Source organism: Dunckerocampus dactyliophorus, chromosome 8, assembly GCF_027744805.1.
Source record: "Dunckerocampus dactyliophorus isolate RoL2022-P2 chromosome 8, RoL_Ddac_1.1, whole genome shotgun sequence".
NCBI lineage: Eukaryota > Metazoa > Chordata > Actinopteri > Syngnathiformes > Syngnathidae > Dunckerocampus > Dunckerocampus dactyliophorus.
The window spans coordinates 18,753,544-19,280,403 of record NC_072826.1 but is presented as its reverse complement, the minus strand read 5'-3'; the positions used below and the strand labels follow the sequence as shown (position 1 = coordinate 19,280,403).

General features: G+C 40.4%; 20 protein-coding genes across 36 annotated transcripts; 15 read left to right on the top strand and 5 right to left on the bottom strand.

Moving 5' to 3' along the window:
- Positions 1–28,622: 28,622 nt before the first annotated feature.
- On the top strand, positions 28,623–31,482 carry mrps16 (mitochondrial ribosomal protein S16). The gene is made up of 4 exons (XM_054784772.1): positions 28,623–28,767; positions 28,896–28,935; positions 29,584–29,850; positions 31,232–31,482. The coding sequence occupies exons 2-4, from the start codon at positions 28,923–28,925 to the stop codon at positions 31,345–31,347; spliced, it is 396 nt and encodes a 131-aa protein (XP_054640747.1). The 5' UTR covers positions 28,623–28,767; positions 28,896–28,922; the 3' UTR covers positions 31,348–31,482.
- A 5,750-nt stretch (positions 31,483–37,232) lies between these two features.
- On the top strand, positions 37,233–46,828 carry LOC129186246 (mucin-2-like). Its single transcript, XM_054784316.1, has 3 exons — positions 37,233–37,426; positions 44,726–45,864; positions 46,760–46,828. The coding sequence occupies exons 1-3, from the start codon at positions 37,237–37,239 to the stop codon at positions 46,826–46,828; spliced, it is 1,398 nt and encodes a 465-aa protein (XP_054640291.1). The 5' UTR covers positions 37,233–37,236.
- A 29-nt stretch (positions 46,829–46,857) lies between these two features.
- LOC129186245 (uncharacterized) lies at positions 46,858–50,428 on the top strand. The gene is made up of 9 exons (XM_054784315.1): positions 46,858–47,041; positions 47,694–47,818; positions 48,554–48,618; positions 48,695–48,779; positions 48,850–48,884; positions 48,974–49,170; positions 49,245–49,410; positions 50,000–50,167; positions 50,275–50,428. Exons 1-9 carry the CDS (start codon positions 46,858–46,860, stop codon positions 50,426–50,428), a joined length of 1,179 nt encoding a protein of 392 aa, XP_054640290.1.
- Positions 50,429–62,387: 11,959 nt separating this feature from the next.
- On the bottom strand, positions 62,388–73,085 carry errfi1a (ERBB receptor feedback inhibitor 1a). The gene is made up of 4 exons (XM_054785666.1): positions 72,939–73,085; positions 68,859–69,070; positions 68,699–68,781; positions 62,388–66,804 (listed from the first exon to the last, which is right to left on the bottom strand). The coding sequence occupies exons 2-4, from the start codon at positions 69,011–69,013 to the stop codon at positions 65,750–65,752; spliced, it is 1,293 nt and encodes a 430-aa protein (XP_054641641.1). The 5' UTR covers positions 69,014–69,070; positions 72,939–73,085; the 3' UTR covers positions 62,388–65,749.
- Positions 73,086–131,576: 58,491 nt separating this feature from the next.
- Positions 131,577–148,628, top strand: LOC129186339 (taste receptor type 1 member 3). Its single transcript, XM_054784514.1, has 8 exons — positions 131,577–131,773; positions 131,857–132,157; positions 137,911–138,267; positions 138,344–138,745; positions 138,820–139,023; positions 141,909–142,029; positions 146,910–147,280; positions 147,345–148,628. Exons 1-8 carry the CDS (start codon positions 131,577–131,579, stop codon positions 147,930–147,932), a joined length of 2,541 nt encoding a protein of 846 aa, XP_054640489.1. The 3' UTR covers positions 147,933–148,628.
- Positions 148,629–149,251: 623 nt separating this feature from the next.
- Positions 149,252–171,168, top strand: odad1 (outer dynein arm docking complex subunit 1). Of its 9 annotated transcripts, none has more exons than XR_008572230.1 (17): positions 149,252–149,389; positions 149,648–149,728; positions 149,803–149,899; positions 149,978–150,167; positions 150,241–150,366; positions 150,429–150,542; positions 150,620–150,687; positions 154,005–154,192; positions 154,296–154,430; positions 155,246–155,328; positions 155,414–155,582; positions 155,742–155,887; positions 158,264–158,361; positions 158,480–158,570; positions 158,662–158,749; positions 163,202–163,258; positions 165,228–171,168. XR_008572230.1 is itself a non-coding variant. In XM_054784520.1 (16 exons), the coding sequence occupies exons 2-15, from the start codon at positions 149,662–149,664 to the stop codon at positions 158,734–158,736; spliced, it is 1,647 nt and encodes a 548-aa protein (XP_054640495.1). In that variant the 5' UTR covers positions 149,252–149,389; positions 149,648–149,661; the 3' UTR covers positions 158,737–158,749; positions 163,202–163,936. The 9 variants fall into 9 exon arrangements, 2 of the variants coding, with proteins under 2 accessions (XP_054640495.1, XP_054640493.1); XR_008572229.1 differs by lacking the exon at positions 165,228–171,168 and adding an exon at positions 163,448–163,936; XR_008572231.1 differs by lacking the exon at positions 165,228–171,168 and adding an exon at positions 162,306–162,381 and having other exon boundaries at positions 163,202–163,936.
- Positions 170,959–174,704, top strand: si:ch211-222l21.1 (prothymosin alpha-A). Its single transcript, XM_054784521.1, has 5 exons — positions 170,959–171,165; positions 171,566–171,643; positions 171,942–172,008; positions 173,072–173,148; positions 173,805–174,704. The coding sequence occupies exons 1-5, from the start codon at positions 171,112–171,114 to the stop codon at positions 173,877–173,879; spliced, it is 351 nt and encodes a 116-aa protein (XP_054640496.1). The 5' UTR covers positions 170,959–171,111; the 3' UTR covers positions 173,880–174,704.
- Positions 173,926–188,148, bottom strand: slc45a1 (solute carrier family 45 member 1). Of its 3 annotated transcripts, XM_054784517.1 has the most exons (10): positions 187,980–188,148; positions 187,155–187,600; positions 184,161–184,253; positions 182,807–183,031; positions 180,415–181,301; positions 180,180–180,333; positions 179,097–179,273; positions 178,808–179,013; positions 177,528–177,753; positions 173,926–175,343 (listed from the first exon to the last, which is right to left on the bottom strand). In XM_054784517.1, the coding sequence occupies exons 2-10, from the start codon at positions 187,573–187,575 to the stop codon at positions 175,315–175,317; spliced, it is 2,418 nt and encodes an 805-aa protein (XP_054640492.1). In that variant the 5' UTR covers positions 187,576–187,600; positions 187,980–188,148; the 3' UTR covers positions 173,926–175,314. The 3 variants fall into 3 exon arrangements, with proteins under 3 accessions (XP_054640492.1, XP_054640490.1, XP_054640491.1); XM_054784515.1 differs by having other exon boundaries at positions 173,926–177,753; XM_054784516.1 differs by having other exon boundaries at positions 173,926–177,753; positions 187,155–187,597.
- A 1,242-nt stretch (positions 188,149–189,390) lies between these two features.
- Positions 189,391–233,719, top strand: prxl2b (peroxiredoxin like 2B). Of its 2 annotated transcripts, XR_008572223.1 has the most exons (19): positions 189,391–189,547; positions 189,822–190,026; positions 194,467–194,518; positions 194,630–194,693; positions 194,776–194,851; positions 196,314–196,432; positions 198,420–203,444; positions 207,776–208,098; positions 208,221–208,275; positions 208,497–208,597; positions 209,895–210,138; positions 210,211–210,264; positions 211,366–211,488; positions 212,932–213,030; positions 214,047–214,145; positions 214,273–214,373; positions 216,043–217,184; positions 218,695–218,795; positions 233,629–233,719. XR_008572223.1 is itself a non-coding variant. In XM_054784474.1 (7 exons), the coding sequence occupies exons 1-7, from the start codon at positions 189,485–189,487 to the stop codon at positions 198,444–198,446; spliced, it is 606 nt and encodes a 201-aa protein (XP_054640449.1). In that variant the 5' UTR covers positions 189,391–189,484; the 3' UTR covers positions 198,447–207,769. The 2 variants fall into 2 exon arrangements, 1 of the variants encoding a protein (XP_054640449.1); XM_054784474.1 differs by lacking the exons at positions 207,776–208,098; positions 208,221–208,275; positions 208,497–208,597; ... (7 more) ...; positions 218,695–218,795; positions 233,629–233,719 and having other exon boundaries at positions 198,420–207,769.
- On the bottom strand, positions 202,072–225,245 carry mmel1 (membrane metallo-endopeptidase-like 1). 3 transcript variants are annotated; one of them, XM_054784472.1, is made up of 25 exons: positions 225,077–225,245; positions 219,761–219,872; positions 218,688–218,861; positions 217,570–217,629; positions 217,006–217,068; positions 216,762–216,923; positions 214,259–214,339; positions 214,044–214,139; positions 213,775–213,893; positions 213,206–213,271; positions 212,911–213,045; positions 210,477–210,566; positions 210,224–210,360; positions 210,061–210,154; positions 209,875–210,003; positions 208,474–208,572; positions 207,967–208,050; positions 207,804–207,907; positions 207,662–207,720; positions 207,465–207,584; positions 206,749–206,882; positions 206,598–206,663; positions 206,438–206,533; positions 204,855–204,931; positions 202,072–204,735 (listed from the first exon to the last, which is right to left on the bottom strand). In XM_054784472.1, the coding sequence occupies exons 3-25, from the start codon at positions 218,842–218,844 to the stop codon at positions 204,636–204,638; spliced, it is 2,328 nt and encodes a 775-aa protein (XP_054640447.1). In that variant the 5' UTR covers positions 218,845–218,861; positions 219,761–219,872; positions 225,077–225,245; the 3' UTR covers positions 202,072–204,635. The 3 variants fall into 3 exon arrangements, with proteins under 3 accessions (XP_054640447.1, XP_054640446.1, XP_054640448.1); XM_054784471.1 differs by lacking the exon at positions 219,761–219,872 and having other exon boundaries at positions 225,077–225,244; XM_054784473.1 differs by lacking the exon at positions 219,761–219,872 and having other exon boundaries at positions 217,582–217,629; positions 225,077–225,244.
- Positions 233,708–250,973, top strand: miip (migration and invasion inhibitory protein). The gene is made up of 9 exons (XM_054784314.1): positions 233,708–233,816; positions 241,504–241,661; positions 241,732–241,831; positions 241,915–242,026; positions 242,103–242,182; positions 242,248–242,374; positions 243,384–243,480; positions 243,547–243,666; positions 249,830–250,973. The coding sequence occupies exons 1-9, from the start codon at positions 233,708–233,710 to the stop codon at positions 249,953–249,955; spliced, it is 1,029 nt and encodes a 342-aa protein (XP_054640289.1). The 3' UTR covers positions 249,956–250,973.
- A 1,347-nt stretch (positions 250,974–252,320) lies between these two features.
- Positions 252,321–263,208, top strand: tnfrsf1b (tumor necrosis factor receptor superfamily, member 1B). The gene is made up of 10 exons (XM_054784650.1): positions 252,321–252,345; positions 252,480–252,651; positions 256,087–256,192; positions 257,541–257,666; positions 257,748–257,906; positions 260,107–260,200; positions 260,266–260,438; positions 260,506–260,598; positions 260,746–260,804; positions 260,882–263,208. The coding sequence occupies exons 2-10, from the start codon at positions 252,610–252,612 to the stop codon at positions 261,314–261,316; spliced, it is 1,287 nt and encodes a 428-aa protein (XP_054640625.1). The 5' UTR covers positions 252,321–252,345; positions 252,480–252,609; the 3' UTR covers positions 261,317–263,208.
- A 164-nt stretch (positions 263,209–263,372) lies between these two features.
- trim62.1 (tripartite motif containing 62, tandem duplicate 1) lies at positions 263,373–309,886 on the top strand. The gene is made up of 6 exons (XM_054783385.1): positions 263,373–263,441; positions 268,934–269,450; positions 294,989–295,084; positions 298,323–298,579; positions 301,338–301,453; positions 304,154–309,886. Exons 2-6 carry the CDS (start codon positions 269,043–269,045, stop codon positions 304,702–304,704), a joined length of 1,428 nt encoding a protein of 475 aa, XP_054639360.1. The 5' UTR covers positions 263,373–263,441; positions 268,934–269,042; the 3' UTR covers positions 304,705–309,886.
- LOC129185850 (uncharacterized) lies at positions 308,019–330,929 on the bottom strand. Its single transcript, XM_054783388.1, has 4 exons — positions 330,883–330,929; positions 314,049–314,315; positions 313,544–313,693; positions 308,019–310,595 (listed from the first exon to the last, which is right to left on the bottom strand). Exons 2-4 carry the CDS (start codon positions 314,056–314,058, stop codon positions 309,715–309,717), a joined length of 1,041 nt encoding a protein of 346 aa, XP_054639363.1. The 5' UTR covers positions 314,059–314,315; positions 330,883–330,929; the 3' UTR covers positions 308,019–309,714.
- On the top strand, positions 322,024–339,020 carry znf362a (zinc finger protein 362a). Of its 3 annotated transcripts, XR_008572148.1 has the most exons (10): positions 322,024–322,258; positions 331,878–331,944; positions 333,064–333,274; positions 333,341–333,460; positions 333,819–334,143; positions 334,215–334,439; positions 335,269–335,347; positions 336,986–337,144; positions 337,213–337,805; positions 337,898–339,020. XR_008572148.1 is itself a non-coding variant. In XM_054783387.1 (9 exons), exons 2-9 carry the CDS (start codon positions 331,879–331,881, stop codon positions 337,375–337,377), a joined length of 1,344 nt encoding a protein of 447 aa, XP_054639362.1. In that variant the 5' UTR covers positions 322,024–322,258; position 331,878; the 3' UTR covers positions 337,378–337,870. The 3 variants fall into 3 exon arrangements, 2 of the variants coding, with proteins under 2 accessions (XP_054639362.1, XP_054639361.1); XM_054783387.1 differs by lacking the exon at positions 337,898–339,020 and having other exon boundaries at positions 333,070–333,274; positions 337,213–337,870; XM_054783386.1 differs by lacking the exon at positions 337,898–339,020 and having other exon boundaries at positions 337,213–337,870.
- Positions 339,021–339,318: 298 nt separating this feature from the next.
- On the top strand, positions 339,319–344,967 carry emp3a (epithelial membrane protein 3a). The gene is made up of 5 exons (XM_054783389.1): positions 339,319–339,766; positions 341,889–341,998; positions 342,095–342,197; positions 342,267–342,407; positions 344,610–344,967. Exons 1-5 carry the CDS (start codon positions 339,649–339,651, stop codon positions 344,783–344,785), a joined length of 648 nt encoding a protein of 215 aa, XP_054639364.1. The 5' UTR covers positions 339,319–339,648; the 3' UTR covers positions 344,786–344,967.
- Positions 344,968–347,409: 2,442 nt separating this feature from the next.
- Positions 347,410–352,205, top strand: fam83e (family with sequence similarity 83 member E). The gene is made up of 8 exons (XM_054784212.1): positions 347,410–348,088; positions 348,178–348,324; positions 350,136–350,260; positions 350,332–350,763; positions 351,132–351,188; positions 351,314–351,551; positions 351,624–351,848; positions 351,925–352,205. The coding sequence occupies exons 1-8, from the start codon at positions 347,630–347,632 to the stop codon at positions 352,102–352,104; spliced, it is 1,863 nt and encodes a 620-aa protein (XP_054640187.1). The 5' UTR covers positions 347,410–347,629; the 3' UTR covers positions 352,105–352,205.
- A 904-nt stretch (positions 352,206–353,109) lies between these two features.
- utp3 (UTP3 small subunit processome component) lies at positions 353,110–362,425 on the top strand. 2 transcript variants are annotated; one of them, XM_054784214.1, is made up of 16 exons: positions 353,110–353,285; positions 353,453–353,540; positions 354,501–354,557; positions 354,633–354,689; positions 354,757–354,910; positions 354,982–355,050; positions 356,292–356,413; positions 356,484–356,645; positions 356,721–356,792; positions 358,308–358,348; positions 358,427–358,523; positions 358,955–359,092; positions 359,156–359,298; positions 359,441–359,507; positions 360,283–360,390; positions 360,464–362,425. In XM_054784214.1, the coding sequence occupies exons 1-16, from the start codon at positions 353,269–353,271 to the stop codon at positions 360,551–360,553; spliced, it is 1,482 nt and encodes a 493-aa protein (XP_054640189.1). In that variant the 5' UTR covers positions 353,110–353,268; the 3' UTR covers positions 360,554–362,425. The 2 variants fall into 2 exon arrangements, with proteins under 2 accessions (XP_054640189.1, XP_054640190.1); XM_054784215.1 differs by lacking the exon at positions 353,110–353,285 and having other exon boundaries at positions 353,476–353,593.
- Positions 360,591–365,443, bottom strand: ppcs (phosphopantothenoylcysteine synthetase). The gene is made up of 4 exons (XM_054784216.1): positions 365,172–365,443; positions 363,992–364,514; positions 363,817–363,920; positions 360,591–361,542 (listed from the first exon to the last, which is right to left on the bottom strand). The coding sequence occupies exons 2-4, from the start codon at positions 364,509–364,511 to the stop codon at positions 361,216–361,218; spliced, it is 951 nt and encodes a 316-aa protein (XP_054640191.1). The 5' UTR covers positions 364,512–364,514; positions 365,172–365,443; the 3' UTR covers positions 360,591–361,215.
- Positions 365,444–367,855: 2,412 nt separating this feature from the next.
- On the top strand, positions 367,856–525,429 carry foxj3 (forkhead box J3). The gene is made up of 12 exons (XM_054784213.1): positions 367,856–368,131; positions 432,707–433,196; positions 476,886–476,960; positions 491,783–491,866; positions 495,098–495,199; positions 506,240–506,368; positions 510,244–510,415; positions 515,186–515,623; positions 516,452–516,553; positions 516,636–516,827; positions 516,926–517,024; positions 521,681–525,429. The coding sequence occupies exons 2-12, from the start codon at positions 432,876–432,878 to the stop codon at positions 521,794–521,796; spliced, it is 1,830 nt and encodes a 609-aa protein (XP_054640188.1). The 5' UTR covers positions 367,856–368,131; positions 432,707–432,875; the 3' UTR covers positions 521,797–525,429.
- The last annotated feature ends 1,431 nt before the right edge of the window (positions 525,430–526,860 follow it).

The window sequence follows — 526,860 nt, the reverse complement described above, 5'->3', positions numbered from 1 at the left end:
ACTCAGGATGGGGGCGGGGGCAGTTTTCAACAAAACATTTTTTAAAGCCAGCAACAATTAGGGAGTGTGCAGGGGTGAAATGGCGATTTCACATATGCAGCATGAGACAGCAGGATGGATGTCCGAGTGACCCTTCCAAACTCAGCCTCACATGATGGGGGACACCCAAAGAGAGCAACGATTCAGTCAAGCATCAATCATGTGACAGACAAATGACACGTGTGTAAGAAGCGGAAGAGGAATAGTCCAGCAACACTAATAGGTGTAATATGTCGACATTCATCTAAGGTATTTGCAGCAAGTGGGGTTGATTTGTAAACATAACATATCTTGTCATTTTTTTCTATAGTACTCTTAGAAGGCTTTTCTATTTATGATTCTACGTTGGCCGACAGGGACATCAAGCAGCAACGCAGAAATGATCCAACTCCGAAAACACCATACAATGCATGCAATGGGAAGATGCTGCAAATTAAAGAGGCTGCAATCGCATACAATGACAGATCAAAAGCAAATGCAAAAAAAAAGTGAAGCAAATACCAAAGATATGCACAAACCACCAAAACACCTGCATGGGAGAAATGCTACATGTTCATGGAACAAAATGGAAGTTAGCTAGGCTACCAGAAAGTTAGCCAGGCTAACAGGGGCGCCAGAACTGAGGGATAATCTCATGAATCGTCCTGTCTCGTGAACTGTGTCTCGTGACACCCCTACTAATAACTAATAACGCAAAGCTTTGTCTTAAAATAATCTATCTATCTATCTATCTATCTATCTATCTATCTATCTATCTATCTATCTATCTATCTATAATGTGTCTACAGTATATATACATATATATATATATACGGTACAATTTATACATATATACTGTATGTTGTTTTTTTAAGCCTTTTTACAGCCTTGATGGAAAAAGTTAGGACACCCGTATTTTGAAATGTAACATGCACAATTTTTGTGTTTGTGTTTGTGCTTGCTCTAGTTATAACATTTTGTTCACCCTTCTTGGAAAAACACTTTCTAATAATAACCTTCAATGAATAACTTGTCTTGAAATGATCACTTGTATTGAAGGTGCATTTTTCAGTGAATCCAGTAATTAGAAAGTGAGCGGGAAAAGGAAAAAAACAGCCTCTTTATTAAACATTTTCACAGTTTGTTAGCCATTTTCCTTTCAAGCTTTCCTGTAACAAAAAAGCTGAGAGCTCATCAATTCTCCAAGCATTTCTGGGGTTTGGAGTTCCTTGCAAAAGGAAGTGTCCAGTAGTTGGCGACGGAGGTGGGGTTTTTTCCCTCCCCCTGTGAGCATGCAAACACTTCATCTGATGTAAAAACACTCTGCAATCTTATCTCGATCTTCAAACACTTTCCTCTCCTTATTTGCGTCATGGTGAATTAGCAAAGTTTCTTTTATGCTTGTAGGTGAACGTGCTCTTCCTCTCATGTTTTATCTCCATATTGTTCAGCTACAAAGGAAGGAGGAAAACGTAGCATTAAAGATGTTGCCGACTTTGGTTTTTATCTATTTTGCGAGTGGAATAAGAGGACAGATTATTTGAATGGCATCTTTCTTTCACAAGCTGATTATCAGCTTTTATTTGGTCTACTGGGTTTTAATTAGCTTATTTTGCCTGGAGAATGCACAGCTGGCAATTCACCATTCTGTTAATATAGGCATATATTTAAAAATGATCTGTTCCAGGGTCAAACCCTCAGTATCATACCAACATAAAAAGAAGATACCCGCGGTACTATGATATGGAAAACAGAGGCGTAGCGAGAAGAAGGCCTCCTGAAGGTGAGTCGTCTTTTTAACATCAAGTGTTCAAAGAAGTTAACCACTGCGTTTTAAAAATATACAAACCACAAACCATTTTACTCAGCATTTACTCCGCAGTTGCAGTGGCGACGGTGCGGCGAGAGGAATATGGCATGTGCCCGGGAGGCGAGTCTCCTTACAATGACTCTAAATGATGGTTGCCAGCCAATCGTAGGGCACATATAGACAAACAATTAATCACACTCACATTCATACCTATGGACAATTTAGAGTCGTCAATTAACCTAAAATGGATGTTTTTGGAATGTGGGAGGAAAAAGGAGTACCCGAAGAAAACCCACGCACGCATGGGGAGAACATGCAAACTTTTTCAAACCCAGGTCTTCCCCATCTCCTGACTGTGTGGCCAACATATATATATATATATATATATATATATATATATATATATATATATATATATATATATATATATATACATGTATAAATATATATTTTTTATAAATATTTTGCACCGTCCTACCATACAGTTGTTTTAGGGTCTTTCGTTAAAGCTTTCACAATGATTCTGGCATCACCTGCTGATGTTTGCCTCGGTCTACCTGTTTAACGTCTGTTACTGAGCACACCACTGGTTTCTTTCTTCTTGAGGACATTCCAAATTGTTGTGGTGGCTATGATCAATGTTTATGCAACAGTTCTAATTGATTTTCCATCTTCTCTCAGATTCACAATTGGTTGTTTTTCACCCGTAGACACATCTCTGGTTTCATGTTGATTTTACCTCTAAATGCAGTCGTCACAGGCAAAACCTATTGTTGGATATTATTATTACATATGGATTCGGTCAAATAGCTCAGTGCATTTTCAGTCTAAAAGCTTCTCATAGAAGAGTTGCGCAACACGTGCATATGACAAATGGAAAAATACAATACAGGGAGACACACAATAGATGCATTGTTGCCACTCACACAAGTTTAACTTTTCTACACAGACTTAACTTTCCCTTTTTAGAGGGGTGCGGCAACTGCTGTGTAGACTCTGTGCACTCTCATTTTGGCTCTTCCTCGATCTTCCTCATTGATGACGGAGTCCAGTGCTGTACCCAAATATATTGCTGTTATTTTTTAATACCATTTCAAAACCTGTCTAATAATTGACTACTTCTCCAATAGCAACGGGGTCCAAAGAACCAGGAAGAAAGACGAAAGAGAAGAAATATCCTTTGCACTACCCTACCCAATCTGAAATTGAGTGAAGATCTTCAAAGCTATTTATTGACTGAATAAGCAATCGGACACACCTGGGCAAAACACACCTCAGTCACATGTTCCAATACTTTTGCAAACATGAAAAATGGGTGGGTTCAAACAAAAGGTGCTATCTCCTAAAAGGTGCTATCCAGATGCAAATACCTGGAAATAAAAGCAAAAAGTGGGTCTCATTTTCATCTTTGGATGTCAACCCCAAATGCGTTCAGTCTACAGCAAAATACTTTTGTTGTGACTTTATAGTCCCATTTTTTTTTAGAAAAAAAAGTATTTTTCCCCCTAACTTATATGACCTTTCAGGCACCTTCATTTGAAATTCTTCCTCAAGTGTTTGTTCCATTTACACAGAAATGAAGTAAAAGCAGACACATTCACTGAATAAGAGTGCCCATTGTGATCAAGAGGCACCCTTAAAAGAGGAAGTTGCTTCCAAAATAAGAGGGTTTTTTTGTTTACTAATAAGCATGCATGCACACTTTTTAACTACATCCTTGTTAACTTGTTGAGACATCTCTACATCTGCTCAGAATGATCCAAAAGTCGAATCGCTTTCTTGCAGGAAATATTCCATCGTAGCCGCGGAGAAGGAGAAGAAGTGTCACTTTGGGAAGTAATTGAATGAACGGGGAGAAGATGCAGGTGTGACAAGGTGGTTAATGAGGAGAGCGAGAATGCAGACATTCCTCATTTGGAACACGTTAGCCTGTTTGAACCTTGCTTTACCCCCACTGACCGCAACTACTTGCTTTGCATTGCACACACACAAGTAGAAGAGCTCCACCACTGAAATCTGTCTTTACACAGGTAATAATACTCACGTTGGAGTAACTATTATATTGCAGCATGTTTATTATGCTCCTTGTAGTGTGTCTTAGTTCATTATTGCTCATTTTTAGTAACGCTATCATGACCATGTGAGGTACTTTGCTGCTTTGCTATAAATTAGGGCTGTCAAAAATAGCGCGGCGGGAACTAATTTATTTAATTAATTGCCTTAAAATTTGTAGTAATTAACGCACCATGTCAAGGCACGTGAAGGCACACAGAGGCACAATAGTGTCCCCACTGAGTGTAACGCTTTTTTATAACTTCATTCTGACCTGAACACATCAACAGCAGTGCGATTCCAACACCATGTATGTATCTTCCACCAACAAACACATGTCTAGTCCTCCTCGGAAGGACACTTTCTCACTGTCACAAGACAACGAGGTGCAAACACTGAATGAAATTGAAACATTCCTTGATGTCTTTGAATGCAACTCATTGTGGCCCATAATAACGCCGTTAACGTGTGATTCAAATGCTCTGCTACTATTAAAGAGACTGGTGTTTTACATTTTCAGACATAGTATCTTTTAGCAAGATTAACATTTTCAGCTCATTTGGAGCTGTTAATAGATGCAAATATATCAAATCTTTTTGTTCACAAAATACAGTAAAAAGGGCATATTTCACATATACTTGCAACTAGTGGTAATGATTAATTAATTGTAAACTGTGGTTAGTTTGATTAAATTTTTAAATCATTTAACAGCCCTGTTATAAATACATTCAGAAAGCATACAAAAAAGTGTGACCCTCAAGCTGCATTTGTATTTGGTACAGTTTTACTTGTATACATGCCGTGAACTATCTAAGACTGTGTACACTGTATCCCTGCATATTTGTGATTCGGTATTCGCAACCCCACTAATTCTAAAATTTTTGGTAAAAAAAATAAGCAATAAATAAAATAAGCATTTACTGTAGCTTGTTAGCTTCCTTTGCTAGTGAATAATGGCAAGTGAAGAGAGAGGCTTCTGGAGCTAATAATTACGACACTCACTTTTATTGAAAATGTTGATTCAAAATCAGAGGAGAAAGTCAACGTGAAGCTAGCAGGAGGGTTTAGACGGGTCGAAGGGAGCTGAATAGACATTTTTATGGGCATATCAATTATTTGCGGAGTTTTGCCATTCACTGGTAGGTGTGGAACGTAACCCCCGCAAAAATCTGTATTCTACTGTATAATGGAGGTAATTAACTAAAAAAAAAGAAAAGACACTACAGTCGCGCCACGCTATATCGCAGTTCGAACATCACACCCTCACTCTGTCTGTTTTTCGAAAATTAATTCATGAATTAATAAATGACCCCTGTTTCGTGGTTGACTATAAACTATTAGTAGTAAAAATTTAAAAAAACAAGTATGTAGTATTCTGGCGTCAATAACGTTGCGCTGATGGGACGTGATATTACATTAGATTACCTTCACACTGCATGCAGTCAGCCGTGGCATGTTCGACATGACATAGTGAAAAAACGTTTTTCTCCCATTAAAGTCCTTCTTCCCCACACCATTTGACACCCTTTCTATAGTTTAGAATAAAAAAATTGGAGGCTAACTAGTTAGCTCGCTAGCATGCTGTGTTTAAAGCTGTGGCCGTCTCCTGTGTCCCTGCACTGTAAACCCGAATTAGTTAGCAGTTTAATTACTGCTAACTAACTGCTAACTAATTCGGGTTTACAGTGTGATCCATTACAGTTGAGGAATGTGGTGTAAGCAAAGAATAATAGGAGTGTAAAGGTGACTATAGGGGTGTTATTTCATGTCTACAGGGATCTAGTAATGGTACAAAAATCATATTTAGAAAGTCATAAACAGGTTGTCTATGCTCTAACTCCAAAAATATGTAATTTATTAATATTGAATCCTACTTTGTGGAAATTCACTTACCACGGTCGGGTCTGGAACCAATTTACCATGATAAAAAAGGTACGACTGCATTGCAAATTGTTCGACATTGTAAAGTAGCTATTAATCCTAAATGGAATGGGACCCTAATTAAATACTAACTATGATTCTTTAATTAGTTAATTTAATTTAATTAGTTTTCCATAAATTTCCCAAATTTATACTTTCATTCAAGAAAAAAACAAAAACAATTCTCTCCGGTACTACGGGCGACAATAGTGACAGTATCCACACTAGCGCTACTAGCATCCATTTGGGGATACTAGCACAACTCAACATTCAGATCGGTATCACATCCCATCAATATAATGATTTGTTAATTTTTCCCATGGTTGATTATGGCAATCCAGTCAAATCCACAACATCTGTATTTACTGTTTTTCTATGAGAAATGAATTAAAACAAGATAGATAGCCAAACACTTTTGCACAATATGTATTGTATGACATCTGGTTGGAAACATTCACAAATCACCCAATGGATTTGTTTCATAACAACTAAAGCACAGATAGCATGTGCAGTCTTGCATGCGTTGCATTCTTGATATGGGAATCTGCCTTTTCAAAGACAAATATCGTGTACTTTAAATCACTTCGCCCATACTGAATCATTTGCCATGCAACGTGTGGTACGGGAGGGAGAGAAAACAACATGTGTCATGATGACATGAGTGTCTGGGGTTTGAGTTACGGAGCAAGTACGGATGGATGCTCATAATTCAACTAGTGATCAAACAGTTCAAGGCTACTTAAAGAGGACAGCTGCTTGGGGATCCCAGAGGTTTGTTTAGAGGAGGGACCAGTGGGACCAGCTGATGTACAGGTGAACTTGTGGGTAAACAAGTAGGTAGGTGATTTGACCAATCCTTCTAGTTAAAGCTGATACACTAGACCAATGAGCATTAGCTTGTCAACAATGGCGGCCCCTGAAGAGATTATCATGGATGTTACCAAAGCACACGCATTTTTATTGGAACACAACATTATCAATCTATCATTTTTCTATATGACGTGTCCTATGCAGGGTCACTGCAGAAAGGACTTACGGTGAAGGTGGATTACATTCTGGAATGTTCACCAGTCAGTCACACGGCAACTGAAGGATGCTATGTGAGCCATTGCACTCTCTGGACAGCATGACCTAAGAAGCATCACAGACTTTGTTGTTTTGGGGTTGAGCGCATGGCGTCAGCTATGTGAGCAAACCACAACTCTATTTGGTTTGATGGCTTCGGTTGATGCATTACAACCTTAACAACCTCAGCCTTAACAATCCGTGTTGTTGCGCTCAAAGATGCGGAGCGAGCCGAGCGGGTGTGGTGTGCACTGGCACCTAGGGACTGAGCTCAGGGCTGGACCTGCCGAGTTGCTGGGCTGGAGAGCAGCGAGGTGGGCATCCAGGCATGTTCGATGCGTGCCTGTTGATCACTTTCTGGGGGGGGGGAGGGCACTGATTTGGTAATGCATTTATTTTTCATAATATTTTCGGGATTAACCGGCAAAGTCTCAAAGATCGACTGGTCAATTGCGATTGACGGATTGGTGACCCCTACTCTGAAGTGTGAATGTGAGTGTGAATGGTTGTTTGTCTATCTGTGCCTGCCATGCGATTGGCGGGCAACCAGTCCAGGGTGTACCCCGCCTCTCACCCAAGTCAGCTGGGATAGGTTCCAGCTTACCAGTGACCCTAATGAGGACAAGTGATGCAGAAAATGGATGGATGGATGGAGAGATGGACTTTTCTTGACTTTTCTGGGGGCGGCATATCTCAGGTGGTAGAGTGGTCATCCCCTAACTGGAAGGTTGCTGGTCTGACACTCAGTTTTCCTGTGACCTGTACCCTTAGGTAAGATGCTGAACCCCCTGTTGATCCTAGTTGGTGAATGAGGTAAGTGTCAAAGCTATTTTAGTACCTTACAGGTAGGAAAGCACTACACACATACATACAGTATATAGAAGTCAAATTACTTCTATGAGGCAGGAGAATGTCGACTGTTGAAATATTCAGATAGGCGGCGACATAACGGAGACATCATTTTCAGAAAGTAGAGGTTCGCTTGTCCAAACGGCAACGACAAGACAGCATTATCAGATTTTTCCCACCCTGGAAGGCCTGAAACAATGAAATACTTTGTCATTTTGACCTGAAAACATTTCCATGTGGACAGGCTCTTAGACAACATGCTAGTCGAGACCGAGTCAACAGTGCCTCTGTTTGTTGCAGCCAAGTATTGCACTCTATTTTGACACATTTGCGTCAAGATGCAGTTAATCAACAGTGGATTATCATGGCCTTTGGTCAATATAGGAACATCAGATAGATGCATGCAGGTGGGCTGGGTGACATCCTGTCACAGCTTGTTAGTGTGTTAACGCCACGTGTCCTCACTAATGCACCAACCAGAGGATGAAAAGGTAGGCTGATCTGCAGTGGGATCCAGCTGGAACCGAGACGGTGGACAATTGGGTTGGTTGCTAAGAGAGGCAAATTCAAAACTCTGAAATGTGAGGCTCGTCTCGTGGAAGTCGGAATGAGAAAGTGGGAACTAACAAGCAGACAATACGAGGCACATGACAAAGCGCTGATGATGGCTGCTCTCTCTCCAACTGAGCAACAGTGCTCCTTTATTCCTGCAAAAAAACCCCAATATTTTCAGAAACCTGTTTGTCTGTACAGAGACGCTCTTGTCACCACACTGCAATGCTCACCTGCCTAGAAACAACATGGAATCAAGATCAACACGGTTGACACTTCACACAGAACAAAACAGCCATTCATGCAACATGTTCTTATGTAAGGATGCCACTGGGCTGTGTGAGAGTCAAGTTTGATTTACAAGCTGATCTTTGATTGGTTGCTGTCTTTGATGATTCGTCTCACAAATGTTTTAAATGTCATGGCTGCCTACCATGTCCCGGAAGTGTCTTAACATGGACCTCAGGACAAGGGACTTGTTGTGGCAGCAACAATGTAAATCATCATTGATAAAAGGGCCCCATTTATATATATAAATTTGCAAACATTTGTACTACCACAGATACATTTGACACTACTTTTTTTGTTCACCTTCAGTCATAAACATGCTTTAATGGGACTGTCTATGTAGCTTGTCGTTACAACTCCGTACAGTAGATGACATCGTAACTCTTCTTCTTAACACACGTCATACACACCTGAGAATAAGACATAGCGGGAGGGAATTCAGTTTAGTGATAAAGCGTCTCAAAAAAGAGGTACGAGGTAATGTCATCATGGTCATTTATGCAACGTGAACCATAACGTTGCACTCTTGCCACAGATTACAGTAATAATAATATCATTATTTACTGTATTATTATTGTACCCACCAGACCACCACATTAGTTGCTGTAATATTTTGGGACCCTTTACAAATGAAATGCAATAACGAGGAGCAACCGTACTACTTGGTGGAAACAGGGCCATACTTTCATGGCAAGTACCAACAGCCATCTGTAAACTGTCACGAACGGCCAAGGCCGGAATACAGGATCCCAGAATGCAGACGAATCACTTCCAAAAACAAAAGTTTATGACAAACAAAGGGTAAAACACAAGGGTAAAAGTACAAAACACAAAAAGGAAAAGCCCAACCAAAAAATAGTAAGAAAAAAAACACTGCAGAAAAACTAAGCAGGAAAAAGGTAAGCTACAAAAGGAAAAATCACTGCTGAGACAACAGGCAGGTGAAAACACTAACAAGAACGAAAAATGCACTGCTGAGAACCGAGCAGGCGAGGCAAGAGCCAAAAATACAAAAAGCAAAACCGCTGCTGGAGAAGAAGCCAAGCAGGGAACAAGGTACTTACAATGTTAAGAAAACACGTGAACCAGAAAGCGCAGATCAAGGGGTAACACGAGGCAGGTATAACAGGCATCTGACGAGGAGCAGGGAAAACAACCTGGCAAAGGAGCAACCAAACAGCACAGCATAAGTAGTTGTCCCACTAATTGGATGGAGGTGTGGACCGGTAACTCCTCCCAGGTGAGTCAGCAGTGTACTGCAAAACAACACAGCATGACAGAACATGACATAAACGTGTCTTTACAGGAATTGCTTAATTCAAGCTTCAATTTGTGGCTTTAAAAGTCAAAATGTTGGGTTTCCAGTTCCAGAAAGAAAACCAGCACTTGTTGCACAATTGAAGAACACACCCTGTTGAATAGTAATGAAACGATGACGTTAGTGTTACATTTAGCCAATATACAGCACTGACACAGATACACTAAAAAGCAAACAAAAGAACCATTGGACTTCATTACACAACATTTCTACTTGACTCTTTCACAAAAGAATATCTAGCTAACTACGTCAAAATGTGGTCCAGTTGGTGGTTGGGCCCAACTAGTGAGTGGAAGGATGTTCCTTAGAAACACTGTCATATGTTGTGATATGTAAGAAGCTGCTGACACAAGTTGCACTTCACTTCCTGGAGTTGTCTGTAACCTTTGAAAATAATTCCACACTTGATGATGCCCAAGGCCTTTGGGAAAATACTCTGTGGTCTGACGAGACAAAGTGGAAATTTTTGGAAAGTGTGTGTCCCATTACATCTGGCGTAAAAGTAACTCCGCATTTCAGAAAAAGATACCAACAGTAAAATATGGTGATGGTAGTGTGATGGTCTGGGGTTGTTTTGCTGCTTCAGGAAGACTTCCTGTGATAAATGAAATCACGAATTCTGCTGTCTACCAAAAAGTTCCTATCCTGTCCATTACTGTTGAGCAATGTGTTTTAAGTAGAGAACAATATGAGTGTAAAGGTGACTGTAGGGGTGTTATTTCATGTCTACAGGGCTCTAATAATGGTAAAGATTGTATTTAGAAAGTCATAAACAGGTTTTCTATACTGTAATTACAAAAATAGTTCACGGAAATTCACTTATCGTGGTCGGGTCTGGAAGTAATTAACCGTGATAAACGAGGGATCACTGTACACTGCGTGAGGTCAACTGTGTCCTTAATATATTTTTTTTCACAAAACGTCCTTCCTTGTTATCCCATTAGCTAGCTAACAAAATGGCCACTGGAAGCTAAGTTACGTCACGCATCAATGATGTCATTAGCAGTTGAGTCTCCAAAATGTCAATGCAAAACAACTTTATAGCTTCACAATTATACTTTTACATGCATAAAACAATTCTAAATGCATATAAACAAATGGAAAACAAATGAAAGGGATAAAAAGCTCCTTCATGACTGCTCCCAAAGACACAATGTGGCAGTAAGATCAACACCTTCCTCTTCAACACCACCTTTGTGTTTTGTCATGAGTTATTCAATCGTGTTTCTCACCTTCTTTGTGAAAATGCTTGCAATTGCAGCTTTCTTTGGCTTCATTTTGGCTTATGGAGGTGAGAAACACATTGAATTCAAGAAACTCATGGAACTCATGAAGAACTATTAGTAGTAGAACTCGTGGCATGGTGCTTGATCTCGCTGTCACATCGTGAAGAATCACATCTTCAGTGAAGGTAAACGTAACGTTAAATGTTAATTTATCCCTTTCATTCATCATTTAAATATATCTATATGCATTTAAAATTGTTTTCTGCATGTAAAACTATCATGGTAAAGCTCTAAAAACATCTTACGTGTTCACATTTTTGTCTTTCTGGGATGGATTAACTGGATTTACATTATTTCTTATGGGAAAAATGTATTTGGTTAGCATTTGTTTCGGCTAAAAGCCTGACCTCCTGGAACAAATTAATGACGCTAACCAAGGTTCCACAGTATCCCTACTATAAATACAATTACTCAACTCCAATTAATGGCAGAAATTTAAAAACGAGTGCATGGATGTTGCCTCTGCACAAACAACTAATCAGGAGATAAGATAAACAACTTAACATGATGGGTGTGCAACAACAGTACCTTTGTTTATTTTTTATTTATTTGGTGGCACAGAAAACAGAAAGCAGTTCACATAGATGCAGAGTCCTCCGCCTCTCGTCTCGCCTGTTTCAGCCCAAAGTGTGTGGCGGTTGGCTAGCTCAGTCATACTGTCTGATAGTCTGCTGTTTTTGTCTCAGTGAAAATTATGGCAATGCAGTCCAAAAGTTACTGTGGGTGATGTGGAATCGTCAATTTTATTCGCACATTAGCAAGAAAAATGCTCGGTAAGGAGAGTCCGTGCGGTATCCTAGCTTGGTGTGGGCTCGTATTCCATTGTTTACATTTTTGACACCGCATGCAAACACTTCCGCCCGACCTGGTGGTGTGTGTAGACTCCGGTACTGTGGAGCTCTCAGCGACGAGTCAAAGATCGGTGATAAAAATGTTGGCGCTGTGAAATCCAATATCCAAAAGCTCTTGTTGAGTGTAAGAAGTTAAACCACACCCAATATGAACAAAATAATGACTATAATGTACGCACCTCCATCTTGCATAAGTGTACAGTATGTCTCCTGTTATAGACATACGTCATTTTCGATTCTTTCATAACACAAATGAGGCTGAATTTGTATCAAAATAGGCTATTTATAACAAAAAGACATTCTCAGCCGTGGGTAACCCCATGTAGTCAGAATGGTACAATCTTGCTCACATGACACTTTCATATGATTCGACAGCTGATCGTCGAATCACACTCCTCCGTATCAAATCACTGAATAGTCGACTGTTCTAAGACACCTCTACTCACTCCATACAATAGTGTGGCAGGCCAGATTATGTCCTTGCCGTATGCCCTATATTACCATTACAAATACACGCTTGTGGTCTTTCTACTAAAAAATGTAAAGAAAATAAAATGAAAAAAATACACTTTTGCTGTGGGTTGTTGCTGTGGCTAGTGTAACAATCCATTTTACACGAGCAAGAATGCTTGTGTGCGTGTTTGCGTGGCATGTGACAGGAGGACCAAAATGCTTGGTTATCACGCTCTGATGTGCATGCCAAATCCACTTGTCCTCTCACACTACCTAGCAGTGTGCTGCTCGGCTTGCAAGAGGTTTGAGAAGAGCACCGCTGGAATGAAGGTCACAACCTCTCCCAGCACAAACCACACTAAGTGTAATGCGCTGATTGAACTGAGCAAAATATCAACTTCGGCGAGCTTTGGTCCTTGCCTCCTAGTGACTGTGCTGTACTATAGTTACTGTATACCAAAAATTCTAATTGCATTATCATGTATGGTATACTGTTATTACCTCAAACATACAAGTATAGTATCCATCTGTTCATCCATTTAGCAGAGGTAGCAGTCTCAATCAGAAAGCCCAAACGTCCCTGTCTCCAGCCACCTCCTCCAATCGGGGGGGGTTCGTACATTATAGCGATCTAATTTATATTATTTATTATGTATTGTGTAAAACTAAGACATGAATAACATCAAATTAAAAGCACAAAATGAATGCCGACCCACCATCCACCAGTTCAAGTTCCAGCCAAGTTTTTCCAGAGAGATTATTACATCGCTGTTTGACGTGTGTGGTAAAAGGCAGTGCGCTAGCATGAATTAACTTGAGACAAATGTGCAAATTAGCACTCAATAAGTCATCAAAACTTACCTTTATGCATTCCCACATAGTATCAGCATTTGACACCAAATATGAGGTGAAAGAAAAATGGTAAAAATACTGTAGTAGTCTATCTGTGCGGCATGGGAATAATTGTACTATATTGTTGATATTGTAGCGTTGCCGTATCTTGTTGTTCACAAATAAGCTATCGGATAAACACCAACATTCGCAAAATTTGCAAATTGCAAAATTTTAGTCCACCCCTAATTCCCAAGTCAGATGGGCGGGGCTTTACTTGTATGCAGGTCTTGGGCACAAATGACAAGTTTAGAAAGTGGAGCTATTAGTCAAAAGGAGCAGTATTTCACTTCCCTGACACTTGTGACCGGTTGCACAGAATATTTGACCATATACTGTATTGCAACATCATTTTAGCGCCCGGATACTGTGTATGTAATTACTGTATATGTGTTGTTTGGAAACATCTCGAAACTATTATTAGACCAGTTTTTGGCACTCTTGCAGATTTTTTCCCACATTATAGTGACACATAATATTCTGTACATACTCACAATATTATTTTTAAGTGAACGATATAAGGTAAAATTAGCCAGCTGATCCACATTTATTGAACTTTAATGTCTTTATTTTAAGTATGACAGCATAAATGATGGAAAGTGATTTTACATTTTTGAAACACAAGCACAACAATGAAAGACAAAGAAGTGTAAATAACAAACAAAGCACGTGTGTCATATGAGCTAGGTGGTGTTCCCCCCCCCCGCAATATATTTGTAGATTTATCAGCCAATGCGGGCGAGCACATGCTCTTCCATTCCCAAGAAGACAGTACATTTTCGCTTTAATCCTGCGGCTGCGATAGAATAAAAATTTTAGTGCGAGGAAAAGAAGCTTCTTTGTTAATGAAGATAAAAGTAATGCCTCCATTTTGCATGCTATTACAATTAGTCTCACCACCACCATCTGAAAGATTCTTCCAGAGAAGGGAGATCACTTGACCCCCCTTCTGTGACCAAATCCCGTCTTTCCATTAGGTGCTCCCTGCAAGCAGAACATCTATCAGCGCTCGAGCTGGACACAGATCCTTAAAAAAGCAGTGGGCATCACAAAGAGCTCACAGATGAGAAGTCACACGGCGCCTGTGATTGAAAGGAGCCATTCTTCTTAGCGAGTGACGTGGAGAATCGTATATACGTTTGCGCTTTCTTTATTTGAAAAACAGCATGAAACAATGAAAACAAGCAGCCACATTACTTACTTAATTCTCTCAACACAAACTAAAACCAAAAACAAAAACAAGGCGATAGATAAAATGTATTTGCCAGGCATCACGTAACATCATTTCACTTAATGTCCCTGAAAATGTCCTTTATTTTCAAAAGCAAACGCTGACAGGTATGTGATCATGTGTATTTCATCCAAAGACAACCAATGAACTTTATCAGAAACCCAAGTCACAGCAAAGGGAGTAATGCGTGCCAACTCCAGTAGCAGCTATAATATTACATACATGCAGCTACTAGACATAGTTACTACAATTCTGTTACTTTTGTAATGTATTACGCCCAAAAACACAGGTTTAATCTAAAACAAATGTGACAGACTATGCACCAGTCTGTATATTGTACTTGCAGCTACGCAGGGGCGTCAAACTCGTTTTCACCGTGGGCCACATTGCAGTTATGGTTATCCTCAGAGGGCCACTTTTTATCATTTTATTTTAGAATTTTGTTAATTGTTACATAATTTTTTCATTAATAACTAATAAAATAGCAAAATTAATAATTAATAAAAAATATACGGTTTTGTCAATACTGACAACAAATACATTTAGCAAGAAAGGTTGTCTTTTTGGTTTAAAAAAATAAGTTTTTGTTAGTAGTATTAATTTTTTTTTTTACTTTAATGTATTTTATTATCTATTGTAAATGTTTATTGAATTGTTGTAAAAATATTTTTTAAATATTATTTTTTTTAATATTTGAAAAAATATTTTTTTATATATTAAAGTTTTTACTTATTTAAATATATTTATATTAACAAATGACAGCATTCAGCATATATATATAAAATACAATAATATAAATATAATTTTACAATAGTATAAAATTAAAATAATGAAAAATAAAGCTTGAAAAAGTAAAGTCAAAATTAATATTAATAACAAAATTACAATATATTTACAAATATATTTTTAAATATTAAAATAAGTGTCCTTTCGACATGCATTATTTCAAGGCTTTCGCGGGCCACATAAAATGATATGGCGGGCCAAATCCGGCCCCCGGGCCTTGAGTTTGACACCTGTGAGCTACAGTATGTCATTCGTGATGAAAATATCACTATAAAACAACAAAATAATCCCAATTCTGTCTATGCAGATACACACAGAACAACAACAACAACAAAAAACGATAGAGAACATTCATTTGCTAGACGCTTGTACTGCAAAAGTGACTCAACATATCCACGGTTTGTGCTCATCAACAATACCTAAATTCCCCGAACACGAATGAAACATTACCGTGACTGTGGTTATTAACTTTGTCAAGTCTGGTTCTCGGCTTTGTGCTCAGTGCTCGTTCACATACAAGGGGATGTTTGTCATATTATTCCACATACACGCAAAAATGGAGCGATCCCGGCCGGTGTATTTTACACAAGAGGACCAAGTAATTATCATGAAGCTTTATGAGGAGTTCAAAAACATTATCACTCCCAAAAACAACACTGTCAAAGCCAATGGAGCGAGGGAGGACTGCTGGCAGAAAATTGCTGACGTCTAAGTCAACGCTGATTATGTCATGATCTGTGTGCTGTCTGCCGCCACCTAGCTTCTGTGTCTTCGAGCACACTGCTGAGCCGCTTGAGAGGAGCTACCTGACACACCTGGCAGCAATTAATATCTGGCCTTTCTTAAGCTGAAGGGTGGACCGCACTAGTTGCCAGATTGTTCCCAGCTACCTGCTCCTCCCAGCTTGGTGTTTGCTCAGTGTTTTCGACTTTCTGGTCATTTACCTGTACTTGTAGGTAACTGATTTTTTTCCCTGCTTGGTTTCTTCCAGCAGTGGTTTTTGCTAGTGTTAGTTTCCTGTTCCTGCTTGCTTTTCAACAGTGTCTTCCGTTGTTACTTTTTCTCCTGCTTGGTTTGCAGCAGCGCCTTACGTTAGTTCTTTTTTCTCTGCTTCTTTTTCAGCAGCTCTTTTGTTAGTCTATCTTCCCTGCTAGTTTACCGTGTATATATATATATTTTGTTATAGTTAGTTTTCCCCCGTGACTAGGTCCGTGTGATTTATTTTGTACTTTGCATTTTTGTGTTACTTGTCTTTTTGCTACCTTGTGGACACAAATACATTTTTGTTACACGGACTGCCTCGTCTCTGCAATTGGGATCCAGTATTTTTAGCATTGGCCAAACGTAACAGATTATAACAACAAAAAAATAAGGGCTGCACGGTGGCCAAGTGGTTAGCATGTTGGCCACACAGTCAGGAGATCGGGATAACTTGGGTTCAAATCTCCACGTGGGCATCTCTGTGTGGAGTTTGCATGTTCTCCCCGTGCGTGTGGGGGTTTTCTCCGCGTACTCCGGTTTCCTCCCACATTCCAAAAACATGCATGTTAGGTTAGTTGGAGACTCTAAATTGTCCATAGGTATGAATGTGAGTGTGAATGGTTGTTTGTCTATATGTGCCCTGCGATTGGCTGGTGACCAGTCCAGGGTGTACCCCGTCTCTCACCCAAAGTCAGCTGGGATAGGCTCCAGCATGCCCCTGCGACCCTAATGAGGATAAGCGGCATAGAAAATGGATGGATGAATAACAAAATAAAAATAAACTGGAATATGTCTATATTGTTTTCATATTTTACTGATCTCAGTTATATGTGTCATATGCTCTACCTCATGGTGACCCCTAGGTGGCCATCTTTGGTTAAAAGAAAGCCACCTTTGTAGTACAGGCAAGCCTGGCTCTAGACTCAACAGACCTCGCTAACCCATTAAACTCGCTTTGCAGTATACCCCTCAGGCATCACGTTACATCACAACAAATTAGTGGTGCTGCTATAATGATTGATGTCTATTTTGAAGTAATAGATCAACATCCGCTGAAAAGACAGCCTTAAACAGAAACCCAAGTCGCAGCAAGAGCAGTAATGTATGCCGACCCACGTGAATAGAAATTGCATTACATTCCATGTTACAGCAGAAAGCAATTGTTATAATAAGTGGGACAATTTTTGTAACATGTGACTGCCATGTTTCATCTTCCTTTTATGCCCTTTTCTACCAAAAGAAATGTTACAGACTGTACACAACTGTGTATAATTGTCACTACTGATGCAAGTTTTCAGTGTTCCTTGGTGAATTCACCATTTCCCATATTTGTCCATTAATGTAATAATTGATTAACTGTTCTTAAAATGCAAAATTTGCATGGATAGCGCAGGACACAATGGCACTCAGTGATCAGACCCAAAATATAATTTAACACTCTTAAGAAGGATGAAACCCAGTTGTTTGAAAGCACTGTGCCCACTGATTTACTTTCATAATGTACCTTCGAAAATGTGGGGCTTTTTTGGTGGTCAGAATTAAGTAGCATTGATTCATAACTGAGTCATAACCAATAGACCAATAATCATTGGCTATGATAGGCAGCCGCCATGTTAGGAGATTCCAAACTATGCCTTAAATGGTTCTAATTGAAATACAGACACATTTTTTTATATACACATATGACATGCACAGTATAAGCACATACCGTATAAATTTACCTGAACAAATCTGCATTACAAACATACAGTCAGCTCGTTCTGTACACAAAGATTATGGTACTTCGGTGACCGCAAAATAATTAAAAGAATAACACTTTTATACACGCTAACAGAGCAAGTGTAATGTGACCAATGGCACATTAGTGGCATCTCCCACATTACCCAGTTCTATTTAGACATACTGCAGTGCAATAGAGTGGACAATGTGCAAGGCTGTAATGCCCATAATCACCTCTCAGTCTCTTTATTTTATGACACAACCAGGAAATACAGAAGACAGTGGTAGAAAAACGATTAAATCTGCTTGTAGACTTTGCTTTATATTTGGCTTTTTGTGGCTTTCTTTACCAACATGTACTCCCAAAGATGAACCATCCTCATGGGTGACTGTGCAAAGACCTCACTCAGTTCAGCACACATCAAAGGATTAAATCTGGTTATGGCTTTTGCTTTTCCTTTGGCTTTTTTTTTACTTATATTCCTACAATTCGGGCTGTTGGATAGTTGGAAGCCATCATGATGGCTTTGTACAAAGTGTCAACATACTTCACAAAACCTCACGAAACTTAATTTGAGCAAGATTCAAAGGGTTCAATCTGGAGAAGAAACTTAATTTGAGCAAGTATCAAATGATTAAATCAGGATGGACCTTTTTCTTTGCTTTTTTTTTTTTTTTTTTTACTTTTTATGCCTACAATTATTCCAAAAGTTAAAGTCATTATGAAAGGCTTCGTTCAAAACGTCAACATATCTCAAAAGACCTCAGTTTACCTCACAAGATCATAGGAATAACTGGTTTTGCTTTTTATTTGGCTTTTTAAAGTGACGCTTATTCCCCAAAATGGCCGGTTGTCATGTCAGACATCATGCAAATGGTCACAAAAAAAATAAAACAAAATAAACAAAAATAAAATAAACAAAATCTCCGTGTACCGCATGAGACTTCAGTTCAGCAAGCATCAAAGGATTACAATTAGGTGGGGTTTCTCCGTTTTCTTTGGCTTTTTTGACTTTTACTTGTATACAGTATCTACACATATTCCAAAAGGGGGTCCGTCACCGTGGATGGCGTAGTTCAAGTAAGCATGAAGTGAAGGTAAATATACAGTAGAGCCCCACTTTTCACGAGAGTTACGGTCCACAGAGAATGGCGAAAATCCGTGAGTTATTGATAAGATAAATCACACTCACAGATAAAAATGTCACAGAAATATGCCTCACACACTTATTAAAGACATTTAAACTATAAAATGTACAGGTACTCACCAATAATGAATGATAATGTATGATGATCGACTGGTGTAGCCAGTCATAGCACACATCTATGATGTGCTCAAGGACCACTGAACAAAGTGGGAAATCTCAATAATTTTAGAAAAAACATTACCAGTGAAGCATAAAAACATAAACATTGTGGGCTTTTTAAACAGTGGTACGTGTTTACCGTACATTTTACCTGTATTATCATTTATTTAGAAAAGTATTACTGATTGATGGTGACAAAGTTTTCTGTGGAAAAAAGCCTATTTTGGGGGAAAAAAAATTAAAATTCGAAAAATCTTTTTTTAACATAAAATCTGCAAATTAGCAGGGTCGTGAATGTTGAATCACAAATGTGCAAGGATCCGCTGTAATGCAGTTTGGCGTTTATCATTATCATCCTACTTTAGACACAAACAGTATGTTCCCGTATCAATCTGTCCCAGGCGTTGGGATCAAAGTTGTAAACGAGTATTTTTCCAGACGTCAGTGACGTGACAGAGCCACGGGGGTAACATCAGGCCCTTTGCCTCTTTTCCGGGTAAAATATCTGGTCATCTGAGCGTCTCTAAACGGAGCGGTCACAGACGATTAGTGGAGGAACAACTCATATTGGTATCCCAAAGAGCATGGGGTGCTCACGAGAGACATCCAGCCACAACTGGAATCAATGTCACTGTTCAGATCATCACGCATTGCAGATTTACCATGTAAGATGCATTTGGTGTGCTGCCTAGCTGTGTGAGGCCTCCATTCATTCGCAGATTTTTCCGCAGAAATTTGGTCGTCCTAATAGTGACACTTTTCCTCGGGAAACTTGCAGCCCTGCTTTGTTGTGTGTCACGATGTTTGTCTGGCTCGCTTCTGTCTGCAACCAAATCTCCAGCCTCTCCTAAACGCGCCTTATAATCTTGTTATTCCTTTCAATTAAACTGCAAGAGTGCTAATATGATCAAATGAGTCAATTACTGTAAACAATGCAAAGTCCCATTTTGGTCAATTGGATATTTAGCCTTGAAACGTTTTTTTATTGTTTCACGGAGAAACTGACTCGTCACTTAGTTGTAGACGATGCTCTCAAAGACTGGGTGCCTCCTCCCAGGTTGACATATCTCATGAGAAATCCATTAGAGAGTTTGGATATATCGTTGTAGAGGAACTGATTGATTGATACATCTACAGTCATGGAAAAAATGATTAGACCACCCTTGTTTCTTCAGTTTATTGATCCATTGTAATGCCTGGTACAACTAAAGGTAGATTTGTGTGGACAAATATTGTGATGATAACATATAGCTCATCGGAGTGTAATTTAAGAGCTGATATCTAGCAACTTCCATGGTTTCCTTGATAACTAAAATCACTTCAGTTCTTACATGAATAGCTATAGCATTGTACTGCCAAATAATTTAACTCTGATGAGCTATTTTTGTTTTCATTGTTATATTTGTCCAAACAAAGGTACCTTCAGTTGTATGAGCCATTAAAATGAACAAGAAACTGAAGAAACAAGGGTGGTCTAATGATTTTTCCATGACTGTATGTTCAGTGTAATTTGGTTGGTTTCATGTAAAGACAACAAACAATCATACGACAATGGCATTTAACAGCAGAATGAGTGGATGTAAACATAGGCTCACCTCATGAACAGTACAGCTTACAACTGTCCCATTTTAAGACAGGATACAATTATGGAGCTTGAAGAGTCACAAGAAAGTGTAAAAAAAATTCCCAATTTCCCATTTATCCATCCATCTTCAATGCCGCTTATCCTCACTAGGGTCGGGGGGAGTACGCTGGAGCCTTTTGCTATTTATGTTGATGCTAAAAGTAGCAGCAGCAATGGAAAACCTAAATAATCAATTTGCTGTGATTACAACAATAACAACTGCTGATGTATACATTGGGTCTGAGAAAGAGCACAAAACACGCTTTAGTTATAAAAAGAAAAAAAAAAGTGTACAGCAGATCCCTTCCCATTTGCAATTTTTTTGTCAAAAAATAAATACTTTTTATATTTTTACTCATTTCCTCCACAAATAGACTGATTTCCGCAGAAAACATATCAAATTCACCATCAGTCAGTAATAATTTATAGCTACGTGATAATACAGGTATGTAATGTACAGCATACACATACCACCATTAGAAAGACCACAATTTTTACTTGTTTATGTCTTTATGCGCTTTATATGATTTAGTGTCACGTGATAAGATTATCCACTGCTAAACTTATATATAACTTCTACACCATGAACGTGATTCCATAATCTTACATTATCATTCAATAGTTGTGAGTATCTATACATTTTATACTTTAAATGCGTTTACGTAATAAGTGTGTGATGCGTGTTGAAGAGAGAAGGGGAGGATTCTGGAGTTGAACCTAATTTAATCATTATAATTACATTATGTATGTCACTTTTATTGCAAATGATGAACCGAAGTCAGAGGTCAACATCAAGATAGCAGGAGAATTTGTAGGGAGGTGGAGCTGACCAGCAAAAATTGTGGCATAACACCAACGAAGAAGAAGCCAGTGAACACCAACGAAGAAGAAGCTGAGGGCCCTGTCTTTGACGCGTTATGCAGGACTTCGTCCAACCAGTCAGGTAAGTAAAACAATAAATTACGTTGATCTTATGCCAACATTAAAGCAGCAAACAAATTATACTTTATACTGCAAATATGGTGTCCAACTCAAATATCCAGCTAACGTAAGGCTGTGTACTTTTTCATAAGGTGAGCGACATGACATTAATGCTAGCTTTAGCCGGGAAATTGTTTACCGTGGAGAAGTTGGACGTTTGATATTCGTCTCTGTTGCTGTTAATTTCACGTTGGCTGTTGTATATTCAGCTCCATTGCAGCAGCTGTGGTTCCCCCTCATTGTGCCTGGACTGCTCTGTAATGGTACGGGGAGCTTGCATGGGAAGTATCGCTGTAATCGCTGGTTGTATATACTAGGGACCGTCAATAAATTGCTTTTGCATTGAAGAGAGTTTAAATCAAGCCATCAACTTCCTGCACGCAGGTAAGTAGGAACTCAGTAACATTGTTAAGTTACACTTTGTCTATTCTGCATCATAAGACACGCTCCAACACATAAACAACAGGGTATGTGTAATTGTTTGTTTACCTTCACTTCACTCAAATTTCTGCTTTTGATCTTGTACAATCCTGTCGGAAGAAACCTAAATTGGTTCTTAATGCAGAAAAACCAATGGTTGTCATGGTTGTCTCATGATTTACCAGAGAATATCCCACAAATTGTAACAATTCCGTGCAAACAAATTGAACTGGTCCACAGTTATAAGTATCTGGGCTTTCTTATGGACTGTGAACTTTTTTTAAGGCTAACATTGCCAATTTAGTCCGCAAACTTAGGGTAAAACTTGGCTTCTATTATCAAAATAAATCCTTTTTTTTGCCTCAGAGCGTGGAAACATCTTGTATCAGCAACCTTTTTACCATTGCTTGATTATGGCGACGCCTTGTACAGTACATGCAGGCGTACCACATTACTGTGAAGTTTATACCAAAGCTGGCTGGGCATCTCTGAGTGCCCAGAGGTACACTCATTGGATGACACTGACCTAAAGGCTCTCCTTGGCCTGGTGCCATTTTATTTGAGATCTTACCTTCAAAGGACTAAAAGCCGTTATCCCCTTCACTCTTGTGACATTGTCCATCTGTCTGTTTCTCGTGTTCACTGCCCCATTCCGTTTTGCTGCCCCATCTTCATGGAATCTGGAGTCTGATCAGAAACTTTTGGATGTGGTTTCACTTGAGTTTCATTCTATCTTATACTGTATGTTAGCCAACAGAAATCAATTGGTCAGTGCCTGTGTTTTTGAATTGGGTTTGTGACTTCAACAAATGCACTTTAATTTTAATCGGTCAACAATTTTGGATTACTATCTTTTAAGTCACCATTTGTATGGGGTGTATATTTGACTATTGAATATTCGACTATTCAACAATTCGATTCGGAGGAGTCTGACCTCCAGAGTACCGGAGTCTACACACACCACCCAGCCGGACGGAAGTGCTTGCAGGCGGCGTCCAGAACGTAAATAAAGGCGAGGAAGGCACGGAGGAATATGAGCTAAACTAAAGCTAACACCGTAGACTCTCCTTACTGAGCACTTTCCAGTCTTTGGTGAATAAAATGCACAACACTTGTGGACTGTAACATCATGATTTTCACCGAAACATGGCTAAACAGTAACAACAAAATTCAACGATTAGTCGACTTTGGACAAAATCTAACAAATCAAATCTGACTCTGAAAATCCTTAGTCGAAGACTGCCCTAACTGTTTGTAAGCCTCTTCCTAAGTATGTGTTTTTTATTGTTACATTTGCTGACGTCCTTTTGGCCAGGTCACCCTTGAAAATGAGATTGCTCTCAATGCGTTTTTATCTGATAAAATAAAGAACTGATGAAGTTGCACTTTTTTTTTTACAGAATTGGGAGTCACAGGTAATTGTCACTGTTAACTCGTTCCTTTATTCACCCCTGCTACATCTAGCCAAATTAAAAACACAGATAGCTCCTTTTCCACCAAAAGTTCAGGAACTTTTAGTTCCTGGAAACTATAGTTCCTGGAACAAAAAGGTTCCTGTGTGGTTTGCGTTTCCACCAAATTAAAAAAAATCAGGGTAGTTTATTCAAACCATGCTGATGACGTATGGGGGAGATACCAAAAAGATACCAAACAAGATGGTTTCAAAGACAAAGTGCTCATTGTTTTACACAAAAAAGTCCGTGAAGAGTGAAGGGTTAAGGCTTGATTAGTAAGTGTTTACACGCACGTTCACAGTGTCCAACACAGGCAGAAAGACTTCTTCTCAGTGAATGATAAACTCATGAGATGCAGGCAAGTCCTTTTGGACATCTGTAAGTAACGATACATAAAGAGTAAATGTCAGCTGACGGTGGCAACAAGAAAACATTCAATTGTAGCCCAGATTTTGGAACTAAACAAGTGACATGCCGCTGACTACTGTTATAACATGTAACTAAATAAGGAATATTTGATATGATATACAGTGGAACCTTGGTTAGCGTCATTAATTTGTTCCAGAAGGACCGACTCTAAACGAAACGGTCGCTAACCAAATACATTTTTCCATGGGAAACAATGTAAATCTAATTAATGTGTTCCAGAAAGCCAACAATCTTAACACAGAACACATTTTTAAAGTTTTACACTTACAGTTTGACATGCATCAAACAAGTTGAAATGCATATACAGTAAATACATATAAACAATGAATAAAAGGGATAAAGGAAAATTTACTTGCCTTCACTGAAGATGTGATTCTTGACGTGACTGACCCCAAAGGCAGCGAGATCAACCACCACCACCTTCCTGTTTTGCCATGAGTTATTTATTGAATTCAAGAGTGTTTCTCACCTCAATAACCCAAAATGGACCCAAAGAAAGTTGCAAGTGCCAGCATTTTGATAAAGAATGTAAGAATTACTATTGAATTCAAGAAATAACTTATGGATGATCTTGTTGCCACACCGTGTGTTTGAGAAGAGTGAATGAAGTCAGTCAGTCAATGAAGGTAAAAGTAACTTCAGTGTCCATTTATACCTTTCATTGGGCATTTATATACTGTACAGTTGGAATTGTTTGTAAAACTATAATTGTAAAACTGTAAAAACATTTGTGATAACATTTTTGAGAGTCAACCGCAGATGACATCAAAGATGGGTGACGTAACATAATTGATGATAAATGATTTCCGGTTCCGGTTGCGATTTTGTTAGCTATAGCTCATAGGATGCTAACTGTCATGTTCTGTAGTGCTGCTCTGCTACCGCCACACCTATGGTCTGGGAGGAGTCACCTGGTCACACCTGCAGCCAATTAACCTGGGACTACTTTAGCTGTGCCTATTTGTCACTCAATTGCCAGATTGTTCCCTGCTGCATGCATGACTCCTGTAATCCTCCATCTCATGTTACCGAAAGTCTTGTTTCTCCCTGCTTGGTTGTAAGCAGTGGTTACCACAGCTAGTTTAGCTCTTACTCTGCTCGTTTTCCAGCAGTGTTTTTTGTTTTACTTCTAGTTTTGTCCAGCATGCACCAGCTGTGATTTTTTGTTACTGTTTTGTCACCTGCGTGTTTTTCGCTGCTGTGCCCTGTATATCTTTTCTGCTACTGTCGTGTCAAGCAGCTCTTTTAGTTAATATTTTTTCACCCGTAGCTCGGCCCGGTGTATTTCTGTTGCACTTTGTGCTTTTGTATTTTTTTTTTTTTTGCTCCCCGTGAGCCACCCTTTATTAATAAACCTTTTTGTACACGAACTGAGTCCACTCTGCATTTTGGGATCCTGTACTCTGGCATTGGCCACCCGTGGCACTAACAAGGAAGGACGTTTCCTGATTTTTAAAAAATACATTAAGAAAACAGACTCACGCAGTGTATTAATAACACGACGATGAGCGCCATACTGTAAACCGAGGCAAAATTGAGGTAACGTAAATATTACGTTAATGTCATGTTAACGTAAATATTATAAATATAAATGTTCACCGGGGTGGACGCTAACCGAGTTTCCACTGTGCCTTCATTCCAGTTGTTTACCGTTTCCTCCATTTCGCCATTGAGTTGTTGGTACAGTAATACAGCTGTTGGACCCACTACGACTGTCTTTCTTCTTCTATAATCTTGCTTAAATTTGTTCTGCTTTTCACCAATTTGTTGAGCACTGTGTTCTATATTTTTAGATCCACCAGCTTGTCGGGTTCCACAGACTCGGTTGTTTTGAGTCGCCATATCAAAGTCCCGTTTAATGTATTCCACTGTAAATATGTTCAAAAGAGTTGGTTCACTTCTCGTAGCTTCGCATGTCGACATGAAGCTTGTAAAAATGAATAAATTGAACAAGTTTGCTTCCGCACACTGGTTTAGACATGGCGGCTAAGTAGAAACACTACAAGTGTGTTCAACCAGTCGTCGTTTGTCAGCACAGCCCGCCCCTCAATAGTTCCGGGAACTTCCAAAAACTACCTGGGGGCCAAAAGAAACTTTTTCAACTGCGAGTGGAACCTTTTCACCCTGAATCGCAGGGGGGTATTTCAAACTGCCAGGTTAAATCGGAAAGTTCCTCATAAAGTTCCTGCAGTGGAAAAGGGGCTGTTAATCGTTAATCTCGAACTGTTAATCTCTGTTAAATTGATAATCTCAAACTGCATTTGTATTTTTGTATTTGTATTTACACTGCAAATGTATTAGCCCTGTGGAAGAAGTAACAGATGTTGTCCTTTGCCTCAAATCAACTCCACTTTCCCCCTCCTGCCGGAGCTGCATCACAGACCCAACAAAAATGTACTCACTCATCCCGCGAGTGTTACTGACTCACAGATGAACTCGAGTTTTATTCCCCTACGATTTGACGAAAACTCGAGTTTCATTACATGTAACTCATGGATACTTGATAACTTGACTTTCACTGATTCAAGTTTTAATGAAGACTTGAGTTTCACTGACTGACGGGTACCGATGTGATGCAGACTTGAGTTTCACAAACTCACGGGTGCTTGATGAAGACTCGAGTTTCACTGACTCACAGATGCATGACGAAGACTTGAGTTTCACTGGCTCAAGGACTGACCAAGAACCTGAGTTTCACTGACTCACTGTCAGTGACTAAGTGTAAGTAAGACGCTATGAAGGTGACAGTAACGGAAAACAAAATTCAAGATAAAATTCAATATTTCACCATCCTGTTTTTCGATCGATGGCTATTTTCATGTGTGGCGAGCCATGCAGGGACAGCAGGATATTTTCAGAATTACAAACAAGGGCCCAGCTTTTTTTGTGTCTGGACTGACCTCTCCTCACAGAAAACCATGTGTTTGTTTCGCACACACACACACACACACACACACACACACATAGAGAAAAACAAGCTTTACACAACAGGAGTGTGAAATCAGCATGTTCCAAGACTGCGGGGGTAGCCGGGCTCCCAGTGGGCAGAAGTGTCTGTGGGCTCAGACGACATCAGGCACAGCAGTGACCCCTGCATTCACCATCACCTTGCCTTTCATTACCAGCGGGGTCCACATAGCTGGAATGTGATTTCAAACTATATGTGCCGCTGATACGGGGCAACGCCAGGAGAATACGAATGAGAAAAAAGATTATGTTATACATGTAATATAGTCCTCGGAGCACGGTTGAAAAAAAAACAACATTCAATTACAGGCCCCTCACGCTGAACATGATCTTTGTTGTTTTGAACGTGTGTGCTTTATAAACACATCATGTGATGTCTCTGCTACAAATACACAAAGACAATAAAATTATTTATTTATAATTAATAGTACGAGTCCTGACATGCACTGTAATACTGAGTAATAATAATAATAATAATACATTTCATTTATAAGCGCCTTTCTAAAAACCCAACAACATAAAAACAACATAGGTCAAAGTTAGTATGCAGTTTTGAACAGATGAGTTTTGAGTCTTGATGTGAAGATAGAGAGTGAGCCAATATTTCGGATGTTGGGTGGTAATGCGTTCCAGAGTTTGGGAGTAGAGCGGCTGAAAAGTCTGCTCCGCATATTGCTGAGGCGGGCAGAGGGCACAGTGACTGAGTAGACTGTTTTATGATATACCTGTATTAATGAAATCGATTTCAAATGTGAATATTGCACTAAAAATAATAATCAAAGGCTTCCATTGTTTTACTTGAAAGTTAGAATATTACACACAGCTCCCATTATGGTTTAATGCAGATGTACAACCACAATAACGAATATATTAGGAGTGTTTAATAATGGTGATTGGATAATGCACTTATTTTGTATTAATCAAATTCAAAGTTATTTCTGCACTATGTTCTCATACTTAAATGTGAGACTTGTGAGTAGCAACACGTCTACAAATGTAAATATGAAGAAAGTATTTTGTGACATTTGTATTAAAACAAAATGCAATACATTGAAATCCCCAAACAACCAAGCGTTCGTAAATACACGGGACTTGATGGAAACCAATACAGTAGATACATGAGGCGTGGATGTTGACAGTGGCGTGGGAACTTTATCTCAGACATGGAAAGGACGTACATTTTGGTTACACATCATCAGTAGTGTGCCTTTGAATCAGGGCATATATAGTGGGAATATATCAAAAATATTTTTATTATTGCCATATTAAACTCCCTTACGTTAGACACAGCATTTAGCGGTGTAATACTGCCCCCTTGCAATCCAAAACGATATTGTCGCCACTGGGACGCACAAATGTCACATCCGGTTACAACATGGCGGCGCCCTGATAGGTGTCACATTAGTGCCGCAGCGAGACAATTTGTGTAATTTCTCACAACATTGCCGCTCTATCACCTTCAATCAAGACTTGCTCAGATTACGGTTTATTTTCCACATTCGACATCGGCAGAAGGTATTGCTATAATGTCGTCTTACATGTTTATTGTGATCTACTGTTAGCTTTTAGCTTCGGACAGCTTTTATGCTTTTATATGTAGTGTAAACGTTACAACTGCTTTGTAACTGTTTTTTATGTTACAGGCGTGAAGATTATATTCAACCAGCGTCATGGTTCAGCTGTGTAAGTATAATATATATGTATTCACACTCTCGAAGATTGTATTTTGTTTAACTATTGGTCAAATTTGTGGGAAAAGTGTCCTTTAGTAGAGAGTTACAGTACCAGTGAAAACTTTGGGAACGCTGTCTCACACTGCTATGGAATGAGAGAGCGTGTCCAGACTTATGACTGGTTGACTGGTCCTGTACAAGCAAGCAAGTTTCTTTTTCTTAAATTATGATCTTGTATTCACATCTCCGGTTGTTTAGGTTTTATATCAACTGATTAGTTGTTAAGTTTATGTAATGTTTAAAAGCTGCTCGACACAAAATGAAACATTACTATAGGAACATGTTCCATACGGTTGTACTTTTTTAATAGTTCAACACCGAAAAAAATCCTCAATGTTTTTTGTCTGTAAATTGAACATATAAAAACATTTAATTTAGTCAACTTTTTAGTGTTTGTGCAGATGGTGTTTTTAATCAATTAAAAAGCATAAATGCAACTTGAAGTAGTTCATTGTAAACAAAAGCAGCATGGAACAGTCATCCATCTGCATTTAAAAAATGAAAAGAACACAATGAAATATAACAATGATCTGTTTTTTTTCCTGTTCTTCTGTCAATCTATCTATCTGTGTATCGACTGATCTATCTTCCACTGCAGCATCCCACCTCTTAAAGCGCTACCACGGGGGTCACGTGGTCCTCCGCATGGCTCTGGCAGGCCACAATCAAGCCAACAGACCCTTTTATCGCATCGTGGCGGCGTATAACAAACGGGCGAGAGACGGTAAATACATAGAACAACTGGGGACGTACGACCCGCTCCCCAACATCTACAACGAGAAACTCGTCAGCTTCAACTACGACCGCATCAAGTACTGGATTGGCTGCGGCGCCCACACGACCAAGCCGGTGGCCAAACTTCTAGGTGTGTATACACTGAGTCCATACATTTAATAGCGGAATCAACACGGCTTTGTATTTTTTTTTCTTTACTCTCACTACACAACTGTACAGTTATTTGTGCCACTAAGGAGTACGGTAAATGCTCTAATTTTGTGTGTTTCCGGTTCTCGGCTTTGTGCTCAGTGCGTGTTCACGTAAGAGTTTGATGTCATTTTGTTCTACTTCCGCTCATACCGTAGAAAGGGCATTTCAAATTCTTCAGTACTCGCATCAACATGGGACTGGACAGTATGTTGGCTTTGTGCAAATGAATTTTAAAAAACTGGTCACAAAATAGACCTCAAAGACAGACACAATGTGCAACAAGTAGACATTGGTAGGGCAAACTGTCCCCATCACTCAAACAGAATCCTCTCCAAGCAAATAATGTCACAAAATATATTAATATATTTGCGACCAATATCACAAATGAAGGTTCAGTCAAACACCCAACAACTAAGTGAAATGAAAACTGTGTGTTTGATAAATAAATAATGTCAACTTACGAAAAATAAAGAGCTCAAGAACAGTTAGTAGTTTACAGAAGCCCATATAGTGTAATAGAGCTATAGCTTACAGGGGTGACGCCAGGAAATCTGGGCCCCATGGGAAAAAAAAATCACATTGGGTCTCCTGGGCAGTTGTGGTCACTACATCTCTCTGACTTAACTGACCCTTAAATGCTATTGTCATGCTATTTGCAAGAACCTGAATTTAGTTAGATGCATGTTTCGGAATAACATGAAGACATTGGAAACACATTGCTCAGTCATTTAGGACAAAATATACCGACAAAAGATATCATCTTATTACAGCCTGAGATTGAACACACGTTCTGTGTTCCTGCAACACAGGTGCCTTTCTCCAAACTACGGTGTGGGCCGAGGGGCAAACAGGTCGCGTGCACGTTAATTGCGCGTTCAAAAAATTGTGGAGTTTTTGAGAATTTGTGTTAACTTGTTCTTATTGTGTGAACTTTGCCAGCCCTATTAATAACACAAGACGTGCGCATTATTGTACACTAGCTGGGAAATGTATGCAAACCGAGGCAACATTTTTGCAGACATTTTTGACATAAACCGAAAAATACGCTAACGGGTGTACACTAAGCGAGGTTCCGCTGTACTCCTAATCTTAACTGGATAAAAGACACCTGTCAGGCTTCCATTCAAACCTCTCCAGGGAGGAACCTCATTTTCGAGTGCAAATGTTGGCAGGTATGCCTTTATGACACACAATGTCACACAAGGCTTGGGAGATAAACAGACAAGCTCAGCATGGGATTATTTTTTTGGGGGGTCCACCTTACGTACGTATATTGTACACAGTATATATGGTCATAAAAGATGTCGGTCTTCCTGCAGGGTTGGCCGGGTTCTTCCCACTTCACCCCATGACGGTGACAGAGGTGGAGCGTCGCCGAGCCCAAGCGAATCAGATGGAAACGAAAGCAGAGGATAGCGTTGAGTCTGAAGCGTGACGAGTGACTGCTTATGTGATGACACAGCAGTCCAGAGACACAATGGGCCCATGTTTTTTGTTTTTTTTGTATATTGTTTATTATAGTTGTGGTTCATCTAGTGGATAAACGCATGATTAAAACTGGTGAAATACACGTTTGGTATGGTGTCAAGTCTTTGCGATTCCATTGTCGAAGTGGGTATTGAATTAAATAACCTGCCATTCGTGTGGCGGCTAAAGGGTGGCGCTACAGACACTATGGTCTGTTGATTGGTTGCGAGACAACTCTGACTTCCTACCTATTAAAATAGGTGTAGTAAATGATTATAAGAATTGATTGTAAACCTTTGAGTCAAAATGGAGTGCATTACTCGGCTGCAACCAACAGAGGCGCTGTTGATTCAGTCTGAACTGGTTTGTTGTCTAAAGAAGTGGAACATGACATCAGTTATGGCAAGTCTAACTACATATTTCCATTGAAGGCCGCATACAGAAGAATTAAAGGATGCGGGGGGCCATTCTGGTACATTCTGTGTGTAAAAAGATGGTAAAACCAATCCAATGTATTGTAGGTCCAGATATGCTAAACAATGTAACAAAACATCAACTGTGTTAATCTGTGACGAAGAAATTGGTGTAATATTTATTAAAATAGGTCATTAATAATGAACTGATTTTACTTTTACAATGTTTTTATTTTAGAATAGAAAAACACAAGGAGCAGCCGCACTTTTGGACACCCCTGATACACATCCACATTGTCCTAGAGATGCAAAAAAGGAAGCACACAGAAGCAGTAAGAGGTGAAGCAGTGGAATGCAGACCATCACAACAGTCCAACAACCAAACAACAATGAACCAGCAAACAGCAAAGACCACACACTCTTTTGCCAGAAAACTGCACAAAATCAGGAAGCATTAGCAAAATAACAGTCTAAAACAGGAGATAAAGAGAACCAACACAAAAGAATTCAACAAGTCACGCGGAGCATGACACACATGGCACAACTCATCCTCGTGGCATTCTGCTTGCATCAACACTGGCGTGAAAACAGGAGTTCAGAACATTCTGAGAAAGGTTCAGAATATTGTTTTAAAAAATAACTATTGAATAATTAATTTTACTCATAGCAGATCAAATAATTGTAATCAAAATATATACAACATTCTCCTTATTAGTTTCCAGCTGTAAATATTGTTTCATTTCCTTATTCTCTTCTAGTCAAAGGAAGAACGTCAAAAGCTCCATGTCTCTCCCTTTGACCTCCACTTGTAAAGATGAATTCCTTTCTTTTGTGTGTCCTTTGCTTTCTTTTTGTCTGATTGCATACATACATGTGACTCAGTGAGTGATTAAACAAGCCGTGAAAAGCCTCAAGTGGACAGTAATGTAGATATGATTGTACTGTACTTTTTCCCTCCCTTTTTACAGCCCAGCGCTCCTTTTTGGCCCAATAGCACCTTCCCCACCCTTCATCACACTTGACTGGCTCTTAGATGGAACTTTGCTGCACATAAATATTCTGAATATTCATCTCTTTTATGTAAAGACCTCTTTTTGGATTATGTGTGACCCTCAAGAAATCCCAGTTATGTTTTTGTCATGCTTACATACATACATACATCACTTATACATATCACTCATAAAATGTGCTTCACCTGCACTGTAGGTGGCAGTAGTGTGGTACAACTAGGAGCGGCGTGAGAAAAACTACCCAAAATCCGGTGGCTAAATTAGCCATTCTGCTTGATTTCAATGTGTAATGCAGTTGTGGGCTGTGCATTTGGTACGTGGGCCAGACACCGTGAAAGCCAGTGTTGAAAAAAACAAATTGATAATAAACATGTCCCGTGACAGAGTCATTGATGCGCCATACAGGTGTTTAAAGTGAGGGGAACTCCAACATATTGAGTAAGATAGTCCCCATAAAAGTCCCCCACATCTTTGGCTACACAGTCACCAATACAACTAACTTACATTACTGCTCGTAATATCTGCTACATCCTTGTACTGAAAGTTTTTTGTGGTGTGTATTTATGAACTAAAAAAAAAATTATTCATCAACATAATTGGTATATTAACATAACAAATATCAACAAAAGCTGTTCTTCCATTTTCATATATTAAAGCACAATTTTTACTATGACAAAGTCAAAAAAGTTTGTTTACGTAGCAGTCATTATTTATACCCACCTCGCCTATCCAGGCATTGCCCACTTGAAAGTGTGTGATATGGACTTGAACTTCACAAGTATGTTTATGTGCGTGTGTTCATATGACTGTACTTTTGCAAACTTTGCTGCGTTTGCCGAGGGAGGGCACGACATCAGTAACAATCAGAGTGGACCTGTTGATCATTTATGACACCTACTGCACAGCACATCCCACACCGACAGCGTTTAGATGCAGAAAGGCACAAACAGAGCAAGAAGACTTAAAGTGGAATTGAAAAACTTTAAATATTGGCAGAAATGATTCAGGTTTACATCTTTTGGACCTGACGGGAAAACAGGAAAATGCAAAAGTGGATACAAATGGAATCCTGCAGTTGGAAGAGGTTTTCTACCGTTCTTATCTTCACATCTGTCATGATGCTGGTTGCTTTCAGTTGCGTAAACGCGCAAAAAGGTACGTTTACTTGCGTTTTATAACATTATATACCTCATATGATGTGTAAATACAGTGTTATTAACATATAATAAATTTGTCAGTGATTAATTAGAAATACATGAGTGGCTTTTCATAATTTGCCATGTCCTAAGAGTCATTTTGACAGACACTAGAAGCCCCAGTTTGTTATGTTAAAGGTACATCAAGTTTGCATCTCCATATTTAAGGGTTTTAATTTTTTATTGTTTCCAAAATTAACAATTTTTTTTTTTAGACTTAATTATGAAGGATTAGTTTTTAATACAGTTGCTGATAAAATGGAGACTTTCTCAAAATATGCATTTACAGTCATGGAAAAAATTATTAGGCCACCCATGTTTTTTTCAGTTTGTTAATTTTAATTCCCTGGCACAAATAAAAGGTACACTTGTTTGGACAGATATTATGATAACAATAAAAATAGGTTATATGGGTGACAGTATATTTTTTGGCAGTAGAGTTGTCCCTCTCCGCATCGCGGTTGAAACAGCTTCACTCTATCACGTTTTTTTCAAAAATATTAAAATATTAATGCATCATGTTGTTTCATGGTTGAATACGGCCAATTAGTAAAAAAGGATGCATATTTAAAGAAATTTTATGTGTTTTATAAAGTAAGCATTTTCAAGCATAGGAATGGCAAAATTAACTAAATCACAAACATAAGGCATTCAGAAGACACATTCAAATAGTGATATGCAATATTGTACACTGATGTCAGGTGTCAGTGGAAATACTCTATTTATAAAAAACGAATCGTACTTACCGGAAATTCATTCATCACGGTCAGGTCTGGAATGAATTATCGCAATAAATAAGGGATTACTGTACATTGTCATAGCTATCGATGGAAGAACATAATGGTTTAAGTATGAATGTGAGTGTGAAGGTTTTGTCTATATGTGCCCTGCGATTGGCTGGCGACCAGTCCAGGGTGTACCCCGCATCTCGCACAAAGTCAGCTGGGATAGGCTCCAGCATACCCCTGCGACCCTCGCAGGGACAAGCGGCATAGAAAATGCATGGCGAAATCGTCATTATATTGTCATCATTATATTTGTCCAAACAGATGTACCTTTAGTTGTAGCAGTTACAGTATTTAAAATGAACAAGAAACTGAAGCAACAAGGTGGTCTAATAATTTACAGGTCTGTATACAATATGGATGAAAGTAGAATTTGCTCGGCAAAGCAATCTGGAGTCAGAAAGCCGTCAAGCCCCATTCAGTGTTTGATAGTGTAAAATGCTTTATCTCGTTTGACAGGACAACAACATACAAAACAGTTTGACAACCACAAACCAGAAGACAACCAAAAAGGAATGGATTTATCTGGAATGCATTTTACTGAGCATGATCATTCAGAGGTTTTGGGAAGACTGCTGAATATTACTGCAAAAATGTCTCACAATTCAGATCTGAGGAGCTTGAGTATATTAGAAGACATTACAGGGTCAGCTGAAACTCCAAGGATCAACTATGACACAAATACGAAAGATTCATCCTCATCTTTAGAGCCACCAGTCATGCCCACAGAATCAATTGACTCAAACACGTCACCGGAAACATTCACCACAAAGGGAACCACGCAAACTTCCAAGAATGATTACTCAACAGCAACATTCAGTTCACCCACAGATATGAAGGCTTCATCAATTTCATTCACTGCAATGCCCAAGTGGTTGACTCCAACTTCTCCTGGATATAAGACTGACACAACACAAACCTATGTGGAAACAACTCAACCCTCTCTAACCAGCACTGAACCATCAACAACAGGCATGTCAGCAAAACCACAGTTTACTTCAACAACAGGTATGTCTTCACCTTCAAAACCACAGTTTACTTCTGAAACAACAGTGACATTTGGAGGAACAACTCCTAATGAGTACAGAACTGAATCATCAGCGCCACAGGCTACATCTGTGACAGTCGTAATGCCCACAGAATCAGTTGAATCAAACACATTACCAAAAAAATTTACCACGAAAGGAACCGTGAAAACTACCAACAATGATCACTCCAAAACTACATTCAGTTCTTCTACACATACTGGGGTACCATCCACTTTGCCTGGAAAGACCACTGTGTTCATGGATACGTCTCCTGAATATAAGACAGAAACAACACCAATGAATCTGAAAACAACCCAACTCTCTCTAACCGATAGTGAATCATCAACAAGAGGTATGTCTTCAACTTCAAAACCACACTTTACATCTGAATCAACAGTGGCACTTGGAGGATCAACACCTAATGAGTATAGCACAAAGTCTTCAAGTTTGAATACAAAGTCGAATCAACCTAAACCAACCAGTCAAGAACCATCAACAAGTGAAATGTCATCCTCTTCAGAGCCACAGAATACATTTATGACAACAGTCATGCCGACAAAATCAACCGACTCAAGCACATCACCAGAAACGTCCATCACAAAGGAAACCATGCAAACTACCAACAATGACCACTCCACAACAACATTCAGTTCTTCTACACATACTGGGGTATCATCAACTTTGCCTGGAAAGACCACTGTGTTCATGGATACGTCTCCTGAATATAAGACAGACACAACACCAATGAATCTGAAAACAACCCAACTCTCTCTCACCGATAGTGCACCATCAACAACAGGTATGTCTTTAACTTCAAAACCAAACTTTACATCTGAATCAACAGTGACACTTGGAAAATCAACACCTAATGAGTATAGCACAAAGTCATCAAGTTTGAATACAAAGTCGAATCAACCTAAACCAACCAGTCAAGAACCATCAACAAGTGAAATGTCCTCCTCTTCAGAGCCACAGACTACATTTATGACAACAGTCATGCCGACAGAATCAACCGACTCAAGCACATCACCAGAAACGTCCAACACAAAGGAAACCATGCAAACTACCAACAATGACCACTCCACAGAAACATTCAGTTCTTCCACACATACTGGGGTATCATCAACTTTGCCTCAAAAGTCTACTGGGTTCACAGATACGTCTTCTGAAGATAAGACAGACACAACACCAACCAATCTGGAAACAACCCAACCCTCTCTCACCAGCACTGAACCGTCAACAACAGGTACGTCTTCACCTTCAAAACCACAGTTTACTTCTGAAACAGTGACATATGGAGGAACGACCCCAAATGAGTACAGAACTGAATCATCAGCGCCGCAAGCTACATCTGTCACAATCGTAATGCCCACAGAATCAGTTGAATCAAACACATCACCAGAAACATTCACCACAAAAGGAACCATGCAAACTACCAACAATGATCACTCCACAACAACATTCAGTTCTTCCACACATACTGGGGTATCATCCACTTTGCCTGGAAAGATCACTGTGTTCATGGATACGTCTCCTGAATATAGGACAGACACAACACCAATCAATATGAAAACAACCCAACTCTCTCTCACCGACAGTGCACCATCAACAACAGGTATGTCTTCAACTTCAAAACCACACTTTACATCTGAATCAACAGTGACATTTGGAGGATCAACACCTAATGAGTATAGCACAAAGTCATCAAGTATGAATACAAAGTCGAATCAACCTCAACCAACAAGTCAAGAATCATCAACAAGCGAAATGTCTTCCTCTTCAGAGCCACAGACTACATTTATTACAACAACACTCATGCCAACAGAATCAACCGACTCAAGCACATCACCAGAAACGTCCAACACAAAGGAAACCATGCAAACTACCAACAATGACCACTCCACAGAAACATTCAGTTCTTCCACACATACTTGGGTATCATCCACTTTGCCTGGAAAGACCACTGTGTTCATGGATACGTCTTCTGAATATAAGACAGACACAACACCAACCAATCTGGAAACAACCCAACCCTCTCTCACCAGCACTGAACCGTCAACAACAGGTATGTCTTCACCTTCAAAACCACAGTTTACTTATGAAACAGTGACATATGGAGGAACGACTCCTAATGAGTACAGAACTGAATCATCAGCGCCGCAGGCTACATCTGTCACAATCGTAATGCCCACAGAATCAGTTGAATCAAACACATCACCAGAAACATTCACCACAAAAGGAACCGTGCAAACTACCAACAATGACCACTCCACAGAAACATTCAGTTCTTCCACACATACTGAGGTATTATCAACTTTGCCTCAAAAGTCTACTGGGTTCACAGATACGTCTTCTGAATATAAGACAGACACAACACCAACTAATCTGGAAACAACCCAACCCTCTCTCATCAGCACTGAACCGTCAACAACAGTTATGTCTTCACCTTCAAAACCACAGTTTACTTCTGAAACAACAGTAACATTTGGAGGAACGACTCCTCATGAGTACAGAACTGAATCATCAGCGCCACAGGCTACATCTGTCACAATCGTAATGCCCACAGAATCAGTTGAATCAAGCACATCACCAGAAACATTCACCACAAAAGGAACCGTGAAAACTACCAACAATGATCACTCCACAACAACATTCAGTTCATCCACACATACTGGGGTATCATCCACTTTGCCTGGAAAGACCACTGTGTTCATGGATACGTCTCCTGAATATAGGACAGACACAACACCAATCAATCTGAAAACAACCCAACTCTCTCTCACCGACAGTGAACCATCAACAACAGGTATGACTTCAACTTCAAAACCACACTTTACATCTGAATCAACAGTGACATTTGGAGGATCAACACCTAATGAGTATAGCACAAAGTCATCAAGTTTGAATACAAAGTCGAATCAACCTCAACCAACAAGTCAAGAATCATCAACAAGTGAAATGTCCTCCTCTTCAGAGCCACAGACTACATTTATGACAACAGTCATGCCGACAGAATCAACCGACTCAAGCACATCACCAGAAACGTCCAACACAAAGGAAACCATGCAAACTACCAACAATGACCACTCCACAGAAGCATTCAGTTCTTCCACACATACTGGGGTATCATCAACTTTGCCTCCAAAGTCTACTGGGTTCACAGATACGTCTTCTGAAGATAAGACAGACGCAACACCAACCAATCTGGAAACAACCCAACCCTCTCTCACCAGCACTGAACCGTCAACAACAGGTATGTCTTCACCTTCAAAACCACAGTTTACTTCTGAAACAACAGTGACATTTGGAGGAACGACTCCTAATGAGTACAAAACTGAATCATCAGCGCCACAGGCTACATCTGTGACAGTCGTAATGCCCACAGAATCAGTTGAATCAAACACATCACCAGAAACATTCACCACAAAAGGAACCGTGCAAACTACCAACAATGATCAGTCCACAACAACATTCAGTTCTTCTACACATACTGAGGTATCATCAACTTTGCCTCCCAAGTCTATTGGGTTCACAGATACATCTTCTGAATATAAGACAGACACAACACCAACCAATCTGGAAACAACCCAACCCTCTCTCACCAGCACTGAACCGTCAACAACAGTTATGTCTTCACCTTCAAAACCACAGTTTACTTCTGAAACAACAGTGACATTTGGAGGAACGACTCCTAATGAGTACAAAACTGAATCATCAGCACCACAGGCTACATCTGTGACAGTCGTAATGCCCACAGAATCAGTTGAATCAAACACATCACCAGAAACATTCACCACAAAAGGAACCGTGCACACTACCAACAATGATCACTCCACAACAACATTCAGTTCTTCGACACATACTGGGGTACCATCAACTTTGCCTGGAAAGACCACTGTGTTCATGGATACGTCTCCTGAATATAAGACAGACACAACACCAATGAATCTGAAAACAACCCAACTCTCTCTCACCGATAGTGCACCATCAACAACAGGTATGTTTTTAACTTCAAAACCACACTTTACATCTGAATTAACAGTGACACTTGGAGGATCAACACCTAATGAGTATAGCACTAAGTCATCAAGTTTGAATACAAAGTCGAATCAACCTAAACCAACCAGTCAAGAACCATCAACAAGTGAAATGTCCTCCTCTTCAGAGCCACAGACTACATTTATGACAACAGTCATGCCGACAGAATCAACCGACTCAAGCACATCACCAGAAACGTCCAACACAAAGGAAACCATGCAAACTACCAACAATGACCACTCCACAGAAGCATTCAGTTCTTCCACACACACTGGGGTATCATCAACTTTGCCTCCAAAGTCTACTGGGTTCACAGATACGTCTTCTGAAGATAAGACAGACGCAACACCAACCAATCTGGAAACAACCCAACCCTCTCTCACCAGCACTGAACCGTCAACAACAGGTATGTCTTCACCTTCAAAACCACAGTTTACTTCTGAAACAACAGTGACATTTGGAGGAACGACTCCTAATGAGTACAAAACTGAATCATCAGCGCCACAGGCTACATCTGTGACAGTCGTAATGCCCACAGAATCAGTTGAATCAAACACATCACCAGAAACATTCACCACAAAAGGAACCGTGCAAACTACCAACAATGACCACTCCACAGAAACATTCAGTTCTTCCACACATACTGAGGTATTATCAACTTTGCCTCCAAAGTCTACTGGGTTCACAGATACGTCTTCTGAATATAAGACAGACACAACACCAACTAATCTGGAAACAACCCAACCCTCTCTCACCAGCACTGAACCGTCAACAACAGGTATGTCTTCACCTTCCAAACCACAGTTTACTTCTGAAACAGTGACATATGGAGGAACGACTCCTCATGAGTACATAACTGAATCATCAGCGCCACAGGCTACATCTGTGACAGTCGTAATGCCCACAGAATCAGTTGAATCAAACACATCACCAGAAACATTCACCACACAAGAAACCGTGCAAACTACCAACAATGATCAGTCCACAACAACATTCAGTTCTTCTACACATACTGAGGTATCATCAACTTTGCCTCCCAAGTCTACTGGGTTCACAGATACGTCTTCTAAATATAAGACAGACACAACACCAACCAATCTGGAAACAACCCAACATTCTCTCACCAGCACTGAACCGTCAACAACAGTTATGTCTTCACCTTCAAAACCACAGTTTACTTCTGAAACAACAGTAACATTTGGAGGAACGACTCCTCATGAGTACAGAACTGAATCATCAGCGCCACAGGCTACATCTGTCACAATCGTAATGCCCACAGAATCAGTTGAATCAAACACATCACCAGAAACATTCACCACACAAGAAACCGTGCAAACTACCAACAATGATCACTCCACAACAACATTCAGTTCATCCACACATACTGGGGTATCATCCACTTTGCCTGGAAAGACCACTGTGTTCATGGATACGTCTCCTGAATATAGGACAGACACAACACCAATCAATCTGAAAACAACCCAACTCTCTCTCACCGACAGTGAACCATCAACAACAGGTATGACTTCAACTTCAAAACCACACTTTACATCTGAATCAACAGTGGCACTTGGAGGATCAACACCTAATGAGTATAGCACAAAGTCATCAAGTTTGAATACAAAGTCGAATCAACCTCAACCAACAAGTCAAGAATCATCAACAAGTGAAATGTCCTCCTCTTCAGAGCCACAGACTACATTTATAACAACAGTCATGCTGACAGAATCAACCGACTCAAGCACATCACCAGAAACGTCCAACACAAAAGGAACCGTGCAAACTACCAACAATGATCACCCCACAACAACATTCAGTTCTTCCACACATACTGGGGTATCATCCACTTTGCCTGGAAAGACCACTGTGTTCATGGATACGTCTTCTGAATATAAGACAGACACAACACCAACCAATCTGGAAACAACCCAACCCTCACTCACCTGCACTGAACCGTCAACAACAGGTATGTCTTCACCTTCAAAACCACAGTTTACTTTTGAAACAGTGACATATGGAGTAACGACTCCTAATGAGTACAGAACTGAAGCATCAGCGCCGCAGGCTACATCTGTCACAATCGTAATGCCCACAGAATCAGTTGAATCAAACACATCACCAGAAACATTCAACACAAAAGAAACTGTGCAAACTACCAACAATGAAAACTCCACAACAACATTCAGTTCTTCTACACATACTGGGGTACCATCAACTTTACCTGGGAAGACCACTGTGTTCATGGATACGTCTCCTGAATATAAGACAGACACAACACCAATAAATCTGAAAACAACCCAACTCTCTCTCACCGATAGTGCACCATCAACAACAGGTATGTCTTTAACTTCAAAACCAAATTTTACATCTGAATCAACAGTGACAATTGGAGGATCAACACCTAATGAGTATAGCACAAAGTCATCAAGTTTGAATACAAAGTCGAATCAACCTAAACCAACAAGTCAAGAATCATCAACAAGTGAAATGTCCTCCTCTTCAGAGCCACAGACTACATTTATGACAACAGTCATGCCGACAGAATCAACCGACTCAAGCACATCACCAGAAACGTCCAACACAAAGGAAACCATGCAAACTACCAACAATGACCACTCCACAGAAGCATTCAGTTCATCCACACATACTGGGGTATCATCCACTTTGCCTGGAAAGACCACTGTGTTCATGGATACGTCTCCTGAATATAGGACAGACACAACACCAATCAATCTGAAAACAACCCAACTCTCTCTCACCGACAGTGAACCATCAACAACAGGTATGTCTTCACCTTCCAAACCACAGTTTACTTCTGAAACAGTGACATATGGAGGAACGACTCCTCATGAGTACATAACTGAATCATCAGCGCCGCAGGCTACATCTGTCACAATCGTAATGCCCACAGAATCAGCTGAATCAAACACATCACCAGAAACATTCACCACAAAAGGAACCATGCAAACTACCAACAATGACCACTCCACAGAAACATTCAGTTCTTCCACACATACTGAGGTATTATCAACTTTGCCTCCAAAGTCTACTGGGTTCACAAATACGTCTTCTGAATATAAGACAGACACAACACCAACTAATCTGGAAACAACCCAACCCTCTCTCACCAGCACTGAACCGTCAACAACAGGTATGTCTTCACCTTCCAAACCACAGTTTACTTCTGAAACAGTGACATATGGAGGAACGACTCCTCATGAGTACATAACTGAATCATCAGCGCCACAGGCTACATCTGTGACAGTCGTAATGCCCACAGAATCAGTTGAATCAAACACATCACCAGAAACATTCACCACACAAGAAACCGTGCAAACTACCAACAATGATCAGTCCACAACAACATTCAGTTCTTCTACACATACTGAGGTATCATCAACTTTGCCTCCCAAGTCTACTGGGTTCACAGATACGTCTTCTAAATATAAGACAGACACAACACCAACCAATCTGGAAACAACCCAACATTCTCTCACCAGCACTGAACCGTCAACAACAGTTATGTCTTCACCTTCAAAACCACAGTTTACTTCTGAAACAACAGTAACATTTGGAGGAACGACTCCTCATGAGTACAGAACTGAATCATCAGCGCCACAGGCTACATCTGTCACAATCGTAATGCCCACAGAATCAGTTGAATCAAACACATCACCAGAAACATTCACCACACAAGAAACCGTGCAAACTACCAACAATGATCACTCCACAACAACATTCAGTTCATCCACACATACTGGGGTATCATCCACTTTGCCTGGAAAGACCACTGTGTTCATGGATACGTCTCCTGAATATAGGACAGACACAACACCAATCAATCTGAAAACAACCCAACTCTCTCTCACCGACAGTGAACCATCAACAACAGGTATGACTTCAACTTCAAAACCACACTTTACATCTGAATCAACAGTGGCACTTGGAGGATCAACACCTAATGAGTATAGCACAAAGTCATCAAGTTTGAATACAAAGTCGAATCAACCTCAACCAACAAGTCAAGAATCATCAACAAGTGAAATGTCCTCCTCTTCAGAGCCACAGACTACATTTATAACAACAGTCATGCTGACAGAATCAACCGACTCAAGCACATCACCAGAAACGTCCAACACAAAAGGAACCGTGCAAACTACCAACAATGATCACCCCACAACAACATTCAGTTCTTCCACACATACTGGGGTATCATCCACTTTGCCTGGAAAGACCACTGTGTTCATGGATACGTCTTCTGAATATAAGACAGACACAACACCAACCAATCTGGAAACAACCCAACCCTCACTCACCGGCACTGAACCGTCAACAACAGGTATGTCTTCACCTTCAAAACCACAGTTTACTTATGAAACAGTGACATATGGAGTAACGACTCCTAATGAGTACAGAACTGAAGCATCAGCGCCGCAGGCTACATCTGTCACAATCGTAATGCCCACAGAATCAGTTGAATCAAACACATCACCAGAAACATTCAACACAAAAGAAACTGTGCAAACTACCAACAATGAAAACTCCACAACAACATTCAGTTCTTCTACACATACTGGGGTACCATCAACTTTACCTGGGAAGACCACTGTGTTCATGGATACGTCTCCTGAATATAAGACAGACACAACACCAATAAATCTGAAAACAACCCAACTCTCTCTCACCGATAGTGCACCATCAACAACAGGTATGTCTTTAACTTCAAAACCAAATTTTACATCTGAATCAACAGTGACAATTGGAGGATCAACACCTAATGAGTATAGCACAAAGTCATCAAGTTTGAATACAAAGTCGAATCAACCTAAACCAACAAGTCAAGAATCATCAACAAGTGAAATGTCCTCCTCTTCAGAGCCACAGACTACATTTATGACAACAGTCATGCCGACAGAATCAACCGACTCAAGCACATCACCAGAAATGTCCAACACAAAGGAAACCATGCAAACTACCAACAATGACCACTCCACAGAAGCATTCAGTTCATCCACACATACTGGGGTATCATCCACTTTGCCTGGAAAGACCACTGTGTTCATGGATACGTCTCCTGAATATAGGACAGACACAACACCAATCAATCTGAAAACAACCCAACTCTCTCTCACCGATAGTGCACCATCAACAACAGGTATGTCTTTAACTTCAAAACCACACTTCACATCTGAATCAACAGTGACATTTGGAGGATCAACACCTAATGAGTATAGCACAAAGTCATCAAGTTTGAATACAAAGTCGAATCAACCTAAACCAACAAGTCAAGAATCATCAACAAGTGAAATGTCCTCCTCTTCAGAACCACAGACTACATTTATGACAACAGTCATGCCGACAGAATCAACCGACTCAAGCACATCACCAGAAACGTCCAACACAAAGGAAACCATGCAAACTACCAACAATGACCACTCCACAGAAGCATTCAGTTCTTCCACACATACTTGGGTATCATCAACTTTGCCTCCAAAGTCTACTGGGTTCACAGATATGTCTTCTGAATATAAGACAGACACAACACCAACCAATCTGGAAACAACCCAACCCTCTCTCACCAGCACTGAACCGTCAACAACAGGTATTTCTTCACCTTCAAAACCACAGTTTACTTCTGAAACAACAGTAACATTTGGAGGAACGACTCCTAATGAGGACAGAACTGAATCATCAGCACCGCAGGCTACATCTGTCACAATCGTAATGCCCACAGAATCAGTTGAATCAAACACATCACCAGAAACATTCACCACAAAAGGAACCATGCAAACTACCAACAATGACCACTCCACAGAAACATTCAGTTCTTCCACACATACTGAGGTATTATCAACTTTGCCTCCAAAGTCTACTGGGTTCACAGATACGTCTTCTGAATATAAGACAGACACAACACCAACCAATCTGGAAACAACCCAACCCTCTCTCACCAGCACTGAACCGTCAACAACAGGTATGTCTTCACCTTCCAAACCACAGTTTACTTCTGAAACAGTGACATATGGAGGAACGACTCCGAATGAGTACAGAACTGAATCATCAGCGCCACAGGCTACATCTGTGACAGTCGTAATGCCCACAGAATCAGTTGAATCAAACACATCACCAGAAACATTGACCACAAAACGAACCGTGCAAACTACCAACAATGATCACTCCACAACAACATTCAGTTCTTCCACACATACTGGGGTATCATCAACTTTGCCTCCAAGGTCTACTGGGTTCACAGATACGTCTTCTGAATATAAGACAGACACAACACCAACCAATCTGGAAACAACCCAACCCTCTCTCACTAGCACTGAACCATCAACAACAGGTATGTCTTCACCTTCAAAACCAGAGTTTACATCTGTAACAGCAGTGACATTTGGAGGAACGACTCCTAATGAGTACAGCGCTGAGTCAACAGCGCTATCAACTCAAACAAAACCAACTAACCAAGAAAAATCAACGATAGCGTCATCCTCCTCTTCAGAGCCACAGACTACATCTTTCGCAACAAATACTCCCACAGAATCAACTGAATCAAACACGCCATCAGAAACATTTACCAACAAAGAAACTCAACAGTCCTCAACAGCAGCTTTCAGGCAAACAACATTAAAGGATTCCATTACTGCCTCAACATTTACCACAACAAATCCATCGTCAGAATTTCATTCCGCATCTACCATGACCCAAGTGAGTGCATCTCCTTCTGAAGCATACCTCCACACGCTGTCAACTCATTTCTCAGCAAACACTCCTACTTCATCTGCATTCCCTCACATCAGCACTCAGTTCACAAATAAGCCAACCACCATCACAGTTCCAGCAACCAGTCCAAGATTATCCACAGAGTCAAAATCACCGCCTAGCTCTCCAAGTGTCTCTACTTCCACAGCTAATGTTCAGACACAAACCTTTGCTCCAGCTGCATCCACAGATGCTGACCAAACACATTCCACAGTAACAGCCAGCACGACACATTTAACACAATCTATGGCAACAAGTGACAGAACAAGTGCTTCTACAAAGCCCCAGTGCAGAGAAGAGGACTGTCAGTGTGCTGCAGGCAAGAAGTGCATGTTCAGTGAGGAGCTTGGTAGCTGCCACTGCCTTTGCTCAAACAATACCTATGGAGATACCTGCACCTATGGACAAAACTACACATCTCCTGATATTGGTAAGACCAACTATACCTATATTTGCAACAAATATATTTTCTGTCTTTTATATATCTTTTATATATATATATATACAGTATTTATCCATTGTTGCATTTTGTTATATTTTAATACACCTATACACTTAATACACTGATCAAAATTTTAAGATAAGTTGAAAAATTGGAAGAATCTATATTTTGCACTGTTGGATCCTAAGGAGGTTCTCAGTAGAGCTTCAAAATGCAAAAAGAAGAAATGACAGTGAGAATTTTTTTTCAGTAAACAATTTATTGCAAACAAGCGAATGAAATAGGCTGCCCAAATCTTGGCAAAACTGTGGATTCAGTGTCATTGTATGTCAGGTATTCACACTGTCATGATCTCTTGATGGCAAAGGCAAAAAATCCATCTTTCTTTGAACACGGTCCGGTTGTTCATTTGCATTAGCCAGACCTCTCGCAGCGCACCGTTGCTGCTGAGTTTAGACGCAGTAAGACAGTCGTTTGAAACTTCTCAAAATATCCTGAGGGTTATGGAAAAAAAGTCAAGTAGTAGACCCCCAAAAAATGTCAAAAATGCCCTGGAACTTCCTTAAGGTCCAATAATGGAAAATGTAAATTGATGTCATTTTTCAATTGGTTTTAATACAGTATTTGTTTCTCTATACAGATAGTGGTGCCATACCCACTCGAAAAGCAAATATTACTTTGGACATCAAGATCACCTTTCTGGATGCTTATCATGACTTGTCATCACCAGAATCATTAGATTTCATCAACAAATTAATAAAGGAGGTACAGTACACATTTATTTGTCTTCATATTCTAATGCTGAGAAAGTGAGGTCAAGAACACACACATTATTTTAAAATTATAATAAATTAAACTTTATTGTATTACTTATGCATACTTTTGTATGAAATTCTTAAATTATGACAGCATTTTTGGGGGGCGGCAGTGGCTCAGGAGGTAGATATAATCATCCAGAAACTGGAAGTTTGGCTGTACGATTCTCGCTCCCTCATTATTATTGTTGTTGTGTCCCTGGGCAAGACACTTCACACGCTCTTGCCTCCAGTGCTGCCCACACTAGTGTGTGAATGTGAATGAATGTTTGATGGTGGTCAGAGAGGCCATAGGCGCCAATTTTCCATCCGTCTGCCCCATGTACAGTAGATAACCACCACCAATGTGTGACTGAATAACGGGTTCACTTCATTATGAAGCGCTTTGTGTGCTTTGAAAAGTGCTATGTATAATCTAATGCATTAGATTTATTTGTCTTAGTTATGCAAATGATGATGCAAATTATTTAGTTATTTGCAATGTATATTTGTTTGTGTGTATATTTTTTTATCGTTGCACCTGAAAGGTTTCCTCGGCCCAGTTTGGCCCCGCCCACGGACCGGTACCGGCCCCGGCCCGGCCTCTCGCCCAAAGTCAACTGGGATAGGCTCCCGCAGCGGCATAGAAAACGGATGGATGGATGATCTGTACCTTAGTAACATCCTTCAACACCATTTCTTTCAGCTTGAAGCCCTATGCAAAGAAGCCGACCCCCAAGCTTTTGAAAAAGTAGAAGTGGTCAAGTTATCGTAAGTTTACTCATGAAATCATGCAAGTGAATTCAATTTAAGGCGTTTTCATTGGCCTTGTCTTTGTCTGCTACAGACCAGGAGGTATTATTGCAGCAAGGCGAGTGAGAGGGCTCGATCAGAGCATCAAACTCCAGTTGGTCAACACGTTAATAAAGAAGGTATCAATCCTATGAATGGAGTTTCGGTAATAATAATGCAAAGGTCTCATCTGTCGTGTCATTCATCTAGATGAAATCTCTGTTGAACAAAGCCGACCCCGGAGTGTAAGTCATGGCATTGTCGGAGGCTTTCTCCTGCGGGTTGCTTTCTGTTTCAAGTCTATGCGCCTCCATTTCTCGCCCCTCTGCTGCAGACCGCGTGGTGTGGCCGCCACAAGCCAAGCTGAGTACTCCTATAAGAACAACCAGACCCAAATACAGTGGCTCAACATTCACCTAAATGGCACCTTGACCCAAATCCTGAATGACAACATCAGTCAGATATCTCAGGCCTTTGGTAACACAAGTGTGCAGCTGAAGGAGGTCGTCTCCGGGCCACCTGAGATCAACAGTAAGTCTACTTAAGTGTTACACTCTTTATTTAGGCTTCTTTAATATAACCTACATATTGCATTTGTCCACCAGACATCACGGACATGCAGCCTTTTGTTAGCTGCTCAGCGTTTTCTAATTACTCCGCTGAGGTGGTTGAAGGTCAGTGGCAGTGTGTTGGACCGTGCAAGACGTCACCTGACTACTGCAGTTCACACGGGGAATGTCTTAATGATATTCACAGAGGAGCTGTTTGCAGGTAGTACCTGATACACTCACTGGACACAATCCGTCGACAGCTGTCATCTCCTTTTTCAAATAAACCTCAGACAGTGGTCTCCCCTCTAATAGATGCCATGCCACAGTTAAATGCTTGGTGTGTCGTCATCCACTTCAGCGTCAATCTCAGAGAGTGGCCTCGGCTCTACTAATTGCCAAGACACAATTAATTACCAGGTGTCCACTTGAATAAATGCCTCACTTCATATAATAGTCTTCACTGTAATTAATATATGATTAAATGCCAATGTGTCATCCACAAATGCCAATCCTGGATAGTGGCCTGCGATCAAATAGATATCATCCACTTAAAATATAAAAGGTGTCACCTCAGATACTTGTCTCCACTCTGACAGATGCCGCGCCTCAAACAAAAAGGCTTTGTCCACGTCAACATATAAACGCCTCACCTCAAGTAGTGGCCTCCGCTCGATTAGACACAAATATTCGCCTGCTTTTTTGCGAACTTTAACAATTGCCTCACCTCACATAACGGCCTCCACTCTTATCAACACCATGCCACAGTCAATTGGCCGGTGCTTGCTTGTAAGTGTATTTTGGTCTCACAGGTGCTATGGGTCAAACATCAGGCAGTACTACGGTCAGCAATGCCAGCTCGTCCGTTGGGGTCCTGGCTTCTATGGAGCTTTGTTTGGGTCGCTTGCAGGAGCCCTGCTGCTTGTCCTGATTGTCCTTCTTGTTGTCTTCCTGGTCAAAAAGAGACATTCTGGTTCCTGGTGAGTTAGTCCAAAAAATTGCTTTCACTCTGCAGATATAAAGAAATCAATAAAGTGATAAATACATTTGTCCTTTTTGCCTGACAAAGATCAAATTGTGTTTTCAGGAATAAAAGTCATTTACCCGGATTCTTAGATTTTGAAGAAGATTACTTTGACTTCACAGACACAGGTACTCCACATCTTACAAGACTTTGGCAATATAAAAAATACCTGGTGGACCATTCCAAAGATAAACAGAAATACAAAGAAAAGCAATAAGTGGATATTCTTATCAATCACTAATCTTACTGCGGAAGTACAATTTGATGCATTTAAGTATGCTGGGAAATCTCAGAAAATACATCTACACTCAAAACATGCGACTTCAACTTAAATTACTCGGTGTCGTAGAATGTAATTCTTCATGGCTTGTAATAAATAACACGGTTAAAGTGTGATTCAAATGTTGTGCTACTATTAAAGAGACTATCCATCCATCTGTTTTCTATGCCGCTTATCCTAATTAGGATCGCGGGCATGCTGGAGGAGCCTATTCCAGCTGACTTTGGGCGGGAGGCGGGGTACACCCTGGACTGGTCGCCGGCCACTCGCAGGGCACATATAGACAAAGTCACATTCATACCTATGGACAATTTAGTCGCCAATTAACCTAAAATGCATGTTTTTTGGAATGTGGGAGGAAACCCACACACGCACGGGGAGAACATGCAAACTCCACACAGAGATGCCCAACGGAGATTCAAACCCAGGTCTTCCTGATCTCCTGACTGTGTGGCCAACATGCTAACCACTCATCCACCGTGCGGCCTATCAAAGAGAGTAGTGTTCCGCAAATAGATTTTCAGATGTGTGTGCTATCTTTTAGCTTGAGTTAACTCTTCAGTTCATTTGGAGCTGTTGATACATACAAATATATATATATAGTATATAAATATATATATAATTGTGTGCTGTCATCTTTTTGTTTGTTGACCTTTTTGTGTAGAAAATGCAGTAAAAATGGGCATATTTCAAACATACTGTAGTTGCAAATGGTGATTAATCATGATTAATTAATTAGAAAACTGGGATTAATTTGATTTTAAAAGATGTTATCATTTGCCAGCCCTAATTCTCGAAGACTCGTTTTTCTAAATCTTTAAATTAAGAATTTATTCCTATGAGATTATAACTTTTATCTTGAAAGATAAAAGTTTATTCTTGAAAGAATATAACTTTTACTCGGGAAAATCTGACTTTATTCATACAAGATTATGATTTTAGCCACATAAGATTCTAACTTTTTTTTTTAAATAAACAAAATTCTCAAGCAATTTTAGTCCCATAATGTTACAACTTTTTTTTTTTAATATGAAAGTTTATTCTTAAAAATGTACAACTTTTCTTCAGGAAAATCTATCGACGTAAAATTATGAATTGGAAAGATTTTTTTGGTCCCACAAGATTACAACTATAAAAAAAAAAAACAAAGAAAAAAAAAATCAAGACTTTCAACAATAAACTTTCTTTAAAGTCTTGAAATTGATTTTTTTTTTAGAAAAATCTTTAATTTATTCTGATAATATTATAATTTTAGTCATAAGTTTAAAAAAAAATTCTAAAAAAAAAACATGACCTTGACTTTAAATATGGCTTTCGTCTCATAAGATTTGGATTTTTCCTTCTCTTAAAAAAATACCACTTTAGTCACGTTACATTACGACATTATCCCCATATGACTATTACTATTCTTTTTGTCCAGACATTACAGCTTTTACAGACACAAAAATACAATTTTATTCTTATAGGAGTTTTTTTCTCTCAAAAATTACAACTTTATCTTTATGAAATGTGGCAATCCTCCCCCCCTCCCAATAAAACGTAATTCTTGTGAAATTAAGATGATTCTCTCTTTAAAAAAAAAAATCTGTCTTTATTCTCATAAAATTACGAGTTTTTTACACACCCCACGAAAATAAAAAAAATTAGGAAATGTTCCCGAATAAAAACACAACTCATTCATTGTGACATGAAGACTTTTCTTTTAATACTACATCTTTAACCTCTTTTTTTCTCCGAAAATTATGGACATTTATTCTTGTACAATTAAGACTTGTTCCCCCTCCCAAAAATAATGGCACTTTATTTTTGTGAAATTACAACTTTACTCTGATACTACAGGAGTGTCCAAACTTTTTCCACCGAGGCCTGCATACTGAAAAATCTAACTGGGGGACATCCATTTTGTAAAATGACAACAACAAAAAAACCATTATTCGTGTTCAGACCTTTCATGGCTACGTACGCACTCCCATTAATGATTAATACTGTATGAAAATTACATAATTTTCTGTTTTTTTTGTGAACTTTTTTCCCTTCATTCTCTCAAACGTGAGGCAGACTCTTCTAATTGCATTGCCTCAAAGAAAAGGAAAGTGAAAATGAAAAGTGAAGTGTAATTAGACATCGTAAAATGCAGATAAACATTGGCTGCATTCCCAGTCCAACATTATCAAGGTAAAAGATGGTATCGTCCTATGAAATGGACCGTGATAAATAAGCAGCATATCAGGGCCAATTAGGGCTGCACTTTGGACACCTGGTGTTAGTATGAGTTTAGATTTTTGTTTCCCGTTGCCACTAGGGGGCATGCTTGCATGGTATCTGGAGATTGCCTGCCATTTGTGTGCAGTTTGTCTTAACAATTCTCTAGAAATGTTTGTCACTTTAATTTTCAACAATAATTCCAATCATGTTCCTTCTTGAATTTAGGAATGGAGGGCACTTACAGAGATGAAACTTTTAGGCCACACCTAGAAAACATCGATCCGCACATACAGGTATTTTGACATCTAATGGTTAGCATGATATGAAAAGGTAATATTGTTTTTTTTTTTGTCTGTGCAGGTGTCAACAAAACGTCCTGAGGTGTTGCACGTCACCTCCACGTGAAACTGGAATGTTTGCACATGAGAGTTTATATTCATATGATAGCTTCCTTCATCTTTGTATCGTTGAATTGATGTACGCCTGCTTCACACTGAATTCCTTATTCTATATTAACGTACTGTAATACTGTAAGTATTTTTTTTTTCAATTGTCAAATAAAATGTAAAATGAATGGGGAAAAAGCGTAATGGTGTTCATAACAACATGTGGCCGCTAGAGGGCAGAATGAACGTGCCAATAATACTTTTGAGTTGAGTACAAATGAAGCAGGCAGCCGCACTGCAGTGTTAAATATTAACTGTCCGTCACACATTACCGAACTAAACAAATACAAGGAATTTCCTGCAGATGTTCCTCCATTCAGTGCCAAAAAAGCGTCTGCATAAAGTAATATCAATAGATATTTTTAATTCAAAATAATTTTGTCCTTCCCACATTATTATTTTATTTTATTCTTTTTTTTGCAAAGAATTCATTATTCAAAATGCTAATTAATTATTGACTTAAATAACAAACGTCTGATAAAATATTAGTAACAAAATTATACGGGTCTTTTATATACAGTATATAAGGCTAATTCTTTTTATTAATTAATATCATATAAATAATAATTATGTCACTGAAGTAAAAAGGATATAAAATGATTTTAGTAATTAATTAAAAAAAATATATGGAATTTATAATGAATGATAAGTCAATTACACTGATCCTGGATATTATTAATAAAAATAAACTTTTAAAAAATGAATGGAAAATGCTACAAAATTATTAAAAAGAGGGGCTAAAATATAGTACCATTTTGTTCAGTTAAAAAATGAAATACAATTTGAGAAAAGTGTATTGTATGGCTATATTTTGAATGTTTTCTAAGAAATCATTAAGAATGATCAATAATTCTGTACTTAAATAATAATTTAAATAATAAGCAAAAACCCCGTTAAAAGATAACAGTAATTACAATAATTAATACATTATTAAGAAATAAAAAAAATACATCATTATAATACAGTGATACAGTGAATTATGTTAAGTGTATTATACGGATATACAGTATTATGAATAGAAATATATAAAAAAATAATCTGACAAATTTGAAAAAGATACTAGAATATATAGAGCTAAATTATATTCATTATTATATATTATTTCTTATAAATATGATTTTTTAAATTAAAAAACAAAAATGAATAAATACAATGGGAGACAAGCTGTATTATACAGATGTTTGTACTGTTAAAAATGTGGAAATTAGGGATGCTCCAATCGATCAGCCACCAATCAATATAGGCCGTTTTTTTTTTTGTGAAAAAGCATGTGATCCACGTTTGCTGATAAATGCCTTTCAATGGTGATCACAAAAGCCGATCACCTGTGGCTCGTCCTACTGCAGCATGCAGTCTGTAGCGAGCGTCCCCCGCCCACTTTCCTTCACACTGCGCAGGCGTGCCAAACCCAAAACAAACATGCCTGCTGCGTGGCACTTACTTGCCAGCTGTGAGAGTGATATCAATTTTGCACCCCGCAAAACATGCAACAAGAAATATCTCTCTGGGGTGGCACGTTAAAAAGCTTAAATTTACTACGGCATTTGAAGAACAAACACTTGACGTACTATGGTGAGAAGAACATAACACGTACTATGGTGAGAAGAACATAGCACGTACTATGGTGAGAAGAACATAAGAACCACGTTAGGAACTGAAAGGTCCGAGGACTGGATCAAAGCAACCTTCGCAGACATCAGCCAAAAAATAATCTTCAAATGTGGAGACGTCAATATTGATCTTCTGAATCCACATAAGGATAATAGATAGAACTACATAGATACAATGAACAGCTTGAGTCTATATCCTAAAATCACCAGACCAAGCAGGATAACAGAACATTGCGCAATGCTAATTGATAATACACTCACAATTGATTTTGATAACAACACAACTATCCATCTATCCATGCTGCTTATCCTTACTAGGGTAGGGGAGGTATGCTGGAGCCTATCCCAGCTGACTTTGGGCGAGAGGCGGGTGTACATGAAGCATATGAACACAATAAGCACTGTCCGCTGAGAGAAATGTCTAATAAGCAAAAGAATATAAATCAGCCATGGATGACAAAGAGACTGCAAAATGCCCGAAAGAAGAAAAACACATTATATAGGAGATTTATGATACAAAAAACTAAAGAAGCAGAAAAAATGTATAGGATGTGTAAAAACAAGTTAACAGACATTTTGATAGTGTGTAAGAAAGAATATTATAGTCACTAGACTAGAATAAAAACAACATTAGAGCTGCTTGGGGCATCCTAAACAGTATTATTAGGAATGGTAAGAAAGCAGACTACCCTCAATATTTCACGGATGGAAATTCCAAAAATGATGACATGAATGAGGTAGCTGAAAGGATGAATAACTACTTTGTAAATATTGGGCCAACCCTGGAAGAAAAGATCCACGATTTCTTGTCAGTGGAGGAAGGGAATGAAATCATAGACAGGAATCCCAACTCCATGTTCCTCACTGATGTGACAAAAAAGGAAATTATTGATATTGTCAATAAAAGTAAAGCAAAAACATTAAATGATTGTAATGGAATTGAAATGGACATGATCACAAAGAGATGACATCGCAGAACCGCTGACATACATCAGTAACTTATCATTTCAGACTGGTATATTTCCAAACAAGATGAAAATAGCTCCAGTAGTACCAATTTTCAAACATCAAATGAAAACAAGCATGAATTCACAAACTACTGACCAGTTTCCTTATTGCAACAATTTTCAGGAAGATCAGGAAAAGCTATTCGACAACAGGTTGGACAGATTTATGAACAAGATTGACTTACTTGCAGACAGCCAATATGGATACAATGCTATCATTTCAACTTCCGAAATTACGGAGGAAATTACCAACGCTATAAACCGCAGAAAGTGCGCAGCTGCAGTATTTATGGATTTGACAAAAGCTTTTGATACAATTAATCACAATATCCTAATGAAAAAAACTAGAAATGTATAGAATCAGAGGGTTAGTTTTGAACTGGTAAAAAGCTACTTAGCAAACAGGAATATGTGAAGCTAGGAGAATATACATCTGCAAGCTTAAATATACTGTATTGCGCGGAGTACCCCAGGGGTCAATACTGGGACCAAAACTGTTCAATCTATGTATTAATGACATCAGTAAAGTCACGAAGATCTAAAGCTAGTGCTATTTCCAGACGATACTACTGGATTTTGTTCTGGAGAGAGCACACAAGAGCTAATAAAAACGTAACAGATGAAATGACTATACTAAAAATAGGAGTCCGACAAGTCTGCGTACTCTCCCAAATCTTATCCAATATATTTGTCGAACAAATTATGAAGCACTTCATGACCATAAAGGTTCAGCATCAATTGGAGGTAAAACCATCACCAACCTGAGATTCGCAGATGACATTGACTGTGTAGCAGGAACAGCAGAAGAAGAACTACAGAGTCTTGCTTTGAAACTCAACCAAGCATCACGTAAATTTGATGTGGAATTTAAAAAACAAAGTTTATGAGTAATGATCACAACAGAATCACAACGCCAATCATCATTAACAATAAACCGTTCGAAAATGTAAAGCAATTTAAATAGTGGGGTTCACGGACTACAGAGGATGGCTCAAATGCAGAAGTTCGGTGAAGAACAGCCCAGGCATCTTCAATATTGAACAAAATGAAGGAGATCTGGAAAGACAAATCAATTACCATTAAACACAAAATCAAGTTCCTAAAAGCAATGGTTTTTCCACTTTTACACATGCTTGTGAAACCTGGACCCTAAACAAAGAACACCAACAGAAGACAATGGCTTTTGAAATGAGATGTTGCCGAAATCTCATGGGCATCACATACAAAGACCAAATTCGACATCAATCACATAAGAGAATGTGACGATATCGGGAACAGCATAAAGAAACGAAAACTCAAATGGCACATCACAAGATCAGATGGACTTATGAAAACCATACTGCAAGCAAATGTCGAAGGAAAGAGCAAGAGAGGTCGGCCAAGGAAGAGGAGGGTAGACAACATCAAAGAATGGACCGAGATGACGTTTGCTGAGTCACAGCGAATAGCACACAACTGCAAGAATGGAAGAAGTTAGTGGACCATTGCAAGTGTGGCCACACCTTTAGGAATTATGGAAAAGGAAGAAGAAGAAGAAAAAGATGGTTTGGTAAAAACAGACTGTCCCTGAACCTAAATAAAACTAAAATAATGCTATCTTGGTAATAGCAGAAAGGATACCTTCCCACAAATATAAATTGACGGCGTGGACATTGAAATGGTGGACAAAAATACATTTCTGAGGGTCGTAATAGACGATAATATGAGCTGGAAATCTCACATTAAAATATACAACATAAAGTGACAAGAAATACCTCAATACTGAATGAAGCAAAATTTATTCTGGACCAAAAATCACTCCATACTCTCTATTGCTCTGTGGTAATATTATATGATATTATGTGGTATATGGTATGGTAATATTATCACATCTAACTTATTGTGTGAAGATATGGGGAAATACCTATAAAGGTACACTTCATTCGCTAACTGTGCTACAAAAAAGATCAGTTAGGATAATTCATAATGCCGCTTATAGAGAACATACACTGTGTGCACAATTATTAGGCAAGCCAGTATTTTGACAATATTCTAATTTTTGTGCATATTTTCCAATCCCAATCTGAATAAACGTGAATGCCTATTGGGTTTAAGCGTACCAGGTGATTTGCATATGTGTACTGAGGGAGAAGGTGGCCTTAAGAGATCAACACCCTTTATTAAATGTGCATAATTATTAGGCAGCTTCTTTTCCTCTGGCAAAATGGGCCACAAAAGAGATTTAAAAGACTGTGAGAGTCAAGAACTGTAAAAAATCTTTCATAGGGATGCAGCAGTCTTGAAATTGCCAGGATATTAGGACGTGGCCACAGAACCATTAAACGTTTTGTTTCAAGTGCACAAAAGGGTTGCAAGAAACGCGTTGAGAGAAAAACATGCAAATTAACTGCCAAATATTTGAGAAAAATCAGACGCGAAGCTCCCAGGAACCCATCATCCTCCAGTACTGTCATATTCCAGAAGTGTAATCTACCTGGAGTGTCCGGAAGTATGGTACGTGGTGTTCAGTGCTCAGACATGGCCAAGGTAAGAAAGGCTGAAACCCGACCACCACTGAACAAGACACACAAGTTGAAAGGCTAAGACTTGACCAAGAAATATCTGAAGACAGATTTTTCAAAGGTTTTATGGGCTGATGAGATGAGAGTGACTCTTGATGGACCAGAGGGATGGGCCCGTGGCTGCATCAGCAATGGGCAGAGAGCTCCACTCATACGCCAACAAGGTGGAGGCGGGGTACTGGTAAGGGCTGGAATTATTAAAAGATGAGCTTGTTGGGCCTTTTCAGGTTGAAGATGGACTCAAACTCAACTCCCAAACCTACTACCACTTTTTTCACACAGTGGTACAGGAAAAAGTGTGCATTTTCAAGAAGACCATGATTTTTATGCAGGACAATGCTCCATCTCATGCATCCAAGTACTCCACTGTGTGGCCAGCTAGGTCTTAAAAAGGTCTTAAAAAATAATGACATGACCGCCTTGCTCACTTTATCTAAACCCAATTGAGTACTTGTGGGCCCTTAAATGTAAGTTTTACAGTGAAGAAACAGGTTTGGGAGGCTTTGGTTGCTGCTGCACAAAAAGTTCATGGTCAAATGATCAAGAAACTGCCTAATCATTCTGCACACTAATAGTTGCCTAATAATTGTGAACACAGACATATTTTCAACAAAAGCCAAAACCTCACTTTCACTTCCTTAAATATTCAAGTTTGGGGTTTATTAACATTTTGGACTCACCAAGAGCACTGTTATTGGTAAATAGTAAAAGTAATAATCAGTCATGCAATTTGCCTAATAATTGTGGACACTGTGTACAAACCCTTTACAGTAAACGCCCCTACAACGTAAATAATCCGTTCCGAGAACCTTTATGTTATAGGGTTTTTATGTTATACGAAGCATAAAATACATGTAAATAGCCTAATCCGTTCCATGATCCTCCCAAACTCATCCCTTTGGCCCTTCAAAATATTCAAAGTCCACCAAATATGGTGGGAAAATATAAGAAAACGTTAGCATAAACATAGTACAGTAACATTCCAATATACTGTAAAATAAGGTAATAAATAAGATTACTGTAAATGAATAAAACTGAAAAACAAAAACAATCTTACCGTTCACGAGATGTCTTGATCAGGAGCATGCAAGTGGAGCCAGAAGAAGGAGGAGGAGGAGGAGGAGGACTAGCCTGAGTCGAAACGCGACTCAAAGAGTCTAAGAGTCAGTTGGTCTTACAGACAAACGCACACGCACTACACGATAATGCTGTGTGCAAAATTTTAATTTGTAACTTAACTTAATTGTTTAAGTTAGTTTAAGGGCGACTATGAAGAGGAAGGGAGGTTGAAGGGACAAACCTGTCTCTCACACAAACTCACATACGTGCTGTATAAGCCAATGAGATGAGAGCGGAGGCGGTGCCCCGATAATCAGCCAATGAGATGAGAGCGGAGGCGGTGCCCCGAAAATCAGCCAATGAGAGCGTGAAGCGTCAGTAGGCGTCACCAAGTGTTAGTCTGAACTTGCACCAACTTGAGGCATTAATAAAGTTGATTGAAAAAAAAAACTTGCACGGACTTGACGCTTTTCGTTATATAAAATTTCTTCTGTAATACAATGCAAAAACTTTACATAAATTATTTACGTTCGGTGGAATTTACGTAAAAGGAGGTTTACGTTATGCGAGGTACTACTGTACTTCTAAAATCACAATTATTAAAATTTGCTGATCTGGTAAATTTTCAAGCAGTTAAAATTATGCACAAAGCAAACAATAACCTGCTTCCCAAAAACAATTCTTCTCAAGAAGAGAGGAGAAATATGACCTTAGGGAAAAATTTAACTTAAAACATTTACAGTATATGTGAGAACAACGCTAAAAACCTTTAGCATATCAGTATGTGGAGTCAAGTTATGGAATTGATTAAGCAAAGAATTCAAGCAATGCACTAAAATTAGCTATTTCAAAAAACAGGACAATCAGTTTATGTTTACAAAGTACAAGGAAGAAGAGTCCTGTACCACCGTGTACATCCAATGCTATGGCCAACCAATACTACACTTATTACGAACTCTTCATTTCCTTGGGAGTATTGTCTGGAGTCACTCATCGTCCAACTATGTTTCTGTCAACTATTGACCCTTTTATCAGTTAGTATTATTATATATTTATTATGACTGCTATGTAATTTATTTCCAGTGATTATAATCCTTGACTCCTATTGTACCACTTTGTTATACGGCCTTATCATTTTCCAGTGTATTTAAAATTGGCAAAGAGTACATTTGAAATAGAGGAAGTGATCAAATGTATTGTGATTGATGTGAAACGGAGGGGGGTAGGATTAAATAAGCTTTGCTTCTTCCAACTCCTTTTTGGACATGTAGAACCGTGAATTGTACAATGTGATGTATTCCAATGTAACTTGCATGCGTGATCAAAATAAATTAAAACCATTACCATTACCTATTTGGAGGTCCAGGAGATGCAACAGTGCTTGTTGTCCAAGATATCAGCGATCTGGATACATATTAAAGATCATATTACTATGACAATAAGGATAATGGAGGACACACCCTACAAGACGGACCAATGCAGCTAGAAGGACTACATTCAATAACAATAACCTTGATATAAATGTTGCAAGGGCCAGCTCAAGAAAGAGGAACTCATGTATCTACTTGTATACTCAGCGTCACTCACAGTGCAACACCGAAGACGGAGGATGTGGATATCAGCAGGGGAGAAAGGATAGGATAAGTAGAAACAAAAGGAAAAGGGAAAAGGAATGGGAAAGGAAAAAGAAAAATGTTTTTTTTTAAACATGTGTGCACCTGTATACTGTATATGTGTGGAAGTATATGTTGTACTTGTATGTGTATATACAGTATGTATGCGTATGTGTATGTATGTATATATATGTATATGTATGTATTTGTATATGTATAAATGTGTGTATGTACTGTATGTATGTGTATATATACAGTATGTACTGTATGTGTGTGTTTGTATGTATACATATGTATGTATTAGCAACTGATGTGATACGAAGAGGGGGTAGGATTAAATAAGCTCTGCTTCTTCCTACTCCTTTTCGTACATAGGAAACTGTGACTTGAGACACGAAGCATTCAATGTATGCTGTATGCATGTTCGAAATAAATTAAACCATATTTTTTGGGCCCCCTGTCAGTCAGGGGACCTTGAAATTGTTCTAACCTTTCCCCATTATACGGCACCCCTGGCCTAAAGCACTCATCATAAATACATGTAAAACTTACATGTGATCGGTATCAGCCGATTTCACTCATGGATGATCGGTATTGGAATTGTTTGCATCAAAACCCTGATCGGAGGATCCCGAGTGGAAATCATTACCGAGGTAAAAGTACTGTACTATGGGGGTACATTGTAAAATACATTTTCAGATGAAGTATTTCAATGAGTACGTTAACACTGAGTTTGTTCCAGATGTGGCAATCGTTCATTAAGATAAAGTAACTGTATCAAGCGGTCAGTTGCTGTGATTTAAAGAAAAAAGGCCATGATATATATATATATACTGTATATATATATACATGTATATATATACACATGTATATACATGTATATATATATATATATATATATATATAAATTCATTACATTACAATACATTAAAATTACAATACAATACAAATTAAATTACAATACATTGAAACTCACTAATAATAGTAATAAATAATCGTAAATCATAAAAATAGAAATTCTAAGTATAATATAGAATAATTATGATAATGGAAAAAAAAAATCAGTTAAACGTTTTACTTTGCTGGTGGTTTATTCCACCCCTATTTGACTTCGAATGTGGTTTTTGCATGCGGTGTGAAGAGCTACAAACACCACCGACCTGTGTGCATGTGTGTGCATGTGTGTGTGTGTGTGTGTGTGTGGTGGTGAAGGAGGGGCGTGAACCAGGGAGCGAAAGACACGGCAGCTGTGCACCTGTCAGTCCACCATTGTCATTCAGTCACTCTCTGGATGGAGGCCAGTCACAATAACACACAGCAGGGTGTGTGTGCAAGAGTGTGTGTGTGTTAAAACAGGCCAAGCAGACTTCACTTTGACAGACCTCAGCCACAGAATTCATAAATAAAGTTTATTTCTTTAAAAAAAAAAAAAAGGCTACAAATGGAATTGTTAAATACTGTACACAGCATACTACACTCTCCCAGTGCATATCTTCACCACAGCAGAGATTATTATTATCATTATTATTTTTTTTACTCATCTTCACTTCTTCTTCGTCCTATAATAAGACATTTCAATACCTTTAAGATTAAATAGTACCAGTGTATGATGTAAACATTATCATTGTTGGACTTTTTAAGTCAGAACAGGAAAGAAAACAACAAAAAGTATACTTCAATTGACCTTTAGTGAGCCCAAAGTGAACTTCAACACGTGTGCTACATTTACAACATGTCTCTTGGCTGAGCAACAACTATAATCATAATAAAATACAAAAAAAAAGATCTTTTTTCTAGGCTGCCAGCAGCCAAAGTCTGTCAGACCACACCCACTGCAATCATGTAAGGCAGGAATGTATGAGAACAGGAAAGTCTGTGTGACAGCTCTCTGCATGTGTGGCTTTAAGACCATGCACACAACATGACGGAACAGAAGAGAAGGTGGACTATGTGAAATAGAGGATTGGATATGGAGGGAGGTAGTACTTCACAGTTTGACCACTACATTACAATTTCAGTAAGAATGCATTCACTCAGGTTACCTCCACACACACACACACACACACACACACACAAAGTAACAAATACGGTTGCCACACACACACACTCAACATAGCCCCTTTCACACAGCTGGCTTTTTATTTCTCTATAGAACCGTCCTACCGTCCAATGTCGCCCTACAAATTAGCCGGCTTTTGTGTGGTAGCATCAGAGCTGGACCAGAGACAACAGGGGCAGGAGGTGTGCTGCTGTGTAAAAGCGCACAGTCGGGCAAATATCCTGTTTCTCTAGGTTCTGTGTAAAAAGCCTGATCTTCTGTTATGCCACTCAATTTGGAGAGATCTCTAGCCCCTTTTAGACATCTTTGCGCCGTTTTGCAGGTTAGCTTTGGACTAGTAGTATCAGCGCAGTACCAGGATGCCAGTTTGGAAATATCTTGCTTTGCTAAAAAGCAAATTGCAATCTTCTGTCATTCTGTATTCCTAATCTGCAGCCCCCTTTACACAGTCTGTAAAAGCCGCCATCTTTCCAGTTTTTCTGTGCAAATGGCACCACACTGAATGGGTCGCCCCGCCATTACTGCACATTCAGAAGACATATCAGAGCCGTAACAGATCCAGGATGATACCCGTGGTGGGATATGAATGTGAAGTTTAGTACCCGACACTCCCTCCTCCTGCACTGTTGTGTTGACAGCAATTGTCACTGCAGGAAGCCATGTTGCTGTGTGAAAGAGCAAATATCCCATTTCGCTGCGTGCTGCACAAAAAGCAGAGGCCTGATCTTCTGTTGTGGCTCGAATGCACCTATTTTACAGGACAACTACAGCCCCTAAAGCTGGCATGTTTCCCACTTTTTGCAGCTTGACTTTGGAGTAGTAGTATCACAGCGGTAACAGAGCCACGACGACGACTGTTTAAATAGCAGGTGCTGGAAGGGCAAGACACTTACGCTTCTTGACAGCAATTGTCGCTGTTCGACAATGTATTTTATACATTACGGTATCTGATTACTGGATGGCGTGTGGCTGCGTGAAAGCGCACACAGTTAATATTGCAATATTGCACTTTGCTGAGTTTTGTGTAAAAGCAAATGCATCTTAAATCAGAATTTTCTGTTATGGTCCTGATGCACATATTTTGCACCTTTTTCCTGAGCTGGTGTTCTGTATAAACAGCACAGTCACAGAAGGAGTCACCCTGCCAATTTTCCCCCACCAGAGGTAGTACGAGAGCCGTAACAGAGCCAGGACGACAACACTGGATGCCTTAATGGTGGGATATTCAATTCTATCGACCCGTTGTGTCTGATTTCATACAGTACATCACAGACGGTGCGTAATTTATTGATTGTGGGACGCCGTGTTGCAGTGTGAAAGCGTACTCAGTTGCAAAAATATCCTGTTTTGCTGGGTTCTGCGTACAAAGCAAATACCTGATCTTCTCTGGCGGCTCTGACGCACCTGTTTCACAGGATATCAATAGAGCCTTTCACACAGCTTGTAAAATCTTTCCAGGCTACTGCTCTGTATAAATGTCAACAAAACGGGAGGACTAAGTCGTCAAGTCATTATTCTCCCGTCAGAGGTATGCCGTAACAGAGACGCCTGTGTAAATGTATATGCTGTAACGATGGGACATTCAATTCTCCCATCCTGTTGCGTTGAAAGGAATGTCCCTGTCTGACAAGCACGTTACATATCAAATTATCAGATCGCAGGATGCTGTGTCGCCGTGTGAGAGCGTAAATCCCGCCTGCGGGATCTTCTGTGACGGCTTTGATACGCCAAATTTTCATTTGGGGGTTGGGGGAAAGGGCGTCAGAGCCTCCTCCTGCCCTGTTGTGTTCTAACTGACACTATTGGTTTTGCTGTGTGAAAGCGCATGCAGTTGCTATACTAAACCCCTTTGTTGGGTATTGTGTGAAAGGCAACAGGATCTACTGTCACGGCTCTGATGCATCTATTTTACGGAATCTCTGTGTGAAAGGTGGCTACCGAAGCTGCACTTGACATCCCGATGCATAAACATAAACACGATGGCCCAATAAACAAACAAACAAAAAAAAGATATGGTGTAGATATTTGTGTGCTAGAATCCTTCATTAGACCCTATCTTCACGTTTCAGGGATGGGCATTGAGCTATGTACATTTTCATAGCGTATGAGGATAACTTTATTATTTTTAAGCTATTATTTTTCCTGTTACTGGGATGGGAGAATCTGAATGTTCTTAACTCCTGTTTCCATGCCAGTGTCTTATTGGGCAGATTTCATAGCTGATGTTCTCCTTTAGACTAAATCAGCAGCGCCTCTGCTGGTTGCAGCCAAGTAGTGCACTCCATTTTACTCCCATTGCTTCAAGACATGATGAATCACCAATCACCGATCATGCCCATCCCTACTTGATGGATTAGGTGTCACATTGTGGACCTTGTGTCCCTGGTGAGATACGAAGCAGCTTTTTAAAATAAAATACAAGCCCCGACACATCATGCTGAGCATCCTCACCCTTCCATACACTAAAACACTGAACATGAGAGGTTCAAGGCCCGCTTGCACCTTTCACACTGTACTGCCACGTGATTTAAAAAAAAAACACGTTTGAACACCAAACGCAACCTTTAGTGATGGTGCTCACCGTTAGCAGTAACTGGATACCCTACCCTGGTACCCCGGTGTCGTACAATACATAACGGCTTCAAAGTAAAAAAGCAGCAGTTCAAACTACATCCACGGGAGCTTTCCTTCGAGTGTGTCAGTCGCACTCCGAGTCCGATACATCCGTGTCGCGAGCCGACGGGCTTTCCAAGGCCCGCAGCAGCTTTTCCACGGAAGGGGAGTCCATAAAAGTGGGGCGATGAGGCAGAAGGTAGTAGTGAGTGTGGCTGGCCTGGTTCCCCTGATTATCTACGATAGGCAGGATGCAAGGGGAGCCCTCGCTGTTCTGTCTCTGTAAACCCCGACTGACAAAATTGGGGTCCGGTGCAAAGCTTTGGGTCGGGGGCAAGATGCCATTGTGGTACTTGGGGAGGGTCTTGGGGCTGGGGGTGCGGGAGCTACCTAGGGACAAGGGCTCCCTCGGGGGCAGCTTGGGCGGTCTGTCCTCGTCGCTGTACGCTGACCAGCGGCGAGAGTCTGCCGTCTTGATTGTTCGTGGTGGGACGGGAGGAGGAACCTCTGACCTGTCTGTGTTGTAGGAGTACCGACTGCGGCAGGCAGGGCGCAGTTGAGAGGGTTTGTTAAAGCATCCGGCTGGTCCAGAGTGAGAGCGCCTGAGTTTCCTCTGACTTTTGTCCTGTGCTCTCTGACAAACCGCTGGCTGCTCTTGACTCACTTCCTGCTGTGGGGGATGTGCAGGATGCTGCTGCTGCTGCTGCTGATACTGCTGCTGCTGCTGCTGCTGATGCTGCAGGGGCCTTTGTGGTGCTAAGGGTCCGTCGTAGTAAGCGTGGTTGACCTGCCCGCAGTCCCTGAAGCTCCTTCGACTGAAAACCCCGTGACGGAAAGGTTTGGAATACTGATGAGATACCAGGCAGCAGCTCTCGTCCGCACTGAGAAAGAACTCCACCTCGTTGTCCATTGCCTGCTCGGATGACATGTCCCTGTGCAGGGGGATGGGGGGCAGTGGCTTGGAGCACCTGCCGGGGGTCTGTGGCGGACTGCTGCACATGGAGAGCCTTTGCAATGAGGGGACCACCTGGTCGTCATCGGCCAGACTTGGGGTGGAGGGTTCAGCCGCACAAGACAGGGAGAGGTGGGAAGGCCGGGACTTCTTGGGTAATTTCAGTGTGCTGGAACTGTATTTGTGCCCTGGAAGAGGAACCACAAGCAGATGTTAGCACGGGCCATTACATTAGGCACACAATCTGAAAACAGCTGCATTAAAAATGGCCACTTTTGATTGACAATCTGTTTATTATTGTGGTTGTAGTTTGCATACATAGAGCGGTTTCTCGTGACATTTGTCATGCCTTGGAATATATGCTAGCATACATGTAATATAGATATACTCTAAGTTTTATCAACATTAGACGAGTGGTCAGTGACTAATGGACAATTAGTTGCTTTCTTGATGGCGCCAATTTCTTTTAACCAATCTTGCTCAGATTTTACACACGTGCTTATCTGTACCAAATTTTGTGGCAATTCAACTAAACACCCTACAGTTACAGTGGCTGTTTTGTTAGGCACATTGAGCTGGGTGCCAAATTTCAAGACCATTCGACATATGGGGTTAAATAACTGTGTCACCGTGAGGTGTATTTGTCCGAAAAATGTGGACATGTGCTGCTAAATTTTCTTTTTTCTTTTTGTGTGCAGTTGTCTAAGAGTAGAAATTTAGTTTACACAAAAACAACTTTAGGACAGCCCATTTGTTCACAACTGTAGATAAATAAAGTAACCATCATATTAGAAACACCATTCACTGCAAACATACTACAGTAACACCATTTGACAACAAACCTGTGTACGTTCAACGGAGACACAAGTTTCTAATATTTGGGCTGCAGGATTTAGCAGTAAAAAGGCAAGGGTAAAAAAAAAAAAAAAGGAAAGGAAACTCCCTGTACAAGGCAGCACAATTATAAACCACAATAGTAAACATATTATTATCATTATCATGTTTTTAAACAGCTCTTGTATTGGATTTCATGACAGGAGATCAGGTCTGTTCAACTGGCTGCCCATGAGCCAAATCCGGCCCGGGAGGGACACCAAACCTACCTGCAAGTTTAGTTCAAAACATGGGAGCGAGCAAGATTCTTGCAGCAGATTCCCCAAAACACCAGAGCACTCATATGTAGAGAAGTCTTTTGGTCAGCAGGTTTTTAGAACGGCATATAGAGCAAACCGGGCCGAGGAAAACTTTCAGAAGCAAAAAGGATTAATACGATACCTTTTTTTTTAATATAAATACATTGCAAATAATGGCATCAAATTTACTGTAAAACATATCTATTTTGGAAATAAGTATATAATCATAAATGATCAAAGTTCAAAGTTAAGCGCACATGACCATGTCGCTCATCCTTGTCGCTGCCATAATAACCGTCAACATTTTCATTATAAAACAAAGGGAAATGTTCAAGAAAATGTAACAGAAAATGAGGGAAATTCTGATCTTCCACAAGAACAATTTTTTGTGAAGGGGTTGTGGGGTAAGGTGGGGTAAAAACCAGACTGTACGATTGTGGCGTGTTACTGTACTGGCATGCATCTTTTATTCTGAAGGCCTGACTGATGTGCTACATGTGCTATCAAGTGTTGCCAAGTGGACCAGAAGTTGTGCTGCTCTGGCAGAAGAGAAAAATAAGGTATTTACCCAGTGAAAACAGGAGGGTCGAATGGAATGGCTTCCTTGCTAACGAGCCAAACCACTTGTGTGCTCGTTGTATGCGAGGAGAAGTCAATTGATTTTCGTATTTTCAGATTAAAATGAAAAAAGGAACTACGCCGAACTTTCCACAATGGCGTTGAAGACGTTGCCATTCTCGTCCGAGCCGGTAAAAACATGCTGCATCACCCACACACATAAAACCACACTATTATCGTACCCATGGTGAGTCAGCATTGATTTGGTGCTTTTAACTTGATGTTGCGCTTTTCTTTGTTCTATGCATCAGTAAAAGACAGCAGCATTACCTTATTATATTAGATTGCGAATAAAAACAATGCAGCCCTGGTCCCCCCCACCGACACTTACTCTCGTAACTTAGAGTTGGCGGACCCTTCTGCTGGCCATGAGCGCTGTTATCTGTGTGTGCAGATTTCAGAGTGAAGTAGAAGCTGTCAAGGATAAAAACACATTACTACCACTCACATGAAACCCTGCAATGGTTTCATCAGTAAATCTGCGCACTCACTTCTCCAGGTCATGGCGATGGCTCCATGATGGTTTGAATCCATCCATGCTGTGACGACAGTACCCTCCCCGCAAGAAGGGGTGTTCTATGGGAAAAGATGTCTCCTGGGCAGTCAGGCCCACTGTGGACATGCTCCAGGCACACTCGGGTCGCATCAAAGCCAGAAAACACTCAGATCGGGACAGCTGGCTGCCACACTGCTGCCAGTGTACCTGTGTGGAAGCAAACGGAAGAAATATCAGCTGTATGTATTAACATGAGTGTTCTTTAAGTAGCCTCAAAATGTCAAAATGTGGACATGCCACAGCTGCTCATCTGTCCTTCCGCCTTTTTAGGAGCAAACGTGAAAAAGATGTATCATCTCCCCAAATTGTTTGCTCCACTTTTGAGAGAAGACGCTTGCTTTTGACGTTGTGGAATATCATGAAGGAAAAACTTCTTTCCTCATTGAATAGTTTAAAATGGGATTTAAAACAGACCTTCTAACCGACTACATTTTAGACCGCTTTTCCTGCAACAAAAGGGAAATGCTATTATTCGTCGGCTTGCGTTGCTGCAATCTGGCCGGGCCTGAAGTGGAGAGGAAGGGGCTCCTCCTGTTACCAAGCGGCACCTGATGTTGCAACAACTCCTCATGTCAAATGACCTGAATGTTTGTGTCATTCCAAGTATGTGTCAGGCCTGAGTAAACCATGTCTACAATATTCAGCAGGGGGAAAAGACACCCGAGCAAGCCCCATTTTTTTAATGCTTTACTGGGGTCACAAATTTACTGCAGGCAAATATAGAGATGTGATGTGACTGGATTAACCTGTTTACGTATTTCACAATCTGCGGGGCAATGGTGCAGAATGTTAAAAGCAGCTGTAGACGTGACAATTAATGAAAATGTGGATGTGTTTGTGACATCACCTGTGCAGTATAGACAGACAAAGCATCCTACCTCCTTAATTCCTTGTCTCCCGTAAGCCATATTTATGTGCAGCTCTGACAGCTGCTAGGAAACAAAGCCCTAAAACAACAGGAAGCACGGGGGCATCAGCCGGAGGCCAAACTGCCTCACAGAGGCACGCCAACCCCCAGGTCTGCCGACTCGGTTCGGTAGGACACTGGGAGGGACGGGAAGCAACATGATCCTTGATAATGAACCCCCTGCGGGGCCTGTGCTTCCTTTTGCAACAGGTGCAAAGACAGTTCATCCTGGCACCCCACCATCAGAGCACTTACAGGCAGCAGGATTAAAACAAACGATGCGTGGTCCAGTCGGAGCGTGGAAACCACTTTATTCGGATCATTTGGTCAGAGAATGGGGCTCTTTTTATAGTCAAGAAACAGGGCTTGGGAGGGAGTCCATTGGTGTCCCACTTGGTACTAAGACTTATAAGGCACCAAAAACTATGGACTCCAGTGTCCTCTAATGTCCTCCATACAGTCTACGCTACTGTTTTTTTTTTTTTTTTTTTTTATATAGGGATGATTCCTGGACTCCAAGGTACCGAAAAATATACATGGTCAAAAAAAAAAAAAAAAGAAAAAGGTTGTAGGAGTCTACTTGTGTCCTTCTCAGCAAATGTCCATGTCCCACCTCTTAAGGATTCCAATGTACCTTTTCCAGGACCAAAGGCTACACGGCATGGAAATTGGGGTCCTGAACGTCCATTTGTAGGTACAATCTAAGCAAATCTACACCACTTACTTGCCAAATATACCAGACCAACTGCCCACCTGTTAATCAGTAAGTCTACAAACAAACAGTCTAGAGTGGACCATTTCATGGTTGAATGGTTTTGCTGTCAAACAACTGGGAAATTGACCTAAAATTACAAAAAACTTTAGTCCAAGAGTAGGTCAAGAGTCCACAATTAGAGACATTCTTTTGTGTGCATATGGTGGTTTCTTCTGCTGTTTTGGGGTGTACATACCATTCCATATTAAAAGACTATCTTTACAGTGATACAAAGGATTGAGTTTATCCCACAAGACCACTCAGGGATTGGCTATGGGATCACACTCCTGGGCCTCAGACCACAGTTTGGGGTCACTCTATGTACAATCTACACTATTGCACCCCAGACGGATCAATATCAGACGCTAAGCTCCCCAGGGACCAAAAGGTTCATGGTCGAGAAATAGGGGTGTACAACCCCATTGGGCTTGCGTTGTAAGACACTTTTACAGTAGTAAGAGTACAGTAGTACATGGTTAAGGTTCAGGTAGTCTAGTAGTTATAAGGAATATGTTTGGAATGGTTGTCCATTGGTCTTTCTCTGTGTTTACAATCTACCCTAAAGTACCATCCCATAGGACTAACTCGTCGAAGTTACTCTTTTCCAACACGTAAAAGACACTATTCATTTATTGTACCACTTACCAGTGGGTGTTCAGGGCTGCAGGGAGCTAGCTCCTATCCCATCTGTCTATGGTCAAAAGGCGCACAGCAATCTCCAATAGTCGCCACAGTACAATAAGAGTCAATTTGTGTCTCTCTTAGTATAATATATGCTACTGTTTAAGCTTTAAGATGAAATATTGAACTCCAGTGTAACATTTCCAGGGTCAAAATGGTACATTTTATGGAAAGAGAGGTTCAAGTAGTCCATGTGTGTCCCTCTTCATACAATCGATGCTCATCTATGACCATTTAAGGCTATACATTCAACTCCAATAAATATTTCCAGTGTCAAAGGGGTACAACATCTGGAAATAGGAGTTGTAGAAGTCCAGTCGTGTCTACAATATACGCTAATGTATTACTGTACTCCAATGTAACTTTGTGAGTAGTTTGACTTGGGGTTCTAAGAGTGTGTCTCTATAGGTACAATCTATGCTAAGTATTGCGTTCCAATGTAACTTTTTGGAATTAGAATTTTAATTTAATTTTGATTTTATCCTACTAAATACATTTTATTTTTATTCTGCTGATTTTGTTTTAAGTTATTTTACCCTTTTTTTCCCCATTTAGTTTCACAAGAACACATGAATGTACCACCCTTTAAGGCTAATCATTCCACTCCAATCTAACTTCTCCAGTGCCAAAAATATACAATACATAGTCAAGAAACAGAGTCCATTGGTGTCCCTTTAGGTACAATTTAGACAAACGTAGCACCCCATAAGCCTATTTATTGGACTCCAGGGTACATTTTGTATGGTCAATCGGGTATATGGTGTTGAAATAAGGATTGTACGAGTATATTTGGGCCATTACGGTAATGCACAACCCCATATGGCTAATTATTGGACTCCAATATAACTTTTCCAGTCTAAAATGTACCTGCTTAGGTGCAATCAAAAGTGCAATGTACCACTGCACTGCGAATTATTGGACTTGCATGGCATATTACAAGCTGTAACAGGCAAGCATCGAGGCTACAAAAGCAGATCATGTGAGTGACAAGGCTAGGTACCCCCAAAAAGTTGCTATGGTGTACAATAATAAGCGTAGATGACTGCACGGGTGCAAAATTAGCTGTTGTGATGACAAATGAAATGAAAGCCTTGCTTGCAAAAGAAGTGAAGAGAGCGACAGAGACATAGAGAGGGAGTTGCCGCCCCCGCTTCACGACACCCCTGCAGCGGTTTCCGAGCAACCATACCCGCTTTACCTGTGCGGCAAGCAAGCAGTGCGCACACCCCCTCACCTTACAGGATTGAACAATCATGGCTAAAAAGCCCTCTAGCAGCCCGGCTGAGTCACGCCACTGCGCGCGCACACACGCGCGCGCGCGCACACACTCACTTACAATTTGGGATTTGGAAACACTCAAAGATGCGCAATTGTTTAGATTGTGGGTCAAGCATATAAAAAAAAAGCTTGCAGCAATTAAATTGCACTCGCTGTAAAGTTAATAACAATAGATGAACACGATTATCCTACAATATTATCTTATTGTAGGCCGGTGTCCAGCGTCCCTAATTAAAAGTAAGACACAAAAAGGGGTCCCCAATGCGCACCACCCCATGTTGCTTGCCACACAAGCACATACAGACACATACATTCATACATACATACATAAATACATATATGAACATCAACATTGGTGAGACAAACAAGAGTCCCACACATTTGACACGACTCACCAAAAAGAAACTGCAACCCCCCCGAAACGTCAAACAAAAGTCCTTTAGGGCTTCCAAAAACAATGATTCCGTGATGTGATCTATAGATTCTTGGGAGCCATCAGACTGCCTTCTATCGGCTGACGATCCCCTTTTTTACAACGTGAGATAAAGTACTGAATGGAAGCGAGCTGGCTTATAGGCTGCAGAGCACAAAGCGAGAGACGCCCTGGATCCGCCCACTTAAAGGCGTAAACCTTTTTTTTTTTTGGTGCACGCACGTACACTTGCAAGTTGCAAGGACAGGAGCACCCTCTCTAAAGCCAAATTATGCAGTGTAGACACGTTTTTGTAGCTAATAACATCAACCGTAATTCAGCATTATTGTATGAAGCGTTATTGTTGTGGTTGTATTATACATACTCATATCTCAAAAGAGAGATAGGCACTAATAACTGATGAGTTATGCAAAAGTCTCAAGCCATCTTTGTAATTTTAAGTATTTTAGCACGTCAGTCGATGGCGCAAATGAGGCTCCTTCCTGATTCACAGAGGATAAGGAACAGGACAGGTTGTGAGGTTACCATTCTGTGTTCATCCACATTCTCACCAAAAATGAGGACATACTCACACACACACACGAGGCCAATGTTTCAATTCGCACAGTCCCATACTCACACTTCAACACTACAGGGCACGAATTTTGACAGCGTAGTGCCGACCCAAATCCATTAATGTTCTTTGGCACATACCAGAAATGCTGATCACAATATTTATGCTTTTCTTCTCTCTGTTTTAATTGTGAATCGCAACCACTCGAATTGGTCCATCTGCTTCTGCTACGTAGTCAGGATTGCACTTGGTGCACTGACGGCGCTCTGCATTTTGACATACTTTTATTTGGACTCCACTTATGCCACTTACAAATGCTAAGTGTAAGTACTGAAGTGTGCAAATTGCATTGGACTTGATAGGTATTGACTTACTTGCTTGGTCCATCACCTCTAAAGCTTGCTATTTCCCTGATTTTGTGGATTATTTCCAGTCTTATTTCTAGTCTTTCTGATTATCTCTATTGTGCAATGTGGCAGCTGTCAGGAATTACTTGCGAGAGGAGCGATCTCATTAAAATTACATGTCTTTTTTAGGGTTGGGTTTTGATTTGTTGATTATTTTGGAGTTTTGAGTCATTCCATTTATTTCTATTATGAAATTTGTTGATTATCATTAAGAACTTGCTAGGAGTGTTTGTATTCGTCATTCTATGGCGGACCTTAGGTGTGAAGAGGGCCCAAGCACGGTGCGATTGGCCGAATGTGAGTACACCCTTGATGCCGTCTTTTGTGACCCATGCAACTCCAGTTGTTGTGGTTTTGTATTATTTTCATCCAGCTTATGTGTCCTATTACTGTATCGAAACGAATATGAGGTGGTATTTTTTTCCCGCGGGGGGAAAACGGTCTGAAAAAGCCTGGTCACCTTACATTCAGGGTGGAGGGACTTATAAATGCAAACCAAAAGATGGCACTAAAACTTCTCCACAAGCAAGTCAGAGCTTTTCTTCCACTTTCACACACCAGAGACAGAGACCCTCTGGGAAAAAGCCTCTCAAAGGCTGTCAGCACGTTAGCAAACTAATAAAGAGCAGCGATCCTTCTTTTATTACAATCTGGCAGTTTTTGTGTCACTCACATTGATTATTCATGTTGGATTTTGTCTAAACAAAATCAATACAGTCTTGACATTGTGATGCTGACCTTTTAGGTTAATAAAACAAGGCAAAACTTATAACAATATTAACAATATTATACATTTACAATGTAGATCATGGATTATATAGATAATCAAATATAAACTTGCAGTCTTTGGCTCAAATGACTCCATCACAATTACACTAGGCTTACGTTCACCTTCTGGGACATTTACAGTATCAACAAACTCTAGTAAGAACAAAGCCTGGCATGCTTCTTGCACTTGTACCACACTTTCCCTCCAACATGGCTTCACCAGCAACAAAGAAAGCAATCACAAAAGCACGCACACATGCAGTCTGCTGCCAGCTACACCAAGCCCACATTGCTTTGTTTTGTTTTTTTCTGCAAGCTTATCAGATTCCCTGAGCATTTTTGTCCTCTCGAGCTGCTCCTGTTTGAGTGAAGCTCTAGTTGTATTTTGTGTACTGTGTTATGGTGAGAGGGATTCCTAAGATTATTGCTCCCTCGTTCTGCTACATGAACCTCTGTGCAGGGCACTTTTGCAACAAAACTCAGCATTGCTACAGTCATGTGAAAACATTAGGGCATCACATGGTGTAAATGACTACAAATTTGGAAGACATGCTAATATACATATACGCCCTTCCAAACCCTCCTGCTAGACTGACATTGAAATTCTCCACTGATTTTGGATCAACATTTGCAACAAAAGGGACTGTTGTAATTACATTCAGATTAGATTCAGCTCCAAAACCCTCCCCTTCTCTCTTCAATTGCCATTGTTCACTTGCGACACCATCCAGGTTTAAGCCCTAAATATGCCGCACACACTTATTAAATACATTTAAAGTATGAAATGTATAGGTATTCACCATTAATGAATAATAATATAAGATGATTCATAAACAGATGGAATTGGAGTCATGGTGTAGAAGTTGTAGGAAACAACTATGGTGCAATCAAGAATCACCAAAAAAAGTGCAAAATCTCAATGCTTGATGCAAAAACAGTGAAGCATAAAGACATAAACATGTGCAAATTGTGGGTTTTTCAATAGTGGCACGTGTATCTTGTACATTTTATCTGTATTATGACGTGTTTATGACATGACATGTTTACGCCAACAGTGGCTCTGGATGTATAGCGGGTCGTCCAGAAACTAGAGGGTTGGTGATTCGATCCCAACTTGCTCCATCCCAGTCACCGTTGTCGTGTCCTTGAGCAAAACACTTCACCCACCTTGCCGAATTATCAAATTGGCAGCCATGTTTCCCTAAAGGCGCGATATGAATCTTATATTTACACTTATCTTATATTATAATAAATTATTAACAACTTATGGTGACTGCGACATGAGAAAAAAGAAATTAATTGAAAGAAATAAAAATAAAAATTTACAAGAATTGACCAAAAATCAGCATATTTGCGGGGATACATTGTTTTATAATCATTAAACTAATAATCAATGACTTATGGAGAATTAGTTGCTCGGTCTTGCCTGTGCTTGCTCAAATTGTACACACATGCGTCAGTCCACTAACCAAATACCAAATAACATACCGTATTACCAATTTCTTGATGATTCAACTAAACACCCAAAAGTTAAAGGGGATTGTTTTGAGCACATTGAGCTGTGTGAGATATTTCAAGTCAATTCAACTCTTGTGGTTTAATAACAGTGCCGCCATGTGTTGTAGTTGTCAGAGGGAATAATAGTACAGGCAACACAGTAGGGCTGCATGTTTTGACAAATGTTCACACTTTTATGTGCACCGGTCAGGATTAGAAGTGATAGCTCACACACAGACATAGCAACATGACTATATTTAGCTTACAGGTGTACTGTACTGTAATGCTCAGCATATACTGTATATTCGTGAAGCCTATTTAGCAGTAAAGTAGTGGTTTATTAACTATGTACCCTACCAAAGCAGGCTAAACAAACCCACACAGTGACACGCAGGCTAACCAAACACAACCAACAATAGCGACAATCACCTCATGTGCTGAATCAATACTGCAAAAAGGAGAGGTGTGTGTTTGTGTGGAGGGAACAGAGAGTGCTCTTTGTTTCTAAATGCTTTACAACTTGGGCACAAGAGGGCCTCTCTTAAATCCCACAGGCTTATCATTACATAGATGGTCCTGTAATAGGCCTTTTGACATTTTTGGGATTCCTAGGAAGGAAGAAGGGGGTGTGCATTACATTTTTAGTGTAACATAAAATACTCACAATTTGGTACTTACTGTGTATTGCATTTAGCAGTGGGCTAAGTGGGCGACATGCTGTCTTTGTGCGTCATGATGTCACCACTCACAGGAAGTTCCTTATGAAGTGAGGTGGAGGAGGCAGATAAGAACGCTGAAAGAAGAATTCCTCATCTCTTTCTTTCATTTATTCATTGTGACTAACACACATCTTGTCAAAAATGTAAAAATACTTTTAAATCTGTGCTTACAGAAAAAAAAAACCTTTCTTTGTGGTGAGGGTGGAGTGTAAATGATTTATTCACTATGGAGGTCAGAGCACTGATTGCCCCAGCCTGCCAAGGTAATTAAATTGCATGCATATTCAGCCCAAGAGCAAAGTCCACACTGATATAAACACACAAGCAAGCTAGGTTGTAAGGTGACGTCAACCCTGAGAGCCTGTACAGCTGCACAGAGCACAAATAAGTGGCCTATTGTAAGGTTTATGGGGATGCAGACAATCGGTGTTGGGCAAATTACTTTTAAAAAGTAATTAGTGTGAACGATTTACTTTCCTCAGAAAAAAAACAGAATCAGTCATGGAATTACTCCTTTGTAAATCTCAAGAGTTACCAGGGAAAGTAATTATTGTGTTACTTTTTGGAAAGACCTTCAAATATCTGGCATGCGCTGTTGAGAGCATACCATAAAAGTGCATAATGGAACAACCTGCTTGTGTTTTGTGTTGATGTTCCGATGCCCGCGTGTGATTGGTGGAGATTGAGGAAGTTGTGATGTTCCGATGCCCCGCGTGTGATTGGTGGAGATTGAGGAAGTTGTGTGGGTGTGGAAAGGACGGCGAGACGGTGTGCAAGTTGAGGATGTTGGAACTGAGCACTGCTGTTGACGTGTTAAGTTCAGGACAAAGTTAAAAAAGAGTGTCAGGCTGTGTGATTGCCAGCATTCTACAATAATAACGTGTCACATTTCACCGTCGGTAACAGTGTTGTAACATTTAAAATAGTAATTAATTCGATAACCATTACTGGAAAACTATAACGGTATTGGTAATACTGTTATTTTTAACGCTGCTACTCCCAATACTACAGATAATGCATAGCCAAGAAATACTTAGTATGCTACACAATACTATACAACAAAAACAAATGGAGGTTCAGCAGCTCAAAAACACAGAGACAAACTAACAAAAAAGAGTGAGAAAAACTGAGTGAGCAAATGTATTAACTGATGACATGACAAGAGACAGATGGGTAGGACGCAAGAGAAAAGAGGGAGTTGACTGGTTGATTGAACCAGGAGGAGTAGATCACTTCTCAATATGTAGATAGTAAAAAGCAGGAAAACAAAGCCCATGCAAAGTAAAATAGTTCAGTTCTAGTTCAGAATGCAAACAAAACTATTTAAAACATATTTAATGATGCATTTAATGTCTGTCCCTGACAGAAAGGGGGTCATGCAATGGAATCCTGGAAGCTGTGAGTACCATAGTCTCCTTTTCCACCAACATTTCCAGGAACTTTTATTACCAGGAATGTGTCGACTCAGGTAAAATAATTCCTGCTAATCTGTGTGGTTTGCGTTTATCTGCCTTTGCCTTTTACACAGACTCAGGCACAGCCATGCAGCAATCAGATAAGTCGATGAGTTAAGACGTCAGCGCCAGTGTCTGTTGTGAAGAATGAAATACAATTGTTTCAACACAACATGGAAGGAGAACTGAGCTTCGGGTGTTATACTTTACACTCCTGTCCCACCATTATGAAATTCTCTTATATACAGTCATGGAAAAAAATATTAGACCACCCTTTTTTCTCCACTTTCTTGTTCCTTTTAATGCATGACAAAACTAAAGGTACCTCTGTTAGGACAAATATAACAACAAAAATAGCTCACAAGAGTTACATTTTTTGTCAGTACAGTGCTGGCTATTCATGTAAGAACTTAAAGGGATAGTGGAACTACGTTCTTCATCACGGAAATCTGACCAGAACTGGGCTTAGGAGGCCAAGTGGGGGGTAAGTCGCTGTTATTGGACTACAATGCTGATGGGGATGTCATACAATTTCATGTCAAAAAATCCGAACTATCCCTTTAAGTGATTATGGTTATTATCAAGGAAACCATGAAAGTTGCTAGATATCAGCTCTTAAATTCTAAAACTCTTATGAACTATATTTGTTAGCATCATTATATTAGTCCAAACAAATGTACCTTTACCAGGCATTAAAATGGATCAATAAACTGAATAAACAAGGGTGGTCTAGTAATTTTTTCTATGACTGTACAGGTGTCGTCGCGCCAATGTTATGGTTCTGAGGGCCTATCCACACAGGAGTATTTTGTCATTTCAGCCTTTCATCCACACGCCAATGGCATTCTGGGTGCCCTGAAACACTTTGAAAACAGTGTCCAGAGTGGGTAAATCTGATAATGCCACCTTGTCATTGCCCGCCCTGTTGCCGTCCCGTGACCAGAAGTGAGTGGTTGTGTACTGGTGCCGAAAAGCCAACATAACATCTGAATATTTTGACTGGCAAGACTCAAAGTTGACATTGTCCTGATATAGTTTGTGTCTTAACTCGCAGAAGTAATTCGTCATAAGTCTACAAAAGCCGTACAAGTGGAAGTGTGACAGACCATGTGCGTCTGTAATGTCGGTGTGTCACGTGGTTCTGTCTGTATGTGTTACACTGTTTTCACCCAGTATTCTGTTCCCGTGTGGCTGTGACTATTTACTTGGTATGGATTATAAAAGAGGCTAAAGACACAGATGAAATTTTTTGATACTTGTTGAACTGAGCAGTACTTTTCTTGAAATTATTTGTAACACATTTTAGAGGTTTCTTTGTATAACTTATATAGCCCCTTTTCTACCAACTAAGGAATTTATTTACCCTGCTATTCTGTGTGGTTTGCGTTTCCACCGCTCCTCACAAGTTCCTGGGAATCTGAAAAGTCCTACCCAGCCACTAGGTACTTTTATCAGGGGAAGTTTTGGCTCGGAGGAAAGTTATTTCCAACCTGGGTAATATCATCTTCAATGTTAACATGTTGAGGTTTTTCAAAATTCCAGGTAAATGAGAAAAGGGGTTTATGTCCACACCAAGTGATAATTTATGACTTCTATTCCAGAAAATGCTTAATTTAAGCGCCCACATTGATAGACAAATGCAGTGGTTGGCTGATGATGTAAGTCTACCATATATTTCACTGAGCTCATGTCCTGTCACTGTGTCTCATACAGTAGTCACTAACTGCATCGCAATGATACAGGTGTGAGCTTCAAAGCTCGGGATGACACATCGTTTGTATTACTGCTCTATTGTGTTTTTGTCTCTCACACACACACAAACACACACACACACACACATTGCTGTTTCCTTCCTCTTTACTCCATGGAAACAAATGACAAATCCCGATGACACGGCTGTCATTTCTCACCCGAACCTTATTAAAGCATGCTTGTTAAAAGCAGTGAGTGCTTTGCTTCTTAATCATTTCCTCTATTAGTAAGGGCTTATGGGAAATGAGGAGATTTGAGTGTAAATTGCCTCACAAGGCAGGTATTCTATTCTAGTGAGCAATATAACCAAGAGCAGTGATACAACTCATGGTTGCATCATGCCTCCACATTGTTATGCTAAGCCTAGCCAATGGGTTGAACCAAGACAGTCCGCCTTGCTGATGATGGCCGGGTGTGCTGAGGCTCAGAGACGTCGGACCGGGGGAGTTGCTGGCGAGCACATCTTGTGAATCAAAGTTAGTAATCATCACAAGTGTGTGCGTGTTTTGTTGAATTCACCTCATAATCATTGTACTAAAGAGCATGGGAACATGGATTCCACTGGCTTAAAACCGCATGCCCTCCCTACGGTGTCTGATGTCTGGGGAGAAGCTGTGAAAATGACAGCTGCGGTGTAAAGGAGAACGTCATGCTGCTCCAGCTGCAAGTGTGCGAATAACCCGCTCTAAATATGCCCTGTTTCCGGCACTTTTTCCCACAGCAAATATGGAGTGCCGCGAACATCTTTTAGCGATTAGTCATCTCTGAACGGGACAGTGAACAGATGTATTCTGGACTGTATTCCTAACAGCCAAAACAGGAGTTTCTGGCACCTGGCCAATGACTATCCCAGGCTTCTGCTGCTCTTCATGTTGGCTACGGAGTAAAACGTTTCTTAGTTGACCTCATGTCAAAATCTATTCATCTTAAGCAACAAGCGATGGGGGGGGGGAAGTCCAATCCTCCCTCGCGTTCCTAGTCAAGAGTGACTCATGGGGGACGTTAAAAGCACACATCAGAGCACCCTTTGAAGCACTGATAAAGATTTCAGATGTCCAACAAGGAGATCAGCAGGTTTGGCATCACTTCTTGATGTGGTTAGGTATAAATCCATCCACAGGGTTCAGAAAGCTGAGCCAAGAGGGCAAGGATGGATAGTCCACAGATGAGCTACGTTAAGTCAGCTTGATACATCCACATTTTTTTTTGACTCATTAAGGCCAGACTACGCACAGTGCCAGAGGGCTTTTTGTTCCATTCAAACAAGGGCTTAGCATACCTGATGCGTTGCTACTACCTTAATGCCCTGCAGCAGAAATCATCCACCACACTGATCACCTTAACGATGAGGTCCGGTGCCCATTTTCCATTCATTTCAAGAAAATAAGCTGTGCAGGTGCATACATTTGCAATGAAATGCAATGGTCTAGAAAATCCAGGCAACCAAGTGTGGACAGTAATAAGCAGCTTACGTAGTCTATGGAGATGGACTGTTGTTTAAGCCTTGAGGCCATGTACAAACAGCCGTATGCTTGATAAATCAGTAAACCACCATCCACTTTGCACAACAACAGTGCAACAGTGGTATCTCAAAATCCGTACACCCAAAAGGTCGTACCATTCTTGGGTTAATATTTTCGTGAAAAATATGCCACAAAAGTTGCAAAAGCTTGATTAGCACAATTGTGCAAAACCTTAGCGTACACTAGTTATAGGTTTCCATTGTATAGTGGTTAACTTTTATTGTAATCTTGGTTATTAAAGTTAGGAGTGTTGAAAGGTTGTTTTTAAGGCTGTCAAAAATAACGCCTTAACGGTGGTAACAAACTTATTTAATTAATTACAAGTTTTCTGTCTGGTATTATGGCAGACGGAGCCACAGTGTAGCATCTCCACAGAGTCACACACATTTTATAAATTCATTCTGACCTGAACACATCAACAGCTGTGCGATTTCAACAATATATATATATGTATCTCCAGCTCACAAACACATCTCTCTGTTTGTCCTGGGAACAATAAACCTCATTCTCAAAGTGCATTCACGGACAACTCCGAACATCACAGCAACATCTTTACCATGCGTGGATGTGTGGTCGAAATAAACAGAAAGACAGAAGAACAATAAGTGGATTTTCTTATCAGCATTTAAGTGTGCTTGTAAATCCTAGAAAATACACTCAAAACAATTCAACTTAAATTAAGTGGTGTCTTTGAACGCAACCCCCCCATTGCTCATAAATTCAATTGTTCTGCAACTGTAAAAAGAAAATAATGTCAGAAAAATAGATTTTCAGACATGTGTGGTATCTTTTAGCTTGATTTAAATCTTCAATGCATTTGGAGCTGTTAATACATACAAATATATGTAATCGTGTCCTGTCATTTATTTTTCTGTTCATCAAAAACAGTAAAAATGGGCATAATGCAGACATAGTTTGGGAGTTGGGGTGTTAATGTAATGTTATTTATTTTGTATGTGTTGTATATAGGGTTAGGCATCGAGTATCAGGTGTCAATGGGAACTGGGACTAACATTCCGATTCTGCCGGAATCGTTCATTTTTTTTATTCGTACATTTGATTATTGACCATTCCGCCAACCGGAAAATGGTCGCAACAAAGAAGACGTCGGCGAACACCAGCAACGAAGAAGCAGCAGGAAGGCTTTGTGTTCATCCATTTCAACCATGGACGGTTTGCGATGGCGCTCGAAAGTTTGGCTAAAATTCTGCTAAAAAATGAACAGACGGCGCAGTGCAACATTTGCAATGCTATTGTATCATGCAAAGGAGGTTGCGCCACTAACATGAGATTCACGGTGTCCAGAGTGCCCTGTTTTTGACGCGCTACGCCGGACTTCTTCCAAACCAGTCAGGTAAGTAAAACAATAAATTACATAGATCTTATGCCAACATTGAAGCAGCAAACAAATTATACTTTATACTTTAAATACGGTGGCCAACTCAAATATCCAGCTAACGTAAGGCTGTGTACTTTTTCATAGACAAACGACCTGACATTAACGCTGGCTCTAGGAAGTTGACCAGACCCCGTTAAGTGTTTCTCCATTCATCGTACTTGTTTGATATTCTGCACGCAGATTAGTCGGAACTCAGTAACATGGTTAAGTTACACTTTGTCTATTCTGCATCATAAGACACGCATCAACACATAAACAACAGGATGTGTGTAATTGTTTTTTCATGAGGTTTTCAATAATAAACATCATTTGTGAACATGTACTCCTATGTAAAGAGACTTCAAAACAATGATGTTCAAGTTCAATGGTATAATATTTATATACTAGTTGAAAATAGTCTTGTGAGAAATTCATAGTAAAGTAATTCATAAAAAGTTCATATAATTAAAAAAAATGATGGAGACATTCAGACATTTCACCCAAGAACTTTGGTTAACGCCCACATTTAAACCATGCCCTACCTCTGAAAAGAATCCGAATCGAGAATTGTTTGGAACCGGAATTGCAACGAGGAATCAGAATCGGAACTGGAATCCCTCAAATTCAAACGATGCCCAAACCTAGTTGGATATAAAGCAAGCACAATGTAAACCTTCACAATGAAGGCGGTGCACATTACATCTAGTCTGACTGCAACAAATAAAATAACAGTCTCAGAAAAGTAGCTTCCAACAACAACTAATTAAAAGCACAAAATGAATACAGATTCACAATTGGTATAAGCCTGGAATTTGTTTTCCAGACAGAAATCGCAAATGAAGATCGAAATCGTAGATCGTTGTTTGATGTGTGGTGACAGGCCACGTGCTAGCATGAATTAGCATGACAACAAACAAAATACGAACACACACATATAATAATGAACGGGAAAAATATAAGTCTATTTGTGGGTGCTATTTATGACTATTTTGTTGAGAAAAATGTTTTAAATACATTTACGTTGCAATGTTTCTCTTATTTTACTTATTTTACTTCATTTGTAAAAATGCATCCAGTGGCATCACAATAAAAGAAGCATAATGTGTTCATTCATTACAAGAGCTGTGACCTGACATTAGTTTGAGGAAAGATATGCCGCCTATTGGTTGATATCGGTATTGAAAATGAAGACGAAAACGGATATCGGTACGAAAGCCAATATCTAGCAACTCTAATCCTGATATATTAACTTGATATCTGTCTCCCAAAATAAAACAACAATGACGAAAGTTACCTGAACCATCATGGCTGCTTTGTAAATGTAGCTAGTGGAAAGAACGCAGTGTCAAGTTTTAAGAAGGGGGTGTAATTATCTCAGAGCCAGCAGATTATTCTCAGCTGTGTAGAAAAATAATGGGTTATCAGTGCCATGTGGTCTATTTTTAAATCATGTAGCGAGAAAAGCTGGGGAGGCTTTAGGGTTTAAAACATGAGCAAACCCTACTAGGTAGGTTTACTGGACATTAATATTACCGTGTAAGTTTGTGTTTAATCAACATAATTACAAGGAAAATCAAATTTTATGCTGTCCAACTTTGTGCCCTCTTAAAAACCTCTGGAGACGATGTCGCCTACTCACTGTTGTGGTCACTCGGCAGGAAGTAAATCAGCCAGGAGACGCCCCAGACCAAACACTGCAAGCGCCCCTGGAGCCTGAAGGCGTGTGGGAGGTGTGCATAAAGTGGTTCTTGCCTCTCTGTCAAGTAAAACATAAAAAACCTTGTTTATGCAGACATAAAGTCACCCGTAGAAAGGTGTGCACAAATAACTAACACGTAAAAGCTGCCACAAAAAAAAATTCATCAAGCCAATCCAAACAGTGGAAACCTATGGAGATATCCACCACACAGGAAAAGGGTGTCATTTTACACTACTCTAAGAGATATCACACTCACATACGTGTCCCCCTGACCTCGCACTTGCCTCAGCTGAAGGACTGCCTTTAAATAGGGACTCGTGTCAAAGTGGTTTAGACATATTTTGACACATTGCTTGCCTTGTTAGTTTCTTCTCCCACCCAGAATGTGTCTGTCCTCAAAGGACGTCCACAAAAGAATGCAAATTCTGCATGGTTGAAGCAGTGAGTTAAGTAGTTTTACGTGTTTGTGGATGGAGCAAAGAGACTGACGGATGGATTGTGGTTTAGTTAAGCCAAGAGGAAAATGTCTATATTTACTGGTAAATCTATTTATCTATCTTCCTATTGTTGTGTATGGTCTCAAGCTCTAGTATCCACAAGGTTGTGGATATTCACAGTTGAAATGAGTTTCCTGGACATGGGGTCTTGTCTTACTCTAAGAGGTCAGATCCTCAACCTTGAGAGGAGCCAATTCAGGAGGTTTGGCAATCGATTACATTGATTTCTACTGCCAGCCTGATGGACTGTTCCGGGCATGTCCAACCATAATGAAGTCTCGGGACGGACCGGGGACGCACTGGAGAGACTCTTTCCATCTGGCCTTAACTCTTTTTGCAGTTGGAACTGCTAACTCTACTTTATTGTCACATATACAATATAAAGCAAAATTTGGGTGCCCATGGGACCAAATCCAGATCTGGATCTTGGATAAGGGAACTGCTTGGAAATTAAACTTACATTTTGGGGTTGCGGGTACCTGGAGAAAACCTACACACTTGGAGTGGTCTAAGCAGAGACCTTCTTGCCAGAGTGCATTTGGAGAAACACTGAAACATTGCCTGGATTTCAGATTCAGATGAAGAGTCATTCAATCAAAGGTAGTTGGAATAACCACAAGATGATTATAACAAACTGCAGATCTCAGAGGAGAGATGGCATACTGCTGGCACACTTAACACTGTTTTCCAACTCAACTAACAGTTGTTCTAACGGCAAATACAAAGAGAGCTGAGAAGTTGATATAATAATGGGGAAAGGCACAATGAAGTGCGATAGACCCGATGGCCTGCACCTTGCTTGTACTTGTACAACAGCACAAACACCACTCCCTGTTGTCTACCGGCCTTTCGTGTTTGCACGGGCACGTGTCCACATCACGTCATGCTGAGCTCTCATGTGACACAGCTGTAACTTGGCAAACAGAGCTCCGTCGTATCGTTCCAAGCAGGTGTAGTATTGGTGATATTAACAGCCAAAATGACAGTTGGGAAAGCGACAAGCCGCTTTTTGAGGGCCAAACATTCATCGGCTAAATTGGCCAAATGATTCAGACGGAAAAAAGGGAGTTGCAGAGGAGGAGTACGAGGGGGTTTGAGAGAGGGATGGTTCAGGAAGTAGTCACACAAGAGAAACCACCCACCGTGACCACAAAAGCTTGACTCATGTGCTTCAGCTGGTGGACGGTTTGGGGGACAGGGACACACCAGCGAGCCTCCTCTTGTAGGACATCCATGAAAAGTTATTTGTCACTCCTATTATAATTAAATACTTAAACTTTAAAGAGCTTAGCTGTGCACAATCTCACGTTTTGTTAAACAGAGAGTAATCCCTGCCTTTTGTTGTGCTGCAGGGAGCCATTCATAAAAACGGATGTGTACTATTTGGACACACACTGTTAACAAGTGCAGGAACACAGTGTCCTGTCTGAGTTGCAAAACAGGATGATTTCTTGTTAGGTGATAGTCAGAAAAAACAAGCAAACACTCCCATTCTGATAGGAAAACAACTATTGGATGAAAATTCTAAATTACAATGAATTACTCATTTTTATTAGTAATTACCTATTTTTTTTCTTCCTGGCAGTTAGGCGACCTTGGAATTATCCTGACTTTTCCACTTTATAACCCCCCCCTGGCCAATAGTATCATAAATAAATAGAATAATATATAATTCATTCAAGTGATTGATACCGGTATTGGCCGATTTCACTCATGGATGATTGGTATCGGAATCGGCAGCATAAAACCCTGATCGGACCATCCCATTACACTCACATTTTTTATTAACCTTTATTTAACCAGATAAGACCCACTGAGATCAGGATCTCATGTACAAGGGCGACCTGGCCGCAGCAGCAGCACACACCATAATAAATACAAAATTTGAAAAAGTTTAAGGCAATAAATTACGAACAATAAACAATTAACAATTAAAACCTTGAGCATTGCTCATGTGTTTCTCGCTGCCTAGTGTGTAAAACAGAATGAAAAAGCTTTGACTGAGACCAGTTCTGACATTTTCAGTTCAGTCTATGTGGTGTTCCAAGCGGTGGGGGCAGCATCACAAAAAGCTCTTTTCCCAATTCAGTTCTGACTCTCGGCACATTTAGATGGTATATTGTGCAAGACCGTAAGGCATACGTGCTTCTTGATTTCTGAAGCAGGGAACATAGGTAGGATGGAAGTAATCCAAGAAGAGACTTATAAAACAACATCAACCAATGTGTATATCTCCAGGAACTCAAGGAGGGCCCCGTTCCTTGGCATAGAGCTCACAGTGGTGAGTGAGGCGACCACAACGAGCAACAAAGCGTAATGCACAATGATAAACAGTGTCCAGTCCAATGAGGACATTTTAAAGAGGGACATTTTAACAGCAACATCATGCAAAGTTAGCCTATTCGCTGAAGACAAACAAAATGATCAAACCTACAAGTCCCATGTCTGTGACGGACTGACGGATAGTTGGCAGAGCTCCAGATTTTATTTTAAGATGTGTAGCGAAGCCTTTTCTCTTTTTCTTTTTTTTTTTTTTTACAATGCTGCCTTCCGTGAAGCGGTGGCGTTTATATTTTGTTCATGTTTTGTGCTCAGAAACAGGCTCTTGGGACACATATGACAGTTATAACATCATTAAGAAGTCACTTTTTGCACAATTTTGGACCCTAATACATGTTTTTTAAAGTTTTGTTTGAACATGTCAGGGTCTTCCATTCTTTTCTTTATTAGTTTTAATCACTGATTTAACTGCAGTTCTAAATGTACACGTTCCACATAAATGAATATATTATTAAGGTTACTACAGAGCTCATCACATCATCATGAAGCATGTTAACCAAAGTTAGTTATAATTACGTACCGTAATATAAAATTATTATGTTGTGCATTTTTTGTGTGGTTGAGAGCATATACATGGTATGGTATGGTACGGTTTATTTGTTTAATAAGTTACATCAAGTGGTTACATTTGCACAATTCAACATGTCTGAAAAGGAGTAGGAAGAAGCAGAGCTTATTGCACTGGACACCTGCACAATGTAACAACATTCAGTATAAGTTAGTCAATGTGAGAGGTATTTTACATAACTTTTGTTATCATCATGCTTGTGTACCGAGTGAGACCATAACAACTGTGTATATAAGTGTTTGTGTGTTTTAGCACCTCGCCTCCGTTTCCTGTTTTCATCTCACAGTGTCCTCAGTCACTTTGCGTACACGCCTCCGGCCTGTGCAGCCAAGCCGATAACACACCCCCACCACCACCTACCCCATGAACACTAAGTAAGATAAGAGCTTGTGATTACCACTGCATGCACTCTTAACCCATACAAAATACATGCGGTGTGTGTATAAAATCTCTTCATAGAGTGTTTCTTGATTGGACACGTTGAAATCTTATCTGAAAGAGAGAGAGAGAGAGAGAAAGAGAGAGAGAGAGAGAGAGAGAGAGACATACACACACTTTCCTGGAGAGAGGAGTGTGTGCATGGCAATGATTACTCAACAGCACAGGGAGCGGAGCCATGTTTGTCATCACTATTTTCAAGTGCGCAGGCAAAACTTCTAGCTACACTATGCACCAACTATAATGCACCATAGCAACAAAAACAGCCGTTTGAAAGGTATAACAAGCTCTTCTTATTAAATACAGGGTAACCTCCACGGATGGACATCATTTTATTAAGCCGTACAGCTTAATTTGTTCAGTTTTATAACAATATTATATAACAATACTTTCCCCACAGGAAAAAATGGAAGTTGAATGAATCTGTTCAAGGGCGAAACCATCATCAGAATACATTATTTATAGTAAAGGCTATTTTTTGTAACGTTTTGCAAATGTAAAAAGAACTGATCCACTGTGTGACTACATAAAAGTAAAATACAATAAAACTATTCACCTTTTGATGACACATGCATACACCAAATGCACAGGAACGTGCAGATAACTTAGAGACTCAGATCCAAACAATCCTAACAGCACTGCAGGTAGGACCCTCTTCTGCCACGCCCTCAGCCATGCCGGAACAAACGGACCCCCTCCCATTAGAGAACAGCGCTCCAACAGCCTGCCTGTCGCTGTCCCGGCCAGAAAAAATTTCTGCCTACTCGGGTGACGTGCAGTACTTCCTTACCCAGCACAAACTACATTTCAAACTCCAGGCCACAGCCTTTCGCTCTGAACAAGCCTGGGTGGCATTCGTTATTTCACACCTGCCCGGGAAGGCTGCGATATGGGCCACGGCAGGTGGAACCGCCGCTCGGTTATCTGCTCCTCCTACCTCGCCTTTGCCAAAGCTTTGGAGCAGATTTTCCAACAGACTCCCCCCGGACGAGAGGCTGCGCGCACACTTTTGAGGCTGCGCCAAGGACGGCATTTCAGACTACGCCATCCAGTTCCGCGCTCTCTCGGCGAAGGCCGACTGGAGTCCCTCGGCGCAGCTGGATGTCTTCTTCTTGGGGCTATCGGACCGCGCCACATGATCCCTCTGGCAACCCACAGTGACACTCGATGACCTCATCGCGCTTGCCGTGCACATCGAGAAGCGGCTACACAATTGTGAGGTGGATCGGAGCCTACACCGTGGGCGTGTCCACGTCAGCTACAACCCCAGCAGCCCCGGCGATCGTCTTCCCCCCGGTCGCCCGCTGCTGTTCACAGAGTCACCGCCGGTGTTGGCTGTCAACGAGCCCATGCAACTGGGAGGAATTCGCCTCACACCGGCCGCGAGGACTCGTCGCACCTGACTGCATCTCTGCATCTCCTGCGGCCAGGCAGACCACACCATCAGCCACTGTCCCATCCGCCCTGACAGCCACAGCTCACAAGCGTCTCAACCCCCCCGTGCAGGTTCACTGGAGAGTGCATCCTCGCCGGTCCATGCTGCTTCTGACCTTAGAGCCAGCCGCCTGTAGCTGACAGGTATACTCACCTGTTCTGGAGCGGACGATTGTTTCATTGATGAAACACTAGTTAAACCTCTTGCTATACCTGTTGCTAAGTTACCTACCTCCAAAATAGTTTGCTCCTTGGATGGGCGCCCTCTGGCGTGTGTCACGCACCAGACTCACTTTCTTTCTATCCGCTTGTCGGGCAATCACCACGAGATCATTACATTTTTTGTTATTCCCTCATGCTCCGCTCCCATCGTTTTAGGGCTTACTTGGCTTCACTCACATAACCCCCACACTGATTGGACCAAATCTTCTATTATAAACTGGAGCGTGTTTTGTCACTCGCATTGTCTTAGGTCGGCGTGTCCGTGCTCCTCCTCCGCGCACTGCACTAATCCCGAGGAATAGGCTTTCCCTCGTTCCCACCGTCTACCACAACCTCCAGAAGTCTTTAGTAAGGATAGGGCTCACTCACGTCCGCCACATCGCCCCGACGACTGCATTGATCTCCCCACCTCGCGCTTGTATAACATCTCTCAACGGGCGAGAGAGGCGCTAGAGGAGTACATTTCTTCCTCTCTCGCTTCAGGTCTTATCCGCCCTTTGTCCTCACCCTTAGCGGCAGGGTTTTGTTTTATTGAGAAGGACCAATAGCTGCGCCCCTGCATAGATTATCGTGCCCTTAATGACATAACTGTTAAAAATAAATATCCTTTGCCCTTACTAGTGTTACTAGACTTTTCAGTAATTCGCCTTGTCCAGATTTGTGAGGGGGATGAATGGAAGACCGCTTTTAACACCCCCTCGGGCATTTTGTATACTTGGTCATGCCCTCCGGGCTCACTAACGCCCCTGCCGTCTTCCAAAATTTTCTCAGTGACATCCTAAGTGACATGATTGGTCGCTTTTTTATATCTGGACGATATACTCATCTATTCCTGCACACTGGAGGACTACATCCAGCAGGTCCGGTTGGTTCTCCAAAGGCTCCAAGAAAATTGGCTCCTTGTAAAAGCTGAAAAATGTGCATTTCACACCACCTCTGTCTCTGAATGGAGGCATGGCTGGAGGGCTCGGAACTCCCCTTCATGGTTCTCACAGACCACAAGAACCTGGCGTACCTTCGCACAGCCCAAAGGCTCAACCCGAGACAGGCATGGTGGGCACTCTTCACCAAATTAAATTTCACTCTGACTTTCCTCCAGGCTCCCAAAATGGCAAGCCGGACGCCCTCTCCTGGCTGAAGTCCTCGCCAACAGAGGACATTCACCGGGAGACCATTGTTTCCCAATCACAGATCCTGGGCGCTCAAGGACAACCCCCGCCCAAGGTCTGTCTGGCTGGCCGCTTGGTTGTCGCTCCAAGGCTTTGCTCCGACGTCCTGTGTTGGTCACATAGGTCCAAGATGTCCTGTCACCCCGGGTTTCTCGCACGATTTTCCTCCTGACTCAGCGATTCTGGTGGCCATCGCTACGAGCGGACGCCAGAGAGTTTGTAATTGCCTGCTCCGTCTGTGCCCGAAACAAGTCGTCCCACCAGACGGCGCTGGACTCCTGCAATCGCTCCCCATTCTTTCCCGTCATTGGTCCCATGTGGCATTGGACTTCGTTACCGGACTTCCTCCAATGGCAACACAGTCATCCTTACTATGGTGGGCCGCTTTTCTAAAATGGCCCATTTCGTTGCTCTTCTCAAGCTGCCCTTGGCTCTCGAGATGGCGGATTTACTGGTGCTTCACATCTTTCGGTGGCACGGCATCCCATTGGACGTGGTGTCAGACAGGGGACCACAGTTCTCCTCTTCTGTTTGGAAAGCGGTTTGCAAGGCCCTGGGAGCCTCCCCCAGCTTATCATCAGGATATCATCCACAGACTAAGGGCAAGACGGAGCAGGCCGCCATCCGCCGCGTCTACCACCAGCAACCTGCTTCATGGTCCATGAACCTTCTGTGGATTGAGTACTCCCACAACACCTTCACCTGCTCCTCCACAGGCATGTCCCCATTCCATGCTGCCTACGGGTACCAACCACCAGTCTTCCCTTCATTGGGATTGGAGTCTGCCGTGCCCTCTGTGTCAGCACATCTGCGCCGTGCCCGCCTGACTTGGCGCAGTACCCCGGCCGCTCTTTCTCGCACAGCCGAGTGGAACCAATGACTGGCCAACCGTCATCGCTCGGACAAAGGGTATGGCTGTTGTCCAATGACCTCCCTCTCCACACCACCTCAAAGAAGCTTCAACCTCCTCCTCCCAGGCTAGTCGATGGTCACCCAGCATTTACGGTCAACGGCATTTTAGACGAGCGATATTGTGGAAATTCATTCATCACGGTCGAGTCTGGAACCAAGTAACCGCTATAAACAAGGGACGACTTTTGAAACATACTTTTGCATGTCACAAAATGGCCATGTGCAAACGGGCTGTAAATGCAGTGTGACGGTAGGTAGGCACGCTTGTAGCAGTAGTTACCAGTCCTAGTGTAGTACTAGTGTACTTCTGGCCGGGTTTTGGGGACTGGGCTCTTTGCTGGGGCTTGCGGGTCGCTGCTTCGATAGTGCCAAGGCGTACGGGCGTGTTCAAAATGCATGCCTATTGGTTGCGCTCCGGGAGGTGAGGGCACTGATGTGATACAATACATTTTTTTCAAAAGGTTCTTGAGGTCGACCGACAAAGTCCCAAGGATTGACTCGAAGCTCACGATCGACAGGTTGGTGACCGCTGCTTTAGCCATAGTGCACTGAGCCAGGGTAGAAACATGTATATCACTATCCTAACTAATAACTTCCACTTTCCAGTCAATGCTCATCATCACACTTTTCCTCTTCACCATCACCACTACCACATAAGAAAGCCAAACACAAAGTAAGTAAGTAAATTGTTCAGCACATTTTCCGTAAACTAAGGAAAAAGGGGGGCCAGATTTTACCTTCAGGAGTGACTGTCTTGCCCTTTAACATAGATTGTCTATTTAACAGTAGAGCCAAGGGTCAAAAAATCGTCAATAGAAGTGGAGCGTTTCTTAAAAATAAACAGCAAGCAGTACACATAGTTATATTTTCATCAACAAAAATGCAGACAAGTGATTGTCCTGGTCACGAATATAGATGATCTATTTAGAAAAGGGGACAACAGTCAAAGTCTGTCTATATAAAAGGACCACCAAGGACCATAATGATTTTTTTTTTTACCCATCTTCTTTGTGGGATTTAGAAGACTTTTTTCATGCTCAAAGACTAGAGCTGTCCTATCTAGTCTTTGCGCATGAACTGATTGAATGAATTGATCACAACTGGACTGTTCAGGTTGTTTTAGCAGATGTTTCTCATCTGAGCAGACTTCATCAGTTCATGCTCAAAGACTAGAGCTGTTCTATCTAGTCTTCTATGACTTCCAAGACTTGAGCTGTCCTGTTTAGTCTTTGAGCATGAACTGATGAAGTTTGCTCGGATGAGAAGGGAAACATCTTCTAAGTCAACCTGAGCAGTCCAGTTGCGATTGATTCAATGCCCTTATAATAGAATTACCTGGATGAATGAGAATATTGAAAGCTTCAGTACGCTTACAAAAAATCCCACAAAAGATGGAAAAAAAATCCTGAAAAAAAATCATTAAATTGGAGAGCCAACTGCAAAATCTTGAATCAAGTTAAATGGAGGACCAGAGGAAGCCCAAAGTACTTGTCAAAGACATCAAAGAACTGGACAAACATTGAAGATTACATCATGTCGACTGCAAGGAAACTAAAGACATAACCCTTGATGCAGCTTTGAAGTCAACAGCCTCAATATTTTATTGTGTTATTTAATGGTTTACTAATTAAAATGTATTTATATTTATTACTGACAATTCATTCCCAATTTATCATTTTTCGAAAGTTATTTATGCCCTTAATTCACAAGGTTTATAGTGTCATTATTTTAACTCCTATTTGATTATTGATTTTTTTTTAATACCATCCTTTCATACAGGAAGTGGAAAAAAATGTAAATGACAAATGTCGGAAAGTGAAATATTGTCAGTGTCAACAAGTAAAAGTTAGGTGTGAATGAATTATCAGTAATAGACATGGGATTACTGTAGATATAACCTCTGCTTCTTCATACTCCTTTTCAAATCAAATCAAAGCTTATTTGTATACCACCTTACAACATGCTTGACAGGAATAAAAACAATTTACAACAAATAATTTTCAAAAATGGAGATAAACAAATTACCGACCAGTTTCCTTATTACGCCAATTTTCTAAAATGATCGAGAAGCTATTGAATAACAGGTTGGACAAATGTATTAATAACAATGAATTACTAGCAGGTAGTCAATACGGATACAGAGCTAACATTTCAACTTCTATGGCACTGATTGAAATCACGGACGAAATTACTAATGTTATAGACCATAGAAAGTGTGCAGTTGCAGTATTCATGGATCTTACAAAAGCCTTCGATACAATTAATCACAATATTTTAACAACAAAGTTAGAAAGGTACGGAATCAGAGGATTAGTTTTGAATTGGGTTAAAAGCTACCCAGCAAACAGGAAGCAATTTGTAAAGCTAGGAGAATACACATCTTCAAGTTTAAATATCACATGTGGAATATCTTGGGACCAAAACTGTTCAATTTGTATGTCAATGACATTTGTAAAGTGACAAAGGACTTAAAGTTGGTATTATTTGCGGATGATACCACTGCCTTTTGTTCTGGGGAAAGCACACAAGAACTAATTAAAAAGGTCAAGGATAAATGGTCATATTAAAGACATGGTTTGATAAAAACAGATTATCCTTGAACTTAAGTAAAACTAAAATAATGGTATTTGGAAATAGCTACGGATACGTAGTTACGAAAGGATACGTACAATCAAATACAAGTAGATGGACTGGATATTGAAAAAGTGAAAGAAAATAAATTTGTTTTAAAAAATTGTTGGAAATCTCCTATCAAAAATATACAACAAAAGGTGGCGAGAAATACTTCAATATTGAATAAAGCAAAATTTTTTCTTGATCAAAAATCACTCCACACTCTTTACTGTTCTATGGTATTACCATATCTAACTTATTGCGTGGAGATATGGGGTAATAATTAAAAAAGCAATCTTCACTCACTCAATGTACTGTAAAAAAGATCGGTGAGGATAATTCATAATGCCACGTGTAGAGAACATACAAGCCCTTTATTTTTAAAATCACAGATTTTGCTGATTTAGTACATTTTCAAACTGCAAAAATAATGCATAAAGTTAACAATAACTTGTTATCCAAATACGTCATACAGTATTTCTCTATGAGCGAGGATAAGTATGATCTTAGAGGAAAATCAAACTTAGAAGACTTTTATGGGAGAACTACGCTGAAAACCCACAGCATTACAGTATGCGGAATTAAATTATGGAACGGATTGAGTAAGGAACTCAAACAATGCACCAAGAGGAGTGAATTCAAAAAACAAACAAGCAGTCAATGTTTGCTAAATACAAGGCAGAAGAATATTGAACTTGCTTTATAATGCTTCAAATGAAATTAAACCAAACCAAACCAAGAACAGTGTCAGATCGAATAAGATATAATAAGAACAACTAAAACAAAAAAAAGATAAACATGTACAAAATCACATCTAAAATACCTATACTCATCACATGTTGAATGCCAGTCTGAATAAATGAGTTTTTAAATGAGATTTAAAAATAGCTCCGTGATTGACCGTAGCGCAGGTAGAAGGGAGTTCCAAAGCAAAAGAGCGATCCCCCCCATTTTTTCTATCTCGTCCTCGGGGCTTCCAATGTTGTGTGTTCAGATGAGCGCAGGGCCCTGGAGTGGTGACGGACAGTTAAAAGTTCAGCCAAGTATGCTGGAGCAAGATCACTAATGGCATTAAACACAAATAGGAGGACTTTCAAATGGATTCTAGAATGAGCCAATGGAGAGAAAAGAGAACTGGAGTGATATGGCCGTGTTTTGGAGTATTAGTGAGGAGGTGAGAAGCTGCATTTTGCACCAACTGGAAGCCTGCGATGACATATTGAATTGTGCAACTGTAACCATGTGATGTTCCTTCATGTAACTTGTCTGAAACAAAAAAAACATACCATACCATACCAATTAGTTGACTTGCGATTAGTTCAATGCCATGAGAATAGGATAGATAGGACTTCGGCTGTCCTATCTAGTCTTTGAGCATGAACTGATAAAGTTTGTTCGGATGAGAGGCAAAATGTCTTCTAAGGCACTCTGAACAGTCCAGTTGCGATCGGTTCAATGACCTGAGAATAGGATAGAAAGGAAGAGGGCTGTCCTATATAGTCTTCAAGCATGAACTGATGAAGGCTGCTCAGATGAGAGGCATAACATCTACTTGGACAGCCGAAAGAGTGCAGTTGCAATCGGTTCTAATACCCTCAGAATTGGATAGACAGGAATAGAGCAGTCCTATCTAGTTTTTGAGCATGAATTGATGAAGCCTGCTCAGATGAGAGGCATAACATCATCTTGGACAGCCGAAACAATCGATTCAATGCCCTGAGAATAGGATACATAGGACTAGAGCTGTTCTATCGAGTATTTGAGAATGAACTGATAAAGTCTGCTCAGATGAGAGGCGAAACATTTTTAAGACCACCTGAAGAGTCCAGTTGCGATCGATACAATGCTCTGAGAATGTAAATACATTGACATCATGGACGTTTTGCACATATTTGTATGCATTCTGTGTAAAGTGTACAAGTACAAGCTAGTGGACGTACTGTACGTGCATCAAGGGATGAATGAATGAATGACTGAGATCATCCCTCAACAACCTCGGTGAACCCGGAATCAAAGCATGCCAGTGTGTTGGAATAAAGTAGTGTCAAGACCTTTTGTTTACAGAGTTTCCCAATTTGCGGCTAGCAGGGATTTCAAGAGTCTGACAGCTTCTCAAACTCCCACACACACGTCTCACAGGGCAGGCGCAGAGTGTCTCTTCCCGCAAACTGCATTTTGTGAGGCCCACCGATTTAAGTCTAGTGTTTCATACAAACCCACACGTTGTTTGTTTTACTTGTTGCCATGGGGACAGTGGCATCCCTCAATAGTTGACCTGAATAGAAGCTAGGCGGCTTGGCTGCTGCACAACATAAACAAATGATGATGATGATGATGCAATCTTTATTAGTTTTTTTTTTTGTTCATGTTTGCATTAAGCACAGTGTTGCTAACATTCATCGGCATGTGCTGTTAGAGTCCCGACTGGTAACTCTAGCCAGTGTGGAGTGTCTGCATGCTGTTTCTGGAATGACAGTGATGGAGAGACTCCGCTGTGGGCCAGATGGGGGGAGAGAGAGAGAGAGAGAGAGAGGTGGGGGCTGAAAAACCCTTTCCTGCTCTGTTAGCTATTTGATAGAAAGGGCTACAGTATATTGCCTCCATTTGATTGTTTTACAATCCTTTGGCACCAGACCGTCTGCCGCAGGTCGGATCTGCACCTGTGTGTTGCGCTGGGTCACAAGCACAGACACACACACGTCAAGAGTCATCACTAAGTGTGCAATCACATGCCCCTATAAACATGCTCACACAGAACGTCTAGTACTTAGTCTATTCCAAGAGGCAAGATAAGTCAGCAATTAAACGCTTTTCAAGATGACAAACCAATGCAAAAGTAGAATGTAGACTGACTCTTGCAGACGAGCTTGTCAAGATTATCGTGGAGCAACACTGAATGTTTGTCACCTGTGACTGGTTGGACCTGATCTGTCGCATGTATCTCTGTCCTTTCATGAAGTGCAGAGGGTGGGGTTTAGCTCTGGCCTGCGTGAAACAAAGTGGAAGAAGAAAATTGATTTACACTAACTCAATTAACTTTTTTTTACAAAAAGGAATGAGTGCACTTTTCCTGCTTTGGAGTTGTAAGCTCAGACAAGGTGAATTTGTGTCTACAGTGGTGTTTAAACATATTTCTGTCAAGCATGGCACAACTAATCTCGAGTCATCTTTGATGCATGACTTGGATCCCCACTGCATGTACGCAGTGAAGGATAGGAAGGAAAAACAGGTCAGCATATTGTGCAACCGTTTGACACTAACCAATCATTGTGTGCTTCATGCAAGTGCTGAAATGTGTAATCTGGGGTGAGTTTGCGAACGTGTGCATGACTACTTGATGCATTTATATTCTCTTACCGTGGAGCTTTAAATCCTACATTAGACTATAATCTATTCAATTATGATGGGCAGATATTAGAATACGCATTTGGACCACCTGTGTTGGTTGTTAAAGTGCATTATATATGTGTGTGTACATATATATACACTAGGTCCCCAACTTACGAACACCCGACTTGCAAACATTCGCGGATACGAACACAAGTCGACTGGTCTATATTTTATTTTATTTTGCCTTGTAGTCAGTCGCTCAGTCAGTATTTATACTGCTACCGTACATGCTTGACCAGTAGAGGGCACTGTGACACTGCTAATGCAGCCTTAGAGCTAATGGGACCAACAGAGGAAGAGTTAGACGCTGGGGAGATACAGTGTAAAGCTAAATGGAAAGCTAAATTGTACAACCCGGACAGAGCGTGTGATTAAAGTTTATGAAGAGTTAATAGGCCTGCTTAATTCTACACCACTCATAGAACACTACCTCTTTTAGAAGAGTCTAACGACGACGATGATTTGTCCTTTTTTTCAATAACTCCTCCTCCAACTCCACCACAACGACGTATGCTCGACCACTCCTCTTCAAAGGTAAATAACATTTATCATTACGTATTATTATATCACTTTTATTATTGTCTTTTTCATTAATTATCCTTGTTTAATATTACTACTGCATCCAAACTCATATTTACATACATACACATATACTGTATATGTATACACGTACATGTTGTACCTATATCATTGGTAATATTACCTTTTCCCCGACTTAAGAACAATTCGACATAAGAACGGTCGTCTGGAACCAATTGTGTTCGTTAGTTGGGGACCATATATATATACACAGTCATGGAAAAAATTATTAGATCACCCTTGTTATGTGGTTTTCATCTTGGAACTCTGCCATGCAGCCCGTTTTTGGCTAGTGTCATGAACACTGATCTTAACTGAGGCGAGTGAGGCCTGCAGTTCTTTGGATGTTGTTGTGGGGTCTTTTGTGACCTCTTGGATGACTCGTCGCTGTGCTCTTAGGGTAATTTTGGTTGGCCGGCCACTGCTGTTCATTGTTTTCGGCATTTGTGGATAATGGCGCTGACTGTGGTTTGCTGGAGGCCCAAAGCTTTAGAAATGGCTTATAACTAGGGATGCTCTGACAGATCAGTATCGGTCGATTTCCGGGAAAAATCACGTGATCGGCATATGCCGATAAATGCCTTTCAAATGTAATCACAAAAGCCGATCACCTGTGACTGGCACTATTGCAGTCCGCAGTGATCCTTTCGTGCAGTGTAGTGTCTTGCCTAATGCCTTGGGCCGTGTCATCCTCCTACTTTCTATCAAAACAAAAACAATCATGTCTGCTGTATGGAACTTAACTGCCAACACATTCCACGAAAACTACATTTCGGGGGTAGCGTGTTAACAAGCTTTAATACGGCATTTGAAGAACAAACATTTGATGGAGTATGGTGTGATCATCACGGTGTGATCATCAGTCAAATGACAGCTAACCCGGCCATGTGGCCAACACTCGCCCGTATGTTCGTGACAGAAGGCTAAGCTAATAACCCGTAAAATAATTTAATTCATTGGATGAGATGGCCAGGCTTTCTCAGCGGTGGAAAACACCGGGTTCGCCAAGTCCTCTCTCACGTACCTGGAAGTCCTGCTAGAGCTCCACCAATGTACTCTCACATCCAAAGTCTCCTTAAAGAAGGCGTATCATCTTCTGTAAGCTTCACGAGTGACATATGTTTTCTTAAAAAAGTAAGTAAAATATGTTTTTGTCGAAATTAAGGTGATTTTAGGGTTCCTTTTTTCATATCATATAGCAGGTAGCAGGGGTACAGCCAGGAATTCTCGGTCCCATGAAAAAAATCACTTCATGAATGAATTACTAATTTGATTAGTAATTACCTATTTTTTGACCCCCTGGCAGTCAAAGGACCTTGGAAATGTCACTCATCATAAACTCATCACTCATTATCACTCATCATATATAAATTTAAAAATTTATAATTAATCCATTCCATTGCATTCCATTGTTCATTTTATTTCATTTCTTTGTTTTTTTTTTATTCAACTTACTACAGTAAATCTTTAGCATTGGTTCTTCTGCTTTCTAATGAGGCATATAGCATTTATTTTGAATCAAGTGCAAGTTACTAAATATGGCTCCTTGCACTAAAAATGGCTGCTAAATTAAATTTTGTACTGCGATACTTGCCTCTCAAGGCTTCCATAGAACATTGGAGTCACTGTACTGAGCATTCATGTAGAGAGAAAAAAAAAGTTGAAAGGTCAAACAGGAAAGTCAGGATTTATGCAAGCAGAAGGTGTGCAACAAAAAAGAACCAAAAAATAAGCACCCCCTATTACCTCTCAAAATCCTCACCTCCTCCTAACCTCTGTGCAACATGAGCAATCATGTTTCCACCACCTGTGCATGCATGCACATACTCTATCCACATAAATGTGCATTGCAGACTGTGTGTCATATGTCCGTGGTTTACAAACAAAGTATGTCTGCCGTTACCGGACACCGCGGCTATTTTGGCGCCCGCTTCCCAAGCCACATCCTAGTGTCCGGTCTCCATGTGGAAGTCTGCAAGCCAAGGTCAGCAGGTCACATTCCTCCAGCTCTTTGGCATTCTGCCCTAGGGTTCAAGTAGTGTAGAAGTGTGTGTGTATGTGTGTGTGTGTGTGTGTGTGGTGGGGGGGTGGGTGTTCTGTACTGACTACAGACAGAGACTCACACACAGCAATACACAGGCACATGTACATGTTATACAGCAGCGTGATTAATGTGGCTGTCCACACAGGTACTTGCACAAGTGCTGGGTTTGTACTGTATGTTTAAGGGTTGACAGGGGCCCTTCATGGTTATTTGCTCATTTACTTGTCTACTTTACATACAGGATGGATACCAATGGTAATGGTTTAACTTTATATGAACATCCATACAGGTTACATTGTAATACATCACATCATTCAATTCGCAGTTCCACATGCCCAAAATGAGTAGGAAGAAGCAAAGCTTATTTAATTCTGCCCCCATCCGTTTCACATCAATTGCAATACATTTATTCACGTCTTGTCTTCCAAATGTAGTCTCTGCCTGTTAATACATACAGTAGGAAAATGGTAGGATAATGTAACAATGTGGTAATATAACTGTCAAAGTTTTGTCACCATAAATAATTCATACAACAATCATAATAAATAATAATCAGTATAAATAGACATAGCAGAACATAGTTAGAATAATGGGTGAGTACTGACAATGAATGTAGAGTAATCAGTGTTGTGGTGGTTAGACATAGCGTTTTGTACAGTGGTTCAGGACTCTTTGTCCTTGTATTTTGCAAACATCAACTGCATGTATTGTTTCTTGAAATTGCTCATCTTGGTGCATTGTTTGAGTTCCTTACTCAATGGGTTCCATAATTTGATTCCACATATTGAGATGCTGTAGGTTTTTAGCGTTGTTCTTGTATTTAAGTTTAGTTTTTCCCTGAGGTCATATTTCTCCTCTCTTGTTGAAAAGAATTGTATGACATTTTTGGGTAGCAGATTATTGTTTGCTTTATGCATAGTTTTAGCTGTTTGGAAATTTACTAGATCAGCAAATTTTAATAATTGTGATTTTAGAAATAGAGGGTTTGTATGTTCTCTATACGTGGCATTATGGATTATCCTAACTGATGTTTTTTGCAGTACATTTAGTGAGTGAAGTTTACTTTTATAGTTTTTACCCCATATCTCCACACAAAAAGTGAGATATGGTAATACCAGAGAGCAATACAGAGGATGGAGTCATGAACACTGACCTTAACTGAGGCAAGTGAGGCCTGCAGTTCTTTGGATGTTGTTGTGCGGTCTTTTGTGACATCTTGGATGAGTCGTCCCTGCGCTCGTGGGGTAATTTTGGTTGGCAGGCCACTCCTGGGAAGGTTCACCACTGTTCCAGATTTTCAGAATTTGTGGATAATGGCTCTCACTGTCGTTTGCTAGAGTCCCAAAGCTTTATAAATAGCTTTATAACCTTTTCCAGACTGATAGATCTCATTTAATCTCTGTTAAGTTATGTTTTAACGGGGCCATGTACGTTTGGATTTTTTTTCTCCCTTAATAATAACAAGTTTCATTTAAAAACTGCAATTTGTGTTCAGGTGTGTTGTCATTTTCTAATATTTAAATTTGTTTGATGATCTGAAACATTTAAGTGTGACAAAAAGCAAAATACAAGGAATCAGGAAGGAGGCAAACACTTTTTTCACACCACTGTATGTGACAGCTATCAAATGTTCAAGTTTGTTCAAGCTGATGTAATTGAATCCTTATTGGTGCACCATACCCACCCGCAGGGAAACTTTGAGTGATGGCATGCAAAGTAGACAATGCCCAAGTGGTATCCTACTGTAAGAAACACTTCTCTAATGGGGTGTAGTGTCATCTTTAGGACGCCATACGGACAAAAGTCTTAGGCCTTTCTATTTGCAAAACCAGGGCTTTGTCAGGGAACGGAGTGAGCCGCAGGTTGGAACCCCAAGATGCGGGAGACGACGTGAGCTTGGAAGAAGTGTTTATTCCAGAAACTCAAAAGGAGAAAAAGGTACAACGCAGGCAAAAGTACAAACAAGGATCAAATAACTAAGGGGGACCCGGATGGCAGACGGGAAAAGGCAATATAACAAAAGGTGCTACCAAAAGAGTAGATCAAGTAACAGAAGGCGCTGCCGAGTAATCAGGCAGGGAAAAGGCTAGCAGGATGCTTACGCTGCTGGAGTGTCCAGGCAGGGGAAAAACAGCAAAGGCTAGGCAAGTGTTACGAGTAGCTAGTAGCATGAAGTGGTAGCAGAGGAGCCTGGGTCGAGGAGTAGAAGTCAACGATCTGGCAACATCGTCTGGGGAGCTTGCATCTTAAGAGCAGCACAGGTAATCAGCCCCAGGTGTTGCCAATCATCTCCTCGTGTTGGTGTGCAGGGTGTACTGCAAAAAGAGCACAGGAGAGGGCAGTATCGCAGTACACAGCACACCACAGTATCCCCCCCTCTTATAAAACGCCCCCTGGCGGTATACCTGGCTTGTTGGGGTGAGACGAGTGGAAATCGCGGATAAGTTGCGGGTCGAGAACACAGGAGCGGGCGACCCAGGAGCGTTCCTCAGGCCCGTAACCCTCCCAGTCCACCAGATACTGCACCCCCCTCCCCCTTTTTCTCACGTCCAATATGGCTCTCACGGTGTACGCTGGCTGGCCATCGATGATGCGAGGAGGGGGCGGAGCCTCAGCCGGAGGGCACAGAGGGCTAGCGTTGACAGGCTTGAGGCAGGACACGTGGAAGACCGGGTGTATTTTCAGTGCGGGGGGTAACTTGAGCTTGACTGCAGACTTGTTGATTATGGACTCCACCCTGTAAGGTCCCACGAACCTCGGCGCGAGTTTCCTGTGCGTCCCCGCCAGTGGCAAGTCCCGGGAGGAGAGCCATACCTCCTGTCCAGGTCGGAATGTGGGAGCCGGGATGCGATGACGGTCGGCGAGTCTCTTATTGCGCTCCGCTGTGCGCTCCAGCGCAGTGCGGGTGTCCCGCCAGACACGGCGTGCTCGCTTGGGATGCGAGTCCACAGTGGGGATGGCAATCTCCGTTTCCTGTGAGGGGAACAGGGGGGGCTGGTATCCGTAGGCCGTCTTGAACGGGGACATGCCTGTGGCCGTGCTGATGAGGGAGTTGTGGGCGTATTCCACCCATGGGAGGTGTGCCGCCCAGGAGGAGGGGTGTCGGTGGCACACACAACGTAGCGCTGCTTCCAAGTCTTGGTTAGCCCGCTCTGTCTGGCCGTTGCTTTGGGGGTGGTAACCCGAAGACAGGCTGACATTGGCGCCCAGCGCCCGGCAAAAAGCCTTCCATACTCGTGACGTGAATTGGGGACCCCGGTCCGACACAATATCCATAGGAATGCCATGGATGCGAAACACGTGTCTGACGAGCAGGCGGGCAGTCTCTAGAGCTGAGGGTAATTTCTGCAGTGCAACGAAGTGAGTCATCTTAGAAAAACGATCCACGATATTCAGTATGACAGTGTTACCCCTGGATGCAGGTAGTCCGGTGACGAAGTCCAGCGCAATGTGGGACCAGGGTCTGGGTGGAACCGGAAGTGGGTGGAGCAGGCCTGCAGGAGGACGGTGGGAAGCTTTGCTCCTGGCGCAGACAGAGCAGGCTGCCACGAACTCCTTGGCGTCCCTGGCCATGGATGGCCACCAGAAGCGTTGAGAAGCCAAAAATAGGGTGCGTCGGACGCCCGGGTGGCATGACACCTTAGCTGTGTGTGCCCACTGTAGGACCTCTGACCTGAGGTTGGAAGGAACAAACAGCTTACCCCTAGGACACCCCTCCGGCGTGTCGATCTCCCTTAAGGCCTCGGTGACTTGCTTCTCCACCTCCCATAGGACCGCCCCCAGTACCTTGGTCACAGGTATGATGGTCTCAGGGTTCCTTGTCTCCTCCCCAGGGCTATGAATCCGGGACAGCGCATCGGGCTTCGTACTCCGGGAGCCTGGTCTGTAAGTTATGGAGAATTCGAAACGGGTGAGAAACAATGCCCAGCGTGCCTGGCGAGAGTTCAGTCTCTGAGCTGAGCGTATATAAGATAAGTTTTTATGGTCCGTGATGACCAGGAATGGCAGGGTACTGCCCTCTAGCCAATGCCTCCACTCCCGCAAGGCAAGCACGATGGCCAGCAGCTCCCGATTACCCACGTCGTAGTTCCTCTCTGGTGGTGTGAGGCGGCGCGAGAAGAATGCACACGGGTGCAGCCTCTGGTCGACCGGGGACCTCTGGGAGAGAACGGCGCCCACTCCTGTGTCTGAGGCGTCAACCTCCACGAGGAACTGTAAGGATGGGTCAGGGTGCGTGAGTACGGGCGCTGAGGTAAATAGCGTTTTAAGTTTATTAAATGCTTTCTCCGCCTCCGGAGTCCAAACAAAGGGTATTTTAGCAGATGTAAGCCTCGTCAGAGGTTCCACTTTGATACTGAAATCACGAATGAACCTGCGGTAGAAGTTGGCGAAGCCCAGGAACCTCTGAAAGTGCTTCTTTGATTTAGGAGAAGGCCAATCGACCACCGCCTGTACCTTGGCGGGATCGGCGCGAAGCTTGCCTTTCTCCACAATGTAGCCCAAGAAGGTGACGGAGGAGGAGTGAAACTCGCATTTTTCAGCCTTTACAAATAATTTATTCTCCAAGAGCCGCTGGAGGATCTGTCTCACGTGCTGCACATGCTCCTGTGGAGAATTGGAAAATATCAGTATGTCGTCTAGGTATATAAAACAGCATTGGCCAATCATGTCTCGCAGCACGTCATTAATAAGAGCTTGAAACACGGCGGGTGCATTGGTGAGCCCGAACGGCATCACAAGGTACTCGTAATGACCCAAAGGTGTGTTGAAGGCTGTTTTCCACTCGTCTCCCTCCCGTATGCGAACCAGGTGATAGGCGTTTCGCAGGTCTAATTTAGTAAAGATGCTCGCAGAGTGGAGCGAGGAAAAGGCGGTGTCCATAAGCGGAAGAGGGTACTTGTTTTTAATGGTGATATCATTTAGTCCCCGATAATCGATACATGGGCGGAGGGAACCATCCTTCTTCGACACAAAGAAGAAACCGGCCCCCAATGGCGAGGAGGATGGCCGAATAAGACCCGCAGCGAGGGCTGAAGAGATGTAGTCTCTCAGGGCCTTTTGTTCCGGTTGGGAAACATTATACAGTTTAGAACTAGGGAATGACGCATCCGGAACAAGTTTAATGGCGCAATCGTACGGGCGATGAGGGGGCAGGCTTAACGCCGAGTCTTTGCTAAAAACAGCGCTAAGGTCGTGATAGTCCCGGGGAACCCCGGTGAGGTTAATATTTTCCGCACGCCTCTTCGGCGGCGAGTCCTTAGAAAATGCGGAAACGAGACACCGGGCATAGCAATTCCCCCCCCAGTTGATAACCCTGCCTGACTCCCAGTTAAAGGTGGGGTTATGTAGTCGCAACCAGGGAAGACCCAGGACGACCGGGGCCGACTGAGAAGGAATGACATAAAACCTAATCCTCTCGAGGTGGTTACCGGAGAGTTGTAGGGATAAGGATTCGGTTTGATGGGTAATAATGGCTAATAGCTTACCATCTAGGGAGTGAACTTCCTTGGGATTAGATAACCTAATAGTAGCTAAGCTGTGTTTCTTGGCAAAGCCTGCATCCAAAAAATTGTCGTCGGCGCCCGAGTCGACGAGCGCAACCACGGAAATGTTTATTCCTTGCCCCGTTATAGTCCCAGCCAATTGGAGTCGACGTTGGCCCGAGGGAGCTGTCTTATTGGACGGCTCCCTCGCCGCATACTCACAGATAGGTGGTTTGGATCGATCCCCCCCCGAGGGTCGATCCTGCGGTGATACCGGCATGTCGGGGCTCTCCGAACCCGCGGGCGATCCGGAACGGCGTCTGGGTCTGTCTGGACACCTCGACAGTTGGTGGTTGTCTCCAGCACAATACAGGCATAAGTGCAAGCGCCGCCGGCGGGAACGTTCAGCCGATGAAAGGCGTCGTCCCCCAAGCTGCATGGGTTCGTTGGTAGAGGAGGAGTCCCAACCCGAATCCGAGGTGCTGTGGGAGTGTCCTCTGGAAGGCGGGGTCCTGGTTCGGCGAGGCGTGGGTGCAGTTGCTCCGCCGTGATTGGTCCGTTCCCGGTGTGCGCGGTCCCTTTCCCTCAAACGGTCATCGAGGCGGATAGCGAGGTCGATCAGCTGATCGAGTGTGGTGGTATCATCCCGGACGGTGATCTCGTCCATAACACGGCTCTGAAGACCCTTGCGGAATATGCCGCGGAGGGCTGCATCATTAAAGCCGCTCGCTGCCGCTAATACACGGAACTCCACCGAGAAGGTGGCGACAGACTGGTTGCCTTGTCTGAGGTCCAGAAGGCGGCTGCCAGCCTCACGGTCCCCGACGGGGTGCTCAAAAACTTTACGTAACTCAGCCAAAAAAATAGTCAAGGAGGTGCGTATCGCTGGGTTAGATTTACTCAAAGCGATAGCCCACGCTGCTGCCTTGTCCACTAATAGGCTCATGATAAAAGCCACTTTGGCTGAGTCTGAGCCATATGTGCTAGGCTGTTGGTCGAATACCAGAGTGCATTGATGGATGAATTGTTCGCACGAAGCCTCATTACCTGAGAAGCGAGGTGGCGGTGGAATGTTGGGCTCTCTGTGTGAGGTAGGGGGAGAGCGTGAGGCCTGGGACTCGCGGGTAGCGGTTGATTCCGAGGCGGAACTGGCGCCTCCCGTGCCGCTGGTGGCGAGCACCTGTTCCATGCGTGAGTCCAACGACTGTAAGTTGGTGGACATGGCAGTGAGCGCCTCCATAATCTTTCGCAGGGAGCGCGAGTGTTCTCCCACGAGCGCACCCTGGTGCGAGAGAGCTGAGCGAAAATGGTCAATCTCCGCGGGGTCCATATCTTTGGCCAGATCGTTCTGTCAGAGAACGGAGTGAGCCGCAGGTTGGAACCCCAAGATGCGGGAGACGACGTGAGCTTGGAAGAAGTGTTTATTCCAGAAACTCAAAAGGAGAAAAAGGTACAACGCAGGCAAAAGTACAAACAAGGATCAAATAACTAAGGGGGACCCGGATGGCAGACGGGAAAAGGCAATATAACAAAAGGTGCTACCAAAAGAGTAGATCAAGTAACAGAAGGCGCTGCCGAGTAATCAGGCAGGGAAAAGGCTAGCAGGATGCTTACGCTGCTGGAGTGTCCAGGCAGGGGAAAAACAGCAAAGGCTAGGCAAGTGTTACGAGTAGCTAGTAGCATGAAGTGGTAGCAGAGGAGCCTGGGTCGAGGAGTAGAAGTCAACGATCTGGCAACATCGTCTGGGGAGCTTGCATCTTAAGAGCAGCACAGGTAATCAGCCCCAGGTGTTGCCAATCATCTCCTCGTGTTGGTGTGCAGGGTGTACTGCAAAAAGAGCACAGGAGAGGGCAGTATCGCAGTACACAGCACACCACAGGCTTAACTTTCGGGGATAGACGGCAAGAAAAGACAAACACATATGCTAATGTTAGCATCTGTGGTATAAATGTATTATACTCCATAGTCTACACTAGGGATGTCCCGATCCATATTTTTTGGCTTCCGATCTCATCCGATACAAACAAGAAGTTGTGTAAAAGAATATGGTTATGAAAACAGCTCTTCAAAGCATTAGAAATAATGCAACCAAAGTGTTACTGAATTTATTTTTTTATTACACAGCATGACCAACAATATTGTTTGCTTTTGTAACAAACCTCTGTTAGTCAGGTCTCAATCCAATAAAAGTCCATCCAATAAAAGATAACATTTGAAATATAGGAATAATATAGGAATAATAAATAATAGGTGTGCAAAATACTTTTAGGGTAGGACTGATCATTTGACATGGTTATAAATCCATTTGTGGCTTGATTTAGAATATATAAAAACATTTTAACAAACTCTCTTATGGCCTGTAAAATCTGTTTTATTTTTTCCCAGATTATTTTTATGACACCCTTATTTTGTTTACACAATTCGACAAATGTGGCAAAGACCACTCTTATTTTGAAGGCCAGAAGTGTGTTGTGTGTGAATGGCAATTGACAGTTGATGTGAACTGGGTGCAAGAACAAACGTGCCTCTCGTGTTTTTTGACTCAAAACCTGTACATCGTCAGTGGGCATTGTAAAACGGTCCTTACATTAAAGCACAACATGGTGAAAATATACTCAATCAGCCTGAGTCGTGCACACACACACACACAGCTGCACTAGCACGCTGTGCTAAACTAAGCTAATCCCCTGGATTGCATTCACGCTCCGTAACAGAGGAGTTTCCACAGTTTTTCGCCGTCGTTTCTACATGTTTAGTAGTGTTTATGATGAGATTCCGGATCGACAGCTGATCCCTATCCCGAAGATCGGATAGGGACATCCCTAGTCTCCACTTTGCTGCAGCGCTCCCTTTTCTTACAACCGTCTCCTCTTGGATAATATCTTGGATAAAGTCTCTGGAGATGTAGATCCACGGGATTGTTATTCTTCTCCATTGTTGTTGGTGTTTGTTAGCATGTCTCAGTTCTGACTGATCTGCTCAATGCAAAGTGCTTTACTTAGAATAGACTGTTTTAAGACTGTTTTAAGTGGAACACCAAATGCCCCAAATGAAGTAGACGCTAGTGCGGGGTACTGGAAAAGCACAAACTCTTTTGTAGTTTTAAGATCAAGATTTAAGATTAAGATGTTAGTCAACCGCCAACACCTGGTGTTGACATGATGACTAAGTGCAAAAACTACAGTAGGCGGTGGTGATATAGAATAGCTTGAGAAAGGCTGTGGTAAAATTTTGATTTGATGTATATGTCGCAAGAACTAGGGGTGTCTTAGAATAGTCGACTATTTGACGATTCGATTCCGAGGAGTCTGATTTGACTATCGATCTCGCCATCGAATCATATAAAAATGTCATGTGATCAATATTGTACCACGTGGGCGGTGTCCACGGCTGCTGCTGAGCATACGTTTTTACATATCACGCGACAACAACAACAGCGTATCATTTAAAACAGGTAAGGCTGTAACACCAACTTCATTTTATATCCTGACAGTGAATTTTAAGGCAAGAAATGAGTTTGCTAACTGAGAGTTTTGGCAAGTTGTTGTTTTTCAAGCCATGCTGTACGTAATTTATGTGCACTTTTTTTGATGTGTGCCGACAACGACCGTGTTTCGGTTCTGTTCTGTCTTGCTTTCTTAATTAATAAATTAATGTACTGTTGTTGCACACCTACCATGTTTTTTTTTCTGAGTGTTTTAGCCTTTTTCTTTGAGGTGGAAAAAGTTGGAAATGAGACCTGTTTATGAGACTGCTCTTAAAAAAAAACAAAAAAGAAACTATTTGACTATTAGTCAACCATGGACAAACTCTAACGAATCAGATTTGACAATGAAAATTGTTAGTTTATTTAGTGGTTACTTAATAGATGTAAATATAGCAATTGTTAATTTAGCAGAACGAGTCTGAAAATATTGTACTGACCGAGTTATGTTCCTATGACACGTTGTATGACACATTGTAAGTTTAATTTTAGTGTCAGAATTCATCTCTAAATTAATACTTAAGTCACTCACACGTATATAGAACACATGAACATAAGATACAGTAATAAAAACAATAAATACAAGAATTAAATGAAAAGTAATTAAAAAAAGAGAACAAAGAAAACACTCAGCTGCGTAGTTATGACTTCCACTTTCATAGGAGCAGATGCTTTCACATGTTCAAGGACACTGTAGTAGTAATTTCCGACTGTCTGTGAACGTGACATGAGTCCTGACTATGTGTGTGTGGGCGCAGGCCGAAGAAGACTGCTGTGTGCAAAAAAGAAGTTGAGTTGAGTTCAGCAAAAGTTGAGTTTGCTAATGTTGTTTTGGCGTGGTTTGGCCGACAGTAGCCTGTTCTGTTTTTGGAATAAAGGGATTGCTGATCGACCAACTCCTCGTCATCCGCACAACATCTGGGTAGACGTTACAATACCATTTGTATCCTTAATGATGGTTATGCCTTGAGAGTAGTGTAGCTGTGCGTGAGCCACACATAAAGTTTTTAATTAATTTATGGGAACGCATGCATGAAACTTCCTTACACAGAATGGCATAAACCGAGGACCACCAGTATAGGACGACTAAAATAAAAAAGCATAGCATATTTCTTAGCTGCTCGACATTTGATGTCACTGCTTCATTGATCACCATTATCTTAAAATCAGCATCCTAATGGCTCCTCTGTTGCTTGCTAACAACCTTTGAGACTTTTTTCCAGCGGGTCTCTGTGTCGGGGGTGCATCTTTCCAGGTCACCGGTGTGTGTGTGTGAGCGACAGGAAGAAAAACCCTGACTCACACCTGTTGGCATGGATGTATAAATCTCTAGACCCTGAATATAAGACAAAAAACCTTTTTCTAAGCAAAATATATTGTATATTTGCATTAATACGGTAAGGTAATACTCAACTACTGAATGTAACATTATGTATTGTTGATGAAACTAGCAGCACATCATCTTTAAAGTGAATTGTGTTGCGCTGTATCACAACTCTACTATGTAAATTGGACCGTGCAGCCTGAAGCAAAACAAGGCCATCTTGCACAGGCTATGAACTTCCTGGAATTCTCGTTCCCTGAAATTCCGAGGGTCCTGCCGGAAATCCAGCTTGAGCCCCCCCGAAAGGGGTTGCGGAGTGTCAATAAGTCCACAGAGCAAACATGGCCGTGGCTGACAGGCGGACTGACTCAGCGCCACATTCCAGTGGAGTCACCCGTCCACTTTACCCCTTGGCACACGCACCCCTCCACCTCCCGCACGCACACACACATATGCATCACCTCTTTAGTGTGTGTTCTCTATACAGGTGTGCTGAGATTATATCATCTAATTAACCATAACAACCGTTTCCCATCATCATATTGCCACTCAGGCTTACTCACTATGTGTCGTCGCTCTTATTGCTAGCAAGACCACGTTTGGGGTTTGATCCACACAAAGACAGGGCTCCATGGATGTGTGGGCAAGCAGAAGAGGCTTGTTTATGTAAAATGCATGACAGGCAGGACAGTACATCCCACGCAGCTGCTATTGCATGTCTGGATGCTGAGCTGCCAAGCACCAGCGCCCTGATTCATCCACTCACGATCTCCAAAATGGTCTGTCAAGGAACCGGCATGCAGCACAGTTGACTCAACTCAATCTGTACATAAAGTTACCTGTTGCCTATTTTTCACAAAGGTATGGCTTTAAAACAATGATAGCATCATGATTGGTTTTGACCCTGAGCCTTGCTGTGAGAAGTAATTCAAGTCACAAAATAAATAGATGTTTCATTGTGTATACAAAACAAAAAATGGATATCTTTTTTTGCCCTTTGAGCAATTTGGAAGCCTCACCAAAGTAGCCTTAGGGTGAGGAAACACCAATACGGTAACAAAAAACTTGCGGCAATCAAGGACGACTGTTGTGTGACCTGACTTTGCTCATTACATTTAAAACGCAGTGTACACAATTGGGATGACAATGATTAATGACAACCCAAACAACTAACTACCCCATTGAAGTTGCAGTCAGAAGCATTTGTTTTTGTCCCGGGTTCCCCTTATAGTCATGAAGTGTAATTTTCTGTAATCGGTTATATTTGTTTCTGAACAGTAACAATAGCAGTAGTTGGTTCACCAATATTACACCACTAAAGCTGGTGATCCACAGTCACTATGGCTATTCCCTTAGTACAAGCTAGTGCACCATGTAAAGATGATTTTTAAGCTGTTGTTTAAGAGGAAAAAAAATAGATATGGTTGCTGTACTACACTAGTTTCAAGTGCAATCATGATATGTCCACACTATGCATGAATACTATGAATATTCTCGTCTGTGTAGGCTCTCAGTCGTACAGGAGTTGTCCATCGAGGAAAAGGCTTCTTGAGGCGTCATCTGTACTTCTGTGAAGAAGGTGTCGGACGTTTCGCTCCTCATCCGAAGAGCTTCGTCAGCGAACTAATAAGTGCTGGTAGCTTAGGCCTTAAATACAGTAAGAGTGGGCGGAATTGGTGTGCCAACACCCTCCTCCTACCAATCCTCTATGAATATTCTCATTCATCCAGGTCATTCATCCAGGTCATTGTATTCTCAGGGCATTGAACTGATTGCAGCTGGACTGTTCTCCCACATAGAATGCTGTCCTTTCATCCGTTCCTAAAAGATTCAATCATTTAGCCTCTAACAGATAAACAAGGCACAGCCACCTTGGTTTCAGGTAGGACCATGACCATCATTACATCTGAATGGAATGCTAATGAAGGTGACACCACCCAAACGACCAACGTTGTTGGGCAGAGGCCCCAATCCACTGTATCCTAACGACCGTCATTTGACACCACAAAAGAGCGAAAGCATTCCTGTCTGGACATGCCGCCTCCTTTAGAGGATAAATGCACTGGATAGCCCGACTCGTGTTAGTCCCCCCCAGTGTAGTCTAGCATGAACTGATGAAGCCTGCTTGGATGAGAGGCAAAATATCTTTGCTAAAACAACCTGAACAGTGCAAAATTCCAGCCTATGCAGGAGTATGCTGGAGCCTATCCCAGCTGACTTCAGGCAAGAGGCGGGGTACACCCTGGACTGGTAACCAGACAATTGCAGGGCACATCTAAACAAACAACCATTCCCACTCACATTCATACCTATGGACAATTTAGAGTCTCTAATTAACCTAACATGCATGTTTTTGGAATGTGAGAGGAAGCCGGAGTGCCCAGAAAAAAACCCACGCACACACGGGGAAAACATGCAAACTCCACACAGAGATGTCCAACCGAGATTCAAAACCAGATCTTCCATATCTCCTGACTGTGTGGCCAACATGCAAACCACTTGGCCACCGTGTAGCCCTTTCTCAAACATGTCCAATTAAAAAGGTAAAAAAATATATATATAATAATATATAAATAAAAAAAATAATAAATAATAATAATATTTCAAATGAATATCGGAAATATTACAAATATATTAACACAACTTCTTATATCTTTTGCCACTTTCTTGCCTCATTCCCAGCCAAAAGAAACACATTCAACAGCTAAAATTTTAATTTCACTTTTTAAAATTTGACCAGGATATGAATCACTTCGGGCTTGGCTGTATGCTATTAGCAGCCTGGTTCACAAAGCATGGTGCAACAACTGCTTAATTTCAATTTGGATGTACACAAGAACTGAATGTGTTCTTCCAGTGTCAACCTTGAAATTGCTTTGGTAGTTTCTTCCTACTTCTGATAACTTACAAACAACGATCAAAACAATACCTTTTGCCTTCTACCTTTGGCGCTTGCCGGAGGTGATTATATCATGCAGTGTCCCTCAGTGTTAGGCAGCGTAAAAGGTGTGCGTGATTAACCCTGCATGAGTCAGATACAGGTGTTTTGCAATTTAAGTGAGGCCTCTAACACCACCCCCTTCCCCATTTTTTAGGTTTATAGCAATGAGACAGCCTACATCTTGACACGCGATCCTGCTGTCATTCATTCAAACACTGGAGACGGTGGCAGGGTCTGTCAGTGTTGACACCGTGAAAGATTTGGACCAGTTGTAATCATGAAGGCAGGTAGAGTTTGGTTGAGGTTCAGCGCCCCTGATAAAGGTCATCTTAGGAGCCACAGTGGAGAAACAGATCCAGATGAATCTGGGTCGTCCGTTAAGATACACACGCAAAGATGGTGAGGACAATCTGAGGACATTCTTCCCAAATCAGGCTTTGGTCTTCAGTCCAATCTACTTCCACCAATGTGCTCATGTTGTCATGTTGCGAGGGCGATTACCAATGTATAATTGTGGCGATGACTAGTATTGTCGCCTGCCTGGAGTAATGCAATGTGGATTTTCCTGTAAGGTCACCGCCAGAGTGACGCAAAACCTCAGACTCTAGAGCACAAACTGAGTCATCTTTCTGAATAAAATACGAGGACCAGTTTGGAGCTTATTACTTTCAGATGTGTGGTACCCTGGAGCAGTTGTGCAAAAAAAGCTTCTCTGCTTTTCTGGATTTTATAGCCATCCTATCAGGCGATAACTTGTTCCATTTCTGTAACATAGAGGCTTCATGTGAAGGCTTAGATGGTCTTTCAGTCCCAAGATTGTGGACTATTGGTAGGTAGTGATTCACCTAGCTGACTTTCATGCAGATGGCATAGTATCAATACTCATTCAGTATCACAAGCGCTCTGCAGATTGACTTGACCAATACAGCATGTAGTTCATCTTTTGCTCTCAGTCAATGATTTTGTGAGGTGCCAGAAGACTTCAGGAGGAGAATGAAAAAAAAAACATACTTTTCAAAGTAAAAAAAAATAAGCTCACACGGAGCGGCACAACACATAGAAAGGCAAAGTATCAAAATAACAAAGAATGCATGAGGGTACAGCTAAGGCAACTATAAAACTCACCATATAAGGTGGAAACAGGAACGCACAAAAAAAGGACAATAATGCCAGGAAAGATGAAAACAACAGAGATGCAACAGAATGCATCACACAGGTAGCCATAGTCCAAGGAAAATGAATTAAACGGTAACTAGCTGAAGCACCAGTTGAACAAAAAAGAACCGTAATTACAAATCATGCACGGTTGTGCCCCCCGACTCTCTCCAACCAGAGTAAAGGTGAAGCATTACGTAACAGATGTAACACAATAAAAGGATGGAAATAATGGCAGAAATGGAGAAACAAACCAAAAGTCCAAACTGTCATGAACACAACAGTTTAAAGACAAAATTAATAGATTTTAAGTCCCTACATTGGCATGAGTAAAGGGGGTCTGGTCACAAAATATGCCAGAAAGACCCTGCTGTGACCCTGAACAGGATAACAGGTATAGAAAATTGATGTATGGATTATTGGTTTGGGGTGTCTCTCTCTTTTGAAAGTAAGATCCTCATCATACTGAGCTTGGAGGCACATTTTAGTGTCTATGCAGGAGTTGCACCAGGAAAGATGTTGATCTGCAAATGAGGAATCAGTACCCTTGGCTTTAAGAGACAAAACAGATCAAAGAAATGGCGGTACAAAGATTTAGGCCAGAGATACAGTAAGAGTAATACACTCCGGATCAAAATTTTAAGACCAGTTGAAAAACTGAAAGAATTTATATTTTGTACTATTGGATCTGAAGCAACCATTAAATTGAAATAGGCTGTTAATCAGCTGGTCAAAAGTTTAAAACCATAGCCAAAAAAATATAATAAAGAGAAATGAAATTTTCAAAAAAGGAGTTAGTAATGAGTAGCTCTGCCATTCATGTTAATCACCTCAAAAATGGGTTTGTCAGTGTTTCCAGGAGGCTAGTGGGAATGTCGCTCCAGGTGGTGAAGATGTCTTCACGGAGGCATCCACTGTCACACATCTCGACAAATATTCACACTCATAATCACGCCTATGGACAATTTATAATCTCCAATTAGCCTAACATGCATATTTTTGGGATGTAGGAAGAGTACCCTGAGAAAACCCACGTAAGTACACCTAAACACTAAATGTACTATAGAAAATGGACTGTCTTTCAAAAAAATAAGCAGACAATGTGAACCAACAATGACATTGACAGCAGAGGCCACCTAAAACAACAAAGAAACCGTAATCACACACCCTGACTCACTCCCTCACTTTGTAATGATGAAATAGGTGTATTTACATTGGCTTTGTGAAGCATGAAAATAAGCACAAGAGCCTTGGAGACAGGTTGCCTGAGATGACTGGCCATGTAGTCTGAGGCAGTGGTGGCAGCAGCTCCTAACCTGTGCTTAGGAGGACAGACACCCCGAGGGCAGAACTTAGAGCAGCTGGTATGTTTCTATAAACAGGCAAGACATCCTCTTGTGATGTGTGTGCAGCAGATGCTGATCTGTGTCTGCCCTCGAAAGGAAGCAATTACTGACTCAGAGGCAGACACACCTCCGTTTTATAAGCACACATCAAATCATCCCATGACTGGCAGCCTTGCAGCGTGACTCATGTATTGGCTGGAAATGCAGCAGAAGAAACATTGAAGAAAATGTCTAAATGAGGTGGAGTCGTGCCATCAGGGAGCTCAGTCGAACTTTAAGTTGAACAATTGGGAGAACATTTTCTACAAAAATATAATTATTTTTTAAGGAGTTGTATTTTAAGTAAAAAATGTATTTTCATTTATTTGCCACTGTACCCACAGTAACACAGGGGTCCTCGGTCTACATACGAATTCCGTTCCTACGACGGCAATACCTAAATTAACACATAAGTCACTCACACTATAAAATACAGTAATAGAAAGATTCAATATTTGAGAAGCGCTGGCTTAGACCAAGCATGCGGTCAATGTTTGTCAGCATTTCTCTCCTTTATGAGCATTTATAATGTCTAATTTCACATTCCCTTTCTTTGACGCATCCACCAGAAGAGTCTGGCTCAGACTTTGGAGACGTAATGGAGGTTAAAAAAAGTTAAAAAGTTAACAAAAAGACCAGAAGTGACATTCTCCTTACTCAGTGTAGCAATGCACGACTATGTATTATTCCATCACCGTAATCTTCCGCCACGCTCACATAACCAGTTCTCGTTTTGTGTATTGTAATGATGAAACACTGTAAAACAAAGACCACTTATAAACTGAATATCAACAAGATGTCTTTTTATGATGCCTGTTGACAGACATGTATGAATGCCAGAAATATATTTTTTTTATTTGTTTCATTTTTATTTGTATAATTTATCATATATTTATTTTACAGGAAACAGCATCCACTGAAGCAGGGCAACTTGTCATCACGTCTGTCTGACTGGGCCAGCGTCCTATGATGGGTTGTACGCCTCTTACATAAGCTTGACCTGGTAAAATTCCACGGCACTCGCTCGTGCCTCTCTCTTCCATCTTCCTCCAAGTGTTACGCTCTGCAGCGACAACAATTTCTCACTGTTTCTCACATGTGGGATGTTTTTTCAGCTGCTTTACAACCGTGGGGCTACGTCACGTCAAATGCGACTTTGCCTTTAAGAGATTCACTCCATCTTCGAATACACTGTGTGTCATTGTTTTCAGTGGGCCTGTCTACCGCTCTGGAGCGTCTCCAGAAAGGCCTCATGTGGACGAGGGAAAGCCTCTGCGGTCAATGAGTAATGTGAAATTTAAAATGGCATTATCTGTTCAACATTAAATTCAATTTATGTGCATTTACTGTAATTTTCACTTCACAGTGCAACGGAAATGGAAATGCAAAAATGAAAGAAAGAAATAAACACAGCAGGAAAGCAGACTAACTCTGAGATCACGCATTACTCGTCTAATGAGTCACAGACCGGAGGGTGACAGATGAGAACCGATCAGTTTGCTTTGCCATGTAACACAAAACCACCACACAGAAAGGAATACACACACACAGCACAGATATAAAGTGTTGCGTGTCCATCTCTGCTCTATCGCTTATAATCATTTGAAATTCAAGTGCACTGAGTGTATTATCAACAAAGGGGGCGAGATCTGTTAGACACATCCGAAGTGATGCAATGCATATGTTCTGTCTGGAAAGGGTGCTGTGATTTGAGTAAGCAATATCACAGCTGTGCATCTCAATATATTTTTCCATGTTTCCACTGTCGCCGCTGGAATCTTATCAGCTGCCTCAAAAGTACGCACAAGGTGACCGAGGACATTATGTCTTAGTTTTGGACAGTGTGCGCATGGTGTGTGCATGGTGCACTGATGTGTGCTGTTCAAAGTGTTGGATAACAGGACGAAGACAAGCCCAAGGATGTAGCCAACTGAATCACTGCAGTGATGCAAGAAATTATTTGTTTCTCCCTCCATTACATGTCTATTATGATGCGTATAATGGAGCAGCCGGACCGGAGCAGGAGGGGACAGAGAAGAAGAGAAAAGGAGACAGAGGGAGGAGGCGGGACCAGACAGAGAGAGACAACAACAACAGCAACAACAACAAAAACAGAACTACATCAGCACATGTCTATGACAAACATAGATCCACAATAGTAATAACAACATAATATCAACAGCCACAGTGATAATTCTGTATTGAAACAGTAATACAGTGTTCCCTCGTTTATCGCGGGGGATAGGTTCCCAAAATAGCCCGTGGGCATCAGGTAGCCTCCACAACCACATGAGGTGCCCGCAAGTCTGCTTTTCATTTAGGTTTTCAGATAATAATGAGAGCAGACTAGAAAGAAATACATTCTGAATACAAAATGTGAGTTGTGGATACCAGCATTTTGTTAATGTTCTGGTAAAACAAGCATATTCGGTTTGTTTAGGTTGAAATAACCTATGAAAATAAATGTTCCAAAAATGATTATCTATTGGCCATTCTCATTTTGTAAAGGTAGCTCTCAAGAAAAAACGTTGGTGACCCCTGCTATATACAATTCAGTGAGTTATGTGGGGATGTACGTATGTACTGTGAGTGTGTATATGTATGCGTGTATATAGTAGGTATGTCTGCAAATATGTATGTATGTATGTATGTACGTCTATATGCATGCAACGTGCGTATATGTGCGTGCATGTGTGTATACTTCAGTTAAATATAATTAAATTGGATTTCCAATGTTTTTTAATTTAATTTAATATTTATTTATTTAAAAATTCGTTTTTAATTGTATTAATTTTTAAGTGCAGTATTGTATTTTTTCATGGATTATTTTTACATTAGTTTTGTATTTTCTTTGTTTTTTTAATCTATTTAATTTTTTAATCTATTTATTTGGTTGTTTAAATAAGTAGTAAATAACATATGTGATATCTTTGTCAATTTCGTCAATACAGTGGAACCCGCTTAAGTCGGTCCCGACAACTGGCAACCCATCAACAATCGTCCCTCGCCACTTCGCCACTTTGACGCTTCTCTCTATCACGGCTTTTCAAAAATAAAATAAATCATGCTGTTTCATGATTGAATTTGGCCTATTATTAGTCAAAAATATTGAAGCAAATTTTACGAATTTGTTGCCTAAATTAAGCATTTTAAAGGGTAAAAATGGCTAAATGAACTATAATACAAATATAAGGCATTCAGAAGACACCTTCAAAGACGGTGTGAAAGATATGTAGTATTCTACACTGTTCACTAGGTGTCAGTAATGTTACTGTAATGTTCGGCAGAAACGGCAGAAATGATTGCCAGCACAACAGGCTTTTATTGTTGGTTTAAATTACCTCACAACAGGCACAATAATCCCTAATAAAAACTTGCAGCTACTGTAGCGGCCATAACCCACACCGAGCTAGAACTGAACTCTGAACCCCCAACATCACTTCCTTTTTGCCCGCCACTCAGGTCCCCTATGGAACACATGTATAGCAACACACACAGACAGTCTTATTTATGTCTTAAGTGGCTTATTTTCTCTTATTATGTCCCCTATATTGGGGAATACGAGTGTAAAGGTGACTACATGCGTGTTACTTCATGTCTCGAGGGCTCTAACAACACTAAAACCCGTATTTCGAAAATTGTAAACAGGTCTTCTATGTTCTACAAACATACACTCCTGATCAAAATTTTAAGACCAATTGAAGAATTGCAAGAAATACATTTTGCACTGTTGGATGTTAAGGAGGTTCTAATTAGAGCTTCAAAATGCAAAGAGAAATGGAAGACAAAATATTTTTTTGCAATTTATTCCAAACGAGCATTAAAGCCAAATAGGCTGATCATCAGCTGATGAAACGTTTAAGACCACAGCCTTTAAAAAGCCAAAACGACATGTGTTGTATAATTACTAAACTTCATCATTATCACTAAGCAGCGTGAAATGACAACAGCAACATAATTACAGTAGACATAAGAGTAAAAAGCACCATATGAAAACAAAAGAAACTAAATAAAATATGCACAAATGGAGGAAAACCATGTCAACAAACTGCCATAGGTTTAAAAATCGTTCATTTCAGCCCATTCTCCTTATGTCTCTGGTGAAAGTCATGAGTAAATGTGTAAGCAATGGCTACTTTCCACTCTGATTTCGGTATATCGACAACCGCTTATGTCGACGTCAATCAGCCAATACAGGGGGTGCGGACATAAACAGGTTCCACAATAATAAAGTGTACATTTTATTTTTTATTTAAAAAATTATTTTGACATTATTTTTGGATTTTATGTACATTTGTATTGTAAAATGTGTAGCAATAACCGATGGTTTAACGGTTTAATTCATTTTGAACATGCATACAAGTTACACCTGAGGGTAACACTAACAATAAGATACACAAAATTCCAGTAGTTAATGAGGAACGAACCTACCTAACCCTAACCTTAACCACTACTCATTAGTTCCTCATTAGTTGTTCATTAGTTCCTCAGTAACTACTCTAAATTTATGTGCCTTAGTTCCTCAGTAACTACTCTACTCGTTAGTTCCTCATTAGTTCTTTATTAATTCCTCAGTAACTAGTCTGAATTTATGTGCCTTAGTCATTAGTTCCTCATTAGTTCTTCAGTAACTACTGTATTTTTGTGGACCTTACTGTAATGTGTGACCCGCATGAGTACATCACACAGTACAGTTCACAGTTCCACATGTCCAAAAAGTAGTAGGAAGAAGCAAAGCTTACTTAATAAGTAAGCTAAGTAAGTCACTAATAATTATTTTTATAATTTTATAGCATATACTTTTATTTTACTATTCATTTATTTACTTTAGTAAGTGTATACACTATGTGCTGTGATGACCAATACGTCAATAATACTGTGTCCACTCACTGTCCAGAACATTAGACCTAATTCTAATGAGATCCATACCAGCAAATAATGTTCACTTTTGGTTGAAAGAGTCAGAGTGCTATTCTTTCATACCAATATTTATTATCACGGTTGTATTATTGGAAACATTGTTAAATTATCTTATGTTGAATGTAAGTTAACTGTACATGCTACACTAATAGCTGCAGCAGACTTTGAAAAAGTGATATAATAAATGTCCCCTCCAGAAGTGGCTTGCTAAAACACGTATCCAATTCCTTTACTCAAATTATTCAACAATCCCATAAACCATCCGCTGGGTCACTGTTTGTGTGAGCAGCAGAGCAGGCGGTAACAGGGCCATCCTCTTGTCCCCATTTGAACTGAGACCAAAGACCTTATAGTTATTAGTGGATCCAGACTGCAAATAATCCCTGTAAATTGCTTATACAGAAGCGGACTCTATGTCTCCACCGTCTGCATGGTTATTTTAGATTATAGATTGCACCCTTGCAGAATATTATTCTAAGTATGAACACAACAGAAGAAAGCAATGTCCTAAAATGCTGAGGGGTGTCAAACAATGCACGCATACTGCTCCTGTAATGTTTATGCATCTTTGCACATGTGGCTGTGTGTAGAAGTTGCAACACACTTGTGAAACACGCAGGCTAAAGACACGAAGAAGAACAAGTTTTACTGCTGGGGGGGAGGAGGGATGCTTGATTTAACCCCTTCCAGGTGCAAAGCATGTGTGTTCACACTGTGATCTCTCATAGGAATAATCTCATGCTATCAACTGCCTTCACACGGGTTATTACTATACAGTGGAAGCGCCAATGTCCGACACAGACCATTCCCTAACGCTGGTTGACTTCCAAGTTGTTCTCATTTCAAAAGAATTTATCCCATAGGAAATTAAGTGAAATATTCAGTTCCAGGGTCAAACTGTCACTATCGTAAATCTTTATTAACTGTACATACTTATTACTTACTTACTTCATACTCAATAATAGTAAAAAACGTTAAACTGACACATAATGGAGAGGCAACAGGGAGGCGTTTGCAGAGACATACTGCCGCCTACTGTCAGTTTATAGGTAATGCTGGAATTAATTGGTGTAGTGCAGAGGTCTGAAACCTAACTTACCTGGGCTAAGTATTCAAAAAAATATAAAATTATGATATATTGTAGCGGCACTGAGAGTGCTTATGGCTTCCCAGCATGCCTTGCGGCACATGTTTATAGTTACCAAAGTTCCATCCATCCATCTTCCACCGCTTATCCGAGGTCGAGTTGCGGGGGCAGTAGCCTAAACAGGGAAACCCAGGCTTCCCTCTCCCTGGCCACTTCGTCCAGCTCCTCCCGGTGGGTCCCGAGGTGTTCCCAGGGCAGTTGAGAGTCTCTCCAACGTGTCCTGGGCCTTCGCCGAGGCCTCCTACCAATCAGACGTGCCCTTAACACCTCCCCAGGGAGGCATGCGGGAGGCATCCTGACCAGAAGCTCATGTCACCTCACCTGGTTCCAATGCTGCAGCCATCACACCCGAACCCTTCAACGCCCTGGCTGCCCCTAGAAATTCTGTCTATAAAAAAAACAAACAGAATCGGTGACAAAGACCAGCCCTGATGGAGTTCACTCTCACTGGAAACAGTTACGGCTTATTGCCGGCAATGCGAGCCAAACACCGGTCATACAGAGAACAAACAGCCTGAATTAGGTCATCCGGTAACCCATATTCCCGGAGTACCCTCCACAGAATTCCTCAAGGAACACGGTCGAATGCCTTCTCCAAGTTCACAAAACACATGGATACAGGTTGGGCAAACTCCCACCCACCCTCAAGGACCCTGCCGAGAGTGTCGAGCTGGTCCACAGTTCCATGACCAGGACGAAAACCACACTGCTCCTCCTGAATCTGAGATTCAACTGTCTGGCGGCTCCTCCTCTCCAGAAACCCTGAATAGACCTTACCAGGAAGGCTGAGAAGTCTGGTCCTACAATAGTTGGAACACACCCTCCGTTCCCCCTTCTTAAAAAGGAGGACCACCACCCCGGTCTGGAAATCCAGAGGCACCGCCCCCAATGTCCACGCGATGCTGCAGAGTTGTGTCAGCCAAGACATGCCCACAAAATCCAGGGCCTTAAAGAAGTCTAGGCGGATCTCATCCACCCTCGGGGCCCTGCCACAGAGAAGCTTTTTGACAACCTTGGCAACTTCAGCCCAGTCCACCGTAGAGTCCCCAGTCACTTCTTCCTCATTTGAAGAAATGTCATGGGATTGAGGAGGTCTTCAAAGTATTCCTTCCATCGGTCCACAACATCTTAAGTCAAGGTCAGCAGCACGCCATCCCATCATACACGGTGTTGATTGTGCACTGCTTCCCCCTCCTGTGATGATGGATGGTGGTCCAGAATCTCTTCAAAGCAGTCAGGAAGTCGTTGGCTTCACCAAGCTCCTCCCATGTCCGGGTTTTCTCCTCAGCAACTGCGAGAGCCACAGACCGCTTAGCCTGCAGACACCTGCAGCTGCCGCCGAGGTCCCATGGCCACCCTTACCACTGATGTCCACCAACAGGCTCTGGAATAACCACCACGACAGGCACCAACCACCTTACAGCCACAGCTCCGATCAGCCGCCTCAACAATGGAGGCACCAAACATGGCCCATTTGGACTCAATGTCCCTCGGAACATAGCCTAAGCTGTCCCCGGAAGTGGGAGTTGAAACTCCTTCTGACAGGGGACTCTGCCAGGCGTTCCCAGCAGACCCTCACAATGCGATTGGGCCTGCCAGGTCTGACCGGCATCCTCCCCCACCATCGGAGCCAACTCACCACCAGGTGGTGATCGATTGACAGCTTCACTCCTCTTTTTACCTGAGTGTCCAAAACATATGTCCGCAAGTCTGATGACACGACCACAAAGTCAATCATTGAACTGCGGCCCAGGGTGTCCTGGTGCCAAATGCACATGTGGACACCCTTATGCCTGTACATGGTTATCATTATGGACAATTTGTGAAGAGCACAGAAGTCCAATAACAAAGCACCACTTGTGTGCAGATCAGGCGGGCTGTTCTTTCCAATCACGCCTCTCCATGTCTCACTGTCTCTGCCAAAAAGGGTGGGTATTTTGAACTGCTGTTTGGCACTGCTATTTGGCACAAACAACAGTCAGGCCCTGTCACCCCACCCGAAGGCAGAGGTAAACTACCCTCTGGCTCACGGGCTTAAACTCCAATGAACAGGCCACGAGTTGGGGCGCAACAAGAATTGCCACCCCTGCCCGCCGTTGCCCTCACTGCCGGCAACGCAAATAGAAATGGAATGGAATGGAATGGAATAGCCCCTCTCCAGAGGAATGGTTCCAGAGCCCTTGCTGTGCGTTGAGGTGAGTCCGACTATATCTGGCCGGAACTCGCTCGCTCACCAGCTCAGGCTCCTTCCCCACCAGAGAGGTGACATTCCACGTGCCAAGAGCTAGCTTCTGCAGCCGAGGATCAGACCACCAAGGTCCCCACGTTCGGCTGCCACCCAGCTCACTCTGCACCCGACCCCTTTGGCCCCTAGCATTAGTGGTGCGCTCATTGGAGGGGGGACCCATGTTGTCTGTTCGGGTGTAGGTCCGGCCACTAGGTGCTTGCCATCGTGTCCCATCTCCAGGCTCCAGACTTTGAACATCTTTAGTGGGACTCAAGATCACGGGCAACACTCACACTAAACTGTCATGTCAAGTAGGGGGCCACAAAATATGGTTCGCCTGCAGGACGCAAGTTTGGGACTGTAATGCAGGGTTTCCCTTCGGATTTTTTTAAGCTGTGGTGGTGGGCTGCATGGGAGGCGGACTGCTACCGCTGTGTCGTGCCACTGTTGCATCGCTGTGGCAGGCATTTCTTAAAAACCGTCGGTAACAATGTCAACATTGGGGTCGTTTTCACAGGCTTGAACAACAAATGCATTAATTAACTTTAAATGCCTTTCTCTCTGCCTTTTCTTCCACTCCCATCTGTCAAGTGCCAATAGGGCAGACAGGTGATTCCAGTGCATGTTTTTCAAAATAAAGTGTAGTGAAACATTTTTATGACATTTGATAGATATTTTATTTCAAATTATTTGTGGTTAAAATGTAAATAATAAGCTATACATGTATCTATATAGCACAGGGGTCTACCTCCTACTGTAAACACAGAGAATATATATATGAGAATATATATATATCTATGTCATATAAAAAAATTAGTATTCATGTACATTTTACATGTATATCATGTATATACGGGGCCACACGATGACCTAGTGGTTAGCATGTTGGCCACACAGTCGGGAGATCAGGAAGGTCTGGGTTCAATCTCCGTTGGGCATTTCTGTGTGGAGTTTGCATGTTCTCCCCGTGCGTGCGTGGGTTTTCTCCGGGTACTCCGGTTTCCTCCCACATTCCAAAAACATGCATGTTAGGTTAACTGGCGACTCTAAATTGTCCATAGGTATGAATGTGAGAGTGAATGGTTGTTTGTCTACATGTGCCCTGCGATTGACTGGCAACCTGTCCAGGGTGTACCCCACCTCTCCGAAGTCAGCTGGAATAGGCGCCAGCATACCAGTGACTCTAGTGAGGATAAGCGGCATAGAAGATGGATGGATGGATCATGTATATACTCATACAATAAAAATGATCTATCCCTTACAATAAAACATATAGCATATATAAAATCTAACCGGTAACCTTTTCAACTACTACACTAAATACTAATGATTAGTATTTCACATTCACAGTTTAAAAGTTTACAGGTCATCAAAATAGTTGATATTGTTCAGTAATTCGCAATTCAAATCAATATGGCAATAAAGATAGTTACACATAATTCCTCAATAGTTGTGTACATAAACTGAAAATAGCTTCCGTTCGTCATGTATTACGTCCAGTTAGCATTTTCTATACAACATTATAGATACTGTATACAAGAAATTAAAAGGATTATGCAAAAGACAATGCAGCCGTAGTCAAGGCAACGTCTTAAAAAGCTTTCAGCAATGGGCACATTTTCCAATTCATCGTGAAATAGTAGCTTAACAAACAAACTTAGAGAAAACATTTCTATAATGGAGTTCGTGACGCGAAGTGCAGCCATGAAACAATTGACTTTTTTTCTCCATAAGTAGCTGCTACAAGTGAACGGCTAACTTTTGGTATTATATATATATATACAGTATATACAGTATATACATATATATATATACAGTATATATATAAATATATATATATACACATATATACAGGTGTATATATATATATATATATATATATATACATATATATATATATATATATCTTATCTCAATTTATGCGAAATAGGAATAATGAAGATGAAAGTTGCAATATCCATGTGTGGCTGCCGACATCTGTTCTCCACGTTTTGTATGCTGCCACTGCAGCACGAGAGCAAATTAGGAGGGGGCTTAGTGTCAGCTGGCTGATGTCATATGACATCTACGAAGTGACAGTTATGAAGTAGGTGACACGCAACCAACACTACCTTTGCGATTGCCGTAATGGTCACCCCAGATATTGCATATACACTGTATTACTTAACATTGATTTTTATTTCCAAGGTGTGGTGGCTTTGATTGAGTCAAACCAAGATCCATTACATGTAGTAGAAACCCTGTAATGTATAAGTGTATTGATTTGAGCATCTTCTTGGTAAAATTAATTTGTACAGCGAGATGCTTTCCTGTGGAAGCTATTGTGACAATAGCTTCCATTTCCAGCACTATGGTTTTGTAACATTTTAATACTCATAATTGTTAGATGTATAAAGAGGAGCTAAGCAGGATGGTGTTTACAGAGCAATGCTATCACCTATTGGTGTGTAATAGGTATTACTGGAATTAATATTAATTGTGTATTATAATAGCTGGTTTATGTTATTAGCATTTGCTTGGTGAATTAAAATTTTTAAACCGTTTCCGATTCTATGGTTATCATCGCACTTTTGCTCTTTAGAATCACTGAAGTTTTTGGATGTTTTTCCAAAAAAATAGCTGATTAAACTCAAAAGATTAGTTTTTTGTGGCGCTTCCACTGCACTGTCAAACAACAACAGGTGCTTTTCTTCCAACGTTTTCTTGGCTATAAATGCGGTGACAGTGTGGTCCAACATCCCACGGAGCAGATTAGCATTCTGCTGCTGGACTGGGCTAGCTGACAGTCTCAGGGGCTGGATAATAATTTGTCAGAGCCTGTGGGGTATGAGGCCAGCATGTCAACAACGGGCCCAGTGTTTCTCAAGCCAGCCACGGAGATTAGAAAGCAGGGGTAAACGGAAACCACAGAGAGAGTGAGAGGCTGATATTCCTGGTTCTTTATCGTGGAAGGAAAGCAGAAGTTTGCTGAATTTGCGTGTTGTGATAATTGGTGATAAGGCTAAACTCAATGGAAGTGTATACAAATACAGGGTTTCATGCAGGTTCTGATTCAGAAGTGATTCCCTCTCATCAGATGGCTGCACTGTACCTGCATGACTGCACAGCTGCATCTGCAGAAACTTTCACCTTTGTCCCACCTCGAAACCTTTAGCAGTGAGCTGTACTACGGCGAGCTTTAATTCATGTATATATTCTCCATACATGTCCGTTTGAAAGTTGAAAACTTCCCAAACGAGAGCGAGCGCTCCAAGTGAAGCGGTTAAAAGATTCACATATGACACCTAGTGGCTGCAAACTGCAAATGTCCACAGTGCATAAAATACTGGAAATGTTTATGTAAAAAAATAAATTATTGAACCCAAACGGTATCTGGCCTAGAACAGATGATTTTAAAGTATAAATAATAATAATAACAATTGTAATAATGATAATATTCATGATTATTATCATAATAATAAAAATAATAACAATAATAATACTAATAGTTAGGCTAAAGTACATACTGTACATCAGGAATTCTCCTTTGTGTTATTTGCTTATCTTGCAATGGGATTTAATCATTGCATATAAAATCAGCAAACCTGAAAATTAAATAGACTTATGGACTTCAATTTATATGATTTTTTTCAGCGGAAAATTTACAGTTTTATGTAGTATTTTAATGTATTTTTTAAATTATAAAATACAAGTGTGCTGATATGTATTTCATCCCATTCACATTGTTACCAACAAAGTAAAAAAAAATTAAATAGGCTAGTTCAATTCCACCATACTTTTACAGCAAAGAAAGGGGGGACAACTAAAGACATGTTTAAATGCTAACTGAAACGGATATCAGTAGCACGATGCAAAAGAAGAGATTAGATCATACTTGAAAAACAAAGCTGCTCAAACATCAATTAGACAGACCCTGATCTGAATCCACCACCTGCTGCTGTTGCACTAGCATATCACACAAGCGCTATGCCACCATGCACACAAGATGTAGCTCCTATAGATGTAATCCATTTGAATTGTTTTTGCCTATGTACGTTTGTTAGCAAAAGACAGGTAAAGTGTTTACCAGAGAAGCTCTAATGTGTGTATGTAAATATCTGAGCGGGAAATGTGTCAATTTGCTCGCATGGGCGCGCATTCTATGCAAATGTGCATGTAAACGACCCTAAGACAAAAACAAACAAAATTGAAGACAGCCAATTGGGCAAGCTTAAGCATGTTTTCATTATTTAACCTATTTTCTTGTGTATTGACATGGTTGCAATGTTTGGCTATGACATACAGTATAGTTGTGAGTGCATACACAACATTTAAATGTTGTGGTCACCTCCTGCCAGACAAGAGAGTCAAACGACAAGCCACAAACAAATGACAGGAAAATGTGCCGGGAAGTTGAGCACTTCTGTGTAAAAACAAGGGTTTGTTAAAAGTGACAACAAATCTTTACATTCTCAAGAAATCCACTCGCAAGTCCTTTTAAATAAAATGTAAAAATAATTAAGAACCAGAAAGGCACTCAGCAAAGCAAAGACCTCCACCAAGGCACCAATTCTTATTTATTTACGTTTTTGCTCTAAGGTAGGGGTGTCCAGTGAGCAGCCTGGGGGACATTTGCGGCATTTGTCCATTAGCTTTTTTATTGGTCTGCGGCACATTGTAAGAATATAGTTTACCAAGAAAACTAAAGAAAAAAACACCAACAACAGCAAAATTGAAAAATCTGAATTAATTTTAAAATACAGCCCAAATATTAAGAGAAAAAAGTTGTAATCCAGCAAGAAAAAGTAATTTATGAGAATGATGTTATAATATTATCAGGAAAAATATTGTAACTTTAGCAGCATAAAGTTGAAATATTAAATAAAAAAAATATTTTTTTTGAAGTTATAATATAACGAGAAACAGACAAAACAACAAATAAAGTTGTAATTTTAGGGAAATTATTTTGGGGAAAAACTTAAAATATGACGCAAATAAAGTCTAAATATGATGGGAATAAAGTCATAAATCCGAGAAGAAAATTCCTAAGAAGAATGTTTTAGGAGTAACAAGAATAAAGTCAAAATATTCAGAGAAAAAGTTTTAATCTAAAGAGAAAAGGTAGTTTCATAAGAATAACATAACATTATGAGGAAAACTAACGTCGTTTTAGTAGCACAAAGTTGAAATATCAAAGAAGTCATAATATTACGAGAAGAACATTTACGAAGATTATACTTCAGAAGAAAGTTATTACTATGATTATTGATTATTATAGATGGCCGGACAGAAGAATTCATGGTGCCATTTATCACAGCAAGTCTTCCAGGTCCTGAAGCAGCAAAACAGCCCCAGACCAATTCACTGCCGCCACCATACTTTACTGTTGGTATGATGTTCTTTTTCTGAAATGCGCCGTTACTTTTATGCCAGATGTAATGGGACACACACTTTCCAAAAAGTTAATCTTTTGTCTCGTCAGACCATTTTCCCAAAAGTCTTGGGGGTCATCAAGATGTTTGCTGGCAAAAATTGAGACGAGCCTTAATGTTCTTTTTGTTCAGCAGTGACTGTTTTTTGTCTTGGTACTCTGCCATGCAGGACGTTTTTGCCCAGTGTCTTTCTTATGGTGGAGTCATGAACACTGACTTTAACTGAGGCAAGTGAGGCCTGCAGTTCTTTGGATGTTGTTGTGGGGTCTTTTGTGACCTCTTGGATGAGTCTTCCCTACGCTCTTGGGGTCATTTTGATTGGCCGGACACTCCTGGAAAGGTTCACCACTGTTCCATGTTTTCGCCATTTGTGGATAATGGCTCTCACTGTGGTTCGCTGGAGTCTCAAAGCTTTAGAAATGGCTTTATAACCTTTTCCAGACTGACTCTACCGGCTACCAAAATATGTTATGCCGAGTGGACCGGAGACTGTGCTGCACTGGCAGAGCTGGAGATGATTTTTTTCTTTCATGAAAGTTAAAATATGGGAGAAATGGCGGGGAAAAATATGGAAAACTGTTCAAATGGAAGGACGCGGGGAACAAAGGGCAAAATGTGGTAGTTTCCCAGTGAAAACAGGAGTGTTGACAAGTATGTAATGGAAACACTAAAGGAGTGCGATACTTGTCTGTCTGTTGGTTGTAGTCTCAACTGGTTTGCTGTCGAAAGAAGTATTACATTTCATCAGCTATGGCAAGTTATACTAAATCCACTTTATTCTTTTGCTAAATACAACACTGGCATGGAAAGAGGAGTTCAGAACATTCAGCAACAGAATATCCCACCCAATTCAAAGACAACAATGAATCCTTTGATTTTAGCCAATAGTCCATCTTTACTGCCCATCCTTACTGATGAAGCAACTGGGGGTTCACTTGCTCAAGGTCAATTCAACAAGCTCTTTGGTGCTGGGGATCAAACCAACTACCTTTAGCTTGAGAGACAACCACTCCTCCACCTGACCCAATACTTTCTGTTGAGCAGGAGTGGGAGGAGTCAATAATGGACTCGCCTGAAAGGTGAATTTGCATGCTGAAATCTTTCATGGTACACCTACAAACTTTGATCTCGTCCCTCCAGACTAATTCTGCATCTTCTCTACTAAACATGGCTGTATGTTTTCAACTCCTAGTTCTGTGCTGGACAGTGACCTACTGCGTGAGTTCACCTGCTTGGTTCCAGAATATTTCCACCAGCATCTTTCACCTTTCTGGGGACATTATGCTGGGCGGGCTGTTTTCCATCAACGAGGTGACCAGCAACCTTAGCCAGAGGACCAAGCCGAATGACATCAGCTGTGAACGGTAGATTGGGATATCATATTCTTTATGAGAGTATGTATTGTGGTATTGCTAACAGGGCTTCTTATTTTGTTTACTATCTTCAGTTTGAATGAGTTAGAACTGGGCCTTGCGCTGGTGATGAAATACACAGTGGATGAGATAAACGCCAACCAAACGCTGCTCCCTGGCATCAAGCTGGGATATGATATCTACGACACCTGCAAACAAGCCGCCGTCATTGTGAGGCCCACTCTCTCCTTCCTGACCAACAAAAACAACAGCACACTATCTGTGCAGTGCAATTACACCAACTACGAGACCAGTGTGGCGGCTGTGATCGGGCCCTATAACTCGGAAATGGTGGTGGTCATTGGGAAACTGCTGGGATTCTTTCTGATGCCACAGGTATCGTTATTCAAGTCCTCGTAGACCTTGATGTCTTTTGATCATGTGTTATTATATGCACACTATTTGCTTTAAAATGTTAGCAAAGTAATTCACTCTAACCAATCACCACATTACATAACTAGAAAGAAAAAAAAGAAATTCGTTTTGATAAATTACAGTTTCAATGACCTTTAAGGTATTTAGGTATTTTACGACCCTGTAGACCACAGGTCACCAACTGTCGGACTGGGGTCTGATTCCGGACCCTGACGCCGTCCTATACGGATGTGTATCGCACATGATACTATTTAGCCAATCAAGTCTATGCATTCCAGGCGCTAAACATTGCAACTCTAAATCAGTGTTGGTCAAATAACTTAAAAGTAATTAGTTAAAGTTACTAGTTACATTCCCAAAAAAGTAATTGAATTAGTGACAGAATTACTCCTTCATAAATGTAATTAGTTACCTGGAAAAGTAATCACAGTAATCCCTTGCTTATCGTGCTTCCGAAGCCGACCGTGATAAGTGAATTTCCGCAAAGTAGGATTATTTATAAATGGTATATTTTTGTAGTTAGGGCACAGAAAACCTGTTTATGACCTTCTAAATATGGGTTTTGACATTATAAGAGCCCTCTTTAGTCACCTTTACACTCGTAGTACCCAATATAGTAGACATAATAAGAGAAAATAAGACATATAAGGCATACATAAGACATAATATGAACTCACACGTTAGCATTGTGCCTGTTGTGAGAAAATTCAAACCTGCAAAAAGATCAAGTCTGGTGCTTGTCTCACCAAACTACCAAAACACCAAATTACTGACACCAAGTGACCAATGTGCAATAGTACATTCACAATTTGAATGCATCTTCTTAATTTATTGTATTTGTATTTTAGTTCCTTTAGCCATTTTTATGCTTGAAGATGATTAATTTAGGCAAAATTTACATGAAATTTGCTTAAATATGCATGTTTTTTGACTAATAATAGGTTGTATTCAACCATAAAACAGCATGATGTATTAATTAATATATTTTTGAAAAAACGTCATATAGTAAAGCTGCAAAATTTGAAGCGCAAAGTGGCGAGGGATATTGCGTTACTTTAATATCTGGCATATGCTTGAGCTTACCATAAAAGTGCATAAAGGAACAATCTGCTTGTGTTTTGTGTTGATGTTTGGAGTTCTGATGTCCGTGAAAGAACCAGTGTTGTCAAGTCGCTAGATCTGGTGACATTCCAACCCCCCTTGATGACATATTTTCTCAAAAGCGACTAGCGACAAATCTACCGACTTTTTCTGGCGTCGTTGGGAACTTTTCTAGTATGGTGAAAGCACGTATTTTTCTGCATGTTTGTGTTCTCACTCGGGTGCTGTTGACAGGTTCGTGCCACCCAAAGGCAGTCATAAGCCACCATGATGTGGAGCTCTGTTTTTACTGAGTTTTTTGTCTCTCCTACGAGGTTATGCTTTTTACAACATCATATGCAAATGTTTGCAGATTAGATGATGATGTCTTATACCGAATTCTAGGACAGCCGATATCTACTTTTCATACTGAAAAGTTGGCAGAGGTGGAAGGAACATTGCCTGTGATTGGTGGAGAATGAGGCAGTGTTGTGAGGGTGAGGAGAGGACGCAGAGACTGTGTGCTAGCTGGAGACATTGGAATTGAGCACCGCTGTTGACGTGTTATGGTTAGAATGACATTTTTCAAAAAGAGCGTCAAACTCTGTGTGACAGACAAAAAGAGGAGTGAAGGGAGAGACGTGAAAGAACTACTGAGATACAGGGAAGAAGAAAAAAAACAAGTGATACGTAGGGTGAGAGAGGACAGTTCGATGAGTGACACATGGGGAAATAAGAGCGCTACGATACGGAGAGGGAGGCCAGGAAGACGAAAAGAAAAATAAATACACATGACGCTCTCTAAGAAGAGAAAAGTGGACAGCAAAAATAGAGCTTTCAAGCCAGAATGGACAAGACTCAATTATGTTCATTGTTCCCTCCGGAAGCACAAAACCAGTTTGTCTCATACGCTCAGAGACCGTGGCACTCATAAAAAGCGGCAGTGTGAAATGGCACTCCAGACTTTTGCTTGAGGAAATTTTATGTAACTGGACCTATTTGAAATTTAGTACCCCTGCTGTGGACTATATGCAACAAAATGTTTGATGATTATGTGATCACACCACCAAAATATCCGAACAATTTCAAAAGTGCCAAAAGGTGTTTTAGGGACTATTCAGAGTGTGTTCAATGACTTTTTTGGGCGCGTTTTGCTCAAAGGAAAAGAACACTTTGACATTGGGCAGAGCTATTCCATGGGCGGTCCAAGGACCAAATTCGGCCCATGAATGACATCAGACAGACCACAAGTTCAGTTCAAAACTTGGGATCTACTAACATTTTTGCAGCAGATAACTAAAACCACTTGCGCACTCTTGTCATATAGATATACATGTACATTTTGAGCAAGATGGGTCGAAAAACTTGGGCGCCAAAAAGGGGCAACTAATTGTCCATACGTCATTGATCATTTGTATAATGATTATAAAACTTTGGGAATATGTATTTGTATTTGTGTTTGTATTTGTATTTGTATTTGTACTTTATTTATCCCACAGCGGAGAAATTCACTTGTTACAGCAGCAAGCAAGATACGCAATCTGTATTATAATACAGATATATATATATATATATATATATATATATATATATATATATATATATATATATATATATATATATACAGTATATATATATATATATATATATATATATATATATAATATATAATACATATCTGTATTACATGTATGCTAGCGTGTCTTCCAAAGCATTTTAACCACAACCTATAGGTGGCGCCACACATGTCATTCACGGTGTAACACATTAGTTTTACTAACAAGTAAGATCACATAATTTACAGTAACTATGCATTAGTATTAGTATTGGTGTAATTCCCACTTTGGCCAGTTGGGCGCGCATGTATCCCACACACACAGTGAGGATGACAAGGATGTGCGATACCACTGATTTCGTTTCCAATCTGATACTGATTAAAATTAATGCTGGTAACGGCGATATCGATCCGATACTGATACTTTGCAAATTCACCGAATGTGTCTGATCAGTTTTAAAAAGTAGTGTATTTCATATCATAGAATAAAGAATACAAATGATTTAATATATTTATTAAAAAAATATATTATTTTAAATTAATTCATTACTAATTTAATAATTTATGTCTTTATTTTAAATCCTGAAGTATATTGTGGTAGTGGGGTGATTTACAATATAGTCAACCTAATATGCGACAAGAGCAAAACTGAGGACAAAATCACATGAAATACGTGAAAATGGTATTTTAAACACGAAAAAAAAAAAAATACTAATAATGAGGTTTTAAGTAGAGCTACAATACGCAAAAGCCAGAAGGGAGAGTGAGACAAAAAACACTTTGAAAAAGTAATTTATTGACAACAACAATTAAACTGAAATAGGCTGTTTATCAGCTGATCAAAAGTTTTAAACCATTGCTTAAAAAAATAACAAAAAACTCTCCAAACCAGAACAAAAATTTTTCTCAATAGGACTCAGTAATGAGTAGCTCTATCGTTCTTGTTAATCACTTCAAAAATTGGTTTGGGCATGCTTGATGTGAGTGTTTCCAGGAGGCTAGTGGGAACATTGCTCCAAGTGGTGAAGATGGCTTCACGAAGGGCATCAACTGTCTGGAACTGATGGCTATTTTTATAAACTTCCCTTGCCATCCATCCCCAAATGTTCTCTATGGGATTTAAATGAGGGGAAAATGCAGGATTGTCCAAAAGAGTGATGTTATTCTCCCTGAAGAAGTCCTTTGTCAAGCGAGCATTGTGAACTGCAGTGTTGTCCTGTTGAAAAACCCAGCTGTTACCACACAGACGAGGGCCCTCAGTCATGAGGGATGCCCGCTGCAACATCTACACGTAAGCATCCGTCTTTTGACAACCCTGCACCACCTGAAGCTCCAGTGTTCCACTTAATGAAAAAGCACCCCAGATCATGATGGACCCCCCCCCCCCCCCCCCACCACCACCACTGTGCTGGGTAGAAAACATCTCAGGTGGGATCTCCTTGTCACGCCAGTAACGTTGGAAGCCATCTGGACCGTCAAGGTTACATTTTTTTTCATCAGAAAATAAAACTTTTTTCCACCTTTCAATGTCCCATGTTTGATGCTCCCTGGCCACGTTCAAAAAGAGAAAGCTTCTTAGCTTTAGCCATCAGGAGGGCATGACAGTGTGAATGCCTGACAGAAAATGAACTTTTTGAGCAGATTTTGTTTTTTATAGCCTGTGGTCTTTTGATCAGGTGATAAACAACCTTCATTTTTTTTCATTTAAATTACAAGTTACAAATGTTTTTTGTCTCACTCCCCCTTCTTGTTTTTGCATATTGTAGCTCTACTTAAAACCCCATTAAGATCCAAATACGCAAAATGCAAATTCTAGCAATTTTTCAAATGGTCTTAAGATTTTGATCAGGAGTTTATAAACATGTCAGTGTAACTAGCAACTTAAGATGACAGATAACTGATTTCAAAAGCAAGGAAAAAGGGGCCTAAATTACATACTCACTTTTTTATTTAATTAAATTGAAATAATAAAACTTTTGTCCGTGCAGTACAAAGATGTGGAGAGCCCCAATGACTGGGTTTGCCTTGGGCCCCCAAATGACTACTGTAAATACGCCCCTGCACATGTGGAGGGTGTGACATGAGCAGTTGCTTCACGATACAGCTGGAAGGAATATACCTATCTCTTCATACAGATAAGACAAAACAAAATCATACTACCCTGGTAGATGGACACTGACTTATTGACTTTAACACTGACTGACTGTTTCCTTTATTCATTTATTTGATTATTTTGGGGTCAAATTCACAATTTTTACAATTGTGCACTTTTTGTTTATTATTCACATTCAAATATATCAAACTAAATATCAACGTTCTATAACCAATAAACATGTACCTTGCCGTTTAATATAGAAAGTGGAAAAAAAACAAAACTACTGGCGGCAGTGACGTCACAGAAGTGCGCCAGCGAGGTGGTGACATGTGCTATGTTTGACTCAGGATGCCACGAACATGCTACACGAAGTTTGAATGCTTTTGTGTTGTTGTTGGAACCACAAATGAGTGTTGTGGATGTAAAATGAGACAGGCAGAAACACAGAGTGTCACCCTGAATGCGCGACCGGGTTGATAGACTTTTGCACGGGAACTGTAGTAGCATGCTAAGCAGCCGATGGATGACGTAGCCACTCCCGTCACATTTACATACTTCTGAAATGATGAAGGTCTTCTCTTTAAGCCATAAAATTTGGAGGACTTGCACCCTTGTTTCAGTACGGTCCATCGCTTTTCTCTTTTGAGCGGTCCATGTGTTTCTTACGTCATGTACTGTATCTCTCACAACTCTGATATAGACAACCTAAAATAGCGCCTGCGGCCCACAATGCATTGCATGATCACAACGTATCGAGGTACCACTATACTTATTGACCATCAATAAATATTTGTGTTGTACCACGTTTGGTCAAGATTTTGTCTGACTCCAACCTATCCACCTGGAGCAAATCTGTATCTTCTGACAAGCCCAGGTTTGAGTGTCACTTTTTCATACCCAACCATACATTAACAAAAGTCACCACACCGTGGTTACAACAAGAACAAAAGTGTTTACCTTTGTATATGACTATTCTGGTTTCAGATCAGCTTTGGTGCCACCAGCGACAAATTCAGCAACAAGCACATCTACCCGTCCTTTTTACGCACAGTGCCCAGCGACAAATGGCAAGTGGATCTCATGGCGCTTCTGCTGAAGGAGTTTGGGTGGAACTGGGTGGCAGTGGTGGGCAGCGACGAAGAGTACGGACAACAGGGAACACAGGAATTCACCAAACTAGCTGGGACCATGTCCGTGTGCGTGGCCTACAAGGGGCTGATTCCTGTGTACTCTGACCCTGCAGCCACAATACAAACCATTGTGGACAATATCCAAACCACCAAGGTCAAAGTGGTGGTGGTGTTTTCTCTTCCAGAGCCAGCTGCAGTTTTTTTTACAGAGGCGAGTAAAGACTAAAGAGTAAAAACTATCATGACAAGCTAATGAAACTAACTACCCACCATTCCCTTTATTCAAGGTGATCAAAAGGAACATAACAGGTGTGTGGATTGCCAGCACAAGTTGGGTGGTTCATAATCTACTGACTTCCCTCCCTGGCATCCAGAAAATCGGTACCGTCATCGGATTCGTTGACACAACACGGAGCCTGGATCTGCTACCGGCCTACACAGAGGTGCTCCTCACCAAACTGAGTGAGGAGAAGATGAAGCCTGTAGCGCCAGAGCTCCACAATCCCTGTCCACAATGTTGGAACTTGACACCAGCAAACATAAGCCTAGTGCTGGATCCTGGAGTGCAGCATGAATCTTTTCGGGTGTATGCTGCCATCTACAGTGTGGCACAGGCATTGCATAACATGCTGCGCTGTAGTTCAAGCTCGTGCAACTGGGATACGGAGACCAAAATTCTTCCATGGAAGGTGAAGCTTTAGTCTTTCTTGAGAGTGACTAGAGGACTTTCTGTTTTAACCTAAGTATTGTTGTTTTATTGCAGCTCTTGAGGGTTTTACGTAACATGTCTTTTGACATTAACGGCACACATTTATTGTTTGACAACAACGGCAATCCCAATATAGGATTCACCGTGGTGGAATGGATCTGGAAAAAGTTGCAACTGGATTTTGCTGTTGTTGGAAGTTTCTACCAAGAACTGTCCATCAACAAATCTCTTTTCAAATGGCATACTGAAGACTCTCAGGTACAGTAATTATTACTGGTCTCATATTATGCAATTTTTACTATTAGGTCCCACAGTAGTGTATTGTTAGTGTGTTATGTAAAATCTAAACTTGATGGTGGAATTTAGACAGTTTCAAATGCTAATGAGCTATGTTTGTCCAGAGTGTGTCTACAAGAACCACTATTGTGAACTTTATCCCCTTTTTTACATATACACCATAACACTGCACCTGTCCAATGTAACAGATTCCATATATCACATACAACAACATAACATTAAGGCGTGGGACAGGACAACATAAAGAAACGCAACACCAGCATAGCTATGGGAGCTACCGTGCTGACATTACACTCACATCTAAACTAGGGATGCTCCGATCAGGGTTTTATGCTGCCGATTCCGATTATTCTGGACTGAAATTGTCCGATATCGATCACATGGATTAATTATACATTTTTCAATTTATTTCTGATGAGTGCTATTGGCCAGGTGATCTGTAGAAAGGGGAAAAGTCAGGACAATTCCAAGGTTGCTTGACTGCCAGGGGGCCCAAAATAGTTAATTTCTAATAAAATTAGTAATTAATTAATGGCCGGGGGCAACGTGATTTATTTATTTTTTTTTTTTTTAATGATACCCAGAATTGATGGCTTCACCCCTGCTACTGGCTATTTAATATGAAAAAAGGAAGCATAAAATCACCTTAATTCAGACTTTAGATTTTACTTATTTTTTAAAGAGAATATATATCACTTGTGAAACTTACAGAGGGTGAGAGTACATTGGTGGAGCTCTACCAGGACTTCCAGGTAAGTGAGAGAGCACTCAGCGAACCCGGTGTCTTCCACCGGTGACAAAGGCTGGTCATCTCATCCAATGAATTCAATTATTTTCGGGTTATTTGCTTAGCCTTCTGACTGTCACGCACATACGGTCGAGTGTTGTCCACATGGCTGCTTTAGCTGCCGTTTGACTGATGATCACACCATGAGCCTTTAAAACTAACCATACTCCTTCAAGTGTTTGTTCTTAAAATGCCATATTAAATTAAAGCTTTTTAACGTGCTAACCCCGCAAGATATTTTTCGTGGCATGTGTTGGCAGTTAAGTTCCACGTGGCAGACGTGATTGTGTTTGTTTTGAAGGAAAGTGGGAGGCAGACGCTGCCCAAGATGATTAGTTAAGTCAAGACACTACACTGCACGAAAGGATCGCTATGGCCTGCAATAGTGCTAGCCACATGTGATCAGTTCTTGTGATTGCCGTTGAAAGGCATTTATTGACATAAGCCGATCACATGATTCTCACGGAAATCAGCTGATGTTGATCGGAGCATCCCAAATTTTAACATAATGCTGGGTTAGCCTATTCGCTGAAGAAAAACTTAATGATAAAGCTTACAGCTTTCACGTCTGGATAGTTAGAAGAGCTCCTGGCTTTATTTTAAGATTGTCAAGTGGGTATATAAACGCCAGATCAAAATTTTAAGACCAGTTGAAAAATGTAATTTACATTTTGCACTGTTGGATCTTAAGGAGGTTCTGAGCAGAGCTTCTAAATGCAAAAAGAAGAAATGGGAGTGAGACAAAAAAAAAAAAATCAGAGTGAGCAATTTATTGCAAACAACTATCCATCCGTTTTCTATGCCGCTTATCGTAATTAGGGTCGCACGGGTATGCTGGAGCCTATCCCAGCTGACTTCAGGCAAGAGGCAGGGTGTACCCTGGACTGGTTGCCAGCCAATCGCAGGGCATGCAAACAACTATTCAACTGAAATAGGCTGTTCATCGGCTGATCAAAAGTTTAAGACAACAGCCTTTAAAAGCCAAAATGTGGATTCAGTGAGTCACATATTCACACTGTCATGATCTCTTGAGGCAAAAAAGCTTTCTGTCTTTGAACACGGTTGGTTTGTTGAGTTGAGTGTAAGCAAGGCCTCTCGCAGTGCGCCATTGCTGCTGAGGTCGGACACAGTAAGACAGTCACTTTAACTTTTTAAAATATACTGAGGGTTATGGAATAAAACTAGCCAAGTGGTGGACCCAAGGAAATTTCACAAGCCCTGAGCTGGCAGATCCAACTGGCCAGTGATGTGCAGTCAGGGGAGGCAGTTGAGGCTCAGTCATGATGAAAAATACAAAAAACAATGACATAAAATCAATATTAGAAATAGAAATGTCGTACGGGAGGCACTTGCAGTACCGCTGCATCTTGGAAGGGGTTGGGACGTGCATGAGCTGCGAGGTGCTTGTCACTGATGTCCTTCCACAAAGGAAAAGCCAGCGTTTTGTTTTTTTTTTTTCTTAAAATCAGATGCTTCTTTTTGTCATTTTTAAGCTCTACTTAGAACCTCCTTTGGATCCAACAGTGAAAAATGTAAATTCTTGCAATTTTTCAAGTGGTCTTAAAATTTTCATCAGGAGTGCACACAAAACGAGCTCATCTAGCTAGGAGCGGGTTTGAGGCGGTATCATGTCCACGAAAAAGGACGTTTTTTTTCCAAGACGTCATAAAAACCCAGAACGTCAAAGCAAACATTTGAGTGCCTCTTCTATCAAAAGTAATGCAAGCAAGTTAAAGACATAATAGATTTTTCTCACGTTTGGTGCTCATAAATTATCATGTGATGTGCATGCGTATATCCTTTTTTTTAACAGCACCTTAGGAGAATGAACCTTCAATTTCGTTGTACCTGTTCAAATGACGATAAAAACATTCAATTCTATAAACAGGCTGTACACATATTACTCTTATGACATAATTAAAAAGTGACCTATCACCTAAACTTATCAGGGGTGGGTAACCTACATCCCGTGGGCCAAGTACCATCCGCAAGAGCATTTGATCTGGTTCCCCCTAATCCAAGTTCCTTAAAAATGATTGTGATGTTACCACTTTTGCAGATCCCTGAATCCACCTGTTCAGCGGAATGTGGCAGCGGCCAGGTGCGGAGAGTCAAAGGCTTTCATTCGTGCTGTTTCGATTGCATTGACTGTTTGCCCGGCACTTATCAGGCCAACCACGGTAAAGTTCGTTCATTTAAATAATATACAATAGATATTTTTTTGCAGTTGTTCCGTTCAGGGCCAACCAGCGAATGAGGAAAGATTGCTAGTAATTGAGACACCTAGTGATGTCAAGATTACCAGTATTCATGATTAACCGTGGTAAAACTCCCGACGGTTAGTATTACCGTTTCAAATTAAAATCATTGTAAAACCGTAATTGACAACCATGTCACTTGACATGCAACTTGCGAAACGTGACAATGCACGAGATTGGGTCCACGAGAATATGAGGGGATGAGATTTTAACATGAATTTTAAGAATAGTGCAATGAAAAAATTTGACTCGACAAACTTTTTCATTTAACCGCATCACAAAACAATGCAGGTGCATTTTGTTTATTTTCCCACAAATTGATGCTAAATGATATTATTGTCAATATTTCTGAGACCAAATAAACCACTGTTACAGTAATATATAATTAATTAATAATAAATAATAACAATATGTGATAATAATGCAATATTTCCTTTAATATGTCATTTTTCACTCTCTAAAGTTGTGGAATTGCCTTTTGTGACATGTGCTTTTCTCAGACGATTCATACGGTCTGTCAAACGTTTACAACATTTCTTGAAATGCTGGCTTTTGAGCTGTCTTAAAAAGCAGCATTTCTTTGGCAATGACTTTCTGTGAAAGCACACCATTTTGCACTGTTATGTTTGCATTTGAGAGAAGACCTCTCAGTGAGTGTAGACTGTCGGGACGAATTATCTACATTTGTACTTTTTTTCCCCAGATAGGAAAACTGGGTCGGGTAGATATGTTTAAAAGCTCCACTCTTTTGCTGTGTGTATATGCTAACAGCTCCACCTCCCCCCACAGTGACAAAGCAATTGTACAGTATGACTGACAAGAGGTCTCACTCTCTTCGCCGTTGCTCTATGAAACGCCATTGTTCTATTTCTTCTATGAAGCACCATTGGTCTATGAAGCTTTTAGGTGCTGAACCAATGCACAGAGTGAACTCTGTTCCTGCCTGTTTGCAGACAAGAGACAAGGAAAACAGACATGCATGCACATAACAATATATGGAGCCCGGCAAATTTATCGAGTTCATTTTACAGTACTTCTTGACCTTTCAAAGACCCCGGGCAGGCTACCGCTTATCCAGTAATAATCGAGTTTTGGTGTCTTACCCGGAAAATATCTGAAAGACAGCTGGCACTTGGTTGTAGCCACCTGCACTGCGGTAGAAAACGGATGGCTAGATTAAAATGCATAAGAAAGTCTTACATTTTGAACTTTATTTGTAACACTGTGATTTTTGTAGTGTTTTACTTTAAAATGTCAGTGGAAAAAAAAAATTAATAAATAATTTTTATCTATTAAGAAATGTGTGAGAGCCAGATGCAGTCAAAAGAGCCACATCTGGCTCCTGAGCCATAGGTTCCCTACCCCTGTGCTAGATCTTGTGACATGAGCTCTTGTGACACCCCCAATAACCGCTTTGATTAATTCACTTCCTAGAGCAGCAGCACAAGTGGACGCACGTGTGCAGTTTGCAATGTTTGGCTCGTAGAAAACATGGCGGAAGGTAACATGGCCGCAAACAGCGCTCCTGAGCAGAACAAGATCTGATGTCTGGACATATTTTGGATTTGCAAAGGATTCCGACGAGACAAAAATTTAAGACAATCAAAAAAAGTCCCAACAAAGGGGAGTAACACTTCCAATATGATGAGCCATTTCCGTGACCACCGTTCACAACTTTTTAGTGATTGTAAGGTAAGTAAACTTGTAAATGAATGCATGGTTTGTCTGTCAAATGTTCCTATAGTTTGCCAATAAAGGAAACATAAGTGTTAGCCAATGGTAGTCCTGTAAAATATAGGCCTAGATGTTATTTGGCGCGATTGGCGACAGAGAGTGGTGTGTGTACAAGACATGTATGTTTCTGTAAACGACATACAGCAGAGCAGAGCAAAATGTGTTATTATTTCTGTGGGTTTCTGCTGTGTATGACTACTGCAACTTCATTATTGCTTACTCTGCTTCTGAATTCCGGCAGATGCATCGAGTGAGACAGAAAGGCTGACATAGATGCAGTTAATTTTGAGAATAAAATCATTCCATGTTAAAAACAAATCCAAATGGAAACACTGCAACATGTTTTGTGTTTACAGGAGTAATGTTACTGTCTGTTTGTGTGTGTGTGTGTTGTAGATGATAATAATCATCATCATGTAATAATACTACTACTACTACTACTACTACTAATATATCTGATTTTCCCTTATTTACAGAGTGGGCATGCAGCAGGCTACAGCTGCCACAACTACATAACTACAACTACTATATTGTGTGTATTATTTTGTGTGTTTTTTGTTAATACTCTTAATAAAACTTTGTTAATAGTCTTCAGTGTGTGTATCAGTATTTTTTAAATATTTTGAGCACATTCAACAACACCGCGGTAATAATGATAACCATGATAATTTTGGTCACGATAATTGTAATATGAAATGTTCATATTGTTACATCCCTAGAGACACCCATAAACATCTCTCTTTCTCCACTGATTTCTGATCAACATTTGCAATAAGAGTGACTGCTGTAATTACGAGATTAGATTCAGCTCCAGCACCCTGCCCCATTTCTCTTAAATAAGACTCACACCTTATTCAACTAATTTGAAATTATAAAATGTATAGGTACTCACCACGAATGACCATATTAGTTATATAAGTACCGTATATATAAGTTGAATAATGACACATAAGTATAAGTTGCAATTTTGCGTCTCACAGCAACAGTGGTGCGTTCGTTCAAGGACCGCCGAACAAGGTGCAAAATTTCAATGCTTGACGAACAAACACTAGAAAGACATAAACATAAAAAATTGTGGGCTTTTTTTAAGAGTGGTACATATATGCTGTACATTTTACCTTTAGTCAGGGCCAGTCTGGCTGTCGGATGAGGAGGTAGACACCTCAAATGAAAAATCTGTTCCAGAACTCAACAATATTCTCAAGAGCAAAAATTTGATGTTATTACACGCCTTGAAGCAGGAAATGCCTTGCGCGCTGCTCTTAAGGAGGTTAAAAACCCTATGGAAGAAAATAGAGCATTATGCAATGATAAAGGTTCTAAAGAATTATATCAAGGCACTATTGGAAGACAATGCTACCTTGTGCACCACTCTTGAAGAAGAGAAAGAAGCAAAGGAAAATCACTGAGCAAATGAGAACTATCATTGAGGAGATGGATCAGTACACAAGAATGAACAATGTGACCCTCACAGGGCTCTGAATTACACCCAGGTCAAAAGACCAGATGGAATGGATGTTCTTTCAACTAAGCAACAAATTGCCAACTTCCTCCGATCAAAGTTGTTGTATGTTAGTATCAACACCATCGATACTTGGATCCCACTGTATGGTAGAAACAACACCACACCCGTCATCATCGTTAAGTTTACCAACAGGGAATTCAAAACCGCACTGCTGAAACAGGGAAAGAAGCGGAAAGGTACAAACGTCTACATGAATGAGCATCTGACATCGCCAAGAAAGCATGAGATTTGAGGGAAAGATACAAAGCACTTGGTGCGCCAACGGCAAAATCTACATCAAGCTAAATGGAGGACCAATAGAAGCAAGAGTGCTTGTTGTCAAAGATATCAACAATCTGAATACATATGAAAGATCATATTACCATGACAACAAGGAAAATGGAGGATATAACCCACAAAGAAAGAACCATGCAGTTAGAAGGATTACATTCAATAACATTTTATATCATCGTTGCAAGGGCTTGCTCAACAAAAGTATTGGAATTAGGAAGCCAAGTATCTGCATTCAATGACACTCACAGTAAAACATGAAGGACAGCAGGATAGGAAGACCTGGAAGTGGATCTGGACAACAACGGGAAAAAGGAACAACTTTTTTGTTTTTTTGTAAAATAATAATCATAATAATTGCTTTGATTCTATGGAAGAAGAATAATTTGGACATGTGGAATTGTGAATTGCAAAATGAAGCATTCAATGTAAACTGTATGCATGTTCGAAATAAGCCAAACCATTACCATTACCAATTAATCAGTTCCAGAAAGCCAAAAATGTTCACACAACACGTTTTTATAGTTTTACAATTATAGTTTTACATGCACAAAACAAATGCGAAATGCATATAAATACATACAATGAGTGAAAGGGAAACACTACTGAATTCAAGAAATAACTCATGACAAAACACGAAGGGGGTGTCTGTGTTGATCTTGTTGCCACATCATGTCTTTGTCAACAATCACGTCTTCAGTGCAGGTAAAAGCAACCTTTAATATTAATTTATCCCTTTCATTTGTCATTTATGATTTTTTAATGTATGTAAAACAATAATTCCAAAACTATAAATACGTGTTTTCTGTTAACGTTTTGGAGACTTATGGTGTAACTGTGTTAGTTACTACTTAGCCACTGATAGACGGGCCAAAGAGTTGAATTCTGGTTTCTGTTTCAAGCTAATAGGCTGCTAGCAAGGACGTTTTGTGATAAAAATACAGTAAGAACACAGTTGGACTCACGCAGTGTATTAATAACACAACAAGATGCGTGCCATATTGTCGGCCAACTGGATAATGAGGCAAAATTTTGGCATACCTTTTTGATGTTAACCAAAAAAAACACACTAACTGGGACGTCTGCTAACCAAGATTTACTGTATTATGTGTATATAATTTTTGGGTGTTTTTTTTTTGTATCTTTCTTATCATTTTTTGTTGAGGACAACAGACATGAATTTGTCAATTTCTCAAAATGCCATCCTTTCACAAATATGCATTAAAATGTTTAAGAATTTCCTTGTTAATAAAGTGTGATTTCCAATTGCTAGAGGACATCCAGTGTACCCAGTGTCCAGAGGGCCAGTGGTCCCAGACCAGAAGTACTAACTGCACTAAACCCACCTTTGAGGTTTTGTCCTGGGACATACCTGAAGCACTGGAAGTGGTGTTGGGCGGGCTGCTGCTGCTGCTATGTCAGGGTGCAGTGGCCCTCGTCTTCCTGCGGCATCGGCGGACCCCCATTGTGGCGGCCTCTGGTGGACCCTGGAGCTTTCTTGTGCTTTTCAGCCTGATGGGAGCCTGCCTCAGCGTGGCACTCTTCCTGGATCAGCCGGGGGATTTGGTGTGTCGTCTTCAGCTGCCTCTCATCTCCATTTTACAAACGCTTGCCCTCTCCGTTATTGCCTCCATTTCCTTGCAGGTGAGAACAGACATTTGCAAACAGAAGAAAAACCTAAGTATTTTAAACATCTCTCCTTGTGCAGATATTCTTTCTAACAGAATTCCATGACAAGGCCGCTCCTCATCTGAAAATACTGAAAGGACCTGCTTGTGGGCTGTTTGTGATCATCTGTTGGGCTGTGCAAGCCTGTTTCTGCGTCTGGTACAGCCAAGAAAGCACCTTGCTGTCGGCGTATGTGGCAAACATGAAAATTGACTTCTTGAGAACCTTCTTGTCATGCCCAGTCATACCCACTTTTGGACTGGGCTTGATGCAAAGCTTCAACTTTGTATTGGCCCTTGTGTCGTTCATGTGCACTTTCCTGGCGGTGAAACCTCCTCATCAGTATAACCTCGCCAGGGACATCACCTTTTCCACGTTAAGCTATTGCGTGATTTGGGGGACCTTTATTCCAATATACATAGGTCTGGGTAAAAAGAATAAGCTTTTTGCTCTGATTTCCTTTAATCTGATGAGCAACTTTGGACTCGTGGCAGCTTACTATTTCCCAAAATGTTACCTTCTGTTGAGAAAACCTGGGCTCAATACATCAGAATACTTCTGTACCTTTCTGGAGGGAGCTCCGCTGACATCGGCCAAGGAGGATCCACAGCCACAGCAGGGCAAATAACCTAAAATTTTATAATTCTCAAGCTGTGGTACGTGTACCACTGGAATTGGCGGCCTCTATCAAGTGGAACACAAGTAGTGTCGAAGCCAGAAATTTTTCATTGGGGTGGCCAAGGTGAGACCATTACTCACATAATGGTGGCAATAATTTGATACCTGAAATGTCTAGTGATCCACTCCTGGTCACTCTCTGCCACTGTACACAAGAACAATCAAAATACAATTCTATTAGAAATATACTGTCCATCCAGCCATCCAGTTCATATACTGTGTGTCCTCCTTAGGGTCGCAGGTGCGCTCGAGCTTGTCCTGGAGCCTATTTTGTGGCAAGAGGAGGGGTACATCCTCAACTGGTGGCCAGTCAATTACAGGGCACATACAGAAAAACAATCATTCACATCTTTCACAATTTAGAGTCTAAAATATATTTTTTTTAAAAAGCTACGATAGGCAACCTGGATAAAACTCACAGAAGCATTGGGGAGAACATGCAAACTCCACAAGGCGATGTTCTGATGGGGATTTGAACCTAAATCCCCTGACTGTAAGGCAAGTGGTAGTGGTGGTATTTGGGGGTAAAAAGTTGGGCAACCACTGACTGAAATGCTGATAGGGTTAATGCAAAATGTAATATATTTCCATGTGTTAGCTTACACCTGTGTGCTGCAAAAGTGATGTACATAAAATTGTATCTATGTCCTGGGTCTACATCATGCATGATAGTAATTGTCAAGTAACGTGGCCATTTTTGCTCACGTGTACTACCATCCATCCATCCATCCATCCATCTTCTATGCAGATGATGTGTGCTACCAATGGCCACCTATTACAGCCAACATTGTGTATGTTTGCTTTTTTTCAAATAAACAAGTCCAGGGAGGTGATTCTCCTAAGTCTGTTAATGTTTTTACACCTGAGAAGACCGCATGCAATTGGCGGCATTATACTGTTTTTTTAATCGCTTTTCAAATGATTCGTGTTCGGTTTAGTTAAATCTCCATTACAAGTATACTAGATAACCTATAGATACGATACATGCCGGGAAATGTAGTTCTAAAACGCGACGAGTCGAACCCCAGTATCTTACAGGTAGCAGTTACTTATCCTCTGATTTCTGTCTTTTTTTTTCAACTAATCTCCATTGCAAGTATACTAGGAATTTCTAGTGTTTGTAAAGAACTTAGCATGAATAAAACCTAATTTTGCCGTCTTTCAGAATATTCTGTCTCCCAATTATTTTAAATGTATTAGGTGAGGGTGAACGATTAACTAAAACGTTCATCAAGAAACATGTAAAACAAGAAGAGGTGCACGTCTTAAAATGTTTAACATACCACAGCGGTTGTTGTGCAACGCATGCTGGGAAATGTGTTTTTTCTAAACCACTTAGCGACCGTTGCTATCAACTCAAGTTGCAGCACAAGTCCAACCGAGAGACGAGGTTTTACTTTCTATGCGGTAAGACTGCTTTTTTATTTGTCGTTTACAAAGCCCAAACACCTTACATTTTGCAGAAACTAGCTACTTTTAACATTTTTACTTAATGCGTTTGTTCGTCGCCATTTTGGTTTTACCTGACGAATAGTGACGTCAACGATATAACTAACTGTTCTGAAAGAGAAACACCTTGTTAAATTTAACTTTGTGTATAAACATTGCAAAAATATGACAGCTCCGTGTATTTTAAAAACGTTTTCGCCATTTTATGTCCTCTAGAGTGCAGTGTAAACATGCCCAAGGGAAGATTATCCAAAAGTGCCCATTCAGATAGCAGTGATGTAGATACTGATGGCACAGGTAATGTTGTGTGTAATTATTTATTTATACATCACTATAAGATACACTTACACATATGTGTCATTGTTGAACAGAATTAGAGAAAGCCAAGCTGTTGAGACAGTACAGGATCATGGATGGGGACCGGCAGGCCTACAGCATTCAGGTTCGCCAGCAGATGCATAAACAAATGTGAGAACTAAGAAACTACAATTTTATCAGTGTTTGACAACGTTTTTTACATCTAAATGGCTGCCTGTGCATTATAAGACAAGAGATTGGGAACCTGAGAGCGGAGCAGGAGGAGCTGCAGCGTAAACTGGGTGCTTGTAAGAGCTTGTCCCGTCAAAAGAAAGACAAGAAGGATGCAGCCTGCCTTCATGCACTGATGGAGCAGAGAGACTCGCTGGAAGTGGAGGTGGAGAAAGAAGTGCAGCAGCAAAAAGAGATAGAGAAAGAGGTAATAGTCATTTTACCATCACCTGACGAGTTATGTATTGTTTTATTATATATGCATTGAATCATGTGGGCAGATCTCACGCGTGGAGGTGAAGCTGAAAGAACTGAGAAAAGGCCAGGTCCACACAAGTGACACTCAAAGGTCTGCAGCAAGGCAGAATCAGAAGGCCATAAGAACGCTGGAAAACAAACTGGAAGGCGTGAGTATCAAAGCTCAGTCCATTTGTTAGCATGACAATTTAACTTCCAATGTCCTCCTCAGGCCTTGACCCGATTCAACGAACAATTGACTAAGAACAGCCACCTCAGAGAGGATCTGCAGACTCTTCACATTGAGCGAGTGCGATTCCAGCGGCTACACGACAGGCTGGTCCAGGTGAGCGATGTGTGATGTCGATATGGAAGTGTTAAGCTGCTTCTTCACTGTGATTTATTTGATTATGTTCTTTACAGGAGATCCAAGAGGTCCGGAAGAAGATCGTGGAAGTAATCACCGTGTCTACCGCAGCGCATGATGCAAGGTACAACACTTGCACAGTTGGGTTTCTCACAAAAAGTGAGTACACCCCTCACATGTTGGCAACCATTGTATTATAGCAGGGGGGTCCAAATTTTTTTCTCGAGGACCGCATACTAAGTCAAAGGATGCAGGCGGCCACCTTGATATTTGTATTTTATATTTTTTATATGTTGTAAAAAGGTTAAACACAACATTGTGATTGGCTGGCGACCAGTCCAAGGTGTACCCCGCCTCTGAGATGTGGGATAGGCTCCAGCATACTTGCGACCTAGGGAAGACAAGCGGTACAGAAAATGGATGGCTGGAAGGTTAAACACAACGTACAGTATAATTACAGACAAAGCTTTGTCTTATTTTTTGTTAAATGTCAATCAAGCAAATCTCTTTACATAGTGACTTTAACTCTATTTTTCCCATTTTTGTTTAATTATATTTCGATCATGTGATGCGGCCCAATAAAAAATGAGCTGCCGGCAGCCAATGGCCCCCAGTCTGCACTTTCGGCACCCCCAGAAGATGAATGTGAAGAATGATGAAACGTGTTCTACTAAAAACTGTTAGTTCATTGGTTTGTGGCTGTTAAGCATCATTGTACTGACTGCTTATTAAAATACGAGTTATTGAATGATTTGCATTTTACATTAAAAAGTGTTGCTTTTGTTCCTCAAAGCATGCAACTTGTCAATATTGTGCACTGCCAGTGTCACACTACAGTACTACAGCAGCAACAATTATGGTACAAAACGTTAGTTCCGCTAATTAGCTCCAAGCCAAGCCCTTCAGTTCAGGCTAACAACGTCACGGTCGGTCAATAACATGTCTGTTAATGGAATACAAAAATCCTTACATTGATGCAATACATCACTGGACAATTTTGCCCAGTATTTCAGAAATGGATGTAGATTGGCTAATACTGTAAAATGTCAGCCTGTGCACACATTGCTACAAGATCTTCAACAAACTGCAATGCCAGTGCTTGTGGTTAAGGAATACGTAGTTGTGATGCAATTCCAATCACATTAACAAGCAGCAAACACAGCACGTTGTGAACATACTGTACACACAGCCTGACTCGCACTAGCAAGCTCTGCAAACCCAGGCAAGGTCCACTCACGCTCACTGACGAGTAACGGATGACTTTCCAAGTTATTTTGTCGACTTAGCCGGCGTTTCAGGTGGTCGCTTCAGGGAGGGAGTGGGTTAGTGTTTGTAATTAAATGAATGAACCATGAAAAGTCGACTGGGGAAATATTGCCCCCATACAAACGTTCGTTCTCCTTAAGATTACATAATTTCATTCACATTATGTCAATTTCCAACAGATTCCGCAACAACTGAGTACACCTCACAGTAAACACGTCTTGATTTGAATATTTAGTATGAGGATTGCCTCATCTTCTTGGGCATGGGATTCAACAGAGTTGCATAGCTTGTTACTGGAATCCTTTTCTATTGTTCCATGACGACATTACTGGTTAAGCTGGTGGATGTCAGACACCTTGTGCCCCTCCACCTTCCTTCCTTCTGCTAGAGCAGGGGACTTCAATTAAAACTGAGTACGGTCTAAGGTTAGGTTTATGCAATTTTTTTCACAGAGAAGATACAAATCTTATTTTGCGTCAAACAGAATCGCGGTGAACTGTCAGGGCGGCGTGAGAGGCAGACCTGCCAACATGTCTGAATTTGTCGTACTCATGCAATTTGACTCTTGAATATGCTTGTATGCTTCACTGCTCTCCATTTTGTTGGTTTCAGTTTCAAGTTCAGTCTGTACAGGACAAATAAATAAATAGATATTATCAGTTTCTCAATAGTATTTAAAATCGTGGGTTGGGGGCGTGAAAATATTTCTGTCCCCCAGTAGGGGCATGACAGAAAATAATTGAGAACCACTGCCCTACAACACACTTATTTTGGCACCTAAATTGCATTTAAAAGAAAACAGGACCAAATTTCACAATAATATTAAAAACTTTGACTGTACAAACAATGAATGAACACAAGGGTTATTTTTAAGTGAAATAAAACTTAACTGCAAAATAAAATTAAATAATAACAATTTAATAAGTCTCTCTTTAACAGAAAAGCTGCAACAGTACATTACACATTTTGTTGTTATTGTTGTAGCTGGCAATGGAATTTGCCTGAATTTGTCAGACATTTCCTCATTTTGTTTACCTTTGAGTAAGATCTCTGCAGCAGAAGCACTCCACAACTCTCCCGTCAGTGAAAGGTGTTTTGGTTTGCTCCAGTATCCATACAATCCTGAGTGAAGACCCATTTGTGCGTTGCTGTGCTGTAAATGAAAGTGCTACGATTCTCGTAGATTTTTTTTTATACCGGGCTCTCCAGTTTCAGGGCATATGAGACACAGCGGTTTGGCATTGGATTCTGGAAAAATTAACATATACCGTATTGGTCTGTCCATTCACTTTTAAATGTTCGGTTTTCTCGATCAACTGTTCTTACTTTTGAGCAAGCCATGGTTCTCATTTGCTTGGAAAGTAAACAAACTATTTCATTGGCTCATTTTGAGTGACGTCACCGTGTTTGCTGTCACGTAACCGTAATAACTGACGTAATTACGCCGCTGAAACTGCTGCTCCGATCAGTCAGCGTGATTACCGTATAAGTTATTATATTTCCCATTCTCTTTAATTGGTCATGGGTCCGTAAAGAGCCGTCACTGGGTCCGGATCCAGACCGAGGTCCGCCATTTGGTGACGGTTGTGTTAGAGGATCCCACGCAGGTTCAGGTCAATTGGGTTCAGGTCTGGCATACTTAGTCACTCCATCACCTTTACATTCATCTTCCTCAGCATGGCACTTGTCATCGTGGAGGTGTGTTTGGACTCCTTATCAAGTTGGAAAAGAGGGTATCATGCTCTGCTTCACAAAATCACAGTACACGTAGGAATTCATCTTTCTCTCAAGGAACCGCAGCTCCTCAGTGGTGGTGTCACTCATGCAGCCCCGGACCATGACCTAACCACCACCATGTAGGCAGTTATCTTGGTACTTACTTGTGTTGCCAGCTATTTAGACAATAAAATAATAATCTATGGCAGCGCTTGTGGTTAAGGAATACGTAGTTGTGATGCAATTCCAATCACACACTATGTTGAGTCATTTTCAGAGGTTAGTAAATCTATACTACTACACAAGCTGTACACTGACTGTATACCCAAGTTTCATTTCTATATCCCTTGAAAAGATCAACTGTAATAAAAGTGCTTGAAATGTGAGCGATGCACTGTGGTAGATACTGTAGTTCTATCCATGACAATGTTGCATGCCTGTATATATTCTGTGCATTAGGGTGGAGGCTCAGTCCAAGTTGGCGATGATGAGAGAGAAGGCTGACAAGGAGCTTTCCCACTATAACACTGAAATGAGGGAGCTTGAAAGGGTTATTTCCCATGAGTGTGGCCTCAAAGACTTCATCACCACCAAATACAGCGAGAAAAGCCAGGATGATGAGCAGGAGGAGGCAGGACCTAGAAAATGTAAGACACAAAGGAACTATGGTCCAACTTGTTCTGGCCTGGAGGACAGTTTATACTCATCACACTCCCATTTGGCACAGCTAATGTTGTTTGCACTTCCAAGTGTCAGGTGTAAAGGAGCAGGGGACGACACACTCTGCTGAGGAGTCTAAGGATGATTTGGAGGCGTTTTTTGAGAGGATTCGATCTGTGACAGGAGAGGACGAACTGGACTTGCTGGTCACCAGGTTCATCCAGGGTAATGTCAATGCAGTAGTTACACTGTCGCTTTTGGAGCTAAATATAATTTTGGTTCTTTTTAGGCAGGGAACGATATTTGGTGACATGATGCATTATTGTGAGGCCACATGTTTCACTATAAGGCATCGTGGGATTTTTCCTCCCAGCCAATCAGCAAATAAGGGTAATGTTAAACAGAGAGACAGCTAGAATTAGATATAAGGAAAGGAAATATATTATACTGGTGTAAACACGTTTTGGTCTGATTATTTAGTATGATTGTTATCTAGCATTGCCTCATCTTCTTGGGCATGGCATTCAACAGAGCTGCATAGCTTGTTACTGGAATCCTTTTCTATTCTTCCATGACGACATTACTGGTTAAGCTGGTGGATGTCAGACACCTTGTGCTCCTCCACCTTCCTTCCTTCTGCTAGAGCAGGGGACTTCAATTAAAACTGAGTAAGGTCTAAGGTTAGGTTTATGCAATTTTTTTTTTTTTTTTTTTTTTTAATAAATTTCTGTGGTTAAAATTTAGAATTTCCAATGTCCTACAATGATATTAGGTCAGACGGATTAAATACACTCACAGGTCACAACATAAGACATTGTCTAATAAAATCCAAAATCCTGCCTCAACAAAGATAATTATGCTTCGTTTTGATTGAAACTACCAAAGAGGTACCAATTGAACAATATTTGTATTATTGTGGTTGTACTGGGAAGTAGTGTACATTTGCACCGTGCCATACTGAGAACTGCTTTCTGCAGGAGTACCTAATGAAGTGCCGAGTGTGTACATTTCTTATGGTGTTTTGCTGTTTCTCTGTGCAGCTGAAGACCGTAACTTTGCCCTCTTCAACTTCGTAAATGAGCAAAACAATGAGGCCGAGGTGCTTCGGGATCAAATCAGCCAGGTGTGTTTGTTATGTCAAAGCACGGCCACACCGACGCTGCATGTGTGCTAGTGTGATGTTGTTAAATGTGTCTGCATGTACACAGATCCAAGAGGAAATGGAGCGCTTTCGACTGAGAGGTTTGCAACAGGAGGAGGATCATCATGCTTTGCTGAGAGACATAGATGTTCAACTGAAGGAAGCCCAAGTGCAAGCTCAGGACTATGAAAACCGAGCTGACATCTTAAGCAAAGTTCTGGAGGCGATTAAAACAGGTCCCGCATGCAACATGTTGGCATGACATCATCACACACACACAGCTTGACACTGCCAGAGAGTTTATTTGTAGCTTTCATAGAGTTCATTTGCATGTGCACCGAATGTTCTGGTAAATGAGTAACTGTATATACTAAAGAGTAGTGTTACTGTTACAGGAGTGAGCAGCATCTTCTCTAAAGTGGCGTCCGATGTCTCAGCGATGGAGGACTCCATTAGTGATACCAACATGATGTCCTACTTGGGTGTGGTGGAGCAAAAGACCAACAAGCTCCTCACCATACAAGCCTTCCTCGATAACAAGGTAAGACCTTGTTGACCCGGGAATTTCCCGCATTCTGAGGTACTATTAGTATCAGTATCGACTCCAGATAGTGAATTTTTTCTTTCATTGTATTTTGCATACAGTATATACAGAGCAGCATTAATGTGTAGAGAGAAACTTTTCTCCATATTCTCCACAGCACTATTTTTGGAGTCATTTCCTGAATGAGTGTGTTTGTCAGCCTGTTTTGTATTATCCATCGGGGAAGTTAAGTTTGAAAGCTTTGAACTCTACCCAGCAACAGGAAGAACAAGGCAGAACAAGAATACAAGCAATGCTGTTGATTTCTGCAGTTCAGTCAGCTAAATAGCTAATATTTTATAACAATAGTCAGGTTTTATAATAAAAAGAATGAATAATTTGTGCTGTCTGGACAATTTATAGCATTGAAAGAAAATAAGTTATATTAAAAAAGTGCAACATACTGAAAAAGAGAGTTCCTGGTAAAGTCGTACCTTGCCAATTTGCACTTCGAATTTCACGGCTTTACTCTATCACGGTTTTTCCAAAATATATCAATGGATAAATCATGCTGTTTCATTGTTGAATATGGCCTATTAATTTTTTTTTAAAATATGTATATTTAAACAAATTGAAAGTATTTTGCCTAAATTCAGCATTTTCAAGCATAAAAATGGCTAAATGAACTAAAATACAAGTACAAGGCGTTCAGAAGATGCATTCAAAGATGTTGTGATGAGATGTAGTATTCTACACTTGTCACTAGGTATCAGTAAGACACACAAACACCAGACATGATTGCCGGAACAACAGGCTTTTATTGCAGGTTTAAGAAGAGTATTATCTCACCACAGACACAATAATACCTAATAAAAAATCCCTAATAAAACCACACATTACTCTTGTGGCACTTCCTGTCCTCCCCCCACTCTGTTCCCCTAGCACCGGAACAAATTTACAGCAAGAGTCTTATTTATGTCTTAAATGGCTTATTTTCTGTCTACTACATTGGGTAATACGAGTGTAAAGGTGACTCTAAGGGTGTTATTTCATGTCTAGAGGGCTCTAATAATGTTAAAACCCGTATCTACAAGGTTCTAAACAAGTTTTCTATGCTCAAATTCTCAAAATACACTAAGCGCCCTACTAACGAACATCTGACGTGCGAACACTCGGAGATACAAACACAAGCCGACTGGTCTATTTTTTCATGTGTTTTGCCTGATAAGTCCATATTTATACCGCTACATGCTTGACCGGCAAACCCATATTTATACTGGTACATGCTTGACCAGCAGAGGGCACTGTGACACTGCTAATGGGACCAACAGATACCAGAAGACGAGGAAGAGGAGAGAGGAAGGCTAAGAGTTTTATGATACAACCCGGACAGAGGGTGTGATTAAAGTTTATGAAGAGTTAATAGGCCTGCTTAATTGTACACCACCCATAGAACACTACCTCTTTTAGAAGGGTCTAACGACGACGATTTGTCCTTTTTTTCAATAACTCCTCCTCCTCCTCCACTACAACAATGTATGCTCGACCACTCCTCTTCAAAGGTAAATAACATTTATCATTACGTATTTTTATATCATTTTTATTGTTGTTTTTTTCATTAATTATCCTCGTTTAACATTACTACTGCATCCAAACTTATATTTACATACATACACATATACTGTAATGTATACACGTACATGTAGTACCTATATCATTGGTAATATTACCTTTTCCCCGACTTAAGAACAATTCGACTTAAGAACGGTCGTCTGGAACCAATTGTATTTGTTAGTTGGGGACTTGCTATTCATTTCTATTTCTATTTCTATCTATTTCTAAATAATGAATCCTAATTCACTTATCATGGTCGGGTCTGAAACCAATTAACCGTGACAAACGAGGGATTACTGTATGCAATCACAGCCAAAAGCTATGGCTCAAATTTAGCATTTCACGAACTTTGAAGATTTTGATTCACATTGCTTTTATAATGATGTAATGCAGAGCTGGTATTATTTGCATGCTGGACTGAACTGCAGAATCTTTTAGGACATATTTCATGTATTTTTTTTCCCAACTGAACAAAATGTGTATTATTTGTATGAACTAATTATATTTTGCAATAAACACAGCTCGGCAGATTAAAAAAGTTTTTCTTTATTTTTGTCAAGCTGCTGCTCCTCCATGATAAACTCATAAAAGTACTGGAAAAAATGCATCCATTTGATTTATTTTCTTTAAAACTACGAAAAATATTAATGTTTTCACTATATAATACAAGCAACTATTTACTTTAAAAGTGTGTTAGGCACTGCCAAACCTTCCTGCTTTGGAATGTTTTAATATAAAAAAAACCCACTGTGTGTAATCTACTTTTATTTACAATTCCAGGATGTCGGAAAGGAGTACAACCCATCCGATCTGCCCAAGTTCCTTTTTGGGCAAACCCCTGAGATGCTCCAGGAGAACCTCCAACCTGCAGTCCAGAGGTTTTCTTTTTTTTAAGTTATGTATTTTAAACAAGTTTGAATAAAAAAATTGCACATACAGTACATTCCAGTTCAAGGCTTTATGCTGACTTGCGTGTTGTGTTCTCTGACCTCCCAGTGTGGAATATGACGCAGACAACCTGCCTTTCACAGATGAGGAAGAGCGTCCACTCTCACAGGGGGAACTCCGCAGAAGAATACTGGAAGGGGTCAGTCAGATAAAAGGAAGCTATTTATAGTCTATAGTCTATTCGCCACAGGAAACTGTTACATCAAATATTTTTCTTCTGTGATATACAGGTTGTGCAAAGAGAGAGTCAGATGGCAACAAAAAGCTCCAAAACGAGCCCACGTGTTCTGGAGGACACCCACTGATGCAATCTGAGCGGTAGATATTTCAAAATATATCTTGCAAGGTTATGATTTAAAATGCATCTTGCACATACAAGTATATGAAATAGAAATATTCAATGCATATTTTTTCCTTGATGATTACCTTGCAGTGATTTGTTTATTTGCTTCTAATTAGTTGTTTAGCCATAAAAAAGCCCTGTGGTAACCAGCTGTGCTTTTCATGTGTTACCGGCCATCTGGCTTTGACGATACTGCAGTGTCTCTACGTGACACTCGCTGCTATGCTCCAAAGGTTGGGGGCAGCAGACAGCTTTTGTCATTCTAATTGGCTTGCTGAGATTTGGATTCTGAAGTCTTTCCAAACATGGTGTGAGGGAGGATCTGCATATGAGCAGTGATTTTGGAACACATTGTTGTTGGGAGATTAAGAAAAAAAACACAATATAATACAACTACCCAGCCAATACAGTACAGTAATCCCTCGTTTATCGTGGTTAATTGATTCCGTGATGAGTGAATTTCCGCAAAGTAGGATTCCTTTTTTATAAATGGAATATTTTCATAGTTAGGGCACATAAAACCAATTTATGACCTTCTAAATGCATTTTTAACATTATCAGAGCCCCCTAGACATGAAATAACACCGCTCTAGTCATCTTTACAATCGTATTACCCAATATAGTTGACATATTAAGAGTAAATAAGCCTTTTAAGACATAAATAAGACCTGTGCTCATGTGTGTAAATAAATTTAATAAATAAATTTGACACAGGCCCTGTTCCGTGTCTGTTGCGGCTCTAATACTACCTCGGAAGGGAGAATATTACTTTGCCTAGCCATTCCATGTTGATGCTGTTTATATAGAATAGCACAGAAAAAACAAATTACAAAACCCTGAACATTTAAGTTTGCCCCAGCAAAGTTTCCATTCAGGACGACATATATCGATCTAACATCGTTTAAAAGGTAATCAATCAATTGAATCGATACTATGAAAGAAAGCATTGGATTTAAGCACGGGAGGTTTTACATCGATGTGTGTGTTTTTTAGTATGTTTAATGACAAAGACGTGAAACTCGTGTAACAGTTCGATTTGGTGTACGTTGATGAGTCATGCCTGTAGAGTAGGCTACACGGATGACATGTAAAGGCGACTGTTGTGGTTACCAAGGGTTACAGTGTGGTTGGCACATTGAATAAACGGAGCAGACACATCCTCTCCAAAGAGCAGAAGTTTTTGTCCTGTAAAGAGTGACTCTAGACGCCATACACCTCGGACGCCACACTCGATCAGTCTGTTTGTGATGTCATCACCATGTTTTGTTTCTGGGTTTATACTCATATGGGATTTATACCTATATGGGACCCACCTGCTGCATCTAGACCCTCTGGAGATACTTTACTACTGTTCTTGTCTCCACCATTACCCATGAGATTTTTTGACCGTCTGGAAAACTTGAAATCAGGGATTAAAATGGTTCCCTTCACTTCTGACATGGCAAGATCAAGGATTCTATACTCAAAAAAGAAACAAGCCCCTCTCCCTCCGCAGGCCATTCCATCAACCAAAGCTCTCCCAGCTCAGCCTCCACCATCGCCGCCCGTAGCTGTTATTCCCAACAGCGTCAATGCTGTTGTCTAGGACACTAAGGGCATCTGCATTGCTAAACCTCATATCAACCACAGGCCCAGTGAGGGGGTGTTCTCGCTTAAAACAATAACGACTGCCAAGCCACATAGATTAGTTAAGAGACAGACAGTTAGACTGTCTGATCAAAGCAATCTAATCCATATCCCTTGCAAGAACACAACTCCCAGTTCAACTCTAGCTAATCTTCAACATGCTGTACTCAATGTCAGATCTTTAATTAATCATTTTATTTCTTTTTAGTTTTTAACTGAGACATGGCTCGACAAAAACACAGCTAATGCTGTACTGATTTAATCTAGTCCTCCTCATTTAAACTTTATATCTGAAACACAAAACCAGAGGGGTGGGGCTGTTTGTGACTTATTCAGGGACAATATACTCACACAATAATTGTCATTTGGGCTTTTTTCTTCTTTTGAGTATGTGTCATTACAAAATGTGTTAAAACAGACTTCCATACTATGTATTACCATTTACAAACCAGCACAGATGTCTTTTATCGACGATTTTACTGAATTACTTTCAGCTGTGTGCACTGATTTTGACTGTTTGGTCATTGCAAGGGACTTGAATGTGCATGTGGATGTAGATAATGACAGGCATGCTAAATAACTCACTGCTGTCCATGTTTGGTCTAACACAGCATGTGACTGAACCTACTCACAACAGAGGGCACACTCTTGATTTGATCATTACTAAGGGTGTTGCTATTTCAAATGTGAATGTTATGGATGTTGCTTTGTCTGATCATTTTTGTGTTTTCTTTGACCTGTCTGTTACACCCAAACCATAAGTTGGGTCTGCAGTTGTTCAGGGAAGACTCATTAATGACAGCACAGGCCCTAAAAACTGCTGTCATTATATCGGCCCATATCAAACCTGCCATTCTTGGGAAAAGTCTTAGAAAAGGTTGTATACCAACAGCTTACTGACTTTCTCCTCGCTAAGAATGTGTTTGACACTTTCCAATCAGGCTTTAGACCCATCCGCAACACTGAGACAGCTCTGATCAAGGTGACAAATGATATCCATTTGAACACAGATGCAGACAAAGTCTCACTTGTAGTTCTGCTAGACCTGAGCGCTTCCTTTGACATAGCTGACTATGTGATCTTATTACAGAGGTTAGAAAACTGGGTGGGAATCTCTGGTACTTATCTAAATTGGTTCAAGTCCTATCTAAAGGACAGGAAGTACTTTGTTGGAATTCGTAACTGTGTCTCCAACCAAATGGCTATGGCCTGTGGTGTTCCCCAGGGGTCAATCCTGGGACTCCTATTGTTCCATCTGTACATGCCTTCTTTAGGCCAGCTAATACGCAGCTGCAATGTGTCCTACCACAACTACGCAGACAACACTCAGATCTATGTGTCACTGACGGCCGGTGAACACAGTCACTGCATCAAACAGATCAGTGTGTGGATGCAAAATACTTTTCTTCAGCTAAACTCAGACAAAACTGAAATCATTGTCTTTGGCCCACAGAAACGAAGAAAAAGTGTTATCAGTCACACCTTGAGACTCTTTCTCTAAAAGCTAATCATCAGGGTAGAAATCTAGAGGTAATAATGGACTCAAATATAAACTTTAACAGTCACAATAAATCAATAACACCATCAGCTTTTTACCCCCTAAAAACATTTCCTAAATCAAGGGAATAGTGTCTAAACCAGATCGAGAGACTCATCCATGCCTTTGTCTCCAGCAGGCTAGACTATTGTAACGGCCTTCTCACCGGGCTCTTTAAATGAGCTGTAAAACAGTTGCATCCGGAATGCTGCTGCTGGAGTCCAGTCTAGAACCAGGAAATATGACCATATTAGTCCAGTACTCAGGTCAGAGACGCTTCCTGTCACTCAGAGAACAGACTAACGGCTCTACTTGTGTCCAAGTCTCTTCATGGTTTTGCACCAAAGTACATCTCTGACATGTTACAGCCACATAAACCATCTCAAGCTCTGAGAAGCTCAGGAAGTGGTCTCCTGCGGGTGCCCAGAGTCAGGACTAAACACGGTGAGGCTGAGTTTCAGTTTTATGCTGCCAATCTTTGGTAATGTTCAAATCCAAGCTGAAAACACTTCTATTCAACTGTGCATTTCACAACTGCAAGTATTTTATCCGCAGTCTTCATTTTTTATTTTTTGCTGTTTGATTTATGGATTTATGGAATTTTTTGTACTTTTAGAATGATTTTATGTTTTTATGGAATGATTTTATGAAGTGATATTACCCTTCTTTTTTGTAAAGCACTTTGGATGACCTTGTGTATGAATTGTGCTCTATAAATAAACTTGCCTTGCCTTGTATACTTTATACAAGTATTTATATAGTGTTGGACCACATGGAAAGTTAAGTCCAACTTTAAGCCTTTCAAACTCATCAATCGGAGCTTCAGGTCAAGATAAAAGATATGTAGGATATAAATTCACTTTAATATCTATCTCCAGATTAAATTTCGTTCAAATGTGATGGTGCGAAATATGTTAATTTTGCCCTGTAATTACTGTGGGCATACAATTTGTAGTGTGGCGTGGTTTGTGAGACCTATATGAAATGACACAAGATTTACTTCCCTGGACTTTGTGATGATCAAAAAAATTTAAATGGTTACTCTGTTGACTTTTAAAACAAATGTCAGAGCCTAAGTTATTATATATTTTGTAGTATTATTATATAAATTATTATATAAATTAAAGTTCAAGTCATGTAGACCAGACAGACTTGATTTAATTCAACCTGTTAATTAATAAATTTTTAATTCAACCTGAGGGGCATTATTAAAATAAAATGTGATTGCATTTGCCATTAATTTCTGTTTACTTGTTTGTTTTAGATCCAAACAAAAACAATGGGAATCTAGGAAACTTCACCTGCACTGTCCAGTATCCAGGTATTTATTACTGAAACGATTTAAAGTTACTGAATTGTTTCGGATCGTATCGTTCTAACTGAACTAATATCATCCTTGAATCGTATCGGCAACCACGAATTGTGATACGATTTGAATCACTATTAAAACAAATTGTTACACCCCTAGTACCAGGTTTAAAAATTATATGCTTTCCTTATATTTGTCAAGCTGCTCCGCCTCACCAGAAGTCCTAAGGGGGAATATAACCACAATAAACACAATGGCAAATAAATGTTTAGGATTTTTGGTCATATCTGTACAACACTTTGTAATTTCATTGTATCCAAACATACTACACTCCTCTGTACTAAAGATAAAGTGAATTGGTGCTTATTTTAAGGGGTTTATTTTATGCCAGTGGCCCTGCTAAACAATGAACAAAGCCTGTTTCTATATTTAGGCTTGAAAGGTTACATACAGTAGATGGCGTTGTATTTCTGGCAGCCTAAGCAAGGCATACAAATGGGTCAATCTGATGTAATTGACTGCAGCTTGCGTGGTTTTAATGGATGCTTTTCAGGATGCGGAACTGTTACTCCTACAACACGTGTGACATGGTGCAGCGGCGGCGGCTCGGTTTGTTCAAAATAATCCCGCCTGTGAAAAAACAGATTATGTCAGATAAAACAGCAAACAGAGGGGTGGCTGGCTGGCAGGCGAGGGAAATGTGATGGAGGAGGCTGATGTCTTTGAAATTCTACTCTCTCCGAGCAGCCCCCCCTCCCCCCCACACCCCCACCCCAACCCCCGACGAGTGCTCCATGCACACGGCCCTGCATTGCCATAGAAACGCTCCTTTTTAATCGCAACACAAACCTCATTTTCCTGCTTCTGACAAAGAGCCCTCATTGCCCGCCTGGGCCATTTGCCAGGACAACCACCTCCTTCTGCAGGCCATAATGTCCCCCACCAACCCATACTGTACTTTATTTACTCCTCTTGATCAACCACTTTTTTGACTGAACCCTTCTCCAAGTAATCAGGTTCCTCTGGATTCTTCCCTGTGGTCTAAATGAAAGGTAATCATCTAAAGTGTGGTTTTGGTGCGGAATAGCTAATGGTTGTGAGTTTACACACCCTTAAGTGAACCCTAAGCAGCTTTCCTCTAATTGTTTCTTTGGTGTCATTTTGACTTCCATGTTATCGCTTACAAAATACTATCTAGACTTGGAAAAAAATGTCCAGACTCTCCCTGCTAGTTTGTTTATTTGGGAATGTTGCCAGGTAGTTTCCCAGCCAGTGTGCCTGCACACTCCCCTTGACGTATGCATAACACCCCCTGCCACCATCCCCACCACTACCTCCCTTTCTCCCTCCCTACATCCCAGGAAGGTTGCTAAGCAACCGGCCACCATGAGAGCTTTTTTCCAGCCTATCAAATCAAACTGATTTTCAAACGTGAATGAAAGGAGCTGACATATATGTTTTTAATCTGGACAATATACATCTGTAGCTTGTTTTCTTCACTGTCCCCGCTTAAAAATGTGATTTTTCTTTACACTGTGCTAATACTTGTCCACTGGGTGGCAGCACGGGGGGTTTCTAATTGAAGATTTCATTCCTCCTGCTGTTGCTAAGCAATCTTGACTCTTGTTTTTTACCTGTGAAACATATCCCTGACACCATTTCCTTGACGCATAGATCGGCATCCATAACACGAGCCTTGACAAACGTTACTCTCGCAGTAGAGTAACAATTATATTTGTCTGCTTCCAGAATTGCCTTGGCTTCCAGCCGCTCTGTCATGACTGCATTGTATGAGGCTGCACATAGGAAATGTGCTCGAGTTATTAGACCTGCAGCTCTCATGTCTGCCACTATGCTTGCCATTCTTCTCTCATTTTCCTCTCGATGCCCCCGATATCGTCCAGCTGATTTATTTATCCATTCATTTTTGTTATTATGGGTTTTGACTTCCAAAGTGTCCCTTCCCCCTTCTGTCTACTAGTATGTCCCCAGTGTGCGTCTCCCTTGCCGTGGTAGCTTTGGTTGCTGTGCAGATGGCTCTTTGTTGGTGCTTCACAATGGATCTGAGGTCAGTGTGCCTCATGCCATCAGCACACTAAAGTTCTCCTCTGCAGCTGCCTCTTGCTACTTGTACTTGTTGTTAATTGCTCCGAGCAGCACAGCAAAGGCATATTTGCACTTACGGTAGTATTATATGAAGTGAGTGTTATAAATGCACCTATGTAGTTTAAAGGTAGCCTGAACCTTGCGCACAATAGCGTGTGAAAGTGTTTTCCTTTTTCCTCTTTCACACAGGGATCCCAGAAAATAGCCGCATTGGAGGCATAATACTGTAGCCTATCTGGCATTTATGTGCTTGTGCTTTTCACATAGAACCCAGCTAAGGCAGAGTGTATTGGCACAACTGTGTGTGCCAGCCTCCAGTGTGACCTATAAATACAGTACTTGTCAGCAACTGTGTTCAATACAACGAGGCGGGAGAAGGTTGTGAACTTCACAACCCGTTTCCGTTTTTCCTTTATTCCCTTTACACCCCTGTGACAGCTCTGGTCCGAGGTGGAAAATTGCCAGGTGGACTTCATCCTCATTTCCAGTTGGCGCTCTTCATATCAGAACAGCAATGGTGAAAATAATACAACGGTACCTTTGTCAGCAGAAAATTGCCAGATCAACTTGTCTGTGCAGTTTACACAGAACAACACACAGAAAAAGGGAGCACAAATGCCGGCTATTATAAGCAGTAATTGTAACAATGGCTAAATGTCACACCCCTGTCCCAGTACTCCCTTTACACACAGGTACAGTCCTCCCTGCAGAGGTAGAAAATATATGGACTAACTCAGTTGTTGCTGTTTATACAAAACAAAAACATGAAAAAAACTTCTAGCTTTCACAGGCAGTGTCAAAGGGACTGAACTTCAGACTTTTGACTTCCAATGCTCCCTTTAAACACAGGCGCCGTTCCGCCTCTGTCACTGCTCTGATGCTACCTTAAAAGACAGAAAATTTCTGGATCAGTTTGGTCTGTGCTGTTTCACAGAGCAGTGGCACAACAAGAAAGCCTGAAAAATACCAGCTTACAGGCAATGCATGTGAAATGGTCTAAACATCTCACCACCGTCTTGGCCTTTCAGCTATTCCCTTTACACATACCTGTAGGTGCTGTCCCACCCCTGTTACGGCTCTGATACTACATTATTCAGAACAGACACACCGAAAAATGTCTGCTTTAACAGAAAGAAAGAGACTAAAGAGACTAAACCCCACACCCCTGTCCCAGCTTTCCTTCGTTGTACCACCTTGGAAGACAGAACATTTCCTGGTTGACTCTGTTGATAACATTTATGCAGAACAAAAACTTGAAAAAAGGCCGGCTTTTACAACATTGTCCCATATAAGTATAAATACCATATAAGCTAATAATGTCAGCATGACTGCTGTGAAAACAGTCATTAAAAACCACACAGCTTGTGATAATTTAAGACTTCTGCCCAGAATTGTAAATTATACTGTGTTCTCCATTCTTGATTTCTTCGGGATTTTGTACTGTAGCCGTGCTTTGGTGCATGTGGTGTCTTTGTAAAACCAACCCGACACCAGCCAGAGAAACACAAATGCAAATTTACCATCTGCTGTGTGGTGCAAACAAATGCTTGTTCATCACTTATGTCATAGTCGAACCTCTTTAATTATTCACAGCATAACAGGATATGCTATATACAGTATTTGTTTAAGATTGAAAACAAAGCCAGGTCTCGACTGAAGAATGAGTTCCAACATGGTGGCACAAGCAGAGCCAGGCCATGAGGTCTGCAGCAGGAAGCAGGTAGAGCAAAAGGCGGGAAAGTAGGAACAAGAAGGAGGAGGAGCGCTTCTCGCAAAAGCTCTCGGAATGACTGGAAATTTCCACTTTCTCTTTGCAAGTCAGTGGCTGGAGGGGTGGGTGGAGCTTAGAGGTGAAATTAAATAAGGTGGTTGTAGCCAAGCACAAGGGAGGAAGACATTTGTGAAACATTATTGTTAGCTTCAATTTACTGTAAGCAACCTTATTTACTAAAACAAAACTACTTCCTAGTGACTTTTGTGGACAATGCAGGAAGGCATGTGTGACCATTTCATTTTATTTCAGTTTCTACAATGTAACAAAAGCCACAAACAGAGACTATTTGCCCCAGCAATATAGTTGCATGTCCTGAGTGTAGAGTCACCACAGCTCCTTTGTCATTCCAAAGGGATCTGATTAAACAACCGCACTATTGTTGATGCATTTTACTCTGCTAATTGCTAACTAGTCAAAAGCCAGAGGCCACAAGCATAAACCAAAATAAATAAAGTAGCAGTGCTGTTTTTCACAAAAGGGCAAAGAGGCAATTGAAATCTTTTGAAGTGGATAGCAAACACGCCTTAAATCTTCTTGGACCACTTCCAAACACACTCTAGCATTTTGCAAATCCTCAAAGCACTAATCCGTTTTACGCATTAAAAAAGACAAGTCAACCACAACTGTCCAACAAGATCCACCAGCCTTGGGAATGTCATTGCCGTAATCATTTCACCATCTCTCTGCAAGTTCCAAACAAGACATGGTTGACAGAAATAAAGGTGTATAACACACTTTTATTTTTATTTTATTTAAATGCAAGTTTTGGAAAATGCAAAAGTACTCACCCTTGGAAGACGCACGACATAAAACAACAATAAAGTCAGAATATTCACCCTTGAAAGATGCACAACATAAAACTACATAAGATCAAATGTTTGAAGGGGTATGCGAATATAAAAAGTTTGGGAACCACTGTCCAAGCCCCCTTCAGTGTCAGTGCTGTTCATACAGAACATGGGAAAAAAGCCAACTTTTGTGGGCTGTGGGAAAGGGGCTCGGACCTGATATCAAAAGGGAATGGCTGTAATTCCTGAATAGCAAATGCCATATTTTTGTGAAAGGTCTTAAATTAAAGCTGAAAGAGTTTAATCACCTTTAATGGTTTTATTTAGACCTAACTGTAGATTTTTTAAATCATAATTAATGTTCAATCTTGTCTTAAACCAATACTGTATTTGCACCAATGAAAGCAGTTTATTTATACAATGCCTCCTGATGGTTGTCCCTGTAATCATTTCCAAACTTTTCTGCATGATGACATTCAGTGGTGTTAATTCCAGATTGATCCATCAAGGCGTCGCTCTTCTTTCTCCAGTGAGAAAGTCAACTTTATGTTGGCCCACTGTGCGCTGCGGGACTCGCCTGACAAGCACAGAAAAGCCCGCCGGACCATGTGGGACTCCTGCTGTTAGAAACAAAAGAGCTCAGATTGCGACCACCAATTCCTCCAATTATCGGGACCCCCTCCCCCCTTCCCAAACCCCCAACCCTAATCCTGACCCTTGCTCTTTGAAGCACTTTACTCTGAGCACTGACATTCCACAAGTCATGTCTTTGGGCCTTTGTCCTCACAGAATGAGGTGAAACGAAGGTGTTTTTTAACCTACTTGCCATCCTGTATCATGTCACTGCAGAAGAGAACAGTCGGGGTCTTGGAAAAGACATTTCCACATGTTACTTTTTTAATTTAATTCAGAAACATAGAGGAGCTTGTCTTTTGTGAATGATTCCTTTCGCTGGTGCCATGTTGTTTTTTTTCCATTTGGGAAAATGTGGGGCCCTGTTGCATCTCTTTTTCTTTGGCTACCCTACTGTTTGGCTTTTACCTGCACACAGCACACAGGCTGTCCTTTTAGCTGCAGAAACACGGATGGAAAGATGTGCTAGGCAAATGAGGAAGGAGAGGAAATTATCTCACAATCTGCCCGCCTCATTCTCATGCACGCGCCCACTTTCCACTCACAAAAAGGGACTGAGTAATGCCTTCTGCCATCCGTGAGTTATTCCCAAACGTCATTAGATGCAATGCAATCTCTCGCAGTTATTTTGTGTCTAGTAACAGCAGACTCAATAGGCCCCAAGAACCTAGCAGTACAACCTGCCAGGGCGCAGGCAAACAAGCCTTTGAACTCTGCGTGTAATTACTCTTCATAATTATATTTCTTAAGTGCGAGGTGAGTCATTAAATGGGCTTATAGGGCCCCGAGGCTTCCTTGAAATCGGTGGCTTGGCAGGGAGGAGATAAGACCGGGATGGTTAGCTCCCAGGAGAGGTGCTAAAATTAGAGGCTGGTGACAAAGAAAAAACAGTTGGAATAATAATGTCTTTAGGTATTACAATCTAAAATACTGTTTGTTTTGTAACACCAGGAAATAAACTGAGGCATTCACTTTCACTGATAAACTAGCTGTTCTGCTTTGTAACTGAAAGTGATATGCGGGCTCTACCAAGAAAAAACGACCGGGGGAAGAGCGCAAGGCCCGCCAGCGCTTGTAGTCACTTCCTTTGGTTTAACAGTTGGATGAACGGGTTGAAGATGAAAGGAAGTGAACTTCAGGAACCACTAAGTGAGAAAAAAAATAAAACAGGTTTGGGATATAAGGATTACTCATTAATAGGGTGAATAATTACAGTATGTGGATGTTGAATCACATAAACACACACAAAGCTAGTTTGTTCATGCATGAGTGCATGTTGCAGACATTTTTTTACCTGTTTTCTGCTGAACTGGCTAGATAAGAATCTTATAAAAAAAAGAGCATGGACGTAAATGAAGAACTCATACTCCAAAAGTACAGTCTAACAATGTTATATGCTGCACTTTTATGAGTATTTGCTCTATTTTTATGTGTTCAGCTTTGAGGCCGCATGATTGACTCACAGTCAGGGGGATCTCTTGTGTGGAGTTTGCATGTTCACCTGTGTACTTTGATGTGTTTTCTTCCTCCCACATCCCCAAAACATGCATAGTAGGCTAATCGGAGACTAAATTGTCCATAGGTGTGAATGGTTGCTTGTCTAATGTGTCCTGTGATTAGCTGGCTACCTCTCGCCCCCAAAAGTCAGCTAGGAAAGGCTCAAACTCATCTGTGAACCGAATGAGGACAAGCAGTATAGAAAAATTAATCAGTGTTTTACATTACATTAAACACAACAATAACATAAACACAGACAGAAAGCATAGTCTCTATGAATGCATGTTGCTAGTCTCTAATTGTATTTTGTACATTGCCCATGCAAAAACAACTTTAAAATCTAAAAATACTGAGCATGAAGTAACTGCATACATACTCAATAACCCCTAATAATGTTACATGCTGCACTTTAGGTAATATTCTGCAACGTTTTTTGTTGCCAGTGTGTAGAAACTGGTTTCATGGAGAGCAGTTAAATTTAGAAAGGAAGGAGTAGCCAGCCAGGAGCATGGTTTTCACATCTTGACATAATTCCTCCCTAACTGTAATTTGACACCACCAAGCTCGACAAAGAAAGAGTTGTAAAAAAGATGACCAAAAAAACTCAACATGGACTCATGTTTTAATACTTTTTGCTGTCTTTGTAAGACATTATTGAGCCGTCTTGTATGTTCTATAAATAGATGACAACTTTAACAACTTGTATCCATTGTTTAAATTAAACCATAAGAAAGACAAAAAATGTCATTGTAAAGCAGCACTTTAAAACGACTCACCAATGAACTACCAGAACGCATGGGAGGTGGGTGTTTTTGCTAGGACTGACATTGCTTTCCTCCAATCACATACAGCCATTGTCACTACTGTCCAATCAGCTACCGAGCTGAGCCTCTGCCTCCAAGTTGAGTCTCTTTCAAGCGGCTCCACAGAAAAAGACGGGCAGACATCATTTCTCTCTCGGCGTTATTGGACTAGTATCCTTACTACGACGACGACAAAGAAGAGACAAACATATTTACAATTTTCCCCATTGAATAGGAATAAAATCATCACCTTTCCCTTTAGCCATGGCCGACACAGCTGTTGTAGACACGACCGCCACTGCAGAGGTTACAGCCAAGGTGCGTTTGATTCATTCATTAATAATGGCACTTTAAATAAGTTTATAAAGTTGCTACAGGTTGCTAATGAGCGATGATGTTGTTTGGTGGTTAAATGGCGGTTAGTGTGAGCAGCGCTCAAATGTTGGTAAATGTCGATCAAATTCGACGCCTAAGTCAGGTAGAGGTCTTTATTTCGTCTTTGTACACCTTATGGGTTAGTTTTATGAACAGAGGTGGCCATTTTTTGGGTGGAATTTGTCTAGAACAAGTAGACAAAAGCCGGCTGAGGGCGGGAAAAGCCTTTGAGCGCACCATCGACAATTAAACATTAATTTAATATAGTGAAATAAATAAAAAAACGTCATGAAATCTATATTACTAGAAATGTTTTCGTCATGGTGTCGTTTTGTTTCAAAAGGAGCTGAAAGAAAAGAAAGAAGTAGAAGAGGAGACGAAGACGACGGCGGACAACGGGGACGCACCTGCTAATGGCACAGTGAGTTTGGAGTAAATGGTGATGGTGGGGGTCTTTTGTCTCTAACAGCCCCCCCCCTCCATCGTCGTCGTGCAGGTGTCGCCATTCTGCCTGCTTTGTGTTGCCTTGTGAAATAAATGGCTCAGATGTTGGCAATGTCTTCCTCACAAGAGGACTGGTGCTGCTTGGTGGTGGTTAATCCTCGAGGGAACACTAGCAACCCCCTCTTCTCTTTGGGGGGGGGGTAGGATTATGCAAACTTCTGCGATTTTTTTAAATGTATCTTTTTAACAATCTTTCCCTCCCCTCCTCTACTCAGAATGGTGACAACCACAGTGATGACAAAGTTGACGCTGCAGAGGAAGAGGAGCACAAGAATGGAGATGGTACACAGTTTTTACAAAAAGAAAAAAAGCTTGTCCTTTGAGGGTGTACTCCTACAGTGCTTGGGCCCACCTCACTTCAACAGTGTGTCTCTTCTCATTGACTGTTGTACAGTATATGATACCGGTCATCTTTTTATAAAAGAGACTAAAATAGAAAGATTCCAAAATAATCCACTTAGAGTTGTAATGTGCCTAATATAATAAGAGTTTGGCACACTTCTCCATCCTTCAGCGTGATTGGAGACATGGACCCTGGCACGGCATGATTGCATGCACACTCTTGTGTATTTTTGACAAATCCTGACACAAGCACATGCACAGCATAGCCAAGTCATGAAATGAATGTGGTGTGATCAGTAATGTCCACTTTTAGAAAATTAAATTGATACTCAATTAACCATAAAGTAAAACCCTGCGCCACGCTCACTCAAATATAAGCATCTCATTAAATGAATAGACTACAAAATAATTTAAAGTCAAAACCCGATCATTTTGCCATACATGATACATTTAGGGGCATCCCCCTGAAATGTTAGGACAATCGCTGCCAAAAATACAGCACGTTTGGCTCCTGTGAGTGCTGTGATAAGCGCTCAAGTTGGGTACTGTTCCCCTTCTTTGGCATGACTGGAAGAGGTGGGACAGGGACAGCACCGTTCTTGCATTAGCTGAGTCATAGAATGACTGACTGTGATCACTCCTTACAGGTTCTTAATAACTGACGTATTTTTATAAAATAATCAAAAGTCAAAACTCGCACCTCACCTGTGACTGATGTGCGCAATAGATGTCGTCTCACAAGTAATTGACGTCATCCGTCACCTTGTACAATAGAAATAATCAGGATGATTTGGAAGTGACTGGAAATAATCCACAAAGTCAGGGAAATTGCGGTAATAAACCAGTGTAGGAGTGATAGCACAAGCAAAGCACGACTGCTCAGTGTGAGCTCAGGCCAGAGGGAGGGGGGATGGTGTCTAAGTCCAGCATGGTACAAATGGCCTAGTAAGAATACTGTTCCTCTTAATTACACCCTAAAGAGACGAACTGTTCTTTTCTTCAGGCAATGCAGATGAGGCGCCCCCTGCTGAGGAGACGGACGCACAGCCCGTGAAGCGTGCAGCTGATGAGGAAGAAGAGGTGGGTTGTGTAACTAATCACCACAGTACACATTTGAGCTCATTTAACCCTGACAGACACCTGGGGAGTATCAAATGTAGCATGTAGTTTAGTTTTAAGGCTAATTATATGAAACTATGTATTTCTTATAGTTTGCAGCTGTAGCTTACATAGAAAAAATATACATTTTTTAAAACAATACATTTGGTCAGGTCAGAAGTTGATTAAAGATTTGATGCAGTGAATGTGGGGATATTAACCATTTTAAGGATATATGTAGCTCCATAATATGGAGGGAAAAGTGGCAGATGAATCCAAAAACTGAACACCAGTAGAGTAGTGCAAATTCAATCTTAAAGGATTGGATTATGTTAAGATAATGTGAGCTCACAAAGCGCATTTTGAGAAGTTGAATATTTTATTTTATTTAATTTTTTATTATTTTTTTTAATCATTGGGAGCAAATGTTTTGCTTATTTTAGCTTTGGCATTTTTTAATTTAAGTAGACAGAGATGACCGTTCTAAATGTTTTCAAAATGAGTATTGTCTGGCAAATTCCACCTATATTTCAACACAGACAAAATGTGGCTTGGGGATAAAAAGGTCTCCCTAAGTGTTAATGTCCGTATTTGTAATATTTAAATTTAATATTTAATCATGTTTTTGTCTCATGCAGGAGGAGAAAGCGGAGACCAAAAAACAGAAGACGGAGGAGAACGGAGATTCAAAAGAGGCAGAAGTGGAGGCTTAAAAATTCCGGAGGCCCCCCACCCCCAGTCAACATCGTGTTGTAGAGCTTGTGCTTTTTTTTTTTTTTTTTTTTTTTTTCTTCCCCCACCCTCCAAAGACATTTTGTTTTTGGATTTGCGCCCATGTTCTCACATTGCACTGAAGTTGTTGTGAAACATTATGGCCCTCTCCTTTATTTTTCTTTTTGTTAATTTCTTTTACCAAATGTTATTTATTGGTCTTTTAAAATGAGCCCCCGCCCTCCTTTTATACAGGGCCATGCTATGAGATCAGTTTATTTCCATTTTGAGCACAATCTCTGTCAAGTCAGTGCTGACCAGCTGATTCATCAACATTCTTCAGGCAGCTGCTCATGTTGACCTCTCAAGATTCACTTTGAGGACCAAAGATAAGTTTTAAGCAGGGGATAATGTTAATAGTTTAAAAAAAAAAAAAAAAGACATTAGTTAAAGCATAATCTTTTTGTGTTTGAGCTGCTAGTTAATCCTTGGCTTGGCTGCCCTGTTAACATAACAGATGGAGCAAATAATATGAAAAGGGACTCCATATAATTGCTGAAGGTGGGCTTGGTTTGTTTTCTTTTTTTGCAATATTAATTAACCCCTCTTAAATCTTAATGCTTTGGTCGTTTTCTGTATGCATTCCACGCAGTTTTGTACCATTTACAACTTATTTTGGTTATGTTTTCTTTTACAATGAGTTTACATTTATGGCTGAGTAACTTGACTTGGTGTCCAAAAACTGCCTCTCAAGAACCTGGATATTTCAGTTACTCCAGCCAACTGCTTTGTATATTCTGAAACAAAATAAATTGTCTTTTTACTTACTTTTCTTGTGGTTTTTTTGTCCAGTTTAAATGATGACCCACTTTCTTATTCCTTACAAAATGGCTGTCCAAGGTGCAGAAAATTGATGGGAACGAAAGTGCTGCTGGATAAATATCTGTATCCTTTTGCTCCCCCGCGTGGTGTGTTATGAGTGGTGCAGCCTCAGAAATAAATGTGACACGAGTCCAAAATGATCAATGTAGTTAAAAGCTTTTGTTTTTAGAGATGCCAATGTTGAACAATAGGTGGCACTAGTGTTACAATGTTTATAAATAAAGCAAGCTTCTGTACATTTACGGTTTCCCAGGAAACATGAGCAGGCAAACATTGACGTTCTGCTGAGGCAGCACTAGTGACTGGTAGTGATGGGGCTTTCTAATAATTATGAAAGCCCTAAAAGGATGATGTTTGCCTGTGCTGATCAAACCAAGCGTTAAAGAATGGTGCCCTTAAAGAGACAGTGCAGTACAGTGATGATGGGCTGCTGCTGCTGCTGCTGCTGGCTTTAATGAACCCCAAAGAGTCTTCTTCACCACTTTCCGAGGTGCGGAAAGTCGGAAAGTTCTCATGTCTTCTCTGTGTTTCTTCTGTAGCCACCTGAATCTTGAGTCACACCCCAGTTTCAACTTCTCCTCTTCCTGATAATGACAAGAATGACTGTCATTATTACACTGGTCGGCCAGGAGAAGGTCACCATGCAGCATCATGGCTTTAAGTGAGGGGAGGGGCCCCACTGGTACACACCTATATCCAAGGTAGCGTATGCCACCCAAACCCACACGTCATTGTAATTATTTGCACACTGTGGAACCCCTAAAATGTGTCATGGTAAGCCCTTGAATTAATAGGTGTTAAGTAAAGGTTTTGCCTTTGCTATACTATGCTATGCTGTGATGTGATTAACAGACATTCTCTTGGCCTAAAACAAAACAAACATGCAGACATGAGAACATTACAGTGGAACCTCCAAATGTTGAAGTAAAAAATTTTGTTTTGGGATGTGTTTACTGGCATTTCAAAAATGTCACAACCAATGAGAATACAGTTTAAAAAGATAGTTGATTTGATGGGAGAATCTCGCATCACAGCAGTCTCCATGTGCGCATGTAAACACTGTGGAACACACACACAACAATGGACAGACGAGAGCGTGTAGAGATAAGAACAGAGAGGAAATAATGCTGAGCGACTCAGAGGTCTTAACTTTTTTGTTGGCATCGGTTTTGTGACGCATATGTATTACTCTTTTGAACGCATATTGTTTTGAGAAGCCAAACTCTTTATTTAAGTGACCCCAGCAACTAACCAGAGCAACGTTCCTCCTCACCGAAATACGACCAGAACTCCGCTCACAGAACAAAGTGGGAGAACTATCCCTTTAAGGCAATACAAGACAATGATGAACTGTAGTCTAAACTGGCCACTAGGTGTCACTAGTAGATTGATCGCAAACGGCAGGCTTTTATTATTTTATAATTATCTCACAACAGGCACAGTAATAACAAAGTCATAGAGCTGTAGAACTAAATAAAACCAAAACAGAGCTAGACTACTCACCCTTTGACCCCTTTGAATGATACTGTCACCTAGTCATCATAAAGTCAAAGTCATCATAATATTAGTCATCATCATCATAATAACACGGGCTACTGTTGTTGGCCGTACTCCAGCTAAAAGTCAACTCTGAATCCCTGACGTCACTTCCTGTCCACACGTCCGGAAGACATTTATTGAAACACACATGAGCACAAGTCTTATTTATGTCTTAAATGGTTTATTTTCTTTTATTATGTCTTCTATATTGGATAACATGAGTGTAAAGGTGACTATAGGGGTGCTATTTCATGTCTAGTAGGCTCGAATAATGGTGAAAATCATATTTAGAAAGTCATAAACAGGTTTTATATGCTCTACGAATATATTGTGTTTATTAATGCTGAATCTTACATCGCGGAAATTCACTTATCGTGGTCAGGTCTGGAACGAATTAACCAAAATAAACAAGGGAAGACTGTACATTGGTTCATCTAGCTCGGGCCAGAGTCTGAAAGGAACTAAGTTTTTCCTTCATGACATCATGAAAACACGTTACTCCAAAACTGACTATCTTCTCCTAAAAGTGGGGGAGATGATACATTTTTCATAGTTGGTGCTCATAAACAGGCTCTGGAGACACATATTGCTGTTGAAATATCAGTCAAGTCAATTTTGCATAATAGGGGACCTTTAAACTGTACATGTAACGCACGTTAATGCACCTATAAAAGGCCACTAGGTGACAGTATCATTCAAAGGGGTCAAAGGGTGAGTAGTCTAGCTCTGTTTTGGTTTTATTTAGTTCTACAGCTCTATACTTTTTGAAAGTTAAAATGCTGTCTGTGAAAACATTGCATATACAGATAATAAAGGTTTTATGATGACTGGAACATATTAATTCACTTTCCTTTGGGGAAAGGAAGTCAACGTTGGAGGTTCCACTGTGAGAGTGAAAAAAATGTTGCGTTAATCCCCTGAAGCAGCACAAAAAGGAGATGATTTACTGCAAATAATCAAACACAAAAAACAGCTTCAGTCACGCATAATGCATGATGCATGGGCACACACACTGTATAAACACACCACTTGGAGGAGTGGGCAATGTCAGTCTTTCTGCCTGCTCAGTGAAACACTACAATGTTGTGCTGTACAGTGTGCGGCAGGAGATGTGACGTGTTCTATCCACACACTCAACAGTGTGAGAGCTTTCTTGCTTTTTTTTTTTTTTTTTTTTTTTACTTAGATGTGCACCAACAGTGGCTGGCTCTCGCTTTCGGGGGGCTCACCCTCTGGGGCGGGCAGCTGGTACACGACGCAGAGGGAGGAATACACACAGCCCACGAATGACATCAGGCTGGAAAAGTACATCACCCCCTGGGCGCCGCCGACCAGTGAGGTCAGGGGTCCCATGGCCACTGAGACCAGGATCTGAGCCAGGAAGTACTGGCAGCTGAGCAGGGAGATGTCCACCCCCATCCCTCGTCTGGTCCCTTCCTCGGAGGAGCCGCAAAACTGACAAGGCAAGAACGTTGTTTATTCATGGGGTGTCGCAAATGCATTAATGCATTTAATGCATTAAAATGCATTAAAATAAATGCCACTCTATATGCATATATATATATATATATATATATATATATATATATATATATATATATATATATATATATATATATATATATATATATCACTAACATTTCATTATGTTATTGTTATATATACATATATATGTGTGTGTATGTATATAGTATTGCGTAGTACAATATATAATATCATTTTACAATACAATATAATATAATCCATCCATCCATCCATCCATTTTCTATACCGCTTCTTCCTCATTATGGTCGTGGGGGCATGCTGGAGCCTATCCCAGCTGACTTCGGGCGACAGGCGGGGTACACCCTGGACTGGTCGCCAGCCAATCGCAGAGACAAACAACCATTCACACTCACATTCATACAATATAATATAATATAATATAATTTTGAGTTCTAATGGGAATTATTTGTTTACTTTATTATTTAAAGTAACTAATGAATTCCCAAATTACATATTGGGAATTATGTCATTAAGTAAATATTTATTTATTAAAATTCATGAATACTTGAAAATGACAACATCTTAAGTCTTATTCCCACAATTACATTTTGGGAATTATGTTATTAAAAATATGTTTTAATAACATAAATGTTTTAACATTTACTGAGCCATAATGACAATTATCTTACATGATGGACCAAGACATTGAATGGTAGCTTGTAAAATAATGCTTTCTGCTATTTAAAGGGCATTTTCCTATTGACAGCGCGCCAACTAGACTCCTATTTACAACTCATTCCTACCACCTAGTGTCCGATTCAGTTAATGTAGATTGAGGACATGGGCTTTCCCACAACTGGTATGACTTTACTATGAAAAACATGAACCAAAAAGTCTTGCTAAGAACCCGTGTGTCAACTTGATAATGAATAGAACAGCATTTGCAATACTACACAATTAAAGTGTGCATTAAAATGGAACATGCATGTACAGTATTACAATAGTATACAGTACAGAGACTGACCTGGGGACTCTGGTAGTATTCACATAGCAGAGAGTAAGGCAGCGTGCATAGCGAGGAGAAGAGCACCCCGTAGGTGACACATAGAGACAGTACCACGTAGAGGTTAGTGGACAGCGTGGCCAAACCTGTGCCCAAGCCGAACGCCAGGTAGGCAAAAAAATACAATGTGCGAAGGGAGAAACGCTCCTCTAGCTTCTCCAGTATGGCTGAAAGGCAGATAATATCGACAGGTTAAAGGGATATAAAACTGAATGGGACATGAGTGGGATGTGAAGGAGTGTCCACTTACCAGAGTAGAAAGCAGCACTGAATGCATAGATGCACATGCCCCAGCAGCCCATGCTGACCCCAGCGTTGTAGCGCTGGTAAGCCTCAGAGTCATGGGGTGCTTTCGGGTCTCCTTCAAAAACTACCTCCCCCATGAAGTCGGTGTAGAAGAGCAGCATGCCTTCAAAGGACAGCCACCCTAAAAAACACAATAACAACACACATTACTACAGTATAGTACAATATGACCTTCAAGTCAGTGGAACCTTGGAACTCAAAGTCTTTGACTAGGGCGTGTTCTACCTTTGATTTGTGCAGATTAAAATTTTTCCCCCTTCGAAATGGAAATTGAATCAGAAATGTATTGGTTTTAGATGACCACAATGTATCTTACTGGGCATTCTCAAATTGTTTGATATAATTGCTGATACTCACGTAACTAACAATATTCAAGAAAGAGGCCATTTTTGGCCCATGTTGAGACCAAGCGCACTGCTACAAACAAACCAAATACGAACGCAATCCTAATAAAACTCTAGCCTGTGTTCCGTTTCAATTAATCTGTCCTAGATGGGTTCAAATTTCACCATCATAAAACTTTCTGTACAGGTCATCTTTTAAGCAACATTTGCATCTGTAATTGTTATGTATAGGACAGAAGACACTCAAATTTAACAATAACATGTTCATTCTACATTAAATGGGAGAGTTGACCGAGATCGGCGTATCTTGTTTGGATGCATCAGGTTCTAGAGTCTTGTTCAAACATTTCCATCACGGTTAGCGATTAGGCAAACCCTACGTCCACTAACTTTTTTGATTAGGTCTATTGTCATTACAATTTCCTCTTTGGCTTATCGTCTCTGATACTCTTGCAAAGGCTCTACACACACAAAACCTGACAAATAGCAAAAACATCCAGAAAATACTGATTGGGACAGTTGAGAAAGATCACCTCATATTGTTTGGTTAGTGTATGAGGTTTAGGAATCTTTTTTATTATGACAACATATTTTCCTTTTTTACGATTTTTTTTACGATGAGTTCCAAGGGTTCACCATAAACTCTGAAGTTTTTGCAAAGTTTAGAAAGATGTTTTGCTCACCCAAGAAATGGTTAGTGCATAAGCTGCGCAAGGAGGGAGGCATCCTGTAAATGGCTATACACAAAAGTTTCATTGACATTTGGGATTCTCCTGTCTCCACATTCTCACTCAGATCGCTCTCGTAGCGCACGCCATTCAGCAAAATGTTTGCCACCTTCATTGAGCAAAAAAAAAAACATGAATTATAAAGAGTACGGAAATTGTTTCAGACACTAAAATGTGTGGGTTGTCTGACCTGTTGGCTAAAAGTCACTGTTCTTCTACGTCCGTTCTCCAGCCCGACTACCTGCGTCGCTGCTGGCTCTTCCATAAGTGCAAGACTCTGTGGTCGCTTCAGGATTCCACCACTGGAGCCCCGACGTTGCCCCAAATCAAGCTGCTGCCGCTCTGACGTAACCTGAGATGCTTGTTGAGACTGTGGTTCACCCTTAGACTGTGGAGCACCCTCTGCATGTGGATGATAGACTCCATCGGGCTGCCTCTCAGGATGGCTCCCTGCTGCTTGGGTGAACCCTTCTGGTGGAGGGGAGTCCCCTGGAGGCAAGTGCACAGAGTCGGGCGCCAGGAGGGCCTGTGGTGTCTGTTGACCCGTATAGCAGTCTATGAGAACACTGTCTATATAAGAGGTCCCCAATGAGGAGGCAAATTCATTGATGCCGGTGAGTGAATTGTCCCGACTTATAAAGCTGCCGTATTTTGGAGTAAGGGGGCTCAGAGGCGATATGGGGCTAGTGAGGCCCGCGCAGAGGCGGGCGTTAGCGCTGCAAGAATGAGCCAATGGGTCCGGGTAGCTCAGGTGGGAATTTGAGAAGTGATAACCGTAGAGACCTTCCTCTTCCTCTTCATCCACTCCTAGTGCAGATCCCGGTGGGGCCGGGGGCGACGGAGGAAGAAGGAGGTTGGGGCTCTTCAGGTGGTTTTTGCTTGGGTTTGGGTTTTTGTTTGGCTGGCTCTTTGGCAGGGGCCGCTCTGGGATGCTAGTAAGAGTCATGGCTGTGGCGATCACCAGAGTGATACTCGTAAACAGGTAGATGACACGCAGTTGACCTCCCATTGACTTTCCGAAGTGGGTTTGATCCCAATTGATGCCACCCACGATGTACCCGAAGCCACCCCCTAGTCCTGGATCACATGACAAAGAAACAAACAGTTGTGAATTAACACTGGATCTATTTTACCCAAAAACCCAATGGACTCACCCGAGGTAAATTACTAAAGCACTAAACTGGAATTGGGCAGCAGGACCTGCAGTGTAAATCCAGCCAAAGATTACCTTAGTGGTCTTCTAAGAGAACATAATGCACCCATGGAAAATCAGTTAAAGCTGTAGGCCATGTAATCGGAAATAAAATAGCTGATATTGGCAATTTTCTGAGGTTCTTTTTAACCCATAGGGGGAAGAGCGTATCCAGGCCAAACTATGGCCCCTGGTTTTTACCTCCAATTCTGTATCACCATGTAGTTGTTTACCTGCGTTACTGGGTTGGTTCAGGTGCTCAGTGATATCAGAAATGGGTCACTTGAAAGTAAGTAGAAAGTTCAAAACATTCGGATAAAGGCACTAGATAAGACATTGGTATTTGGACCTTCATTATAAGGTGAACCTTAGCAGTTTTCTAAAAGAACAGAAGTTGTCAATCCTGATCCCCATACAACACACCCACGGTAAACCAAAGCTGCAATAGAGTCTGAGTGCTGCTGGGCCGCATCAAGTATTGGGAGTAGGGCTGGGAATCTCGGGGTACCTCACGATACGACACGCGATACATGGCTGACAATAACAATAATATCTTGATACAGTAATGGGGTGAATCAAATAAATAAATAAATAAATAATTTCACAGTTTATATTTTGCTGCATTCAGCTGGGATAGGCTCCAGCTTACCCGTGACCCTAATGAAGACAAGCGGTATAGAAAATGGGTGGAATTTTTTACCACATTTTTTAAGTGACTCACTCACTCTTAGTTCAGTGTAGGCTTAAGTGTGCATCCTACGAGTAACATTGGCTTGTCGCAGGCCGTATTACAGTCATCTTTGAAGACAAGTCGCGGGCCGCAAAATGTGACTCGGCAGGCCGCAAATGGCCCACGGGCCACAACTTTAAGACCCCTGACTTAGAGCTTGCGGGCCGCATTTAAAGTCGTCTTTCCTGTCAAGTCGCGGGCCGCAAAATGTGACTTGGCGGGCCGCAAATGGCCCGCAGGCCGCAAGTTTGAGACCCCTGCTGTAGAACATTAAATAAGGAAAGCTGTGACCGTTAGCGCCTTTTGCAGTTTTGCTGAGTTTCCTTGCCTTTAGAACCATGAGGGGAAAGAGTCAACCGGGCCGAGCTATGCCCCCAACGTTGTCACTTCCAATTCTGTACCAGCGTTATTGGGTTGTTTCAGGTGCTCAGTAATTTAAGCAACAATAATATCATATAGTGTATACAGTATGTCACTTAGACAGTCACAAACTTTCAAATACAGGCACTACATCAGAATTGGTAATGAGGTCCTGCAATGTGAGATAAAAACCTTGGTGGTTTTCGAAAAGAAGTTCTCCATGCTTATTCCCAAAATGAAACTACAGTACTGCTGTAATTAAACTATGGTTGACCATACGTCATTAGTCCTTATCCCTACCTGCCAGCAGTGCGTGGATGTTCAACCCCCGGTCCTGGTCCTCCGGGCTGCAAACATCCATCATGTAGGCGTGACTCGGGTTGTCTGCGGAATCTGCACTGAAGTCCATCAGAACCACACCGCATACGGTCAGGATTATGCCCCACTTGTGATTTGATGCGGTGTCGGCCAGCACTCCCCCAATGTCCCGCCCGTTCAGCACCAGAGTCAGACCAACCAACGCTCCTGGAGGTCCAAAATGGTGATGATAGTTACTCATATGACTGAAAGCATGATTTCTAGGTGCCTTTTACAAGGGATTAAAAACAAACATACCACCTACTCTCTATTGCTTGCCCATAAGTAGTGCTAAAAAACTGCACTGCAAAAACAAAATTTCAAGAAAGTAAAAAAGTCCCATTTTAAGCAACCATTTCTTATTTTTTTCTTAAAAAGAAAAAATATCTTGTCGAGCAATTTTCACTTGAGAAAAATAATCTTATATTAAGAAAGTATAGCTCACCAATTCTTATTAAAATATTTTTGCCAGAATTTTATTGTTTTTTAAAAACAAGATAAAAACCTTATTTTGATTCATTTTCAACAACAGATTAAGACTATTTGCTTAAATTAAGAATAAAACTGGTTTCTAAACTTTCTAAATTTAAGAATGGACTCACACACAGAAAATAAATGCAAAGATTTGCTGATTTCGGACCAATGTGAAGGCTGCACAGCAAATTTCATAAAGTGTACCAAGATTTATTAAATTAAATCTTGTCATAAAATCTATGTAAATGTGTAAAATGATTAAACTTGATTCAAGAAAACATTACTCTCTTTTTATCTAGTTTATAAATGTAAAAACTAGTGAATTTACATGCAAATCATGCCAAAAAAGAATTCTGATAGTATTTATGACAATAGGTTTTCCTAAATTAAGTGAATCTTAGATGCAATCACACTCTTTTAAAATAAAAAAAAGTTCCGTCCATAAAATCTACTTCATGCTTGTTGAAATGAAATTGTAGGAAAATAAAATATCACCCCTACATTTGGAATATGGAAAAATATTTCACTTAAATCTGGCCTGCTAAATCAAATTTTATCTCAATTTAAGAATCTTACAAAAGCATTTGTAATAAGAACATTTTACTTAAATCTAGTTATGTGACTAAGAACAACTTGGTTATTTTAGGACTCATTATATTCTTAAAAGTCACAAGAAAAGTATTCTAGTTATAAAAATTCTAGCCAAACAACTTTTGCTTAAAACATTGGCAGAATTTTTTGCTTGAAATTAGAAAGGTTTTCTCATTTTAATATAATTTGGGCTTCTTTCAAGTATGGCTGTTTTTGCAGTGTGGTGTCTTACCGATGGCCAACGCAAAAATAAACGGTCTCCTTCGTCCAAAGCGGGATGTGCAGCGGTCACTCCAAGCTCCAATAAGAGGCTGAACGAGGAATCCTTCAAGATAGACACAAGAGATATGCATTGTTATGCAAAATTTACTTTTTAATGATGTTTGCATTTGTGTCACACTTAAATGTTTCAGATCATCAAACAAATTTAAATATTAATGATAACACAACAGAACACAAAAACGTTTTATTATTAAGGGAGAAAAACAATCCAAACCTACATGGCCCTGTGTGAAACAGTGATTGTCCCCTGTTAAAACATAACTTAACTGTGGTTTATCACACATGAGTTCAAGTGGAAAAGGTTATAAAGGCATTTCTAAAGCTTTGGGACTCATGCGAACTACAGTGAGAGCCATTATCCACAAATGGCGAAAACATAGAACAGTGGTGACCCTTCCCAGGACTGGCCGGCCAACCAAAATTAAGCCAAAAGCACAAGAAGTCACAAAAGACTCCACAACAACAGCCAAAGAACTGCAGGCCTTACTAGGTCAGTGTTTATGACTCCACCATAAGAAAGACACTGGGCAAAAACGGCCTGCATGGCAGAGTTCCAAGACGAAAAACACTGCTGAACAAAAAGAACTGTTTTTAATGACTGATTTTGGTGGTTCAGCCATCTTAGTGCTTTTAGACGTGACTGCTGCTTTCGACACAGTGGACCATACTATTCTTTTATCTCGCTTGGAAAACTGTGTGGGTGTCAGGGGGACTGCCCTTGAGTGGTTTAGGTCTTACTTGTCAGGGAGATGCCTTACTGTGGGACTTGGTGACTCCACTTCGTCTACCGCCCCCCTTGACTGTGGAGTCCCCCAGGGATCAATTCTGGGGCCCATCCTATTTGCTCTATCCCTAATCCCACTTAGTGCTATATTTAGAAAGCATGGCATCTCCTATCACTTTTATGCAGATGACTGCCAGGTTTACTTACCTCTTACAAGAAATGACCATGCCCCCTTGACACCCCTTCTAGAGTGCTTAAGCGACGTCAAGGTCTGGTTGGCTCAAAATTTTTTAAAGCTCAATGAGGGGAAGGCAGAAGTTATCCTCCTTAATAATAATGACCCCCCTCTTGGACTTGGGACCCATCAAGAACCAATCAGTTCCCCAGCCAACAGCCTTGGCATCGATTTTAAACTTGATAAACAAATCAACGCTGTTTTAAATCCTGTTTTTATCATCTTCGGCTTCCATCCAAAGTTAAACCGTTTTTATCATTGCGACATTTCGATCAAGCCATGCACGCTTTTATTTCGTCACGTCTGGACTACTGTAATGCACTTTACTTTGGAATAAGTCATAAATTACTCTCTCGCTTACAGTTAGTCCAGAACTCTTTTTAACAGGAACCAAAATAGGGAGCATATTACCCCAATTTTAGCCTCCCTGCACTGGTTGCCTGTGCATTTTAGAATTGATTTTAAGATTTTATTGTTTGTTTTTAAGGCTTTGAATGGGCTGGCCCCTCAGTACATCTCGGACCTCATCCAAATTTACACTCCAGCGCGCACATTGAGGTCCGAAGGCCAGCTCCAACTGGTTGTGCCTAAGACGAGACTTAAGACCAGGAGAGACCGGGCCTTTTCTGTAGTTGGCCTAAAACTGTGGAACACTCTGCCCTCTCGTGTAAAAACGGCCCCCACGATTGAAAGCTTTAAGTCTCGTCTTAAAACCCACTTTTATCTCTGGCTTTTAACTCGGCGTGAGTCGTGTGGTCCTCTGTGTCTTTTATTCTTTTTTTTGTTTTAAATGGTTTTATTTATTTTTGTTTTTTAATTTAATTTTTTTTTTTTTACCTACTTCTTGTATTTATTGCTTTTATTGTTTTAACTACTTGTTTCAAATATTTTATTGTTCTAAGTTTCTTTGTTTTTATTTGAACTTTTAGTTTTGAATTGTAGTAATTTGTACTTATTATTTATGGTCTTACTAGTTTGTGCAGCACTTTGGAAACAGTGTTTATAAAATGTGCTATATAAATAAAGTGGATTGGATTGTATTGAACATTAAGGCTCATCTCAATTTTGCCAGAAAACATCTTGATGATCCCCAAGACCTTTGGGAAAATACTCTGTGGTCTGACGAGACAAAAGTTGAACTTTTCGGAGGGTGTGTGTCCCATTACATCTTGCATATACATAAGTAACATCGCATTCCAGAAAAAGAGCGCCATACCAACAGTAAAATATGGTGGTGGTAGTGTAATGGTCTGGGACTGTTTTGCTGTTTCAGGGCCTGGAAGACGTCCTGTGATAAATAGAACCATGAATTCTGCTGTGTACTGAGAAATCCTGAAGGAGAATTTCCGGCCATATGTTCGTGAAATGAACTTGGGTTCTGTAGCGGGACAATGATCCAAACACACGAGCAAGTCTACAAAACAAAAACAAAATGAAAACTTTGGAATGTCCTCGACAAAGTCCTGACCTGAATCCTAATGAGATCCTGTGGCATGAACTTAAAAAGGCAAGTTCACGCCAACGCTTGATTGCAGTTGTTGCTGCTTAGGGTGGCCCACGCAGTTATTAGGTTTAGGGGGAAATCGCTTTTTCACACAGGGCCATTTGGGTTTGGATTTTTTTTCTCCCTTAATGATAAAAAGTTTCATTTAAAAACTGCATTTTGTGTTCAGTAGTGTTGTCATTGACTAATATTTAAATTTGTTTGAAGATCTGAAACATTTAAGTGTGACAAACATGCAACAAAAAAAGAAATCAGGAAGTGGGCAAACACTTTCACACCACTGTATGTAAAGCTATTAAAGCTACAGACACACAAAACAGGGTGTTCCCAGTGAGGTGTTTGAATTCCAGCATCAAGACTACATTTTGGACAACATACTTCCAATACACTATCGTTGTACCTCTGAGACTTACTTAAATTTGTTGAAATAAGAGTATAATATGGGACCTTTGCCATTACAAACCAGAAGGTGGTCCCTTACCCAGTATGGGGCTGATGAACCACACCAAGCTGTAAAACTGATCCGGCAGGCCCATCTGTAGAAGCACTGGTGTCACATAGGCCGTCTCCATGGCATAACTGAATTCAATACCAAACAGGATGCAACCGTTGAAGAGCAGCTCTTGGAAGGTGCGTCTCGGGGGCAGCTCACTGAGGTCCAGCTGGTCCAGAGGACAGGGGGTGTTCGGTGGGGGCGGCGGCGAAGGTCGAATCAGCTTCTGGCGCTTGGGCTGCCTTTGGAAGTTGTTGGCACGGTGACTGAGGTGTCGGGTGGAGGACGTCGGGAAGCTGGCTGTCTTTGGGAGGGAGGTCCTCCAGAGACCTTCCTGAGCGGAGGATAATCTCCCCCCGGGACTGGCCAGGAGGGGGTCGCTGGGGGTGCCCATGCCTGGGGATGACATCTTGCTCTCAAGCCAGCTTAGTCTGCTGCATAAAAGAAGCACACAGACAGTAGGAGTCATTGCTGATGTTCATGTGGGGGATACCAGGAGGACACTGCAGGCATCCTGGACGTGCACGACGCAATGTTATAGTGAGCTGCGCACAGCACCATGTGCTCGTCACAGCTGCAGGAGTATGCGGCATTATCAAGCCTGTTTCCTTTTAAATATTTCATGGAGGAAGCTCACGTCGGACAGCTCAGAATCTATTATCCAAATAACGCAAGGAGACGCTCACTTGCACCCTTCAAATTCGAACCCACCGACCTTTCTCGTCTATTTAAACAACCTAGTTCTCATTGGAGAAGACCATGCCGTCGAGCTAATGTTAAAAGAGGCGTGCAAAAAGAAAAGATGATAATTACCTTGTCGCACTGGCATCGTCATTTATATTCTGTGTAGCGAGCAACCATTATGGCTTTTTATACACGTCAGATGAATTACAGAAGTCATGATGGCTGTTTTTTGATGCAGTCATTCTCTCCTAGGTGCATTTTTCCTTGCACCCTCCCTTTCCTTTCCTCCCCCCTTCGCCTCTTCCTGCCGGTCTGTCCAGTGACGTCACGCCCCTCCCTCCCAACATCAGCACCGCTATCTACGGCAATATCAGTGTAGTTATATACTATGCACAATATATGTACATGGATTATTGTATGTATAATTTGATATATTAGCAATATCATTGTGGTTGTAGACCTGCACTGCTCGGCCTATAGCATTTACAATATACTACAAAATTACTCATTCAAAAAATATAACAAATGTAAAAAATACATGAAATATGTACAAAAAATAATAATACCAAATGCTTGTTTATTTTAAGCATCAGGCTATTATATCTTATGTTGTTATTAACAACTCGCTGATTACCAATATTACTGTCATTTTAAAATTGCAAAGTCAACACTTAAAAATACTAAAATTAAAGTATCACTCATTGTAATTTTTTTTTATTTGTAATTAATAAAAAATTAATTGAATTGATTTAAATATAAAAACGACATGTTTATTTTAATTGTTATATCTTATATAATTCATAATTTATTAACAATATTAACCATATTGTAGTTGTAGAACTGCACTGTGCAGTCAACACGTATAAAAATACTAAAATTAATGTCTAATTAAAAATAAATATTTAAAATTAAAAAGAAAAATAGAACTTATTAAAAAATATTAAACATATTTAAAACTGATTACAAATATTTTACAAGAAAATACAAAATGCTTATGCTAAATATTATTATTATTACAAATGTTAACCCTGAAAAAATACAAAAGAATAAAATATGACTCATGAAAAATAAATATATCAAATAAATACCAATAAAAATATATTAAATTGAAAATGTAATCTCTCACTGTACCAGAATTCAGATTTGTGGTTAAAGTACTGCAATATATAACCTTTCATAGTATGAATATAGTATAAAATGTTTCAAATGTTATTTAAAGCCCAGCAGTATATAAAAATATGGTAAATATTACAGTACATCTCATAGTGTTAATCTTTTATTATGAAAGAGTCACAACTGTCAGATAGGAAAAGCAAAGGAATGTTTAAAAAAAGACTCAGTTAATCAACAACTGATAGGTGAAAAAAAATGATGTGGGTGATCTGGGTGTGCGCTGACATTTGCTCAATTTACACAACCTATTATTATTCAGCGATCAAACTACGTCCCGCCTACTTTTAGGGCCCTCCTAGCTTTCCGATTGGCACCTCCGTGCTACTTGAGTATGATTGGAGGAGTTTTTCTAATGGGCGTACCAGGAAGTAGTTGTGTTACAACAACTGCCCACAGTGTCCAGGCGTTTTTTTAAAAACATCCTCTCGTCTTTGTCATATAGTTTGTTTTTGTTGTGGAAAATGTCAAACGCCGACCTTGTACGAGTAGGAAAGAACTTATTAAAGAGCGCTGACACCGGAGAGGTAAGCTTTCAAGTAGAGAGTTTGAAAGCGTGTCTTGTTAATTGGTTCCGGTTGTATTTCCAGCAAGCTCTCAATGTTATAATACGAAAATCTATTCAACTATAACTAAACATCCTGCTGAGAGACCAACTGTCATGTATCTGCTATTACATCCCTCACTTAAGATAATAGCTCTTAAGGGTGTCTCCAGGGTGACTTATTAATGATGCTATGGAGAGGTACTCATGAATATGACACCCTGTAATAACACTGTTCCTCCATCTTCTGATTACAGAATGTGGAGCTCCAGTCTCTGTGGCAGGACCAACCGGTGGTGGTGTTCTTCCTGCGCAGGTTTGGCTGCCAGGTGTGTCGCTGGATGGCGGCTGAGATCAGCAAGCTGGAGCCAGACCTGAGAGCCAGTGGTGTGGCACTCGTGGGTGTGGGACCCGAAGAATTTGGCCTCCAGGAGTTCAAGGATTTAGGATTCTTTAAAGGATGTAAGTACCATTATTAGTCTATGCTCTTATATACTACCTACACGTCTGTGCATAAATTGATCCACGGTAGTTTGGAGTTTGCAATGCCTTGCCCAAGAGCTACTGCAGCCCAAACATAATATGTAAGGGAAACTAACTACAGTGGGACCTCTGATAAGTCATTCAGAAACATGTGTTTTCATAGGAAATCATCTGTTCCAGACTCACACTTTCCATTACAAAACACCATTCTTAACTGCCATACAAGTGCACAAAGAAGTTAACCACTCTAGGGTAGTTTTTAGCGTTTTTACGTGCTTTTGTGTTTTGTTTCCCTTTATCACTCACTTTAAAAACTTTATCTTGCCTCTTGTTAGTTTCCTTTTTCACAAAACACCTAAAATCAGAGTAGGGAACATTTTGATGTTGTCAGTGTAAAAAATGTCTATCATGTGTAATGAACCCTTCTCAAAACTTAAGAATGCAAATATAAAATGCATAATTAGATAGATACATAGATAGATATGGTCAAATAGTTATTATAATAATTATATACCTTCAAAACTAGACGAAGCCTTATGATGAATTTACTGAACATGTACAGAACAAATAATGTGACCCATTCAAAACCCATTTTTTCCTCCTCAACAAAAATATATAACATATATATAATATAACACATCTTTGATCATCAAGAAGGAAAATTTAGGCCTGTCTTTGCCTTTCAAAGCCATGATGTGTGGCTTCATTATCAGTTGGCCACTTGATGGCACTGTTGGCTCACCTTTCCCTGTCTCCCTCTGCAACCAAGCTGCTGTTCAGGCTTTGATTGCTGGATGACAAGCTTTTTTCCCAACAACAATGAGGTGGTGTTATGTTTCATTGCAGATTTACTTTTGCTTTGAAAGTGGCTGCCCTCCTCCACTGAAAGCATCTACAAATGAGGAATGACATGACGACACATTGACAAATTAAATGAAATTGACAATTTAAAGAGAGATGGGCAGTTTGGAATCTGCACTTTTGCTGAGAGTTGAAGGGGAGTTGCATCAGCATCACTGTGCCTGCATTTTCTATGTCTGCGACGTCAAAGAGAGTTAACATTTAAAAATGTGTAAGGTCGACCCTCGTTTATAGCGGTTAATTGGTTCCAGACCTGACGATAAATGAATTTCCACAATATAGGATTCAGTGTTATAAATGGAATATTTTCATAGTTAAGAGCATAGGAAACCTCTCTAAATACGGTTTTTAACATTATTAGAGCCCTGTAGACATTAAATAACATGCCTATAGTCATCTTTACAACACATTGCGCAACTCTTATGCTGCAGAGACTCGAGACGGCAGCTAGTTAGCAAGCTAGCGAGCTAACAAGCTATCAAGGTAGCCAGTTAGCCTTGAATTTATTTCTACTAAACTTAAGAAGCCAAAAACGTCCCACTTCCACACACTCTATCATGCAGTGTTAAGGTAATGTAATGTCTCAATGTTTTGTGTAATTACTGACACCTACTAACCAGAATACTACATATCACTTGTATTTCAATATGTTTTGACTAATAAACCATAGTTTACCACGAAACATCTATCCATCCATCCTATGGCGCTTATCCTCATTAGGGTCGCGGGTATGCTGGAGCCTATCCCAGCTGACTTCGGGCGAGACGCGGGGTACACCTTGGACTGGCCGGCAGCCAATCGCAGGGCACATGTAGACGAACAACCATTCACACTCACATTCATACCTTTGGACAATTTAGAGTCGCCAATTAACCTAAAATGCATGTTTTTGGGAGGAAACCGGAGTATTCGGAGAAAACCCACGCACGCACGGGGAGAACATGCAAACTCCACACAGAGATGCCCAACGGAGATTCTTCCCAATCTCCTGACTGCGTGGCCAACATGCCAACCACTTGGCCACCGTGCGACCCGACATTAATGTTACATTATAAAATAAAGAAGCCAATTGTATTAAAGTGGCATTCTTCCAGTATTTTCAAAAGTGCAAAAGAGCACATCATATCCCCAAGCATGCCCTAAGGCAGGGGTTCCCAATCACCCAAACTTTCAGCCAAAATGATTAAAAAAACCACAGAATTTTTAAAAAATAACATCACATTTTATGTAAATGGTTATCAATTTTTGAAATATTTATATTATTTTTATTAATATTACTTTATTTTAAAAATTATATACAGTTCTAAATCACAGTTTTGCATATGTTGTTTGTTGCGAGCGGCAACCTGTTCCACTTTGTTCCACGGTCCATGACCGCAGCATCTAACTTTGCCCCCCCCTGCATAAATAGAAAAAGGGGAAAAATACAGTATGGTAGTCTTTCACCTCATATTTGGTCCCAAATGCTGATACAATGTGGGAATGCATAAACGTAAGATTTGATTACTTTAATGAGTGCTAATATGAATATTTGGATTTATGCACGACCTCAAGTTAAATCATGCTACCGAACAGCGACGTATAATCCTCTCTCTGATAAACAAACTCCAGGCTCGTACTGGATTGTGGCTGTTTTCATTGAGTGCTTTTAATTTGATGTTGTCTTAGTTTTACACAATTCATAATATATGATAAATTAGATCGCTATAATGTACGCTTCGCTACTCTTGACTTCTACAGTCACGTAAGCTATGGTGAATGCATGACAATCCTTTCACCAGTAGCCCAGGCACTTGCGCTGTTTAAGAGACGTACTGTCAACCGGTTGCTAGTCTTGTGATACCCGGTGCATGTCTCGATAGTCGATTCAGGATTTATGGCTGATTCTTATCGATCCTAGAGGCTTCTACCGGTGCACGCGTATCTCTCGCTTGTCAAACCGGATATTCGGTCGCATCGGTTTATTGTTCACCACCCTAGTAATTAGTGTGAAGCTGTTTGTAGCTTTCTTTGTGTATATTTACAGGAAAATTCGGCCCATTTCTGAATTGTACGTTAGGGATATTTAAATATATAGATTCCACTGTAATTATGTGGTAATGGCATAGTTTTCTAATTTGAATAATTGTCCATTGTGCATTTGCATGTAATTTTAGGTCCTGTCTATACAGGAACGTTCTTGGGATTTTTTTTTTTTTTTTTGGCGGGCTGAAAAAAAGTTGCGTCGTCACTGTGCCGGTTGCATCCAGACAGGAACGCATCACTGAGTGAAAAGGATGTAATACACAAGGCACACCTACGTGTGATGCTGTGAACAGGCACGCAGACGCAACCACGTGACACTCCAAACCATAGAAAAAGAAAGAACGCATGCGCATAAGTCAGTCGTCTTCCGCTTACGAGAAGTGGAATTACTTCTACGAGTCATTATGGCGTATAATACAAAAAATATCAGGAGAATGTTGACTGAGGTGAGTAGAATGTCGACTGAAGTGAAGAATCATGTCCGTTGAAATATTCATATATTATGTTGGCTTGTCGGAGCTCACTTCTGGTCACGTGACGGCAACGAGGCAGCGGTGGGTCGGTGATGTCATCGTATTGCCTGTCAATATGTCAATGACAAGCCGGCGTTTTCAGATTTTCCCACTCTGGAAGCCGTTTTCAAAAACTATCATTTCAGGTTACCCAGAACGCCGTTGCCGTGTGGATGAGAGGCTGAAACGATAGAATACTTTGCCATTTTGACCTGAAAACGTTTCCGTGTGGATAGCCCCTTAATGGGTGCTGTAGGAGAGAGGAATAAAGTTGTGGGAGACAAAAAATATGAAAAGCAAAACAAATATGTTTAGAACTACAAATGAACTTTCTTTTGACGCTTGTTTTTGTCATTTCTTTATGTCACAAGACAGAGCCAGCCACCTGTGAGTGCTCTGAGATAGGGAAGGGTCAATACAGTGGAACCCCGGTCAGAGTACGCCTCACTTAGCGTGTTTTTCGGTTAACGTAGAAAAAAATTTAAAGCTAATTTCTGCCTCTGTTTGCGTACATTTTATCAGAAAACATCCTTGTTAGCAGCCTTTAAACTTGCTAATACATGGAAACAGGAACTGAAAGTCAGCTCCGTCACCCGTCTATGATGTCATCAGCGGTTGATTCAACACGGACACCACCTTCATGTTTTGCCATGAGATATTTCTTGAATTCGGTTGTGTTTCTCACCTTCTTTATCAAAATGCTGGCACTTGCAACTTTCTTTGGGTTTTTTTTTTTTGGAGCTGTGATGACAACAAAAGCAGAGAGTTAGGTGAGAAACGCTCACTCAGGCTAAATATACTGTTGCTAAGTTGGCAACACTGATCCCTTCTGCTACTGTACATCTTCTTATTCTCTGGCAGATATAAGATGTATACAAGGTGTATTAACAAGCGGCGTTACATAGACGGTCCCATTATAATGTGTTTCTGAGCGAGGGTGAACAGCGCCAAATCTATTTGTGGCTGCCACAAAAAATTAATGTATGGGAAATACTAACCCTAAAATTGTCTTTTTTTTTAGCAATTTATGTTGATGAGCAGAAGAAATGCTATATGGATTTCGGCTTCAAAAGGTAAGTGAATCTCTGTGGAAACTGCACTTAACATTATTATGTACACCTGCACAATTTAATGAGATCCAATACAAGCACAATGACAGACATGCTGCTGAATGATCCCTGTAGGTACACTGCTTTGAGCGTAGTTCCTGCCGCACTGGGGAAGAAAGTACGAGACGTAGCTGCAAAGGTAGCTGTGTGCATAATGGTGTGGTGCCGCCTGCCATCACTTTATTGGCTGACTCCTGTCTCTCTGCTGCTGCCGCTCTCAGGCCAGTGCTAACGGCATCAAGGGAAACTTCTCAGGTGATCTACTCCAGAGTGGAGGCATGATCATCGTAGCCAAAGGTACAGTGCAGCCAGACACAAGGAATGATATGCTAAAGAACGAGCCCATATGGGACTGCTGTTGGCAGCTTAATGAGTTCAAATATACAGTATGTATGTTGCAGTCCCTGCACTAGAGGGCAGTGCTCTATCATATGAAATGTGATGAAAGCTCAAGTAATTGATGGCACAAATGAGTATTGTTACAAGAAATCATAATTACAAGCTAGTGGAGAGTACAGAATTTTCCAATACTATCAACATTTAGTCACGTAAATAGCATGTAAAATAGTATAATTACTACAAATAGAGTGTTAAATGTTCTTTGACATTTAAAAGAAAATGTTTTTGTTTGTAATACAGTACAACCACAGACGTGTACCAATGACAGCAAAGAGGAAATTATGGTGCTAACCACAGAACAGTAAATGTAACTTTTGTTTTGCGATGTAGCACAGCAGCGAAAGTGGTACACACGTCTCTGTCCTGGCTGCTCAGTACAACATGGCTAATGCCAAAAATAATAATAAAAGGTTAATTCAATGTGTACCGCTAAGTCAGCTGTGTTGAATGTGAAGGGAATCGCCTCATAGGCAGTAATCCTTCTCCAGCATCCCGCCACATCCACATCCTCAGTGAGCCTTGCCGGCCAGAGCAAGTTGCCTCCGCTGCCCTGGTTCTCGCTGCTGACAGCCAACGCCACCAACGACCCTTGCTGGCTAGTTGTGCAGCCCTACCACTCAATTTGCTGTTATTAAATTTTGATATACAGTGTTTAAGTTATTTTTACACTTGCTGTACAGTGGAGAATGTTAAAAAGCATAAAAACAACTCTCTTAAAGCAATCAAACCTTTATATTTCCTTTAGCACAGAGCTTCTGACATGCGGCAGCAAAGGATGAGTGGCTTCATAAGGTATTTTAATCCCTCGTTTACTGCGGTTAATTGGTTCTAAACCCAATTGTGATAAGTGAATTTTCGCAAAGTAGGATTCCTTATGTATAAATGGAATATTTTTGTAGTTGGAGCATACAAATCCTGTTTAGGAACTTCTAAATACGTTTTTAACATTGTAAGAGCCCTCTGGACATGAAGTAACATATTACCCAATATAGAAAATAAGCCAGACATAACAGACATTTAAGACATAAATAAGACATGTACTCGACTGTTGCTGTAAATGTGTTGGTGCTAGAGGACAGGAAGTTCAGAGTTCGGAGGTTCAAAGTTGAGTTTTAGTTTGGCATGGGCTACGGCCGCAAAAATAGTCCGTGGTGGGGATTATTACCACGAAAATAGCATGATTGATGATATAATCATGATATATATATTTTATTCTGTCATGCACTGCTATATAATGAGTTTTTTTTTTTAATGCATTTTAGATTTATTTACAAATGGTTAAGGTTTTTTTTTTTTTTTTTTTTTACACTTGTATGACAGTTAAGAACAGATTGATGATAATGTCTTCTGCTGTGTAAAGGTGGTGAAAAGGTCTTGCTGCACTTCGTTCAAGACTCCCCAGGAGACTATGTACCATTGGAGGACATTGCTAAAGCTTTGTCTATCTCATCTCAAGTGAAAGAGGGTCAGAAGCCAGTGGTAAGATGCACTTTCATTCAAAAAATTGGACATTGGTGAAATAGGAAATGTGTCAAAGCACTTTTTTACGTGAGCACACATTTGACAAGCTTCTACACGCACAATGAAATGGAAACATTCGGTCATACAAGCGCATGTGGTGGTGGTGGGAGTCTGTCCTGTGACCGTCAGGGCTCCCTCTGATATCCAGCACATGTCCTGTCCCCCCCGCTACAGGAGCCACCACGTCAAGTAGGCTCGACCTCCCCATGACCCGTCTGAAGGGCAACACGCGTCCTCTCGTCAGTCAAGTAATAGAACAGACCTTATTGTTGCGCGAGACGTCCAAATGTTGCAGAAACAAGTTCTGGTCACAAGCTAGCAGCCATGCTTGTTTGCACGGGGTCCTGACAACGTTTGCCGTAACAGCAAACCTTTGTTAGGAATGCACCGAGTCAACCGCCGATAAGCAGAAACCCAGGTTTTCTCAAGGGATTCGACACGTTTGGGTGAACAAGTAGTTGCCTGTTATATGCTTATTATCTGTACAAGTTGATGTCCCATTAATTTGGTACAGTCGCGTCAATGATGCTGTATGTCAATGGCTCACTGTAGGATGCAAAACAAGCTGACCTCATTTAAAGACACACTATGTATCACTTGTGTATTAAATATGTCAACTATCCTTTAAACTCTACAGTTCTTCTCCTTTTTACCATAAGTTGTGAAAGGTTTACTCTACCATTTTTTGGTACCCCTTTTGTACGACACCAATTGAAACGATTTAGTTCCAACCTACAAAATACCGCTTTTTGGTTAATTGCAGTGCCCTGGCACTATTGAAGTACCACTTTTTGGCATTCTTATGCCAAGGCACCAACTGCAGTACCACTTTTTGACAGCCTCATGCTAGGAGTACCACCGAGAGTACCAACTTTTGTGATTTGGTCCCAAAGTACCACTATTCGGTACCCTAATGCTGTTGTACAAATTGCAGTGGTTTAGTTCCTACAAAGTGCCAATATATGGCACCCCTATGCCTTTTGCTTAGCTACAGTGATTAGTACCTAAAAGTACACTTTTTGCCATTTTATGCTAAAATGTTTTGGCATCCTTAAACTTGGAAGTGGCACAGCATCTCAAAAATTTGCACCCTATGCTCGGATACCAGTTTCAGTGATACCACATCTGGCACCCTCATATAAGAGGTACCAGCTAGGGTACCAACTGTGGTGGCTCTTACAAATTACCGCTGTTTGGCACCCTATGCTTAGGTCCCATTTGCAGTGGATTGCGACCTAAAAAGTACCACTTTTGGAGCCTTGTGCTTGGGTATTATTACAGTGGCTTGATACTTTAAAACCACCTTTTGACACTCTTATGCAAGGGTACCAACTTCAGTGGTAGGACCTAAAACATTTTGGCACCCTTAAACTTGGGTACTAATTAAAATGGTATTGCAACTCAAAAAGTTGTACCTTATGCACGCGTACCAATTGCAGTGGTTCGGTCCCTAAAAAGTACCACTTTTGGCACCCTTACACCAGGCTAGCAACCACAGTGGTATGGTACCTAAAAGGTACCGTTTTTTAGGAGTGTATGGAACAAATGCAACAGCTGATCATCCAAAGTATACCACACCAGAGAGTACATGGATAATGACCTGAAACATACTAGGAAAGCAACTCAAGACTTCATGAATGATGTTTTTTGTGTATTTGTGCGTCATTGGCGTAGACATGTTTCTGTACATTGTGGTAAGGCGCCATGACAGTGTACTTACGTTGCAGTCACATTGGCTATTAGATATGCCCATCACCATTCAAATCTGATTTTTATCTCCATGCGATGTGGTTATACCTGATTCCATGCATTTGTTCTCCCCCTACACTGCCATAATGCATTTGGGTCCCTTGAACTATCGTATTGTCCAATAAATGCAGACCTGATTATTGGTCATTTTCCGTTTTTGTGCATGCCATACACAACGTTTCACTTTTTCTTGCAGTGCAATGATGATGTTTGCACTCGGTGAGGACGTCGCCAATCAAGCCTGATTCTAATGTACACAAATAATTCTAATGCCTTGATCAAGACTCATGTGGACTGTTTTATATGACCATTCCATTGTCTTTTTCATTAATGTTAATTCCCTGTAATTCACAGGTTGTGTGGAATTACTTATAAGAAACTTCAAAATTAAAGTCATACTTGCTCATTTGTTTTTGCTTTTGATTTGTTAAAGTAAAATAATACAATGAATCATTGCACATTTGCAATTCATGGCCCCGCCAATTTGCCAATTTCTCCCAAAAAATTAAGTAGGCCGTTTTTTGTCATCTCATTCATTGTAAGTCGAGTATAATTATAAGTACGCAATATTACCACCGTTAAAAAGACCACAATTTTTACATGTTCATGTCTTTATGCTTCACTGATAATGTTTGTTCGTCAAACTTTGAGATTTCACACATTGTTTGGTGGCCCTTGAACGCATCATAGTTTGCTTAGTTATCATATGATGGTAAGTCGTCACTAGAATTACAACAGTCAAGCAGTGTGGATAATGTAGATGTGGCTTGGAGCAATCGACTTCTCTAGCCTGCTTCTAACACTAGCCTGACCACCGGGCTCAAGGCTACACTTCGACTCTTAAATTGATCTGTTCCTCGATCATCTTACATTATTATTCATTAGTGCTGAGTACCTATACAGTTGTCCCTTGCCACTTTGTGGTTCAAATTTTGCAGCTTCACTTTCACAGTTTTTCTAAAACATATTTAATAAATCATGCTGTTTTGTGGTTGAATATGACCCGTTATTAGTCAAAAATATGGATATTGAAGCAAATGTTATGTATTTTTGCCTAAATTGAGCATTTTCAAGCATAGAAATGGTTAAATGCACTACAATACAAACGTAAGGCATTCAGAAGACAACATTCAAAGGCACTGTGATGATATGTAGTATGCTACACTGATCACTAGGTGTCAGTATTGGTACTGTAATGTTGTGTGAGACACACACAGCAGATTTGATCGCTGGACCAATAGGCTTTTATTGCAGATTTGAATTATCTCACAACCGGCACGGTAACCCTAATAAAAACAGTGGCTACAGTTGCGGTGGTAACCCATGCCAAGCTAAAATTCAACTCTGAACCCCCGACAGCACTGTTTTTTTGTCCGCCAGGCAGCTTCCCTAGGGAACTCATTTATTTACTTATTTCCTCTTTTTTTTTTTTTTAACTCTTGTACATTACATTAGGTAATACGAGTGTAAACTTGACTATGGGGTGTTACTTCATGTCTAGCGGGCTGTAACAATGTTAAAAAATGTATTTAGAAGGTCGTAAACAGCTTTTCTATGTTCAAATGTTCATCAGTAAGGAATCCTACTTTGTGACAATTCACTTGTCACGTTCGGGTCTGAAACCAATTATGGTTTATAGGCCTCCATTTAACTTGATGAAGATTTTGCAATTAGCACTCCAAGTACCTTGGATCCTTCCTTGCTTCCTCAGATCACGTGTTTTCTTGGCGATTTCAGGATTGCGCTTTGTCGTCAGATGTTCATTCATGTAGACGTTTGTACCTTTCAGTTTATTCCCTTGTTTCAGCAGTGCGGTCTTGAATTTCCTGTTAGTGAACTTGACGATGATGACGGGTGTAGTGCTGTTCCTGCCATGCAGTGGGATGCAAGTATCGATGGTTTGGATGTCTACGTCCACCTCCTTTGATTGCAAAAAAAGTGACAACTTACTTTCCTGTAATTCTTTGCTCTCCACTCTCAGACTTGGAACTTTGTCTGTCAACTCCTGGACCTTCTGCATTATGGAGCCAATGTTTTGTTGCATATGATCCAGCGTCTGTACCTTCTCATCTATATGCTCCAGCCTCTCAGGTTTCAATACAAAACCCGCACCTTCTTTCATCACAGGTGTCTCTCACCAGTCCTTGTGACAACCGGAGATATCTCTTCACTTTGACTCCAAGATATTTTAAGAGACCGGCTTTGTGAGGAGCCGCTGAGTCAAAGCCGCGGCTGTTCAGTCCTCTGTCTAGTCCGAAGGCAGAGACACTCGTCTAGAGTTGTGATCACAAGCTATGGCCAGGAATATTATCAAAAAGTTTTAAAAAAACAGTAGTAAAAAACTGAGCTCTTTCCATGAGCGTCCTTTCTATGCACCAGGAAGTGACAACCAAAAAGTTAACCGTGGTAAACGAGGGGTTATTGTATGCGTTTAATCAGTGTGTGAGGCATATTTAGGGCTGAAACCTGGGTTGTGTCACAAAGGAACAGTGGTAATTGAAGAGAGAACAGGAGTGTTATGGAGCTGAATCTAATATAATAATCATGACAGTAACGTTTATTGAAAATGTTGATCGGAAATCTTAGGAGAACATCAACATCAAGCTTGCAGGAGGAATTGGAGAGGGACGGAGCGAGCTGTGTGCCCAAAATAGACATTTTTTTGGGAGCATCAATTACTTTCACATTTTCGCCATTCGCAGGTGGTCTTGGAGCGTAATCCAGGGTTTCCGCTACATGTAATTGATCGTGGCAGTGCGCCACTACAAAAGCTGCCACACCTTCAAAATTAGTTTTTTTTAAACTTGAAATTTTATGTAGTATATTGTATGAATGGATATATATATGCTCCATGGATACACATATAGCTTATTATTTACGCACATATTGACAACAATTAGTTTGAAAACAATTTAAAATATCATAAAAATGTTTCACTGCACTTTATTTTGATAAGCTTGCACCGGAATTGCCTTTCGGCCTTGCTGGCAGATGCGCATGTGACCAGATAAGCGACACGTCTTGTGTTGACTTTCACTGTTTATTATCAGGAGAGTGAATAATAGCCCATAAAATGTGGAGTCAATTGACGACAGCTTGTCACATGCTAAGCCTATCTATGCCAGCGTGTGTGATCGCTCACGTTTCAATGTCATTCCACTTTCTTCTTCCAGGCATGCATTCTTGTTTACGTGCGTGGCTGGCGATAGCTAGCTACCTCGTTTTTGTCCCACTGGTGAGCTACCATCACAGCTGGCGAGCTACGATCATCATCACAACTTACTTTTTTGTTTGTGTTCACATTATTAACTGAAAACCTGAATGAAAAGCAGGCTTGCGGGCGCCTCATGTGGTTGTGGGGGGCTACCTGGTGCCCGCGGGCACTGTGTTGGTGACCCCTGGTGTACAGCTTTAGACAGTGACTTAATTTAAATGTTGCCATTAACAGTTTTGCAAAGTTCTCAGTTCATGTTCTGCTTGTTGTTTGAAAAAAGTTACGTTAATAAATACGTCTTTAAAAATTGCTGTTTGTCATAAAAAAAAAATTGCAGATGCAGCAGCGGCATGACACAGTGGCGGCAGTCCGCCATCCAATGCAGCCCACCGCCACAGCTTCAAAACATCCAAGGGGAAACCCTATAATCCCTTATCAATATTGGAGATCTACTGTGTAGGATGTAAAAAAAAAAATAATAAAGCTTAGCTATTCCAGCTATCCCTTAAATCTGCAACAAAAATATATCAAACATTTAAAAACATGTGATGCTGTCATTTTACATTAAACAGTTCCTGACTAATAATGATGAAACAGCTGTAAATGCTGACATGAGGCAAATTAAAATGTCACTTTTATTTTTCTTCCAAATAATTACAAATAAAACCAGACAAATGGTGTACAGTATAAGTCAAGCCACCAATGTTTAAAATAAAAACACATTCAGACGCGACTTTCTCTTTGTTGGCACATTCACTTTAATGGCTATAATTACAGGTTAGAATCACAAAAATAGTTATAGAAATTAACATTCCTGCAGGAACATTCCATAAAACATACTGTATAGTGTAAATACTTTTTATTATTATACATTTTTAAATCTAGCAAAGCAACAATGCAATATCATAAATAGATAAATGCCTTTATATATTCTATAGATAGATAGATAGTGTGTTTATAGCAAAAAAAATACTTGGTAATAAGAATAACACGACAGTTTCATCATGTGAATGTGACTTGATGTATCTACATGTAAATACTGCTGTATAGAACATCAAGCATATATGATGATACATTGTACTCTATAGTATAACACATTCAGTTCTGCTTGCGAGACATCCTGAATATGTTCATTTTTTAAAAGCTCTCTGCAGCACAGCAGCAGCACTAATCCCCCGCCCTGGCCACCATCCCCCCTCTGCTTTGATTCTCCGCTGCCATTAAGTGGTAATAAAGGTAGAAAATAACAGTCCGATCCCCATTCTCGCTTGCTAGCTGGCCGTCTTGTACTTGACGGTCACGAGGCCTCAGCGACCTTCCATGTCCATTAGTGATCACCAATGTGAGCTTCATCTGCCTTCGCTGGCTGATCAGTCTAACCTTCACGTGTCATTTGTTTGTTGAGTGTTAACTGTGTTGTGTTTTGGTCCTCAGCTTGTTGAATTCAAAACACATGTTAGCCTTGCGCCAGACCAAACCGAAAGCAACGTTTTTTGGGTTTTTTTTTTACATCATTACAATTGTTGAGTCTACTAAAACAATCTGATATACTTCAGCCCAAAGTGAATAAAATACACCCTATGCCTAATCCTGACAAAAACGAAACAAAGCGGCTTGAGTCGTACTATTTTTCTAGTGTTTTTTACATTTTATTTGACTTTATTTTTGGGAATTAGTGAAAATAAGACAAAGAAAAGGATGGCCATGAGACACAGTAGTATCTCGCCGCTGGAAAGTGGTCCAATTTGAGAGTTCAGCCAACATTTCCCATGATGAATATGCCTCCTGTTCCCTCTCCTGCCTGTCCGGTGTCTTCAAAAGGTGAGTAGTTTTACTTAATTTAGTTTTATTGTACAGTGCTTAATTTGGCTTTATACTTTATACTTTATACTACGTTAATGTTTTATGAAGGTGAAAATCTGACTCTGCAGCAAATTCATTCACTTTGTTTTAATAGTAGAACAACGTCAAGGGTAGGATTGGAGCTGCCACTGTAAAGCAAAAAAGGTAAGGTTCCCCGCATGTTTTTATCAGCAAAATTAAACTTCTGTTTGCACATACATGAGAATTAACAATTCATTAAAATCTTACTTCTAGTTCCATAATCTCAAAACCTAAACAATTTGTAAGTGAGACAGCTCCCGTTTGCGCTGTGATGGTAAATGTATGTGAGCACAGTAATCCCTTGTTTATTTCAGTTAATTGGTTCCAGCCCCGACCGTGATAGTGAACTTCAATTTTCAGTAGATATAATCAGAGAAAATAAGCCATTCAGAGAAAATAAGCTTTTTAGGCCATAAATAAGACTTGTGCTTGTGTATGTTGCAAAAAAATATCGGGACAGGAAGTGACGGGGGTTCACAATGGAGTTTTATCTGGATTACGGCCACAACAGTAGCCCTTGTTATGATGATTATTATTATTGTGCCTGTTGTGACGTAATTTAAACCTGCAATAAAAGCCTGTTATTCTGGTGATCAAGTCTTGTACTTGTCTCACCAAATTATTACTGACACCTAGTGACCAATGCAGAATATTACATTTACAATTTTAATGCGACTTCTTAATTCCTTGTATTTGTATTTTTTTAGGCAGAAAATACATAACATTTGCTTCTATATGCATATTTTTTGACTAATAATAGGCCATATTCAACCATAAAACAGCAGGCTTTATGAACTAATGTATGTTTGAAAACCATGATATAGAGAAGCTGCAAAATTGAAACCGCAATGTGGCGAGGGATTACTGTACTAAGAAACAGTCCTTACGAAAGCCAAAGTTGACATATTTGCTGAGTCTTTGTTAAAAGCTGCAGCTCGGTCTAAATGTTAATTTAAGATTGAACAGTCTTAAATCTCTCAGGTAATTTGCTGCACATAACAGTCACTGGACAAAGTCACTGAATGGAACCAATTCTCTTGTCACCACCTATGTTTTCATTAATCCTGCAAGCACTTGCCGTGGTTCATTCCGCGTGGGGCCAAATGAAAACATTCACAAGTAAATCACAAAGATCTCCACTAGATATCTGTAAGGAACATTCTCAACTCGTAATATGCCAGAGTATGTTTTCAAGGCTCGAAACGAATCCAGGATATCACCCGTTGCTAAGTACAACAGCCAGTGCGATAATAATCGCGGTCACGCCAATTAAAAGAGTCCAATCTTAAAGAGTCTCCTTTCGGCGTAAAATGTTTACCAGACACGGCACTTCTGCTCAGGGTTCATGGGACTGCCTTTTTTGCACTGGAAGGCTTCAGAGAAAGCTTCGAAATTCTGGAGCGAACCAAGAACCCTAAAGACAAAGAACAGAACGTTGTTGGCGTGTGAGTTGCTCTTTGAATATTTGTGTACGAACTGACTCAAAACACATTTCCGTGATCAGCGAGTACATGGTGTGTGTGTGTCCCTTACCTGTACTCTAAGGGGCTGTGGGAGTCAGTCTTGATGGATTGGCTGGCGTATTCGGGCCGATAAGCACCGCACCAAACCTGAATGAGAAGAACTTTTAAGGCAGGCGTGTGTCCAAAATGCTGTATACAGTGGGAAACATACTGTTTTATGCTTAGAAATCTTCATAATTCTGGCCAGACATGTGGAACACACAATGTAACTGTACCACACTAATATACATGCAAAGCAATACAATTTCATACTCATTTATATCCTGCAAGGCATTCGTCAACTGGAGGTTACCCAGGATACCTTGCGGTTTATAAGTTTGCATAAAATTCTATTGTTTTGCATGTATACGAGTGATTCTCCTGAAAGGGGTACCAGCAAAGCTGCCGTCACTTAGAGGGTCATGATGCACAGACAATACTGTAGTGACTTGAATAAACAGTGGAAACAATACTTTCTTTGTGTCTGTTGTGGACAAAACATGATCAAATGTCAATTTCAGCGCATTTGCTCATCTGCACTGTACTTTGACTAAACTCCGACAAAACAATACACCTCGTTAATCGGAAATAGCGTAGTCCACACACAATTTAACTAAAAGTTAATAGTCTTTATGCAGATGAGCTGACGTCCGCATTGACAGGTGAACTTCAGAGTATGTGTGTGTTGTTTCTCAAATCTTTCGTCAACAATTCAGACAATAACGAAGAGTGACACTAATTCAAAATCAGAAATATGGCGGAATGTCCATGATTCGCATTACGAAGCGTAATTGAACTATTGTTTTACAACATGTTTCCGCAGAAGATGAAGTGTGTTAATTTTATCCTTAACTAAAATGCTTTGAAGACCACAGTGTTGAGTTTTGCAGAGGTTGAAGAATGGTCCATTCACTAGCTGTGTTAGGTGTCAGCATACGTTGCCATAACGTCACATCCTGGTAAGCCCACCAACAACGAAAATTGTAAATTGAGGGAAAAAAACCTTAAATCATAAATTGTAATATATAGAAATTGAATATTATCATACAATATTACAATATTATTATACATTTTACCATTACTGTTTATGTGTATGCACAGAAAAACTAAAGAAATTCTGTGGCACTTGTTAATCAACCGGAAGCACATGTAAAAATGTCAAAACTTTTTTGTTAAAACTCATTTAACAAAATGCAAATCAAGCATTTATTAAAAAAAAAAAAGTATACAATTTTTTTTTTTAGAAAATAACTTTCATTTTTGCTTGGTATGTCACGCTTTTGATACCCCTTTCAGGCGAATGACCCACATAGGTTTATTTCAATACCCGCGTAGTCCTTGTGGTGCAGTTTGGTTCTTCCATATACTGTATGTTACTTGTGTTGGTTGCACTGTGAGTGAGGAAGACGTTTGGTTTGGTTGGACCTGTTGGTTTGTGTGAAAGTGTGTGACTATTCTATTGGCCTTTCAATTACTTGGGGTTTGTGCCATTCGTGGGTAGTCCATGCGAACAGAGGGGATCTACGTACTGGAAACAGCGCTCGGTATGATGCAGAGAATCACCACCACCACAATAATAACCACAATAATTGTGGTCATGTTTCCCTTGCTTACTTGGGCAAAGTTAAGAAAGAAAAGCTGCTTGTGGTCCATGTTCAAACCGGGAAGACGAGGCTCCTCCCCTTCTGTCTCCACCCACTTCAGATAAGCCTGTGAACATAAACATCTCATGTGTTGTATGTACATTTTATATTTTAGCGACTTAACAACCCACCTTATAGGCTTGGCGAACCCCTCCGTTGTCTGCGATGTTCTCACCTAAAGTGCTGATTCCACTTACCTGTAATCACAAAAGAACATAAATGCAGACAAAAACAGCACCTTATTACTACATGGCATTTAAAATTAAATGTGGGGTTTCTTACATTTTGTCCACCTGCTAACTTCCAGTTGAACTTGCCATACTGTTGTACCATGCACTGTGACTGCTCCTTAAAGTGCTCGGCAGAGTAATTGCTCCACCAGTTCAGCATGTTGCCATCCTTATCGAAATTGCGCCCTGCAATGAAACATAATCAACATAGTATGTGGACTAAATGGCACACCTCATCATCACTTAATTGATCAACCAGGGTTTGGTTAGACCCCTTAATTTCATACAAGAGAAAAGTAGAGTACTTTGGGAAAACCAAGAGTACCCTTTAAACTGGAGTAGTGGACTAGAATCGAAGTACCCACAGAAGACCGGAGTACTTAGAGGATACCAGAGTCCCTGGAGCAAACTGGAGTACCCAGAGAGGACAGGTGTGCCTAAAGGAAACCAGAGTACCCAGACAAGACCGGAGTACCAGCAGAAAGCTGGAGTACAAAGTGAAGGGAAACAGGTCTACCCGCAGCACAACTGGAGTGCCTGGAGAAGTGCCGCCTGGAGAAAGCTGGAGTACCTTCAGAAAACATGAAAACTCCAGAAAGATAGGCCTCAAAGTTGGGTGTTCAGAGCTGTCCTAGACAGAATATAAACTTGCACCTTCTTGTTGTGAGGCAGCAGTGCTAACCACTTTTACTCTATGCTAGAGGCTCCATTGAATGTCCAGTTCTCTATTTGGACAAAATAGCCACATTTGACTGTCCCGAGTGTTACCATTGTCATCAAATCCATGCGTGATCTCGTGTCCAATGACCATTCCGATTCCACCAAAGTTTAGAGCCTGCTGCTGATGTTTACTGAAGAATGGTGGCTGCAGAATGCCTGCAGGAAACACTGTACACACAAGGACAGCGCTCATGAATGAAACTGGAGAGCGTACTGACAAAGACGTCATTGTTCGAAGGTCTTACCAATCTGGTTTCTGTTGGGAGAGTAAAATGCATTCACCACAGCAGCACCAATGATCCACCTGGAATGTTTACAATGAATCAAGTGTTCCGTAACACAAAATACTTCATCTTCAGTCAGGCTGATTTCAAAGTGTCAGCTTACAAGTTGGGATCCACCGGCTCTCTGAGCTTCTTCAGACTCTTGTGGGCCTCGGACCTGAGGTTCTCCAGGACATTCTCAAAGTAGTGTTCCTCGCTGAAATTCAACTGTAAAGGAGAACAAATGAAGAAGGGATCCAAGTACGTAAGCTAAAATTTCTCCTTACATGAGCATATTCTTGATCCAGCTTGTAGTTACTTTTCTGTAGAATGTGATCTGGGTAGCCAATGTGCTCCTTGATTGATATGGCCTGCAGAGAATTGGACACAGTTAAGATCATCTGCAGTGGTGACTCCTAGTAAGTACCGTAATTTTCGGTGAATGAGCCGCTACTTTTTTTCTTAAACTTTGAACCCTGTGGCTTGTACAGCGGTGCGGCTAATTTATGACCATGTTCTAATCTTTCTAATCTCGTGACAGCTAATGACCTCCTGACCTCCTGACCTCCTGCGATTTCCGATGGGTTGACAAGCTTGTGAGTTTTCTCATAGCTCATGATTGGCTCCTGTCAAATAAAGAGCTGCCTGGTCCTCATGGACTCGTGGGCACCACAATATCTTTTGGCATGGACTTGTGCAGTTTATAGTCCGATGTGGCCTATATATGGACCAATCTGTTTTTCTCTCTAAATTTAGTGGGTGCAGCTTAGACACTGGAAATTACGCTATTCTACCTTCTCTCTTGCTTTCTCCTTAGAGGGTGCATCCATCCAGCTTAGCTCATCCAGCGTTTCTACATATGCAGTCTGGATCTTCCCAATGAGGTCGCTGACCTGTGAACAAATGAAGGAGGAAAATGTAAGAAATGCACTATTTTCCTATTTCCCTCAAGACCCAAGAGACAAGCAAGGATGCTAACATAGCAGCTAACATAGCAGCATAAAAAAAGTGGAGAACAGATGTCAGCAACCACACACTGTTAATGCAACTTTCGTCTTTATTATTCAGATTACAGATGAACTAACTCAGCGGTAAAATGCCTAAATCTATAACTATATAACTTGTAGCGGCTGCTTGTGTAGAAAAAAAGTCAATTGTTTCATGGCCGTGCTTCACGTCATGAACTCTACTATAGAAATGTGTTTTCTCCAAGTTCGTTTGTTTAGCTACTATTTCACGATGAACTGGAAAATGTTCCCATTGCTGAAAGCTTTTTAATACGTTGCCTTGACTACGGCTGCATTGTATTTTGCATAATCCTTTTCGTTTTGCGTATACAGTATCTGTAATGTGGTATAGCAAATGTTAACTAGACGTAATACATGATGAACGGTATGTACGCACCTATTTTCACAGGTAACTATGTGTAAATATCTTTATTGCCATATTGATTTGAACTGTGAATGACTGAACAATATCAACTATTTTGATGACCTGTAAACTTTGAAACTGTGAATGTGAAATACTAATCAATATCATTTAGTATAGTAGTTGCAAACTTTACCAGTTGGATTTTATATATGCTATATGTTTTATAGTAAGAGGTAGATCATTTTGATTGTGTGCACCCCTGATATACATGTACAACGTACATAAATACTCATATTTATAAATAAAATAAATAAATAAATAAATATATATATTCTCTGTTTATAGTAGGAGGTAGATCTTTGGGACAAAGTAGCCCACAGGCCCGAAAAAGTGTGACCACCCCTGTGCTATATAGATACATGTATAGCATATTATTTACATATTAACCACAATTAATTTGAAATAAAATGTATATCAAATATACAAATGTTTCACAACACGTTATTTTGAAACCTGTCTGCCCTGTTGGCACTTGACAGATAGAGTGGAAGAAAATGCTGAGACAAAGACATTTAAAGTTAATTGATGCATTTGTTGTTCAAGCCTGTGAAAATGACCCTCATGTTGACATTATTAACGACAGTAAATTTAAATATTAAAAAAAAACATCCTGCCACAGCAACGCAGCAGCGGCACGACACAGAGGTGGCAGTACACCTTTCTTGCAGCCCACCACCACAGCTTCAAAAAATCCTACAGGAAACCCTGGTCTTCATTCTAAACTGCAAGATCCTTTTAAACCCAAAGTCCTACTTGACACCGACCATCCGTTTGCTTTCTCCAGCAAAGGTCTCCCGCACATAGAGAGCTCCAACTGCATTCTCCATGCTGCTCTGGACGTAACGTACACACTCCCTCCACCAAGCGTCCTCCACTGTGGTCCCATACAGCGTCTAAAGACACAAAGTCAATGGATTTTGGAGTCCCACCGTTGTGGCGATAGAGCCTACCTTTCTGTAACGAGCCCTGGCGTCTTTGAAGCGGCGACTCAAGCTGTTCACTCTGTCCATCACCAGCTGCCAGATGAGGTAGTTCTGCATAGTTCTGCACACGTCAAAGGGTTACACTGTTGATTTTGTTGTCTATCTTTTGGAATGAAGGCCTGAGGCTGACCTGACACTATGTCTGGAGAGGATTTCGTTCATCTTGTCAAGGTAGGACGAACCGTACACCACCACTTCCTCTTTCCGCTCCACATTGAGGGAAACGCTGGCTAGCACCCCTCTAATAAATCGCGTCCAATTGAAACCCTAGAAAACAAAACAATGAGGCTAAATACGGTTTTGTTAAACATTTATGCTAATTACGTTCCTTTGTCGAGCTGCTTCTTGCCATCTTATTTCTTATCACTGGAGCCAGAACTTACGTTAAAGCTGAATGTGGCATGCAGCTCATTCAGTGTCATTTTGTTGTAAAGAACCGTGACGTCCTGTCTCTCCTCAGCCGGCGATGTGGCCTGGAAGGAAGACGAGGGTTCCAATCATGCATGCTTTTTGTCAGTAAAATTCTTGTGACAATCATTGTGTGAATGCCGAGAAACGAGGGCTCCAACTGATACATATTTTCCTTGTTATTCTGCCACACAATTCAACAATGCATAGAAACGTCACCGTTTCATTTGGGCTATTCCTTGTCTGGATGGCTATGTCTATACAGGTGGTCCTTTGAATTAGAATGAGTTCCTAAACTGTGATGCAGGTTTGTACACTTAGCCTTTTCACTAGCAGCAAAGGTGGTCCTAAATGAAAAAAAATAGGAGCACAGAAAAAATTTAAGAGCAATGTGAAATTTCTTAAATAATACAATTTTATTATTAACACTTCAAAAACCTACTCAGGAACACACATTCGCAGTCCTACATGGAAACACAGTGCCATGATAAGGCCTATATCGCCCTGGGACTGCTTGCACAAATATTAATGCATCATATATACACTATGTTTACATGCAGTCACTATTCGGGTTAAGATAGATACTTTATTCATCTGCAAGACAAATTCACTTAAGGTCAATGTTCCGGTTTCCGAAACATTCGGAATAACCCGTTTACATGCGTGATATGAAAAAAAAAAAAAAAAAGCATGGAAAACGTCATGACGCAATGTGTGTCATTTCCGATTTCCACTTCTTCCTGCGTCCAAAAACATCAACAACAGCGCGGGGCCAGTAGCAGTCACCTTTGTTTGCACTTTGGTGCTAGTACTGACTCACCACCAGCACTGGACACTATTCTGTCTCACTTTCTTCATTAATAGAAGGCGAGAACGTGGAGAGATAGGAAATGGAGCCCGAGCTGTTCCATCCATATCCATGCTACTTATCACACTGCACAAGAAGAACGGTGTTGATACCAACCCAATCGATGACAACAATGTCAGGTAATATTGTAACAATACTTTGCATTTATAAATAGCGAATGTCTAAACCAAAGCAATGTAATGTCATTCTGTGTAAATAGGCAATGCTCATTTTGTTCTAGAGCACCCTCTTCATTTCCACCTAGGAGATCACCACTTGCCTATCCAGGGTCACGGTTGAGGCTAGTTTGTCTTGTCGCATTATGTAACTAGTTACATGACAGACTTTGTAACAAAACACAACCAATCCAAGCTGCACATCACCTGCTGAGACAGCTCACTGACATGTAAATAGTTACATGACAGACAACTGTCTCTGCGGGTGATGTGCAGCTTGCTCATGTAACTAGTTACATGACAGAGCTGTGTTTGCAGGTGATATGCTTGGAGTGGTGACTTCCATGTAATTAGTTACATGATAAGACATTTGTCTCTGCAGGTGATGTGCAGCTTGGAGTGGTTGTGTTTTGTTAGGCCTTTGTTAGGTCTTTTTTTTTTAACTGTCTGCACTCATAAGTCACTCACACTGTACACGGAACACATGGAAGGACATAAAATACACTACAGTCGTCAATAAGTGAATTTCCGCAAAGTAGGATTCAATATTAATAAATTGAATATTTTTGTCGTTAGAGCATAAATAGCCTGTTTATAACTTTCTCAATATGATTTTTATAATTATTAGAGCCCTGTAGACATAACACCCCTATATTCTCCTTTACATCCCTGTTATTCTTTGTTTACAACACCTTGCTCAACGGTATTGCACAGGCTACAGGATCACTGCAGGGACACAAGAGACGGACGGCCACCACTTTAAACACAGAATGTTAACGAGCTAACTTGTTAGCCTCCAATTTATTTATTCCAAACTTAAGAAAGGGGTGAGGAAGAAGGACAAAGTAAGAGGAGAAAAACCTACCACTTCCACACGTAATAGGAGAAGAACTTTATTGAAGAACGTTACTGATGCCTAGTGACCAAAATACTACATATTTTTTTCAAAAATTTTTTGACTAATAATAATAGTCCATAGTCAACAATAAAACAGATCATTTATTTATTTTTTTTATGGGATAGAGTGAGGCCGCGATGTTCAAACTGTGATGTAGCGAGGGACGACTAATAAAAAGATAACCTCCTATTCTCTTCCCAGCCTATTATATGACTATTACGTGACTCCCCTAGTAACCATTGGCATTTAGTTATCTTTACCCTTAATGATGGTCGCGAAAGTTGAGCAGTTGAGAGTGCCCATGGGCGGTATGCATATGTCCACTTCAAAATATCAAAAATGTCTGAAAATGTCCAAGAAATCATCATTTGTAGGTAGTTTTTTGGAGATGATGTTCCTGAAAAAATTACTTTGTGACATACACGGATGTGCCAGTGTCTTTTCAGTATTTATAACTGCAATAGGTCGTCATCGCTTTTTGCACTCACGTTAGCGATGTCTGTCTCCAGGTCCAGCACTTGCATCATTTCCTCCCACACACGGTCATCATCCTGTGTCAAGTTCCTGTCCTCACGGGTTATTTTGGCGATAGAGACCATAAAGTGCAGGTAGGCCTCTCGAACCTATAACGCAAATCATTACTTGGAGGAATATATCTATTTTCTATCTAACAAATACTGAAATCATGATTATATTGTTAAGAGCACTGTGTATCAGTTGCGGCAACAGTTACATTACATGTACATTAGTCCTAAAATTACAACTGGTCCTTGAACGCCTCACCTTTTTGTAGTTTCCATCATTAAAATAGTAATCTCTCGATGGCATCCCGAGTCCTGGCTGGTCAATCTTACCAAAATACAACATAAATACAGTGTTAATTTGCATATAAAAAGCATGTAGCTCCATTTATTATTTTACTAAGAATAACAACAAAATGTAATGTCCTTTGTGTTTGGGATATAAATGAAAAACAACAACAAAAATATGTATCTCTAAAGATACATGTTTATTGTTGGACAGCAACAATTTAATGCTTTTTAAACATTATATTCATAAATATATGTAAATATATGTCTAATATTGTAAATTCCAGGCCCTCTAAAAATATAAAGCAAAACATGACCAAAGCTTTTTTAACCTTGGGAAAAAAAATCAAAATTTCCATATACAGGTATTTATAGTAATGATGTATCAGTATGCTATAGCGTTCTTTCATTATATTACACCTTTGTCATTATGCTTCTGCTATGGTGACCTATTTGGCATCTTTGAAGTTACCACATGTGGTTCCTCGATGATGTAATAATTACACAAAAGCTCCGACCACAACAAGACGGTGGCAGTCTTACATAAACGATATGGCGCTGAGAGTCCCGGTCATCGGTCCACACGTACATGTCCAGCAGGACCTTCTTGTGATAATGAGCTGTCAGTGTAGCCAGAGTGTCTTCAAGGTTCCATGCGTCTTCTGCAACACAATGATACTCAAATCAGAGCAAGTCCATTATAGTCCATTTAAGTTTATTATGACATTTTCAGAGCTGCTGGAAATGTGAATTTCTCTTGGAGATTAATAAAGTATCTATCTATCTCGCTATCCACTGTCATTTTGTTATACCAGTGGTGGCATTCCAGTCATCAGATGCCACAGGCCAGTCTCCAATACTGTCTATGAGCTTCAGGAGGGGCTGAGAGTCCCGTTGCTCTATGAGGCCTGCGGGTAAGCACATAATCACAACATTGCCTGCATAATTAAATGAGATCCAATACAAGAGCTATCCATCCATTTTCTATGGCTTATCCTGTTCAGGGAGCTAAAGATGCCAAACTTACTCTCATTCATGCAGGAGCTGTAAAGGATTTTGGCCTTCTTGATGGCATCTCTGTCTTCTTCACTCTCTGTCTCGAGAACGCCTGAAAGCAGCAAACACCAGCTTTGCATTTAGAAGTAAGTAAATAAGTCACTTTCATTCAAAGAGCTCATTTATATGGAGGACCAAATGGGACAAAATGAAATAAATAGGGAATTCTTTAAATAATTAATTAAATGTGTCATTAATTAATTAAAACAATAAACAATTCTTTAAATAATTAATTAAATGTGTCATTAAATAATTAAATCATTAAATAACTCTTTAAATAATTAAATGTGTCATTAATTAACTAAAATACCAGTTAATTTAATGCAAAAACATAGATAATTATTTCACTATTTAATTAATTTCACTGTTTGTTTATTTATTTATTTATTTATTTATTTATTTATTGCCCCTGTCCTGTCCTGTCCATTTAATTAATTATTTAATGTTTTAATTGTTTCACTGACTTGTGTGAGCAACTTCATGAATTAAGTCGGAGAACATACTCCGACTTTCTCGGGAGTTGGTGAGAGATATTTTAAACCTTGAGTATGTGGAAGCGGGATCTGACCCAGAGCACATAGCAGTAAAGACAGAGGAATTTATTGAAGTGTGTGTCGTCCATGAACCCTGTTGGAGAAGTGCTGCGGTACTTCCTCTAAATTTTCAGCCACTCTCCGTTCAATACAATGTATTAGTTATAAAGTAAATAATTCCAACAACTTCAATAAATTCCTCTGTCTTTACCGCTATGTGCTCTGGGTCAGATCCCGCTTCCACATACTCAAGGTTTAAAATATCTCTCACCAACTCCCGAGAAAGTTGGAGTATGTTCTCCGACATCAGAGCTTCACACCAGCGCAATCACTGGACGAGATTGGCATTAGTCCCACCCTGAACTGGTATTTTCATTATTTAATGACACATTTAATTATTTAAAGATGTATTTAGTGATGTAATTATTTAATGACACGTTTAATTATTTAAAGATGTATTTATTTATTTCATTTTGTCCCATTTGGTCTGCCATACATTTAAAGTGCTTTACAATAAAAAGAATGGTTGGTAACATTTACATTTCATACTGCTTTACTTCCTCCCCGTGTTGCTGTCATACATAAATGGCTGTATACATGTTTGCATACATATTTTTTAATTTATATATTTAGATTTTAGTATTTGATTGAATTGCATTCTTCTCCTCCAAAAAAAGATCTAAATGTACATATTATTTTGCTCTTTAAAAAAATAAATATATCAAATACAATTAAAATGTATATTTACTTTGTTTAATGTGGTGTTTTAAACAGAACAGTTGTTCAGTTGCAAAAGTCTAAAAAAATTCACAATATATACAATAAATATATAGAGATTTTTTCAAAATATTTAATACAGAGCCGTGATTCAATTGTGAAAGTGGTATGTATTGTGTATGCATAAACGTGTCTAATAATCCCTGTACTTCTTTTTTTTTTTTTTGGAAGATTTTTCCGTACTCTCGTGTCACCTTCTGTTGCATGCATGCTGTTCCTATTATTTTGTCCCTGCCTTTTCCTTCTCTTTCTTTTTTGTCCACAGAACTCCCTTCTCTGGCAGGAGGCGGTCCCATTGGACACACCTGTATTTGATTGCAGTTACTTAGGTTCACTGCCGTCAACTGAGTATTGCTGGATTATTACTTCCATAGCGTTGAGACAGCCTCTCATCTTCTGTATGTTTACTTTTTCCACCATTTCATTCTACTGCCTTTTTTCTTAGATTGTTGGACTTCGAAGTACTGACCAGTGGACCCCGGCCTCCTCCTGCCGTGTTTGGGAGTTTTTTTGTTTTTTGGACTGCTTTGTGGTGTACCTTCTGCCTCATTGCCTTGTGTCAAACCTTTTTGGGCTGCATTAAAGAACATGCGCATATTTGTTGCAACTCTCTGCATCTGGTGTCCACCAAACAACAGAACATAACATCTCGTTTGTTATTCATGTGACTGTGCGGCGCACACATTGTCCAATGGGGCAGTTAATGATGGAGCCCCAATTCTGACTAGCAACAAGAGGTTCGGCCTGATTTATATTGCTGGAGTTCTCATTATTTAATATATTTAGGTTTTATTATGTGATTGAAATGTATTTTTTTACATAATGTATCAAATACAATTTGTTTTTCTAAGAATAATTCCCTTCCTGCCTCTAGTTTGTTCCTAGTTCTTTTTTGCCCACACATTGGCCAATGAGGCAGTTATGGTGGAGACCCACAAATTCTGCCTTACAACAAGAGGCTTGGTCTGGAGTACATTGTTGGATAGCTCACTACTTTATATATTTAGATATTTTTTATGAATAACCCCCACCCCCACTATATGGGATTGACCATATAGTGTCAGTGAGCTCCAATAAATGCAACCCTCTAGCCAGCCATCAAGGAGAACCACCTTGAGGGTGATCGTTGTTGACTTATCCCTCCCAACCAAAGTCCCTACTGACCTTTGAGCACAATCTCCAGCTTGTCCCTTAGAATGTCAAAGACGCTGTGGCGTGAGCTGGTCTCCGGGATGACGTGGCGCTCCAGCCAGCCCCCGCAGGCGTACTGGTAGAAGTTATCACATGGCTTCACAGATGGATCCATGTTCTGCAGGAGCCGGGATGCTTCGGGAGGAGAGAAGAGATAAAAAAAAACTTAAGCATGAGAGATGTTTTTTTTGGGGGGGAGGGGTCTCTTCACCCTCACCTGCTGTAACACAGTCTGCACTTGTGCACACATGGTGGTCCAGGTTGGAACGAAACAGCTGACCTGGAGGACAAAATTGGGGTCAACAAGAAAATAATCAGGCTTTATTGACACATGACATCACAGCTGAGAAGAAGCTTGCAAAAAGCGTTTGACATCGATTAGGCCACGCTGAAAAGGTATGTTGAGTGCAGGAGCGTCATGAGGGGGAAAAATTGGAATGGTGTACCAGGGTCCTTTCTAAAGTTTTGTATGCAGCACCAAGTTTCCCGCAAAGAAAAAAATCAGGCTACCAGAAGAGAAAAGAGACACAGGAGAGAGAATCAAAGTTAAATGTAGGGAGCCAAATGCTTACTACGTTTTTTTCAAAGAATGGTTAGTTCAGTAGTTCAGTCCCTTCAGGAGGCTTATGTTTGGGGGCCCAGATTTTGGCGCTACGTCCCTGCTTGTGTGTGTCAGCAGTGACTTTTGTGGGGCACTGCTGATGAGGCACCAAAGAGACTTAGAGCATTAAGAGAGTATGACACCATTTATCCCCCAGCGTGTCCCGCTGGGGCTGCTTACAGAGACGCTCACCTCCGGCCCCCGCCGAGCTCCGTGACAGGCTCGACCTGTGAGATTGTTCTGGAAGAAAGAGAGAGATTTCCAGAAGCATTCGTTATAATCGTAGCTCTTGTACCACAGAAAGGTTGCAACATTCTTGCACATTCCACTAGCAGCATAAGCTAGTCTTTCATCAACACTTTTGCATTGTAATAGTTCTATACATATTCATTTAACATGTATTATTTTCACTCTATAATATGTACAGTATAGGCTCTATTGTCTATTTTTTATCCATTTTTTTTCACTGGTTCTGCTTGTTTGTACAGTAAATATTGTATTTCTATCGAACATATTTTGTATACACTGTAATGTATTTAATAGCCAATGTATAGCTGTGATTAAATGTCAAAATTAATGTTAATAGGTTATTTCTTAGACGTTAAACTCTGTATTAAATATAACTTAAATGTATTTTAAAAACTAAAAATGTTATTTACATAATATTTTGTTATACAGATGTAATAAAACAGGTGTGATTCAGTATAACTGACAAATATATTTAACATATTTTTTCATGAAAATGATTCATGTACGATTCATGTCAAATTCAATAAACTTAATATTTACAAGAGAGGACTTATTCAGTATAGTTTGAGAAATAAATAGAAAAAAACTGTTTTATAGAAATACATGTCATAGTGAATACAGAGCAGTGATTAAACTGCATATTCAATTATCAAAAATCAACTTTTAAATTTTTTAATATTAAATTTTTAAATAAAAGATATTCATAAGTAAATAGGTCTAATAATTGTTACGGTGCTGTCTTTGATTTAGGTTGTCTTTAAGACAGTCTAGTGGATGTCGTCATTGGTCAACAGGGCGGTAATGATGGAGCCCCGCAAATTCTGCTTAGCAACAAGTAGCAATGAAAACAATTCTCCTACTGCGCCTGCCAAACAGCTAAAATTGTGTAGAAGTTATGAAGCTTTATAATGAATAAGCAATTATGACAAAAACACAAAGACATTTTTCCTGCAATGTAGCCTTCCTAACGGGTTTATTATCATTGAACTGAAAATGAATGATTTTATATGCCAACTATTTCATGCAATGAGAGTGACAAGAAGTTTTACCTTTAAGGACTGACGTATAGAGGACCACCAGGCCCGCCAAGGCACAGCTAAGCAGCAGCAGGAGCACAGACAGACCGATCTCTGCCACAGTCCAACGATGTTTGCCAGGTTTGCTTGATTTCTCCATGATGTCCATTTGGCTTTCCGATTTGCCCATTCTTCTGACTGCACGCTCTGTGGAGGCAAAACAACACCAGTGGAGGGTTGGGTCCAAAAATGTCAAATTATGAGAAAGAAAAAGTGTTACAAGATGAACACATTTTATTTTCAATAAGTCATATTATGGGAGGAACTGATGAACTGATTTTGTTCACATAAAATGACGACTTTGTTTGAATACCCATCCATCTATTTTCTATGTATCTTATTCTAATTAGGGTCACAGGGGTATGCTGGAGCCTACCCCAGCTGACTTCAGGCAAGAGGCGGGGTACACCCTGGACTGGTTGCTAGCCAGTCGCAGGGTACATATAGACAAACAATCATTCACGCTCACATTCTTCGTTTGAATACAATTAATATTTATATTTTTTGCAATACTGTTTTGTAAAACTAGGGTTTATTCTGAGAAAAGTGCTACTTTTTCCTCAAACTATGATGGCTACATTTGCAAAATTACAATTGTTTTCCTCCTCGAAATATAATTATTGACACAAAATGCTGACTTTCTACTTTTTATTCTACCATAAACTCTGGTGTTTAAAAAAACGCTACTTTTTTTTAAAACTTTGAACCCTGCGGCTTAGACAGCGGTGCAGCTAATTTATGGCTAAATTCTAATCTTGTGAAATCTTCTTTACTTCAGAACTAGTAATTGTTTAAATACACTAAATCCCCAACCAACAAACACAATTGGTTTCAGACGACCGTTCGCAAGTCGATTTGTTCGTAAGTCCAACAAAAGGTAATATTACCAATGATATAGGTACTACATGTACGTGTATACATATACAGTATATGCGTATGTATGTAAATATGAGTTTGGATGCAGTAATAATATTAAATGAGGATAATTAATGAAAAAAACAATAATAAAAGTGATATAATAATACGTAATGATAAATGTTATTTACCTTTGAAGAGGAGTGGTCGAGCATACGTCGTTGTGGTGGAGTTGTAGGAGGAGATATTGAAAAAAAGGACAAATCGTCGTCGTCGTTAGACTCTTCTAAAAGAGGTAGTGTTCTGTGGGTGGTGTAGAATTAAGCAGGCCTATTAACTCTTCATAAACTTTAATCACACGCTCTGTCAGGGTTGCATCATACAGCTACAACTTAGCCTTCCCCTCTCCTCTTCCTCTTCTTCCTCTACCTGTTGGTCCCATTAGCAGTGCCACAGTGCCCTCTACTGGTCAAGCATGTAGCAGTATAAATATGGAGTTCCAAAAGGCAAAATACGTGAAAATATAGACCAGTCAGCTTGCGTTCGTATCTCCGAATGTTCGCATGTCGGATGTTCATAAGTTGGGGACTTAGTGTACTGTGGTGCTCACAAGTCCGTGAGGAAACGGTAGCTCTCTTTTTGGCAGGAGTCAATCAGTGCAGTCACAAAGAGCTTGTCAACCCATTGCAAATTGCACAAGATTATTATATATAACAGTATAACAACATAACAGTCTGACTCTGGGTGTCGTAAAGAACACTAAATTCATCACACAGCAACTTAATACTCTAAAGCCGTACCTGGCAAGCATAAAAACATGTACCAATATGATTTTAAAATGTAAAAAACAACTGTTTTGTGTCTGAGAAACGCATTCATTGGGGTGCTGCAATGACATCAGCCTCCCTCTGGGCTCTGGGCTCCGGGTCCTCTGGCTCCTCTGGCCTCCGTTTAATGTTGTTTGTAAAATGACACCATGAGTCAGACTGTTGAGCAGAGACCTCCTGTAATTTCCAATGGGTTGGCAAGCTCATCCTGAGTTTTCTCATAGCTCATGATTGGCTCCTGTCAAATAAAGAGCTGCATGGTCCTCACGGACTCGTGCACGCCACAATATGTCATTTTATGACGTGGATACGTGTGGCTTATACAACCTGTGCGGCTTATATAAGAACAAATATGTTTTTTCCTCTAACACCGGATTTTATGGTGCTTTCAAATGGGGATGCTTCAATCAAGGTTTCCGATCATCCATGAGTGAGATCAGCCAATACCGATACCGATCACATGGAATAACTGTACATTTTTCAATTTATTTATGATGAGTGGTATCGGTCAGGGTCACCGTTAGACAATTCCAAGGGCCCCTGGCAAATCTGAATTTAATTTGATGCATGTTTTGGAGTACAGTGTTCCCTCGCTTTTTTCTTTTTTGCAGATTTTTTAAAGTGCAATTTTGCAGATTTTTTTAACAGCGTATGAATGCGCATTGTGTTCTGCGTCCTTGTGGTGTGTTAGAGTGATCTATCAGTGCTCTGTTGTATGTGTCTGTTATTGTATTTACTACTGCTACCAGTAGAGGGTGTCTGTATACTCATGTGAGAGTTAAAGTTGTGTGCAGCTCCACCTGTCTCAGTATGTGTTTACGTGCTTGTATGAGCATATTAGGAACCCACGGTAGACAATAGCAAGCTAAATATTCAACCACAGTCTTGCCACAGTCTTGCCCCAATGAGAGGGACGACCCTCTCATTGTACATTGTACGCAGAACACAGTGAGAGGGAGGACCCTCTCATTGTGTTCTGCGTCCTGATTGGCTGTAGACCATTGTCAGTTCTGCGTCCGCATTGTCAATCAATCTCTTTTGTGCCATTTCCTGTTGTGGTCAATTGTCGCTAGCAAACTAGCTAACTGTGTGAGCTGCTTGCTAACCGCCAATAAACAATAGATGAAGCAGCAGCAGCTATCCGGCTAAATGAATCTTCGGTTCAAGGAGTAGGACGAGGAGGACGACGACGGCAGGAGCAATATGTTTTAACAAGGATACAAAACGCTACAGCCAAACAGTGGCAGGACGATGCAAGGTTAGTATTTATTATTTTTTTATAATTAATAATAATAATAATAATAATAATAATAATAATAATTTAATAATATTTTAATCATTATTCAATAATTTATTATTTATTCATTAATATTTTATTCTCATAATAACGCTTTATTCATGAAACGTTATGACGTCCATCCATTCATTTTCTATGCCGCTTGTCCTCACTAGGGTCGCGGGAGTATGCAGGAGCCTATCCCAGTTGACGGGGTACACCCTGGACTGCCTGCCAGGCAATTGCTGGGAAGTTATGACATTTTCCTTTTAATATACCAACTATAGTGCCAAGCTATTACTTGGGTCTCTTAAGATTACAACTTTATTCTCATAGTATTTCCACATTATTCTCATAATTACGACCTTATTGTTGTAAATGTCCCTAATGGGGAACATTTAGAAATTATTAGAATAGTTTAAAAATCTAATACTAATTTGACTTTATTTGTATTTTTTACATACATGACCTAATGTTCTTCAGACAACAAACTCGTCAAGACTGAATTAACAGCGCCTCTGGTGGTAACAGCCAAGTAATGCAGTCTAATTTATCTCAATTGCTTTAAAACTGAAGCAAAAAACTTAGTTCTCATAATACATATTTTCACTTTCCTTCTCAAAATATTATGACTTTGTTCATACAAAATTCCAACTAAAGTATTATTTGATTTCGATCATATTACGTATTTATTTATTTCCTCTTAATGCTATGACTTAATTCGCATATTATTCCAACTTTATTCTTGAACATTTCAGGCGTTTTCCTTTTAACATTACGACTTTACTCTCCAAATATTACTTAACTCCCATGAAATTAGAACTTTACTCTCATGATATTTCCACATTATCCTCATCATTCCGACTTCATTGTTGTAAATGTCCTAATAGTGTCTATGTTCAGACAGCAAATGAGTTCAGACTGAATCGACAGCGCCTGGTTTGCAGCCAAGTAGTGCATTCTATTTTGCCTCAATGGCTTCAAGACAGAAGGGAAAGAATTATTACTTAATGGGAATAAAAATAATGTAAATCACACATTCTGGCCTTGAATAAAAGTGAAATGGTGGTGAAATATTTCGAAGCGAGTGAGACGTTGAGCACCACAGACAGCTTCAATAGGCCGTTGAAAATAAAGAACATGACAGGCTTATCACTGGCCTCCATATGCTTTCAATAGTCATTGGATAGAGTTGAATGTTTTGGTCATTTTCACCATTAAACTCACACAAAAACACACATTAGGCTTTGAGGCATAAGCCTATTTGAAGAGAGCTCATTTGCATGCACAATAATTCCGTACATGTGCAGTCAATATTACAAATCAGCGTGTGCGGAGGGGGACAAAAGGACAATCAGCAGCATGGCACTGCCTCTATTCATTGTGCACCACCTGTTTCTCCAGCGTGGACCCATCATTAGGCCTGACAGTAAATCACTGGCTCACACTGAACTCCGCCATTAGCTGCCGCTGATGAATACTCACGGCCACACATGTGAAGAATGACCGGGGGGGGACTTGTTAGAGCATCACCGCCATCACGCGGCACTCAAACGCCTCCCGTCTTATATGCAGTCATATGTACAGAGACCAATCTTACACTACACTTTTTAATGTGCACTCACACAGACCATCTACTGTATATGACAACTTCATTTACCGTCAAAAAAATAATTTTAAAAATCATTTTCTTGAGAATTAAAGTGTTAAATTATTTCAAACATAATTGTATACATTACATATACTGTAATAACAATTTTAACATATTTTTTGTACACATGAATTAGACAAAAGTATGTTTTATGTTAACGCATTTTAATTGAAATTAGTGACTTACTACTTGTACTATTTTTATTTGTTTTTAAAAATATGTTTCAATTAGAATGACAAAAATATATATCCATATTTTTTAAATAGATTTTATAAACATGATTTTATATATATTAAAAAATATTTTAAAAAAGCACATATGTACATTTTTTTTAAATATTCCGCTGATCAGTTCTACAACAATTTAAAAATGCTTTTGAAAGATTTTGAATATATTAAAGTTATTGTATTATAAAATTATTATTATTAACAAATATGATTAAAGTATTTAACATTGTACATTTTTTCTAATATTTCATTTAAAAAAAAAACATCCTTTTTGTGATGAAACATAGACACATCTATTTTTTTAAAAGGCATATGTGCATGTATTTCCTATTTAACACATATAGTTTTTGCATACATTTTTTTGTGCAGTAGTGAGCATGTTTCATTCAGCTTGATATATTGTCACTTATAAAATGTATGCACACAAGCATGAGAGATTTTTTTCAGTCCAATACATCAATCAATACATTAGATTTTTCTTGTAAATCATTTTCATAATTCCATTTCATCACTCTCTAATAAACACTTTTTAGACCTACCGACGACAGTGTTCACACTTTTCTTAATGCACTTTAGCCATAAATGTCACGCCTGCCGTGTGAAACCACACCATGTTATAGACATGATATATTATTATCGGGTTGTTAAATTGGATGTATTTTGGTGTTACAGATGTGGATCATAGACATATGCAACACAAACACAAACACAGACGCTGAACAACTGACCGAGATATCGTCACAAGAAAACAGTCACTTTTCGTAAGTCGTCTTTTGAATAAATGATTCTTGATTTAAAAGTACAGTTGTAAGTCAAAAATCAGTCGAATCTTTAGTTAAAGTGAGGTGAATGTTTATCGTTTTGCTAGAAACGACACAGGAGCGTGACAAAATACAGTGTAATATTTGCGGAAACACAGTTTTTGCACCATTTTAAAGAACCTTTAGCATAATTTTGAACATTTTGATCATCGATACAATTAGGACACTGCATATGCACTTACTGAGAGGATAATTTTGGACGTGAAACTTCTTGTCGCAAAGTAAAAAAAAAAAATTATATCTAAAAACTTTTTTTTTTTTTCTTGACGAATTGACGAGTAGAAATGTACTAACTCAAAATTTCAAATGAAAAATATTGGAATAAAATAGTAAATCAAATAGATTATTTAATGGTAATAATGATAAAATATAAAATAATACATAATAACACAAAAATAGATATTTTTTGTCACTTTCTTTGATATTTAAAGGCCAAGGCCAGTTTCCCGTTACTAAATCTATTCTTCAGCATTCAAGTAGCTGTTAGTTTAAACAGGTGGAAAAGTGCCACAACGTAATCTGAAATACTTTAGAGAAGGCTTGTTTCAGTACGCGACAGACATGCTGTTCTGTTCACATATGCGAGGATTAACACGAGCGTGTCTGCACACTTTTCTAACGACAAACTTCTCTCATCATCGTCAACATCATTATCATCAGTGGTACCCAGAGTCGCCCGGCAACAGGAGCGGGCCAGCGTCTTACCTTTTGAACGGTGGGGGGGGATGGTGGAGGTGGGCAAGAACCCCGCTCCCCCCAACACAGCGCGCTAATATCTCAAAACACCCCTGCTGAGTATCCACTCAGAGCTGGTGTGTGGAGAAATGAGTCCATGCTGCGGTGCTGGAGGGGGAGATCTGTTTCGGACTGACTGGGCTGTGCTGTGCTCTAGGGTGAGGGGGGGGAGAGAGAGAGAGACAGAGAGAGAGTGAGGCAGGGGGAGGGAAGAAGGTGATTGTTGTGCCTGTACTGATAAGAGGAGTGCTGGGAGTACTGTCTGTGTGTGTGTGTGTGTGTGTGTGTGTGTGTGTGTTGGATGGGTTCACTCTGGGGCATCTTTGCTTTCACCTTTAAAGCCCCCATGTTTTGCAGAAGTGACTTTTTAATGATGTTCTAACAGTAATATGGGTTTATGAGCACTAAAAATCGAAAAATGTATCATTTCCCTCACTTTTGGAAGAAGATTTTGGTTTTGGAGTTGTTGCGGCTTTTCATGACGTCATGAAGTAAAAACCATGGCTGTGCAAAATTCAGAATCAAATTGAGAATGACCTCTAAATTGGAATTTGAACTGTGATTGCAAACAGGAAACAGAATTGCAATTCAAAGGAAGTATAATTGAAATTCAAAGAAATTCATGGTGCATAATTAAGGTGTATGTAACAATGAAGCTTTACAGTATATTTTAAAACGTGGATTTTATAAAAAATATTATTGTATGGACTTTATGTGCACAATACTTTATTATAGTAGGTTAAGATCTTGTTAAGTATAGTAATTGTTTTTTTTACGTCACAGATTAACATTGAAAACCTACTCAGATAAAACACATCATTAAAATTGTAAAAACCTTCAAATCGTTGGCTAGGAGGATAGCAGCACCTCATCTCCCAGAATACCTTGCTTTATCCAAGTCTTTCAAATGGCTGTCCAACTGACATGTGATGAGAATGAATTTCTTTGACTTGCATTGAATTCAATCCACTTCCTGAAATTCAAATTCAACATCTTGTGGGGGGGGGAGACCATTCAAATTCATCCTACCTCTACATACACGAGTCTTAGCTAGATGAGGCCGCCCGTGTATATGCCCATCACTTCTTAGCTTTGTAAGAAAAAATAATAAAATAACATTTTAAAAAGCAGGCTTTGCTACACATTTTAAAATACATCCTACCGCTACAGACATGGGTTTTAGTTAGATGAGACCGCCCCGTGTGTACGGCCACCACTTCATGGAGGACAGCTATGGGGAAAAAAACGAACAACAAATGCAGGCTTTGCTACACATCTTGAAACAAATCCTGCAGTTACATACATGGGTTTTAGCTAGATGAGCCTGACTTGTGCCCCATGTATATGCCTACCACTTCATGAAAGACAGCACTGTTAAAAAAAAAAAAAAAGGTAGGCTTCACTACACATCTTAAAATACATCCTACAGCTACAAGCATGGGTCTTAGCTAGATGAGACCGCCTCGTGTGTGCATCCAACACTTTTTGGAGGACAGCTCTGTAGAGCGGCGGTCAGCAACCCACGGCTCTGGATCCGCATGTATCTCTTCAGCCTCCTTGTTGCGGCTCCCTTCGCCGAGCGCCATGATTTTTTTCTTTTAACACCAAACTAGGGGACATGTGCATTTTCGAAAAGAATGTGAAATATCCGACTCACCGCAAATCCGTGAATGCATCCAGACTGCGTTCTGACCACTGATTGGATGAGCAAGAAAGAGGGAGGTAGGTTAGTATAGTGTATGCAGTGTGTGTCTCACTGCATTCACTTGAATTTTGCGGTTGTAACACGTAACATTTTAAAAAGATAACAATTTTTACAAGTTTATAAGCCGTGTAATATTTTGTGGCTCCAGGCTATTTTTTTTTCTGGAAGAGGAGACAAAATGGCTCTTTTGATGGTGACGCTTGCCGACCCCTGCTGGAGAGAAACACAAGAAAGGCAACATGTTAAAATAAATTCCACAGCTACAGACATGGATCGTTTTTATTTTAAGCTCATTGTCAGTCATTGTGAAATTGATGGACATCTGTAATGGTACATGCCTGCCTTTTGTGCAGACAACACGGGTTTGATTCCTGGCCAGGGCCCCAGCCAGCCTATAGAAAAGTCCAGTGCCGCTCCCAAGCCAAGATAAATTTGAGGGTTGCGTCAGGAAGAACATCCGGCATAAAAAATAAGCTAAATCAAAACATGCTATTGACTCACTGTGCCGACGCAGCACGGGAAAATAAATAAATCGTCCTAAATATCTATTTCAGTTTACTTTTTTTAGTCATACATTGTTAAATTTGATCACTGCTAAAAAAAAGGGACATTTAGACACAGTATATTTTTAAACACTAAATGTATCAATACTTTAAAAGCTTTAAAAACATTTACTATTGTATAAAGTATGCAATATACATAGAAGAAATAAATGCTGTATATATTGTATATATTTTTTGTAAGATTTTGCTTATGTATTGAATCCACTTTTATAATTACTTTATATTTCATTTTTTCTCACAACAACATTTTTAATAGCAAAAAAAAAAAAATCACCTTATAAAAATGTTTAAAAATATTTTTATAAGTACAAGTACAGTACAGGCCAAAAATTTGGACATGCGCGTTTTCTTTATTTTCTATTTAGAGTCTCAAAACCGGGCCGCATGGTGGTCTAGTGGTTAGCATGTTGGCCACACAGTCACAGTCAGGAAATCGGGAAGACCTGGGTTTGAATCTTTGTTAGGCATTTCTGTGTGGAGTTTGCATGTTCTCCCCGTGTGTGTGGGGGTTTTCTCCGGGTACTCCGGTTTCCTCCCACATTCCAAAAACATGCACGTTAGGTTAATTGGAGACTCTAAATTGTCCATAGGTATGAATGTGAGTGTGAATGGTTGTTTGTCTATATGTGCCCTGCGATTGGCTGGCCACCAGTCCAGGGTGTACCCCGCCTGTCACCCGAAGTCAGCTGGGATAGGCTCCACCATACCCCCGCGACCCTAATGAGGAGAAGCGGCATAGAAAATGGAAGGGTTCTAAAAACCGTGAATGAACACATGTGGAATTACAGTAGTTACTCACAGTAGTTACTCACATTCATCACAGTAGCTTTTCTGATAGCGCTGCAAACCCTTGGTGTTCTCTCAATGAGCTTCATGAGGTAGTCACTTGAAACCTCACAGGTGTGCCTTGTCAGGGTTACTTCGTGGAATTTCTTGCCTCGTTAATGGGGTGGGACCATCAGTTGTGTTGTGTCTCTCTCAACTTTTGGCCTCTACTATATATTACATATGCATTACATACATATTACATACATTTAATATAGTATTTTATATATTAATACCTTTGATATTACATTCTATTTATGTATTTATCTATTGTGGTGTGAAAAAGTGTTTGCCCCCTTTCTGATTTCTTTTTTTTTTTGCATGTTTGTCACACTTAAATGTTTCAGATCGTCAAACAAATGTAAATATTTGTCAATGACAACACAACTGAACACCAAATGCAGTTTTTAAATTACTCTTTTTATTATTAAGGGAGAAAAAAAATCCAAGCCTAAATGACCCTGTGTGAAAAAGTTACAACTTAACTGTGGTTTATCACACCTGATATCAATTTCTCCAGCCACACCCAGACCCGATTACAGCCACACCTGTTCTCAATCAAGAAATCACTTAAATTGGACCTGCTGGACAAAGTCAAGTAGACCAAAAGAAGAACGTAATTGAGGTCTATCAGTCTGGAAAAGGTTATAAAGCCATTTCTAAAGCTTTGGGACTCCAGTGAAATAAGCCATAAATGACTCTCTCGCTTACAGTTAGTCCAGAACTCTGCAGCACGGCTTCTAACAGCAACCAAAAAGAGGGAGCATATTACCCCAATTTTAGCCTCCCTGCACTGGTTGCCTGTGCATTTTAGAATTGATTTTAAGATTTTATTGTTTGTTTTTAAGGCTTTGAATGGGCTGGCCCTTCAGTACATCTCGGACCTCATCCAAATTTACACTCCAGCGCGCACATTGAGGTCCGAAGGCCAGCTCCAACTGGTGGTGCCTAAGCCCAGACTTAAGACCAGGGGAGACCGGGCCTTTTCCGTAGTTGGCCCAAAGCTGTGGAACACTCTCCCCCCTCATGTAAAAACGGCCTCCACAATTGAAAGCTTTAAGTCTTGTCTTAAAACCCACTTATCTCTGGCTTTTAACTCGGCGTGAGTCGTGTGGTCCTCTGTGTCTTTTATTCTTTTTTTAGTTTTTATTGGTTCTATTTATTTTAGTTTTTAAATTAAATTTACTTGTTTATTTTTTACCTACTTCTTGGACTTTTGGCTTTTATTGTTTCTATTTCTTGTTTTAAATATTTTACTGTTGTACGTTTCTTTGTTTCTATTTGATCTTTGTCGAGATTTTTACTTATTATTTACATTTACATTCCTTTATTTACTTATTATTTATGGTTTTGCTAGTCTGTGCAGCACTTTGGAAACAGTGTTTATAAAATGTGCTATATAAATAAAGTGGATTGGATTGGATTGGAGTGAAACACAGTGAGAGCCATTATCCACAAATGGTGAAATCATGCAACACTGGTGAAAGAACTGCAGGCCTCACTTGCCTCGGTTAAGGTCAGTGTTCAGCGCCATAAGTAACTCGCAAGTTATCACAAACGCTTGATTTTTGTTGCTGCTAAGGGTGACCCAACCAGTTATTAGGTTTAGGGGGCAGTCACTTCATCACACAGGGCCATGTACTTATTGATATTTTTCTCTCTTAATAATAAAAAAGTTTAATTTAAAAACATGTTCTACCCGTGCATGTGTGGATTTTCTCCGGGTACTCCAGCTCCCACATTCCACAAATAAGCAAGTTAGGTTAATTTGAGAATATAAATTGTCCATAGGTGTGAATATGAGTGAGAATGGTTGTTTGGGATTGGCTGGCAACCAGTCCAGGGTGTACCCTGTCAGCTGGGATAGGCTCCAGCATACTCCTGCGACCCTAGTGGAGGCAAGTGGCATAGAAAATGAATGAATGTATTTAAAATGGAAATATTTTCCTGCTATACTTTCACTCCTGTAAAGCCCGTAAAATTGCCTCGATACTCAATACTAAAAATGGAATATTTTGCACCTCACAATGTTGTCGTCATTGTGCACCAGATTAAAAACAGTCATTATGTGCTTGCTGAGTCAAGCCAGGATGACAAATGACCTTCAGTGGTTTAAGGTGATTTAGATACTTATATATCTTTATAGGATGGCACACAGTAGCATACTGATTGTGGCTGCAGTGCTTATTGGTCATGAGCATTGACTGATGGCCTTGCAGCCCAGCGGGAGGGAGGTAGAGCTTTGCAGCTGACTTGATATTTTATTCATAGATTTGATTGAGCTACGGGGAAGCTTATACATAAATATTCATTGTGTGTCATGCCTGTTTGTTTGCCTTTCTGTACACACCATCTACTTTCATGTTGGAAACCTCAGGGTTGCTATCAGACATCCACAGTGTCAGAGAGGCAACATATTAACTATACAGTAGAGTCTGACACAATCCACAGTATAAAGAGAGGTTAACCGCTGTATAATAAAACTAAAATAAAGCAAAAGTGCCCATCCCCCCAACAGGGAGGTGTTTGCAGGGGGATACTAGGGATGAGTCGGATACCTGTTAGAAACGAGTATTTGTTAAGGCCCTGTCACACCTTGACGATTTAGCCAGCGTACGCCAACGTATGAAAAATTTGGCCAATGCGCTGGCATACGTCGAATAAGTTATGGGTAAGTTTTGTATAAGTTAAGAGCATGCTGAAGCACGCCGGCATACGTCGTAGTACGTCCAAGTCGTCCAAAAATTTTGTGCATGCACAAAACTTTTCAACGTATGCATACGCGGGCAATAAGTTATGCGATCGTTGACGCCCGTTCACACACGTTATTTGTAAGTTCTGCACAAGTTGTAATACGTCAACATACCTTGAGACAAAACTGTGTCTTCTTGGCTCTCTTCTTGGCAAGTGTTGGCTGAGAGGAGATGGAGACCGCTGGGGAAGCAGCCTCCGATACCATTGACGATGCCTGAGAGGCGTTACAACCTGCGTCATCTCCATCAGAGTGAGAGTGGGAGGGGGAGGCTGTGGGTGGTGATGGATCCCTCCGTCACTGTCCTGATACTTCTTGGCAGCGGTCTTTGAAATTTTCTTCGGCATGATGGTAATGTTGACACTGCGATGTCCAGTGAGGTTATGATTTGAGTCATCAAGTGGCAGCCTTTTTATAGGCTACGGCACGTGATTGTCAGCCATACGCTGCCGCGCGGTTTGCATAAGTTAGACTGGCGTTGGGCCTAAGTTGTGAACGCCGGCAACACGCTACGCATTCGTTGGTATAAGTTGTCTATAAGTTATAGAAACGTTCTGTATAAGTTACTAATACGTCATGTATACGTCCAACTCGTTATGAATACGCTATGTATATGCCCAAAATTGAAAAAAACGTCGACAGTGCCATCAAAATGATCACGTCAGGCATGCGCTGGCTAAATTGTCAAGGTGTGACAGGGCCTTTACGGATAATGCATTTTTGCAGAGTACGAGCATTAAACGAGTACATCTCGTCAGGATCCGTAATCGTGATGAAAGAAAATCGTTATTATGTATTCGCTCTTCACATTCTGTGACTCCCGAGACGGACTCTGCAGGCGGCAGCCACAGAGGAGCTGAGCGGTGCCTCATTCAAATACACGGTGCAATTGGAAAGTTGAAAACGGCTTGTGTGGCGTTGCCCACTGCCCCCACTTTATTAGTTTTTCCTCAGCTTGCCTCTATTTCCATTTGTATCTGAAGTTACTTGGTAAACTTGTTTTGTAAAGTACGCGGTGCATTGTGTTGCGTCAGTCACGAATGCAACAACTCAATTGGGCTACCAGAACCGCTTTTTTCCTTGAAATGTATTTTTGTCTGATTCCGTGAAGTCATCATAAAACAGGCTTGCTACCTGCAGTATAGGAATTTTGTTCATTTTCACTTGGAAGTACACTGACAGAGATAACAGGCGCTGACTGGCCACAACATTACGTTGCAAGAGCTGCATCAAACATTCTGCTTGTGTGGCTATCATACTATATTATATTCATAAGCATGGTAAAAATATTACACCCCTCTCAATACGTTGCAGTATGCACGTGGCAATCTTAACGTAACGTACGCGGTGCAGTTCACAAGACGGCTGTGTGCGACTCGTGCATCAGTCACTGCCGGCGTTTTTTTTTTTGTCTCCTTGCTTAGAATTTGGCCGGTGATATAAAGTCAGTTGGAAAACGTTGCTCATAATACTGAATGCGGTGCTTTTGAGAAAAATACAGTGAACAAGGCTGACAGATTATTTCCCTGTTTGCCATCTCTGGATGTTTGCATGAGTCACCTTCCAACTTCACACAGATCATTAAAAATCACTTGCAAACATACACACTACACAAATAGCTGAATAGCAAACAATGCATTCAGTAACTTCTGATCAATCCAGGTCAATTTCAGACTTAAAAGAATGTACTGATTTAAGCCCCGCCCATTTCTGGTTAAACCACACCCACTTCCGGTCTATGCACCACCCATTCCAAGTACAGATACAGATAATTTAGATGGGTGAACAGATAGCGGTGTACTCACTCATCCCTAGGAGATACTATCAACTAGTGGCCTTAACAAAATATGTAGTATAAAATTAGGTTATCCATAAACTACAATAAAGCTGAAGTACTCCTCCTTTGAAGAAAGCAGGAAGGCGTTTGCAGAGTGAAACTGTCACCCGGTACTGCTTGTTGTTTGCCAGTATATCAATGCACTATTCTATCTGACGATCAATCAAACTGTGGAACGAGTGCCGCTGGTGGCACGGGGGCTCGTCGTAGTGGTACTCAAGAGTGCCAAAGACTTTTTTTCACTTTAAAGCAGAGAACAGAAATTTAAGTCACTTTAATGTAAAAAAAAAAAGGCACAAAAAAAGCTTCAGTGCTTGTGACAAATATGTTTCTATTTGCGTGCCTCTTTTTCTTTGCTGGTGCGCCGCTGATACTCCAGCTGGTCGGTGGCCAGCTGTGTTTGCTTTGCAGCTTCTTTTGTTGCTCTATTTTGTCATCATTGTCATTGACGTATCCCCCCCCCTGCTGTGTATCAGAGGACCCTAATGATGTTTACATGCAGAAGCGGTCAATTGGACCATTGGTTGTGTTGTTCAGCACTCATAAAAAAGTAGTGGACTCTGAGTATTGTGATTAGTTGGCCTCAAAAACAAGCTTAAAAGCTTTTTAATTATTGTTGATGAGTTTTATGTATCAGGTGGAGAGGAGAAAGGGTGCGCAAATCGTGCTAAGAGCAAATGTGGCGGAGGAGGCAATATATGCGCACTAAACAGGACAAAAAGACACTTAGATATACAAAAGAAAAAGTCATATTATGATGCAAAAAAGTTGTATTTTTTAAAGAAAAGTGTCATAATCTGTGTTGTCGCTCTGCTGCCGCCTGCTGTCTGTCTGTTGTAGTGCATGCTGCCTTGATGAGGCGGAGCTGGCGTCACACCTGTTACCTATCATCCGCTGATTACCTACCTGCTCTTAAGCTATGGGAAGGCAGCACGCCAGTGCCCGATTGTTCTCTGCTCTACGCCTGCGCCAAACCTGGCTTCCTGTTTCGCTGCTTATGCCGCGTGTGTTCTCTCTACTCGTTGGTGGTGAGTAGTTTTGATTTTTCTGATTCAGCGTTCCACTCCGCTGTTTGTCCAGTAGGCTGCTAGCCTTTCTCCTGCCTGTTTGTTTCGGGAGTGTTTTTAGTTCTTTCATGTACGTTTTTCCCCTGCAGCACCTTTTTGGTGACAGTGATTTTTGGTTTGCATTTTTGTGGTGTATGTTTTTGTGTTTGTAAGTTTTCTGTTTTTGGACTCTGCTACTTTTGTTGTACTGTACATACCTTCATTGGACACTTTTTGTTATTGAAGTATTTTTGGTTACTTCCCAACTGTGTCGTCACCTCACTGCATAATAGGTCCTAATTGCTAACCACGCTAACTCATGACAAAAATAGTCATACTATTAGGTGGAACAGAGAGAATAATGCTATAGTATAAAAAATCGCTGCAACATTACATGAAAATAATACATTTTTGCTATTAGTGAGTCATCTAGACATCCGTAAGTTTATTTTTGACACATGGCTATAATGCCGTCCATAAAGTTGATTACAAACACTGTATTTAGACTTGGGCTAAATGAGGCGTGTTTCCTGAGGAGAAAAAACTACCTATTTTGGGGAAAAAAGCTAAAAATCATGCATCTGTCCATTTTCAGGGGTCAGGTCGCAGGGTCAACAGTATCAGTAAGGGAGCCCAGACTTCCTCTTCCAGCTCTACTGGGGGGACACCATGGCATTCCCAGGCTAGCTGTGAGTGATACTCCCTCCAGCGTGTCCTAGTTTTGGCCCCAGGGCCTCCTCCCGGGAGTGAATGCCCAGAACAGCCCAGCATTAGTGCAGATGCAATGCCAACCGAAAATCGTGCTCCATGGCCTCACCAAACTCCTCCCACATTCAAGTTTTTGCCTCGAGCACCACCGAAGGAAGCTGCATGCCGCTTGGCCTGCCGGTACCTGTCAGCTGCTTCAGGAGTCCTACAAGCCATTCATGCTTAGTAAGACTCCTTCATCTTGAAGGTCCATATTCCAATCATATCCCAGGCAGGACCCTTTCCCCAACCCTAAGGCGTAGAAAAGTGACCCACTCTGTCACTGGTGATGACCCCAACAGAGAGGCTTAGAGCCGGGGGCTAGTAATAAGCCCACACCAGCTTGCTGCCTCTCCAGAGTAGAACAAGGTCCAGCCATCCCCTCTTGAGGAATTTGGTCCAGAACCCAAACTGTGGGTGGAGGTGAGTCTTACGTTGCTACCCTCACTTATGGTCACAAGCTTTGGGTAGTGACCGAAAGGACAAGATCGCGGGTACAAGCGGCCGAAATTAGTTTTCTCCGTAGGGTGGCTGGGCTCTCCCTTAGAGATAAGGTGAGAAGCACTGTCATCCGGGAGAGACTCTGAGTAGAACCGCAACTCCTCCGCATTGAGAGGAGCCAGATGAGGCTTGGGCATCTGGTCAGGATGCCTCCCGGACGCCTCCCTGGGGAGGTGTTCAGGGCAAGTCCGACCGGTAGAAGGCCTTGGGGAAAACCCAGGACACATTGCAGAGACTGTCTCCCAACTGGAACACCTCGGGATCCGCTGAGAGGAGCTGGACAAAGTGGCCGGGGAGAGGGAAGTCTGGGCCTCTGCTTAGGCTGCTGCCCCTGCGACCCGATCTCGGATAAGCAGTAGAAGATGGATGGATGGATGGAAGTATTTTTTTTTTTTTGTAATTGAAGAATAAAGTTGTTTATTTTGAGGGAAAATTCCGTAAAAAAAATAGAATAAAGTAAAAACGTTTTTTTTAAAAGCCTTAATAATATAAACAGAATAAAGTCATAATATTGCGAGAAGAAACTAATTTTGTCATACATAAACACTTTCTCTCATAGTTTTGTGTTGATGGCTTGTTAACTGATAAGGATCACATTGCTTCCAAACCTAACCTTTGATCTCAGGTGCCTCGGCCATCTTGGGTCACATATGCTCTTTGTGTTGCTGACTTTGACATGGAAAACTCCACTTACACTAGTAAAAGTGTGTTTTCTTTGCACTGATGACAGCACTGAACCTAGTTGGCCCATGGTCATGTGACTTTATAGCCATGTGGCCTTCCCTTGGCTCGCAAATAAAAGCAGTAATTAGTCGGTTTGTTGCTTCACTGCTGATTTACTGCCACATTTTTAATTGGCCTGACAGAAGCTTACGGGCCATTAATCTCTGCACTGGCATAAAAAAAGCTTAAATGAGGTCACACTGTTGATGGACTCGCAGCATCGATCACACACAAACGCCAACGCCAGGAACCATGGCGTCTTCTAACAAAAGCGTGAGCCAGCATAATAGCGCTAACATGCCTGCAGTCACTAAAATTTGTTCGGTATTCCTTTGGTGTACATTTAGGAGACACAACTTTATACTGTGTAATATCAAGAGAAGAAAGTGGGGGTTTTTTTTCAAGACAATAAGACATATTGGTACGAGGAGAAACGTGCTAATATTAAGACAATAAAATCACAATATATTGAGAAAAAATCACTAATGATTTTTCTGAAAAAGGTCATGTTAGAGAATAAAATGAATATGTGAAAACAACTTGTGTTAATACAGGAATAAAGTCATTTTTTTTAAGTTTTTTTTTTAATGAATAAGAGACATTAGTTTTAATATTATGAATAAACGTGTTGTAATAAAGGCATTTTTTCTTTGAGAAAAAGACAATGTTGGGAGTCTTTTTTTTTTTTTTTTAAGCCATAATATTTAAATGAAAAATCATAAAATGAAGTTCAGTTTTTCCAAACAAAAGACGTACTATGAAAAGATTTTAAATTAAATATTGGAAAAATATGAGAAAGAAGTCCCAATATAATGAAAATAAAGCTTTTTAGAAAAAAGTAGCAATAATGTGAGGATAAATTCATATATTATGAGTAGTGCTGTGAAGCAATCAAAACAAATATTTAGTAGAATTGTAATTAATGAGCTACTTCTTTAATATCAACAAAAATTGTTGAGAAAATCCCTCATCTTGAGGTATTTTCATTTCAATTAATTAGTGCCAGATAAAAATCTTGATATATAACAAAAGAAGTGGCTTTTAATTGAATATTTTAACAGACTTGAACAGATGCGGTCCTCGCCATTTCCATTCCTCTGTATTTGATCTTTGATAAGTGCTTCCAACCTTTAGTTTCCAACACCAGGCGGAAATATTGCTGTGTTTTTGTGTCAATCTCCAAATAATTACAAAATCCAAATCGCAAGTAAAAATAAAATACAAGATCAGGTCCATGTAAAGCATGAGTGAATCCACCACCCAAAATTTTTTTTCCTTTTTGTTGTCGTACATCTTGCTGATTTTGGTCGTCACTGTAGTCCTTCACGGTGGCTTGTATGATGAGTCACTGGACACCTTTGCAACACCTCTGTTAACCCCTTGTCTTCCACAAAGTTGATTGACCTGCAGTTCATTGCTATACACTTGGCAAGAACATTCGTCAAGTCTGTCGGCCGCAGACTTTCTCGTTTGCGGTGTGTTCTCCTCAAGTTTACTTTGGCAAAGAGCTTTGCTACAGTTGGCTGAATAGGTAACGTTTGCTGCTAATGTAAGTTGTGGCTGCACTTGCAAGGTTGCGGTAGGCTAAACTTGAGGTGCTTTGGTGGTAAGCAAACTCTTCTTACAAAGATGTGTCACTCTACCTTTTATGAATGGTGCTGTCGAGGTGTTTGTGAAATGTAAATTTATCATTCATTGGACCGACTACTCTCAGACGCTCCTCCACTTTCATGTCTCCTCTGCACTACTCACCGCTCCTCACCTTGCCCTCTCCCTCTACAATGGGAGCCTATCAGCTGATGCTAAACATGCCCAAATACAAAGACAGCCAATCAATGTCCATTCATGGTGTGACTGACCATTGTTTTCCACACCCAACAACTCAAGCACAAGAAGCCCAATGCAGAAAAACTGATTTTTATAAAAAGGCTATTCGCATACAGAAACTGTTAGAGATTAAAAATTAGATTAACAAAAAAAATTTCAAAATAGCGTGGATGCTCTCACCATCTGTAGCTACATCTTGATCCCTTCTCTTCTTCTCACCCTTCCCCAATATTCCCTACTCAGACTCCGTTCACAGTTATAGATGTGGCCTAACAGTCTTTTTTTTCTCTTCTTTCTTTTTGTCTGTCGTCCTAATCATGTTCTGTTCAGTGGTCTTAACGATAAATTTTCAATGCAATTAGAACAGGAGGAGTATACCAGAATCACCTGCTGTAAAGCAAAACTGTTCTGGCAAAACAATCATACAGTTCACCCATACTGCATGACTAAGATGATGAGCGGGACAAGTTCAAAACATAATAATAATAACACACAAAATTTGACTGTATTTAATGCACTAATTTGACACCCCTAATTATGGGAAGAAATAAAGAAGAATTAAAGTTTAGAAGATAAGTAAAGAGTAGAAGAGGAAAAGAAGGAAAAAACATTAAATAAAGAAGAATTAAAGTTTAGAAGAAAAATAATGAAGAGTAGAAGAAAAGAAGGAAAAAAAACTATTACAAGAATAAAGTAATCTTTTTCAGAAAATATATGTAATACATGAAAAAAGTCAGGATGTTACATAGTTTTTCATAACATCACAAGAGAAAAGTCATTTTATTCAAGAATAAGACTGTTACGAGGAATAATGTCTAATATTACAAGAAAAATGTTGCAATGTCCATTCATCCATCCATTTTTTATTCCACTTATCTTCACTATCATCTCTGGAGTATGCTGGAGCCTATGCTGGAGAGGCGGGGTACACCCTGGACTGGTCACCGTCAATCACAGGGCACATATATACTACTGTATCATTCATACATTCATACAAATGGACAATTTAGAGCCACCAATTGACCGAACATGAATGTTTTAGGAGTACCCAGAGAAAACCCGCGCACGCACGGAGAGAACATGCAAATTCCACACAGATGCTGAACGGAGATTTGAACTCAGCTCTTCCACATCTCCTGACTGTGTGGCTAAATAATGTGTCGTAATGTGAGGCGAATAAAGTATTTTTTGGAAAAAAAATGTGATAAGAAATGACTGATTGTAGTATATTAAAACAAAGTTGTATTTTGGAGAAAGTTAATGAATACATTATAATTCCCTTTTGAGTTGTAATTTTACTACAATAAAGTTACTAAATTACATTAAGATATTAAAAGAGGGTCCAATATGCCAACAGAAGTAATAATAATAATAATAATAATTTAAAAAAATAGGTACATTTCTATTCTAAATATAAATGAATGTCCAAGAGTGAAAATACTGTAATCATGCTGGTAAATATGGAAACATGTTTGTAGTTAGAAGCGCTGCCAACCTTGTGGTCACATTGTGGCAGGCAGCTAAGCGCAATTACAGCTCTAGTCTCCTTGATCTTATTGGCATCCACACACCGCCAGCATACTATCGATCTTTTCCCTTTCCTTATCGCACAGGAACCTTTCCATCGCCAGGCCTCTAACACCCGTCCCCCCCACCAGCAGCCTCTCTTTTTGCTCCATCAGATGATTTAGCTCTCTTATGTCACCGTTGAAAAGAGGCTGTGTGTGGAGTGCAAACATCCATGACCAGAGCACATACAAGCACATGGAGAGCCTCATTAAGTTTTGAGGAAATGCACAGAAGTTGGAGGCTGTGATTTTATTTGATCAGAAGGTACACCAGGAGCGGTGAAGCAACCTAAGGAAGGCAACAACCTAGCCAGAGGAGACCATCAGGAGCATTCCCAGATGTTGTAGGCAGTGCTTACAGGCACATGGAGAGCCACAAGTCTTGGAGAAACTCACAGAAGTTGGATCAGGCTGTGATCTCCATTTTCCAGAAGGTTTGCTGTGACTTTCAGGTGTGTCAAGAGCGTTGAGGAGATACCAGAACACAGGCCAGTACACCAACAGGTTAGTACACAGCAAGACCACTATGATTCTGAGCTGGGTGGAGATCCCAAAAGAGACGACCAGGAGTATGTCCAGATGTTGTAGGGAGTGCATACAGGCACATGGAGGTTATGCACACCACTGAGCCACCTTAAGAGTTAACTGAGTGGAAGGACGGTCCATAGGAGACCAAGCTGTCCTCTCAGAAGCATTACCAGATGTTGTAGGGAGTGCATACAGGCACGTGGAGTCCATATTCTTATTTTGCAGTCACCATGGTGTAATTTCTTATGTTTGTTGGCGTGTTTAGCAGAAATAAGAGTGTTGATGTTATTGTGTGTCTGAAGGCTAATGAGCGATAGCCGCCTGCAGTAATTGTTCAAAGGCCACCGGCGGGAGATTAATTGGAGAGGTAGGCAAGGAATATACAAGCTGATGACTGGCACCGTTTCATCGTAATGGGGTACACCTGGGTGGCGCCATGGTCAACTAATCAAACGGGACCGGCCTGCTCGGCTCTGGCGGCAAACTAGCCGTGACCGGAATACAGAGTGGCGCCTCGATGTTGCCATTGAGCATCATGGGCCTGACGGGGGGCGGGGGCTCAGCCGTGACCCTGCAACACCTGCAGAACGCTCATTATAGCATGACTGTGGATGGACAGCTTTAATGTACATGAAGCTAGGATGAATGTGTTGTAACCGTGTCACTCTTTGTAAGACTGACTTTCACCTGAATTATCACTGTGCAACAATACACCTAATAAAGATTCAAAACTGTCAGTTATCAAGTGATGTAACAATATGTTTATTATTGTGATTATCTGGTCTCTAATCATGATTAGCAGATTTAATTTATTACCACATTTAATTTGCTGTAAATGCACATCGAATATATTTTGCACTCCTAATTTGTGAATGGCGCTCTCTGCTGTTTACTATCAAGCAGCGTCACTTTGATGTAAACATATCTGCCCCTTTAAGAGCCTTTGGAGCAAGGCATTATGGTCAAACATTATTAACCAATCAGATCGCTGGAGTTGCTTGTTGCGGTGGCGAGGAGCAGCGATTTAAATCACAGAAAGATGACGTCATTTGTCAACGCGGAAGTAAACACGATTTTGATGACCTATTAGCGCATAATTGATGTTAATACACCAGAACGTTGAATATTCGAGGCAGTGACGTTTTATTATCTAAATGTGTTGTTTGTGGACATAAATTACGTACTATGAGAGCGTAATCAATTACGTCAAGGAAAGAAGTGAAGCAGGATAGCTAATAAAAGGGACGGTAAGAAACTCAATATAATTTAACAGCGATCATTAGCTTGCACAGTGTATCCTTTACCATAACAAATTTAAGGTTCCCAGGTAAGTTTTTGCACCAAAGTGCGTCTAAAACAAGTCTGGAGACAGCCTGGCTGAAAGCCCATGTCTTCTGTGTAAACTACAACTTTGGTGGGGTAAATACAGCAACGAGTTAGCTTTTAAATTATGATTGAATTGCCGTTTGTTTGCTCGTCAGCAGAATTGTAAAATAAACCTACTTAAAGTGTGTCCACAACATTTTGTGTTGGACTGAGACAAGGGCAAAGGAAGAAAATGTAGAATTATGGTGCCAATCCGGATAATTGGAGAATTATTTTTTCACTCTGTGCTATTCTTGAAGGCGTATCGTTTAAAAAAGGTTCACACGATAGTAATTCTCCTTGGAAAAAAGTCTGTTATAACTTATAAAAAAAAAAAAAGCTAACTTGCATTTTGCTGAAATGATCCATATCATTAACAGCAATCTATTTTTCTTAACTGACAACTTAAGGTATGTGTGAGAGACAAATGACCACCCGGGGTCCCAATTCCTCGCCCTTTTTGACCGCCAGACGCGGAGGAGTGACCGCTGAAAAGGCCTCACCATCAGAAATGTTTTCACATGGGGATGGCATTAAGTCCTCTCTGACATCTCGCAGCAATGGACAGGTGAATCAAAACCCATGATTGAAAGTGTAAAATTCCTATTCTTAAATATATCAATATTTTTTTCTTATAGAAGATGCAGAATCGAGTGACGTTCCAGACCGATGCCCATGCAGAGGAACCTGCACACAGGCGGCGTCTGCATCCGTTACTTGGATATGACTGGATCGCGGGTACACGTCTTCCCTTTTGTTGTTTTCTATTCTCATTGGACACACATTCATATGCAAGGTAAGTGCTGTCTGTTCCATTTAAGGAGTCCTGGATGTTCAAAACGCTCTGGCGGAACACTCCGATGACTTCTACGATGAGCTGCAAGCATTTCGAACGCACAATAAAAGAGAGTGCATCCACCAGCCACACTCTGAGTGAGTGCTGCTCATTGCATTGTGTTGCCGATGCTCGACTCGTCTCCTCATTGCCACTTAATCATCTGCCCCATAGATTTCCCTTGGATGAACACTCGGCGATGCCGCTTGTTGCAGACACAGGCAGCCCACAAGCTGACACGGATACTCATGAGTGTAAGACACAGTTGTTGTTGGATGTAATTCATTATTCGAATTATCCTCATTTTGCTTTTGTTCAGGTACATTCTCTTATAAGTTAAACACCAGATTGTTCCCCGTCCCGGTTCACTCTCCAATATGTTGTCCCGTGTGCAAAAGGCTAAAATCCTCACACCCGCACACCATCACTGAACCAGCACATGTCAGGTAAGAAAAGCGGGAACCTGAACGGCAATTTTCACAAACCTAATCACGTCATTTGTTCAATTTCTTCTTCTCTGCCTTTTTTTGTTTGTGTTCAGCAAAATAACAATTACAAAAATTCCTATATATATATAAATGAATAATAACAGTATTATTAATGATGATAATAATCATCCATCCATTTTCTATACCGCTTATCCTCATTAGGATTGCGGGGGCATGCTGGAGCCTATCCCAGCTGACTTCGGGTGACAGGCGGGCTACACCCTGGACTGGTAGCCAGCCAATCGCAGGGCACATATAGACAATCAACCATTCACACTCACATTCAATAATAATGTTTGACAAAAAACTACTGATAATATTCTCCTTTTCAAGCCAACATCAACATCTTGTATCAGTTATTTTAAATTAAATTTGAAGTAAAAATAGCTACATGTTGTGTCTTTCATAAATGTATTTGAAAGAGGTGAGACAAAAAGCAAAAAGATCTACTGTACATAATAAACTATTTCGCCCTCTGGCGGCCGTCTCTGGTATTGACAAACCCACTATACTACAGGTATATGTTCCAATACTACGGTAGTTACATTTTCTCATAAGAGCTTAAAATAATTACTTCATGGAAAATAGAATAAATAAAAAAAAATGGAAGCAACAACTTGGAATTTTTGCTTAATTTAAGTCTTCCGAACCTGAACAAAAGCCTGAAATTTTTTTGGTCTTTGCCTTTTCACAAGTGTATCACTGATGGGAAGCCAATTAGAAAAATAGGAATGACAACAACACATGCATTCATTTAAATGTACGATCTCACAAGTATTTACTTGTTTGTGTACGTATTTCACAATGAACTATGCTAAAATGCGACATACTGTAAAACATGACCTGTAGAGACAAAAGTGGTGTGTTCCACCTCCAAGGGTCAACCATATGTCTAACTAAGTGTCTTTTCATGGTTTTAAAACCCATTCTTTTCCACTTTGTGTTTTTGTGTGCGGCCATTTTAAAGGGTCAGCATCCCTCACTCCAGAATTCTGCCTTCTTACAAGTACAAAGCACATCGCCGCTGCAGCTTTGATCCATCTGACAGTTTGGGCTTACCATCGGTACTGTACACTTATTGTTCACATTATATTTTAGCTGCTTTCTCATGCGCCTTTACTGTTACCCAGCACTGCCTTCTGGGCTGGTCCAACAAGGTTCAAAGCTTCTTGCCCCTACCCAGCAACCTGGACCTGCGGAGTCACCTCACTAAGGACAACTTCACTGAGAAACCAGCCGAAGAAGGACAGGTGACATTGTTTATTCTTACTAGCTGCCGTTGGAAAGATTTGTGTTTGATTTTTCATAGCCTTACAAACTGTCTCTTAACTTCCTGTCTACATTTTTTTCTTGTATAAACATGGATTTGCTATTGCTATTATGAAACCACCACCTTTTCTCCTTTCTTGTTATCGTAATAGGTCTGTATGCATGTGCTAGGGCTGGGCGATATGGACCAAAACTCATATCCCGATACATTTAGGTTGAATATCGCTATACGATTTGTCCCAATATTTTTTAAGCAAAGAGTTTAGACAAAATCAAAGCCAAATATGCGTGTCAAGCTATTTCATTAAAATAAATACTTAACACGAGGAGGATTTTTTGAAATTATAAAGATTAATTCAAGATGCACATTAAAAAATCCTATCTAAAAATAGCCTCTAAAATAAAGTAAGCCATTCTCTTTTTGAAATTAATATAAAAGTCAAAAATGATCTTTTCTTTAGCTATGCTCAAATCCTCAGCTAATAACAAAAGAACAAAACATGAAGGAGTGCCCGGTTTAAGAGGACATTTTAAAATGTCAGCAACTCAAAAATACTATAAATTGAACAGTAGTATTTTTTTAGGTAAACATTTTTAGAAGACACAAGCGTGTCTTTATTTTGCGCCAGGACACCAACCTGTCAAATGCACCAGGCTTAGCAACTGTCTAACTTGTACATTTGTGGTAGAGCTTGTCGTGCTAAATAATTGTGAGTGCGAAGCTCGCTGGACATGGCGAGTCCATCGTTTTCAGACAGTTTTTAAAGCCGTTCTTTCCACTGTTGTAACGAGGACCATATCTTGGCAGTGTGATAGGACACGTCTTTATAATAGCACACCACTTTGTTTTTCCTCTCATGGGGAACGCAACAGCAGTGCAGCAGGCAGCTCGCAGGTTCACACATTCCTCGTATTGGAGTTTGTGCCAAGTTTTAATCGTGGTGAAAAATATTTTTTTATGCTCTGAATTCAAAGTACCTGCGCATTACTTAGCTACCGCTTATTCCTTGCTGACATTCTTCCACCGCAGACGCCGTCGCTTTGACTGAAGCTGCCGGGCTTCTGCTCCGTCCCTCCTCCTGCATGCAGGGATGAGGGAGATACAGCACAAATCCAGTCTATATCAATATCAGCGATATGGTTGGTTTTGATATCGTGTGCGTAAAGTAAATATTGATATTTTAAAAATATTGACACCACGTTGTAACTGCGCAACAAATATTCTGCTCCCCTGAAGGAAAAAAATGAAATTGCCCACAATGTGACTCAAACTATCCAATACTGCTGCCGCTGCTGCGTTTCATCGACATGTTAAACACCCATTTAATAGCATCTGTGATTGGTCACCAGACCCAACACACCTTTCAAAGATTCCTAATATCATTGACGTAAAACTTCGTACTAAAGTTTTTAAATGAGTGTGAAAAAGGATTTCCAGTGTACAATGAGGTACTTCACACTCAGTATGGCCTCTACCTCAATGATGTAGCAAAAAAAAATCATTCTAAACTAACATTATCACATCCACTTGAAAATGTGCTTCTTCTCACTCATTCATTGAAAATAAGTCACTTCAATAAGAGGGGCAGATTGTTTTTCAGAAAGATCAACACTTCTGTCGCTCTCCTCCTTTCATGAACGATGATATATAGTATGGATAAATATTATATACTCATGTAATAATGGAAGCTGTGCTGAAGAGCCTCTCGTTCTCCACACTTGTTAAAGGTGCAGAGAAATCTGGATTGAATGTTACGGCTCACCTTTGTTCTTCGCACTAGTTCAATAGAAAAAGTCCTTACCGTGATGTTTGTGCACATTTTTGTTCAAATTTGTGCTGCGATTTTGTCTTTTTCGGCGTAACAATGTTAATAATAATAACAATAACAATATCACTGTAGCTTGGTTATATGCACATCACATTATATGTAAATGGAGCATTGTTGGCGCTTTATGAAGTATTTTTGAGAAGACTTAATAGGCGGAATAAGTGGTTCCCATACGTGCAGTACTGAGCTGTTTGTTTCATCTTTAGAACGAACAGAAACGATAGACACGTGTTCATGTCTCACATAATGATTGTGGATGATGGACAAAATTAAAAAAAAAAAAAAAAAGTGCACTTTTCCTTTAAGGCGTCAGTCAGCGAGTGAGGTTTAACCAACGTGCTAACGTGTTGGCATCCGTTAGAAATGCACACTGCACTGTTACTTCGGTTGTTGTAACAGGTAAAATTAAAAACGGCTACAACTTTTGAAAGTTTCTAGGCTGTTATGTTTTCTGGTTCCACACTACATTTCTTAAGTGGGCGAGGGGGCAAAATGGCTCTTCATAGTAAAGGGTGCCAACCCCTGGTCTATTTGATGTGCGTGTTGCAGAGTACTGTAGCGGCCGGATAGAGTCACACACAGACTGACGCCCTTTTTAAGTTTTCTTAACGCCGACATTAGTGCTCAGTTGACACACAGTATGCTGCGTTTGTGCAAGCTGCGCACACACAGTGCTGTTGTGAGTCTGGAAGAGACGTGTACTCTCAACACACTCAGAACAACACTTTTTCTTGTTGTCCACCAATAACATTCACATGGAGGAGCATTCACCAACACCACAGTTCACATCATCAATAAGTCTTTACGTAGTAGAATAACCACCATGGCAAGAGATGGTCTTGCCTGGTCACTTCCAGGCTAACTAATCACTCTAACTAATCACTCTGCACTGTGTACATTATCTCCATAAAATGCTTTAGGCCAATTGACACACACTTAGGCAACTGTTTTTTTTTATTTTAGTTTTTTAATTGAAAATAAACAGTACAAGGCATAAAGAAATAACCACCAATAGAATAAAAAAATAACTTACAAAAAGGCAAATACAGTCTAGCAACTGTGTTAGCTAGCTGCTGTGCTACAATGCGTTCAAGCCGTTGTGTCTGTTTACAGCATGCCGTGCAATGTTACTTTGAGCATTTATGCGATAACTTGAGTGATCCAGTGCATTTGGCCAGTATCAGTTTGATAATGATGTTGTAAAGTGCTATACAAATAAACTTCGATTTGATGCCGATACTAGATTGTAGCGAATTGGTTGGACCATCCCTCTGTAAATATTACATTTGCACCTAAAGTTGTTCAACCCCCAAAATGTCAATTCCATTTATTTTCAAAATGTAAAAACTTTCAGTAGATGGCCAATTTATTTTTCCCCACTTTAACCCTATTATGAGCCTTGATGGGTTGCGTTCAAAGAATTTCACAGAATCTTTTTAAGTTGAATTCAGGGTTGTTTTTTTTTTTTTTTTTAGTGTAGATGTATTTTCTGGGATTTCCGAGCCCACTTAAATGCAGAAAAATTTACTTCCACAATATGAGTTACGATAGTCAGTGATAAGAATATCCACTTAGTTTACTTTGTATTTCTGTTTATTTAGACCACAAATACACGCCTAATAAAGCGGAATTGTAAAGGCTGATGGTCTGCCTGCTGAGCATTTCTGCCTGATGCACCTCCACCAGTGCTTTTTATTCAGGTGTGAAACCTATGGGCCTAAGCGGGTCATCAGCTGGGGACCACCAGTCATCGATGTTTCGCTCCTTTAACCCCAGTACATCTCCTGGTGGCGGAGCGATGGTAGAGATTTTTCCCGACCACCCCCCGCTCATGCCCTAGGTGTTGTCCAGCCCACAACTCTGCGTCCTCATTAGCCACAGCCAGAAGCTGCCTGTCTCTGCCTCCTCAGCCAGTTCTTTGATGGCTTTCCGATGCACAACTCCTTTGCATCCCACATCACGGAGTAGACGAGGTTCCAACAAAGCCTCTACACCCCACCTCAACAGGGCAGGTAATGGATTTCCAGCCAACCTGCCTGCACTCTGCCGCTAGGTCTGCATTCTTGGCATGCTTCTGCTCGTGGGCTGCTTCTGAGTTCTTCTCCACCAGTAGGACATACTTGTGAGCTACCGACCACATTACCAGGTCTGGCCGGAGTGACGTGGCAATCTCCCTGGGGAACTGTCGCTGCTTTCCAAGTTAAACCCTCATATCCCACACAAGTCCTGGTGAGAGGAGACCTGGCGTATCTCTCTTGCGGAGTGCATTGATGTTCTGGCAAACTAGATGCAATACCCCGCTGGGGCCGCAGGTCTACTGTTGGCCTTGTTTGCATGCCTCCACTACCTCTGCCAGGTTTTCAACACATGGTCTTGTCGCCACCTGTAACATCCTTGTGTAAGCGCTCTCTTGCAGCCCGACAGGATGTACTGAAGGCTTGTGTTGATGGTGTTGCACAGGGGACAGGTGTCTTCAGCGCCGTACCATTGATAGAGGTTTCATGGGCAAGGTAAGGTGTCACAAGTTGCTCTGATCAGGAAGCTCAGCCTGGCTTGGGGGATCTTCCACAGATCAGACCATGACATGGGCTTATATGTGACTCCTTCCCATGAGGTCCAACCTCCGGCCAGGAGGTTGGACACTACCTTGATGTTCAGTCATTCCTGCTTGGCCCTCACCACATCTGCCACCACCATGGCTCTCTCGTCTCCACTGGAGGCCTTTGACCAGAACCCAGGGGGAACCTGCCAACGACCTCAAGATGTTTCAGCCTGCTGATTGCCTTGTCAACTTCTTTCTGGGCTTTCCACTTCCTACCCTTTCTCACTTGGGTTCCTGCTGCTCTCACCTGCTGGTCAGTGAATCTCTTAGCTACAGTACAAGTTGGGCCTTCTGCTGCTTGTAACCCATGCTGATGGATCACAGTGGCAGCTGTAACATGTTTCTACCAAAAAGGCCTACCTCCGAAGGGCTTCAAGGCAGCCCCAGCCACTTTCTGATGTATGGGTTTGCAAGCCCGTCCATCTTTCTCACCACTGAGGAGGAGATCTCGCTCACTTTGAGGCCAAATCACCCATTGGTACAGAATGGACTGATAGCCGACGTTGTTATGTTCCGAGTACCTCTGAATGCTTCACTGTTGTCTTGTGACAATGAGAAAATGTTGTTCCGAGGAGGACTAGACTGTTTGTGAGTGGAAGTTACATACAGTATATGGTGTTGGAATTCCACTGCTGTTGATGTGTTCAGTTGGAAAAGAGCGTCAGACTCTGGGGGGACACTTTTGTGCCCATGTGTGCTGTCACAACAGAGAGGTGGGGCTTGACATGGTGCGCATTTGTCAAGTACGCTAAAAATGTTAACGTAATTAAATCAATTTGTTAACGCAATATTTTTTACAGCCCTAATTATTACAGTATTGTATTCATCAAAAATGTATTTCTGTAAAACACTACCAGTCAAACGTTTTACAACACTCCAATTTCTCTGAAGGAAAATCCTACATTTTTAAGTGTTAATGTCTCTCTCTCTTCCATTGTTAATTCCCTTTTTTCTTGCCATTTTTGGAGCAACAAATTACTTTCTCCAGTACAATGCTGTTCAAATGATGTTCACAAGGGTATAGTACCACCGTGTGTTCCAAACACTTTTTATGCAGACAGAGGAGGTAGTAAGTACTCCAGTAAGTAGTAAGTACTTAAATGTTGCACCCATAATTCTAAAATACACATTATTTTAAATACACATTATTTTTCACTTTTGGCTAACCTTACCTTTTTTTTTTTCTTTTTTTTTTTAAACTTCTGGCACTTCACTTTACTTTTGTCGCATTCTAAACTATTAATTGGACTTGAACAACTGGAATTTCAATAAATAACTGGAAAAATTGGGGTGTTCTAAAAGTTTTGACCAGTAGTGTGTATATATCTATAAATGAAATGTGGGAAAAGTACCTGTTATTTATTATGAAAATACAGTAAAATCTGTTTTAAAGTAAATGTTGATACCCTGTATTATTATTGTTAGTATGCAGGGTCAGAATTTATCCCACATTGGATGTTGATTTTACAATTGAATGTTGATTCCTTGATATAACTCTCATAATAAGTTATATTGGATGCTAATAGTCGATGTCATGTTTGATTCCCACTAAGAGTTGAGCTGGGGGGGTATAGGTTTGGTCGTCAATGAATGAGAGAGAGCAGTTTTGTATTGGAGCTCATTAGCAGGTGTGCCTAATGTAGTGGCCGCTAAAGGGGTTTTAATAAATACTTCTAAAGTGGTCATCTTTTTTTTTTTTTTTTTTTTCCCCAGGATCAGGTGACCAGAGGTGCTCACTCTGACCACACACCACCTATCTGTCGATTGGCCCGTCACAACTTTCAGCAGTTTTCCCCCAGAAGAAAATTAAGACGCATACCTTCTTCCACTGAGAGATGACAACACACCCTCAAAAGTGTTTTTTGTTTCACTAGATTATCATAGCAACTGTAAAGCTGTCAAACTTTCATTGTGTTTGTCTTGTGGATTTTCTTGTCAACCACTGAATGTCATGTATTTCAATAAACATACATAGTTAGATCATTTATGATTAAGTTTAAGGTCCTGGCTGGTCCGCCAGGGTGATCCTTATTATACTGTAAGCCGATAAAAATGATGGATATCAACAATACTGGCCCTTTACAATGTTTTACTGTACTTATTGATACCAAAATTAGCAGTATCGCCCGCCCAAGTGCATATTATACCATAATTTTAATTTGTGAGTAAAAAGGTTACTAACATCGCTGAACCTGCACGAGTGCCTTGTGACCTATGCGGCCTTGCGGATGTGAAGCAACACCTTAACGACATTGTGTTACATTTTTATACTTGCCTTTTGCAAATGTCACAATACTTGCTGACTCATTTTGAAACCTCTCTCTCTGTCTGTCACCCGGGATGCACTTTTTGTCTTCCTAGCTGTGAGCCGAGCTTTCAACTTCCTCTTTCTCACTTCGGGACCGACACAAATAAAGATTTCCTTGATGATGGCCTGCTTTGGATGTGACAACACGTAGCTGACATTTTTGAAGAAGTGCTACCATAGTCTCTTTAGAGTGAAGTCTTGCTTTATTATTCTATTCCTGCACGCGGCTGCTTGACTGCCTTCCATCCATACAAGTGTTCATTTGCGTGTTTTTGTCATATCATCGGTACAAAACAATTATGTCGTCAAGACGAGCTGCAAAAATATCCAAATTATGTATGAGAGGGAGGTTTTTTTTTGTGTGTGTGCTCAAGAAAAGCATGCTTCCTCGCCCTTGTTTTACATCTACTGGTCTAAAAAGGTATGCTAAATTGGAGGTGTCCTCATTTTTTCCACACGACAACATGCGCAATATGCTGTGCTGCCTGTGATATTTTTTCTGACAAATACACTACATGGTGGCTCTGTAATTAAACTAATTAAACCACATGAGTCGGGCTGACTTGGAATTTCTCACACAGCTAGATGCGCCCTACAAAAACACTAACTTTATGGTGTTTATACTCCAATCACCACAAGATTTGGTGCACATTTTTAGGGGACTGACAAGCATGTTTTAACATGGCCGTCGTCAAGCAAAATGTCTTTGTCTTAGCAAAAGTCACTGAGCGGTTGTCTATTATGGAACTTTGACGATATCTGTATTAGGTTACATGTATGCTAGCATGTCCTCCAAAGTATTTTGACCACAATCCATAGGAGGCCCCACAAATTAGTAATTAAAAATTACATTTGAAATTCACACAGATGCTGATAAACCAGTGGTGTGCAGTCAGGGCCAGCAAGGCATTCTCTGCTGGCCAAACCACTATCAGAAGCGCTGACCTTTATTTACAGCTTAAATTCTAGTACATGTTTAATAAAATTGTATTCATTTATTCCAAACAGTTTATTATCTTCATTTTGTACCAATATGTTGGCTGCACTCTAGTCTACGTGTGTATTATATTTTTTCTGTCCAATTAGGTTTCAGCTTCTATGTGTTGCCATGTCAATGTAATCTACCCAGGGGCCTTCAAAATCAGTAGTGCTGGCCCATGTCACATACACACTATTAGAAATGGTGCTGTATCGGATTACAGATTCGCCTCACAGGCCAGCTTCCAAGGTGACGATCACCAGTGGAAGTTACTAATGGTTGACGTTAACCAGAAATGAAAGGCAGGCGTATCGATGATGATGTATTTGAAGATGAAGGGTTAAGTGGGTGTCTTGTTTTTTAATAATGGTATTATGGCGACCTGGCAGTTATTTATAAATTTTTTTTAAACAAGTGGCTGGATGGCGCAGTTGGACCGGGGTTTAAATCCCACTCAGGCTGAATGGCAACGTATGGCAACATATATTATTGCTATGTATTTGTTTTCTGGCCAGATAAGACGTCACTGAAGGCCCAGATACCAAATGCACTGCCCGCTACTGTGATATATAGTACATAATTTATATTGTTTTTTGTCTTATTTATTTTTATTCTATTTAAATATTTGGTGTTTCATGTATTATTTATGGTCATTTTATTTTATTTTTTACATATTTTTTAAACTGTAATGCCTGTTTTATTTATTTTTCCATTTCTAAAAAAATAAAAATTAGAAGGGGAAGTAATTCCTTTAAAGACTTCACCTTCCTCTTAAAATTCAGAGGTCAAGGACACAAATATATGCTATTGCACATACACGTAATTGACTCTGTTATACTAATCACTAATACGCTGCTAAAAATAATAATAATAATAATAATACAGGGATAAATCATGGCCATGTTACTCCAAAGTTAGTCTAACAAGGAAGCAACTGATGATGTAGGGAGTGCATACAGGCACATGACTGTCGTAATTCATCAAGATCTGCGTTTGAAATGTTCTTTATGGGTGTACACATCCAGTATTTATCGTCAGTTTGAAGCCTGCTGAGTATACACTTTCTGTCTTCAAAGGTGAGAGCGACTGTGTGAGTGGCAACGCCGCACGCTCACTTCCTTCCTGCAAGCACTCGAATCACTTCAAGCAGCTTGCTCCACTTTCCTGCTGCCGCTGCAGTCTCGAATGTTCCTACTCTGAGAAGCGATGAAGGACGTTTTTGTTCTGCTAGCTGCGCACGTTGTAGAGGTAGGTTTTGTTAGTTTCTCAACTGCATTTTAAAGAAATGTGCACTAGTAATGCCGATTCTGAGCGCATCTAGTATCACTTTTACGAGACTTTTTCTTTTATTGTGTGCATTTATCCTTTACATTCGACTTATGTACCCTTTCAAAAGTGCCGTTTTGCTTCCTGTAACGTTTAGACTTAGTCTAACTTTAAAGTAATGAGGTTTGGGAGTAATCTGCAATTAGAGAAGGATAGTAAAATACTGTTTTATTGGATCATAATTAATCAATAGAATATCTGAAAATACGTAATGCGTAATCTGTTTTATGTACATGTACATATGCCGCTATAGTGCTTCCATAGCCAAACAAACTTGCATCTCACGGCACACTATTATGTGTGTTCAAGGGCCGCCGAACAACGTGCAAAATTTCAGTGCTTGATGAAAAACCATCAGTGAAGCATGAAGACATGATCGTGTCAAAATTGTGGGATTTCTAAGAGTGGTACATGTACGCTGTACATTCTACCTGTATTGCCACATATACTGTAGCTAGCTAGCATGCACACAGCAAAAGAGTGGACCGACACAGGTGAGGGGCCAATGCAAGGTAACGTAGTGGAAATTAGAGAAGCACTCGGAGAGCGCACGCAGACCTCTGCCAAACGCCCAAGTTCCCCCCATATGTGATTCCCACCAAAATAATAATCCCATATTTTTTGGATCACTCTAACCATTTTTATGCACAAATGCCAAAAATGGTCACATCTTGCAATGTTAAAGAATCCTTAAAAAAAATTCCTGAATCCAGATTGTGATCCAAATCACCCGCAAAATGTAATCAGTTCTTCCATATCCCATTTCCAACAATTCCTGAAAATTTCAACCAAACCCATTCAGAACTTAAGTTATTTTGAACAGAAACAAACGAACAAACAAACAGATAAACGCTGGCAAAAACACAACCTCCGCATTGCGTTTGCACTTTGCGCTGCACTTGGCGGAGGTAATGAGGAGGATAAAAGATGACTGAAAAGCCAAATGCCACAGCTCACGTGTAGTAATGAACGAGGTGACCATCAACACAAACAAACCAGTATGCCGAATTTGGTTGGCACAAAAGGCAACAACACGAACTTGCCCACCTCAAACAAACCCAACCAAGTTCTCCCATCAACACTCACTGAGACGTTTGATCGGCAAAGTAAATACAAACGGAACAGCGCAAAATGGTGTGCGTTCTTTTGCTATATCCAAAAGATATGCTGCTCTTTAATACAGTTGCAAAGCCAGCACTGCAAGAAATGCTCCAAACGTTTCACAGCCAGTACAAATTGTCTGTGGAAAAACCTAGATGTCACAAACGGCAGTTCCACAACTTTACAGAGTGACAGACGGCATATTAAAAGAAATATTGCAATATTATGATATACTGTGTAGCGTAGAGTGTAGTTTGCTCAAGAAATGCTCCAAATGTTTCACAGACAGTATGAATTGCCTGAGAAAATACATGTCACAAACCATTTCCACAACTTTACAGAGTGAAAGATGACATATTAAAGAAAATACGGCATTATTATTATTGAATATTGTTATTATTGTATATTGTTATAACATTAGTTGTTTATTTGGTCTCCAAAATTTTTGCCAATATCATTTAGCATCAATTTGTGATACAATAAACATTTCAGAGGCACCTGCATTGTTTTATGACTCAATCAAATAAAAACATTTGTCCAGTCGTATATTTTCATTGTACTTATCTTAAAATTAATGTTAAAATGTTCAAAGTCTCATCTTGTGAGTTGGGTGTCTTGTGCCACCCCTACTAATAAGATATATTATTAGACATAACACTAATATGCGTACACTATTACACGAAAAGTTGGGCCGAGCATTAATTAGCATCTTTAATACAGTAAATGTATCAAAGTGGCCCATGCACCCTTTAATTTGTCTTTATGCGCCCCTCATTGGAAAAACACTAAATATAGTGTATTATATCGTTTAAATATTATTTTATATATTTTTGTTTTTTACATTTTTTTATTATTATTATTTTTTATTATTTTGCATTTTTTTTAATGTTTGATTTCTAACATCACTACAGTAAATAGTGAAATCTAATAGATTAACTGTCAAAGAAGTAATAAAAAGAAAGGATGATGATGTTAACTCAATAGTTAATTTATGGTGGCTGGCCGCTATGTGATGCTTAAATGTGAACAATATGTAGGAATACATATTTGCACCTTTTTTTGACGGCTTGTGCTCAAAGTCCAAACATTTTTGGAGAGATTGAGATGGAGTCCACCTCAGGTTGAGAACAAAGGTGTCCTCTGTTTGTGTACATGCGGCACAAGCAAGGTGGCCACAGGTGGAAGATGGTCTGATCCTGTTTCAAGCCCCACCCTCCACCGTCATTAAAATTGTTAGCTTTGCTTGACTGCATGATGGAACGTAGAGGTTACCTTACAATATGACAATATGTCCTCAGCTACGATTATTTGAGCTACATCAAAACAGGAGTTCAGAACATTCTACCATGCCTTAAAAAATATTTTTTTAATCCCTTAAAAGATACCAGGTACATTTTGTGTCATTCTTTTTTTTCAAGTCATGTTTTGGCTGTGTGTAATGAGTTTAAAACATTTTTTAAATTGTCATCTCTGTTCCATAAATTAGCCTAAAATGGCAAAGCTCCACAAAAAGCAACACATTTGCTCCTAACAACAAGAAAGGCCATGTTTTATTCCACATTGAACATAAACTAATGCAATCCTTCAATATTTCAATTTGGTCTGCTGCTGTTTTGATTTGTCCACCAGATGGTGCTATTTTTTCCATTCAAAGCATGCAGCAAAATTCCACACCTCTTTCTGCAGTGCCCTTTTACTTTAAATGCAGTTGTTATTGATGTTGGATAATGACGTGTGTGTTATTAAGCTACCTTTTTTGGCGGGCGGGGTGGCTCGATGTAAACACTATGGCCCTTAAGGGGTAAAAAACCCCAAAATATAAGTAATAAGTAAAATTGTTTTAAAAGGGTGGCTCATTGGCAATAAATACAACTTGATCACTCACCCCTGACTTGGCTTGAGTCTGACTCGAACCCACCACAAAGTGTAAAAAAAAAGTATAGTATGTTTACCTTTACCATTACCATAACTTCCAACATGGGCAAAAAGCAGATATGAGGTATTCTTGTTGTGTGTGTTGTTTGTTTGTTAGCAAAAACACACAGTATTGGTGACAATCAGAATAAAGGGTACCGATTCACAAACTTGCCCTTACATTCCACTTGCATTGAGGCCGAGTGGTGCAATGACCAACCAGATCCAGCAGATGGAGATGCAGCATCAGGATTGATTTTCCAATCAACCTTCTAATTGTCCGGCCTTGGCTGAGATCTGCGCTCTACTCGGTCATTTTTTTCTCTGCATCCGATCCCACAGGTGTTGTCGCTTCCATATTATGCTGGGCCCAGCAGAAAGTGCAACTATCCAGATCGAGAGTACCTGCTAGAGGCTTTAAGCCTGTGCTGCAGCAAGTGCCCACCAGGTGAATTTGGAGCTCTTCGAGCAACACACACACGCATACAAGCTGTAATGTATTAATTCATTCCCAAATGTGCTTTTTAAAATATTGTTAAATTTAAAAATGGGGGATATTTCATTTCTTCCTGCTAGTCAGGAAAGACAAATAGTGATCATAATAAAGCAGGTCGCTTTCTGAATCAACTGGGCTAATGATTCCAATTGTTGTACTGAATCAGGAATCATAAGTCCCAGGTCTCCATTAACGAGAGTCTCAACGAAGAGTTTTCTGCCTGATGACTGATAGATAAACAAGCCGAGCAAGCTCACTGCAAACACAAACAGCAGAGTCAGATGAATCATTTGAATTGATTCACAAACGAAAGTCAGCGGCTTCACTGAAAGCACAGCAGACTCTTGATTCATTTAAAATGATTCACTGATTCAAGTTAGCGGACTTTCCTGGAAACACTGTGGACTCAGATGATTAATTTGAAATGATTCACGGACTCGAGTCAGCTGACTCACTGGAAACACTGCAGACTTCGGTGATTCACTTGAATTGCCTTACTGACTGAAGTCAGTGGACTGACCGAAAATACAGCAGATTCAGATAATTCATGTGAATCGGCTCACTGATTCGAGTCAGCTGACCCACCAGAAACATAGCGGACTCAGATGATTCTGTTAAATTGATTCACTGATTTGAGTCAGCAGACTCACCGAAGACACAGCAAACTCAAATGATTCATTTGCCTTCATTCAGTGACGTAAGAGGAAACACCGTGGATGATTCATTTGAGTTGTTTCTTCACTCTTTTCTCTTTTCTCCACTCGACTCAGTGGACCCAGCAGAGTCAGCTGATTCAATTGAATTGATTCACTCACTTGAGTCAACAGACTGAAAGAAAACACGGTGGACTCGGATGATACCACTGAACGGGTTAACTGACTCGTGTCATCGGACTTATCATAAACAGTGTGGACGATTTGATTCACTGTTTGGACTCAAGTGTCTCAAATGAACCAGACCACTGTAGTGAATGACTCTTAGTAACCCAGAGTGCATAAAAGGAACTGAAGTTAGCACCGCTCAACAAGAATGAAATGAAATGTAAGAAATAGAAAAAACATGATCTTGAACAATATATAATTAAAAACTAAGGGAAAGAATACAAAAAATAACTCCAATAATTGTTCAATTCAACATTCCAAGCCTCCACATGTTTTGCCATGCGTATCAAACAATGTCTTCATAACATTATGTAAACCTTTATGTAACCTTCAAACTTTTAGAATTGTGAGACATTTTTAACGCTAAAAATGCGGGCAACGTCTTGTGTCCAACCCCTTCCCCCCTCCCACACACACAGGGCGGCGACTGACGCGGGAGTGCAATGAAACAACAGAGAGTGTGTGTGAACCGTGTGAACGCGACCAATACATGGAGAGCTGGAACTACGCCCCAAACTGCTTCCCTTGCTCCAAGTGCAAAGCTCGTCAGTAGCTCCAAATCTAATCTTCACTTCTGTCAACTTTGTAGTCGTATTTACGCGGCGGTGTTTTCTGTGCGTGAGCAGAAAAAGGCCTGCAGTTTGCCCACGCCTGCTCCTCCACCGCCATGTCCAAGTGTGCGTGTCGACCTGGCATGTACTGCATCATGGAATCTGATGAGCAACACTGCACCGAGTGTATACATCACACTTCATGCAAAGCTGGTTATGGAGTCTTTGTGCCAGGTACCCAGATTCTCACCATTTCACCACCTTTCACCACCAAATACATTTTAACAAGACACAGTAATATACACAGTACTCCCAATTTTAACAGCGCTAAAGAAATGACCCTTTAATATAATGTAAAGTAGTCAGTGTATACCTTGGGTAACAGTGTAAATTTACCGTTCCCTCACAATAACTCGAGACACAGCCATGAATGTCTAAACCAATGGCAACAAAAGTGATTACACCCCTCATGAAAATGTCCAAATTGTGTCCAAAGTGTGAATACTATATTTTCCAACACTCACGTGGCCATGGAGTTCACTAGAACTTCTCAGGTTGCCTCAGGAGTCTTCTTTCTGGCCTCCATCACAACATCATGGAGCTGGTGGATGTTAAGACACCTTGCACTCCTCAGCCTTCCGTTTGGGGATGCCCCACAGATGCTCAGTAGGGTTCAGGCCCATCACCTTCACCCTCAGCTTCTTTAGCAAGGCAGTGGTCGTCTTGGAGGCATATTTGTGGTCCTTATCATGTTGGAATACCGGCCTGCAGCCCAGTTTCCCAAGGGAGATCATTATCGTTCTCTGCTTCAGTGTGTCACAATACATGTTGCCATTCCTGTTTCCCTCAATGAACTGTGCTCCCCAGCTATGGCAGTACTCCTCACCTGGTTGCTGCCAAACACGCTTGACACCATTTGAAGCAAATGAGTTTATCTTGGTCTCATTAGACCACAGGAGGTGGTTCCAGTAATCCATTTGCTTAGTCTGATCATCTTCAGCAAACTGTTCATCTTTAGAAGAACGCACCCCAACAGCCTCTGCAGCAATGTTGGCAGCACTCCATTCATCCATTTTCGATCCCGCTAGTCCTCACTAGGGTCAAGGGGGTATGCTGGAGTCTATCCCAGCTGACTTTGTGTGAGAGGCAGGGGACACCCTGGACTGGTCGGCAGCCAATCGCAGGGCTAGCAGCACTCATACGTCTATTTTCCAAACACAACCTTCGGATATGTCTGAGCATGCTGACTGAACTTCCTTGGTGGACCATGGTGAGGCCTGTTCTGGGTGGAAGCTGTCCTGTTAAAGCAGTGCTTCTCAAAATAGTGGGGCAGGCCCGCCCCAGGGGGCACGGTGAACTGTCTGTCTGAACTACAAATGTATCATGCTCAACATGCAATTTCACTCCTGAACACGCTTGTATGCTTCACAGCTCTCCATTTTGTTGCATGTTCCTGGTTTCAGTCCAAACAGTACAGATAAATAAATAGAAGTGATCAGTTTCTCAATAGTATTTCAAATCGGGAAGGCGTGAATACATTTCTGTCCCCTGGGGGGGGACATGACAGAAAATTTGAGAATCACTGTGCTGTATAGTCTTGGCCATGTGCTGCAGCTCAGTTTCAGGGTGTTGGCAGTCTTATAACCTAGATCATCTTTATGTAGAACAGCAATTCTTTTTTTCACATCCTCAGAGAGTTTTTTTGCCATGAAGTGCCGTGATGAACTTCCAGTGACCGGTATGAGGGAGTGTGAGAGCGATAACACCATAACACACTTGCTGCCCATTCACATCATAGGCCTAGCAACACTAACGAGTCACAAATCACATGACCTCGGGGAGCGAAAATGGCTACCTGGGCCCACTTAGCACAGTTTAAAGTAAAGGTGTACTAACGTTTGTTTTAGTTATTTTGAGGGGACAGTAAATTTATCCAAGCTGTACACTAAAAAAGCCAAAAGAACTATGGATGTTAATTTACTGGTTAAAAACAAACACTACTTTTTAATATGTTGGTGAATTGCGCAGATTTTATTCCATCCATCCATTTTCTATACCGCTTCTCCTCATTAGGGTCGCCGGGGTATGCTGGAGCCTATCCCAGCTGACTTCAGGCGACAGGCGAGGTACACCCTGGACTGGTCGCCAGCCAATCACAGGCAGATTTGATTGTTCTCGTATGAAAAATAATATTTGAAAAATATTTTAAAAATATAAAACAATTAATTGATTATTGATTGTTACTTTTAACACATAGTATTGCCAATTCCTTTAAATGAAAACCCAAGTATAAACATTGCACACAATAACTATGTATACACTCCCTGGGCATTTTATTAGGCACAATATAAGCCAATACAAGAGTTCTTTCTCATTGACACCGTCAAGAGATTTTATGGACTGGTTCATGTTTTTTTTATTTGTTTTTGTTAAGGAACAGCAACTTCAAACGTCAAGTGTAAAAAATGCAATGACGGAACATTCTCCGACGTCTCCTCCGCAGTGGAGCCCTGTAGGCCTCATACAAGGTGAGTGTGATATGGCTTCAACTGACTTGTTGGACCTTATTATTTTTTTGTTTCTACGTGTGCAGCTGTCATGGGAGGCCAGTCTTAACAGAAGGAACGTCAACCTCGGACACTGTGTGTGAAGCTGACCTGCGGCCACGCATCCAAACAAGTGGGAATGCCAACCAAACAGTCACTGCAAGATCACCTGGCTCTGTCCTGCCATCTCCAAAAAGCCCTGGAGCTGACAAGGAACTGGGTATGGTGTCTTCATAAGATGTCTTTAAGCAGTAATAACGAAAACGTGCTAACCTGCCTGTCTTCAGTTGCCACTGTCGCCAGTGTTGTTGGCGTGGTCATAATCTTCATCGTGATCGCCATCATTCTGCTGGTCCTTTACAGGACAATATGGATGAAAGGTAACCTGCAAAAAATTAAGAAAACAAAGAAAAAAGGAATGTATAAAGTCTATATGGTTGCTGGCGCGTCATGTCACCAAATTCTTAAGAAACTACCAATCAGGTGATTTTTATTCCCATCCTTACTGATAATTTTGTCTTTGTCAGGCACTGCGAGGTTGCAGCCGAAAAACAATGCAAATGAAAATTGTGAGAGTGATGATGAAGTGAGTCTTCCTGACAGTTCTTCTTCTTCGGTGTGTTGCATGCTAATATTTTGATTTCCTTCTCCTCCTCATTGCAGGTCAATCAGGGTCACTTGGGTGAAACTCTGCTGACTGCGGTCGCCTCGCTAGAGCAACATTGTCTGCTGCAGAAAGTGGAGGTCAGCGGGGATTCAGGTCACTGCAGCAGCAGCGACACCAGCAGCCAGGAGTCCACCGAACCCCTGCAGTCCACCGTGGCCCTCCACCAGTCTGCTGTTTTACAGACCCCCATCCAACCTACACAGCCCCCTTGGCTCCAGAATCCTGTCACCGCCAGTCCGCACGTTAATGTCAACATTACTTTCAACATTGGAAGTGGAGACTCACACTACATGCCGTCTGCACGCTTCATTCAGAGACACTCTGAGCTCCGACTCGGAGATGAGGAGGAGGATATGAAGTCCTTCAACATCCCGCAGCAAGAAGAGGGAAAAGAATTGTCCGAGCAGGAGAGCGCCGATGAAAATGCATGAAAAAGCATGTAAATGTGCAAGTATGTTCCTTGGCATCATTGCATTATACTTGTTTGTATCTACTGTATATATCTGTAAATAGTAGGGGTGTCACGAGATCTCATGTCACAAGACCTCGCGAGATGAAAACGTGACGAGATTTCTCATTTGGAGAAAAGAAAAACAGGACAGCCTGAAGCCAATCAGACTGTGAACTATGGCATTGCTACTATGAATGATAATGGTAGTAATATGGAAGTGGCAGTGTGCAAGGCATTATTGGAAGTGCACATGAAGTGCTTTACACACACTTTAAACCATGCAATCCAATCTAACGTGGTGTTCCCAGTGTCGCCGTCAGGGAGGTTTTTCCATCGAAGTTGAACAGCTGCCGCGTGTGTTAATATCCAAACAGACGCTGTAGCAATTCAACACTTGATCTAAATGACTAGATTTAACAGATCAAAGCACGTTAATGCACCCTTAATCACCATTACCATTAATCACCATTAATCATAGCTGCACCAGGTCTGCTCGGAGCAGGTGTCTGACTATATGCACTCATTGCAGAAATAAAATAGCAGATAGTATGAATTGCTTTTGAGAAAATAACTGTCAAACGCCAATTTCGCCCCTTTACAGAGTGAAGAAAGGATCATTTAGAGTGAAGGTATAATAATTTATTTATTTATTAGTAGAATTATATATGATCATAACACTGGTTTATTTCATCTAAAAAAATATAAAAAATGATATTGTTTCGCAGCTGCACGGTGGCCGAGTGGTTAGCATGTTTGCCACAGGAGATTGACCAGGGTTCGAATCTCCGCTTCGGCATCTCTGTGTGGAGTTTGCATGTTCTCCCCGTGCGTGGGTTTTCTCTGGGTACTCCGCTTTCCTCCCACATTCCAAAAACATGCATGTTAGGTTAATTGGGACTCTAAATTGTCCGTAGGTATGAATGTGAGTGTGAATGGTTGTTTGTCTATATGTGCCCTGTGATTGGCTGGCGACCAGTCCAGGGTGTACCCCGCCTCTGACCCAAAGTCACCTGAGATAGTCTCCAGTATACCTCCGTGACCCTAATGAGGATAAGCAGCATAGAAAATGGCTGTTGTTTCGTCCATAAACCATTTCAAAACCTCCCTGTATGGTTTTGTGACTGATCCCAGCTGACTGAAGCCAAATAACAAGTTGGTTTCTCCAGTCATAGTTTTTCATTTTAAGCCCTTTTATGTCACGTTCCCGTTCTCGTGGTCTCAATCTTGTGTATCATCTCTTGTGTTGGGTGTCTCGTAAGACCCTTAGTAAGGGACACAAGTAGGATCTGTTAGGCTCATAACAAATAATGTTCAAATGGCATGAAACCAATATTGTAAAGCATCATCCTTTGGTGAGGTTGTAGTCAATGCTGGGCTTGAACTAAAAGGTGTAAAATATAGAAAAGCAAGAAAAACATTATTTTACTGACCGAGTGAACATTCTACTTCACAAGTGTCAAAATCGAGGCCCGGGGGCCAGATGTGGCCCGCCACTTTATTTTACGTGGGAATAATGTGTGTCAATAATGTACTTCACCTTTTTCCATCTAAATGTACTTGTTGCTTGTTGAAAACCGCTGTTAAATCTACTGCATGGTTTGTAGGGGGGGTATGCTGCCATCTGCTGTACGACAGCGGAAATGACATCTTTTGAGCAGCTCTCTTATCATCTTCATAAAATATTGAATCATTACACAATTAACAACTTGGTGGTTATTTTCTCATTTGTCTTCCCGATTTAAGTACAGATTTTGATTCGTTTGTTACGAGTTAAAGCCAGCAAACTGGGAGAACACCGGGAGAAAGTATGGACTATGCCAACATTGGTAAGCTTTGAATTGTCATATTTTACGGGTGTTTTTCAATGTAAGAAATTAAAAACAACAACAATTAAAAACAATTAAAACGCTGAGAAATTACTGTTAACTGTGTTTTTCATGTTTTCTTGCATAAACATAAGCGATACCGTTCTCCAATAAATCTATCTGTGCAACGATCTCCCCCATCCTTCCAGCTAGTTGGTTGCGCCTGTTGCCGCTGTGTGTTGCTCTTCTTCCTGGTTAGAGACTTGCCTCCGAGCTGCCGATGTCGCCTGACAACCTACGGTAAGTTAAGGATTTACCCTCTTTTTATCCATTTATTCCTCCAGGCATGGTCGATATTACACTCATGCCAAGTCTTAAATATTTCCTCCTGCTCCTCGGCTTCAAATGTTGCTCATTTAAGGACTGTTTAGTGAGGTTTATGTGGCTGTGTCCACAGTCTCATACCTCCCCCTCTGCTGTTGCTGGTGGCTGTGCTGGCTTGTGTAGCCAAATCTAGCCTATTTTAGCAAACAAAAGGCAAATAAATTAATGACGCTCACACGCCACCAGAAATATATTTTTTGTGTATTATTATCAGAAGTATAAAGCTGTAAAATCCCACAAATAGAGGTGAATTTGTTGAGGTAGTTGCTGCAGGTGCTTGCCCTGTTGGTTGCTGCAGGTTGGCTGTGGACTTTTGGCTGTAATTTTTTTTTGTATCAAAAAAGAAAATAAAGCATTGGGTTCATACTGGCCAAAGCTATATAAATCTTTACACAATCCTCTCAAGCCAATAAAATGATAATTTTACAAATATTCAGGGGGAAAAAAAGTACAGATTTTGCCAAATATTAATGGGATGGAAAACGCCTGTTTTTACTCAGTTAATAACCACATTTAACTGTTAAGAGCTCCCAGCGCTGTTGAATTGTGCTAAATTAATACAGGTCCAATTTGTCAGAGATGATAGTTTTTAGATTGAAATTACCCTAAACTGGCAATGCTCGACAAAAATATCACACTTTTGCTCCTCCTGGCAAAAAATGTTAAGGACATTTTTACATGCCACGTTTATCTTTACTAAAGTATTGCAATTCTTTATGTTAACATTACAATTTGGAGGACTTGCCTCCTATTTTTAATTACTATATTTATCCACCAGACGGCGCTACTTCTTCCCCATTGAAAGCATGCAGCAACATTTTACTGTTAATATGCAAGGGTGCCTTGGCACTGAGGCCCTTCCCACACGGGAACGTTCTTGGGATTATTATTTTTATGGCGGGTTGGAAAAAAGTCGCATCCACACTGTGCCGGATTAGTATATAGTTGCATCCCGACGGGAACGGATAACTGAGTGAAAACTATGTAGTACACAAGGCACACTGACGTGTGGCGCTGTGAACTGACACACAGACGGAACCACTTGACAGTCCAAACCATAGAAGAAGACAGAACGCATGCGCATAAGTCTGTCATCGTTGCTTATCTCGACTGACAGCAAGTGGAAATACTTCTGCGAGTCATTGTGGAGTATAAGAGAACAAAATAGCAGAAGAATGTCGACTGAGGTGAGTCATAATATGTGACGGCGACGAGGTGGCGGTGGGTCAGTGACGTCATCGTTCTCGTGTAGAGCTGTCTACACAGAAACGACAAGCTGGCATTTTCAGATTTTCCCACTCTAGAAGCCGTTTTCAAAAAATATAATTTCAGAGCACCCAGAACGCCGTTTCCATGTGGACGAGAGGCTGAAATGATAAAATACTTTGCCGTTTCGACCTGAAAACGTTTCCGTGTGGATAAAGCCCCTGAAATCATGCGTGCGTATCACGATTGATTTTTGAATAATGTTGTGTATGTAAAAAAAAAAAAAAAAAAAAAGTGTGTTATTATTTTAGTATGTTTTGCTTTTACAATAAAAAAACAAAACAGTGTAGTTATGTAAACATATGTGCCTTTTAGAGGGTTAAAATCCCCCAAATATAAATCTGTAGTGTATATACTATGTAGAAGTAGTTTTAAAAGATTGACTTGTTTTAAGTGGAGGGGAAAATGGTTTATTTTTACAGCTGTTTTTTGTTGTTTGTGCCAAATGTGAGTGGATTTTAAGGACCTCCTTAAGGGATAATGTTTAAAGACAAAAATGCAAAAATAGTCCTTATATTTGCAGTAAGATCCCCATCGCAACGCTCACAAAAGGCAACAAAACCAGATTTTGAAAGACGTGTGAAAACAGGAATGTAATAGCCACACAGAACACAAAATGTTAGATGTCCTCCATTGTTGTCTTTGTTTATTGTATCATCTTCCTCTTCTTCTTTGTTGAATTTGTCAGTGGCTTACCAAAGTATGGTTTACTGTTTCAAAACAATACAATGGGGAGCTGAACTGAAACCAAATGTTTGGCATTGTTGGCTAACACGATACATGCACTAATTTTCTGTACTCTGTACGCAATTTGACTCTCGAATACGCTTGTGGGTCTGTCTCCTGAAAGGGGCACCAAAAGAATGACGTACAGTCGTGTGACACAGCAAGCAAAGTGGCAAGTTATTTTCTAACCAATTTGCTTATTAAAATAAAGTGTTACTTTTATATATATTGCGATATCATCTGTATCTATCACTGTAAATGGTTTGCGTTAAACTCGCACAAACATGCTCCATAATAGCGACGTATTTTGCATGTAACCGGAGCTAGTGAATCACTGTCACTTTTGTTATTGCCTGAATTTTGACAACAAACAAGTGAAATAACCCAGAAATACTCTGAAGTTGTTATTGTGTGTCAAGGCAGAGCTCATTTGCATATAGTGTTCCGCAATTCATTTTAGTTAAATTATGTATGACGTTGGTATGTTCGTTACGTTTGTGGCGCATACACGATTTGTCGCAGTTTGGTCAAAGCACATGTTTTGGACGCAGCAAAATGCGTTTGGTGCACAATGAGGTGTTATACTTTGGAAATCACAGCAGCTGAAACCGAAGTGCCACCGTTTTGTATTATATATTTCATTGTCTTTGTGACAAACTTTTGCATGTCACAAAATGGGCTACAATTGACATCAGACCGCGTTTTACACACAACGGACGAATATGAAAATATATGACACAGTTTACCCCGTTTATTCAATGTGTTTGTATTATCTTTTTATCTGGTTATAGCTTCAAATCACTGTAGTTTGTGCATCATGCCCCTCAAAGTGACGGCACCCTCTCTGTCACCCCCTCAGGAGACTGACCATTCACTTGACTACACTTCACTGGTACGCATTTTCATGCATTTCGAGTTCAGTCTCTGTAACCTGGGTTATGCTACTTTGTCGAGGCACCTGCATACGCTACACCAGCTCTCTCCTTCCTCCGTAAAGGCCATGATTGGTCGGCTTGTAGAAACATTATTTCCTGTGTGGATACAACTCATTCAACCCACCTGCGCAAACGCCCTGTCAAACCTCAGATCAACATTTGCAGTTTTTATTACCATTATTTGCTTGCAACGAAGGAAGCTAACAAGCTAAGTCACATCACGCTCTGAACCCTGACGAAAAACTACAAAAGCAGTGTGGCTCAGGGGCCCTTTGCAACCCGTGGCTTGTTTTTTATTGGCCCGCAGTACATTGTATACATAAAATTAAACTTAAATTATAAATTAAATTTAATTATATAATAATTATAAACTAAATTTTATGCCCTTTTTATGTAGATCAGTTGGCTTTGATTTTCTTAATTTTTACTTTTCGACAGATTCTTACATTAAAACCGATCTAAACCACCAATCTACCTCCGCAAAGTGCGTCTGCTGCACGGGTAAACAAATATCACTCGGGGCGAGACCATGCCGTCAGTCTAGCAGTATTAGACAGTAAAAGAAAAAGAGCAACGGATCGCAGATTTCGTAGTTTATGTAAGGCCGAAATAAGTCGTGGTGGGGCCGTAAACAAAATGTTCAATACAACAAACCTCATTTGCCATTTAAGAAACCACCGCACCATACAATATGCAGCATTTGAAGCTAGCAATGTAAGCTAAAGCTAGCCAGACAAAGGGCCAGGCAGTGGGCAGTGGGTGGACAATTAGAGCCGTATATTTGCTCACTTGAACTTTATTCACAACTTTGCAGCATGTACAATCCTCACATACACACACATACAACTAGCCCGGCTCTCTTTCGGCACGGTGTCACACTCATAACGTTCCCTCTGCAACGTGTGCTAACTAGAAACATTTACATTACAATCCTACTGTAACAACAGCCCGCTGTTAGCATTGATGACCGATGAAAAGAGCAAAGCTACTTCAAGGACAATTGTGGAGTTCATGGCATTCAGCGACCAGCCATCAGTTTGTTCTGTAGATCATTTTAATAACTACCTCAAACCTAGTGATTTCATTCATTTAAAAATCCAAAAAATGGTCTCCAGTTAATATATATATATAAATATATATATATATATATATATATATATATATATATATATATATATATATATATATATATATATATATATATATATATATATATATATCTCAGTAGGTCAGGCTTTTTTAAAGATTTGTGCTCGGTGAGCAACCAGAAAATTCCAACTCCTCCACTGGTTATCAACTGTCAAGTTCTTTTTTGACTTTAGCCTGCCTGAACTCAAGATGGTAAAGGACACTTTATCAACCTTTATGTTGATAACCTTAAATCAAAGACAAATGGTATCAATTATAATTATAACCAATGTCAGTCAGTCTAAACATTGGTCAGTGCTTAGTAAATAACAATCAGTTTATAGTATCTAGTCGCTAACAGTATAACAGTATTTTAGAACCAACAATAGTTGTTACATACCACTGGTCTCACCGGTCTTCTCTCGTTACAAACTTTCGTTTTCTACCAAATGTGCAATTACTCTATGCTCAACTAGCTTTTCTTCATATCATGCATGCCACACAGGTATCAAACATGTCATATTATCGTGAGTGTTATGAAATCAGTTACATCATCATATTGTATCAAAGTTTTGAAAGACGTCTATTGCAAGCATCATAAGAATTCTCGTCATCTTTGATGACTACTTTGACTGACTACTCGACAGTCATGGTGTTTACAAAGAAGTCCATTTTGTCCAAACAATGTGGTTGCACTTGTTTAGCATGTCTGAAAAGGAGTAGGCGGAAGCAGATCGTACTTAATTCTACCACTTCTCCATGTCTCAGCAACTGAGAGTCCTGTGTTTAACATGTTCACACTTGCAATAACTCACATTTTTAGCATTTGGTCTTTTTTGGTGGTACGTCATTATCGACGATGGCATCTGAGACGATCAAGTCCATCCATCCATCCATTTTCTATACCGCTTCTCCTCTTTAGGGTCGCCGGGGCATTTTAATTTTTGAAAAACCGCAAGGGCACGATGCTCAAAACCGCAATGTAGCGAGGTACGACTGTACAGGGTGTCTCGAAAATGTCAATCATTTGAAATATGAAAACTACGTGTCCTAGGCAAACAACGTTAAATAGGCGTCATAGGCTTTATGACGACCTTACAGGACATACAGAAAAATCAGTCCGAGTAGGTTGATATATGTTAAGCTATTTGAAGAAAACACTGACATGCTAGCATTGTGTTGTTGTTAGATGAATATCTAAAACTATATCTTACTATTAAATGAATAAATGGTCAGTACTGGAAAAAAAACAGCTGCAGGCCAACAATAGCCCCCGGGCTGCATTTTGGCCTTCCCTGCTTCATGGTGACGCTCCAAGTGATGATACTTGTGATATTGTTGTCTTTTAAACAGAGACCAAAAAAAGTAAAGGAATTCCAAACTGCTGAAGAATGCCAGTAAACTCCACAGCTGAGGATTAAAGCGCTCCAGGGTGTTGGCCTCGCTGTCTCCTTTTTCGCAAATGGCTTGCTGCCTGAAGGACGAGCTCCTCTGTTCCATCTGCCTCAGCATCTACCAAGACCCCGTCAGCTTCGGCTGCGAACACTATTTCTGCCGCAAGTGCATCACCGAGCACTGGAGCAGGCAGGAGCCTCACGGAGCGCGGGACTGCCCCGAGTGCCGCCGCACCTTCGCCGACCCGCTGTTGTCGCCCAGCCTCAAGCTGTCCAACATTGTGGAGCGCTACTCGGCCTTCCCCCTGGACGCCATCCTCAACGCTCAGAGGAGCCCGTACCCCTGCAAGGACCACGAGAAGGTCAAGCTCTTCTGCCTCACCGACAAAAGCCTGGTGTGCTTCTTCTGCGACGAGCCGGCGCTTCACGAGCAGCACCAGGTCACCACTATTGACGAGGCCTACGAGGAGATCCAAGTCAGTTGAACACACACACACACACACACACACAGAGATGTGCGCGCATGCACACATACACTCCCAAGGGTGAGGCTGACATTTTCTCAACATCTGTCAGCGCTTAGCAGCACACTGTGGGAATGGCATTTATTGAAGATGTTTTACGCAAGTAATGTAAATAATGTGAATATTTAGGCTTAGAATATGCACCTTTCCTGATTTATATACATTCATTCATACTGTACTCATATTATAGTATTTTTCAACAATTTTAAATAAGTCTCAGAGGTCCCACAGTAATGTATTGAAAGTGTGTTGTCCAAAATCTTGCCTTGATGCTGGAATTTAGACAATTTAGCTTTAATGCTAATGAGCTGTGTTTGTCTATGCCTACACACTATCGTGTTCTTTATCCACTCTTTGCATATACACTGTAACTCTGCACTTGTCCAACATAGCAACATAGTAGATGCCATATATCACATACAACAAGGTAACATTAAGGAGTGGGACAGGAGGACACAAATGTTAGCAACACTATGTGAGCTACAGTGCTAACATTTCACTCACATTTTAACAGCAACATCATGCTAGGTTATCCTATTTGTTGAGGAAAAACTAAATGATCAAACTTACAGCTCCCACATCTGTAGCTGACTGACGGACAGTTGGCAGAGCAACGGGCTTTGTTCTAAGATGTGTAGTGAAGCCTTTTTAATCATACTTTACTAAACTAGGCTAACCCCGCTGGCTTCCTCTTACGCTCCGTAAGAGATGAGCTTCAAAGTTATTTTTTGCCAACTTTCGCTGCTGTTTCAGTTTGCCGTTTCCGCCACAAATGAGCAGTTAGCTGGCGAAATACTTTTTCACACAAACATTACTTCTCCTCACAATGACAGCATTTCGTTATGTCAAATTCCGTGGGATTCCGCTTTTAACATTAGATTCTGTTTTTATTGGCCAATTCCACCATTCCGTCTGCGATTCTGTTAACATGGAAATCATAGGGCCCTACTCTAGGACACATCACCAACATTTACATCAGAAAATATGGGAAATTTTCCATAAAATGAGGAAAATTCTGTGCTCTCCAGTACTGCTGGAGCCGCACAGCTTCCCCAAAACTCGGGCAACATCGAATGTTTTCTGCAAATGTTGCCCGACTGTTGCCAAATGGACCGAAAGCTGTGCTGCTCATGCAGTACCGGAGTGATTCTTTCTTTGTTTCCAATTAAAGTTAAAGTATAGCAAATGATTAAAACGACAGGGCGCCGTAAAAGTTTCCTGGGAAAAACGTGAGGATTGACAGCTGTGTACGTTTAGTGTTCATTAAAAAGTTTGCATCACAGGCGACCATATAATGTAAATATGATATACAAACAGCACTATCTTTTTTTCTATTTTTGTTATTGCTGGCAAAACCTTCCACTGTGGTTCATTACACCAACACACTCACATTGTATGTTGTCATTGTCACATTGATTATTATTCTTGAAAACAACAACAAGATAAAACATGGTGCATTACAGTACAGTTGTATTACCTAATAAGAAGATGGCAGATGAGCCCAGAATGTTGAGGAATGGGCCAGATCTCTGTGGTGGTGGGAGGTCACAGGAGATTCAATTTGGGTCACCAGATAAATTAGCAAAATGTGTTCCATTTTCTGTTAACATGCCCCTAAGAGCTGGACGTACTGGTTTTCCCCTTCCGGTTTCATTTTGAAAGCCAATTAGCAAATTGCGTTATTGGAAGCTTTGGAATGAATTGCCTTATGAATATTAGAAGGTCTTAAGCAATCACTTGAATTGAAGAAGAGTGAGCAGTCGAAACTGTCAGGTATGGAAAAACTAGCTAACTCTGGTCTAGGAAAAACAAAGAGGTTTAGTTTTTATTAATGATAGACCAAATGAACCTCATTGGATTATTAGCAGCTGAATTGTTCACACTGTACAATGAAGGAAATTCAGTCCAACTAAAGTCCATTCCTACATCTCTGTCATTGCCAATCAAGTCTGAAGCCTGAGAAAATTGTCCAATGTTGAGAGGGGACGTAATTAAGCACAGCACAAGATGTTTCTCTTGTCTCCAACCAGCTTGTCCCACGGCCCCTGAGCTTTGCACGGCAACAATCTGCCGTTTTGTATTCTGGATCGAGCTTTGGAGGCTTCCCAGCACTGAAAGAAAAAAGTATGAGCACTGGAAACAAATCCTTGTCCCATGATGAGGAGTACAAGTGTCTATTAATTTAGGAATTAGCATACAAGAAAAATGCCAAAGTAAAGAATTCATCTTGCTAGCTTGTACAAGGTTTGCTTTTATTTCTTGGTCGTTGCCAGTGAGCTAGTAGGAGCAGTGTGTCGAATAGAAGCATGCAGAAGAACTTTGCCTGCAGGCACTTTAAGCATGTGGCACAACAATGCCAGTGCCAGATCTACATGTTGAGGCTACGCAGCAGTGATGGAGTTTTTTTTTATTCCTGTTTAGATAACCAATAATAAGCTTACAAAACCCTCACATTTCATCTTATTTCAGTATGTCTTCTCAATAACAAATCTAAACCCCGACTTTAAAGAAGCCTTCCCTCCATTCATTCAAGCATTGGGCTAGTAGCATCATGGTCTGGCGTTGCATGAGTGCTGCCAGCACAGGGAAGCTGTGGTTCATTGAGGGGAATTCCAACAAGTATTGTGGCATTCTGAAGCAAGAGCATGATCCCCTCCCTTGGGAAACTGGTGGTTGTTTTCCAGCAAGACACCTACAAAATAGACACCACTGATGCTTGCAGTGATAATCCTCTATTACCGTCAGTGACTGAGTTTGCATCGTCTCACCTCATCACCCACTCGACAAGCAGCAGATGAAGCAAGCATGCCCTCCGCTGACTCACTGAGCTCTTTTCCCACAATCAGGGCGGCAAACATATTTAAACACATGCAGTAGACACTACACAACACAGACATCGTGACCAATCTATCTACTCTACCAGCAAGTATACTGTATACTCTCAGAAATACAGAGACGCTGGGACTTAGTTTGTGGCGTGTGTCATTGTCTGCCAATTTCTAATCTTTCTTCTCAAGCCACATTCATGACAGAACAAACAAAGGCCAGAGTGAAAAATGTTGTGTCATTGTTAGGCATGGCTATGAGCTGGTCTGAACAAGGTACAAGGTCTTGTTTTGCTCGGGTTACCCCCTGTAAAAGCCTCATTAATAAGAGAAGGAAGAAGAACAACGGCCCTTTGTTGGCTCCCAGAGGGGATATTCAATTCTGTTTTTGAACATGCTATACACACTGGCCAGATATACAATAACACACAATGAGAACATATGGATGTCTGTCTAAGGTAGAGATGCTGAATTGAGGAGACTGGACGTGAACAAGCATCTTGAGCAGTAGTGGGTTCAGTACCGGTATCGAGGCTACCTTGGTAGTTCTAGGGACCAATGCAACCTCTTTCCACTTTGGTCCATCGCAGCTCCCCACAAAACGGAGCTACTGCCACCTTAATTAGACTTCAGGATGAAATAGGTCTACCTTTGGTGCCGTATATTCTGGACTGTGCTGTGGTTTATGCTTTATTCCTTGTGTCTGTGTTAGTGTGATAGTCAAGACCATATAAATCCAGACAAAGTAAACACCAAAAATTGGAGGAAACAATAATTTCAGGTGCTGGGAATCAGTTAAACCAGCTTTATCAAGCACTGATGTCCAAATTATTTCTTAACTGCAGGAACAACCTCTTTCCATAAATCTAACCTCACCACAAAGTATAAACCTGAATATACTAATCGGGCACTGGATAGATGAAACGCTGCAGTTGAGAATAAATCTCAAGTTACCTAGTCTGAATCCAAGACCGACTTGAAATACCATTGATTCCGAGACGAGATCAGCCTCTAGACGGAGACCAATCTTACAAAGCTAGGACACATTATGCTAGCTGGTGGCAACTGAAGAGGGGAGCCCCACGGTTGGTCTGTAGCAGGCTATAATCTCCTTAAGCTTGGCTTCGCTGACCTCTGGCCTTGACAAAGGCGGCGTCCTGCCTGTTGGGGCTTTACCTCCCGCTGGTACCCATCCTAAGGCCAAAATTTGTAAAACAAACAAGCCTCCAAAAACTCCTCACGTCACGATGACACACATCTGGCAGACATTCATCCAGCACGTAACCGCTGGCTTGGACTGATTTGTTAGCATAAAAGCCAAAGCAGTTCCCAGCAGTGGTTCAGTTGAGTTCACCGTGGTTGGGAACGGTTAATCCTGATATGTCTTGTTTGTACTACGAGGTGTGTTGGCTGGGTGTGCGATAGCTGTATCTGATGTGTAAACAGCGTGACATGATACCAACAGTGTAACCTGGCAGTGAATTCAACAGAACCAAGCAACTCGAACAGCTTTGAATCTGCTTGTAAGAATGAGCATGATGAAACATGGCCATTAACGGACTTTTGTTAAATTTTTCAAAACTCAGAGGTCCCACAATTGTGTATTGGAAGTGTGCTGGTCAAAGTCTAGCCCTGATGCTGGGAGTTAGAAAGTGAAAAGTGCTTTTAGCAAGCCCTGCTGGGAACACGCAATTGTGTGTTTTTGTAGGTTTAATACTTTAAAGAACTGTGTTCGTCCATGCCTGTCTCAGATGAAGAAACACTGCTGTGTACTTTAGCCACTTGGTATCCAATTTGTTCTGTAATAAGTGAAAAAATATATATTTATAAATTTAATATTTTCGTAGTTACAGCATAGAAAACCTGTTTGCAACCTTCTGAATATGGGTTTTAACTTCATTAAAGCCCTCCAGACATGAAATAACACCCATATAATCACCTTTTAAGGAAGTGACGTCAGTAGTTCAAAGTTGAGTTTTAGCTTGGCATGGGTTACACAACAGTAGCCGGCGTTGTTATGATTATAATTATTATGTTGTTGTTTTTATTGTGCCTGTGATAATTCAATCCTGCAATCAAATCCTGTTTCGGCGATCAAGTCCTGGCACACGTATGTTTCACTGAACACTATTGACACCTACTGACCAGTGTAGAATATTACATACCGCAATTTGAAAGCATCTTTTTAATGCCTTATACATTTGTGTTAGTTTATTTAGCCATTTTTATGCTTGAAAATGCTTAGGCATTTTTCATGAATAGGCCGTATTCAACCACAAAACAGCATGATTTATTATTATTTTTGAAAAACCGTGATAGAGTGAAGCCTTGAAATTTGAATCACGATGTGGCAAGGGACGACTGTACACTGTAACTGTGTGTTAGCTATGTGAGCTGCAGTGCTAACATTGTAGTCTCATTTCAACAGCCACATCATGCTAGGTCAGCCTGTTTGCTGGGGGGGACAAAAGCAAAATTATCAACCTTACAGCTCTTACGTCTGTAGCTGACGCAAAGTTGGCAGAGATGTATTTTTAAGCTGTGTAACGAAGCCTGTTTAAAGTTTATTGTTGACAGCTGTCCTACGTAAAGTGGTGGGTGTATGTATACGTGGGTCAGAGGTAGTATCTTGTCCATGACGAAGGAGGTTTTGCCTTCATGAACTCATGAAAACTCGAAACCTCAAAAGCGACCATTTAAGTCTGTCTTTTCTCAGAAGTAGAGCAACAAGTGATGGAGATAATAGATTTTTATCACGTTTGGTGCTCATAAACAATGTTCCCACAAATTTTTCAAGTGTCTGAGAATACACACAAACGACCTGAGCATCGACCTCTGTGAGCGCCATCAGACGTGCACACCTGTCCAAAACCTGAGAACCTGAGGTCGTCCAACTTCCATTCTGTGGTATTTTTTAGATGACTGGGTTCCGAAGATCAGCAAGGCACAGTTTACAATGTAGCATTCTTTTTTTGTCCACCTCAGTCAAAACAAATATAGATATAGTAGAACTATATCATCCAACTCATGATCTGAATCATGTAGGAAACACCTAGTTTATCATTTCAGCTTCCATTTCTTTTCTTTTTTGCCATTTATTTAGTTAATTATGGATACTTTTATTTCCTTTCTTTTTTGCAGCAGCCTGTTCTGGCACTATTTCATTCTGTAAATGTAATTGAAAGTGATGCCACATTTGCTGTATATGTTTACTTTTGCCTAAATGAAAAATGAAAATTAAAAAAAAAAATCTCAACAGAAAAAAAACAACTATCTTCCGGTCCCTTCGGCATCACTCGGGCAGACTCGGCGTAACACTTCCTGTATTCGTTCATCGAGTCCGGCCATCAAAATAAAAGCATGCGCCAGTACCACATGCACGGTTAAGCCACTCATTTAGCTCACACTTTTCACTCATAAAACAGACTCAGAGCAGCCATTTCTCATTCGAAAAAGAAAAATGTCACCCATTTTTAACTCTTCTTCCTCTGTTTCCACATTACTCCGACAGCCAGTCCACCTTAATAGACCTTTTTTTTTTAACTTTAGCTTGGTGAATGGATGCGGCACTGCCCATTTGTTTTGCCATAATACGGATTAGCAAGCAGCATTTAGCTCCTTTAACTCCTAAAAGGGCGGCTACGTAACGCGCTGTTAATGAATTGCTTGGCTACGTAAGTAAATACGTACCAACAGGATCTCATCATTGGCTGGACAGTGTTCTTCATTGTGTTGTTACCGCCTGTTGGTCGCCTGTCACTCACAGAGTTGTATTGGGAAATGGTACAGAATAAATTATGTGTTTATTTTATTTACAGTTCAGGTTGGATTTTATTTTGTTGTGCTAAAAGGATTTGCTGTGCGCTGAGAACACAACATCAGTGAGCGATTGCACACGCAGCTTAGCGGGAACGTTGCTCATAAACAGGATCGAGGGACACATATTGCAGTTTAGAACATAATTAAAAAGCCGATTGTGCATAATAGGGGGCCTTAAAGGCTAGCTAAATGAAGGATTCCTATCTACATCTGCATGAGGCTGCACACACACTTGTCAATCATTGCACAAAGTAGCTATCTCCTTAATTGGATGACTGAGACTGCGACCGGAACACTCCTCCTGCTGTCTGTTTGCCCAGAAGAAGTCTTTACACTCTACTTGACAGCAGTGAAAGATCAGTTGCCTGATGGGGGGGGGAGACTGTCGCGCCTGTTAATCAGAGTATATTTGGGGGTCTTTGCTGCATATTCTAGATAGACTTAGGCGATGACATACAGTATATGTAAAAGCGTAAGAGCATCAGGCTGTGCAGTGGAATAAAAAACCCACTTAAATGACTGCACCCACAGGTCTGTCATTGAAAGCATCCACCTGTACCTTGCGTTTCGCCTCTCATTAACTGATTGCCCCCTTTACCAACTCACCAAGCACATCAAATATGAAAACACATTAGCATTTCTATCACCTGCTTCCAAGTGTTCTTCTGGTGCTTTCAAAGCAGAATGCTATTCACTCTCCCGACCATTAAGAGCTGTGGCCTGACAGCTCTCTTCTGACGCTGTTGCCACCACCACCACCGCTGCGCTTGTTCCTGTGGCCGTGTTGCTGCAGTAATGAGTCAGGCCTTTTCAAGGGCACCCACGGATGCCGCCCCCACCTCCCCTGTGGTTCAGCATCGCCTCGCCTTGCCTGGCCTCCTTTTCTCCAGCAGCTTAAGTCTTTTTTTAAATGTCTTTGCTTTGATAAATGATATTTGATATATTTGAGCTCATAGTTAGCCTCCATTCTACCTGTTGGGCATTTTTATATGGGAAAAAAACACCCAACACAGACCACGTTCTACAAACAAAGACCACAGGCTACAAATCAAGAAAATGACAGTACTCGCTCTTCGACTGTATACACTACGGATGTTCCGATCGATCGGCAATTGATCAATATTGTCTGATTTCTATAAAAAAAACACATGATCAGCATATGCCGATAATGCCTTTCAAAGCCGATCACAAAAATTGATCATTGTGTGGCGGCAAATCCTACATGTCTGCTGTGTCACGTTGGGTTGCCAACAAAATGACGCATCTCTTATTGAGCCGACAGGGGACGCACTTTGTCCCGTATTGCCGTGAGAATCAAAATTAGTCTGTAAAACCAAATGTGTCCAAATGTCCAAATGTGACTTTTACCAGAGTGACAGTTTGTTTTCAAACGAGCAAGAAATACAGTTTGTTCGGAGCTCGTTTGTGTCCCACGGAAAAGCCACAAGTGGATATCACATTCATCGGGTACGTACTAACTTTTTCATGCGTAACTGAACAATTTTGCTCTCATGTTGTCATTGTACTAATTATGGCTTGTCCTCAAAACACTATTTGTGTGTCATTTTTTTAATGAACATAAATACAAACATGGTTAGTTTGCAGTGCAGTAACACACTTCACCCTCGGCTTAATCTGGGTCTTGGTCGTGGGGGCAGCAGTCTCAGGAGGGAAGCCCAGATTTTCCTGGTCTACAGTCACCTCTTCCAGTTTCACACCAAGGCATTCCGTGGCCAGATATGAGACATAATCCCTCTAGCATGTCCTAGGGCTTCCCCAGGGCCTTCTCCCGGCTGGGCATGCCCAGAACACCTCAATAATTCCATTATTTTCTGGGTTATTTGCTTAGCCTTCTGACTGCCACGCACATACGGGTGAGTGTTGCCCAGCGTTAGCTGAGACATACCGTGAGCCTTGAAAAAAAAATGCAAATTTTACACTTGTATTGCTACTCTGTATTAAATATAAACTGCATATTGGAAAGATTTTTTTTTTCTTCCAGCCATTTGCTGGATTATGTACAAATAGCGGAGCTCTCATCATCATGTCCTCACCCAGGCAGAAGTGTATTACTACTGATACCACATGTGATGATGCACATGGCAGGACACCAGACAGGCTGTGTGTTTATTCCGGCATGTATCGCTGCTAGATTAAGAGATAAACACAAGCACTTACACCAGAGTACCAGAGCCGGTGGCGCATCCATTAAAGGCGAACATTTTGTTTTGTTAAGATGATTACTTTTGGCACATGCTTTAAGTTGAGTTGAGTGAGAGTCAGATGTTGGTGCATCTGTTGTGCATTAGAAATGTGCACATTAAATGCCTGCATGTGCTCTGAAAGCAGTTTTGATAGAAAACACAATAGATGTTTAAATGTTAATAGCAGGATTCTGCACTGAAAGGTTCAATTGAAGAATGTTTGCAAATATAAATGTAGCTCAATTTCTCCTAGCTGATGTTATGTTGGCTCTTCAGAAGTCTTGTAAGTACAAACAGAATTTAAAGTGTGGTTAAGTGTGAGAGGCATATTACAGGTGGTCCTCGGGTTACGGCATTCCAAGTATCGGTGTTTCGTGGTTACGTACGCTGTCTCATAATTTTATTAAAAATTCTACTTGATCTGTCAACACGAGAATCGCTTGAGAACAAATCACAATTGTCCTTCATTCACATAAATGAATTTCTGCTAAATAAGATTCCTTATTTATAAATGGCATATTTTTGTAGTTAGCGCCTTTTAAAACCTGTTCATGACCTTCCAAATACGGTTTTTAATATTAAAGCACTCTACATGAAATAATTATCTAGTATTAATACTTATGTACTTGTATATTATAATTACACACACAAACAGTAACCTGTGAGGATACTGTAACTTGTTTGATGATGCTTGAGTACAGTATGTCTTCTGAATGACTTATATTTGTATTTTAGTTTATTTAGCCATTTTTATGCTTGAAATCGCTTAATTTAGGTAAAAAGCACATTCAGTTTGCTTAAATATGCATATTTTTGACTAACAGTAGGCCGCAGTAAATTGTGAAACAGCTAGGAACCACAATATTATTTTTTTGGGAAGAACAGAGTGAAGCGAAGTGGCAAGGGACAACTGTACAGCACCGCGGAAGAATACTCTATGTGCAGCTAACGTGAGCCACAATACCCTCACTAGTGGACTGTTGCAACCATCATTCAGGATAAAGATCATATTTTAAAGTCTACAAGGATGTTGTAAGGATGACGCGGAGGTGGTCGATCAACAATGCCTTTATTGCAAAAACAAAACAAGCTACTCTTTGCAAAGTCAACTGCCCTCTCCACACACAGCCACACAATACATGGCATGTTCAAAGATGCTTGAAATTTTTTTTTTTTTTTTTTTTGAAGCACTGTTTAATTTCATTCTCGTTTTTCATCTTTGTGTCTTTATGTCCCTTTATGTGTTCTGTGTGCAGTGTGAGTGACATGGGAGCTATGGTGTAGGTATAATTTAGGTGTAAGATTCGTCTTCCACCAAAACTCCACTTACATTACAGTCGAGGAACAGAACCCACACGTAACGCGAGGGGCAGCTTTAGAGAGTTTAGAGTATTGAAAATAGGCAGGGTTTCCCACAGGACTACAGTCTATTTTGGTGGTGGTTTGCGGGGGGGTTGAGCATCTTTACATAATTAGACATGACGCATGTGCATGTAATTTTTTTTATGCTTAAAAAAAAAGGTATACTTTTTTATAGACAGACAAATTATTGGTTATTACCATCAACATTTTCCTTGCTACGTTTTTGCTCTTTTCTTACATTTTTTTCCAAAACTAACCGCAGTCCACACATGGCTTACTCTGGCTTATGTAATTCACCGGGAAGGCCAAGTGACGAAAAAGTGTCTCCATGCTCTGTCTTCTTAGCATTCGCTATCACGACTCCCGCTCGTCAAAGGCTGTTTACGCTTTTACACCTCGCCTTTCACAGCATTGCTAATGCACACTGTTGTGGCCCGCCTTTCAGGACTACTTGTATTTGATTACCAAGTAAATGCATGACACAAGCAACGCTTCCCTGACTATGAGAGGTGTCACAAGATCTCACGAGATTAAAACGTGACCATATTTCTCGTTGAGAAAAAAAACTGTCTCTCAATAATACATTAACTAATCACACAATAAATGAAAATTCATTCATTAATTTTCTATGGTGCTCAATCCTCATTAGTGTTGCGGGGGTATGCTAGAGCCTATCCCAGCTGACCAATGGGCGAAAAAATATATTGTTTGATATTATTATAATAATTAATTAATAAATATATAATAATTATATATTAATTATAATAAATACATATATTATTATGTATATATATATTATCATCACATCAGTGGTTTATTTGGTGAACCTATATAGAACCCGAAAAAAGACGACCTGTCTTTTTCAGACTTTTTTTTTTTTAAGTCTTATATTTGGGTCACTACGGTAATCGGTTATTTTGCCCGTCCCAACTATGGAGACCTAAACTGTAACTGTACATATGATCTATATGCCGAGAATTCATTCTAATGATATAAAATCGTAACAGGAAGTTTTGTGCTTCCTGGTATACTTGGTAACTGAAAGAGGAAGTGATGTCTTTAGCTTAAAGCGAGGCTTCATGTTGAGCAGATTAGTAGTGAAAACAGCACACAAACACACAGGGAGATGCAGCTAAATATGACATGAAATAAATGTGACCAGGCAGTGAGAGATGGTGTTTTCACTCCCTTTTGAGGTAGCCTGAACGGTAAAGTGAAGAAAAGGACCACAAAGCCGTCAGAATTTTTGGCTTCCAGTGATTTTTGACAATGTCACTTTGGGGTTTGGGTTCATTGTACTGTACGCCCACTGCTGAATTCTTAATTAGCCGTGGAATTAAAACAGATTACATGCCGTTGTTCCCTGGCAGTGGGAACGCTTGCGCTATAATCTCTTGTAATTCCCCGTACCCGTGATATTTGCAACAGATGATTTCATTTGACCAGCTGCTGTTGGAAGGCCTCACTTCACCACCTCATCCATGATGGAAGCCTTCTAGCTGGTTTAAACCGTTCAACGCTTCTTTTTATGTCTAAATGAGGGCTCTATCTGTGTTTGCCCACCCACCCATGGTTCTACCTGCAGTCCTGGTGCAGAGGGAGGTCACTTGACTTAGGAAAAGCTCGGAGCACCCATATACTCTCTATTTCAGACGCGTCTTATCTGCTGAATCAGGGAAATCCTCTGAAATTAAGCAACATCTTTAGGATAATTACACTAGCCTTGTAAGGAGAGTTAATTGTATTTCATTAGCGTTATCATATATTGCTTTATCTTGTTACATGAGAGCAAAAATGTTTAATTTTAAAAATTTATATATTATATTAATATTATATAATTCACATTGCATCAATTATCTGAAGGCACTTTACATATGGAGCAAGTCCAAGAATCAACTGAACCCCACACAAGCAGGCACTTTGGCAACTGAGGCGAGGGAAAAACTTCCTCAAAGGAATAAACCATAAACAAACCAAGAAAGTTAAAATAGCTCACTGTATGACGATGTCCGATATTGTCTTTTTTGCTGATATTCAATATGCCCATATTGTCCAACTGTCAATTTCTGATACCGATGTGTGTAACATAGATACTTTTTAAAAATTGTTTTATTTTTTTTATTTTATTTTTTTTAAACGGGCACCACCACTGTTGCTGCCTTTCCAGTACCTCTGTTTGTTCTCCTACTATTATCATCTTTTAAGTCATATATTCTATCCTATGGATATGGACTCGTCCACATTGAGACTTGTTTATTCAAGCACATTTTTACATGCCATGAGAGCGAGGTCCCGCCTGGGTGTTATTCCCTGTTTACCCATTGAGGAAAGAAGCCGTATTGAGGCAGCAGAGCCGGAGCTAAGATAAAAGCTAAGCAGCTAGCAAGGAAGTGGAGATTGAAGCCTTTGTTACCTTCTATTATCATGGGAAACGTAAATTAACTACTGGACAAGATCGACGAGCTGACAAAGAACGTCAAGACCTTCCGGGAGTGCAGCTTATGCTTCACTTGAAACATGGCTAATAGCTACGGCCCAGATGCTAATGTGGAGCTAGCGGACCTTAGCACAGCCAGAGCTGACAGGAACATGAGAGCCTGTGGAAAGCGCAAAGGAAGTGGGCTAGCATTGCATGTGAACAAACGGCGGTATCATCCTGGGCATGCCAACATTAAAATGTCCACATCTATACAGCATTTTTTAAGAATGGTTTTCATTATAGGGAAAAATGCGATACCGATATTTACCGATATCACATTTATATGCCAATATCAGGCCGATGATATTGGTGGGCCCTAATTTAAGTTGCAAAAATTGCAAAAACACAATAATATAGATGCATAAAGGATCATTGATGTCTTTTTGGATTTTGGGGAAAAAAATTCCCTTTGGAAAGAATCTGTTCCAGGCTCTCATAAAATCTTAATTAACTGTACTGGCATTTTTTTAAGTAACATTTTAACATTCTTAACTGTCATACAAGTGTAAAAATAAGCCACTAGTAAAGCTAAGACGTAAAAACAATGAAGCGGTCAAACAACTAAGGTGTTGTGCGGAGGGGATTTGTCGGATGTATGTGAAAAGTAAAAAAAAAAACAAAAAACAAAAAAAAAAACGAACCACTTTAAAATGTAACCATAAGAATACACTTTCCCATAACGTCTGAATACAAGTAGCCAGGCAGCTGTATTTCACTACTACTTTCTTTAGAATATGTGTTGCAAAACAAAAAACTAAAGAAAAGCAAAAGACATTAGCCTAATCCATTGATGTTTGCTGAGGTGAGGTCTGGTAAACAGCATATTTGGCAAATTGCTAAATGAATCCTAGCAGATGTTGTGCAGAATTTTTACTTTTGTTGTCCAGTCAGTGTTTTTCTACGTGATGTTAGCCATTTAACCATCATTTTGCCTTAATTGCTCTTTGATGAGCTAAACAAGCCCCCTTCTTTTCTTACTACCCATAATGCTTTTAGGTTGACAATCAGGCTAATGAGTACTGTGACTTATTATCACTGCAAGTGTCTCTCTAGAACAAATGAGCGTAAGTGCAGCAGAGGACGCGCCAGGCGGTTCTTCTTGCGGGGATCTTGCTTGAGCTGAAATGTGTGGTACAGTTTAGAGGACGTCTTTATTATGAAGACTCGCTGTAAGTGCTAAATGATTGCCTATAAATCAGGTTAGCAGAGGGAGAGAGTAGCCACTCGGGGTGCAAATTATTCCGAATGATGAAGCAAATGGAAGCGTATTAAGGCTTTTTTTTTTACATTGTTTTGGCTGTTTAGAAGTGTATTAAGTGTTTTGCAAATAACTCTTTATACCCAGCGCTGATGTCATTATTTATTAATTATTAGGGGTGCTCCGATCGATTGGCTACTGATCAATATCAACAGATTTCCGTAAAAAAACACGTGTATGCCGTAAATATCTTTCGAAGCCGATCACAAAAAACGATCGGCATGCGGCGGCAAATCCTACATGTCTGCTGTGTCACTAGGGTTGCCAACAAAATGACGCGTCTCATATTCAGCTTGCCACAGGCTCGGCCAATCGATGTCAGCGTGTTCAATCCCCTACCATCTCCGTTTGACTGTTCTTGCATCTTTGTTTACACGCTTTGCCTAGCTGCTGGCTGTACTTTGCATTCTTCAGACGCCTAATGTGACTTTTTACCACAATGACATTTTGTTTTTAAAGCAAACAAGCAATGCGGTTACTTTGGAGCTCGTTTTTGTCCCACAAGGAAGCCACAAGTGGATATCACGTTTATGAGGTGCGTGCTAACTTTTGGGAGCATCACTGGACAACTTTGCTGTCTTGTTGTCATAATACTAATTGTGTCTTGTCTTCCATGGATGATCGCTATCGGAATCGGCAGCATAAAACACTGATTGAGGCATCTCGATTAATTATTATTATTTTATGAGATGTAAGCCATGCTATTACAAGATAACATTTATTTGTAATTTCACAGGAAAAAAAGTTAGACTTTTACAAGAGTAAAATTGCTCCTTTTTATGTTTTAAAAAATTGTGTAATTTTACAAAAGAAAATCTCATAAGAATAAAGTAAAAATATTACAAGACTAAAGGTGTTAATATAATAGATCATATGATATTTTATGATGAGTCTCTATCAAATCCTGTAATAGATTATACAGTGGAGCATGTTGAAGTTAGTCCTACTTGTGTTGCCAACTCCTATGTTAAACAACTCCATTGTGTTTTTTTTTTTAATTGTTATTGTTTTCAAAAAGTGCTTGCTTAAACTGATTTCGACTTTAGAGGCTGACATTTTTTTGGGAGTCGCACGGGTCACAGGATTCTGTAACGATGGATTGGGACAGTAGAGGATAAAACGGGGCAGACGGGGGTGGGAACCAACCAAAAGAAAAGAAAAAAAAAAAAAAACTAGTACAGGCGCCGCTATTTTGTAGTTGTCTTTCAATAAGACCACACTGTAACGGAAGTCACAAGAACTACACAGCCCAGAAGCCAACAGTGCTTCCGGCCGCTGCTTTCTGTCAGAATTCAAAGAACAGTAATGGCAGGAGCGAACACAGTGGTAAAACATGATTTGCAACGCAAAATCAGAAATAAAAACCTGCCTATTAAGCTCACAGAGCTGGCAGGGCAGTCACAAATATTACTGAACTTCATGAGAGTGGAGTGTGACGGCTGGTAAAACATGTTTAGTCTTAATCATGTACATCCGTGAGTCAGGGACGAGTGGTCTCCAGAGGTGCACTTGCAAGGCAAATTGCAGAAAGAATCAGCTAAGCATATCTTCATTCGTCAAATGCAAATTACCATCGAGTGTCAAGTCTCGTCTGACGAAAGAAATGGTTCTCATGTGCAGCCAAGATTTATGACCCTTTGCTGTGGTAGAGGGGAAAGGCTTCATCAACCTTGCACAGGAGCTGCTCAGCATTGGAAACAAATGTGGAGGTAACATGCAGGTGGAAGACATCCTGCCGTGTGCACGCACACTCTCGCGTCATATTGAACGAGAAGATCAAATCAAATTCAATATATTGCCCAAAGACTAAAAAAAGGGAAAAACATGGTAAAGGTGCAGGTGTGGGAGTCATTCTGAATGGGAGTAGGATCGATTGGAATTCATTTTACTTGGAGTGGGATTTTTTTTTTACTCTGGCCCGTATTTGGGATGGGACAGGAGTGAAAATCTACTCCCGTTTCAACCACCAGTCGACCTATACTGTAGGTCCAGGCACCAACAAATAAATTAATGTCAGGGAAACACTGACCGCTGTTTATGGTAAAAAAACAAAAGTTTAACAGTGACGTACGCATTGATGAAAATGACTATCTGGATACATTCATTTTTTAATTATCTTTGAGCATGATAATTTTAATATCATGCTCCTTTTTACAGTTTTGTGTACCATCTCAAATCATCGAGGGATGTGATAATGCATAATACCTGACCGCAGGCTGTACTTAAAATTCACAGATCCGCTGTGTTATTTTACAATGTGACTTAATCCCAAATATTTATCGGCTATCAGGGGACTGAGTGAAAGCGAGCCAGGCGCGGTACTTAATTTGGTCAGCTCTGGCTGCAGGAGGCCTGCTCGCATGTAAAGTAACCATCGCTCTGAGCTGCATCATATTCTATCACAGCAAAACAAATCTGCAGCAGCAACACGCCTCCTCACTTGGCCATTTGTGTTCCTGACACATTCTACATGGTTTTATATTAATAACATACTGACTACGACAGAGGTCTGAGTAATCCTAAGAGGCTTTACACAAAAAAAGATGGCTCTGGCTGTTATTGGGGTTGTTGTGAAATTCCTCTGGCAGTCAAACACATCCAAGGGTCATTTTCAGGGTGTGTTTACACAGTGAGATATGAAAGTGTTGGTTTGTGCCTTCTTCTCCAAGTGGCTTTCCCCTATTCAATTCTTAGGAAAATAAATGACACAATTAGAAATGAACAAGGAAGTTGACGTTTCTGCATTCAAATACATGGATAAAATTGTCGATACCCTTCTGTGAAAGAAAAAAAAACACAATGGTCATTGAAATACTGTAACTAGAAACTGATAAAAGTACTAATAAAACAAATAAATGACTGTAATTTGCCAAAATGCATATTGACAAGCTACAAAGCTTCTGGGAAACAAATGGGGAGCTTTTTGGCAAGGCACATCAATTCTATGTTTACCGACCCAAAAATGAAGCATACAGAGAAAAGACTCAGTGTTTCCCACAGGGCTGCAATCTATTTGTGGCCACATTGCTTGTGGGAAGCGAATGGGGGCAAATTGGCATAACTTGTCATATCGCATTTGCAAAAGGTGATTTAAAAAAAAAACATGAAAAGCAAAACAAATTAAGTAATTTTTTATGTCACAAACAAAACAGAACCACCTGTGAGTACTTTTAGATGGGTGAGGGTCCACAGCAGCACTCGCTGTTCATTGAGAAGAGCGATACGTGCTTTCATGTCAGAATCTCCAAAAGTCTTTTCATTAGATTTGTCGCTAGTCTTTTTTTTTTTTTTTTTTTTTTTTTTAATATCTAGAGCACTGATCTGTATGAAAAAAATCTGGATAGATCATACTTCGCACTCGCCCGTGCAAGCCGCTAACGCCACAGCACACGCACGAGAGGCCATCTTACCACTCACATCTCGTACGTAGCAGACTACATTCGCACAGCATACATAGTGTAGAAAGCAGATGAAGAGGCTCGCAGAACATCTATATTTTAAATTAAAAAGCGGGGAGATTTTCCCATTCCTTCAAGTAACACAACCTTCGTCCCTTAAAAACGATTTGATACGTTATTCTCTATCTTTTGGCTATATTAAATCTACTTTTTCCCCTTCTAATTCTCATTGCCTTTGGGACAAAATTCTACTCTGCACCCTGGCTCAGCACTCCCTTATAGCAATGCATAGTTTTGCTCCTCTAGAAAGAGATTTTAATTTTAACTGCATATCCCATCCCTTTTTCCACTAAAATCCATGGTCATAATCCTTTACTTTTTTCCTTACTTTCATACAATTCACTATGCTCTCATTTGTACAAAATATGAATCATAAAAGAGAATGACTTTGGACAAGTTTTAAAATCATTTAAATCATTTGCTGATTTTTATTTTTTCAGATTTTTTTTTTTGTTTGTGTTATGAAATAGAAATAACCTCTTTTAACAAAAAACACAGGAATAATATGTAATAATATATAAACATTGTCTCCATATGGGGGTTCATTTTAAATTCGGGTAAACAAAAAAAAACAAACTTATTTTTTTATATTTGCAAGCAACCGCAAATTATTTATTAGTCTCGTCACGGTTGTTTGTTTACATATCCCCCACAGCCCCCTATATACTGTATAGCCGTTATGACTCAGGTATGGTATGATATTGACAGAATTTTTAAAAGTTATCATACCCCTGTCCTTACGACTAAGATCAAGCACACCTGTTGTGCGAGGTTAGTCTGAAGACTAACCTTGAATTTAGTGTGAGTGGGTAACAAACTAACAACAGACTTAACAACTCACAAGTTCTGACATAAGTCATAGTCAAGTGTTTCTTGTGAGTGGTAATATGGTGGCCGTGTTTCTTCACAAGTCATTGACCAGTGGGCTATCCAGATTTTTTTTTTGTACAGATCAGTGATCTAGAGGGGTCTGATTAGTCGCTAAATATAGCGACTAGGTTGCTATGATGGCCGATACCTCCTACTCTGTCCTACCTGTCTGCTCTGTTGAGCACTGTGCAGTTAGATGAGGTCATCACTCGCATTTGCATGCCGGTGAAGGGCACATGACCACACATACTGAGCACTGTCCATACATTTGAGCGAAATCCAGACAATACCTTAATATCGGTTGGCCGATATTATCGGAAATCCCTAGTTCCCCGATTACTTTGCTGCATCCGACTGACACATGCAGTCTGGAGAAGGCACCCATCAAACATGAGAGAGCTGGAGCAGTTTGGTCATGATGGGTGGTCCAAAATACATGTCGAGAGATGCAGGAGTCTCATTGAAAGCTACAGGAAGCACTTGATTGCAGTAATTGCTTCAAAAGGTTGTGCAACAAAATATTAAGTTAAAGGTTATTATTTTTGTCCAGGCCATGTTTGTGCACTGAAAGAAGGATGGAATTTGTAATGAATTACACTACAAGGTTTGTCATGGGCAAAAATTACTAATTCTAATACCCCTAAACCACTGGGCACAAATGACTGCAAATTAGTCAAAACATGCACCCCCTACTTGTGTTGCCTGTGCTATTATTTTTCTGACACTACATGGTGGCACTGTTACGACACACTATTAGGCAGACTGATTAAAATTTATACACAGCTCAATCCACTCTGCACAACACCACTGTAACTTTAGGGTGTTTAGCCAAATCACCACTAAATTTCATTCATACACACTTTTAGGGGACTGACAAGCACACGTGTGTAAAATATACTCATTTGGATGAAAAACATGGCTGCCATTAAGCAAAACATCTTTACAGGAACTAATTGTGCATTATTCCTTGGTGAAAACAGATGGTAGGAATACAGTAGCTCCCTGCTTTTTGCAGGGGTTATGGGCTCTACACACGGAAACTGCACACGGGAGACTCCCACGGTTTTGATTGGCAGTCAGATTTGGAAGGAATTTTGGGGTATCAAAGTAGTACAGAGGAGGAAAAGCGGCCTGTGTCGATGGAGTACTCTTGCTAGTACCGGATTTTGCTAGTATCTAATATAAACTTGCATTAATTTCTGTGTAAATTTTATTTATTTTATTTATCCTTTATTTAACCAGGAGAACCTCATTGAGATTAAAAATCTCTTTTTCAAGAGTGTCCTGGCCAAGAGGCAGCACAATTTACAGGTTACATCAGACATTCATACACACATAATAATAAAAAATTAAACAATAAAAATACAAGGTAATAAAATTAATCAGGCAAAGCATTTACAGCATGATAATTTCTCAACCCAAACATTTAAAAGTCTCTCAAAAGAGTAAATTGAGACCAACTTATCCAGCTTCAAGTCAGATTGGATCTTATTCCAGGAAAATGGTGCAAAATAACTGAATGCCTTTTTTCCTTGTTCTGAGTTGACACTTGGAACAGTCAACATGATAAAGTCTTCAGATCTCAAGTTATAGCGATCAGTTTCTCTGGGCAAAATATAATCACATATATACCTAGGCAGCAGTCCGAGCATAGCTTTATATACAAAATTGCAAAATTAATGCAAACTTACCTGATATGTTTACTCTGGTGCCAACAAGTTTCCATGCCATTACTTTTTGGTTCTCTCTATATTCTATCCCTATATTCCTTTTTAAAAAGGTCAAATAGCTCCAGGAAATCTGACACTGCAAGTGAACATAGTGCAAAATCGCAACAAAAATCATCGAAAAAACATTATCAGTGAAACATAAACATGTAAAAACTGTGGTATGTGTATCCTGTACATTTTTTTCTGTATTATCACATATTTATAAGTTGTTACCAACTTAGTGAATGAGATGTGTTTCCTGCAGAAAAAAAATTGCCTATTTTTTTGTAGAAAAATAATGAAAATAAAAAATTTTTTAGACCACAAATCTGCAAATTTGCAGGGCCGTGAATGCTGAATCACGAATGTGCAGGGATCCATCGTATTCAAAAATGATCGGAATGTGATGATTCTTAATCTTTTAAAACCGCTTTATTTGGGGCAGCTGCTTTGCTATAGGAACTGCTAGGCGATGCTTGTGTCAGTATATACGTGCTGTACAGCCAAACAAAACCGATTTGTAGGAAAAGAGAAAACAAATCCGCAAGCACTCACTTCAATTGGCAAACAAGCGAACAGTTGGAGACCAAAAGTTTCACTGATGTAGCGGCTTCTTTTACACTTACCCAGTAGCATACACATGTTTCCCACATCTACAGAAACCAACAATGATACCAACTTTGATAGCAAGATTGTTGTAGACCTTTATAGATGCAAAGAAAATTGCTATTTATTTTGGGAATGTCTTTTTCGAGCAAAATGATTTAAGAGGTTGTAACACATTTGTATTTATTTCCAGTTCCAAAATCATTTCCTTTCTGTTTAGCCATTTTAAAAGAATAGTTAAACTCTCACATAGTGTTGTTTTCCTTAGCTATTTCAGGTTGGGGTGAGGCATTTGCATACTGTGCTGCGCTCGCAGATTTGATGACGAAGTAGAACAGCAGCCTCCGAGAAGCGTTCATCATTTACATGGCGTGCCCCATATACAAACTGAGGACTGCTGGAGGCTGCCAGCATCGATGCCTCCTCTTGTTGCTGCTTCTTTTACCAAATATTTTGGTATAAAAGCAAAGTCATTCATCTGGGATCTGTGATAGTACAGCTATGAAATGTTGTTTTCTTAAAATAAATAAATACAGTAAAGCTAATACGACTCATTTAAATAGTTTTCATTTGAAGAACATGAATCGGATGCGGTCTGTCTGCTTGTTTGACAACACGGCGGCCAAACTAAACATACTGTATGCATGGGCAACCATGTATGCCACAGTAGTTTTCCACCACCAAGTTTTCTTAACTTGTATGCATGGGAATGTATTTCATTGGATGTCAGCAGTTATTCATGTCGCCGTCCGAGAGCATATTTTCTCCATCCTGTAGGGCCTTTTTTAAAAAATAATTATTCATGCCTGTGAAGTAGCATGTTTTGTTTGCTCCTTCATCACACTGAGCGCTATATCCTGAAGGAGCTGCTGCAGAGCATAATAAAGCTGGCATCAGTATGGAAGATTTAAGGGATTTGTGTTGGCTTTTAAACCAGGGCCACAGGGAGAGAGTTTGCAGCATGCACTTTTAGACACTATAAATAATGAATAAAGCCCCCGCAATGTCGAAGGAGTGAAGACGGGCTTTGAAATTGACATGCATCATCTGGGAACTTGAGCTGCGAAAATGGCCCTTTAAAAAAAAAAAAGGTCTACAAATTAGAGTTATGCATGCAATTCCGTGAATATTGGTGAATACAGCAGATCTCTCCTTTTCAAAGGAGTTTCTTCCGGCAATCCTCCGGAAAAAAAAAAATACTGTAAATAAATAAAAATAAATAAAAAAATCCACGAGGAATTGAGATTCCCAGAAAAAGGTCTATTTTTGACACACTGCATTATCAGTGAAGCATAAAGACTTAAACATGTAAGATGTTGTGGGTTGTTTTTTTTTTAACAGTGGTACATGTATGCTGTACATTTTACTGCTATTATCACGTATTTATGAATGATTAGGATACCAACTTAGGGTGAATGAGATTTGTTTACTGCTGCGGGGGGAATATATATATATAATTATTATTTTTTTTTTAAATACCAAATTTGCAGGGCTGTAAATGCTGTATAGTGAATGTGTGGGGGTAGATGTACATTGGAAATTCTGAGTCTGGTCAAGATGATTTCTTTGCGTTTAGAAACTAGGAGTGTAACAAGACATGTATCTGTATCGAACCATTCAATACACATGCGTACCGAACCGTGACCCCTGTATTGAACAATACACAGTTTCATATTTATTTGATCAACTTCTGACGGCGCTCTGTGCTGAAAGCTCAGTGTATCTGCGATCAACTACTCTGGCTTAGGTTGCATTGTCAAGCACAGAGCCACTGAGCTCCGCCTCCCACATTCATAAAATGCTGAAAATGTTGAAAAATGTTCGCAATTTCAATAAAATTCAAATTAAAAAAGACAAGGTAATTTATTTTTTGTATTGAAAAAAACAAACAAACTTGTATTTATAGTCACACCTTTGTTGGCATAACATTTCTGCATAGATTTTGCAAGGCTTCAGCAATGCTTGCAAAAATATCTGAAAGTATAGCGAGTTATGTCGGCGGTTTGATCAATTACGATTTTGTACAACTTAAGAGGCAGCTTGTTCCAGAAGATTTTGACTTAGGGACTTCAGGCTTCAAGGTTTTAGAGGTTCTGCCTAGGGATGGACAAGTCAGTTGATTGACTATGAATTCTGTCAGTTGTATGAAATGAATTGTTGCTTAATCGTGTCTTAAAGTAACTGAGGCAGGACTTGGCTGCAACGAGCAGAGGCGCTGTTGATTCAGTGCACTAGTTTTCTGTCTACATCCTCCAGGCAACAGTATTATGCTCTAAACTGGAGTTCAGAACATCCAGAGAGAGAACCCAATGTAGTTTACAATTCTATACAATTTATTGATAAACCATAAAGTTTTTAGCGGACAACAGATGACTGTTGTCAAAGTGTGAGTATATTTTGAGCAAATTTGAACAGTATTGTGATAATAGTGGTAACCGTGAAAATCTTGGTCTTACTAATCATCACACAAAACATTATATAAAATGTTCATAATGTTTCAGCGGTTAAATACATTTTACAACTTTGTTCTATGGACCTTTTATTTTGTATTTTAAGAATGGTCCGAATCCAAATTTTATGTTGAATTGTTGCAGACCATTGAAAATAAAATTTGATCAAAATAAAATGTTCTTCCTTACAGTTACAATATGTATGTATTGTAATTTGAATCCACAAGCGTATCTTTCTCCAAGCATCCGCACTTCAGATTTCATTCCTTATGTTGTAAAAAAAGAACATCTGTAGGCCACTCTAAGGATTAGGGAGGATTATGTAATTGAACGTTGTGGAGGAGTTTGGTAGCCTTTAAATGTAGGCATGATGATTTTAATGCGTTTTGCATGAGTTGGAAACAGTTGCAACAGTGCCACCGACTTTGAATACTGGCTGGGTTATGGTGGTGACACCCTCGGTTAAAAGCTCTTATAGTGGCAACATTGTAAAAAAAAAAAAAAAAAAAAAAAAAAAAAAGTAGTATGTGCAGTTGATTTCTTAGACGTTCTGGGCTTGTTTAGAGACCAATCGTATGCCCTCTCGACCAGTCAGTCATACATTTTGCGGCAGAGTAGTGCATTTTCTCGGCCAGTCTTGTCAGCTCCTGTCTTAGCTCAGCTTGTGGGAGTGGCCTTTGACTCCCTGCACATAAGCCAGTAGCAATGATGAGGCGGTCGAGGTTTCCAAGCCTGCAGCACTCCCCTCCATCATTAACATGAAGAGTCACGCTCGCCACCACTAGCCCGCCCCACCCTGTAATGGCAGCCATTTGTTGTCCTCTCCTCATGTCCTTGAGAGGAGAAAATGCAGCATCTTATGGAGTCGTTTACAACAAGCTGTTGCACTCAGGGATGTTTTCCAACAACACACACTGATGAATTGCTTGTATGTTTTTCTCCTCCTGTTGCCGTTTGATGCTTTAAATTGTTATTGTCAGCAGAGATCTATTCAAGTATTTATTTCAGCTGAGTAGCTGCTTGTTATATATTTTTTTTCTTCCCCTCAGCCCCCTTAGCTGACAGTTCCATTTGGGGGATTTTTGCTGCCTTTGGTGTTTTAAGGGAAGTGACACCTGAGCAAAGCGACAAGGTGTCAAGATTTTCTTAACTGTGGCTTTGAAATAGATGACGCCTGCTTTTGTTGCATTTGTTTCACCCTGAATTAGAGCCAGTTAAATTAAAAGTTGCTGAGGTGGGCTATTGCTGGCTATTATTTCATTTTCATAAGGGACAAGTGAGCAGTTTGAAAAGCAGACTTTGTACAGCTCTTTATACATTTGGGATGGGAGTACACAGTATCAGAAGTGGCATTACACAGTCTCAGAAGTGGGACGACCTGTTGTCAGAAGTGGGAGAACCTACTCAACCCATGTTTATGTCTGGGGGGAAAAAAAATAACTGGTTAGGATCAACCCCTATTAGTCACATTTACCATAGTGATGGTGTGCTAAGTTTGAATTACCCTTGGGACAGGTGACCCCTTTTCAATAGACCTTGCAGATGGCAGAGACACTAGGATGCTTGGTATGGAGATGGAGAACCTGTGTGTGTCCAGAAAGGGTGAGTTAGTGTGATGGAGCGTCCTTTTTATATTAAATCTGTCTTGTGAAAATCCATGCCCTCTGTTGCCATGTTCAGTATACAGGTTTTTCAACCCTATGGTGTCAGAAGTGGGATCCTTGTTTAGCCATGGTGTGGCGATTTTGAAGGACCTTCACGACAGGTCACCTCGGTGAAATAAACTGGACAAAGACTTGACAAAGATGGGGGTGCCACTCCTTAAACTGTGACAAATGGTGTCAGAAGTGGGATTTCCTACTCAAACCATATTTGTCATGTTTGCTATAGCCATGGTGTGTCAATGGTGTGAATAACCCTTGGGACAATTAACACCAGCCAGGTGTTAATTAAAAAAATGAAAGAACATCTGCTGATCCCAGATATGCATGCATGCTCAAGCTGACAGCATCAGAGTAAAACTGCATTTTATGTGACAGCAGAGCCTTGTTTCTTGCGTGTGGTGAACTGAGAAGGGCTGAGGCACGGTGCAGGTTCTCCCAGCGCAAGCCCGACGGGAGACTAGACCCAGTTTCCTTCTGACGCAGTCCGATGTCTCCTGGGATTTCATGCCATCCTTTTCATGTTTTGGCTCTCCTTCTGCATTCTTGTCGTGTATCCGAGGCTTTTAATCTACACGGAAAGCAGACCGAGCAGTAACAACAAACAATACAAAGTTGGATAAACAGAGCAGCGTGTGGCTGAGATAAAGCGACTGATTAGCATTTCTGCATGTAGCTGTCCGTTTTCAGCAAGATGGGAGCAGATTATATTCAAATTAAATTCTATTAGTGGTTCTAATGTTGTTTTATCCTGACCTGCTGCTGCTTGTGGTTGGCCTGTGTTTGCAGAGGGAGATGAAGGAGCAGCTGGCCACCCTGCAGGACAGCGAGAAGGGTCACACCGAAGCCCTGCAGCTCTTGCAAAGACAACTCACTGAGACCAAGGTGCTGCAGCATTTTTTCTCCTAAAAACGCATCTAATTCTTATTTCTATGTTGGAAGAATTAATCTCTCCAGTTTTCTATGAATATTGCATTGAACAAAACAACACATTTTCACATGTTTGAACATTGTGTATCCCCAAATTGATGCGGTCAAACCATTTGTTGCAGAAAACACAAGTGTTTTCAGTTGTTTTGAATCTTTAAGTGCTCATGACACCCAAAAAATGTAACCCAAAAAAAAGAAATAAAAAAAATAAAAGTATTCACTTGATAAAACATTTTTTTCATACAGATGTCATCCGCCAGTAAACAGCAAGTGAAATGCACAGCACAGCAAAGAAAAATAAATACTGACAATAACATTCACTGATATTGTCTTGTGCTGAGTAGTTATTAATAAATTGTACATTGTTACTACATACTTGTATACGTTTTTCAACATTTACAGAATGAGCACTGTCAGCTGGCACTATATCACTTTCGGAAGCCAGAGCAACCTCCCCTTGTTGACAAAGCAGTTCATTGAGCATCATATTAAAAATCAGCCAACATTTGAACAAAATCAATGTTGTTTGACTGTCAAGTGATTGACACTGACAGATCAATGCAGAGACTGCAAGATACCAGATGAGTGAGCAGCAGTCCCTGTTTAGCTAGCCTTGAAATTTGGCACGGAACTGCATTATTCTAGGATTTGTAGACTATATCTAGTAGAAACAATTGTGGATTTATTTACGCCCACCTCTTTCACAGTCAAACATTTTTTGGGTATTTGACTTTTTGTTTATTTTCATCTGCGTCAGTGCTTGTGTTTTCCCAGGTCTGGGTTGATGAAACAACTGATGGTAGAAGCACCTTCTGGTAGTACACATTCAGTCCCAAACTTTCCTTTATCTGAGGCACATTATCAAAACAACTGTCTTCAAAATGTGCAGAACATAATACATAAATAAATAAATAAACTGACACGGTGAATGGCGTCTTTTAGAAGTGTGCACAGGTTTACTTCGGCTGCTCGAGTGTTCGAGCACAAGCTTGCCAGACAACAAGTGGGCATAATTAAAAAAAATATATATCAGAATAAGAGAAGAGCAACAAAAAATGCACCACCACAATATGAAAGCAATGTATTTCATATTCCATGCGTACTTCTAAGAAAAAGGGTTCTCAAAGTGACGTCTCTTTCTCCAGTCTCTGACTGGATTGTTTTTCAGACGTGGAAAATGGTAGCATTTTGGGGTCACAAAGTCTCCAAAACAACCGCCAGGTGCTATCTACGTTCCAAAAAGCTGTTTGGGAGGCATGCACGGAAAAAACTTTTTCTCACTCCCAATCATTAAGCTTCAAGCTTCAAGTGGGATCATGCGCTTTGGTCAGATGAGACCAAGATAGAGCTTTTTGGCAAAAAACAGTCTATACTGGGTCTGGCGTAACTCAAAAGAAGAGTATGCAGAAAAGCACCTCATGCCCACTGTGAAGTATGGGGGAGGATTGGTGATGCTGTGTGTCTGTTTCTCTTCCAAAGGCCCTGGGAACCTTGTTAGGGTGCATGAAACCATGAACACTTTGAAATACTAGGGTATTTTAAAGCAAAATCTGGTGGCCTCTGCCCAAAGCTGAAGATGGGTCGTCACTGGGTCTTTCAGCAAGATGACATGTGGCCAAATCTACACAGAAATGGTTCACCAGACACAGAATCAAGCTCCTACCATGGCCATCTCTGTCCCCAGACCTCAACCCCATTGAAAACCTGTGGAGTGAGCTGAAGAGGAGAGGACCCAGGTCGCTGGATGATTTAGAGAGACTGTGCAAAGAGGAATGGTCAAAGATCCCTCTTTCTGTATTCTCCTATCTTGTGAAACATTATAGGAGAAAATTAGGTGCTATTTTGTTGGCAAAAGGTGGTTGCACAAAGTATTAACATCAGGAGTGCTAATAGTTGTGGCTCACATGATTTGATGTAAAATAATTATTTCTTGATGTGTGAATTTTTTTGTTGTTTGTTTTGTTTTTTTCTTAATGCACTTGAATTAAAGTTCCATTGTGGGGAAAAAAAAATTATTAGAAGCTAAAGAACACATCTTAACCAGGGGTGCCAATATTTATATTGGTTGGGCCAATCCAGCTAGTGGTGAGGAAAAAGGTTTTTCCTTGGAAGATATTATGAAAAACCTTCAAAAGTGACTGTTTCAGCACCTCTTCTGTCAGAAGTGGAGCCAACAAGTGAGGGAGAGGATTGATTTTTCTCACATTTGGTGCTCATAAACAGGCTCGAGGGACACCTATTACTGTTACAACATCATTCAAAAGTACATTTTGCAGAATAGGATGATAAGAGACCTTTTAAAAAATCCTCAATCTTCCCTTGTGAGTTGAAAGTTCCCCTGGCACACTTGAGTAAAGCGTTGATCGACGCACCTGTTGCAGCATCGCACCACTTCCCGTCAGATTGAGGCCAACCCGCTCTGTTGATGTGCCCTGACTGCACTACAGCCACTTGTCAGTGAAAATGCACTGATCTCATTAGATTTTTCTACATTTGTCCAAACTTCCTCGTGTTTCCACCTCCACTCCTCCTTTTGCTTCCTCGCCAAAGGGGCCTCATTATTAATTTTCCCCTTTATGTGTCTCTCCAAATATGCCCGAGATGGAGAATGAAACACAATTAAGAGGTGCTACAATTTGAATACTTGGCTTGTTCACATTCTGGAAGATCCTACACACACACACACACACACACACACACACACACACACACACACACAACACCGCAGATTGTCTTCATAATCACATACTTGCCTGAAAGGTATCCTATCCAGTCTCCTGTCTCCATGGGCTGCAGACACCTACCTGCTCAGCTCCATAGTCAGCGAGACTGATTGTCTGGCCTGCTGCATCCTCCCACTCCACTCTTCAACTAGCTAGGAGGGCTGAGACGCTGCCTACCCCTAATGTCATAACTGTCATACTCCTTGAGAAATAGTCGCATTTAATAGGTTCCCACAGAGAACATACAGTACCAGCCGCCACTCTGGAGGGAATTTTTGGGCTACAGTAATTAAATTTCAGATGAAAGTTCCTAAAACAGCATGCACACATCAGAGGAGAGCTTGATGCCCACAGAAATAATAGTTGTCATGAAGCAGTGGGTAAGAAACATAGTAGTATAAGCAAGTACAAGGCTATAGGATTCTGGTCCTCTTTGTAAGACTGATGGATGCTTGCGTCTTGTTTTTTAGTCCTCAGCCAAAGGTCTCCGCGCCACCATCGGTGACGCCTTCGAGCGCCTCCACCGCTTTCTGCGCGAGCGTCAGAAGAGCATGTTGGAGGAGCTGGAGATGGACACAGCCCGCAAGCTCACCGACATCGAGCACAAGATCCAGCGCTACAGCCAGCAGCTACGCGACGTCAAGGAGGGCATCCAGATCCTGCAGGAGCGCCTCGATGAGACGGGGCGGCACGACTTTCTGGAGGGGGTGGCCATCACGTCCGAAAGGTAAGAGAATCTGCAATATAGTCAAAGAAGAGAATACACCCTCTGATTTCAAGAAACATTGGATTATATCTTCTCAAGGGATAATAGAAATTAACTTGAGAGTAGTCAGTTATACAAGTACAGCTTATATAACAGTATAGATTTATTATCCACTGAAAAGAGTCAACACACACACACACACACACTATTGTCTGGCTAGCAACACAATTGAGTACACATCACAGTGAACATCACAGTACAAATTTGTTTCCCTTAATGAGCCAGAGCTCCCCAGCACTGGCAGCGCTCATGCAGCCCCAGACCATGCTTGACTGTAGGCAAGGCAATTATTTAGCATCATACTTGTGTTGCCAGCTATTCAGACAATTATTGGTGTGTCATTTTCAGTGGTTAGTAAATCTATACTGCTATACAGTACAAGCTGGACACTGACTACTAGGCCTGTCACAAGATCTCGTGTCACTGTACAACAGGCAGGAAGAGGGTTCACTCTGCATTGGTTCAACACTTGATGCTTCATAGAACAATGGCATTCCTTGAAACAACAGAGATCGAACGGAGTGAGACCTCTTGTCAGTCAGTCGTTTTGTCTGTGTGAGGGGAGGCGGGCCACTAGTATACACACAGAGTGCAGCAAGTAAGCCTCGTGGGGAGCAATGCAAGTTAAGGAAGTCAAAATTACAAGGAGAATAAGATGATTGCAAAGCAAAATGCCACAGCCCACTCATGGGAATATTCCGACTTCAAACCGGATTAGCAAAGTGAGCCCATTAACACGGATGGACTGACGGACTTACTTCAAACATATCCACCAATTTTCCCATGTGGGGAAAAACTACACATCGAGATGCAGAGCCTTCGTGCCGACAGTCAACACTCATTGAGATGTTTAATCGACAAAGTCAATACAAACGGAAGAAGGCAAAATGGTGTGCGTTCACAGGATGTGTAATTTGCTACATCGCAAAGTAAATGGTGCTCTGTAAGTGGTTATGATGTTGGCCACACAGTAATCCGGTTTCCTCACACATTCCAAAAACATGCATGTTTGTTTAATCTGCAACATGTGTTTGTCTATATGTGCCATGCGATTGGCTGGCGACCAGTCCAGGGTGTACCACGCATCTCGCCCAAAGTTGGCTGGGATAGGCTCTAGCATACCCACGACCCTAATGAGGATAAGAACATAGAAAATGGATGGAATACAGTTGAAAAGCCACCATTTCAAGAAATGCCGCAAATGTTTGACAGACGGTACGAATTTTGTGTGAGGGAAATATAAGTCACAAACACCAATTCCACAACTTTACAGAGAGATGATATATTAAAGGAAATACTGCATTATTATGATTATATTATTATATATTATCATAACATTAGTGGTTTATTTGGTTTAAAAAAAATTGACAATAATATAATTAGTGTCTATTTGTAAATATTGATGCTAAAACTAAACATTTCAAAACACACCTGCATTGTTTTGTGACTGGGTTAAATAAAGTTTGCTTGTCCAGTCATAATTTTTTTTCATTGTACTTAACATTAATGTTAAAGTCTTGCCTTGTCTCATTCTCCTGGACCTCAATCTCGTGTGCCGTCTCATCTCGTGAGCTGGGTGTCTTGTGACACGCCTGCTGACTACTCTAAAGTATATTCAAGTTTACGTTCTATAGTATTGTCTCATGACAAGATATACTGTAATAAAATGCTTGCCGAAATCTGTGGGGTGTACTGTTTTGCAACAAGTAGAGATAATCCCTAAGCAGATGGCGATTTGGTTCCAAAAAACAGCCGTCATGTTTAATCTTCCTGAGGTTTGTAGAGGACGTTTTAATTGAACCCTTTAACATCTTTGTGCAGGAGCATGAGATTAGCTATTGAGCCATAATGCGATGAAAACATCATTCTGATCAGGAAATGTGCTCACTTTCTTGCTTGTTCAACAACTACAGGAAATAAAAATGTATAAGAATATGGGGTTGATAACTCCAAATGAGCCCCGGTGCCTTCTTTGATGGTTAAGTTGTGAAGCACGTAGCAAGATGATATGGCCTGCGCTGAATAGCCACAGCCACAGCTATTTGTAGTTTCACTGTTCTACCACTAGGTTTTGTGTGTACGCATGGTAAGAGTTGTGCATAAATGTATGCATTTTCCCACGCACAAGTACAAGTGGATAAATCCCATACTTTGCGTGGGAATGTTCTTCAGGGGTTTGCTTCGCAAGATATCAGAAAGAGGCAAAAATGTCGATTGCTCTTTTCCAAAGTCAAAGCTAATGTGACTATCCTGTTTTGCCTGAAACGCAAAGATTATAGGTCTGCTTTCATGGATGACTAAGGAAATTTTTAAAGAGTCACATTTGAGGGGCTGAAATCAGTAGATTTACAGTACATTTTCAATGAAACGATTTGTCGATTACCAAAATAGTTGGCAATTAATTGGATAATCGATTAGTAATCGATTCATCGATTAATCGTTGCAGTTCTAAATTATATCATATTTGGGAGTAAAACCTTTTACACATGCAGAAACATTTTCCTCCCTGACTTTGATGTAACCCACTCAGAGTTTCCTACAGGAGTTGTGGAGCTCCATATCGGAGCGTCATCCAGCCCCATTCAGTCGCTCCGTCAATTAACTCCAATGACGGAGGCATTTCACCCCCATCCAGGAGATGAATGGAGAGAGGCACTACGTTATTAAGCTAGTGGCAATTCAACTGATAGAGGCTACCATTGATCTCTTCCTGTGGCAGAATTAAAGGGAAGATACATGAGACCAATCTGACGTACGAAGACTTCCCCACATCCAAGTACATGGGACCTCTGCAGTACACCATATGGAAGTCGCTCTTCCAGGACGTCTCTCCAGGTAGGTGGCATTTTGCAAGGTTACGTAGCGGCACACCTTAGAGGTACGTTTCCACTAAGTGGTACGGTTCAGCTCGTCACGGGATGGTACAGTGTGGAACAGAGAACCAGATGTCAACAATGTGAGGAAGCTCATATCGTCTTTGCATTCCTTCCACATTATTTCATGGAAGTGTTTGTCTCTTAACGCCCCCATTTGGTTCTGTACCGCTGTTGTTGATACCCCAACAGAAGGCAGCCAAAATGTTTACGGTTTGGTATCCAACAAGTTTTAGGTTGTCATGCATTTCTGGATATTTACAGCTAATCCTGACCACCACCAGTAGCGGTCCGAGCCAAAGGGCCGCCTTGCTCTCCTTCAGACAGTGCCGAGAGGAGCACTGCCTTCCTCCATCAATCACTCTTAGCAGAAGACGATGATTTAAATAATGTGCTTAGGAATTTTGTTCCTCCCTCCCATCAGTCCTCCCATTTCAACCTGTTGCCAAGCTGAGAAGGGAGGCCAGGCATTATTGCAACCTGCTGTTTTTTTTCTTTACTTCCCTCTCCTTGACTGTCAGCCAAATGGAACAATTGGTTCCAATCCATCAACGGTGGTTTGCCAGAGACGATACAAAGACGTTCTCTACCAACATCCTTCAATCCTTAGCCGGGTTCAGACGCTGAGAACCGAGTGGTGTTGTCGGCACAGGCCCCAGGGTGAGGCTATTATTTGGCCTTTAATGGCTGTAACAAACACCAGAAACATCACTCATAAATGGGTTTCATCTTGGCCACTGGCTGGAGTGCAGACACCTTACTATGCTCTCTTTAACGCCCTCAAATGAGGACTGTCAGCTACGCTGCTGTAATTACAGCTTCCTGCTTCTATTTTGTATGCTATTGTTAAAATGGTTCAACATTCTCACCCTACGGAGAGCACCTAAACAAGACTGCAGTGTAGAAATGAAGCTGCCAGGCGAGTGTGCTGCACAAGCCATCCATCAGTCTCCTTTAAGCTCAGAGCACGGCTATGATTGCCTCCTCCAGCGCCTGAAGTCCTTTTTGTGAGTTCACCCTTCACTAATGAGCATCCCTGGTAGTGCGCACTTATCATTAAAAATGTAAAGTCCTGTTCAAATCACTATTTTTAGGTTGGGTTTTAGGGAGGATTTGAACCCTTAAGAGATGCTCGGGACATTATGGCTGTGTGGAATGAATATAGGTAAAAATGTTTCAAATCATTGCTTTGGAATTGTCATCTCTGTTAATCACCTTAAAATGGCAAAGCAACACAAAAAAAATGGCACATTTATTCTCATCAACAAAAAGTGTCCTATTGGAAATCATTGAAACTCTAAGTCTTAATTGATCTTGACATGAACGAATGCAGCCTTTATGTTAAAAGGGATAGCATGAATTTTTTTACATGAAGTTGTATGACATCCCCATCAGCAGTGTCGTACATCAACAGTGCCTAGCCCCCACCCCGACCCCACTTGGTTCAGTGAATCCAGTTCTGCACAGATTTCTGAGATGAAGACGCATTCAACACTTTTTACTCTTTTGTGTAAGAATACTGGCCTTTACATATACTACAGCAGTTTTTTAGAAGCTGACATTTTTCTGTCGTTGGGACCTTAAGTGTAAAAAATGTATGAAAATCAATGTTGGTGCCAATTAGTGACCTATGTGAGGGCCTAGTAATAAGAATAATAACCAAATACTCCTTGAAATAGAAATTATTGGAGTTTTTTGGGGGGGGTTACAATAAAAACCATGGCGTTATGTAAAATCCCCCAAAATATAATTCATACTTGATATGTAAATTTGATTCTGAAATGTTTTAGAAAGATTTCCTTGTTAAAAGTGGGTTAAAAAAATATGAATATGTGATATATATAACAGTTTTTGTAAGCTTGCATTTATCGTCCTTAGGACCTAGAGTGTGAGTTTTTATGTTAAATCAAACACTTCTTTTTTTCTTTTTTTTTTTTTCCAACAGCAGTTTTTTGGGAAGCTGGTATTTTTTGTCATCAAGGACTAATGGGTGAAAGTATCAGTGAATTAAAAGTGCATTACAGTTTGCAACTGTAGAGGAAGCCCTAAAGCAGCAGCCCAACCCATGTACTGTAGATATGTAAAGACATTTTTTATATTTAAAGAAAAAAACAGCCTGCATCTCAGCTTTGTGATATCAGTGGCAAAGCGTATTATTATTATTATGAACTGTTTGTCCTTACATTACGCTGTTTTTTTAATGTTTTTGCTAGAATTTCAACTCTGATTGTACATTTTTTTCTCATATTATGACTTTATTCTCATAATATTTTAACTTTATAAAGTTATAAAATATATAAAATATTAGCATATTATAATTTTTTCCCCCTACCTAATTTTCCAAAAATTGACACTTTATTCTTTGCTTTCTTTATTTTGCGACTTTTTTAATATTTCAACTTCATGCATTTTTTTTCTCTTAATGTTATGACTTTATTCTTTTAATATTTTGTCTTTATAGTTGTAAAATTACTGCTCTTTTTTCCGTTTTTGCTCGTTTTTTTTTTCCAATTTTCTTGTTTAATCATATTTTTAGAATTAAAACCATTTTTTTAAATATATAAACAGTCGCGGGCCTTAAATGCCCCCCCAGGCCGCACTTTGGACACCCTTGCCCTAGAGCAAAAGGAAACCGCACTAAACTGTTGTTTCTAATCATCAGTGCCTGCTGCGCTGACCCTTGACCCCATCACGGCCCACCAAAGACTCATCCTGTCGGACGACTGCACCATTGTGGCTTACGGCAACCTCCACCCGCAGCCGCTGCAGGACTCGCCGCGCCGCTTTGATGTGGAGGTGTCCGTCTTGGGCGCCGAGGGCTTTGCATCGGGCGTGCACTACTGGGAGGTGATGGTGTCGGAGAAGACCCAGTGGATGATCGGCGTGGCCAGCGAGACGGTCAGCCGCAAGGGGAGCATCCAGATCCAGCCCGGCCGAGGCTTCTACTGCATCGTCATGCACGACGGGAACCAGTACAGCGCTTGCACCGAGCCGTGGACCCGCCTCAATGTCAAGAGCAAGCTGGAGAAGGTAGGCGTCTACCTGGACTACCCTAAAGGTCTGCTCATCTTCTACAATGCAGATGACATGTCCTGGCTTTACACCTACCGGGAGAAATTCCCTACCAAGGTCTTCCCTTACTTTAGTCCGGGTCAGAGCCACGCCAACGGCAAGAACGTGCAGCCGCTGCGAATCAACACCGTGCGCCTTTAAGAGCTGGACCAGTAATTGATGTCCAGGAAATCCATTTAACATGTTAACGTTTTTTGTGACTTGTGAAGTTTGTCGTCTTTTATTGAGTGGATGGCACTAAATGGAGACGCTCCTAGGGAGGGAAATTGTGGCATCTGGCTTCTTGTCCAACTTGAAGCAACCAAGCAGTGTAACAATGAAGGCTACACGGAACGTGATGATGGCAACATGTTCTGCACTCTCGTGTTCTCCGGAGAGGCAGGGAAGACCCTGGACTGGCCAACCTAAACATGCATTTGGGATGTGGAAGGAAGCCGGTGTACCTGGAGAAAACCCACACAAGCATTGGGAGAACATCCAAACTGAGATTCCTACCCGCATCTCCTCAGTGTGGGGCTGACGTGCTTGCTACTTGAATGAGTGAAAATGTCGAGGATCGTCCTAATTTACCAACACGGTCCTTGGTACCCTTTTGGAGGTGGGCACCCTCAGTCGCCCACAAGCAATGCTGCTATTGATGGAGAAAGGACCTGGTTCTATACTGTACCTGTACACTCGTCACGTGACAAGTGACATATTTGTGGCGCCCCCTATGGGTTGTGGTCAAATTGCTACGGAAGACATGCTAGCATACATACAAGTATAATACTGATACCAATTGAGCCCCGCTATTCGCAGGGGTTGCATCCTCAGATGATATGCGAAAATGACATTTTGACGCTCTTAACACAAACTAACCAAATGCCTGCCTCACTCACGGTGCAACCAAAAATAAAACCAATACAATGTAACTAACACACGGACTGTGCTGGTATCAAAATAGACGCACACTAATATACATGAAATACACCGCTATTTGAAAGTATGTTGGATAACTTCATTTTGGGGAAGGGTGCGTGTTTTGATACCCGCATTGTGTTCCACGTGTTATTTTTGGTTGCACCGTGAGTGAGGTCGGCATTTGGGTTGATGAGCTCCTTCTGGTTTGTGATGTACAGTATGACTAAGGGTGTAAATAACAAGCTGCATATAAACAACACCTCCCCAAGCAAGTTGGAGTTTGCCTCGGACTACTTTCTTTGCAAGTCATGGCGGGTTTTCCTTGAAAAAAACAATGTTGTTATAAAAAATTGTCTAAATTGCAGGGTTGCGGATGCAGAGTCACAAATATGCGAGGTTTCACTATATAATCATAAGACAAATGTTCAATGACTTATGTATATTAGTTGCTCATTCCCGGCCCGTGCCCCTGCAAAGACGTTTTGCTTGATGGCAGCCATGTTTTTCAACCAATCGCGCTCAAGTTATACCCTTATGTGCTTGTCAGTCCTCTAAACGTGTGTACCAAATTTTGTGTTGATTCAGCTAAAGACTCTAAAGTAACAGTGGGTGTTTAGTAGACGGCATTGAGCTGTGTGAGAAATCTCCAGTCCATCTGACTTCAGCGGTATAATAATAATGCCACCATGTGGTGTATTTGTCAGAAAAATAGTAGCACAGGCAACACAGTAGGGGTGCATGATTTGACACATGTTCAACTTTTTGTGTGCAGCGGCTCAAGAGTAGAAGAGTTGGTTTACACAAACACGTTTTTAAATGTACAAATCTACCCTCCCCGCCTGGTCTCTGACGCTACTAAATGATATTGAGTCCAGGGTAGCTGCGAAGACGCTAATCCGCGTGACAACATTGTCGACGATGGTGAGATTCGCATGTATTTGTCCTCTCCACGTGCCTCCAAGCGCCGGGCTTTATCAGCACATGTCCTGCAGAATCTCCACTAAGAGCCTCTTGTCCTGCAGCCAAATGCAACATACTGGTAGATTTGTGTGTTTGTGTGGGGGGGGGGGGGGGGGGGGGTTTAGCCACGTGGCACGGAGGTGTATTTGCCTGAACTATCATTTCCAATCCAGCAACAAGCCCATCTGGACCTCCGAGCACACCCTTGCGCCATGCCAAAAAGCCTAAATGATGACACACCTCATTTGTCCTTTTGCCATGTTTGCACCTTCTCCCCGTCAGCTCCAGCAGGATGGGATTCGACGAGGGTCCAAGTAAGGACATTCCAAATCTTTCTTTTTGTCGTTTTCTTTGAAGTTGCAGGGTTTTTGATGTACAGTACAATCTGCTTTAAAACCAACAGCCAGGACCCCCCCAGGGTCGCATCCTTGGACAGTTTTGTGTGTCAATATTTAAAATGAGATTAATGTGAGGTTGCCGTCCAGGCATTGGGGATAGAAACAACATGTTTATGATGATAATGACTATGACACATTTAATGATTATATTATTGATGATTGTGTCTTTTTTTTTATGGATGGCGGCTGTGTACCCATCCACGTGTAAAACACTCCTGCAGTGTGCTGCTGGAGCCTCGTGGGGACTGTAATGTACAATAAATGACAGCTGAAATCATCCACTGTCTTTTTGCGTCCGTTATTTGCCTGGTTTGAACACAGTTTCACATAAAATGATATTTGCATCACCCGGCGGAGTTTTGAGGGTTGCAACATGGATTAGTTTTACTAAATGACACGAATGTCAAGGAAAAAAAGCAGGGGTTTAAGAGGGATTACACAGTTTTAGGATGCCGCGGCTCTGGTGGATGTGTTCAAATTGTCATGGAAATCCATCCCATAGTTGCTACTGTGTTTTATTAAATCACTTCATGAAAAGTATGTGTGTGTGTGTACTTATATTGTACATTATTGTGTGTGTGTGTGTATACTTGCAGAAGTGATGATGCATTATTGTAAGAATTGAGGATACATTGTGAAGAGGAATTAAGAATGAAAAAGGAAATTCAGTTGTTTCCTGATGCTCATTCCTCACCAAACTCTTATTGGAAACTATTTGCTTACCGGAGCGCCCTCTGCTGTTGGCATTTATGCTTTTCATCTTTGCATGCCATATACTGTGTGTGTTTTTTATATTTATATTGATATAAGTTTAATTCAAAATGAAAAAGAAAGACCTGGGTTCACATCTCCACTTGGGCATTTCTGTGTGGAGTTTGCATGTTCTCCCCGTGTGTGCGTGAGTTTTCTCCGGGTACTCCGGTTTCCTCCCACATTCCAAAAACATGCATGTTAGGTTAATCGGCTACTCTAAATTGTAAATAGGTGTGAATGATTGATTGTCTATATGTGCCCTGCGATTGGCTGGTGACCAGTCCAGGGTGTACCCCGCCTGTCAGCTGGGATAGGCTCCAGCATACCCCTGCAACCCTAATGAGGATAAGCAGGATAGAAAATGAATGGATGGATGAAAAAGAAAGAATGTGTGCAAACCAAATTACAATATAGAAAAAAATTGCATTTTCTTTGAAGTGGCAAAACAAAACTTTATTTCAGAATTTTTAATACAATATACAATTTTCAAAATGTCTTAATCCTTTAAAGTTTTAGACTTTATGCTGTATTTTTTAAGTATTTTATCTTGGGGCTTTTTTGCACACCTGTCAGCCCCGCCCACTTGTTTAAAATGCATCCAAAAAACTTTTTCCAATACAAAATTGACATACATATACAAACCATTGGCCCCGCCCTCTTGTATAATCCACCCCATCCCCTTGTTTGGACACCTGGCCCCGCCCACCTGTTTAGGCCAACCAATGAGTATCTCCACTGTTAATAGAAAAAACCCCCACTTATTTTATATATGAACTTCATGCTACAGTTGTGTGTTCTGTTTGCTTTTTACTCCCAATTTTGTCTTTTACTTCATTCCTCACTTGTTGAGCTCACCTGTGTCAAACCACCTTGGCCCCGCCCTCTTATGTAATCCAACCAATCAGTATCTGCAGCGTTAATATCGTAGAAAAAACAAAAATCCCCTTGCTCCTCTTTATTGTATAAACATGGACATTTGTGTATGTTACGTTACTTTCACCTCGCACCTACTTTTATTAATGTATACATTTCATGTTGGATGGCTTTTTTTGGGGGGGGGGGTGTTTTAATTTTACTCCTAATTTTGGCTGTAACGTCCTCCCTCCACTTGTGTGTGCCCACCTGTGTCAAATTAGGTGTTTTTTTTGTGTGTTTTTTTTGTCCAATCAGTCAATACACTAAGTCCCCAACCAACAAACACAATTGGTACCAGATGACCGTAAGTCCAACAAAAGGTAATATTACCAATGATATAAGTACTACATGTACGTGTATACATATACAGTATATGTGTATGTATGTAAATATGAGTTTGGATGCAGTAGTAATATTAAACGAGGATAATTAATGAAAAAAACAACAATAAAAATGATATAATAATACGTAATGATAAATGTTATTTACCTTTGAAGAGGAGTGGTCGAGCATACGTTGTTGTGGAGGAGTTGGAGGAGGAGTTATTGAAAAAAAGGACAGTCGTTAGAGTCTTCTAAAAGAGGTAGTGTTCTGTGGGTGGTGTAGAATAAAGCAGACCTATTAACTCTTCATAAACTTTAATCACACGCTCTGTCCGGGTTGTATGCTACAGCTACAATGTAGCTTTTCTTCACTTCTCCTCCCCCTGGTCTTCCTCTACCTGTTGCTCCCATTAGCAGTGTCACAGTGCCCTCTACTGGTCAAGCATGTAGCAGTATAAATATGGATACAAGGCAAAATACATGAAAATATAGACCAGTCAGCTTGCGTTCGTATCTCCGAATGTTCGCAAGTCGGATGTCCGTAAGTTGGGGACCTAGTGTATCTTGTTTTGTATTATTTAGTCATTTATGTACTTTTGTTTCTAGAACAATACTTTCTTACGGTATTGTTATGTAATTAAGGTGTATCAACAGTGAAAGAGCAGCATCACAATATTAGCCTGTGTGGAGCAGTGAGAAATAATGAGCTTGAGAGCGTCTTTAGCCAACATGCTTCAGCCTGCCTCCTCAGCAGCTTTCACACACGCGAATAGCAGTCATTTGCACAATGCAAACCAGTGTTGACAGGCAGACCGGCTGTCTGCACACACGTCATATTAATCCCATAATAATAATAATCCCCTCCCTCCTCCTCCTCCCTCCAGTCACTATCTAGCTCCGCTTCATACTTCATGCGTCATGTGGCTTTTGGAAGCCAGCGGCGTTGAGAAAAGCAGAAAGCGTATGCACATGTCCAGCAGGGCCTCCACGCTTCTGAGCAGGAGGATGTTGACACCGAGGTAGAGAGGCAGCACAAAGATGGCGAGCACAGCCAACGAGGCTATCGTTAAGTTCACCCCCGGGTGGGGAGCACCCGAGCGACGCCTCCCGCATGTGTGCTTCGACTCTTCCATGATGAATATAAGAGGTGCCCCCTCCTGCTCCCCCTCAGATGGGCAATCGCAGGCGACCACCACTGGAAAGTCTCCTTGGTGAGACTCCAAAAGTTTGGATGCTGCAGAGTTGTCATGGGAGTGTGTGGTGGCAGCACAGGTGGCACACTTCCACCTGTGCTGGCTGGAGGTGAGGAGGAGGAGCAAGAGCAGGTAGAGGAAGGCCATGCCCCAGCAGGGGTGCACGGCACTGGGGAGGGGGCTCAGCAGATTGGGCAGACACCTCATCAAAGACCCGCTTACACGCAAACAAGTCACTTGCCTCACCTCTTCCAGCCGCCATCGGCACTGCACGCTGAAGGCCACCAGCACCCACACGGCCAAGCAGCAGAGGTAACTTGTCGCCTGGGACCGCCAGCCCTCATTCTCCTGAACCTCATTCTCACTTTCTTCTTCTCTTGATGCTACCTCGCTATGGCGCTTGCACGATGCAGACGACTGAGACCGCAGGAGTCTGGTCAGCGTCTCCATGGTGATGAGGGGCATGGTCAGCAGCAAAACAGCGCCGTAGGTGTGACTGAGAAAGAGCAGGAAGCGCAGGGCGATGATGTCGGGTGGCAGGCTCAGCTCTGTCAGCCACGACTCGAAGAGACTCAGGAAGCTCACATAAACTGCAGGCAAAACACAAAAGAAGATCATTTGACATTTAGTGTGGACAAAAGTCCAATTCATTTTTTCCACAACACCCAACTTCCTGGTCGGGGTCAAGCTGAAGCATTTCTGCTGCCAACCAAAAGAATTGATAGAGACAATTGAACAATTTAGAGTCTTATTATGACCCACCTTTTGTTAACATTGAAAACCACAGAGTCTTCGAAGAACATAACATTCACATTTCTAGAAACACTGAAGACAATTTAGTCTTCAATGAACCTATCATGTGGAAATGTGTGTCCATTGAGCGTACTTTAGTTTTCAATCAACCTGAAAAAACATTTTTGTAGAAATTGAAATGAACATTTTTGATGCTACAACGAACCAAACCAGCATTTCTTATAAAACACCGACTCCGACTTAGTCGTCATGAACGTCATACGAGACACCGAAGACTGTTTAGTCCGTAATCAACCTGAAAAGCATTTTTGTAGACATTGAAAACAAGTTATTATTCAACAATACTGATCTACAGCAACAATAAACCTGACATTTTTGTAAACCTTGATGGCAAGTTAGTCGTCATTTAACCTGATATACACCAGTATAAAGACTGAAGACAGTTTAGTCCTTAATCAACCTGACAAACATTATTGTAGACATTGAAAACAACTTAGCATTCAAAAAACGTAACAAGTTTTGTAAACACTGAAGCTAACTTAGACTCTATAATGAACCAAACCAGAGGGGGGTACTGGTGGGTTAGTGAGGTCTGTTGAGTCTAAAGCCAGGATTGCCTGTACTACAAAGGGGGCTATCCTATCTTTTACGGCGGCTAGATCACTATGGTAACTTAGGTTTAGCTCATAACCATTCAGAGTTTCAGATTAAAAGGCTATAAAAGCACAGCTGCTTCACTGTGTAACTCTTTTGGAGATGGTGCCACTATTTATTGAGAACCCAGTGGGCCTGGGAACAAGAATCATTCGGGCAGTACTACGACGGGAGGGGCTTCTTCAAGATCACACTGAGAGATATAGATTTATTCACTTTTTGAGGCGAGCGTCAGGAATAAAATTCAATACTAAATATGAATTTGGCCAATGTTAGCAGCCGTATATGTCACAGCAGTACCTGTGTGAGTACTTGGTCTTTTTATATTATATTTGCTGGAGGAATAAGCACTCTGAGGCGTCAATCAACTGCAACAAAACACTTCTTTATTCTAACAAAAAGGGAAAACCTGTCACAAAGGAAAAACTCTTCACATAACACAACAGTGCCACCTAGTGGTCACCACGGGGTACAGCGTGTGGCACACACATTCTATAATTGAGATCAGTAAAATATGAAAACAACATAAACATTCAAAAATGAAAAAAAGACAGTTTCTCCAGTTGTTTGTCCAAAGGGACATGTGAAAGTTGCATAACGTTAAGCTTTCAGAAATGAAAACACTACGGGTGTTGTTTGATAATCAGTGTTAACTTACGCATTTACACACTCAGCAGTTTTCTGCTCGCAGTCCTCCCTCACTCGATCGGTGGCGACAGTGTTGTTTTTGGTAGTGGTAATCTTTTTTTTAGCTCCCCATAAATCTCCATACTAATAACTTGCTCATCTTGTGTAAAATAGGCCAGCCGGGATCACTCCGTTTTTGCGCCAAAGTAGAATAATATGACGTCAAATGCCCCCTTTTATGTGAGCACAAAGGCGACAAGCAGACTTGGCAAAGTAAGTTGGTAACCACCATCGCGGTACCGTTTAACTCTGTTTGGGGAATTTAGGTTTTGTCGAGCTGCATCACGAGCACAGGCCGCAACATTTCCTGTAATCGTTGAATCCAATGTCGTCTTCATGAACTTGATATGGGTTTTTTTTTAGACGTCGAAGACTGTTTAGTTTGTAATCAACCAGAAAAACTTTTTTGGAGAAGTTGAAAACAAGTTTGTATTCAAAGAACTTGACAAGTTATGTCAACGTTGACGCCAATTTTGCTGCTGCAGTCTACCGATACTGATCTATACCGCCATGTGCATGCGTGTTTTCCTCGTCTGTCGCCTCCCAACAGGCAGGAAGAGGGTGTTTTGTTCCAATGTTCTATTAAATGAACGCTTTTTAACATGCTAACCCCGAATAGATATTTTTCATGGTATGTTTTGCAAGGTGCAATATTTAAATCACTCTCCCAAATGGCAGGTGAGTTCCACATGGCAGACATGTTTGTTTTGGCTTCGGCACGCATGCGCAGTGTGAAGGAAAGTGGGCGGGCGACGCTCGCTACGGGCAGCGTACTGCAATATCACGAGCCACGGGTGATCTGCTTTTGTGATCAGCGTTGAAATGCAATTGTCGGCATGTGCCATCATGGACATCGGCCGATGCTGATCGGTGGATCCCTACTGAAGTCCATTTAGTCCTCCATGAACCTGACAAACATTTTTGTAGATACTGAAAACAAGTTAGTTTGACTATTTTGATGCTATAATGACCCAAACCAACATTACGTGCAAACATTGAATCCAATTTAGTCTTCATGAACTTTCGATAGACAATGGAGACAGTTTAGTCTTCATGGAATGTTGCATATGTGTTTTTTGTTTACATTGAAGACCATTATGAGTCCTCGATGAAGCAAGCAACCATTTTTGAAAATGAAGACAATTTAGTCTTAAATTAACCTGATGTAGTCTTCAGTTAGCCTGCTCTTTGCTAACATTGAAGATCAGTAGTTTGTATGTGTTTGAAAACTGGTTAGTACTCAATAAAGTTGCCAGGTTGTGTAAACACTGAAGAACTGTCGATTGATTAGCAACTTTGGATGCTTCGATGAACCCAACACTACGTGAGAGTTTACTCAACCAAAGTGCCCAGAAGGAAATCCAGACAGTCAAGTAATTTTTTTTTTGTATGGGTGCACCACAAGCACAACAACACAACTGCCTGCACCTGGCTGCGTATTCACCTGTGACCAGGAAGTCAGTGAAGAAGAGGATGCAGCAGCCGCAGAAGCCAATGGGACTGCGCGAGTTCGCCAGTGAGGGCAGGAAGATGAGACTGCACACCAGTTTGAAGACGCACAGCACCGACACGCTGTCCAGCACGCCGTCCATGGCTACAGGTACACACACACACGCACACACACACACGGAGATATCTCAAAACAGGTTTTCTACTTTTGCCTCAAGGTGTGAGAGTTCAGGAATGTCAGGCACTCTGTAGACTCATTGAAGTAATCATGGTTATTTTGCACTTTTTCTATCCGTCTATCTGTGCTGTCCTGGCAGATCAATACTTTTAGCAGTGAACTCTGGACTCTGGACACTTCTTTGGAGTTTCACATGCACTTAAAAAAACAAACTGATGAAATATCACTATTTAAAAGCTGTGGTGAAACAAAAATGTTTTGAAATAACAGTTGAAGCATTGCAATCTATTATTACTACAAGCGTGTTATGAGTTTTCATTACCTGTTGCCATTGGGAACCTTCAGAGATGCATGTCACTTGTTGGATCTCCTCACCACCTTCAAGCACTCCGTCACCTCCCCCCCTTTACCTCCGCCCCTTGTGTGCTCCTGCTAATAACCGACCTCCCCCTCTTCCTCCTCCCCTCTGCGTCCTAGCTTCTTGCTTGCTGCACCTGGCCCATGTGAAGCGGCGTGGAGGCGGAGCTTGGAGGGCGTGGCGCTGTTTGAACAGGCGAGGAGAACCAGTCGGGCGACTCCTAACTAGCAGCTAACAAACGTGGAGATGAAGGAGAAGAGAGCGTGTCAAGACAAACAATTAAGTGGGGAAACATTCAAACGTGTTCAGGCAAGTGGTGAGAGCGGTAACATAAAGTACGCCTGCACGTGTTCATGACATTTACTGCAATATTGTTGAAATCCAGAACAAGATACAGCAATCCCCTGATTATCATGCAAATCTGACATCAGAGGAGTTTGCATCATTTGCTTTTTTTTTTGCAGAAAAACATCAAAATACTATTTGATTATTAATAACAAGAAAAAAAGTCTATATCTTGGGGGAAAAAGTCAAATTGTTCTGATTCAGTACATGTATGGACTGAGAAAGGTGTCCTGGAGGAGACACAACTCTGGTCCTCTGTTTGACTACTAATCAACTGTTTGACGATAAATATTTGATTATTAATCATTGAAAAAATACAGTAGAAAAAGTCTATTATTTTAGAATCCATCAATGTTTGGACAGAAAAAAGTAATAACACAACTGTCCTGAAGGAGACACACCTTTTGTCATTTAATTGACTACTGAGCCAATGACAAATATCAACACTATTAGATTATTAACAATAAGTAAACAATCTTTTATTTCTTTTCCAGGACAATACTGCTCATGTTACTGCCCATTAGATGAGTAAATCATTTTGCATTCATGATAAAAACTTTGTGGTTACATCACTTGTTGCCAAGCAGAAGAATTTGTCCATCCGTCCATCCATCTTCTTTTGCTTATCCGAGATCGGATCTCGGGGGCAGCAGCCTAAGCAGGGAAGCCCAGACTTCCCTCTCCCCAGCTACTTCGTCCAGCTCCTCCCGGAGGATCAAAATTTTAAGATCAGTTGAAAAAGTGCAAGAATTTACACTTTGCACTGTTGGATCTTAAGGAAGTTCTAGCTAAAAAAAATTAAAAAGAAATCTCAGTGAGCCACAACAAAATTGGAGTAAGCAATTTATTGCAAACGAGCATTAAAGTGAAACAGGCTGGTCATCAGCTGATCAAAAGATTAAGACCATAGCTCCAAAACAAACCCTGAAACCTCTAAACTAGAAATAAAATGTTCAAAAAAGGAGTCAGTCATTAGTAGCTGCGACATTCTTGTTAATCACCTCAAAAATTGGTTTGGACATGCTTGATGCCAGTGTTTCCAGGAAGCTAGTGGGAACGTTGCTAAAGGTGGTGAAGATGGCTTCACGGAGGGGAGCCACTGTCTGGAACTGATGTCCATTTTTGTAAACTTTACTTGCCACCCATCCTCAGATGTTCTCAATTGGATTTAGATCAGGTGAACACGCAGGATGGTCCAAAAGAGTGAGGAAAAAGTCCTTTGTCCGGCGGGCATTGTGAACTGCAGAGTTGTCCTGTTGAAAAAGCCAGTCATTACCACACAGACGTGGGCATTCAGTTATAATGGATCTTCAACATCTCCACATAGCGAGCTGCCGTTTGACGCCCCTGCACAACCTGAAGCTCCATTGTTCCATTGAAGGTAAAAGTAGATCACCACTGTGCCGTGTGGAAAACACCTATGGTGGGATCCCCTTGTCATGCTAGTAATGTTGGAAGCCATCAGGACCATCAAGGTCACATTTTTTTCTCATCAGAGAATAAAACTTTCTTCCACCTTTCAATGTCCCATGTGTGGTGGTGCTCTAGTGCAAATTCAGCAAAAACAGGCAATTTTGTTTCGTAACACTCAGGATCTTTTAAGAAGTTTAAGAAGTTTAGTCTTAAGCCTAGGTCACAACCGGACGTACGCTTTTTTTGGCTGTGCGATTTGTGGTGTTCTCCAAATCGCTTTGTTTTGTTGTTTTGTTTTTTGCTCGTGGAGAACGTAGTTGTGGTGACCATGCAGGAGTAAGATCCCGCGCACCCACGTACAACCTGTAAGTCGAACGTGCGGACCATGCACAAAATCTGAGGCTGCTCAGACATACAGCTGTCGCTTCATTCGTACAGCCAACACATGTAAGTTGGAAGGCCAACGTCCATCACACTTGCAATAAAAATACAAAATACCGGAAACATGAGATCATCAAACAAATTTAAATATTAGTCAGTGACAACACAACTGAACACAAAATGCAGTTTTTAAATGAAACTTTTTATTATGAAGGGAGAAAAAAAATCCAAACCTACATGTCCCTGTGTGAAAAAGTGATTGCCCCCTAAACCTAATAAGTGGCTGGGCCACCCTTAGCAGCAACAACTGCAATCAAGCGTTTGTGATAACTTGCAATGAGTCTCTTACAGCGCTGTGGAGAAATTCTGGCCCACTCATCTTTGCAGAATTGTTGTAATTCAGCCACATTGGAGGGTTTTCTAGCATGAAGCACCTTTTTAAGGTCATGCCACAGCATCTCAATAGGATTCAGGTCAGGACTTTGACTAGGACACTCCAAAGTCTTCATTTTGTTGTTCTTCAGACATTCAGAGGTGGACTTGCTGGTGTGTTTTGGATCATTGTCCTGCTGCAGAACACAAGTTGGTCTCAGCTTGAGGTCACCAACAGATGGCCGGACATTCTCGTTCAGGATTTTTTGGGAGACAGCACAATTCATGGTTCTGTTTATCACTGCAAGTCTCCCAGGTTCTGAAGCAGCAAAACAGCCCCAGACCATCACACTACCACCACCATATTTTACTGTTGGTATGATGTTGTTTTTCTGAAATGCAGTGTTACTTTTATGCCAGATGTAATGGGACACACACCTTCCAAAAAGTCCAACTTTTGTCTCGTCAGACCACAGAATATTTTCCCAAAGGTCGTGGGGATCATCAAGATGTTTTCTGGCAAAATTGAGACAATCCTCAATGCTCTTTTGTTCAGCAGTGTTTATTGTCTGGGAACTCTGCCATGCAGGCCGTTTTTGTCTTTCTTATGGTGGAGTCATGAACACTGACCTTAACTGAGGCAAGTGAGATCTGCAGTTCTTTGGATGTTGTTTGGATGTTGTCTTTTGTGACCTCTTGGATGAGTCGTTGCTGCTCTCTTGGGGTCATTTTGGTTGGTTTGCCACCCCTGGGTAATTTCACCACTGTTCCATGTTTTTGCCTTTTGTGGATAATGGCTCTCACTGTGGTTCGCTGCAGTCCCAAAGCTTTAGACATGCCTTTATAACCATGACACACACGCATAGTCTGCAAGTGCGACGTACGATGAAATTTACATTTTGCCTAACCTGACACGAGCAAAACATACAAAAGAGACACGTTAGCTGTATGGATGACCCACAAAGACATACGAAGTGCGTAAGTTTGTCTTGCAACCAGAAAAAAAGGTAAGCGCCCGTAGAGTTTGTTTGACGTGACAAAGAACCTCTGCGGCCAGTCTATGGCTCAGAAATGAGCATGTCACATGCACGCCCTCCGTGCGTTTCTTGTAGTTTTTGCACATACACTGGCTGTAGGAGCCCATACAACCGGTTGTGGCCTGGGCTTTACTGCGTCAAACCTCAGCAAATGGCGCACTGCGACAGGCCTTGCTTATGCAGCTCAACAATCCAGCCGCGTTCAAAGAGAGAAAGCTTTTTTGCCTTTGCCATCAAGAGATCATGATAGTGTGAATACCTGACAGAAAATGACATTGAAGCTGCGTTTTTGCCAAGATTGTGCCATTTAAAGGCTATGGTCTTAAACATTTGATCAGCTGATGAACAGCCTTTTTCACTTTAATGCTTGTTTTAATGCTTCCTCAAAAAATGTTTTGTGTCACTCCCATTTTGTTCTTTTTGCATTTTGAAGCTCTACATAGAACCTCCTTATGATCCAATAGTGCAATATCCTTGCAATTTTTCAACTGGTGTTAAAATTTTGATCAGGTATGGGGCTAACAGCAACATGCCCCTACACACGCCTTCCATAAAATATAAACGTGTTTGTGTCATACTTAATTCAAATGACCATACTGAACAAAATAAATCCACAAGGAGCCTGGTACTCCGCAAGTGATTGAATAATTCCACTTTCTGTGGAAATCTGGTTTTGCACAATCCTAATGACGATAATAACAATATTCACGTGGACGTGGCATCAGCGCCACCTGGTGGTGAGCTCAGCACTACACAAATACACTTGGGGTGGGGGGTAAGCGAGCCTGAAAATGTTGGTATCTATTGGATACCAAGCATATACAGGGACAGTATTGCTGAAACTGATACTTTTTATTTGGCTTGTCAAGATCATTAAATGATTTTGAGCTGTCACTTTTAATTTATTGATGATTATAATCAGAATAAAACAAATGCCTTGACAAAGAGTCAGGCAAAGAAAAGGTATTTTTTTTTACCAAGTGTCATTTAGGGGTAGCCTATACGGTGAAAGGGGCTCAACGAACCCAGGCTTTGTGCTCAAGATGCAACTCCACAAAACCGAACATCTGCAATCAGACTTAATTGGTCTCGTGACGGTGGTTATCCACTTACTTCGTCAAGCCCGGTTTTCGGCTTTGTGCTAATTGCCCGTTCACAGGCCTTTTACGTCATATTATTGGACTTCCGCTCAAAGCGAAGCGATCCCAGCCGGTGTATTTTTATTTATTTTTTTTACAAAAAATGAGTACGTAATTATTATGGAGCGTTATGAGGAGTTCCCAAAAGATTATGACTGCTAAAAGCAGCACCGCCGCCCCCAATACAGCGAGGGAGGACTGCTGACAGAATAATGCTGAGCATGTAATGGGCAAGTTACCACTGATTTATTATACGAACCATACCTTACTAGTCTTTTCATGTATCAACGCTCAACATTGCACAACTTTGACATTTTAACACTTACCCTTTTAAAAAAATAAATAAATTGGAGTAAAAAAAAGTGTTTTAATCTTTGAAGTACTGTATGTCTTCTTCTGTGTCGTTGGCGTAATTATTAATATTTCATATTGCATTTTATTCCTGATGCTCGTGTAAGCATATCTAGCATATTCCCTCGTCTGAAAATCTATCTCGCTTATAGATGGATAACATCATCAGGAAATGTTCTTTTCTTTTTTTTACTCCATGTCCCCTAAGGAACCTCGTTAGCTGTAAATAAGTGGTGACTCCATCTCCGAATTAGTGAAACGGTGAAAAGCGACACTTTCATAGCTGATTTTAAGATGAAAGCATTTAGCCTAAGTTACCATGGTAATACAGCTGCTTTAAAAGACCTTTGCTGAACACGTGTAACCCGCCCTGTTTCGCACTGCCCGCACCGGGGCGTGAACACAGACCTTTGTAATGGGAGGCGAGGGTGCTGACCACGCGACTAAAAGCCCAGGCTTTCAGCTGCGTGTTCAGCGCAGCTCTTGAGGTAGAGAGAGTGATGCTAGCTAACCCACGAAACCAGGGGTGTCAAACTCGTGCCACGGAGGGCCGAGACACTGCAGGTTTTCTTTCCAGTCAGTCACTAAAGCAGGTGATTTTAATGATCAACACCTTCAGTTTGAGGGAAGAAGCTCATCAATTAAACCACCTGCTGAAGAAACTGGTTGGAGAGAAAACCTGCAGCGTCTCGGCCCTCAAGGGCACGAGTTTGACACATGTGCACTAAACTCTCTTCGCAGAATACCCCCTTAGTGTCATTTCTTAACCCCTTCAGACCCAAAGGCGATGCTCGTGCACATGACATATTTGCGTCTCTGAGTCAATAAAAAAACGCTGGATTTGGATGATGTCAGCACTTCTGCTTGGTGATTGACTCCTAATGAACCAATCACAATCAAGAAATGACGTTTCACATCTGTCCCTTCATTGCATGACAGCTGGCAAAATGATCATGGCGAAGTGGATTGAAAGACGCAAACGTGAGTACTCTAAATCTGACCAGAACTGGACTTAGGAGACCAAGTGGGGGGTAAGTCGCTGTTATTGGACTACAATGCTGATGGGGATGTCATACAACTTCATGTCAAAAAATCTGAACTATCCCTTTAAGGTTAGAAATCTAGTGTGTTTACTTCTTTGTATGTAGTTTTCATAAATGTAATGTTTTGTATGTAAGCAATACATAAGAGGTCAAGAGTGATAATGTGATTGTTTTCCTATTAGATTCACACAGAGAACATGATGAGATTCCGGGCACGCCTGAAAATGTTGTTGAGAATGAGGAGATAGTGTCGTGACTGATAGGATGACAAGATTATAGCAGGTGTGGACCGTGGAGCACAGGAGTCGATGACAGCAACCAGAAAGGACTTTGGAGGACAAGGGCAAAGGACAAGGACATTGCTGTGGTTAACAGCTGGTTGTACTACAGAATGGACACCAAGGTGCCCAAAGCCAAATTCATGGATGTTCTCCATTTCAAATTGGATGTGGCCAAGTGTCTGGTGAGAGTCAATCAAACAGTGACAAAGTGACCCAGCATGTCTCCAGAACCACCACATGTGCACCGCAGACTAGCTCACAGACAAATTTAGGATTTTGGCCTCTGATGTGCAGCATGACCTGGTTGACCACAGATTTTGACGCAAAGACAGGGCCTACCAGATGCAAGATGTCAGACTGGAAAGGGAAAATGCACATCTTTTGTGACAAGTGCACCGGGACTTCTTCATGGCTGCTCATTGAAAACAAGACTTCTCATGTTCAAGTTCCATCTGGGACCACTGCTGTTCACCTGCCAGGTTTTACTCCAGCAAGTTCATGTTCATGTTGAAAATGTTAAATATAAACCTAATGAATTTGTATTACATGTTACGGCCATATTATCCTGGTGTGCACATGAAAATAAACACACAAAAACATGACGTATCAAAAAAAAAATTTCGAATTTGTTTTTATGTGGGAGTAAAGTAAAAATCAGTCGAAGTTGATTTTTTTTTTTTTGCCCAGCAGGAAAAATGCGGGTCTGAAGGGGTTAAAGACCATATAAGACAATTGGGGAGGTCGATCCAAATGCCGATATTATTGATACCAAGGGTAGGGTAGCATCAATATCGGCTCAATATCAAGATAGATATTTTTCAGTACTCTATTTATTTTCACAAATATCTGTGTTGTTTGTTGTGGTATTGTTCATATTGTTATGTATTATTAGGGAATACGTTTTTGAACAAAGGAGGGCTTTGGGCAAAAAGCCAAAGAATTTGAACGAAGGTATGAGGTGAGTGAAAGTGTGAGTGTGAATGGTTGTTTGTCTATATGTGCCCTGCGATTGGCTGGCGACCAGTCCAGGGTGTACCCCGCCTCTCGCCCGAAGTCAGCTGGGATAGGCTCCAGCATACCCCCGTGACTCGAGTGAGGGTAAGCGGCATAGAAAATGGATGGATGAGTTTGTATTTGCATTTCAGTTGTTTATGATTATAAGTACAACCAGGCCAGAGTGTATCCTGCCTGGCACCCGAAGACAGCTTGGATAGGCTCCAGCACTCCCTTCTATACAAAATGGATGGATTATAGGTAGACTAAAACACAGAATAAATATTTTAGGCAAACAAAAGAAAATATCTGAACCAATAAACTTTATAATAAACAAAAACTACTCTTGGCAACACTTTCAAAATCTTTTGGCTTTTTGCCCCCAAAGCTCTCCTGTATCAAAAAACACATTTGCTGAAATTGTAAACAATATAAGAGTATTTGAATGCAACAATATCAACAAAAAATACAGATCTTGTAAAAAAGAAAACATAGGAGAGCACTCACTGAACAATATCGATCTTATCGCGCAAGTATGAAAACGATACTGACGTCGATACTATCGGTATGTGGATGGACCCGCCTCCCCTTAAAACGCACACGCGTTGAATATGGAGGAAAAGCGGTGCCTGTCCAAAAAGCGTCCAAATAAAAAGGCATGAAATGGGTTAAAAAGAAGGAGTGTAGTGTGCTGTGGGGTTCTCCTCTTGCAGGACCCAGAAGTGAACAGCAGGCGACCCGGAAGGCTTGAAGGTTGGGAATCGAGCAGAAAAAAGAAGAGAAGACTCCAATCCTTGCGAAAAAAAAATCATCTTTCAGGTATGCTGCATGACATTCTGCTAGTATCGCTTTGCGGTTATTTAAAACATGTCGTGCGAGTCGTCGTCGTCGTCGTCGTTATGCAAGAGCTCACCAAAACAAAAAGTTCCAAAATAAGCGAGTCTGCTATGTCGTGTTTTGGGATACATGTCCTTTTTGTGCAGTGCAAACGTGAGGACGTGTGCATCCTCCATCGTGTTTGCAGTAGGAAGTGTCATCTTTCTTTCTGTCCTCAAGCCAGCCGGGATATTTAAAGCTGGAAAAGGCCAGAAAGCAATGCTTTGCCGCACTAAGACTCCATTCTATGGCTTGTGCAAGAATATGGCGCCCGGTGCTTAGAAAAATACCAAAAACACACAGGGCTGCCATTTTTGATTTTTCTTTTGTCTGCTTTTTTGGTGAAAAGAGGCAGAGTGAGCGCCTCCATTGGGAGGATTGTGCTCAGCGAACATCCTCATGAACACTGCATCGTCTTGCTTTGCTTCACAGCATCAACACGCTTATTGCACTGTTATTAACATAACACTATTAATATGCAGTTATTCACAATGTTGGTGATGACGATGGCTTATCCAGCACATAGCAACCATATGACAGATGTTTTATTTGGACATATTTTCCTGCATTTGCATTATTTGGAATGTTAATATTACCAGTAGTATATAGTATCGCATGTACTATACAGTATACAGTATATAGTATACACTAGTATATATTTTGTCAGTATTCTGGTTAAGATGGACATTTTTTTCTGTTTTATTTTATTTGAAAATTATTTTAGGATGTTTTTATTATGGATATTAGTTTTATTTGTATTCTGACTCAGGTATCGGTAGATAATTTGTGTTTTATTTTATTTTGTTTATATATATTGTACTAGATTTGTAATTTATTCCAGTTTTGTTATTTTATTATTATGATTAGTAGTATTTTATTAGTTAGTTGTGTATTTTTGTTCTTTTTTGCATTTTTTCTTTATTCCAATTGGGAGAAATGTATTTTTATATTAATTTTTGTTTTCACGTACAGTATGTATATACCGTGGTGTGCAAAAGTTAGGAGCGTAACGATTCATTTTAATAACGATTCGATTCGTATCACGATTCATGGTTGCTGATACTATTCAAGGACGATATTGGTTCATTGGGAACGATACGATTCGAAACGGTTCAGTGACTTTAAATCGATTCAGTAGCTTGTTAGACAAAAATTCCACCAATCTGACTGTGAAATAAATACCTGGATACCGGACAGTGCAGGTGAAGTTTCCTACATTCCCATTGTTTCCAGGTATAAAATAATTATGGATATAAACAAACAAGTAAACAGAAATTAATGGCAAATGCATTCAAATTTTATTTCAATAAAGTGCAACCAACACTTCAGGTTGAATTAACAATGAATGAATTAACAAGTTGAATTAAATCAAGTCTGGGATTAATTCTATCTGATAAAACATGGCTTGAACTTTAATTTGATACCTCATTCACTTCTCCACCCCAAGTATTAAAGAAGTTAGAACACATTTCATAGCGGGAAATAGTGCCTTTGGTTCCCATTGCTTTAACATTGAGTCAAGACAAGAGTTGTGGTGCACCCACAGACCTTGGCAAGTACAACCGTACTACAAAATATATCATAACTTAGGCTGTGACATTTGTTTTAAAAGTCAACAGAGTAGACATTTACATTTTTTGATAATCAAAAACACTACAAATTGCATGTACATAGTAATTCCGGGGCAAAATGAACACGGCGCAAACACCAGACCGGATAGACAGAACAACAGTCTTTTTATTGAAGTCCAACAATCACCACACAGCACCACAATCCCTAACACGGGCTACTGCCACGGCCGCAACCCACGCCAAACTACTAAATCCAGTATGAACCGTGGCGATGACATCACAGGCAGACTGAATCGAGTGTAGCGTCCGAGGTGTATAGCGTCTAGAGTCTCTCTTTACAGGACAAAAACTCACGAACTTGTGCTCTTTGGAGAGGACGTGTCAGCTCCAACCAACCACACTGTAACCCGAGGCAACCACAACAGTCGCCTGTACTTGACGTCATCTGTATGCCCCACTCAACAGGCATGAATAATCAACTTACGCCAAATCGAACGGTTACACGATTTAACGTCTTTATCATTAAAAGTGCTAAAAAACACACATCCATATAAAGCCTGCCGTACTTCAGTCCAGTGCTTTATTTCCTACTATCGATTCTTTTGATTACCTTTTGAACAATTTTCGATCGATATATATGTTGTCCTGAATGTAAACTTTGCTGGACAGAGATGGATGTAGTTGGATATAAATCGATGCATCGATATATCGATGAATCGTTACACCCCTAGAAAAAGTGTTTGCCCCCTTCGTGATTTCTTATTTTTTTGCATGTTTGTCACACTTAAATGTTTCAGATGATCAAACACATTTAAATATTAGTCAGTGACAACACAACTGAACACAAAATGCAGTTTTTAAATAAAACTTTTTATCATTACGGGAGAAAAAAAGATCAAAGCCTACATGAACCTGTGTGAACAAGTGATTGCCCCCTAAACCTAATAACTGGTTGGGCCACCCTTAGCAGCAACAACTGCAATCAAGTATTTTTGTGATAACTTGCAATGAGTCTCTTACAGCGCTGTGGAGGAATTTTGGCCCACTCATCTTTGCAGAATTGTTGTAATTCAGCCACATTGGAGGGTTTTCCAGCATGAAGCACCTTTTTAAAGTCATGCCACAGCATCTCAATAGGATTCAGGTCAGGACTTTGACTAGGACACTCCAAAGTCTTCATTTTGTCTTTCTTTAGCCATTCAGAGGTGGACTTGCTGGTGTGTTGTCCTTCTGCAGAACACAAGTTGGTTTTAGCTTGAGGTCATGAACAGATGGCCGGACATTCTCCTTCAGTCATCACACTGCCACCACCATATTTTACTGTTGGTGTGATGCTCTTTTTCTGAAATGTGGCGTTACTTTTACGCCAGATGTAATGGGACACACACCTTCCAAAATGTTCAACTTCTGTCTCGTCAGACCACAGAGTATTTTCCTAAAGGTCTTTGGGATCATCAAGATGTTTTCTGGCAAAATTGAGACGAGCCTTCACGTTCTTTTTGTTTAGCAGTGGTTTTGGTCTTGGAACTTTGCCATGCAGGCCATTTTTGCCCAGTAGAGTCATGAACACTGACCTTCACTGAGGGAAGTGAGGCCTGCAGTTCTTTGGATGTTGTTGTGGGGTCTTTTGTGACCTCTTGGATGAGTTGTCGCAACGCTCTTGGGGTAATTTTGGTTGACTGGCTGGGAATGTTCACCACTGTTCCATGTTTTTGCCATTTGTGGATAATGGCTCTCACTGTGGTTTACTGGAGTCCCAAAGCTTTAGAAATTTCTTTATAACCTTTTCCAGACTGATAGACCTCAATTAATCTCAGTTAAGTTATGTTTTAACCGTGGGCAATCACTTTTTCACACAGGGCCATGTAGGTTTGGATTTCTTTTTCTCCCTTAATCGTAAAAAGTTTCATTTAAAAACTGCATTTTGTGTTCAATTGTGTTGTCATTGACTAATATCAAAATTAGTTTGATGATTCAAAACATTAAAGTGTGACAAACATGCAAAAAAAAAAGAAATCAGGAAGGGACAAACACTTTTTCACACCACTGTATATATTTACAGTTTTACAATAGATTTTTTTTAGTATTATGTTTGTAGTATGACTAGTACTTTTTATTTCTATTCAGATTCAGATATAGATACATATTTTCTATGTATTTTACTTTATTTTGTTTTCACATATTTCTAATTAAGTTTCGTCGGTACTCTACAGCATCAGTACTCTGATTCACATCATTCAGTTTCAGAATTTTAGTATTATATTTTTACCACGTCCCTCCCTCCATCTATTTTCTAATCCAATCGCAGGGCACATATAGACAAAATCATTCACACTCACATTCATACCTATGGACAATTTAGAGTCTCCAATTAACCTAACATGCATGTTTTTGGAATGTGGGAGGAAACCGGAGTAACCGGAGAAAACCCACACACGCACGGGGAGAACATGCAAACTCCACACAGAAATGCCCAAACGGAGATTCAAACCCAGATCTTCTCAATCTCCAGACTGTGTGGCGAACATGCTAACTACTAGTGTACATATTTCTATATTATTTAATGTAGTTCTTACAAATGTTTAATTTATTTTTAGTATTTTATTAGTTATTTCTGATTGAGCTATATATATATATTGATTTTGTGTTGTAAATTTTTTTAAACCCATAATTTTAAAAAATGTATTCTATTTTTAGGATTTCTTTATTATGAGTAGTATTGTATCAGTATTCTGATTCAGGTATAGTTATGTAGGGTTTTTTGTTGTTGTTTTTTCTTTATTTCGATTGAGATAGATTTTTAAAAAATATTTTGTTTTGGTTTTTACATACAGTCAACCTCGGTTTTTGTACACCCCAATTTTTGTATGTCAAAACGTTTCACTGAAATTTTTGCTTTTGTTTTCATCCAGTGCACGTAACAAACTAGTCTGTTTGCCCTGAATTGCATTGTTGAGCAAAATCGAGTGCCCAGACAAAACACCCTAAAAGTTGCTGACTCGCTGCATTTTTATTGAGCGTGACTACTGAATAACCCACCATGGGGCCAAAGAGTGTTGGGTGCGCCAGCAATTTGATAAAGAAGGTGAGAAACCTGCCTCGGTTTTTGCACATTTGTCAGAACTTTTGGAACAGATTAATAACAAAACCAATTTAGTATTAAATAATTATTGGTATTATTTTTGTGTTATTACTAGTAGCCGCATTTGTGATCTGGCTCTCAAATGGATACATATTTTATATCTGTTTTTATTTTATTTCATTTTTATATTATTTAGTTTTCTATTTTATTCTATTTTTAGTATTTTATTATTATAAGTAATTGGATCTTATTAGTTGGTTCTGATTCAGCTGTATATACAGTATATACGGTAATTGTTTGTTTTGTTTTTAGTTTATTTTATTTTTAATAATTTACTTTGAGTAGGACTACATTTGACATGTTATATATTGAGTTAGATATTTAGTTTTTGTATTCTTCTTTGTATTTATATATAACATTTTTAGTATTTTATGATTATGAGCGGTAGTAATATTAGTTTTAATATTCTGATGCAGTAAGATCAATAGATTTTTTTTCTTTAAATATTTTTAGTATTTTTATATTTAGTATTATATTTATATTATATTTATATTATATTTATATTATATTTATATTTAGTATTTTTAGTTGTAGTAATAGCAGTAGTTTATTAGCATTCTTATATTGTCATAAATAAAAATAGCAAATTTATGCAAGGTAAATTATTTACATTAATATTCATTAATATTAAACAAATAGTGTTTTTAAAATCACATTAAGGTGTTATATTTAAGTCATCATGATAACAGTATATTACATATGCATGCAGTGGCACGGTATCAAGGGGTTGCTAGGATATGCTGTGATGTATTAAGCAGGGTTTTCAACGTCAGTTCCTTTTTTTGGCATTTCTGCTCTGCGACGTTTCCCAGCATCACAGGCAAATAGTAATTGTCTATTTTTAACTCATTACATCAAAACAGATTGTGTTTTTTGCTGTTGTCATGGTTACAGTCGTCTGATTTAGACATTTTACTGCTCGTTTAGGAACTATGAAGACAAACGATGCACGCATGTACAGTATTGAATTCAGATTTTCTCTGCACTTCTTGTGCGCCATTCCTGCAAGCTGGAAAAAGGCTGCAGGAGGTGAAAGCGAACCCCCACTGCCATCATTAGACAAATATTTGGAGGGGGGGGTTCTGGACCTATCGTTTTTTGTTGCTCTTGGCTGGCTCACGCGGGCTAGTGTTATGCCGGGGCTAAAGCAAACACATGCAGGAATGGTGAAGTGTGCCAAAGCATGCAATAGAAAATGAATGTCTCCAAAAGAGCAAAACCTCTGGAAGGAAAGGAGGAAAAAAAGATCATTTCTCTGTGCAGAAACAAAGTGACTTTCTGCAAAAACAACTTTAGGTTGGTAAATGTGCCCAAGAAGAACATATTACATGCTGTTGCAAATCTGTATAAAAATGTGGACGTTCATCCCTCATGAACCAGCAAGTAGACTGCAAACTAGCATACAAATAGACTAAACAAATACGCAGTTGCTTTGCTTTTCTTCCAACAATTGATTTTCTGTTTTTGTCGCTGAGGTCATAGTAGATGTGTACCCCGCCTCCATCCCCAAAAGCTAGGGGTGTAACGGTTCACATGGATGTAATGAACCGCTTCGGTTCAGCAGGTTCGGTTCAGTCCACTTGTTTCTGCTATTTTTCTCATCAAATTTAATTGCTAGAGTGATCTAAGCGCTTCACGTGGAACTAAAGTCCTGGGCGGGTTTCCGCACGGACATCTGAGGGTTGGACACTACTGACTGAGGGGGGAAAAACGTGAGTAACTCGCAGGCGTGACAGATGGCGTCATGGCAAATGCGAGCGAGAAGCTGGAAGACCCTCCCATCTCACTACGGTCTCCTGTTTGGGAACACTTTGGCTTCCTTGTTAAAATTACGGATGGACAAAGGCAAGTTGATTAATCTAAATTTGTGTGTCAAAATTGTTCCACGGATATCGGGTATGCTGCAGGAAACACATCTAATATGTTAGAGCACTTCAAACGGCATCATCTGGCATGAATGTTACATCGACAAGAAAGAAAACCAGCTTAGTGCAAACATCGATAACTTCAGCATTTAAACAACCTCTAGCAAGCAACTCTGACCGGGCCAAAGCAATAACACATGGTATTGGAGTTTTTATAGCCACGAGATTACGTCCATATTCAGTTGTTGGGAGCGCTGGCGTTAAGTACAGTCATGGAAAAAATGATTAGACCACCCTTGTTTCTTAAGTTTCTCGTTCATTTTAATGCCTGATACAACTAAAGGTACCTTTACCATTTATCCCTGTCATTCATCATTTATATATACACTCCTGATCAAAATCTTAAGACTAGTTAAAAAATTGCTAGAATTTTCATTTAGCACATTTGGATCTTAATGAGGTTGTAAGTAGAGCTACAATATGCAAAAGCAAGAAGGGGGAGTCAGACAAAAAGCATTTGGAACTTGTAATATAAACAACAAAAACAAAAAAATAGGTTGTTTATCACCTGATCAAAAGTTTAAGACGACAGGCTATAAAAGCCAAAAGCTGCTCCAAATGTTCATTTTCTGTCAGGCATTCACACTGTCGTGCCCTCCTGATGGCTAAAGCTAAGAAGCTTTCTCTTTTTGAACGTGGTCGGATTGTCGAGCTGCATAAGCAAGGCCTCTCGCAGCGTGCCATTGCTGCTGAGGTTGGGCGCAGTAAATCAGTCATTCAAAATTTTTTGAAAGATCCTGAGCATTATGGAACAAAAAAGTCAAGTGGTAGACCCCAAAAAATCACACCACAAGACACAGGGCAGTCTTCGACCCAAATTAAGGCCCTTACTGGTGCCGACTGCAGCGCAATAACCATCAGACGGCATCTGCGGGAAAAGGATTTAAAAAACAAAAAAGGAATTCAAAGACCTTGTCTCCTTCAACACCACAAAACTGACCGTTTAGACTTTGCCAGGGAGCATCAAAAATGGGACACTGAAAGGTGGAAAAAAGTTTTATTCTCTGATGAGAAAAAATGTAACCTTGACGGTCCAGATGGCTTCCAATGTTACTGGCATGACAAGGAGATCCCACCTGAGATGTTTTCTACCCGGCACAGTGGAGGGGGTCTGCTTACGTGCAGATGTTGCAGCGGACATCCCTCATGACTGAGGGCCCTCGTCTGTGTGGTAACAGCTGGCTTTTTCAACAGGACAACGCTGCAGTTCACAATGCTCGCTTGACCAAGGACTTCTTCAGGGAGAATAACGTCACTCTTTTGGACCATCCTGCATGTTCCCCTCATTTTAATCCGATAGAGAACATTTGGGGATGGATAGCAAGGGAAGTTTATAAAAATGGCCATCAGTTCCAGACAGTTGATGCCCTTTGTGAAGCCATCTTTACCACTTGGAGCAATGTTCCCACTAGCCTCCTGGAAACACTCACATCAAGCATGCCCAAACCAATTTTTGAAGTGATTAACAAGAACGGTGGAGCTACTCATTACTGAGTCCTACTGAGAAAATTTTTTGTTCTGGTTTGGAGAGTTTTTTGTTATTTTTTGAGCGATGGTCTTAAACTTGTGATCAGCTGATAAACAGCCTATTTCAGTTTAATTGTTGTTTTCAATAAATTACTTTTTTAAAGTGCTTTTTGTCTCACTCAACCCTTCTGGCTTTTGCATATTGTAGCTCTACTTAAAACCTCATTAAGATCCAAATGTGCAAAATGCAAATTCTAGCAATTTTTCAACTGGTCTTAAGATTTTGATCAGGAGTGTATTTAGATGCATTTTGAATTGTTTTTATTGCATGTAAAACTCTAATTGCAGATCTATAAAAACGTGTTTTTATTCATTGCTACCTTACTGCTGCTTTTCATCAGAGCGCACACTGCCGATTGCACAAAATGATGCTTGAAAGCACATTAAAGTATTATTACTGACCTTTCTGGCTGCTGTGCCGCGAGGAGACGTGTCTGTTAGCGAGAGCAGATCAACACAATGGCCGTGACACCTTGTTGACTCTGATAACGCTTGTAACGGGCCACTGAAACATGTGTTGATCACGTGACAGCATATCTCCCAGGAAGCATCAGTAGTTAAGCAGAACATCTGTTTGGTGGAAGTAGCTCTTTTTCGGCCTGATGCAAGAACACAAAAAGTGCAAACATCAAAACATCTTTAAAGGAACAACTCTGCTTGAATGCATACAAATAGTGCTCACTTTGATTGGCACTGTCAGAGGTATTGGCTTAACTGTGTTTATTATTGTGGTTACTGACAGCCGTTTCTAACTTTGACACTCTTGTAAAGAAAACCTAAAATTTAGAACCAGCTCGCAGTAGGATGCAGTGTAGTCTATCATGACAGGACACATGGAAAAAGGCTGAAAAGTCAGCCATGTTGGTTTGAAGTTGTCATGTTGAGACCATCTTCAGGGGTTGATCTGGAGCGAACTCCTCCTAGGGGATTGAGCAGATTTCAACCATATTTAAAAGGATTGTCCTAGACAGATGGGGGATGCTAAATTATGAAGCATTTCAGCCTCGGCCATAAGATAGAGGCGGAGCTTGGCACCAAAAAAAAAAAACAGTTCTGCAGACTAAACTTCTTGTGAATGATATGATGCATTGATTAATATGCACTTTTATTAATTAGTCACAGCGCCAGCTTGTGATGGGAGGAAATTTGTGAAAAAAAAGCAATTCTGACAAATGGATGATGAGAAGTCTCCCTCAAATTTCATATGGAGGGTTAGTGACTCTTTCCGCAACTGTTAAAAATGTTGCGGTGCCCCCGACTGACAGAAGTGGTTTTTAGCGGTAGTAATCATATTAGCATCATACAATAGAATAAAAAAAAACTGCATTGTAGTATTTTAACTTTAGCATCCTTGTGTTGTATTGGAGTGGTTGCATCAAGCCTCTGTTTATTTCCAGAATGGCTGAACCTCGCTTCAACAGTCCCTATTTTTGGCCCCCGCCTCCTGCCATGGCTGTCAGCCAGGTGAGTTGTTATTATTTGTATATATCTAAGCTTGTCTTTAAATCCTTGAGGTGATCATCAGCTCATGAGAATACAGAAGGGAATCATACCAAAAATAACATTGATTTTGCCCTAAAAAGACCTTTTAAAGTGGAACCTTTAAATTCCCATGCCCCCCGAGGCTGCACAGCTTTCAATTTGAGCAAAATGTAGTGGCAAAATATGCCACAAGTCATTTAAACAACCACGTTTGAAATACCGAGACCTCCGTTCAAAGGATTAAATTGTTTGGCTTTTGCTTTGGCTTTTTTGTAACACTTTGCGTCCAAAGGAAGAAGCAGCCTCTACAAGGGGTATTAAGCAGAAGAACGCAGAAAATTACGTGAAGCTTCACCGTATGAGTCGTCACTTGTTTTTTTTTTTTTTTTCTTGTGCGTTTTACAGTGGTTAACTTCTTTTGATGCTTTTATGACTATTATAAAAAAAAAAAAAGAGTTCCATGAGGGATGGAGTCTTTGCATCACAACGTGCCTTCTCACCTCGGTCATTAAAGTCAAGACTTGAGAGCGCTTTATGGTTTTTAACATTGGTTAGCTTATTTTTACACTTGTATGACAGTTAAGAATGTTTAAAAAAACATGAAAAACATTTTCCAGTTATGCAACTGGAGTGTATGCACACGACTCACCCCCACACTAGGCCTTTGTCATTAAAGTTAGAGTTGTTTTATGATGTTTATTTTATGCGTATAGTTTTTTTATTATTAGAGTTAAGAATTTAAAAAAACAACTTTTTCCAATTATGCAACTAATAATAAAATGAGACTAGAGGAGGAGATTTTTTATGTTTTAACTTCTTTTTACACTTAAAAATGTATATACTGGTAAATTGTGACATGACACACCTTCACATTACGCGTTCGTTATTAAAGTTAGGATTGTTTTCCTGTTTTATGTTGCTTAGCTTATTTTTACACTTGTATGGCAATTAAAATACACAAGTATTTATAAGGCATTTCTTTTGTGCAAAATCCTGCTAAATGGTCTTGAGAAGTGACCCTTGTGAGCTTGCATAACACAGACAAACTAATGCCGCTGGTTGTGCTTGTAAACGTCACTTCCTGTTTCCCTCAAAATGAAGGAGCAGCTGATGGCAGAGAAGATCAGAGCGCCTCATCCCCCCACCACCACCCTCCCTTCCCAGCATACCTTGCTAACGCCCCCCAGCCAGGAGGACGGCGGCCAGCACGAGATGTCCAAAGCCCAACATACGCCAGGTCTCAACCGGCCGTCTCAGGGGGACGTGGTCCTGCACGCCAGCCCTGCCCGGCCCGCCTCCAGCTCGCTTACAGGTAACATTGATTTGCATCATTATACTGTGTTGCTAAGCACTGTACTACTTACTTATGTTTTTTAAGGTCGCATTCTTGGGGACGTAAACTTGAACCTCGACGACAAGGCGGCGATCAAAGCCAGAGGATTATGGGAGGACTGGCGTCAGCTCATAGACCATCCTGCTAGGACAAACCACCTGTCAGGTAAGAACATGAGTATACTGTGGTGCCTGTGCTATTATTTTTCTGACAAATATACAACATGTTGGCCCTGCTATTAAACCTTTCAAAGTTTGATTGACTTGAAATTTCTCACACAGCTCTACAGAACAACCACTGTAACTTGAGTGTGTTTAGGTGAATCACCACGAAGTTTGTTACACACCTTTAGGGGACAGACAATCACATGTGTGTAAAATTTGAGCAAGATTGGTTAAAAAAAAACATTGTCACCATCAAGTAAAACATCTTTGCAGGGGCACGGGCAGGAATTACCAACTAATTATGCTCTTTCCCAGTTTTCCCAAACGCAGCATCACTTTCAAGTCTCATCTTCCATCAGGTGTCTCACTCGCCTCCCGAACAGGAAATCTCAGCAACTCCGAGGTCACTGCCCCCACGACGCCATCTCCTAGCAGCCCTGCCCGGCTAGTGGGCGGCGCCTCCACACCTCACCTCCTCTCGGGCTTCTCCAGCCCCCACGGAGTGGAGCCAGCGAGAACCAACGGAGGTCTCCTGGGTCTCCTCGGTGGGTCGAAGCCGAGAGAAGGACGCAGAAGAATCAAAGCGGAGAACGGCTCATCGCTGCTGGTGGTTCCATACCCCATCATGGCGTCCAGCAACGACCAGTCATGCATTACCATCACTGCCAAAGAGAAGACATACAGGTATCTATCTTCATATTCTGTTGTTATGTTTGTTTTTGCAGCCTCTCATTTCTGCATCCCCATCCCCAAAGGTGTAAAGTGTGCCCGCTGACCTTCTTCTCCAAGTCGGACATGCAGATCCACTCCAAAACACACACGGAGGCCAAGGCATACAAGTGTCCTCATTGCACCAAAACCTTCGCCAACGCTCCCTACCTGGCCCAGCACCTGCGCATACACCTGGGCCTCAAGCCGTACCGCTGCTCCTACTGCGAGAAGAGTTTTCGCCAGCTGTCACACCTGCAGCAGCACACAAGGTACCACATACCTCAAAATCTGCTGACTTGAAAATGCATATCCAAAAGACGAATCTCCAATGTTGATTTTTTTTTCCCCCATAACACAAACAAAAGTATTTTTGTGATTTGGGTTAAAAAAAAATGGTGAAATTCAGGTGACACTGCAGCTACATGCATGTCATAGTGCCATCCAAGCAGCAGGGGGCAGTATAATCCAGATTGGGAAGGTGAACGCTGACTAAATTGATTCTAGTAATATAACACCTGAATGTGAAATGAAAAATACTTAAATACTGTAAATATTTAATAATAACATCTGTTTACTATTTTAAAATACTATTATTACAAATGTAACAAAAAATAACAAAATATTTAAAAAATTATGACATTTAAAAAACAATAAATTGCCTCACATATGGTTGTCATGAAATATTTTAATAATAATTGAAATCATAATTTTAAATATGTTTACTTTACAATCTAAAAATCATAAAAAATAATAATATAATAATATTATAATTATGTAATAATAATAATAATAATAATGATAATGATGATAATATTAATAATAATAATAATAATACAAATAATTGAGTGCCTTTCAAAACACTCAAGACGACTTTGTATCGGGGGTGAAAAATTATAAAAATGGGTGGAGGGATGGGGGGAATCATAACAAAATAGCTACATTTAAAATAATGAAGAATTATGACATTTAAAAAAACAATGTAATAAATGTCCTCACATAAAGCTGGCATGAAGTCTTTTAAAAATAAGTTAAATAATAATAATGTGAAATAATAGTTTAACTAATGAAACAATAAAATAATAATCATTGTTTGTTCAGAATCCACACGGGGGACCGGCCGTATAAATGCTTCCAGCCTGGATGTGAAAAAGCCTTCACTCAGTTGTCCAATCTGCAGGTAAGCTTGACACAAAATCTGGTTGACATGACAGGATGCACAAAAAAGTCTCAAGAAGCCCTGCCTGAAAGCGAACAGATGGTCTGTCATTTTGGTTTGAAGCGGTGGTTATCCAGGTGTGGTATGGAATTAATCCAATTTCTACCTAATTTAAACCATATATATTAGACATGTGGGGAATTCTAGGCCATAAGATGTGGCCGGAACATAGCAGCAAAGGTCGACTCGTCAGGGGTGCTACAAAAACGAATAACTCCGAGATGATTTTTGGGATCGCTGCCAGATTAGAAGTAGAACCACTGTTCCTCCGCATTGAGGAGCCAGATGAAGTGGCTTGGGCATCTGGTCAGGATGCCTCCCTGACGCCTCCCAGGGGAGGTGTTCAGGGCACGTCCAACCGGTAGTAGGCCTCGGGGAAGACCCAGGACATGTTAGAGAGATTACAGTATGTCTGTCAACTGACCTGGGAACGCCTCGGAATCCGCCGGGAGGAGATGGACAAAGTAGCTGGGGAGAGGGAAGTCTGGGCTTCCGGAAGAAGGTGGATGGATGGATGGATGACAGATGTGGGACGATTAATTACCAAGCTTTATGGACTAGACCAGGGGTGTCCAAACTTTTTCCACCGAGGGTTACATGGTGAAAAATGAAAGGATGCAAGGGCCACTTTGATATTTTGTAAAGCAATGCTTATTATATTTATATATATTTTATATCTCATCATTGTGACAAAGGTGTTTTTTTAATTTTCCAAATATTTCAACTTTTTTCTTAAATAATCCTCATGAATTTTCTTCTGATAATATTTTGATACTTTCCCACAATATTCTAACTTTTTCCCCAGCCTAATTTTCCAAAAATTACAACTTCATTTTGTTTTGTTTGTGTCTCTAAATATTACTACTTTTAAAAAATAATGAATTTTTCTTTAATATTTCAACTCTTTGCGACTAAAATGACATAATTTTCCTCATAATATACAACATTATTCTTGTAAAATTAAAACTTTTTTTTAATTATTCTGACTTTATTCTTCCTAAATTACTGCAGATTTTTGCTGTTGTTTTGTTTTTTTTTTTTTTTTTTTTTTTTTTTTCTTGTGAAAATTATATTTTTTGAATGTGCCCTGGACCGATTTAAAAAAATAAAAAACTGACACTATCTAGCACTTACACTTCTTATGTGCATAACAAGTGCACTTGTTATGCACTTGTTATGTGCAAGATATTTTTAAATCTATTGTACCAGATTGTGTTTTTTATATGCTCCCTAACTTTTGTATGCTGGTAAGATACTGTAGAAAGATTTTAGAAATAGTCCTCACTCAATTTTGCAGGGTGTTAAAAAACTGACAATTCAAAGGGGATTTTTGGCACTTCTACCAAATTTGAACCACGTGTAGTGAACAAATGTGAGAAGCTAAACTGCAAATTCTATTAGCTTTTGGGTGAAGCATGGCGACAATGTTTGCCTTCCCAAAAAACTAGCTAACATCTTCAAGGTCAGATCTCAAGCAAACATCTTGTGTGTGGTGTAGGTCCCACCTTGAAGAGACTCCTTTGTCACAGCGCCCCACAGTGGTGAGTGGCATTGTGTAGTGTGTTTTTATATGATTATTCATTGTGTTTCATGCTGAAGTCTCACCAGAGGCACCACAACAAAGACAAACCCTTCAAGTGTTCCAACTGCTACCGGGCCTATTCGGACTCAGCCTCACTGCAGATCCACCTGTCGGCCCACGCTATCAAGGCCGCCAGGGCCTACTGCTGCAGCACATGCGACAGGGCGTACACGTCGGTGAGTTGACACCCCCTCCTTTCTTCCTTCTGCATTATGGATATCTGATGGTCGTCTTTTCATCCTAGGAGACCTACCTCATGAAGCACATGTGTAAACGCTCGGCGGTCCATCACGGGGGGCCGCGTCACTCCGCCGAGCGCAGGGCTGACCCTGCCCTCCACCCCCGCACCGATTCCTCTGACTTGAGCGCCTCCATCTTGTCTCGACATCACCTTTCTCTTGCCGTCTAATATGGTGGACTTTAAAGGCACTGAGGGTCATTCAAGTGTACCCGTGTGTTAATAATAATAATAATAATAATAATAATAATAATAATTTGGAACGTCCAAATGTGTCTAATGAGCACTTTCAGGTCTGAAAACGACAGACTTAAAAAAAATACAATGAAATCATTGTGTAATATCACAGCAAGTGTTATGTGCAAGATATTTTTAAATCTATTGTAATGTACCAGATTGTGTTTTTTATACGCTCCCTAACTTTTGTATGCTGGTAAGATACTGTAGAAAGATTTTAGAAATAGTCCTCACTCATGATGTCGGTCTGTGTATACAGTATTATTATTCATGTTTTATACCATGACTCTCCATTCGCCTACAGGAGGATGCATTTTCATGTGTAGATGATGCATTCAAACTGCCTTGTGTGTCCTAACACGGTAAACAACAACAAAAAAATCCACATATTATTGTAATTTTTTTTTTAAGAATAAAATAATAACTTCCAGTATTACTGTTTTTTATGTTTCAGGCACAAGGACACATTTACATTCCAAAATATACTACACTAAGTCCCCAACTAACGAACACAATTGGTTCCAGACGACCGTTCTTATGTTGAATCGCTCTTAAGTCGGGGAAAAGGTAATATTACCAAAGATATAAGTACTACATGTACGTGTATACATATACAGTATATGTGTATGTATGGAAATATGAGTTTGGATGCAGTAGTAATATTAAACGAGGATAATTAATGAAAAAAACAATAATAAAAGTGATATAATAATACATAATGATAAATGTTATTTACCTTTGAAGAGGAGTGGTCGAGCATACGTCGTTGTGGAGGAGTTGGAGGAGGAGATAGTGAAAAAAAGGAGAAATGGTCATCGTCGTTAGACTCTTCTAAAAGAGGTAATGTTCTATGAGTGGTGTAGAATTAAGCAGGCCTATTAACTCTTCATAAACTTTAATCACACGCTCTGTCCGGGTTGTACAATTTAGCTTTCCATTTAGCTTTACACTGTATCTCCCCAGCGTCTAACTCTTCCTCTGTTGGTCCCATTAGCTCTAAGACTGCATTAGCAGTGTCACAGTGCCCTCTACTGGTCAAGCATGTACGGTAGCAGTATAAATACTGACTGAGCGACTGACTACAAGGCAAAATAAAATAAGATATAGACCAGTCGACTTGTGTTCGTATCTGCGAGTGTTCGCTAGTCGGGTGTTCGTAAGTTGGGGACCTAGTGTATATAAATTAAATATATTAAATTTACCTCTGAGGATTTCCTGGGTCTGAAGCCTGCTGCGTAGTTCAATGTCACACAAAAAACTCAGTAAAAACTGAACACCCAATAGTAGTCTTACTAGACATGGGGATGGATCAGCTGCAGTGCAAACACTCTGGCCACGCCCTGAGGTACAGCTGCACAATCTAATGAGGTATAAAAAATGCAGCCTTTCCAAAGACGATAAGGCTCAGTTCACACACTTTATATTCATTTAAAAAATGTCTATTCATTTTTGTAGTGTTCCGGTTTTAAACACTATTTTTTTCAAGGTGCTACACCTCAGACCATCGAACCTGCTGATCTAGAGCATTCTAATCAATTAAATACATTTAGATGATTGAACATGACTATTGAGAGACTGCGATTGGCTGGTGACCGTGTTTACCCCGCCTCCTGCCCAAAGTCAGCTGGGATAGGCTCCAGCATACCCCTAAGACTCTAATAGAGATTAAGCAGCATAGAAAAAATTGAATGGATGGGTTATTGAGAGAGGGAGAGAGTAGTTAGAATAGTTTGGTGGGGTGGGGGGGGGGGGTTAGAAACTTTTGCTACGTGCGTCATTTCCAGTTTTACAAACAACAAAATTCACACTTTTTGTCCTATTTTTCATACGCATTCAGTTTACTGCAATGACATGTATTTCCAGTGTTTCCATGCCATTGTGAAGTGTCTCTACTTTTGTTCTTATTGTTGTGTCTTGGCTGGGCTGACACTTCCTGCACATTTTACCATCCAAAGCGGGCTGCCAGCCCTTCAAGCGCTTTTCAGCTTCCTGCCTTCATTCACCACCCGCCCGGCCGTCTGCATGTGCGACTGCATGGTGATTGGTACTTCTAATTCCACGCAGACCAGCCTGGATGCATTATTTACGTGATAGGAGGGGCGGGGGAATAAACCCGTTTTTGGCAGATGCAGAGGAATCTGATGTGGTGAGATCTGCTGGTCCAGACCACAGTTACGAGGGGGAGGAGGGTGACGCTGAGAGGAAATGGGTGTAGAGCACTCCTCCTGCCACTTCTACTGTATATCTCCATGCATTCCTCCTCCCTCAGCTTTTTGGGAGAGTGCGAGAAAAAAGGATAACTGCAAAGAACCAAGTACAACCGGTAAGAACTTCTTTCAAACACTTTATGGGTATGCACATCATATTACGTACTTTGTATTTCACAAGAGAACCAACTGTACTGTAGCAGCAGTAGAATGGAAGCCAGTAATCAAACAAATGTGTACTCAACACTTCTCACATATGCAAAATGTGTATATGAAGTACATGTTTTGTTATATGAAAAAGTTATGATGTCATCACCAGAGGATCTTAGCACTTCCTGAACGTCCAATCAGTTTGCTGTGATGTCACTAGAGGGCATGCTGTGATATAATACCTGTAATACATTTGTTTTCTGTTTTTCTGTTTGTTTTTTTTAACAAGACACTGATTGACTTCCAAGTTGTTCTCCTTTCAATAGTTTCACAGGAATAAATTATGATGAAAAGTCACACAGAGTCTCTTCGCGCCCAGCAGCATATATTTTGTTCTTCTATTAATGATGTCGACTTATTGTCGATTTAGTAGCCATGTTGCAGCCATGTGTCGCTTTCCTATGTGATGCTTACATTGCTAGTTCTATGGTTATCATCACACTTTTCTGTCTTTGCCATCATTGGTGACCTTCTGTGGTGGCATTACAAAACACAAACATAAAAGCTGAAAAAAAAGGAAAGTTTGAAGCATAGTTTTCACAAAAAAATTGAGGTAGAAGTCCATATTTTTCGACTTTATATACAGGGTCAGGCAAAATGATCTGACACATTTGTAGGTTAAATAAAAGGCAAATAAAGTAAAGAAACAAGAAAGTGTTTTTATTTTCGAAAAGTACATATAATGCCATTCTGTTTCATTATGCTACATCCAGTAGCTCTGAAGTTGGTAACCCATAACAAGATGGTGTTTGGAGCTGGTACGGGATCACGTCTACCAAGATCGAAGTGCAAACAGAACGCTCGTTGTGTTGCAATTACAGATTCGTTTGTTTTGATAAACGTTTCCACAATGAAAGCGCGATGCTCACCAGTCCAATTCATGGCAACAACTGAAAAAGAAACGAAGCAAAATGGCATTATATGGAAAAAAATGGCATTATATGTACTTTTCGAAAATAAAAACACTTTCTTGTTTCTTTACTTTATTTGCCTTTTATTTAACCTACAAATGTGTCAGATCATTTTGCCTGACCCTGTATATAAATTGTAAAGGTTGAACTCCAAATGTTTTAATGCTAAAAGCAAGACTTTGAAGCGGATTTAGACTTCAACATGTGCTTTCCCTCTTTGCCATCACTGGTAACCTTTGTGCTGGCATCACACATAATACAGGCATGAACCACTTTCACAGGTAGTTCAATTTCCTGGTCTATGGTTATCATCACCCTTAACCTCTTTGCCATCACACAAAAAGTCCCAAACCACTTGTGGAGTTAATCCTTTATATTGCATAGTAAAAAAAATGGTTGAACTATAAATGTTTTGACTTCAAAAGAATTAGACTTTGGAGAGTATTCAGACTTCAACACACGCTTCTTTAGTACTGCGGTTCTATGATGATCATCATTGTTTCCCTCTTTGCCATCACCGGTACCAGTTGTAGTGGTATCCTCACACCATTTCCATGTTCCATTTCCTGTTCTATGGTTATCGTCACACTTTCACTTTTTTCACACATTGTGCTGTGGTGACATCGCCTCACAAAACAAAAGAAAAATACACAAAAATCCAAATAAAAAGCAAAGCACAGTAGTGGAGTTAATCCTTTGGATGCTCGTTGAGGCCGAAGTCTCATGAGATTTGTTGAAGCTTGTTTGTGTTTGACTTTTGAGGCAGATTTTTCCATTCAATTGTGGTTGACTGTAAAAGCCTTGGACTTGAAAGTGTGATCTAGGCTTGAATACATATGCTTACTATGCTCTCTGTGATATATAAAGTGTGATCAGTTGATCAACGGCAGAAGGTGGAGTAGAAGTTGTGAGTGTGTGGGTTGTGATGTCATGGAGACAGTGTAGACCGCTCTAATAAATACAAGATGTTTGGGAACATCATGAGAGACAACATCTAGGAGACTGATGAGGAAGCTTGGCTGTGACTCATTCTTGCAACACTTCCACACGGAAACGCCCAGCTTGGACTTGATATACTGTGTTTTTAATATTTTGTCTTTTATCATTTACAATATAGCAAACTGCTGCTCCTCGCATCCTCCATCAGCCATGGTGTTCCTGCTCATCTCCTTGACCCTGCTGCATCTGCTCACCTTGTCCATGTTGCTCGTTGCCACCTTGGAGAAGGTCAGCTGCTGTTTCATGCCTTCGCCAGGTGATTTCGCCAAAGCCGAACCCTTTGAGTAAAGTGTGCCAGGTCAATGTTACTTTCTGTCTTACTAGGCCTGGTGGATCTGGGCCGATTCCGAAATCAGAGATTTGTGGTACAACTGTTTCCATGACAACACCTCAGACACGTGGCTGTGTGCCACCACCAATGAAAGCGGTAAAAGCGGATCTTCCGTATGCTTCATCCATCATGTCTGCCTGATACAGTCTATTTTTAACCTTCCAGACTGGCTGCAGTCGGTCCAGGCCCTCATGGTTCTGTCTGTGGTCTTCTCCTCCATCGCCCTCCTGATCTTTGTGGCTCAGCTCTTCACCATGTCCAAAGGAGGACTCTTCTACTTGACGGGCCTCTGCCAGGCCTTTGCAGGTACTCCTGTCCTTTACTCTATTATCACTGTGCTCACTATGTTCACAATATTGTGCTGCATCAGCCAAAAATCAAAGCACTTACTAAGTAATCACCCCAGTATACTTATAGTGCTGATCTTGTCGGGCAATCTAGCATTGTTATGATATGCTGTGATATGTTTGCTGTCCAATGAAAAGCAGTATCTCCTTTTTTGTTTTTATGTGGCAACAACAAAAATATTCAGAAAAAAATATTTGGACATATATCGTTTCCATTAAATTCAAATTCCATTAAATAAATATGGTTTCCATAAAATGCATTTAACAATTAAAACCTTATTAGCTTCAAGTTGCGTCTTTCGCAATTACAGCATCTCCCAGCGTTCACAAAATGTCTAGTAGTTTCTTGTCCAATGGAAATTATTTGCCCACCAGTACTTTGAAATACGTTTTTAGTACTTTGTGTATTTTTGGAATATGTAATTATTAGCGCTGTCAAAAATAACACATTAACGGTGCTAACTAATTTATATCATTAATTACGTTAATTATTTTGTGTGTAATTCCCGCATGCACACCAGAGCTAGCACGCCTCTCTGTTATGACGTCAGACAGAGCCCTCCACAGTGGAGCGTCCCCACACAGTCACACAGTGTCTGACACTGTTTTATTACTTCATTTTGACCTGAACACATCCACAGTAGTACAATTCCAACACCATATACTGTATGAATCTCCAACTCACACGTCTTTAGTCCGTTCATCCTGGGAACAACACTTCCTCATTGTCATTACAGGAGCACCAGATGCATTCAGGGACACTCAGAACATCACACAAAAGGCTTTATAATTTGTGTGCGTGTGTGTGTGTGTGTGTGTGTGTAAATAAAAAGGAAGATGAAGAAAAGCAGGAAGTGGATATTGTTATCACTCACATCGTAACTCATAATTCGCATGTACAATTTGCTACATTTAAGTATGCTGGAAAAGACACTGAAAACAACTACATTTACCTTAAAATACGTGATGTCTTCGAAGGCAACCCCTCATGGCTCATAATAACAGGGTTTAAAGGGTGATTCAAATGTTCTGCTTCTATTAAAGAGACTAGTGTTAGACAAATAGATTTTTACACTTGTGTGGTATCTATTAGCTTGACTGACATATTCAGTTTATTTGGAGCTGTTAATACATACAAATATATATAATCCTCTCCTGTCATTTATCTTTTTGTTCATTAAATACTGTAAAAATGGGCATATTTCAGAAATAGTCGCTAATGGGGATTAATCCTGATTAATTAATTTAAAAACTGATCCGATTAAAATGTTTTATCATTAGACAGCCTGAGTAATTTTACTGTATTTTATTTAAATGTTATTATTTTATCATTATTTTTAATTTTATTTTATTTTCATTCATTCTATTTTACTGTATTTGGAAATACTATAAAAATATATATATATATATATATATATATATATATATAAATATTATATAAATTCTCTTTCACGTCACTCCAAATCAAAAGCGTAACTAGTTATATTGTTGAGGCATTAATGAGTTTATTTCATTGTAATTAAATTAAATTAAATTAAATTACATTAAATTAAATTTGTATTTGATTTTATAGCTAATTGTCTTTTATGCGAGTTAAAATAAAAAGCGTGACTAGTTACATCTTTGAGGCATTAATGAGTTGATTTTATTCTATTTTATTTCAATTGTATTTTATTTTATTATGAAAGCAAATTATGTTAAATGGCATTTAATATCAATTGCGAGACTAGTTTTTATTTGATTTTGTTGAAAAAATTATGCAAGAAATTCTATTAATGGTGTGACAAGTTTTATATTTATTTTATTTTATTGAAAAATAATTATGTTGTAAATTATATCAACTTGTGACGTTTTATTTAATTTTGTAGACAAATTATTTTGTATTACAACGACCCATTTTTCCTCTTCAAAAAATGTGAAATGTTATAATTTTATTTTAGTGTTTAGAAAGATTGACTTAAGCCAAAAAATTGGTTGTGATTTTTAAGTTTTTTAGTATACAATGAATTTTATGCATGTTCTTTTTTAAACATACATTACAACGGGGTAATACTGTAACAAAATATGAGCGACATATTGAGTAAAAACACAAAGAGAAAGAGAGTAACATGAGCTGTCGTGTATTTACTTACCATTTTACTCTGTGGTGACTCTTTTGCAGGTTTCACAGACTTTGCAGCATGCCTCATCTTCACCTTCCACAGGAAGGAGATCCTGAACGACTCCAGGGATCTGAGCAGAGGTCACTTTGGCTACTGTTTCATCCTGGCCTGGCTGTGCGTTCCTCTGCTGCTTGTCAGTGGAATCCTCTACGGCCACTTACGAAAGAAGGAATGAAAGCTGCTACTTTTTATCATTTGTGGAAATCAAGAAACTGAGAGCGCAGAATGTTGTCCTTCACTTTTCATCACAGCCACTGGGTGTGAACATGGCGACATGTTCTATCAGGGCCACCCACATGAAGGAAACATGAGTAAATCTATTGTTGTAACTTGCATTGCACTGTGTTTCTTTATTAAAAACAATGCACAAAATACAGCTGTATGCTTGATAGATAAATACAACAGACAGATAGCTACAGTATATTGGCTGATACATTTGTTTGCCATGTCACACAACTGTCTGTCAATTTGCGTGTAATATACAAATCAGTTTAGGTAGGCCAGAATCAAACATGTAGATAAGGCCATGGCCATATTGCATTTGTTTGTCACATCATGCAACTGTCTGTCCAGTCACACATCATTTAAATATCGGAATCAGACATTTAGACATATGTACAGCTACATCGCGATATAAACAGATAGATTAATTTGTTTGTCACGTCACTGAATGGTCTGTCCAATTGCACATTACATACAAATCAGTTGGGCCGCACGGTGGTCTAGTGGTTAGCATGTTGGCCACACAGTCACAGTCAGGAGATCAGGAAAACCTGTGTTCCAATCTCCGTTGGGCATCTCTGTGTGGAGTTTGCATGTTCTCCCCGTGCGTGCGTGGGTTTTCTCCGGGTACTCCGGTTTCCTCCCACATTCCAAAAACATGCATGTTAGGTTAATTGGAGACTCTAAATTGTCCATAGGTATGAATGTGAGTGTGAATGGTTGTTTGTCTATATGTGCCCTGCGATTGGCTGGCGATCAGTCCAGGGTGTACCCCGCCTGTCACCCGAAGTCAGCTGGGATAGGCTCCAGCATACCCCCGCGACCCTACTGAGCATAGAAAATGGATGGATGGATAAATCATCAGGTAGGCCAGAATCAAACATGTAGATATATTTGAGATAGATAGACTCGTATGGCCACATTGCATTTGTTTGTTGCATCATACAACTGTCTGTCAAATCACACATAATGTAAATATCGGTCTGTGCGGACCAGAATCAGACATGCTGTATATCAATAGATTCATAGACCAGTTTGGCCACATAACATTTGTTTGTCATGTCACACAACTGTCTGTCCATTCACACATACTGTGACTTGACTGTGGCTAATGGACTTTTCATAAGTGGCCACTGCATGTATTTATTGCTTAATGTGTGCCAGTCAGTGCCTGTCACTGCCAGAAGGGTGCGTCGCCTTTTTGTTGGGTCATCTTTCAAAACTTGTTTCCACCAGAATCGCTGCAAGAATTTCAAATAGACGCTTTGTGGCACAATCTGTCTCGTTGAAGGGCCTTTCCAGACATGTGTAGTTACTCTGGATGACAACCCTACCAGTCAGGCTGGACCAGTCTAAAAGGAGGTATGTGTTTTGAGCATGCGTGTCAAACTCAGGCCCGGGGGCCGAATCTGGCCTGTGCTGCAATTTAATCCGGCCCGCAGAACTGTTTGGAAAATAGCATTGAATTATCAAACAAAGTGCTTACAGCGATTGGTGTAATTAAGCAATTTCTCCGGTATAAACTACTACTCTGGCATTTTAATTTTACAAGTGGAAACAATATTGTTTATAGCACATAATTCACAACCACTCTTCATAAAGATGCCAGATTCAGACAAAAAGTCAAAATAATTTCACTTTACATGCCTAAAAATGGCAGCACTTTAACTATCACACCCTATCTGTACAAAAGAACATGTTAAAGAGGCATAAGACAGTCAAAAGTGATCATTTTAACTACAGCAAAGCATGCTGGGAAATACATAATCTGCCCATTCCACAGCTGCAAACTCTTCCGGGTTACACATCTCACAGATTGTGATGTTTTTGTGTTGATATAAAATACTGTAGCTTTTGCCCGGACACTGAGAGAATGACAAAGAGGTGGTCCATCAACAATGACTTTATTGAGCCACGCCAAAGCAACCATAGCCGTATATCTGCAGACTATCGGGAAGAATAAATCTCAACCAGGAATGAACAGTCACAAAAAAATGCACATTTCCCCCACTCCGATGTAAAAACAAAAGGTCCATCCACACGATTGAAGTTTTAAAAAATGTATGTCCACATGAAAACACATTCACCAGCTGTCATGCACATTTTGTCCCAACTTGAAAACCACAGAGGTGCATTATATGCTATGTTCCAATACTAACCCTGACCCTAACCCTAACCCGAAAGATACAAAGTTGAGGGGTGGGGTGGGGGTTAATATCCAGTTTGGCCCAAACTAAAGTAGGCTTTGAGATTTGGACCCATGTGTGATTGAGTTTGACACCCCTGGTTTAGAGTATGCCTCTTTAAGAGAGTATACTTTGTTGTATTTCTCTCTTAGACAATGCCAGACATGGACACAAAGCCACACACAGATTTAAAAAGTGTATGCGGTAAAAGTGTGCAAGGTGAAAGTGAGCTGATGTTGTGAGCAAGTGCAGTGTGAGCAAGCCAATCTGTCATCAGCACAGAATTTGTGGAATTTGAAACAATGTGGCCTACAAGGAGTGGAAGGCTGGCTGAGATGACAAGCAGGGGTGGAGTAGAGCCAGAGCTGCAAAGTCAAACTGGAGCCAGAGAAATCTGCACTAGCTGCTCTGGAGTCTGACAGTGTGTCATCGTTGTCTTTTTGGATTTCTGTGTGAAGGTCAACATGAACTGTGGAAGACAACAACTCGGATGTTTTTCCGGTCAACCTTTCGCCAACATGGGAGTACTTAATGCCACTTTGTGAGACTGATGGATGACATGATACCTGTTACTAATATCACTAGCTAATATCACTACCGAGCCTGCAGCCATGCTGGGCTCTCAGGAGGCAAGCCTGGATGAGAATGCCCTATTCCTGTCAGTAAACCCGGCCTCCCCAGAGTTCCTCTACTCAGAGGTGGAGCGCCAGTCGGTGGAGAAGCTCCTCAATGAAGGTCCCAAAGCCTTCTACTATTCTGTCGGTGCCGAACTTTTCGGCTCCTTCTTGTCTCCCAATGAGGTCGAAGAGATCACTGGCTGGGTTCAGGACTTTCATTTTAATCCGCTGCCAAAAGAGGAGAACGAACAGAAAAGCAACCCAGACACCGTGGAACTCATATCCTCCTACTTCCCCTCCTACTCGGATGCACCCGCTCCGGGTTTGGAGCTGGGCTGGCCTGAGGCGCCTTGGGTGCGCATGGAAAATGTTGCAGTTTACACAAATCCTCCTGCTGAGGGAGAACCTCCCATTAGAGAGGTCATCAGACGGCATCTGCAGAAGGCCAGCCAAGTATGCATTCTTTGCGTGGACTTTAAATCAGACTCAATGCAAAACATATGAAGACATGTCCGTGTAAAATGTTTCACTTTACTGTGCAGGTAATTGCCATTGTGACGGACAGGCTGACAGATGCTACTATAATTGGAGATTTGCACAATGCAGCCTCCAGGGGTGTCCCGGTCTACATCATCCTCAACAAAAGGACCATTGAGGAAAAGTACACACTTCACAGGCTCGGACATCCGGTGAGTCACCTACTTCACCCACAATTATTCAAAGAACATATCACTCTATCCACGCTACGCTTTGAACAAAAAGATGATAAAAAACTTGACATACAGTATTGTCTGCTTGAGAGCCGGCACCAGGTCTCATTTCGTCAGCGTGCCTTCGTAATGACGGTAACCCGAGCGACGCATTGTAGTTCGACTGGTTGCACTGCATTCAGTGTACTTAGTCATTGTTGTTGGTGCTGTGCAAATTTCACAAGTTGGTATTCAGTAAGAACATTGTTCTAGTAACCAATTTCAGGGTTCCAGGTGGCCTAGAGAACATTTTCTCAGGGTCCCAAGCATGCTTCTAAGGCTCTGATTTAACAGAATCCTATGTTTCCAAGATTGCATGACGCTAGTATTCCACCTACTCATGTATTCCATGTTTTCAAGCTCTTACTTCTTAGGGTTCCTGTACCCCTGGTATCATATTCACAGGGTTTCATGTTCTCAAAGCCCCCGTTTTCATAGAGTTCTTGCTATGGTTCAACATCTTCAGATCTAAATTTTTCCATGATCAATTGTTCTAAATGTCTTATTTCGAAAGATTTCCATGTTACAAGGGCTCTAAATCCCTTAGGCCCCCTGTTTTCAAATTCACTGTAACAAATTAATGTAACTGCCATGTTACCAGGTTTCTATTTTTTGGGGGTCCCACGTTTCTTTGGGCACTCACATGGGTAAACGTCTCCAAAACCCTATTTTCCTATGGTCACCTATTCCCAATGTCTCATATTCCAAGAGTTTGGTCTTACCAGCACTATATTTTCCTTGGCTCCCATGTTCCCAAGTTCATTGGTTTTTTGTTCCCATGGTACTATTTTCCTGTGTTTGTAAGGTCTCATATTCCCAGTGTACAGCTGCTACAGGGCTTTAATTTCCTAGGACAACATGCTCTTATATGTATTATATTAAGGGTTTCAATGTTCCCAAGTTGCCAAATTCAAAGAGCTACCAAGGTATTTTCCACAGGTCACATGTTCCCAGTGTCTCATATTCCAATTATTCTATGATGCCAGGGCTTCATTTCTTTGGGTCACATGCTGCAAAGTTCCCAAATTCAAATGATTTTTTTGGTCCCATAGTTCCCAGAGTTTTATTTTTCTAGAGTACCATGTTCCCATATTCAAAGCGTCTATGTTACAGTACCAAGAACCAATTTTCCTAGGTTTGAGATAACCTTTTTCCAAGTGTTTCACATTCCAAGGCTTCCATATTCCTTGGTTTGCATGTTCTCGAGTTCCTAAATAGAAAAGGTTTTTTGTTTCTTTGGTGCTTCGCATCACATGTTTCTCACGTCTTATACTCCAAGTGTTCCATGCTGCCAGGGCTCTGTGTTCTTTGGGTTCCATGTTTCAAGTTCTTATAATCCCAGGTTTCAATTTTCCCATCGTGCCGTGTTCATGACTTCCAGGTTTCCGGGGCGTCTGTTTTGCCTGGATCACATGTTTCCAAATGCTCCCATTGTCTCATATTCTAGATTGTGTATTTTGCTTGGGTCCCCTGTTCCTAAGTTTCCAAATTTAAAGGGTTCCATGTTAGTAAGGTGCTATTTTCCTAGGATTCTGTGATGTTAAGGTTTCCCACTTCCAGTGTCCAAATGTCCTGACCTCTCCCAAGGTCCCCTGTTTACTCTAGGTTCTCCAGTGGCAGATTACCATACTCTGTTCCTCGTGGTCTATAAGTTCTTAGGCAAACTGAGTATTATGACACTAAAAATACCCGAGGTACCAAAGAGCATTCATAAACTCATTGAGATGCTAAACTTTCACTGTAATCTGCAGAACATCCGGGTTCGTCTTCTTGAAGGTAAAAGCTTCTGTTCTAGGAAGGGAAAAATGGTGGTGGGGGAGTTAAAAGACAAATTCCTTCTGGTGGATTTGGAGACAGTCCTTCACGGCAGCTACAGGTAAAAAGTGACATCAGCAAGGCCTCTTTCAGAACTGCTGATCACATGTAGGTTGTCTTTGTGCTCCACAGCCTCACATGGACTGACGCTCATTTACACCGACAACTCGTCACCGTCGTCAACGGCTCGGCTGTTGACACCTTTGACAAAGAGTTCAGGACCCTTTTTGCTGCCTCTGCCCCTGTCCCTAACCTGTGGGAGTTTGCCATTCCCCGCTTGGAAGTGCCTCAGCAGCGAATGGACTTCTCAGACCCCAGCCCCCCCAGACACTTTCACATGAAATACGAGATCCTCAACCCTCCTTCGCCGCCGATGGACGTCCCCCTGGACTGGGAAGCCATGGGTGTCTTCCCCAGAGATAGATTACCGGACAGCCCTCTTGAGATGAAAGAAGGACTTGTGGCCAAGGAAGCAGTCTTGCAGACCGACATGCAGTTTGACAAAAAGACACCTGTTACAGACACTTTTACTTACAATGGATACAAGCCTATGACAACAAGAAGGTGATTTTAGACATCCTATTTGAAATATTGAGCTTGTTTTGGCTCAAAACAGTAAATAACGGGACAAAGTAGTGAAAAAAAATGCCAAACCAATTTCCAGAAAATCAAAATAGAGGGGTGGTGGATAGGATTTTGGTGAGAAGCATATTACTTTCACCATGCCAGTCACTATGGCATGAGAACCGTCCACCAACAATAGCAATAATCAAATTTATTAGTATTCATAATAATAATAACAATAGTGTTATTACGTTTATCATAATTTATTTTATAATATGGTATAGTAGATTGTTGTATAATAATATGTTTTGTTTTGTTTTGTTTTTGGCACCCAAGTTGACTGATCCGTTATTTTTTGTACCTGACAGGACGTGGGAAAGCTCTCCAGGGACAAACAATATGCCAGAAAACTCAAAGACCTCCAAGTGAGTTTTTTGAACACAAATGCAATCACCCTAATGTAAAGTTTGCCAACACTTGCAAAATGTGTAGAAATCCTGAGATTTACAGAAATGAACACATGAAATAATATTACACCCTCTTTTTCCAGTTGGACAGACCGTCAGATAGAACAACCCGCATCCCGCCAGTTCTCCAAAGAGAAGCTCAACAATGTGGAAGACAGAACATCAGCAAGGTTTGAAGACAAAGACGGCGACTGGAGGCGAAATTTGTTATTTTCCTCTTTGAATTATAAGCGGCGCTCACGGTATGAGCCCAGCGTGAGGGAGGAGAAGAACACGGATGACGACATCAGCGCCAGTATAGAGAACAAAGCCTCCTCCAGAGTAATCCACTGCTGTTCAAGCAATGCTACAATACTCCATTTCTCCATGTCATCTTTATTTTTCTGCTGGTAGAAACCTTTAATCCTGAGGGTCCCTCAGTCTGAGAGCTTCAACTCCATGAATGACCTCATGAAGAGGTTCAGGCCTCAGCACAACAATGCAGAACTCCTCAGAAGAGGATCCAAGACCGCCATGTCTGAAATGACCCACTCCATGATGGACCTCCACATGGATGTACCCAGTGCCGACAGAGCTCAGGATGACAGAAGACTATCAGTACCCAGGCTTAATACCAGTGTAAGTGCTGTATCTGCTGCATCTTTTTTTTGTGCTTGGGGCTTTTGACAAATCATCAAGCAACCTTCTTTGGCAGAGTTTCGAACCGGACCAGATGACGCCGGGCTTAATGCTGATGAAGAGGCGGAACGATGTCGTAAAATCCGCCCTGCAAAGAATTCCGCAGGCCTTTCAGCCCAGAGAGAGACCTCGCAGCTACGCTCTGGATCTGAACTGGAAGTCTCTGAGGGAAAGAAAGGGCGAAGAGGGGGAATGAGCAGCAAAAAAATTGGACAACCTCTGGATGTTACCTCTGTAGTGTTATACACCCAAACTAGCAAAAACTGTCTGGGACTCCAATAAACAGACTGGTGTGAACTTTTGGTATGCTGACCTTGGTCTTTGAACCTGCCACATTGACCAAAGAGATGGGCGATACTGCAAAGCTTGGTATCAATACGATACCAAGTAAACATAGGGCCAGTATTGTCAATAGCCATACTTTTTACTTTGGCATTTTAATACAACAACATGTAACAATGTAAGAATATCAACAAAGCATTAAATTAAATTTTCCCTTGTTTGAGCAAAATAAAGTCAATAGTGCAAAAAACACATCAAAAACAAAAACTACTATTGGCTCTCACTGAATTTATTTGGCTACAATATATTGAACAACACACCAAAAAACACACATACTGTATACAGTGGTGTGAAAAGGTGTTTGCCCCTTCCTGATTTCTTATTTTTTTTGCAGGTTTGCACTTAAATGTTTCAGATCATCAAACCCATTTAAATATTAGTCAATGACAACACAACTGAACACAAAATGCAGTTTTTAAATGAAACTTTCATATTATTAAGGGAGAAAAAAAATCCAAACCTACATGGCCCCGTGTGAAAAAGTCTGAACAAACTGAAGCCCTGTAATATGCCTAACACGCTTATTAAAGTATATAGTTACTCACCACTAATTAATGACAATGAATGATGACGATGAAATTTTCTGTACAGTATGATGATGATGAAGACATGTACGGCACAGAGCGACCTGACGCTTTAAATTAAAAAAACATGCTCCTAATTTCCTTCCTGCATTCATTTCATCATGGCAACTTATTAAAAGTTATTCCTTCCTTTAACATTCATGCAGAAGTTTCACAAATAAAAACGTTTAGTCCGTACCCCTGATGTAACCCATTAAAATAAATACAAGGGAAAAAATGAAATACCCCTCTGGTCCTAAAGGTGGCGGTACTCAACTAGTTTCACGATGCTCTATATTATTAAGACGACGAAGAAGAAGTTGCGGAAGCACATGGTGGACCATGGGAATGTGTTAAGTGTTGCTACTCCGGCTGTCTACACATTTAATAGCATGATAAAACAATTATTTTAAACATATGTAGGATTGTTTTACCTAAGCTCTTTTACCTTCAAAATGGTTCGCGCTAAAAGGTGAGTTTGACTAACGTTAACGTCAACACAAAGCTAGGTCTTGTAATATTGTAACGTAATTCTATTTTAAACCCTTTTATTTTATGCCATTTAAGTCGTCACAACAACCAGTGAGGCCTGCTAAGGAAGAGGATTCATGTATACGTCCTGTGTGTTACTGTCCATAGGGGTAAACAGTTCCAGAAGTCGAACAAAGAGGAACAATATCATGAAGATGACCCAGAAGCCTACAAAAATATGCCTGTCCCTGATAAAGTAAGATCCATGTTTTGACCATCACTATCTTCATTCACTTGCGGGCTCCGTAGGTGAGTGCAAGAAGTTACTGAGATTTCCATAAAATCTTTTACATTTTCATGTCACAACTTGAAGAAGTATGGCGACTTGTTGCTGACCATGGTTCATTACCGTTGACGCTTTTTGCTTGAAAATGGTAGCCAGGAAAGCCAGAAAGTGTTTTTGTATTGAATTGTGTATCTACATCGGAGTAGGGAAGGGGTGGAACGACTTCTTGTTTTCGGGGCGCTAAAGATCGACCTCACGGCCACTGCTCCTCTGCTCTCGGAAAGCTGTTTCATAAACAAAGCACACTTCGACGCTGGATTCTGCAGTATTAATCCAATTATATGCAATATCCAGCACGTAACTGTTCGATGTAGGGCCTGTCTCTATGGAGGAGCCGACTCTCATCCACTGACAAATAGCAACAGAGTTGGTGTAGTCGGGGAGGAGGATGTGGATTCTCAGCGTGACGGCCAAGAGGAGACAGTTGTACACAATTTGACATTTATGGAGTATTTTACTAAAATAAACATATTATAGTACCCCACTGAGATGCATTATCATTTTAAAAGTTCCTGAAAGGAGCAGGACAGGGCCCCTTTTAAGAATAAAATAAAACTCATCTGTACATTGTATATGTTTATAACAGCACTTGCGATCACAACTTGAGAAACTGCTATTTGATGAAATTATGTGGACATAATTCTAAAGATGTGCACATACAAATACTGTCTATCATGACCGACGCCAATGAAAACGTATTTATAATAGTCCCGCATGAAAATGGATAGGGTGGATTCACTCCAGCAGAAAATGTTGACATTTCACAATTTCTGTTGTATTTTTAAGCCAGAAAGAGAATTGTTTGCCATTTTTGTTTGCTTTTGTGTGTTTATTCGTTCATGAACGGGAGCTCCTTGTATCTCACCTCAGACGTCATCACAGTACACGAAGGACAAAATCGACGAGTTTCACGATGCAAAGATTGCGGTAAGGGTTTTGAATCATGTTTTAGACAGCTTATGGCGCTGGTTTGTGTTCTCACACTTGGACTTTTTGACACAGAAACTTTTGGCCAGGGGAGTTGACATGGGGAGTGATGAGGAGGATCTGGATGATGAGGTGGGATTCCTGTTTTTGTTTGCCTTTGATGTCATGACCATTCGTTTAAGCGACAAGACTTCTGCAGGAGGAAGTGATGGCCTTGGAGACTGATGATGATGATGATGATGATGATGATGATGATGATGATGATGAAGATGAAGAAGAAGAGGACGACGACGATAATAAAGACGATGAAGGGACCGACATGGAGAGTGATCTCGAGGGAAAGAAAGACGATGGTTAGATGTCAGTTTGTCGGGTCGTCTAAACTGATAAAAGCTTATTTGAATGATGATGTTTTCCACCTCAGAGCTTCCCAGTGATTTAGCATGGGGCACCAAGAAGAAGATGTTCTACGACTCGGACTATGTGACAACAAGTAAGTATAACATGCCGTTGTCTTCAAAGTTCTAGCAGTGTGTTTTTAAAATGTGAAAATTGCATTAATTTATTTCCATTATATTTTAATAATTGGAAGGATACCAACATACCAACATATTTCCCATTGCACAGGACCAGCAGGAAAAGTAAAGTGCACCAGTAGCAGCATACTGTATATAAAATTAACAAAACTCAGCATATTCTGAGTAACCAACATAAGAAAATCAATAAAATAAAAGTTGCGATTGACTTTGTGATTCGCTTCGCCTTTTCTGAGTTGGCTGGAAAATTAGTTGTCACTTGCTCAGTGGTTCTCTGGTTGGCAGCAACTTCAGCTAGTTCTTTTTCCTCCTGGTTCGGGTGGAAACGTGCTTTGTGGTTGCTCATATTTGTCGTGTTTCCAAAATATTTTAAGCTTGCATAACAGAGCCACTGTCTGGCTGGCTCTTGTCCAGCTTATTTTTACCGTCAGTGCTTCTGGACGCTCGCTTTAAATCCAGCGGGTGCGGGTTGGAGTTTACGCTTAGCCATTCGGTTAGGTGCACCACCATAAACTGTCCAGGTGCCACTTCCGCTTTCCCTCCTTTTTGTTCCATTTTTTTTTTTTTGTTCGGTCAGCATTGTTCGACATTTATGAATCGATTTTAATCCTCAATATCCGCATCGTGATGCATCAAAGAACCGATTATTTCCCCCAACCCTAATTTTTAATGACTTTACAAAATGTTTTTTTTTCACCTGTGTATTTTTTTACACACCCAAATATTTACTGTATACAGTGGATCCCAGCACATTCAACATCTATAATAGTCGTTTAATAAAAAAGAACAAAAACAAAAAACAAATTGTAGTATCAGTCCTGTTTTTTGTATCCTTTCTTTTCTGGGTACTACCACGTAGAATAAATCTACCCTAAAAATGATCTTTTGTTTACTCTGTTTTCCCTTTCAACGCCAACGTCAGCTTTACAGATCCCATGTGTGCTTTGCAGGTGTGTATTTTGGTAACTCGGTCTACCATGACAAATGGTGATATCACAAGTGAAAGTCAATGTAATATGAGCCACCGCCTCTTACTTTTTTTGTGGGGTAAAAAAGGAGGTGTTTATTGCAAGTGTTGCATTTATTTCTTCAAGTGGACGTCACACCTGATGATTTATTGTGGCACAGCGCGGCTATTGAAGATATCCTGCGTTGTTACCGCGCTAATGTCTGCTGTATTTTCATTGTATTGTGACAGAAGGTAAAACGCACGAAGAGCTGGAAGCAGAGGAACAAGAGGAGGAAGAAGAGGCCAAAAATATCCAAAAACGTTTAACGGAAAACCTGACCGAGGAGGATTATGACTTGAACTTTTTTCAGGTATATACCGGCATTGACTTACTGCCATTATTCTCTGGGAGTAATACGTGACCTTTCTGTATGAATGAAGGAGTTTGCTGCGGCAGCGGGAGAGAAGAGTGAGGAGAAAGTTGTGGAAAAGGAGGAGAGGATCGTGAAGGACCTGAAGCAGATGTCTCAGAAGGAGAAAATGAAGCTGCTGAAGAAGGAATCGCCAGAGCTGCTTGAACTCATTCAGGACTTCAAGGCAAAGGTATGTAGAGATGAATGAACATACAAGTACACTTAATGGCTTCATGAGATGGGCACTAAATGATGTTGTGTTCAGCTCACAGAAATGAAGAATGAATTGCAGCCCCTCCTACAGATGGTCAAGGATGGAAAGATCCCACCAGGAAAGGTGACCTCTTTCATCTTTATTTATGTGCAGCGCACGTCACGGTTGAATCATACAGGAGTTCCTTAAGTTATGACATTTTGTTGTTACATACACACTCCCATTAATTATTAATGCTCGGGGTGCAACAATTAAAATTTTCTGGTCAATCACTGATCTTTAAAAAGCCTGACATGCCGATTCCAACTTTGGCTATTTAAAAAAAAAAAGACTGCATACACCTTCAATATCTTATTTTGTTGAAAAACATTAAACAATACCCCAAACTTGTTGTTTTCACTTTAAATGAGGTAGTTCTTACAAATGTATATAAATGAAATGTTTAAAAAATTGTTGGTAGTCTTTTCTTTTTCACATTTTAAAAACAAACAAACAAAACTTGCACAACAGGTTACACTCCAGACCTGATTTGAGCCTCTTACCAGAAATAAAGGGCACAGCAACCGAAAATGGCTGGTCGTCCAATGCCGTGAACTGCATCGTTTTTCTCTTAGTAGCTTTGCTTTTTTCACTGCTCATAAGCTTCTAACAGCAGGTCGCTGCCTGGTTCTTTGCTCCAGCCAGCTTTAGCTTTAGCCTTAGGCTCAATTGCAAGCTGTCGGTCTGGCAGAGCAAAAGGAGGCTGTGGCTGACTTTCAGACTTTTGTTGAGGTAGATAAGATTGGTTTCATATGTAAGGATCAGCCGATCGCCGATGCCCAAAATTAAGGAAATCAGTGCATGCTTAATACTGTACAAAAAGAAAAATAGAACTAATTACGTGCGCGCGGTGGAAGAATTCATAGTCGTGCGTCGCTACACTGAGGAAGGACAAAGTCAAAGTTTGTTCTTTTAGGTTAACTTTTTCCCATCAGTATGTCTCCCTAGTGTGAGGCAGACTTTCTAAATGCAGTGCCTGAATGAAAGTGACAAGTGAAGTGAAATTAGACATCATAAAAGTGGATAAACTCCCACATGGGCTGCATGCCCGGTCCAAGCTGCTCAGACTCCGCAACCATCATGAAGGATAAACATGATATGTGAATGTGAAAGGATCGGACATTGATAACTAAGCAGCATAGTGTGTCTCATTATTGACAATTATGACTTACACTAAAATTCAACTTACATCGATATCGTAGGAACAAAACTCGTACGTCTAATTTTGCTTTCCTTTTCTTTGACACCTTGCCAATAGAGTCTGCTCCATGCTTGAGAGATATAACGAAGGGGAAAAAGTTAACGAAAAAGATCAAAAGCGACGTCCTTCCTCAGGGGAGCAACAAGCGACTATGTATTGTTCCGCCATGCGAACGTAACTAGTTCTCTTTCTTTTTATGCAGTATGAATTTGTGGGCGTGCCTCATAACACAAGGACCGCCTGTAGTTCCTTTACCTTTTGGCTTAATGTCGGTCAATGTGCGGCATTGCAAACCGTTACGTCGGCTGTTGTGTTTAGTTGTCGTTTTACTTAATGGTTGCTATCTGTGCTTTGTTGATGTCAAACCAAAACAACTTGCTTGATCCTGTTTCCAAAAGGGTGCCGCCTACCTGAAGACCAAACAGCAGCTTTATCTCAAGTAAGCTGTCCTCTGATGTTCACGTGTAGCCATTCTTCACTCTTCCTCACGACTGCGTTTAATGCTTCCCTGCCACAGTTACTGTACCAACATCAGCTTCTACTTGGTGCTCAAAGCCAAACGAATCCCCGCTCACAACCATCCAGTGATCGAACGACTGCTCACCTACCGAAATGTAAGTCCTCTGCTGTAATAGATGCCATACCCTTATTTAGCACTACTTCATCATAAAGTCCCTCGCTGCAATAAGCACATCTTTACTATGACATGTGACACCACCGTATGTCATGGTAGCCGTCTTTACCACGACGCATGGCATCTGTAAAGCTGATTGCAATGGAGTTTGAGTGTGTATGTGACGAAGACGCTCGCATCTACTTTCGTGATGGTGCGCCGCGGCCATCTTGTTTACGTTTGTAAACACGTCCACATGAAGACGCGAGAAGGTCTGATTTTTTCAAGTAAGCATTTTTGTGATGTTGAGCAACAAATGCCACCCGCCACTATTTGAGGAATGTAGTATTCTGTTATTTGATTTCCTATATTCACTGTAAACATATGTAGATGAAGGTCATGTCCCATCCTTGTTGTTTGCTTGCCCTAAAGCTCATCAATGGACTGAGTGCAGTCGATGCCCGCCTCGCACCACAGTATCGCGAGCTCCTGGCTACTAAGGAAAAAGACAAGCTCACCAGCAGACCAACATTAGAGAAGAAGGATGGAGTCTCCACAAAGAAGGACAAGGTGAAATAAATCTGTTCTTTACTTGGTGGAAGCAGTAAACTAACGAGTGCATGTTGCTTACAGGATGAAAAAGGGAACGTGGCACTGGAGACGGAGGAAGCATTTTCGGACTCTGACCTGGACGAGGAAGCAGCGTTGCAGTTCTACAGACAAGTGGAGGAGAGGATGATGTTGAAGAACAGCAGGAAGGAGAAGAGAGCTGAAGAGTGAGTGAGAAATGAATTCTAATATGTGATGTATTCCAATGTAACCTGCATGCATGTTCAAATAAATTAAACCATTACAATTCATTACCATTACCAAAGTTGAAAAAGCAGAGGAATGTGAAGGATTGTCACTCTGTTGCAGGGCGGATGAACAAGTTGATGAGGTGGAAGAGATGGATCCAGAAGCTAAGAGAGGCATCACATACCAGGTACCGACACGCACACACTCCACATGTAGCCTTTGCCATTTATTGCTTAGATTATGGGTGTCCAAAGTACGGCCCCTGTAGAATATCTTAACCTACATTGGATTGATTTTAGTGGGTTTGATGGAGTTAATGTGGAAAAATATGGAAGTGGCCTGTACACCCTTCCATTTTTCTATATGCAGCCCTCAGTGGGAAATGTTTGGACAACCCACATGAATTTACAGTACAGTACGTGTGGCTAGCTTAGCCTGAGATTTCATTATTGTTGTTAGGATGCCACCTGCTGGATAGCTCCAGCTTTTGTTATAATATACATAGGTGCACACACTACTCAGCCATACCTTCAAATATCACTGTGGCTCATGTATCTTAATATCAATCAAATGGGGATTCTAGGTGGAATCTTATGGAAGATGTAGTCCAAAAGTCTTAAGGGGAATCCAGAACACAAGCTAAAAAGGGACAAAGTCTGCCTTTTTTTTTCATGTATATTGTTTTATAGCGGTATCAGTGATAAGCCAATGAAGAAAATAGTGATAACAGACCTTAAAAATTAAATGCCAATAATAGTCAAAAGCTTAATCATCGAAACTAGATTTTTTAAAAATTATTTTTGTAATATTTTTAAGTTGTACTATACAAATGGAGTGCTACGTTATGGTTGTGCGTCTGTAGTTTTTGAGTGTCAGAAAGCCTCCTGAAAGGATTGTATCCATGGGTCTGCTTAATTTACATGTACCACGAACAATTGGCCTAATAATGAATATGTCCCCAGATGGCCAAGAACAAAGGTCTTACCCCCAAGAGGAGGAAGATCGACCGTAACCCCCGAGTCAAACACAGAGAGAAGTTCAGGAGGGCCAAGATTCGCAGAAAGGGCCAGGTTAGTATTCCGTTAAGAGATTTTTCAATTTTTCTTTCTTATATCAAATACTGACTTTGTGCATGCGGACCAGGTCCGTGAGGTGCGTCGGGAGGAGACAAGATACAGCGGAGAACTGTCAGGCATTCGTGCAGGAGTCAAGAAGAGTATCAAGCTTAAGTAACCGCACACTGCTGCTATTACTGCATTATTTACAGATCATGTTTTCATAAAGACGCTGATTAATGCTGGGGCACAAAAAGAATAAACTTGTACACATTTTAATAGGTTGCATTACATGCTGTCCATGTACAGAAACATCATTGTATCATTCATTGAACTTCAAGTTAAAGCATTACAGTCAGAATCATTATCATGATTATAAATTAGGGAAGTTTCAAGAATTGTACCGTATTGACCTGAAATGTCGAGTCGTATTATATTCGACTCTTCTCCCCATGCAAGTCAGAGCCTTTCTTCCTGTCACACACCAGCGACCTCAAAGGTTGGACAAGTTATTATTCTGATGCTCATTTTAAAATGATGATCAGTGATGGTGAGTCATGAAACAAAGATTGAGTAAAATGCAGTATTGATGATGTTTTTGTCTTAAGTATTTTTCAGAAACCAGTCTTAAACGAAGGGTCATTTGATATTTGGGTCAATACCGTATTTATTTGTAGCTGTTTGCTGCCATGTAATAACATTATCCTTACTTTGCGTCAAGATATTACCAACCTTGATACAAACGTTGCATAGATTTAATGATTGATGACATGATTGTTTTCAGTAATCGATTAATTATACTTATCCCAAATCTCAATCTACAGTAAACTCCAATGACTATCAGCCCGCTTGTTGCGTAATAAACTGCGCGTGTGCAGCTGTCAAGTTAGTCACGATCCTCTCCTCGATCTCCACCTCGTTCTTCATTTCCTCTTTGGAGAGCACCACCTCGTCCTGGGTGCTCGGGGTCACCACCACCACGTAACCCCGCCTGGAGTCGAGCACGTTGGCCACGACCGCCTGGTGCCTGTAGGTGTCCAGCGCTCGCCGAGCCTTCTCCAGCAGGATGGTGGCGTCTGTCTCCAGTTTGAAGGATATGACGAAGGCCTGCGGCGCCCAGTCCTTCACTAACGGGGACAGGATTTTGGGGACCATGTTCATGGTTAGCTGTAAGGAGGAGGAAAAGTACCATGGCCACATTAGTCCCTTTAATGCTAACTGCACAAGTTGGCATTTTTCGGCCTATGTTCCACCTTATGAGGTAGTGTGGGAGCCACAACAGAGGTAGGACTTTGCCTGTGTGTAAGGGTATTCCACAAAGCCAGGCCAAGGGTGTGAAGTTAGTGTTGAAAGCGATCATCACTCTTCGACGAGTATTTTATACGTCACACCAGATGCCGGCGCTGATGTCCTCTAATGATCTGAATTGTGGGATTCTGTGTCGCTATGTGAAAGCATTATCGCGATTATCTGGGTTCTGTGTTAAAGGCACAGGTGGTAAATGACAGATCTAATGGCATGGTTCTGATGCGGCTATTTTGTGGCATCCCTGTGTCAAAGGGCCGTCTTTTTCAGTGTCGCTGTGTATAAATGGCACAGACACAGAATAAGGACGCAAAGGCAACTGCAATTTTCTGCCTCGGTAGATAGTCGCCCCTCACTACATCTTGGTTCGAACATCGCTCCCTCATTACATTGCAGTTTTTCAAAAAATAATAAATGGTCGCTGTTTTGTGGTTAAAATGGCTAAATGAACTAAAATACAAACACGGTATTTGCTTTAAACTTTTTCCCCTATAATATTTAAACTTTATGCTACATGTCTCTTAATGTTTTATTTTATTTTATTTAACCTTTATTTAACCAGATAAAAACCCATTGAGATCAGGATCTCTTTTACAAGGGTGACCTGGCCAACAGGTCAGCAGCACACGTCACAAGTGATAAAATATACAAATCTAAAAGATTACATACAATGTATATTAACACACATACTTTGTAAAGTGCAAGTGATTAGTAATAAAATCCATAAAAAGCTATTTAAAACAAAGGCACTGTTCTGTGGTCTCACGCTCTTTGTCCAACAGCAAGGACCGAAAGGCTCCAAAAGGAATGAGGAATGTTATTTTTTTATTGTTGTGAAATTAGTTATTTTTTTAAATTTTAGCTGTTTTTTTAAGTTTTCCAGTGTAATTGTATTTTTAGAAAGTACCAAGAGCCAATAAATTAATACATAATAAAATTAATTATACGGAAATTGCCCCCGGGCCGCATTTTGGACACCCTGGTTTAAACAATATCAAGGCAAAATTGGAGGGGTGAAGTTTAACCCGTATCATAGGTGGGAATTATGTACTTAACAAAAGTGTGAAATAACTGTAAATATGTCTATATTTTAGATTCCTCAAAGTAGCTTTTTTGATAACGCTGCAAACCCTTGGTGTTCTCTCAATGAGCTTGATGAGGTAGTCCCCTAAAATGGTTTTCACTTCACAGATGTGCCTTGTCAGGGATACTTAGTGGAACTTCTTGCCATATTTATGGGGTTGTGTTGTGCGTGTCCAAACTTTTGTCATGTACTGTACCTATACATTTTATACATTAATTGTGTTTAATAAGTGTGTGCAGCATATTTAGGGCTTAAACCTGTATTGTGGTGAATGAACAATGGCAATTGAAGAGATGAGGGGAGGGTTGTGGAACTGAATCTGATAATTCACTTTTGTTGCAAATGTTCATGCAAAATAGTAGGAGAATGTCTAGGTCAATAGTAGAAACTACTTAATAATAATAATAATAAAATATGAATATTAGATTTTCATTGAAGAAAATAATGTTTGGCTTTCCTGAGAGCCTCTGTAATCTGTTTAGAAATTGATCTATTTTAACTGATACAGTATGCCATAGAATATATGATATATATCATTATCGCAAGAGACCATTGTATATTGCAACAGTATTACACAATGCTGGGACAACGCCTGACACACTTCTCCTGCCCTTTTATTTTTTGGCATGCACCTCACCTGCTTGTCAGATACTGTGTTGTTGTGTGACAGTGCACACAATATCCTGCTGTACTGGGTTCTGTGTAAAAGGCACAGACATATAGATACTGGATCTATTGTTGTGGCTCTGATGTGTCTATTTTGTGGGATTTCTGTGTGAAAGAGGCTACCTTTTCCGCCTTTTTTCCGTTACGTTTGTGGATAAACAGCACTGATGCGAACCCGCCAATTTGCCGCTTTCAGAAGTACTACCAGAGGTGGGAAGATGCCTGTGTGTAAGTGTTTGTCACAATGCTGCGTCTAAATACAGTATATAAAACACACACACAAAATCACACATCTCTGGGTATTGTATAAAAGGCACACGCTTACACTGCCTGTAAATGTTGGCTGTATTGGTAATTTTGTGGGATCTCTGTGTGGGAAAACTCACTTGAAGAGGTCCATTTGAAGACTGAATTTTGTGCTCGGGCATTTCCGATGCTGGGATGTAGAAATCCGACACTGCTGCAGCCAGGTAAAACATAGCCTTAGATCCTGCGTGCAGAGCAAACTAGCTATGAGCAACATGCAAACAATGCAGCCACCTCTACACATTGCAGTTCTACCTATAGTGCTGAGGGCCTGTGCTGCCGCTTTAAGCAGGTGCAGATACTCTGACAGGGTGCTGAAGTCGACGGGGAGAAGGAGTTGGCCATTGGTTACTTCCCGGTAGCGCTTTAGCACTTTAGCGATGTTTGGGAGCACCTGCTGGTTCACCACCACCTCGCCAGAGTCACTTGCACTGAACTGCAGGGTGTCCAGCATGTTGACAGTGGAGAACATGCGAGTGTATGGATACAGGGAACGATGCCTATGCAGGAAGATGACAGCATAGCCGGAGTCGAGAAAATACTCAGCCGATGACGCTCCCCTCCTTCCGCTGCTGAAATTGTCGAGGAATCGAACGGTACGTGACTCCAGGGGAACTTTGGTGCCCCCGGATGTGATGAGAACCACACAGCGACCGGCCTCGGCGTGACGCTGGGCAAAAGCAGCCATCTTGTCCTTGACCTCCTTCACGTGGGCGGGAGCGGCAAACTCTTCGGCTAGCTTCCCATCGATGGAGGATATTCTGGGCTCTGCCATGACCTGATAAGAGGGAGGCAACTGTGTTAGGAAGTATAACATAATTACATTGTTTCACTCCCTTGTTTCCTGAGATCCTGCAACACTGCCACTGAAGAGCCGTTGAAGAAGATACCCGCATTTATCTGCCTAGAATGCAGCAATATTGTCTCACAGTACAGTAGACTTGCACACAATACAAAAATGCACTTTAACCTACCCAACCCTGGCTGAATTATTGATACAAGGCTTGCATTCATTCTTTGTTTGCTCTTTTTACTCATTGACAGCCAACCATACTATATACAATATATATGTCGCCATTCAATATTTAGTTACTTATTATAAAGGACAATGCAAGAACCTTGCAGAAAAAGGGAGGCACTTCACTAGTTTTATACAGTACCACATAAAGACACATTAATATATATACCACTCACAAAACCTTAGGGATATGCATCTGAAATATCCCTAACTTCTTGTGAGTGTTATATAACACTCGCAAAAAATAAAGTTTCATTTTCAATTTACCGCCAAGTCAAAACAAAAGCGAGTCATGTCTTCCAGTGCATTTTCGTTTTAACAACACAGCACAATGCCGGTAAATGTTTTAGCAGCGAGTTCAAAATGTAACTACCATTTACTTATGCAGGCAATCAAAACATAATGACAAAGTCTTACTTTTTAATACCAATATGTACTGACAGCCGAAGACCCCTTCTTGAGAACTTCTGAACCACTTCCGAGACCTGGTAAGATTTTTTCTTCGCTCGATGTAAACATAGACGTATTACGTTAGCGCCGCCACTGGCTATCTTTGGTACTATGCCCCAAAACACTGACTACGTTTACATGCAGTCGACATACGGGTTAAGGTCAATATTCCGTTTTCTGAAACATTCGGAATAAGCCATTTACATGCGCGACGTGAAAAAAACCCCGCACGGACACGTCTCCACGCACGCAGTACGTCATGACGCAAAGCGCGTTTGCGATTTGGTGCGGGTACTGACCCACCACCACTACTGAAGAAAGTGAGACAGACTAGTGAGTAGTTTGTCTCACTTTCTTCACCAATGGAAGGCGCGAACGTGAAGAAATGGGAAATGGTGCCGGGCCATCCATATCCATGCTATATCCCCAGACACTTTTGAAGATGCCTTTTGTACAAACCCTGCTTGCTGCTAACTGCTCACCTTCTTATAGATTTCGCTATTGCTGTACTTTCTACCGCCAATGAAATACATAATGTTCCTGTCTTTCACCACACTAACGAGGTGGCTTGCCCCCCCCCCCTCCAAAAGTGTGGGGTTTTGCGTGTCGTCATGTTTAGAAGTAGTTCCTCCCAAAGTCACAAGATTAATTTCGAATAGAACATGCGCAGAACACAAATTAAATTAATGTTCCTTTTGATCGGGATATCCCGATAGGCGTACACATGATCCGATTTTCGGGTTAGAAAAGGAGTAACCTAGGGGTAACATTCAGGTTTTTTAAAAAACGGAATATGAGCATATTCCGGTTTTTCAAAAGGGCTATTGGTGTTTACATGGCCGTGTGCAACCGGGTTATCGCTAATATTCCGGTGATGACAGGGTTATTTGACTGCATGTAAACGTAGCCATTGCTTTTTAGTTGCAGGTCTTCCATTATTGTTGTTCCCATTTTTTCGTTTTTTTTACATGGGTAATTATAAAAATGTCGTATGTATGTAAATATAACCAACAAATCCAAATAAATATACAAAGGTGAAAAATAAAATTTGTTTAAAAAAAATTTGGTTATTAATTTGAACGTGGAGCTACTCAATTAATTGCGTTTCTTGAGTATTTTATTACAATACATCTGTGGCTTAACAACGTGACGTAACGTAATGGTTTACATTTCTATGGCTCTGACTTTAAAAACTAGCCCTGTGATTAACCAAGAGGGAGCGCTGTTGCATTGCTGACTAGACAAGCACGGCAACAACCTGTTTCTCACGCTTGCATGTTTCATGTATAGCTAGTTTCTGCATGGCTATACATAGATTATTCAAATTTATCAATTAATCTTCCAGCATGTATGCCCAAGAAGCACTGACTGTTTGTAACAGTCTATATATAGAACACTGGATGAGATCAGATCTATTTAACAATGAGCAGCTGTCCGTTTTTTAAAGAACACAACACATTTAGTAGCGTATGTATGAATAAAAAGAAATGGACTAATTAATTCAGAACAGGTCTTTATTAATGATTTACTGTTTTGATATTAGGTTCGAGTTCCCGCAGGACATTTTAATAATAGCATACAATAAAGAAAGTGCCGTAAATGACGTAAAAATAACAGTCTATAACTTAAATCAACGAGTATCATGAATACACGTTAGCTTTTTTATATTTAAATCCTATTTATATTATTTTTATCTTTATATTTTAATCTACATTTTCATTTTTAATTTTATATTTCCATTCTGAGGTAAGGTCGAGTTAATGGGAATCACGTATAATTTACATAATCGTTATTCAATTAGTACTTGACTTGGGTAGTCTGCCCACGTGGTTTGTTAACTATTAATTTGTGCAGAATGCACTATTATTATTATTGTTATGATTCTTTAAATTCTCCAAGTAATTTGCCATGATTAAAATGCATATGATATTCTAGTGTTGTCATGTGATCATATACATATACATACATAAAGATCATCTCTCTTTTTATTTTGTCATACTTGAATAGTGATGAAAACTGGAGACCACCCACATAACATAGCATAGCATAGCATATAATTGATATTTTTCCGTTTTCTTTTATGTTTATTTCCACAAATATCTACGTATTTTGTTGTGCATATTGTTAAACATATTGTCACATTATTAGCCAAGATTATTTTTTGCTTTTGTTTAGTTATTGACTTTATTTTGCTCAAACGATTGTTTGTAGTAAAATAGAATTATTGTACAATTTTGTTGATATTGTCACATTGTCTTATATTGTTGTATTTATATACAGCATTTTTTAAATTGTTCACAAATAAATGCGTTAATAAAATATTTGTATTAATTCATTAATATTCTGATATATTTAGATACATCAACAAATTAAAGGCAAAATCACAAAATCATTCAATAAGCTTGAACATTTGAAGTTAAAACATATCGGTGTCAGTATCGTTATTGCAGTATCGCCCACCCCTAGTATTATGTTTTATTTATTTATTTATTTATTTTCTTTTTTTCTTTTTTTTCTTTTTTTTCTAGTATTATGTGACACCATGGACTAGTTTCTGTGGCGGCAGGGACGGTGACAAAAAGGCGGCAAAACAACAAATCTTCCATGCGCGTCGACGTATTGGAAGTAGATCCGGTCACGAGCGAGCAGAGTCCCGGATGTTGGCTCTGCAACCGAGAGAGAGGCGAACTAGGGAGAAGGCGGAGAGAAGCTGTGAAGGGACGCCACGGCACCGCAGGCACACACCGGCGAACCTTGCCCGGGACGACAAGCGTCAGGCACTCGGGACAACTCTCCGGTGGCCACCGGCAGACGCTAACAGAGGAGGTGGAAGGCAGAAGACGGCGGGAGCAGTTACTGTGAAACTACCGCGAGGATTACGGAGACCACCGTCAACAACAGCAGCGGCGGCGTCTCTCTCTCCCAGAGTAAGTGAGCTTACAAGGGCATGGAAGTTGAACCGAGGCCCGCGAAATGGACGACTTTGTTGGGGAAGTAAGGGGGGTTGAACCCGGCTGGCTGGCTGGCAGGCCCCGGTTGACAGCTTTCCGCTTGCCGTGGCAGGGGGGCGCAGGGGGACACCCTCTTTTCCACTCCCGCCTCCTCCCCTTCTTGCCTGGCTGTGTTTGCTGGAACTCTCAAGTTGACAGCTCCGGAGCTAGCGGGCTAGCAGACCTGTGCTACAGGTGACAACAAGCGACCTCACAGGCATGGAGGGAGGCAACTTTGACAGCTAGCTAGCCAGTGGAAGCTAACTTTAGCCGTCCTCGGTGTTTGTTTCCTCGCTTCGGGTGTAATGGAGTGACGTACCCCCCCACAGCCAGCCCTCCAGTAGCTATCGTTAGCTAGCTGTTTGGTATGTGCAGTAGGAAGTGTGTGTGTGTGTGTGTGTCATTTGGCTGTGCTGTGTGCCCTGGTGGCATTTGACTCACAGCTGTTGCAGCGTGTTTTCTCCACTGTCAATCGTCTTTCCTCCCCTTCCCTTCCTCGCACACTGCAATTGAATTCCTTCTGCACAGAAAGAAATCATCATCTCCTCCTTGTGTGGCGTGGACACTCAACAAGTGCAGCGGTGTATCCAGTGGCTACATTAGGTACACCTGCACAGTCACACTCAAAAGCAGGCCAGACTAATGAAATCAGTTATTTTATTTTATTGATGTTTTTATTTCGTCATTTTACCTCGCCTAATAGCTAATACTAAAAGTCATACAGTCAAAAATGAAAAAAAGAAGCAGTATGTTTACTCCAGTCGAAGAGCCTCAGTCTACATGACTGGGGTGCTCAGCTGGTTTTATGGATGTGCTGCAAAAACCCAAATAAAAGATTCTCTATATGACAGGAGAGCGTAGCTATTTTATGGACTTACTGCAAGAACGCTCGTCCGAGATCCTCAACATCGTCAACATGACAGGTGTGCTCTGCTGTTTCTAAGGACCCACTGCAAAAACTGGAATTAAAGAGGCGCTATATGGCAGGAATGCTGAGCTGTTTTTAAGGACCTAGTGCAAAAACAATAGCCTAGGATCCTCTCCGTGACAGGAGGCCTGTGCTGTTTTTAAGGACTTACTGTAGAAATGCTAGTCCAAGATCCTCTTAAAGGAGTGCTCATATCCGTACAAGCACGCTCTGCAAAAACTCAAATTAAAGATTCTCTGTAAGAAAGGAGAGCTCTGCTATTTTCAAGCACTTACTGAAAAAGCGCATGTCCAAAATTGTTAATATTCTCTGTATGACAGGTCTGCTCTGCTGTTTTATGGATTGACTGCAAAAATGCTCATCCAAGATCCTTTATATGACAGGAACATTGTGTTGTTTTTCAAAACCTACTGCATAGATGCTAGCCCAAGATCCTCTATGTGACAGGAGCGCTCTGCTGTTTATTGGACTCTTCTTTGGAAAACAAAAAACTTGCTCCCAAGTTTTGATGAAATTCGCAGGCTGGTTTGATGTCATTTGTGGGCCGAATTTGGCCTGCGGGCCGCTAATTGAATATCCCTGGTCTCAAGAGCTCCAACGCAGGAGCTGCCATCAGATAACAGCAGAATATAATCTTAATATTTCGTAATAATAATATATAAGAAGGTAATAATGCTGTTTTGATTGACACTTACTCTTTTCATGCACCAAAATATTAGACACACCTGTGAGGATGATGCAGTGCAAACATAGTAAACACAGTTCAGTAAAAGTGGCAAAGCATTATATTGGTGCTTTTTAGCTCGTGCATGTAAATGAAATGATTGAAATGATGAGTTGCTTCTACTCATTTCTAATTGCAATGTGGTATGGTTCTGAGGTTTTATGTATGGATCTGTATGCTTCTTTAATGGCCTTTCACAAGAGGAGGGCTTGTAAAAGTTGTATCAGTAATGCCTGAGTTGTGAGTAGCAGGATGATGCTAGATCGGTCGCGTACCCCTTCAGACATCTGACTGGAAGTCATGTACCCCCACTCCCGCACACTTAAACAACATAAACCACACAATGAAACATCTTTGATATCGTAAATATATTATGTATAATGACATTATATTAAAAAAATCATGTATCTTATTTTTTAACTGCGCACATAGGCTTCTAATGTAAAACGGAGAGGGTTTTAGAGAGGTAAGATATCGCCTGGCAGGTTTGTCTTCTGTTTAATGAATTTATTGATAACAAGTGGTGACAAGATGTGGTAATATGTGGTGAACTATGATCTTCATGCTCTTTTGCTGTGCTTTGGTTTGCAACAACATGGAAATAGTCAGTACAATGCAACTAATGTTACACATAATTATAGATAATGATGAAAACAAAGGCACATAACGTACAGAAATCAGTAAGGAAATTAATTCCTTACAAGGCTTATTACTGAGCCAAATGGACATATGAGCACATATAGCGGAGATTATGCACCAAGCAAAAATGCACAGCAGCACAGAGCTAACATTATTAAACCTCACCTCTGTGCATTCACGCACAGCATTAACATTTGTGAACAAGGACGAGATGAAAGGAAGAATTGAAAAGACACAGCATTGGATTATGTCATACACATAAGTCTCAATCAACGAAGACACATTATTTGTGACAGCATAAATTTACTTACACGTGCAAAATTGGGGGCTTTCTAACATAGTCAGTGCACGCAGTCAACAATTGACAGGCTCATCCAGCTCAGATAAATGATTAAACACTTTTCATGCACAATGTCACCATAAAACGTACTTATTTGTTCATCTAATGCACACAGAACAATGAACAACTTCATGCTATTACCTTTCTTCTGTACTTACCTGCTGTGGCTGTTCACATGAGGCGTTGGAGCGCATTACGTAAATCTCAGTGTTCAGCACTAATATAGTCAAGCCGTTTTTACATTTTTATTCATGTACCTCCTACTGCAATCTTCGTACCCCTAGGGGTACGCGTACCCCATTTTGTGAACCTAGGTGCTCGACGAAGCACTCACTACGTCCATGTTTATTTTTCACTCATAAAGTGCTTTTCATTTTTGACTGCATGAAATCATTGTCAGAAATTCCAACCACTCACCTCAGACTGAGGAGAAAATGCCCTTAACATGAGTCAGCATCTGCAATGTAAAAGGTCAGACCTGGTTTCGCTTAAAAATAGCAGTGCTACCACTCCAGACACACAGCTGGCAATGTTACTTCTGCTCGATTCACCTGTCGTAGCTCGAATTGAACTTTATCCTGCACCTCGCGTTATTGCCGTTGTTTGCAAACTGCATGTTAGAGGAGTGTTTTTGGAAGCAGCTCTGTATAATATAGCCTTGTGGTGGCATAATACACCTGGATAACATCTCACGTGTTCTTTATGTACATAATAGGCACAGAAATATGAATCACAGCATGCACGCATTTGAAAAATGGGTTTCTCGGAGCATAACTATAGCAGCATTTTTTTCTAGTTATCTGGCTATACTTGCATTGATGGAATTCCTGTTTTGTATATAAAACCTTCGTTCCTGACATAATACCACCTCTGACCCATCCCCAGCTAGATAAGACTGCTGTGTGTATCCACCCACTACTTCATGAAGGATGGCTTGGAAAAAAAAAAAGAAAAAAGGCTTTGCTACACATCTTAAGCCAAAGCTATGCCAGCTATCCGTCAGTCAGCTACAGACATGGAAGCTGTATGTTTTTTTTTTCTTCAGCAAATAGGCAAACCTAGAATGTTGTTGGTGTTATAGCCACAAGGCTATACTAGTTAGGGTTTCCCTTAGGATTTTTTAAACCTGTGGTGGTGGGCTGCATGGGAGGTGGAGTGCCGCTGTGTCGTGCTGCTGCGACGCTGTGGCAGCAATTTTTTTTTTAAATATTTAAATTTACTATCAGTAATAATGTCAACATTACGATTTCACAGGCTTGAACAAGAAATGCATTAATTAACTTTAAATACCTTTCTCTCTGACTTTTCTTCCTCTCCTTATTTGTCAAGTGCCAAAAGGGCAGACAGGCGATTCCGGCGCACATTTTTCAAAATAAAGCGTAATGAAACATTTTTATAATATTCAGGGTTTCCGCTACATGTAATGGATTGTGGCGGGGCGCCACGGCTCAATAAAGGCCGCCACACCTTGGAAAATCAGATTTTTTTAAAATGTGAAAACAATGTTTAGTAATACAGTGTATGAATGGACATATATGCTATATCAGGGGTGCCCATCGCAGCGGTTGCGAAGTAGTGTTGGTCGTGTGTCACCTGCATTATTACTGTCACTTCTTAGATGTCATATGACATCAGTCAGCTGACATTAAGCCCCCCCCCCATTCGCTCCTGTACAGCGTCGGTGGCATAAAAACAGATGTCGGCAGGCACACATGGATAATGCAACTTGTTATTTACTCCTAACATGTCGTACTTTAGTAATTTTAAGCATTGCTGGAACTTCCTTCCCGGGTGCATTTATTTCACATATAAAAGAAGGCTACACCTAGTGTTAACTTTTCCAAACTCAACACAGTAGAAGTGGCGGCACTCCAATATGTAGCGTTGCCTTTCAGTAGTGGCCTGAGGCGCTGTGGGTGAGAGTGTGGTGAAGCTAGTCGCTAGTAGGTAGCCGGTGTAGTATGGCAAGGTGTCACTACAGCAAGGAGTTCTTCGACGTAACAATGTTCGAAACAATAATAATAACAATGTTGCTGTAGTTTGGTTAATATACAGGTCACGTGATATAAATGGCGGTTGTTGGCGGTTTTGGGAGTTTTTTTTTTTTCTTCAGAAGGCTTTATAGGTGGAATAGTTGCGTCCCATTACGTGCATTCTTAACTGCCTCTTTTTAGCTGCTTTTCTATCTTGAGAATGCACAGAAAAGGGAAAGATGTGTGTTCATGTCACACAAGGATTGTGGATGATGGGCAAAATTCCTAAAAAGTGCAATTTTCCTTTAAAGGCTAAACGAAGTACGGTTCCCATGATGCTTAGAATGCGATATTTTGCAGCATATTTGAACCAGAATACAACAAGCAATGGTGCAAAAACAGTGACTGTTTACGGGATTTATATTTTATGTGTCAAATGTCTATGTCTATCAGGTAGACAAAATGTAGTTAAAAAGTAGAAGTGTAACAAAAATGTGTATTTTGCATAATATAGTAGAATGACCCGGATAAGGTTGAGCAGCATCAGGACAATGTTGACGATAAATGACGTAAACTAAACACACGTCTCTCGATTGGATAACACAACACTGAGCATTTGAATAGAAAAATCAGCATTTGTCTCGCGAGGCACAGTTTTCTCCACAAGCGTGGTGATGAACGAAGTGGGTTTGCTGTGCCGCCCGTGTGTATTGTCATGAGACACTCCTTCCATCTTGCAAAGTCCAGCGTTGTCCCATCAACACTATAAAAGCCAAAGTGAGTTCACACGTTTGATTTAAACTATTCTTTCACAACTTTCAGTTTAACTTCACCGCCTGAGTGGCATTTGTTTGGTTTTTCTTCTGCTTTCTTTTCGTCTTCTTCTGTGACTTCCGCCCAATTTTCTGCTGCTTTTGCGAGGAGCTCCTCCTAGATGACATGTAAAATGGTGGTATGGTAAAATGGTGGAAGACGTTTATAGCGGCTGTATTTTAATAATAAAATAAAAAAAAAATGATACACTGCGAGAGCGTATTGATAATCCATTGTAGGGTTAAATATCGCGATAGTTCTACACATAAATTTTGTTTTGCCATATCTCTAGTTTATAGTGTGTCTTTCTATGTAAATATCTCATGTTACAACATGGACACCTGCAGCTCATTGACAAATGCGGCCTGTTTACAATTTTTTTTCACTTTAAATTTGGTGGGTGCGGCTTATATTCAGGTGTGCTCAATAATAGGGAATCTCCAGTGATTGAATAATTGATTAATCATCGATTAATTGTTGCAGTTCTGCACAGTCGCGCTTGGAGGCACGCACGGTGTCTGAGACCGGCGCAAGCAAAGCTCATTAGTCTGTCTAAATTCCAGCATCAAGGCTAGATTTTCGACATCACGCTTCCTTTTGTCTTTTGCATAGCTGACTTTGGTGTCTTCTTTAGCCAGCAAACCCATTGACACTGAATCGACAGCGCCTCTGCTGGTTTTAGCCACATAGTAGCGTTCGGTTTTGCGTCAATTGCTTTGAGACACGATTCATCAACAATCAGTTTTGACAGAATTCTTAACTGTCAACCAATTTACAGAGTAATCGATGTCAATTACGGCCTGTCCACCGTTGGAGTAGAGTGGCAGCTCATTAGGAATGCAGCATGTGGCCCCGTCTGCTCACTCAGAGCCTTTTTTAATTTCTCCCCCTGTTGAAGTGATTATTCAAATCGCCATCCGTGAGGTACACTTTTCAGACTCCTGGTGGTAGTTGAGCCTGTGGCTACTTGCATACTCATCACTGAGTGTGTGTGTGTGCGCGTGTGTGCATGTGTATACTTGTGTATGGTTGGACAGCACCCAACAGGTACCCCTCTGCAGCAAAACCCTATTAGACCACCACATCTCAGCCCTCAGGCTAAAATCCTATTGTATTACATGATTGGCAGGTGGCAATTTATTCATGAGGATGCCAATATTTCTTTTTACAGCATCTTGTGTAGTACTGATGCAGTTGCTAAAAGACCTGTGCTTTTTTTTTTTTAATCTTTTATTTTTTCCTACAAAGCCAAACATGGCACATTTTAAATTCCGGAATGTGAAGTCAGACCAATTGACAATGTAGCTTTTTATTAATTTTTCTTAAAATTTTGACCTTATTCACCTTAGATCAGGGGTGTAAGTGCTTTAATGTTCTTGCCTTTTTGTTGATTTAATATGCTAAAACAAGCCAATGTAGGCCAAGATATGCCAAGCATATCTTGTACTGTATAAGTATAAGCCGCATCGGTGTATAAGCACGTGTCCATGTAATAAAATGGCATATTGTGGCGCGCATGAGTCCAATCAGCTCTTTATTTGACAGGAGGTAGTCATGAGCTAACTTACAACAAGCTTGCCAACCCATTGGAAATTGCAGGAGGTCATTACAATAACACAATTACATTACAATAACAGTCTGACTCACGGTTCCATCTTACAACCTTAAACTCATCACACAGCAACTTAACACTCAAACGTGATACTTCAGAAGTATAGAAACATGTACAAATATGAGTTTAATATGAAAAAAAAACATGATTTTAAAGTTTTACCATAATGGATTTAGTTTGTAAAAGCCATTTCTTTGGAGGAGCATAGAAAGCATACAAAATGGTGGATGGCGCTGCAATGCTGCATCTGTCCACCAGAGGGCACCAGAGGACCTGGAGCCCAAATCCCAGTGGGAAGCTGACGTCATTGCCGTGCATGAGACACAATTGCTTAATGGGAAAACTTTAAAATGTTGGGTTTTGACAATTTTAAACTCATATTGGGATGTGTTTGTATATTTGTCAGTTACACGTTTGAGTGTTAAGTTGCTGTGTGCTGAATTTAGTATTGTTAAAAAGTTTTCTTAGTAAGATGGCACCATGAGTCAGACTGTTTTGTTGTTATACTAGTATATATCATGACCTCCTGTGATTTTCAATGGGTAGTTGCACTGATAGCCTTTGATTGACCCCTGCCAAAGAAAGAGCAATTGTTTCCTCACTGACTCACACGTGGCACAGTATTTAAACAATTAGTAGTAGTTTGGAAGTTAAGGCATGTCACAAGATTAGAATTTAGCCATAAATTAGCCGCACCGCTGTATAAGACGCAGGGTTCAAAGTTTAAGAAAAAAGTAGCGGCTTAAACAGTGGAATTTATGGTACTTTTTAATTTATTTTTTTAGTGTCATTTAAATATTGTGACTAAATTATAATTCTCTATTTTGGTAATAATTAATTAAATTTTATTTAAATTTTAATTCCAAATTAATGTAACGTTTTGACAGTTCTAGAATTCAGTTTAAGAAGTTGTGTCATCTATAATGTCAATTTAATTAATCAATAATGTATTTCTTCATGAGTTAGTTAATTAGTACATAAATACCATATGTCCAATATTTTTTTCCTCAGATTAAAAAATATGATGTAATAGACGACAAATGTTTATAATAAAGTAACAAATAATTCCTGTTAGTGAGTTGACAGGCAGTTAAAGGTAATCATAACTGTGGATGGCAGACGATTGTTGAACGTTGCAGTTTAATTAAATTATTCCTGAATATTTCAACTGAGGCTAACAATAAAACATTTTCTCTCACATTTTATATTTTTTTCCTTTTCACAGTGGCTCTAATACTCAGTAGTAATGTTCTGATGCAATCTTAATTTTAAACATTAATGACATGAATTTTATCATTTTATAATCTGCTGTGGGACAATAAAAAGACAATTGAGCAGCACGCCGCAAATGGCCCCCAGGCCAGACTTTGGACACCTACCTGCTGTTCCTTTCTTCTCAACAGATGCTAATGCTCTTCTTTGCAGATGACTGGGCTATTTTTAAAAGAAACGTGACTTATAAATAAAAACATTTTTTTGCTCCCATTGAGGCCTCAAGAATGAGTGAGAGGCTCAGTCTTCATTAGCGATGCTGTTCCTCCTCCTCCTTCACTAGAATGCAGATGAGCTATGGAACCATTCATCTGCTTGGAACTGCCTCCCTGATTTCAATTTGAATCTTGTTTGCAGTCACGTTGTGTAAGCACACTTCTCCATGTTAAAGAAGTCTTTTTATGGGAAAGATCAGAGGGGATAATTGCGCTTAACTGAACCTCATTTAGTGCTGGCCGGAGCAATTACTGTTACTGTGCAGTTTTTGGCATTTTTATTTATATTTTTTTGGTAATTGAGGGTGTCGTCACACTTGTGGTTTGGTACTAAGTTCTGGACCAAAAAAAAAAAAAAAACCAACAACAACATGCGTGGTAGGGACTGGATCCGATTGGTATTGGGTTTCGATACAAGCGTAATTAACTCATTCAATACCAAAGACGTATTTATATGTTTTTATGAACCCGAACGCTCGATCCCAAAGACAAATTTAGGCATCTTTACGTGTTTTTTTTTTAGTGAGAGGCAAAAAGCGGCGACGACGCAAGTGCACACTAATCGTTATCACGTTTAGAGCAGTTTTAAGCCATAAAAAAGGCCACAAGGTGGCGGAAGTGCATTTGATAAGAGCTCTGCATGGATCATTTGCATATAGAAACACACTCAATAGCAAGGAGGAAGTGGAAGAACATGTAGGAGTGTAGCGTGCAGAAGGTTACGCATTGTATGGAAACGCGCGCATGTGTGTGTGTATGTTCAGCGCTGCATTTGTGGAGACACTTACGTTTGCTGATATTTTTCAAGACACATTTGCTGATATTCTTTTGCCGTGGTTGCAACCGACAGTGATCTGTTATGTTCAATGAATCGATTGTTGTTCGACCACAGCCTTGTCCTGCATAGACTTCATTGTTGACGCTACAATAATATTATTATTAAAGCTCTGGTATTTTAATAGTATTGGTATTGTCAGATACATAAATTCAGGTATTGAGATTGGATTAGGAGTGGAAAAAATGAGGATTGGCGCATCCCTAATAATTGGTGCTAAGTTTGGTGTGGTTCACTTAGAATTGTCACATAAAATGTCGTCTCCTCGGTTGAATACATAGGTTATTTTTATATTTTCTATATTTAACATCTTTGATTTCACAAAGAGTTTCTTAAACATACTTTTAAAGAGTGGGAGAGAGCAGAGCAGAAAGACAGCATTTGTAACGCGTTTTTTCTCACATATTTGTCATTTCTGCATTCTTTTTGCTGTCATTTTTAACACTGGTTCATGTAGTGTTCACATTTGAGCTCAAGTGAACCGAACCGCACCAGAGTTCACTTGTAAGTGGGCCGAGACACAAGGTTTCGGATGATGGCATTTACACTTGAACAAACAAACTGTACTAGCAGAGTAAATGCGCCAGAGTGCGTGTGAAAGCGGTCCCTGTAGCCGTGACATCAAATGTTGGCAAGAATGATATTGGCATCACATCATGACAGTGACAGATATTAGAATGGATTTTAATTAGTTTTTCCTTTCTTCAGCCCCCTTTTTTTCTCCTTCAAAGATTGGCTTAATTAATTATCTGACAATTAGAGATGCATGCATTGTTTATAGTAATATGTAATTGAAAAGAAATGATTTTCAAGGTGTGTACTCTTTCTTCCGGCAACAACCTCGAGAGATGTTTTACCATTCATGTTATTCAGGAGCCACATTTTTTTTAGTTTTGATCAGCTGGGTGCTTTAATCTATTTTTGCAGTAAATTAATGAATTTTTCACGAGGCCCTCGCTTGATTTAGGTGTGGGGTGTCTGTTTTCACACAAGCATCTTCTCCAGCATACCCACCCCCTTCTCAATGGAACTTTTGGAGTATTTTCATTCCTTTTTTTAGAATAATTTATTGAATATGTCAGTAAATTCTTACTCTTTGACTCTGATTCTAGTGTTTGGGGTATTTGCTCAACTGCAGAGATTATCAAGCATTTGTTGTGGGTTAGCCATTTATTTGAGAGGGGTTCTTTATTTGTACAAATTCATTTTATGATAATTTATGCGTATATGCATTGTATTAAATTATTGATGCCTTTTTAAGTAATAGTGATTTTAATATCACAGTTTGTCCAGATTGTGCCAATATTTGGTAGACACTTAGGACAATTGTAGTAACACGTTTTCCTACAGATAATACATATATAATAACATATAAATAACATACTGTATACTACAGCATTTATTTATTCAAGTGATTCATTGGGGCATGGCATCAATTGGAGCGGAGGCCACCATTTAAAGAAAGTGCGCAATTTTGTGGGAAAGTCATAAGCTGTTAATGAAATCTATTGGTGAGCTACTGCACTGAATGACTTACAGCACGTTGGGAATGTATTAAAAAAAAATAAAAAGGATACGGGGGTGGTGGCAGTGGTGCCCTTAAAGTTCATGATGTCTTTGTGTGACTCATTCCAATCCAAAATGACTCATAAGTGTTGCCATCGCGCATGTTCAGCAAGATTTTGCTTGCGATAAATTCTCAGAACTTACTGTGAATAGATTGGCAGAAACTTTCACATATAAAAACTTTATAATACTGTAGTATAGCCACTATGCATGATTGAGTGCTGAATGACAACACACCGGAAAAGGAGTAATTGAAACAATCAAGAAACTCCTAAACAAGCAAGTGCACAGAAAGCATCTTTGCCAATCCGGTTACAAGTGGACAGCTCATTGATTCATAGTGAATAATTCCCCACGTCTAAAATGACCGCTTGTGATCTCACTTGACAGCTTTATATTGCAAACGATCGCCTACTCTTTGCTTGATAAGGAGCAAATGTGTTTGTTGTTTTGTGCCGACGGGAAGCGGCAATGCACCTGCTGTATAGAAAGTAACCCATCTGGAGCGGAAATGAAATCAAAACAGTGCAAATCTTCATGTTCTTACATCCATAGGACATATTCTAAAACAGCCCAATTAACTGATTCACATGTTTGAAGAGGCTTGTGACCTGAGCTTTCATGACAGCGTTTGGTATCTGGTTTAATCATTACAGCGTCTCCTATGACGAACACATCATTAACCTACAAGGCCAGACCAATCTAGATGCTGGGAATCTGAGCAGAGGTGGGGCAATCCCTCCAGTGACACCAACTTGCTTGACAATGCGGTTTTGTCTGCATATGAGCCGTGACAGGGATTTTTTTTTTTGTAATTTATGGTCCATTGTGTATATCTAAAAAAATGTTTTGTGTGCGATCATGCAACACAAATCATGTATGGGCAATGTTTTATTTATCTTTGGCAAAGTTGCATTGTGCTCTTTGACATGCTTGGAAGCACATTACAGCCTCCTACAGTACCAGTAAAATATGCTTGAGGATGCACCACAGGTACTCAGCTGGGTTCAAGTCTGGATGAGACATATTTAGCTCTTCCATCACCATCAACATCCTTGCCTTCCTCAGCAAAGCACTTGTCATCTTGGATGTGTGTTTGGGCTCCTTATCGTGTTGGAAAACTGGGGATCAAGCTCTTGCTTGATAATGCCAAAGTACATGTTGGAATTCATGCTTCCCCCAATGAACCGAAGTTCATCCCAGTGCCGGCAACTGTCATGTCACCCCAAACCATGACATGACACAGCTGAATGTTGTTTCCATCTAAATGATCTTTGGTTTTGGATGGGTTAACTCTCTCTAAAGGGATTACTTGTTCATTCATTTCACCACCAAGTTTCGTTTCCTCGACAGTGACGTCAGTCTGTGTTCAGCGTGAAGCAATTCTTCAAATTCATATCTTAAAAAGTCATTGTGGTCAGGTTTGACTGAGGGCAAAACTCTCTTAAAAGTGTATCACTCAAGCTAACTGTAAGATTAATCATTTAATTAGGGTTGTAACAAATGCAATGTATGGTCCACCCATTGAGGTTTTGCCATTATGGTCTCCATTCCATGTGAATGTCAGATAAGGGTGCCTTCACACTTGTCATGTTGGGGTCAGTTAAAACAAGCAGTGGTGCGTTTGCTCTGCTAGTCTGGTTCGTTTGGTCACGAGCGAACGCGATCAACCTAACCCTGGTGTGCACCAAACAAGTGGACAGAGACCGCTGAAGAGATTGGTGTCTGTTCACTTGAGCTCAAATGTGAATACTCCATGGACCAGTGTTAAAATGACAACAAAACGCATGCCGAAATGATATGTAAGATGAAAGTTCAATTTCTTACGCTCAGACAAACTTTTTTAAGGTATTGTCCATGTAAGAATGTCTAATATAAAATGTAATGGAAGTGCTGTCTCTCTCTGCTCTACCCTGTGGCAGTCTTTAAAAGCATATTTTAGAAGCCTTTTGTGAAATCTAATAACCAAAACATAAAATAAAAATAAAAATAAAAATAACCAACATATTCAACCCAGCAGATGACATTTTGGTTTGGAATATTTAAGTTACGCCACATGATACGTCACGAAAGCTGCCCAATTAAAAATCCTTGCTTTATGAATATGTCTTTCTTCTTCTTGGTGTAGACCAGAGTACTGAACCGCAAATGTGATCACAGCCCTAAGTCAGTCAGTCCAAAGACGACGTAGTCGGAGAGCCTCGTGATCTGCATGACAGGCGGCAAGTCCTGATGACGCTGTGTCAATTGGACAGGACTGCTGCAGATCTGTTAGACCTCATCATTAAACACTTTGCCTTCATGCCTCCATGTCTCTTAGGGCTCTGCACGCTCGGCAGAATCATTTATCAAAACCTTTCAGAACCTCGTTGCCTTAGATGTAGTACTTTTGTGTGCGCCATGTGTGATTCAGAAAACCCCTGACGGAAGCCCAGGGTACTCTCTCTGGATTCAGAGAAAATGTTGATCTCCATGGATCAGGAAACCCACACACAAGTGATGACTTGCTTTGGCTATATTAACCCAACACGCTAATTTTTTTTCTACTACGCTTTCTGCACCATACTCTCCTGTGCTCTTGGTTTAGCACACAACACGTCTGTGGAGAATTCCCAAGAATGCATTTTGTTATGCGGATGAGTCATACTTCCTCTGGCTTGCGTGCCTCTCCCTCAGGGTGGATGAATGAATGAATGAATGAATGAATGAATGACTGAATGAATGGGCGGACAGAGAGGTTAGCCGGATGACGGGACTTGGCGGCCAAGGTGGCGTGGTCCATGCCAGTTGCTTAGCGTAATTAATGGTCATGGTTTTATTTGTTTTACATTGATGGACGTCACATGTTTACACTTGCACAATTCAACATGTCTGAAAAGGAGTAGGAAGAAGCAGAGCTTATTTAATCCTGCCCCTTCTCCATTTCTCAGCAATTAGTTTGTTCAGTTTGTTAAATTTCCTAATAGGGAGAGAAAGAATTGAGAATGTAGGTACATTAGATGGCTTATGTGGTAATGAAAGAAAGGGAAAGAAGAAGGAAGTGTTGGAAAAAAATCACTTGACAAAATAAATAGAAAGTATAATTAAAATAGTTTAAAGATTGCCAGGCATGGGCCATCAAAACATGGGTTGTCCCCGGCGACAACGGCTCTGATGAGGGCTGAGTCACCTTCTTCTGAACTGTTTCGAAATATCGGTCACCCGATTTGACCCTGCGAGCCAGCCACTTTGCCAATAAGCTGTGGCTCTGGGAGGGGAGCCTGGTGCCCTGGAAAGCAGTGTAGCTGCACCTGCGATCTGACAAATCTCCCCGCCGTACTGCCGGAAATCTGTATCGTAAGCCTTTTAACATTTGACAGAACATTGCAGGCATTTAGCACTTTGGTTCTGAACTCCTGCATCCAATTATCACCCTATATCATCAGATACGCTAACATTTTGAAAAAGTGCTGATGAAATTGTATCCAAGTCTAGTCTCTGTGTCTCTCATACCTGCTCCTCTTGGTCCCCTGCCAAAACCTATGACTCACAAGAGACTGAGCGACCTACTTTCTCAAAGTCTTCTAGGAGTGCCAGAAGAGATCTCTCGCCTGTTTTTTTTTTTTTTTTTTTGCTTTGTTTGCAAGACAATGGAGTGGGTAAATATAAGTGTTTTTTTTATTTTTTAAATGCACTTAATGCAACCATTTTTAGATTTACGGCGCTGTGTCAGCAGGGCGTTTACTTCAGAGGATTCCCTTCATTGTCGCAAGGAGCAGAAGGTTTAAAGCAAATACAGTAGTTGAGCTTTGATGTGCAATTAGATGTAAACCGAGTTTCATGCAAGGCTTGCTTAAAACTAATTTAAGTGCTGTCATTAACGCACAGTATTGGCTTACATGCTATCGTATTTCAAACATCCCTGTTATCCAGGGTGTCAGAGGATGTTTTCAACATGTAGACAAATGCTCTTTTGATACGAACTAGTGCAAGTAGCCTGGAGCTGTGTTGTATGCTGTGTTAATGATAGCGGTTCTTACAGGTGGCTTTAAATATAGTAGATGAGGACGGAACACGCAAGTATCGTAGAGAGACACTGGGGGAAAAAACTTGTTCTTCAGACTATGGTTACAAACATCTATTCATCTTATCTACATTTAAAAACTGTTTTTGTGGACTAAAAAGTGAGTTTTATTTCTAAATGTTTTGTTTTTTAGGCCTGCCTAAGTCCCATATCATGCAAACGTGACTTTTTAAATGATGTTAAACAGTAATTTACATTCCTAGAACACCAAATACGAGAAAAATCAATCTTTATCTCCCTTACTTGTTTGCGCCACTTTTCAGAGAAGAGGCGCTCAAACTGTCGCTTCTGAACTTCTGATCTGCCCCTAACTAGATGAGCCCGCCCTGTGTATACACCCACCACTTTGCAGAGGGCACCTTTTTTTAAAGAGGGGAAAAGACAGGCTTCGCTACATATCTTAAAATTACACCAGAAGCTCTGATAACTATCCGTCAGTCATCTGCAGATGTGGGAGCTGTAAGTTCATTTTGTGTTTCTTCAGCGAATAGACTAACCTAGCATGATGTTGCTGTTAAAATGTTAACACTGTAGCTCACATAGCTATGCCAGCGTAGCGAGCATTGTCCCACTCCCAATTTTTACATAGTTGTATGTGATATATAAGGGTGTCTTAGAATAGTTGGCGATTCGATGATTCAGTTTGGAGAAGTCCGATTCGACTCTCAATCTTGCCATCGAATAAAGACTGTCATGTGATCAAGATTGTACATTCTGACTACATGGGGGTGCCCATGGTTGCTGCAGTGCACACATTTTTACAAATAATGTCATTGTTTTTGTTATAGATTGCATATTTTTATTGAAAACAGTCTAATTTGTGTTAATAAAGAATTAAAAGTGACTTGTGTGTTTAACAGAAGACCTATACCAGGGATAGGGAACCTTTTTTGGCTAAGAGAGCCATGAAGCCACATTTTTAAAAATGTATTTCCGTGAGAGCCATATAATATATATTTTTTTAAATATAACATACACTGAATACAACTAAATGCATGCATTTTTAAGCACGACCAACAATTTTAGAATATAATAAGTCTCTGTATGTATTATTTTTAATAATGCTGTTACACTAAAGCTAACCAAAAATAATGCTATAACAATTATGAAGTACTTGTTACGATAGATGCGACTTCTGGTGCTGCATGGTTTTGCATGGTACTCTTTCTTTTCGCCATCTTCTTTGTCAAAAGAGTTTGCGCTGCAGAATTAGCTAGCTGACTGTTTGATTAAAGGAGGGGAGTTTACTTTTTGACCTCTCAATGACCCGGGTAGGCTACCGCATTATCCAATAATAATCGAGTAAAGGGGATCACGTGCACATTAGCACCACACAGTCAACAAACACAGAAAGTGTTTATTTTTTGCATTAGCTACAGTACATAATAAGATTACGCAAGATTACGCCAAGTAAAAACTACATTTTGGAAGGCATTGAGGAGTTTGGGCTTGTCCACAAGGGAATGTTTCGGTTCTAAACAGAAAAGTATTTTATTGTTTTAGCCCTTCATCCACACAGAAACTGGGTGCCCCGAAAAGGTATTTTTTGAAAATGGCTTCCAGAGTGGGAAAACCTGGCAACGACTTGTCATTGTTGTGTGCACAATCAGAACACTACTTTCTGGGAACAATCAACATTAGTGCCCCATCACCGTCCCATAACCAGAAGTGGTTGGTTTGGTACTGCTGCCGAAAAGCCAACATAATATCTGAATATTTTGACTTGCATGAATCCCAGTCGACAGACATCCAGACATCCAGACATCCAGACATCCAGACATCCAGACATCCAAAGTGACTCGCAGAAGTAATTCCACTTTGTTGTCATTCTAGACAAGCTGGACAAGCGGAAGACGACAGTCCTTATGCGCATGCGTTATTTCATCTTCTGTAGTTTTGATGTGTCCAGTGGTTGTGTCTCCGTGTTTGTTTACAGCGCCACATGTTGGTGTGCTTTTTGTATTACATCATTTCACCCAGCGATCTGTTCTCTAGTGGACGGGATTTTTTTTTTTCAACCTGCAAAAAAAAACAAAAACAAAAAAACCCCAGGCACGATCCTGTGTAGACAGGGCCTCAATTTAAACTTTTCACTGTTATTGTCTGCTTACATTGAGGCCTAGTGGGGCAGTGACCCATCAGATCCAGAAAGCTAGCTATTATTCTATTTTATAAAAAGAAACCTCCTAATGAATTTGGGCTTGTTTTGATTGGAAGAATATGTTTTTTTTTTGCAGCTGACAGATTCTTGACTTTTGCCTTTTAATTGCTTTTTTCCCTTTTTGGGCCGTGTTGTCCTCCCAATGCTGTTGAATGCCATGGTTTGGCGATGCCTCCCTGTTTCCTCCACAAGTCTGGCTGCTTTGATATGTCAGTTTGGGTTCAATCTGCCGCCTTCGCCTTGACACGATTGGATACGCTCGCTTGCTCTGACCCCCTGGAAAGCCCCTGGCACGGCCACCCCAGGGGGCTGTGCTGTGTTCAGTCATTTATTAAGCTTTCTCCTAAAGACTGCCATGCCTTCATTTCCCTTTCTAGTTTCCCCCCCACATCTTATTAAGATGCAGAAGGCAGAGTAGTGTTTGGTCTGAAAACCTTCTCATTTGTGGGGGTGGTAGGAGGTTAGGTTAGGTGTAGGTGACTTACTACACATGCAGCCTGGTTATGGCTGCAGATGGCTGGCAGTGTTCTGATATCTGTGAAAGATGTTGGTCATACTTTAGTTTATTTGGTCATAGTTTAGTTTTATTTTATTATATACAATATTATTTCCCGAGTTTGTTCACTTCCTGTGTTTAACTTGTTCACATTCTAATAAGAGGAAAAAATATATAACAAAGTAGGATAGTAGGGTTAATAGAGTTTGCAGATAACTTATTTGGATACTTCTTCCAAATTCAGTACAAAAATTAATTACAAAAAATGAAAACAAGAGTAAACAACAACATTGTGTAATAAGTAATAAATACAGAATAAATGCTGTATCAAACTGACAAAAACATTGTAGATGAGTAAATAAATAAATACAGGATATTCAGTGTTAATTATATCAATAGTGTGATATTCATTAAATGCTAATAAATGAATTAAATCAGGATAAATTATAGCAGACATTTCCATGTACCTTGTAAATGTACTATATGGTTGTAATGTTGCTTAAATTGGATCATATTCATACATTGTTTAAGTTCCTTTCTCAACTTGTTCCATGGTTTTACTTCGCATACTGATATGTGAAAATTGCTAAGTGTTGAAAAAAGTGTCAAGTTTTTTTTGCATTCATCTCTTCCACAGCTGCTATTGTTTTTATCATGGGATTATTCAAAATGTTGATTCAATAGTAAATGTCACAGTATAGAAGACAAACAAAATGCCTTTTGTTGTTTGCAGAAAAATAAAATATACCGCATAATTCAAAATTATCCACAGCAGCAGCGGTGAGGTTATGTATTAGTCTACAGTATATACTGTATGTATTAGTCTGGCGCCCCCTATGGGTTGTGGTCAAAATGCTTTGGAAGATGTGCTAGCATACATGTAACACTGATATCCTGAAAGGTTTATAATCCTTATACAAATGCTCATTGACTTATGGACAGTTAGTTGCTTAGGCCTTCCCGTTCCCCTGCAAAGACGTTACGCTTGACGGCAGCCATGTTTTTTTTAACCAATCTTACTCAAATTTTACACAAATGTGCTCGCCAGTCCCCTGAAGGTCCGTACCAAATTTCGTAGTGATTCAGTTAAACACCCTAAATTCCAGCGGGTGTTTCTTGTAGAGCGCATCGAGCTGTGTGAAAAATGTCCAATTCTGAGGTTTAATAACAGCGCCACCATGTGGTGTATTTGCCAGAAAAATAATAGCACCGGCAACACAGTTGGCGTGCATGTTTTGACAAATGTTCACCCTGTCGTATGCAGTGGTTCAGGAGTAGAAGAGTTACACCATGGGGTGTTCTTTTTCCAGTATAACACAGTAAAACATTTTGTGAATGAAATTGAGCTAAATTATTTTAGATTTAAATGTGGAGCTTGCCGTGTGGTCAGCTGTGTGTGCTTTGTCGGTCTCCTCCTCTGTCCTTATCTTTGCTAGTGACTCATGCTGCATGCCTCATGATGCGACACTCTCACCAAATGAGTCATGCTGAAAAAGCACCTTAATCGAAGGACGCCAAGGACAAAGCCTGTTGTGCTTCGAGTTCTGTTGTCGTTCCCTTTTTTGCATATACAATATATCAGTGCCATTCAACTCATTCATTCTGGGGCCTCATTTTCAGAAAGCAAAGGACTGGGGGGGGTGGGGCTGGACTTCTCCCTTCATTATTATTCTTATTTTGTATGTAATATAGTAATATAATGTACAAATGTGATAAGTTCATGCAGGGCTCTTTTCCTCACCAAATGGCAAATATGGCAAAACACAAGCAGTTTTTCTATTCTGGTCAAACATCATCTATATGACAGGAGTGCTCTGCTGTTTTTAACAACCTGCTGTGAAAAGGCTCGTCAAAGATCCTCAATATGACAGAGGCGCTCTGCTCTTTCAATGCCAAAGACGTCTATTGACGTCTTATGCTTTTTTTCGCGGGAGCTACAGATCATCTTGTGTGTGAATTTCTGACTTGTAGGCAATGTATTTCTGTCCCAGTAGGGGGCAACAGTTCTCTTTTCCTCCAACCGGCAGCGACAGATTGTCTATGAAGAAGACGGATTGTGGGTTGAGAGAGGAAAATAGCGAAACACATGCAGACAAAAAACACAGGCAGCTAACACTGTCACAGAGCTCGTCTGGTGGTGGATCTGCCTTTAGTAGTGACGTGATCGGGAAAGATAGAGGTGACATGGGTGATGTAGGTGACGTAGACACAAATGCAGTTGACAATGGCAGCCGAAGCAACAAGCTAGTGGTTAGCGTTGCTGAGCCATGTGGCGCGACACGGAGCCTGACACCGGAAGCAGTTCAGAGTCGGGTGACTCAGAACCCGACCCTGATTCTTCTGACGAGTGGCTGCCGTCTGAATCGGTCACCAGCAGGGATTCATCCCCACATCCAGCAGACCCCACCGACACTCTGCTTCAATTTGCTTCTCTGCAGAAAAAGCTTGTTTTTTCTGATTTTTGGTCAAAATCAGGTGTTTGTGCTGAAACTACCCTATGTTCTACCACCAGTATCCTAAACACCCAAAAAGGCTAGTTTGCTAAACTATTATTTCACGTGCCTATTGCTGAAACCTTTTTAATAAGTTGCCGTGACTTTGGTTGCATAAACATTTTAATTTCATGTATCTGTAATGTTTGATAGCAAATGCTGACTGGACGTAATACATGAATTGTTTGTCTGATGAACGCTACATAGCTATTTTGACTGATGTAACTATTGCAACTATTGAGGAATTATGTGTAATTATCTTTATTGCTGTATTGAATTAAATTGTGAATTATTAAATGACAATTATTAATTATTAAACTATTTTGATGATCTGTAAACACTGTTTGACACTGTGAATGTGAAATTCTAATCATTAGTAATTAGTATAGTAGTTTCAAAGTTCACCGGTTAGATTTTATATAAATGTTTTATAGTAAAGGATCATGTCGACTTGTAACTTGCATGTGGAAAAAGTGTGTGCACCCCCGATTTACATGTACAACGTACAAGAATATTCACATTTATAAATATAGTAAATATATCACATGCTTCTATATATTTTCTATGTTTGTAGTAGGAGGTAAATCTTTGGGACTTTGGGTTATTTTAAAAGTAGCTTGCAGGCTGAAAAGGTGTGAGCACCCCTGGTATACTGTGTGTTCTATCAATCATATTGCATAACCTTCTACAATGTCTAGAAATGTGAAGCAGCTTTGCAAGTTGACAAAATTGAAATGTAATAGACTTGTCTCTAATTTGTTTTGCTGTGGTTTTCCTGCTGGTACAGTACCTGGCATTCACACAGTTGTAGTCGATGAATGAATGAATGAATCATCAGGGTTGGGCAGTATGGCAATAGAGACCATGTAATGGTAGGAATTACTCTGCTGGGAGGGATGTGGTAAAACCAGACTTAAACAATGAAAATGACAAGTAGACTGTTGCCTGATCGTGTGATCCTTGTGTGAGCTCATGGATCCTGCTGCCTATTAACCATCAGGCCGACAATAGGTGGAGGAGGAGGAGAGGGAAACTATTAAAGTAGAGTGAAGTATAGAGCATCCCAAAAGCCCAGAACAATGCAGAAGAACTTGTTGCACTTTTGTTTTTGCTAGTCACAGACATCGTAAGAAGTAACAATTTATTTAATTGGTTTTTCTTTAACTGTTATTTTTTTATGTACTTCTTGATGGCACAAACTACTAAGTAAAAATAAAATCCATATCAGTATTTTCCCAAGGTTGACAGCTTTATTGCTGACATGTCATGGTAAATAAGATCAAGACAAGGTTATTTTCTTAATTTAACTTCTATGTGAATGCTCCTCCTCAAATCACCTCTGTTGTGATTTGGTGCTATTAAAAAATATATATATATATATTAAATGTCATAATATTCTAATTTTCTGAGATACTGAATTTGGGATTTTCATTAGTTTTCCATGAAAATCATCAAAATAAAAAAAAAACCATTTGAAATATATCAGTGTGTGTGTAATGAATGTATATAATATAGAAGTTTCACTTATTGAAGTTACTGATATAAATCAACTTTTTGGTCATATTCTAATTTATTGAGCAGCACCTGTAGTCTGTTATTTTGTTCTAAAAATAAATTGTTGAACAATTTTATTTTCAATAAATTGTTGAACAATTTATTTTCCATGTATTCGTTTTACAAAAAAAAATCAAGTCAAATAACGCGAAAATAGCTTTTAAAGGTCAGTGAAGCCATAGAGGTGTAGTGACCGCAGCCATATTTTCAGATGTGTAAAAGACCACATCATATCCATGAGCATGCTGTATGGCACTGGCAAAAATAAAGTCAAAAGACAAACACCAGACTCACATGTCAAATGTATTTATTTTTAGACAAGGACCAAAAAAAAGACGTGGAAAATGAACATCTTTTTTTTTGATGATGGGATCTGTATAAAACATATCAATTAAAAAACAGAAGTCAGCCTTCAGTCCAATCAATAATAAGAAATAAATAGTGCAAAGGCCCTCAAATAACGACACATTTGTTCAAAAGGTGTCTAAGTAAAGAGAAGTAAGTAGCACTATTTGCTATATGGGTGCAAAGAAAATACTGTGTTAGGTTGGAAAAGTACACAATCCCATAGTCAAAATGTCTCACAATCTCAGATTAAAACATGACAGGAATTCTCGTTCAGAAAAAATCTTGTGGGCACTAGGATTGGGACGACAATAAATAAAATCAATTGCACAAGAAATGTAAATTAACTTGATAATTTTGCCGGCCTCAATATATTGCCATGTGCATGCGTGTCTGTTTTCCTCATCACTCGCCTCCAAACAGGCAGAAAGAGGGTTCACTCTGTGCATTGGTTTCAGCACCTTGGCGCGTTTGTTTCATAGAACAACGGCATGAATGGAATGAGACCTTTGTCAGTCATACAGTCTCTCTCTCGGTGGGTGGAGGCGGAGCTGCTAGCATACACACAGTGCAGAAGAGTGTAGCCTCTTAAGGAACAATGCAAGGTAACGTAGAAATTAAATTAGTATAATGCAATTTAGTGTCATCATTTTTAGATTTTTTTCACTGTACTTTTCTTAAAAGCAATGTTAAAATTTTGTGTTATGTCTCATTATGTCTCAATCTTGTTTTATGTCTCATGTATCATCTAATCCCGTCAACTGAGTGTCTCGTGACACTCCTTGTCATAACAATAGTAAGCGTGCCTGTCCTTCAGCCTGAGCATACAGTAGTGTTTTGAACAGTCTGGGTAGGTAACAAAGGTACAGCATTTCAAATCAAACAAGTTACAAGCCGAAAAGGTGTACTTCAGAGCTGCTCTGCATATCTTACAAATGGCGTGGCTTTTGTCAAGTTTTCCATACTTCTTGTAAAATCGGTCTAAACTTTAGATTTTTGTTTTGCTGAGTGTCAAATCTTTTGCAATGACTAACTAGCGCCAGCACGCTGCTGCTGTTTACATACATTTTCGTCATCAGTCATGGTAAGCGACGGAGCTTGCACGACATTTGTTTCGCTGGAAGCCCAGACTCGCGCGGTTTTACAGACGCATTGTCAACCCACTGCTAGTCTCCTGATACAAGGCGCATGTCTCTACAATCGATTAATGTAAGGATGGCTGATTCTTATTGATTGAGGAGGTTGATACCAACACAGCCGTATCTCTCACTTGACAAACCGGATATCAAGTCATGTCTGTTTTATCGTTTACGACCCTAAAAACTACTCACCTTTTGAAGAACTGGGAGGGAACAGAGAGGCGTCTCCAGAGTGAGGCTCACCAAGTGGTGTTTTATAGCGTTGGCTCTGGCTATGGTGTTTTATGTTCATACAAATGTATATTTATATTTTAAAAATTATATTCCAATAAAAGTTCATCACTGTATTATTAAAACTAAATAAAACTAAAGATGACGTAATTCCTGTTGGTGTAATGGTACACGTTTCTTTCTTTCATGGCAGAGGGCATGGGTTCAAGTCCTGTCCAGGGTTGTGTCAGGAAGGGCATCCGGTGTAAAAACATAGTGATTGACTTGCTGTGGAGACCCCTGACGGGGAAAAGCTGAAAACCCCTTATCCCCTAAACTACAGATAAGTAAAACTACTCACTCTTAATTGGAACGGGACTACATAGTGTTTGTAGAGCAATGTTGTCACCTTTGGAGGCGTTTTATTTCTAGGTACAAAGGTCAGTTTCCAAATGTTCATACAGATGTAAATAGAAGTTAATCACTGTATTGTTAAAACTAAATAAAAACTACTCACCCTGTGAAGATGTCATTGGAATTGCAGGGCTACAGACTGCAACAAAATACAAGTAGTGGCATTTTGCGACTAAAATATGAGACATAACGAGTGAACTTTTCATCTACTTGCGCATGTGCGACCAGATAAAAGTATGCCCGTTGACAAGGGACGCATGTTGTCCCTTATTACCCTGACTTTCTACCATCTTTATTTACACATTTTGCCTGACTCTAAGTGGAGATGTGCTTTGCAAATTGTACAATTGAAATGTTGTCAGTCACATAAAACACGAATACCTCTCCTTTATTTTTAACGTCTTTCTTTTTGTCAAAGTATCTAGAATAGTGCTCAAAGTTGGATACAACTGTGCTGTCATTAGCCCGGACTCTCAATTCATACTCCGAACAGGATAGATTTCTAGAAGATATTTAAATCGTTATTTTATTCTGTCAATTATATTATTTTTAACAAAACAATATATATTATTGAACAAGTAATTTCCCATGTATTAGTATTACTCTAAATCAGGCATCAAAATAAATTCACACTTGTGTCACACAATACTTTGCAAGTCGATTTCAGTGTGTGTCCCTAAATTTTCTGCTTGTGTTCCTAAAATTTTAAGTAAGGAGCCACTGTGCTCTTAGTAAAAAAGTTAGTCTGGAGCCCTGAATCGGAGGGGGACAGGAAGACATTTGACATTTGAGCAGCATACTGTCACGAGTCAGTTTCCAAATGATTATGGGCTTGTAAATAGAGGGTAACCACTGTGTTATTAAATTAAATAAAACTACAATGAAGTAAAAGTACATGCACTTTCAACAGAGAAGGGCGCAAGAAGGGGTTTGTTGAGTGATACTGGCACCTAGTGGGGTTTAAATGGAAAAGCTGGTTGTATGTCGGCTTGAGAACACACATGGTTTTGTGGTTGCTTGCATTGTTTCAGAAATTGGTCAATTAGCGAGATTTGCTGATAAATTTGCTACAAATAATTATTTTATATGCATAAAAGTCATTGCAATATTGGCAGGATATTGGAAATGTGCACAATGATGCTGTGCTGTCTTCAAGTGATATAGAGTATGTGGGGAAGTACAGAATGCAGACACATTTCACAGTTGTGTGGTTTGTTCCTGGTCACCTGAGCAAGGTGCATGAAGGTGCTGGAAGCCTGTTGGCCCGATTTAGTTCCCGGCATGTACTGTATGTATGTAAGCCCAATGCTGTGTGTGTGCATTCATCGTGCAGGGCGGTATCCTTGTGAAGTCTGCATTTGGTGTTTGCTGGCTGTATCTAGGGCCCAACGTAGAGCTCTCTTCTGTCAGATGTGTGAAGCTGTGCAGAGGCAGCCACTGGGAGTTCTGTTTCATCTCCTCTCATGCAGCTCCGGAGCAGACATGCAAATCCGCCGTAATGAGCGCAGCCTGTGTGGTGGTAGTAGGAAAGCGAGGAGGGAGGTGGTGGGGGTTGAACTCAGGAATGTAAAGTGTAGAAGGGGAATGTGTAGGAAAAAGGTGACACAGCCGACAGCCATACTGCGGGAGTTTGGAGGGATATTTTTGCAGAGAGCGTTAGAAGTGAAAGGCACTATTTCCTCTCAAATCAAACATTTGATTAGCCAGCCATGGCTGTGCTCTTCCTGACAACACTGAAGTCGAGATGCAAATAGTGCCAAGTTAATTAGCCTTATCTTCTACACCAGTAGACATGACGTGGAAAAAAGTATGAAACACAATGTGCCTCGCTAATCAGTGTGCAGTGCAGTCAAGCTTTGCGATGCATTTTGTTATGTTTTGCATCTTGGTTTACACTTGCGAAAAGCTTAGATGCGAAAGCTTACAGTAGATGTGAGGCATTTTGCTGATGAATTATTAGTAAGTTTCAGCCTAAAAAGATAGTTAAATACAGTCATGTGAAACATTAGGACATGTTTTTTCTAGGGATGCTCCGATCAGGGTTTTATGCTGCCGATTCCGATACCGATCACCCAGGACTGAAATCGGTTGATACCGATACCGATCACATGAATTAATTATACATTTTTCAATGTATTTATGATGAGTGCTATTGGCTATTGTCTCTTGTAGGTAAGGAAGCGTGATGCAAGGGGTGGACATATTGAGCTAGTTGTTGCTGTGGAGCACGTCATCACACGCTGATATCATTATGGCAGAAAAACTGATACCGATATGAACCTCATTTTTGGTGGATAATATTGGTCGACTGGTGTTATCCGACATCCCTAATAAACATCGTATTGTAACGTCTACCGGGAAATTGGTGTTTTCTCAACAATGTCTTTATTGCAAAAGCAAAAGAAAAGAAAGAAAATTTTAAAAAAAAGCAAAAATGTGAAAAAATAAAGCAAAAAAGGCTGAGGAGTAGAAGAGTTACACCATGGAGTGTTAAAGGCCCTTACCTGTTCCTTAGCTTCCTTTAAGATGCCATCGGAATATTTTACTTGCCATCAATTCCACGGTCTCCGAAAGTGTGTCATAAAACGCATTATTCAGTGCTGTGATGTTCACTAGCTGCGCCATTGAGATTTATTTTGCTCGTAAAGAATTAGATGGCTGTTTAATGTGACGCTTTGGCCTCCATCGCTAGCAAAAAATACACAATGGCCATCCTTTTCATTAGATATGGACATTGGACTACATTTTGTTCATGGACGGGGAGTTTGACTATATTTCTATGTCTTTGTCTATGAATGTTCTGAGCTCCTGTTTTCTTGCCACCGTCATATTGAACAGCATAATGCTGAACGCAGTAATTGCGTGGATGTAGCTCAACGTCCTCGAGCTGATGGAACATTCATTTTCTTTTAACAGCAAACTAGTTGCGACTGAATAAACAGTACCTCTGCTGGTTGTAGTAAACTCTGCAAAGTTTCACACAATGGACCAACCGATTATTATGCTTGTCCCATCTCTTTAACTTTATTTAGGCCAACAAATATCGTATTTTCCCCACTATAAATCACTCTGGAGTATAAATCACATCAGTCAAAACAATGCACCATGAAAAGTAAAAAAAATACATCCTGTAAAAGTCGCACTGGACTATAAGTCGCATTAACCGGTATTTATGATTGGTCAACGGCACTTGACGGCACACACACGGGACTGTTTTGTGAAAATGGGCCAATATGAAGTTTGACTATCCGCCAAACTGTTGTTGAAGTCCAACGCCTTTCCGACGTTACTGGGTTGTGTTGAAGGGTCAGAAGAGCAACCTGTAAGTAACAGTTTATCAGTGTCCTGTTTATTTTGTGTCAATAATCGGACGGAAGCGGTTGTCTGTGTAGAATTACAAAGTGTTCATACAGCGAGCGGAGAGAATATGACCAATCACAGCAGTCTGGACTCGGCGGCAGGCGTACCTGGAGGAGGGCCGGGGTTGGAGTAAATTACACAGACCGTTTGGGCGGGAGGCAGGAAACCCAAGGAAACACTGCAGGAAGAGGCGCAGAGTCTGGAAGATCTAGAAAGCTTTCTGTGCGCGTTATCGTGTGTCGCTGCTCGATAGGAGTTCAGTACTCAATATAAACGCTTGAAAATTAGTATAATTGTTCCCCTTTAAATTCACAAGAGAAGACGACAAAGCGAGAGGGAGGAGACAGTGTTTACACCAACAAGGAGACAAAAGTACAGCTACAGAAGATGAAATAAGTCAATTTTTTAGGTATATGGGCAGAATAAAAAACTTTCCTGTTTAGTAAATGTCAGAATGAGCTTAGTGAAGACAATTTTAATATGTGACAGGATGCCTGGACATATCCAGGTGTGTAGAAATGTATCAGACAGACGTATTTTTTGTATTCACAAATGAATTAAAATAGATTGCAAAATCATACTTATGTATACATATTTAGTTAGTCAGTGGCTGACACAGCAGCAACAATCTCCAAGTTAGACATGAGTGTCCTAATTAAACAACATTGCCGTCTAAAATACCACATTTGTCAATCCACACAGGTGTCATAATCACCGTAGATGCACATTACTAAAACATAGTCGCTAAGGTGGCAGCATATTAGAAAGTATTCTGTAACAAAAGGCGGCCAGTATGCCTTGTATCATTCATTTTGTGTGCCTAACTGCATCACAAACTCAGTGAATTATTGCCGCCACTAGGTGTCGCAAAAAAACCCCGTAATCCCACTTTAACGTGAAGGCAGCACATGTTAAATGATATAGTGTATGTATTATGATATATGTCTCACCTGACTAAGTCGCAGGACCAGCCAAACTGTGAAAACAAGTGTGACTTATACTCCGGAAAATACAGTAGTACCATCCAGCTCAGTACACGAAACATTGTTATATTTTTGCGCTAAAGCAGTGGTTTTCAAAGGGCTTCCTTGGGAAGTACCAGATGTCTTTTAGGGGAGGCGCAGAGACTTGAGAAAAGTAAAGAAAAAAATATTCTTTTGTACCTGCTGCACTGCAAAATTCATTTGATTTTAAATTCATTTAAAATCAAGTCCATTCATGATAGCGGAGAGAGCGTGTTTATAAGTTATTATCAGTCAGTAGCACTGGATCATGCCATCTTCCTCTGGTTTGTTGAACTCACTGGCGAATTACATGCTGTCACAATTTACATAGCTAGCGACGTCAGCTGGGATAGGCTCCAGCATACCCATGACCGTAGTGAGGGTAAGCGGCATAGAAAATGGATGGATGGATGGTTAGTGGCATCTCGATTGCACTACTCAGCATGAAAATACATTCTAGATTAGGGTTTACCATTCTCAATTGTCCTTTGGCACATAAAGAAACAAGTGATTTCCCAAGCTGGAAGGCGACGGTTGACCCGTTCATTATGTCAGCTATTGCACTGGAACGTAATGAAAATGTCAGCTGCCCACACAAGCGTTTTTTTTTCCTCCACCTTCCCCTTCTGAAAAGGAGAGTTCCCCATTGGAAACACCGCAGATGCTTTCACAAGTGCGACGGTATCTCCCACTCTCTCTTACTGCAGACTGAGTGACTAATCAGCCTTCACACTGAGGGAGTTCTGCATTCCTGGTAATGCTGGGTAGGAATTCCTGCGGTCGTCTGCAAGCTTTGTCCATTTCTTTTATTTTTTTTCTTTTTCTTTTTTTTTTTTTTTTTTTTTTTTACTGTTGCTCATTTTCTCTGGTCATCAAAAATAACTAGTCTTCATTGTGATTGGCCACCATTAAGCAAAAATGTCTTTGCAGGGGTATGGGCGGGACTTAGCAACTAATTGTCCATAGGGCCCTATAAAATCCATTTTATTTATTTCCCAAATTCTGTTTGTTCCATTTAAATTTTTTTTAATTTTGTTTTTCACCTTTTACACTTATTTTACCAGCACAGAGTGTGTGCTTTTTTGGGTTAGTAAATATAATGTCCATTAATGAAATGCAAAAATCCTTACATTTATTGATGTAATACATCATTTGCTAATTTTGCCTTGTAATTGAGAAATGGTTGTAGCTTGGCTAACTTATCTAATGGGATGTCAACCTCAGCACACATTGCTACAAAATCCTCAACAAACTATAATGCCCATGCTTGTGATTAAGGAAGGTGTATTCACCAATTTATTTCAATTGCATTCTTAATGTGCAATATTTTTATGACACCCTTATTTTGTTTACACAATTAGACAAGACGCGGCAAACAGTGCTCTTATTTTTCAAGGTGTCTTGACGGCAAAGACGAGCTGGGTGCAAGAATAAGCGTGCCGCTTGTCTTTTTAACTGAGAACCTGCACGTCGTTAGCGGGCATTGTTAAACGCCAGCTTACATTAAAGCAGTAAAACACAACACGGTGTAAACACTCACCTTGCCTGAGTGGTGCACACAAAGCCGCACTAGTATGCTCTGCTGAACTAAGCTAATCCAGCTAGCGTCCATTCACGCTCCGTAGGAGGACATTCCAAGTTTTTTTACGCTGCCGTTTTGACATGTTTTGTTCGGGAGGGTGCGAGTTAGTGATTGTGATGAGATTGCAGCATTATTAAATTTACTTTGACAAAAAGAAAGAAGAGGTGAGCTATTTTATGTGACTGCCAACATTTAAGTGCAGTTTATTTACAAAGTACATCTCCACTCAGTGTGGTCATTTGTCATTAAGTACAGGCGTCATGTTTGAATAGAACACTTACAAACATACTAAGAGGTGAAGCAAGTATGGTGAGCCACTCAACATCAGCTGGTGAGCTACTGCTAGCTGTTGGAGACCCGTGATAGTCCTGTCTAAAGCTTGTTGAACAACTTATAGACACACATCGAGTGTTTTGAAGACAAGCCGTAAGTATTATAATGACAAGAGAGCAAGATTGTTAAGTGACATTTTAAAAAAGTAAGTTAGCATGAACGTCATAGCCACTTCTACAGTAGCTCACCCGTGACCTTGCTAGCTACCGCCACCAGAGAGGCAGTGCAAATGGGTAAAACGCGCAATAAAGTCTATTGAAACATGCGCGATCACACACGCTGGCCTAGATGGGCTTCGCATGTGACTAGCTGTCGTCAGTTGACTACACACACTATTTTGTATTTTCATGATAATAAGGAACACAGTGAACGTCAACACAGGACGCTAGTGCCGCGACATGAGCAAGTAGAGGCGAGCAGAGAGGCGATTCCGGTGCATGTTTTTCAAAATGAAGCGCAGCGAAACATTTTTATGATATTTGAAATTGTTTTCCAACTAATTGTGGTCAATATGTGTGTAGATAATAATCTATGTATCTATATAGCATATGAAGTATATACATTCATACAATATATTACTTAACATTGTTTCCAAGTTAATTTTTAAGGTGTGGCGGGCAGCCACAATCAATTACGTAGCAGAAACCCTGCAGATTTTTCAAACGTTTTATAGACTGATCAGATGAGAGTGACTCTTGATGGACAAGAGGGATGGGCCCGTGGCTGCATCAGCAATGGGCTGAGAGCTCCACTCCAACTCAGACGCCAGCAAGTTGGAGGTGGGGTACTGGTAAGGGCTGGAATTATTAAAAGATGAGATTTTTATGCAGGGCAATGCTCCATCTCATGCATCCAAGTACTCCACTGCATGGCTAGCTAGTAAAGTTCTTAAAAAGGTCTTAAAATATAATGACATGACCGCCTTGCTCACCTGGTCTAAACCCTATTGAGTACTTGTGGGCCCTTAAACGTAAGATTTACAGTGAAGAAAAAAGGTAGTCCATCAGACCCATGAAAATACACTTTGTTCCATTAGTAGTGGCCATTAGTAATGTAATTGCATGAGAGGTGATGCCAGTCATGTCATGTGGCTGTATGTGTAGCTTAGTACATGTGTGTACAGGATGTAGTATGCCAGGGTATGTACCATACATTCATATTTGTGGACCGCAGTCACAGAGAATTTTATTTTGGGTTCCACAAAGATGATGTTGGAGGTTTTTTCAGAAGGCTTTATAGGCAGAATAGGTGCGTCCCGTTACATGCATTACATTTCATTGAAAGTAATGTGTGCCAGTTGGTCAATAAGCCAACGAAAAGCACTTAATTTGCATTTCCTGCAATTATTTTCAGATGGCAAAGATATATAGTGGTCGGGGATTTATAATGCATTTATCGTTATCTAGGTAAAACTGCCCAATTTATCGCGATATTGATTTGAAGTCATATCGCCCAGCCCTATTGTGAATGTATGAGCCCCTGTAAATCCTGGAAGTATGACGTGAAGTGGGACGCTGTGTAGTCTTATATTCATGATGGACATGAGAGTTAATGCTTGCATGTATCTTTCGTTCACTTTAAAACGCTGCCTTAGATAATGGTGGCCATGGGGATTAACAGCTGCAACTATCTTTGGGTATCTCACAGAGATGCAACTTACAACGGAAAACACTAATACATTCTCAAAACTTGCATGAAAAAAATAGATTGTTGTCCTTGACGGGCCCTGACAGTGTGGCACGAACGTGTAGTGTTATATTGTTGTACAAAGTCGCAGCTTACCATGGTGTAAAAAAATGCCCTTTCTTCGTCCGTTTCTCCAGTTGTCTCCTCTGCTGCAGCCGAGTGAATGAGACAGGGAGAGCCGCACCTCGCTGGTCTGTTTGTGTGTGAGGGGGAGGGGCCAGTTACTCGGGCAGGGAGCAGCGCACAAGAATAGATCGACAGAATCTCCGCGCAGCAAAAAAGCTAATATTTTGGTTACATATTCACCAATGTTGATTAAACAATGATACGTTATAATCGGCCCACCGATAATTGGTAGGGCTCTGATTTTGATATATAAATCACACCTGACTGTAAGTCGCAGGACTAGTCAAAGTATGAAAAAAACTGCCACTTATAATTGAGAAAATACGGTCCATCAGTAGCCATATGGGAGAAGAGGGCAATAGTGATCCTACAATGACCAATTTAGGTTTCTGATTCCCCTTTGAGGATATCTGTATTACATGTGTGCACAACCCATTTGCAGCACAACAAATGTCATTCATAGTCAGGTCTGTAATTTAGCTCTACATCACACTTCCTTCCCATTATCGGATCAAATCAAATCAAAATTATGAACATGAAATGTATATGCTTTGGCGCTGCAGTACAGTATATGCTTTCTTCTTCGTGCTCCAATTGCACAAAAACATTCTGCATGAAACACATGTCAAGTACGGATTATAAGAACAATACACAATATTATAACTAGTGCTGTCAGGAGATTAAAGAAATGGATCAGATTGGTGCAATTATTATTATTATTTTTAAATCTCACCTAAAATTTCAAAAAGCCCTCACCTTGATCTATTTACACTTAAATTCACATTATTGTGGCAGATCAAGGTATTGATATAAAACAAAAAAGTAGCTGAGTAAGTCATTTATTGTTTTTAACAGACGTGAAAAGTTGCAGTCCTAGCCATTTACATTCTGCTGTTTTTGAGACTAGTCCAAAGTGCTACCTGGAACCTTTAGTTTCAACCACCGGGGGGAATATTGCTTTTTCCAAGTTAACTATCTGGCCATTATAATCTCCGGGTATGGCAACACGGTTGGGCGAATCTTCCACCAAAATCTTAAGGTTTTTCTGGGCGTTTTTTTTGCGCTCGTACATCTTCAGTGTAGTCACTGTAGTCCCGCACGGTGGCCTGTATGGTGGGTCATTGGACGCAGTTTGCAACACCTTTGTTAACCCTTCATATTGAAGTATGTTTACTTGTCTGCAATTAATCGCTATTCGCTTGGAAAGAACATTCTTCAGCCTGTTGGTTGCAGACTTGCTCATATGCGGGGTGTTCTTCTCAACTTTAGTTTTGCTATGCTATACATTTATAGCGTCTTTGCTGCTAATATTAGCTGTGGCTATACTTGCAACTGGGTACTGGTGCCTTCGGGGTGTTTCTGAAATGTAAATTTCTCATTCATTGGACTGACAACTCTCAAATGCTCCTCCATTTACACGTCTCCGCCCTGCAACTCGCTGCTCCTCATATTGCCCTCCCAACTACAATGCTGAACAAACCCAAACCCAAACACAAGGACAGCCAATCAATGTCCACTTGTGACTGACCATTGTTTTCCACCCCAACAACTCAAGCAGAAGAAGACCAACGCATAAAAACTGAATTTGATCAAATGGCAATTTGCATGCAGAAGTGGTGACGTGATTAAAAATGAGATTAATGGAATTAAAATAAACACCAATTATGAATGTAATTAATGAATTACAATTAATGCACACATTTGGCACCCCTAATTATAAGCATTGAATTCAATATATTTTTCAACTATATAGTATCCACATGGAGAATTAAAATGGTCATGTTTCCCCCACGTTTTGTCTCCTTTGTGATATTTTGTGATATTTATTAATGATATTTTCCAATGTTGTTGGCTTGTGCCTATTTATATTCCTGGAGTTTCATTCTTTCCCCTCCAGTCTAATAACTTAATCTCACTCCCTTTGATTTGGTTTTATAATTTGTCATGACATTTGTCAACTGGAATTTAAGCATTCGCCGTAGGCCCGCTTTCTGTTCACGTGCCTTTTTCTTTCAGCCTTAAGCCCCAGCTTTTATCACGTACTCTTCTGGCTCTTATAAGGCGTGCAACCTTAAAGCAAATCAGTTTTATTATTTCTGCCTGCGAAGCTTAAACCAACAATGACTGCTGCTTCCATGTCCCTCTCATCCCCACCCTGGTAAATAGCAACATCGTATCCAGGATACCAACTTAATTGAAATGATGTGGAAGAAGGGTGTAGCGTGGAGGGAACAGGTATAGGCATATAGACATTAATACCTGATTATTTCCAGTCAAAACATATTTCTGGCCTGTCGTTCATTTTTTGCTTACTATCTCCGCCTTCATCATAGCAGATGGGAGAAAAAGTTGCTTGGAGAATGCCAAAGGAATTTCTCTGCTTGTGTAAACACAGACAGTGTCTAGCATTGTAAGAGTGTAATGATGGTTACCTTGTTGCTAGCGTTCTGCTAGACCTTTCCCTCCTTCCTTTCATCAATAATTGATCAGTTGTGCTGTGTTTCACCCAAAAGTGATGATTTGTTAGTACTTGGCACCCAAAAGTGATGGTTTGTTTGTGCTTGACTATTGCAGAGTAACTTGGTAAATTATATAATTACAGTAGTTTGACAATCATAATGATAATTTTTAATTACAGCAGTGATTATCCATCCATCCATTTTCTATGCCGCCTGTCCCAGCAGTGATTGTTATGGGGGAAAAAAATACATTGAAGGATGCACACTTAGCATAGATAGCTACAAAACTACACAGTTCAATGAAAAGCTATTATTAGCTATTTATAATTATTAGAAATGATAATTATACAGTTGTCCCGTTTTCATCACAGTTAATTGGTTCCAGACCATACCATGTTAAGTGAATCTAAGTAAAATATTAAGAAGTGGAATATTTTTGGAGTTAAGTGCATAGAAAATGTGTTTATGACTTACTCAATGCAGTTTTTACCATTATTAGAGCCCTGTAGACATGAAATAACACCCCTATGGTCACCTTTACACTCCTATAATTCTTTGTTTACAACACATTGCTCAACTGTAATGCCAGGTCATGGGATCGCTGCAGGGACACAACAGACGGCTGCTGCTAGTATACTAAGCTACTGTGCCAACTAGGTAGCCTCTCCAATTTACTTATTCTAAACTTTTGTTTCAAACACAGTGGGGAAGAAGGACAAACGTAAGAAGCCAAAACTTTACCACTTCCACCTGGAATGAGAGGAGAGCTGGGAGGAGAACTATGTTGTGTCGGACATGCTATGGCTGATTACATGCAGTGTGAAGGCAATCTAATCTAATGTCATATAACATTACTGATGCCTAGTAGGGGTGGGAATCTCTGGCTACCTTATGATTCGATGCGATTACGATTCAGAGGTCTGCGATACGATGATAAAATGATTATCGATGTATCTCTATGCATCTTTTTTGTGATCAACAGTTTTGTCAGTTTTTTCATGCGTAATTTTTTTCCTATATATAATTTCTTTTTACTCACTGCATACTACTAAAACAAAGCATATTTGCAATGATCCACAATTAAAATGAACATGAATAGATTAATTTACTTCCATTATCTTTTCATAATTGGAAAGGTACATCTACCAACATATTTCCCATTGCACAACACCAGCAGGAAAAGTAAAGTGCACCAGTAACAGCATATATAAAATTAACAAACTTTAGCATATTATATTTTAGCATATTTATTTTTTATTTACCTGATTAATGTATATGATTTATCTTTATTATGAAAAAAATCTTACTTACATCACCATATTGTTGCATTACCTTATTCTTCTCTAAAAAATCACATATGGAATACAGGAAGTGACTAAATGTACTGCAATAGATGTGGAATGGATGGGGGGTAGGATTAAATGAGATTTGCTTCTTCCTACTCCTTTTGGACATGTGGAAATGTGAATTGAATTATGTGATGTATTCCAATGTAACTTGTATGCATGTTCAAATAAAATTAAACCATTACCATAAACCATATTCTGAGTAACCAACATAAATAAATCTGCCATTATTCACAAATATTCAAGACGTCTGAATTCAAACTAAAATCCTGAGCATAGAATGTCTGACAGAATAATATTTTTGCTGTTTAGCAAAGTCAAAAACAGCTTTCATACAAAATATAGATTTCTGTACCGGCAGCTCTCGTACTTGTACAAGAATAATGCTTGCAGATGTCAGAATATTATGAATAACCAAAAAAACTGGGCTGCCCTTATTCACAATTGCAGTGTCAGTGAAATAACGTTGTGATGGGACGTTGTATCGGGGTTCCAAAGTGCGCAACAAAGCACGAAAGCCCTGCTTCTCAACAATCGAATACGGCCACAAATCCTACACAATAAAAGTTGCGATTGACTTTGTGATTCGCTTCGCCTTTTCCGAGTTGGCTGGAAAATATCACCTGCTCGATGGTTCTCTGGTCGGCAGCAGCTTCAGCTGGCTGTTTCTCCTCCTGGTTCGGGTGGAAACATGCTATGTGGTTTCTCATATTTGTCGTGTTTCCAAAATATTTTAAGCTTGAATGACAAAGCTTGCATATTGTCTGGTTGTTGTCCAGCTCATTTTTACCTTCAACTACGTGAAAGCCACAGTGCTTCCTGACGCTCGCTTTAAATCCAGCAGGTGCGGGTCAGAGGTTACGCTCAGCCATTTTGGTAGCGTCTTACACTTAGGTGCACCACCGTATACCGTCCGGGCGGCACTTCCGCTTTCCGTCTTTTTGTTCTGTTTTTGTTTCGTCAGCATCGATAGTTGACATTTATGAATCGATTAATAATCGTCAATGTCCGCATTGCTATGCAACTGAGAATTGATTATTTCCCTCCACCCCAAATGCTTAGTGGCCAGAATAGTACTTATATAGTCACCCCTCGCAATATCGCGGTTCGATTATCGCTCCCTCTCTATATTGCAGTTTTTCAGAAATTAATAATCACTATTTTGTGGTATTATAGTCTATTATTAGTCAAAATATATTGAAATATAAGTGACATGTAGTTTTCTGGTCACTGGGTGGCAGTAATGACGCAAAACATTGAGACATTACCTTACCTAACCTAACCCCCGGTCTGTCGGTCAGAACCAAAGTCTGTAGACTCCAGTGTCTTTGGAGATAAGGAGAAAAGCTCTCACAATTATGAAGCTATCATACTTAAATCCTTTTTCATTTGTTGTGCACTGTTGTGAAACTCCTGCTGCAGACTGGATTATGGCAAAGAGAGAAAGGTTAGGGGTTTATGGCCGGTGGCCGCCTCTGAGCAATACGCTCTGATCACAGAAACGTAATCATCATGTCACGTTAATGTTTACTTCAGGTTGCTGATGCGTTCAGGTTCAACGGTGAGACTGCGTTGGTATTGACAGATATACACCGTTATGTTTGAAAGAGCTTGGTACAACAAATGTGTGAATTTGGACACAACAAGTCAAAGTCAAAGCCTTTCTGGCAATACATTTGCTATTGATGATTTCTCAGTGATTGAGTATGACTATGGGTATTGACTATGGGTTGTGCTCAAAATGCTTTGGAAGACAAAGTTTTTGTTTGGGAAATTTGCTTTTCGTCACTTTCGTCAATCAACATCTTTTGGTCCAGCGGTAAAAGCGTCCGTGTGAACGCTAAAGCATACTACTTTGGTCCAGACCAAATCATGTTTTAACACCATGCACACAAGTGTATGATTTAAGCAACAACCTTGGGTCTCTGTCAATGCGAACGGACTATGACGCCTAAAAGTCATATTTCTAAGAGCAAGCAGATTTCTCTTGTAAAGAAAAATGCACGCTCCCTTATGCCCTCATCCCTGCATCGTCCGTGGTTGAGCAAATCAAGTCCATAATTATTCTGCCAATCAATTGGGAGTGCAAGTGTGGCTGTGGGGCAGTTAAACGCTGACGGGAATGACCTGTCAAAAAAAAAAAAAAAAAAGCTAAAAGCGTAGCTAAAACCACTATTTCCTGTTAAACCCATTGAACTTGTTTGGGGAAAAAATAGGCAGAAGAGATCATTTGTCTTATAAATCAGTGCCAAACATAGGGAGGTCTTAAGTACAGCAGTGTGTGGTAAAGACGAAATGTGTCCAGGCAAGAGGGACAGATTTGGCATTGGATCAAGTGAGCCACTTTAGGCTATATGAAGAGTCCTCAAAGGAAGCAACATGGATGCAGAAACAGTAGCCTCTTTATCACAGAGATTCTGCATTTATCCACCCTTGCCTTTCACTCAGAAACTCCCGATGCAATCATTTAAAAAAAAAAAAAAAAGCATCACATGGTTTGTGTTCCTAACAGCATGCCAGGGAGGCGTCCCCGTGTTTTGGAGGTGGCAGGGGTGCCCTGACACCGACCATGCGAACCCAATTACCCTGGTCCCATTGCCTGGGGGGGGCCGCGTTAACAACACTTGCCCCGTGAGAGGTTGATTCTTTGCCAGCCTGGCAGCCTGCAAAGGCCTGCTGCTGAATCACAAATAGACCACTTATGCATACACTGGCAGGCCAAGTATTTTGGTGACAAATTTGTGAAGGACTGTGTCTGTGTGGTCGTCGCAAAAGATCATGTCGGGTTTATGAATTGGGGCAAGCCATCCGTCAATCGAACCCAACACAATGAAATCAAATTGTAATGTATTCAAACACTGCAGATAACTGGGAGATTCTGTGTCGCACACGTGTATATTAAAGGTCTTTATTGTTTGAAATTTCTTGGATTCACATCCCCGCCACCTTGATGAGTTGTGATACTGGCTTGCACAATTCAGCAAGTAAAACAAATATCACTGCTAGGGCTGTCATGATAACAAATTTTGCTGGATGACAATTGTCCTACAAGTTATTGCCGATAAATGATATTGTCAACATTATTTTGAGACCATTTTTTGTGACTGTAATGATAATATATGGCATAATAATGCAACTACACTGTATCAAAAGCAATCAGCTTTAATTTCTCAAGAGTATTTAACATTGTAATTGGAATGTCAAGAGCTTTATATAGTTATATATTACAAAAAATACATTTTGTTGAGCATTTAGTTTCCCATGCACTAATATTACTCTAAAACAGGCATAAAAATAATTTCAGCTTTGTGTCAAATAGTACATTTGTTTCACACAATTAAAGGCAAAAAAAAAGAGGAACAGGCGGGTTGGTTGGCCCTGCCAACAAGGTGTTCCTTATTTATTTTTACTGAAGTAGGCAACCCTACCAGTTAAATTTTTTTTTGCTGACAAACTTGTGCTCCGCCCTTCAGCCCAGTAGTTGACAGTAACGCACAAATGAGCTAGTTTGCCGACCCACATTAACCCCCAAAGAAGGAAGGAGACAAACACCAAAGAAGGCGGGTCAATGTGTGTGAAAAGACGGCGGAATTAGAATTAATAGTGTTCATCAGTGAATGTGAATATTTACTTTGCTAGTCGATTTTGGTGTGCGCCCCTGAATTTTCTCCTTGCACTCCTAAATCCTTCTGTTAGGGGCCACTGTGATCCTAGTAAAAAAAAAGTTAAGTATCGAGCCTTGGGATGACAAAAGGGTTAACTCTGTGCATCTGTCTCAACACACACGCACACACACACACACACACACACACACACACACACACACACTCCCGATCAAAATCTTAAGACCAGTTGAAAAATTGCTAGAAATTGCATTTTGCACATTTGGATCTTAATGTTTTAAGTAGAACTACAATATGCAAAAACAAGAAGGGGGAGTGAGACAAAAAGCATTTTGAAAAAGTAATTTATTGAAAACAATTAAACTGAAATAGGCTGTTTATCAGCTGATCAAAAGATTAAGACCACAGGCTACAAAAGCCAAAATCTGCTAAAAATTTTCATTTTCTGTCAGGCATTCACACTGTCATGCCCTCCTGAAGGCTAAAGCTAAGAAGCTTTCTCTTTTTGAACGTGGTTGGATTGTCGAGCTACATAAGCAAGGCTTCACGCAGCATGCCATTGCTGCTGAGGTTGGGCACAGTAAGACAGTCATTCTAAATTTTTTGAAAGATCCTGAGCATTATAGAACAAAATTGTGAAGTGGTAGACTAAAAAAAAATCACACCTGCACTGAGCCGGAGGACACAGGGCGGTCTTCGACCCAAATTAAGGCCCTGGTACCAACTGCAGCGCAATAACCGTAAGACGGCATTTGCGGGAAAAGGGTTTAAAAAACGAATTCAAAGACCTTGTCTCTTTCAACGCCACAAAACTGCCTGTTTAGACTTTGCCAGGGAGCATCAAACATGGGACATTGAAAGGTGACAAGGAGATCCCACCTGAGATGTTTTCTACCCGGCACAGTGGAGGGGATCCATCATGATCTGGGGTGCTTTTTCATTCAGTGGAACACTGGAGCTTCAGGTGGTGCAGGGTCGTCAAACGCCGCTTACGTGTAGATGTTGCAGCAGGCATCCCTCATGACTGAGGGCCCTTGTCTGTGTGGTAACAGCTGGGTTTTTCAACAGGACAACGCTGCAGTTCACAATGCTCGCTTGACCAAGGACTTCTTCAGGGAGAATAACGTCACTCTTTGTTTGCATAACCAAAAAGTTTCTGCACAAACTGTCAGAAACCGTCTCAGGGAAGCTCATCTTTGCTCGTCGTCCTCATCTGGGTCTCCACCTGACTTCAGTTCGTCGTCGTAACCGACTTGAGTGGGCAAATGCTCACATTCGATGGCGTCTGGCATGTTGGAGAGGTCCTCTCTTCACAGATGAATCCCGGTTTACACTGTTCAGGGCAGATGGGGGACAGCGTGTATGGCGTCGTGTGGGTGAGCGGTAAGCCTACCTCCCCAATAAAACAAATTTCAGAGTGGCCTTTTATTGTGGGCAGTCTAAGGCACACCTGTGCACTAATCATGGTGTCTCATCAGCATCTTGATATGGCACACCTGTGAGGTGGGATGGATTATCTCAGCAAAGGAGAAGTGCTCACTATCAGATTTAGAGAGATTTGTGAACAATATGTGAGAGAAATGGTGATATTGTGTATGTGGAACAAGTTTTAGATCTTTGAGATCATCTCATAAAAAATGGGAGTAAAAACAAAAGTGTTGCGTTTATATTTTTGTTGAGTGTGTGTATATATATTGAGTGTGAGTATATATATATATATATATATATATATTTTTAACAATATTTATATAGCAATATATAACATATTTAAGCAAAGTTGATAAATTATGTCAGTGACTAACTTTTCAGTACAGTTGAAAAGACATAATTTTGAGAAATGTTGGAAATGTTTGACAGACAGGACGAATTACCTGGAGAATGTACATGTACCTGTCACAAACAGCAATTCCTGAACTGCATAACCAAGTGAAAAAAGACGTGTTGAAGGACACTGTTGCCACAAGGAGCCACTGTTACTAGTCGAGGAAGTGACGTGTGTGTCTCTTCAGGGCGTCATCTACGTCATACACATCAAATATACCAATTGTTGTCTGACCTTGTGGAGTCGAGGAGTCTCATTTGGGACCTGCACCATATTGTTCAGGCTTCAATTCTTACTCGCCGCATAAGTTTTCAACCACATGTGACAATTGGTCGTCAAATTACATGCACATGGTTTGTAATTTAAGCTCATCAGTCAGTCAGTCATACTTGCTATTGAATTTGATGTCGATTTGAAAAACCTCCTTGGAAGAAAAAGCTAATGTACATTGCAAACTTTTTGTCTGACGTTTCCTCACGTCACTGGGTGGCGCGGAGACGAATTCACGACGTGAGCTACACATAGCTTCAAGGTCATTTGTACAGTATCTTGTACCAATTATGATGAAGCTCTGACCATGTGGAGCCGAGTTATTAACGTTTACAGTTTTGTTAAAAGTTTAAAGCAACGTTCAAATGAAATGATCAAAGTTTGTTGCCATGCCCAGCCGATATCTTATGGACCAACCTAAAATGCTTCGCAAATCGCCCATCTGTCTAGTGTCCGTTGATTTTGAGGTGGGCTCAATGTCAATGTCCCTAGGGCTAGTTTGTCGAAATACAAACCCTGGTTTTCGCCCCAAAATTGCCACCTCAGACGAAAATGTCCGACTTCTGTTCGTTCGGGAATATGGGTTCTTGAGCCTTTTTTTGTGTGCGTCCCGTCATGATTGACGTCTCCACCAAATTTCATGCAGATCCATGTAACTGGTGGCACAGGCTAATTTTGTAAAAATGTAAAGGAGGCGCTACTGAGTGAATTTTGAGAGTTTGTGTTTGAGACCACTGAAATATAACATTTTTCGCCAGACCTGACGCGCTTGCAAATTTTGGTGAGCTTTCATGCATGTTTAAGGCCCTCAAAAATGGGAAGAAAGTCGCGGACTAAAAAAAACAAACAAAAACCCGCCATCAATTTCCATAGGGCCTTTGCACTGCTATGGCTGGTGCTCGGGGCCTAAAAAACAGAAAGACATTATATAAACCTTGCAGTATAAAGCTTTTTTTAATGGGAGGTCAACAGCGGCCGCGTCCAAGCAGTCCAAACATTTATCAAATCAAAACACGATCGCTGCATATAAGACTTCAAAACGTGATATTAGTGTCCACATCACTATTCCAATTCACTACTTCCTGAAGCTGCACTCTATGCATCATGGGAACTGTAGTTGTTTTAGCCATAAATTATCTGTCCATGTGTGCAGTCTAGGTTTTCGAATCGTATCGTTCACATGTGACCAAACAAACTGCAACAGCAGAGCAATCGCATTTGAGTTTCTCAAACATGACAAGACTACAATAAGCTGGAGCTACTTAACTGTTATCTTTCTGCAGAACCATTAAGCCTTTCGTTGAAAGACCTTTTACTTAGTTTTTTAATGACCACGAGGCTTTAGCATTGCTCGCTGCATGTTAATGGTGCTCACGTGCACGCACAATGCCATATAATACACTGTTGCTATTTTAGTCTCCAAACTTGGCCTCCAGGTCTGGAAAAAGTGAGTTTTGACTTGAGGGGGCCAGGTAAGCAGGGTTCCCACTCCTCCCTGATTATCCTCTTGCCGTCACTAGGAAAACAAGGGCTTCTCCCACACTCGCTATAAAGGCGTTGATAGGGAAGGTATGACCTAGGTTTCGGCTCAGGGTAAAGATAGCAAAATGGCTTGTTACCAGGTTACATCACATCACCGTTGTTGTTGTGAGCGCGCGTGCCAAATCTCAAGGAATAATAGACAGCACACACTAAGCGATTTTGCCAAGTTGCCATCACGCTACAGGAAGATTCTTGTCAGCATAATCTCACCTCTTTTTTTCCCTCACTGTGTGGCTCTCTTTACACTTTTAACAATCAGTTGTATAAATATTTACTCTGCTCTGTTTGAATTGAATACTCTGTTCTTAGTGACGTTTTTAATGGACCATTCATCATGCCTGCATCTGTGTGAGGCATCCAGTGGCTGTGTTTGTTTATGAATCCCGTCGTTACGCATGACTTTGGTAGAAAGAGGATTCATTTTCAAAAATTGTACATAAGTACAGGAGAGCATCGGTTTGGTACCTATTACCAGCCTTGTGTGCGTAAATGTGGAGAATGGAGAGGAAACAAATAATGGCAGCAGTGCTGTGTTTTTTTAGAAGAGCTTGTTGAAGGCATTATGCTTTTTTGGATGTGTTATGAGTAGGGGTGTAACAGTAAATGTATGCATAATCAGATTTTGCGGTACGGAACGTTTGGTACGTTACAGAGGCGTACCGAGTTATAGTACATATGCAGTATGTCTGTATAGAGACAGTTATGTGTGTACTCCGTAAACCAAGACAGCGCAGCCCAGGCTTTGGCTTGAGTCATGGCTAGCGGTGCCAAGGAGAAGCCAAAGCTCGAAAACCCTAGAGGTGTCTCAGTACAACTTTTTCACTTTTGATACAGTATCGATATTTTAGCCTTGAGTATCATCCAATGCAGATATGAATCTGATCCGATACAGTATATCAGCTCGAATTATCCATACTTTTATTCCTTATTTTTTTTGTGTGGAACGTTAGAAAAGACTTAACGGAAAACATTTATCAACAATGTATATGAGAAAAAAACTCACTTTGTCACGCTACAAGGATCCTTGTGCCTTTTTTTTGTGGTGTTGCTTTCCCGGTTCCACTCCACAGCGAGGTGACCTGTGCATGGCATGTTTAGCACTTGACGTCCGACATCTTTTTCGAACTTCAGCTTTGATCTTGCTTTTTTGTTAGCATGTTAGCACATGCTGTTGTGATCAAGTGCTGGAGCGGAATCTGGAATGGACTGCTTGTATCAGAGATTTTAAATGCATGCCGATATAATCCGATACTTGTTTTTTTTTTTTTTTTTTTTGCTGATATCGGACTGATATCTAATATCAATATTGGATCAAGACACACCTGCCTTCTTTTGCCATTAAAGTCTCCTGTTTGGGAGCACTACGTCTTCCTGGTGAAATACTTAAATGGACCAACATACTGTAAGCGGGTAAGACAAAAGCAGTGGGCTGCTCTTGTTCAGTAGAGATGTGTAAACGGCTGTCACTGTGCAATCCGTCCAAGAAACGAACTCTTAATAATAATCACAAATAAAACAAGCCCTAATATATTACATATATGAAGTATGGTTATTGACCATTTATGTTCGTACATTTACGATAACTACCACAGCAATACAATAACTACCACAGCACGCGATGTCGCAGAAGCGGTGCCGTAAAAATTAGCTAAAGGAGGAAGGGACACAGGTCTCACGCATGCGCAGAACCGATTGCGTTTCCGAGACGGATTGCGCAGTGAGAGTTCTTTTGGATTTACGCTAGCGTGCACTTGAAATGGCCGAGAAGACCGCAGAGGACGCTTTATCAACTCAACTCGAGTAGATTTTCTTGAGTTTTATTTCACACTTCAACTATTTACAGGAGATCGGGTTAGTTTGATGACTTTTTGTATCAAAGAGGAATAGCATTTCTACTCAGACTTTTTACTCAGACTAAGCACAGTTGTATCTTAGAAGCAATAATAGTTGTTACATACCAGGGGTCTCTCCGGTCTTCTCTCGTTACAATCATTTGAATAGTCATGAAAATTACTTTTGAATAGCCTTTACAGTGATCTTCAAGTTGTACCTTTCGTTGTCTGCTCAATTTACCAATTATTTACTTTACCACCTAGCATCATATAAAGCATGTCATAGTTATGTCACACAGGTATCAAACAAGTCAATTTGCTATCAGGGATTTCAAAGACATGTACTTTTATCATCATAATTAGCATAAGAATTGTCATACTCTTTATTGGATAGAAGTACAGTCATGTTATGCTTATTTTTAACAATATATTCTCAAATCAGACAAATTTGACAGATCAGCTACAAACTGGAACTATTAATGCTGCATTTCCACTTGGGATGTCCCGATGCGATCGCCTGCCAATCTGCTGTGTTTAGAAGATCGGATAATATCGGCTTCCGCCACAAGATCGGGCTGATCCGGTTGCCGAATAATGTAACTAATAATGTAACTATGAATGTAATGTCACTCTGAGCCACACTCCAACATGGTAGGTGCAGTAATGCGCCTCAAAGCTGGTTCACACTCAACTCCCACCACCCGCAAAAAGAAGAAAATACACCACCACCATGCAGACATGTCCGCGGTGTACCATGGTGAAGTTAGTTTCACTTTGGACGTTGGATATTCGGCTCCGTAGCTCCTCTGTTACGGAGCGTGAATGGAAGCTACCAGGATCAGCTTAGTTTAGCAGTGCAGCTGTGTGTGTGTGTGTGTGTGTGTGTGTGTGTGTGTGTGTGTGTGTGTGTGTGTGTGCGTGTGCGTGCGTGACTCAGGCTGGATGAGTATATTTTCACTGTGTTGTGTTTTACCGCTTTCCCAGTGACAAAGTGCAGGTTCTGAGTGAAAAAAGATGAGAGGCACGGTTATTCATGCACCCAGCTCATATCAACCGTCAATTGCCATTCTCAACACACACAACCACGTCCGGCCTTCAAAATAAGAGCGGTATTTGTGACATTTCTCTAATTGTGTAAACAAAATAAGGGTGTCATTAAAATATCTTACATTAATAACGCGATTGGAAATACATCTGTTACTACATCTTCCTTAATCTCAAGCATGACGGGCATTACAGTTTGTTGAAGATTTTGTAGCAATAAGTGCTGAGGCTGACATCCCATTAGAAAAGTTAGCTAAGCTACATCCATTTCTCAATTACCCTATTGGACAAAATGGGCCAATGATGTATTGCATCAATAAATGTAAGGATTTTTGCATTAACCTAAATAGCACACACTCTATGCTGATAAAATAAGTGGAAAAGGTAGAAAACCTAGAAAACCAAAAAAATTAAAATAGATTTCAAAGGGCCCTAAGAGAGTTTGTTTAAAAAATTTTTTTTAATATATTTAAATCACACCACAAATTGATTTATAACCATGTCAAATGATGAATCCTACCCTAAAAGTATTTTGCACGCCCATTTTTATTCCCAATTTTAGCTTTGATTGGATCTTTTATTGGATTAGGGACCTGACTCACAGAGGTTTGTTCCAAAAGCCAAAACATATTGTTGGTCATGCGGTGTAATAAAATCCATTCAGCAATACTTTGGTTGCATTATTCTTAATGCTTTGAAGAGCTTTTTTTATAAGCATATTCCATTCCACAAATTCATGTTTGTAACAAAAGCTTATTATTATTCCAAAAAAAGAAAAAAAAGGATCGGGATCGGATCGGCACGACTATAAAAAGAATTCTATCGGAAGCCAAAAAATGTGGATCGGGACATCCCTAATTTCAACCAATAAGCAGGGCTGTACGCTTAACCTTTTCACGAGGAGCACAGGTGCTCCTACATGAAAAAATGTAGGAGCAATGTGACATTTAGTAACACAATTTTATTATTAACACTCAGTGTACTCCGTTACATGTGAACTCATACATATAAACACAGTGCCATGATAAGGCCTACATCTCCCTGGGACTGTGGTCCACAAATATTAATGGCTATGATACGTAGTCTGGCATACTACATGCCGTACACACATGTACTAAGCTACACATACAATAATATGACTGACATCACATCACATTCAATTACATTACTAATGGCCACGTATCACACTGCACAAGAAGAATGGTGTTGTCTACCTAACTGACGACAACAATGTCAAGTTATATATTTTGAAATAATAATATTAATACTTTGTACAAATACTGTATAGTGACTGTCTAAACCAAGGCAACGTAATGTTATTCTGGCATGTGTATAAGTAGCCCATGTTCATTTTAATCTTGAGCAGCCTCCCCATCTCCACCTCAGAAATCATCACCATCTGCCTGTACCGGGTGGGGTTCACCGTTGAGGCTGGTTTGTTTTGTCACATCATATAACTAGTTACATGATAGACCGCTGTCTCGGCAGGTGATGTGCCGCTTGGAGTGGTTGTTTTGTTACGCTGTCTCTCTCTTTTTTTTTTTTACCCGCCTGCTTCTGCCCTTTGCAATACTGTATTTACTTTTTCTCAAACTGTAGCCAAGAGAAGAGTTTGATCCAATCTAATTGAAACTTGTAAACTTTGCTAGCACCATCAGTAACACTAGTGCTAACGCTAGCTGTTGGCATCTCCTCTGGCTCGACACTGTCAGTTGTCCCAGGTATCTCTCACCAATTTCCTCTCCCTCCTTGGCTCCATCACAATGCGACTCAGTTTTCATTTTTCAGTCATCTTTCCCGCAACGCTCCAGTCTCCAACTGATAACAATTAGCTACGTCAGTGAGTGCAGCTTGTGCGGCTGAGATAGCATCGCACGTCAACGCTAGAGTTCTGTGTTTTGGAGATTGTCGGTGTGAAAAGAAGAGTTGTAGCAGACTTGTAGATAAAATACTCTAGTTAGATTCACTTTGTCTGGACTTCAGGAGCAAAATACTAATGAAAGGGTTGAAAAATGTACTTGCACATGCATTCCCTTTATATTTATTTCTAGGCTAACATACGGTTGAAATGCTCGCACTGTACAGTCCTGATAAGGAACTTTCAGTTTCTAAAAATAAAATAATGATTGCTGTTAACTGTTACTGTGTTATAGTTTAAATTGTATATGCTATTTGAGATTGTATTTATTGGAAAATTACCTGCTAGCAGTTTGCAATTGTTTTTTGAACTGTGACCTTAAAACCAAAATATGTACCCAACCATGATTATGAGTACCGTTACACACCTATTATTAAAGAACAATATCATGCTTTGTGCAAGATTGCGTGAAAAGGAATGTTTACAAGCATCTCAGAGGAAACGGAATATGCTTTAGGTTACGCGTCGTGGGTTATTCCGGAGCATCGCTACATTTGACAGTCAGCCTGCATATTTAGGTAATCACAGTCTTTGTAACATGCGTTTAGTGGAGGGAGCGATTGCATGACTCACCTGCTCCATTAATGTGTGGCCATGACAGGATGGAAACCAAAGGCCTGTGAATAAAAGCCCATTCTTAATGCAATTGACAATTTGAAAAAAAAAATCTACTTTCGCCATTATACAATCTTTATGAACTGTACATGCAATGATTTAAGTTACGTTTTAGTAAGTAAAATGAAATAAAACTACAGCCACCTTGATGTCAGCGTCTCATTTGCATAATTGGACATGATGCATGTGCAAAAAAACATGAAAAGCAAAACAATTGTGTTTAGAAATTAGGGTTGTCACAAAATAAAAAGTGACAAGATTTCTCGTTCAGAAAACATCTCGTGGGCATGCCTGAGAAAATAATAGTTAATCACACAACAAATGAAAATGAAAAACAATTTTGCTGGCCAAAATATATTGCGATATGCATGGGTGTCTGTTTTCTTCGTCTCCCACCGCCAAACATGCAGCAAGAGGGTTCACTCTGTGCATTGACTTCAGCAGCTTGGTGCATTTGTTTCATAGAGCAATGGCATGAATGCAGTGAGCCCTTTTGTCAGTTATACAGTCTCTTTGTCTTGATGGGTGGAGGTGGGGCCGGTAGCATATACACATAGCAAACAAAAGTGTAAATTAGTAGATGACGATATGTTGTTAGATATTTCTTCCCATTGTACTTTTAAAAAAAAGTTATGTTAAACTCTCGTCTTGTCTCGTTCTCATCGTGTATCGTCTCGTCTTGTGAACTGAGTGTCTCGTAACACACCTATTAGAAATACAAATGAACGTTCTTCTGTCACTTTTTAAAATGTAACAAGCAAGAGAGCCGCCTCTGAGTGTTGGGAAAATGTGGGATGACCTGCTGCTTCTTGAAAAGAGTGCTACATGCGTTCTCCAAAAATGTCTAATAAGGCCACAAAAAGTCACTAGATATGTTGATAGTCCTTTAAAAAAAAAAAAAAAAAAAAAAAAACAGAATCCAGAGGGATTTCAATACTTGCTAAATATACAGCGACAAAGTCATTAACTTGGCAACACTGGTCTTTCCTGCTGTGCCTTTTTTATTTTCTGGAAGACCAGGTGCGTATGACGTATGTTAAAAAGTAGAGTTACGATGCAATCTACTGTACGGAGTTGGAATGACAAGCCATGCATTCATAGACAGTCCCATTATAAAGTGTTTATAAGCGAGGGCGAGCAGGTAGCACCAGATTTATTTGTGTGAATGTATGGGAAACACTGGTATTTGTGCAACTATTGTGGCACACAGTACATTACTCGTCAAAAGTTTGCAGACAGTTTTGTCTTCTAGTGCATAAGAAAGCGTGTCCAAACTTTTGACTGGTATGTATTTGGCCAGAAAATCATGTTTGCATTAACCAACATGTCCTTGGTGCCAACATGAATCTATTATCACTCTTTACAATGATCTGCTAGGGTAGTACTGATTGCACAATTGTGTACACAAACAAGCTGTCAAACAAGCTATTATGTTTTCACACGAGCAACAAACAATGGAATATTCTTCCTTCCACTTCAGATTCAGGGCTCAGTTGCTAGAGCGGCCTTCCCAACAATCATCCCAAAACCCAATATAATATGACACCTGTGTTTTTACACGTTACGCATTTAGGTGCCCGGATGTGATTGAATTGTGACAAGACAATTGAGAGTCGTCCTTGAAAAGGTGCTATTGAAACAGACCCCTTTAGTCAGGTTGTGTGATGATGCACCTGGCCGACAGGCTGGCTGTTGATAGTGTTTGCTCACAGCTGGACAATGGATCACTCACACTAAGATAATAGGCGTGATCAAATGATTCAGTTGGCAGTGAGTTGTAAAAGGGGGAATGAAACAAAACAGACTGTAATGCAGATATAGGCCAAGGAAGTAGTTGTACATGTGGACAACAGGGTGTGATATATTTACTTGCCATTCAAGATGATAGGTCACATGTTTTTATTGGTACAGTATATTATGGAGAGGGGTGTCCAAGCTTATTTTGCCATATAGAAAAATGAAAGGATGCGCTAACAGTTAGATGACTACATATAATTTTTTTTCCTATTAAACATTTGATTTTTATCAGTGTAAAATATAGGGTTGGGCATTGTTTGAATTTGAATGATTCGGGTTCCTGTTCCAATTCCGATTCTTTGTTTTGATTCCGGCTCCTAACAAGTCTCGATTCCGATGCTTTTTAGAGGCAGGGTCATAAAGGTTTGCATGGTTTAAATGAGGCCGCTAACCAGAGTTCTTTTTGGATTAAATGTCTGAACTTCTTCATGAATTGTTGAATGATATGAACTTTTTATCAACTTTACTATGAATTTCTTACAGGCCTTTTTAACTATGATATAAATATCAAAGCATTCAACTTGAATATAAATGTTATGAAGTTTCTCTTTACAGGAGTACGCTTTCACAAAAGATGTTTATTTCTAAAAAGTAGTTACTTTGTTTGCTGTCTCAATGTTAGTGTAAGCTATTTTTTATGAACCCCGTATTTTGTAAACACAGGTAAACAGGATATAGCCGAAACTGCTTTTATTTTGAAGGCTGGAAGTCTGTTGTGTGAGTTGAGAAGGTCCCTTGACTGTTGCTAACTGTGCCAATAATAAACTTGCCTAGCCGTAGCGCCCATCCTTTATTTACACCAAACTTCCACATCAGCTAGCAAGCATCGTGAAACCCTGGGTTACATTGGCATGAGGCGGACGTCATTTATTCTTTGACTTCCCTGATTCTGACTGCGTAGAGGAAGTACGACGTAGCGCCTCAAAGACAAGGTACCTGGTTATTTCTACACCATGAATGTGTGACGATGAATCACGTTCGTTCACCCTCCCTCGCATGATATCATTGTTTTTTTTATGAAGTAAAGCCAACATTTTTTTCCCGCTTCTTCTTTGCTGGTGCTTGTTGATCTCTTCTTCGTTGGTTCATGTTGGTTCGTGGTATGTTCGCGGCTATTTGCATGTGTATATTGAGGGAGGGTCCGGCCTTAGGAGAGCAGCATCCTTTATTAGGTGTGCACAATTATTAGGCAGCTTCTTTTCCTCTGGCAAAATGGGCCAGAAAAGAGTCAGCCTCTGAAAAGTCAAGAACTGTAACCCATCTTTCATAGGGATGCAGCAGTCTTGAAAATACCGAAATTGCCAAGATATTAGGACCCGACCACAAAACCATTCAATGTTTTACTGCAAGTGCACAAAAGGGTCACAAAAAACGTGTTGAGAGAAAAACATGCAAATTAACTGCCAAATATTTGAGAAACATCATACGTGAAGCTCCCAGGAACCCATCATCCTCCAGTACTGTCATATTCCAGAAGTGTAATCTACCTGGAGTGTCCAGAAGTACGGCACGTGGTGTTCAGTGCTCAGACATGGCCAAGGTAAGAAAGGCTGAAACCCGACCACCACTGAACAAGACACACAAGTTGAAAGGCTAAGACTTGGCCAAGAAATATCTGAAGACAGATTTTTCAAAGGTTTTATGGGCTGATGAGATGAGAGTGACTCTTGACGGACCAGAGGGATGGGCCCGTGGCTGCATCAGCAATGGGCAGAGAGCTCCACTCATACGCCAACAAGGTGGAGGCGGGGTACTGGTAAGGGCTGGAATTATTAAAAGATGAGCTTGTTGGGCCTTTTCAGGTTGAAGATGGACTCAAACTCAACTCCCAAACCTACTACCACTTTTTTCACACTGTGGTACAGGAAAAAGTGTGCATTTTCAAGAAGACCATGATTTTTATGCAGGACAGTGCTCCATCTCATGCATCCAAATACTCCACTGTGTGGCCAGCTAGGTCTTAAAAAGGTCTTAAAAAATAATGACATTGAGTACTTGTTGGTCCTTAAACGCAAGTTTTACAGTGAAGAAAATAGGTACACCTTTCTGAACAGTGTCTGGGAGGCTTTGGTTTCTGCTGCACAAAAGGTTCATGGTCAAATGATCAAGAAACTGACAGACTCCGTAGATGGAAGACTATTCCGTGTTATTGGGAAAAAAGGGTGACTATATTGGTCACTGATTTACATTAGTAAATGTCAGAAATATTTATTTGTAAAGTTTTTGTTGTTTGTTTATCATTCTGACTTGAAAAAATAAAAATAAGGTAGTGAGATGGGAATATTTTTGTTTTTCTTTGGGTTGCCTAATCATTCTGCACACTAATAGTTGCCTAATAATTGTGCACACTGAGATATTCTCAACAAAAGCCAAAACCTCACTTTCACTTCCTTAAATATTCAAGTTTGGGGTTTATTAACTAACCAAGAGCACTGTTATTGGTAAATAATAAAACTATTAATCAATCATGCAATTTTCCTAATAATTGTGGACACTGTGTGTGTGTGTGTGTCTGTGTGTGTGTGTATATATATATATATGTGTGTGTGTGTGTGTGTGTGTGTGTGTGTGTGTGTGTGTGTGTGTGTGTATATGCCCCTGGTGTTTGCAGTTGATCCAGCTGCAATAGCTACTTAGTGTTTATTATTTTCAATCTTTCCTCCTGGGCTTTTAGCAATGACAGTAAAGCCTGCCAAAGTTCTCACCTCCACATGGACTACCGACGTGTTCTGCACTCTATTATGTGACGGTTGTAGAAGAGGAGGCGTCATTGCACTTTGACTATTCAGTGAAATATTAATTCCATGCTCGAGCCATGTTTTTCAAGCACATCTATGTTGCAATCACACAAAACAAGGAACAGGACTGATTTCTTTTGTTTTTTTTGATGACGCAGACACCGACCTGTCACCGCAATGAAGTTGACGTCACCTGCCGTATTTGCCGTTGAGTAATCTCCGCCTGTTACTCAGCCTCTTTCCTCATTGGAGGTTCTTAAATCAAAGACTGTTCTGGCACCGGTCTTAAAAAGAAAAAGCCACGCTGGCAGCTTGTGACGCAAAGCGTGATGGCAGATTTGCCATCCTTGTAGGGCCATTGACGGCATGCACGTTGCCGGGGCATGTCAGGAAGCATCTTGGTCAATTAAGATGTTTCATAAACGCTTGCAAAAAAAATTTCATTCATCTTTTAAGGTTTAAGAGTTGATTTCTTTGTGACTTTGTGACAGTAACAAAACCCCCGCTTTCTTCTAGTCCTATCAAAAGTAGCTTTGTGGGATCACAGCGCCAGTGGGCGTAATGCCTGAACTCTTGACCCCATTCAGTGTACACATACTGTTTTATACCTGCTCTTTACTTCCTACATATGTCTTGGTTACATTTCCTTTTTAACCAAAATAGTCCTCTTAAGCATTGTTGATTTTGGATGTTTATTGTGTTATAGTTATAACTGTAAGTATCAGCTTATACTCCTGAACTACCGCACACTGGTTTGCCAGCGCTACTATTTTTCAGACAACTACACCACATGACGGCGCTGTTATTCAACCCCATTGGTCTTTGTCTAATTTGCATACTTGTGCATGTAATTTTTAAAAAAAGGGGAAAAAAACATTCTATTTATAAAGCAGTGGTTCTCAATTATTTTCAGAATTTATTTTAGCCCCAACAATACTAATGCAAACTTGTAATATACATTTTTTACAAGCCACTGTATGAGTTGCTGGCACCAGCATCGTTCATGCATGAATAAAGACACTAACAGACATGCTAACATTGAAGATTTTTTTCACTGAGTATAGTTCCCCCTCTCACAACCCCCCTTGACACTTCACCACACCCAAAAAATGTTTAACATGTTGGAAAGTCAGCACTAATATTGAAAGTGTCCTCTGCCTCTAACGCACCCCCGACAGCTGGGGGGCCTTCCCCACTATTTGAGAAGCACTGATCTACAGTGATCCTGTAACAGCAGATTCATGTTTTTGATGCTATATGTCTCTAATAACATTGCACTGTAGTGTCACATTATAATTTTGCAGTTTCTTGCCAGGATTTGACAAATGAAATGTAATTTGTCACCAAAGTACTGTTTTGACAAAATACACTTGTATTATGTTCGGGTGGTAGTAACATCTCCTCTTTTAGATACACTCATAATCAAAATATTAACAGCAGTTAAAAAATTGCATTGATTACATTTTGCACAGTTAGATATTAAGGAAGTTCTAAATACAGCTTCAAAATACAAAAACAACAAATGGGAGTGAGACAAAAAAAATGATAAAGCAATTTATAGCAAACAACCATTAAATTGAAATAGGTGTTCAGCCATAGCTAAAAAACAACAACCCTAAAATAAAAATAAAATGTTCAAAAAAGGACTCTATTAATGAGTAGCTGAGCCATTATTGTTAATCATCTCAAAAATAGTTTTGGGCATGCTTGATGCCAGTGTTTCCAGGAGGCTAGTGGGAATGTTGCCCCAGGTGGTAAAGATGACTTCATGGAGGGCATCCACTGTTTGGAATTGATGTCCACTTTTTTAAACTTCCCTTGCTACCCATTCCTAAATGTTCTCAGTAGGATTTAGATGAGGGGGAACACACAGGATGGCCCAAAAGAGTGACGTTAGTCCTAGTGTCAGGCGGGCATTGTGAAACTGCAGTGTTGTCCTGTTGAAAAGCCAGTCATTACCACACAGACGAGGGCCTTCAGTTATAATGGATGTCCCCTGCAACATCTCCACATAGACAGCTTCCATTTGACGCCCCTGCACAACCTGAAGCTCCATTGTTCCTGGGAGGGATGTCTTTGTCATGCAGTAACGTTGGAAGCCATTAGGACCGTCAAGGTTACATTTTTTCTCGCCAGAGAATTAAACGAGGCCTTTGAAGACGTTTTTCGTTCTTAACATCCTTCTCTCATGGGTGCTGTCTGATGGTTATTGCACTGCACTCAGCACCAATAACAACCTTCATTTGGGCCGAGGATCGTCCCGTGTCTTGACGGGCAGGCAATTGGATCCTCCTGCTCAGGGTTGGTGAAATTTTTTGGGTTTACCACATGACTTTTTTTTCCATAACTCTAAAAAGACTGTCTTACTGCGTCCAACCTTGGTGTGAATACATGACAGAAAATTACATTGAATCCACATTTTTACAAATAATTTGGCTTTTATAGGCTGTGGTCTTAAACTTTTGTTCAGCTGATGAACAACATATTTCATTTTAATGGCTGTTTGCAATAAATTGCTTACTCATTGCGTAGTTTTGTTTTACTCACATTTCTTCATTTTGCATTTTGAAGCTGTACTTTGAACCTCCTGAATATCCAACAGTGCAAAATGTAAATTCTTGCAATTTTTCAACTGGTCTTGAAAGAAGAAATTGTTCTGTCTTCATTTTTATTAAGTTCTTATACACAATTAGCTACATTTTTCCTTCTGCCTTTGTCCTCCACATGCATTTGAACTCAACCAATCCTCTGGCTTCCCCCCTTAGGACTTTAGTACAGCAACAGACTAGGGGGCTTCTAAGCATCCCACCAGCCAGCAGGGTAATGAAGGCTGCGGGGGTGTCGGGGTGGCCTGAACTCATAATTTCTGCCACTGACCCAAGGCCTTCTAATTAAGACACCAAACATGGCCTTGCCTATTATGGTGCAGCTGGATCATTAGTGTAGCGGGTCAAATGGCCTTTTCATCAACTTGTGTCTTTTTGCCAACTTGCCTCCTGTAGCCTCCGTAATTATCTACTTTTTTTGCACGGAATATTAGCATGAGTCACTTTTGTTTCAGTTACTGGGTGGAGATAGAGTCTTTGTTTGTGTTTTGATGATCACTCTCCCATTTTGGCTGACAACTACCGCCACGTCTGCGAGTCAGTCAGCAAGTCTGCTGATCTATTTCTCACCAGTGTGGAGGTTGAACAGATCCGCCTCTTGTCGCCGTCAGCCTCTTGAACAAACGTTATCTGGTGTGTTGATGAAATCATAACCATATCACAAGTGGTAATGGTATGGGTTATTTTGTTTAAAACAATGTTATTGTGCATACAGGAACTTAATGTACCGAAAAGGAGTAAGAAGAAGCTTACACCTATCCCTAGTCTATTCAGTTCCTGTGTTTAAACATGTTGATGTTATCACCAATACACACTGACAGAAACATTCTACAGTGGAACCTTGGTTAACGTCCAACCCAGTTAGCGTTTTTCAGTTAACGTAGAACCTTTGTTACCGACCTGGAGTGTTGAAAACACTATCATGCTCAGTCTGAAATGTTGCACCTTCTTCTGAGATTATTGTTGTATTCTTACATTATTATCATTATTGTTCTGACATTTTGAGTATATGATTGAACAAAGAAAAAGATGTTCTTCTTGGGGATACGATGTGCTCTTTTACTCATTAGAAAATACTGTAAGAATGCCACTTTCATATAATTGGCAACTTCATTTTATATAGCAACTGACCGTAGAATCGAATCGGATCGTATGGTGTCGTTTGTGCACTGTATCGAATCGTATCGAATCATTCTATTTTTGAAATTGTATTGTTTTTGTTTATGTTGTTTTTGAACCGTATCGTAACTTCTATATCTAGATTCAAATCGAATCGTCTATCACAAAGAGATTTACATCCCTGGTTCTTAATGGATTTTTTTTTTTTTAATCACAAAACGTCCTTCCTTGTTAGCGTCCTATTAGCTAGCCTTCAAAATGGCAACAAACATAACACGTTTTTACAATTTTACAATTGTAGTTTTACATGCATAAAACAATTCTAAATGCATATAAATGACAAATCAAAGGGATAAATGAACATTTACGGTTACTTTGACCTTCATTGAAGATGTGAATGTTCCTGAATTCACGATGTGGCTGCAAGATCAACCACCACCATCAAGAATGACATTTTCAATGAAGGTAAAAGTAACCTTAAATGTTCATTTATCCCTGTCGTTCATCATTTATTTGTATTTATATCTATTTTGAATTGTATTCTTTGTGTAAATCTATAATTGTAAATCTATAAAACCATGTTTTGTGTCAACATTTTTGGCTTTCTGGAACGGATTAACAACCTGTAACAGCCTGTAAACATTTTGCTTAGAAGGTTTTTTTTTTTCATTTTTACTTCAAGTTACACCTTACCTCTGACCTGCCCCAAGCAAGATGAGCCCAACCAGTGTATACGCCCGACACTTCACGGAGGACAGCTTGGTAAAACAGAAGGCCTCGCTACACACCTTCAAACACAGCTTGGACCTTTGCCGACGGTCCATCAGTATGTAGGCCTGTAGGTTAGCACTGTAGCTCACAGTTTGGATCCTCCCCCCACTCTGTTTTTCTTTAAAAAAAAATTGTCAGCCTGTATACATTTTGCAGGTATGCACTTTTACCTTGAATTACACATTTTCATTCAAAACAACGTAAAGAAGACTTAGTTTCAGTTGTCTGTGTTTGTGAAGTACTCAAGTTTAATAACTCCCTTAACAAGAAATGACCAAACGAAATGGCGCTGGATTCTTCTTGTCATGAACACAGACTGGCCAACATCATACAAAACTGTTAAATGAGAGCCACGCTAGCAGAACTTTACACAGTCCGCATACTAACTTGTCTGTTTCGCCGACAGTCATATCGGAGAAGTAACGTTAACAGATACCTCATGTTAACCACACAATAAACAAAAAAAAAAACAAGCTCTCTAAGCAAAAAAATAATAACAAATAAACCTAAATACATTAAACTATCCATATTATTAACTACTGGCAAATACTCCTAGCAGAAATCTCACTTTAACCTTTTTCCCCCATGGAATTCAGTTGGGGGACGTCGGGGGTTGTATTCCTTAATCATCTGCTCATGTCTGTGCCGATAACTGTTATTGAATTGGCTGCTGAGCGTCTGCTAACCTCCCGCTGTTGGAGATCAATGGACTTGGCAAGCATAAACTTCCTTTGACCGGCTGACGCCAAAGAAGCTTGCTCAATTTAGAATTGGCTTGTGGATGCCCAGTACATCATTATTTATATTGTACCAGACACCCATTTCTACTATTTAATCAACACATTTCAACTGTCAACCAGGAGACCAAATGCATTCTTCTGCAGTCGTCGAAAGGACAATACTTTTTATGGCCTTGTTTAAAAATGATGAATCCTAAACACTATTCAGTAGATTCAACGCTGCTCCCGCTTTTCTTCAGCGCTGTTGGTTTAGGAGGAGGGGGTGTGTTTACGTCCCTCTTGCCCACGTTAAGTCCACAATGAGCTCCTTGATCTGGGTGTTCATGGCCAGTCTGTTATTTTCACACCGCCCCGTCAGGCGCTGATCCTCCACCCAGAAGACCGACTCACGATAATCAGGCCTTAGCGCCAAGGTGTCGTCTGCATACTTGATTACGGCGTTGTCGTTGTTGTGGGTGAAAAATGTGTTCTAGTCTTAGTGTGTGCTACACTGTACGACTGTAGTACATCACTTCATAATATGTTATTACTGCAGCTTTCCCGACTTTGTGGATTATTTATGGTCGTTTTGATTGTTTTTGTTATGAAAGGTGGTGGCTATCGTGCCTAACTAGTGTGAAGAATGACTGCCTTGATTATGTGACAAATTGATGCACAGGTCTATGCTTGTGTGTGAGCAAGCGTACCGTAGGCTTTGACTTTGTGGAATATTTCCAGTCTTTCTATGAATTTCTATGATGCATGATGGTTATCATTAATAACTGGTGGGCAGAATGATTGGAGTGACCATGCAACGCCTCCAGGTTGAGAATTAGTGCATGTGCTCATGTATGAACAATCATATTGGTGACAGGAATGTAACCAGGAGGAATATTTGCTGTACAGGCTTGTGAGCGAAACAGGGCTAATAAACACAAATTAGAGCAAAATTGTGGTTTATTGGCTACTTTGAATGCCACTTGCTAAAGGTGCTCTCTGTCGTGGTTGGGTACTGCAAGAGGGTGCTAGCATTTGAACGTACTATATATACTGTATGCCTCTGTGACTGCGTGTATGTGTATGCGTGCGCACACTATGACCACACACCCATTTTGGGCAGAACTCAATGTTTGTGTGTGGACGGGTTAAACAGAGCTTTTGGGTTGAACAGAACAAGAATTTCATTGCATAGCAGAACTACCTGTTCTACTGTGCATATGACAATAAAACTCTTGAATCTTGAATTTTAAGAAATGTGCAACTAGGTCATGTTTTTAAACCTTATTTAACAACATGAAGTTATTGACTTGCGGGTGTTGATTTCATTTCGTGCTGTAGCAGACACACTTGCATGTGCCTTATTAGCTGCACAGGTGTTCACTCTACATCTGTCTGTGCGCATTGGTTCTTTCGTGGAATGAACAGAGAGAGTGGGCCCTCATCTCATTCAGCCTCTTTGTGGAGGCGGGACTACTAGTGAGTGGATACAGAGGGTTTAGCTGTGAGCTTCGTGAGGCAGCGTACGCTAACATCAAGAAGGTGCAGAAGCGATGGTTTTTGAGGCGATTGCCACAGCCGACAGCTACAATGTGGCAACATTTCGGTTTTAAACAGAATGGTGAATACGGTGAGCACATGAACACAGACGACCGACACGGACAGTTTTCCCAACTGGGGAAAGAAAAATACCGATGTAGGTGCCTCGGGCAGCGGAGCCTTCATTTTGACAGTAACGCTTAATGAGGCGTTTGGTTGGCAAATGGAAACAAAACTGTGCAAAATGGTGTGCTCTCACAACCAGTGTTGCTGGCTATGTTGCAAAAATGTACAGGCAACTTCTGTGTCAAGCTAATGTCTCACACAGGTACACTGTATGCTATACTTGAGTACCATCTAGTGGTTCAAATGTGCAGTACACTTCTCATGACAATTATTGAAAAAATGGTCGCAAAAAATGTTTTTCGCTGAAATCGATTATCGGCGATAACTTCTAGCACGATTATTGACCAGCAAAATTTGTTATTGTGACAGGCCCAATTCTTTTTTTCTGTGTGGCCTGATTTTAAAGATAATGTACACGTCATTATAACAGATACGTTATAAAGCGTCACCAAGTCATTTGCGTTTGAGGTGTGTTAAGGAAGCAGGTTTACTGTACTACTACTGTACGACAACACGGACCGTCCCATTGTAATGTGTTTAAAAATAATAATAATAAAAGAAGCGCCAAATCTATGTGTAGCCGTCCAAATGTATTTATGGCAAGCCGCCACACATAAATGAATGTACGGGAAACACTGGTGTAATATGGGAACTTTAGTACACTTTGTGAGCTAATCATCGTTCATGCGATAAAAGCTAGATATGCTTGAGCGTGTATGACGACTTGCTAACTGCATACATGCTAAACCAATGTTGTTTTTAGTGAGGCAACGGTTTAATATGTTTACTGTTTTGCCATCATGTCATTTAGGGTCAGACTTGATGAGTTAATTTTCCTGTTCCAGTTGGAACCATACTATTTTTTTTTTTCTGTGTCTGCACAAGTGGTGCTCTGATACAACTTTTTCCACTTCTGATACCAATCCATTCCAACATCTATCCGATCTGATATCAACACGACTCAGCCATACTTTTGTTGCTTATCTTGTATTGTGGAATGTTACAAAAGGCTTGATCAAGTGATATTACTCTAACAGAGAACAATAGTCAGCAACTGTAGGTATAAGGAAAAAAAGGTGGTTGTTTGCCGGGCGTGTATTTTTTTCACCTGCGTGGTCGTGCAAGAATCCTCATGCTGTTGTTTGTGGTGCTGCTTTGGATGCATGATGGGGTTGGTGTTTTGAACCTCCCTGGTTTTGTGCCACCGTGGGGGACTTGTGAATGGCGGGTTTTGCACTCTGCTGCTGCAACGTCTTTTTTGGACATTGCGCCTGCTTCTTTGTTAGCACGTTAGCACATGCTATTGTTGTGATCACAACTATCAGGAAAAAAAAAAACACAGGCATGACCAACGCGACACGAGCGGTTTTCAGCTCTGTCTTGTCAAATGCACCGCGTACGTAACGAAACAAGTATACCAAGTAACTGTAAATATTGTACAAACCGAAATAGAGTGAAATAGAGAATGTGAGCTGGAGTCCAGGCAAGCAAGCATAGAGTCACTGTCTGTATTGTGTCTTACTCTTCAAAAATGCATTGTCAGTAACAGATATTCGTCTAAAACGAGTATCCGGCTCATCCATAACGTTTACTGACAAAGAAAGTCTGGAATGGACCGCTTGTATTGGAGTGCTCTGATATCGGAGATTGTGCATGCTAGCGTATATGATCTGTTTCTTTTGCTGATATTGGACCGATAGTTGATATAGTCTACACAGAGTTTTGAGTCATGTGTTCTTCGGTGGTGTCCTTTGTTGACCTGTGTGAGCTGTTTGAGGTGTAGGTCTTTCAAGGCGCTTGAGAGGTGCGCGAGATTAGTCGAAAATGTCATTTTGCGTGCGGTTCAGTTGCTGTCTTGAGGCATTTTTGAATCACCGTTTGCAAAGTCTCTCCAAAGAATGGGATAGAATTTCACATTGAAGACTATTTTTGAAAGGATAGAGTGTTTGGTCTATTGAGGCTGTCAGGACTGTGTTTATTCCCAGCCTGACAGCATGACTGTACTCACACAACAGGAAAAAAAAAAACAATCACACATGTTGATCATTCTCCCTCCTGTCCTTTGCACGTCAAGCAGTTCAAAGTGTCAGCCTGCTCCTATTCCCGCTCCACTCTGATGCCCATCTTCACCTACATTTATAACTTTAGGCTTATCTCGTCTGCCCCCTCTATTTTGGGACATGCAGGGCAGTGTGCCAGAGAGGACAGCGAGACAGGCTGTTGCAGACACACACTGGGCGGAGGACAGTTTGCAAGATGACACTGCTTGCCTTGTTTATGGCAGAAGCTCCATGAGGAGTGGGTAGGGGTGGAGGGGAAGTGTTGCAAGCTGGAAGGCAAGGCAAGCAGGCAGACAGACAGGGGAAGGGGGTTTACTAGCCACAAGAGAGTCGGAATTCTTCCTGAGCCATTGCCCCATTTGGCTGGCAGTTGTGAAAACAATTGCCCAGCATTTACTCTCTCTCTCTCTCTATGTGTGTGTGTGTGTGTGTGTGTGTGTGTGTGTGTGTGTGTGTGTGTGTGTGTGTGCAGATGGAGTCCTAGCTATGAGTCAGCTCTGAGAGCAGCAAGTGGCAGAGAAAGTGCTGGTCTAGTCATCTGCTGCACAGCCAGTATAAGCATGTGCAAGCAGGCAAACAACTTCTTCCTGTTTTTTCCCATCTTCTTCTAAGATCACTTAATTTACAAATGTCATCATGTAATTCAGAGATTACATTTAGGAAAACAAGAACTATTTCTGAGTAAAATATCAGGACACACAGTCATTGGTGGTACCACTTGTGGGTTGTGCTCAAACAGCATCTGAAGACATGCTAGCATACATGTCATACTCTATTGTGTCAGACATGCCCTGGCTTCATGCAGTGTAAAGGTAATGTAATGTAAGGTAATGTCTCAATGTTTTGTGTCATTACTGCTGCCACGTGACCAGAATGCTATATATCACTTGTATTTCAATATGTTTTGACTAATAATAGACCATAGTCTACCGCAAAACAGTGGCCATTTATTCATTAATTAATCAATTAAACCGTGATATAGTGAGGGAGTGATAATTGAACCGCGATATTGTGAGGGACGACTGTACCTGTTGTTGTGTACAGTGGCCGAGAAGTGCAAAACACGTTAACAAAACGCAAACCAAATTACAATTACACCATCTGGAAAGGGAATGTACCAAATCCCAAAGTTATAGGAAATTATAACATTTGGACCAATCAGCTCTGGGGAGTTGGTACATTCCTTTTCTGGTTTATCTTTGCAGCCAAGAAGTACAAAACAGACAGAAAAACAAATTACAATTACACCACCCGGAAGGGGATTGTACCCGCGTTATACCCTCATTAAGATATTTGATGTACTCCTGCAGTACATCTGTTTCTTCTGTCCGTTATTTACATGCACGCCGACATCTGCATGCACGTCGTGGGACACACACACACACATTCCGCTGAAACCTAAACTGTGGGACGTCGTGCTATTTTAAGGCACAGTACTTCATGATAATGAATTGACACTTTTTGTCGGCTTTATCAGTAACTATAAAAGACCCAAGTGCACAGTACATGGAACCTTGGACTTTTTCGCTTTAAAATTTGTTATAAATGTTGAAGAATTCAAGCACACCTAGCCAGAAATACAGCGAGAGGAGCAGGTTAGAAATTCACAATGTATTTGTGGCACGTTGTAAAATAGTTGTCCCCCTATTTATTTATTTTTGTATAACAATTGATTATTACCACGAGGCTCTGAGACGATACATGAGATTGGAAGGACATCCACACAGAAAGTAAACAACCAGACCAACGTAGCTGTACAGCTAATACCCAGGACTAATTGCTAACATGAAACCCATGTGCTTCATTGCTGAGCAGCGCTAAATTTGTCCTTGTTTTTAACTTTGACGATTATATTTGACAATCTAGCAGGCTTCAGTCCACCAGCAGGATAAATTTTCAATTGCCGAATAGGGGTCTTTACAACGGACATCCACTTAACTAATGCTGCATGCTAGGAATGGGTGTTAAATCAGTTAATTGATCATTAGATAGATAGATAGATGGATGGGTAGATAGATAGATGCGACGTACAGAAAATGGCATAATAAACTTAAACAACTTAAAAATATACCCATGACGGGCAAAATAGTAGAGATCAGAAAAATAACAAAATTGAATAAAAAATAAATACAGAACGAGATCAATTTCGGATTCGGAGTGCAAATAATAAGTAATAAGGTAATAAGTTTAGCCTTGTGTGTGTCTTCAAACAATTGCAGCGATAGTTATCTTACTCTGTTGTTGTGCCTTACAGTAGCTGCGGTATTAAACTCCATTGTCTCCTCTTGGCTGCAGTGCCCTTTTGTCTTGGTGACATTACTCTCCTCTGGATTAAAATTTTATCCCTTACCATTGAAATAAATACAGGTGGCCCTCGTTCCTCTCTGTTGTTAGCCTGCCATTGATTTTTTTGCTGTTACAATTTAACTGCACTAAATTGAAGTGTTTTGCGCAGTGGAAAAATTTGAGATGGAACTGGAATAGTGACTGACATGGACTTGTATGCTCATGATGCTGGTTTCTGCTGGATAGTAATGCTCTTGCTAGATGTCCTCATTCCGTGAATCCTCTTTGTCATGCCAAACCGTAGTAACAATAAACTAATCTTTCAGTACTGTAGCCAAACCAGTCAAGGTTCTTAAACAAAGGCGAGTTAACTGACACAAGCATGTCTTCCCCTTCCACAGATTTGCCTTGGAGAAGACAGCATGCTGATGTCCTGATCTGAGGGAGTCCGCCCATACTTCTTCACCATTTATCCCTTCACCCATCAGTCCATCAAGCTCCACCAGACGCCACCCGCTGTACCCCCAGGCAGTCCCCTCTCCCCCCCACCACCCACGGCCTGCCGTCACCATGACGTCGGAGCTGGAGAGTAGCCTGACCTCCATGGATTGGCTCCCTCAGCTTACCATGCAGGCGGCCATCCGCAAGGCCGACGGCCAGAACGCCCACGGGCCAGGCATGGGCAAGAAGAGCACCCTCCTGGATCCCAACACCACGCTGGACCAGGAGGAGGTTCAGCAGCACAAGGACGGCAAGCCGCCATACAGCTACGCCAGCCTCATCACGTTCGCCATCAACAGCTCGCCAAAGAAGAAGATGACGCTGAGCGAGATCTACCAGTGGATCTGCGATAACTTTCCCTACTACAGAGAGGCAGGAAGTGGATGGAAGGTATGCTTATCGTCATAAAAAGTTGCCAGGAAAGTTGATATTGATATTCTTTCTTAAATGATTGTCTTGTGGGCACAGGACGTAAACCAGATGTACACATCATCACCAATCACTATTGTCACTTTTGACAAAGTCTCAAGGAGTGTTCCAAATCACACAAAATGACTCACTCCGCCAACTGAAAGATAAAAAAAAAAAAAAAATCTGGATTGATATTCAGAGAAGTGGCCTCTATCTGCACGCACACAGGCTAAATAGCCCATTCATGGGTGGCATTATTCATGGAAGATGCCTTGATAGGAGAAGGCCATTATGCAGAAGCAGAGAGCCAGTGCTGTGTCATCATCTCAAGGAGGCTGTGATATACAGAGATGAAGCTATGCTGATTGCCTTTTAAAGGGCCCAGATGGAAATTGATATTAGAATGAGTTTTCCAATCAGTCGACGTTTATTGGAAGTAGAATCTTCAGGCAGTGCTTTATTGCAGTGAGACAAGATGAATGAAGCCCATTTCCTCAGGGCGACAAGATCTGGCACATGTATAGGCCACATGTTTGTGAGGGGCAGATTAAAATGCATATGTTCTTTTTAATGCTTAAAACTTTTGTTTGGAAACTCAATTTGCTACTTTTATGCCATCATTTTGCCTCAATTAGACAGACGAAACACTTGATGGCTCAAAGGGTGAAATAAGAAAAGCAACTGTAACTTGTGCCCCTTTTCCATTGCTAAACTTGCTCGATATGACATGTATATGACACATATGACACTCACACTCACTAGTATTATACTCCACAGTCTCAACTTTGCTGCAGTATTTCATTTCTCTTCAGTCTCTTTGTGGATGCAATTCCAATTGTTAGCATGTCCCTTGGATGCTGTGCAGTAGAAAAGCAACGGTATAGATCAGGGCTCTTAACTGAATTGTTCTGGGGGCCACAAATTCAGAAGGACAGGAAATCTCCCTTGACTATTATTCTTATTTAGTTTTAGTAATTTTTATTATTTAACTTTTTTTTTTTAATTTTGTGTTTTTACCTGAACAAATGACTCGTAGTTATAATATGGTAACATCATAAGCTCAGAAGGTAAAACAGAAGGAATATGATTACACTGGTCTAGCATGTCATGATAATCAATAAATCAGTTAATCGCACGATAAATAAAAGCGAAGTCGATTATTTTGATAATTGTCGATAAATTGACATGTAGATGCATGTTTGCTTTCCTCCTTTCTCTCTCTACCAAACAGGCTGGATGACAAGAGGTTTCACTCTGTGCCTCTGTCTCAACACCAGGGCGCGTTGGTTCTATAGTGGAATGAATGGAATGAGTGAACCTTCCTGTCAGCCCATCAGTCTCTTTGTCTCTGTGACAAAAGGCAGGGCTGCAAGCCAGCGCACACAATTTCAGCCAGTTTGCGCGTCGTTATTTTGTGACATGAAAAAGTTTGTGACAAAGACAATTAAATGAATGATACAAAACGGTGGAACTTCCAGCTGATTCGGGAAGTATACGTAATACCGCATTGTGCACCAAACGCATTTTGCTGCATCCAACACATGTATTTTGACCAAACTCTGACAAAACGTTACACCTCATTAAGTGTAAAGAGCGTATTCTACACACTGTGTCGCTATAAGTGAATCAAGGAAGTGTATATGCAAATGAGCTGATGTCTGCATTTACACACAATGGGAACTTTTGAGTCCATTTTATGTTCGTTGGGCTTTTTCTGTCTTTTTTTTTTTTGTTGAATTTATTATGTTGTTTGTTTAATTTATTTCATGTAAAAGCTCTTGACATTCCAATTACAATGCAAAATACTTTTGACCAATTAACATTGCTTCTGATATGTTTTACTGGAATTATTATGCCATATATTATCATTACATTAATGAAAAATTGGTCTCAAAATAATGTTGATGATAATATCGTTTATCTGCAATCATTTTGGGACAAGTATCGTCCAGCAAAATTTGTCATTGTGACAGGCCTACGCTTGTCCAAGATTTGCTCTCTATATCAGGGGTCCCCAACCACCAGGCTTTCAGAAATAATGATAAAAAAAGACACTCTCTTTTTTTTTTAAATAGTTTTGTTTCATTGTTTTTCTCAGAGCGTTTATTCCCACTTTCTTCGGCGTCCTTGAACACACCAGAGTTGTGTGCTCTGAGTGAAAGTTCCGTAAAGCTTTTTCCGATGCTGCCACAAATAGACTGATATTTTTTGTGTATTTCTTTCATCTCACTGTTGTTTCCAAATGCCGATGCTGTGTGTGAATGCATAAAGGTGAGGTTTGATCTGTTTTGTCACTGTTGAGTTTGAGTGGTGCATAACCTCAAGTTAAGCACACTGCTTGGCACCTACACATCAAAGGAAGCGATAATCTTCTCTCTGGAATACAAGGTCCAGGCTCATACCAATGTTGAGTCTATATTTATTTTGTGCTTTTAATTCAATGTTGTAAGCTACTTTTCTGATTTTGTTCAGTGTAGTCACACATGATGAAACGCGCAGGGCTTTTATTTTGACGGACGGAAGTGTTTTATTGATCTGGAGCGTCGTTCTTTCATGTTTAAGCTCTCACATCGTCACTGGTCATCTCAATAAGCGTTCAGTTCCATAACTGAATGTTACTAATGAATGAATTCATTCATTCATGAATTTGCCACCTGGTCCACCAGAGGTTGGGGACCGCTGCTCTATATGACAGGAGTGCTTAGCTGTTTTTAAGTACCTACTGCAAAAACGCTAGACAAAGATCCTCAAAATGACAGGAGAGCTTTGATGTTTTTAAGGACCAAATGCAAAAACACTCATCAAAGATGATCTAGGTATATGACAGGGGCACTCTGCTCTTTTTTAGGACCTACTGCAACATTGCTGTTCAAGGATTGTCTATATACCAGAAGCATGCTGCTGATTTTAAGAACCTATTGCAAAAACTCGCATCACAGATCCTCTGTATGACGGTAGTGCTGTGCTGTTTTTGGGCTGGAAAAAAGAGAAAAGCACGAATTAAAAAACATAATAATAATAAAGCTACTTGACCTCCTTTGAGTGCACATGGAAACAGCACTATTGGATTTCAGAATCTAACGTTTTACTTACAAAACTTAATTTATTTACTTAAAAAAAAGTGTATTTCAGTTCAGATTCTCAGGGAAAAAAACAATGGTTGGAAAAAACTGGGAGTGAGGCTTCTTGCGCTATGAGTGATGTGGTTTGTCACATTAGTGAGGGGAATTTCAACAGTTGCGGCCCACATTGAGGCCAGACTGTTGATCTTTGCAAGCATTTATCGCACTACCAAAGTGTCTTCATCCTCAAGCAACTAGACATGACACCGTAGAGTCGACCCGGAACCATTTCAAGTTGTCTTACTTTAACCAACACAGTGTTTTGGGTCACTCGAGTAAAAAAAGTAAGCACTCCAATCAAATAAAAGTTGTTTTCATGGCAACCTTGCCTGTAGAGCACAAGGTCAGAAAGCATGGAGGAGACAGACAGAAGGCAACTTCAGGATAAACAGTGAATTATGTACTTCAAAACTGTTTATATCTAAAAATATCAGGCACTTTAGGATGTCCTGTTGAAGGCTGTTTTTTTTTTTTTTAACTTGAATTCAAAAAATGTTTTTTTAGTCAATAATCAACAAAAATATTGTAACAGAAAACATTTTTCTTATAGCAGGGGTGTCTAAACTATAGCCCACGGTTTGTTTTGTATTGCTGTGCGGTATATTCGGAAACATACAATTAAACAAGAAAACAAAAATAACAATATGTTTAGTTGTTTTTCTCCATTTGTGCATATTTGTGTTTTGAATCATGTTCAGGTTTGTATTGGAGCTGTCAAAAATGTAGTGCTAACGGCGGTAACTAATTTATTTCATTAATATGTTGACATTTTTAGTGTAATTAACATACACATCATGGCAAGCTATGACTGCAGACGGAGACACAGCATCCCCACAGTCACACATCGTCTGATGCTCTTTTCTAACTTTATTCTGACTTGAACACGTCAACAGCAGTGCAATTCCAACGCCATATATGTATCTCCAACTCACAAACATGTCTTCAGTCCGTTTAGCCCCAGGAGACACTTCCTCATTGTCACTAAAAGCCCACGAGATGCATTCAAGCACACTGAATATCACAAGGTCTTTATTATGCATGTATGTGTAGTCTAAATAAACAGAAAGACAAAGAAAAACAATAAGGGGATATTCTTTGCAGTCACTAGCTTAACTCTTAACTGCGGAAGTACAATTTGCTGCATTTAAGTACACTTGGAAATGCCAGAAAATACATGTAATAACACAGTTCAAGTGTGATTCAAATGTTCTGATACTATTAAAGAAACTAGTGTTAGGTAAATAGATTTTCAGACGTGTGGTATCTTTTAGCTTGATTAAAATTTTCAGTTCATTTGGAGCTGTTAATACACACATTTCATGTCCTGTCATTTATCTTTTTGTTCATAAGATACAGTAAAAATGGGCATAATTCACACATAGTCACAAATGGTGATTAATCATGGTTATTTAATTTGAAAATGGATTAATTTGATGAAATAAGATTAAAATACGATTTGAATGATTTGACAGCCCTAGTGGTTTATATGATATATTGTAGACGTAAGTACTCTATTGTGTGTGATTCTGAGCTGTGATTCATGGGTTGGTCTATAAGGGGCAGTAGTGCTTGCCTGCTAGTTAGAGCTGTCAGCCCAACAGAGAAGAAGAGTTGTTGAGCTGCGTTGGCTGCACAATACTAAAAACTTTTAGCATGTAAGTATGTGTAGTAAAATTCTGAGTAAGGAACCCAAGCAATGTACTTATATGAGGCAGTTTAAGAGTAAAAAGATAAGTTCTCCTGCTTCCCACTCCTTTTCGGATATGTTGAATAGTATGAGTGTAATTATGTGATGTTTTTGTTAAGAATGTTCAAAACACCATTACCGTCATTCTGTAGTGTATGATTTGTTACACTTTTACTTCTGCTTTTGCTGCTGTGCGAAAAATACATTTCATTAATCTAAATCCATTTGCCAAATGACATTAAATCATAAACAATATCAACTTGACAGAAGCCATTAATGGATTATTATGTATTCTCGTATGAAAGCAGTATTGACTGGATTATGCCTGAGAAAGTAAATTATTTAAATTCAAACCAAAAAGCATTACAGTAACAGAAATTGCATTTGAGCATGGCTGTATATAGCAAAATAGATTTATTTATTTATAAGCCCTCTTATTATTGCAGGTCTATGTTTCCACTAGCTGTGACATGAGACAATGATCAATTGTCATATCCAGCGGTCTTGGTGTGCTTGTTTGGTGCACACCAGGGTGCCAAGGATGGCGTTCACACTTGACCAAAGGAACCTCACTAGCAGAGCAAATGCACCAGAGTTCATTTTAACTGAACCGAACATGACAAGTGTAAACGCACCCTGAGTATTTATGCTCCTGATTTGGCCAGTTGCACCCTCACACACACACACACACACACACACACACACACACACACACACACACACACACACACACACACACACTCACACTCACACACTCATATTTTCATCCAAAGCATTTGGAAAAGCCCTTCCTTTTCATCAGGAGTTCACTAGGCATTTGTGTTTGTCACCACTGGAAGCACGTACTCCTGGGTGGGATGAATGCAACTCGATTGTAGTCATCTCTCGCATGTTCTGCTGTAGTTGCTGGAATTTGGGACTTTGTATGATAATGCAGGCTGCGCTAATCTCTCTTTAATCACCTCAAAACACCACCATCGGGCTGCCCCTTCAAGAAGTATTAAGTAACATGCAATAAAAAGATCATTCTGGAAAACTGGGAAGGTCACCTTTTGGGGAAAGTAATTGCTTTTCGAGCAGCGTTTTTCTTGGCTTTGTAGTTCTGAGGAGTCTTTAGAGCCTTTGATTCAGGTTGCTGTATCCCTCTTCTGTATGGGAGGCATTGCTTTTTGGAGGGCGGCCAAGTGGCTTGAGGACATTTCGGATTTAAGGATTCCTAGAGACTTCTTCGGGAAGAGTAATGCTTTTTTTTCTGAAATGGAAATATTCTGTATCGATGTGTTTGCAAGCTCCCTTTTAAAGAAAAAACAAAAGTCGTCCCGGGACCCCTGAGGAATTTTATGCGGATGTTAGTTATCAAGCTGTTTTGGCTAAACATCGCATTTACAGAAGCTATAACAGCTTTATGTGCCATGTTTCCTTGTTCATTTTGTTTTCTATATGGTGCCAGAGCCCAAAACAAGCCATTTAAGGATGCATTATTCTTTTAGAACAGTTCGATGCCTTGTTCTTTTATCATACAAATGAAATAGCCTTATTTTTTATCTTATGTACGCAAAGGCATGTGGTCGCACCTCTTTTCCTCTGCATGTATTTGAGCAAGCGTGCCGCGGGTTTTGATTTTGGATTATTTTGGGAGTGTTCCTATTGATTTCATAACACATTTTTAGTTGAGCGAGAGTGCCGCAGGTTTTGACTTTGTGGATTATTTTTTAGTCTTTCCATTTATTTAATGACACGTCTATTTCATCGAGCGGTCTGTGGCTTTTGACATTGTGGATAATTTTGGGAGTATTGTTTTGATGACACTTCTTCATTTAAGTGAGAGTGCTGCAGGTTTTGACTTTCTGGATTACTTTGGAGTCTTTCCATTGATTTCATGACATGTCTTTATTTGAGCGAGTGTACCAAAGGTTTTGATTTTCTGTATTATTTTGTAGTCATCGTATTGATTTGATGACATGTCTTTATTTGAGTGTACCGCGGTTGTTGACTGTGGATTATTTTGGTAGTCTTAATGACGTGTCTTCATTTGAGCGAGTGTGCTGCAGGTTTTGACTTTCTGGATTATTTTGGAGCCTTTCCATTGATTTCATGACACGTCTTTTTGAGTGAGCGTACCTTGGGTTTTGACTTTTTGTATTTTTGAAGAGTCTTTGTATTCATTTAATGGTGCATCTTTATTTGAGTGTGTGATCATATTGCGGGTTTTGACTTTCTGGATTATTTTTGAAACCATTGTATTGTTTTGGTGACATGTCTGCATTTGAGCGACCGTGCTGCTTTTCGGTCTTTTCACTGATTTCATGACACGTCTTTATTGAGTGAGTGAGCGTACTGCGAGTTTTGACTTTGTGGATTATTTATTTGTCTTTCCAATGTTTTGATGACATGTCTATTTGAGCGACCATGCCGCGGGTTTTGACCTTCTGGATTATTTTAGAGTCTTTGTATTGTTTTGATGACGCGTCTTTATTTGAGCGAGCGTGCCGTGAGTTGTGACTGTCTGAATTATTATGGAGTCTTTGTATTGATTTGATGCCACATCCTTACTTGAGCGAGTGTGCCGCAGGTTTTGACTTTCTCCATTGTTTTATAGTTTTTTAACTGATTTATTTTATATAATGTGACAGTTATCATACTGGCGAGAACTATAAGACATGTCTTTGTCTCACATTGAGCGATTGTATTGCAGGTTTTGACTTTCTGGATTATTTTTGGTAACCAATGTCTGGTTGATTTGGCTGTTTTTAATTTGCTGGCAGCATTGATTTAGTGACAGTGTGAATGTGCTTGTTGATGGTTGTCTGTCTCTACACTATGTGCCCTGTAATTGACTGGCAACCACTCCAGTGTATAGTCTGCCTTTTGCCCAAAGTCAGCTGAGCTCCAGTTCCCCGCAACACTGAACAGTATAAGCAGTAGAAAATGAATGGATAAATTAGTTTGGTTTGTCACAATTGATTTGTTTTACTAAATATGGCAGATATTGTATATAACTGGCGAGCTCTACACTGACTACTCTGAAGTATATAAAAGTTTACTTGCCATAGTAATGTCTATTGAGAAGATATACCTGAATTGAAATGGTTGCTTTTGTGAGATACTGTATATTTGCTGTGCTAGCTGCATGGAGTTGTTCAATCTTTTTCCTAAATATGGTAAACCACTGTGCAATATATATTGGCACCCCACGACGAACAGCTTCCTAAATTGCTAGTCCAACTGGACTGCCTGTATTGATTTTAATTTTTTTTGTAAGTCTTTGCAGGACCAGTTATTCATCTCTGGGTTTGCACTCACTACCTGCATCTCTAATTATCAGCTCAGTTTATGCAGGCTGAAAATGAAAGCCTGACCTTAAGATGCTCAGGAGAAGTGCACACAAGACTACACAACATATCATCTGTCAAAATGTTGACCTCCGCTGTCATCGCCAAGCCTGCTCTGAGGTTTCTCGTAAATCTCCAAACCTCACCTGCATTTCTTCCAGGTGAAGAATGCCAATGAAAATCTGAAGCACATGTCAGCCAGTTTGAAAATGGCTCGTGCATTATTTTTTTCCCTACTATATCTGTCTCCGGTACCTTTTCTCTTCTTTTTGTGTGGTGTTTTGTGAAATGTACATTTCTGATGATGGCCCAATAAATACAAAAGAATGCCTCTGTGTTCATTGGGAGCTGCTTTGTGATCTTGCTTCCAGGGAAGTTCTGTATAGCTTTGGTGCTCTATTGGCATGAGTCTTTTTAAGGACCCATTAATCAAAAATGACAACATGACAGGTCCGATTGCAAAAACGTAAGTCAAAGATCCTGGAGCGCTCTGCTGTTTTTATAACTTGTAAAGATGGGACTTCTGCAAAGAGACCCTGGACATTTGCAGAGATGTCATTATAAAATGCAAATACACAACCCTAAACAGATCAAAGGTTCAACTTCCTATTAGATCTGAGGCTTCATAATGGCTGCCTTGGGCAGTTTGCTCTATTTAAGTAGAGATTTGGTTAGCTACTAGACCTTCAGGACATGGCTCTGGAGATAATGTTCCTGCTTTCCGACTTGTGACTACCCGCTCTTGTTGCTTATTTGAATACCTGACCAATCTTAGCACCTCAAGTTGCACTCTGGAATATCAAAAGTGTAAAATTGCTCTGATCACTTCATCAGCCTTCTTCTGCCAATATCAGGCAGGGTGAAGATCTTGAGCAACTTACCAACTTTTTAGATACTTTAGATTTGATTGTCCGGTTTTTTGGTTAATATTGAAATTTACGCCATTATTTTTCCTTGGTTTGTGTACATTGTCCGATTAGCGTACAGTATGGTGCTTATGTTGTTGTGTTGTTAATACACTGTGTGAGTGCAACTGTGTTCTTAATGTATTTTTAATGACAAAACTTCATTGTTACCATCCTATTAGCTTGGCACTACATGGAAGTCAGCTGTGTTGCCTGATTTTACATGCATAAAACAATTCTAAATGCATATAACTGAAAGGGATTAATGAACACTTAAGTTTACTGTTGCCTTCATTTAAGACGTGATTGTTCCCAAAGATCAACACGGGCACCACCTTCCTGTTTTGTCATGAGTTGTTTTTTTTTTTAAATTCAATAGTGTTTCTCACCTTTATCAAATGCTGGCACAGCTTTCTTTGGCTCCTTTTTGCGGTTACTGATGTGAGAAACACTACTGAATTCAATAAATAACTCATGGCAAAACAGGAAGGTGGTGTCCGTGTTGATCTCGCTGCCACACTGTGTCTTTGGGAACAATCACGTCTTCAGTGAAGGTAAAAGTAAGCTTAAATGTTCATTTATACCTTTTATTTATAATTTATATGCATTTTCAATTGTTTTATGCATGTAAAACTATAATAGCAAAACTATAAAAATGTGTTTTGTGTTAACATTTTTGTCTTTCTGCAATGGATTAATTGAATTTCTTATGGGAAAAATTTATTGGGTTAGCATATGTTTCGGTTAGAGTCAGACAGCTGATTAAAGACGCTAACCAAGGTTCCACTTTATTATGAATATCTGTATTAGATGTATGCTCAGGACCATGAATGCCATTTACAGTCATGTGAAAACATTAGAAAACCTTGGGGTTGCATGCATGCATATTGCAGTGTTTTTACAGGTACATGTGGACTGAGATTGAACACCCAGAAATAAAGAGGTACTCTGTTGTTGTACAAAAGTACCCTAAAATGTATTCCAGTGAGTGAAGTGCTTGTAAAGCAATAGCAGTATATAAGTAGTCTCATCCTGGATGCCATGCTGCAGCATAAGTGGCTAGTTGGTGGACAGGAACTGACATTGTCGGGGCTGTGGGAGGGGTGGTGAGTCACTCGGCAGCCAGCTCTATCCTGCCGTGCAGCGGGCTCCCAAGTCAGGAAGCTCCAGCCTGGCCGCCCGCCCACCAGCCTCACCTTGCACCTGCCTACCGGCGCCCCATCGCTCACGCTCGGGTCCTTGGAGTGGGCGGGGAGAGCAAGCTGGCAGGCCTTGGCACGGATACTTTTTTGGCAAGGACCTGCTGTCCCCACACTCTGCTGAAGCGCTAACTGCAGCGCGGAACACAAAAGGCCCGAGGCTGCTTCTGCTTCCTCCTGTGGCCTGCAGGCCTGTGTGGAAATTTTGGCTTCTCTTCTGCTTGATATTTTTGCTGTTTTTGTGACAGTCATAGCCATGGTTTACACTTTACTTGCCCTTGTACCTATGGTTCCTAGGGGTGTCACGGTACGCCATAATCACAGCTCGGTATGTACCTCGTTTTTAAGGTCACGGTTGGGTTCATTTTGGGTACATTGAAGACTGAATTTTGCTACAGCATAGTCACTCCACCGGCCCTTCTGACTGCGCTTGACGGGCAAATTTTTCACCAAAATGCTAGCGGCAGTGTTTTCCTGGGATTGGGGAACCACAACTCTCTTTTCTCTTCGTTATTACGATTCAGAGGCCTGAGATGTGATGATAAAACAATAATCAATGCATCTTTTTTGTGAAATATCAATAATCAATAGTTTGTTTGTGTATAATTTTTTCTCACTCACTGTGTACTACTACAAAAAGTATATTTGTAATGAGCCACAATTAAAATAAACATGAAACGGATTCATTTACTTCCATTATCTTTTAATAATTGAAACGTTACATCTAACAACATATTTCCCATTGCACAGAACCAGCAGGAAAAGTAAAGTGCACCAGTAGCAGCATGTATAAAAGTAACAAACTTCAGCATATTCCGAGTAACCAACATAAAAAAAATCTGCAATTATTCACAAATAAATAATAGACTTCTGAATTCAAACTAAAATCCTGAGCATAGAATGTCTGACAAAATAATATTTTTGCTGTTTAGCAAAGTCAAAAACAAATCCTTCGCAATAAAAGTTGCGATTGACTTTGTGATTCGCTTCGCCTTTTCCGAGTTGGCTGGAAAATTAGTTATCACCTGCTCGATGGTTCTCTGGTCAGCAGCAGCTTCAGCTGGCTGTTTCTCCTCCTGGTTTGGGTGGAAACGTGCTATGTGGTTTCTCATATTTGTCGTGTTCCCAAAATATTTTAAACTTGCATGACAAAGCTTGCATATTGTCTGGCTGTTGTCCAGCTCATTTTTACCTTCAACTACGTGAAAGCCACAGTGCTTCCTGACGCTTGCTTTAAATCCAGCAGGTGCGGGTTGGAGTTTACGCTCAGCCATTTTGGTAGCGTCTTACACTTAGGTGCACCACCATAAACTGTCCGGGCGGCACTTCCGCGTTCCGTCTTTTTGTTCCGTTTTTTTTTTTTTTTTGTTCTGTCAGCATCGATTATTGACATTTATGAATCAATTAATAATCGTCAATGTCTGCATCGCGATGCATTTAAGAATTGATTATTTCCCCCAGCCCTGTTATGGTTATGCTTAAGGTGGAAAAAAAAAACAACAACATTTTTTCCTTTTCTTTTCTTGCTTTCTCCCCTCTTTGTCTGGAGCCACATCCTGCCATCTTTGGTGTTGTACTGTGAGTGTAATTGAATGTAGCTATATGAGTTCCTCATTTTAGTACTTTGTTGAGCAGGCCCTTGCAACGATGATATCAAGGTCATTGTTATTGAATGTAATCCCTCTAGCTGCATGGTTCTTGTGGGTTATATCCTCCATTATCCTTATTGTCATAGTAATATGATCTTTAATATGTATCCACATTGTTGATGTCTCTGACAACAAGTACTCTTGCTTCTCCTGGACCTCTATTTAGCTTGGTGTAGATTTTACCGTTGGTGCTCCAAGTTCTTTGTATCTTTCCCTGCTTCCTCAAGTCTTGTGCTTTCTTGGCGATGTCGGTATTGCGTTTTGTCAGATGCTCGTTCATATAGATGTTTGTGCCAGCTTCTTTCCCTGTTTCAGCAGTGCAGTTTTGAATTCTATGTTGATGAACTTAACGATGACAGGTGTGGTGTTGTAGAGGGACGCAAGTGTCGATGGTGTTGATATCTATATCCACCTCAGTATTCATAAATGGAATAGTTGCATAGCTAGTACATAGAAACCCCGTTTTTGACTTTCTAAATAAGTTTTTTTAACATTATTAGACATGTATACATGCGACAACACCCCTATAGTCACCTTTACACTCCTATTATTCTGTGTTTACAACACATTGCACAGGCTACGAAATCACTAAAGGGACATAAGAGATGGCCACCGCTAGCATAGCAAGCTACTGAGCTAACTAGCTAGCCTCTCCAATTTACTTATTATAAACTTAAGAAAGTGTTTCAAATGGAGTGGGGATAAAGGACAAAGTAAGAAGCCACAACTTACCACTTCCACACGGAAGGGAGGATAACTTTTTTCACTCTGTTATGCTGGACATGACATGCAGTGTGAAGGTAATGTAATATAATGTAATGTCTCATCAACGTAACGTTTCTGAAGCCTAGTGACCAGAACACTACATATACTTTGTCTTTCAATGTTTTTTTGACTAATAATAGGCCATAGTCAACCACGGAACGACAACCATTAATTAATTAATTAATTAATTTTTGAAAAATAATAATAAAAAAAAAAACGAGAGAGTGAGGGAGAGATGTTCGAACCGTGATGTCGCCAGGGACGGCTGTTTATAGGTGTTAACTAGGGATGTCTGATATTGGCTTTTTTGCTGATAACCGATATGCCGATATTGTCCAACTCAATTTCGGATGCTGCTATCAACCGATACCGATATGTGTAGCACATCTTTTTCTTGAGTAAAATTGTTAGAGTAACAGTTAGAGTACAGTTGTTTTGTTGGCTACTCCACCCATCTCTGAGTAGATAATTAATGTATGACATATTTTTTATAAGAATACATTTGTGTTTCTTATGCCTTGATTGATGTTATTTTTGGAAAGATTTAATTTATTTTTAGTGAAAGGGCTGTTGTTTAAAATACATGTATTTGGTGATTATTGTGATTGATAACTTTCATGTTTGTATTTTATTGCATTAAAACTACTCAATGGGATCAATAAAGTTCTTATCTTAGTCATCTGAAGATCAAATACATTGTTTTTGGCGCCTAACTGTTTCCCAAGTATATTAGTGCGTGTGTGAATGTATAAACGAGGGGCATGAACTTCATTTTCTTTGTAGAAAGGTGCTTTATGAAAGTAAGTACATTTATTTGTATTCACTGACAGCACAGCCTTACCACATCCAGTATGGCGGCGACGTTGACGTACTGTAAGGCTCAGCGCTCGATGCTGCGTCTACGTGTGTGGTTTTGACAATAGCACCTCCTGTTTCCCAGCGTGCCTTGCTGTACTGTCGTTGTAAATGGCTGCAGAGTAACACGTTTAGAGCTCCCATAGCTGTTGATTATTCAGCATTATTCATTGGTAGTGTCTTGTCTGTTGTTATCTACCTATTACGTTGCTGTGTGATGTTTTTTGTTTTTTTTAAGCTCTTTCTTTAAAAAAACTGTGAGTAAGAATGGTATGTGGAATGATGTTCATTGTGAGCTCCGTCATTACTCTGCTTGCTAAATAAATAGTTACTTCTTCCTCCCAGGCTTGTGAGCGGCACAGTATTAACTCCATGATTCAATGGTGTTGATGGTGATGTTGCAATTCTGCTACGTTGATGGTAAAAACTCTATATCGGCTTTCAATGTAGGGAAAAAAAACTATACCACTGTTGGACGATATCAAATTTTTATGTCAATATCAGGCCGATAATTATTGGTGGCCGATATTATCAGACAACCCTAGTGTTAACATTTGCGAATGTCTTTGCTCCTCAGCTTGCTCCATTGTTTCTTTTGTTATGACAGTCTTTTTGGGGCTTCAGCGAGAGGGAAGAGCTGGAAATGATGTGTGAAGAATAGCTGACAAACACAGCTCTGCAGTCCGCGTCGCCGTTGACGCAACGTTTGAATTTTTTGGAAATGCGCATCAAGCTCCGCCGGAGGGGGTGGAGCCTGCCGGTGTCACACTGGCGCCGTGCCGCTGCAACATAATTCAGGCTTAAGGGAACAAAATGCAAAATAGGGTTGGGCGATATGGACCTTAGGATGTATCATATATTTGGGATATATCACAAAAACACGATATCATTAAATTCTGTGAAGTCTTGTATAAAATACTATAAACCTTATCCCATATAATTAAAAATAATTAAATTAAAAGTAAGTTTACCTGTGGCACTGTGCAGCGAGTGTCCAAAGCAAGCCATTCTATCCCAGTTTTTCCGGGCTGCTGCTTTCACATTGGATCCCCTGCCAGTAGTTACACACACTTGTTTCTTCTCATCAAAGTCCTATTCCTGGAGAAACTTCTTCAACACACTTGCCATGTTTTCACCTTTGTGTTCCTCTGGAAAAAAACTTGTCGGGAGACAGGACGACTTCAAAGTCCAGTTGCTGGTTATGTACACTAGTGGGCCGTGAGGCTAATATATGGTTGAGTCGCTCGGCTACTCCACATGTCTGTACTACAGATACAGTATCTGCTCTATTGAAACCAAACCACTTCCATATTGAGGTACAGTAGCTCCTCGTTTAGCAACACTTTCTTTGTCTATAGTCTCCGCTTCTCCTACGCCTTCAGCCATGCTCTTTTGGTTGTTTTGTTGTTTGCTCTGCTTTGTCTGTCACTGCTGGGCGTAAGGCGCCGATGCGGCAATACAGTGTGCCGCGGCGCATAGTCGCATGAAAAACACGTCATCAACTCTGCTTTTTTTCCCGTTTGAAAGGATCGTTTTTACCGGTATAGGTCATTTTCTTATCATTGGAAGAATTTATCCCGGTACAGGGTTTTCCGTAGGATTTTTTGAAGCTGTGGTGGCGGGCTACATGGGAGGTGGACTGCCGCCGATGTGTCGTGAGGTCGTTGCGTTGCTGTGGTACAATTTAAAAAAAAAAAAAAAAAAAAAAAAAAAAAAAAAAAAAAAAAATTAAATATACTGTCGGTAATAATGTCAATGTTAGGGTCGTTTCCACAGACTTGAACAACAAATGCATTAATTAACTTTAAAGTCCTTTCTCTCAACCTTTTATTCCACTCCTTATCTGTCAAGTGCCAACATGGCAGACAGGTGATTCCGGTGCATGGTTTTCAAAATAAAGTTTTTATCATATTTGATAGATATTTTATTTCAAATTAATTGTGGTTAATATGTAAGTAATATGCTTCACATGTATCTATGTAGCGCAGGGGTGCTCACACTTTTTCAGCCTGTGGGCTACTTTGTCCCAAAGATCTACCTCCCACTATAAACATAGAGAATATATATATTTATTTATCTTAATTATAAATATGAGTATTTATGTACATTGTACATGTATATCAGGGGTGCACACAATCAAAATGATCTACCTCTTACTATAAAACATATACTGTAGCATATATACAATCTAACCGGTAAACTTTGCAAGTACTAGACTAAATACTAATAATTAGTATTTCACATTCACAGTTTCAAAGTCATCAAAAAGTTGATATTGTTCAGTAATTCACAATTCAAATCAATATGGCAATAAAGATAATTCCACAGAATTCCTCAATAGTTGTGTACATAATCTGAGTAATATGTCAGTGAAAATAGCTACGTAGCGTTCGTCATGTATTACGCCCAGTAAGCATTTGCTATATAACATTACAGATACTGTATATGAGAAATGAAAAGGATTATGCAAAAGACAATGCAGCCGTAGTCAAGGCAATGTATTAAAAAGCTTTCAGCAATGGGCACCTTTTCCAATTCATCGTGAAATAGTAGCTTAGCAAACGAACTTGGAGAAAACACATTCATGACGCGAAGCGCAGGCATGAAACAATTCACTTTTTTTTTCTACATAGCAGTAGTAGCAGCTACAAGTGAACGGATAACTTTTGTCATAGATATAGGCATCTTACTGTTGAGTTAGTTTCTCCGTAATTGGAATAATAAAGACGAAATTTGCCTTATCCGTGTGTGGCTGCCGGCTTAATGTCAGCTGACTGATGTCATATGACATCTGTGAAGTGACAGTTATGATGTAGGTGACACGCATCCTTTGCAATCGCCGTAATGGGCACCCTTGGTATTGCATATACACTGTATTACAAACCCAACTAATTTCCAAGGTGTTGCGGCTTTTATTGAGCCGTAGCGCACCGCCACGATCCACTGCATGTAGCAGAAACCCTGCGGTATACCGGTATATAAAAATGATCGCCCAACCATAATGCAAAACATAAAACAGCTTAGCTTTTTGCCACAGCTTGAATGATTTTCAAAATGAAACATACAAAACTGCTAGCAGGTAATTCTCCAATTAATACAATTCTCCAATAACACATTTTATAATTAAATCCAAAATTTATATATGATAGTTTATAATGTTTGTTTTTCGTGCAATGATACAGACCCCGTAGTTCCAGCTTGCTGCCCTGTTCCCCATGTCTACTGAACAATGACTCTAACAACAGAAGAGAGTTTTCAAGCTCTGGCTTCTGCTTGGCACCATTATTAACCATGACTCCTGGAAGCCAAAGGCCGGGCTGCACTGTATTTGTTCCTCCTGTCCCTCATTTAATGTTGCTGTTAGCATTCTCAGCCCCGTCTTTTAAGTGTTGGTGCTCTGCAAAACCTGTTGACGAGGGTCTTCAGTAGATTCTTCCTCCTCTGCGACAGTGCACATGCATAAGTCAAAGCCTCGCTCATATAGTCCACGACACACACCCTTTTTCCTGCCTGCAAAAAGCACTAATGTGGATTTCTACACACACATTCTTCGTCACAGCTCCAGGCCTTTAGAAAAACACTTAATCAGTTTGCAGTGTTGAGGCATGCTCTTTATTTGGTAATTACAGGCAAGTATGAGAGACACTGGTTTTTGGATCTCTCCCATGTAGTAGGCCAGTTAGAGCTGGTTTCCCTCATGTTTCTTACTTGGATGATGCAGTCTGACTGGGATGCTATTTGAAGCGTTAAACTGACTGCCACTCATGAGATGGATGAGGATCTTCATTCCTATTTGTTGATTCCTCAAGTTGTTTCATACCTTAATAGATCATCATCTTCTATAGTGTCCTTGGTTAAAGGTCTCCTGTTATGCACAAATATGATGTTCTAACAGCGATACTGTATGTGCACCTAGAGTCTGTTTATGAGCACCAAACATGAAAAAAATTCTCATCTCCCTTTTGAGAGAAGATGGTCTGTTTGGAAGTTGGAAGTTTTCGCCATGAAGGAAAAACCTCCCTTCTTTTGGAAATGATTCCACCTCTGATCCTCCTCTAGATAGAAGAGCCCGCAATGGACACTCGCTTACCTTTTTGTAAAAATAAAAAATAAATAAATTAAAAAGGCTTTGCTTCACATCTTAAAATAAATCCTGGTAGCTCTGCCAACTTCTTTTAGTCAGTCAGCTACAGACGTGGTCGCTGTTAAGTTTAGTTTTTCTTCAGCAAATTGTCTAACCTAGTATGATGCTGAGCAGCAAATTTTGTCCTCTGATTTGAGTTAGATTAATTAATTAAGGTGTGTACACGAGTTATGCGACTTGGATTTGAGTCACAATTTTGATGATTTTGGATTCGACTTGATAGTATCATCAAAGACTTGCAACTCGAATTGGACGTTGACGTCAATGACTTGGGATTTGACTTGGACTTCAATCTGATGACTTGAAAATGTTTCAGATTTTCAGTGAATGTGTTCAGTAAAATGTGTCCCCATTCAAAGTATTCAACTAATGTGATTGTTATGTGAATTTCCAGCAAGCCAACATACGTTCCCTTTGAAATTGCCTCACTGAATGCATCTTAACGTACAATCAGGTTTAAGAACAAACAACAATTGTGTGGCTTAAATAAATCCTGAATGCTATGTCAGCACTCTTTCTGTGACTACGGCTTGTCGGACTGGTTTTATTTATTTAAATAAAACAATTCAAAATGCATGTATTGTATTTGTCAAATGTCATCGATTGTTACGCTGTTGAAATGGCATTTTATTTGGGAGGCACTAAACAGTGCTTATGAGTTGTAAGGACTCGGAAATTTCAGGCCTATGACTTCGGACTTGACTCCACTTGTCTTGTCCCGACTTGGGATTTGACTTGGACTTGTGCGTCTTCACTAGAGACTTAACTCAAGACTTGAGATTAAAGACTTGAGACTTGCAAAACACTGACTTGTTCCCACCGCTGGTATGTACTATACTATACTTACATTTCTTCAAGGTTAGCAGGTCTCTTAGTGTCTTTATTCATGCTTGAACGATGCTGGTGCCAGCAACTCATACAGTTGTTGAGTACAGATAAATGGAAAAAAATAAATACTACAGGTTGTCAATGGTATTCAAATTGGGGGAACATGAAAAAATGTGTGTCCCTTAGGGCATGACAGAAAATAATTCAGAACCACTGAGTTAGACTCAGTTGAGAAATGGCTGTGCTATTTTGTGCAGTAAAACAACACACAATGGAATTAATGGGAATGCATGTCTCTGAGCATTCACCCAATTAGCTGTTATATCAGACACAAACATTTGCTTTATAGCAGTGTGCTGTTGTCTGCAAACTTACTCTAACAGCCCAAACATCTGGATTCAGTAGTTTACGGTGGTTGACCTATAAATGAAATAGTCACGGCAGAAATGTACTACTAAAGCAAGGTCGGAGACCATCCCCATTGACGACTGAACACCACGCTACCTTTTCCGCTCCCATCCAGGTCACAGATGATGCCTTTTTAGCAGTGACTCATGAATGCACGCTTATTTATTTATTTATTTATTTATTTATTTTTATTTATTTTTGCTCCGAGAAGATGGGGTAAGAGAGAGAAGGGAGACTGTTGTGCGGATGAACGCTGCATGCTAAAAATAGAGCTCAGTCCTCAGAATCTTCCTTTAACAGTGAACCTGTTTGTTAAATCCAACCACTGCCGCGCCTGCCAGCCTGTGTTGTTTCAAAGTCCACCAATTGTGATTTATGACTTGTTTTTAAAAACTAGTACTTATCTTAAATGCAATTAATAAGGTTTGTAATCATAGTGGTGGCGTGTTCTCTCCCTGATGAGCAAGTTTCCTGTGAGCCTGTTGCTAGTTTATCAGCCAGTACTGTCGCACTGTTTTTTTGTTGTTTTTTTTTACTTCATGGAAATGACAGCGATGGGGTCGCAGGACTAATTAGACGAGGCAGGAGAAAGATCTTTTTAAAAAGTCTACAGCAACCTGAGACTGCTGATACGGTCAAAAGTCTGCAGCCTGCCTGAGGTGAGTGAGTGATCTGCTGAGAGCTCAGCCATGTTGTCTACTGGGTCATTCACGTCTGATGGGAGCAGAACGCCAGTGATGATTGACACTCTCAGAAAATCTGCATGGCAAGTAATTATCGTGGAAATATACGCTTTCTACGCTCCAGCAATTATAACCCGTCTCCCCTCCTTTCTCCCATGGCTAATAGCTTCACTTGCCTGCTGCTTCGGGGTATAACGATACACGTACACGTGAGCTTAACATTCCCACACATGACGCATCATTAAAAGAGACTGTGTCAAGGAGAAGCTAGAGCTTGTAAACCCTCTTCCGTCTTTAAAGGCTACTGTTTGGGAACACTTGGCCTCATCGGTGAAATACGTGAAGGGACAAAGACAAGTGGATAAGATGAAAGCAGTGTTCCACCATTGTTTCTGTAGAGATGGGGAACGGGGCTACAACATATCTGTCAACATTTGCATTACAAATTAAGGGAAATATTCTGGAAATTAAGGGGACTTCTGATCTTTTGCAAGAATTATACTTTAGAATTATACTACAGTATAGAGCTGCAGCAATTAATTGAATCGAATACCAAAAATAGTTGTTGAGTAATTAGACCATTGATTAATCATCAATTCATCAATAATTGCTGCAGCTCGCTATCATATATAACTATAATTTGTGTGGAAGATCAGAGTTCCCCTTAATTTTATGGATTATTTCCCATAATTAAATCTAATTAATCGACAACTATTGGTATTGGTATTTGATTAATTGTTTTCTTATTTAAAAATGTAAATATCCTCTGATTTCAGACACTCAAATGTGAATATTTTTTCATTTCTTTGGTCATCCATGAAAGCAGACATATTATCTTTGTGTTTTAGGCAAAACGAGATATTCACACACGTCCTTGACTTTGGAACACAGTGATCAACATTTTGGCCTCTTTTTTGATATATTGCGGACCAAACCACAAACTGTTTGTTTTTGGTTTATATTGATTTAGTCCGTCTAAGGCCTAACTTTACTTACTTGATTAATCGAAACAACAAGTATTGTCAAGTATTTATTGGAGAATTACCTGCTAGTAGTTTGCAGTAGTTTTTTTTTTTTTTTTTAAGAAACAAACAAACATTGAAGTTGTGTACACAAAAGCTAAGTAGTTTTATTACTTTACATTTTTTTCCCCTTACAATACCCAAAATGATCCGAAATGTTACGTTAAAACTAAGGTAGGTACTGAACCGCGATTATGGGGTACAGTTACACACCCACTGCTGCTTAATGCGCCTTATTGACTATTCTGCCAATTGACTTGTCTTATAATTAGGGTTTAGAGGTTGATACATGCAAACCAACAGGCCAACATATTGCATGTCCGCAGAGCACCCTGGCACACACAAAGAGGATATGTGAGCAGGGCAAAGAGAAAGGGCTTCTGACACATTTCATTTTCTCTTTCATATTTGTAATTTGCTGTAATTTTAATGCTGGTCCATGTCTTTGGTTCGTATAGCGTTTACAGCTGAACAATTCATGGAAGGGCACAGTAACGGTGCTCTTTAAAAGTATATTTTAGAAACTTTTAGTGAAATCTGTGCTGGTAAATGTAGCAAAAATAACCTACGTATTCAACCCTGAAGACTGTATTTTTGTTTGGAATATTAGAGTTTTGTCACGTAATATGCCACCAACCAGTCCAGAGTGTACCCCACCTCTCACCTGAAGACAACTGGCATAGGCTGCAGCATAACCGCAAGCCTAGTGGGGGCAAGCGGGATAGAAGATGGATAGAATATGTCACCAAAGCAGCCCAATGAACTCCTTACTTTATGCATATATTCTTTACTGCACAGCCTTCGGTCCCATGACAATCTTTTTTTTTTTCCCATATTTGGTCCAAGCCTTAAGTATAGCAAACAACAGAGAAAGAGTTAGAATACTAATTTGAAAGTAATGGTGATCAATAAAGCAGAGTTAATAAATGTGATGAATGAAATATGATTAAACTGATACCGTAAACATTATTTAAAATATATATATACTGTATATTTGACTTGTGAAAAAAACTTATTATATTCAGGGTTGTTTATGCTCGGGTCACTACGGTGTGTTTGAATATAGTTCCTTTTACATGATGCAGGCTAGCCCACTATAATATGTCCTCAATGGGGTCAGCGTCTGTGTGCGTGTGTGTTTTGGGACAGTGGCACAGCTGTGGCAGCCGAGTGGAACCGATGATGGATGACATGCCAGAATGGGCCATGCCGCCTTCCCAGGCGTCCGTATTGACAGGCAGCGGCAGTTCTTGTAGCTCACGTTCAGCGCCGGGCCGACGGGCTAATCGCAGGTCACGCTGGCCACGGGCGAGACACGTGGAGATCAGCTTTGTAATTGCTCATTTGTCAATGTCACATCCGCAAAGCTTCACACAGTTCCATCACTGCATGTACAAAAAACACCAATATGATGCAAAGGAGGTATTTTTCACTGCATTAATTATCAAGGAAAATTAATGAGGGCTGCATACAGTTTTGAGAGATATAACTATCACAATTCATGTAAATGATTATCTTTACATTTGAGGGTGACGACAAGGTAAAGAAACATTATTGATAACAAGTTTAATACAGAGAGGATTTGAGGTGCAGCACCGAGAGTTTACATCAACATTACACAATTAAAATATGCGGCAAAGTCTAACCTTACAGCTCAGAAACAGGAAGTAATACAAATAGAAATCATCTGGGTTGTCGTCCTAAATCCTTTTTTTTTTTTAACTGTACAGTTTTAAGTGACATTTGTACATTCTTCATGTCATACAAGTGTAAAAAGAAGTTAACCATTATATACTCAAATTTGATAAAACTACTCACATGCCACTGAAGTGTTTAAGTGTAGCCATCATATATCCATTATTACCTCAGGTATAATGTAATGGTTTTAAGTAACATTTCAACATTCTTAATGCCACGCAAATGTAAAAAGAAGTTAACCATGTACAGTATATTAAAGTTGGAGAAAACTAAAATGAAAATACTCACCCTTTGATGATGGAAGTGTCGCGTTGCAATCAGAAAACTTTTATTAATACTACTGTTTTAAGTAACATGTTAACATTCTTAATGCCATGCAAGTGTAAACGGAAGTTCACCCATATATATTCAAGTTATATAAAACTACAATTAAAGTACTAATTTTTTGATGATGCATGACGCAGGCATTTAAGGAAGTGTTGCCATCATTAAACATTTATTAACTGTACAGTTTTAAGTAACGTTGCAACATTTTACTATAAGTATAAAAAAAAAAAGTGAACCACAACATAGTAAAGCAATAAATTGTGTAACGTGATGACACACAATCATTCTTTTTCTTTGTTCTTTTTGACTATTGTCGCTTTAGCCATGATGGACTGAATAGCCAGGACATAGTTTAGCACTCTGAACCTTGCTGGAAGTTCCATTTTTGGTTCTGTGGTTATCATCACAATTTTCTTTCTTGTTTTGACTGGTAACATGCTGTGTTGTTAGGTGGTATTAGATTTGATAAATGATACTGTATCGATAGTGCGAGCTGTGTTTTACTTTGTATCGTATCGGTAAGAGAGTGATGGGTATCATCCATCACTATCGAGCAGCAATGTAGTATGTATGCTAATGTAGAGCTGTTGTTGTGTTTTCTATACTCATGCTTTATCTACCCAACACCTCATTTAGCATCTTTAGTATGCCTCTATGCTGCTTAAGCACGCAAAGAAAAGAATGCACAGCAAGAGTGACTTTCTGTGCCGGTCCTCCATCCGTCCAACAGCCTTCTTAAATGGACAGTCGGCAACGCCCTGTCGCCATTAGTAACGGCGGTCGCTTCTTCATTGTTAGCGGGCAGCCGTCGTCAGCAGGCTGCTGTGAGCCATTGTCAGAGTCCAGCGTCAGAGGCTCTTCTTCTTTTGGCTGATAATTAAGTGGCGCACTGACAAACGGCTTTCATCAGATCCCTCATGTGGAACTGAGAGCATGCGAAGGCTTTCAGGGAGGATAAAAACCGGAGGACGTCACTTCTCCTCCAATCCTTCATGGCCTTGTGCTGCTGCCTCTGCAGAGAGTGGAGGAGGTGGAAAGCAAAGGGGGAAAAATAAGTACCCAGTAGCACAGTAGAAAATTGCAAGGCTGCGTCGTTGGGGGAACCACACAGCACAACAATACAAAGGCTCACTTTCCTGCTTTGTCTCAATGGTTCGCCAGGGGTTAGTCTGTCTTCCTGTTTGACAATCTGACAGTTGTCTTTTTGTCCCTCATAGATAATCTAACGTGATGATTTTAGGATCCATGTAGGCAAACAAAAGAGAGCTGTTGCAAGAGCCTAGTCACTTGTATGTACTCGTCAATGTTGGTCATGTATAGCAGTACAGGTGGTCCTTGGTTTACGGTTTGTGGTTACGAGCGTGCTCCATGCAGAACAAGAATGCAGTGTGTGCCTGCGCAGCCACACTGATGAAGAAGACCATTGCTTATTAGTTACCTTTTTGGACTTCACATTATGTCTCCCAAGCGGCAGTGTGCCAAAGAAAAGGAAAGCCATCACCATAGAAGTGAAAATGAACATCATAAAATGCTCCGGGAGAAGAGACCCGCCCACCAACATTAGCCTCTTTTTTGGTCTTATCCGCTCGACTGTTGCGACCGTCATTAAGGATAAAGATTATTGAATGCTAGAGGGGTCATGGAGTCAGTGCGCTGTTACGAGGAGATCTGGGAGGAGATTAAAAGGTTATCTTTCCAGACTCAATTTATTACCGTTTCATTTAAATCTTATTTAATATCGTATTTAATATCGTATGTACGTATTTAATATCTTATTTAATCTTTTTACTACTGTGTTTTATATGTCCTCCATGTGTTCTGTGAACAGTACGAGTGACTTAGGAGTTAATTTCGGTATAATTTAGGTATAGTTTCCGATTTACTCTAAAACCCAGGTTACATCACAGTCTAGGAAGGGAACGCGTTCGTAAACCGAGGACCACGTTTATAGACTATCCACTGAAAACGGCTCAAGACACAGACAGACATTATTGTCTTTTTAGCTGGCAACACAAGTAATTAGCAAGATAATGATAGTGGTAGCATCATGGTCTGGGACTGCATGAGTGCTGCCAGCACTGGGACGTTGTGGTTCATGGAGGGAAACAGCGTTCAATTTTACTTGTTTGTTTTCTTTTTCTCCTGTTTTCTCAAAGATGATCTGATATGATGATTGTCTGTGCATGGAAGCAAACAGAGTTATTGCAACACTTAAAAAAAAAAAAAGTACCTAGTCACTACAGTGAATGCATGTTGACCGCAAATAATAATTTCAAAAAAATTGGCTGTTGATAATGAGTATTCATTATTATGAAATGCTGTTTGTACACGCTGCCAAATAAGACCGGTCAGCTGATGTTGGCAGACGTTGAGTCACCACTCTCTCTAAATATGCTTTAATGTTCATAATAGGAGCTGTTTTAAGTCGGGTATTCATCAGCTTGTTCTCTGGTTTAGCAGCAAAATATTGCATTTTGGTAATGATGAACAGGTTTTCCCACACTGAAGTCATCAAATTGATTGTAATTAGGTCTAATGTGCAAAGGAGAGCTTTTTGTGGTCTCCCTGCACACCCGAATCTGAGCTCTTTGGCTTGCTTAAGAAGGAGAAGGAGAAGGAGAAGGTACTTCACAGGCAGTTGTCATCAAGCAGTACAGTGTCTCTTAAACTAGTACATCTTACATCTTTTATGTTTTTTCCATTGCCTAATACTGTATTTGCACCCAACACCATGCCATTATTGTTCTTTGTTTACTTGACTTCCTGTTGCTGAGTGTTTGTTAAAAAACACATATAGAAGATCCTTGGTCTGCTTTTCTAATGACTAAGAAAATTATACAATATTCACATTTGAGAGGATGAAATCAGAGGATATTTACATTAAAAAAAATTATGAATCAATTAATCAATGATTATTGTTGCAGCACTGCTTTTATCCCTGTGGTTGTCTTACACACTGGCAGGGGTGCTACAAGGGAGAGATAGACAGGCTTATTGGGAGGAGGAAGTCTCAATAATGAGACCACTATGCTGCTTAGTTAACACTGTGCATTTCATAGGAGCAGATCCTTTCACATGTTCAAGGAGATACCATCGTTAACCTCGATGATGGTCACAACGTCCAAGGCGCTTGAACTGGACATGCAGCCAGTGTTGATCAGTGTTTCTATTCTTTCTGAGAATTTTATGATATCTAATGTCACTCCACTTTTCACTTTCACTTTAATTTTCTTTGATGTTCGGCCATCACAAAAGCCTGCCTCACACTTGGGAGACATAATATTGGGGGAAAGGTTACCTAAAAAGACGAAAAGCAACATTGTCCTTCCTCTACGTATTCTTCCACCACACTTAACTAGTTCTCCTTTTCTTTTAGTGCAGTATTAATATTTCATAGAACTGCGTACGTAATCACGAAACGTCGTAACATGAGGACTGCCTGTAAGAAAGTACAGATCCAAGATTTTCAGCAAAGCTGATTCATTTCTGTCAGAGTCCATCAAATACTACTAATTTCTCCCCAGGGTCTGTATATTTCCAGGTCTTAGTGCCAATCTCTGGGGTGCTCTCTTGACAGCTTGACTGTGTAACAGTCCTGTGAATGGCTGCCAATTGTGAAAGAGGTGCACGACCCTCATCATTTTTCTCGGAATTCCTCTTGGTTCCTTGCCAATGACAGCCCCCTCAAAGGTCAGGGATGCTCTGAAATAATCCACTTAATGGAAGCACGCTTCGCTCGTTTGCACATTGCATGGCGCGGCAGTGCAGCATCACCGGAGGTTGCACAAAAGTGCTTTGACTCCAAGCGAAACAGACCGAGGACGGACGAATGAGGAAAGAGCTGGCAAAGACAGGCTGCTGTGTGAAGCGCCATGCCTCACGAGTGACCTGCCATTCACTGTTGATTTTCAAATCCTTGGTTTAACAGAGGATGGGACTGGTTAAAAGTAGCGTTCACACTCGGTGCCTCAAGTGCACCCTTACAAATAATGCAGTCTACTTTTCAATCCTCATTTTTGCAGTTCTATTCCAAAATTGTCCCTAAAGCAACAAAGCCGGTGTATAAAAGTGTGCACAATGTGGGTTGTATTGAGTTCAGAACATTCACGCAAATAAGCGCTTTTTGGTTTCCACCCTCAGTGCTGTGCTGCTGTTGAACATCCTTGGTGCAAGCATTCATAAACTTCTTATGTGCCTCTAGAGAACGCTGCATGTTTTGTGTTGCCTCAGCCTATTGTCTGAGCTTTATAGGTTGAAAAATCCTTGGATTAAACTCAGACGTTATTTTTTTTCATGTATATACTGTACAGTACTTGTACTGCTTGAATCTCGGGTACATGTTTTTGTAACTGTTAATATGTAGCTTATTTTAGTAATGGTAATGGTTTGTTTTGAATATGCTTAACAAATATACTGCTACCGAAGTACATCACAAGTCTACATTTACACAGTTCGACATGTCCAAAGTGGAGTTGGAAGAATCAGGTTTGACTTAATCCTACCCCTTCTCTGTGTCTCAGCAGTTAGTGATAGTTTGTTCACTTCCTGTGTTTACATCTTAAACAATAGATACATAACATCTGCAGTGATGAAAGAAAAAAATGGATTAAAAAAATAGTCATGTAAGAATTATAAATAAATGCTAGTAAATAAAGAGACAAGTGCACAACCAATGACCTGGAATGACACCTCAAACAACTACTTTTCATTTTTCCAACAATCCCCCCTTCCCCTCCCCCTTTTAAAATATAGCCTGTTGCTCCAACAATCCTCCATGCAAGCGTTGTTGTTAATACAGCTAACACGCTCTTTTAAAAAACCAACAACAACAAAGGTCATCTCTTATGAAGCCAATTTCTGTCCTGCATGCACGGCCCTCATTATAGGAGCCCGTTAGTGAAAAATGGCTTTAATTTAACGAAATGCTCATTGTTGGGGGGGAGGGATGTGAGGGGGACTTGCTGGCAGGCAAATACGATTTCCCCGTAGTGTCGTCTCCTTTTGCAGAAGTGGCTGTTGAGTTTTAATTACTATAATACCTCAGTGTGCGCTGCGTTAGATGACCCGGGAAATTGGTGGCCATCATTTTTGGTTTTCCTGCTTTGTTGTTTGTCTTAATAGTAAGGTCATGAGCTCTATAAGCGTAACAGTGTTTAATTCACCTTTGTGTGTGTTTTTGGGTCGGACAGTCTTTGTAAATTGTTAAATTTACATTTGCAACTTTTCATACTTACGTTTCAGCTGTTCCAAGTGCCATATCAAGAGCTTGGTGTATGTTTAAGTTATCCTTGGTTTCATTTTCATGCCACTCCTATTAATTAAAGCCAGATATACTTTAGATCAGTCAGTGTACAGCTTGTATAGCAGTACAGATTTACTATCCGCTGAAAATGAGTCAACACACAGCCAATATTGTCTAAATAAGTGGCAACACAAGCGAGTGGCAAGATAATTGTGTCTTGCCTACAGTCAAGCATGGTGGTGGTGCGTCATGATCTGGAACTGCATGAGTGATTCCAGCACTGGGGAGCTGTGGTTCATTGAGGGGACATATGATTTCCAACATGTATTGTGATATTCTGAAGCATAGTATCATTACATGGGAATTTTCCAATGTGATAACAAGGCCAAATGCACCTGCAAGATGGCGCTCTGGTGTTTTGATTGTACCTGGAGAACTGACCTTTCTCTACCAAAGAGATGGTATTTTTTTTAATTTGTTTTCTTTCCCTTTTCCTTTCCTCTCCCTCGCTTGCTGTGGCATCCCACATGCCGTCTTCCCACACCCCCTACAAATAGCCAGTGAATGTGCTACATTCCGCGGCCTCGGTGCAGATCCCCCTAGGCCGAGAGTTGTACGTTATGTGTTGGTGGGGATGCTACAGGGTCTTCATGAAATAGCAAAAAGCCAAAAAACAATACAGGTAGCTCACTGTGTCCTTCCGGTATTATGTGTTAGGTAGTTCTTTTTTGGCTTTTCTTTTTAAATTGATTTACAAAAAAATCTTGCTGTCTCGTTACCACCAACGTGACCCATTACCTCTTTTAGAACAAACTTTGAATTTTAGGTCACTGAAAACAGACTTTGACTTGTTTTTGCTCCGGATGAGATCCTGCCCCAAGTGGAGGAGTGTAAGTACCTCGGGGTCTTGTTCACGAGAGAGGGAAGGATGGAACGTGAGATCGACAGGCGGATTGATGCGGCGTCAGCAGTGATGCAGACTCTGCATCGGTCCGCTCTCAATTTACAGGTCGATCTACATTCCTGCCCTCACCTTTGGTCATGAGCTTTGGGTAGTGATTGCGTGTGCAAGCGGTCGAAATGAGTTTGCTGACAGGCGGGGTCCACGGCATGCACCGAAATATGGCTGCGAGGAGTGGCTGGCTGCCAGCCTGCGGTGGAACACCTCCAAAGTTGTCGATCGAAAGGAAGCAGGAAGTTATCTACAAATTCTGATGCTTCATGCTCTCATTGGCTGATTATCGGGGCACCGCCTATGCCCTCATCTCACTGGCTGATGATCGGGACACCGCCTATGCTCTCATCTCATTGGCTGATGATCGGGGCACCGCCTACGCTCTCATCTCATTGGCTGAGTCATACAGCACGTACATGAGTTTGTGTGAGAGACAGGCTTGTCCCTTCAACCTCCTTCCTCTTCGTAGTTGCCCTGAAACTAACCTAAACAATTAAGTTAAGTTACAAATTAAAATTTTGCACACAGCATTATCGTGTAGTGCGTGTGCGTTTGTCTGTGAGACCAGCTGACTCTTAGACTCTTTGAGTCGCGTTTCAGCTCAGGCTAGTCCTCCTCCTTGTCCTCCTCTCCACTTGTGGTCTCCTGAACGGTAAGATTGTTTTTGTTTTTCAGTTTTATTCAATTACAGTAATCTTATTTATTACCTTATTTTATGTTGGAATGTAACTCTACTATGTTTTGCTAAAGTTTTCCTTTATTTTCCCACCATATTTGGTGGACTTTGAATATTTTGAAGGGCCAAAGGGATGAGTTTGGGAAGATCTTGGAACGGATTAGGCTATTTATGTATTTTATGCTTCGTATAACATAAAAACCCTATAACATAAAGGTTCTCGGAAAGGATTATTTACGTTGTAGGGGCGTCTACTGTATTTTGTATATGTACGGACAGGTGAGTGCACAATTTTGCTTGTACCTCTGTATAAGTGACAAGTAAAGGCCATTCTCTTGCTCCCTCTCTTAAAGGCAGTGCAAACATAGAAAACTAAAGTACAACACAAAAACCTGGGCCAAGCCACATGGAAAAACTACGACAAAGGGAGCTGCTGTAAACACTAAGCAGAACTTGCAATGGTACTCACAAAACACAACAGATCGTAATGGCCCAAGAGCAAGATACACGCAGGGTAGCACAACACGAGGAGAAGGTTGAGCAGGAAGTGAGTGTAGACGTTGGAGCGATCTGGTGTGATGTGAGTGTCCAAGCATGACTTATGAAGAGCCTGATTGCAATTGCTCCCAGGTGCACGTAGGTGGCTCCGCCAGGACCAGCAGTGCACTGCAACAAAGAGCAGACGGGCGGCAGCAGAGCAGCTTCAGCAGAACATCAGAGCAGCTCCAGCAGAACATGGCAAATCACAGTTTACCAATTAATAACATAATCTTTCTTGAGGGGGATGAAGACAGCCTCCACGTGGCCCCCTTTGTGAGTGAAGGGTACTTGCAAGGTCGCATGCTCTATAGCAAAACCAATGTCTTCCACATCTCTACGGACCCCACACTAAGTGTTTTCTTGTGGACCAGTAACATTGGTGTTTTTAACCCCAGACTTGGTATACGTCCTCCATCCAACTGTGGTCCACGGCTGTATTTTCATTCATTTTGGACAAAGCTTTTTTTTCAGGCGCATTTCCTTGCTGCCCCACACACAGATACCAAACTGTTTCCCCCGAGCATTTTATTTCATTTTTTTGCTTGTATTTTGGAGCATATCTTGACGCATCTATGTCAGCAGTGGTTCCAGTCTTTTATATCCCTCCATCATTCAGACTTGCTGACAGGTCAATTAGAGGTTGCGGTCCAATCTTCCAAAGTGATGGTTCTTGCAAGAATGTTTTCTTTGGATTTACTCACTTTGGATGCCGCACCTCTGCACATAGCTTTCATTCACGATGGGGAAATCACACAGGCCTGTGGAACATATTTGTATGCTTGATCTCTTCTACACAAGAAAGCATGTGGAGACACTAGGGATGCTCCGATCAGGGTACTATGCTGCCGATTCCGATCATCCCTGAGTGAGATCAACCGATACCGGTCACATGGGTTAACTGTACAGTTTTCAATTTATTTATTGTGAGTGCTATTGACCAGGGCCGCCATTAGACAATTCCAAGAGCCCCTAGCAAATAGGTAATTCTTAAAAAATAAACTTTTGGGTGGATTATCTTTTTATTTTTGACGTTTATTTGACACAAACCACAATTTAATTTGATGCATGTTTTGGAGTAACGCAAATACATACAGTCATGGAAAAACTTAATAGACCAGCCTTTTTTCTTCAGTTTCTTGTTCATTTTAATGCCCGATACAACTAAAGGTACCTTTGTTTGGACAAATATAACAATGACAACAAAAACAGCTCATAAGAGAGTACAATGCTATAGCTATTCATGTAAGAACTTAAGTGATTTTGGTTACTATCAAGAAAACCATGGAAGTCGCTAGATATCAGCTCTTAAATTAACTCTTATGAGCTACATTTGTTATCACCATTATATTTGTCCAAACAAATGTACCTTTAGTTAAAATGGATCAATAAACTGAAGAAACAAGGGTGGTCTAATCATTTTTTCCATGACTGTACAGTGTATTGTACAATCATTTATTTTTGCCTTCAAGGTAACAAAATGAACAGAATAAAACAGAATAGAATAATCCAAATAAATACCTTTTATTAAATAGAATTCTGTTCTGCTTAACTTAAAAGACGATAAATTCAGTGTCCCGGTTGCAGGGGGTGTCCAACTTTCATCACTATTAGAGCTGTCAACTATTTGTGTTTTATTTGTGACTGGCAACATTTAAATTGTACACTACTTTATTTACCAAGCAGATCTCCACTTTAACAGTACGGACATCGTCTTTATGCTATTTTGTGTTCATTTGTCATTATATAAAGGCATCAAGTCTGAATTGAACAGTTACGGTATCATAAAAAACTACTAAGAGTTGAAGCAGCCTTTGACCCTTTGTGAGCTTGTGAAAACCCCCCAAAAATGATGTGTTCAAAAAATAATTAAAGCTGTTTGTACAAAATCGAAGCAGTTTTATTAAAAAAAAAAAAAAAAAATTCCCTGACTGTACCCAACCGTGACGTTAAAATCAAGGTACGTACGTACGTACGTACGTACTTACGGAGTGCATACTGTTGTTGGACAAGGGCATGGTCTTACTTTATGCTTTCTGCTGTACCGAGACGCTCTTCTCCCTTGCTTTTACTCTTTATTAGGGGATGTAAGTTGATCATTTGACTCTGAATTATTTGCCTTTTATGAGCAGCTGCCATGTAATGTTTAACCAGCATCTCTGTCTTTCATGTTTGCCTGTGCCTGTGTTTTCCCATGCCGTGCTAGTGCCAGCTCTCTGATCTGAAAGGCAGCAAATCCTGCAGCTTTTTTCTTTCTTGAGGGGCGAGGTTAGTTTTCAAACTCCTTAAAGAGCACCTGTAGGGCATCAGAGAGCCTCAGCTGATCCACGGAATGCCTGATGTGAAGTCGGTCAGTAGAGTGGAACATCTAAGGTTGACTTTAATATGTTTGGGGGTCACTAGACACTAAATTCTTCCCTGTAAAAATAATGAACAATCAAACTGTACTAACTGTACAGCTGTGTATTCTTTTAAGTAACATTTTAACATACCTAACTGTCATTTAGGTGTAATACTAGCCATGCAGACTAACAGAGCGAACCAGAACATTTCTTCCTGTCACTCACACAGAAGTGACCTTAAAGGTTTAACATTCTTAAGTGTTTTATTCGGCATAAAGACGAACACGTCTCACTTTGCAGTGAAAGTTCATTTGTTCTTGTTTTATTTTTATTGTTGACTTAGCCGTATTCTACTGAGCAGCCAGGACCAATGCATTTGTCCGTCGTCCGGTTTTCAACATTGTCGGTGCAGACGCCTTCTCGAAAAAAGTAACTCTCCGGTGTATGGTCTGCTATTCTTTTTATTATTACTGTATTGACTTGAATATAAGATTGGTATTTGTTACCTCGGCAACGCGCAAGCGCAGCGCGGAGGTTATGTTTTTGCCAGCGTTTATCTGTCTGTTTGTCTGTGTTCAAAATAGAAAGTTCGGAATGGATTTAGATGAAATTTTCAGGAATTGTCGGTGATGGGATATGGAGGACCTGATACAATTTTGGGGGTGAATTCACAATGTTGCCAAAATTCACCCTTTTCCCTCCAAAAACCTGCTTCGTCTGCCACATTTCTCAACCGATTCAAGCCATTCCAACATCAAACGGTTCAATACGTTCAGGACATTCAGGCTACCTATATTTTTACTTAAAAAAAAATCCAAATTTCCCCCAAATTCACACTTTTCCGTAAAACTGCAATTAGTTACTATTAATCCCACATTTCTCAAAAGATTCACTTCATTCCAACATCAACTCATTCAACAAAGTCAGGACATTCCTGCTATTAGCCACAGCACAAAAATTCCCACATTTGTTCTTCCAGAACAGGGAATGCCTTTGATCTAAAGAGTTCTTGCTACTTCCACATTTCTCTACTGACTCAGACTGTTCCAACATCAAAGCATTCAACTAATTAAGGACATTCATGCCATTTTCCACATACCAAGAATTCCCACTTTTCTTGACATTCCCATTTTTTGGAATGCAAAATGACTTTGATCTAAAGAGTTTTAACTACTTCCACATTTCTGAACCGATTCAGACCGTTCCAAAGTCGAACTTCTAAACTCATTCGGGACATTTAGCCTTACTGGTACCGTACATTGTGCTATCATGCTAGGTGTTGGCATGCTAACGGCAGCATGTTAGCATTGCTAGTATGCTAACATTAGCATACTGCCATTTTTAGCTGTTTTCATGAGTACAGACATATATAAACACTTAGCACTATCATGCGAGGTGTTAGCATGTTAGCATTGCTAGCATGTTAACATTAGCATAATAGCATTTTTAGCCATTTTCATATGTAGACACTTATATAAACACTTACCACTATTATACTAGGTGTTAGCATGCTAACGTTAACGTGTTAGCACTGCTAGCAACATTAGCAATTTAAATATGTAAGTGTAAAATGTAGGACTAATATTTATGTTGTAAATCACAATATGGGGAGAACTATGGTGCTTGGCGGAGGTTTGCGCTCTGTGAGTGCTTTTCTAGTTTTTGCATGCAGACCAACCGGTGGCGCCAGACGACTTCTCCCTAATTCACAGCCAGAGGTTTTTGTTCTGTCTCTTTCTCTCTCTGTCACACACACACACACACACACACACACACACACACACACACACACACACATACACACACACACACACACACACAAACACACACACACACACACTACCTTAAATTTGTTAGCAAACAACAGAAGATTTATGATGCAAATTATGATAACGGGGATCAATGAAATATGAAATATGATGAATGCAATATGATTGACATGGGTTTTTGAAATTTCTGTTGTGTTTGAGTGGGGGGCAGATTACATCGTCTAATTTGTATAATTAGCCAAGCCACAAGTCACATGAGTGCTTTGAGGCCATGTCCGCATGTCCCTAATAGATATTTTAAAAATGCATTTTTTTTTGTTCCATTTTGTCCTTTCATCCACACACGTATGTTTTTGTTTTTAAAAACTGAGCTTTTGGATAACTCCGGCCAAAGGTAAGGGCAAAGGTGAACGGATAGTGCCAAATCCCCCCCAAAAAAACAAGGTGCTAAATTTATTTGTGTGGGTCCACATTTATTTGCAGTGGGCTGCCACATATAAATGAATGTATGGGAAACACTGCTGTCTTTGATTTGAATTTTCCAAAAACAGTTTTTTGAAAAAGAGGGATTTCCTGAAATTCATCGTTATCTTATGTTCAGGTCAATACAGGTCAATAAATCAACTTATTGTACTGAGCAGCCAGGACAGAGACTGCTCTGGTACATCGATGTTGCAATGAGTTCCTCCATTTCTGGTTCTATAGTAATCATCACACTTTTTCTTCTCTGTGGTGCCGTCACATGAAAGAAAAATGGTCAAAATAAAAAAAACAAAACACTGTTTTAGCGCTGAATGAGGTTTCCTGAAATATACTGAAGTCTGGCAGATTTTGTGAGGTTTTGCGTGATGCTGTGCATGCAACACACACTACTGCGTTATGACTTTGTCTGCCTTTTGTTCGTGGGATGTACATTATACACTGTGTGTATACACTGAGTGTGGACAATGTGTTGGTTGGTAAGAGCCCCCGCACATTGAATGTTTCATTCCTCCAGAAGGCATAGAAGTTGCAGGAATATTGTGGACATGTGGGAAGGGCGCAGCCCTTGCAGCACGGGGGAGTTTCTTCCTGTTGCACCCACCACGGTGTGCCTCCTTCCTACTTCCAGTCGCTGGTGCTCATCCCTGTATGTCACAACCCAGTGCGCTCACTCGGGTCCCTGACCGTGCACCAGGGGTTGCTCGGTTGCTCCCCCAGCTGTGAGGAGCCGGGTTCTGACACGGCCTGTCCCTTTGGCTCACTGTGGATGTTTGACATGCTGAACACAGAGGTCAACCTGACCTACTTTCTTCCTTGGCGGCTCTTCTGCGCTCCTCAGCAGAAGGGGGGGGGCGTCATGTGAGGGCGGAGCTGCTTACGCCTCCACTGCTGTCCTGGTGTGTTAAGTCACCGCCATATGTGTGTGTGTGTGCAAGTGTGTGTGTGTTTCGGTCTTTTTTTTTTTTTTTTTTTTTTTTTAGATGTGTAGGAGGCATCACACATGCAGACGAACACTTGTGAGTGTGTGTGAGTTCGGATATGAAGCGCTCTGTGGGGGATGCAGGTAGATGCTGGGCAGCACTTGTGCAGGACCCCTGCAGTGAGCTCTGTCTGACTCGCTTTGTGTACCTCTCTTGATACACTCTGACCTCTTTGGCTTACCTCACTTTGCCTCAACTCCATGTTTTTTTGTTCTTTAGACAGAGCGGTGCACCGCTGTATCTGCATTTGAGGTGCTTTGTTGTCAGCTTTGCTCGCATCTTCTGCACTGGGATCTGTCAGTGCGAGCGACTTCCGCTGTCATCCAATTGTAATACTCTACGAGTAGAGCTTTGGTCCCCAACCAAGAGTGAGACAGGTGCGCACCAACCCTCATATTAATCTAATGCTATTGTCATCTACTGATGTATATAAAACAAAGAAAATAAAAATATAAAAAGAAAATACTCTACAAAACACACAAAATGAATACTGACTGGTTTGATGTGCATGAGTGACAGGCCCAGCGTCTTTTTACCGTCCATTTTGCTTATTTGGAGTCTTGTTCTGATAATGGTGAGCGCCAGAAATCCAGTTTAAGTAATTGGATGGGAGTGGCAACAGGGTCTTTAATGTGATAGTTCTTTTTAACTTTAATCCACACTGATGGAACAAGGAACATCTCCCACGCAAGGGATTTGGCGCATTAGCATGCCTGGAAATGCCCAAAAAAATATTTAATTCACTCCTGTGAGAAAACTTGTTAAAATAGTTTGTCTTCATGTAGACACTGGCCAACTTTGACCCTGAAGAGATATCAGAGTAAAATAAATTGATTGTATATTATCATTCAATCAAAAAACACATTATTTCAAATATGGTTATACAGTAGGACTATAGGTCGTACCATAGGACTATAGAGCACAGCGGTATATAAGCCGCACCCACGACATTAAAAGCGAAAAAGTCTATAAGCCGCAGGTGTCCACGTCATAACGTGGGATGTTTAGTACACAGAAAGATGTGCATTTTTGATTAAATAATTGCTGTTTTCCAAACAGTGCGTTGTAAAATGGCAAGTTAAACAGTAGCCTACTAGAAAGATCATTCATCGCCATCCTCCTCCTCCTGGAAACTAAATCCACTCAAGTCGTCTTCTTCAGCATCACAATTGAACAGCCTCATAATTCCTTTGCCACACACTTTCTCAGTCGCTCACTCTCATTTGCGCTCTTCGTTATTTAGCCATTTAGCTTGAGCTATCCTCTTCATTCAGTCCAGCCTTTCCAAACCTGTTTGTGAGAGTGGACGGTATGTGGTCCGAGTGGTCCGAACAGAAGCTGTGATTCTACACTTGATCAAACTTACTTAAGATGTGTCAGAGATCGTGGCGTAGGACTTCAAAACGTAATATTAGCTTCCACTTCACTCGTCCACGGAACGACTTCTTGAAGCTGCAATCTAAGCATCATGGGAAATGTAGTTTGTAGCCATAAATTAGCCGCATCACTGTACAAGCCACAGGATTCAAAGCATGAGGAAAAAGTAGCGGCTGGAAATTATAGTACATTTCAATTTGCAGTCGTTATTTACAAATAAATATACATATTTACAGTAAAAAAGGTGATATTTTCATTGCATCTGAATGTTGTCTGTGGCCCAGTTTTGCCCTGCCCAGCCCACAGGCTGGTACTCTGTGGTCGGGGACCCCTGCTCTAAAACACTCCCTTTGTTCTGCTGTAGATTTACTAGGAAAAAAATGCTCACAGTCGCAGTGTAAAAAGATGCTCTGATACAGCAAGGGATGTTGCAGGCATCCCGCCAGTATTTACAAAAAAAAAAAAAAAAGAAAGCTAGCAGGCTGTGTTCATTAAAATATAAACTTCTAAAGCAGCAGCAGTAAGCATTGTCTCCTTGACAATATCAATGATTTAGACCCAGTAGAGGGCACTTAATGGACATAGCCACCTCTCCGTGTGTGCATGTTTAGTAGCTTTGGCTCTTTGAAGACATACACAGAGGTAAGTGCTTAAGTGTGTATGTCGTTGTTCATCTTGTGCCACGCAGTCTGTCGAGCAGATGTGGTTTTTAGAGAAGCAAAAACGGGAGGATCGTATCTGTTTGTTAGCATACACTATACATGACCCTGCGCTGCTTAGCTGGGACAAGGCTGGAGATACAGAACCACAAAAAGGACAAAACCTAGTCTGTAGACAGTTGTTAAATTAAGAACTTCAACATCTTATTCTCACTTAGATTGGAAAGTGGTCCGCCCACACATCTCCTCAAGGGACAATACTATAGAAAGTAGGGGTGTAACGGCACACTAAAATGTCATTTTGATTCGGTTCAGTTTCTTGAAGTGCTCGGTTCGTTTAATTTTTGGTATAAAAAAGGCAGACATAAAATGCTTTTATTTAAAAAAAAAAATGCAAACAGAACTGTTTTTAAATAAATAAAAGCAACCCATTTGGGTGATATTTCAAATAAATTAGACTCTGAGTTTTTTAAATAATAGTTACAGTATATAGTAGTATAGTAGTAATAGTAGTATAATAGTTAATAATAATAGCATGATGTCGCACGATTTCAGCTGGGATAGGCTCCAGCATACCCGGGACCGTAGCTAGGACAAGCGACTTAGAAGATGGATGGCTAGATGCTTTGAGTTGCAGCAGAAAAAAAATTAAATAATTTTCTGTAATAGTTTTTTTTTTTAATAATAGTTGTAATTAAACAATTGTTTAAACATTGTGGCGAAATGTAATGGACATCCATCCATCCATTTTCTATACCACTTCTCCTCATTAGGGTCACGGGGCATGCTGGGAGCCTATCCCAGCTGACTTCGGGCGACAGGCGGGGTACACCCTGGACTGGTCGCCAGCCAATCACAGGGCACATATAGACAAACAACCATTCACAGTCACATTCATACCTATGGACAATTTAGAGTCACCAATTAACCTAAAATGCATGTTTTTGGATGTGTGTGGGAGGAAACTGGAGTACCTGGAGAAAACCCACACACACACGGGAGAACATGCAAACTCCACACAGAGATGCCCAAGGGAGATGTAATGGACAGTTACAGTTAAATAGCTCTCTGTTGCACGTGAAGTCCAATCGTCTGTCCTCAGGGAAATAGCGAACACATGTGATAGCTCGTTGACGACATCACTTTTAGCTTTTTCATAAAGGGCTCGTATAACTTTCTGGCTAAAGTGAGGACGTGATGGTATTTCGTAGCGAGGTTCAAGAACTTTTAATCATATGCTTAAAGCCAGCGCTCCCAACAACTGAATATGGACGTAATATCGTGGCTATAAAAACTCCAATCCCATGTGTTATTGCTTTGGCCTGGTCAGTGTTGTTTGCTTGAGGTTGTTTAAATGCTGAAGTTATCGATGTTTGCACTAAGCTGGTTTTCTTTCTTGTCGATGTAACATTTGTGCCAGATGATGCCGTTTTACTGTAAGTGCGCTAACATGCTAAATGTGTTTCCTACACCGTACCTGATCTCTGTGGAACAATGTCGACAGACAATTTTGGATTTATCCACTTGCCTTTGTCCATCCGGAATTTTAACAGGGAAGCCAAAGTGTTCCCAAACAGGAGACCGTAGTGAGATGGGAGGGTCTTCCAGCTCAGGTTTCTCGCTCGCATTTGTCATGATGCCATCTGTCACGCCTGCAAGCTACTAGCGTTCCTCCTTCTCAGTCAGGAGTGTCCGACCCTCAGAGGCGTCCATGTGGGCGCGCATTAAACACTGTAGTAATAAATGTAATGAGAAAAAATATCTTATAACCGAAACAGCATGCAAGTAGCCCGACCCGAACATGCAGAACCGAAACGGTTCCAATGCATCCATGTGAACCATTACACCCCTAATAGAAAGTAAACTTGAATATACTTAGGCACTTAATTTACATGCGCTAAAAAAAACAAATTAATGCATGAACTTGGTTGAAAGTGGCATTTTTCAACACATGTGAACACCTTCAGAGTTTCCGCTACATGTAATTGATTGTGGCGGCCCGCCATTACAAAATAAAAATGATTTTTTTTTAAACTTGAAAACAATGTTACGTAATATATTGTATGAATGTGTGTACTGTACATGCTATAAACTGTAGATACATATATAGATTATTATTTAAGCACATATTGACCACAGTTAGGTTGAAAACAATTCAAAATATCATAATTTTTTACTGCGCTTTATTTTGATTTGCACCGGAATCGCCTGTCTGCTGTGTCGGCACTTGCTCATGTTGCGGCACTTGCATCTTGTGTTGCCGTTCACTTTGTTCCTTATTAAGCATGCGAATAAAAAATAGTCCTTAAAATGTGTAGTCAATGGACAACAGCTTGTCACATGTGAAGCCTATCTATGCTAGGGTGTGTGATCGCTCACGTTTCAATCTCATTCGACTTTCTGGCGTCTTTTACTCATTTTGCACTGCCTCTCTGGCGGTAGCTAGGATTGCGGCGAGCTAGAAGTGGCTAACACGTTCAAGCTAACTTAGTTTTAAAAGTGTCACTTAACAATCTTGCTCTCTTGTTATCATTATAAAACTTATGGCTTGTCTTCAAAACACGAGATGTGTGTCTCAGTTGTTCAACAAACACATAGTGTGTCCAGCCTTAGACAGTGATGTTAGTACAGGGGTGTCCAACAGGTTGCTCTTATGCTAGCAGTAGCTTCACCAAAGAACATTTGCTTCACCTCTTAGTATTTTTTTGTTAAGTGTTCTATTCAAACATGACGCCTGTATTGAATGACAAATGGGCACACCGAGTGGAGATGTACTTAATACTTAATAATACTTTATTAAGCATTAATACTTAATAAAGTACAATTACATGTTGGCAGTCACATAAAATACCTTACAGTAAATCACCTTCCCTTTCTTTTTGTCAAAGTTGATTTATTAATGCTGCAAGTTGGACACACCTGTGCTATCATAACCCTGGACTCTCAATTTATACTCTTTATAAAGGACAGATTTCTATAACAAAAATATTTCAATTATTTTATTTTGTTAATTGTGTTATTTTGAACCAAAAAATATATTATTGAACAATTCATTTTCCGTGTATTAGTTTTACTCTAAAACAGGCATTACATTAAATTTAGGTTTGTGTCAAATACTGTAGTACAAAACGTTGTACTTTTATACTAGTCACATAGTACTATCGGACAAAAAAACGCTCAACATTTTAGGCTCTCACTTTAAGTGCTCTCAGCAACTTTGCCATTAAATTAACAATTTGGCAATGTTCGTGGTTCATGTTCTGCTGGTTGTTGAAAAATGTTCATTCAATAAGTTAATAAATAAATAAGTCACAAAAATTGTTGTTTCTCATTAAAAAAAATGCAAACGCATCAGAAAATCCAAGGGTAAAACCTGACCTTAATTAGATGATGTTTTTAAAGACTTTTGAACATTTATTCACTTTAACATACCTAGATGATGTGATTGGAAAACAGTTTCTGTATACGCTACCATCAATCCATCATTGGAGTGGGCATTCTTTGCACGTGTTAGTCTCCCTGGCGAGATATAACTCGGAAGTGGATCCCATTTGATTAGGGATGTAAGGATTCACATTTTTTCACTTCCAACCCGATTCTGATACCAAAATTTTGGACATCTGCCAATACTGATACAATTCGGGTACCTGTTTGCTTTTGAATAACAAATGTATAGTAGCTCGAAGAATATCAGCAAATGTAGTTGTCTTCACACATGCAGAGGCACACACACACACACACACACACACAAACACGCACACACGCACACACAGGCGTTCAGCCTGATGCATTCACCGCTTCACAGCCAGTCAGACAACACTGAACTCTTAACATTGCACATAACTTCGGGATTGCTTCATTATCATTTTTGTCACATTTATATGAGGCTGTAATAAGAGTTTGTGATGTCCAACTGCTTTGTGGGGTCATGAATGCGTGTGAAAGCGCCTGTGTGTGTGCGCGTGTGGTGCGAGTGACGAGGACGTCTGCAGTGCATGTGTGGAGAGAGATTTGTTGGCTGATCCTCTTTTGACTATGTTTGCTGATATTCTTCTAACTACAGTTGCTGACAACACTAAAGCACAGATGGATCGGAAATCTCCACATGTGGTATCGGGACTTTCCGAAACGTGAATTACGCTGGTATTGAAACCTGATACAGATACTGGGTCGGATCGGGCCGATCCCTACATTCAAGTCGTGTTTGTGGCATACATGATGATCACTCATTGTTGCTGTCTGCTATGGAATATCACCAAATGCACAACAACCGTCGTCCATCCAATTTGGACCAATATAAAAGCACACAGCAGGTACATGAACTGAGCTTTTAATTTGTTTATGTCAGCGTTTGTTGCTACGGACTTACGACTAGCTGCCTGGATGTCTTGTTTTGATGTGTATGGCTTTTCAACCAGAAAAGCCATACATTTACTCACGCTGCAAGGAGCATAAGTGCCATCATATGGCTAACAATGGCATTAGAAATAGTGCATGTAAACAGGGACTTCACATACATGTGTGAAAATGGAAAAGACTGATTTATTTAGTGCATATAAATGTACCGAGTAGTGTACCGCTTTTATATCAGTATAGATTTACTATCCACTGAAATTGAGTTAACACACAGCCTTTATTGTCTAAATTGCCTCCAGTCAAGAATGGTGGTGATGGTCATGGTCTGGGGCTACACAAGTGCTACCAGCACTATGGGAGCTGCGGTTCATTGATGGAAACATATATTCCAACTCACACAGTGACATTAAGAAACTAGGCAAACGTGACGCATGGCAGTGCTCCAACATGATAAGTAGGTTTGGGCCGTCGTTCGAATTGATTCCAGTCACGATTCCGTGTTTCAATTCCAGTTTCTAACAATTCTCGACTCCGATGCTTTCAAGAGGCAAAACTTCTCCATGATTTTTAATGACATTAACTTTTTATCAACTTTACTAGGAATTTCTTACAGTGTTGACTTATTTTAGTGGATAGTAAATCTGCTGCTATACAAGCTGTACACTGACTACTCTAGAGTATATCTAAGTTTCATTTCTATAGTATTGTCTCTTGAGAATATGTACTGTAATAAAAATACCTGTTTAAATGTCAGGGTCGTGCGCACCTGAGTCATATAGTGTAAGAGCAGCTATTCTCCAGTTGTACCGGGGCAACATTGCAAATACATAGTTTGAGGGTTGAGGATTTCCTTTCCCCCAGGCACAAAGGCAAATGACTGACTATGGAGCATGTCTTTGTTTTCTGTTGGGGAACATTGTCAGACTACCTCTGGTTTCCGCTGGCATTTCAAAAGCGGTGAGATTGACAGCATCACACAACGAGCCTGTCATTACCGTCCCCTCCTGTGGTATAATTGCCTAGACTGTCGAACAAGCCCCTCATGCACTTGTGAGGTTTGGGGGGGGTGAGGTACCCTCTCGCTCCCCAACAATTTCCACTCATCTCTTGCGTCTTGTTAAAATCATCTGAGATATCATGCCACCTTTTAAAGCCATCTGTCAACAGCACTACATAGAGTACAGGTGTGTTTGGGTCTTTTTTGGGTGTGGGGGTGATGGCTTGTGTCCAGCTGCTTCTATGGCTGCTCTCCAGGCCCTGGTGGCTACTTCAGCCCGCCTCTCCACCCCAATGAGACAGCTGGATGAAGCTCCCTCTTCACTGCCGTGAAGTAGTTTCAACCGTGTAATGAGTTAACTTTCAGGATGGATCTGCATAATTTATTTCCTACCCTCATAGGGGATTGCTGAAGCCTTAATTAATATCAGGGTTTGCCATCCCAGTGTGGGACACCTCCTGGCTTGTGTTTTTTTGGCACATGTTGAATTTGATATGTTGTCAGAAGAATGTTCTTAGTATCTCTTTGCATACCTGCTGACCTCATGTGAGGAGTGAAGCCTGGACACATTTGTAGGTCAGCTATTAAGCTTGTGTCAGCTTGTTCTTTCTGGTAATGTGTTGGCGTATACTCACCTCTCTCCACCTTTCTCTCTGTTTTTCACCCCACAGAACTCCATACGGCACAATCTGTCATTGAACAAGTGTTTTCTCAAAGTGCCTCGCTCCAAAGATGACCCAGGAAAGGTGAGATTTGTCCATTTTTACCCCATTAGGACTAAATACAACACATCACAACCAGATATGCCAGTGTTTTGCTTACATTGCTTTGAGTTGCACCTGTCCAGGGTGTACCTCGCCTGTCGCACGATGTCAGCTGGGATAGGCTCCAGCATACCCGGGACCGTAGTTAGGACAAGCGACCTAGAAGATGGATGGCTGGATGCTTTGAGTTGCAGCAGAAAAAAAATCTAATAATTTTCTGTAAAAATTGCCAGAGTTTGGAATAGGGCTGCACCATTCTGCAAAAAATGTGAGTGACGATTTTCTGTTTAGAATCAATTCTCGATTTCTGTTTAGAATTAAGATCGAGGTTCTCTGGGACAATTTTTTCGCACAAACACACACACGATGTGGAGGGCCATTATTATCATTACTGTTAGATTCCTCATTGTCTTGTGCAGCTTTAAAAAAAAAAAAAAAAAAAAAAAAACTTCCAGTGGTCTTCCTGCCGATGGAGGTCCCAAAAGGACAGTCGACTGGGGACTTTTTTAATAGAAATGAACACAAAGACAAAAGAATCCATTTTGTCAGAAATATGGCACACTCGCTCACGCCACAATACACTCATCCACGTAATAAAGATAAGTCAAAAGAAAAGTTGATTAATTAATGCTTCAGTGAAATAATGAATGAGTCCCAGTGACAATATTTGAGAGAAAAGCTGTCTCGCAAGAACAGGGCAGCCAGTAGCCAATCAGACTGTGAACTACGGCATTGGTACTGTGAATGATAATACAGTCGTCCCTCGCAATATCACGGTTCGATTATTGCTCCTTCGCTTTTTTCCCAAAAATTAGTTAATAAATGTTCGATGTTTCTTGGTTTACGATGGCGCATTTTTAGTCAAAAATATTGAAAGACAAAAGTATGTAGTATTCTGCCACTAGGTGTCAGTAATGTTCCATTATTGAGACGTGACATTAGATTACGGTCACAATGCATGGAGTCAGCCAGGGCATGTCTGACATGATAGAGTGAAAAGAAGTTCTCCCATTTTGTGTGGAAGTGGTACATTTTTGGCTTCTTTGTCTTTCTTACCCAAACCATTTTAAACCCTTTCTAAAGTTTTGAATACAGTAAATAAATTGGAGGCCAACTAGGTAGCTCGCTAGCATGGTAATGTTTAAAGCCATGGCCGTCGCTTGTGGCATCACAGTGATCCCGTAGCCTGCACATTACACATGAGCAATGTGGTGTAAGCAAAGAATAATAGGAGTGTAAAGGTAACTACAGGAGTGTTATTTCATGTCTACAGGACTCTAATGATGGTAAAGATTGTATTTAGTAAGTCATGAACAGGTTTTCTATGTTCTAACTTCGAAAATGTTACATTTATTAATATTGAATCCTACTTTGCCGAAATTCACTTATCGCAGTCGGTGTGGAACCCATTAATCGCGATAAACGAGGGATGACTGTACACGTAATATGGAAGTGGCAACTGTAAACCTTGTAATCCAACCTACCTACTGTAGGTGTTCCCGGCATCACTCGCTCATGACATGTGGCTGATTTTTTTCCATTGGAGTTGAAGAGCTGCCGCCTTGTTAATGTCCATGCAGAAGCAGTAGTATCAGACCTATTTAAGATTTGTCAGATGAAAACACGATCGCTGCATATGACTTCTATCAAAACATGTAATAGTAACATCTATTTCACTACTTCCTGGTTCGGCACGCTATGCATCATGGGAACTGTAGTTCTTTTTTTTAGCATAAACAAAAAACTAATCTGCAATCTATTTTACATGTGTCATAACTACACATCAACATACATGATTAGCCATATCAGCTACAACTGCTGTCATTATTTGAACATTAACATGTTTATTTTTTGTTTTAATTTGTGGAAAAAGTGTTCAGCAGTTAAAAGCATCATGCTTAGGTATTGCATACAGTTATTTTCATAACTTTTCATTAACTTTTCTTTTTTTCATAGCATTTCAAAATGTACCTGCATTGTTTTGTGACTTTTTTTTTAAGTAATGTTAAAACATCATTAGATTAGATTATTATTAGGTTTGAATCTCCAGTTGGTATCTCTGTGTGGGGTTTGCAAATTCTCCCCGTGTGTGCCTGGGTTTTGTTCGGGTAGTCCGACTTCCTCCTGCATTCCAAAAACATGCATGTTCGGTTAATTGACGACTCTGAAATGTCCATAGGTATGAATGTAAGTGTGAATGGTTGTTTGTCTATATGTGCCCTGCGATTGGCTGGACCAGTTCAGGGTGTACGCCGCCTCTCACCCAAAGTCAGCTGGGATAGGCTCCAGCATGCCCTCGCAACCCTAGTGAGGATAAGTGGCATAGAAGATCGATGGGTGGAAATTACTAAACCGTTTTAGTTAGATTTCAAAATGTTCATGCTATTCATGTTTTCTCATAAAAGCAACAATATTAATACATTGAATAATCATATTTTGTTAATCCTTCTATATACAATACAGACAAATATGAATATTTTTGTTTTGTGATCAAATTAAATAAATTTTTTTTGTAAATTGTGAGCCACCGGAAGAAATATTTGCACATGTACGTAAGCTCAAAAGACCTTTGCTTTTGTCTCTGGCGAAAAGTACAAGTAAATGTGCAAAAAATTATTTTCGATTTTGGTTATTTCGACAATCGCTTATGCTAAAGTGAGTCAGCCCATTCGAGGGGTGTCAAATTAAACAGTTTCAACTGTACTACACATAATGCACACTTTCCCCTTGTTTTGCACACCTATTTTATCTATATAATTTATACTGCGTATATGACGAGGCATAATAGTTGGGTTTGCTGTGAAATATCGTTGCTGTTAGATCTGCTGCTGTAAAATATCAATCAATACAGTAGTTACCTAACTTAACCTAAGTAATGCATTTCATGATAAAAGGATAGAAATAGAAGAACATGTTTGCAGCTGGCAGTGTTCAACTTTCTTTGTGTTGTTTTTGGGTGCATATCAAGATGCTGTTTGTTAACTATGAGTCACTGCCAGAACTCTCGACAGTCTAGAAATGCATCGCACGCTCTTAATCTATTACCAACCTGCCACCCCCGCAAGATTGCATTTCATATGTAAGGAGAGACTGTCTGAGGATTTTTTTTGGACAAGCACAGGCAGTAGTAACAATGGGTAATGTAGAAGGCAGACTGATGCAGAAAGGCATGTAACATGGTTTAAGTCAAGTTATTTCCAATAATCTTGCTTTCCTTGGGCATTCTCATTCTCACAAGATGTAGCTGCATTTGTAGTATCATGGGTGGCTAGCTTCCAGAAGCTTTATCTACCTCTGCCTGCACTTAAAATGTTGGTTGTGCTACTCAGCTAATGGTGTGAAACTCATGCCTGTTACTGTACTGTTGTTTACAACGAACTCGTCAGCGGTATTAATGCTGGCTGAGCAGTTTGCTCCTTACCACGATGACAACATTGGTTGTGTTGCTGCTGTATTGTGCAATACACTGAATGACCATGTGGTCAGAGAGCGCTACATATGCCTTTCCACTTTTTCATGCACTCCAAATCACTATTCAAGTAAAAAATAAATAACTTGTTATACTGCATCTGCACATGCACATGCACATGCACATGCACATGCACATGCACATGCACATGCATGGCACACTCTTAATTTTTTTTTTTTTTTTTTTTTTTTTTTTTTAAAGCACAGACAGCAACAGCAGCAGTAGTAGTGGGTGAGGTGAGAAGAAGTGGTGAGAGGCATATACAGTGCATATCAGGGTTTAAGTCAGGTTGTTTCCAACAATCTAGCTTCCCTGGGGGAGTTCTCATTGGGGACAAAAAACAAAAAGAAAATCACTCCTAATTTTCTCATTTTTCTCCATCCCAAACGGACATACAGTCTAAAATGGTAATTTGACATTTGAATCTCAGCAGGACCACCTTCCGTCGCTTTCGCAGTCCCATCTCTTGCGTCATCAAGCTGGTAATTAGCCAACCTTCATCCACTGATGACTCTGCAGCCCGTGGGTGTATATTTGTATGCTGCTGTGCATAGGTCTAATCATATAGTCATGGCCCAAAATATTGGCATGCCAAAAATGCCAATGTTTTTGGCTACGCCTGCCTGTATGGTATATGTGTCAAACTCAGGCCCGCGGGCCAAATCTGGCCCCCTCTGCAATTTCACAGGCCCCGTGGAAGTGTTTGGAAAATAGCATTGAGTTGCTAAAAGGTGCTTGCAACGATCTGCGCAATCAAGTAATTATTTTGGTATCAACTACTCTTCTGGTGTTACAAAACATAAGTGGCCACAGTATTATATATAGCATGGATTCACAACCATTTAACTTCAAAATGTAATGTATGATGTTTTTGTGTTGATATAAAATACTGTAGTTTTTGCCCAGATGTCGAGGGGATGATGAGAAGGTGGTCTATCAGCAATCACTTTATTGAAATGAACATCCACAGCAAAACAACCATAATCGTATATCCAAGGCCGTCTCCCCCTCCCTTTTCCTGGCTCATCCAATCAGCAGTCAGGAAACATTCATGGCCTCAGAGAAAGAACATCAGAACGTAGAAATCTCAAGCAGGAATGAACGGACACGAACACGGATATTTTCAAAAATGCACTTTTCACCCCACTCCGATGGAGAACAAAATATACATCCAGACGATAAAAGCTTTAAAAAATATGTCCACATAAAAACACACTGACCGGCTGTCATGCGCAATTTGTCCCAGCCTGAAAATACAGCCACAGCTGACTGGGACGTTATATTGTTTTGTTTTAATCCTGGCACCTCGTGCGAGCAGTTACGCTTTCTTATCTATTTGACATTTTCTCAAAATTTGACCATCCGAAATACTATTTTTTGAGGCTGGATTATTGGTGCATGTCCTGTCACGTTTGCAACATCAAATGGCAGTCTGTGTCTGTGTGTGTGTCTGTGTGTGTGTGTGTTATGATGATGCATAAGAATGTGCTGATTTGTTTACCAATTATGTTCTTTCAAAGGACACGATGGTTTTTAGTCCTTCCAATATGCAGAAATATACAAGTGTTGAAAATTTTGGGATAAATAATAAGAAAGATACAAATTGGTGGAGGGGACCTGAAGTCAGCTTTGAGTTTGACAGCCCTGGCTGTGTGGAATACAACCAAATCAATTTATGCAGCCATGGCCAAAAACATTGGCATATTTGGCATGCCAATATTTTTGGCCATGACTGTATTTAGTATGGGTGGAACGGTACACTGTAACCACGGTTTGGTACGCACTCTACCTTAGTTTTAAGGTCAGTGTTTGGTTCGGTTTATGTACACTAAGGCAACCAAACAGAAAACACAAAACTGCCCACCTTTTTTAAAGCAGCTTTAATGATTTTTAAAATGAAACATATAAAACTATTAGTATTGACAGGATGATACATCCAAAGTGTTTGAAGGAGAGGTATCACAGGTCTTTCCTTCCTGCAGCTGTCAGACTCCATAACAAAAACTGCTCCGAAAATTCTGTACAATAACCGTGCAATCAACTATGCAATCAACCGTGCAATAAACCTGTGGCTTGATCAACATGTACAGAGCTGTAAATACTGTATATAACTTCTTGATTTGTATTACCATGTTCTTGTGTGCTTTTGTACTCTACTCCTGTGTGCTCTTGTACTTTCGCTGCTGCAAACCTGGAATTTCCCCTTGTGGGACTAATAAAGGCATATCTTATCTTAAATACAAACTGATAGCAGGTAGTTCTCAAATGAATAACATTCTCATCAATCTCTAATTATGAGATAATATAGTATAATAGTTTTCGGAACTGTTTGAATAATGTAAAGTTTATTATTTTTTTGCCTAAAGTGCAGCAATAATAGTTCCAGCTTGTAGCCCTGTTCTCAGTTTCAGGTCGCAGACCTACCAACATGTATGCATGTATGCTTCGCTGACCTCCAGGTAGCATTTTTTTTGCTGTGATTGGTTGCTTTTTTTGCGTCATTTCCTGCGACTCGTTCAGTACCTGAGTTTGGTACTAAATTAATAGTTACTATTGATAGTTAGTCTTCATTTAGGAAAGAGTTATAGTTCCTGCCGCCTAATTCTCGTTTTTCACCTGCTGAATGTATGCCCTGTAAAGTACTGTAAAATCTTGCGATACCGATATTGCAGCATTGAGTACGGGTATCAGCCAATATAGATATCAAGCCAATCCGCTATCAGCACAAATCATACATTACTTATTTTGTAGTTTGGAATGTTAGAAAAGGCTTGGTCAAGTGGTATCAGTCAAACAGAGAACAGGTATGAGGAAAAACACATTCTCACGCTTTGCGGATGTTTTGGGTCGCCTTGGTTGTTTGAGGTGGGCGGAGGCTTGCTTCTCTGCGGTCTTGCAAGGATCCTCATACTGTTTTTTGTGGTGCTGCTTTGGATGCATGATGGGGTTGGTTGTGTTGAACTTCCCCGGTTCCTGCAGGGGACTTGTGCATGACGGGTTTTGTATTGGGGAGCTACGTCTTTTTCGGACTTTGTCTCTCTTACTAGCACGTTGCTGTTGTTGTGATCACGTGGGCTCTATCTGAGTGCTACTAGATTGAAGTGATGGAGCGCAGTCTAGAATGGACTCCTTATATCAGAGGGCTCATATCAGAGATTTTACATGCAGTCCAATATAAATAGATACTACTTTTTTTTGCTGATATTGTTATTGACTGTTATCTGATATATTGGATCGGGACACCCTTACTGGGCAGTATTGGTAGCCATGACTAGCCAAAGACTGTGCTGCACTCTATTTGTTTATATAATACTTGTAGATGCAATATATTGCGAGGCAGTTACACTTCCTGTCCATCACTTAATGTGTTCCGTGTGGGAACTTGGTACGCCCCTGTACCGTACAGAATGTTTCGTACAGAAAACTCTAATTACAAATATACTGTATGTACCATTATGTCCATGTATCCTAACCTACATTTCTTTTAAGCGAATGTACTATACAGAGGGGTAAAAAGGCACAAATAATTACCCACTCCACACACACACAAGCGTGGAGTGCTTCGGCTGGCTGTGTAGACGATGGAGACTGAATGCTAATTTGGTGTTTTGCTGTAATCCTCTGATATTGACACTCCTGGGAGCTGCTCCACTAAATACAAAATAATCTATTGCTGTATGGATCCCATTCCAGATGCACGTTGCTCGCATCCTTAATGTTTAATTTGGAATTTTCCTCACTCCCTTACAACACCCCCGCCCCCATCACCAGCCCGCCTCGCAAGACAACTTCAAAGAGTGCGGTAGCTGCTCTTGATATGTTGCATCAATATTGTAATGTGGCAGGAATATGAAAACTGCTGCTTGGATGAGATAGGAGAGTCAGGGCTGTCTGTCTGTCTGTAAGATGCTAGTGATTAGATGGCGGTCGGTGCGCTTTAAAACACACCTCAGAGGCACATAAGGCACATAACAATTATTAGGAATGATTACGAATGTGGTCGATTGTGAGGAATTGATTTATTGATTGTGTTGAAGCACTGCTTGGCTGCAACCAGCAGAGGTGCTGTTGATTCAAGCGGTTTTCTGTCCAATGAAGAAGTTGAGCTACATCCCATGCAGACCTCTGCTGTGGGCAACATTGTTCTGCTCAGTAAGACATTGGCATTGAAAGACTACTTCAGAGCATTCAAAGATAGCTACAATGTATACAATCCAAATGGAGTCAAATGCCCATCTCTACTACCGTACCTCACACTGCTCTACAGCATTCAACTCATTTACATATGGCGTCACTTTATAATACAATGCTGTATTACTGCAACTTTCTTTAATTCTGCCTCTACCTACTGCAAGGTGGTGATTAACTGGTAGGAGGAGCGATCACAGGAATGATCTCACACCTATGTTGCATCCTCACATGTTTATGTATGTGGACAAGCACAAAGTGGGCTTTGACTTTGTGGATTACCATAAATTTGCCAATTAGGGTCTCTTATTCAAGGAACCATCGGGTCTCCTATAGTCTACGGTTGCATGGACTGTGGAAGCACATCACCGTCAGGGTCTCTAATTACTGCCCAGTTAAAAAACGTTGGCTTTAACAGCTGTGGCTGCAGACCACCTCTTGATGTAGTTTAAAAAAAAAAAACCTACTTCAGCATGTACTTTAAAATGTTGCCACTCATTGTTTGTGTGAAACTCAGCATCAACAGCATCAACACTGGCTATGCAGTTTGCTCCTTAATACTATTGCAACAGTGGTTCTGTTGCCGCTGTGTTGTGTGATATACTTGTGACTAAATGACCATGTGGTCAAAGAGAGCTACGTTTTCCTTTCACTTTCTCATGCACTCCAAATCATTATTAAAGTTTAAAAAAATAAGTTGTTAAAAAACAGTCGTACCTCGTTTACCGCAGTTAATTGGTTCCAGACCCGACCGCAATAAGTGAATTTCCGCAAAGTAGGATTTAATATTACTAAATGGAATATTTTCGTAGTTATGGAATAGAAAACCTGTTTGCGATCCCTCAAGACATGAAATAACACTCATATAATCATGTTTACATTTGTATTACACAATACAGTAGATATAATCAGAAAAAATAAGACATATTAGACATAAGGTAACATAGACTCATATGTTAGCAGTTCCGTGTTGTTTTTTTTCTGGACAGAGTACTTCCAGTGTACTTCCGCCATTACAATACAGCAGTGTATTGTAATGGCGGCTTTAAATGGCATTACACTCGTATGAACAAATATACAGTGGTGTGAAAAAGTGTTTCCCCCCTTCCTGATTTCTTATTTTACAATACAACTAAATACAAAATGCAGTTTTTAAATGAAACTTTTTGTTATTAAGGGTGAAAAAATCCAAATCTGCATGGCCCCGTGTGGGAAAAGTGATTGCCCCTCCCCTGTTAAAACATAAACTAAAATAAACATAAACTTAAAACATAACTAATTTGAGATAGATCTCAATTAATCAGTCTGGAAAAGGTTATAAAGAAATTTCTCAAGCTTTGGGACTCCAACGAACCACAGTGAGAGCCATTATCCACAAATGATGAAAAAATGGAACAGTGGAGTACCTTCCCAGGAGTGGCCGGCTAATCAAAATTACCCCAAGAGGGCAGCCACGACTCATCCAAGAGGTCACAAAAGACCCCACAACAACATCCAAAGAACTGCCGGCCTCACTTGCCTCAGTTAAGGTCAGTGTTCATGACTCCACCATAAGAAAGACACTGGGCAAAAACGGCCTGCATGGCAGAGTTCTAAGACGAAAACCGCTGCTCAAGGCTCGTTTCGATTTTGCCAGAAAACATCTTGATGCTCTCCAAGACCTTTGGGAAAATACTCTGTGGTCTGACGAGACAAAATCTGAACTTTTTGGAAGTTTGTGACCTCAAGCTGAAGCCAACTTGGGTTCTGCAGCAGGACAATGATCCAAAACACACCAGCAAGTCCACCTCTGAATGACTGAAGGAAAACAAAATGAAGACTTTGGAGTGGCCTAGTCAAAGTCCTGACCTGAATCCTATTGAGAGGCTGTGGCATGACCTTAAAAAGTGCGGTTCATGCTAGAAAACCCTCCAATGTGGCTGAATTACAACAATTCTGCCAAGATGAGTGGTCCAAAATTCCTCCACAGCGCTGTAAGAGACTCATTGCAAGTTATCACAAACGCTTGATTGCAGTTGTTGCTGCTAAGGGTGGCCCAACCAGTTATTAGGTTTAGGGGGCAATCACTTGTTCACACAGGTTCATGTAGGTTTGGATTTTTTTCTCCCTTAATAATAAAAAGTTGAATTTAAAAACTGCATTTTGTGTTCAGTTGTGTTGTCATTGAGTAATATTTAAATGTGTTTGACGATCTGAAACATTTAAGTGTGACATGCAAAAAAAAAAAAAAAATCAGGAAGGGGCAAACACTTTTTGCCCCTTGAAATAGAAAGCTGTCCTGCTTAACTTAAAACGGAATAAATTCAGTGCCGAGGTTGCAGGGGCCTCTGGCTTTCATCACTATTAGAGCTGTCAAATATTTGTGTTTATTTGTGTTTTATTTATGACTGGCAACATTTAAATTTTACACAATTTTTTGACCAAGCAGATCTTCACTCATACAGTGTGGCCATCGTCTGTATTCTATTTTGTGGTCATTTGAGGGTTTATTGTATATTGTTGGAGCAGAAAGTGGTCCATTTATTGTTGACGGTGGTCCTTTTTCTGGGGGAAAATGCTAAGCACAGGTGCAGATGACATATTTAATGTTAATATATGACAGTGAGTTGTGTCATTTTACAAGAAGACAGCAGGTATGTGTTTATTTCTTTATTTAAAATGCAGCAGACTCCCGGTTTCCTCTCTTCTTGTTGTTGTTGGGCCCACTTCGTTTGGCGTTGCAACATTCGGTTGCAGAATATTTGTGAATAATTTAATGGCTCTTTTATATGTTTTTCTGTCTTTTCCTGCCAACTCTCTTGGGGGAGGGGGAGGGCATTGGAGGGAGGGGGGAAAAATGCAGCAACTCTCATCCCAAGAGGGTTAAGTTAAAGTGTGCTTCCCCCCCCACACTAATTAAAAGCAAGCCTGGCTTTGTCTGTGTGACTGCTCATTTTGAAACAACTGCATCATGAGGCAGAAAAGGATTGGCTGTTGTGACAACACCTTTACAATCTTGGAGGAAAAAATGTGGAATTTCTAATGAGGCTTCTGCGTGATATTTTTCTTCATCTTTGCGTGATTGTGCTGTGAATTATTCTCGCCCCTCTGAGGAAACACTAATTGACCCCAAAGCCTCGCACACATTAAAACATATCATTTCACCGACCCTCCTCACCCCCTCTACCCTGATGAATATAGGCCAAGCGTGGCTTTTTCATTTTAACAATTGCTGCCGCGGAGTACGTGAGTTGTGAAATAACAAGTATTTTCTGGCTTTAACAAGGGCAGCTATTATTGTATGGATACTTGAGTTGCAGCTTGTTTTTCAGCACCTCCCTTGTTGTCAGGAGAGTTCCTCTTGGACACATCAATTATTCACTCTGCTAAGGAAGTCATTTTAAAAGGTCCCGATCTTGGGCTGCACCATTCTGCAGAAAGTGTGAATCGGGATTTTCTTAGTTAGAATTAAGATCACGAAGTAGGCTGAGATACCATACTGTCTGATATAAGTTTTCCTCAATTTCCTTCATCTATCATGGTTTAATAAGGTATTGCTCAGTATGAATCCTGCATTTATTTATAAATCATACAATGTTTCTCCTGTGTTTATTCATTCAATTATCTTTAATATCTATTTATTTAAATTTTTTTCTATCAATGTATTTATCTATTATTTAACATTTAAACACGGGAAGTGAACAGACGATCGGTAATTGCTGAGACGTGGAAAAGTCAGAAACAAATATAACGATTATTTTAAGGGAGATCCCGAAATAACAGTTGATGGGGGACCTAATTGAAAGACTCAAAATAGTCAAAACCCACGTCACGCTTGCTCACTCACCGTACATTCGCACACGTAATACGCTACAATACAATTCAATACCATGCCATACCATACCAACTTCATTTATAAAGCACTTTAACAACAACTACAGTTGAAATCAAAGTGATCAGAGATACATCAGAGGTACCGTCAATTCCGGTGTATAAGTCCCACCGGCGTATAAGCCGCACCCACTAAATTTAGAGGAAAAGCCAGTTTTGTTCATATATAAGCCGCACCAGTGTATAAGTCGCAGGTGTGCACCTCATAAAAAGTGATATGTACTGCACAGAAACAGGTTACACAGAATGATTTTCTAAACTTTTAATTAAATAAATGTTTTTTTTTCCCAAACAGTGTTTGACAAACAGTGTTAAACAGTGCAAATCACGGCAAAGTACAGGTACACAGCTAATTAAACATTGCGGCTAGTTAAACATTTCAAAACAGTATACGGCTACAGTAGTAAAATAGTGCCGAATAGTGCATGTAACATAAATAACAGTAGCCTACCAGAAAAGTCATTCATCGCTGTCGTCTTGGGAACTAGAACCACTAAAGTCTTCCTCTTCTGTGTCATAATTGAAAAGCGTCATAATTCCTTCGTCAAACACGTCGCCGATCTCTCTCTGTCTCTCTTTCTTTTTGGGCGTCGCTCTCCATGTCGCTGTTTTTTCGCGGAAAAATCCCCCCCCCCCGGCCTCTTGCCGTAACACTCTGTCAGCCATTCCTTCATTAGGCTTTTCATCATCCACCCTTTGTTTACTTTCACAATAATTTCTTCTGAGGGTTTTTTTTCTTTTTCTTTTTTGGCTTTGTTATCCATTTAAAAATTACCATTGGTGGAAGTTTTTGTCCCGATGCTGTGCAGGCCAGAACACATTCTCTCATGTCCAGTTGTTCTCAGCGTGACAGATGATTCACCTTTCTTGTTAACAGTCTTAGTGAGAGGCAGGTCAAACGTCAAAGGTACCTCATCCATATTTATGATGTCATCAGGTCCCATGGAATTCTGGTCTATCTTTGTGTGAGTGTATATGCGGAAGTTTGTAACTGTTTTCACGTAGTTGGAAGGGAGTTGTTGACACAAAGACGTGCGTGCCCTGACGGACAGTCCTTTTCGTCTCATAAATCTGAGACACCACGATGGTCCGCCTATAAAATCTTCTGTCTGGTGGCGATTGCTTTGGCTTTTCGTCGGATCTGCACAGTGGAAACACCTCGGCCGTCTGCTCTCTGTGTATTTATCCAGTCTTCAAGCATGTCCTATAGTTCAGGCCACCTGCTTTTCTTACCTCTGAAAGCTTTTACTGTCTTTTTGCTTCGCATCAGCTTTACATGTTGACATCTCCAACGTCTGGCAACCGGAACCGGAACTGTGCTACGTTACGTTGACCAAACACATTTTTATAGTTTTACAATTAGAGCTTTACAAGCATAAAACAATTCTAAATACATATAAATCACCAATGAAAGTGATAAATGAACATTTAAGGTTACTTTTACCTTCACTGAAGGCGTGATTGTTCCCAAAGAGATCAACCACCATCACCTTGTTGTTTTTAGTCACATCAAGAATCACTTCTTCAATGAAGGTAAAAGTAACCATAAATGTTCATTTATCACTTTCATTCATCATTTTTATGTATTTATATGCATGAATGGGAAAAATTGAAACATCCGTTTGAGTTAGAGTCGGACCATCTTGATCTAATTAATAAGGTTGTACTGAACAAGACAAGCAACGTAACACATGTTCTAAGATACTGTATAATACAAAATTATATAATAAACAATAATAAAATAACAATGAAATCAATGTTTCATGCGGCTAAAAGTGGATTTTAAGATGAGTTTTCTTAGAGGACAACGAAGTGGTCTGTCTAATTGGCAGATCGTGCCATTTTTTTGGAGCGACAATAGAAAAGGCTGTGCCCCTCTGAGCTTCTGTTGAGATTTTTAGTAGTTGATAGGATAGTAGATAGATAGTAGGATAGCCGCCGCAGTTTATCCTGGTCGGCAACACTAACTTGAGCGAGGGGGAAGCGTCATCATACAGATGACAAAATGGAAAGATGTTACTTGATTTAATTCATTTTATTATTGTATTTTATTTATTCATAGATTTTTTTCATTCTATAACTTGTATTATATAATAGCTTATATATTGTGTACTATGTATATTTTATTATGAATGTAGATTGTCATTTCAGAAATAACAACCTCTCTCCAATTATGTCCTGCTTTTAAGTAACGCCCGTCTTCTTTGCGATTTAGATAAATAAGCCCCCAACAATAATTACAGCATTTATGGTATTTCTGTTTTTTCTATATATTTCTCATATGCAGTGTGGTAGTGGTTAGCATTAATAATTGGCACGAGGAGCGGTTACATAAATTATATGACTTGTAAATGCTGTCAGGGTCATGTTTTAAATATTGTGTTTATAATCACATAAAATATGTAGTAAATTTGGAAAAATGTTAGCTTTGAAGTCTTGACATTTTAGAAATGCATGGCTCTTAATATAATTTTTGACATGTTGGTGAGGTTGTCTCTATGTGCCCTGTGATTGACTGCCGACCAGTCCAGGGTGTACCCCGCCTCTCACCCGAAGTCAGCTGGGATAGGCTCCAGCGTACCCCATGACCCTAAGCGCTGTAGAAGATGGATGGATGGATGTTGGTGAGGTTTGATGCGCTTTTTTCCCGTTTTTTGTGCAGCCCCTAGCCCGATCCCACTTTTTCTTGGGATTTTTATTGTGAGAGATTAAAACATAACATTCAAACCCTGTCCGCTGTGCACTGCTTTGCCTTGTGCATGGAGTAGGACAATGAATTAAATGGGGGTGAATGCAAAGATAAATAATGCAGCTGGCCGGGCTGTGGAATTGCAAGATGCAGACCCCCCAGAGTCTGTCTCCACTGTTCTCTCCTTGATTAGCCTCGGAAGAAAGAAACACGGCTAGGGCAGCTTCAATTCCTGGGCTGAGACTTAAGGAACCTTCATCGGTCTTGGCAACCGTGCACCACTAACCTGAGGCTGAGGAAGTGGTGCTTCAGGAAGAGCTTAGCATTTCAGCAGCAGGAGCACCAGACTCTCATAGAAGAGCAGCCGCAGAGGAGGCAAAATCTTTCTTACTTGACAGAGCCCACCCACACAAATGCACATAAAGGCACGATGCCGACTCGACCACAGCAGGGGCAGATAGCAGTATTATTTTTTTGTTTTAAGTAAAATGTTGCCAGAAAAGGCCGATGCTGCTCTGGCACCTCAGTGAGCACCTCGATTTGTTGAGGTTGTTATGCACTCACAGTGACCTCTGCTTTTCTCCGCAGGGCTCTTACTGGGCCATTGACACCAACCCAAAGGAGGACGCCTTGCCCACACGGCCAAAGAAGAGGCCACGGTCTGGAGAGCGGGTAAGTGTGATGCCAGAAACACTTCAGCCGCAACATTAGGTAGTAAATCGAGCCTGGCAATACAGAAAAATGAGTTTTGATTGACACTGTTGGGGATTATTATTAGGATTAGGATTATATTGTATATTATTTTGGTATTATCAGAGTGGTATTAGTTAGCAGTGGTGTAGGAACTGCAATGCATCATACTTAGAGCTACTTTAAACAGGCGAACAATATGCGGGTATTGTAAATATTCAGAAACATTTTGAGACGGACACACTTTTGCAATTGGCAATTTTTGTAATCTAGATAATTTTACAAATAAAAAAAAAAAAAATACTTCCAACCCTCAATTCTGAATATTAGGTCATGTACACACTCAAATTGAAAAATACGTCCTAATGTTAAGTGGTTATTGTACATGCTCAGTGCTCAGATCGCAAAGGATTGTGGGATTGATCTGCCGGCAATGTCTTGGAACGTGGGCAGTAAAGGTTTACATTTCTGGGGTGTGGAGGAAACCAATTTATTGATTGTTACCCTTAAAGACGGCATAAGTACTGAAACACTATCATTTTTATACCAGTATCTGGCAAAAACTTCGGCTTCCGTCTGTGCAATTCAATAAAAAAATGTAAAATAAAAAATTAACAAATAACGTCCCGGCCACACTTTAGACATTCCTGCTGTAGGAAATAAGGGAAAAAATCCGTTATGGAGTTGAATATTTTCTGTCATAAAACCTTTACTTTAGAAACCATGTGTTAAATTTTGGGGTGTCACAAGATCTCAGAAGATTAAAACGTGACAAGATGTCTCGTTCAGAAAATAATAATGGGGAAAAAAAAATAAATTAATTAATTAATCAGTCACACAATAAATGAAAATGAACTTGATCATTTGACCGGCCTCAATACATGCGTGTCTGTTTTCCTCGTCTCCTGTCTCCAAACAGGCATGAAGAGCGTTCACTCTGTGCATTGGTTTCAGCACCTTGATGCGGTTGTTCCATACAACAACGGCATGAATGGAGTGAGCTCTGTCTCGGTGGGTGGAGTTGGGGCCAGTAGCATACACACAGAGTGCAGTAGAGTGTAATGTAGTAGAGATAAAATGAGTAGATTGCAATATATTGTCATATATTTTTTTTTTACTTTTTTCATTTTACTTTTCTTAAAAGTAATATTAAAATCTCACCTCGCCTCGTTCTTATAGACCCAATCTCGTGTATTGACTCGTCTCGTGAACTGAGTGTCTCGTGACAGCCCTAGTTAAGTGGCAAAATAAGCTAACCAACAATGAAAAAGGCAACATGCGAAGATAAGGCACGCAATATCTCAGTACATGTTGGAATTCTTGTTTCCCCTCAGTGAACTGCAGCTTCCCCAGTGCTGGCAGCACTCATGCAGCCCCAGACCTTTATGCTCCCACCACCATTATTTAGACAATGACGGCTGTGTGTTGAGTGTGTCAGTGGATAGTTAATATATAGTATGGTAAAGAATGTGTGTGTATATATATATATATATTTATACTGTGTATATATATATATACTGTATACTGTATATATATATATACTGTATATATATATATATATATATATATATATATATATATATATATATATACTGTATATATCAAGTATAGTTTAGTAAATATATTAAATCTATACTGCCATACAAGCTCTACACTGACTACTCTAAATTATGTCTAAATTTAATTTCCATTGTATTGTCCCTTCAGAAGATATAATAAAAATGCTGAAAAGTGAGGGGTATACTCACTTTAGTGTGATACTCTTCTTTTATTCTTCTTTTTATTCTTTGTCAAATATCTCTCTAACACGGTCAATCAATACTTGTATTGGATCTCATTATCTTATGTGCAGGTGCACCTAATGAAGTGTCATGTGAGTGTATATAGTGTCTTTTTCTTTGTCAGCCACCATTCTTCATACAAACACACACTCAGTAGGAGTTTATATGCAGCAGATTTGACATGACTGCCTCTCCACATGGCCTCTCTCTAGCCTGTCATCAAGTGGCCACCTTATTAATAAACGGTGCCCCCCAGCAGCCATTACACACGTCGTATTGTGCACTCTATCTTTTTTTGTAACAAACATCAATTAATGCAGGAGCGCCACTCTTGCACTTTTTAATTACGTATACCTGTCGTCCAGCGTGAGAGTGTGAGCAGCTCAGATTGAAGCGGCCTCAGGGCGTCCCAGCAGTGCGACCTGTAGAAGGCTTCCCTGCCATGTTAAGCTGCAGGGTGTGGGTTGGGAGGCTTTGGAAAACACGCTAGCATACATGTAATCCAGATATCCTCAAAGTTGTATGAGCATTCGACAAATGGTCAATGAGATATAGATAATTAGTTGCTAAGTCAAAGACATTTGGCTTGATGGCGGCGATGTTTTTCAACCCGTCTTGCTCAAATTTTACACACGTATAAGTTTATACCAAATTTCAAAGTGATTTATCTAAACACAGTGAAGAAACAGTGGTTTTTTTTCAGCAGAGTGCATTGAACTGTGTGAAAAAAACCAAGTCAGTCCAACATATGAGGTTTAATAAGAGCAACACCATGTGGTGTATTCATCAGAAAAATAATAGCACAGGCAACACAGTAGGAGATGCATGTTTTGACAAAATTTCACCATTTTGTGTGCAGCGGTTTAGTAGTACAAGAGTTACTTTACACAAATACATACAGACATACCTATTGAAAGTAACAAAGAAAATAATACCTCAATTTTGTATTTCCTCTTTTTGTAAATAATACATTTTAATAATAAAGTTTGTGTCATGATTGCAGGAAAGCTGTGTTGCATTGCACAAAAGAATGTGTTTCTTCTGTAGCCCCTCCTCATTCCGTTCCCCAACGAGGAATTCCATTAAAATCCTGAGAGTTTGGTAAATCTCATTTGCTGTTTATCGTGAATTAAAAATGGTATTGTTGGCATCCAATCCTCTTACAGTAAGCAGTTTTCGGGGGGGAGACAGGCATGGCGTGGAGTTATCTTTGTGTGTGTTTTGGGTAGAAGGTGTGGTTTGGGGATGAGGGCTGTCTCTTCTTGTCTTCCGGGGAAGCGCAGTTCAAATGTGACCTAAATAAAGCTCTGGTCTGGATGTGAACACAGGACTTGACAACAACATCAAACTGTTCGACTGCAACCTGCTCTGTGATCTTGTGTGTTTAATAATTGGATAATGTCGGATTATTTTTTAACCCCAACCCCCACAGGCTTCTACGCCGTACAGCCTGGAGTCGGAGTCTTTGGGAATGGAGTGTATGATCTCTGGAAGTGCCTCTCCAACGCTGGCAATCAACACTGTGACTAACAAGGTACTACAGGCGGCCCTCCAGCCTCCAGCTCCAAACACACACCTGGCTACGTGGCTGCACCCTGACCCCGCCCACTTCCACAACCACCTACAGCATTGTTCCCAGCAGAGAGAGGAGCACTCCACACACGCACACACGTACACACACACACACACACACACACACACGCATGCACGCATACACACACACACATGCACACGCCTAAAGCATCTCTGCAACCCACACTAAAATACACAGCGTGATACACTGCAGCACCTGATTCCTACACATCAACCGCTCGGCTCGGCAACACGATGCCCACATTGATGCTTTGCAACATGAAACCCTCACCATCAAATACACACACACCTGAGGTGGAGGTTGCGTGCATGTTCACATTACACTGCCGCAACCGCAGGTGACCACATACTCTTTCCTGCAGATTCTATCTTAAGGTTGTTTGAATTTAAAGTCATTTGTTTTTCTCCATTGGAATTCGCGGATTTCGAGAGTCAAAATGTTGCTCTAATAAAAATGTATATTAACTGTATAGGCATTGTTTTAAGTAGCATTCCTACCATGTAAGTGTAAAAAGAAGTTTTGTTTTGAAACAAAAAAACAATTACGAGGTAGTAAGGGTGTAAGACCACTGCGGTGTTCATTTTCAGTACAATAAGGGAACAACATGAACATGCTTAACAAGTTACATTCAGGAACACCATGTGGTTACATTTGCACAATTCAACATGCCCGAAAAGAAGTAGGAAGAAGCATATCTATCCCAGATAAATCATTCACATCATATCTTTTACGTGTTGACACTTACAATCCTCGCATAGTTGCGATTCAGCGTTCTGTGCCTCACAATTTTTTTTTGGTTCAAAAACTATTTATTTTTAATTGAACGTTTTTTCACGAAAGTAGGCAACTGTGACCATGACATGAGATTACTGTCACACTGCATGGAATCAGCCATGGCATGTCTGACATTATACAGTGAAAAAAGGTTCTCCCATTCTGTGTGGAACTGGTAAGTTTTTGGCTTTTTACTTTGTCCTCCCCCACTCTGTTTGAAACACGTGCTATGCTTAATGTTTGTTGATGTAGACATTAATCTTACATTATAAAATAAAGAAGCCAATTCTATAAAAGTGGCATTATTACAGTATTTTCAAATGTGCAAAAGAGCACATATCCCCAAACATGCTGTAAGGCAGGGATCCCCAACCGTCCAAACTTTCAGGGGTAATGATTTTTTTTTCCCACCACGTATTTGGTCCCAAATGCTTATACTATACTATCCTGATACTATGTTGGAATGCATAAAGGTAAGATTTGATGACATTATTGAGTGCTAATGTGAATATTTGTTTGTTAGGTTTGTGCACAACCTCAAGTTAATCCATGCTAGCAAACAATGTAACATATAATCTTCTCTCTGCAAGACAAACTTCAGGCTCGTACTGGTAGATGGTGGCTCTGTATTCATTGAGTGCTTTTAATTTGATGTTGTTCCTGTCTTAGTTTAACACAATACCTAATATATGATCAATTAAATGGCTATGATGTACGCATTGCTACTATTTACATCCATTCTTGTCTTCAGTCATGGTAAGCTACAGTGAATGCGCGGCAAAGCTTCGGCTCTCGCGTTGTTTAAGAGACGGACTTTCAACCGGTTGCTAGTCTTGCGATACCCGGCGCATCTCTATACAATCAAGTCATGTAAGGATTTATGGCTGATTTTTATTGATCTAGGAGGCTTCTACCGGTGCAACCGTACCACTCGCTTGTCAAACTGGATATCCAGTCGCATCGGTTTATTGTTCACAACCCCCAGTAACTGCTTAGTTCGGTAGCCAGCTATGCTAGCGGCGGCCATCTCTTATGTCCCTGCAGTGATCCTGTAGCCTGTACAATGTGGTATAAACAAAGAATAATATGAGTGTAAAGGTGCCTATAGGGGTCTTGTTTCATGTCTACATGGCTCTAATAATGTTAAAAAAAAACATATTTAGAAAGTCATAAACAGCAACATTGTCTATGCTCTAACTGTGAAAATATTACATTTAAATTTATTAATATTGAATCCTACTTTGCGGAAACGAGGGACAACTGTGTATAGCTTATGTAATGTTAAAGGAAAACAAAGAAATAAGGATGTTAACATAATGAAAATGTAATAAGATTAAATAAAATAAGAATAATATGCAAAACATGGAACTGTTTTAGGTTTTTGGACAGTAATCATAAAATGCAGGTAATCATCCAATAAATAAAATTCTTAAATAAAACTGTGTACAATAAAACTATTGTGAACTGCACTGTATTTGTTGTATGGCGTAGACACGTGACTATATCGCCAGGCTGTTATACTTACTGGTCCTCACTAACCATGTGGGAACTCTGTACGCCTCTGTACAGAAAAAAATGGAAAAATAAATAATAAATTCAGGATAAATGATATCAGACACTATGGTTATCATTGTTCTTCCTCCGTCTTATAGTGGTAACAGTTTGACATCGGAATGGACTCAATCAATTTCCATTATTCCCTTTCAGAAAAATTGGTTTCAAAGCTCAAAGAAATTGCACCACAGTCTTGGAAAAAAAATGTTGATTTTAGAGGTTCCGCAGTGTTAGGAAAGACCCAACTATTGAGTTTGAAGGTGTCCAGAAGAGTAGCACATGGGTGTGAGAAAGGAATGGCAGCAATGCACTGACGTTGTTCCATCGGCGTGTGAGTGTGTGTGTATCCACCCATGACTGAGAGTAGCATGGTGGTTTCTGCTCATCACCCAGTGGAACAGAGCCAGGCTTGTGCTTCAGCACAATGAGAAAGCAGACAAGAGGCCGTAGCCTGGAGGCCAGCAGAACGAGCGACACAGCAGCCGCCTGAATGAAGCCTCTCTTGTCTTGAGCCACAGGAAAGGAAATGCAAGGAAAAGCCCACTAGTTGGCTGGCTGACCGACATATTGAGTAGAAAACAGGGCAGCCCGATCATTATATGCTGTTAATTTGGACAGAAAAATCATGATGAAAAAAAGAGAGATGCGAGCACAGATGCTAAATTCAGGAAACAAGGTTGAAGGAACAGAGGGAGAGAAGCTCATTAGCCTTCTCTGTGCTCAGTGTGTGCTTGCATCCAGTGTTCATTAGCGTGAAGGGGAGCTCAATGACTGAGGATGACAAAAATCAGCCTGGCAATGCTAATCAAAAACAGGGTGCCGCAGAAATATAAATGTTATACGCCATGAAGTCATAAAAGCAGCTCACTGCTATCTATTTTTACACTCCCTCCGCCCATAAACTGTGATTATTTTTAAAGCCTCTATGGGTTTTTTAGGCCGGAGCTGGCGTTGACACGTCGTCACCTCCCGCTCACACGTGTGCATACATACGTACATGTGGCACGCACATTTCTGCAGCGGTGAAAGGTAGCGTGACACGGAAGCAAGCGATGCAAGCGAGTGTGCTCATACCAGCGACTAAGGCTGTGTGTGCGGTGTTAGCTAGCAGGAAAACAAGTCTGACTTCTATTCTTAGCAGTGAATTAAATTGAAAAAAAAGCCAGAGGTGTCTTTTACAAAGCTGTCATAATCTGGAGCATAAGACACGGATTAGGAAAGCAAAGCAAAATTGGCGGGAATGTGCGGAAATTCCTGCAAATGCAGTCATGGCATGGCTAAAGTATATAACTCTTCCACTGCTGAACCGCTGCACACAAAAAAATGAGAATTAGTCAAAACATGCACCCCTCCTGTGTTGCCTGTGCTCTTATTTTTCTGACAAATACACCACATGGTGGCACTGTGATTAAACTCCATAAATCTGATTGACTTTAAATTTTTTGACACAGCTCAGTGCGTGCTATAAAAACACCCACTGTAACTTTAGGGTGTTTACCCGAATCACCACAAAATGACAAGCACATGTGTGTAAAATTTCAGCAATATTGGCTGAAGAGAAATAGTTTTTTTGAGAAAAAAAGTTGTATATTTTTCTGGGGGAAAAAATCAATTAAAGGTTTAAGAAAGTAAAATTGTATTTGTTTGTTTGTTTGTTTGTTTGTTTGTTTGTTTGTTTGTTTGTTTGTTTTTAGAAAATAAGCATATATATTTTTTACTTTTTCAATATACATACAAACTTATTATCCTAACTTTTTTTTCCTCAAAAAATAGGACAAAAATATATGAATACAAATTTGTATTTTTTTTCTACTTAGAAAAAAAACACTCAGAAATGTGTGATTTTATTCTGGTAAGATTGTGACTTAATTTTTATTCTTGGAAAAAAAAAACTTTCTGTAAAAATTCTAACTAGAGCAAGATGGGCAGAAAAATATGGCCGCCATCAAGCAAAACACCTTTGGGACTTAGCAACTAATTGTCCATAACTCAATGACCATTTGTCTAATGATTTAATGATTAATGACTTTGAGGTTATACTGTATGTATTACATGCCTGCTAGCTTGTGTTCCAAAACTCAACCCATAGAGGGCAACACAGATGTCTTATACAGCCTATAGAAAAATATGAGGACGTACCAAGCAGATGCTTCCAAAAACAACCCCCTCTTTCCCTTCATCATCACACCTCTGTGCCACAGTTGACGGCCACTTCAGTGCAGCCTTTAACTTTCAAATGAGAGTCTATGTGTGAGACAGACACAATAAAAAAGGGAGTGAAATGCCTGACGCCTGCAGAAAAGAAAAGAGATTCTTGCTGGTGCCTTCCGCATCTGCCATTGGCCTCTCGGAGAAGGCGGGAAGGAGGGGACAGAGACTGGAATAGAAAGAGAGGGAGAGAAAAACAGAGACAGGGAATTCCTGTGGCTTGGCACGCGGTGCTGAAAGAGGCGTGGCCTGTCCCATGTTTACAGTGCCAAGGCGGTGAGAAACAAGCTCTCTGCGAGGAGTTTTTATCAGCTTTTATCACTAGCAAGTCAACAAAAAGAGAAGAATCAAAAGACTTTTTTGTCATATCCGGAAAGCCCAAATCTTAACTTTCATCAGGGCATCATTACATGGCCCACGGCTGGGGGAGACTGGCGCTGTGGCTCGTTTGAAGCAATCAGAGTTGCTGCAATCACATAAACGCTGCAGAATCAAAAACAAGTGCTGCAAATGTCAAAAACACATACAAAAATAACTGCATGAGAGAAATGCTCAAGTCCGTGGAAAAAACACAAGTTAGCCAAACTACCAGGAAGTTAGCCGGTCTTACAAAGCAACTGATTTTTACAGCCAAGTTTGTAACAACTGAATAGATGAAAATGTATCTTCATTCCGCTAACTTTCTTCTGGTCCTCCCCCTAATGTCTTTAAAGATGGATACGTATCTCTCAGGTCTGGTACCCCTGATATCTTGGCTAACGTCCTGGTAGCCTCGCTAATTTTTGTTCTGTTCCATGAACTTGCAGCATTTCTGTTCATATGTGTGTTTAAGGGGTGTGTGTGTGTTTCTGCCATTTGCAGTATTTTTCTTTTGCATTTGTTTTTGATGCTGCAGCGTATACGTAACTGCAGCATTTTGAATTTGCACCATTTTCCTGTTGCACATTTTTGGTTTTGTATCATTACTGTGTTTGGAGCATTTGGACGTTGCTGTGCGTATCTTTGTCATAAGACCAAGGCTGTACAGTAAATAATATGCAAAAAGTAAGGACTTGATTTTGCAGCTTTTTTATATATTTAGTGAATATTAACTCAAATATTCCAAACCAAAATGCTGTCTACTGGGTTGAATTTGCTTAGATTACAGTGCTCAAAAAGCTTTGTAAAATATAGTTTTAAAGAGCTGTCACAAACACATAGGCAGAGAGCAGTGCAGAGCAGAGAGACAGCGCTTCTAGTACATTTGTGCTCAAGTGCAGTGGTCCCGGTACCGGGCTGCGGGTCATTTGGTACCGGGCCGCACAGAAAGAAAAAAATCATTTCCATTATTTCATTTTTTTTCTCTCTGTTACATCCGTCTCACTTGGCGCATGTCCATTGTGCATGTGTGCTAACTTTATCTCATGCCGCACAGATAGACTACTACTGTATTTTTACCATTTTTCTTTCACCTCATATTTGGTGTCAAATGCTGATACTATGTGGGAATGCATAAAGGTAAGTTTTGATGACTTATTGAGTGCTAATGTGCACATTTGTCTCAAGTTAATTCATGCTAGCGCACTGCCTTTTACCACACACGTCAAACAGCGATTTAATAATCTCTCTGGAAAAACTTAGCTGGAACTTGAACTGGTGGATGGTGGGTCGGCGTTCATTTTGTGCTTTTAATTTGATGTTATTCATGTCTTAGTTTTACACAATACATAATAAATAAGATAAAGCCACAAGCCGGTCCGTGGGTCAAAAAAGGTTAGGGACCAATGCTCAAGTGAACCCAACCACACCAGAGTTCACTTGCAAGCAGACGGATCATAGTCCACACCAGGGTTTGGATGTTTGCATTCACACTTGACCAATTGAAGCCTCCTAGCAGAGCAAATGCAGCAGAATCTTTTTTAACTGAAGCAAACGTGACAAGTGGGATGCAGCCTTCTTGTCTCATCCAAGATACGTAGAAGCATGCAAAAGTGTGTGTTTGCTTATACATTCTGCTTGTCAAAACAAGTGGAACCCTTCTGTAACATATTCTGCATGCATGCACACACAAGTTATAACACACTGACATTATGCCCTTTGCCACACAACTCAGAGCTTACACCGCACATGCTCTTCTTTACGGCGAACATCCCAGTTCACTTTTGCGTGCGTGTGTGTGTGCGTCTGTGTGTGTGTGTGTGTGTGTGTAATGCTCGCAGCAAATGAATAAGTGACTCTTGTAGGCTTTTAAAAAGTACTCCAGAGAGCTGCCCCCACTGGGCCCAGAGGATGAGAGCTTAAGGTTAAAAAGCCTATTTAAATTTCAGAGCGAGCAGCACACACTGGCAGCATAACAGCTAGTAGTCCCTGTAGCATTACTCTCTGATGTCTGATGATGTGATGAAGTGTTCCTAAGCTTTTTTACACGTAAAGTGGAACCTCTGAAGGCCCACGCCGCTGAGGTCGAACAAAATTTGGACTTCGACACAAAACTTTGGTGAGGGAAACGCACACCACCGAAAACTGAATGAATATGCAAAGTGCTTTAGCGCAATGAGTCAGTAGAACAGACCAATTAGATGCACAACAGTACTTCCATAGACCTGGTTTTCCTGTTCAATTCAATTGTTCTGGGGGACACATTTTCAGAAAGCTAAGGACCGGGGGGGGTCTGACCTCTTATTAATGTTACTTTGTATATAATGTCAACACAAGGCTCTGTCATACCTATAAATTACTCCTCACCAACTGGCTAATGGCTAGTCAGAAGTAAAAGTCAAAGTAAAACAGAAGTGATATGTTTATGCTAGTCAAAGATCCTCTGTATGACAGGAGCACCTGGATACGACAGGAAGAAAGACCTACTGCAAAACACATCAGTCAAACCTCCTCAATGTGACAGGTCGCTTTGGCCTTTTTAAGGACCTGCTGCAAAAACACGAGGCAACGATCATCTACATGACAGAAGCGCTCTGCTGTGTTTAGGAATATGTTGCAAAAATGTTTCCAAGCTCTGAACTGAACTTGTGGGCCGATCTGATGTCATTCATGGGTCGGCGAGCCACCAGTTGTATATCCCAGCTGTATGGGGTTGATGGGAGACAAAAGTGACATCCAAACGTTTTCTCCAAAGGATTATCTCCTTGATTGTATTTTCTTTTTTTTAGTAATTTTCTGTAACCACAGAAGTGTAGCTGTGATCATCAAAATGTAAAAGTGTGATGATAACCATAGAACTGCAATTTACTGTGACTAATTGTAGGAAACGACACACATGTCAATGCTCTGGCTGCTCAGTACAATGTGGCTCAAGCGATTACAATAATAAGGTCCACAATAATAATAAAAAAAAGGGATTCCAGGAACATACAATGCTTGTCATCAAAGGTAAGAGTTTAGTATGCAATTTGCTACATTTATGTTTCAATATTATCCACAGCTAACGTCTTCTTACACTTAAAAGACAGCCAGGAGTGATAAAATGTTACTTAAAACATTGCCTCTACAGTAAAAAATATTATTAGGTTTGACGCTGGAACAGATTAAATTAGGGATGCTGCAACCAAGGTTTTATGCTGCCGATTCCGATACCGATCATTCTTGAGTGAAATCGGGCGATACCGATAACAGATTAACTTTTAAAAAATTAATCAATTTATTTCTGATGAATGCTATTGGTCACAGGTACCATATAAGCGGGAAAAGTTAAGACAATTCCAAGCTCATGTCCATTCCAAGGACTGCCCACAAAAAATAATTAATTGTGGGACCCAGAATTCCTGTTTGCACCCCTACTGCTGGCTATATGATATGAACAATTGAACCATAAAATCACCTTCATTTAGACATAAACATATTTGACTTACATTTTCATAAGAACATATATGACTCGTGAAATTTCCACAAGATGAGACGCCTTCTTTAAGCAGACTTTGGATGTGGGCGTACATTGTCTGATGGAGCTCTAGCAGGACTTCCAGTAGCATGCAGTAGGGCTCCAAGTGAGAGAGCAGTCGGCAAACCCCGTGTCTTCCGCCGCTGAGAGAGGCTGATCGTCTTGTCCAATTATTTTTGGGGTTATTTACTTTAGACTGCTGACTGTCAAGCACATACGGGCGAGTGTTGTAGCGTTTTGGCTACATTAGCTGCTGTTTGATTAGTGATCACATCGTGAGCCTCGAAAACTCATCATACTCTGTCAAGTGTTTGTTCTTCAAATGTCGTAGTAAATTAAGGCTTTTTAACGTGCTACCCTGGCAAGATATTTTTTGCGGCATCTTTTGCAGGGTGCAAAGCTTGTATCACTCTCACAAACAGCAGGTACGTTCCACACGGCGGACATGTTTGTTTTGGGTTTGGAAGGCCTGCGCAGTGTGAAGGAAAGTGTGTGGGGTACACTCGCTACGGGCTGCATGCTGCAATAGTTTGAGCCAGAGGTGATGAGCTTTCGTAATCAGCGTTGAAAGGCATTTATTGGCATATGCCGATCACATGCTTTTTCATGGAAATCGGGCAATAATGATCGGTGGACAATCGATGGGAGCATCCCTAGATTCAGTCATTTTCCATTCCTTCCAGTGGGGGAAAAAGTGCTTGCGTTCACGTGAACTTGGCCAGTAACATCCCTGGGCTAACTGAGTAGGACATATCTCTGAGGCTTCCCAACAACCTTATATAATCTGAGATAATCACCATAAGAACCTGCCACACCTAACAGGACAATGACACATGCAAGTGTAAAAATAAGTTAACCACTATTATTGCTTTAAAGCCAAAAAAAACACTCACATGTTAAATGACTTAAGTACAGATTACATTTTAGCAACCATTGTAGTCTAGCTTCATGTTTACTTACCCTCAATGAACCGCAGCTCCCCACTGTCGGTAGCACCCGTGCAGCCCCAGACCTTGACGGCACCACCACCATGCGTGACTGTTGGCAAGACAACAAGGCTGTTTGACAATAACGGCTGTGTGGTGACTCATTTTCAGTGGCTAGTAAATCTATACGGCTGTCCCTTGCTACACTGTGGTTTGAACATGGCACCCTCACACGAATATGGCCTTTTAGTGAGAAAAAAAAAAAAAAGCATATTTAAGCAAATTGTACTTTTCTTGGCCTAAATTAAGCATGTTCAAGCATTAAAATGGCTAAATGAAATAAAATACAATACAAGGCAGAAGAAGCGTTCTAATTTTGAATGCAGTAGTCTGCATTGGCCACTAGGTGTCAGTAATTGTTCAATGAGACAAGCACCAGATGCGATCGCCAGAACAGGCAGGATAGTAATAACATAATAATCATTAATAACACAAGCTACTGTTTGGTCCATAACCCACAACAAGCTAAAACTGAACTCTGAACCTCCGATGTCACTTCCTGTTCTCCACAAACCTGTCCGCCCAGCCCAAGGTCCCCCAGGGAACATATTTACTGTGACAGACATGAGCAGGAGTTTAATTTACATCCTAAATGGCTTATTTACGCTCTGTCTACTATATTGGGTAATACGAGTCTAAAGCCATTAAAAGCCGCCATTACATTACATTGAGAAGACAATAGCCACCGCAGGAAGTACGCTGTCCAGAAAAAAACAAGGAACTGCTAACATGGGAGTCTGTTATTTTATTTGTTATTTGTTATCTTGTTTTCTCTGATTATACAGTATCTACTATATTGGGTAATACAAATGTAAACATGACTATATGGGTGGTATTTCATGTCTATAGAGAAGGCTCTAATAATGGGGAAAAAAACGTATTTAGAAGATTGTAAACAGGTTTTCTATGCCACAAACTCCAAAAATATTCCATTTATTAATATTGAATCCTACTTCATGGAAATCCACTTCACGCAGTTGGGTCTGGAACCAATTAACTGCGATATTTGAGGGATTACTGTGCTGCTATACAAGCTGTACCCTGACTATTCTAAAATATGTCAAAATTTCATGTCTATAGTATTGTCCCTTGAGAAAATAATAATGAAATGTAATAAAAGTGGTTAATTTTTGTTTTTTTTAAGAAACGAATTAAGATTGTCATCCTACAAGTGCTTTGACTGTTCTATTGAAAAGGTCAGCGTCAGCAACAACTCCTGAAAATCCTTTGTTTGGCTGTCTCATATGTATTTGCGGTCGTTGAGCAGATGCGTTCAACATCGCCACGAGTGTGACCTTTACTGATGGGAATGTCTACGTTGTCTCGAGACCCCATTTTTTTCCCCTTCCTGAACCACTCCTCTCCGTCTCTCACTGCCAATAAAGAAAAGTGAAAAGAGTCTGCTGTTATCACATTGTGTTTCCAACACACGCATATACACACATAGAAAAGTAAATGAGCTTGTTGAACATTGGCTAACCTCATACCCATAATCTCATAGGAATGCCGTTTGGACTCCACCATTAGCAGGAATGGAGATGTTAACGAGAATAAACGAACAAAGCTTTCGTGTCTGTGCTACAGGTGGCGCTCTACAACACAGACCAGGAAGGGAGCGACAGTCCGAGAAGCAGCCTTAACAACAGCCTGTCTGATCAGAGTCTGGCCTCCGTCAATCTCAACAGTGTGGGCAGCGTGCACAGCTATACGCCGGTAAGACCGGGACTGAACTACTATTCCTGCTACTAATTCTTACACTTACCCATCTGCAAACCTGAATATTGCTTTTGCAAATGGAAAAAACCTTCTTAAAGTGACCGGGAATGAACTTCAGAATAACCAGAAAACCAACAGACCTGATCAAAATTGTTTGTTTACTCCAGTGTAGTGGAGTCTACCTTTAAATAATAGATAATAACAGCATTCATGCACACAGTACTCACTGATTTTTGATAAATTAAAAAAAAAACATTTCTTTCAGTTTTTTTTTTAATACGTGATAATACAGGTAAAATGTACAGGGTACATGTACTACTGTTAAAAAAGCCCACATTTTTTACATTAATGTCTTTATGTCTCATGCTTTCTTGCCAAGCATGACAAGCTTTGTTCGGCCATCCTTGAACATACCACAGCTGCTGTGAGCCGCAAAAGTGAAACGTATCAATTCCATCTGTTCATCGATCGTCTTACATGATCAGAAATTAGTGGTGAGTTCTATACCCATACACCCACACCTATACATGGTGTGAATCGTGCATAAAAAAAAAGAGATTTTTATGGCCGTAGCAATGGTTTTTCACCATTCACTGGTGGGCATGGAATGTAACAGTATATATTTAACATAAATGTTAAAATGTTAGGGTTGTGAACGATAAACCGATGCAACCAGATATCCCATTTGACAAGAGAGAGATACAGCTGCATCGGTAGCAGCCTCCTGGATTGACAAGAGTCAGCCATAAATCCTCAGTTTAATCAACTGTAGAGATATGCACCGGTATCGCAAGACTAGCAACCGGTTGACAGTGCGTCTCTTAAACAACGCCCGGGCTGTCGGCGAAACGATTGTCGCGCATGCTCCGTAGCTTAGCATGACTGAAGAAGAGAATGGATATAAATAGTAGCAGCACGCTAGCTTGTCACCGGGAAAGTTTTTCAACACATCAGCAAAACATACGTACATTATATCTATCTAATTTATCTTATTTATTATGTATTGTGTAAAACTCAGAGAGGAACAACATCCAATTAAAAACACTAAATGAATGCAGACCCACCATCCACCAGTACGAGCCTGGAGTTTGTTTTTCAGAGAAGTTTAGCACCGAACAAAAATGTACATTAGCACTCAATGTCACCATTTAGGGAAATATTGGGAAAATATTGCAGACTTAAGGAAATCTACTCGTCTTATTTCAACTGCCGACCTAAAATCCGTATGGTTGTCGTACGATCAATCGGGAGCTGCCAGTCACTCTTCGTTCCCCCGCTGTACACTGCACAACTAACGACTCAGGCTAAATCACAGAGTATTGCCATTTTTAGTTGTGTAATATGCTAAGGAAAGCACGCTGAAACAATAGCATCTATTGAGCATGGACTGCATCCCACATTTTATTCGATTGGGAAGCCTCGGGAGGTTCCTTTCAAAGAAGCAGACAGTGGACCGAGGTTCAGGGTGGACACGCTCTGGAGCACCACATCAGGAAGCTAGGTTAAGGGAAGCTGACAGACGTATGTGTGTGGAAGCCAGACAAAGAGAAAGCTCTTCTTCTGATGCCCTCCCACCAGAGATGCCCCCTTGCTTTAGTGTGGTCCTCCCGCATCCTCGAGTGCTCCCTTGCTCCAGGCATCTCGCCATCGATCGGCTCAGCCTGATGGATGTGCTTCGCTCGCTGGCTCGCTCTAGCAGTAAACACTCCGGCTTTATTATGGCCCCTTATCCGAGCCAGACTGCGAGTGGTCGGCCCACATCTTCAGCGAGAGGAAGATGTTACCATCTGCAAAAATTGAACGCGACCCCTTAATGTAACGCTAGCACACAGTGGACGACAGGGTCAAGTCTGGCTTTTGCTTTTTACAGTGAACCCTTGCGATGATGAATCCCTTAGATTGAAACTCACTGCTGGTGGGCACCCAGGGCCGGTGCGTAACACGGGCTGCCCACACGAGTGCACGGATAAAACGGCGGCTTATTTGTGCACGCTATTGCTATTGATTTTTGTTTTAAATACATTTTGCTGGGCCACCTGAGCATTGGCTTTTGTGTCAACCTCATAATGGTGTGTGTGTGTGTGTGTTTGTGTGCGTGTGTGTGTGTGTGTGTGTGCGTGTGTGTGTGTGTGTGTGTGTGTGCGTGTGTGTGTGAGAGAGAGAGCCAAGGCAGCAAGCACTGACCCAGATTGTTTGTGCAATTATTACCTCCACCAATCACGAAAAGGGAGCAGTATTGTGTTGATTGGCATTTATTCTTTTGATATTCAGCAGTATCATGTATAAAATTATGCTACCAATGCAAACCAATATTTATTTTGTCTTTGATTTTTTTTATGGGTAAGAGGGGTTTTCTTATATTCATGTCACTATGTTACATAACAGAGTCCCACGAGCCCTGGCACACACAAAAAGTATATGTCCATCGTCGTCAGTCTTGTTATTTCATTGACTCACTCAAAAAAACTGCTGTTTCTGAAAAAAAAACTAAAAGATATTTTCTTTCCTCGAGAATAGTGTGGAAAAGATGTGTAGTCTCATAGCCGTGGTGTCCAGATTTATACATGCAGACCAACAGATGGCAACGAACAACTTTTCCCAGAGCCTTTCTTCCTGTCGCTCACACAGTGTCTCAAAAAACGTGTCTTAAAATAGAGGAAGACCTTGTTAAATTTTGGTGAGGATCTGGATACAGGACTTCCATTTGTCCTGTGTTATTTCCATGAACCAGGAAGTAACCGAAGAAGAAAAACAAACGAACGGAGAAAACACTGACATTTTGTCTTCACTTTTCTTCACTACCTTCCTGTAATTGTCTATGAAGAAAGTTCCTGATAAATTCAGCAATTACTTGTACCTATTATTATAATTATTTTAGATGTCAGAAAATATTATTAAAATTATGTTTTTTTTAACAGATACTTAAGTAGTCAACATACTGTAAATGCAAGCCTGTAGCAGTCAGCCTTTAGACAGCAAACTATGAAGCAACAGCGCCTCTGCTGGTTGCAGCCATGTAGTGCATTCCATTTTGCCTTATTCCTCAAAGGGATAATTGGGATTTTCTAACATGAAGTTGTATGACATCCCCAACAGCAACGGTGACTTGTTTAGGTATGTTTTCGACAGCGGAATAAGATGCGAGCGTCTTCATTACATACAAATGAATGCTCCGGTGACACATTTTTGTGACGCAAATCTATTACTGTTTTGAACGCATATTGTTTTGAGAAGCCAAACTCTTTACTTAAATGTCCCCAGCAACTAAGCAAAACTACGTTCCTCGTCACGGATCTCCGACGAGAACTGGACTCATGGGACCAAATGGGGACGGGAGTCACTGTAGTACAATGCTGATGGGGATGTCATGCAACTTCATGTCAAAAAATCCAAACTATCCCTTTAAGACAATCGGTTTAAGGCAATCTAGAAAATGTTCAACAATGGATTCATTGATGCATTTAGTATTATGCTCGTACCTTGGTTTCCTCTGTCTCCCCGAGACTCAAAAATGGTGCATTCCTGCCATCTAACATCCTCTGTGAATATGATTGTGGCCTACGTTGTGGCCTTTTTTCTAAGTTTCAAACTATTTTTTTTGTTAAATATTCCATTGGATGTCTGCTTCTGGTGCTTTCCATGACCAAATGGGTGGAAAAACTGTTTGTATTATTCATGCGAGTGTTTCATCATTGTAATGCGCCGCCCGTGGTATCCGTTGTCCACGGTGGACCGTGTACGCAGCGTAGCACAACTTTAGCTTAGCTTAAAATAACAATTCAGCGTGATCTTATTTTGCACTCTCTCTCTCTCTCTCTATATATATATATATATATATATATTTTTTTTTTTTCCTCGTTCATTGTCCCCAGGTGACCAGTCACCCCGAACCCGTGTCCCAGTCTATGAGCCTCCAGCAGCCGCAGTCCCAGTACAACATGCCAGACAGGGACAAACAGCTCATGTTCAATGAATTTGAAGATCTCAGTGCCTCCTTCCGCAGCCTTTACAAGTCTGTCTTTGAGCAGTCCTTCAGCCAACAAGGTGGGTGGAGTCATTTAACATTTTGACATTATATGCACTTTTATTCCAAGTCTGCTTAGGTTGGAAGACTCTCAGAACAAAGTGAATTTATAGGGCAAGAAAGTATGTTTGGTACCACCATGCATTGCTCTATTCTTCAACCAATCAGAAAGAAAGAAGTTCTTATTAAATGTAACTACTGGCATTTAATAAAATAAAAACATACATAAATAAATTGGGGAAAAAAGGCCTAAAGTAAAAATTCTCTATATATTTTTTTCTTGTCCAAATTTTTCATAGTATAATTGCAGTAGCTTGTAATAAGCATACAAAATGTAAAAAAATGAAATTGCTTCTTAAATAGCTAATATTACAAATGGTAACTAAAAAATGTTTTTAAGTTACAGTACTTTTTGCAAATAAATGTAACTTGTACATTTTTTGAATTTTACAATGAAGTTTTACTTTACAAGTTTTACAGTTTTACTTTTTATGTCTGAACTTTTTCAGTCAAAATATGCTTGAAAAGTCAAATACAAGCCAAGAAATCCCATCACATTTAACTTCAATTGACTTTTTAACATTTTTGTATTTTTATTTTTTGTGGCGCCACCACAGAAGAGTACCGGAGGAAAAGTGTGATAATAACCTATGAACTGCAAATGGAACTTCACCACTGGCTGCTCTTTACAATGAGCAAAAAGAATTAAACAAATGATGCTCCTGCAAATACACTTCTTATTAGGTTAGTTTCGGTTAGGTTTATTTATTTGACAGGGACAATGTTTAAAAACAATAATATTTCCAAAGAGAAGAGACACTTTACACCAAATTTAACTAAAGCTGCTTCTGCATGTGCATTCTGCAGTACTTATAAATCACCACTAGACGACAATGTTGTTCTGCAGGCGTCTTCAAAGGACTTTTAGCTTGATTTTGTTTTATAATACAGTGGCTAACTTGCTATTGTTGTTTTGAGAATGTTAAAATATGGCACGTGCATGTAATAAAGGTTTTATGACAACATATTGTTAAATGAAAACCTTACTGTCAGCTCTCATTGGATTGTGTAGGCCAGGGGTTTTCACAGTGCGGCGGGGGGCCATTGGTGGTTCATATTTTACTGGCCCACGACACAGTGCAGAAATAAAAGAAAGAATAAAAACATCAAAATGGGAAAAAAGAACAAAAAGGAACAAGGTAAAGAGAAGAAAGCTGAAATGTCGATACTCATAACTAGAGGTGTCTGAGAATACTTGACAGTTCGATTCAGATGAGTCTGTTTCGGCTGTTAGTCTGGCGGTTGAATCCTATGAAAATGCGCTCAAGATTGTACCATTCTGACAACATGCGGATGGCCACGGCTGCTGCTGAGCATGCATTTTTACATAGAATGTCTTTGTTGTAAATAGCCTATTTTGATACAAATTCAGCCTCGTTTGTGTTAATATAGAATTGAAAATGACGCGTCTTTAACCATAGACCTATACTTGCGCAAGATGGCGGCGCGTACACACAGTGAAGCCCAACGTATCTTCCAGATTTGCAGTTTTGTAGTTATTATATTGCTCCTATTGGGTGTGTTTTAACATCTTATACTCAACAAGCTTTTAGATATAGGATTTCGCAGTACCGCACTCTACATATACCACCCAGCCGGGCGGAAGTGCTCGCTAGCAGCGTCGAGAACGTAAACAAAGGTGAAGAAGGTGCGTAGGAATAACAGCTAAGCTCAACAGACTCTGCTTACTGAGCATTTCCTCACTAATGTGCGGCCTTTTGTGAATAAAATGAACGAGTTACGACTCCACATCACATAGAGTAAGGAGCTTTTTGGACGTTAGCATCATAATTTTCACAGAGACATGACACAATGCTTTGCCTTTAAAAAAATTTAATTCTTTAAAAATATATTTAACTTTTTAAGGCTTTTTGTAGAAGAGTAAAATATTGATACAAATAACAGTGTTCCCACGCATCCTTTGATTTTTCAGGATGCATCCCTTGGTGGAAAAAGTGTGGACACCCCTGGTGTAGGTGTTCCTGACAAAGTAAATGTCATTGCAATGGGAAGCTTTAATTGGTTTGAACTCTTGACTTTTCTTCCAAATGAAAGAACAGTACATCTTTGATTACACAACTAAAAATTTGGTGCAAAATTTTGCATTTAGAAAATATACAAATTTGTTTCTATTTATGTTTAGTACACATGCCATTTGATCCATTTTAAGCTTTTTGTTTTCTGTTTCACTTCAACATTATTTGATGTATGGCAATATAACATTTTTTTTAGGGGCGGAACGATACGCCATAATCACGTTCTGGTACGCACCTCGGTTTTAAGGTCAAGGTGGGGTTCATTTGGGGTACAGTAAGGGAACAAACACTTTAATGATTTTGAAAATGAAACTAAAAAACTGCTAGCAGGTGATTCTTCATTAAAAACGCATTGAAATTTTGTCCTCTTCATCTGAGAAAGTGAGTCCAATTCCCTTGTAATTCCCTGGCATGGATCTTCATCCGTCACCGTGATTGAGAAATGTTCCGCTGTAACACATAGCAGAGGATCCAGCCGAGAGCAAGCGAGTCCCAGTAGGACAAAATGCAGTTTTGCCTCTAATCTGATTGACTGATAAACAAAGAGCGCTTGACAAGCGGGTTATGAGCAAAGTCGACTGAGCTTTTTCTGTGCGTAACCTACTTTGGCAAATCAAATGCGTTTCATGCTGATGTTTTCAAAGCGCTCCTCTCCCTTTAATCTATCATCTATGTTTCATTAGTTGAAAGTTGTTACCTATTCTTTTTTGTGCACATAAAAAGTGCAATCTCCTCGTCAGACAAGCCGCGGCAATTAAAAAGCGTAAATAATCTAGCTTGGAGGATTTCACAGCGACGAGGAGCGAGCTAATTCGCCCGCTTTGATAATAGGTAATGAGCTGGCATTATTATTCCGCCGGCGCGTTAATTGCTTTCTGTGTTTCCCTGCGTGGACAATAGGCTTTGTGTGCTGATAAGAGATTCACCTTTGTCACCCCTGCAGCGGGTGTTTGCGTGCCGATTGTGGAGGCCTTAAAAGCACTCCAGTGAAAATAGGTTTACTGTGGAGGACGGGGTGGGGGCCCTCTTAAGACCCCCCTCTAGCTGCCTGCCCGCCACTCTGATGATTGCAGCGGCCTGTGCAGATGTTTTTACTCCAGCCATGTGGTGTGAAGGCAGCACAATGGATTTGCTTTTTTTCTCCATCAAACAAGACAAAATCAGAGCTGCGGTGGCTTGGACTCGTGAACCTCAGCGTGCTGAGTCACCCTCTGATTCAACAAAATGGCAGCTGGACTGTCTCAAGTGTGCAGCTACTTAAACATGGGAGCCATATCCCATTAGTTAGGACATTAAGACCAGCTTTACTGCAGTCTTAACATGACTGCATATATTCGTTTGTGAGATAACTACTCAACTGCTGCACACAAAAGGGTGAAAACATGCACCCCGACTGTGTTGTCTGTGCTATTGTTTTTCTGACCAATGCACCACATGGTGGCGCTGTTATTAAACCCCGATGTTTGACCCCTGACTTGAAGTTTCTCACACAGCTCAGTGCGGTGTAACGGTGGAATTTGGTACACAACTTTCTGAGGCTGACAAGCACACGTCTGCAAAATATGAGGACTATTGGTTACTTTTTTCAAATGTCATTTTTTCAAATGCTTTAAAAATGAATTAAATCCATATGATGCCAGATGGGGTACGCTGTGTTCATCTACAACCATATACAGTCATGGAAAATGTTATTACACCAGCCTTGTTTCTTCAGTTTCTTGTTCATTTTAATGCCTGATACAACTACAGGTACCTTTGTTTGGACAAATATAACAATGAACAATGAAAATGAATGAACAAATGAACAACAAAAATAGCTCATTAGAGTTCAATTTTTTGGCAGTACAATGCTATAGCTATTCCTATAGGAACTTAAGTGATTTAGGTTATTATCAAGAAAACCATGGAAGTTGTTAGATATCAGCTCTTAAATTTAATTCTTATGATATATATTTGTTATCATTATTTTTGTCCAAACAAATGTACCTTTAGTTTTTTAATAATATCGTAATTATACAATTATGGTTGTATTATAATTGTGTATTTATTCATTTATTATGTTTTTTTTTATAATATTGTAATGTATATCGTTGTGGCTGTACTATATTTGTACTGTTGTGGTGGGTTGTGATTGGTTCTCATTACATTTTCGTCAGAGTCTGGAAAATTCTCGTTTAAAAAAAACATTTTCTAACAAAAAATTCAAATTTTATTTTATTGTGTATTTTTTCAGGCAGAAGCTTTTATGTTTACAACATAAGTGTCCCGTTTAAAATGTTTTGATACTTACAGTATATAAAAATCAAATATCATAATTGCACTAAATAAATGAAATCCACAAAATGCCTGGTGGGATATATTGTGGTCATCTGCAGCTATGCTTTTTTTGTTTCTCTATAATATTGTTTATCATATGGAATTGCAATGCATTGCACTAATAGCTGTTTCTAATATTTTGACCTTCATGCATGGCAACCTAAATATTAGAAACAGCAACATATTCATGTAATACGTCTTTGGTGTAGTGTAAAGCTAATCTGCTATAATCTGCCAAGTGTTCAGAATGGATGCAGCGTTCGCATTGGAAGGTGCAGGTGTACTTAATTAAGTGTCCACGGTTCTAAATCTGCACCCCCTGTGTATAAGCAACCGCTTTACTTCCCGGTAATTACATGTGTGGGTCTTGTTTTCCAGGTCTGATGGGAATCCCGTCAGATTCTTCGCAGCAGCAGACCCACACATCCTGCTCCTATCAGCACTCCCCAAGTGGCGCCATTAGCACCCAGAACAACCTGTCTAACAACCAGTCCAATAACCACCCCAACAGCCACTCCAACAACAGCGGCCAGGTGCCCCTGTCCCACCCGGCCCAAGCCCATCCCGGACACGACTCCCCGCACGCGCAGCACCTCCCGCACAACCAGCACGCTCAGCACAACCAGCATCCGCAGCACCCTCAGCACGCAGCGCAGCACCCACAGCACGGCCAGCACCCGCCGCAACACCCGTCCCACGGCCAGCACCCGCAGCAGCACACGCCGCACCCCTCCCAGCACGGCCAGCACCCTCCTCAGCATCAGAGCCTCTCGCACCAGCCGCATCCAACCCAGCAGCAAATGGCCTGCAATCCAGGTATGAAGCTCAACCTCTGTATTGTTTGCTAAAATCCAAAATGGCTGATGAGTTTACTGCTTGAATTGTTTTTATGCGTCAGCCCTCGTTTGCAGTCACAAAGCATGGAGAAAATGTTTTAGGTGCTAAACAACAAATCATCACATGATTTATTATCTGATGAGAGACCAAAGCAACAAGGACGCAGAGGAAGGCATTTCACCGTAGTCAACTGGCGCCCCCCACTGGCCACTGTCCAGGACTGAATACATTTTATTGTTCATATGTAGTAATATGCAGTATTAGTATTTATTTATTACTCCTAGGTGTATTTATGAGCATTTGGAACAGTATTAAATATGTCAAAATATATACATTTTTGGGTGGATATTGTTCTAAAAATGTTCCCATTCGATTTTGGCCAGAATCCATAAATTAATTTCAGAAAAAAAATAACAGTATTTTTTTTTAATTGTTTTCATGGCAAAAATGTAATTATTATTTCATTTTATTTATTTATTTTTAGATTTTTGTACATTTATTTTATTTTAAATGAATGTGCTACACACTCAATACTTTATGTCTGCATCAGTCTGAAGCTTTTTAATAACGCCAAAAATATATATTTTTTAATAAAATAAAACATTTGTTCCTATACACCCTGTGGCATTAAAAGAACAAAAATACAATATGTCTATTTACAATACTTTTATAAGTTACTTGTTAAATTCTTAATAAATGACCTTGTGGTCAAAGAGAGCTCTGTAAAACCATAAAGGTGTATTATGACATTATGACATGTTATTCATTCATGCTGTGCTATTAATACTCTTGTTTGTGTTTTGAAAGGGTTACTTTCTGACTGGTACCCCAATCTGGACGCACTGAAAGCGAGCTGTCGTGTTGCAAGCAGCTACAACTGGGCTGACGTCGACCTTTCACCTTTCCAAGGTGTGTACAAATGTACTTATTAAGCAGTCGTTGGTTTCAATGTGTTTTTATTTTCTTGTGTTCTTTCCCCCACTTTGCCCAGGATTGAGAGAAAGCATGAGGCAAGCGGAGTTGAACAACTGGTCTCTGGAGCCCACCCAGATTGCAGACCTGTGCTCCTCCATCAACCAGTTTTTTGCCCGCACCGGTGTCATCTCGTCACAGGGGGCGGTGCAGCCCTCCGTCTGCCACGGCCCCATGCACCCAAACAAACCCAGCCAGCACCTCGGCACAGGTTTGACGCCACTTTGACACCCATTTGTATTATTTTCACGCATCATGATACCACTTTACCGTATCATGTGTTTGTTGTGTTTGGGATTGTTGTGTCAGGAAATCTCTACATGGACTCCAGACAGAGCATGTCCATGATGGGCCCCCCAGGATACCCACACATGCCCCCCATGAGCAGCGCAGGGCCCACCATGACTGGTGAGGACCAACAATTACAACCACTCTAAACTAGTCATAATAATACTGTCATGTATCACAACAGGTATGTGTGTTTTGTTGCACTGTGCAGCCACGTTAAATACAACTGGAAAAAAAAAATAATGAGAGAAAAATACAAAATAAATTAGTTTATGTGTGTTATGTGCAAATATTTACAGTACTATTAATGATACATAATAGATATAATGATAGATGTTGTAGCTTTGTGTAGGATCACTAAATAAAGTAGGAAAGTTAATAATAATGGGAAAAAATAAGTGAAGAAGTAAAATATGAAATACGTAGAAAATACAATTTATTTGAAAATGTATATAAATTGCATGCACATTATAACAAATGGATATACAGTATGTTGTAGCTTTCTTTCAGCAGCCACACAGTGAAGGCACATATAAAGAAGACAAAATAAAAAGGAAAAGTATCAGGGAAATGTAAGAAATAAAGTATAAATTATGTGCAAATAATACTACATGATGAATATGGTGATGGATGTAGCATGTAGTACAATGAAAGTGCATTAAATAAATCAAAATGGGAAAAATAAGGAAAAGTATCAGCAAAAAAATAAAGTAAACTGATAAATAGAATATAAAATATGTTTTATAATATAAGAAAAGGTATGAGGGCAATGTGAAGACGAACTATGTATGTATTAGGTGAAAATGCTACTAATGATAATAATGATATCACATGATAAATATGGTGATTCAATAATAATAAGATGGAAAAATGTAAACAAGAATCTGTGAGAAAATAAAGTAAAATAAATTGAATATGAAAATCAAATTATGTGCATATTACAACAAATAAATATATTTTGTAGCTTTGTTTCAGCAGCCACACAGTAAAGGCACATGAAGTAATTAAAGAAGACAAAACAAAAAGTATCAGGGAAATGTTAAAAAAAAAAGCATAAGTATGTATCATGTTCACATAGTATGAATAAGAACATTACTTGGTAAGCGTGGTGATGTATGTAGCCTGTAGTACAATAAAATTACATTTCGAGAAAATAAGGAAATGTGGTAAAATAAAGTCAAATACTTCCCATTTCACTTAATAGGATAGAATTGTGTATGAATATGTACTGTATATAATGTGCAAATTATAGAAAGATGAATAATTAGTTATGTTTTATAGCTTTGTTGCTGGCTACACAATAAAGACACATCAAATAAAATTGAAGGGATTAAATATAAGTGAACGAGAGGGCAGTTTCCCTCCGCCTTCAAGTGGGGGGACGGGTCCTGACTGTTGTTTGTGCTTATGCGCCAAACAGCAGTTCAGAATACCCAACTTTTTTGGAGTCTCTAGAGGAAGTACTGGAGAGTGCTCCCTCAGGCGATTCCCTTGTTCTGCTGGGGGACTTCAATGCTCACGTTGGCAGCGACAGTGAGACCTGGAGAGGCGTGATTGGAAGGAACGGCCCCCCTGATCTGAACCCGAAAGGTGCTTTGTTATTGGACTTCTGTGCTCGTCACAGATTGTCGATAACAAACACAATGTTCAAGCATTAGGGTGTCCACATGTGCACTTGGCACCAGGACACCCTGGGCCGCACTTCCATGATTGACTTTGTGGTCGTAGCATCGGACTTGCGGCCATATGTTTTGGACACTCGGGTGAAGAGAGGGGCGGAGCTGTCAACCGATCACCACCTGGTGGTAAGTTGGCTCCGATGGTGGGAGAAGATGCCGGTCAGACCTGGCAGGCCCAAACGTATTGTGAGGGTCTGCTGGGAACGACTGGCAGAGTCCCCTGTCAGAAGGAGTTTCAACTCCCACCTCCGGGAGAGCTTCGACCATGTTCCGAGGGAGGTGGCGGACATTGAGTCTGAATGGGCCATGTTCCGTGCCTCTATTGTCGAGGCAGCTGATCGGAGCTGTTTGGTTTGGTTTGGTTTGGTTTAGTTTATTTGAACATGAAGGTTACAATGGAATACATCTCATGAATCATTCTTTGACAGTTCCACATGTCCAAAAGGAGTAGGAAGAAGCAAAGTTTATTTAATCCTACCCCCCTTCCAATCTACATCTTGTACAGTACATGTAGTTCACTTCCTGGATTCCATGTCATGTTTTCAGTGATAGTCAGGATAACACATAATAGATAACGGTGAGATAGCCCTCCCCCCAAAAAAAGAAAGAACATTAATAATAATAATAATAATAATGATGACAATACTAAATAAATAAATAAAAAAGAACAAAGCTTTTTCTTTTTTTTTTAAACACAACAAAGAAAATTATAAAAAAAATAATAATAAAAAAAAATAATAAATAAAAAATAAAATAAAATAAAATAAAAAAAATAAATAAATAACAAACCTGACAGAACAATCAGGACTCTTCTGCCTTGTATTTAGCAAACATCAACTGCTTGTATTGTTTTTGGCCGTAAGGTGGTTGGTGCCTGTCGTGGCGGTAATCCCAGAACCCGTTGGTGGACACCAGTGGTGAGGGATGCCGTCAAGATGAAGAAAGGAGTCCTATCGGGCCTTTTTGGCTCATGGGACTCCGGAAGCAGATGACAGGTATCGGCAGGCCAAGCGGTCTGCGGCTCTGGCAGTCACTGAGGCAAAAACTCGGACATGGGAGGAGTTTGGAGAAGCCATGGAGAACGACTTCCGGACGGCTTCGAAGAGATTCTGGACCACCATTCGGCGTCTCAGGAGGGGGAAGCAGTGCACAGTCAACACCGTGTATGGTGGGGATGGTGTGCTGCTGACCTCAACTCGGGATGTTGTGGATCGGTGGAAAGAATACTTCGAAGACCTCCTCAATCCCACCGACACGTCTTCCTATGAGGAAGCAGAGCCTGGGGACTCCACGGTGGGCTCTCCTATCTCTGGGGCTGAGGTTGCCGAGGTTGTCAAAAAGCTCCTCGGTGGCAGGGCCCCGGGGGTGGATGAGATCCGCCCGGAGTTCCTTAAGGCCATGGATGCTGTAGGCATGTTTTGGTTGACACGACTCTGCAGCATCGCGTGGACATCGGGGGCAGTGCCTCTGGATTGGCAGACCGGGGTGGTGGTTCCCCTTTTTAAGAAGGGGGACCGGAGGGTGTGTTCCAACTATCGTGGAATCACACTCCTCAGCCTCCCTGGTAAGGTCTATTCAGGGGTTCTGCAGAGGAGGATCCGCCGGATAGTTGAATCTCGGATTCAGGAGGAGCAGTGTGGTTTTCGTCCTGGTCGTGGAACTGTGGACCAGCTCTACACTCTCAGCAGGGTCCTTGAGGGTGCATGGGAGTTTGCCCAACCAGTCTACATGTGTTTTGTGGACTTGGAGAAGGCATTCGACCGTGTTCCTCGAGGAATTTTGTGGGGAGTACTCCGGGAGTATGGGGTATCGGACCAGCTAATTCAAGCTGTTTGTTCCCTGTATGACCGGTGTCAGAGTTTGGTTCGCATTGCCGGCAGTAAGTCGGACCCGTTTCCAGTGAAGGTTGGACTCCGCCAGGGCTGCCCTTTGTCACCAATTCTGTTCATTATTTTTATGGACAGAATTTCTAGGCGCAGCCAGGGCGTTGAGGGGTTCCGGTTTGGTGGCTACAGGATTGAGTCTCTGCTTTTTGCAGATGATGTGGTCCTGCTGGCTTCATCAAGCCGTGAACTTCAACTTTCACTGGATCGGTTCGCAGCCGAGTGCGAAGCGGCCGGGATGAGAATCAGCACCTCCAAGTCCGAGTCCATGGTTCTCGCCCGGAAAAGGGTGGAATGCCATCTCCAGGTCGGGGATGAGATCCTGCCCCAAGTGGAGGAGTTTAGGTACCTTGGGGTCTTATTCACGAGTGAGGGAAGGATGGAACGCGAGATCAATAAGCGCGCCGTCTGCAGTGATGCAGACTCTACATCGGTCTGTTGTGGTGAAGAGAGAGCTAAGCCAAAAGGCAAAGCTCTCAATTTACTGGTCGATCTACGTTCCTACCCTCACCTATGGTCATGAGCTTTGGGTAATGACCGAAAGGACAAGATCGCGGGTACAAGCGGCCAAAATGAGTTTTCCCCGTAGGGTGGCTGGGCTCTCCCTTAGAGATAGGGTGAGAAGCACTGTCATCCGGGAGAGACTCGGAGTAGAACCGCTGCTCCTCCGCATTGAGAGGAGCCAGATGAGGTGGCCTGGGCATCTGGTCAGGATGCCTCCCGGACGCCTCCCTGGGGAGGTGTTCAGGGCAAGTCCGACCGGTAAAAGGCCTCGGGGAAGACCCAGGACACGTTGGAGAGACTATGTTTCCCAACTGGCCTGGGAACGCCTCGGGATCCGCCGGGAGGAGCTGGACAAAGTGGCCGGGGAGAGGAAAATCTGGGCCTCCCTGCTTAGGCTGTTGCCCCCGTGACACGATCTCGGATAAGCGGTAGAAGATGGATGGATGGATGGAAATATAAGTGTATAATAAAAATAATAATGAACGAAAAATATGAGTGAATAATAAAAAAAAATTAAGTCATATAAAATACTTAACGGAAAGTAAAAATATGTATATTATATTATAGGAGAAGATATCAGGGGAAAATAAAAATAAGATATGTACAGAACCAGTGAAAAATGTAGACATATCCTCTCAATGAACAGCACGAGTTTCCTATATAATTGTGCACAGTACGTGTATGACTCAAATCTTAAAATGTCCATGCAGGACACCACGCTCAGCTGAACCAGCAGCAGCACATGATGCCCAGCAGAAACTTCCAGATGCATCGCATGCCGGCGGACGATATCCAGGATGATTTTGACTGGGACTCCATCGTTTAGCCGCCTTCTTCTTAGGCTGACACAAGGAGGGAAGGAGCAAGGAAAGGAGGAGGAAGAAGCCAGAGGAAATGAGGCTGGGATAAAAAGGCTGCAGCAGGGAGGGGGTTGGATGAGGATGAAGATGCCGGCGTCCCTCAAAGGTGGGACGTGGGTGAACATGACATGGCGTGATGGAGGAGGACATTTTTACAGGAGTAAAACTATCAGACAATCAAGTGTGGTGGGACAGAATCAAGCGTATGTCTGGACCACAACTAGCCAGCCCCCCCTTCCAGCGGCCTTCCAAAAAAAAAAAAAAATTAAAAAATGCCCCCCCACCCTCGCCACCACCACTCTTTACGGCTTCTATTCCCCTTCTCCATACCTCTTCTTCTGTGTTTGGAGCCACGTGTTCAGTTCAGCTTGTGATTCTTTTTCTCGTCTTGGCCTCGTGGACGCCTTCATCTCTCTCCTCTTAGTGTTTTATTTTGGAAAGAAACACAGGCCGCCACCCCCTCTGCGTGTCACGTGACCACGCTGCAGGAAGAAGCGATGCCCCCATATGTGGCCGAACAGGGTTTTTGAAAATGTTGAGCAAAGCCAAACAATGTGCAAAGAAGTTTTTTTTTTATTTTATTTTGTTTTTTTTAATTCTATCTTGACTGCCTTCAGGATTTTTATTTTATATTTTATTTTGGCACTCCTTGTCATCCTGAGCTATTCTCTTTAGGGGATATATGATTAATTGATCATTAAGAAGTTAACGGATTAATCGTGTCTTGAATACAATTGAGACAAAATGGAATGCACTGCTTGTTTCCCTCCCAGCCAGTTTGCTGTCTAAAGAAGTCCAAACATGGCGTCAGCTATGGAAAGTTGATCTACATCGGCACTGGAAAAAGGAGTTGAGAACATTCAGAGGGAGATAGGATTGACCCACATGCAGTATAAGTCTGAAAAAGACTGATAGGTTGTAGAAATGTATACATGCAAACCAATAGGTGGAGTCATATAACTTCTTCCCCCCACTAAGGCAGTCAGCTTTTCTTCCTTTCACTCACACACTCATACACCAGTGACCTGTTGAGACACGGAGACCCTCTGGTGTCCCAAAGGTTGTTAGCTTGCTAGCAAACATCAGAGGCGGAGTCATGGTGCTAATTTAAAAATAATGAAGTCATCAAAGTTTTTTACAAATGTGGGTCAAACGGTTGTCTCATATAGTACATGGACGTCTTATATCCGGGGCAATACGGTACCAAATTGTCCTCATAGTCCACAACAAACCTCCATTTTGCCTCAATTGTTTCAACAATCACTTCCTCCCAATTGGCAGAAACAATCAATAAATGGACTAATGATTATTAAGGTCATCCTATAAAGACAAGGTTGAACTTCTGTTCTGTTAGTCCATTCCTGAACGCTGGTCGACCTCCCCCCCCCAAAGGAAATCATGGAAATGTATTTAGTCCCTTCTAAGGTCAAATTGTGGCTGTGCGCTTGGCTTTTGAAGTCAAAAAAGTGGTTGAATTGTGAATTCTAAGCCTTTAAAGGTTCGAGTGTATTCCCAAATCTCCTTTAAAGAAAAACTGCAGGTTTTTTTTACATTTTGCCCATCATCCACAATCCTTATGTGAGACATGAACACTTATGTCGTTCTCTGTTCTGTGACAGATAAGCTGAGCCATCTCATTACTGCACATATGGGACATACTTATTCCTACCATAAATCACCTGAAAAAGTCTCCAAAAAGCGCCAATAATGCTCCGTTTACATATAATGTGCGGTGCATATAACCAAGCTACAATAACATTATTATTATTTTTGTTACGCCGATCGAACTACATTATTGGCGTATTGACATTTAGCCATACCACACCGGCCAGCTACAGGCCGGCGAGCGACTAGCTTCACCACAGACTCGCACGCAGCGCGTCAGCGTGGCGCTCACAACGCCTCAGACACTACCGAAAGGTAAGGCTGCATATTCAAGATGCCGCCAGCGCTGTTGTGTTTTTACTTCTGAGTTTGGAAAAGTTAACGCAAGGTGTAGGCGTTCGTTTACACGACGTTGCTATGTGAATTCAATGCGCCGAGCAAGGAAGCTCCGGCAATGCTTAGAATGGCCGAAATATATGAAAAATACTGTAAGTATTGCGTTATGATGAATGTACCTGTTACTACATGGTCACAGCATGGATAGAAAACCATAAAACCTTCTTGGAGGTTTTTGGAGGTGTTTTAATAGCAGTCTTTGCAGACGGCATAGGTGTATCCCATTACGTGCACTACTGAGCTGTCACTGGCACATCAGCTTTTCACTTTTAAGATCTATCATGTGGGGCTCTATGTTGATGACAATCTTTTTTTTAATACTGAAAGGGGCCATTTTGAAAAAATGTTGCGTCCTTGTGTGAATCAACAGGTTAAGACACTGCCGTTGGATTCGGTAGTTGAAGCTAATGGTTAGCTTTCGCTGTTGTCCCCGTTTTGCCTTTTTGTCACTAATTGATTGCAGCATGTCGTTAAAGAAGTCAAAAGACAAACTTAAGTAAACTTGGGACGAGCATTTGACAGTTTTTTTTTTTTTTTCACAAGAGCTGATATTTTTTTAAAGTGGTTCTGAACTCCCATTTCCACGCCTAGTGCCGTCTTGAGTAATGGCGCCCAACTGCGGGTGCGGCTCAACTCTCCATAGCCGACGGCATTTAGACAGCAAAGGAGTTACGCGACTGAATCAACAACGCCTCGAATGGTCGCAGCCAAGTATTGCACTCCATTTGTACCTCCATTGCTTCAAGACGCCATGAATCCATCCAGTGAATCCACCTGTTAGGAACGAGTGTGTACTATTACAAAAAACAAACAAAAAAAGTCATTTCAATTTGAGTTCTTCCAGGTGAAGAATAAAATAATAAAAAATCAAATAGCGAGGCTAAAAGGGACAAAGAGTGAAATGACTGGATCACTGTTCCACGTATGTGTGTGTCTTGTGCGATTACATTTTTTTTTTTCTTTAAGCCAGTTTTTACACCCGTGTACCTGCCGGAGAGATTATTATTATTTGTGGGGTTTTAAAAAGTAGAGTGTTTTGTTAAAGCAAGCAATGGATGGGGGGGGGCCTGTTCTTCAGTGCTGGTGTGTCTTGTACATATTTGTCTTTTCAATCATACTCCTCCTCCTCCTCTTCTTCTTCTTTTTCCTCTCGGGGGGCGGGGTCACCACAGACGAGGGAGGGGAAAGAATATTTTGTTATCGTCCAGTTAGAGGGTGACAGTATGTATATATCTATATTGTATATATGTGATGAAAATGGCTTTGTGTGTGTGTGTGTGTGTGCGTGCGTGTGTGTGACACTACCTTTGACCTGTACTATGTTTCTACATTGAGTGTTTCAGTGTTGATAAATATATATTTGCTTTTGTCTTTTATTAGTTTTTGTCTTTTGTCATTTCTTGTTGTTTTTTTTCCCCTTTTATTTTTATTTGATTTTAATTGCACGATTTCTGACTTTTGTTGTCCAATGAGGTGACAGCTACTCTTTGTATTGGTTTAGTGCTGTAAAGTGTTATTAGAACTTGTCAATACCACCCTCCTCCCTCTCGCCCAATATGCATGAATGGCACTTCAAGAAATAAAATATGGTAACTTCACTGTGGAATAATGTGCTGTTTGAGCCTTCTTCATCCAAACAATCTTCTAATCCTCAACCGCTGCTCACAGATGGGTCAACAGGTGTCAAAACATGCACGTCTACTGTGTTGCCTGTGCTGTTGTTTCAGTGACAAATAAACTGCATGGTGGCGCTGTTATTAAGTGACAAAATTTGGGTGACTTCAAATTTCTCACACTCAAAATTTGAGCAAGATTGGTTGAAAAACATGGCCGCCATCAAGCAAAACATCTTTGTACAGGTCGTGCGTCATTGAGCATTAGTTTAATGATTCTAACAACAACAACAGACAAGAGCATGTCTTCCTAACCATTTTGACCACAACTCATAGGGGGCGCCATAATTGTCATTTACACCATCATTCAAATTCATGCATTATACACAATGTTTTCCATCTTGCAGTATTAACAGAAGTGAAAAAAAAATATTATCCTAATAATTTTAATTAATTTATTTATTTCAATTTCTCATCCTTAATTTAATAAAGTATCTTTTTTTATTTTTTATTTTATCTTTTTAGGGCTGTCAAAGTTAATGCATTAATAACAAGTTAACAGACATTTCCTTTTTTTACGCGGGATTAACGTGTGCGCGGCCCACACAGTAGTTTGAGGGAACAGCAGAGCTGGATGTGGAGCCACAAGCGGGAACAAATATTGGGCAAAAATGGACAAAGAAAATGGTATTTTGAATGGTAAGTTTAGATTCAAAGCCCTGGCGGATTGCTACTGAAGCACTGCCGGTATTTTTTAAATTGTTATTTATATAGTGGTACCTTGGTATACGAGTGTCCAAACTGTGTTTTTTAGCAAGCCATCTCTCAGTTGATATTTTGTTTTGAATTGCAACCTGAAATTTGGGTTACGAGGTACTATTTACCGGCAGGCATAGCCGAGGACAGCTATTTGGGCCTTGTGTCAATGTGACCACGACTGAAGATATGAATGGTTGTAAATAGCATTAGCAGCGTGCTAGCTAGTCACCGGGAAAGATTTTCAACACACCAGCAAAACATACGTACATTATCGCGATCTAACTTATCTTATTTATTATGTACTGTGTAAAACTATCACGGGAACATCAAATTAAAACCACTAAATGAATACAGAGGCACCATCCACCAGTACCAGTTTAGAGTTTGTTTTTCAGAGAGGTGCACCGCACAAATGTGCACATTAGCACTCAATAAGGTAATCAAATCTTATATTTTATGCATTCCCACGTGCTATCAGCATTTGAGACAAAATATGAGGTGAAAGACAAAATATATAAGAAAAAATACAGTGCAGTAGTCTTAATAATCTGTGCAACATGGTACAAAGTTAGATGGTGCATTCAAGAACCGTCGAGCAAAGTGGGACAAGTCGCCACTCACATGCAAAAACTGTATATTATTTTTTTGAATAAAATA

Excerpts from the sequence above, each read along its gene's own strand:
- mrps16 (XM_054784772.1), top strand. Across the intron at positions 29,851-31,231 it reads GCCGGTGGCCAAACTTCTAG|GGTTGGCCGGGTTCTTCCCA; the intron begins GTGTGTATACAC and ends GTCTTCCTGCAG.
- LOC129186246 (XM_054784316.1), top strand. The coding sequence starts at position 37,237 with ATGCAAACTACCAACAATGATCACTCCACAACAACATTCAGTTCTTCC. Across the intron at positions 37,427-44,725 it reads CAGTGCACCATCAACAACAG|AGCCACAGACTACATTTATG; the intron begins GTATGTCTTCAA and ends CCTCCTCTTCAG. Across the intron at positions 45,865-46,759 it reads CACAGTTTACTTCTGAAACA|CTAATGTTCAGACACAAACC; the intron begins GTGACATATGGA and ends CTACTTCCACAG.
- LOC129186245 (XM_054784315.1), top strand. The coding sequence starts at position 46,858 with ATGGCAACAAGTGACAGAACAAGTGCTTCTACAAAGCCCCAGTGCAGA. Across the intron at positions 49,171-49,244 it reads CGGGCCACCTGAGATCAACA|ACATCACGGACATGCAGCCT; the intron begins GTAAGTCTACTT and ends TTTGTCCACCAG. Across the intron at positions 49,411-49,999 it reads CACAGAGGAGCTGTTTGCAG|GTGCTATGGGTCAAACATCA; the intron begins GTAGTACCTGAT and ends TTGGTCTCACAG.
- errfi1a (XM_054785666.1), bottom strand. The coding sequence starts at position 69,013 with ATGCGACCCGAGTGTGCCTGGAGCATGTCCACAGTGGGCCTGACTGCC. Across the intron at positions 68,782-68,858 it reads CATCGCCATGACCTGGAGAA|CTTCTACTTCACTCTGAAAT; the intron begins GTGAGTGCGCAG and ends TATCCTTGACAG. Across the intron at positions 66,805-68,698 it reads GCCAACTCTAAGTTACGAGA|GGCACAAATACAGTTCCAGC; the intron begins GTAAGTGTCGGT and ends TTCCTCTTCCAG.
- LOC129186339 (XM_054784514.1), top strand. The coding sequence starts at position 131,577 with ATGGCTGTATGTTTTCAACTCCTAGTTCTGTGCTGGACAGTGACCTAC. Across the intron at positions 138,746-138,819 it reads CCAAAATTCTTCCATGGAAG|CTCTTGAGGGTTTTACGTAA; the intron begins GTGAAGCTTTAG and ends GTTTTATTGCAG. Across the intron at positions 147,281-147,344 it reads TTGCCTCCATTTCCTTGCAG|ATATTCTTTCTAACAGAATT; the intron begins GTGAGAACAGAC and ends CTCCTTGTGCAG.
- odad1 (XM_054784520.1), top strand. The coding sequence starts at position 149,662 with ATGCCCAAGGGAAGATTATCCAAAAGTGCCCATTCAGATAGCAGTGAT. Across the intron at positions 155,329-155,413 it reads TTCGGGATCAAATCAGCCAG|ATCCAAGAGGAAATGGAGCG; the intron begins GTGTGTTTGTTA and ends GCATGTACACAG. Across the intron at positions 155,888-158,263 it reads AAGCCTTCCTCGATAACAAG|GATGTCGGAAAGGAGTACAA; the intron begins GTAAGACCTTGT and ends TTACAATTCCAG.
- si:ch211-222l21.1 (XM_054784521.1), top strand. The coding sequence starts at position 171,112 with ATGGCCGACACAGCTGTTGTAGACACGACCGCCACTGCAGAGGTTACA. Across the intron at positions 171,644-171,941 it reads ACGCACCTGCTAATGGCACA|AATGGTGACAACCACAGTGA; the intron begins GTGAGTTTGGAG and ends TCCTCTACTCAG. Across the intron at positions 172,009-173,071 it reads GGAGCACAAGAATGGAGATG|GCAATGCAGATGAGGCGCCC; the intron begins GTACACAGTTTT and ends TCTTTTCTTCAG.
- slc45a1 (XM_054784515.1), bottom strand. The coding sequence starts at position 187,575 with ATGTCATCCCCAGGCATGGGCACCCCCAGCGACCCCCTCCTGGCCAGT. Across the intron at positions 180,334-180,414 it reads CAGTGACTTTTAGCCAACAG|GTGGCAAACATTTTGCTGAA; the intron begins GTCAGACAACCC and ends TGCTCAATGAAG. Across the intron at positions 179,274-180,179 it reads ATGCACTAACCATTTCTTGG|GGTGGCTGTCCTTTGAAGGC; the intron begins GTGAGCAAAACA and ends TGTGTTTTTTAG.
- prxl2b (XM_054784474.1), top strand. The coding sequence starts at position 189,485 with ATGTCAAACGCCGACCTTGTACGAGTAGGAAAGAACTTATTAAAGAGC. Across the intron at positions 189,548-189,821 it reads AGAGCGCTGACACCGGAGAG|AATGTGGAGCTCCAGTCTCT; the intron begins GTAAGCTTTCAA and ends TTCTGATTACAG. Across the intron at positions 190,027-194,466 it reads TTTAGGATTCTTTAAAGGAT|CAATTTATGTTGATGAGCAG; the intron begins GTAAGTACCATT and ends CTTTTTTTTTAG.
- mmel1 (XM_054784472.1), bottom strand. The coding sequence starts at position 218,844 with ATGGGCAAATCGGAAAGCCAAATGGACATCATGGAGAAATCAAGCAAA. Across the intron at positions 217,630-218,687 it reads CTATACGTCAGTCCTTAAAG|AACAATCTCACAGGTCGAGC; the intron begins GTAAAACTTCTT and ends TCTTTCTTCCAG. Across the intron at positions 208,573-209,874 it reads CTGGAGAAAGCAAACGGATG|GTCAGCGACCTCATTGGGAA; the intron begins GTCGGTGTCAAG and ends ATTTGTTCACAG.
- miip (XM_054784314.1), top strand. The coding sequence starts at position 233,708 with ATGGGAAGGCAGCACGCCAGTGCCCGATTGTTCTCTGCTCTACGCCTG. Across the intron at positions 233,817-241,503 it reads GTTCTCTCTACTCGTTGGTG|GTATGTGTGAGAGACAAATG; the intron begins GTGAGTAGTTTT and ends TGACAACTTAAG. Across the intron at positions 242,375-243,383 it reads ACTGAACCAGCACATGTCAG|GGTCAGCATCCCTCACTCCA; the intron begins GTAAGAAAAGCG and ends GCCATTTTAAAG.
- tnfrsf1b (XM_054784650.1), top strand. The coding sequence starts at position 252,610 with ATGAAGGACGTTTTTGTTCTGCTAGCTGCGCACGTTGTAGAG. Across the intron at positions 257,667-257,747 it reads TTGCTCCAAGTGCAAAGCTC|AAAAAGGCCTGCAGTTTGCC; the intron begins GTCAGTAGCTCC and ends GTGCGTGAGCAG. Across the intron at positions 260,439-260,505 it reads TGGAGCTGACAAGGAACTGG|TTGCCACTGTCGCCAGTGTT; the intron begins GTATGGTGTCTT and ends GCCTGTCTTCAG.
- trim62.1 (XM_054783385.1), top strand. The coding sequence starts at position 269,043 with ATGGCTTGCTGCCTGAAGGACGAGCTCCTCTGTTCCATCTGCCTCAGC. Across the intron at positions 269,451-294,988 it reads AGGCCTACGAGGAGATCCAA|AGGGAGATGAAGGAGCAGCT; the intron begins GTCAGTTGAACA and ends CTGTGTTTGCAG. Across the intron at positions 295,085-298,322 it reads GACAACTCACTGAGACCAAG|TCCTCAGCCAAAGGTCTCCG; the intron begins GTGCTGCAGCAT and ends CTTGTTTTTTAG.
- LOC129185850 (XM_054783388.1), bottom strand. Across the intron at positions 310,596-313,543 it reads CACTGACTTCCTGGTCACAG|TTTATGTGAGCTTCCTGAGT; the intron begins GTGAATACGCAG and ends TTTTGCCTGCAG.
- znf362a (XM_054783386.1), top strand. The coding sequence starts at position 331,879 with ATGGCTGAACCTCGCTTCAACAGTCCCTATTTTTGGCCCCCGCCTCCT. Across the intron at positions 334,440-335,268 it reads CACCTGCAGCAGCACACAAG|AATCCACACGGGGGACCGGC; the intron begins GTACCACATACC and ends TTGTTTGTTCAG. Across the intron at positions 335,348-336,985 it reads CTCAGTTGTCCAATCTGCAG|TCTCACCAGAGGCACCACAA; the intron begins GTAAGCTTGACA and ends TTCATGCTGAAG.
- emp3a (XM_054783389.1), top strand. The coding sequence starts at position 339,649 with ATGGGTGTAGAGCACTCCTCCTGCCACTTCTACTGTATATCTCCATGC. Across the intron at positions 342,198-342,266 it reads TGCCACCACCAATGAAAGCG|ACTGGCTGCAGTCGGTCCAG; the intron begins GTAAAAGCGGAT and ends TTAACCTTCCAG. Across the intron at positions 342,408-344,609 it reads CCTCTGCCAGGCCTTTGCAG|GTTTCACAGACTTTGCAGCA; the intron begins GTACTCCTGTCC and ends ACTCTTTTGCAG.
- fam83e (XM_054784212.1), top strand. The coding sequence starts at position 347,630 with ATGCTGGGCTCTCAGGAGGCAAGCCTGGATGAGAATGCCCTATTCCTG. Across the intron at positions 348,089-348,177 it reads ATCTGCAGAAGGCCAGCCAA|GTAATTGCCATTGTGACGGA; the intron begins GTATGCATTCTT and ends TTTACTGTGCAG. Across the intron at positions 348,325-350,135 it reads TTCACAGGCTCGGACATCCG|AACATCCGGGTTCGTCTTCT; the intron begins GTGAGTCACCTA and ends TGTAATCTGCAG.
- utp3 (XM_054784214.1), top strand. Across the intron at positions 353,541-354,500 it reads ATATGCCTGTCCCTGATAAA|ACGTCATCACAGTACACGAA; the intron begins GTAAGATCCATG and ends ATCTCACCTCAG. Across the intron at positions 358,349-358,426 it reads AAACAGCAGCTTTATCTCAA|TTACTGTACCAACATCAGCT; the intron begins GTAAGCTGTCCT and ends TCCCTGCCACAG.
- ppcs (XM_054784216.1), bottom strand. The coding sequence starts at position 364,511 with ATGGCAGAGCCCAGAATATCCTCCATCGATGGGAAGCTAGCCGAAGAG. Across the intron at positions 363,921-363,991 it reads ACAGGCCCTCAGCACTATAG|GATCTAAGGCTATGTTTTAC; the intron begins GTAGAACTGCAA and ends CTCTGCACGCAG. Across the intron at positions 361,543-363,816 it reads CTTCAAATGGACCTCTTCAA|CTAACCATGAACATGGTCCC; the intron begins GTGAGTTTTCCC and ends TCCTCCTTACAG.
- foxj3 (XM_054784213.1), top strand. The coding sequence starts at position 432,876 with ATGACGTCGGAGCTGGAGAGTAGCCTGACCTCCATGGATTGGCTCCCT. Across the intron at positions 491,867-495,097 it reads GGCCACGGTCTGGAGAGCGG|GCTTCTACGCCGTACAGCCT; the intron begins GTAAGTGTGATG and ends CAACCCCCACAG. Across the intron at positions 515,624-516,451 it reads GCAAATGGCCTGCAATCCAG|GGTTACTTTCTGACTGGTAC; the intron begins GTATGAAGCTCA and ends GTGTTTTGAAAG.